The 576,716-nt window shown below is 37.1% G+C and overlaps 5 protein-coding genes, 2 long non-coding RNA genes and 1 other non-coding gene across 17 annotated transcripts; 4 read left to right on the top strand and 4 right to left on the bottom strand.

Moving 5' to 3' along the window:
• Positions 1-54,083: 54,083 nt before the first annotated feature.
• LOC118148706 (U6atac minor spliceosomal RNA) lies at positions 54,084-54,209 on the top strand. The gene has a single exon (XR_004735622.1). It is a non-coding gene; the product is annotated as a U6atac minor spliceosomal RNA (small nuclear RNA).
• A 41,042-nt stretch (positions 54,210-95,251) lies between these two features.
• TMEM64 (transmembrane protein 64) lies at positions 95,252-143,641 on the bottom strand. Of its 5 annotated transcripts, none has more exons than XM_035277459.3 (4): positions 142,645-143,641; positions 128,621-128,776; positions 123,098-123,269; positions 95,254-95,391 (listed from the first exon to the last, which is right to left on the bottom strand). In XM_035277459.3, exons 1-4 carry the CDS (start codon positions 143,434-143,436, stop codon positions 95,345-95,347), a joined length of 1,167 nt encoding a protein of 388 aa, XP_035133350.1. In that variant the 5' UTR covers positions 143,437-143,641; the 3' UTR covers positions 95,254-95,344. The 5 variants fall into 5 exon arrangements, with proteins under 5 accessions (XP_035133353.1, XP_035133350.1, XP_035133351.1 ...); XM_035277460.3 differs by lacking the exon at positions 95,254-95,391 and adding an exon at positions 119,365-121,983; XM_035277462.3 differs by lacking the exon at positions 128,621-128,776 and having other exon boundaries at positions 95,252-95,391.
• A 139,527-nt stretch (positions 143,642-283,168) lies between these two features.
• Positions 283,169-449,712, top strand: NECAB1 (N-terminal EF-hand calcium binding protein 1). Its single transcript, XM_002759058.7, has 13 exons — positions 283,169-283,405; positions 293,851-293,875; positions 312,919-313,027; positions 356,127-356,152; positions 364,253-364,350; positions 400,670-400,806; positions 419,739-419,860; positions 422,423-422,499; positions 428,305-428,358; positions 435,031-435,143; positions 440,777-440,854; positions 441,904-441,995; positions 445,839-449,712. Exons 1-13 carry the CDS (start codon positions 283,307-283,309, stop codon positions 445,865-445,867), a joined length of 1,059 nt encoding a protein of 352 aa, XP_002759104.1. The 5' UTR covers positions 283,169-283,306; the 3' UTR covers positions 445,868-449,712.
• On the bottom strand, positions 447,366-473,124 carry C16H8orf88 (chromosome 16 C8orf88 homolog). The gene is made up of 6 exons (XM_008982877.5): positions 472,994-473,124; positions 467,894-467,992; positions 466,133-466,209; positions 461,571-461,646; positions 452,158-452,264; positions 447,366-449,332 (listed from the first exon to the last, which is right to left on the bottom strand). The coding sequence occupies exons 2-6, from the start codon at positions 467,964-467,966 to the stop codon at positions 449,309-449,311; spliced, it is 357 nt and encodes a 118-aa protein (XP_008981125.1). The 5' UTR covers positions 467,967-467,992; positions 472,994-473,124; the 3' UTR covers positions 447,366-449,308.
• A 9,350-nt stretch (positions 473,125-482,474) lies between these two features.
• PIP4P2 (phosphatidylinositol-4,5-bisphosphate 4-phosphatase 2) lies at positions 482,475-557,588 on the bottom strand. Of its 2 annotated transcripts, XM_035277613.3 has the most exons (9): positions 557,370-557,588; positions 555,138-555,335; positions 527,999-528,060; positions 508,541-508,689; positions 507,444-507,550; positions 505,715-505,838; positions 496,298-496,350; positions 484,786-484,876; positions 482,475-483,952 (listed from the first exon to the last, which is right to left on the bottom strand). In XM_035277613.3, coding segments are annotated over exons 2-9 (732 nt in total). In that variant the 5' UTR covers positions 555,140-555,335; positions 557,370-557,588; the 3' UTR covers positions 482,475-483,808. The 2 variants fall into 2 exon arrangements, with proteins under 2 accessions (XP_035133504.1, XP_002759105.1); XM_002759059.7 differs by lacking the exons at positions 527,999-528,060; positions 555,138-555,335; positions 557,370-557,588 and adding an exon at positions 526,070-526,292.
• Positions 526,141-547,503, top strand: LOC144579720 (uncharacterized). The gene is made up of 4 exons (XR_013527907.1): positions 526,141-526,295; positions 526,904-526,933; positions 533,632-533,844; positions 547,304-547,503. It is a non-coding gene; the product is annotated as an uncharacterized LOC144579720 (long non-coding RNA).
• On the bottom strand, positions 550,498-553,175 carry LOC144579721 (uncharacterized). Its single transcript, XR_013527908.1, has 2 exons — positions 552,797-553,175; positions 550,498-551,560 (listed from the first exon to the last, which is right to left on the bottom strand). It is a non-coding gene; the product is annotated as an uncharacterized LOC144579721 (long non-coding RNA).
• Positions 557,589-557,753: 165 nt separating the features above from the next.
• Positions 557,754-574,657, top strand: OTUD6B (OTU deubiquitinase 6B). 5 transcript variants are annotated; one of them, XM_035277611.3, is made up of 7 exons: positions 557,754-557,870; positions 558,594-558,745; positions 560,964-561,044; positions 565,746-566,058; positions 568,063-568,124; positions 571,524-571,630; positions 572,340-574,657. In XM_035277611.3, exons 2-7 carry the CDS (start codon positions 558,608-558,610, stop codon positions 572,422-572,424), a joined length of 786 nt encoding a protein of 261 aa, XP_035133502.1. In that variant the 5' UTR covers positions 557,754-557,870; positions 558,594-558,607; the 3' UTR covers positions 572,425-574,657. The 5 variants fall into 5 exon arrangements, with proteins under 5 accessions (XP_035133502.1, XP_002759106.4, XP_035133501.1 ...); XM_002759060.6 differs by having other exon boundaries at positions 557,754-557,907; XM_035277610.3 differs by having other exon boundaries at positions 557,754-557,968.
• The last annotated feature ends 2,059 nt before the right edge of the window (positions 574,658-576,716 follow it).

Below are 576,716 nucleotides of genomic sequence, written 5' to 3'. Positions count from 1 at the left end.
GAAATTTTAGTAATCCTATAGGTTTTTCTTTCTTAGCTGCTGCTGTTTTTCTTCAGAACTAGTAATTTCTATTATTGTTTTTAATCTTTTGTTGCATAAACACTTTTACTACTTTCTGATATATAAATATATTTATACCTATAGCCAACAATAGTTTCTGGGGTGTGTGCGTGTGTGTGTGTATCCATCCACAGATAGATATTGATTTATTTTTTTCTTCAAAGAAAAGGTTTGGACAATTATTTGCTAGCACACTTATACAGAGAAGTGTTTCTCCTTTTTCTGTCTACCACTAGCTGAAGAGTTAGTATGTGAAATATTTGAGTATTTGAAAGGACAAGTAATTATCAGCTATTAGAGAGCATGACTTTATTGACCTATTACAATAATTCTAAAGCCAATTGTGTTAGTTCAGGCAGCTATAAGAAATTACAATAGACTTGGTGACTTAAAAAGCATTTATTTCTCACAGTTCTGGAGGCTGGGAAGTCCAAGGTAAAAGTGCCTACAGACCCAGTGTCTGGTGAGGGCTCACTCCCTGGTTTTCAGATAACCATCTCCTCATTGTATCCTCACATAGCAGAGAAGAGAAAGAACGAGCAAAAGAGACAGTCTCTCTTCTATGATGGACTAATCCCATTTATAAGACTCTACTCTCATAACCTAATCACCTCTCGAAGTCCTCACTTCCTAATATTATCACATCGAAGGTTGGAATTTCAACATAAGGATTTTAGGGGTACACAAACATTTGGTTTACAACACCATGCTTTTCAAATATTTTCTGCAGTTTCAAAACCTCCTTTTTTCAAAGGAAAAAAATCTGTCTACCTATCTACCTACCTACCTATCACACATAAACACACGCATGAGTATAGAGCCCAGCTGCTGTGGTTGAAGTGGAGGAACCCACAGACTTGCTGCTAGACTTCTACTATCCTACCCATTCCTAAGGTGATCCCTGAGACACCACCAGGAATGCCAGGGTTCCAGAGAACACAGTTTGAAAACTCCCACTGCAAGGTAATTTTTTTTTTTTTTTTTTTTTTTTTGAGACGGAGTTTCGCTCTCGTTACCCAGGCTGGAGTGCAATGGCGCGATCTCGGCTCACCGCAACCTCCGCCTCCTGGGTTCAGGCAATTCTCCTGTCTCAGCCTCCTGAGTAGCTACGATTACAGGCACGCACCACCATGCCCAGCTAATTTTTTGTATTTTTAGTAGAGACGGTGTGTAAGGTAATTTTTAAGAATGCTAAAGTAAATTTAAATTGTATGACTATCAGACAAAAGGTGAGGAAAAGACTAATGGATCAATTCAAATGGTTTCAAAGTAAAATCATGTCAAGATAACCTCTTTATTTCCTGTCAGACAGACATCATGCCAGTCCTCATATTTTTGTCACCCCAGGAGAATCAGACTAAGGAGAAGCCATCTCACATGTCACTTCATGCTGGAGCTACAGGGTGTGAGGCAGCTAACTGCCCAGTGGAAAGCAGAATTGTCACTTCCTCTAGCTCCATAGTTCTCAACCCTTGCTGCACATCAAGTAATTGATGAACTTTAAAAATATAGGCTAGGCATGGTGGCTCATGCCTGTAATCCCAGCATTTTGGAAGGTTGAGGCAGATCACAAGGTCGAGATCAAGACCATCCTGGCCAACATGGTGAAACCCCATCTCTACTAAAAATACAAAATTTAGCTGGACATGGTGGAGTGCTCCTGTAGTCCCAGCTACTTGGGAGGTTGAGGCAGGAGAATCACATGAACCCAGGAGGCAGAGGTTGCAGTGAGCTGAGATTGCACCACTGCACACCAGCCTGGTAACAGAGTGAGACTCCATCTCAAAAAAGAAAAATGTGTATATATATATATATACACATACATACACATGCACACCCCAATGACACTCATGAACAAATGATTCAGACTCTGGGGACCGAGCCTTAGATGACCCTGTTTCTAGAACCCATCCTCTGGTGATATTTATGTGAAACCAGAGTATAGAGCCTCCAAAAAAAACCTTAATTTTTTTTTCTGTTTTCAAAAGAATATATATCTAATTGAATTTTGACTCCTCAACGTTGTTTTCCTCTGTGCATTACACAGGGACCCACAGCCTATCAGACATTATGCCACACCTAAAATGAATTAACTCCTATAAAGTAAAAACATGGCTATCAAAAATAGAAATTATTTGCTAAAGCCACCCACACTATACTTCTTTAAATTGTGGAGGATTCGTTGCCTCAAAAAGTGCAGCTTTAGTCCTAGAACAGAGAAGAAAAAAATATTCTAGGTCTGAATATGTTCTGTATTATGTTTTATTTAAGGGGCCAAAGTGAATTATGAGATTCTAGAATATAATTATGTTTGCTTACTGTGTTTTTTAAAATTCACTTTTAAAACAATTAAAATTCAAAGAGTTTATTTTTAATAGACTTATCTTTGCTTTAAGTTCTAAAATTATAAAAGGATATTAGAAATGGGAATGACTATAAAAGCATCCATCCCTCTGTCAGAGTCTGAAAAAAAATGTCTAAGTTCAGATATTTGAAACAACTCATCACAGTGCACAGAGCATAGTCATGTACAATTTTTATTCAAAGGAAATGGATACAATGCTGCAAGAGAAAGAGAGCACAGAATCATTAAGCTTCCAACTGGCATCCCATGAGCAAGTTCCCAGTGTCACTAGTCACACAAGGATCTGACTATGCTCTGTCTGCAGACTGAATCATCAGGATCTCTGTAAAGAATCCAGGCTTCAGGAGAGCTCAAAGCAGGAGTTCCCATTGGTGGTTCTATGCTCTTACGGTCATATGAACAGAACAGGTTATTGCCAATTGTAAGCCATAGGTAAATAATCTGACCCTGAGGGTACCAGGGGAGCTTAGAATTTTAAACAGCATATGTCTTAAACAGCACTGTTTTTTTCTTGGCCAAGAGTCATAAATCAAGTACCCAGGATTCCCCCAAGGTAAAGGCAGAGTATTTCCAGTATAGCTATAAACCAACTCTATCTTCCACAAGTGGATTGTGCAAATTTTCCTCTATGAAAAATCTAAACACTTTGTGTTTCCACATTCTATCCTAACCATTTTTTCTAACCAGTATTCTTGCCATTCCTCCTCTACTTTCCGATTTTAGACTTTCCATATCTGGCTTATATAATGTTCCTTTATTTGTATGTTACATAAAAATATAAATGACGTGCTCTTTCTAGAGCTCACTTGCTTAAAATTCTTCGTTGCCTTTGGGAAAGAGCCTAAAGCTGGACTTGACCTGATCTTGCCAGTTCAGCACCTTCCATTCCAGCCTCCGTAGACCACTTGCCGTTTCTCCAGCACCGACCTATTTCATCTTTGTTTACTTCCCACAACTCAAATGTCTTACAGTTTTCTGAACCTACTAGGATATTTAAAACCCTAAGCCTTTATGCATGCTGCTTCCTGTTTGTGATAAAACCATTTCTCCAGATAGGGGGAATTTTATCTTTGCCTGAGTAATTAATTATTGGTCCTCTTTGAAGACAGCTCAGGCCGCATCTCCTCTCTGTGCCTTTCTGAATACGCAGTTACCCAAGCTCAGGTAGAACCGTACACTCTTTCCTATCACATTGCTTTAACTATATATTTGTACATTTATTAGCTTAATTTTTTTTTACCTTGTTACATTGCAAGCTCCTCGAAGGCAAAATTCCTTTCATTTTATTCATAATATCCCCAGCACATACCACAGTGCCAAGCTCATCCATTCATGCATCAAAAGTCTTTGTCTAATTTGTATCAGACACTGTTCTAGGCACTGATGACACAAAAGTGAACAAAAGAGACTAACCATCTGCCTTTATTGCCTTTGCGAGCCTTATTTTAGTGGGAGATTAACCTCCCTCCCCACCTCTATTTCTGTCCATATATATATATATATAAACTATCTGCCTTTATTGCCTTTATGAGCCTTATATTTTAATGGGAAATTAACCTCTCTCTCTCTAAATATATATATATATATATATATATATATATATATATATAGGGTTTAATCTCTCTATATATACATATATATATACACATATATAGATTATATATAAGATATATATACATATATAGATCATATATATATAAGATATATATTTAATAAAACATATATATATTATATAGGGATAAGTGATGCCTAATAAATACATGTTGAACAGGTAGCCACTCTATCCTTAGTACTCCTACTATTAACCTATAATTATTTCTAATTGATCCATAAACTCTTTGAGGGAAGATTTAATGTTATTAATTCCCATGAACCTAACACAGAGCTTGATAATTTTTACTGAAGTATTTTTCAGCAAAGTCAATAAAGAACTGTTCTGACAGCAATTTTTGGTAAAAAGAATCAGTTACCATCTTTGGAAATGTAATTGACAGAGACCTAAAAGTAACAGCTATTCTTGTCATGTCTTCATTTAGAACAATAGTATCATCTTCCTTCTAAATAGCATTTGATTTAGAAAGTTTACAGTGAACTTTTGTATTTTCTACTTTATCTTGTTGCATTTGATATGGATAATGCTTTCTAAAGTGTTCTTACAGTCCTCTTTCTCTAAATTTTTTTCTCCCTCACGTTCCCTACCAAGTTCTTGGAGGTTAAAATCCAGAAGCTGGATTCTTGCCCCTCGGAAAATAGGGATGAGACTGACCAGTGGTAGATACCTGTCCCATGTTGAGTCAAACAGATTCTCTTTTCTATGAATTTAGACTTGGGTCTGAGAGACAGCATACCATTTTCCATATGTGTCTGCAACCAAAATAAATAAACTGGGAGCTGTAGGATGAGGGAAGAGAATTGAGAAGTTTGAGATAATTTAAGAGATTTACCTGGGAAAGAGCACTGAAACCAAGCTCTCATTTCTGCTAAATACTTCTGTATTAGTCAAGATTCTCTAGAGGCACAGAACTAATAGGATAGATGTATTAAAGAGAAATTAAAGAAAGAGAAACAAATGGATCTAGAAGGCAAGAGGGAAAGGATAGGATTTGGCAAGGACAGATAGAGTCTGGTTTGGTGGTTGTGATGGTTAATATTGAGTGTCAGCTTGATTGTACTGAAGGATGCAAAGTATTGTTTCTGGGTGTGTTTGTGAGGGTGCTCTCAAGAAGATTAACATTTGAGTCAGTAGACTGAGAAAGGCAGACCCACCCCAACCTGGGTGGGCACAATCTAATCAGCTGCCAGCATGGCCAGAATAAAGCAGATAGAAGAACATGGAAAGACTAGACTGGTTTAGTCTTCTGGCTTACATCTTTCTCCTGGGCTGAATGCTTTCTGCCCTCAAACATCGGACTCCAAGTTCTTCAGCTTTGGGACTCAGACGGGCTTCCTTGCTCCTCAGCTTGCAGACTGTCATGGGATCTCACCTTGTAATCATCTGAGTCAAAACTCCTTAACAAATTTCCCTTTATATATAAGTCTATCCTATTAGTTCTGTGCCTCTAGAGAATCTTGACTAATACAAGAGTATTTAGCAGAAATGAGAGCTTGGTTTAAGAACATTGCAGGTTGTGTGGAGTTCCTCTATCATTGGGTGACCATTTGTGTCTGTATACGGATAAAATGATATTAATCATTTTTGCTTTTTTGATGCCTTCCCTGCTCACTTTTTTTCTCCACATCTAAATAAAGGAAAATTTTATTTTATTATTTTGTTCTAAGTAGTCCCAGCAAATTGAATAGAATTTTGAGCTAGCTTTGTCAGTGCAAAAAGCTATCAAATATTAATGTATTGAGTCAGGTCCCTTGTCATTTGGGAGCAATATAGGCTGGCTCTATCCTTCAAGGTTAATTGCAGTTAAAACATACGCTTATAATTTTTCTGGAAGAGATTTTAAACTTGGGTGACAAATCTAAAAATAGCATTGTAATTCCTAATTGTAGTAATAATTATGTATTATTTACATGCTGTAGTTACTTAAGGTTATTAAAACATCTTAACTCTATCAAGTCATTTGTAATCTTGACATGCGAAGTTACTAGAAAGGAAGAATTATAGTAGGAATAACTCAATAGAAGATGTAATAGTGACAGTGCTTCATATTTATCAAGTCACTGGGTCATTTATATTGTATTATTTGTTCTTTATATTAATCTTCTGAGGTAGAAAATATCCTATTTCATAGGTGGAAATAACTTACTGATCACATATTTATGGTACTCTGTTTAAGTTATCCTTGATTGGAATTCTGTAATTATACAGAATCTTAGAAATTAATCTGGCCATTTTAAATAAAATTAAACCCCAAAGAAAAGTGATATATTTAGGCCACAGAACATTTGTTTGTTTGCTTGGTTAGTGTTTTAATTATTTTGGTCCAAAATATCAATAGTGATGAGGTTGAAAAGCACTGCATTAAGCCACCTCTTTCCTATCCTAATTTATTTCATTTCATCTTCTTCCTTAATACCATCACCCCAGGAAAATGCCTGTATCACCCTTAGTCTCTGCTACACAAAGGCTGCCCTCATGGCTGATAGTTAGGCAGTGACTGAAGATGCAGTAGATGTGGAGTAATAGGTGACAGCACTTTTTTTTTTTTTTTAAGAAAATACTGTTTGCTAAAAAAGACAGAAAACTTGAAACTGGTCTTTGTTCATATTTAAAACTAAATTCTATTTGTTTATGCATGCTTAAAAAGATTGTTAACCGTTTATTTGGGAGAATGAAAAAAGATGGGTGTGAAAGATGACTTTAAAAAATAGTTTTCTATATATGTGATTATTTAATAACAGAAACACTACAGTTTTGCATTAAAAACATGTTAAAATCTTTATCAAAAGTTGATGTTTTCTAAATGGAACCTAGAAATGAACACTGGTTGAGTTCAGGTATATGCTTTTTCTAAATAAATAAATAAATAGACTAAGCCTAGTTACATAATGAGACTTCATTTGGGGAAAAAAAATGGCCAGGCATTGTGGTGTGCACCAGTAAACCCAGATACTCTGGGAAGCTGAGGTAAGAGGACGACTTGACCAAGAGTTTGAGGGTGCAGTGAACTACGATCAGGCTACTGCACTGGGTGACAGACATCACCTCTAAAAAAAATTATTATTATATGTTATTTTGTTTTATTAATAGGCATTTATTTCATTAATTAGGTTGAGCACATATCCAAGTATTTATTAACCATTTATATTTGCTTTTTAAAGAATTCTTTTTTAATATTCTTTGTCCATTTATCTATTAGGGTCTGATTGCTTTTCTTTTTTTTATATCTAACTTTTATTTCAAGTTCAGGAGTACATGTGCAGGATGTGCAGGTTTGTTACACAGGTAAATGTGTGTCATGGTAGTTTCCTGCATAAATCATCTCATCACCTAGGTGTTAATCCCAGCACCCATTAGCTGTTTTTCATGATGCTCTCTCTCCTCTCACCCCACATCCTCTGACAGGTCCCAGTGTGTGTTGTTCCCCACCATGTGTCCTTGTATTCTCATGATTCAGCTCCCACTTATAAGTAAGAACATGCAGTATTTGGTTTTCTGTTTCTGTGTTAGTATGCTGAGGATAATGGCTTCCAGCTTTATCTGTGTCCCTACAAAGGACATGCTCTCGTCATTTTTTATGGCTGCATAGCATTCCATGGTGTATATGTACCACATTTTCTTCACCCAGTCTATCATTGATGGGCATGTAGGTTGATTCCATGTCTTTGCTATTATGAATAGTGCTGCAATGGGCATACATGTGCCTGTATATACATAAAAGAATGATTTATATTCATTTGAGTATATACCCAGTAATGGAATTACTGGGTCAAATGGTATTTCTGCCTCTAGGTCTTTGAGGAATCATCACACTGTCTTCCACAATGGTTAAACTAATTTACACTCCTACCAGCAGTATAAAAGCATTCCATTTTACCCACAACCTTGCCAGCATCTGTTGTTTTTTAACTTTTTAATGATAGCCATTCTGACTGGTGTTAAGATGGTATCTTGTCGTGCTTTTGATTTGCATTTCTCTAATGATCAGTGATGTTGACCTTTTTAAAATATATCTGTTAGCCTCATGTACATCTTCTTTTGAGATATGTCTGTTCATGTCATTTGCCCACTTTTTAATGGTTTTTTTTCTTGTAAATTTGTTTAAATTCCTTGTAGATTCTGGATATTAGACTTTTGTCAGATGAATAGATTGAAAAAACTTTCTCACTTTCTGTAGGTTGTCTGTTCATTCTGATGATAGTTTCTTTTGCTGTGCAGAAGCTCTTCAGTTTAATTAGATCTCATTTGTCAATTTTTGCTTTTGTTGTAATTGCTTTTGGCATTTTTTAATGAAATCTTTACCTGTGCCTATGTCCTAAACAGTATTGCCAAGATTTTCTTCTAGGGTTTTTACAGTTTTGAGTTTTACATTTATTCTTAGCAATCATTAAAATAAGAATCTCCATTTGAATCAAGTGAGATAATATATGTGAAGGAGCTCTAGAAAGAGAGTTCAATACAGATGTAAAAGTGTGATGGTAGTTTTTTTTTCCCATCATCTGAATGAGAGTACCTCTTAGGTATTTGTTAAACTGCATTGGAGGCTCAGTGGTACAATCAAGAACATAATGAAAACTCACTATTTCTATGTGAGCAAGTAAGTGGGACTTAGTAAGTGACTAAGTGAGTGAATAAGTGGGAAAAGCTTGGATTTTGGAGACAGATAGATTTTGGTTCAAATAACCCGTCCTTCCTACATGTGAGGCTTTGGGCAAGCCTGTTAGTCTCTTTGAGCATGATCCAGTGTGGTTGTCACAAAAGGGATGGTAATGATAGCTTCTGCGTCTCCACCCTAATCTCAGGTTGAACTGTAATCCCCAGTATTGGGGGAGAGACCTGGTGGGAGGTGATTGGATCATGGGGGCAGATTTCCTCCTTTCTGTTCTCATGATAGTGAGTCAGCTGTCATGAGATCTGATGGTTTAAAAGTGTATGGAACCTCACTCTTCATTCTCTCCTTCTCTCTTCTGCTCCACCAAGGTATGACATGCTTGCATTCCCTTTACCTCCTGCCATGATTGTAAGTTTCCTGAGGCCTCCCAGCCATGCTTAGTGTTATGCCTGTGGAACTGTGAGTCAATTAAACCTATTTTCTTCATAAATTACCTAGTCTCAGGTGGTTTTTTAGAGGAGTGTGAGAACGGACTAATACATAAAATTGGTACCAGGAAAATAGGGCATTGCTATAAAGATCCCTGAAAATGTGGAAGCAAATTTGGAGCTGTGTAATGGGCAGCATTTGGAACAGTTTAGAGGGATCAGAAGAAGACAAGAAGATATGGGAAAGTCTGCAACTTCCTAGAGACTTGCTTAATAGTTGTGACCCAAATGCTGATAGTGCCATAGACAGTGAAGTCCGGGCTGAGATATTCTCAGATAGAAATGAGAAACTTATTGGGGACTGGAGCAAAGGTCACTCTTGCTATGCTTTAGCAAAAAGACTGGTATTATTATGCCCTTGCTCTAGGGATCTGTGGAATTTTGAACTTGACAGAGATAATTTGGAGTATCTGGTAGAAGACATTTCTAGGCAGCAAACCATTCAAGATGTGGCCTGGCTGCTTCTAAAAGCATACACTCATTTACTTAAACAAATACAACATATTTAAAAGGGAAGTGAAATGTAAAAGTTTGAAAAATTTGCAGCCCTCCATTTTCTGGAGAGGAATTCGAACTGGTTGCAGAAATTTGCATAAGTAAAGAAGAACCAAACTTTAATAGCCAAGACAATGGGTAAAATGTCTCCAGTTCATTTTAGAGACCTTTGTGGCAGGCTCTCCCATTACAAGCCCAAACGCCTAGCAAGAAAAAGGTTTTGTGAGCCAGGCCCAGGGCCCTGCTACACTTTGTAGCCTCAGGACATGGCTTCTGTGTCCCAGCCATTCTGGTTCCAGCTATGGCTAAAAGAGACCAAGGTAAAACTTGGACCATTGCTTCAAAGGGTGAAATCCCCAAGACTTGGCAGCTTACACATGGTGTTGGGCCTGTGAATACAAAGAAAGGAAGAGTTGAGGATTGACAACCTTTGCCTAGACTTCAGAAGATGTATGGAAATGTCTGGATGTCCAGGCAGAAGTCTGCTGTAGGGGTGGAGCCTTCAAGGAAACCTCTACTTGGGCAGTACAGAAGTAAAATGTGAGGTTGGAGCCCCCACACAAAGTCCCTACTAGGGGGGTACTGCATAGTTGAGCTATGATAAGAAGATCACTGTCTGCCAGACCCCATCATGGTAGATTCACCAACAGCTTGCACTGTGCACCTGGAAAAGCTGCTGGCACTCAACACCAAGCCTGGAAAGCAGCCAAGGAAGCTGTACCCTACAGAACCACAGGAGTGAAGCTGCCCACCCTTAGGAGCCCACCCCTTGATTAAAGTGCCATGGATGTAAAATATGAAGTCAAAGGAGATTATTTTTAAGCTTTAAGATTTTCTGATTGCCGTGCTGGATTTCAGACTTGTGTGGGGACTGTAGCCCCTTTGTTTTGCCCAATTTATCCCTTTGGAACAGAAATATTTATCAAATGCCTGTACCCTCATTGTATCTTGGAAGTAAGTACCTTGTTGTTGCTGTTGTTATACAGGCTCGTAGGCAAAAGGGGATTGTCTCAGATGAGATTTTGGATTTGGACTTTCAAGTTAATGCTGAAGTAAATTAAAACTTTGGGAAGGCATGATTGCATTTTAAAATGTGAAAAGGACATCAGTGCAAGACTGAACTGAGTTATCACCATTTCTTTCTCAAATAACATTAGTAAAGCAGTAAGAAAAATAAAAATACTACAAATCTTCAAAGAAAAAGAGAACAAGAGAGGAAATAACAAACAAGAAATGCCAATATCTGTTTGAAAGATGGAATGCTGAAATGTCCTGCAGGAGAAGATACATGGCTTTTGAGGTGCCAAGGGTTTTCATATTTGGAGGATTAGGATGGAATGAAATCTAAGAGAACTGATTGAAAGTCTACATATCTAAAAATTAGAACCTATCCTATCCCTTATCCTGTGCTCCCAGATAACAAACCTATTGCCAATCCTAGTAAGAGAGAGGAGGTTAATTCTCTGGAAAGAACTAGCAAGACTTCAATTAAGGAATACAGAAAAGGGTGAAAAATTAGGCAGAAAACAGAGAATGTTAAGGAAAAGTACACTGACTCCAGAGTAAGAACTCCAAATTTCCTCCTCTGGGTTTTCAGAAAGCTGGAATCCAGATTTATACTTCTTAGCTCCTTTTCATTACCAAGTAGAATGTTAGAGAATTCCACTGGTAATACCAGGATGAATTAGGATGACACATGAGTAGCAGAACTAGAAGTCAAGAGCCTGCATTGGAGGCCAGATGCTCCAGGAAGGATGTTTCCAGAAGAAAATTACCTGCTGTGTTTAATCCTGTTGAAAAGTGAGGTGTCATTGTGTATGAAAGTTTGGGAGAGAAGTGGTGATACTGTGGTGGACAGTGTTATTTGTTCAAAAATGTTGCTGCATCCCCATAATACTCTACTCTATGGGAAGAGCACATTTTCTGAGTTACTGATGTCTGGAATGGCCAATGCAATGTTAGCAAAAGTAGCACAACCACTTCTGTATGGAAATTTGAAAAGATATGGCAGAATTTTTTCATTCTTTTTTTTCTCCCTGTCAGGGGTCCAGTAGGTCCTAGATAAACACTGCTCCTTCACCCCTAGAAAAGGGGAACTGGGAAGAGATCAGCAGCTATTTTGACATGGAAAATAACCCAGCCAGAAATGAGCCTTTGTTGTTATAAGCCTCTGGGACTTGGGGCTTGTTACTGCAGCATAATTTAGCCTAAACTGACTAAATATTTAGAAAACCAAACAATCTAAGAAAGAAAAGTGGTATTAACACCAAGGCAGTTGAACAGTTGCATAACAAATGAACAGTAGTATACTATGTGACCCAAATATGAGCAACTTATTCACTCAACAGCTATGTAATTAGTACTTATTAGAGTGTGTGCATAGAGACAATACATATCAAGTAAATCAGAGAAAAAGAAAGTAAGAGGGGAAAAAGCTTGCCATGGGAAGGAGGTATTTTTATGTAAAAATGTACATTTGCACAGAGCTTTAAAGGATGTGAGGGATTGAACAATGGAAAATCTGAAAGAGGAGTCTTCAAGGAAAAAAATAAGGCCTTGATGGGACAACAGAGTTGGAATTTTGGGGGACCATCCAGTATGGCTGAAAAAAGATTAGTGAGAGTAACAGACGATGATGTGAGATTGGAGAGGTGGCTGGGGGCAGGTGGTGCTCCATCTGAAAATTTAACTGTCATTGAAAGACCCTGGCTCTTACTTGTAATGAGTGGGAAGCCATTGAAGGGCTTTGAGCTAGACTGCCCAGATCTGATATAAGAGTTTTGGAGCTCACTCTGACTGGTGTGCTGTAAATTTTTAGTAGGTAGAAAACGGCAGAAGCAGACAGACCAGTTAATAGGCTACTGAAAAACTTTGGAAAATGAGGGTAACTTGGACTGATAATATAAGAGAATAAGAAGTAGATCGAGTTTTGGATGTATTTGGAATGAACAGCTATGGCTGTAAAACAATATAATTTATATGTTTATATATTTATAAACAATATGACTGTAAAACAATATAATTTATAAAATAATGTAAACCATGAATATTGATTTAAAACAAAATAGTAATAGAAAATACACTGAGATGAGAAGAAAGATGTCTCTATGTGTTGTGTGTACATGTGTGTGTGTGTGTGTGTGTGTGTGTGTATTGGGAGTGTTATAAAAGAACTGAATCCTACCTTTCAATGAAGAATAAAATAATAGCAGTGTAAGCACATTATTTGATAAAAATCAGAGAAAAACAATAGAAAGAATTAGAAGAATTTGCCTTTGGAAATGGGGAATGCAGTTGGGAGCAGGTTGGTGAAAAGATGAAGGCAGAGGACCGCTCTTTTATGATAAGCCTTACAGCACTGTTAAATCTATGTATATATATGACTGACGAAAACAAAAATGAATGTTTTGAAAATATTCTTTTAAATATATGTTTTAGAAAACTTAACACCTATAATGTAAAGAACAGTGTATGATAATCATGGATGGTAAATGAGAGTTATACAAAATGGAAGCTTTGTTCTCAAGTATTAGAGCTCTGTATTATTTAGAATCTAGATTCAGCAGCCGTTATAGAGACCTTCAAAATAAGGCAGAAGTTTATTTTTTCCATGTAACCTTCAGCTCGAGGTTAGTATAGAAGACTCAGGCTTAGGAATCTAGAATCCTTTCATCTACTGACATCAGTACAGCAATCAATACCCAAGTCATCCTTGATTTCCTTGGATATTTTGTCTCTGTAGGATTCCTTATGTAGAAGAAACAGCATTGTGGTGAAATGAGTGTGGGCTTCAGAGCCAGATAGCCCTGGGCTTGAATCCCAGCTCAATCAGTTATTAGCAGAGGCAAATTGTTTATTAAATCCCTTGCTTTTCTATTTTCTCATCTAAAAGGCAAGACTATCTCCTAATAGGGTTGTTGCAAAGATTACAGAAAATAATATGTAAAACTAAACAATGGCAGCCATGAAGGAATTGCTTGATAAATTGGAGCTATATTATTATTAGCTAAAGTGGGGGTCTTAAGTGAAATGGTTAAAATGTAAATCTGATCATGTGTTCTTCATTTAGAATCAGATCTAAATTCCCTACCACAGCCTGCAAGACTTCATGTGATCTGATTCTTGGCTACCAGGCTTTCCTCCAGTCCACAGAAGCAAACTTACATCCCAGGCTTAGGCTCTTGCTGTTTCCCTGGTCTGGAATTCTCCTCTCCTCCATTTACACATGACTTTCTCTCTCATTTTATTCATATTTATACCAAAATATCACCTCCTCAGATATTTCCAAGCCATGCAGCTAAAATAATAACCACCATCACATTGTCCCCTAAATCTGGTTTCTATTTGATGAAAAACATTCACCAATCTATAGAATTGTACACTGTTTCTCTCAAGATAATGTGAGGAGGCCCTTAAGGGCAAGGACCTTGTGATGTTCCACAGCTGTATCCTCAGTATCTAAAAATATGCCTGGCGTATTGTAGGCCCTCAATCAAGTTATGTTGCAGAAGCAGTACTCAGCCTCAATTAGACATATATGCATTGTACCCATTCCTGCTCTGAATCACCACAGTGAAAATGGATTTTAGCAGAAAAGAGAAGCAGGTAAGGCAGGAAGTGAGGAATGAAGGGAAGCAGTGACTGAGGTTTGTATTTGAGCTCCATGAAAGGAAAGCATCTACCTTGGAACGAGGCCCATTAGCTCTGAGGCAATAACCCCTTCATCTGATGTTTGCTTTGAGTGCCCTATTTCTTGGCTTTGTGGGAATGATTTCTACAGTACCAAACTGAGCTTTGAATCCATGTTCTCACCACATGAAAGTGGCAAAATAGTGTTCCTCTGGGGTGAGATGTTCTGGTCCAGTTGTCTATATGGATCAAATAAATTATTTAGTGACCAAGATATCTTTCATTTTATGCTGGACACTTTGTACTTAACAAAGACTTATGAAACAGAGGGAGACATGGAGAGTTAAAAAATAGCCCTTTAGAACAAAAACAGCTTTAGTGTTCAGACACAGTTAATTTAAACCTTTTAAACAAATATTTTCTTTGCTCTTACCAAATGTTTACCTGGAACCATGAACAGAGACTGAGAAAACTGTGACCCTGGACTTCAAAATTATCCAAATAGACAAAAAGGTAAAATATAAAGTATAAAATTCAGAGCCAAAATTACATAAATGGTTCCCACAAATTCCTAATGTAACCATTTTTTCCCTGTTAATAATTTTAAAAGCAAGAATTGAGATGGTTAGCCTTGTGACTAACTAAAATTTCAGCTTTTTCATATAAGTTTGAATATCATACTTAATCAGTACTTCACATGTACAACAGATACTTATGAAATAAGTATTGATTAATTGACCCAACAAATATTCAGTTTGGCTTTCTAGGTGAAATAGGCACACATAGATGAAAAAATACCTAATACTTTCCTATACTGGCTAATATGACTTAAATTTATCTTATGTTACTCCACAATCCATTTATGCTTTACCTCTTGATTTTGCCTGGTAGCTTTTTAATTAACAAATCCTAAGGTGTTACCAACTAATGAACACAAACCTTTATACCTCTGATAAATATAGCATCAGCTCAAACATGCTTAAAAGCCTGTGTCACATGATATTTCACTCTCCTCTTAGTACCTCTTCACCTACTTTCCTTGCTTGGCCAACTCCACACATAGTAGGTGACATACCACTTCTTTGGTCTTTAGTGCTTGATATCAATTGACCCAGCAGTCATCAGGCTTCCTCTCCAAGAAAGCCTCAAAGCTGCTATTGAGCTGAATTTGAAGAGGGAATAACCCTTGTATTACTACCCTTATTATTACCCTTGTATAATCTAGTTAAATTATAAAGCAGAAGAGTTTCCTCACCTGAGGCATAATTTTTTGCCATCTCTATAATGTGTATTTGAAGCATCTAGGAGTATAATGTTCAGGTCTCCTCAGTTATTTCTAGAAAACATTTGTTTGTAAAGTACTGTCAGCCAAACTACAGTTGGTCATCCATGTCCCTGGGCTCCACATCCACAGATTCAACCAACCGTCAACGAATATACAGTATCTATGAATACAGAATCCACAGAAATGAAGAGCAGACTTTTCCTATCTTCAAGATCTGCAGACAACAGGACTTGAGCATTCTTGGCTTTGGGTATCTATGGTGGATCTTGGAAGCAATTCTTTTTGTTTTTGCTTATTTTTGTTTTTGTTTTTTTGAGATGGTGTCTTGCTCTGTTGCTCAGGCTGGAGTGCAGTGGTCTAATCTTGGCTCACTGCAACCTCTGCCTCCCTGGTTCAAGCAATTCTCCTATCTCAATCTCCTGAGTTGCTAGGATTACAGGTGCCCACCACCATGCCTGGCTAATTTATTTTTAATAGAGACTGGGTTTCACCATGTTGGTCAGGCTGGTCTTGATCTCTTGACCTAGAGTAATCCACCTGCATCTGCCTCCCAAAGTGCTCAGATTACAAGCATGAGCCACCACGCCTAGCCAGAAACAATTCTTTGTATATATCAAGGGATGACTGTACTAGAGATTTGATTTGTATCTAATTTAAAAGTTATGTTATCTTTTGTTGTGAGTGGTCTACATACAAATGAGTCTTCCAGTGATGCGCACCTGCACGCATTCATGCCCTGGTGGATTAACTTGTACATTGTTGACTCTGAGTTTAGTCATGTGACTTGCTTTGGCAAATGATACACAAGCAAACGTGATGCAAGCAGAGGCTCAAAAGGTGCCTTTGCGGAGGGTCTTGTCCTTTCTTGCTGCCCTGAAACCATAAATGTGAAGAAGTCCAGGCCAGCCTACTGGAAGATGAGACATATGGAACAGAAAGCAAACAACACAGCTGAGGATCCCTAGAACACCTGCTCTTAGCCTTCCTGATAGCTACTGCAGCTGCAATAAGTGACCCCCACAAGGACAGCAGAACAACCCCACTGGGACCAGTTCAGTGTGTTGACTCACAGAATCAGAAGCAAATAAGATTAGTTTTATTTTAAGCCACCAGGTTTTGTCATGGTTTGTTACACAGCAATGCATAACTGATACACATCTGCTTATGTGAGTTCTTCTACAAGATTCCTGCTAAAAGAAGAATCCTGGGATGAACTCACATTTTAATAAGGAATGGTTGCAAATACCTTCTTTTCTTTAGAACAGTGTTTCTCAAAATGTGATCTCTGAAGCCTCTGTATCAGAATCACCCGAGGAGTATCTCAAAATTACAAATTCCTGGCCCCATCTTGTCCCCACTGAAGACAGTGTCTGAGGGAAAACCTGGCAATTTGCATTTCCACAACAAGCTCCTGCTGATTCGTGTGTGTGTGTGTGTGTGTGTTTCCAATTTAATTTTTTTTAGCTTGAGGTATAATTGACAAAAATTATGCATATCCATGATGTACAATGTGTTGTTTTGATATAGATACACATTATGAAATTCTTATCACAATGGAGCTAATTAATATATCCATCACCTCACAGAATTTACCCTTTTTAAATCTGAGAACTGCTGCTTTAGGTCAGTGTTCTCCCAAGTGAAGTGTACCTGATAATCTAGTGGGGCGGGGGAAGAAAATATAAGAAATTCTATTTCCATCAAATTTTATGTCATTCTTTTTATAATTTCTAGATGGTACATGATATATATGATAAAGTAATAATCTACTTTATTATTTAATGGATAGACATGACTATTTTTAGCGTACTTGCAAGAAATAAGATCTGGCTTCCTAGAGGTGTGGCAACTGAATTTAATCTTATAAGATGGATAGGACTGACTGACATAGCTCAAAAGGCCACTTATTGCCCTTATTAAAGCTGCAGGAGTTAGGGGTCAGGCCTGGCAGTGAGTACATTGAGAGAAAAAGGAAAGAATGATGTCTTCTTGAAATTACAAACAGTATAGTGCTCTTTTAAGACAAAGAAGCAGATGGGATGTGGCAAGAAATGAAGACAAAAATAGACATGAAGGGCCGCATGCCGTGGCTCACACCTGTAATCCCAGCACTTTGGGAGGCTGAGGAGGGTGCATCATGAGGTCAGGAGCTCAGGACCAGCCTGGCCAAGATAGTGAAATCTCATCTCTACTAAAAATAAAAAAAATTAACTAGGCATGGTGGCATGCACCTGTAATCTCAGCTACTCTGGGAACTGAGGCAGGGGAATCACTTGAACCCAGGAGGTGGAGGTTGCAGTGAGCCAAGATAGTGCTACTGCCCTCCAGCTTGGCGACAAAGTGAGACTCCATTTCAGATAGATGATAGATAGATAGATAGATAGATAGATAGATAGATAGATAGATAGAAAGAAATAGACATGAAGTAGTGAGTTGAAGCATTTACACAAGCTAAGCAAATGTCCCAAGCATGGAACAGCAAGAGAAGCTATGGGCAACAGCAAGACAAACTGGCCTCATAAGGTATCCTGAAAAGAGCCTGACCTTTGTTTTCCTAGGATTGGGCTCAGTTCCTGGTTGATGATGGAACAGCTGATGCCATGCAGGAAGCTTTTAATGTCTTTGAGCCCCACTTGTTAGAAAAAATATGTTTAATATCAATTCTGGCAGCCACTGTCTAACAAATTCTCATAAGCATTGAGTATCAGGGTCCTTAGGTTATTTATTAGCCCTGATTCATAAAAGTGTGTCTATATTTAATATAAGTCTGTGATTGCATGTATCTTAACACACCACAATGCTAAGATAGGAAATATGATTTTTTAACAAAAGCACTATTTACGTAAACACACTGTTTTCATCTCTTTATCAAAATTGACTCCTTACCCAAAGCAAAGTCTACAATATGATTTAATCAAGCTTTCTCCTGGTCACGTTATTATTCAGATCCATATTTCCTGTAAACTGACTTTAACTGAGAGGCTAGTGACAGCTCATATGCCCTACCCTTCTTCTTAATAAGAGTTGATGGTATTAGGTCTTACTGAAAAGAGCTAACCTGGAAACATAAGGATTAAATGAGAATAGCCAAATGCACCCCTTCAGCTGGTTAAATGACAACTACTCAAAATAATTTTGAGGCGAATGCAATGCATGGTCCAGAGGTTATCTCATTCTCTAGGACTAATTTTATAATCAGGGTGACCTAATAACAGGGTAAAATCTTCAATGTGATTTTAACTGTTAGAAAATCATCTCCCCTCCTTTCAAACCTCTCTTCCTACCCCAACCCCTACTCTACTTGAAATTCATCTAAACTTTAACGTAGTGTGTGAGATTATAACTTTATTTCTGGTGATGTACACTTACTTCAAAATATTTCTTTGGGAACTTTTCAGATAACCTACCTTTTGGGGCTAACTAGTTAACTAGCTGTATTTCATTCTAGCACATGGTTGAAATGTGTGTCACTAAGGGATTTAGGACAGAAGGTGGAAGTAATTAAGGACCAAGAAGAAGTTGGGGCAGACAGACAACTTTGGGACTTTGAGTAGCCAAGGACAGTATTGAAGGTTTGGGTATTTTGGAAGCAGCTTGAGGGCTTGAGGAAAATAAGATCTATGCTTATATAGAATATCCATTACATATACACTAATATCAACAAATGCCCTTTTCCAGATATACCAAACTTGGTTGTCCCTTTGGAAAAGTGAGAACTCTTTCCCAAATTAGTGAATGGTACTTCAGTGTGAGTGCAGAATTTTCTAATTTCTAAGTAACAGCAGCAACAACAATAAAGCAATGACATTGAGAATAATAACTATCAGTCATTGAAAAATCATCATGGCCGAGTGTTAAGATCACAGATGTTAGCCAGATGACTTCACTTTGTCACTGTTGCCCTAAGCAAGGTTCTGAAGCTTTTCTACCTCAATGTCCTAATCTTTGAAGTAGCACCTCTTCATAGGATCATCATGAGGATTCAATGTGTATGTTAAGTATATAGTGTTCTATCTGGCATACTGTAAGCACTCAATAAATGTTAGTCATTCCTGTTGAGTGTTAATCAGATCACAGATCCTGTACTAAGTCCTTTTCCAACATTAATATGATCCCAGGGTAAGCCCGTTACATTATTTTAGATGGAGACAACTAAATTAAAAGAGCTGGAGTTACTGATCACCACACCCAAATAGAAATGTGGCACACATACACCGTGGAATACTATGCAGCCATAGAAAAGGATGAGTTCATGTCCTTTGCAGGGGCATAGAAGAAGATGGAAACCATCATTCTCAGCAAAGTGACACAAGAACAGAAAACCAAATACCACATGTTCTCACTCATAAGTGGGTGCTGAATAATGAGAACACATGGACACAGGGAGGGGAGCATCACACACATGGGCCTGTCTTGGGGAGGGATAACAGGGGGTGGGGGGTTTGGGGAGGGATAGCATTAGGAGAAACACCTAATATAGATGGTAGGGGGATGGATGCAGCAAACCACCAAGGCACATATAAAGCTAAGTAACAAACCTGCACATTCTGCACACGTACCCCAGAACTTAAAGCATAAATAAATAAATACATACATAGAAACAGATGGAGGCAAGATTCATTCTGGCCCAGCTCTGAGTGATGCAGAGTCCAAGGTCTGAGCAAGTATGCTCTACTGCAGTGCTCTGTGAGGTGGTGATAATGACACAGAAATCACCAATCCCCCCCACCCATGTTAAGTAAAAAGTATTAGGTTGGTGCGAAAGTAATTGTGGTTTTTGCCATTAAAAGTAATGGCAAATTACTATAGAATAAGTCTCTGCTACTGGGTCTACTATATTCCCCCACTCACTGGATGTGAGGTTCACAGGGTAATGCTAGGTAGCTTCAGCTAATTTCTTCTGGAAAATAAATTGATCCTTTACTCTTGCTTACCACTCTACCCCAAAATTCTCTGAAAAAATAAAAATTCATTTCTCTGTATATAGAATATTTATGATACCACCACTACATATATTTGGCTATACTTCAGATAAAGATACAGATTAGTGCACTGGAATTTTTCTTGATGATTTGAAACAAAATGTTTTCCTCCCAATATTTAAATACATGAAAACATAGTATTCAGATACATACAACCCAGCCAGTTTCTTCACTGCAGCCTTCAACTTTCAGGACAAATGCTCAAAGAGCAAGCTAAAAAATTAGAGAAAATCCAATTCACCCTACATAAATTGGTTTTGGAAAGAGATGATCAATAATCAGATGGTGCTAAACTATCAGGCACTTTGTACAACTAAGAAATGGATAGTCTGCTTTCTCTCAAAAAATCCAGGTCTGAAGCAAAATATCTGGTATTTCTAACACCCACATGCAATATCTACTTAAGAGCTATCACCTGAATGAAAGCTAGAAATTCCTATTTTTCACCTAGAAATGATTGTTACAGGGAAAACACTAGGAAGTGGGAAATGAATATTTCATTGTGGACAACTTTAGATTGTGTGCTCAGTTAACTGTGTATCTCCTCTGGGAGCTTCCTTCGATCCCCAGGATGCCTCAGCAACCACATTTATACTTTGTGTCCCTATGTCTCTGGAAATGGTAGTTTGATCCAATAGTGGACTAATAAAACTGGGTCAATCAGAATCACATATGTAGAAACTGGTCTACACATGCAACTGGACCATTGACATGCAACCACAGGAATTGTGGAATATCCAGATATGGTTATGTGGGCATCTTCTATTTCCTGGAACTTGATTTCTGTTCCTTGAAACAAAGAAGGCTGGCTCTCAGATGGATAGTGAAAGCAGTGATTGAAGGTCAGAGAAGAGACACAAGGAGAGTGAGCTACCTCTTGGGGACCTAGTTCCAGTAGAATCCCCATTCATAGACCAAACAGGAAAAATGTCCACTGATGGACCTGTTAAGAGTCAAATAAAGTATAAAAGTCAGTCGTTAAATCCATTGATCATACTCCATAGCTTACATATATGTTAAATATATTCTTTGGCATATATCAAACATTCATTTCTTTAAAAATTAAATATTCCACTTCTATTAGTAGTCTTTTTTGCTCTTAAAAATGTGACCCACTGTTTAAAATAATATTCTTGAGGTATGAGCTGTGTAGTGTATATATGGGATTTGGAAACTGAACTTACTTTATATGCACAGGAAATACTTCATTGAATAAATCCAGGCATAAAAAATTTAGCCCAATTACCACCATTCAGTATTGTTAAGCTATCAAAGAAAGTCATGTAATTTTCATCAGTATCCTTTTATGCATATTCAAGAATGTACAATAACAGTAGGAAATACCCATTTCTACAGTGAACTAAGAGAAAAATTTATTTTAAATTCATCAACTGGGAATTTTTTTAGATTAATTATTGATGAATCGTTCATCAGGTGTTCATAAGACCACAGTGATAATATTCGTCTTAAATTTCAAAAGTGCTTTATTTAAAGGAACTCTAAATGATGAATTGTTTTAAATAAGATTTCAGAGTAGTGTGTTTTCTGTTGTGGATAGGTTTTTCGTAACTATACTCTGAAATATTGATTCATAGTAAGTTTGGTGACATTATTTTTCCCTGATAAATTTGTTCAGAAAATTATACAGTAGTTACCAGATATCCAAGCAAAGACAAACAGAATAAAACCTACTGGGAAAACACTGAAAGAAAGGAGAGGGAATGAGGTAAATTAATTAAAGAACCTATTTCAATTATGTTTTTTAAATATATATATTTTATTGTACTTTAGGTACTGGGGTACAGGTGAAGAACATGCAGGATTGTTGCATAGGTACGTCATGGCAATGTGATTTGCTGCCTGCATCCCCATCACCTATATCTGGCATTTCTCCCCATGTTAACCCTCCCAAACTCCCTACCCCCCACTGTCCCTCCCAAACTCCCTACCCCCCACTGTCCCTCCCCTAGTCGCTGCCAATAGACCTCAGTGTGTGATGCTCCCCTTCCTGTGTCCATGTGTTCTCATTTTTCAACACCTGCCCATGAGTGAGAACCTGTGGTGCTTGATTTTCTTTTCTTGTGTCAGTTTGCTGAGAATAATGGTTTCCAGGTTCCTCCATGTCCCTACAAAAGACACAAGCTCATCATTTTTTATGGCTGCATAGTATTCCATGGTGTATATGTGCCACATTTTCCCTGTCCAGTGGATCATCAATGGGCATTTGTGTTGGTTCCAAGTCAGTGCCACAATGAACATACATGTGCATGTGTTTTTATAATAAAACGATTTATACTTCTTTGAATATATACCCAGTAATAGGATTGCTGGGTCAATGGAATTTCTATTTCTACGCCCTTGAGGAATCGCCACACTGTCTTCCACAATGGTTGAACTAATTTACACTCCCACCAACAGTGTAAAAGTGTTCCTATTTCTCCACATCCTCTCCAGCATCTGTTGTGTCCAGATTTTTTAATGATCACCATTCTAACTGGCGTGAGATGGTATCTCAATGTAGTTTTGATTTGCATTTCTCTAATGACCAGTGATGATGAGCATTTTTTTCTATGTTTTTTGGCCTCATATATGTCTTCTTTGGAAAAGTGTCTATTCATGTCCTTCACCCACTTTTGAATGGGTTTATTTCTAGTAAATATGTTTTAGTTCTTTGTACATTCTGGATATAAGTCCTTTGTCAAATGGGTAGTTTGCAAAAATGTCTTCCCATTCTGTTGGTTGCTGGTTCACTCTAATGATTGTTTCTTTTCCTGTGCAGAAGCTCTGGAGTTTAATTAGATCCCATTTGTCTATTTTGGCTTTTGTTGCCAATGCTTTTGGTGTTGTAGTCTTGAAGTACTTGCTTATGCCTATGTCCTGAATGGTTTTGCCTAGGTTATCTTCTAGGGTTTTTATAGTGTTAGGTCTTATGTTTAAGTCTTTATTTCATCTGGAGTTAATTTTAGTGTAAAGTGTCAGGAAGGGGTCCAGTTTCTGATTTCTGCACATGGCTAGCCAGTTTTCCCAACACCATTTATTAAACAGAGAATCATTTCCCCATTGCTTGTTTTTGTCAGGTTTGTCAAAGATCAGATGATTGTAGATGTGTGGCATTACTTCTGAGGTCTCTGTTATGTTCCATTGGTCTATATCTCTGTTTTGGTACCAGTACCATGCTGTTTTGATTACTGTAGACTTGTAGTATACTTTGAAGTCAGGCAGCGTGATGCCTCCAACTTTGTTCTTTTTGCTTAGGATTGTCTTGACTATGTGAGCTCTCTTTTGGTTCCATATGAAGTTGAAAGTGGTTTTTGCCAGTTCTGTGAAGAAGGTCAGTGGTAGCTTGATAGAGATAGCATTGAATCTACAAATTACTTTGGGCAGTATGACCATTTTCATGATATTAATTCTTCCTAACCATGAGCATGAAATGTCTTTCTGCTTGTGTCCTCTCTTATTTCCTTGAGCAGTGGTTTGTAGTTTTGCTTGAAGAGGTCCTTTACATCCTTTGTTAGTTGTATTCCTAGGCGTTTTATTCTCTTTGTAGTATAGGTGAATGGCAGTTCATTCTTGATTGGGCTCTCTTTAAGTTTGTTATTAGTGTATAGGAATGTTTGTGATTTTTGCACATTGATTTTGTATCCTGAGATTTTGCTGAAGTTGCTTATCAGTTTCAGGAGATTTTGGGCTGAGATGATGGGGTCTTCTAAATATACAATCATGTCATCTGCAAATAGAGACAATTTGACTTCCTCCTTTCCTAACTGAATACCCTTTATTTCTTCTTCTTGCCTGATTGCTCTGGCTAGAACTTCCAATACTATATTGAATAGGAATGGTGAGAGAGGGCATCCTTGTCTAGTGCCAGATTTCAAAGGGAATGCTTCCAGTTTTTGCCCATTCAGTATGATACTGGCTGTGGGTTTGTTGTAAATACCTTTTATTATTTTTAGATATGTTCCACTGATACCTAGTTTATTGAGAGTTTTTAGCATAAAGGGCTGTTGAATTTTTTGGAAGATCTTCACTACATCTATTGAGATAATCATGTGGTTTTTGTGTTTGGTTCTGTTTATGTAGTGACTTACATTTATAGATTTGTATATGTTGAACCAGCCTTGGATCCCCAGGATGAAGCCTACTTGGTCATGATGGATAAGCTTTTTGATGTGCTGTTGGAATTGGTTTGCCAGCATTTTATTGAAGATTTTTGCATCTATGTTCATCATGGTTATTGGCCTGAAGTTTTCTTTTTTTGTTGAGTCTCTGCCAGATTTTGGTATCAGGATGATGTTGGTCTCATAAATGATTTGGGAAGGATTCACTCTTTTTGGATTGTTTGGTATAGTTTCAGAAGGAGTGGTACCAGCTCTTCTTTGTATGTCTGGTAGAATTCGTCTGTGAACCCATCTGGACCTAGGCTTTTTTTGGTTGGTAGGCTATAAATTGCTGCCTCAAATTCAGCCTTTGTTACTGGTCTTTCAGGGTTTTGACTTCTTCCTTATTTAGCCTTGGGAAGGTGCAAGTGTCCAGTAATTTATCCATTTCTTCCAGGTTTACTAGTTTATGTGCATAGAGTTGTTTTTAGTACTCTCCGATGTTGGTTTGTATTTCTGTGGAATCTGTGGTGATATCCCTTTATCATTTTTTATTGCATCTATTTGATTTTTATCTCTTTTCTTTTTTATTAATCTGGCTAGTAGTTTGTGTATTTTGTTGATCTTTTCAAAAAACCAGCTCCTGGGTTTATTAATTTTTTTAAGGGTTTTTTGTGTCTCTGTCTCCTTCAGTTCTGCTCTGATCTTAGTTATTGCTTGTCTTCTGCTAGCTTTTGAGTTTTTTTGGTCGTGCTCCTCTAGCTCTTTCAATTTGACGATAGGGTGTCAATTTTAGATCTTTCCTTGCTCTCATGTGGGCATTTAGTTCTGTAAATTTTCCTCCAGACACTGCTTTAAATGTGTCCCAGAGATTCTGGTATGTCGTGTCTTCATTCTTGGTTTTGAAGAACATCTTTATTTTTGCCTTTATTCCATTGTTTATCCAGTCAACACTCAAGAGCCTGTTGTTCAGTTTCCATGAAGCTGTGTGGCTCTGAGTTAGTTTCTTAATCCTGAGTTCTAATTTGATTGTGCTGTGGTCTGAGAGACTGTTTGTTATGATTTCTATTCTTTTGCATTTGCTGAGGAGTAATTTACTTCCAATTATGTGTTCAACTTTAGAGTAGGTGTGATGTGGTGGTGAGAAAAATATATATTCTGTGGATTTGCAGGGGAGAGTTCTGTAAATGTCTATTAGGTTTGCTTGGTCCAGATATGAGTTTAAGTCCTGGTTATCCTTGTTAATTTTCTGTCTCGTTGATCTCATATTGACAGTGGAGTGTTAAAGTCTCCCACTATTATCGTGTGGGAGTCTAAGTCTCTTTGTAGGTCATTAAGAACTTGCATTATGTACCTGAGTGCTCCTTTATTGGGTGTGTATATATTTAGGATAGTTAGCTCTTCTTGTTGCATTGATGCTTTTACCATTATGTAAAATCTTTTGATCTTATTTGGTTTAAAGTCTATTTTGGCAGAGACTAGGATTGCAACTCCTGCTTTTTTTGTTTTCTATTTGCTTGGTAAATCTTCCTCCATCCCTTTATTTTGAGCCTATGTGTATCCTTGCATGTGAGATGGGTTTCCTGGATACAGCACACTGATGGTTTTTGACTTTTTATCCAATTTGCCAGTCTGTGTCTTTTGGAGCATTTAGCCCATTTACATTTAAGGTTAATGTTGTTATATGTGAATTTGATCCTGCCATTTTGATGCTAGCTGGTTATTTTGCCCATTAGTTGATGCAGTTTCTTCATTGTGTTGATGCTCTTTAGGATTTGATACATTTTTATAGTGTCTTGTACTGGTTGTTCCTTTCTATGTTTAGTGCTTCTCTCAGGAGCTCTTGTAAAACAGGCCTGGTGATGATGAAATCTCTGAGCAGTTGCTCATTTATAAAGGATTTTACTTCTTTGCTTATGAAGTTTAGTTTGGCTGGATATGAAATTCTAGGTTGAAAGTTATTTTCTTTAAGGATATTGAATATTGGCCCACACTCTCTTCTGGCTTGTAGGGTTTCTGCTGAGAGATCCACTGTGAGTCTGATGGGCTTCCCTTTGTGGGTAACTCAACCTTTCTCTCTGGCTGCCCTTAGCATTTTCTCCCTCATTTCAACCCTGGTGAATCTGACAATTATGTACCTTAGGGTTACTCTTCTTGAGGAATATCTTTGTGGTGTTCCCTGTATTTCCTGAACTTGAATACTGGCCTGCCTTGCTAGGTTTGGGAAGTTGTCTGGGATAATATCCTGAAGGGTGTTTTCCAGCTTGGATTTATCTTCTCTGTCACATTCAGGTACACCTATCAAATGTAGATTATGTCTTTTCACATAATCCCATATTTCTAGGAGGCTTTGTTCGTTTCTTTTTACATATTTTTCCCTCTAATCTTGCCTTCTCATTTTATTTCATTGAATTTATCTTCAATCTCTGATATCCTTTCTTCTGCTTGGTCAATTTGGCTATTGAAACTTGTGTATGCTTCACGGAGTTCTAGTGTTGTTTTTCAGCTCCATTAGTTCACTTATATTCCTCTCTAAGCCATTTATTTTCATTAGCAGTTTGTCAAACCTTTTTTCAATGTTCTTAGTTGATTTGCATTGGGTTAGAACATGTTCTTTTAGCTCAGAAAAGTTTGTTATTACCCACCTTTTGAAGCCTGTTTCTGTCAATTCCTCAGACTCATTCTCCATCCAGACTTGTTCCTTTCCTGGTGAGGAATTGTGATCTCTTGGAGGAGGCAAGGTGTTCTGGTTTTGGGTGTTTTCATTTCTTCTGTGCTAGTTTTTTCCCATCTTTGTGGATTTATCTACCTGTGGTCTTTGTAGTTGGTGACTTTCCGATGGGGTCTCTGAGTGGCCATCCTTTTTGTTGATGATGAAATTTCTTTCTGTGTTTTAGTTTTCCTTCTAACACTCAGGCCCCTCTGCTGTAGTACTGCTGGAGGTCCACTCTACACCCTGCTTGCCTGGGGATCACCTGCAGCAGCTGCAGAACAGTGAGGATTGCTGCTAGTTTCTTCTTCTGTTATCTTTGTCCCAGAAGGATACCCACCAGATATCAGCCTGAGTTCTCCTTTATGAGGTGTCTCTTTGGATACATGGGGGTTGGGGTGCTGCTTGAGGAGATAGTGTATCCCTTATAAGAGCTCAGGTGCTGAGCTGTGAGCTCCATTGTTCCATTCAGAGCTGCTGGGTAGGTACGTTTAAGTCTGCTGCAACAGAAATCATAACCACCTTTTTTCCCAGGTGCTCTGTCCTGGGAAGGTGGGGCTTTATTTATAAATTCCTGTCGTTCTGCTGCCTTTTTTCAGAGATGTCCTGCCCAGCCAGGAGGTAGCTTAGTCAGAGTCTGCCAGCAAAGGCATTGCTGAGCTGCTGTGGGCTCTGCCCAGCTGCTATGTGAACTTCCTTGCAGTTTTGTTTATAGAGGTATTGTCAGAACTGCCTTTGTAATGGTGGTCTGCCTCAGTAATGTTGGATTGTCTCTATAATGGCAGACTGACTCGGTAATGGAGGACTGTCTCAGTAAGGGTAGACTGCTTCAGTAATGGCAGACTGCCTCTGTAGGGGTGGACTGCCTCAGTAATGTTGGACGCTGTTCCCCCACAGAGCTGGACTGTCCCAGTCCAGCTGTACTTGCTGTGAAACTCTCAGTCCAGAGTGTTTCAGATTGCTGGTCTTTGTGGGGGTGGGACTGGCCAAACCAGATTACCTGGCTCCCTGTTTCAGCCCCCTTTTTTTCAGTTGAATGGACGACTCTGTCTCCCAGGCATTTCAGGCATCAGTTGAAACAGTGCCCAGATTAGTGTGAGTTTTTGCACGGAGACCCACTGTGCTAGCTGTTGTGCTGGAGACTCATGGTGCTTTTCTGCCTGGGAATCTCCTGGTCTGTGGGCAGTAAAAATTCATTTGGAAATGCAGTAATCACTCACCCTCTGCATTTTCACTGGGAACTGCACTCCAGAGCTGTTCCACTTTGGCCATCTTGAATTGTCCAACTCAGAACCTATTTCAATTCTTAATTTTATTTTGAGTATTAGTGTAAATACAACTCAATGTTAACTACCATTCTTATGTATGTCTGAAGTTTATAGTTAGGTATATTACATTATTTCATAGGCAGTATTTATCACTATTTTAAATATATTGCAACAAACAGTAATTCCTTCTTTTACTTACTGTTTTCTTTTTTCTTATTTTTAATTTCCCTAAGTTTCTTTTCCTCATAAGTTTAGAGAGTAGATAAGGCATTGAAGATATTTACAGAAAAAGTGTCTCCACCCCTACTTCCAATTATAATATACTAGAAAGAACAATTGGGTCCCTTGAAGGACTGAATAAGTACTAGGGATGGAATGAACTCATTAGAAGTCAGAAACAACCTACAAGATTACAGCCACAGGCTCCCAGGCTAGGAATCTTGGATAATTTCAGCTAACATGAAACTAACTTTCTATTTTCTAGAAGTTACTGAAAGCTTAGATGTTTTGTATATGTTGTTTTGGATTTTTCCAAAGAGTAGTTAATATTAAATAAGCTTATGAACTTTAATGCCATGAAGTATGAATCTTCAAATGCTAGAAATGATGAAATACAGCCATGTGTTGCTTAATGATGGGTACACATTCTGAGAAATGCATCCTTAGGTGATTTCATTGACATGTAAATATAGAGTGCACTTACACAAACCTAGATTGTGCAGCCTACAACACACCGACACTATGTAGTGTAGCCTATGGTTCCTAGGCAACAAGCCTGTGCAGCATGTTATTGTATTGAATACTGTAACGCAGTGGCAACACAATGAAAGTATTTATGTAATTAAACATATCTAAGCAGAAAAGGGACAATAAAAATGCACTATTTTAATCTTATGGTACTACCTTCATGTATGCAGTCCTTCATTAATGGGAATGTCATTCTGTGGAACATGATGGTGTAAACAAACCATCTGAAAAATGCCAAGTGAATTCCAATGGAATCTCTCATCCATAGCCTGTTCCCACATGTATTTACATCAAACTGTTTTGAGTATTTGAAGATCTGTTAAAACATGCTAACTTTGTTTGCTATTGTATCATTACCTTTTATTCTCTTATTTGGTAAGTATTAGAGTTACAGAAAAGAAGTATAATCTTGAGAAAAACTTGGAACATGCGTGAACTATTGTTTTGACCATTTTGCCATGGGTGAGGTATGGAGGCTATGGTGAGGCTGGATGAAGGTCAAGAAAGGAAAGGCAGGGTTTTTATAGCCTTGTTATATTCACAGTTCCCTAGGGAGAGCACAGAACACTATGCAGGGCCACTCAGCCGCTGACCAAGAAGCAGAGTCAGGGAGAAAAACTTTTATTGTGGTTTCTGTGGAAAGAAACAGACAAGGCATGGTAAGCAGGTTTAGAACTGGCTACTTTGCACACTATTAGCAGGCTTTGGGGCACAGGGGCTGTCCCTGGTTGTCTGGTACCTGGCTCTGGGGTGACTGAAGTTCATGGATAGTGACCCAAATTAGAAAAGACCAAGAAGGGAGGTGGTTGGACTTTTGGATTTAGTCAGCTTCTCAAGAAGTACAACTGACTAGCCTTAAGCCAGGACCTCCAAACTGAGTTAGGACAGCACTTGCAAAAACTGTATTGCACCTATACCACAGATATAGGATAGAAGTAAATAGAAAAGCCTCAGGCTGCTACAATCAGAGAAGTTGTCTCTTAAGAAAGACCGTGAGGTTGTTATTCCACCGACATTGGAGTAAATGCAGGTAGGTTTTAATGTACAAGTTCTTTACGGATCAAACAGAGGGTGTAATGTTATTCTCCCAAAGATACAAAGGGCAGAACAGGGATTATCAATCAGAATTTCCAAAACTAGAATTTTATATAGTATATAAGCAAAAGCAAGGACCTTTAATGATTCATTTCATAAGCAATTTCTTATTAAAATCTAACCATAGAACAATTGCAGGAAGAGAAATTGAAGAAACCTCTACAAGTGATATTTGGAAACTGAATCCATGGAAACAAGCATTACAGCATGAACTGGCATGGGAAAAGGTCAGTGAGACAGGGAGTAAAGTGGATCAATGCACAAAGACAGCAGATGACACAGTCATAGACCTGGTTACTCAAACCACCCCACAGACCCCCTGCTGAGGGGTTTTACCACTCCCTTAGGGAGGAGGTCAGGAAGCTTACACAGAATTCCACTTAATTTATTTGCAATCTCTTGCTTAGATCTTCATTTTGTTGTTGTTTCCTGCTTAGCAACTACATACAATTCTTATCCCAGAGTGTGGTTTGATTATTCTTGACTTTTTATTTTGTTGTAATCATACAATTTTTCTTTTGTTAAAGAAAAAAGTCTACTCTGCATTCCAGTACCTAGCATAAGCACTCCAATTGATGAGCAATCTTTAAATGAAGGAAACTGTCTTTTCTAGTCAGGTCCTTCCTCCTGTTTCCCATGGATCACTCATAGATCCAATGCTCAATTGTTAGGAATGTACATTACCAGTAACTGTGAGAAATACTTGCGTGAAAGTAAGATGCAATAGATTCATTCTGCCTTACTCTGTTTTTGTTACTCTTAAAGAAATCTTAAGCTGCTCAAGAATGCTCTTCAATTCATCAAGGTCAAAGATAACTTACTTTTTTCAGGCCCTTGGGCACAGGATCAAGGTAATGATACCCAATCCCAAGGGCAGCATGTCTCACAATGTAAAAAAGCTAATGTAGGTGGTCCCCAACCCAGATTGATTCAGAATATCTATAGGTAAGCATGGGGCTCTGCAAGAGAGTTTCTGCCCGGAAGCCTGAAGAAATGTTAGGGCCCTTTCTGTTGTTTCCAGCTGTCCCCTCCCAAGACAGACCCAGGCTTTTTAGTATAAAGGGAAAGGAAAGAAACAAGAGGTTCCACTGTGTCACTACCCATTGGTGCCAAGTGTAACAAGTCAGAACTTCACAGTAATTTAGTCAGTGACACAGAACATGGTAGCCTGATGGGCTAGCCATATTTTCTTTCAAATTTTTATTAACATATACTCTTGAAATAAGAATCTGTCCAATATGCATTTGTTCCAAAGAGTCTCATGCCTGAAAGTTTGTTTTAGATTTGAGTCTTCTTTATCCAAATGGTACTTGACTTGAAGTTCTTCTCATCATTCACTGTGTCATTTTTCTGGATGATCACTCATTCGCTGACACACATTAAGTGTGTTCTTTATTCCATCAATTTGATAGTTTTCTTTTCTCAGTTTGGTTGTGATATCATAGAAAATGAACTGGGCTAAGGAGACCCAGAATCCCAGTTTGCTTCTGTTCATCAGTGCCTACGTCCAGTTGATTCAGTCAATTAACCTCAATTCTTTCTATCATTCAGTTTTCCCATACATAAAATAAGGGAATTGGACTTCAGTTACCTTACAACCACAAAATTTAGCAAGTGAATAAATGTCTAGTAGTCCTTTGAAAGTACAACACTGCCTTCCTGAACTTTCCATTCTGAGTGAGGAAAATTTAGGCATAAATTCCAAAAATGTGTTTTAAGTCCTGATGGTTGATTAAATCACCCCCGCCTGCATTTCTAGGATGACTCAGTTCTGCCTTACCTCCAACACTGTTTTTTTCTCATGTGCTCTAAAGAAGTCAGTAAACCCAGAATATCAGGTCTCCTAAGCCAAAAAGAACCTATAAATGAAGGCCAGAATTATCCTCTCTCTGTTCTTACAGCCAATCCAGGTGAAACCAGAGATTTTGTGTCTGACAGCCCAGCAAATATTAAAATGTCTCCTTGGCTAGAAAGTCACAAACTAAAAAATACTTGATTTCTAGGGCCTCATCAGCCACATCAGCTAACTGGAGTCCCCTGAGACTTTCCTCCCTGACCCTTCTCTTTTATTCTATAGAAAGAGAAGGCAGATGGGAAGTGAAAGATGTCACCCTGCAGATATTCAGAATCTCTTGCTTTTAAATTGGGAGGATAGTAGTAAGCCATGTTTAGGGCTATTTTACCGTAATCTGTGATTTAAAATAGACAACTGAATTATTATTTTTAATAATTTAAATTCATATACCTAGATGTCAAACAAGTCTCCACAGTGTTTCATTTGACACTTATTAGAATTATATGATCTAGATGGAAAGGCCTCAGGTGCTGGGGGAAGACGAGCTCAGCCCAGGGGTCAGAAGACATGGTCTACTACTCTTCTATCAATTGCTGGGACATTGGGCAGGACATAAGTTTTTTGAGCTTCCTTATGAGCAAAGCAAGAGAGTTGACTAAATGACCCCAAAGATTATACCTGGAGCTGAAGTTCCATGAAAGTAGGAGATCTACAAGTTTACAAAGGAGGGAACTGAGGCCTAACAGGGTTGATTGCATTGCCTAAGGTCAACACAGAGCTAGACTTTAAGTGTCCTGAACTTTGGTCCATGTTTTTTTTTTTTTTTTTTTTTTTTTACAATTGATCCAACTAATTCAACTCCATTATTATATAAGGGTTCAACAAAAAAGGGAATTAAGGCTTGAAGAACAATTTATTTCTACATTATATGACGAACTGGTGGTAGAGTAAATGTAGGAACAGAACTGTTTTGCTTTTCAGTTCACAGATGTCGCCTCTAATGAATAGAGGTCAGCATTGACTAGAGATAAAAAAGTTAATAAGTGGTATAGATGTAAGAGCACAACTGAGAGGGGAATGACCAATAAAGTATTTAGGAAAACAAGTGGAAACAATTTTACTGTAGTTGGCTAGTGGTCATACCAAGAATGAATAAAGGATATGGATTAGATAAGATCAATCTCATTAAACAGCATAAATACTAAACTGAGGTAACTTTTATTATAAACTCTTCTTTAATCCAATTTCTCATGATAAGAATGCTTGTGAACTTGTTCAGTTGGTAGAAATATTAATGCTAGAGATAAAACTAAAATCAATATAATCCCTAAATTGTGTTTCCGTGTCTGATGGAGTCTTCAGGTAGATGGTACGCTACTTCACAACTTTATATTCATTATATAAATGGCTTTCAAAATGATATATTCTTGGCTCCATCCACTTACCTGCAAGGCATTTAGATATTGAAATGATACAACTGCTATCTCCAGTTTGTTTCTTTTTGTGAGATTTGTATTGTTTCTCCAAAGAAAGCATTGTACATTTAAATAATAATTAATTCTAGTAGTTCTAGGCATAGCTTAGGATTTCCTCTTTCTGTCTCCGGATTCTTTCTATAACTCACTTTCTAATATTTTTGGTGGCTGAAGGAAAAGACAGTTTATGCTTTGAAAGGAAAAAGATAAAGGTAAGGAAAGAGAAGCAGTAATTATTGCATACATCGCCTATCAGGCAATGAAGTGTGTTTATGTATATTTCTCACTTAATCCTCAGGATATTCCAGTGAGATTGCTGTTATTATTTCAATTTCACAGGTGAGGAAGGGTGAATTAAGAGGTTAAATTACATAGTCAAAAGGTCACATACTTTGTAAGTGACTTGGGAGTCCAGAATTAAGGTTTACATCTTCCTTTAGTTCTCATCTGTCAAATTTTTATATTTGGGAGATTTAAAAAGGCTTTGAAATAAAAGGCATCCCTAAAACCAATCACTAATAAAGACATGTCTCAAATTAAGATTGATATCTATAAGCACACAAATGATTGCAATTTATTTCAAGCTATGGTCTGATCCATGCACTATATGGCCTTCCATTCAGAGCAATCTGACTTTGCAGCTGTCTAATAAGCAGACAGTAGTGCAGATGTTGTCTTAGAAATGATTATTTACTTGCTTATAAATAACACTGTAATTTGCATAAATACAGACAGAATAGGCAACTAAGAATCATACCCATATAAAAAGTTTAGTACAGAAGCTAAGGAACTTCCAGCTGTGCTAGCTCAAACCTAGCAGATGTAGTTCATTTTGTAGATTTGTCAAGTAATCATGGCAGCATCTGATAAATACATGAACATGAGCAAACAGCAAGTCAAAAAATCGCACATACTTTTTCAGATTGTTCCTGTAGAGACAATAGATACTGTAATGCAGAAATTGAGAGATGATATCAATAGATATTATGGGAACTCACTGAATTCATACTTGTACAGGAAAAGACTATTTCAGAAGAGTAAAAGATTATTTTGGAATGAATTATGGGGTATTTTTTTTAAATGTAATTTTCTTCCTGTTTCCTTCCTGTTTATCCACATTTACAGAAAATGTTTAAAGGTAATTAAAGAGATTTGTTATCTTGAAAATTTTTCTGATCCTCCTAGCCACCAATGTACACCAGTATTTTTCAATATATAACCACACATTTCTCATCAGAATTTTTGCAAAATGAAATTAAGTAGACCCAAGAGTTTCAGGCTTGCCAAAGAGGTAAATAAACAACATAGCAAAAGCCCTTTAAAGCTCCTAACAAAGGGGACTTCCAAATATAATGTGTTATTTCATTTCTAACTACTTATCAATTTGGAATTAATTTATTGACACTGAGATAATGCCTAACTCAGATAGATTTTAGGCAATAATGCAGAAAAGATCATAGTCTGTCCTCAATCATTAAACAGCTAATAGATAAGGGATCTGAAACATTTTTCTGTAAAGGTCCAGATGGAAACTATTTTTGGCTTTGCAGTCCATATTGTCTCTGTTGTCAATATGTAAACTAATATGGCAATATTATAATAAAACTTTATCAAAACAGACAGTGGGTGGATTTGGGCAGCATAGTTTGCTGATCTCTGTTATTGAGTATAAGTCTCACAATGATTTTTTCCTCTTAGAATTAGTAGGGCCTCAGGAATGTTAGAGTTAAACATTAAAGCCCTTCAAACAGCAAGAAAATGTTAAGGTTTGATCTTAATTAATTAACTATAGAAAGGATTAATTACCTGATCAAGTAAATTGTAAGTAAGATCTAAAAGTAGCAGAATGCTGTGTCCTTCAATGAGAAATAGGCACTGCAGGATCTATTCCAAATTCTATTTTATTTTTTTGTAAAATGTGCTAATATTTTATAGTTCAATAGAAAGTTTTTATATCCTTTCTTCAAACAGCTGTTAAGATTATTGGCACATTACTAGAAGTTACATTGGCAAAATGGTCAAGAAAAATTATCTTCAGAATTAGCCTAGGCAGAATCATGCAATGTGTTGAAAATTCTTCATCCCCAAAGATGAGCATAATTATCACACCACTGATTCCCTCTCCTAGCACTGAAAGAAAAGAAAACATGCTCTCCTCAACAGGCAATAGAACATCCCTTACCTTTCGGCCAGATTCACATTTACCTTTCTATTCCACTATACTGTGCACTGCTTGGGGAAAGAAGCACAAATACCCAGGCCTTATCAATGATTATTATATATTTGTTTTATGAATAAGTAAAACCTGCATCATAATTTTCAACACATGGTGAGGAAAACATAGGTGGATGATAGGGCTGCTGTCTGGAAGCCCACAGCTGAATTGTTCTATCACAGCACTTCACCTATTTCTGGCAGTTAACCACAGAATAGAATAGCATCAAGACACTTTAGTTAAATTTAATCAAATGCTTATAAATTACCTACCATGTGTCAGTCACAGTGCAAATGCTATGAAGACAAGGAAATGTGACTTTTCTGCTTCTTCCCACGGCATGTAGCCTACACTCATAGGCTTAGTACCCAAATTAGTCTCATAAGTATTCTAATGAAAACTGCCTAAGATTCATTTTTTAACTGTGATATTTTAATGAAAATTATCTAGCTATATTTGGTGGTATTAAAAAGCATAAGTGAACAAATATAATAACTCAGACTTCAAAAAGGAAGAAATATGAAAACTCATTGACATGAAGGCATTTTCCAAGTGCTCCACGTGTGTTTATTAATGCTGTTTTATGAGATCAGTTCATGAATTCAACTATTCCTGAGTGAATATAGATAATAAACTGTTACAAAATATTAACCCAGTTTTTTAATATTAAAATTTTAAATTTTTATTTTCTTATTTGCACAGAGATTTTCTTTATTTGTTGGTTTGGGGGATGCTAATATTGCATATAAAACAATCCCAAAAACATTTCAGTGGCTACCAACATAAGCTAACGTTTTATTCACACATCTAGAGATGGGCTGCAATGGTTCCACTGAACATGACTTCATGAAAGTCATGTTTAGGTTGACTTCCTGTCTGTCATTGTAGAACCCAGGTCAAAGAGGCAGCAATTGCCTGAGACATTCCCTTCTCATTTTCCCATTCAGAGGCTGCAGTGAAAAAAGCCAAGTGGACCAAATCATAACTGTGAAAGTCCATAAAAAGCCCTGGAGTGAGCCTGGGGAGATCACAGTCACTCATACTCCAATGCAAAGCATACAGTCAAGTCCAGCATTAATGGAAAAAGAATGTTTTCTTTTTGCATTAGAGAAGATGAAAAAAAACAGTGAATATTTACTAAACAACAGTTGCAAAGTGTAAAGTTCAAAATATAAAAGAAAAATTTTATTTGGAAGTTTCAAAAACACTTTATATATATGAAATCATAAACTTCTAGGATAATCAAAGGCCAGGACTACAGAGAAAGAGAAGGTGAGTGATGATATAAGAAGGAAATCGGACAGGCTGATCTGTTCCAGCAGTGGCAGTTTTAATCTCTATAGAATGCAATTTGAGCTTATCACCAGGGGAGAGCAAACAGCATATTTTTAAAAATTTCTGTTCCAAAAGACAACAGTGAGGATAAAAATTTTCTTGGTGTTTTAGTTTTACTTTTTTTGGTTTTAGGGTTTTTAAATTTTATTTATTGCTGGCAATAAATGTAATTACTGTGTTACTGACTAGTAATATCCAGAAAGAACAAAGTCTAAAATTGTTACCATAAAAAATAAAACACTTTTCTTCTGTGAAGTTTTTAAAACTATTTTGTTGATTTTAATTGGCAACAAAAAATTGAATATATTTATTGTGTACAACATGATGTTTTGAAATATGTATACATTGTGGAATGGCTCAACTGGGCTGATGAGCATCTGCATCACCTCACATGCTTACCGTTTTGTTTAGGAAGAACACTTAAAATATACTCTTCCAGCAATTTTCAAAGTACAATTCAGTGTTATGAACTATAGTCACCATGTTGTACTATACACTGTGAAATTTTTTTTCTGAATAGATTTGGATAAAAATTAAACCAAAATTTTTAAAAAAAGGAATTTTCCCCAGAATTAATAAGACATACAGAATTCACTACCCTGAAGTGATGGCCATGCTGTAAGGGAAAGAAAATGAATTTTCTGGGATAATCACATCATATTTGTTCATTTCTGAAGAGCAACCAAGACCACTGAGAACTACGAAATAATCAGTGCAAAGGAATGGACAAAATAAGAGTTGAAAAAAGTTATTTTATAAATATCCACCAACAGTTTCTAGCAGAAATGCTGCAAGAAACTGAAAAAACATCCCTAAGCCAAGTCACATGAGAAACATCTGTCTCTTTTTTTCTTGGATTGAGAAATCCTGTTTTCTAGTTCAGCTCAGCAGGTATCTATTAAGCACTGTTCACTGATTTGGTGAACACTTACTCCATGCTTGCTAGGCTCATGCTTTTGCTAAGTGCAGGGAATACAGATAGAAAATGCAAACCCTGCTCTTGAAAGCACTCTAGCCAGGTCAGCAGCAAACAGATAATTATAACATACTGTGATAAGTGTGATGGGATGCTTTCTTAGTTTTACTTCCCCTAAGAATCAGACCTAATACAAGACTTTGAGTAAAAATCATTTATTTGGAAGGTGAAGGAAACACCAGTTGTTTTTTAAACAGAAAAAAAAAAGAAAGAAAGGAAAGGAAGTCAGTAATAGATGCAATATAAAGCAAGGTACTGCTGTGGGTCACTGCTAGGGAACTCAGCACGACTGTGTGGTACACACTCCTCAACATCCGGGTGGGCCATAACCAGCATTCTACACTTGCATGTAAGAAGCAGAGAGCAGGCTTCAGAAGGCCTTCAGGCAAAGAGAGGCAGTTGTTGGCTACTGGAAGTTGGGCAGGTAAGCATTACTTCCCATCACATGCACACAAAGGTCCGAGGGCATGTAGACAAGTGCTGCAGAAGCATTAGCCTCACAGCCAATCCTGCCAGGAAAAGGAGGTGATTACACTGGAGCTCGTAAGGTGTATAAGACTCATGCAGGTTCAAAAATAAGGAAAATGGTATTTCTGGCAGAAGGACAAGTGTGAGGGCATCTCTACCAGAAACTCTGTGGCACTTACAGAAGTCACAAGTCTTAGCATATAGGAGGAGCATGCAAAGAGGACAGACAGGAGGGAGAAATGAGACTAGGTGGGGAGGCAGGACAAAGTCAGCATCAGCCTTGAACCCCATCTAAAGCTCTGGATCCAGCATCATGAGATATTTGTGATGCATAGAAATAGGGTTACACTATAAAAACTATGACACAACTTAAATAGCATAAACTCGGTGACAATCAGAACCTCGCTTGACTTTCAGATCTTTTACTTTGTAACTGAATAGCTTCAGTCAAGGAACTTGAGCCCTCACTCTGGTACTGGGGACATATCAATGCACAGGAGACAAATGGAAGCCCTGCCTTCATAAGATTTGGGGGTGGTAGTGATGAATAATTACATAAATAGTATATAAGAATTTCAAATAGAAGTATATTGATGAAAGGGCAATGGGATAAAGAGTGACTGAGCTATGCAGCTAGACATATCAGGAAAGGCTGGTCTGAAAAGGGGACATTGACGCTGAGAACCAAATAATGAGGAAGGAAAAAGCTGAGGGAAATGAGACTATTCTAAAGCAGAAATCTGAAATGTGGCTGAAGATGTGGGCAGGGGGCAGAATACATTATGGTAAAGAATTGGGAATTTTGTCTATGGGTAATGGGAAGCCGTTAGAGGATTTTAAGCAGTGGAGTGAAATGATAAAACATACAATTTTTAAATTACTTATGCTTCTCTCTGGAGAGTGGATTATATAGGCAGGAAAGCATAGAAACAGGGAGACCAGAGGGGAGGCTGTTGCAGTAGTCTAAAGGAGAGATGACGGTGGCCTGGGTGGTATAACAGCTGTGGAGAGGCGAGAAGTGGTTGGAATCTACCACTTTAGAGATTGTCAGTGCTTATTCATAAATGATGAGAGGGATGGTTGTTGATAAACAATGAGGATGAGGGAAAGAGATAATTCAAAGCTGCTGAGTGAATGGTGGTTTGATTAATGTTCTGTGTCTTATGTTATCTAAATTTCATGTTGTTATTGTGAAAAAAGGACTGTAAAGTACAAATCCGGACCATAAAAGTCCTCAATGATCATAAGATATTAGCATCACTATTATTATTATTATGTCATGATGCAAAAGTAATTTGATACATTAAAAATAATTCTAGGCCAGATCCTGCCCATTTTCCAGAATTAAGCATGATTCCTTGTGCCTCATCTCTTGTAACATCCCATCTTACCTGTATCTCTCATAAACTCTTCCTCCACTTCCCCAGGTGGAGGAAGAGTTTATGGGAGAATTATTTCTCATCTACCACTCTGTTACTTAACCTCCTTAACTTTTCTTGGCTCCGCATTTTCAGATGCCTGTGGCTCTGCCCCATCCTCATGTCCCCTGGCTCATGTACTAAATCTGAGCCTCTGGCTCTTTCTCCAATGATCAGCATCTTACCTCAGGCTGCCATGACAAAATACTATAGACTGCGTGGTTTAAACAACAGAAATTGATTTCTCACAGTTCTGGAGGCTGCAAGTGTGAGATTACAGTGCCAGTGTGGTTGGGTTCTGGTGAGGGTCCTCATGTGGTGAGGTGAATGAGCTCCTATCTTTTCCTTCTTTGTCGTCCTATAAGGGCATTGATCCCATTAAGGGGACCCAAACCCTTAAGCTCATCTAAACCTAGTTACCTCCCAAAGGCCATATGTCCAACTACTATCACATTATAAGGCAAGGCTTCAAAATATGAATTATACAGAGATAGAAACATTCAGTCCATAACAAAAGGGCATCATGGTAGTGACAACAGCATGAACAGTTGTGTTGTGAGGGTGAGAAGGAACACTTCATTGTGTGTCTCTTTACCATGAGCTCCCATTCTGCTGAACTGATGACAGGAAATTTAAGTCATGCAGGATGTCCGCCAGTCTGTGCCACATTTTGTATTTTATGCAGTGTCAAAGAGTTAAGAGGATCTTTCTGGTTATTGGTCATTTCTCCACATAGGTTTCTTCTGAAGTGTCCATGTGGATGTCCCCATAAATTCTTCTTTGTGTTCTTTTCTTCCACCCCTAGGATGTCATTAAAGAAAAATTACACTGAAAAAAACTTAAACAGGCAAGGAAAACGTTATTAAAGACTATTGCAATAGGGTTCAAGACTATGGCAATAAATGAGAGATATTGAACTCAACTTTGTTGGAAGAAAAAGCAAGGGTGCTTTTAAGCAGTGGGGTGAGCTGCTGGAAAAGTATTGGAGGACCATTGAGTGGGGGAGTTTGATCAATGTGATTTGGCCTTTGGTATTTGCTAACTGGCACATATCTAAGTCAGGTCCCTACCCTCCTACACAGATGAGGATATAGGACCTTATCTTTCTTGATGATAACATTTCAAAGGGATGACTAACAGGTCCTTGAAAGTGACATTCTTTGGGTGTAAAACTGGTCAGAGGCTGAGAGATTTATATCTCAAAGGGGCAGAAAAATAACTTGGAATTGCAAGTTTTCTAAAGCAAATGCACTAAGAAAATAGAGGTCGAGGACTAACATTCAGAAAGAAATCTATCTGAAATATAGTCAGGCTGAAGGGAAGAATGAAGGCATCTTGGTCAATGTGGAGCATTTGTTTAATGTTCTATAATTCTTGGTCCTGGTGATTCCACCCAGGCAGTGCTCTCTGGAATCTTTCAGTTTCCTGTATTTTGCACCGAGGAAAAGTGCTGTGGGTACCCTGCTCCAGTGCTTCAGCCCACTCCATCAATCCTAGTCAGGGAACGAACGCTCTTTTTCTTTACAGGCAGGGGCATAAGGGCTTGGAGGAGTGGGCTCCTGTCTTCCCTTTTCTTCCAAGTCACTCTGCTTCTTTGGGAAATCTCTCTATTCTTTTTGTTTCCTGATTGACCTCAATGGCCCATTATAAGGAAAATCAACCAATCAAAAATGAGTTTGTTTTTCATCAAGGATTGAAAGAAGGTAATTTTCAAATACTCTCAGGGAGTGGACAGCAAGTGGAGGGTAAGGAGGAAATTTTACATTCTAACTTTCCAATGTAGAAAAAATGAGGAAGGAAAATGAAAACAGTGCTAAGTTTTCATACTTAAACAATTATGTTCATACTCTGGCACAAAGATAATGTACTTCATAGAATGGTTGTGAGTTTAATGGGAATATGTGTATTTCTAGAACAAATTTTGACTCTTAAGTACTCATTAAATAAGCTCTTTTCTCCTACACTTTCATTAAGAAATGAAGTATTACCTGTATGTTGGTAAAACATAGAGTGCCTTTTCTATTCCAAGATCTTTCTAAACCCCTTTCTTTTCTGAATTTCAAACTTCAGCCCATGAATTTTGACAAAATTCAACAAAAATAAAATTGTTTATCAAATTTTAATGCTTAGGACAAAAGAAAAAGTACCGTCCTTTAATTCTTCAGTGGAAAGACCTTGTGGGTCGGGCTTACGATTAGCACGTTCATGTATTACTGCTATGAGGCAGTCAAGCTTGCAGTGTTAATCAACTCTATGAGGGAATATGTATCACTGTTGCCCTAGAAAATAACAGTAAGCAATGTGAGGCACTGTCTCCTGCTCATGCTCCACCTGAGCTCCTCTTTATGTTCATAGTCCCACTGTTACCTAGAAACAACTCTTTTCCTAATTTAGGACTAAACTAAATAGCCGATAATGTGGATGTGAGAATTGTGAATATATACATTGATCTTTGTTTCTCACTTTTAGGTAAAGATAAGGGAATCGGGGTATTGAGGGAAGTACTTAGGCTTTTAGATTCTACTTGGTCCATAGTAAGCTTTTTATGGGGTTATGTCCTACTCTTCTGATGATATGTGGGTGGATTTCACGCATTCTGAAATTGTTCACTTGCATCTCCTTCCTTTCCTCTTTTGTTTTCATATTTGTCTGTGCTTATGCATAAATTATGAGAACTGTGACTCCACTGATCGAAGCTGCTGTTACCTGGTAGGGTTCAAAGGCAGCAGCAGTGGTGCTGGAACTGCATATTCATTCTGTCACATTCTTTTTGTGTCTACTCCGTGTACACAGCTGTATACCACTGAGTCCAAATCCAGACTACTTGTTTTCATTGTTTTGATTCTGGCATCTATTCTTCCTGCCCTGGGGATGACTAATAATTGAAAACTGAACATGAACTTAATTGGTATGCCTTGGAAGTGGTTTTTTATGCTTATTTGGTTTTGCGTTCTCTGAAACATCAAGGGCCAGGCTCCAATGTCAGGAATAATTATTATACCTCATATGTGACACACCTCAAGAATGAACAGAGGACACAGATGACTTTCTACATCATTAGGAGTAGTTTTGGATATCTTAAAAATTTCAAGAATGATAAAGAGAATTTTATGGCCTTCTTTTTGGGGAAATAAATATTTTCTAACTATTTTGTAAATAAATGCTTTTATTTTACAAAGGATTGTAGAAAATTATGTGTAAAATTCTGTGCTCCTTGTATCATTCAATTACTTTCCCTAGATAATCAGTCAGGGTAGAGCCTTCATTAATAGGAATACCAGAGATACTCACACTTCTCTGCTGCTATATTGAAGAATGCACTGAAACTGGAGGTCATCATGTTAAGTGAAATAAGCCAAGCACAGAAAAAACAAATATCACATGTTCTCACTTATTTGTGGGGCCTAAAGATCAAAACAATTGAACTCATGGAGATAGAGACTAGAAGGATGGTTGCTGGAGGATGGGGAGGATGGAGGAAAGGTGGGGTTGGTTGATGGGTACAAAAAAAAATTAGAAAAAATGAATAATACCTAATATTTGATACCACAACAGGGGAACTATAGCAAATAATTAATTGTATATTTTAAAATAACTGAATGAGTATAAATGGATTGTTTCTAATACCAAGGACAAATGCTTGAGGGGATGGATACCCACTTTCCATGACATAACTTTTATGCATTGCATGCCCTGACCAAAATATCTCATGTGTTCCATAAATACATACACCTGCTATGTACCCAAAAAAATAAAATTTAAATTTTTTTTAAAGGAATGCAGCTGATATGCACTACTCCCCACCACCCTACACAAAATTTATATGCTGAAGTTGTAATTCTCCAGTACCTCAGAATATAACCATATTTAGAGACATGATCTTTACAGATGCAGTTAGGTTAAAATTCAGTCATTAGCATGAGCCCTAATCCAATATGACTGGTACCTTTATAAAAGGAGGAATTTTGGACAGTCACCTGACAGAGGGATGATGATGTGAAAATACCGGAGAAGACAGCCATCTATACACCAAGGAAGGAAGCCTGCAATAGTGCCTACCTTTACACTTTTCAGAAGGAACCAACCCTCTTAACACCTTAATCTCAGACTTCGAGCCTTCAGAAATGTGAAAAAATACACTTCTGTTTTTTAAGCCACCCAGTTTCTGATACCATGTAATTGCAGCCCTAGCAAACTAACACAGCATTCTTCTGTCAACCCAAGGCAGGAACACCTAGACCTAGCTGACTCCATCCTTCCTGTTCACAACTGATTGGACCAGAGGAGTACATTAATCCAAGAGAGCAAAACCATTGGCTTCCCAGCAGCCAATAAGAGTTTCTCAAGAATCTGAACCAAAAGGCAAGGCTGAAATGTAGTGGGCTTGTTCTATGGGCCCTTCCTTGGGCTTGGTGGTTGTTCCACTCTTTTTTTTTTTTTTTTTTTTTTTGGGGGGGATTCTACATAGTCTTTGGCCTTAATGTGAACTGATATAAAAATTGCAAATAATTCTTACCTCAGAAAATAGAAGTTAGTCAAGAAGGGACCAGAAGCAAGCCAAGAGAAAAGTGAAAGGGGGAAGAGAGGAGAAAAATGAGAATGGGAGAATAAACATGTCACTGTCTTGATTCTGAAGCCAACTTCATCCACTGATTCATTCTGTAGAGCCCCTGTGCTAGGCCCTGGGCTGGATGCTGATGACCCCATAATAACTCAGACTTAGTCTTCATATCCAAGAAGCTTAAGGTCTAGAAATATTTGGCTTATTGGTTATTTTGAACTTGCCTCCGTCTCCTTTGATTACAATAGATCAGTTAACAATAATTTCTCCCTCGTTATATACAGCTGAGTTTTTAAATAAATGACTCATTCTTGCCTGTATATGTAATACATACATATACATACTCTTTTCTGCTATTCCCATTATTTGTTATAAACTCTATGAGGGAAGCTCTGTCCACATAATTATGAGAGAAATTAAGTCAGAAAAATTAACTTTCCTTCTCTTATGTTTAATGATGGCTCTAGGAAAAAATCTCCCGGAACCAAGGAAGCATATTATTTTAATATCCCTCTCTCCTTTTATATCTCTTTCTTATCTCTTATTTCCTCTCTTTCAAGGTTCCAAGCCTGTCTGAGAATCGCTTCCAGGCTTGATCCCTGATCCATAAAATGCACCATGTTCCAAAACTATTTATTCCTCCTTCCTCCCTCTCCACTTCTGCAGTAAAAACCTCCAATAAATTCAGTGCAAGTAAATTACCTGGTATCAGGAAAAGTGTAATCAGATGAAACTTAAATGTATGAATGTTTTGACTGATAATACTTTTACCCTCCTTATAGGTTTTCTGATCTTTCAAAGAAGATACTTATTAATGTAAATTACTATCCAACTATTAGAATTACAGGCAATGTAGAAAAATGAGGTTATTTTTTATATTTTATTGCATTTTAGGTTTTGGGGTACATGTGAAGAACATGCAAGATTGTTGCATAGGTACACACATGGCAAAGTGGTTTGCTGTGTTCATCCCCATCACCTGTATCTGGCATTTCTCCCCATGTTATCCCTCCCCAACTCCCCACCCCTCACTGTCCCTCCCCTAGTTCCCCCCACAGACCTCAGTGTGTGATGCTTCCCTCCCTGTGTCCATGTGTTCTCATTGTTCAACACCCACCTATGAGTGAGAACATGCGGTGTTTGATTTTCTTTTCTTGTGTCAGTTTGCTGAGAATGATGGTTTTAAAATTCTAGAGATATATGTGCAGTGGACCACCACAAGAGCAGGAAAATTGCCTGTGGGATTCTATCCCTAGCATCAACATCCCTAACTGCCTCTTCATTCAGTTTATCTTCTTCCATTCCTTAGTCAGAGACGCCTATACGATTCAGGGTTTTGTGGGATTTATTTTCCTTTAAGGAGGTGAGATGAGGTTACAAGAGAAATGTGGAACAGGAGTAGCTGTCTTCTACATAGGTCAATTAATTTGATCATCCTTTTATTCCTTTATTCAAGAATTATATATTAAGAGTCTACCTTGTTGCATCCAAGGTAACCAGTGTGGAAATTGGTTATTTGGGATACAGTATTACAAAACCTCTGCCTTTGTGATACTCACTTTTGGCAGCATGTAAGTTTCATATAGCTACTTGATCTGGCCAAGGTTTATCACTGCAGGAGTATGAAGTGCTGGTGAGGGAAGAGCGGTTCATGGCAGATGAGATAATAATAAAAACAGTGATCAGAGCTAACATATGCATGGTGCTTGCTATGTGCCAGGTGACAGTATGTCCTTTACATACAACTCACATATAATTATTTTGTTCTCAAAAAACCCTACAAATTAGATACTATTGTTCCCATCATCATTCCTGTTTTACAAATGAGAAAACTGAAACACATAATAATTAAAGCCATAGAGTTGATTATTGATGAAGTTGGGATGTGGACAGAAGCATCTGGCTGCCAAATCTATATGCTTCACCACTACCCTATCGCTGGCATGAGATTGTTTTATGTAAGTCGAATTTTAAAATCAGAAACTTTAGGTACAATTCCATTAGGCTGAAACTAAGCCTGTGAGATCTTCTAAGATTCTAAGTGGAAAATGGCAACATTCTAGCAAATAAAGTAATAACAATAATAATTTATAAATTGATCACACTTATATTCAATTGAAAGCATTGTGCAAGGAAATACTTTTGTAAAAGTATTGCAGTGATATTTATAATTAAAACTTTAATAACTGCCTCTTTCTGAACTGTTAGAAAAGCAGATTAATATGTAAAGTGGTAAGGAAAAGCAACTTTTTAAATTTAGTCCAGTTCTGTCACTAACCTATTGCATGTCTGAAGGTTAGATCACATCAACTCTCCAGATTTTAAATTCCTCATATGGTGGGTGATCATATAATTAATTGTCCAAATGGGGACACTTAGCAATGAAGGGGGACCCTATTAATATTATACTGGGACAATATTGCCAGGCAAACCACAGTAGATTGTTGTTCAACTTATGTATCAAAATGATGCTACCCGAGCCGATCCCTAAATTCACCTCTAGTTATAGTGGATGTGTTTGTGTTTGCGTGACTGACTGTTTATCCGGATGTATTAGGATAAATTAGTAAGAGGCAGAAAGAGAACTCAGAAGTCTGACTTCACCCTGTTACAGTTAACAAGGTCTGTGCCTGAATTAGGACATTTTTATTCTAGCAAATAAAGTAATAACAATAATAATTTATAAATTGATCACACTTATATTCAATTGAAAGCATTGTGCAAGGAAAACAAATGCAAGTTAATTCCAAGTAGGCTTAATGCCCAGATAATCAGTACTGGGAAAATACAAGAAAACAAAACCAATGCCCAAGAAAGACTGGCAATTAGAAAGGATTAATTTAATTCATAACAGATTTTAATTTTGAGTCCTCAAGACTAAATAGCTAACTTGGGTATCTCCAACCAGTATGACACTGAGAACACTGTGACCTGATTAAAGGAATATTGAGTTTGTACAAAGAGCATTCAAGAGGTCGTAGTCTTCATTCATGTATTCATTTAACAGATTGACAAGAGCTTGTTATGTGCCAAACATTGCTATGGGCTAGTGATACAACTAAGTGAAAACATAACCCTTTTCCTGGAGGAACTGTCAGTCTGATCTTCACACTGTCATATATGTGCAATGAGGCTTTGGATATGTCATTTAACTTTTCTGAGTCTCAGTTTTCGTAAAGCAAAATGAGGGCACTAAAAATGCATGATCACTAAAAGTCATCATTTGGCTAGTTAAATTTTATGAAATCAAAAGTTCCGTCTGGATGAATATTAGCCTTTAGCTGGTTCTACCATATTCAATAATAATGTTAGAAAAGTTTTGGAAACACAATAGGCATGCTCATCTTTGTTTCCATAATCATTCTGTTAGGAAAAAAAAAAGATGCTTTTCTTCCACCCATAATTTTCCCTTTGTTCACTCTCTTCAGGCCACATTTTCCATGTGGTTGTTTTTCAGCATGTGGGATGGTCCAAATGTGTGCCCTCAGAATCAGGTGTTGGAAACTTAATCCCCAATGCAACAGTGCTGGGAGGAGAAGCCTGACGGAGGTGTTTAGATCATGAAGGCCTGGCTCTCAAGAATGGATTCATGCTGATTAGAAAAGTGTTTTGCCAGATTCCAGCCCCTCAATCTTGAGCTTCCCAGCCTCCAGAGCCATGAGCCAATCAATTTCTGTTCATTTTAAAATACCTAGTCCAAGATATTCTATTACAAGCATTATAAAATGGGCTAAGATAGCATGTAAGTATAGTTTCGGCATATGCTATACCAGTGGTCTTCAAATGCAGATAGCTACACCTCACATCCAGAGTTTGTTTTAGTAGGTCTGATGTGGCAGATTAAAGTGACCACCTGTCCCACATTTCCTGGGACTATCAAGTTTTAGCACTAAAAGTCTTTTCTCTCTCCAATCTCCTCTTTTTTTAGATACAGAGTCTTACTCTGTTGCCCAAGCGGAAGTGTAGTGTCGTGATCATGGCTCACTGCAGCTTCAAACACTTTGACTCAAGAGAACCTCTTACCTCAGCCTCCCAAGTAGCTGGGACTACAGGTGCACATCACAATGCCTGGCTATTTTTAAAAAAATTTTGTAGAGATGGGAATCTTGCTATGTTGTTCAGCTTGGTCCTGAACTCCTGGGCTCAAGCAATCCTCCTGTCTTTGCCTCCCAAAGTGCTGGGTTTACATATGTGTGCCACCTTGCCCAGATCTTTTATCTCAAGAAACTCTTCAGTTTCCGGTAAGCCAGACCAGTTGTTCACCCTAGGTAGAGCATGAAAATTCACATTTTTAAGAAGTTCCCAAATGATGCTGATACTGCTGATCTAGGGACACATACTGAGAACTACTGATCTGTACCTGTGTTTCTCATCCTTGGCTGTCCATTAGAATTACTTGGGGAGTTTAAAAACATATTCATTCTGATCAAGCTGATCTCAGATGCAGCTGGGTAATTACCCTTGTTAAAAGCTTCTAAGGTGATTCTAGAATACAGCCAAGGTTAAAAACCACTGCTCTACATCCATGAAGCTAATCACTGACCACTTTGACTCTGTCCTGTTAATATCCTGTAATTGCATCGTCTTGCCATCTTTACTGCCGCTGCTGTGATCCAAGACATCGTTTCCTGTGTGCCTGGTTGCACTAATCACGACTGACTTCCCTCCCTTCAAGTTTCTCACACCATCTCTACTTAGTTCTTTATGTAGCTGCTGGAGGAATCTTAATAACAAACTTGATTACATAACTCCCTTGCTGAGGATCTGATGGACTTATATTAGTGTAATTCATGTTATCTGTTTTAAAAAGCAATTGTCAAATCCCAGCCACTTACCACAACAAATGTTTATTCCATTGACATGCCGTAGTCCAGTGGCTGTTCTCCTGAACAACTCTTTTTCCAGAACTGTGGTGGCAGCAATTCTCCCATCATGTAGCTTCATTACCCCTAGGGCTTCCTTGGAGTCCTTCCTTGCATTACTTCCATTTAGATAACTGAGAGGTGAATGGACACAGTGTGGGGCATGACACAGGATTTTTAGAGGCTGGCCCCTGATGTCACATACATCACTTCTGCACATATTCCATTGGCCAGAAAAATCTTGTGGCCCCAGCTAGATGCCAGGTGATCTGGAGAATGTCTTCTTGTATGCCTAGAATGAAAATGAAATAGCACAGTGATTAAAAAGTGTTGTCTCCATTACAACTTTTATCAGAGTAATACAAACTTAAACACATTGTGTATAATTTATTGGGCTGTATTGACCCTTATTAAAATTACTCCTCATAGTCTTCAGTATAAAGTCCAAAGTCCTGTGCTTGACCTACAGTGATCTTAAGATTCTGTTCCTAGGCCGGGTGTGGTGGCTCACTCCTGTAATCCAAGCACTTTGGAGGCCAAGGCGGGTGGATCACCTGAGGTCAGGAGTTCAAGACCAGCCTGACCAACATGGTAAAACCCCATCTTAAAAAAAAAAAAAAAAGAAAAAGAAAAAGAAAGATTCTGTTTCTGACTCACTTTCCAGTCTTAGCTTTTGATACTTTAGACAGGAATTCCCTGTCCCTATTCCCAAAATGTCCCATGCTGTCATGCCAATTTGAGGTCTGAAAAATCTTTCCCCCTTTTTTCACTTACCTCTTTCCTACTAGCTCCTCAGAGCTCAGTTCAAGAGTCACCTCAGAAAGCTTTTTCTGCAACTCCGTCACCTTCTACTTCCCAATTTGAAACCATTTCTCCTATTCTCTGTTGCAGTAACCCCTGGCATTCCACACTCATAGACCTCAATGCATTGTATATCTTTGACATGGTCCAGAACATCTTGATTGTGAGCATCTCATGGGTGTCAAAAGTGATTTTTATCATTGTGCTTAATACTACATGATACCTGGCATGTAGCAGACCTTGAATAAATGCTTCTTTGAATAAATGAATGGCCATTTAAAGACAATTTTTTAAAAAAAACCTTGATCTCATACTACAGAGTAGTCAGGATGGTTTCCATTGCAATGTGATAGGTGTAAGCAGAGTCCCCTACTTCAGACACTTCAGTGTGTTGAACTATTGAATATCCCTTTCATATTGCAAATGGGGTGCTGTATTAAACATGTATTCACCATTAAACACAGCCTTTCTTGGATTGGTTCTCAGTTTGTATATCCAGTTATTATGCAGACTCCATCAGAATAGGACGCAGGAGAAGTGTTTTAGTTAGAGCTGAGATCTTAAAACTTAAAGATATATTCAGATGATGGGCTATTTAATGGGCAAAGACCTAGATTTTATACAACACTAGAGGTCTTAGACAGCTAGAGATGGCATAAGGACATGTGACTGAGGTCCAAAGGACACACAAATAAATGGGTAAGGACAGAGGGGCAGGGAAAGATAGCAGAATAGAAAGCTCCACCACTTGCCCCCCCAACCCCCGCAATAAGGACACCAACTTAAGAACTAACAACACCAAAAAAAAAGTATTTTCATAAGAACAAAAAACAAGGTGAGCACCCACACAGTACCTGGTTTTAACTTCATATCACTGAAAGAGGCACTAAAGAGGTAGGAAAAGCAATCTTGAATCAATCACCAATGACACCCTCCCCCATCCCCCACAGTGGCAGTGAGGTGCAGAGAGCATTTTCCCATGCTGGGGAGAGGAAGATACAGCATTTATGAGACACTGAACTCAGTGTTGCCCTATTATAACAGAAAACAAAACTGAACCAAACTGAGCTGATGCTCAAGGGAGAGAGCATTTAAACCATCCCTAGCCAGAGTGAAATTGCTGATCCCAGTGGTCCAAATGTGAGTTTCTACAGCCCTTACAACTCTGGGCTAAAGTGCTCTGGAGCTCTACATAAACTAGTAAGTCAATCTAGGTGACATGGACAGCAACTCCTAGGTAAGTCGTAGTGTTAAGCTGGACCCAGAGACAATAAACTGGGGGGCATGCAACATACAGAGAGACCAGAGGGTGGCTAAGGGAGTGCTGGCATCACCACTCCCCTAACGCCAAGCTGCACAGTTCATAGCTTTCAAAGAGACCCCTTCTGTCTTCTTGAGGAGAGAAAAGAGTGGGAGCAGACTTTGTCTTAGATCATGGATACGGCTCAGACACAGCAGGATAGGGCACCTGTCAGGGTGTTGAAACCCCTTTTCCAGGCCCTAGTTCCTGTATAATATTTCTAGATACACCCTGCCAAAAGGGAACCTGGTGTCTTGAAGGGAAGGACTCAGTCCAGGCAGAATTCATCACCTGCTAACTGAAAAGCCCTTGGGACCTGAATAACCAGCAATAATACCCAGGTTCTACATTAAAGATCCTGAGTGAGACTCTGAAACTTGTTGGCTTCAAGTGACGTTCAGCAATTCCCAGCTGTAATGGCTACAGGGTGAGACTCCTTCCACTTGAGAAAATGGAGGAAAAAGCAAAGGGGACTTTGTCTTACACCTTAGGTACTAACTCAACTACAGGGTGATGGAGCACCAAGCAGGCTCCTGGGGTCCCCAGTTCCAGGACTTGGCTATTGAATGGCATTTCTGGTCCTGCCCTGGGCCAGAGGAGATCTCATTGACCTGAAGGGTGAGTGCCAGGCCAGGCAGTAGTCACCACAAGCTGACTAAAGAGCCCTTGGGCCTTAAAAGAACATCAGTGGTAGCCTGCACTATTCCTTGTGGGGCTGTGGTGGTAGTGGCCATGGGGTGAGGCTCCTCTGCCTTTAAAGAGAAAAGGGAAGAGTGAGGAGGACTGTGTCTTGCGGTTTGAGTGCCAGCTCAGCTGCAGCCACAGTACAGTAGAACACTAGGTAGATGTCTAAGGTTTTTTATTCTAATACCTGGTTCCCAGACAGCACCTCTGGACATGCCCAGGGCCTGGGAGAACTGGCCCTGAAGGGAAAGATTGGCATTGCCACCTGCTAATTAGGCAGTAGTCAGGGAGTGGTTAAAGCAGGCCTCGGGCAGGACCCAGTGCTGTGCTGGTTTCAGGTCTAACCCACAGGGGTGCTTGTGTCACATCACCACCAGCTCTAGGTGTCTCGGAACAGAAAGAGATACTTTGTTTATTTGGGAAAAATTAAGGGAGGAGAACATGTCTCTGCCTGGTAATCCAGATAATTCTTCTGGATCTTGTCCTAGACCATCAAGGGCGTACCTGTACAAGTCTGCAAAAACCACAGTGTTACTGGGCTTGGGGCTCCTCCTAAAGTAGATTCAGTTTAGATCACAACACAAAGTCCTTTAGAATATCTGGAAAGCTTTCCAAAGAAGGATGGGTACAAACAAGTCCAGACTGAGAAGACCACAGTAAATATCTGACTGTTCACTGCCCAGACACCAAAGAACATCTGCAAGTGTCAATACCTTGCAGGAAAACATAACCTTGCCCAATGAACTAAATAAGCTACCAGGAACCAATCCCTGAGAAACAGAGATATGTGGCCTTTCAGCAGAGAATTCAAAATGGCTATGCTGAGGAAACTCAAAGAAATTCAAGATAACACAGAGAAGGAATTTAGAATTATATCAGGCAGATTTAACAAAGAGATTAGAATAATTGAAAAAGAATCAAGCAGAAATTTTGGAGCCAAAAAATGTAATTTCTATACCTAAGAATGCATCAGGGTCTTTTAATAGCACAATTGATAAAAAAAAAAAAAAAGCTTGAAAACAGACTACTTGAAAATACACAGTCAGAGGAGGCAAAATAAAAAAATAAATGAAGCATGCCTACAGGACCTAGAAAATAGCCTCAAAAGGGAAAATGTAAGAGTTACTGGCCTTAAAAAGGAGCTAGAAAAAGAGGGTAGAAAGATTATTCAAAGGAACAAGAATGAGAACGTCCAAAGCTACAGAAAGACATCAATATCTAAGTACAAGAAGGTTATAGAACACCAAGCAGATTTAACCCAAAGAAGACTATCTCAAGGCATTTAATCATCAAACTCCCAAAGGTCAAGGATAAAAAAGGAATCCTGGCTGGGTGTGGTAGCTCATGCCTATAATCCCAGCACTTTGGGAGGCCGAGGTGGGTGGATCACGAGGTCAAGAGATTGAGACCATCGTGGTCAACAAGGTGAAACCCCGACTCTACTAAAAATACAAAAATTAGCTGGGCATGGTGCTGCACGCCTGTAGTCCCAGCTACTCGGGAGGCTGAGGCAGGAGAATTGCTTGAACCCAGAAGGTGGAGGTTGTGGTGAGTTGAGATTGTGCCATTGCACTCCAGCCTGGGTAACAACAGCGAAACTCTGTCTCAAAAAAAAAAAAAAAAAGGGAGGGGGGGGATCCTAAAAGCAGTGTTAAAAAGAAACAACATCCAATGAAGTTCCAAAACCTCTGGAAGCAAACAAAAGCTTGCTGTGGAAATCTAATAGGCTAGGAGAAAGAGGCGTGACAGTGTTGTATAAAAGAAGAGAAGTTTAGCACTCACCTTGACAAGAATGGAAGAGGCCATCAGGCCTGACGACACACATATTGTTAAGGCATTGCCACCTATATTGCGGCATCTAACCATCATTTTTTAAAGAAAATGTGGCACATATACACCATAGAAGACTATGCAGCCATAAAAAAAGGATGTGTTCATGTCCTTTGCAGGAACATGGATGATGCTGAAAACCATCATTTTCGGCAAACTAACAAAAGAACAGAAAACCAAACACTGCATGTTCTCACTCAAAGTGGGAGTTGAACAATGAGAACTCATGGACACAGGAATGGGAACATCACATACCGGGGCCTGTTGGGGAATGGGGGGCTAGGGGAGGGATAGCATTAGGAGAAATACCTAATGTAGATGATGGGGTGATGGATGCAGCAAACCACCATGGCACATGTATAACTATGTAACAAACCTACATGTTCTGCACATGTATCCCAGAACTTAAAGCATAATAATAATAATAAAAATAAGAAAGTGGCATGACATATTTAAAGTGCTGAACCACCACCTGTCAGTGGTGGGGGCGGGTGAGGGGCTAGGGGAGGGATAGCATTAGGAGAAATACCTAATGTAGATGACAGATTGATGGATGCAGCAAACCACCGTGCACATGTTTACCTTTGTAACAAACCTGCACATTCTGCACATGTATCCCAGAACGTAAAGTATAATAAAAATAAATAAGTGCTAAAAGAAAAAAACTTTTACCTGACAAAAATATCCTTTAAACATGCAGGAGAAATAAAAACGTCCCCAAACAAACAAAAGCAGAAGAATTTCAAAAGCAGTTGAATTTCGAATTTCAACACAAGACCTTTCCTACAAGAAATGCTAAAGAGAGTACTTCAATCAGAAAAGAATGTAATGAGCAATAAGAAATCATTTAAAGGTGCAAAGCTCATGGGTAATAGTAATTATATTAATAGTTATAAATTCAGTGGCCTGATGACCTAAAGGGCTCAATTAGCTCCACTAACTAGTCAACTAACTACCCATTAGCAGCACCAAGCAAAGTTGTCATCTTCCAATCAGTTTCCAGGAAATCACCTTTATTTTCCTTGTCATTGATCTGTTGTACACCATACTATAAATATATAATGCATAATGATCTTCCCTTGTTTGCATTTTTAGCATGGGAAATTGTCAGAGCTTATATCAGAAAGACAATTCCAAGATTCTTTCCCATTTTCATCTACCGTCTTCTGGGATATAGTTGGCATGGAAAGATGGTAATATATATGTGACTATATAAATATATTTCTGGAATATTTCCACTGCCTTTCTATATCCATTCTCTACTCCTCTCCACTCCGGGATTTGATCTTTACTGACTGTCTGCAAGTTCCCTTATCCTCTTCTGACTAGGTTTGTTCATAGGCTGCATGAACAGTAAATCAGAGGTGGGAGAAAAGGTTCTGTACAATTATCCAACTGGCTCCCTCCCTATGGGTTACAATAGGTGAAATGCCTGTCTACAGAAGTCCACAGGTCCAGTAGGTTGACCTTGAGGTTGCTGGAAGTTACCTCCAGTTACTCAGCAAGGTTTCATTAATTGCTCCTTCTACGATTGGTGTTGGTTCCCTGCAATTACTAGCCCCATCATGTTTTATTACCTCTCATCGGTTTCCTTAATCCAGTAAATAAGTCTCTTAAACACTGGAAATGCCGCTTTACTGAAGTTTCCAGCTGGAGAATGCCCTTTCTTTCCTACAGGACTCTGATTGATATAGTAACTGTCTGACTAAAAACAGATAGTTAACATTTAGCAGCCAGTTGAAAGGCTACAAATATGCTTAGTCTCTTTTCATAAACTACAAATGCTTAAAAAGTTACTTACAACCAATGCAAAGTGTCATATGTTTAATAATATTTTGAAGACATTTCCAAGTGCACGGTGCCAATCCACGATTCAATCCCTCCTGGCAAACAATGTTACAAATAAGAGGGAGAGAGTTTAAATTAGTGCTCTCTAGATTCAGAGTTAGGGGTCAGGAGCACTACCACATAGAATTGAAATCAATTTCTATACTGTAGAATGCCATAAAAAGTGCCCAATGTCCTCTTAATGTAACTTTTGGAATACTATTGATTGAGTGAAATTTTGAGGTCCTAGAAGTTGAACATTCACATGACCTTCCTAAGTGTCCTGTCTGACTAAACCATCAACGTCTGCTTAGTTACCACTATGAGTGAATTTACTTCCAGCCCTACTTGCACTACATGGATGTATGTTTTAAAAATCGCTTTACTTATTAATGCATAGTAATACATAGTCTTAAGGTACACATATTACAAAATAAAATAAACTATGGGGCGACATGCCAACTCTCCCACTTACTAGCTGTCTTAAAAAGTTAAAATCTCTAAACTTCAGCTTTCTGATATTACAGAGGGTAATAATTTTTACCTCATGGATTCTTGTAAGATACAAATGAATTAGTAAATCTAAGTGTTTAGTACAGTAACTCATAAAAAGCACTGACTGAATGGTTCTATTCTGTTATGTGTGTCTCTTTTCTTCATAATAAGCTGTTATGTAATAATTTATTACATAGCAGAGCAGTGGAAATTTTCTTTTGTGGCCATCACCTTCCAGGCTACCATATCTGTCCCTACAGTCACTGTATTTATTTCTGGGAATGGCATTCCAGCTGAGAGAGTCCAAAAAGTGTAGAATAGGAAGGAACTTTGGACATGATGTAGTCCAGCCTGCTCAGTATAATGATAAGAAATCCAGGACCCAGATGAGTGAACTGACCTATGGGCTCACTCATGCAGCCGCCAAGCAGGAACTAGCAGCAGCACTTCCATTTCCCCGGCAGTTGCCTGTTCACCACACAGTGGAGATGCCTACAGAAACGGTTTCTGAGAGCATAGCTCTTGCTCTGAGTCCGAAATCTCTCTTTGGATTACCCTGCTTGGTCTTTCATGCCTATGGCCTAGTGAAAATTCCAGTCCTGTTCTCACCACCACCGCCACCACCAATTCAAACCGGACATTATAACATTCCAAGATAGGTGCTAAGACCTCTACTTACAACTCTCCAAGATGCAAGCTCAAGTCAGAGCTCCTAATTTAGGCATAAATTAACTGATTAACATTTTAAAATAAATCGTTTTCTCCTGAAGCCTTCAGGGCAAAGAAATCAGATGCATGAAGGGTAAAGACCCTGGTCAAAATCAACAGATACAAAAGATCACATATTGTATGATTCCCTTTATATGGAATATCCAGAATAAGTAAATCTAGAGATACAGAAAATAGAGTAATGGTTGTTAGGGCTGGGGGAAGGCCAAATGGGGATGGAGTTTGCTTTTGGAGTGAGGAAAACATTATGCAACTAGATAAAGGTGATAGTTATATATATGAATGTACTAAATGCCCCTGAATTGTATACTTTAAATTATTTTAACATTATGTGAATTTGCTTTCAATTTTTAAAAATCACGTGAAAACAAGTATATTATGGTTTGCCAATGATACCATACAATCTCAGACAATCACCTAGTCTGAGAACTCTTACATACCAATTGTTTTTGTCTTCTCTTCTAGTCTGTGCCCACTTACAATTTTATTTTTATCAAGCTGTGCTCAAAACTCTTTGCAACTTTGCTGGAAGTTTCTTCAAGGAGTCCATTTTTTTCTGTCTGTAAATGATTCCTTCAAGATACCAAGTGTTTCATTCAACTTCTGTACTGAGGAGAGATATTGACCCATAGTTTTCTTTTCTTGTAATGTCCCTCTCTGGTTTAGTTACCAGGATTTTGCTGGTTTAGTAAAATAAGTTGGAAATGTCTTTTTTCCTCTATTTTCTGAAAAAGTTTATAGAAGACTTATATTATGTTTTTCTACCACAATTTTTTAGAATATACCACTGAAGCAATTTGGGCCTGGAATTTTCTTTTCTGGAAGAGTTTTTATTATAAATTCAACCTGTTTAATGAATATAGATGTTCTGTTAAACAGATCAATAACTGCTTTTACTTCTTTGTCAGTTTTACTAACTTGTAACTTTGTTAGCATTCTTATTCATTTTGAAAAATTTTAATAATTTTCTTAGGATTTCCTCTAGATACATGATTATTTGTAAACATGTTATTTAATTTCTAAATACTTTAGGATTTTTCCAGGTTTCTTTTCTATTGATTTTTATTTTAACTGTGTTGTGGTCAGAAAATATACTTGTATTATTTCAGTCTTATAATCAAAATATAATATAATCAAAATCGGGACGGTGATACTGACATATTCCTACCATTGAATATTCAGGGCCAATTTTCAATTGTTCCAATAATACTTTTACAGAATGGGGACTTAGTTGAGAAACAGTCATTATATTATTTTTGGTCATTTTTTTTTTTTTAAGTCTGACTCAGTCTGGAAAAGTTTCTCAGAATTTCCTTGACTTTCATGAACTTGACCCTTTTGGCATTTACAGGCCAATTATTTTGTAGAATGACCCGTGGCTTGGACCTGTCCAATGCTCTCCTCATGACACTTGGGTCTTGTTGCTTGATGTGCACTTTCACCACTTGTTTCGGAGCCTGTCTGCCAGGTGACATTACTCTTTCCAATTTGTAGTTAATATGTATTTTGTGATAAATTACGTTGAAAGCACGTAAATATGCTATTCTTCACCAAACATTCGTTCACTAATTTGTTTATATCTTTATCATCTCATGGTTTCTTATTTAATTCAATGAATTAGAATTTACTACTGACTGCATTTTTTTCCCTCAATTTATCCCTGCTTAAAACAGTAGCTACTTTTGCAGTTTTTGACAGGTTCTCTGTCTCTCTCTTTCTCTCCTTTTTCTTTTTTTTTTTTTTTATTATACGTTAAGATCTGGGGCATATATGCAGATCGTGCAGGATTGTTACATAGGTATACACTTGCATAGCAGTTTACTGCATCCATCCCCCCGTCATCTACATTAGGTATTTCTCTTATGTTATCCCTCCCCACTCCCCCACCCCCTGCTAGTCCTCCCCTAGCTCTCCCACCCACCAGCAGGCCCCAGTGTGTGATGTTCCCTTCTCTGTGTCCATGTGTTCTCATTGTTCAACAACCACTTGTGAGTGAGAACATGTGATGTTTAGTATTCTGTTCTTGTGTCAGTTTGTTGAGAATGATGGTTTCCAGCTTCATCCATGTCACTGCAAAGACATGAACTCATCCTTTTTTATGGCTGCATATTATTCCATGTTGCATAATGTGCCACATTTTCTTTATCCAGTCTATCATTGATGGGCATTTGGGCTGGTTCCAATTCTTTGCTATTGTAAACAGTGCCACAATGAACATATGTGTGCATGTGACTTTATAATAGAATGATATATAATCCTTAGGGTATATACCCAGTAATGGGATTGCCAGGTCAAATGGTATTTCTAGTTCTAGATCCTTGAGGAATCGCCACACTGTCTTCCACAATGGTTGAACTAATTTATACTCCAACAGTGTAAAAGCATTCCTGTTTCTCCACATCCTCTCCAGCATCTGTTGTCTCCAGATTTTTTTAATGATTGCCATTCTGACTGGTGTGAGATGGTATCTCATTGTGGTTTTGATTTCTCTAATGACCAGTGATAATGAGCATTTTTTCGTATGTTTGTTGGCTCTCTTCTTTAGAAAAGTGTCTGTTCATATCCTTCCTCCACTGTTTGATGGGATTTTTTTTCTTGTAAATTTGTTTAAGTTCTTTGTAGATTCTGAATATTAGCCGTTTGTCAGTTGGGTAGATTGCAAAAAATTTTCCCCATTCTGTTAATTGCCAGTTCACTCTAATGATAGTTTCTTTTGATGTGCAGAAACTCTTAAGTTTCATTAGATCTCATTTGTCTATTTTGACTGTGGTTGCCATTGCTTTTGGTGTTTTAGTTATGAAGTCTTTGCCCATGCCAATGTCCTGAATGGTTTTGCCCTTGTTTTCTTATAAAGTTTTTATGCTGTTAAGTCTATGTTTAAATCTTTACTCAATCTGGAGTTAATTTTTGTATAAGGTGTAAGGAAAGGGTCCAGTTTCAGCTTTCTGCATGTGGCTAGCAAGTTTTCCCAACACCATTTATTAAACAGGGAATCCTTTCCCCATTGCTTGCTTTTGTCAGGTTTCTCAAAGATCAGATGGTTGTAGATGTGTGGAGTTTCTTCTGAGGCCTCTGTTCTGTTTCATTGGTCTATATATCTGTTTTGGTACCAGTGCCATGCTGTTTTGATTACTGTAGTCTTGTAGTATAGCTTGAAGTCAGATAACATGATGCCTCCAGCTTTGTTTTTTGTTTTGTTTTGTTTTGTTTTGCTTAGAATTGTCTTGGCTATGCGGGCTCCTTTTTGGTTCCATATGAAGTTTAAGGTTGTTTTTCCACTTCTGTGAAGAAGGTCAATGATAGTTTTATGGTGATAGCATTAAATCTATAAATTACTGTGGGCAGTATGGCCATTTTCACGATATTAATTCTTCCAAATCATGAGCAATGTTTTTCCACCTGTTTGTGTCCTCTTTTATTTTCTTGAGTAGTGGTTTGTAGTTCTCCTTGAAGAGGTCCTTCATATACCTTGTTAGTTGTATTCCTAGGTATTTTATTCTCTTTGTAGCAATTATGAATGGGATTTGCTCATGATTCGGCTCTCTGTCTGCTATTGGTGTATAGGAATGCTTGTGATTTTTGCACATTGATATTGTATCCTGAGACTGCTGAAGTTACATCATCTTAAGGAGATTTGTCTCTTTTATTTATTTATTTTTTGTCATTGAGCTTTTGCATTCTTTGACATTTTATTACTTTTTGGCACAACAATATATCTCAGGTTTGTGTTGTACTTTTTCTGATGCAGCCCTAAAATTGACCATTCCTAGGAAGTCATAGTTCCTTTTAGAGGAAAATGGTAGTTGGAAGCCAAGATTTAGGCTCCAGTTCTGCTAATCAATATTGGATTATTGCTGCTGCCAATCCCACTCAGTAGATAAGACTGGAAAATATATATGTATATCTAACATACTTACATCTACATTTATTTCTATACTTATTATAAACCATGAGCTCACATTAAAACCTTAATTACAATCCAACACTCTAGAATTCATCCTAGATTTTCCACTTTCTGAACTCCCCATCCGCCTAGTGAGAGCTCCATTATCTTCTTGGACTCCATAACTTCTGCTTTGGTTCAAAACCTGCTTCTAGACAAAATAGTAGAATGATTGTTGACTCGCTTAGGTAGGTGTTCCTTCTTTTTTAGGGATCATGGTCCTGTGTGGCTTATGTTGCTTTATGTATTTGGTCTAGTTTCTTTTTTTGTTTGTTTGGTTTTGTTTGTTTGTTTGTTTTTTTAATGGATTGGAGGTTTCAGTGGGACAGGAGAATCACAAGGAATCAGGTGTTCAGAGGAATGTATTGAGTAGAGGTGAGGAACTAGGATGTTGAAAAGTAAAAAAAAGAGAGGAGAGGAAGAAAGAGGACGAAAAATAGGGAGAGAGAACAGGAATATTGCTTCATTCTAAAAATGGGTATTAATATAATGGCCGATCAATATTTTGTGTATTTAAAATGGAGAACTCTATAAATATTTATTGAGTTTACTTGTTCCAGATCTGAGTTGAAGTCCTGGATACCCTTATTAATTTTCTGTCTCGTTGAGTCTAAATCTCGTTATGGGTCTTATGTATCTGGGTATTAAGATCTCTTATTGTTGCATTGATCCTTTTACCACTGTATCTTTGTTGCTTTGAAATCTATTTTATCAAATGTGAGAATTGCAACTCCTGCTTTTTGTTCATTTATTTATTTTTGCTCTCCATTTGGTTGGTAAATTTTTCTCCAACCCTTTGTTTTGAGTCTTTGTGTATCTTTGGATATACCATTAGGTTTGGCTGTATCTTTTGATTGGGGGATTTAGTCGATTTAAATTTAGGGTTACTGCCATTTGATGTTAACTGGCTATTTTATCCATTCGTTGATGTAAATTCTTCTTTATGTTGATGCTCTTTACTTTTTGGTATATTTTTAGAAAGGCTCATACTGGTTGTTTTTTTCTATGTATAATGCTTCTTTCAGAAGTTCTTGTAAAGCAGGCCTGGTGGTAATAAAATCTCTGAGTACTTGCTTGTTCATAAAAGATTTTATTTTTCCTTCAATTGTGAAGCTTAGTGTGGCAGGATATGAGATTCTAGGCTGAAAGTTCTGTTCTTTAAGTATGTTGAATATTGGCTCCCACTCTCTTCTGGCTTGTAGGGTTTCCGCTGAGAGATCTGCTGTAAGTCTAATAGGCTTCCCTTTATGGGTAACCTGGCCTTTCTCTCTGGCTGCCCTTAGTATTTTCTCCTTCATTTCGATCCTGGTGAATCTAACGATTATGTGCCTTGGGGTTGCTCTTCTTGAGGAATATCTTTGTGGTCTCTATATTACCTGGGGTTGAATAGTGTCCTGCTTTGCTAGATTGGGAAAATTTTCCTGGATAATATCCTGAAAAGTATTTTCCAGCTTGGATTCATTCTCTCCATCACATTCAGGTACACCAATCAAATGTAGATTGGGTCTTTTCACATAGTCCCATATTTCTTGGAGACTTTGCTCATTCCTTTTCATCCTTTTTTCTCTATTCTTGTCTTGTTTTATTTCATTAAGTTGGTCTTTGACCTCTGATATCCTTTCCTCTGCTTGATCCATTCTGCTATTTAAACTTGTGCATATTTCACTAAGTTCTCATGTCGTATTTTTCAACTCCTTTAGTTCATTTATATTCCTCTCTATATTATCTATTCTTTTCAGCATTTCGTCAAACCTTTTTTCAGAGTTCTTAGTTTCTTTACATTGGGTTAGAACAAGTTCTTTTAATTCCCAGAAGTTTCTTATCATCCACCTTCTGAAGCCTACTTCAGATAATGGAACACAGTCCTTTTCCATCAGGGCTTGTTCTGTTGCTGATGAGGAACTGCAATCCCCTGTAGAGGGAGAGGGGTTCTGATTTTGGGTATGCTCAGCCTTCTTAGGCTGTTTTTTTCCCTTTATTATAAATTTATCCATCTGTCGTCTTTACAATTACCACCTTTCTAATTAGGTTTCTGAGTTGACATCCAATTTATTGATTCCCAGTGCTGGGATTCAAGCAACCCACTGTGCTGGCCAAAATAGCAGTGATAAGACTGATGGTGCTCTTCTGCCTGGGAATCTCTGGTCTGGCTTCCTTCTTGAGTCTGCAACAAGCGGCTCTGCCTTCCTGGAGCTCCAAACACCCGTCAGTAAGGGAACCAGTTCCGTTTACTCTGCATGAAGAGCTGCTGCACCAAGGTGCTGGCAAAACCGCTGTGCCGGCCACAAGAGTCATGCTGGCGACCCGTGGGGCTCCTCCACTAGAAATCTGCTGATTCATGAGTGACGAAAATTCGTCTGAAAGTGTGGCGTCCTCTCGTTCTCTGAGCTTTCACTGGAAGCTACAATCCTGAGCTGTTAGTGATCAGCCATCTTGGATCTCTCTCCTGGTCTAGTTTCATTTTAGTTGCCTAAGGTCACACAGTAGAAAAAAGTAAAGTTGACACCGGGTGGCTGTCTCCAGATCTCTTCCTCTGTGCTTTGTCAATTACATATGCAAGTATGTAAAGTGTCAACTTTACTTTTTTCTACTGTGTGACCTTAGGCAAGATACACAGCACGTTTGGTCTCAATTTCTTCATCTCTAAAATTGGGGGGGAGGGGAAGACTAAAGGATATAATGTATGTGAATCACCATTGGATAACATCACACAGACATCTTCAATATGTGTATGTGTATTCCTCAAATACTTCTATGACATTTATTAAAACATTTTAAAAGAATAAAGTTTATGCAATAAAATACACTGAAATTCCTCCACAAACATTTTTCTCATGACTTTCATAACTTCAAGTTTTCACTCTTTTAAAAAAGAAAATTATTTTATAAATTGAACATCAGCATTTAGCATGTCAACCACTGCTGAAAAGTCAGTCTCTGGGGGTAGAATATGTTAGCTTTTAAATAGCATGCAGATACAGCTTGGTTCAACTTTGAATAAAATGTTAAAATACTTCAATCACCCAAGTCTGCAAGATACATTCAAAAGGCAGGCACTGGCCAGGTGCTGTAGCTCATGCCTGTAATCCCAGCACTTTGGGAGACCAAGGTGGGTGGATCTCTTGAGATCAAGAGTTGGAGACCAGCCTGGCCAACATGGTGTAAACCCATCTCTACTAAAAATACAAAATTAGCCAGGCATGGTGGTGCCCACCTGTAATCCCAGCTACTTGGGAGACTGAGGCAGGAAAATCGCTTGAACCTGGGAAGTGGATGTTGCAGTGAGCCGAGATCATACCACTGCACTCCAACCTGGACTACTCCATCTCAAAAAAAGGGCAGGATATCAGTTACCAAGTGAGCACTAAGCATTCACTGCACTTGTTAACTTTTGTGCTTGTTTTTGATACATCTAGTTACTCATTTCTATTCATCGTAGCTGTACTTTGGAAAGATGTTGAGTACATAGCATTTCCAACTTTGGAAATTGTTTTTCCATCTCTCTGGAAATAAAATCCTTTATGTAAAAATGTTAAATAGGCTTGTATGTAAAACAATGAGTTTTGTCAGGCAATGTCCAGTGTCTGTGTGGATATGTATGGGTGTATATTTATGTTCAGTATATGCATGCATACACATACATGTAACTTGTTTCCAGGAGGTTTTTTTTTTAGTATTTAAGGCTCCTCCTCCTTTTTCTCTTCCAAGCCTTTATTCTTCATTCCTTTTCTCCCTTCTTCCATTGCCTTCCCTCCTTCCTTCTCTCCTTTCTTTATTTGCTTCTTCCACATATATTCATTAAGCTCCTTTTATGTGCAAAGGATATTAAGGACTTCATGTACATGATAAATAAGAAACCACTTCTGAGCCCAGAGTGTCAGGGGTAATGACAAAATACATAAAATTGGAGCACAGATCAAGGCAGCCAACCCAATTTGTGGGATCAGGTGAGGCTCTTCGAATAAAGTAAGCCCTACTGTAAATCCTTTCCCTGCTGCATCTACTTTTCTTCAGGTTTGGAAAACTCCTGGCCATTATCATTTTGAACATTGCCTGTACCCCATTCTCCTACCATTCACGTTTGGAACTCCTACTAATACTTATGTTTAAGTATTTAATTAATGTATTCATCTAAGTATTTAATTAATGTATTCATCTTATAACTGCTTTTTCAAATTTTCCATTTTTTTTCACTGTTTTGCATTCTGAGTCAGTTCCTCAAATCTAGTTTCTAGTTCACAAATGTTTTCTTCAGCTGGGTCTAGCCTATCATTTATCTATTAATTAATTTAAGTTTCAATGATCATACTTCAACCATCATATTTCCATTTTTAGAACTATTATGTTCTCAATAAATCCAATTGTGCTTTTCCCCAATATCTTGAATTTATTTCATAGATCCCATTTATTTCTCTATCTCTTTGACTATTTAAAATATTTATTTGAAAACTTCCTTTTATGTAATTCAACAATCTGTAAATTCTGCACGCGAATGGTCACAACTGTTCTGTGTTTTGAACCTCTATTGGTGGCGAGTTTTTTTTTTTTTTTTTACATTATTTGAGCTCATTTCTGGCAGAAGTTGTGGAAATGCTTCTTGTGCTCTAAAATGAGGGGGCAGGCAGCCTCCTGCCTAGGGCAGTTCAGCATGTGCCTCTAGCAGTTTGATGAGTTTCATTGGTTCCATGTCAGTTTTAATGTTGGTTTCTCGGCCAAGTCCTTGCCCTGGAAAGTGGTGTGTATCCATGCCCCACCCACAGTCTTAGGTGCTCCTATTTCTTGTGGATGCCTGTTTATCACAGTCCAGTACAGTGATCTGGCATCCAACTGTGCCCAAGTATTGCTACTAATGAATAGAGTTAATTTACTCATAATTCATGAACTGCACAATTCCTTCAAAGCTCCACAATTTGGGGAGTCCAATGCCAACTTCCTAACACCTTCTAGTTGTACAGAGACCAGCCCATGCATATACCACCAAGGACTACTTGGCATCCACTTTCGTTCATCAAAATGGCTTTGAGTTTTCTCCTTGTATCAGACTCCTAATTTGTTCCTGTTCTTTCATTTGAACTTATCTAAGATATAATATTTTAATAAATATTGTATCCAGTGTTTATAGACCTAGGCAGAGCAGAGGAATGGGGAGGCAATTTCCACATCTGCTCAGCCCACCATGTTGCCTCTATAATTATGAAGCAGAGTCTTAAAGGTAGAGAAGGATGTGCAGATGCTATGCTAACTCCATGTTCCCTCCAACTATAAAGATTTCATCCCTTATCATAATTCTAGTGTACAGTGTCAGTTGTTCACTTAATGACAGACTTCCTTGAATTCATGTAATTTTATTTATCCATACTCCACATTCACCCACATTGGTTTTACCTCAGAAAATGATGAGTGGATATAAGAGAACTAGGATTTTGAATGGACACTGGGCTTAAATCTCAGGTGATGGGATGATCTGTGTAGCAACCCACCATGGCTCACGTTTCCCACGCAACAAACCTGTACACTTATCCCTGAACTTAAAGTTGAAGAAAAAAGAAAGATTCACACCTAAGTTTAAGGAGAGAGAGAGAGAGAGAGAGAAACTAGGATTTTGCACTTTAATAAAATTTGTGATCTAAGTGTGGAGGGGCATACACAGGGTTGGCAACCTGCAACACCGCCACTGTGCTGGACCGGCAAGAGAAGGGTGTGGTGAGGGTCAAGAGGTGCATGAGTTGCAAAGGGGTTCCCAGCAATGATGTCCTAACATCTCTCTCACCCTCTGTTAGCTTCCTCTCATTTGCTTCATTTACTAATCAATTCCCTAAGCACTGCATGTGAAATTATATACCGTTTATCTATATACTGTGTTATGGGATGTGGTGTATAATAATCCACAGGGCAGGGTGTTAAAAGTTGTGAGGTACAGATACCTCATGAGGTGACAACACAGCAGAAGCTCTGGGGCCACATATGCCCAGATATAATTCTGTATCTTAAAACACGTGTCAAGGGCCTAGGAAAAGCTGCCCCTTGCATGTGTTAACTCTACATTATCCAGCATATAGGCCAGTTTCAATTTCAGACATATTCTAATAGTGATAAGCTACTAGATATTATCTAATTTGTTCTTTACCACAGTCTCATTAGGAATTACACATTTTATATGAGTCTTTAATTCACTCATTCAACAAAGATTAATGGCATTCCCTCTGTGTGGCAGCCAGCAGTCCAGGCAGAGTTTACAGCTGAGCAGACAGAAAAGTTTAAGTAAGTTGCTCACAGGCCACACTGCCATCAGGCGCCAGTCTGAATTTAAATCAAGATCTCTAACTACAAAAAATGCTAACCATTACCCAGTAGCTCTTTCCAAATGTTGCAAATGAACTTTTATAATTGTGACCTGCCTGCCTGCCTGCCTGCCTTCCCTCCCTCCCTTCCTCCTTCCCTCCCTCCCTTCCCTCCTTCCTTCCTTCCTTCTGTCCCTTTCTTTCTTCCCTTTCTTTCCCCTCCTTCCTTCCCTTTCTTTCTTCCCTTTCCTTCCTTCCCTCCTTCCCTTTCTTGCTTCCCTTTCTTCCTTCCCTTTCTTTCCCTCCCTCCCTCACTTCTCTCTTTATCTCTCTTTCTTTCTCTTCTTTTTGACATGGTCTCACTCTTGCCCAGGCTGGAATGCAGTGGTGCAATCACGGCTCACTGCATCTTTGACCTTCCCTGGCTTAAGCAATCCTCCCACCTCAGCCTCCCAAGTAGCTGGGACTATAGATGCACACCACCATGACTATTTTTTTTTATTTTTATTTTTATTTTTTGTAGAGACAGTCTTATGTTGTCCAGGCTGGTTTAGAACTCTTGGGCTCAAGTGATCCTCCTGCCTCCAGCTCCCAAAGTGCTGAGATTACAGGCATGAGCCACACTGCCTAGCTGGTATTGTGATTTTTAAAAAATTTCCTTGGTTTTCCATTGTCCTTCCTCCTAGTCATGTCCCATCGTAGGGATGCTTCTCTTCATGAAGGGACTAAATCAGGCACTGGCTTAAATTTTCAACAGAAATTTAAAATGTCACAATAAAAGAAATACAGTGAAACCCCAAAGTATGACACCATATATTTAAAAAAATTCAGACAAAATAAACATTCAGTAGACTTATAACTTAATATTATTTAATGCCTTTTTTTCTAAAGACTTCTAAATTCTCCTTTTTCCTTTTTTTCCTCAGTGTCCAGGTTTGTACTTTGTTTTATCTCTAAAAAGGAAGTGGCTTAATGTTCAACTTCTTGTTCTTTTCTAGTTGTTCGCATCTATTTTTTGCTTTGCTTTCCAAGTTAAATCTTCACATTTCTTTCACTGTTAGCCTATTCCCATCCTTCAAATGGTTTCTTTATAGTTCTTTAGTTTTTAAAACTCTTTCTTCACAGACAACTTGCCTTTTTTCTAAAATGTTTTGAAGATTTTCCTGTGGTAAGGGAACCAAGACATAAGGGAAACCGTGAAGACTTATGTTCAGTCATTTACAAAGGCTTCCTGCTGTACTGAAAAGGAAACTTTAAAAAAAATTGAAGATATTTTGTTTCTGATTTCAGCTGTGTTGACACATCATTCTAGGAAGAAAACAGAACATTTCTGCTCATCAATGTTTTGCAATAAGAACTTATGAGCCCTGATTGTCAATGTATCCTGCAGGAAGGCAGGTTTTATGCCTTAACAGAGGCCACACCAGTGTGCTCTCTGCCCAAGTAGCCCTCTTCCCTTCACTTGATGGGATGATCTTGAGCAGGGCATTGACACTGAATAGGGCACTGTCTAACTCGTGATTCACTTCTTATAATCGAAGGATAACATACTTAGTTGTTGCTGATGCCTTGGAATGAATACGTTTATCAGATGACTCTTTGGGGGGCAGTTTGGCACTGACAAGAATGGGAGGAGACTGAACTGAGCATGTTGTGGGAGTAAAGGGTGAGATGAAGGATAATAAAAGAGCTCATCCCACATTTTCTGGGAGAGCTCATGGGGACCCGGGTATCTGGAGAGTGGAGTGAGCAAGAAACAAAAGGGCAGTTCAGAAAGTAGAGTGGTAGCATGAACAGAAACTTCCAAACTGGAATCAATGATTGGGAGAAAGCTTAATATGGGGATCTCCAGAGACTGAATGTGTGGAACAAGAGAAGCAGCCAGGGGCTGCTGGTGCTAAAAATTCTAACCTTGGCCACCCATTTAATGTACCGTAGCTTCTGGGGGATACACTTGTCACAAGTGCCACCAAATAGTGTGGTTTTCCTTAAGTGATGAAAAGAAAAATGCATTCACTAGCTCAATTCAATACACAAAGCCCCGTCAGTACCAAGGATACTTTTACAGGGTTTTAATATCTTCCTGAGCTTTTTAAGGAGGGAAAGCAAGCATGTCATATCTGCTTTGCTGAGGCTTTAAGATTAATATGACTGGGTGTGGTGGCTCATACCTGTAATCCCAGCACTTTGGGAGGCCTAGGCAGGTGAAATCACCTGAGGTCAGGAGTTCGAGACCAACCTGGCCAACACGGTGAAACCCTGTCTCTACTAAAAATACAAAAATTAGCCAGGTGTGGTAGTGGGTGCCTGTAATCCCAGCTAGTTGGGAGGCCGAAGCAGGAGAATCACTTGAACTCAAGAGACAGAAGCTGCAGTGAGCTGAGTTTGCACCACTGCAATCCAGCCTGGGCGACAGCGAGACTCCATCTCAGAAAAATATAAATAAATAAAAAGATTAACATACAATAAGTAAAATATGTGGTTTAAAAAAGTTGTCCATATTCAATGCCTTTAAAATCAAACTTTGCAAATTATGCTTCTAATTCATTCAGTGCTGACTGGAGGGAGCTCTACCAAGCTCCCTCCAGTCAGCACTGGCAAAGATTTCATCAATCCTCCCTTTCCCTTACTCCAGACAGACATTACACATTGTCCAGTCTCTTATGCAGCTGAAATCTTTATCATCTAATATGTCAGTGCTGTGCTCCAGGAAGCCATGAAGAATTAACTGGGACTGGCATCCCAGGTGGAGCTTGTGTGGACCTGATGACTTAATCCCCGCCATGTGCTAGGAGAACTCAGGGTACGTTAAATCGTGCCATTGCATACGTTTGTCTTTGCTGTGCTGGTCACTAGCAATTTTGCTCTCCTCCCATGTTGCTCACACACTTAAATGTTCAGGGCTTTTCTGTGGTCTCAAGGGCACATTCTTCAACCAAATAAGAAAGAACTCACTTGTTCCTGATCATTTATTGACTAAGTATGGATAACTATAGATAGTTTTTAAAGGGGTCAGTTGGTGGTATTGTCAAGGTTTCCTTCCTCCCAAATGTTTCTTTGATTTCTTAAGAATGAATAGGCTGCCCTGCTTCCAAGCATAGCAAGAAATTTAAGTGCATTTCTACCGAAGGTAAATCTTTCTCTCACAGTGTTCTGCATTGTGGGATCTCTGTTAATCGCTGTTTATATGTGAGCCTTTAAAGAGTGGATATAATGTCAGTTTTGGCTGGGGTAAATTCTTTTATTACATATTTCTTACCCAGAAGATTTCCCAACTGAATCACTTTGACCTGTTTCGTTTGACTGGCAAGTGACTCCATTTATTGAGAGTCCAACTCAAGCTCCTTTGGAGAAAAACTAGAGGCTGCACATTTTGAAATAGAAATTCTCCAGGACCTGATCCTGGCATTTTCCATGTCTCTTTAGGGTCTAGAAAGCACACTTGCTTTTACTGATTTCAATAGAGGCCTCTCCTGATTTTCAAATGGGTCATATGAGAATTCTGAGAGTTCTGCACAACTTAAGATTCCTCTTGGGAGAACTAGCAAGTCTAAGAGACAGATCCTTTCTTCCATGCTGTGCTTGTAGGGTTACCTGACAACAAAGGTTTGCTCTCTACCCCTCAAAATAACATGCACTTTTCTGACTCAGCCTTGAGTCACATTATTGAAGGGTGACAAATTATGCCACCCTCAAATATGCCACTTTGACATAAGGATTACTTCAAGCCAAAGGTACTTGAAAAATAGCAGATGCAAGAAGATTAGATGTATTCTAATCTTCCCTTTGTTTTCCCTGAAGGTAGGAGATAAAAGCTGCCATGTGGAAGATGCCCTCCCTGTGCCAAAAGAAAAGAAACATTCTTCCATGGGGAGTCATAGCCAAGATAATTCCATATAAACAGACCTTGTTAAAAGAATTATCTCCCTTTGGTCTTCCAACAAAATTTAGTTACTTTTCCACAACTGCCTCTTTACAAAATCATTTAAGCTTTGCTTTGTGTGTGTGTGTGCATCATCATTTTCTCATGAGGGCTCCCGTGTCATGTAAAATATGTTAAATTTATATGCTTTTCTCCTGTTAATCTATCAATTTAATTCTCAAGCCCAGCCAAGAACCTAAAAGGGCAGAGATAAAGTTTTGCCTCCACTACACTATTGATCCCAAAACACACACACACGCACAGAGAGAGAGAGAGAGAGAGAGAGAGAAACTCTCTTCCTATTCTGTGCCAGTGAAATTCTGCCATCCTCTCAGACTAAAAGTTCTCACACCAGCCAGAAATGCACCCTCTGTCTCGATTCCAGGTTTATATTCATTCTGTCTTATATTGTGACTTACTGTTTGATGGAAAGCATATGACTCCCAACTTCCCTTCTTGAGTCCTGGTATAAATTTCCAGCCTTCTGCTAATAATGCCCCCACCCTAGTGACCTGCAGGCGCCCCATCCCACATAGCTATGGAAGCATAGGACTGCAAAATCCATGGCTTCTTCCTCAGCCCAGCACCCTGCCCCTTGTAAATATTCAGGTAAAATCTTCCAACAGACTCAGTGCCCACCTGATCCAAAGGGAAGGATAAAGTTCATGCCACAAATATCTTTTTTCTGACCTTGAAAATACTAGTGGAGATTAAAATCCTACCAAGGCTGCTGCATAATCAATGACACGTGAGGTAGCCAGGTGCTGTGGCTCACAACTGCAATCCCAGCACTTTGGGAGGCCATGGTGGGTGGATCCCCTGAGGCCAGGAGTTCTGGACCAGCCTGGCCAACTTGGTGAAACTCTGTCTCTACTAAAAATACAAAAAAATTAGCTGGGTGTGGTGGCACATGCCTGTAATCCCAGCTACACAGGAGGCTGAGGCAGGAGAATCGCCTGAACCCTGGAGGCGGAGGTTGCAGTGAGCTGAAATCATGCCACTGCACTCCAGCCTGGGTGACAGAGTGAGACTGCATCTCAAAAAAAAAAAAAAAAAAAAAAAAAAGACACATGAGGCTTTACCAGAAGATTTCAATACATCCTCCAGTGCGTAATTCGTTTGTTCAACAATGTTTACTGGGCAGGCATTCTAATAGATGGTGGATATAACAATAAATAAGGCATTTTGAAATCTTCAATTATTAAGTTTTAGGAAAATTCAATGACAGAAAGTCTTATAATGTTACCATGCCCAGAAATTTAAGTTTTTACATATTACTATTTCAATTTCATTCATTTTTTTCTAAACTTTTATTTTTTCTAACATGTAATTATAATATTTTAGTGCTAAGTATAAAAAGATTTTTTAATTCCTTTGTAAATTTAAGTGTATTTAAACTTTTTGATCTGAGCTTTGGAAAGTCCAGTTGAGATGGCTGTTTCTGAAATCCAAAAACTTTGCTTTATGGTTTTTCAATCAATTCAGTAACATGGAATCAGCTGTATTGTTTCAATACACCTTTTGGAAATAAAAGTATGGCAAATTCTCACTCTCTTCCTTAGGTAAGTGCCAGACTTTAAAAACAATAGACACCCACTATAAGTGTGCTGCAGTATTATTATGGCTATGAGGTCACTAAGAGATAGGAATTTTTCAGCTCCATTATAATCTTAGGGGACTACTGTTGTATACGCAGTCTATTATTGACTAAAATGTTATTTTGCAGTATATGAGTGTGCTTTTGTTTAAGATCTTATGACAAATCCAAATTAAAAGGAAAATAAATAAATAGGTTTATTGTTTCTTCCACCATATGGAGCTATATCCTAAGTGATATATGTATGATTCACGGTAGGCCATTCTTTGGTGTCTTAGAATGAGAGTCCGTTTGGTATGGAAGTTTATAAAAGTCACATAAATTATTATTTATGGGCCGGGCGCGGTGGCTCAAGCCTATAATCCCAGCACTTTGGGAGGCCGAGGCGGGTGGATCACGAGGTCAAGAGATTGAGACCATCCAGGTCAACATGGTGAAACCCCGTCTCTACTAAAAATACAAAAAATTAGCTGGGCATGGTGGCGTGTGCCTGTAATTCCAGGTACTCAGGAGGCTGAGGCAGGAGAATTGCCTGAACCCAGGAGGCGGAGGTTGCGGTGAGCCGAGATCGCGCCATTGCACTCCAGCCTGGGTAGCAAAAGCGAAACTCCGTCTCAAAAAAAAAAAAAAAAAAAAAAATTATTATTTATTAGGACTAACAAGGATGTATGTCAACGAGCCAAATATTTGATTGGTATTACATTTATCCACTTATCGCTCTAAATAAAAAAACAAATATATACACCCACATTTTGTTCTTTTAAACACTCCCTCAAAACGAAAAGAAAAAAGATGGAGAACTTCCAAAAAAGATAAAGGCAGGTTTAGTGAAACAGAATGAAAAAGTGTTAGTGTCCTGCCATCCTGTGGTGAGGAACAGTACTACAGTGCCGGCTTTGAAATTTCCATCTGAGTATCACCAAAGGATCAGAAATGGAGTTAGCGTCACCGATAAAGTAACTTTAAAAAGAACTCAGAACATAAGGAAGCATTCAAAAGTATCTACAAAGTTATTTCACTCTAAAATAAAAACTTCCTGGTTGAGCTGGGTCCCTGAAAGACAATGCTGTCAATATATGTATAGTGTTTTAAATGTTGATTTTTTTGGACAGATAGTTAAGCAGTTAATAGAGTCCATGAATGACCAGTTAGCATCACAGTAAGCAAAAGCTTTCATGTTTCCAAGCAGAAAAATACTATTCTAATATTCTAAGCATAGCACTGATCTTTAAATAGGTGAGTTTGATACTTTGACAAGAATAGCAAGTATCTGAAAACACTAAGAATAGACCCTGGTCTTGAAAGGGAATAGAGCCTCTTATCCCAGTCTTCCACCCTTCACCTCAGTCGAACTTAAGTCTAGAGGCAGATAATAGGTTTTAATTTTTATAATACACATTTTTTGTTAGGGTCCCACATTTCATTAAACCCATAAAATAAAACATGTATCGAAGAGTGAAGGACAGAATTGTCTAAATTTAGTTGAATACTGTTTCACTCCCCATATCTTTCCCAAATCTAGTAAGAAGCCACCTTCAGTGCCAAGCAATTACAATAGCTTTCAGCAGGCACCACCAGTGAACAGTGCAAAAACAATCCTAAACAACCATCTACGACAGTCTTCATATTCTCACCTGCACCATTACAGAAGTAACAGCTTGGTAAAACATGCTGGTATCTTGTCCTAACAACCATCAAACACTGGATATTTGGCAGTGTCTGCAGTTTGCTTTCATTCAGCTTTTAAGTGGGCCACACAGCTTGCCAATAGGTACATTTGTAAATCTAGCTGGTGAACTTATTGGACAAATAAAAGGTTATTTAAAATTTATAGCCAATTACTGTTCAGGTCAAATTGGAATAAAGATCAGGCTGTGATTTCACTGTGCACTATTTACTTATCCCACTTTTACAGTCCCTTTACGACTCTTCCAGTCTTCTTCCTTCCCTCCTCTCCAGCTTTGCTTTCTGCTTTTGTCTGTAGCTCTCTTTCCCACTTCCCCCTCTGGGCATCTTCCGCTTCAACTCTCTATCACAATCTGACTTATGTCCTCCATAACACACTGAATAAAAACAAAAGATTCCAATGTAAGGCTTAGGTATGTTTGCCACAGGTTAGCAGAGGTCAGCTCAGATCTTCAGTATGTTTTCCCTCTATATTTGCTTTGTGGTAGGAACAGGAAACCTGTACCACTTAATCTGAACTTTTAAACCTAAATTGTCAAACTGGTTTACTGAGGGCAAGGGTCTTGAGAAGATTTACACGCAGAGATTAGAAGTAACCTTCGTGAAGCCAGGTTTTTAAAGTTTCAACTCGGAATGACAGCTAACATTGATTTAAGGTCTAGAAATAAAATGATAGGAAGAAAGAGACAGAAAAAGGTAGAAAGAGGAGGAAGGAAGGAAGGAAGGAGAGAGGGATGGAAGGAAGGTCTAAACCTCAGGACAGAAATGCTAATAGTTCATTGAGTCTTTAGGTTATGCTCCGTATTTATTATCTAATCCTCTAATGATGCCAGACATTGAGACTCTCATTTTTCACTCGACAATGCAAATCTTTACTGAGCACACACCATGTCTGTTTTGGGCATATTACATATGGCCTTTTAATCTTGACAATGACCCTGCTAGATAAGTACTAATTTGATCTCCATTTCACAAATGAGTAACCTAAGTTACAAGATAGTTGCAAGAACTTACTACAAAGCTGGGGTTTGAAACCTGGCAGACAGCTGCCTGTGAGGAAACAAGCCCGAGATTAAACAGCGTGCCACAGGAAGACACCCGTAAGAGGGGTCAGGATTTGAATCCAGACCTCCCTGTTGTTCCAGCAGCACCCTGTGCCATATGCACACTGCCTAAACGCTGTGGCTTTGGGGTCCCTTTCTGCCTTACATCCCTGCATCCATACATCCCTACATCCGTACATCCCTACATCCTTACATCCCTGCATCTGTACATCCCTACTCGTATTCCTCTTTGACTTCTTCTCTATTCTTTCTTAGTCTTTCCTCCTTTCACATCTTGACTTTCTCTTTTCTCTTCCTGTTTCTAGATACTTTTCTATATTTATTACAGTAATATCCATTCTTTCATTTTCCTTCAACCTGAAAACCATGACAACCAGGAACAGCAAACTACAGTGGTTAAGTATACATGGGCCTCAGTTTGACCCCTGCTCCATTGTTCTTCAGCTGTGGGACTTTGAGCAAGGTACTTAATTATTAAATATCAGGTTCCCCATTTGCAAAGTAAAACACTATGACAAACCTCATGAGGTTAATCTGAAGGTTAAAAGACCGATATCGCCCCTGTAAATAGCCCTTTATAGTATCTGGCTCATAGCAAGAATGCTGTATCAGCACCACCACCTCCTCCTCCTCCTCCCCCTTCTCCTCCTTGTCATTGCCATCATCATCATTATTAAATGTTATTCATTTAACATTTTTTTAGTATAAATGTCAAAATGCCTTTCCCATTAAAATTTTCCTTCTTCCTTTTAGATGGCACATTGCTCAAGGGAGGCAGCCTCTCTTTTTGAATGCCACAGATTAACAAAAGTTAAATAGTTGCTATTAGCAATCTCTGTCTCCAGTGTAAAGTTGGTGAAGTCTAAATTTAGAAGAAATTGTTACATTAAAGGTCAATTCCACAGTGAGGACAAGGGATATATTATTGCTTTTTGCTTTAAAGTGGGGCATGAGCTGAAGAGGATGGATTTAAGAGGCATCCTGCTGCCGCAGTGCTTGGTACTTGTTAAGGACACCAAGGCTGCAGCACCCAGCGAGGGTGGACCTCAAGAGGCTGAGTGATTTGTCCCTTACCACTGACTTTCAGTTACCCACTGCCTCTCAACCAACTGTTGCCTTCTCTAAAACAATCTGCCACTTGGACCTTTAGATAAGAATTGAGAACATTGAAGGCCGCATGAATTCAACTTCTGAAAAAGCATTTCCACTCAGCCAAGGAGTGAATGAACAGAGTTTGGGGAGATAACAGTAACTGCTCACAATAATAGTGTCTGAATCCGTAAAGGTAAATCTCATTTTCAAAAAAAAAAAAAAAAATCAACACATTATGTTCTTAACTTGGTTTAATAAATATAGTCACAAGTTTAAATATATTAAATTCCATTTATATCTGTGTTAACAGACTTAAAGCAAACTCTGATTTCTAATTTCCCAGCCATGCTATACTTCTGGTTTCTAAATTTCCTGTCCTAAGCATACTGGAATTTGCCCAGATGTGAGGGACCTGTTTCCATTTTCTCCTGTGTTCTGAGTGTCTCCCTCTTAGTGGCATGCTTACACTGCCCTGTTCCCTGCACCCTCTCTTTCCATTTCATGATTGAAAAACAAAATAAGCAGATGTTCGGTTAGTTCGCTGCTTGGAACATAGTTCGGATATCATAATATTTAGTGAATGCTGCATCCTCCTACAGAGGATATTTAACCTCAGCAACTACAAAAATGGCATGCATGTGTCCCTTCCTTCAAATCCATGAAGAAGGAAGTCATTCTCGTAAAATATCCAAACTGCCTGTAAAAAATTTCTCAGACTTGCTTTGTAAATCTCTGATGAAGCCTGAAGGTTTTACTGCTGTTGTTGCTTAAATCATACTGCTACCATTCCCCTAAAATATCTGATGGTATGTTGTGAATTCAGCGTTTATGTTCCCCATGACATTTTTGCAATACTACTTTTGAATAACAATAATTTTTTAGTTTTTACCAACTTGACTTCAAAATACCGTCACAAATCACTCATGCCTTAGCCTGACTTATGCTTTTGGTATTTTCCATGAAAAGCTAGCTCATGTTGCCTTTAGTAAAATGATAATGATCACAAAAATTATTTTGATCAGAAAACTGATTTGCATGGGGTAAGGGCCTCCTGGTCAATTTGGAGGCACACTGGTTGGGTTAGCCAACTCCGTATTAGCTGAACAATTAATTTGCCTGCTCTGAAAATCAGTCCCATTTCTCTGATCAGCCTCCACTTTCCGGATAAAATATATTTTTAAAAAATCTAGAAATATTGGTTCCAAGACAATGCACCAAGATTGCTGCTTGTTCTTAATAAAGAAATCTGAGCTCAAGAGAGACAAGGTCTTCTGATCAGTATTCCTTCTTTCTTCCAGGGATGTCTCCTGTTAGAAGGAAATATTTTGAGAGAATCATCCAGTATATAGACCCAAGGACCTCTTTGGGGTGGGGAAGAAGGGTGAGGCTAGCAGACACAGAGCTACTATATCTGTTTTTAATCTGTAGCTGCTACTGCTAATAAGTTGAACTGAGAAAGGGAATCCTGCCTAAGGGTGGAGTCGTCCTGGCTGACTCCCATCTGACAGGCACACAGTTCATGAATGCATTTTACAGCACACCACCTGCATCTTTGTGGTCCCTAATGTGTGAGAATTTCACACTGTGACCTTCCAGCTCTACTGAACACATTATTTTAGCTCATGTCTAGTACCCTGGGTCCTCTGTGTAACTCCTGCCCTGCATCCTGCTTCTCTGGAAACACCAGGTTCCAAACTGGACCAACCAGGCCTACTACAAACTCCCTGTATATTTGACCCTACTAATTAAGAATTTCCATCTATCAGAAAGCAAACGGTTTCAAGGCTGACTCATCAAGTAAATTAGGTAGCAGTTGATCTCTGAATTGCAGATAAGTCTCTTGAGGCCTTTCCAAAAAAGAAAAATGTAGCAGAATGTTGAAAATGCAGCTGGTGCTCAAGAAATACATAATAAATGCACAATAATAATAATTTCAAATCCCTGAAAGAATGAAAAGATCCCTTTTAATGTTCACCTGGAAAAGTCTTTTAAAGTACTGTAAGAGCCTAAGCACACTCCAGGAAAAACTCAGTGGTATGTAGCTGGGGGAACAGAAATTCTCATAGTCCCCCACATTTTGGTACTAGAAAAAAGAAAAATGTGTGTGTGTGTGTGTGTGTGTGTGTGTGTGTGTGTTATTGAGGAGAAGCAGGAAGATAGAATTTGCTAGAGTTTATTCTTTCCCCAAATAGATGTGTAGAGACATAACTGAGCTACTTAGAACTACTCCAATATCATTTGCTCTGGCTTCCTGAAGTCTGTATAATTTGCAATCTACATACAACAGAAGGAGGAAACTCAGCATTATTGCAGAATTTCTGTTGATTGGGAAAGAGAAATGGGAGACAGAGGAGCAGCCACTCTGAATAGGTGAATGGAGGTTTAGGCCATTTTAAAATTTTTGAATGAAGCTTATAGAATTTTGTTAAATCTAAGCCATGACTTTGGTATCAAATGGCCAATAAATAACAGCGCCTCCCTCTGCCATCTTTCTGCACAGCCTGGACTGTGCCTCCTGCTGACCCTGGCTCTTGCCTCATCCAGCCCTGAAGTTCCTCCATTGCCTCTAGTCTTTGAGCCATTCGTCTTTCCAACCTACTCAGGTCCCTTGCCGATGATCAAGTGTGTAGCTTAGGGAAATTACTCACCATTCTGAAGCTCAGCTTCTAAATTTCTGAAACAGAGATAATATAACGTCTACATCAGAGAGATTGTGAGAATCACTTTATCCCATGGAGTAAAGGACCACTGTAGTGCCTTACATAAGCACCTTTGAACCGTACATCTTTTTGGTCTGTGGTTGCCGCCAGTCATAGGGAAAAACTCACCCTCTGTTTTCTCTGCTCCTGCTCACATTATCTATATTTAGGAAGATCAACACCCCTTCTTCTCAAACTTCTCCACAGGCCTTCCTCTAATAGCAAAATAGATTTGAACAGAGCCTATCACTTTCCAGAGATGGTTGTGGTTATCATTCAGAATAGTTTACTGGGCTATTCTCAGTGGCTTATGCCTGCAAGTCTAACACTTTGAGAGGCTGAGGTGGGAGGATCACTTGAGCCCAGGAGTCCAAGACCAGCCTGGGCAACTGTATTAGTCTATTCTCACACTTTTCATAAAAATATACCTGAGACTGGGTAATTTGTCAAGGAAGGAGGTTTAGTAGACTCACAGTTCCACATGGCTGGCGGCCTCACAATCATGGTGGAAGGCAAATGAGGAGCAAAGTCACATCTTACATACTGGCAGGCAAAAGAGTTTATGCAGGGAACTCTCACTTATAAAACCATCAGATCTGTTGAGACGTATTCACTACCATGAGAACCGTAAGGGGCAAACTGCTCCCATGATTCAATTATCTCCACTTGGCTCCACCCTTGACACTTGGGGATTATTACAAATCAAGGTGAAATTTGGGTGGGGACACAGTCAAACCATATCAGCAACATAATGAGACCTTGTCTCTACTAAAAATAAAGCAAAAACACCTAGCTGGATGTAGTGATGTGTGCCTGTAGGCCCAGCTACTGGGGAGTCTGAGGTGGGAAGATTGCTAGAGACCAGGAGTTAAAGGTCACAGTGAGCTCTGATTGCACTGCTGCAGTCTAGCCTGGGTGATAGGTGATTTCCTGTCCCCATCTCGAAAAAAGGAATGAAAAACAGAAAAGAAAAGAACAATTTTAAAAAAGCTTTCCATAGTATTTATTTGAAGTTTCCCATTTTCCTTAAAAATTTTACCCTGATTTTTATCCTATCCTTCTATATTAAAACAATTTTTAAAATATTGATCTACGCAATTGCAATTTCACGGCAAATATTCCAAGTAAAATTGACACTAGAGGAAGTTGTGTTGTGTTCCAGGCCATGTGTGTGCTAGGCACAATGTTCACAGACCCAAGGGCATGGAAACCTGAATTTGGGCAGTATGGCCTAACGGACTGTTCTATTACAGACTTGTGATATGTAGCCTCTCCCTTGCTCTCATGCTGATCCACAGTCTTTTCATTAATCTAATACTGATTTTCTGCCATATTATTCACATATATTACATTGAATATCTCCCCTTTTCAAATTCTAATCTCACTTGTGTTTTCCTCACTGAAATAGATACCATCTGAAATCCCTCGACTCCCATTTCAAAAGATAGTAAATCAATACTTAATCCCACCTTTTCCCTTTCTCTTCTAATTCCATCAATGTACCCCTCCCCTCCTCTGTTACAAATTTCTTTCCTTGAGCCTTCCTGCCTCATCTGAACTTGTGTCTCTGTCCCGGTTTTCTTTGTATCTTTAGTTTCTTCTCAGAATTGAACCCTTCTTTCTACCAAGTGCCTCCTGTAACCTAGCTAAGCTTACACAAATACTCAACCTGCTAGCCAAGGATTTTGTCTTTCACTTCTTAGTGTTTCTACTTTCCACTGAGACTTGAAGTATGTACACAATCAGTTATGAAAAGGATGCACCACCCATGGAGAATAGGCAACTTCAGCTCTAAACTCAGTAACTGCTTTTCAATTTGCACCATCAAAACAACACCCAAATGTATAAGAACCATAACCGATAGGTTCAAGTATGGACAAAATTCCATTTGTCGCAGTGTCTCTATTAGGAAGTTTGAGGCAACAGCAAATCTTCACATAATCATTGTTGAAGAAAAATGTTCAATCATTAATTTCTACATTCCAATAAATAACTCCTAGTCAAAACTGGAAAACTGATGTTCTGTGTTCTTAAACCAGTATCCACAAAGAACAAAGTAGCATCTTGTGACAAGTCATTTTAAATAAGGCTGGAAGGCATCTTTGTGTTTCCTTTTTCAGAGTGCATTCATCGGTAAGGTACTAGCCTAAGATAAACTAGCACCATGGAGCCCTGAAATCACCATGAGTAAGTGGAAGGTGGCTTTGAGGTGCTTTTGGCTAAGTACCAAGTAGGATTCAGAAATCTGAGCAGCAGCAGAACTGGGTCAAAGCCTAAGAACCTCTCTAAAATATCCACTTGCTGATCTGCTATCACTAACTACACTCTCTTGAGAATAAAATTTGAAAAGAAAAGTAGCTGAATCCAAAGGTCTTTTGTGAAGTCTAATTGGAATAGAGGTTTTGAATATAAATTCCTAAAAGACACAGGAAGTTATGATGGGGTGTAGTGGGGAAGCAGGGGTAATATTCTAACTGGTTTACATAATAAAAACCACAGAGACTGTTAATTAGTTTGCACATTTATTTGACATTCTTTGATAACCTTTCATCTGCTTCACTTTTGTAAAGGGCTATTCGGCATTTTCCCAGACTTACAATTTGACCCAGATACTAGAAATAAGCAAATACAGACATGGTATACAGAAGAGAGTAATAGGAAATGCACACAGCTAGATAATTGTGTGGTCTGCAGCCTGAGCCTCAGCAATGAGATATACTCAAAGACGCTCAAGAATTCCCCCTTGCCATTTCTTGCAAATATAGGACACCCACTATATTATGCCAACTGAAGAAAATATTAAAAAAGTTTGTGACCCACATTAACACACACATTTCCTCAAAACAAGGGCTGTGTATTAATTTAAGGTCCATTACTGGCCTTCCAGTGATAATTATTCAGCCCCTTATTAGTAAAACTGAGTGAAATGCTACAAAGGAGTTATTTTCTGAAATCACCTTGATATGAAAGAAAAAGATGGTAACATTTCAGTTATCTTGGACTCATTTTATTTAAAGTTTAAAATATGAGTGTATTGGTTTCCTATGGCAGCTCTGCCTGAGGCAGGAATAATACAGCGTGGTCACAGGAGAAAAGAAAATTCCAGGCAGCAGTTTCATATGACTAAGCAAAAGGAAACTGTTGAAATAGCTGCATAAGCTAGGGGCTGACAAGACCCTGAAGAACAAGGGCATGGGCCAAGCTGGCTAGACTGGACCCAACATGGTGCTGGATTTGACCAAGGTTTCACCTAGGACTTCATTACATGCTCATTAACATGCTAAACCACACACCTCATCAGGGCCATGACAGTTCTGGAAACACCCATATTTGGTGTAAAACATGGATGGCACTACAGTTCCGAGAAATCTTCACTTTTTTCCAGAAATCTTCATAAATATTCTGCCCATTGGTTAAAGAGACCCATAAAAGCAGAAACCCCAAACCCTCTGGCACGACTCACTCTCATGAGTACACCAGCACTCCCCTCTCTTGAGTGTGTACTCTTTGCAATAGATTTCTATACTTTCACTGTTTTCTGACACATCCTTGAATTCTTTCTTACAATGGTGTCAAGAGCCTGGACACCAGCTGGAGTCAAGGAGATCTCACTGGTGTTTGGGGGCCTCCCACAGCCCACTGGCATCATTACAAATTAACACAAATGCGGTGTTTAGTACACAGTTGTGCTCTTACAGTTGTAAATGTTAGAAGTCTGAAATTAGTTTCACTAGGTTAAAGTCAAAGTGTTGACAGGCTATCCTCCCTCTGGAGGCCCCTGGGGAGAATCCCTTGGCCTTGCCTTTTCCAGTTTTCAGACCTGCATTCCTTGGCTTGCGGTCTGTTCTTTCATCTTCAGATAAGTAGCATAGCCTCTCGAAATCGCTCTCTGCTTCTATCACATTGCTTTCTCCTCTGCAGTCACAGCTCCCTCTGCCTTCCCTTGTAATTACATTTGGTATCCACCCAGATAATTCAGGATAATCTTCTCACCCTCCAATACTTACTCACATCTGCAAAGTCCCTTTTCCATATAAGATAACATTCACAAGTTTTTGAGATGAAGACATGGACATAATTGGCTATTACCCGGGCTACCAAAATGAGTGTCCATATGGTTGTTTGATTTAAATCCTATAATGTGAGCTGAAAGAAAAAAGGCACAGTGTGCTGGCTAGATCCTTATCCTCAGTGATGCTAAGACCCATCTTGTCATTGTCCATTGTGCAAGCCTGGAACTATTGATGATCCTACACGAAACAAGTTCATACTCAAATCTCTGTGACTCCAGATCCGTGGCTTTGTAAAGCGGCAAGCCAGCTAGGTCACGCTGAGGAAAACAAAGACACTCATCCTGGGATGGTGATCAGAAATCAAGAGGCATATTTGCAGTGCATTTCAAGTGGGCATGATTATCTACCCCTCATGAAAGCCCTTGAACCCAGAGCTAAGCTGTAAACAATAGCACTATGGAGAGAAAAAATATAATATTGATGAAATGATAAGGATACCTGGAAGGAGTGGAAAGACATTTTGCAGAAAACCTGTAAATACTCTCCTAAAAGAAGAAGGTCGAATGATATTGAATCTTGAGATTTCTGAACTGGTCAGCAACTGTGATTGAGTTAGCATTATAAATGGCAATAATTATTCCCTGAATGCACTAAATAAGAACATTTTAAATACTAACAGACCTAAGCATGAATTCCAGCTCTGACACTCACCAGCTGGGTCACCTTAGGCAAGTTACTTAATTTTTCTGAGCCTTAGAATACCTTATAGCAAGATGAAATAAAATTTATTTCTTAGGATTATGGTAAGGTAACAGGAGATCATGTATTATCTGAGTGCCTGGAATACACAGCTGTTCATGTAGCCCTAAGTATAAGGGCAGTGGTAGCTGAGGGAAGAATATGATGTGGAGCTAATGAAACAATTTAAGGACATCCAGCTATAGGCAGTGATTATAAACCTCTGCCTCCATTGCCACACTGCCAGGCATGTTAACTGTCATGCCCTGGTTTACTGCTGTGTATGGCCTAATAGTCACCTCAAGAGTTACTAAGGTTAAAGCGTAGCAAGGTCCCATGCTATCTTCCCTGCACATGCAGGTCTGTGGCATCAGTGCCAGCGCTCTATATTTCTGCACTTCTTGTGTCTCTGGCTTAATGGGCTTTAGTGTAGGGGCGCAAGCTGCAATTTGTAGCAACAGATTGAGGACCTCATTAATACTCAGTATTGACTCACTGACTTGCCTCGTATTGACGTCAAGATGTCTGCTTATTTGCAGTCTACTGCCACAGTCACCGTGGAGATTTCCTGCTGAGGAGTTTGCCACCATTAGCCCTCTTCTTCTGACTGTTTCTTGTTTGTTCTTCCTAGAGGCCTTGGTCATGCATCAGCCCTACTTATTTCAATAATCGCATAAAAAGATGGGCCTTTTATAGGCATCATGAACTGATCAAAGAAAGTAATACTGTTGGTAAACTGACAAAACACCATATGTGGAACATCTTTGGGTCTTTGCTGCTTTTTACTGATGGTTGCACATGCGTTTTCCTGGACCCAAAATGCATGATTCCCACCCCAGTCCCTTTTTCCTAATCAATAGGTGTTCAGCGCTCAAGATCCAAACGCTCTTCTCTAGCTACCAATTCTAATTTCTCTGGGATAACGGCAGCTCATGATTAACTTCTAGGGAACATGTACTATCGTTTATTTGTTTAAATATTGCAATTACTTTTTCTTTCATTTCCAAAAGGTTTTAAAAAAACTGCTTGTGAATTAAGTCAAAACAAGACAAAGGAAGAAACAGAGTCAGTATTCAAGTACAAGTTTGATGGATTATAGTTGTGGGGCAATACATTTGGCTATAAGCTTTCTGGATGCCTAGAGTAAAAAGGGAAACACATGAAGACATACTTTAAAAAAGAAAGCATACATATTAGCATACAAAACTATCCTTGCAACTAAACTCAAGTAGAAATTTATTACAGTGGTCTTTATTATAGCATGTAGTTATATTAACAATAGCTTTGCAAAACAAATATTTAAAAATAACATTTTCATACAACATTTTGAAGGCATAAAGAAATATATTTAATTTTAAATCAGTGAAGGTCTTTTTTTGAAGGATCATGTATCAGTTTGCCAGAATAGCCATAACAAACTAGATTGCTTAAAAAACAGAAATTTATTGTTAGAAATCCAAGATTAAGGTGTCAGCAGGATTGGTTTCTTCTGAAGGTTATAAGAATCTGTTCCATGCTGCCCTCCGAATTTCTGGTGGTTTGCTGGCAATCTGGGGTTCCTTGGCTTGTAGATGCATCACTCTGAACTCTGCCTTCATGCTCACATGGCATTCTCCTTGTACATATGACCCTGTGTCCAAATGTCCCCTTTTAATGACTGTAGTCATATTAGTTTAGGAGCCCACCTTACTCCAGTAGGACATCATATTTATCATATGATTAACTAATCACATCTGTAATGACCCTATTTCCAAATAAGATCACATTCTGAGGTACTGGCAGTTTGGACTTCAATGTATGAATTTGGGCGGGCAGGGGGAGCTCAGTTCAACCCCTAACAGACTCAGATGAGGTAGGATAAATATTTTAGTTGCAAATAAGCTGTCCCAATACAGACACAGACACAGAGCTGCAGCACTAAGTTGCATTGATTACAGCACTGTGCAATAATGTAAGCAAACTTCAGACAAGTCCTAGGTCATCGTTAATTCCTGACTGAGCTCTCTACCATCTATGTGTGTACAGCAAGTCTTTGCTGTTGAGAGCTTAAGAATGAGATTCTAACTACAAGGGACACTGAATTATTTTTCTAGGAGTGACGATTAAGTGGATATACCCATACTCACTTCATTAAAACTGTACCTCAATACTCCAAGACTCTTCCAAGCTTCTCTAACTTACTGGATCTTACCAGATGTCCTAAAAACATGCCACTAGAATAAATGAAAGCATAGGAATATGTCTGTGTGCAGCAACTACCATTAGCAGGGAAGGTAGCTTCATTTCATGATCCACTGACATTAGCTTCCTATAAAAGATAGGCTTATTATTATAGGGAAAGAAAGATATACAGTCCCTCTATGGAGTCTAGCATTTGAAGAAGGCCACATATTTCCTCTCCAAATGTGAGAATTAAAAACATAAACAAAAACACTTCTGATGCCTGATGTCTGAATTCTGAGACATTTCTAAAACTAGGATAAAGATACCAGGTAATAAATAATAACCAGGTAATAAGCAAATAACCAGGTAGTGGGGAGATAGCAGATTTTCTTATCTTACTTGATCTTTTCAAATAAGATCACATTCTGAGGCACTGGGAGTTTAACATATGAATTTGGGTGAGGCAGGGGTGGGGCACATTCAAACCCTAACAAACTCAGATGAGGTATTATAAATATTTTAGTCGCAAATGAAAATTTTTAAAAATCCTCATGACGAAGTACTTAATGTCCTGTGAAACACTATATTGTAGTGATTAAAACCAAGGTTGATGCCAGGTTTTAACATTATTATTTTCCCACTGCTGAAACTATTATAGTCATAACAAACATCATAGCAATATAACATTCTATTTTCTTGTTAAAAAGATCTATCTTTTAAACAGTCTGTTCAGAGGAAGCCAAATATTCTCTCTGCTCCTCTGTAGCTGTATGACTAGTTAAATCTTCAGCCTCTGAATTTAAATAGCCCTAAACTGAATCTTGTCCCTACCATTGGCTAGTTCTATTACCTTGTACAATTTTAGGTTTCTTAGCTATAAAATTGGTATAAATAATCCTATCTGATTTTAGCATAGTTCCAGGTAGATATGAAATCCAATATTTTCCAGGAATAATTATTGTAAGTTCACTTTTTCTGAAGTAAAGAAAAACCCTGCAATTTAATGCTAGTTGAGAAAGTGTGTTCCACATTTTATTGATAGAAAAATATGAGGGGTAGATGTTCATATCAAAATTATTAATTAAAATTCTTTATGGGACATTTCTAATATCACTCAAACTCAGGGCATCTGAAGCATTCTTGATAACACTAATAACAAAGAAAAACTGATGCTAAGAAACCAAATCTTTAGAGAATTCTTTACTGGTGACAAGGGATTATGCCACTCTGACTCATTATGGTAATATCTTACTCTTCAACCAAATGAACAGTAAACAATTCATAGAAATACTAAATGAGAAAATTACACAGATATTAGAATGATAGAAAAAAAGTAAATGTTTTATGTATTTATACATATGGCAGTTTGTTATAATAAGGCAACATTTTCCCTGAGTGCTACAGATGTAATACCCTGACAATGTATCTCTATAAGGATTTAAGATATAAGCATGAAATAAAGATAGGTTTGGTTAGGAAACTCTATGCAGCACAGTTTTTATTTAAAAGAAAGCATTTTAGTGGCTCACGCCTGTAATCCTAGCACTTGGGAGGCCAAAGCGGGCGGATTGCTTAAGCCCAGGAGTCCAAGACCAGCCTGGGCAACATGGTAAAACCCTGCATCTACAATAGTACAAGTCATGGCAGTATGTTCCTATAGTCCCAGTTACTATGAGAGGTTGAGGTTGGAGGATCACCTGAGCCTAGGAAGTCAAGGCTGCAGTAAGCCATGATCGTGCCACTGCACTCCAGCCTGGGCAACAGAGTGAGATTGTGTCTCAATAATAATAATAAAATTAAGCATTTTAATGTGATATTTATTCTCTTCTCTTATTATAGTCATTTGTCTGGACAGAGGCTTTGTACCCAGCCCTAATTTGGGTTGACAGTTTGCACTGTTAAACCTTGAAGTATGAGTCTGAAAATAGCGATGAACACAGGATACAGAATATTGACTTTTCCTTATCTGAGTGGAATCTTCTGAGTTTCACAAAAAGGGTAATTTATTTACTTCATTCTGATTACTAATTTTGAAGTCATATATTCTTTTATTCAAAGTCCAAATTATTAAAGGTTGGCAGGAGCCAGAACAAAAGAGAATCCTGAAGTTTATCCTTAATGAGACATTCTTTTATCATAGAAAATTCCTCAACTTGAAATATTTAAAACTTAATCTGTTTTTCATGTCTCTGATCCAATACTTTGTTGCACAGAGATAGCTTTAAATCAATAGGTTAGTCCTATGGATCTGGTGAAGAATTGAAGGAAAAAGTGATAGGGCAACAATAGAGTAGGCTAAGAACAGACAAGAAGAGGAAAAATGAGATATTTAGAAATAAGGATGATGACAAGATCTCAAATTTTTTGAAGCATTCAGGATATAATTAAAAACATAAATGTATATGGGTCAAGACTGTATATGGGTTAAATCTTCTACTCAAAAGATTTAAACTTCAAAACTTTTGTAAGAAAGTGAATTCCTTTGGCCCAATTTATTTCAAAGTATGTTCCCCAGTCAGCAATAGGATATCCACTGGAACTCCTTGGGAAAAAAGTACAGACCACTTTAGATAAGCATCATCCACTAATATGCCATCCTCTTCCATCCTACACTCTCTCACGGAGGAAGAGATTTTTGAAATGGGAAAAATAATATTCAAGGAGTTTTGGAGCCTCACAGTTTAAAAGAATTGTGATGGAAGTGTTTTTAAAAATATTATGAACTCTAAAACTCACCAAAAATTACCAAATCCTTATCAGCATTATGTAGTTATACCACAATGGCAGTGTTGAGAGCTCATTGAACTTACGTTGTTAAAACTGCAAGAATTTTCTTTTAGAATTATATTGCAATTGATTAAAATACAGGAAACAATTGCTCAGCATAAAGTTAGTGGGTAGCAAAAATAAATGAAATACATTGGAAGAATTTAATGAAATCTTTCATTGGCCATGGCAGAAAAGCAATCATCAGACTTGCTTGGTGAAACATTCTGGTTGACCCATGTAATGTTAACATGTAATGTTAACATCGGATACAGGTGCACACCTATGTAATCAAGCAAAGGCAACGAAGAATATTTCATATCTCATTTTAAAATAAGCTGCATCTTAGCGGAGGCAGCAGTGTGGATTCCAATGCACACTGGTGGAAGCATCAGAGCTTTTGCATTTAGACCCTTGACCATTTAAGAGTTAGTTATACAAAGTTGGACAGCTCATTTAACTTCATTAAACCTCAGTTGCTTCATTGGCAAAGTAAGAACAAAACTAGAGCCTCCTTTTTCAACTCACGGGATTTCTATGAGGATTAAATGACCTCAAATAAAGAGTAATATAAATTATACATCTCTGTAAAAATTTTAGTTGTTACTACTGCTAAAATATTTGTTAGAATTCACTTTCAAAACTTTGGTGTTTTTCACTTTCCCATGTAATCCCATTGTTTTATATAAAACATGAGTTTAACTGATTCAAGTTGGTGGACAATTAACTTTTTAAAATTCTACGTTAATAAAATGCTGAATCACAGTGCAAATATTTCAAACCAGTGCCCCTTAATACAATCATTCCTAACAGAGAATATATATTTCCATTTTCTTCAGCGCTTTAAATTGAGTGCTGCTGTTCCTTTGAGAATGCAATGCCAACATCCTAATTTATTTTCAATTAGTAGTTAATTTGTTTTAAAAGGTATGTTATCAACACTTTCTAGTCCTGAGAGTTTCCCAGATCAGACAAGAGTATTGGGAACCCAACTGATATTCCTTTTGTGAAACATTAATAGGTCACACAAAATCACAGCCTACTGAGTAAACTTTCAGAGACACACAAGGTTGCCAAAATCTCAGCATCTTTCTGTGGCAGCTCACTAATAATTTTCTCCTTAACCTTCTATAGGACAGATAACAAAAGTCATCTGCTTAGAAACAGTATGTGAGATAAGATAGTCCTGCCAAAGATACTATAAATAACTTGCCTATGTTACAACCATATCCAAGTAATAACATTTATTGTAAAAAGAAAAAAAAACACTCACCAGAAATCCTCGTTATTAAAAAAAAAACTAGAAATAAACTCTAAAACTTTTTCAAATAACACGGTAAAAATCTCAGATTACTGGTGAAACATAATATATTCCTGAATCAGGAAATTCACTGTAGTAAAATGTCAAATTGATTCCAAATTTTAGCTAGAGAGGAAATACTCCAGTATACTTAAGAAAAATTTTTAAAGAATAATAAAACAGCAGCTCTCCTCCTGGATTTAAAAATGTAAAATAATGCTATAGACATTAAAAAATCTGGCCCTGGTACTAGAATAGACAAATATATCAATGGAACAGAATAGAGAAGCCAAAAATAAACTCAGATGTGTATGGGAAGTCATCTATAACAGATGTCATCTATATCATAGAAGTCATCTATAATAAAATAACAAAGGTGAACTTCAAGGCAATGTTTGGACAACTGGGTCATATGGAGAAAAAATCCAATCATTAAAAAAATAAATTTCATATGTATAAAGTATCTAAATATATTATAATAATATATATGTGTACATATAAACACACATATAACTATACCAGAAAATATAGGTGAATACTTGTATAATCTTGAAGAGAAAATAGCCTTTTCAAGTATGACCTAGAACTTGGAAGCCACATAGAAAATTGGTTTGCTGATTTTATTACATTTATTATACTTTATTACATACAATAATTTCCATGCAGTAAAAAGCAGTTCAAAGGTGAACTACATGAATCACAGCCAAAAGTTGACACAAAAAAATTGAGCTCTTCCTCCAAATAAAGAATAGAGGCAAAAAACCTAATAGAAAAATCAGCAAAAGATATCAGCAAACAATTTATTGAAGAATACCAATGACCAATGACACTGTTTTGTTAAAATTGCTGTATTTGGTTTTGAGGATGTAAATGTGTATTTTTTTTTCCTCTATAAAAATTGTTCCAGAACTTTTGAAAAAAATATATTTTAAAGTTTGACTATTAAAAATCAGGAAGTGTTCTATCAAAAAAAAAGAACTGATAAGAATTTGCTTGTATATAGTCTTTTTCCCTCATTTTTCACAAATAAGTATTCTATTTATACACTACTACTTTTTTCACTTAATTTTGTAGACACATGCACTCAATTTCAGATTAAAACAAAGTGAGAAACAGAATATATGTTAGGATATTAATAGTGGCTGTCTCTGGACAGTTGGATTACGGGTGATTATATTATTTTTGCTTACCTTCATTTTCTAGTATAACTTTTAAAAATGAATTAGTTCAACTAGTCTTTAAAAAATTTACTCACGAGATCACTCTTCAAACAAACCAGATAACTAAGTCACGAGATTTGTGAAAAGATGAACTCACTAATATGTAAATGCAACATGTTTCACATATACATGGTCTTCCAATCAATCATTTGTATATTTCATTGGAATAAATTATTGACATTTATGATAATAATTCTAACAATATAAGCCTTAGAATGTTTACTTCATCATGTAAAAACCATTTAAAGGCAAGTGGTATTATCTTTAAGTCAGAATTTCACAGTTAAGGCCCAGCACAGTGGTTTGGGCCTGTAATTCCAGCACTTTGGGAGGCCAAGGTGGGTAGATCACTTGAGGTCAGGAATTCTAAACCAGCCTGGGCAGCATGGTGAAACCTGGTCTCTACTAAAAATACAAAAATCAGCCAAGGATAATTGCACTTGCTATCCCAGCTATTTGGGAGGCTTGATGCAGGAGAATTGCTTGAACCCGGGAGGCAGATGTTGCAATGAGCTGATATTTTGCCAATATACTCCAGCCTGGGTTACAGAGTGAGCCTCTCTCAACCACCACCACAACAAAAGAATTTCGCAGTTAAATTTACAGCTAGTTAAAAGAGTTTTTCCTACTTATTAAAGTCTTTCAAAGAAAGCTTTGAACACTAAGAAACTGACAAACAATTTAAGGCACAATCTTGCAAGACATTACAGCCAACAATAGCTTTAGAAACAAAAGAAAATTATTGTAAAAAGAAATCTTGAAGATGGTGCCTATTTTTAAACCATCTGTCTGTTTTGTTTAAGTTAGCACTGGGGAAAGAGGGACAGAGCAAATCTGTAATTCATAGCCACAAAAGAAATATTCAACACAACAAAAATTTAAATAAAATACTTTTCAAACCAACTAACAGGAATAAAATAGATCTAAATTCATGATCCAGAAAAATGGCTGTAGAGTGGCTATAATATACAATCTCTTGCAATTAAATAAAGTCAGTCATACTTGAATTAGGACATAAACAAAACAGAATTTCAAGTAATTCAGCAATGTTTTTGCCTTCATAGTCAAATACAATTCTGCTGACAGTTTAATTGCTAGCATCCTTGCCCTGGAGTTAAGTGACTATAAAGATACAGAAAATGCATTTCCTTGTTTAGGAAAAAATAGATTTGAAATTCTGGGGAAGAAAAAACCTAGCGCTTTTCCAAAGTAGAGGAAATTTTTATTAAAAGACTAATTGTAGCTCAAGGGCCAAATATCCTATAAAACCCTGTCTCATCTAAAATCCCCTTGCCCATCTCTTCTCACACTCCAAGTGCTTTCTCTTGCTTGCTCTCTGCTCAGCAGCACTTCTCAGCAGCTGCTGGGTCAGCACATGTTTTGCTGACACTACTTAAAGCACCAAGATTAATTTTCTAAAATATGTAGGTAGATGGAGAAAAGCCAGAGGATTCACAGGACTAGTCTGTCATTCTAACAAACAGAAAAGGCTGAAGAGAGGAAAAGAAGAGAAAAAGAAAAAGGAAGGATGAAGAAATTGAGACAGGAGTTAAAAAGAAATTATTCAGGCAGATGAGGGTAAGGAAGTCTTTGGTAAGGTTTCCCTTTTAATGAAAAGCAGCCCCCAGATTATTTCTTTTCTTACAAAGAACAGCCTGTAAAATTTAGCTGCAGACAAAGATAAGCTGGAAGCTTGCACAGGTGAATGCTGGCAGTTGTGCCAATAGGAAAGGGGCCACCTGGGGACTAGGCATCTCCAGAATGGCAGCTCCATCTTCCGTTTTCCTTGCCAACCATGTGTGCAGAAGGGAGCAGACAGTATGGCTGCAGGTCAGGCAAAGACTCCATTTACATAATGATTAGGGTGGGTCTACCAGCTTCCCTGTGTGCTGTGTAAATGTCACACCTGGTTCAACCAATCTTTGGGCCCCATGTAACTCAGACACGGCCTCCTCAAACCTATCTATAAAATCTTTGCACTCAGCCACAGGCAGGAAGACCCACTCAGGTGCCCTTGTCTCTCCCAGGAGAGTGAGTTATTTTCCTTTTTCTTTTGCCTATTAAACCTCCACTTGTCAACTCACTTCTTGGTGTATCCAACTACTTGATTTCCTTGGTGTGAGAGGACAAACCTCCAGCATTTACCCCAAACGGGACTGCTTCAAAATCACTGATTTAAGTGAAGATATCAAAACATCTAATTAATAACAGTCTACAAAGCTTAAACCAGCTGATGAGGGAGTGTGCAGTACCATGTAAGGGCCAGAGAAGCTTCCACAATCCCTGAGTGGGTAGGCTTCCGTCATGTACCATTATTTCTCCACCTAGATGTGGGTCCAGGGAATTGAGTCCAGACAGGCCCGTCTGCAAAAATGTGAGGCGAGTGTTACAAATGTAGGGCTGGAAGACAGATATCTGAACACGTGATGTGATAAATGTTAAAAAAAAGAGGAGATTACAGGATGCGATGGAACACAGCAGTGACAACTCATTTAAACTTGGGGGAAGGAAAATATTTTAGCTGAGACTGAAAGCTTGGGAAGGAGTTAGACAGGCGGAGCAGGAAAGGAAGGGTGTTTTCTCTGAGAATAAGGAAATGAAATCTGCAAATGCCCAAAGGCAAGAAATGTGTTAAGGAAGTGAAAGTAGTCTTGGAGGAGAGTACTGGAGACCAACCAGGTAGGACAGAACTGTAGGGAGCCTGGAAGGTCTTGTAGGTCCTATCAGGGACAATGGGAGCCACAGAAAGTGTAGGCAAATAACTTGAAAAAATGAAAATCACTTAATGACTGGCACTATATATAAATTTACTCTTAAGCTAGAGGTAATTAAGAAAATTTAGACTAGAGGATAATTAAGAATTTTGCAAGGCTCCAATGACATTGTTATGGCTTTTAGTGATCATTATATTTTACTGGAGATGAACCAAGCACGTCCTACAAATAACCTTTTAGCTTTACACCTGATAAATGTGGTTTAGCTGTTTCTTACAGAAATCTCTTTTTAAAAGTTCTGGTTATTTGGACACTGGTTGGTTGGATCACGAATAAATAAATGCTTGTTATTTAGAAATGTTAGAAGTTTAACTTCCAAATTTATAAGAATCCCTAATATTTTATAATTTCAAAGGTCTATAAGCTAGTGCATTCCAGACCATTTTCGATGACGCATTTCATCAGTAAAACGTTTTTGAACTGTATCTGTTACATATATCATAGTAATAGTATATAATTTCAAATATAAATTATGTATTACTGTTATGCACATTATAAAAGATTTATGTATATTTAAAAATATATACAAAAATAGGAATTAATGAGCTTAAAAAAAAGAACCTTCCCAAGAGGCGATCTTGTGAACCCATTCTGGAAACCACACGAAACATTTTAATAAGTGATTCCTGATATTTTTTCTCATATAGACAGTACGTTCTACATATAGGATATTTTATTTCTGCTTTGAAGAAATATTGTGCATGGAGCATTCCTAATTCTTAATTTACAGGCACACCTTGACAGGTACTTAATCAATGTTCTTACTATTTTCATTACAAAAAAATATTACAACCACGAGAATCACTGAGATCACTATTTACTCTAGAATGAATTCGGTGTGTTATGTTACCGCATCCTGGACAAGGACTTTCAAACATTTACAGTTGTATGGCCTTCTCGAAGCCTTATGCTTCTTACTGCAAGGAACAGAGAAGAACAGATAGATTTAGTATTTAAAAAATTAACCCTAAAGGCCTCAATAAAAGAAAAAGAGGGTAAGAAGAAAAAAACATGTAGTAAAAAGGACCATTATTTAAACCTCTCCATAAGCTTCCTAAATAAAAGGAATAGTTCAGTATTATCTTTTCTTTATTGAGTAACTGCCTTTAAATATACCATGAATACCCTGCTGTAGTGGCCAGACCATGGTCCAGGTCTGCCTGGTTTTGATCCAGCTCTGCAAGTTACCTAACCTAACTCTTTGATTCTTTATTTATAAAATGCATTATAGCAGCACCTGCCTCCTAGGATTGCTGCATGAATTACTTTAAATAATATATGTGAGGGGCTTAGCACGCTGTCAGGGCTACTGTAAGCCCTCAATAAACCAGCATAACTGTTCAAAGAAGTAAAAGGATATGTGAAACTTAACATCGCCTTTTCTGAGTCCAGGGTTAATGTAAATTAGAAACACTTTTTTTTTTTTTTTTTTTGCTCTTGTTCTTACAGAATTTTTGTCTCCCTTAGTGATCACAGTGTCCTTCCAAATGTCTGTCGGAAACAATGCCATTTCTTTTGATTAAAAGGTACAGATAGAGGGCTGTCAAACTTGCTCTGCAAATCAGCAGAGTCCTGAGGGCCAAGGGTATGGATGAGATAAAACTAATTCAATTACAAATGTAGTGGTTTCTAGCGGCAGTCTTAGCTTATACCAGGCAGAGTGCCCAAGGTTGAACAAGCCTTGAGAGTGGATGGGCAAATGAGGTGGAAACTTCAGTTCCCAAATATGGAAGCCAGCAGTTACAATTTAGGTATTAGGAGACAAAGGAGGTCTGAAGGAGGCTGGAAAAGTACAACGTACATGCTCACGTACTTCTTTCCTAAATCTAGTATTTACCTGTACATATACTGTGCTCCTTATTCTCACAGGCTATCTTTATTCTCATATTTTACAAATGAATCAACCAAGGATTGCAGACAGTAAAGTGCTTACCCAAGATTATATAGGGAAAACAAAAATTTCAATCAGAAGTGGCATTCGTTAGTTGTAGTAAGAGTTACCATAATCTGTGCTGTGGACATCAGATAGGCCAGGCTTGATGGAGCTGAACCAAGGAGAAACTGGTTTTTAAGTTTCAGGTTTAAGACATATCAGTTGAGGGATAGAAGCATATTTGCATTGAAAATTCACTGGAGTAAAGAGGTAAAAATCCTAAGAGATTTCATTTGCCACAGAAACAACTTCCTTGGTATCTGATGGTTGGTTATAAGCGTAATGACTCTTGCTCTGTTTCCATGAATGAATTGGCATCATTATGCAGAACTGAGGGTATGCAGACTTTCGAGGCAGGGAAACATTTCATTTAGTTCATATACATGATAAAAAGAAACAGATTGTGTAATTACTACACATCTGTGAGCACCGTTTTTAAATAGAGCTTTTCCTGAATAACTAATCACATCTCTTGATTTAGGCCTTGGTAGTTTTTAATAAATGTAAAATATTTATACCTTGTTGCCAACTATTTAATTGCTTACCAACTATATAATATATAGTCACTTTGGGAGAGGAATCAAGAGGCAGATAAATAAAGAGGTGCTATCCACAGGCTGAAAGTTTTTATCCTCACCTGCAGTTAAAGTAACCAAGAATTTTTCAGAGCTACCTTTCAGAAATCTTTTCAGATTTTAAATAGTCTTCTAAAAACAGTTCTGCTCCTGCAATGTTGTTGAAATAGATTTGGACTATTGGTCTCTAAAGCATGTGCCATAGACACTGCTTTTCTTTTAGGAACATTATGCCTGTAATTAGTATCAGGAAGATGACAGAATTTAGATTTATGGATTGGGACCCATGCAGCACAGAAACCCCAATGACTAACCAGTCTGGATTCATTCAGCTTTGCTACTAAAAAAAATTCTTAGTAAACTAGACACAAAAGGACAAATATATGATTCCATTTATGTGAGGTATCTAGAATAGGCAAATTCACAGAGACAGAGGTAGTATAGTGGTTACCAGGGTCCAGGGAAGAGAGAAATAAAGATTTGTTTAATGAGTACATGGTTTCAATTTGGGATGCAACCGTGTTCTAGAGATGGATGATGGTGATGAATGAACGACAGTGTAAATGTACTTACTGTCTCTAAACTGTACACTTAAAGTGGTTAAAATTATGTTTCATATTATACATTTTGTCACAATAAATAATTTTTAAGCAGTAACAATGCCAAAATAGTACCCACTAGTATTGACTGCCCTCCTATATGATATGCTAAGTGCTTTTCTACATTTTATTATCTAACCCCTAAAGTAAGCACTACAGAGAACATGATGCAAAACATTAAGTTACCTGCATAAGCTTCACACAGGTAGAAAATGGCAGAGTGGGCTTTGGACCTACGTTTACTTGCAAAGCCCATGCTATTTCTTTATCACTGTCTGTTTAGGACTTTATAGAACTTTTTAAAGTTTATATGAAACTTTTATTTCTGAGTTATTTTTTCAAATCAAATCAAGAACAATGTTGAAATAAAATCACCAAGGCTCAATGTTGTAATGCCAACAAGTGGCTTTACTGTCAGCTGATCTTTTTCACTTCTTAAATTCTCCGTCATCTATGGAACCTCAAACATACAACAAAGGCAATTCCAGGCATAGCATCATTTTCTCTGATAGTCAGTTGTAATTTTGACAATAAGAGGGAGGCAGAGGAAAACAAATTCACTTCCTTTCCCTAGCTGTCCTCCACTATTGGTCTCAGATCCTGATGCCACTTATGAGCAACTGATGGCCTCTTTTCAGCCTGGGCCAGTTCACTCCTCCTTAGCCAACCTTGTGGGACCCTGCTCCCAGATGGTCTCCATATTGATGCCACCCTTAATGCAGACCCCTGATTGGCATAGCACACTACAGCCCAGAACTTCTGGTTTAAGCCATCCTCTCACCTCCACTCCCTGAGGGCCTCTTTTATGATTTCTAGATGGACTTCTTTTAGTTTGTTTTTGCCCCATGTCACACCCTGCTTCAGAAACTCTCACTTCTTCTCACGTGAGTAGTGCCACCAGGGGTTCCACCTCCTTGATAAGCAAGTGACTCCAAGAGACAGAATCATTTTGGAGGAGTGGATGTTGACTCTGCTGCCACTTAGAGCTTACTTAAGAGGAAGCCAGTACCTAGAACACCAGAACTGAGAGATGGAGAGAGTCCTGCTGATGTTGTCTAATAATGTCTGACCTTTTTTCCAGGAATGGCTGGCACACAATGGGTGTCCAGTTATATTTTATTTGAAATAACATGTCATCAGACCAGTTTATCAGAGCGCCAAGATCTTGATTTCTGAAATGAGGCCTTAAGTATACAATCTTTTCTCATTTCACTTCTCCCATTTATTTATTCAGTGAATATTTTATATAGTTGAATTTTGTTTGACATAAGAACATAGATAAGTATGATATTCTGGAAATGCAGTGTCAGAAACATAGAGTATTAGGGAAGCACTAATGAAGCACCTCAAACCTTGTGGGAGTAGCGTTGCAGGCTGAGGATGGAAGGTGCAGGCCCCAAGAGGGTTATGCTTGATGGTTTAGGAACATCAAAGAGGACAGCTGGCCTGTCTCCTTTGCTGCCCAACTTTGACTTTCTACTCTGCTAAGGTGGTTATCCAGGTAATGTGATGAGGCCTATTTTTATCAAGCTTATATTTATCCTTTCTTCCTTGTAGGTCTCTTTCACGCCTACTGCTATGAGTACCCATGAATGCTCTCTCTAAACCTCCAAGTCCTAATCTCTGCACACGACTCCAAGCAGGAATTTCCAATTGTCTTCATTAATTCTCCTCTTGGGTCTCTCCTGGTTCCTCCAGATCTAAATGGTCCCCAGTGAATTCAGCATCCTCTCTACCCCACAGCACATTCATTCACCTTGTCTTCCTGGTAATACTTTCCCTGACAATGGCCCATTTTGTTATTAGGTCCATGAGGTTTACAAGCTCAGTCACCTTTGCTTCCTCCTGCCTTGTATTTCATATGTAATCGGGTATCCAGACCAGATCACAAATAGTCAAAGCTCCCTATATAGCCCCTAGCAAGTCACTAAACTAGATCAGATGTATGCGAGTGGGCAATCAGTCTCTGCCTATTGCAATCAAGAGGAAATGATTTTTTCCTCTTTGTCTGCAACATCTTTTATCTTTACCTGGAAACTTCTATTGAGGTAAAATCTGGAAAACCACAAACCACACACTTTCTGATGAGCTTCCATGATTAATGTATTGTGAAAAAAAATCACTTTAAACACAACGAAAACATTTGAATGCAAGTGTTCATGCGTCACTACAATCTCATTTAGGCCAATTGGGATTACCAGTTGGGTTCCCCTGAGCTGTTCCTGTGGTGCCAAAAATTCTGAACTATTTTGTCTTTCTTTATTAGTGGTCTTAAGTGATATGAAGTCTCCCACACCACTTCAGTGCTACTCACGGGCTCCTGAACAACACAAATCATTCCTCATCAAGATAGTGTACATATTCTATCATTATTTTTCAAACTTGCAATTATCACTTCTTTAGAAAGTATTCCCTTATTAACCTCATTCACCCTATGTACTTCAGCATTTAAGCCTAAACATTTGCCAATTCTGATAATCGAGAAGTAGGCGGTTCATAAGAACAGTTAAAAAACAAAGTGTCAATAATAATTAAATAAACTCAATTTTAATGATGTAAAGACTTCATTTTAACTCTAGGATATATGTTATCTAATTAGCAGTTAAGAATAACATGCAGATAATAAAATATCAATGGAAAAAATTAATAGTCTTTGCACTCAAACCATATTTCATATCTAATACCTAGACAAAAAGCAAAATAGAGTAGACTTACATATGATATAAAAGTTATCCCTTGTCAGAGGATAGCTGAAGCTGAAATTTTATTTTAGTGTTAGCTAAACATTAGAAACCCTATTTAATATATTTATTTCTATATGTTTTCTTTGCTCTAGGGTGTGTGCTTGTCAAACTTCTTTGTATCACAGCACATGTAGAAAACCATCATCTTTGTGTAGCACACTGGTCTAAGAGGATGAAGCTTCTCACAAATATAAGAAGAGACCTGGATGCTGGGCTCCAGGTCCTGCCTAGCAGTGTCAAAGGCTGAGGAGATCAATACTTGGATATACCTGTAGCACATTCATGGCTGAGAAGCTCTAGTATAGAAAATGGAAAGGCATATTGCATAGTGGTCCTAAGCTCAGTTCTAGAATCAAACTAAAGGACCTCCCAGTCACTAGAGCTCACTGCTCTTCAGTTGCTTCATCCTTAAAGAGAGCTAATAAAGTCTACCTCATATGGTTAGGTTATTCCTGTAAAGTGCCTGGACAGTCAGAGATGAAAAAAGTGACCTGTTGCATTGTTCCAAACCCTGGGATTATCCCAAAAGACTGTGAGTAAGCTAGATCAGCTGCAGTGGAACAGAAAGGCACACAGCTTCCTGGATGAGTGGATAGATCGGGAGAGAAAATGCTACATAGTTACTATGGAAATCTCCATGCTCTTCTCCTACCAGCAATGTTACAACTAAACTAGATTGTGGCACTTATTTTTCCAAAGAATAACTCCAGACATTAACATAGTGTAACTCAGTGGGCAAACAATCAATTTACAAGATTCACAACACAGATCCTTATTTCTGAAATAACTCTATGTTTTACATTTAAAAAAAATCATTACTTTATTCTGACCATACCAATGTAAAAACCTAAGATAACATGGGCTTTGCAAAACAAAAACTTAATAATGAAGTCAAGAGGAAATTTTACTTATGAAAGGAGCCATAACATATGAAATAACCAGAGTACTTATTAATATAAAAGGAATGTTAATACTTAAATATTAGAGTTTAATTCTCAAAGTTTTCATCTCTACCTTGTATGTGTAATTAGCATCATTTAGTCAATTCATATGTTCTGTGACAGAAGGATAAATTTAATTAGTACTTTACTTCCCACTAGATAAAATTAGACCATAAAATCAGTATCTGAAATCTGTTGAGAATTATTTTGAATTTTCTGTGTTTTTGCATAGAGAATTTGCTTCAAAGAAATTTCTTTATAAAATTAAAAAACAATTCTATTCTAGAATAATATAAATCTCAAAAAGCATAAAAAAAAGAAAACTCAAGATGGATACATTTTCAACATTAATTTATCAGGGTTCCTGGGCAAAAATACTAGGATACATTTATTATCATTATTTCTAATGGCAGGAATAAGTATATGTATCTGAAACAAGAGATATCGCATGACATGCTAAATAGAATTTATCCAAATATGCTTTGACTGAGTCCCAGATATTTCAGTGACTTTTAATTTGTTTGTTTTATATTGGCTGGCTTGTCAGTATACCTCCAGTTACATATATCATGACGGTAATAATATTCAGCTCATTTACACAACACTTTTCCCTGGAAACATAAGTGCATTTTTTTGTAATTTTGATTTTTTTGGGTTTTTTTTTTGTTTTTAGACTGAATCTTCCTCTGTTGCCCAGGCTAGAATGCAGTGGTGTGATCTTGGCTCACTGCAACTTCTGCCTCCCCAGTTCAAGAGAGTCTCAACCTCCCAAGTAGCTGGGATTACAGGTGCCCGCCATCACACCTGGCTAATTTTTATATTTTTAGTAGAGACAGGGTTTCACCATGTTGGCCAGGCTGGTCTTGAACTCCTGACCTTAGGTAATCTGCCTGCCTTGGCCCCCAAAATGCTGGGATTACAGGTGTGAGCCACCATGCCCAGCTTATTTTTTTTTATAATTTTAATAACAATTTAGAGGCAACAAGCTATGACAATTATAAAAAGGTATTTTGAAGTTTAGGAAAATCAAGAATTTATTTCTAATTGAATAGTGTTAAGCCAATCACATAACTTTCTTACTACTAAATTATTTCTATCATCGGAGGTGGTGGGGGGACATGCAGCACAAAAATTGTGATCCAAAGGCACATCAAGTTTCACTTCTCTGATATCACTTAACTTACTGAGTACTGAAATTTAGAACCTTAGGTTAAAAAACTGGTAAAAGTAGTTTCTATATACACTTCCATTGTATTACAATTAAAATTGTTTCTTTTGATCTGTTTGAATGAATTCTACGTTGTTTCCAATTATATCTATCAAATCAATTAGTACAAAAGGTTCATAAGCTAAATCTGAAGAATTCCACTGATAACATCTGCTTTTAAGTGTTTAACACACATTTTAACCCTGAAAGCATCTTATGACCATATGCATCTCTAGAACTTTATCATTTCTTAAGCTTGAAGGTAATGGGAGAGCAAAAGTTATCTTATGTGACCTAATGTCCTATATACACAGCCAGGAGATAAGAGAAGTCCTGAAATTATTACTTAGGAATAATTTTTCTTTCATTTCAATTACTTCATATAAGTTTCTCTGTATTTTAAAAAAACATTTTCTTTTTTTGCTAAGTAGAAAGTATATATACTTTGACATGTAAAAAACTTTCCTGAGTGCCATTAATTAAATACTCTAAAATTCATTTTTATTTCAATGGTGGCAAAGATTTAAAACTAAAGGATTGTGGCTGGCACACGCGTGCATACACACACACACACACACACACACACACACACACACACCGTATATACACCATAAGTCTCAAACTATTTATCATGCGATATTCAATTTTGTGAAACCTAATATTTTTTAAGAATTCAGCTTTCATCAAATTCTATGACATTTAAGTGATTGTGGAGTAAAACGTTCACAAAATTGGGAAATTCTAAAGGTGCTCTGGAGCCTCCCGTATCACCATGGCCACACAGGCTGGATGCTGTTCTGTCACTGCATGATGCTGGCCTCTTGTTGCCATTGAGCTGACTAGCATAGAAAGCACAGAATGAAACAATGAAATGCTGAAATGCTCTGCCACTAACTTTCTCTCATCCTATGAAATATCCTCTTTTTTCGACATGAAAAATCTGAATTAGATAATCTTTACTACTTTCAGGTCTAAAACATGTTTCTCTAAAATTAAACTAATTTTGAAATAAATTTCACTGGGTATAAATGTTGAGGCTACAGAACACAGAATGAATTTTTTCTAAGCACTGCAGTTATCCAAGGAGGGTACCAGATGTGTTTTATCATATGAATCTTAAGTTAGTCTTATTTGGGAAATTAAAGAATAAAATTCTTTATTTGAGCCAGGTGCCAGGGCTCATGCCTGAAACCCCAGCACTTTGGGAGGCCGAGACAGGTGGATCACGAGGTCAGGAGTTCAAGACCAGCCTAGCCGAGATGGTGAAACCCTGTCTTACTAAAAATAGAAAAAATTTGCCAGGCGTGGTGGTGGGTGCCTGTAATCCCAGCTACTTGGGAGGCTGAGGCAGAGAATTGCTTGAACCCAGGAGGTGGAGGTTGCAGTGAACCGAGATTGTGCCACCGTCTCCAGCCTGGGTGACAGAGCAAGGCTCTGTCTGTAAAAGAAAAGAAAAAAGAAAGGGAAAAAACATTAACAAAGCATCCTAAGATTAATTAGAGTTGGAATTAGGGGGCGAATCAGTTACTTGTTCTATAGAGTCATGATTCTGCTAAAAAAAGTAGTTGAAACTAAAAAACTGATTGGAATGGACCTTATGTAAAGGAGCTCAGCCTCCACACTGTATACATGTGGAGATTTTTTTACTTGCACAAAATTATGTAGCCAACTGGCATGAGTGAGAATTAAAATGTATTGTTTCTTACCTCCCAGACCAATGCTCTATTTACTTGTATAATATCAGTATCTTGTGATATAGGCTAAGGGTATCTCTAATCAATGAGTTACAACACACTAACATAAATTATAGAAGGCTCATCTCTCTCTCTAAGATAGCAGTCACTGAAGCCTCATTTAAGCAGGATTCTGTCACTGCTATCTTAACTGAAAAGCTCTTCCTTAGGGGTTTTCCACTTTCACACTCTCACTGGGCATCAGAATTAGCTGGAGCTCTTACATAAATGTCAATGGACAGGTCTTACCTGGAGAAAATATGATTAATTGGTGGTAAAGGTCAAGTTTGGGCTATTTTTTTTTAAAGTTCTCCAGGTGACTTTAATATGAGAGGACTATAGTCTTACCTCTTCTATCTTTTCCCACTCAGCTACTGCTTTTTCCTCTTTAACTCAGTTTGACTGTCCAACACTTACAATGACATAATTAATAACCTAATTAAAAACTTCAAAAGAGGTGTAAAATTTACAGTAAAGGGTAAAGAAATACAAGTCCCTTTGAAAAGCAGGCCCCTTTGTAACAAGCCTCGGTGTTTATACTGTATTCTTCCACTGCAGTGCTAAGCTTATCCTGCACAGTCTACATCTCCTCATCTCCCATTCACAGCTCAGCACTGTTGCAAGGCTTCTATATTCCCAACTTGCTTACAGTTACTGCCAGCAAGCTACCAATGACTGCTGAAACTGTCAAACTCAATCAGTGTTTTTAAGTTAACACATTTGGCCTCTGTGTAGTATTTACCAGACTCCTTTCTGGGACTCTCAGTCCCTACTCTTAGTTACCATTTCTTCTCATTTGGCACTAAATCCACACAAAACGCTTCAAATATCACCTGTGGATGTTGATAAATTTTCAAACTTTTATCTCCAGCCCCTATCTCTTCTTGAGTTTCAGATCTGTAAGTCCACTTGCCATGTCTCTTGATCTCCATGGTGCATTGGCATTTCAAATAAAATATTGTTTCCTCTGCCTCCAAATTGCTCATACTTATGTCACCATCTACTATAGTTTGAATATGTGTCCCATCCAAAACTCATGTTGAAATTTCATTGCCATTGTAACAGCATTAGGAGGTGGGACATTTAAGAGGTGATTGGTTAGAATTAATGCTGTTATAAAAGGACAGGCTCAACCCCTTTTTGTCTCTTGGTCCTTCTGCCTTTTGCCCTGTGAGTAACCAGCCTTTCTCCCCTCCAGAGTCTGCAAAATATCATCTTGCAGAAGAGAATGGCCTCACCAGACACGAAACTTGCCAGCCTTGACCTTAGACCCCAGCCTTCAGAACCGTGAGCCAACAAATTTCTGACCTTTATAAATTACAGTCTCAGGTATTGTGATATAGCAGCACAAAACAGCCTAAGACACCATCCATTCCCAAAACGGAGAAGTCATCATAGCTTCTTCCCTCTTTTGACAGGTTTCATCCTATCCTTGCCAAATTTATGTTCTGTATATTAATGGCTCTTAAACATAACCACTTCCTATATTTGTATCATGTCTTATTTTTGGCCTTCATTATTTCTTCTCTAGCAAGTCTTTAGACTGGTGCTTTTGACCCTCTTCAATTCTCCAAACTGCTATGAGTGTGATTCAAATTGCAGACCCAATTGTCACTTTAATATTACCTCATTGATACATATAAAACCCACACTTGTTAATTCTTAATATTTTACATTACTCTATTTATATACATGTTATCTCTCTCTCTCTCTCTCTCACACACACACACACACACACACACACACACACACACACGTACCTATATGCAAATCTCCAGCCTGAGTTCAGTAACCCGCTCTAGACCTCCATGTTCTAGCTATACTGAACTACTTGCCATTCTCTCCTGTGCTTTTGTCTTTAAAAACACCCTTCCTCCTTTTTCCTTGGACAATTTGTGCTTGTTCTTCCAAATTCAATTCAGCAATCACTAGCTGTAGCATACTTTCCAGTCTGGTTTAACCCCTCCCACCCCCAGTGCCCTTCATCCCTACCACCAAAACTGCCTTTGCAAAAATTATAACAGTGAAAAAATTATGACAGTAAAATTATGACAATCTAACCAACTCCATCCTGTCTTTGACCTCCAAACCGGGTCATTCATGGGTGTGGGCCAAGCTAGCTAGGAGAAAAATTTAGATTATAATTTAAATAATTATAGACCTTCCCAAAACTAAACCACCTTTATAAAACAAATATATGTACACTAGATTAAAAAAAATGAGAAGGGCCTAAATTCTGCTAAAATATATGAACAGTTAAATAATTGCACATCATTTTTCTGGAAGTCATAAGATTTACAACTTTGTCAATTACTTCTGTAAATACCATCACTATTATAAAATGGAAGACCGGCCCTTTGAGATGTCTTTTCAGGCTTTTGCATTTTTGACAACCAGGTGTTGCTATTTGAACCTGTGATTCTGACTCAATTGATCCTGTGAATCCTGGCCAGAATTGAGCTCAATGCACGAAGACCATTTTTCACACCCCTATGATTGCATCCCTAACCAATCAGCATTCTCCATTCTCGAGCTGCTGCCCAGCAAACTATCTTTGAAAAACCCTAGCCTCCACATTTTTAGGGAGGCTGATTTGAGTAATAATAAACTCCAGTTTCCTATTTAGCTGGGTCTATGTGTATTGAACTCTCTCTGTTGCAATTCTCCTGTCTTGATAAATTAGCTTCATCTCAGTAGAGTGCAAGAACCCATTGGGCAGTTACATATTTGGAAGCTCATCTGGGATAGTTGTTGTGGGCACCTGCCTGCAGTTTGGCAGCCCCTTACTGGTGATAGATTTGGAGGCCAGCCCAAGTGGTCACCTCAATCTATTGGACTAAGAGCTATGTCTGGCACTACAGTTACCAGCAGGATAATGTTGGCCATAGTGCATGAATCTAATTGCAATGGAGAAATACTGGTGAGTACTCCAGGCACTATCAACACTACTTTACTTCTCTTGATCTGTTGGCCTCTCTTGTATGTATTCCCATCACAGGGACTGTCTGGCTCTGTAGCCCATCATGGGCACTGTTTGGCTCTCCCTACATTGTAGGAAGAGCCTTGCTTTGGGGAGACAGATTTGTCCCCAAATGTATGGAGAATAGGAGACCTGTTTGGAGGAGGAGTATTCTGGTTTGGAATCTGGTTTTGAAGGTCTTATGTCTGTCTTTAATTTGTTGTATGTGTTTATGTAGAGGAGATCTCTGAAGGAATTGCTGATTGAAGGCCAGCAGCCTTTCCTAGTTTGTCTGGTAGCTCACATTCGGTAAGCCCTGAAGGAATTGTTAGCAGGAGCTCAACAGGTCTAACTCAGAGTGATCATCTGCTCTTCCATCTTGCTCAGAGACCACCTGTTGAAACTCCTTGTCAGAGATCACCTGACCTCACTTTGAGTAGATCAAAGATGACAAGGTCCAATAGGAGCAACTTTGAGGCCTGCCAGGTTGATACTCAAGTGCTAAGTGTGCTGACTGGTGTCTGTGTTTTGTTATGTGTATTTTGTTCCAGTCAGAATGAGAGGTGTTAATTCAGCTCCCCCATGAAAATTGACAGGCTTTTGCCTATGGCTCCATGAAGTGGAGGAGGATGACTTTCTTTTGTAATGCAGCTTGGCCCCTATATCTATGGCACAGCAAACATGGTCACCAAAGTCACTCAGAGAAAAGGAACCTGGAAACCTGTCAAACTGGCAAAAGACTGGTAAGAATTTCTTCCCAGTCAGGCTTCTGGCCTCTAACTGAGCAAACCAGTTGGTTGAATGAATGGTAAGAAACAAGTCTCCTCTGCAAGGTTTTGATTAATAGGAAAAAGGATTTGTGAGGCTAGTGATAGGCTGTAGCAAATCTGGTGTATTTTGGGCTATAAATTTGTCTTTCTGTGTTGTTCTATCATGAAGAGGGGTACCACAGGATAGACTGTGGGCCTAAGACCCCTATAAACCCAGTTTGAGCCTACTCTGAAGACTGGTCAGATACAAACTTTGCTGCACATCCTGAAATAAAATCATGAGGTTTCCCTCTTGTCTTGTTTTGTGTCCTTAAAAACTTGACTTTGTAACCATATGGAGTCACTCTCTCTTGGTCTCTGCCATTTGGAGGGAAAGAATTTTTGGGTTTATTCCATGACTAGCCTTAAGAATTCTTTTGAGCAGTTAAAATACTTTGCAAGCTTAAAAATGGCCACACTAGACTCCTTCTGTGAGCACAATGACAACTGTCCCATGTTGTAGCTCAGTAGCTAAGGCACTGCCCCTTTACAATGGTGGCCTGAGTTCAATTCCCAGATTAGGAAAAAAGTTCTTTCTGGTTTAAAACTTATGGGACTTTTGCCATTTATTATTTTTTCCTCCATGTACAGCTTCTGACATCCTGTCTTGAATTTTTCTTTCCCTGAGCTACCTTTAGGGTGGTTTTAGATCTTGTAAAGCTCACTTGCCATCTCTTTGGAGATACCTCATGTGTCTGTGGTTAAGTCATAGCCTTAGGATTATTAACTTTATGTGGGAGGTTACCTTTGGTAAAAAATTCAAAAGCCATAAATATCCACTGTTTGTTCCTGCTGAAATCTGGTAACAAAATATTTAATGATTTCTTTGAAACCTTTGTAGTTAAAATTGACTTAATTTGGACTGTATGGGTACAGATATCGTTTTAAGGGTCTTGCTCTCCCTCTGTAAAAACTTCTCAGTCAACTGAATTGTTTCTCATTTACTCCTGTTTGTCCCTCCTTCCACTGTATCTAATCTTTTTTACCTTTGGGGGCACAAAGATTACTTTGCATTATGAGAAAATTTAACCTGAGTGTATAATAGCTAGATAAGAGGTATGCTTTTTTAAATGGCTGATGTCAGTTGCTTACAGTGAATGATATCACTAAAGGATGGTATGCCTTTCTTTGTATGTTTAAATACAGAAAGCATGCTTGTAAACACTTAGAAGGTACGGAATGGAAGATGGGTGACTATCACGTAGACTGATTGGTGTTGAGTTGCCCCACGGCCTAGGATAAATGTCCTTTCAATGAGATACACTGTGGAATCATTGCACTGTCTTGTCTTATAGTATTTCCCTCCTTTGGGAACCTAGGCTTTGGTATAAAAATTAGATTCTTAATCTTGGGGATCCGTTTTGCGTTCCAGCTGTGCCTGCTTATTAGGCCCTAAAAAAACTGCATGCTTTCATGGCCTGTTTCCTAAAAGATTCCACCCTAAAGCCAATAATCCAATCAGGAAACTTCGATCTTTAAAAAATCTCGGTGTAAGAGTATCTGTTTTTCCTGGTCATCCTGACTAAACTTTTGTCTACATCATTTTCCCTTGGTATATAAATTTACAAAATATAAATTATCTATTTTGTTTCACCTAAAAATTACACCATTAAAAACACAAACTTCGAATTGCCTGGCTGACCATTATTTAGGTCAGGGAACAGATAATCAAGAGACTAATAGTCTGAGGTCAAAAGGAAAACTTAAAAACTGGCAAATAAAGAATCTTATCACAATTAGCCAGGCATGGTGGTGTGCACCTGTAGTCCCAGCTACTTGGGAGACTGATGTGGGAAGATTGCTTGAGCTCAGAAGGTCAAGTCTGCAGTAAGCCACAATTGTGCTAGTGCACTCCAGCCTGGGCAACAGAGTGAGACATTGTCTCAAAGTAATAATAATAGTAATAATCTTATTTCCCTACCAGATCTGCTTCTGCCTGCCTATTTATATGTACTGGGTATATATTTTGCTACCAAAATACATAAAAGAACTGTAATTAATTGGCTTTTAAAAAATTCTGCACATAAGCAAGTTGGCCAAAATTAAAAGGCTATTAATTTTTCTATAAATTAAAATATTAAAATAAGATTATACTGATACAGGGCCAGAATCTAGGTCCATCTGTCTAAATTACAGAGTTTCCTTAGAGCATTAATCTGCTATTTAACAAAAAATTAGAAAGGATTATAAAAATATACATAAAAATTTTACCTTATAGTCAAACTAATTAAAATTGGATAGATTTGTTTATAAAATGTTACTAAAAATTGAGTTTAACATTAAGAATACACTAATGCAAAAGTAAAATTTGGCTTTCTATTTTACATACAATTTTCATAATATTAAGAAATTAAAAATTTTATTTGTTACAGGGGAGAGAGAAAAGACAGATTCAGTTGGCTTCATGCTATATTGATGTTGTTTAACAAGTTGAGACTCCTATTAATAAGTAAAGATTTTTGCCTTTTTGAAATTTTAAATAATTATTTTGGCTAAATAAATGATTTACAGTGACCTGGAATTCTATTTTGTAAAATGTAAAACGTTTGATATTTGACAAACATTCCAAAATCAAATTCTGACTTATTTTTTTTTAACCTCATTTACTTTTTAAATATTAGGTCCCCTGAAGTCCAAAAAAGACATGTTTGACTTACTTGGTACTAAAATTATACAGAAAGCATTGTCAAATATAAAATGGTACTGAAGTTTCTTTTGGCTACAGTCAATAAATGTGTTATTATGTGATCCAAAATGATATAAATTTCCTATAATTCTGATATGTCTGAGTATATGTTATAAATAATAATAATTACTATATGGTTATGTGCCATAAAAATGACCAGGTTTCCTTTTTGGTTGCATCTTTTACTGTGGCTGTCCTGACTTTTGTCTTCCAAGGGTAACTGTCTTGTTTTGATCCTTTTCAAAAGGTGGTTTATAACCAGCGGTAAGATCCTAATGAGTGCTCTTGAATGCAGGTTTCTGATAACTGTAGAGACTGTGTCATCAAAACAAAACAAAACAACATCAATAAGAACAAAAACAACTTCCAGGACTGTCATAAAGAGCTAGTGTGTTCATGAGGACTGCTTGTATGATATTGGGCAAAACAGGAATTGCATGGACTGAATTAATAAAAGACCAATATCAGGTGCAGTGGCTCACATCTGTAATCCCAGCACTTTGAGAGACTGAGGCAGGAGGACTGCTTGAGTCCAAGAATTTGAGGCCAGCCTGGGCAATTTAGGGAGACTCTGTCTTTTAAAAAATAAAAGGACTGAAATAATATTTACGACCTTTCGTTTAAAACACTGCTAATTCTTTTGTTTTGCAGAATGTAAAAACCTTTTTTCTTTTGAGCTATTTACAACATATACTCGTGGAAGTAAAAGTTAAAACAGATTTCTTTTTCTATATGTTATTTCTCCAGAATTTAAAAACTATTTGTAAGCATATACTTAATTTATACCAGTGTAGTTACTTCATAAGTTCAATAAAAATCTGTTTTCTTTTATGACAAGACACCATTGGTTATTTTACCAAGGCTTTGACTAGAATGGCATGCTTTCAGATATAAACAAACTGCTTTAAGGAATCAAGTTGACTTATAGAACTGTTAAAAGCCCCTTGAAAAAAATTAACCTCATACTTTGTTTACCTAGTTCCTATACAGGGTTCCTGACCTATGATTTAAGAAAAAAAAAAAAGATCAGTTTCTGACAGGCCCAGGAGCCTCAAGTTATCTTGGGACCTTGAGAGAAAAAAAAAAAAAAAAAAAAAAATTCATACAGGTATTTTCAGGCACAGATAAATCCATGGCTGGGCTCAAGGCTTTAAAAATTCAAATCTGCAATTCCTTATTTTAAAAAGTTCCAGCAAAGCCAATGTTTGGAAAGCCTATATGGCAAATAATTGTTCTTGCTGTACTTTATGCAAATAATCAGGCCAAATATAAAAAGACTTAGACTTATTTTGCAAATAAAGTTGTCCTACTATGATTTGTCATTAATAAAATAGAAACCGAAGAGAAAAAAATTATGTTTCAAATAAATAAAACTTACAGATCTTGCTTTTAGGTTCTAGTCTTGTCCACAGTTTGGGGGTTTTATTATTTTCTGCAATTTGGACTGAATCTTGGGGTTTTTTATTATTTTCTGTGATTTGAATAAATCTTGAATTCTTTCCAGGCTACACGTCCCCAAACTTAACATTTTCAATTTTTTCTGACAATGAAATTGCTACTACCTTTTTCCTAAGACCCTGAAAACTAGAACTTACTCCTTGTAATACAGGCAAGAAAAACATGTCATATCAGATTGCCACCACCTGTTTCCTCTGTAATTAAAAATGCTTTGAGTCTAATATCTAGATAAATTGTGCCCAACATTAACCTTTGCTTTTATTTCTATAAAAGTGAATTTTATTAAAAACATTTGCCTTCATCATATATAGAGGCCTAGCCCATCTACAATACAACCTCCTGAAATGAGACACAATTGTTTAACAGATTTAGTCTTAGACCTAAAACACTGACTATAGAAGATATGGTATGCTATATTAAAATTTACTCTTTCCTTTCTCTAACAATCTCTGACCCAAATCTCTCTCTACTAGCAAGTCCACTCCTGACTAGTTGTTGGGGCTATACATCAGAATCTCTGAGGGCTTCAGATCAATTCTACAAGAACTCCTGAAGCCAGAACTTTTGCTTGTTATATTAGGTAGGCAGTCAGCTGGAAAGCAGTTTCATTTCTCTTACCCTGAGCTAACTCCTATCTCAACTAAGTCCCCTGTCAGCAGGAAGGTAGAGCAGTCATTGGCTTTTTTCCCTTCTCTGATTGGTTTGGCTATGTCCTCTCCCAAATCTCATCTTGCGTTGTAGCTCCCATAATTCTCATGTCATGGGAGGGACCTGGTGGGAGGTAACTGAATCATGGGGGCAGGTCTTTCCCATGCTGTTCTAGTAATACTGAATAAGTCTCACAAAATCTGATGGTTTTGCAAAGGGGAGTCCCCCTGCCCATGCTCTTTTGCCTGCCACTATGTAAGGCCTGACTTTGCTCCTCATTTGCCTTCCGCCGTGATTGTGAGGTCTCCCCAGCCATGTGGGAATAAGAGTCAACTAAGTCTCTCTTTTATAAATTACCCAGTTTCAGGTACATTTTTATTAGCAGTATGAGACTCAGCTAATACAGTAAATAAGTACTGAGAGTGACACACTGATGTCAAGATACCAAAAAATGTGGGAGCAACTTTGGAACTAACAGGCAGAAGTTGAAAGAGTTTGGAGGGCTCAGAAGACAGGAAAATGTGGAAAAGTTTGGAATTTCCTAGAGAAGTTTTGAATGGCTTTGACCAAAATGCTGATAGTGAATGGACAATATAAAGTCCAGGCTGAGGTGGTGTCACATGGAGATGAGGAACTTGTTGGGAACTGGAACAAAGTGACTCTTGCTTTGTTTTAGCAGAGAGAATGGCAGCATTTTGCCCTGCCCTAGAGGTTTGCAGAGCTTTGAACTTGAAAGACATGATTTAGGGCAACTGGCAGAAGAAAGTTCTAAGCAGAAAATCATTCAAGAGGTAACTGGGATGCTATTAAAGGCATTCAGTTTTTTTTTTTGTATTCACAAAGATATGGTTTGGAATTGGAACTTACGTTTAAAAGAGAAGCAGAGCATAAAAGTTTGGAAAATGTGCAACCTGATGATGCAATAGAAAAGAAAAACCAATTTTCTTTTAAAAAATTCAAGCCAGCTGAAGAAATTTGCATAAATAACAAGAAGCTAAATGTTAATCACCAAGACAATGGGGAAAATACCTTCAGAGTATGTCAGAGGTCTTCACAGCAGCCATTCCCATCACAGGCTGGCCTAAGAGGAAAAAGTGGTTTTGTGGGTTGGACCCAGGGCCTTATTGCTTTGCACAGTCTCAGCATTTAGTACCCTGCATCCCAGCTGTGGCTAAAAGGGGCCAATGTACAGTTCTAGATGTGGCTTCAGAGGGTGCAAGCCCCAAGCCCTGGAAGCTTCTACAAGGTATTGAGCATGTGGATGCAACAGAAGTGAAGAACTGAGGTTTGGGATCCTCCATTTAAGATTTCAGATGATGTATAGAAATGTCTGGATGTCCAGGCAGAGTGGTGCTGCAAGGGTGGAGCCCTCATGGAGAAACTCTGCTAGGGCAGTAGAGAAGGGAAATGTGGGGTGGAAGCCCCCACACAGAGTCCCCACTGGGGCACTGCCTAGTGGAGCTGTGAGAAGAGGGTCGTTGTCTTCCAGCCCCTAGAATGGTAGATCCACTGAAAGCCTGAACCATGTGTCTGAAAAATCCACAGACACTCAACACTAGCCTGTGAAAGCAGCCAGGAGGGGGCCTGTACCCTGCAAAGCCACAAAGGTGGAGCTTCCAAAGACCTCCTCTTGCATCAGTGTGACCTGGTTGTGAGATTATGGAGTCAAAGGAAATCATTTTGGAGTTGTAAGATTTGACTGCACACTGGATTTTGAACTTGTATGGGGCCTGTAGACCCTTCATTTTGGCCAATTTCTCCCATTTGGAACACATGTATTTATCCCATGCTTGTACTTCATTGTATCTGGGAAGTATCTTTGATTTTACAGGTTCATAGGCAAAGGGACTTGTCTTGTCTCAGATGAGATTTTGGACTGTTGGCTTTTGAGTTAATACTGAAATAAGACTTTGAGGGACTATTAGAAGGGAATGATTGGTTTTGAAATGTGAGGACATGAGACTTGGGAAGGGCCAGGGGTAAAATGATATGGTTTGGCTGTCTCCACCCAAATCTCATCTTGAATTGTAGCTCCCATTCCCACATGTTGTGGGAGGGAGGTAATTGAATCATAAGGTGGGTATTTCCTGTGCTGTTCTTATGATAGTAAATAAGTCTCACAAGATCTAATGGTGTTATAAAGGAGAGTTCCCCTGCACACACTCTCTTGCCTCCCACTATGTAAGATGTGACTTTGCTCCTCATTTGCCCTCTGCAAAAGCCTCTCCCTTTATAAATTATCCAGTCTTGGGTATGTGTTTATTAACATGATAACAGATAGATATAATCTCCATATCTCACACCTTAAGAATAAGGTGTGGTAAAACCCAAAAGGGAGGATGGAAACTATCTTTTCAAAACTTATAACACCATATGTCAACTTTTATAACAGTAAAAGAGATGCGATCTAACCAGCTCCAACTTGACTTTAACTTCCAAATAGACCTTGATCATGCCTGGGTATGAGCCAAGCTAACTTTGAGGAAAAATTTAGCTTATAGTTCATATAATAATAGTCCTTCCCAAAGCTAAACTACCTTTATAAAACTAATAAATGTCTACCAGGCTAAAGAATAAATAAGAGGGGCCTAAATTCTGCTAAAATATAGGCATAAACAATTATCCACCATTATTCTGGAGGTCACAAAATTTACAACTTCCTCAGTTACTTCTGTAAATAACATCACTATTATAAACTGAAGATTGGCCTTTTGAGATGTCTTTTTGCATTTCTGACAACAGGATGGCCCCACCTAAGCCTATGACTCTTGACTTAACTGGTTCTCTGGCACTCACCCGAAAGTAAACTCAGTGCACAGGGCCATTTTCCACACCCTTATGATACCATCCCCATCCAGTCAGCAGCACTCATCCCTAGTCCCTGCCCACCAAACTATCCTTTAAAAATCCTAGTGTCCAAATTTTCAGGGAGGCTAATTTGAGTAATAATAAAACTCCAGTCTTCCATTTAGCCAGCCCTATGTGTATTGAACTCTTTATTACAATTCCCTTGTCTTAATAAATCAGCTCTATCTGGGCAGTGAGCAAGAAAAATACACTGGGGAGTTACAGCACAGCTCCTATTTCCATCTTATCCTTCTGCTTGTACAGTAGAAACCTTTATCATAGGCCTGGTTGGCCACATTTTATTGCAATTGTGTTTTCACTTTTTTACCTTCCCCACTAACCGAGAATCCCTCTAGTGCTATTTCTATCTCTGTAATCACAAAGTGTAACAAATGCTTGATATCCAGGCCATTGTTTTCTATTTGCTGAAAAAAGGACTACATGGAAATTCAGAAAATTTAAATCTTACTTTCTCACTAATAATAAAAGGGAAGAACTATACATAACAGAAAAAATGACATAAAAAAATCACAAGAATTCAATAAACTTAACTGTTTATGAAAGAAAGAACATGGATTACTTGAAAGATATGAATCAAATGAGTCTAAGTTATATGTTAGCTTAATACTTTTTTAAAGCTGCTAGTGGAGGTAGTAGTCAACTAAGGAAAAACTCACTACACTGAAAACTCATTTGTTTATACCACCCTGAAAAAAGTTCCTATTTCCATGACTTTTACCTTTTGCCTCAATACTTCTTAATCCTTTTTGGGTCAAAGATCCCCTTGAATATCATGCACTTTATAGTCCCTACCTGCAAAAACCAAAAACAAGCTAAAAAATATATCTTTTTTGGAAAATTTCCCCAACCATTCCGACATGCAATGATTTAGGTACTCATTTCACTACTCAGTTTGTGCTATAGTAATTTTTACATTAATATTTCACCCTGTAACTATTGTGTAGTTGTCATTTTTTGTATTTGTTATCTCTCTACCTTCATTGTGTGCTCTGTAAAGACAGAAGCCAGGCAAGTTTTAATACAGTGTCCTACTCTAGCTCATAAATGACCAACTCAATGTAGTCTGACAAATGCTCAAATACTGAAAGGGCTTCTCAATGCCTAAGAACAAGTTGGTGTTAGGTTAATAATAACTAATGCTTATTGTGTACTACCTACCAACTGTTACTCTCAACACGTAACTATATTAAACTCTTTAATTTTGACAATCACCCCCATAAGCTAAGCTAGGCTATCATAATCCAAGTGAGGAAACTGAGACACAGAAAGAAGTAACTTCTTAACTTCTCAAGATTAAGTATCCAAGAAGCAGCGGCCCTGGCATTTGAATACTAATAGCAGGTCTTAAGAAAGGACATTCTTCAATACTCTACTACATTACCTCAAGTACTTGAGCAGAACAACTATAAGCTGGGATGTTTTAAGACAAGAATGACTTCTAACATGCCAATGAAAGAAATACAGGCCCATTTTGCCCTTAAAAATTTTTTCCCCTTCCTGTTTGGACTTATTATCTTCCCCCTCTCTCCTCTTCACTCTATCCCCATCAAACCTGAGTCCAGTTTCCACCACCACCAGAGTAATCATCTTAAACTTTAGTTTTCCTTCCATATGTTTATCCAGACTAATTTAATCCTACATGAGGAAATGCAGATATTCATGTGCATACAAACCTACATATACACACACATACTAAGGAAGAAAGGGCATTGTCTTAAAAATGCAGTATTTTTACAGTGTTATGTAAAAATATTTTTACAGAATTTAAAAAATTTTTACACCTTTCTGCATCTTCTTTCACAAAACAATACTTCCTGGAAATGTCTCTCACTCTCTGGAATGTAGTTCATCCCTCTGATGGCTACTCAATCTTCCTAATGTGGATCTATCACAATTTTTTCTTAGGGGAGTAGCTGAAAACAAAGTTCACTTTCTTTCCAGTTGTTTGACACTAAGAACAATGCTGCAATTACTGTGAGACATCAGAAATGCTAGTGGTGGAACATGAAGCAGGTAGGCTGAGTTCCTTGGAGGAAGCTTCTCTGTGTCTAGTCTTCCTGAATTTTCTTCTCAGGCAGCAGGGAACACTCCCTCCTTCTCAGCCATTTGTTGGGGGTCAGGAAGGGAGAAGTGATATATTTTGGTGGGGCCAATATCAAACTTCCCTCCAGAAGCTCAAATTTGAAAGCCAAAGGGATCTTCAAGATAGGCAGCTCTCCAGGCTCTTCCCCTGCCACTTGCTGGCCCATGTAAGAGAAAACCCTGTCCTAGTTTTCTCTGCCAAGACCCCCACCAGAAAGCAAGGCCTTTTACACACTGAGCAGCAAGTAGAGGGAAGGAAAAACCCAGGTTCTACGTTTCCAGAACCTATTCCAAGTCCATCTAAAAATTTAATGCTTTTGCTATGAAACCTACTTGAAATGCTCATTCTAAACAAAGCTGTTCTATTGTATAAAGAAACAATACCAGCTAATTTACTTCAAATCAGAGTAATTAACTAGAAAAAAAAAAACTAGTGTAAAATGATTCAGTTCCCACCTTTCCTGCCGAGGTCAACTGAGGACAGGACCGTAAGAACTGGAGTATGACACAGGCTATGTTTCAGATCACTTCACTGAAAATGGCTTGATAAGTAATAAAGAGTGCCCCCTTGGCTTCTCCTAATTTGTTGGGGTCATGAATTTTAAGTCTCTTAGGATAAAGTACGTACATTGAAGCATACCACTCAAATTGGACTCTAAAATGTTTATAACTTTGAAATTATTTTTTGTTCAATACATACTCTATTCATTCTTTCTTACTGAACTTCACTGCATATAGTAAGATTTTCAAGTCTTTCATCCAGCAGGCTACCTTATAGAACACTAAGTCACCTTTAAGACAGTGATATCAGTTAGTAATCTGGATAATCAACTTGGTTGAAACTTGGCAGAGTGCTTAAATATAAATTTACTATATACACATATCTTGTTTAACATCACCATGCATATAATGCTACCCCTAGTAATGTTAAATATTTAACTTATAATACAATATATACCACTAATATACACTTTTCCCAACTCACGATTCTGATGGGCACTGTCAAGAAGAGCAAGCATGGCAGACAGTACCATACAACCTTGGATAACAAGCACACCACAATGCCAAAATGCATATCTGATTAATGCTCCTCTACACCACTTGGGTGAAAGCAGTCTGCAATATATGGCTATGTCTTGTGGCCTATTTTGTAAACTAGCAAATAGTTTTGGCCCAAAATGGCTAACAAGAGGTTTACAACAGTATTGGAGCTTCTACAAATAAACAAGGACAAATGTCGTTCTTGGTGCTAAGATGAAACTGTTACAGCAACTGGAATGTACCTTCTAGGAAATGGTCGTGGAAATAGGGCAGAGATCAACAGAAAATTAGATTGGTGAAAGTCCTTTCACATTATGAAAAGCATCATAAATATTGCCACTGGCTGGGACAGATGACTAACAACTCTTTGGCAGGTGGCGTTTCATGACTTAAAGACATAGAAAAAAACTGGAGTGAGTGCCAATTTAAGATGTCAGAATAATTTCCCCTTAAGGCTTTTACTAGAACTATAACCACCCCACTGAGAATCGATTATCAACATTCCCATTTTTAGGAGCACATCCTCGCTATCCCATGAATCACTCCTTCCCATGGGTCGTGTCTCTACATCCATTACAATATAAAAGAAAAGAAAGAAAAGCGAGAGGAAAGTAAAATATTACTTTTTATTTTCTCAGGCACACAAGTGATTTGGATACCAATTATCAAGACATTTTATTGATTTCCCTTTAGAATGATCTATTTTAAATCTTCAGCCACCTTAGAAAATAGTTTGCAGCAATCACTTTGCAATTTGGAAGTACCAGGTTAGAATTTAGTCGTGGAATAAATTAACAGTTTATGTTCATTATGTGAGGTTATTTGAACTCCTGAGTTTTAAATATCCTGTGGAACAGTGATTCCTCTCCCTTCTAATGGCTTTTCAGCTTAAAGCAATGACTTTTTAAAAATTATATCCTAAATACTTGATTACAACAGAAACTGACCAATCTAAAAATCAGATAGTGTTATACTGAACATCATTCTGACATAGTAGCCTCTGGCTGAAACAAAATTCCACCACCAAGGCCATCAACCTAGGTCAGTATGTTGTTCCTGGGGTCCATGTAAAACTCTTCCTCTGCAAATGCTGCTTGGCTGTGAACAGCATGGATTTACTTTGCCTCTAAAGATTTACCTGCACCAACCTGGCACACACCTAGCGACTTTCTCAAGCATTCTAAAGATATCCCCAGAGCTAACAAATATTGACATATGTAAGTCACAGCACCTTTCCCAAGAATAGTCCAAATCAGCAGTGCACATTAACGCACACAGGAATGCTGGGGATATGCTTGTACCTACACCACTGATCTCAGTTACAGCAAGGTGAAATAAGAGTAACAAGTGAACTTAATAGCTTCACAAGAAGGAAAATGTTTTATAGTCATATACTTGACCCTATCAGGAAAAAGCCATCTAAAAGGATTTGCAGCTGGTTACAAAGTGCATCAAGGGAGAGAATGGCTGGCTCTGAAAAAACCCACAGTCACTTCTGACATAAAATACACATTCTAACGACAGAGATTTGGTAATATTATTTTCACAAACCAAACAGTACAAATTTCAAGTTATTTCACAAATCAGATGATCAAATAAAAATGGACGTGAATATATTCAGTAAATTTGTATATACATTTTTTTAAAAAGGTGCTATTGTAAAATAACCTCCATAACAAAATTTGGCAAAGAGTAAACAAAATCATTAACAGTAAACCAAAAAATATGTAAAACGTAAGAAAACATCCAAAGAATTAAAAAAGAACACATCTTTCATAAGAATCAGAAATTAGATAAATTGTGTACTAATTTTAAGTGTGCATTAAGCAGCTTTATACTGCACTTTAACAGTCTGAGAAATTTGACATTTCATTTCTAAAATACACATGACTGGAGACATTTTATACGTATCTATGACTGACAGCAATATTTGGACAACATAAAAGTATCCTGTAGATGTGTGTTGCTGCCATAAATCTGGGATGCAGGATTAAAAATGGAGTAAATAAGGCATGGCAATACTTCGCACAATTTATTGTGAGTGCAACCTAAAAACCCAGCAACCAAATTCACCTATCAAGTAGCAGGACTATAAGGGACTATTGTTTACCTGGATGCTGGAAATGCTAAGGAAAAGAAAAACCACAGCCATAGATTGGTATTTTAGAAACAGTCAATCCATACTATTTTAAGAAAAAAATGGATGATTTATTATATAAAATTATGATTGGCAGAATACAGAAAAATTATTTCTTTTACCTTTACATATTTATTATAAGTACCAAGCAAAGTGTAACAATTAGAAGAACTCATTACAAACTACCAAAAACTATTCATTGGGTGAAATTATTCAGGTCATAAATGCACTTCAAAATATGTGAAGTATAAAACAAGTATGAAAACAGTGATCTTAAATAATGATTCCTTTCACAAAAACTAAGCAATAAATGAGAAGCACAGGAAAAAGGTTGTCAGATTAGACGAAAAAAAAAATCAAATGTATTGTGGGTTGGGATTGTTAAACTATAATCATTAAACACAAAAAGCAATTAAGATTCAAAAGAGAAAAGAAAAACTAAATGAGTAATTAGGACTCAAAAAAGAATAAGGTTATTCCAATACGATATCTATTTTCCTACTAATAACAGAAAAGGAGGATTTAGAGGCCAATTGTATCCTGTAGACCCAGGTGCTCTCAAAGTATTTGCACTGAAGTCTTCTTGGTATGGACATATAAATGAACTTTACTATTACTCAAAGGTGAGAAAACTTATGCATTATAAAGGAAAGGTAACCAATTATAGACAGAGCCAAAAGAGCACACATTAAAATGATCAAATTCATCTCTAGCATAAGACTAGAATAATCTGCTTCTAAAGAATTCCTTTGTACTTTAGTAGATGAGGGCAAAGCTTTTACTGTAATGAAAAGGCAAATGGGAGGTCTCTGATAAGTTGGAATTGTCATAGAAAAAAAAAAAGGTACCTACCAGAAAATTTGCATTAATATCTATAATCTCATTTGTAAAAAGAAAACTCATCAAGCTTATAATTAAACTTTTTAAAAAATAAATGAATAATATACATGTAATATGAATCATATGCCAAATTATATTCTATAGTTATAAGTGCTATTAATAAATACATTTGATTCATGCTACGAGAGAAAGAATTGAGACAATTTCACATTTCAGAATTCCTGAGTCTTATCAGAGAAAAACAAGTACCTAAAAAACAAACAGAATAAACCTACTTTTAGTATGGCAAATAACACAAATTTGGGCATTACCTTAATATCATATTTATAGTTTTAAAGCTGAAGACTATGGGAACAATATATATGTACTTCAAAGAAATTATAAACATGTTTTTAAAGCTTGGTTTTTAAAAAAGGCGTTTTGATCAAACAAGGCCACCTGAGTGACATCTTCAATGATGGTAAGCCCACCATTTTAAAGGAATAACATCTTTATTTAAAAGCCTAATTATTAATATAAAAAGGAAAAAAGCTTATTTTAATAAAATGTTTTAGTACGATTGCAATGGGACAGCCCTTTGATGAAAAATCTAAGGAGGGTAAAGCCAATGTAACTGAATTAGAACAAGAGTTCTAATTTTGAGCCACCACCCACTAAATAATTTCCCTTTTGCTTTGCATATTACACAGTGAAAATAAACAGGTATCTTAAGAGCACTTCAGTCCCACAATGTAGGATTTAAGCTTTGTGAATAGGTGTAAATGGCCCTGTAATAATATGATGCCTGCAAAAATACATTCAACTGAAAATTAATGTCTGTTCTCTAACTAGTAAGGAAATGGGAAGCTAAGTGGCCCCATTTAAACCACAACAAAAAATAAAACAAAAAACACTGTTTATCCTTTCTGGAAAGACTACCAAAGCAAAGAACATCCAATAATATCATATATTTAAAACTGCATACTTTTACTCATCATTGTAAGTAGGAAAGATGCATACAAACTACTCATGGGCCTTATAAATAAAGACACTAAGCAGAAAAAATATTTAGGTTATTTCTCTGTTTGTAAATATCCAGAAATAAGACAATTAAAAAACACTAAAGTGCAGACCTATAGGCCAATACAGGCATGATAAAGAGGTGCAGTAAAATTTGCATCTACATTTACACTTACATATCCAGAAAATGATTCTTGCTTTAAAAAAAAAATTGTGCAATTTAAAAACTAGTCAGTTTCGTTTGTGCCGTAATACAATTAGAACTTGTCTCTGCCCACTAGTGGAGTGACTGCTAGACTTTAGACAGCACGCTAGGCTCTTAACAATCACATATCTCATTAGAATCATACAACATTGATTCCACCTCCAGAAAATGTTAGGGTCCTCTTGTTGTAGAATGAAGAGCCACTGGTATTTGGTTGATTGCCTTTAACCAGAGAGGATTTCAGTTCCATTTCACAAGCTACAAGAGCTGCATTCAATTCCACTTGAGCTCGATGAACTACATAAAACATGAGTCCTATACTTATAACAATCTGTGAATAAAAATAAAACATTACAGTTATCAACATTTTATACAGAAAGAAATACATCCAATAAATATTTGGCCTAGTAATGCTTCAAACGGGGTGTTTCTCAAAGATGGTAGGTAAAAGGTTATACCTTTATACATAGTTTGTACATAATTATTGTTTATTCTTTCCTTTACTACTTCTCCTGGGAGAGGAGGACCAAAGTCTACAGGTAACCATTACATGGTATTAGGAAAACACACATTCCTTTTGGTTCGCTTGATACAAGCCAAGCTTGTCTCTTTGCACCAGAAAACTTTCTTCAAGGAATAAAAAATGTCTACAATAGAGGTAACAGCTGGCTAAACTGTATAATTAATTTAGTATTATACCTTTGCATGACTATCAATGCCCATAGGTATTTCTAAGCCCACGTAGTGAGAAGCACTACCATCTACAATTAACTACCTGCTGTAAACAAAAGTATTAAGGACCACTTAAAAAAATGAAATGCCAATAAACTTCCAACGAAATTAACAGGAGACTGTGAACAAGAAACTGCCTGTACTTAGGAAAAAAGAAAAACAGAAGAAAACATGATGATTATTTAAAAATGTTAGTTAAAGAGATAATAGAAAAATCATCACACCAATCAAATTGAAAGTCGGGTTTCTAGTCTTAGCTTAGCCATTCACTGGAGATGTGATTTAGGGAAGCTTCAGTTTCTCATTGTCCTATAGGAAGCTGTAGTCCCTCTGTGCTTTAACATTCTATGTACCTACCATTCCTCAGAATGTCTAAGCGGTGTACATTTTCTAAATGATTTTTATTCCAAAGTTCATCTGTGAATCAGTTCTTTAGGATTTGGAGCAATTACAGCAGATGTTATTTAATGTCCCAGCAAGTTTACAAAGGCTGCTGTAACCAAAAGTGATACTCAAATATAATACAATTTCAATTAAATCTATCCATAATTATAAGTTTTATGGGTAAAGTAGTCTAAATCCAAGTGTTGAGGGTGGTGGAGGAAGGCGTAAGAGAAGCAGAGCATACTGGGGGTATGGTAGGTGGAAGAGGAGAGGAACTTGGAATTTGTCCAAGGGGGGGCCATCAAATGAGTACCCATCACTCAGTAAAAAAGCTGGGTCTTTAAATTCTGTAACTATTTTCTATTAAGTTCTCTTAAAAGAAACAAGATATATTTACTGAAAATTCCTAAATTTGCTGCTTATCAACAAATGGAAACACCACGTAAAGAGATAAAGAAAATGTGAGAGAATTAATGGGGGGGTGCATTGTGAATTAGATGCTACATTCTGTTTAAGACATGCTGAATTCGAGGTACCTATTAGACATCCAAAAAGTTCACAGATATCAGTGAATGGGTCTGAAGCTATGGAAATAGGGCTGAGCTAGACATGTGCTGGGGATTGGGGCAGGGTGGCGGAGAGTCTTTATCTAAATACCCATATTAGCAACCATCATAGTAATTGGATTTATTGTAAAAAAAAAAAAAATAAGGTTCAGAGTAGGACTAGAAAACTTAAGCTAGAATCTTCAGAAACTCAGATATAGGGGGTGAAGGGAAAAAGTTAAGCATAAGCCAGGCAAGTGGAAAAAAAGTTAAGACAGTGGTATCAAAGAAACTGAGCAAAGAGTGTTTTTAATAATAAAGACACTGTCAAGAGTCTTAGACTGCTAACAGGACAAGCTAGATGAGACCTGGAAAGTACATCTCATTTAGACAGGTTACTGACAACCCTAAAAAGAGCAGTTTGAGGGAAGGAAGTGGCAGGGCCACAAACAGCAGGGTGAAATGGTTACATCTTTAAGTGGGACTTTCCCAGCTGCACTTCTAATCCCAGGGCCTGATGATTTGTACTGACTGTCCCCCAACACCCCCTCTTCTTTAGCTGAGTGAAGTGTTAAAAAGGATTTAATGAATAGAAACAGAAAGTATAGACAATTGTTTTAAAGATTTCCTTATTAAAATGAAATCAAAGAATCACACACAGGCAGGTCAAGCCTCATACAGACAGGCATCTCTTTTATTGTTAACTGGAAAGCAGGCTAAGCAGGGTCAGGAATGTAAGAAGTTAAGAGATTTCTCAGATGAAAATTCAGGGGTTTCTCATTTGAAGGCTTCTGATTTTTCTGTTAGGCAAGAGAGGTAATCTGTTGACAATGAAGAGGGAAGCAGGTGATGGAGTCAACATTGTGAGAAGTCAAGACACTTTAAAATAGTTAACTATTTCAAGACAACAGCAGGGGAGTGAGAAGACAACGCAGAGTTGGGATGTGGGGCAGTGTTGAGAAACTAGGTGAACATTTGCAACCATGAGTTAAATATCAAATCATTTTGTTATATGATTTCCCCAAAAGAATAAGGGTAAAGCAGATTAAAACTTGGACGTATTCGGGATTGGGGTTCTGGGTGGTAGGTACATAGAAAAATAACAGGCATGGAAGAGTAACTACATAGACCCCAGAATCGAAGCTGAATTTCAGCACAGGTTGAGCATTTCCTAATCCAGGAATTCCAAATTTCAAAGGCTCCAACCAAAATTTTTTGCGGACTAACAAGACATTCAAAAGCAATGCTCATTCGAACACTTTAGATTCCCGACATTTGGATTAGGGACACTCGGCATAATGTAAATATACTAAAATCTGAAAAATTCAAAATCTAAAACATTTCTGGCCCCATGAGTTTCAGATAAGGGATAATAAAAAATAAAACTGTACAAGAAATAGTTGTGGCTTCCTATGAACATTTATTTTATATTGCTTTATTTTAGACTGGTGGCCATAAAACTCAGGGGCAAATTTGTGGCTCATTTCTAGAAAATAAAAGGAAACTCATGAATATATTTAGTCTGCTAGCTTTAACTATGTTCCCTTTTTATTCTTTGGTATGTATTTTATAAGCTGCATTAAATGTTTCCTGATAGAAATTAAGCTGTAACTAATGTCCATTAAATCAAGCATAAACTTGTCTTCACTTTTGTTCATAAATGCCTAGGCTAAGAATTATGTGCCTTTTCCCCACTGTCTTGTATTTTAAGCTTAAATTTGCTATCTTAACCAAAGGGTGAGAAACCACTGAATAAAAGATCCTATAGTTTAAAAAGCACCATGAACTTCATTGACTATAGTTGAGTAATTTACTAAGATGCACAAAAATACAAAGTTTTAAATAGTAAAAGTCCTCTCCAAGCTACTAACAATAAGGGATTCAAATTACTCAAACATAAAGTCAAAGGAAAAATTAATGTTTCAAATAGATTACTTATTTTCAGGAAACTAAAGAAACATAATATGTTTAACTTAATATTAAAAAAATGAGAATGCAATTTAATTCGAATTTTACAGTACTTTGGGATGATCATAAGTATTAAATTCTATACTGCAGACATAATGCATAGAAAGTTTAATTATATGATTAGCAAGCTGTATTAATATAAATAAACCACTGTAACAAAAACATTTAACTCAGATTCAGATTATCTAAAGAAAATATACCTCTGGGGAAAAAAGTAAAAAAAAATAAAAACTTCATTCCTTGTATGTCAAAAATATTACAAAATTTTTCTTAAAGCAAGTACTCTTATTGATAAGCTTTATTTAGGCAATATTCCAATGTAAATATTCACAGTTTTACTTTATATACTAAACTTGTACCTCATAAGCACAAAGAAAATTAACTCTGGCTTTATTTTATCATAGTATTTTAAATACAATAGGGCCTCAAAAACTCTAGAATAATGCCAACAAAAGTAAATCTTTAATACGGTACTATATACTCAATCAGTTAAATTAAAACTAACAAGTTAAAATACAGTCTGGAGGACTGCCTCATTAGTATTATCTGCTTAGAGGAGTATAGTGCTATCCCCTGTATCTGTGGGGTATTGGTTCCAGGACTCTCACGGATTTCAAAATCTGTGTATACTCAAGTCCCTTACATAAAATGGCATGGTAGTTGCATATAACCTTTGCATATCTTTCCACGTACTTTAAATGATTTCTGTATTACTAATACCTAATACAATGCAAATGCTATGTAAATAGTTATTGTAATACGTTGATGTTTGTGCTATTTTTTATTGTTGTATTGTTATTTTAAAATTTTTTTCCCAAATATTTTTGATCTGTAGTTGTCTGAATCCATGAATGTGGAACCCATGGATACAGAGGGATGACTATATTCTACTGGTTATGAGCATGTTCTCTAGAACCAGCCATCGTGGTTCAAACCCTGGCTCTACCACTTTAAACAAGTAGGGTTTAAAGTGGTAGAGCCAGGGACTTTAAACAAGTTACTATCTAATGGTGTCTTGGTGAACCAGCTCTTGTTGATCAGAGGTAGGAGGCTTGATTTACAGCACTTGCCTTTTCCCATACTGTAAAATTCCCTTCATGGCCAATTTCAAGCTACCAATGTGATGTCACTGAATGCAGAGTTGGGAAGAAATGTATAATACATAATTGGCTCAAGTAATAAATATCTGTACCTCCTAGGGTTTTGGTAAGGACCTTTATTCCATGCTTTATATGCCACATGTTAAATGAGCTTAAATATGTGGCATATAAAGCATGGAATAAAGGTTAGCTATCATTATCATCTTACTAGTTCATACAAAATTATAATAATTTTCTATTTTGTTAAATCTCAGGAATAAAATCAATCACAAATAAATGTTTATTTCTGTATGCAAATTTAAAGGCACTAAAGAAATTTGCCTACACGGAACTATTTTCCTCTTTCATCAACCTCTTATATAAAATTTTATGTGCCCCAACTATATTACACTTTGCATGATAATAATCCATTACACAAGTCTTATTTGGACTTGTAATAGAAAACCTTAGATATTTTTATGAGGTAATACTTTTTAAAACAAATCTTTGTTTCATATCAAATTGTACTAGAAAGAAATTTACATTCTAGTATAATACTCTAGAAAATACAAAAGATGAGTTTCAATAATTTGAAGATAAGTAATAAGATAAACATTCAACTCTGCCCAATCATACTAAAATTATTTTCAGATACATTTCACACAAAGTCAAAATACAGTATTTGATTTGTGATAACTCTGAAAATAATCACTGCAAAAATAACCCTATTTTTGTCATTATTTTTTGCCTCTTTAAGAGGATTTTTCTGTATCAATTCAGTTCTACACACTTGCATATATCCACATAATTAAAAAATTTAATGTTGTCAAAATATGAAGTAGTACTGAAACAGCCAATAAAAAAACTCTAAAATGGAAAACTCCTTATTATTTTCAATAAAATCTGTTAAATCAGCAATGTCATACAAAAAGAAAAAGAGAAAAAAAAGAGACAACCCTTGGCCTTAAACTCACCTGTAAACAAAAAACAAAATATCCACTAACACTCTGTTCTGCGATGACATCTTCCATTGTCCGCAGGGTGGTACCCAAGTAAGAATTCAGAAGCTGGGTAGGAAGCAGTCCAACCGAAGATGCCATCAGATAGTTGGGTAATGAGAGATCAGTAATCTAGAAGGGTAGATTAAAGGGAATGATGCATTACCAAGTAAAATTTCAATTCAACATAAAAAAATGTGTGGATAAGTCTAGCTAGTGGTATTTCCTTGGGAGTAGAGGGAGTTGACATCTTTACAACAGTATTATGACTTTTCAAAATGATTATAAAGGGAATATATGCAGAATGTAGAAAATTTAGAATGAAATAAAAGTAAATTTTAATATTCTATCATACTACCATTGAAAGATAACATTTGTGACTCTCTTTTCTTACATGTAAATAAAATCCACAGATAGGTAACTTTGTAAAAGCAGTTTTGTAAGTCTTTCTCATATCATTAAATACTCTTCATAAACATTCTTAAATAGCAGTGTGGTTACTGGGCTTTGAAGCCAGATAACCCTAGAATGGCATTTTGGTGCTGACAATTCAATGAGCTACTCTGTTTCTTGGCTCACTGCAACCTCCGCCTCCTGGGTTTAAACAATTCTCCTGCCTCAGCCTCCCAAGTAGCTGAGACTACAGGTGCACACTGCCACACTTGGCTACTTTTTTGTATTTTAGTAGAGAAAGGGTTTCACCATGCTGCCCTGGCTGGTCTTAAACGCTTGAGCTCAGACAATCTGCCCTCAGTCTCCCAAAGTGCTAAATATCAGTTTTTTCATCTGTAAAATAAAAATTATCACCTGCTTAGATGGCTGTTCTTAGGATCAGAAATATATTTAAAGTATCTATGTAATAACTGGCACATGACACTCAAGAAAGGTGAAAATTATCATTATTATGCATTTATACTACCACTGTGTGGACATAGCACAATTTAACCACTCCTGTTGTAGAATATTTACATTGCTTCGGTTTTTGTATATATGTAATTACACAATTATTTTTGCCTATTATTAAACAATTCTGAAACTATAATGACATCTTTTGGAGCTTAACCTGTGTGGTAGGCAACATCTAAAATATTCCTAATGACTGGATCTCCTGATATTCATGTCCTTGTGGGGATCCCTTCCTCTAAAGTGTGGGCTGGACCTTGTGCTTGCTTACTTTTTTTTAATTCTTCATTTTAATATTTTTTTACACTTTAAGTTCTAGGGTACACGTGCAGATCATGCAGGTTTGTTACATAGGTATACACATGCCATGGTGGTTTGCTGCATCCATTCCCCCCGTCATCTACATTAGGTGTTTCTCTTGTTATCCCTCCCCAAACCCCCTAACTCCCTGCTATCCCTCCCCTACCTCCGACACCCCTCGACAGGCCCTGGTGTGTGATGTTTCCCTCCTTATGTCCATGTATTCTCATTGTTCGATACCCACTTATGAGTGAGAACATGCAGTGTTTGTTTTTCTGTTCTTGTGTCAGTTTGCTGAAAATGATGGTTTTTGGATTCATCCATGTTCCTGCAAAGGACATGAACTCATCCTTTTTTTATGGCTGCATAGTATTCCATGGTGTATATGTGCCACATTTTCTTTATCCAGTCTATAATTGATGGACATTTGGGTTGGTTCCAAGTCTTTGCTATTGTGAACAGTGCCACAATGAACATATGTATGCATATAATAGAATATTTTAAAATCCTTTGGGCATATATCCAGTAATGAGATTGCTGGGTCAAATGGTATTCCTATTTCTAGATCCTTAAGGAATTGTCACATTATCTTCCACAATAGTTGAACTAATTTACACTCCCACCAACAGTATAAAAGCATTCTTATTTCTCCACATCCTCTCCAGTATCTGTGTGTCCTGAGTTTTTAATGATCACCATTCTCACTGGCATGAGACGGTATCTCAATGTGGTTTTGATTTGCATTTCTCTAATGACCAGTAATGATGAGCTTTTTATCATATGTTTGTTGGCTGCATAAACATCTTCTTTTGAAAAGTGTCTGTTCATATCCTTCCTCCACTTTTTGTCTATAGCAAACAAAAGCAGAAGTGAGAAAATGTCTCTTCCAAAATTAGGTCACAAAAAGAACAGGGCTTCCACTTCTTCCTCAAGCAAGTAAGCTTCCATGCTATAAGTAGCTTCCATGGAGAGGCCCATGTGGTAAGGGATGTCTTCAGTCAACAGGTAGCAAAAATAGCCGGAAAAATAGCCAGTCAATAACCTGGAAGTGGATCCTCCCCCAGTCAAGCCTTAAGATGACTGCAGCCCTGGCCAAAACCTTGATTGCAGCATTGTGAGGGAGTCTGAGTCGGAGGCACCCAGCTAGTTGCACAGGGTTTCTGGACCCAGAGAAACTGTGAGACAATAAATGATTGTTTTAAGCTACTAAGTTTTGAAATGGTCTGGTATATAGCAATACATGACATTTGTATCTTAACTTTGTCAGGATTTTCAGGATAGACCACTAGGAGTAGAATTATTGGTTCATGTAGTAAATAATTTTTATTTCCCCAAAATGTTCACAAAGATTTAACACACCTGTCAGCATGTGATATATAAATGTAACCATTGTGTCATACTCTTACCAACTTTAAGTGTTAAAGTTTAATCTTTCTTATTTTGACAGGAGTAAAAATAATCTTTGGTCATTATTTTATCTGTAATATTTTAATTTACATTGACACGTTTTCTATATAATTTTTTTCACATTTTCTTATGGCTTTATTTGTTCACATTTGCTCTTTTTTATTGGGATGTTAAGTGTTTTTCTTGTTTATTTTTCAGAATTATTTATATAGTGAGGGCACCTGTTGTCTATTATATGTGGCACAAAGTTTTTGCTAAAGTGTCCTTATATCTCTTTATGTTTTGACATACAAATGTTTTTAAAATTTTACATAATCAAATATTATCCATCTTTTTCTCTTATTTTTCCGTTGCATTTAGCTTTAGAAAGTGTTTTAAGAGCCTATTGTTGCTTTCTACCTATGTAATTTCTTCTGATTATGTTTTCCTTTTTAACATTCACCTCTTATTCCTTCTGGAATTTATTCAAATTAAAGGTGAGGATATAGCCTGATCCCTCCCCTTTTCCAACAGCCAATTTTCCTAGCATTAGATATTAAATAATCAATAACTTCTCCACTGTTATGTTCACTTTAGTAGAAATTTAGGTTATTTTATATTAAAAGGGCTTATTTGGAACTCTAATTCAATCCATTTATATTTAAAATCTTGTACTAGAACTAAAACATAGGTATTTCAAATCTTGTACTGAAACCAAATTGTAATAAAGACTACCAGTTAATACCTAGCAAGGAATTTCCCATTCTCTTCAGAGTCCTTCATTATGCTGCTTAAAAATTGCCATAACTGTTCTGATCTATTTATTTTTGCAGATCGTTCTGCCACTCAGAAAAAAAAATCAGTAAATTTTATGTTGGGATTAAGGTAAATCTGACTATTAATCTGGATAGACCTGAAACCTCTACAATATTAGGTATTCTTATCTAGAAATGTTTCTGTATTACTCAAAATCTTCTTTTATACCTATTACTAAAGTTTGGTCACTTTCTTCATGTATCTTGTGCATTTCTTATTAGTTTATTTCTAAGCATTTCATTTTATTATTGTTGCCACTACTATTTGAAAGTAACTTTTCCATATCCCCATCTGGCATTACTGGTATATAAAAAAGTCACTGGCCACTTTATTAGACTTTTTTTTAAACTAATTTTAAGATCTGATATTTTAATTGGCTATATAACTTTTTTTTTTTTGAGACAAAGTCTTGCTCTGTCGCCAGGCTGGAGTGCAGTGGTGCAATCTTAGCTCACTGCAACCTCCGCCTCCTGGGTTCAAGCGATTCTTCTGCCTCGGCCTCCTGAGTAGCTGGGACCACAGGCGTGCGCCACCACACCCAGCTAATTTTTGTATTTTTAGTAGAGATGGGGTTTCACCATGTTGGCCAGGATGGTCTCGATCTCTTGACCTCGTGACCTGGGCCTCCAAAGTGCTGGGATTACAGATGTGAGCCACCACGCCCGGCCGACTTTATTAATACAACCTAATCTAAAAATAATATGTCTTATTTTCAATAAAACTACATTCATCTCTATTAATAGGTAATGAACTGGAGATGCATCACTGTGGATTGGAAAGAATATTACAGTGACTGGTTGTTAACAATCTACCTTATCGATCACTGACTCAGTAACTGCTCATGCAAGATGCTTCAATAGGTGCTTGGAAGAGATTAAAAAGTAAGACACAATGCCTACCATTGATGGATTTACATGTAAATCCATCAAGTACAAGTAGAGGTACACACAAACTACCTCAGAAACAGGCAGAATGGGGAGCCTTCAGAAGGACTACATTCTGAGCATTAAACAATAAAGGATGAAAATTAGTTGAAGTGGAGACCAAAGGGTAACTTTTTGGGAAAAGAGGCATTCAAGGCAGACACTGAAAGCCTAGTATAAGTTTGGCAAGCAAAGACAGTATGAGTAAGGCAGGTGTTCCAAGAAGAGAATGAACAAGGACAACGTGGCAGGGAAAGTACAGAATGTATTCATAAAGTTGGCAGGACAGCTAGGATTGTTTGTAGGGCACACGCTAAGAAATCCTGTAAAATAAAGACAGGAAAACTAGATGGGGTGATATTTGTTGGAGCCTTGGATAAAAGAGGAAGGAGCATATACTCAGAGGAAAGGTTCCAGGGAGTCTAGTCAAAGAATGATGTGAATGAAGCAAAGCAGAACAAGGTTTCTCCTTCAGTTTAGAGTACTTACAGGAGCAGAAAACTTTCTTTAGAATAAATATGTCAAATATGGAAAATGAGAATCTATGACATAAATGAATGTTATAAAATTATATTGCAGTTAATAATAAAACATTACATATTATGGAAGTTATATTTAAAATAAATATTTAAGTTCTAAAATTTCAGAGTGCAACGCTTCTGGCCACAGCCTTTACCTTTAAATATAATGAAGTTTCTCTAAATAGAACACATAACTGACATTTACAGATGATATCAATAATATTAAAATGGATAATTTAAGAACAGATTTCATAAATCTGAAACAACTCTGCCACTCAACTCAACATGACTGCTGCCCAATGCATAAATTACATAAATTGAAGTTTATAAAACCTTTCATGACCAAACCTTACCCTGGGAAAAAGTGTTATTATGCATACATATCTCCTTTCTGAAGAGCTGTATATATAAAGAAAGCAAAAAATTAATTTTAGTTAATAATTGTAAATAGTTTTGCTGGAGTGTTCAATGCTTTAACCAATGGAGCAACACAGTAACATACATGCACACAGTTTTTAAACTAATAACTTTATTAAAGATTAACAGCTTCTTCCAAATTATTTTAATATGGCATTTTCTATATGCAAAATTCTACTCAGAATTTCCATCTAGATCAGTCTTTGACAAACATATTTGGAATACTTGTTCCACAAGGAGACATACCCAGCCTTCTCTTCCCAGTAAGTCTTCAAGCACCAAAGTTCTAAAATTCTGTCTCCTTGTTCTACTTTGTAGAAAGACATTAAACATGAACCTAGATCAAAACCACTGGAATTCCTGTCTGCGGCACCCTGAAATTTTGGCTCAGGAGTTGTATTCCAGATCAAAGGACCTCTAAATTTCAAACTAGAATATCAATGTTATCTTGCTAGTTTGTTTCTATGGTGAGATACCACAGGGAGAGTGCAAGGGATGGCAAACACAACCTGATTGCTATCCTCTCATGTTTTAAAAATTCTAGAAGCACTATAAAATTATATATCCTCCTATTTCCAGAGGTACTGTGTTTTAGTTGGAGATGTGATTCACCTAACTGGGTCAGCAGGAGTTAATGTAGAACATTACTTCACCACTACACCAAATAGATCCTAAAACAAAGAAGTGCCCCTATCTGGAAGGAAAAAAAAGAGAGAAAAAACTAACTCTGAAGGGCAAGAACTGATTCACCTCTGAACATGGCATTTTTGGAGCTGACAACAGAGAACCTCTGTCTTCAGTGACATTCACTGAAGCTGGGGTTGTGGTCGGTCCTCTTAGGCATGGCACCAAGCAAAGCTCCCAGGAAACCTAACCCAGCTCTTCTACTTTCTAAGATTATAGCTGTTTATACAGTGGCTTTACCACTTACATTTAACCCACTAAGAAACTTTGTTTGTACATAGAATATCTTGTCATGGTTGTAATGAAGAACATAAAGGTGTTCTGTATTCAGAAGACCTCAAATGTTATGTGCAGCTCTCTGAATCTAGCATAGTTTTGGTAAACTATACCTTTGTGTATAGACTTGTTTCTTGGCATTTAGGATGCTGCTTATTGTTTTTTTTTTTTTTTTTTTTTTTTTGAGACGGAGTTTCGCTCGTTACCCAGGCTGGAGTGCAATGGCGCGATCTCGGCTCACTGCAACCTCCGCCTCCTGGGTTCAGGCAATTCTCCTGCCTCAGCCTCCCGAGTAGCTGGGATTACAGGCACGCGCCACCGTGCCCAGCTAATTTTTTGTATTTGTAGTAGAGACGGGGTTTCACCATGTTGACCAGGATGGTCTCGATCTCTTAACCTCGTGATCCACCCGCCTCGGCCTCCCAAAGTGGGGATGCTGCTTATTAACAAAGTTACTATTCAAATATTATAAATTCAAATTAAAATATATTTAATCTCATAGGAAAAAAATCGTGAATCCCTATAGAAAAAAAATCATGAATCCCTATGATTGTTAAGGACTGGTCAAGAGAAATTAAAACGACCAGTTTGGTCTTTTTACCTAATTAATATTTACTGATAAATTATTTTACTGTATATATCCCCAAAATACTTCCTATTAATATTTCAGAAAAATTGAAGAAGAGAGAAAAAGAATTCCGAAATGGCAACTGTATTTCACACTCAGAAAAACAAAACTTAAAAAATCAGTTTAAAGAAAAAAGTTAACTGCCCATTCTCTTTCCTTTGCTCCCCAAAATACCTCTTCCTCTTTTCTGTGTTCCCAATCTCAGCTGCCCCAGCTGGAAGGCTCATCAGTCAGTCACATAGCTAATTCCTCATTTCCCACATCCAATATCTACGTCTAGTCAACCACACCTTCTCTAGGAAAACCTATCCACCTATCCGTGTCTGGGCCTATTCCTAATTCAGTCTCCTTTCCAGTCCTGACACATAGACTACCCCCATTCACTACCTATGTTAACTCCTGCAGAAATCATTTTAAAATGTGAGCGTAATCCTGCTAAAACTCCCTCCTACTGCCATGAGGTTCTTCAGAGCACAACGGGCTTCACGATCTGGCCTCAGAGCATCTTATGCATCCTGTCACACTATGTCCCGGTCACATCTAAATTTTCTCAGTTCCTATAATACTACTTGCTCCCCTTTCCTCTGGGCCTTTCTACATTGTTCCTTCTGGGGAGTACAACAAGCACGTCCTTCCTCCCACTCCTTTTACTCTGAAAACTCCTACACTGTCGTCTTTCACTATTCAGTTATCAATTACGCTAGGAAACCTTCCCAGATGGCCCAAGTCTTTTTAAGAAGTGCTTTCAAGTGCTCTGACAGAATACTACACCTCCCTGTCCCCTTCGCACTGGAGAACAACTGAAGGTTTCACCATTTGTTTGCCCCTCAGCCCTTTCCCAGACTATAAATTCTGTGAGGAAAGGGATCTGTCTGTCTTCGTCCTCATTGTGTCTCTAGATCTTAACAAATGGCTACTATAAATTAGGTGCTAAATGTATGTTTATCAGAAGTTGGATGTATCAACACCAACATTGTTTTGTTTATAAATATGGAAACCTAAAATAGTTGTCGGTTTATAAACAAGTTGGAATGCAAAGTCCATTTTTAATTGGATTTTTAGAAATTAAGAACATTCAGACAAACAGAAAAAAAGTTATAAATAAAAATTAACTTATTATCAGCAAAATTTACACCATGATTTACTTAGAATACTATTTCTCTTGAGGTGGAATGCTACCACCTCAAGGGCAGACTTTGTTTTTTTCACGGCTATACCTCCAGCATTTAAAATAGCAGCAGGCACATACTAGCACCTACCAATTATTTACTGAATGAATACTAAAAATATTTCCAGTAACCTCAAGGTGAACCTAATGTCAAGGCTAAGACCCTCTCACTAGGGTCTCTCAAGCAACCCTGAGATTACTAAAAAAAGTCTTGCTACTGGGAAAAATAAATAAATAAATAAATAACAAGGCCACAGTGCTGAGATCCCACCCTAATAGCTGGAGAGGGCTTCAGGGTAAAGAGATTTCTTTTTTTTTTTTAACGAAGATTCCTAGGGACAGAAATGGTTACGTCAATGTCTGTCTATAACACAGAAGCCTCTTCATATATGCAAGCTTTTTCATTAGTTCACTGCCCCTAAATTAGGAAATGCTTTTAATGGCTCCCAAATATCTTAGGGAGGGGTCACCAATTTATTTAAGAATCTGGTTTAAACCCCCTTCCACCCTCTCACCCCGTGACACACAGAGGTCCTGAATCTTCTTCCCAAGGGGGGAAAGTATATATCTTATTGTACATAATTTCGGGAACACAAGTTGAAAAGCTCTTCTTCATACAATTTGATACACTATAGATTTATAATTTCTACTAAAAAATGTGTCATATACCTTCTATATACATATACACACACACACATATATACATATACATATATATATATATGTATATATATCCCACTTCAAAGCAGGAATAAAAAATACACAAAGACAGAAAAATACAGCTGACTGTGCAGTCATTAAAAGTCATGTTGTAATACATATGACAAGATGTTCATTAAATCAAGTAAAAGAAGGTCACAAAAATCATATCAACTCTATATTATGTAAAAATACATATCAATAAAATGCAAAGAGAAAAATAAACACTAAAATGTTAATGACTTTTTTCTTTGTACTTGCTATAGTTTTCCAAGTTTTTACAATGAATATAGAAAAAAATATTGTTAAAATATGTTTTAATAACCTCTCTGCTTCAGAAGAAAATTTTTTTTCATCTAGGGTTACTAAAACATACTGTATATATTAATGTAACAGGCTAGAGATACAGATTAGTGAATTGTAAGCCTATGTATGATACATAAAAACTACAGAAGCCGATGAGATAACTAAAAAGACACAAAGAGGGGAAAACAGTTTCAAGGAAATAAACGCCAACTGTAGTCAGTGGTATTGTGAGGTCTCAGGATGTCACTGAGATGACATTACACAACTTGGTCATCCTATCCGACCCTTAAGGGCTAGAGTCCAACTCTTTCAAAACACAGACTGTGTCTGCCTTTCTATTTTGCCTGAACTGTTACCACTGGCAACAAATCATTACACTTTGACGGTAAAAAGAAATTGCTATTAGATACACTGATACAGTGACAAGTATTATGACCCATCATATCTTTATCTGAATCTATGGCTGTATCTACAGCACAGAATAAGAATTTAAGAAAATAAGAAAACATTACAGAATAAGAACTTATAAAAATTAGAAAACATGTATTTTTATAACACACACTATCACTAAATGATAAAAAAAATAAAAGATAATGTTACATTGTTGCTCAGAACATTTTCTTTATAAAAGCAAACTCAGACCTTGTCTACACCCTCTCATTTTGCAAATAAGGAAAACTGGAGGCCAGAATCATTAAATGACTTCACCAGGGCCCACAAAGAAGCTAAGACAGAACTAGAAGACCCCATAGGATACATAAGCTAAGTCTACACTGTATTTGTGGCCTTAGAGTCATTTGCCAAAAACTTATTTAGTTGTAATAAATTTCAGTCCAACTGTAAACTAAATTACTAAAAGTAACTTATCTTTTTGATAACACAAACTCTAAGAAAACTTGAGAACAATTGTATCTCCTTAAAGTTATGGTGACAATCTTCACTATTATTATTTCAGTCTATACCAGTTCCACAGGTCCCTGGCTCTCTCCAAAACAAAGAATTTATTTGTTGCTTCGAATCTGTGGTAGGCTCATACAAATAACCAAAGTAATTAGCAGTTTGGTAACACAATTCTATAAAGCAGTTCGCTAAGAGGTAATTGTTGTTGTGGTTGTTGCTGTTAAATAAAAAGATAAGATACATGTGAGAAATTAAGGGCCTCTTCCTACAGTTACAGGGCCTCAGGCTTGGTGGCTGTTTTGCTGCTGTGACTCTAAGGCAGAAGTTGGCAAACTTTTTCCATGAAGCACCAGGTAGTAAACATTTTAAGCTCTGTGGGCAGTAGGGTCTGTAGTAACTACTCAATTAACTGTTTTGGCTTAAAAGGAGGCACAGATAGCACATACATAAATGAGCACAGCTGTATTCCAATAATACTATTTACAGATGCTGAAATTTGAATTTCATATAATTCTCATGTACATGAAATATTATTCTTATTTTTTCCAACCATTTAAAAATGGAAGAATCATTCTTAGCTTGTGTGCCATACAAAATTGGGCTGTGATTTTCTGACCCCTGCTCTAATATCTGGGATGATATGTAAGTCAACTGTATAGAAGCTTACCGAGTCCTCCATGTCTGATATTCAAGGTGTTCTAGGACAAGTATTTTACAACTGGAATCAGGATGTATCTGGGAAATCCAGCTCTTCTTGGACCAGCACTAGTACCCTGGGTAACTTAATGACTCTAATCATTGGCTAACTGTGTAATCTTGGGCAAGTTATTTCACCACTCTGTGCCTCGACTGCCTCAGCTATAAGATGAGGATTAGAGCTGAAATGAGCAGTTAATAAGTTACGTGTGCATGATTAAATGTGCCTGGCTATTAGTTAAGTGCAATATAGGTGTTTGTTAAATTTTTTTTTTTAAAAGCTCAGCTTTAATATCCTCATTTTGGAATGCAGAGAATGGTGAGAAAGAAATAGTAAATAATGAGCAAATTATATCTTTTATCACAGCTTTGCTGCACATATTATTAAACACACCGCACAACAGAAAGTATGGCTCAAAAGAGTATCTATAACTATTTTAAGATGACACTATAAATGTTGGAACCAATCTGATTTCAAGTTTCTAGCATGCACGGGAGAAGGGGAAAAGATGGTTCAGAGGAGATAAGCAAGGGAAAGCACCTTTCCTTCTTTCATGTTATCCTTTACAGTCAGCTCCTGCTTCCAAGCCTGGGCCTTTCTGACCACTACACCTAACTTCTTTGAGGTAAGCCCAGATGAATTTCTTTAATTATGGGCACAGAAAAAAATGAATTTTAACTAGAATTAAAAAAAAATGATTTCAAAGATAAGGAGAGATGTGGAAAACACAAGAAATAGTCCGAGAAAGGGGGAAGCTATGGTCAGCTGGAGGGGTATGAGCTGGAGAAGGTGGAGGCAGAATGGAGTTCTAGAAGGAAGAAGGGAAAGTCAGACTAAAACCAACATCAACCTTAACTAAGCTTTCTTTTCTCTCACATATCCTGGGTGAATTCAATAAACTGTTTTGATTGAAAGGACTACTTCTATAAGCAGACAGTTCAGAAAAATAGTTATAAACAGGATGAAACAGACCATATCCAGTGGCTTTGCAGGCCACCCTGCTATGGCCATGAGTAAAAATTTTATGGCAAGAGGTACCATATCAGCTGATCCTAGGTTCAAACCCCAGCTCAGCCACTTGTTAGGTGAGTGACTGAAGAAGTTCCTGGATGGTTGAGTCTCTGTTTCTTTCTCAGTGAAATGGTGACAATAATACCTATTGCAAGAGGCCATTCTTCTTTTTTTTTCCTTCTTTTCTATTGACCACACAATGCCAAATTGAGAGTTGTCCCTTGTCAAGCTCAGTTTCAACTACATGATTACCTTAAATTATTACCAAGAACAAAGTACAACTTCTTATTCACATACTTAATATGTAACAGACATAATCAAAAGGAAAACCTACCTTATTGCCAATCAATAAATATATAATGAGTCCTTACTATATACATAACTACACCAGGCAATCCATATATATTGAAAAAATAAAGAGATGGTGGGTTGAGACCCTACCATCAGACCGTGGTTCAAAATTTGACTCTACCATTAATTTAGTACCATGGTGACCTTGGGTAGTAACAACAGAAATGACAAAAGCCAATATGTTTGCTAAGCCAGGCTCTGTTGCAATGTATTCATCTCATGTAATCTTCTCAATAATCCTATAAAGTAGGTATCATTACTTTGCTCATTTTACAAATAAAAAACTGAAGCTCAGAGAGAATAAACAACTTGCCCAAGGTCACTAGATTCTAAGCAGACAGCAGGACTCCACAGCACCAGCCTTGTGCCCCTAATTAGTAGACACTAGTGTATAGTATGTGCATAATCACCTTCTGCACAGCTGGTTTAAGATCAGAAATATGTTGAAAGAGCCTAGGATAGTAGTGGGCACACAGTAAGCGGACAAGAAAAGGCCTAAGATACATGCTATACTGAAACACAAAGTAATCTAACAGAATCAATCTGTTCAGGTTCCTTAGTTCAACCTTCTTTCAAAGTCTTGGGATGGTTTATTTATTATTACTCAAGACTGGGTCAGAGTTCAAGTTTATATTTCATACTACAGGAGGCTATGAAAAAGAAATTTAAGTCTGAGACTGTACCAAACTACTGCTAACACTAAACTTCATCTCTACAGAAAACCCTTTATCTGTTTCCACTGCCTCTACCAAATACCATTCCATAGTTACTGCTGCTGTTGCTTGGAATCAAGAGGTTTGCAAAAGGCCTTTAAAAGAAGAGAAGAAAGAGAAAGATTTTAATTTCATCACAAAGAGGTAGATTGATTCGAATTATTCCTAATTCAAAATAAGAAAGTTTCCAGAGACTAACAATGATTTACTTTTTGAAACAAAACAATACATCAGAATCACTAAAATACACCAATTCCTGTGGCTTTGAATGCAATTATCTCTTTTCTTCAGTACAGTTTTAAGTCTAGCTGAAGGGTTGAGTTCCTGGGAATCTCTACATAAACTCTTGGTTAAGAGGGCTTTTTCATTTTCATTTGGGGAACACGGTAATCTACTTTTTAAAAAGCCCTTCACTTTAGAAAAGAGGAAAATGAAGGCAGACAGGGTCAGTAATTTGTTGCAAAGTCACAAAGTTTGTAAAGACCAGATTCCTTTCTTCCAATAAGATGGTCTCTTCACTGGTAGTGTTTCTATCCTTAATCAGTTGCACGGAGATGCACACTAACTAGCTCTAGAACCTGAGTAAGCAGAACATATAAATACAAGGACAGAAAAGAGTCTATAATGGAGCATAAACAGAAGAAAAACATATGCCAATTGAGCAAAAGGTTATCTGTTCTATTTTATTCAACAGCCAGTGATTTTGAAATGAAGCTCCTCCAAAGAAAGATAAATAGTAGGATTTTCTCCTTTACATCGCATTAAAGCACAATTACTTAAAGAAGAAAAAGCCCATTACAAATTTAGGAAACTCCAAAATCAAGAGTCTACAACTAGCTCCTCCACTGTTTACTGAAACACTTCCCTCAGTCCATGTCGCTAAAAACTTGAATCAAAACCCTGGATGTATTTATGCAAGCAAGAGAGAAAGCTAAGAACATGAAGCCTTCCTCCCTAAATGCTGCCAAAGCTGCTATAAAAGATGACAAATATTAAAGATGGGCATTTCCACTCATGTCCCTGCATGCCCATAGTTAAGAGGGCTTTTTCATTTTTAATTACATTCCCATCCCGAAAAGGAAGATTAGTTTTTTATCTACCAAACTCTCTTTTAAGGCTCCGCGTTAGGTATGTTTTATGTGTATGATAGATTTCCCAGTGTGCGATGGAAAGTAATTGCAGCTCCTGCCGTCAGTGTCACTTCTCTGCTAGGATTTATCCGATAGAGCGCCCTCCTAGGGCCGTCAAAGACCGCTCAAAAACAGACTTGGAGAGAGATAGGCCCGCAGGACCCTACTTACCGAAAACACTGCATTCTGAAGCCCAAAAGGTATGGGAGTCAGTCTGGCCAGCGCCACCACTTTCAGGCCGCTTCCTCCTTCCACGACGCGAATCACGGCGCTCAGCTTTTCGCTGCTCTGGATCCTGGCGGCCACCCAGGCGGTGAGCAGCCGCTTGCAGACCACATGGGCTATGAAGGTGCCGATGAGGACGCCCATCACCATCAGACCCATGCCCAGCACGAAGCCGTACAGGTAGCCAGCGGCCACGTTGAGCACGATGTAGCCCCAACCGCAGGGGAATGAGACCACGATGAAGCCCACGACGAAGAGCAGGACCCCCAGCAGCGAGTCAAGGCTCTCTACCCACAGCAGGAGGTGCTGAAGGTAGCGGCGGACCAGGGCCAGGGAAGCGAAGCACAGGGCGGCCAGCACACACACCAGCAAGAGGCTCCGGCACCAACAGGTGCTGCTGAGGCAGCAGCAGCGCCAGTTTCTCACCTCGGCCACGCTGACCACCACGCCGCCGCCGTTCCCGGGGCCTTCCGCCAAGGCCCCGCCCGGTTCCAGCAGCTCCGAGGCCGCGGGCGGACCGTGGCGCTCCAGATAGGCGCCGATCAGGGCGCCTGAGGCCGCCGCCGCTGCAGCCGCCGCGCTCGCCCCACCCCCACAGGGAAGGCGGTCCACGGGGCCGTCCCCGCCTGCACCCCGCGCCGGGGCCCAGCGGGCTGGCAGATCGGCGAGGCCCGGGAGGGCGGCGTGCTGCAGCAGCCGGGGCAGCGCCTGGAGCAGGCTCTCGCCCGGACTCCGCATGCCTCGGCCCGGCGCGGGATCTCAGCCGGCCAGCCCCTCCGCCGCAGCGCCCGTTAGGCAGCGGCCCTTCATGGCGCCCGACTCGCCCGGTCCCGACTCCCTGCGTCCGCTCAGGGGGCGGGAGACGACCCGGAGAAGGGCGCGGAGTCAGCGAAAGCAACGGCCGGGAGGGGAGTGAGGAAACTCTGTCACCCCCAGCTCCCACGGAGCCCACCCCGGCGGTGCCCGCCCCTGGTCAGCCAGAGGGGGCGGAGCCGCGGGTGCTCGGGGTGGAGCGGGCTGTGTTCTGGCCCCGCCCCCGTGATGCGCTGCCCGCCAGGCTGCGGTGGTCTCGGGCCGTCCGTTTGGGCCAGTGGAGGCCCAGGGCTACGGCGGGGGGAAACTGCTGGGAGGAGAGGAGGAGCTCTGGAAGGGCGGGGCTGCGACGAGGGACAGCCTAGTGATGAGCAGAAGCCCAGGCGCGCTCCACGACTTCCCACAGGCGCGCGCATGCCTGCATGTCGTGGCGCGCGCTCCCCGTCCCGGACCGAGGCGACCCCGGCCCTTGAGAGGCTCGGATCCTCGCCCGGTACCTCCTGGTTGTTTCCGCAGTAACCTCTGATCGGAGCGGGCCGCTGTCAGTGGCGCTCACGTCTGCCGCTGCCCTGGCGAATTGGGGAAAGAAGAGTTCTTGTTCTGCTCTGAGGAGGGTTTGGTAATTGTCTTTGACCCTACTCTCCCGGCTTCAGGCTTGCCTCCCCACGTAGCGAGGTCTCCCTGTGGGTTTCATATCACTTGGTCCTTTAGGAGCTGGAAAAATTATGTATAAAGTCACCTCATCCCCTTGACAGAATGCCGCTGTGACTCCAGAGGTTCTTTTTCGGGTATCAGGCATTGGTCTAGGGGCATTTGAAAAAGATTAACTGAAAGATACTTCTTAAGGGTTCGCTTTATCAGAGGGCAGCTTCTCAGACTCATTCACTGATTTCTTTTCCTCTTTTTGCCGGTTTATGGTTAGTGTTCCCCAGGTCCTCTCGCCTTCTTCCTTTTTCTGAGCCATCTCATCCAAGCCCGCAGCTTTGATCCTGCTGTGGCCCCCATAGGTGGTGACCCCTAAATCAGTGTCTCTGCCCACACATCCTAGCTTGTGGTCTGGCCCGTGCACACATCCTGGTGGAATTCCTACAGGCAACTCAAACTCAGCAGAGCTTAGTAGATAGATGATCAACTCAGGCTCTGGTGCAAATCATGTTTAGTAACTGGTCATACCATTAGTCCCTGAATCTCATTGTTTCTTTTTAAATTGTAAAATGAATAGTACAACTTTGCTTCATAAGAGTGTTGTGTGGTTTAAACCAAACAGTAAAGTAAGGTGATTAGCACTATGCCTGAAATCAGTCTTCAGTAAAAGTTAACTGTGTGATGGTATCCCTCATTAAAAGTGTGATTCCCCCATAGACTTACTCTTCCTTCTGGGTTTCTTATCTTAGTGGATGGCCTTCCACCCAGTTGCCTGCCAAATACTGATCAGACTCCCGCCTGCTCCTCCATGCCATTCCCTTCTATCCACCCTGGTTGGGCTGAATCAGGTAGAGTCCCTACTAGGTACCAGGCAAGTGCTGAATCCTTTATCTCCTTTTCCAAGCCATGACTTATACGGAGGAGCAGCTCTTAGTGTTGCCACAGCATTTAGCTGAAGTATTACTTCCTCTCTAGAAACATCCCTGTATTAGTCCATTCTCACACTGCTATAAAGAAATACCTTAGACTGAGTAATTTATAAGGAAAACAGGTACAATTGACTCACAATTTCTTAGGCTGTACAGGAAGCATGGTGGTATCTGCTTGGCTTCTGGGGAGGGCTCAGGAAACTTACAGTCTTGGTAGAAGACTATGGGGACCTAGCACTTCATATGGCCTGAGCAGGAGGGAGGGGGGAGGTGATATACACTTATAAACAGCCAGGCCTCACTCACTATACAGTACCAAAGAGGGATGGTGCTAAACCATTCATGAGAACTTCACCTCCATAATCCCATCACCTCCCACCAGGCCTCTCCTCCAACAATGGGGATTACAGTTTGACATGAGATTTAGGCGGGGACACAAATCCAAACCATATCAGTCCTGCTACCTTCCCATCACCATCACCCTCAATTTGATATTTCTTCTCCTTTCCTGGGCTACTTTCCACATGGCCATTATCGCATTTGTGCCATTGCATTGTAATTTTTTGTTTACATCACTCTTTAGGCTTTGAGTTTCTTCAAGATGGGCCCATTATTTGATCTAAGGGGCAATGTGCACTCTTTAAATGTTTGTTGAATATACAAATGATTGCAGTTTGTAGGGGGAAAATGAAGGCAGGAAAACCAGACAAAATTGCATAGGCAAGAAGCTGTGAGGATGTATGAAGCAGGATAATGGTCCTGGTGTTAGCTGAATGGGGTTAAGTTTAAAAAGGAGCTGGGCAACTGATTTGTTTTTAGAAGAGAGGGCGGAGTCTAGGATAACACCTGGGTTTCTTGTTTGAGGTGGTAGATAATGGGGCCATTGACCAAGAAAGAGATTACAGCAAGTTTTTAGGGAAGATACAGTCTCCACTCTTGATACCTGAGACTTGAGGTGTCTATGATAACGTCCAAATGTGATATTCCAGTAGGTGGTTGAAAATATAGATATGGAATTAAATGGGGCATCTCTCCTAGAAATTTTGACAATAGTATATAGGCAGCAATTAAGACCACGTTTACGGGTGAGTGCATGGTGATAGGTGTGCCAAATATTTCCTGTTCTCTTTCAGGAACTTAGCAGGATTACATGCCCTGCACACTTCCTGTGATGGGGTTGAACTACATGACCTGTTCTCACAATTAATTATGAGCATAGCATTTAATTGTTGATGCAAGAGCTTCCAGAACTCTTTTTCTCTTTGCCATGGCAATCATCTACCTTCCAGAGAGCATATGCATTATCAGTCTTAGTATTAGAGGGAAGAGAATGCAGAACAGAATCCCAGCCACATCATGAAGGACATGTAAAGTGCGAAGTAAACCTTGGTCGTTTTAAGCCACTGAGATTTGGGTCTTGTTACCAGAGCAGATCTTTGTCGTACTGACTAATGTGCATGAGAAGAAGAGGTCCAAGGAGGAAAACTTGTGAACGCCAATGTGCTTGTTAGCCTCTTTTGCTTGTAAGACAGAGAGACTCAGAGACTACTTTAATTAAAAGAAGGAGCAAATGTTTATATGGGTATATGAGTAGCTATTAGGAGCCCAAGCATAAGCTACTCTCTTATTTCTTTCTCATTGTGTCTCTGCTCTTCTCTGACTCTTTAATCTATTCTCACACTACCAACTAGCTAATTAATCTGCTTCTTATCCTTTAGCCTGCATTTCAGAAGAATGTAAGCCAGTTGCAGAGCTCTTAGCTCTAAGTCGTTTCATGGGCTGCCAGCCAACCTGTAAATGAGCTACTCTTGGGTCAGGTGCCCATGCTGCTCTAAACAGTGTCACTCCTACCTGAAACATCATCTAGCTTTCCTGGGTATGGGAGCTCTGGTAGGGCAATGCAAGCTGCAGTGGGATATTTCTACTCTCATCCCATTACAATTTATTTTTCACAGAACTGTAAAAATTATATTTTATAATTGAACATCAGATATGTCTTAATCCACATGTACCAGCCCACTACAACCAGCCTAAAACCATTATATTGCATTAGAGAAAAACCCGACTCCCTGCCTGGCCTACAAAGCCCTTTATGATCTAGCCTCTGCCTGACATTCCTACTTCACCTCCTGCCACCCTCCATCTCACACACTCCAGCCACCCAGGCCTTCCATGTCTCCCTTTGATGAGTCAAGCTGGTTTCCTCCTCAGGACATTTGCACTCTGCCCTTGCCAGTCTTTCCTGTTTGAACACGCTGTCCTTGGCTCTGAGAAAGCCTGATCTCCTTCTTCTGATTCATTTTAAGCTTTCCTGGCATCTCCTCAGAGATGACTTCCCTGATTACCCTCATCTAAAGGACTTCCCCCTCTACCTCAGGGTCCTGATATTCCTTATTTACTTCATAGCACTTATCATCACCTGAAATTGCCTTGTTTATTCCTTTCTTTCTGTCTTCCTTAAGCAGAATGAGATACTATGAAAGTGGGTATACTATGATACCCCTGCATTCTGATTCCCTAGAATAGTCCCTGTCACACTAAATAGTTTTTAAGTGACGGAAGAAGATAGTGGGCAGCGTGCTGTGTGCTGGTTGTTGTCTGTTGTCCTCCACCCAGGTTTAGTGTCTACCTTCCCCTGGCTTGCTGTGAGTCTCAGGATGTTGGTCTCTTGAGACTCAGCCTCCACTGGGCTCTGTATTTCCAGTTAGGCTTGACCATCAGAATATTGGAGGATAGTACCAGTGAGAAGTGGTCAGGGTATTTATCTCTTCCCAAATGAGTTTCACTATGGTTTTGTCAGTGGTTGAATTATATGAACAAAGTTCTTATTTACCAAATTGCCAACTCTCTCCCAGCTCTGGTAATGGGTTTTTGATGCTTTGTCATTCCTTTTAATACTTACTTGATTAGACTCTATTTACAGTTGCTTTTGTTGCCTTCTGGGACTCTGACTGACACAGCAGGGGCAGGTCAGAGGCTGACAAGCTCGGTACAACTAACACTTGAGTTCATATAACTCACCAATGGTCACACAAAGTGGTGGAATCAGATTTCAAATTTAAATTCAGGGAGTATGAGGAGATCTGGAGAAACTGTTATGTTAGAAGTCCAAGGAAGAGAGACTGTTAAGATGGAAAGATGTCAAGATGGAAAGATGGAATGTTAAGATGGTTTGTCAAGTGCAATTGGAGGCACTTTTTCTTCTGGATTTGGTGGACTGCTATGCCTTTGCCTTTCTCTGACTCCCATTAAAATCTTTAAGGGAGATTTTAGAGTTCGGGACTCAAAATTAGAATTTGACTTATTTCATTATAGGGCTTCAGAAGCCTTGAATTCTCGATTTTATTTTATTTATAAAAGAAAAAGATTGAGCACTACTAAGATTTGGCACTACTGACCCAAGGTAAAGACCCAAGATGAGAGAAAGACCAGATAGATAGTTGCTTTAAAGGTAGCCACTAGGGCCTTAGTGAAAGTACTTTCAGTAACAGACAAATTGCACCAGTTTGAGAGTGAAAGAAAGGTAACTATAAAACTGAGTTTAGATGGCACTTTTATCAATTTTTGGATGGAAAGGAAGAAAAGGCTGATAGCTAGAAGGTAATACAGGGTGAGGAAGATGGGGACATTCTATGTGAAAGGTTCCAGTGTGTTTATAGATTGAGGTAAAGAAGGCTGGAGAGAAGAGGAGATTAAGGACCAGAAGGGAGGAAATATTATGAAGCCAGGTTCTAAAGGAGATAAAAGAGGATGTGGCTAAAATATTGGGGGAAGGATTAGATGCAGGGGAGACAGTGCTTCCTCTGAGATTCAAAGGAAAGTTGTAGAGATGTATGCAAATTTGCCACTGGTTATTTCTAATTGTAATACATTCTGTCATTTCAGGATTTATTTTAATGTAACTGAGGAACTGCAGTTACTTTTTCTCTCTTCGACAGCCTAGGGCTTCATTTCTATGAATTTTCCTGATCAAATATAAGAAACAATCTCTCTTCTCAGCTCTTCAAGTGTCAATTATACAATGAGCAAATTTTTTCAGGCCCCCTGCTATAGACTTGCCACTACACCTCTGATTTAGATGTGTTACTTTGTTAAAATCTGTGAGGACTGAAAATGAGACAGAAGAGAAAAATCCAATCAAGCATTGTTAAATAGTCACATTTAAATGCAAAATGGGAAGATACTGTTAAAAACAAATTCAATGGTACATCTCTCTCCAAACTCTAAATTTTCTATTTTATAATCATGAATTTACATGCACTGTACAATATTAGCTTCAGTTCATTTTAACTATCCATAACATTAAATACATTTTGATATGTGAATGTTGAAGCTAACTGTTAAAATTAGTTTGCTGTAATTTATTGTTATTCATGAAGTTTGTTTATCAAGCACAACTGGGGTCCCCTTTTCTTCTGTATCCAGTGGCCTGCTGTGTCTTTGCCTTTCTCTGGCTCCCATTAAAATCTTTAATTAAGAGAGATTTTAGAGCTCTGGGCTCAAAATTAGAATTTGGTTTATTTTATAATAGGGCTCCAGAAGGCTTGAATTCGTTATTTATTTAAAGACAGGTCGCTCTGGCTGGAGTGCAGTGGTGTGTGCATGGATCACTGCAGCCTCCACCACCTGGCTCAAGTGATCCTCCAACCTCAGCCTCCTGAGTGGCTGGGACTATAGGCATATAACACCACACTTGGCTAACTTTTGTATTTTTTATACAGATGGGGTTTTGCCATGTTTCCCAGGCTTCTTTCAAACTCCTAGACTCAAGCAGTCTACCTACCTTGACCTCCCAAAGTGCTGAGTTTACAGGTGTGAGCCACTGTGGCTGACCAGAACTTTGAATTCTTCATGAAACTCTGAACTACATAAACACATAAGCCAGGCATCCCTCAGTGAATAACTCCTACAACCAAAGGAAATGAAAGTATAAGCACACTGCGTCAAATGATGGCCTCAGGAGAACAGTGTTGTTCTTCAACAGGCTCTTCAGCTTGCAGGGCAAAGCTTGTAGACATTCTTTGGTGCATTTCATAGAAGAAAAGTGCCTTATTTTTCAGACTTGCTTAAGATCTGTAATTTAAATAAGTACATTTGGACCTTGTGTGAAATTGCTCTTCACTGTTAGCAACTAATTCTTCCTCAGTGTGGGGTATTCAGCTTATTTGTTCAACAAGAATATATTGAAGGTATATAATTTGCTAGACTCCTTTGAGAATATAAAGATGAATTAATGGCATTTCCTACCATCAGGGAGTACAATCCAATACAATTATGAAGAAAAAACCAGTAAGTCCATTACAAAGCCTGTATGGTACATGCATCAGAGTGATGTTGAAAGGTTTAGGATGGTAAGGGAAAGCAGAATGACTCCTGATGGGGTGGCCATTTGCAAACAGTGCTCCTAGTTCTGTTCCTCGGATGAAGGCAATCTTGATACTCTGAGCTAATGGTGAAAATAACCAAGCTTAGACAACTCTCCCATGAAAAGTTACAATTGTAGTGGGAAATGCTGCAGTCTCATACATCTTGATCTGCCATCCTCATGTTTATACACCTGCCCATGCTTCCCCAAGTACGCACAGCCCTGAGGAGTCTCTCCAGCCTCACTCTCACGCTGCTCCTCCCTACATATTTGACCCAGAAGAAGTGAGTCTTGGTGGAGGCAACACATAAAGATTAGTAGAGAAAGGAGAAGTACCAACTCACATTAGCTAAGTAATTGTTTAGCTAATTACGTCTCCCAGCCAGAAAATGAAAAATTATAGGTTGACTCTGCAGATGAGACTTCCAGTCCAGAAGAGTCAGAAGATTTGGTATTTCCAGTAGTCTCAATTTCATGGGGAATAGCATTTCAGGATTCCAAATAGAAAACTGTTGTTCATTTATAATAGTGAATGAAAATGCCAAATCTTACTGTTATTATACTTCTGTTACTGTATAAGTTGGTATACACACAAAGTGCTTCTCAGTCTAGCCACTACACTAATTAACACCATATAGGCATTAAGGAGGAAATGTAGCATAAACTATCTACCTTAAATTTTTATTTAAAAATATAAGAAAAAGAAAAATTTAGAATATTCTACTGCCAATGAACCTTTGCTTACTAGTATAGAAAATACGATTAGAAACATATTGATAACTTTTACAGAATAAATTTGTTACTTTTTAGCCACACATACCCAGAATGATGTCTTCCAAGATTTATTAAATACTTATGTTTTTTAACTCTTCTCCTTAATCATGACTTAAATAAAATCTATAATTAGAGAAAATTTTAAGAATTTGAACTTGAATCTGGATTTGCATCAAGGTTACTTGTTTCATTTATAAGGTATGAGTTAGGGAGGAAAGATCTACTCTGTGGAACTCTAGGCTTATCTGACCTAACCTCTTTTACAACCTTGCCTCCCAAACCTGTACTCTCAGTTGAAGAGGAATAAGAAGGGAAACTTCATCTTCAATTAAAAGAAAGGAGTAAAAAACAAGTCACAGGAAAAGAGGGGCTTGACTGCTAAGCCGCCAAATAAGATCTTACTCAAAAATGTCTTGGGCATCTACCATGATCCTAGCATTTTAAAGGACACATTGGAGGTGTGCCCTCAAGAATCCATCTTCCAGTGTGAGAAGGAGTTAACTGTACCACAAAGAGTTAATTACAGTGACAGCACTGTCAGAAGGAATAACTAAATCTGCCTGGGAGTCAGATAAAGTTTTGAGCCACGATGATATTTGAGCTGGGTGTTGAAGGATAAGTATACAGTTATTTGTATCTTACTCATTTCAAAATGATTTAAGCTGTCTCTGGGATTTGAGCAGATAGTGGAAGAGTACAATAGCCCTTCAGGCACAGAAAGTGCCAAAGCACAGCAGTGTGAAAGAATACAATGTGCTTAGGAAGTGGCAAGCTGTTCTGAGGACAGATGCATAGAATGTACTCTATTCTGGGGGAAGCCAAGCAAATGATATCAATAAATATGCCATGCTCTAACAGTGATTTGCAGAATTGAGCATGCATCAGAATTCCCAGGAGGGCTTTTCAAAGAACTGTTTACTGGACCTCATCCCCAAACTTTTTAATTCTGCTGGTCTGTGGCCTTGGAAGGCAGGAATTTGCATTTCTCATGAATTCCTGAGTGATACTAGTGCAGCTGGTCTTGGAACCATACTTTAAGAAACTTCGGGTTTTCTGGACTTCTTCCTATAATAGGTTGGGAGTCCCTGGAATTGTCAGAGCTTGAGAAAGAAATAAACATACTTGGATTTATAAAGTTTACTAAAAGTGGTGAGAACCGGGGAAAGAAACCACTTGGTAGATTATTTCACATGTCCAGGAGACAGAGTAAATAGGCTGTAACCCATTTATGGAAAGATAAAATAAACTTGAGAATATCTAAAGCATAACAAGATAACTTGAAATGATGGAATATGGGGAATAAGAGAAAGGGAAGGAGTCCAGAATATTACAATTATGTTCCCTAATATAAATAAAATACTCTAGTGTGTATGAATTCACAGAATCTTATTCCATCAACAAACCATACAAAATTTTAGATCATCTCCTTGCCAACGTCATGAGTTAGGCCTTTACAGCTAGAGAAATAGATGGCCCAGTCACGGTCATTCAGCAGTCAAATCTCAAAAATGTGTAACATGAAGCCCACTCAGATAGGAGCAAGCTTTCCTAAGGAACCTTCTAGGGATGCTGCACCCACTGCTAGTGGTTGCAGAAATCACTGCACCCGCTCTTAGTACCAGAACCTTGGCTGTAAGAATCAGTTGTAGTGTTTCAACAAAAGAAACTCAACAGAGTAGACAGACAACCTACAGAATGGGAGAAAATATTTGTAAACTATGCATCTTACAAATCTCTAATATCCAGGATCTATATGGACCTTAAAGTTTCAAACAAAAAGTAAACAACACCATTTAACAGTAGACAAAGGCCATGAACATGTCTCAAAAAAAACAGACATTCATTTGGCCAAAAAGCATATGAAAAAATGCTTAACATCATTAATCATTAGAGAAATGCTAATCAAAACCACAATGGGATACCATCTCACATCAATTCGAATGGCTATTAATAAAAAGGCAAAAAAAAATAACGGATACGGTAAGCTTGTGGAGAAAAGAGACGGGGGAGTATAAAGTAGTTCAGCCATTGTGGAAATAAGTGTTGCAATTCCTTAAAGAACTCAAAACAATTATTATTCAACCCAGCCAATCTCATTATTGGCTACAGATCCAAAGGAATATAAATTGCTCTGCCTTAAAGACACATGCATGCATATATTTATTGCAGCACTATTCACAAATAGGAAAGACATGAAATCAATCTGAATGCCTATTAATGATAGACTCAATAAATAAAATGTGGTATATATGTGCCGTGAAATACTATACAACCATGAAAAGAATGTGCTCATGTTCTTTGCAGCAACATGGGTGGAGCTGGAGGCCATTATCCTAAGGGAACTAATGCAAGAACAGAAAACCAAATACCTCATGTTCTCACTTATGAGAGAGAGCTAAACAATGAGAACACATGGACACAAATAAAGGAAAGCAGACAGCAGTACCTACATGAGGGTAGAGGGTTGGAGGAGGGAGAGAATCAGAAAAAATACCTGTTGTATACTATGCTTATTATCTGGTTGACTAAATAATCTGTACACCAAACTCCCATGACACACAGTTTATCCATTTAACAAATCTGCACATGTACCCTTGAACCTAAAATAAAAGCTAAATTGTGGTGTTTCCAGCCTCAATATACTTCCACAAGTGTAGAAGCCCTGTCCTCTGGCCTACAGCACATAGAAGACTTCATAAAAACTACAAGAAATTGATATATTGAGACTGGTTGAAGGCACAAAATGGAAAGATAAATATATTTGAGTAAGTTGATGCCAACTATATTAAATGCAGATAGGGAAGTTTTGAAACTAATTTCCAGTTTCTCTGTCTAGCAGCTGTGGAGCCCGTAGCCAAGAATACTTAAGTGTGCCCTTGGTTAGGATTGCATAGGGAGTGGAAGAAAAATGTGGAGCAAGGTGAAAGTAAGGTAGGTGTTCCATTTTGCTCTTTTGGACTGGAAGGATAACTTGTATAGGGGTTTAAACTGAAAAAAGGCCCGGTGCAATGGCTCATACCTGTAATCTTAGCACTTTGGGAGGCCAAGGCAGGTAGATCACCTGAGGTCAAGAATTCAAGACCAGCCTAGCCAACATGGTAAAACCCTGTCTCTACAAAAATATAAATATCAGCCAGATGTAGTGGCTGACCCCTGTAATCCCAGCTACCTGGGAGGCTGAGGCAGGGAGAATTGTTTGAACCCGGGAGGTGGAGGTTGCTGTCAGCCAGATTGCACCACTGCACTCAAGCCTGGGCGACAGAGCAAAACTCCATCTCAAAAAAATAATTAATATATTGAAAAAAAAATCCTCCCTTGGACAGAAATTTTACCCCTTCTTTATAGCAACATTAAAGACAATCTTTGACTGCAGCCTTTCAGTAACTTCTCTGTTTCACCATTTTGTGCTCAAAAATCATATGGGAAATAAAACTTCCATAATACATTTAGTCAGTACTGGGGCAAGAAAGGGTTAATAAATTAGTCCTCCTTACCACTTAAGTTTTGAACTGTTGAGAGAGGCATGTGGGTCAGTCAGAAGCTTTAACAATATTCCTGATGTTGTTGCTGGAGAATGGACCTTAGAGTGAGAGCCAAATAACTCCCCACTGCCAGTCAGATCCTTGGAACAGCCCAGTAGTTGGAAGGTTTGAGTGTAGAGCAGACAGACTAACCTAGGCCAATCAATGTCACTCACTTACCAGGTAATTCATTCAACCATCACATAGAGCAAGAAGCCAGGAGAAATACTTCCTCATGGAAAGCAAAGGAAAAGTTATGTAAGATGTATATTTTATAAGACCGTTTTAAGGACAGTAATAAAAAAATGGCCAGGTACAGTGGCTGGCAGCTGTAATCCCAGAATTTTGGAGAGCCAAGGCAGGAGGATTGCTTGAGATCAAGAGTTCTAGACCACCCTGGATGACATAGTAAGACCCCATCTCTGCAAAATACATTTTTTAAAAATTGTATTTGGGCTCTGGGGTACATGTGCACATCCTGCATCCTGCAGGATTGTTGTGTAAGTACATACATGCCATGGTGATTTGCTGTCTCTATCCACACCCCTTGTTGCCTACATCAGGCATTTCTCCCAGTGTTATCCCTCCCCCTCCTCCCCTCCCCCTTGCTTCCCTCCACCATCCCCACACCTAGCCCTGTGAGTGTTGTTCTCTTCCCTGTGCCCAAGTGTTCTCATTGTTCATCACCCACCTATGAGTGAAAACATGCGGTGTTCGGTTTTCTGTTCTTGTGTCAGTTTGCTGAGAATGATGGTTTCTAGGTTCATCCATGTCTCTTCAAAGGACACAAACTCATCTTCTTTTATGGCTACATAGTTATATGTGCCACATTTTTTTTTTGTCTAGTCTATCATCAATGGGCATTTGGGTTGGTTCCCAAATGCTATTGTAAACAGTACTGCAGTGAATATACATGTGTATGTGTCTTTATGACAGAACGATTTATAATCCTTTGGGTATATACCCAATAATGGGATTGCTGGGTCAAATGGAATTTCTAGTTCCAGATCCTTGAGGAATTGCCACACTGTCTTCCACAAAGGTTGAACTAATTCACATTCCCACCAACAGTGTAAAAGTGTTCCTATTTTTCCACATCCTCTTCAGAATCTGTTGTCTCCAGAATATTGGGTTTTCTATTTTTTTGAGACAAAGTTTCGCTCTTGTTACCCAGGCTGGAGTGCAATGGCATGATCTCAGCTCACCACAACCTCTGCCTCCTGAGTTCAGGCAATTTTCCTGCCTCAGCCTCCTGAGTAGCTGGGATTACAGGCACGTGCCACCATGCCCAGCTAATTTTTTGTATTTTTAGTAGAGACGGGGTTTCACCATGTTGACCAGGATGGTCTCAATCTCTTGACCTCATGATCCACCCACCTCGTCCTCCCAAAGTGCTGGGATTACAGGCATGAGCCACCACACCCGGCTGTCTCCAGAATTTTTAATGATGGCCATTCTAACTGGCATGAGATGGTATCTCAATGTGGTTTTGATTTGCATTTCTCTAATGATCAATGATGAGCATTTTTTCATATGTTTGTTGGCTACATATTTGTCATCTTTTGAAAAGTGTCTGTTCATATCCTTTGCCCACTTTTGAATGCGTTTGTTTGTTTGTTTTTTCCTGTAAATCTGCTTTAGTTCTTTGTAGATCCTGGATATTAGCCCTTTGTCTGATGGGTAGATGGCAAAAATTTTTTCCCATTCTGTTGGCTGCCAGTTTACTCTAATGATTGTTTCTTTTGCTGTGCAGAAGTTCTGGAGTTTAATTAGATCCCATTTGTCTAATTTGGCTTTTGTTGCCATTGTTTTTGGTGTTTTAGTAATGATGTCCTTGCCTGTGCCAATGTCCTGAATGGTTTTGCCTAGGTTTTCTTCTTGGGTTTTTATGGTGTTAGTTCTTATGTTTAAATCTTTAATCCATCTGGAGTTAATTTTTGTATAAGGTGTAAGAAAGGGGTCCAGTTTCAGCTTCCTGCATATGGTTAGCCAGTTTTCCCAACACCATTTATTAAACAAGGAATCTTTTCCCCATTGCTTGTTTTTGTCTGGTTTGTCAAAAATCAGATGGTTGTAGATGTGTGGAGTTACTTCTGAGGCCTCTGTTCTGTTCCATTGGTCTATATTTCTGTTTTGGTACAAGTACCATGCTGTTTTGATTATTGCAGCCTTGTTGTATAGTTTGAAGTCAGGTAGTGTGATGCCTCCAGCTTTGTTCTTTTTGCTTAGGATTGTCTTGGCTATTCGGGCTCTCTTTTGGTTCCATATGAAGTTTAAAGTGGTTTTTTCCAGTTCTGTGAAGAAGGTCAATGGTAGCTTGCTGGGGATAGCATTGAATCTATAAATTATTTTGGGCAATATGGCCATTTTCACAATATTGATTCTTCCTAACCATGAATATGGAATGTTTTTCCATCTGTTTGTGTCCTCTCTTCTTTCCCTCATCAGTGGTTTGTAGTTCTCCTTGAAGAGATCTTTTACCTCCTTAGTTAGTTGTATTCCTAGGTATTTTATTCTCTTTTTTTTTTTGTAAATGGGAGTTCGCTCTTGATTTGGCTCTCTGTTTGTCTGTTATTGGTGTATAGGAATGCTTGTGACTTCAGCACATTGATTTGTATCCTGAGACTTTACTGAAGTTGCTTATCAGCTTAAGGAGGTTTTGGACTGAAATGATGGGGTCTTCTAAATATAGGATCATATTGTCTGCAAATAGGGACATTTTGACTTCTTTTCCTGATTGAATGCCCTTTATTTCTTTTTCTTGCCTAATTGCTCTGGCTAGAACTTCCAATACTATATTGAATAGAAGTGGTGAGAGAGGGCATCCTTGTCTAGTGCCAGTTTTTAAAGGGAATGCTTCTAATTTTTGCCCATTCAGTATGATATTGGCTGTGGGTTTGTCATAAATAGCTTTTATTGTCTTGAGATATGTTCCACTGATACTTAGTTTATTGAGAGTTTTTAGCATAAAGGGCTGTTGAATTTTGTCAAAGGCCTTCTCCGCATATATTGAGATAATCTTGTGGTTTTTTACTTTGGTACTGTTTATGTGGTGAATTACATTTATAGATTTGTGTATGTTGAACCAGCCTTGCATCTCTGGTATGAAACCTACTTCATCGTGGTGGATAAGCTTTTTGATGTGCTGTTGGATTTAGTTTGCCAGTATTTTATTAAAGGTTTTTGCATCAGTGTCTATCATGGAATTTGGTCTGTAGCTTTCTTTTTTAGTTGTGTCTCTGCCAGATTTTGGTATCAGGATGTTGTTGGTCTCAGAGAAAGAGTTAGGGAGGATTCCCTCTTTTTGTATTTTTTGGAATAGTTTCAATAGGAATGGTACCAGCTCCTCTTTGTATGTCTGGTAGAATTCGGCTGTGAACCCATCTGGACCTGGAATTTTTTTGGTCAGTAGGCTATTAATAGCTAACTCAACTTCAGATCTTGTTATTGATCTGTCTATTCAGGGTTTCAGCTTCTTCTTGGCTTAGTCTTGAAAGTGTGCAAGTGTCCAGGAATTTATCCATTTCTTCCAGATTTACTGGTTTATATGCATAGAGTTGTTTTTAGTAATCCCTGATAATAGTTTGTATTTCCAAGCAATCGGTAGTGATCTCCTCTTTATCGTTTTCCATTGTATCTATTTGATTCTTCTCTCTTTTCTTTTTTATTAGTCTAGCTAGTGATCTATTTTGTTGATATTTTCAAAACACCAGCTCCTGCCCTTTTGTTACTAGCTGGTTGTTTTGCCTGTTAATTGACATGGCTCCTTCATTGCATTGTTATTCTTTACCATTTGGTATGCTTTTGCAGTGGCTGATACTGATTGTTCCTTTCCCTGTTTAGTATTTCCTTTAGCAGCTCCTGTAAGGCAGGCCTTGTAGCAACAAAATCTCTCAGCAATTTCTTGTCTGTAAAGAATTTTATTTCTCCTTCACTTATGAAGCTTAGTTTGGCCAGATATGAAATTTTGGGTTGAAAGTTCTTTTCTTTAAGGATGTTGAATATTGGCCCCCACTCCCTTCTAGCTTGCAGGGTTTCTGCCAAGAGATCTGCTGTGAATCTGATGGTCTTTCCTTTGTGGGTGACTTGACCTTTCTCTCTGGCTGCCCTTAGGATTTGTTTTTCCTTCATTTCAACCGTGGTGAATCTGACAACTATGTGCCTTAGGGTTGCTCTTCATGAGGAATATCTTTGTGGTGTTCTCTCTATTTCCTGGATTTGAATGTTGGCCTGCCTTGTTAGGTTGGGTAAATTATCTTGGTTAATATCTTGAAGAGTGTTTTCCAACTTGGATTCATTCTCCCCGTCACATTCAGGTATGCTAATCAAGCGTAGATTAGGTTTTTTCACATAATCCCATAATTCTTGGAGGCTTTTCTTTTCACTCCTTTTTGTCTAATCTTGCCTTCTTGTTTTATTTCATTGATTTGACCTTGTATCTCTGATATCCTTTCTTCTGCTTGATCGATTCAGCTGTTGAAACTTGTGTATGACACACAAAGTTCTTGTGCTGTGTTTTTCAGCCCCATCAAGTTGTTTATGTTCTCCTTTAAGCTTGTTATTTCTAGTTAGCATTTCGTCTAACCTTTTTTCAATGTTCTTAGTTTCTTTGCATTGGGTTAGAACATGGTCTTTTAACTCAGAGAAGTTTGTTATTAGCCAGCTTCTGAAGCCTACTTCTGTCGATTTGTCAGATTCATTCTCTGTCTTTTTTTGTTCCCTTGATGGTGAGGAGTTGTGATCTCTGGGAGAAGAGGTGTTCTGTTCTTCAACAGTTTCATTCTTTTTGTGCTGTTTTTTCCCCGACTTCTTGGATTTATCTCCCTTTGATCTTTGAAGTTGGTGATTTCAGGAGGAGTCTCTGAGTGGACATGTTTTTTCCTATTGAGATTGGAACTGTATCTTTTTTGGCCTGTAGAGGGCGTTGCTGGGCTCTCTCTGGTTCGGTCAGGTTGCTGGGTGGGTGGTCCTTCCCTGGAGTTTGTTTGCAGGTAAGATTGGCTCCGCCTCCCCAATGGCGTCTCTCCCAGAGCTCGATCTTCCTGGTTGGGGTCAAGCTGGTATGTTTGCTGCCAAACTCTCTAGCAAGGGCTGCAGTTTGAGTTCTGTGGAGTGCGGCCTGCCAGGCCTTCTGGTCTGTTTCCCTGCTTTCAACACTACCTCCCTCTGTGGGTGGGTCCATCCTGCTGGCATTAGTCCGAACTCCTGCCCAGATCCTTGTGACAAATTTTGGAATCGGAGGTAGCCACTGCTCAGATTTGCATTGGCTATCCATGGCGCCCTACCATCTGGCAGGGCTCTTGTGGACCGTGGGTTGCAGGAGGGATGAGACAAGCACAGGATCTGAAACAGAGCACCAAGGGGGTAAGTAAGTTCCCCGACCCTCCAAGCTGGTTGTACGTTTTCAGGTGGGGACTTGCCCCCTGCCATCTTGATTTGCCCTCATGGGCAGCTCTCACCCTGAGGCTCCTTCCCTGGGCCTAAATTCAGTGCCCAATCAGTCCCACAGAAATGAACCTAGCACCTCGTTGGGAATCGTGAAGTCCTCTAGCCCTCTAAGTCTCATTCACTGGGAGCTGCATTTAGGTGCTGGCTTCTCTAGGCTATCTTGGTGCCCCCTCCTGCAAAATACGTTTTTAAAAAAGAAAATAACAATGACCAACAGTAACCATGTCTAATAATGACTTCTAAACTGTAGAAAAATAGTTTCTTCCCTCAAAAGTAATTAATGTCAAACACAATAAGGAATTTAAAAAATTTCAGAAAGTTAATATTTATTTTTCAACCTATGAATGAAGATGATGATTGATTACATGCATATCTTGTGTTGACTCCATTAATGGTCTGTTTAATTTTTAAAAAGGTGCAGTTAGGAGAGTTAAAGTTTTTTAACATTGTCACACGCTAGTTATTCTTCAATCTGTTCCTCCAGTTTGCATAGTGGTAGAATTAAAGCTGGATGCATGGCCACTCGGCTAGAGATACTATTGTCTAGTTTTACTTCCAGCTAGAAGTAGCCACATGAATAACTTCTCTCCAGTGGAATGGTAATATAAGAGGGATGTGTGCAACTCTAACTTGGTTTTTTGTTTGTTTGTTTTTTGAGACACAGTCTTGCTGTATTGCCCAGACTGAAGTGCAGTTCGGTGGCACAATCACAGTTCACTGCAGCCTCATCCTCCCTGGCTTAAGCGATACTCCCACCTCAGCCTCCCAAATAGCTAGAACAACATATGCATGCTGCCACACCCAGTTAATTTTTTTATGTAGAGACGGGTTTTTACCATGTTTCCTAGGCTGGTCTTGAATTCTTGGGCTCAAGTGATCCTCCTGCTTTGGCCTCCCAAATGCTAAGAATGTAGGTGTGAGACACTGCTCAGCAAACCTTAAAAGGAAATGTATTGTTCCCCACTTTCATTCCCCCCTCCTGAGTTGATACGCCAACTTGGCTGAAACCCAATGTACCAGGGACTGTTTGTGACCTAATGAAGCAGTCACTCTACCCACTTAGCCTGGCCAGACTGTGAGATGAGAAACTCCTACCTTATTTAAGCCACTATATGCTTAGGGTCTTTTTTTTTTTTTTGTATCAGCTTAACATTTATATCGTTTAACACAAATAATGTATGTTCCTTTTAAAAGATATTTTTAAAAAATATTCAATAGAAAGAAATCTGTACAATTAGCTACTCTGGTGGATTGTATAATGGACCCCAAATGATATACTTACTCTTATGCTGAACAATGAGAACACATGGACACAGGGAGGGGAACATCACATACTGGGGTCTGGGGGGTGAGGGGCTAGGGGAGGAATAGCCAGGGATGGAGGGTTTTGGGGAGGAATAGCATTAGGAGAAATACCTAATGTAGATGACAGGGTGATGGATACAGCAAACCACCACCACGGAATGTGTATACCTATGTAACAAACCTACATGATATGCACATGTGTCCCAGAACTTAAAGTATAATTAGTTAATTAATTAATTAATTTTAAAAAAGAAAATATGCATAGAAACACTGGAAGGAAATATACCAAAATGTTTTCCTTTGGGTGTTGATATTACAAGTAATTTTTTAAAATCTGCTTAGCACTTTCTATCCTTTCTAACTCTTTTTTTTTTTTTTTTTGACAAAGAAACAGCACTTTATTTTGCTTTTTTCCTACTGCAGAATTAGACAGAAAATCCCTCTAGGTTTTTGTTTGTTTTTGTTTGGCTCATGGATTATCTTGTTAAAATGCTCTCACTGGAATTGTTTTAAGTCAAGAAGTTTGTGGTAATGTCACCTTAGTCATTTTCTGACTGTGCTTAGTTAGATCTTCTGGGTATTTCTTCTTTGTTTATCTAGCTAACTGTCTATTGATTTTGTATATCTTTTTAAAGAAACCGCTTTTGGTTTCACTGAGCCCTTATATGATTTTTGGGTCTCGATTTCATGCCGTTCTGCTCTGTTTTTGATTACTTCTTTTCTTCTCCTAGGTTTGGGGTTACTTTGTTCTTTTTTGACTTCCTCTGGGTATGATGTTAGATTGTTAATTTGAGATCTTTCAACTTCTTGAGGTAGTCATTTAGCACGTAGACCTTCCTCTTAACACTGCTTTTGCTTTGTTTCAGAGATTTGGATATCTGTTTTTATTGTTGTCTCTGTTTTTATTTATTTCAAATAATTTTTTGATGTCTGTTTTAATTGTGTTGTTTGTCCATAATCATTCAGAAGCAAGTTATTTCATTTTCATGTAATTGTGAGGTTTTGAGCTATCTTCTTGGTATTGATTTCTATTTTTTTTCCATTCTAGTCTGAAAGTATAATTGGTATGATTTTGATTTTTTTTTAAAATTTCTTGAGACTTGCTTTATGGCTGAGAATGTGGCCAATCTTAGTGTATGTTCTGCGTGCAGATGAGCAGAATGTGTATTCTGAGGATGATGACTGGACTGTTCTGCAGATGCCTATCAGGTCCAACTGGCCAAGTGTGGAATTTAAGGCCACGATTTGTTAATTTTTTGCCTTGGTGATCTGCCTACCACTGTTAGTGGGGTGTTGAGGTTCTCTGCTATTATTGTGTGGCTGTCAATTTCTACTCATAGGTCTAGAAGTACTTGTATGAATCTGGGTGCTCCGATGTTGGGTGCATACATATATAGGATAGTTAAGTCTGCTTGTTGAATGGAAACTTTTATCATTATGTAATGTCCTTCTTTGTCTTTTTTTTACTGTTGCTGGTTTAATGTCTGTTTTATCTAACATAAGAATAGTGACCTCTGCTCTCTAATGCATTCCACTTGCATGATAGATGTTTCTCTAGCCCTTTACTTTGAGCATATTGGTGTCCTTACGCGTGAGATGGGTCTCGTGAAGAAGACAGCAGATAGATAGATGGTTTGTTGTTGTTGTTGTTGACAGGGTCTTGCTCTGTTGCCCAGGCTAGAGTGCAGTGGTGTGATCTCTGCAAACTCTGCCTCCTGGGTTCAAGCAGTTCTTATGCCTCAGCCACCTGAGTAGTTGGTACTACAGACAAATGCCACCATGCCTGGCTAATTTTTGTATTTTTGGTAGAGATGGGGTTTCACCATGTTGGTCAATCTGGTCTCAAACTCCTGATCTCAAATGATTCACCCACTTCAGCTGCCAAACGTTCTGGGATTGCAGGCATGAACCATCACCCGAGGCCTAGGTCTTCCTTTTTCAATCCAACCTGCCACTCTGTGGCTTTTAAGTGGGGTGTTAAGATCATTTACATTCAAGGTTAATGTTGATATGTGAAATTTTGATCCTCTTATTAAGTAATTAGCTGGTTGCTTTGTAGTTTCTATTTTGTGGTTGCTTTATAGAGTCTGTGGGCTAGGTACTTAAGTGTCTTTTTGAGGAATCAGTTATCATTCTTTCATTTCCATGTTTAGAACTCCTCCCTTAAAGGGTTCTTGTAAAGTTAGTCTCTTAGTGCTTGTTTGTCTGGAAAATATTTTATTTATCTTTTGATTATGAAGCTTAGTTTGATGAGATATAAAATTCTTGACTGAAGTATCATTTCTTTAAGAATGCTGAAAATAGGTTCCCAGTCTCTCCTGGCTTGTATGACTTTTGCTGAGAAGACCGCTGTTAGTCTAATGGGATTCCCTTTGTAAATAATCTGACCTTTTACTCTAGTTGCCTTTAAGACTTTTCCTTTAGTGTTTATCTTAGACAGAGTGGTAATTATATGCCTTGTATTCATCTTATATAGTATCTTGCAGGTGTTCTCTGGATTTCTTTAATCTGGATGTCTATGTCTTCAGGAAGATGAGGAAATTTCTCTTGAATTACTCCCTCAGATATGTTTTCCAGGTTGTCTTCCTTTTTCTCCATCTCTCTTGGGAATACCAATAATTCATAAGATTTGTTGCTTTACATAATCCTATCTTTCTTGAAGACTGTTCATTTTTTGAAGTTCTTTTTTCTTCATTTGTTTTCTGACTGGATTCATTCAAAAGACTAATCTTCAAGCTCTGAATTTCTTTTTTCTACTTGGTTCAGTCTATTGATAAAAGTTTTCATTGTATTTTGAAGTTCCTTTCGAGTTTTTCAGTTACAGTAGCTCTGGTTGACTTAGATATTTATTCTTCTTTATTTCCTGGATTGATTTAGAAGTTTCTTTGTGTTGATTTCAACCTTATCTTGGATCTCATTGATCTTCCTTGTAATCTATGCTTTGAATTCTTTATATGTCACTTCTGATTTTCCATTTTAGTTAGGGATGATGGCTGGAGAGTTAGTGCAATGCTTTGTTGATGTCACTACATTCAGATTTTTCATGGCCCTAGAATTAATGCACTGGTTATTTCTCATCTGGAGATGCTGGCACTTCTAATTTTTGTAATTATTTTCCTATGGTTAGGATTTTTTCCTTCTCTTTTTTTATGTATTTGTTTTTTTTTTTTTTTTTCTTTCTATTTCCCCCCTTCCTTAGGGGATGTGGCTGTAGAGAATTTTGGCTAGGGCCTTTTGGCTTTGCATTTATAGCCCTACACACTTCTGTCAGCAGGTTTTATCTTGGGCTATGCAGTTCCACCCTACCCTTCCTGTGCAGAGATCTTCATGCAGAGGGACCTTCTCTGCTTCATGCTCAGCCAGATATGTAGGCATTTGGAACACCAGATCACCTGGTTTGGGTGATATTACTCAGATGTTGCTTATAGGTAACAGCTGGCTATGGCCAACACAGCTGGGTATATACTTGATCCTTGTTTACTGGAAGAAGATAGCTGTTGCCTCCGACAATGTACTGATGTATGGAGTGTACAGTGGTCTGACCTTCCTGCTAAGTCCTGGGTAGTGGAGGGGTAAGATGAGTCGAGTTGTACTGGGAAGGTCCACCTGCAGATCCTCCAGTGGTGAGCACAAGTACCACTCTTGAGGTAGCATACAGTGGGTGGCCACCAAGCACTCAAAGGTATGCCTAGGGCTGGAGCTAGGAAACCTGTTCAGCCCCAAGTTCTCTGCATGGGAGTGAGCAAAGTGAGTACTCTATGTTCCTGGAGATCTGCCTAGGTATGGAGTGGAGAGCCCCCCCCCCCCCACCCAGATCTATGCATAGGAAAGGTGGATCAGCTCAGGCTGCTGAACCAGGTGAGCTGTTGTTCTAAATACTTGAAGATCTTCCTGGCCATGAAGCAGAGAGGGTCCCTCTGCACCTGGATCTTTGCACAGGAAGGGTAGGGCGGCCCAGATTGTCAATCCAGGTGAGCAGATGCTTTGAATGCCTGGAGATCTGCTTGGGCATGGAGCAGAAAGGGCCCACTGCACCACCGTCTATACATAGGGATGGTGGGGCAGCTCAGGTTGATGATCCAGGTGAGGGGTGCTCTGAATACCTGGAGGGACCTGTCTGGGTATGTAGCAGAGAGGCACCTGCTACACCATGATCTATGTCCATGAAAGGTGGGGCAGCTTGGGCTGCTGGTCTAGGCAGGTGAGTGCTCTGAATGCCTGGATTTCTGCCTAGGGGTGGAAAGAGAAGACCTTGATGCACCATGATCTCAGGGAAGCAGACTGGGGCACCCAGCAAGGACACACACAGACTGATTCTAGGTCACCAAGCTAATGATCTAGCTCTCTTCTACCCGGGGCTTGTGATAGGAGAGAGAACAATTCCAGTGCCTACTGCTGAGGCACTTCCCAAAATTCTGGCTATGTAATCCCTTACTCCACTCCAGGGCAGGTGCTCCAATCTCTGGGCAGAGACTAAAATGCTTCCACAGCCAGGCTGCCCGGTGGACAAAGAATGGCTGACTTTGTATGCATCTGAATTAACAATGGAATCCCACTTTAGGTCCCCGATCTGAGAAAATGCTTGCAGCTTTTCCAAGGGTGTCTTTCCTTTGCAGTGTCTCTAAGCCTTTCCCCAAGTTAATTCAGAGCTTGCGAGAAACAAAGTGCTTTCCCTTGGCCTGGGTTGCTTGGATCCCCAGTGGAAAGGTGAGTCACAGAGGAAGGCTTTCTGCCTCTTTCACATACTGGGGCTTCACTCACTTTTAGGAGCCAGATGCTGTCTCAGGAGCTGTTTGCCCACATTCTCCTCCCTGGGATCTGGGTGCCTTTCACAATTCCAGTGTATTCCCATTTTCTTTCATGAATTAAAGCTCACAGAATTGATCTTTAGGCACTATCTTCTTATTTCTAAGTTACCGAGGCATGCTAAAAATCTCTCATCTGCCAACTTGGAGGGAAAAATACTCCTTCCTGTCTATAATAAAAATCAAATAGATATTTATGTTTCTTTATTTGCAAATTAAAGGGTCAGCTTTATTCTACAAATGTAAATAGGTAGGACATAGCTGTGGGGTCTCTAATGCCTGTCCTTGTGGAAAGACAGCAGGGTTGTCTTCCCCAGCATCAGTTAGAGAAGCTGGAGAATCCCATTAATCTCTTTTAAGGAATCCCTATCTAGGTATGCTTTGTAGGGCACAGGTAGTGTTGAAGAGTCTTCATGTGTCTTACCAATTCGTGAGGCACGTAAGCACCAAGGAGCCACCATTCTACACATTTTACTTAATCCAAATGCACTGTAAATGAGAAGTATTTAAAATGATATTTAGAAACTATTGTCCAATAGAAGAGAAAAATCAAATGAGATCCCTGATGTACTCAAATTTAGCTGAAGTTAAAAAGGAAAAGGTGATAAAATTACATTTTTTTTTAAGTACATAACTATCTACTGTGATTTTAGAATGCCACATGGTGGTTATCAATTTATTAGAGAGAGGCTTGAAATGTATTTATATACATTTGTAGATGCATATAATTTTGATGAATTATCTTATTTGCCATTAAATTCTGTATATAGTTTATCTCAGCAGTATTGGGTTTTGGCAATATAGTGTTTGATAAATCTTTGGAAAAGTTAACCTGAAATCCATTTTATTCTATTAAAGCAGCCAGAAAGCACTTTATTTTAAACACTGTTCAGGTGGTGGAAAGAATAAAATCAGTTTTGTGTTGGTGTTGCTGCTTTTTCATTCTGTGAAAAAGACTTTTGTTGAGGTGAAGCCATTTTGCTTCTCGAAGTGAACCTTCTTTCAGATCTTTTCAGCAAGGTTTCATATGGGGATTTTCAAATAAAATATATATCAGTGTAGACATATTAAACCAATAATATTACTTTCCAGGTGTTCAGTTTTAACTTCAAAACACAAAGAAAAATGTCAAATAGGTCTTAGAATAAAGTTGCACTAGGTTTTTAAGACTTACAAGATTAACTTATAGAACTACTCATATTTTAAGACAAATAGAAAAATGTTCCCCAGTGAAATGTTTGCTATTATATGATACATAGTTAAATCAATGAGAAATAAGGGCAAGAATAGACAAATACTAAAGGAAAGCTTCATTGTGCAAATATCCTCAGAATAACCTTGAAAAACATACCTCCCAGTTGTAAATATTACAGCTGAGTTTACACAGAGTATCTGTTAAAGCCAGTGGGAGCCATGCATTCATACATTTCTGGCTAGAATAGGAGCTTTTAATGATCGCTAAAGCCTCATATAAAGGTCTATGTGATTTCTTGTCTCAATTATTTTAAGTAGCAGTTCCTGTTTCAACGTCCAACTTTTCTGCTGATTTCATGTTTTGAAACACGAACTTTCTAAAAATAAAGGGATAATCACTATTTCAGTTGTAAATTATTAGGTATCACATTTGCTTTTGTAAACTTGATTTGGAATTGTTTGAGTGTTTACATGTTAGTATAACAACAAATAACAGATAACCTCATGTTATGTTTGGTAATGACTATGTAGACATTTCGTCTGTGAGAGGGCTAATGCCTGTCATGGATCAGTCCACTTTGTTTATTTAAATCTTCTGGTTTTAGCCTAATGATTTGCTTATCTCACTTTGAGGGGCTATTAAAGAACGAAAGTAATTTAGAATTTAAAAAATTTGTATTACTTTTCAGAAATAGATAAAAATGTGTTATAAGGAATAAACTAGAGCAGTCTGAGCACAACAGATATGATAAAGGACATTTGCGTTTGCTGCCTGCATAACTTGCCTTCCTTAACCTATTTATCTGTGATGCTGTAGAAGAACTGCTTCCTTCACCACAATTTATTCATGCCTTGAGACGGTATGAATCAAGGTGACATATTTTTTCCCAAGGAGTTTTTAAGTAAGCAAATGAATATACCAGTCAGAAGTTGGAAGAGAAGTCCAGCCTAGAGATGCAAATATAGAAGGTACCAGTATTTTAGTAGTTGGTAAAACCAAGGCAGTGGATGAGATCATCTAGGAAAAAGATTCTCTCTCAGTTGTCTAAAACACCTGCCTTTTTTGAATAAAACGGAACACCTTTCCCCCACCCCATTGTTATTGAGAATCTTAGCATCAACATCCACTAGTTCCAGCTTTGTTTTTATGTTCTACATTATAAAACCAACATTTTTTACTTCATTTTCAAATTACTGTAATACTTAATATGCCGTTTCAGACCATATATGTGAAACCCCAATGAATAGAGTCCCCAGCAGAGCATGGCAACTCTACAAAGGGAACAGTTGTGAGTGATCCACTCACCTCACAGAGTGGATAAGAGAAGCAAACCATATAGATCTCTACCTACATGGTTTTCATGTAGGTGGAGATCTCTGAGACTCAGTATATAAAAACCAGAATTTACAGGGCACTCCTGCTAAAAACAGATAATATCCATTTCTAAGCATGTGTGCAAAGGGAAATTTTTATGTTAACACTTGCTTTTGAAAAGTTTAGCATGGTATGTTACAGCAATTAGTAGTCCTATTCATTGCACAATTTCAACCTCATAGCTGCAACGTAATTCACGGTAGATCTATTTTATTACCAGCATTCAAACCATTCTCCTCTCTCTTAATATTTAATAGTTTTCTAATTCTAAACCTAACAATTCAGATGGAGCAGCCCATTAACAGTGCAGGTAGTAGTATGGGTATCCTTTGTTCAGCATGGGCAGCCTTGGATTCACTGTCAAGATTTTGTTGAACTCCATGGACTGGCTTATAAATATCTAATTGCTCTGTATACTATACTTTTTACAGTGAATGTCAGGGTCTTTACTAACACCTATATCAGTAAAATATATTTTGCAAACAAAAACAGCATTTTTACTTTTAAATCAGTATTTCATGTGCACATGATTTAGAAATTGGTGGGAGATTGGGTTACTACTAAACGGTGCTTTGTCAGAGTACTAAGAATATTTCTAAACTTGCCTTAACTAAGCATCTCCTCCCGGATACCTCTGAGAGGTATATTCTCACAAAGCAAATGACTCAAGGGAGAAAATAACCAAGCAACAACTGTAGAAAAAGAAATCTTTATTAGTTAGGAATTTACCTTCAAGCCACTCTACAAAGCTCTAGTAAACTTGGCTGAGTACTTGAAAGGCTTTTTTCACCCCCGAGCCTATTAGGCCTGAACAGCCTCAAGCTAAGGCAGGCTCTTATGATGCTTTCTCTTCTTTTTTTTTTTTTTTTTGACTCCAGTGGGCACTAGTAGAATTGGAAAGAAAGACAAGAGGACCCTGTTAGCTCTCTGTGTACTGCTGAAGTGGTGTAGGCTGTGCTCCAAACTTAGAAGAAGGAAGAGATGACAACACCCCCATCCCCAGGCCCCATCCTAGCCCTGTTCTGACAGCCAACTGATTGGAAACAAGAGAGAAAGGAGGCCTGTAGTGACCTCTCTCTCTTGACACCAGGGGAAACTCTGACCCTAGAAAAATCAGCTCAATAAATATCATGTGATCTTACCTAGGCAAGCAACCTTACTCCCTAAACTGGTAGAAAAGGTGTGAATATTGATTACAGTTCTATACTTAAAAAACAGCAAAAATATTGTGAATATTTGAGTATATTTCCTAAAGAAAACAACATATTGTAATCTTATTTTCTGTTAGATAAGAAGCTTTGTTGGGACTCTCAAGTCTCTAAAATATAAATCAGCCATCTTTTGATTCCTTGGGGACCCCTGAAAAAGTCTGAGCACACACGAATTCTTTACAATGAGTCTCTGGCACTAAACCAGAGTCCTGGTGAGTGAGGCTGAGTCATGGCATTCCGCAAAGCCTCCTTTTGTGCTGCTGGCCTAAAGCCTAGATGAAAAGAAGGCAAAGAGGCTCCTTTGATTCCGCTTCACTAGGCGTATACCCTAATTGTTGCTTTCAGAGTCCTGTAACTTCAGCAGTAAGAAGGGGAAAAGTCAAGTTTGAGAAAAAAAGTGCCAAGGGTAAAAGATCAGTTCTCCTTCGTGATGTAGAACTGATCTTACCTATGTTACCCAGTACTGGGCCATTGATGTGTATGTGCGAGTGTGTGTGTTGGGGGAAAGGGGAGCAATTTGATATGAAAACTATGTGAAAAGACACTCTATAAGAGACAAAGAACAGCAAATCCCACAGAATGCTAAAGGTGCCAAAGATAGACCTGTTTACTTGACTGCAAATCTCGGAAACCTTCAGCCAACAGCTGACTGGGCCAGCTTTTAAATTGTATCTTCCCTTTGCTCTCTAGCCTTCTTCCACTGAGATCCTCATGATGTATTATTCTTCAACAGCCATTGTTTTCCAAAACCAGAAGATCCCTGAGGGCCAAGACGTGTCTGTCTTCTTCTCCAGCACTTACTAGGCACTCAATAGATTTTTTATTCCCTGTTGAATGGCATTTAATCATACACTTGACTATAACCTTTATTCAGAACACTATTTGGGAAGGTATTTAGGGGAGGGCTTCTTCATATCCGCTAAAGCATAGTCTTTAACCAAGATTCACTCCAGAATTATTATCATTTAAATAACTGATTATGTTAGGAAAATTAAACACATAAGCACACACACACCTCACACACACACAGGCACACATTTTAATTTGTTAGACACTCAGACTAGGTTTTATGTATCCATAGCCCCGTGAACGTTCTCCTTTTGTATGCTCACTTGTACTTTCATCATGAAAAATTTTTGTTTCGGCTACACTGTAAAGCACAGGAGTACAGAAAACTGTGTCTTATTGTTTACTGCTGGATTCCTTGGCCCCAACACCTGGCCTAGCATATATTTGATATTCAATAGGCATTCATTGAATGAATGAATGAAACACTCAGCAATCCCTTTTTGTAGACAAATTGGTAATCCCTTTTTGTCACTCTGCTCATTTGATCACCTCCATGTTTCCAGTCAAAGACCATTAGAAGTCTAATGTGTATGCTAATTATTGTAGTTACTGCAGCTATTAATGATTGGTTTTAGGTCTATGCTTCAGTAATTCTTATATTTCATTAGAAAGACAAGGAAAAAGAAATTGTTACATTACTATATCTGAAATAAATTTTAGAAGATATCTGACACTCTAAAATACATATGTCTAATTTTTTGACATTATAAAGTGCTGCATACATCTCTATAAATATATATAATACATCTGTATAAATTTGGACAGTATAATACAGTTTGTACTGCATCTAAATTTATCAGTTATATACAAGTAAAATTTTAAACTATAGGCCAGATTCATTTTTGTATTTACACATGGCCACAATTAACTCTTGGTGCACATGGTATTTCTAGTCTAGATAATCCCCCCAGTTTCACTTATGTAAGGTAACTTACAGAAAGGTCTTTTCAGTGTTTAATCTAAATATAGATACCAAAAATGATTCTTCATTTATTGAATTACTGAATTTTCCATAGATTATGCCTTATGTTTAATAAAAAAAGATAAATAGGATTGGAAAAGTCAATTATAAAAGCAGTTGCTGCTTGCTAGTCTTACACAGATTTTTATATTTCTTTAAGGTGGAAAATTGAGACAGCAAAAGATAGTGGTAAAATCTTACAATGTGTGTGCTTTTTAAATACACATACATAAACAATGTATGTATCATTTTCATGTTAGATGACTTTTAATTAACATTGTCAAATTATAAGGCCCTCAGAATTCAAAGGAATCCAGAAAGATGTTGGTTCTAAGAAAAAAGATGGTAATTTAAGTAGAGTATTGCTATTTAATCAGTGAACATTTAAACATAATTTATTTACATAATATGAACAGCTATGTGGAAGAGGAATGACAAGTAGAAAAGGGGAAAAGGGATAATATAAACAAAATAATGATACATTTCACACAGAAGCAGAGGAACAGAAAGTGAAATCTGAGATGTGAGTAAAGTACTCTTGTTACAACATGTTAACCACTTAAGCTGTAATATTCAGCATGTGACACAATTTTCCTGAGGCTTTTGAAGTAGTAATACTAATTATGCAATTAAGTATAGTACTCTTAACCCTGACTCTGGAAGCTCCAGGAGCTTTCATTCATTATTTATTCATGGAGCTCAGACTCTACTACTCTGGAGGTACAAAGATGACTATTTGCCTTCAAGGGATATACAGTCAATTAGAGGAGACAGACAAGTAATCAGAGAATGCTAATATAGTTTAATATGTACTATAATACTGGAAATGCTATTTTTTGTGGCAAAACATGCTAAGAAAAGAGTCCAAAATCTCTTTCTCAGGATTTCATGTGTTCGATGTTAAAATGGCATTTTACAGCTATTTTTTTTTTAAACTGGCATTAGTTGTTCTTAAAAGAAGCATTCCATAGCAATAATATTCAACACTGTTTTAATAACTCACTATATAAAATTTCAAGTCAGTGTGTAACTTTTTCCCACAGTTAATATGGGACCAGCTTATTTCATAATTGACTTATCAAAGCAAATTCAGAAGAGTAGGAAGGAATGAATTTGAAATTGAATTCCTTGATTCAGAATATAGTAAAATGATAACTCCTTTGAAGTTGCTCCCAACTTTTGCTGAGTCTGGGGTTCTGTGAGGGTTGCAACAGTGTTCCTGGAGGGAACTGCACCACTAAATGCTATTTTGACACCTTTGTTTATGTGGGTGATCATAGTGAGAGCTTTTGATATAAAATCAGGTAAAGTTCTAGATGCTTCAAAGGAATCACTCCACCATTTAAATTAGTATTACCACTGAACAAGGATTCTATGCAGAGGCTACTCCAAGTAGCATCATGCGAAGAATGCAATAGACAGAGGTCCTATTGCCTAAATTGTTTCACTAAGAATACATTAGGATTAACCACTCAAAAACACAAATCACGGTTTGGGCAAACATCCTCTCCCTTCTCTGAAGGAGTCTATGACTGGACTTAAAGGTGATTCTACCAGAACTCTGAAGACAGTATTGTGTAAAATATTCCCAGTGAAAATAAATTAGTGGAGAAAAAAATCTGAAAGATAAGAGAGGGCAACATGTATGTAGCAGAAATTAGCAAGAGCAGAGATACATTAGACGGAGCAGAGATACAGCAGGAAGTGTTGGTAAAGGGATTAGCTTGAAACCAAAAGAAACTGAAAGGTGAAGAACTAGGGATTTTAGAAATGCGTTGATAGCCAGTTTGGCTTTAGTCAGGTATTTGATTTATTCATTCTTACCCTTAGGAGTATGCCTAAGAACCTGCTGTGCTCTCTCTACTCCTTCACTTACGCCATCTTAAGAGAGGTGGAACCAATGATATATGTATCAAATTTGATTAAAATAAGAGTATCCTTAGCTGAGCTTCAGCCACCATTCCTTTCAGGAGCATTATTTCCTGCAGAGAGCATATGTTCTTCTCCTCCTCCTCCAAGGACAAGCTCTTTCTCCCATATAGGAATACTTGTTTGGGTCCAATGCTGCACTGAATTTGGTTAAGTCTGCTGTATTCTGAGATTTGGCATTGTCAAATTCCTATGGCTAACAGACATAAAGCTATATTCTTCAATCTGGCCTCTATTATTAATAAAAATGTTATGTTAGTTTCTGTCTGTTATTCTTTTGTTTCTCAATGAGATCAGTATTGGGTGGGAGAAAGGACTGTTACCTTATGTGCCAATTAATCGTTTATTCATCAAGTATAGCATGCATTATGTGAGCGTGGCAGACTGTTAGTGGGCCCCCCCAAATCTGCTCTTCTATTCTCAATCAGACATGGATATCTAGCTAGAGACCATATTTCCCAATACCCTTGCTGCAAAATGTGACCATAGAGCTTAGTAACACCGTGGAAAGTGATCAGAAGCAATGAGTGCAACTTCTATCTCACTTGCTTCAAAGGAAGTTACTTTCTCTTGTCTTCCTGTAGACTACACCTTAGGAATGGCTTATAGCTAATTTAATTGTTCAGAGGAGGACTGAGTCCCAGGAGTTAGTAGAGCAGCAACGTGGAGGGAATCTGAGTTGCTGAGTATCCTTGGAGGGTAGACTTGGCCCACTATGCTACCCTACACTATTACATGAAAGTAAAGTAAACATTTGTCTCATTTACATTGTGTATTTAAGACTCTTTCTTAAAGAAACTTAGTGTTTACCCTTAAACCCCCGATCAGGTTGATTTGGCTTAAATAATCACTATTATAAGATGCACAGAGGCAGACTGAATTTATCATAATAATGTCTTTTGCTATAAAGTAGCCCTATGGGGTCTAGGGTACTATTACTTCTTAGAGAAATGGGTGGCATAATTTTAATATAAAATATGACAACCATTAGTATATTATTAATACATCCCAAGAATGGTATGTGAGACAAAAAGCTCCTTAGTTGTGGTTGTATCTGTAAGAAAGGTAGCTTAAGTAAACATAGGCTTGCTCTAAATTCTGTTTACTTTAACCAATTAATTTTCAATTACATCAAGAAAGTTTAATTGAGAAAATCATTTAGGTCTTTCAGGCATAGAGGACAGCAAGCATAAAGGTTCTATGCCTGTTATGAACTTGGCATGTGTGAGAGTTAAAAAGAGCAGTATATCTGGCATGTGATGGATACAGAAGAGTTGTAAGGAATGACTTTAGGCAGATTGTCAGGGGCCAGATCAGACAAGTCCTTGAAAATCAGGATAAGAAATTTGGATTTTATTCTAGGCATGATGGGAAGCCATTAGAAAACTTGAAGCAGCTAGATGGCTTTAGTAGGTCTCTTTTTTAAAAAATACAACCCTATCAAAAATGGATACAAAAAAAGCAGGAAAACTGGTTGGAAGATAGTACAGTAACCTAGGTAACAGAGGATGGTGACTTGGATAATGGTTCAGCCCTTTGAGAACACTAAACAATAATATATCAAAGATTTCCTTTCATTTGGCACTCATTAGGCAGAACATTCCTTCACTCCCAAACTCTGGTACTGCTCCTGGCTGCTCCCAACATGCCTTTGTTGTCAAAGAATGAATGTCTCGGCTCAGCTCAGCAACCCCAGAGGCCTGAACTGCAGCTGCTTGCTGATAGGGAATATGGCCCACAAAATGGATGTCTAGATCACAGTTAATCAAATCAAACACCAGCTAGCACTTTTGGTTTGGTGCTTCCAAAGCAAGTTGCTGCCAAGTCCTGTTGTCATTCTAAACCATTTTTAAAAGAGGCTTCTGCAGCTGCCTGGCTCTGGTGAGGCTTCTAATGGTAAGGCTATAGACAGCTCACAGATGGGAGAGCTTCTGATATTATTTGATCCAATGTGCTGGAAAAAAAAAGAGAAAATAACAAAATTGGCAAGTGATAGGTATAGAAATGAGGTACCAGGAAATTGGAGCCGATGATGACCTAAAGAGTGTACTAAAAACGACAATAGGTGCTTGTGTTTTCCTTGAAAAGCTAGTCTCCCCTACTTTGTCCGGAAAGGTGAGACATACCAAAGTGGGTAATTCCAGATAATAGTGATAATAGGTAGATTCAAGGATTTTCTGATTCACAATTGGTTGAGTTTATCTAAGACCTGGAATCATTAGAAGGGAGTGTCTGGGTTAGATAAGGGGCAGATGAAGCCTCCAGGTAGCAGGCTTCAGAGAGAATAAATTGTAAATATTTCTTATCAGACTTAATAAGGTACTAGATTTTTAGTTAATTCTCTCCTGGACAGGAAAAAGACTTGGAAATGGAACAGAATTCTCTATAGAATGTAGATTTTTTTCCCACAACAGACAGCTTTGCAGGGCCATTTCAAAATATGTCAAATAAATATATTTTGTCGTAAAATACTTTGATTTTTTCAGGACCTGCTATCTGTCATACTGGTATTTTATTGCTACAAATAGCCTGTTTTATCCATGTTAAGGTCTCCAATGCAGTGTTCATGCTGGTCAGCTGTGCCTGAATTCCAAAGAAAGGAGGGTATAATGAGGCATGTCCAACCACCTATGCCACCTATGCCCATTATGGCCATCAATAGGCATTCTATTGAGAGTAAACCTGATGGTTTACTTTGGCTGAGAGGAGAGATCCATTCAGCTGGTTCTAGGGCTTAGAATTTTATATTTGCTTTACAAAGGTACAGAAATTTCCCATATATCCCCAACCATTAAACGTGCATAGCCTGTTTGTTATCAACATCCCACAGCAGAGTGGTGCATTTGCTACCATCAGTGAACCTACATTAACACATCATCATAACCCAAACTTCACAGTTTAGGTTAGGGTTCACTCTTGGGTTTGGACAAATGTATAATATTAGGTATCTATCATTATTATATGATTTCCACTAATCTAAAAATCCTCTGTTCTCCCTGTTCTTCTATCTCTTTCCCCAGCATATGGCAACCACTGATCTTTTTTCTGTCTTCATAGTTTAGTTAGAATCATACCATAGCCTTTTCAGATTGCTTTTTTCACTTAGTAACATGCATTTAAGTTTCCTCCATGTCGTTTCATGAGTTGGTAACTCATTTCTTTTTAGTGCTGTATAATCTGTTGTCTGGATGTACCACAGCTTATTTATTCCCTTACCGAGGAACATCTTGCTAGATTATATGGTAAGAGTAATTGACATGTAATTTTGAGTCATTTTTTTTTTTCTGATGGTTAGTACATAGCCTACTGCAGTACACTACAACAAATTATCAAAAAAAAAATGAATAGTTATCTATATCCACTAAGGGTACATCAAAAAGGCATACTCATGTATAATAAGAGGAGAAAGTTAGGATAGGCATAAAGTATGTTTTGCCTATGGAAACTGTCAGAGACTAGAATTTCAGGGAAGGATATGGGATCTCCTCCATAAAAAACAAAGGGAAGACAGAAGAATAGGCAGTTACTTCCTGGGTTTTATTCTTAAGTTTTGAATCATCTATATTAGATTGATTCTAAAAGTCTTCCTCACTTGTACAGTTTGAGTGATGAGCCAGGTTTTTTTTTTTATCTGAATAATCACTGTGATGGCAGTAGGAGTTCCATGGTTGCAAGATGATCCAACAGACAGAGAAGGCAAAGTGTAGGGGGAGGAAAGTAGCTTTATATTGAAGGAAAGGCAAGAATGAAAAATGTCTTTGCCAACTTCAAAATGGACACTCAATTAAAGTGTATTTCTGCATTTGTCTTTTATATACTGTTAGATATAGTGAACTCCACGTTTCTCTTCAAGGAATCAGTATGTCAGCGTATTCAGCTCTCTTGTTCTTTAATTCTCCATTTTAAAGTTTAACTTCCTTGCAGTTTCAGTAAACAAACTTTTCCACTAGTTCTAATAGGTAGCTCACAACTGTTTCCCCAGTCCCCTGCTCCAGTTACCTGCTTTGACCTGAGTCATCTCTGGTCACCTGCTCTGACCTGTCCTGTAACTGTCCTTCCTGCCAAACTACCCACCCCACCACTCCAGCTCCGTACCCCTGCTCTCTTTAAAGCAGCCAGTCAGAATTAGCTTAGACTGTGCCATCTAACCCTAGCTAGTAGAGGAATGACACAGTAGTAGGGGCTACCTGTTTCAGGAATAAGAACCTCTTCCTCTCCCTTGTCCAGGTATGCACTTACCATTGCTCCATCTGTGCTATGCACCCTTCTATAGAAGTAAATGCCTTGCTGAAGAAGTTTATATTTGAGTGCTACTTCTTTTGCGGCACTGAAAATTTACATTTAACATATAGCATTGAATCTATAAATTACTTTGGGCGATATGGCCATTTTCACAATATTTATTCTTCCTAACCATGAGCATGGAATGTTTTTCCATCTGTTTGCGTCCTCTCTTATTTCCTTGAGCAGTGGTTTGTAGTTCTCCTTGAAGAGGTCCTTTACACCCTTTGTTAGTTGTATTCCTAGGTATTTTATTCTCCTTGTAGCAATTGGGAATGAGAGTTCACTCTTGATTTGGCTCTCTGTCAGTAATTGGTATAATGCTTGTGATTTCTGCACATTGATTTTGTATTCTGAGACTTTGCTGAAGTTGCTTATCAGTTTGAGAAGATTTTGGGCTGAGACAATGGCATCTTCTAAATATACAATCATGTCATCTGCAAATAGAGACATTTTGACTTCCTCCTTTCCTAATTGAATACCCTTTATTTCTTTGTCTTGCCTGATTGCTCTGGCTAGAACTTCCAGTACTATATTGAATAGGAATAGTGAGAAATAAACAGAATGGGAAAAAATTTTTGCAGTCTACCCTTCTGACAAAGGGCTAATAAACAGAATCTACAAAGAACTAAAACAGATGTACAAGAAAAAAACAATGCTATTCAAAAGTGGGCAAAGGATATGAACACTTTTCAAAAGAAGACATATTGAGGCCAACAAACATGAAAAAATACTTATCATCACTGGTTATTAGAGAAATGCAAATCAAAACCACATTGAGATACCATCTCATGCCAGTAAGAATGGCGATCATTAAAAAATCTGGAGACAAATGCTGGAGAGGATGTGGAGAAATAGGAATACTCTAACACAGTTGGTGGGTCTAAAAATTAGTTCAACCACTGTGGAAGACAGTGTGGTGATTTCTCAAGGATCTAGAAATAGAAATTCCATTTGACCCATCAATCCCATTGCTGGGTATATACCAGAAGACTATAAATTGTTCTACTATAAATACACATGCATATGTATGTTCATTGCAGCCCTGTGTACAATAGCAAAGACCTGAAACAAACCCAAATGCCCATCAGTGATAGACTGGACAAAGAAAATGTGGCACACATACACCATGGAATACTACACAGCCATAAAAAAGCATGAGTTTGTGTCCTTTTTAGGGACTTGGATGAATCTGGAAACCATCATTCTCAGCAAACTGACACAAGAACAGAAAACCAAACACTGTGTGTTCTTACTCATATGCAGGTGATGAACAATGAGAACACGTGGACTCAGGGAGGGGAGCATCACACACTGGGGGCAGTTGGCAGGGGCTAGGGGAGGGACAGTAGGAGGTTGGGAGGTTGGGGAGGGATAACATGGGGAGAAATGCTGGATATAGTCAAAGGGGGAATAGAGGCAGCAAACCACCTGGTTATTTATGTACCTATGCAACAACTCTGCATGACCTGCACATGTATCCCAGAACCTAAAGTAAAATAAAAAAACAAACAAAATATATCATAATATGTTTAAATGAACATGGCACTTTGAAGAGGGTATCAGTTAAAGTGTACTTATTTTACTTAGGCAGAGCTGGCTCCAAAAACAGCTTATCTCCTTTAACTGAGTTTGTTGTTATTAACAAGTTGAGGAGTTGGGCAACTATTGCTTATTTTGCTTTATGAAGAAACTCTTCTTTTGCTTGACTCATCTCATTAACTCAATTCTCTACTAGTTAAGTATCATTCAAATGGAAGCATGTTTATGCTGAGGATTTTTAAACTGATAATGTAGTGTGTCAGGAGACAGGTTTTGTAAAAGTAGAAAAAAATAAAAGTTGGGGCTCAGCCTTTCATGAGGATTCAAAAAAATCACATTTTTTTTCTTTGGTTTCTGATTTTGTTAAATCAGATTTAAGAAAATCAGACACCAAAGGAAAGAGGTTTTAGTCAAATTTAAATCAAATTTTAGAAGAACTCTGTTTAGACACAATATATTAGTCTGTTCTCATACTGCTATAAAGAACTACCAAAGACTGGGTAATTTATGAAGAAAAGGAGTTTAATTGACTCACAGTTTTGCAGGCTGTACAGAAAGCATGACTGGGAGGACTCGGGAAACTTAAATTAAGGTGAGGCAACAAAAAAATAGGGTCTGGAGGGCAGGGAACATAAGGCTGATTCACACTTCAGCTATGACAGGAACTATTCTCTGTATAGGGCAGAGGCCAAGTAAATGACTTTGTAACTTTACTCCTCATGTACATAGGATGCACCCTGAGTAACCCATGGAATCCTCTAGAGGTTATTTAAACTTCCCAAAATTCCGTAACAGGGCCCAACCTGGAAATCCCCCACTAGTAACAATGACAGATGGCAAAGGGGAAGCAAGCACATCTTATCATGGTGCAACAGGATAGAGAAAGAGAGTGAGGGGAGAGGTGCCACATGCTTTCAAACAACCAGATCTGAGAACTCACCCACTATTACAAAAACAGCAAGGCGGAAATCCACCCCCATGATTCAGTCACCTCCCACCAGACCTCTCTTCCAACACATGAGGATTACTATTTGAGATGAGATTTGGGTAGGGACACAGCCAAACTATATCACACAGTATTCTCAACAAAAGCTTCCAAAAGTTATTTTTAACATCAGAGATGTAGGATATAGGGTTCTCTATCTGTAAGTTTAATAAAAGTAGATTGACTATAAGATATTGTTAATGAAAGTAATTGACTGTAAGATTCAATGTAAGCTTACAACTGTACAGAAACAGAAGCCTTTGAATGAAGTTTATAGATTAAAAATTTTAAAAGAGCTTATTCTGCACAACAATGTAAGTGACTAAATTTCGACCTGCAAAATAATAAAGGAAAAAACAGCAGGAAGCCATGTGGCCTTCCCCTCTACTTGAGGCCAGGTTTAGCTTAATGGAGGAGAGTGGCCCTAAAACAAACAAACAGCAAAATAAATGGAGTGAAAAGCAAAGTTTATTCTGGAACAAAATAACAGAGGAGATTGAGGCATAGGAAACTCACTCCCTCTCTCCCACCCTCCTGCCTAGTTATCCTAATACAACAGGAACCTTTAAAAAAGGAAGAGAGACTAAGGTCCTGTTATTACAGAAATTAGGACTCTTAAATCAATACATTTGGATTTAGAAGGTATAGAAAAGGGTAACATGCTTATTGTTTCCCTTTAAATTTAAATTCACTGAGAGTCTTACCACAAACCAGGTAACTGCTTCATAATAATACCATTTGATGTTTCAATGAACAAGTAAACATTATGTCTTACTCTTGCAAGATACTTACAATATATATACACTTTTTATTTTTGCATTTGTTGAATATAAACTCTCATATTTTTCTATGTTTATCTATTACTACATATTAAGGAATTCTCAATATTCCTACAGTTATCCCTTTTATTTTAAAAAAGCACATAATATTCTATAATGCTTATGTGGTATAACTTATTAAAACCATTATCTAATGACACATTCATATTTGTTTTCCTTTTGCGGGTAGGGAAGAGAGGAAGAGAGATTAGTGTAGAACTAGTGTATGTAAGCTTTTGCTTCTATTTAATTATTTGCTTTAAGTTTATTTTGCTTTGTAGTTGAACTGACTGGGGTTGTGGATGGTTTGCTTACTTCCATTCCCCACATTCAGTTGACTATGAAGGAACAGTCGACTTTTTAAAATGAAAACAAAACTTTGAGTCTATATTTTGACAACAAAATTCTCTTGAATTAAAATTTAAACAAAAAAGTGGAGAATTTGAGAGAGAACAGTGCTGCCCCAAATTGTTTATTGTACTTTTAAGCAAACTTTTGGAATATTTTTAGATTCACAGAAAAGTTGTAAAGATAGCACAGAGAGTTTCCATATATTCCATACTCAGTTTTCCCTGTTGTTAAAATATTATGTTAGTATGGCATACTACCTAATGAACCAATAATAATACATTAGTATTTACTTTATTCAGATTTCCTTTCTTTTTTTTTTTTTTTTTGAGATGGAGTTGCATTCTCAGGCTGGAGTGCACTCCCAGGCTGGAGTGCAATGGCGCGATCTCGGCCCACCGCAACCTCCGTCTCCTGGGTTCAGGCAATTCTCCTGCCTCAGCCTCCTGAGTAGCTGGGATTACAGGCACGCGCCACCGTGGCCAGCTAATTTTTTGTATTTTTAGTAGAGATGGAGTTTCACCATGTTGACCAGGATGGTCTCCATCTCTTGACCTCGTGATCCACCCGCCTAGGCCTCCCAAAGTGCTGAGATTACAGGCATGACCCACCGCGCCCTACCCAGATTTCCTTTCTTATAGAGCATTTGTTTTAACCATTGTGACAGCTTTCTTTGTACCGCAGGTATTACTGGTATATGAAATATTGGTTCCTCCTCCTCCTCCTCCTCCTCCTCCTCCTCCTCCTCCTCCTCCTCCTTTTCTTCCCCCCCTCCCCCTCCCCCTCCCCCTCCCCCTCCCCCTCCCCCTCCCCCTCCCCCTCCCCCTCCCCCTCCCCCTCCCCCTCCCCCTCCCCCTCCCCCTCCCCTCCTCCTTCTTCTTCTTCTTCTTCTTCTTCTTCTTCTTCTTCTTCTTCTTCTTCTTCTTCTTTTCTTCTTCCTTCTTCTTCTTTCTTCTTTCTTCTTTCTTCTTCTTGATGGAGTCTCACTCTGTTGCCCAGGCTGGAGTGCAGTGGCACTATTTTGGCTCACTGCAACCTCTGCCTCCTGAGTTCAAGTAATTTTCCTCTCTCAGCCTCCCAAGTAGCTGGGACTGCAGAAGCCTGCCACCATGGCAGGCTAATTTTTGTATTTTCAGTAGAGATGGGTTTTCACTATGTTGGCCAGTCTGGTCTCGAACTCCTGACCTCAAATGATGTACCCACTTTGGCCTCCCGAAGTGCTGGGATTACAGGTGCAAGCCACTATGCCTGGCCAAAATACTGATTTCTAAAAATCAATTTATACTGGTACAAATGGACTCTGTGAATTAGCTTAGAAGACTTAAGGGGAAGAGAGCTGATAGAAAATCCTTTCTAACTCACCACACAGATATGCCAGGCAGGGGTCTTGCAGATAAAAAAGAGGAAAGCCAACATCTCTCTCCGATTCTTCCCTCTCACCCTTATTCCACTGGTCCTCAGGCAGGGAATTGTGATGGGTGGGCATTCTCTGTTGGGCCACAGTGAGGGAAAATGGTAATCTAGTTTTGGAGGTATAGCAAAATCAATATATATTTCTTAAATGAGTGAGTGAATGAATAATGAATGAATGAAAACATTTCCTAAGTGGTGAATCCTTGAGTAGGGTATATCTTGTATGGGTCAATATTAGGAACTATATAGTTTATCCTCATCTTTACCTTAACCCTTAACTAGGTTACTCAGGGTAAACTTCTGAAAGAAATACATTTTGTGCAATTTCAAGTTTTGACTAGGAATAGAGAGACTAACTTAAATGACAGAAAAGATGAAGTGATTCAACATGAACAACATGAAAAAAGTCATAGTGAAGGAAATAGAGAAAGGAAAAGAAACCTAAACATTTGTTTGATTTGATCAAATGGAAATGGAAAAAGATTGATTACTTATTGTCTGGGTAGGTTATCTGAGTGAGATGCTAAAAGCAATAACAACTCATCTAAATTCAGTGGGAGGAGATGATACAGTCCTTATTGAATCTTTTTTTTTTTTTTTTAATTTGGCTGCAGCCTTTTGTGCTGATCAGGATGTAGAGAATGACCAAAGTCAGGAAGGAAGAAACAGAAAAGGCTTTATTAATCTAGAGCGAAGGCAAATGATTGACCTTAGTTACAATGTGGAAGGAAGCATTTGCTAAGCTATGCCAGAGAAAGAAGGCAGCCTTCACATTTGAGAGCCATTTTGAATACGGAACAAATAATAACACAATGATTTCTTTCTCTTCCTGACTTCTAAGATCTTCTTTTTATTTTCTTTTTCTTTCTTTTAATTATTTGTCAGAATTAGATACTAATTCTTACTGAATAATTATGAGGCCTATGAAATTTTAAACGTGAATATTGGTAAGTTTCAATTATTTCATCCAGGGATCAGTAACACAGACAGTCCAAACTTACACTTCTTTAACTTTAAATTGCATTAATGTATTGTATGTAGTACATAAGGGCAGACAATTCTTTTTAGTTTCATTTTGTTAAAATTAATAGTGAGGTTTATATTCTCACAAAACACAATATAGGCAATCGAGCAGAAATCTGGGTAGGAGTTTCAGAATTTAGGGTTTTCAGGGGAAGACCAAGATTTTTGAAAATTTGAAACTTTCCATGGAAAATAAAGCTAAGTATTGACAGCCTAACAATAATGTCAATCTAAAATATTTTTAAAATTAGAATACTGTCTTATTAATAGTTACTTTCCAAATATAAATCCTACTGGGTAACTTTAACTTCAAAAGTATAGGTTCAATAGATGTAAAATGACAAGGGTTAAAATTGTACAGAACCAGGCTATAAGCATAAAGTCATTGTAGCAACTATGGAGACAGCTATGATTAAAGAGATTAATAGTAAATACTTAGAAAAAAGTCTAGGTGACATGGCAGTGAATTCCTAATTTAGATGACCAGTTACCCTTGGGGGACTTTTAACTGTGTACCAGTTTGTAACTTTTGAAATTTTGATAAATGGACCTGGATTATTTAGAAAAAAATTAAAACCAATAAAATGATAAACAATGAGCTGTTTGCTTGCTCATATGTCTTTAAATTAGGGTGGCTTATCTGAGCTATACAAATCTTGAATGTCTCTATTTAGGAAATTGGTTAGAGACTATAAAATACTCCAAGGTCTTAGAGACTCAAGTGTTTTTACATTAAAGGAAAATTAAATTGAAAATTATGGCATGATCCTCTTTTGAGCAACACAATTCTAAGTTTCTCTAAGCGTCTTTCTCACTCAGCACTCATCCTGTAGGCTGCCTGCCTCTCCCACACACAAATTCAAGTCGGAAGTTGTTAGTGGGGATCACCAACAAAGAGGAGAGTTCAATCCCACAGCACATAGCAAAACTTCCTAGAAATTCTCTTTTAATGCCTCTCTCTCCAAGATTCCATTTTCTATGGAAGTTACCATATATTTTTCTTCTCTCTTCCAGAAAAATCCTTTCAGCTGTGCCAGTAAAATTCCTGCCACTGTCTTTCTTTTTTTACATGAAAGTATAAAATTTCGAATGTGCTTGCCTACCAGAATTAGCTAAACAAAATCAAAACAAAACATCACCAAATCAAACCTATAGCAACTTATTTATCCTTCCAAGCATATCATTAAGGAGGCTCAATTTATCCCATCAAATAATACCTAAAAAATAAACTAGCTGAAAGTAACTTTTTAAAATATAAAGTGCAAGGTGAAGAATTCCGTTTCATGATCCTAGTTCCATGCCGTAACTGCTATTTCTTTCCTCGTGATATTCATTTCACTCTCACAGTTTACCCTTCATGTGGGTACACAAGGTCACATACCAGTCTATCTGTGACATTTTTTTAATATGGGAAAATATTAAGCCACCAGCTGACTCATTTATCCAAGAAGCATTTTTAACAGGTGCTGTGGAAAAATGACCTAAATTTATAGGTCAGAGTTCTAAGAGCTAGTTTAACTGAGTCAGTGTGTACACATGCTAGCCTTTTTCTTGTTATTGTTATTTTAAATGTTTATTCAGCTGATGATAAGAAGATACTTCAGTAACAGCTGTGAACATAGTCAAAGAGCCTGCATTGGAGAAAGCTGTGGAATACAGAATTTTTGGAAATGAGTGAAAAGGAAGTAATCTAGCTTCATGGTGGGGGCCAGTTGATCAGATACCCCAGGACCAATTACAATTATTGTACACAGTCTATAAGCCAAGGAGTAAAAGGGTGTGTATGTGTGTGTCTCTGTATGTTTGTGTGTGTGTGCATGTGTCTTTAGAGAATTCTGATGCTTCACTATCTTCCTTTCTGCCATTACTGCAGAGCATTTGCATCCTCAAGTGTTGAACAATGGAGGCATGGCATGGCAGCATCAAATCATATCAAATGCAAAATAGAGTTCAACTGTGATTAGTGAGTGTGTTAAGATGTGAAGTTGTTTCTCTTTTTTTTTCTTTTTACTTCTCTGAAGACAAATGAATTGATGAAATAATATATGGTGCTTAAAAGTTATTATAGCGCATTATTGTTCACAACAGAAAGCTATGACTTTTAGTTAGCACCATTATACCTTGAAAAATTGTTCTATCCCTGATGGTTTAAGATTTGCTTCTATAATACAGCCCAACTCCTGCTAGACTGTAGGCACAATTAGGACAAGAACTAAGTTGCCATGTTTACCACAGTGTAGTACCTGGCATGCAACAGGCACCACAATAAATGTTTGTCAAATAAGTAACGATGTGGGGCTACTTTATAGATCTGATCTTTTCTGATCTGAAGGGCCTCATAATGGCATAATGATGATGAAGATCATAAATAATAGCTATGATTTACTAAGTCCCTCTTTGTGCCTGGGACTGGAACTATAAGTTTTACACACATTATTTCACATATCATTTAATCCTAGAGAGTATTATTACCAACATTTTACAGATGACCAAACCGAATTACACTGTTCCCACTAAACGCCGCCGAGAGCAGTCTGACAATAAAATCTGATCTTTTTACTGTACTTCTTTGGACAAACACATTCGGTATATATACCATCAACATAGAACTAAGTTAAAGACAGTGGATTGAATATAATATACACTCTTAGCTCTTAAGGAAATAGTTAAAGGCAAAGAAAATACTGGATATATTGCAAGGCCAATTTGCCAGATGATTGGTACAGAAAACCAGGGCTACAATTTCAAATAAGAACAGATTACTGTGTCTCAGGGAGCCCACAAAATGCTTCATGAAAGAAAGAAGTTTGTATTGGACATTGAAACATGAATAGAATTTGACTAGGAGGACCAGGGGAAGGATGTGACCCAAGCTGAGAAGGAAGAACACACAATGAATGTTTGGAGAACAGCAGGGAGACTAAAGTAGCTGAGACTGGCTCTGGGGCCAGCTCTCACTTAGGAAAGTGTTTGAAAATATGTTGTTGAGACACCAGTGGTGGGTAGCTCACATGACCAGATAAGAAGTTTGGAATGTGTCCCATGACAACCAAAAATGTTTGCGATGGCATTTTATTGAAAGCAATTATTTTGTTTTCCATTTAAACATATTTTATGTCTGTTAACTTTTTGGTTATCTTAATCTAAGTTTTGTTTCCTTGAATATGTTATGTAAATTGAGATAATTTTCTATAAACAGTTGGAAATGGAAAGCATCAAAGTTAAAATTGAGTCTGTATCCCAGCAGCAGAAGTGTTTCATGTTGCAGCAAGGTGTGCCAGCCAGATGCCGGGTGCTGGAGGCACACAAGTACGCAAATACACTAGGTTCATGGCTTGCATTTGTGTGTGTCTGTGAATGCTCTCCAGTACTGGCTTCCAAGAGTGCATTCTCATAATCTCTGGGACACTGAGTCATTTCTCATGGTCTGCTGCAGGGTAGAGGTGTTGCTGGTCAGGGAGCTCAGATCCTCTGTCCTTCAACCAGTGCAACTCCTCTTCTCAGCATTTACTGAATTGGGCTACACCTACATTTTTATTTAAAAGATAAATTCTGGGCCGGGCGCGGTGGCTCACGCCTGTAATCCCAGCACTTTGAAAGGCCGAGGCGGGTGGATCACAAGGTCAAGAGATTGAGACCATCCAGGTCAACATGGTGAAACCCCGTCTCTACTAAAAATACAAAAAATTAGCTGGGCATGGTGGCGCGTGCCTGTAATCCCAGCTACTCAGGAGGCTGAGGCAGGAGAATTGCCTGAGCCCAGGAGGCGGAGGTTGCGGTGAGCCGAGATTGCGCCATTGCACTCCAGCCTGGGTAACAAGAGCGAAACTCCGTCTCAAAAAAAAAAAAAAAGATAAATTCTGCTAATGAAATTCACCTGAAAATGTCTGTTGTTCCTTGACAAACACGGACAATTGTTGCATTGTCTGGAGCAGGAACATAATGTTTTGGATCAGTGAGCATGCAATCTTTAAAGATAAAAATAGCATGTTTGTGTTTAATGCTTTCAGTTGTCCTTTGCCTTCCTTATAACTTGATGCTTTTTTTTTTTTTTACATCTTCCCTTTTAAAAATATTAGGTTTTCCTTTGTGATTTGTTTTATACCCCTTCTGTTCCAATTTATCATTTTTCCCCCAAAGGAATTTAACAATCATTTTTAAAGTTTTCCAGTCCTCATCCTCACTTGTCAATACATACATACATCTCCAAACCTCTGTTTTACAATGATGATGAATGGTTTTGGCGGTTTCATACAATTTGGACCCTTATAAGGAAAGTCCAGAGCAGTGTTTCTTAAAGGGTTTTCCTTGGGCCACTTTATTAGAATTACTAAATTAGCCCCTCTAAGCATGGGACCCATGTATCTGTATTTCATGCAAGTTTTCTGTGGTTGAAAGACATGGGATGGAGGCACAGGTACACATTAAGAGAACCCTACACAGTCTAGGCATGAAGTGATAGAGTCTGAAAAAAATGTGGTGATCATGTTATAAAAATGAACAGATAAAATCTGTTTCAAGGCAGAGTTTGATTGTATTTGTTTTGAGCATTTGTTTCTATTGCATTTGAGTATGGGGTATTGGTAAAAAGCTATGCCACTAGTAAAAATATCGACTTGAGGAAGGCTTTTTTCCCTTCTGGGGAAAATAATTTATTTGTAACATGTCAAAATTGATGTAATGCCAAGATTTCCTGTCACAATTATTGATAAAGTAGACAGATACATGTAATTTGGCTCAGGTGAGACCAGGCTCTGAGCAAAAGATACACAGGGGTTAAAGCATAGGCTGTAGGAGTGACAATACATCCAGCTTTGTCACTTATAGGCTATAGCTTTCTGAGTGGCCTCTAGCAGATAACCTAATTTCCCTGAGCTTTAGTTCTGTTGTAGGCTTGATCTATATGAGAGGTGGATGCAATGATTGTCCACAGAGAGAGGATTGTGAAGCTGTCAGATTGGATTACTTCTCCTGTGGGGAGTTGGTAAGAATGAAAAGCAGAGGATAATGGACTAAGCCCTGAGGAGCTACTACATTTAGAGGATGCTCGAAAGAAGAGGAAGTAGCATGGAAGTTGGAGAAAATGTAGTTAGAAAAAGAACTCCAGCTCTTTAGGTTCCTCATATCGTTCAGTCCATCAGATGTAATTGGATAGTGATTCCCATTCAGTTTTTGTTAGCAGCAGTACTCTTTCTTAAAATTCATTCTACGGAAAACGTCTGGAGATGCTTTGCCTCAGTTGGGAATGGGGGCCTCCAAAGTGAACCTCGAGACATCTCCCTGGGCTTGAACCCCAGGTTGTAGGATGTTTGCAGCTGGGAGGCCAATACTCCCTCTGTGAAGTTGCAAACTAAACCTAGTATACCTAACAGTCCAGAAGAAACCTTACCTAGTTATCTGAAGATATCAGTGGAGTACTGACCAGGGGGCTTGAAGCAGGCAGGTTTTGAAGTCACGTGTTTGTCTCTGCATGAAAGTGTTACTGTCACCGACACCTACTTTACTATAACCTTCCAGCAGTCAAGAAGTCAGTTCCACTTAAGTACCTTACTACCTTTCTCATTCTAAACTATTGTGGATATTTGTGTTATTCAATTTAAAGTAGTTATTATTCTTAGTTCAATAGACAGTTAATAATAAAACCCAGGAAGAGAAATACAAGAAGAGCAGTTGATTATAGAGAGGAATGCAGGAAGTTCATGGGAGTTTATGTTTTATGACCTACTATATCTTTCCCCCTTATTTATTGCTTGCAGATGAATTCAGAATTTTTCTAACATATATTTTAAGTATCTATCTGTCAACTTGATTTCTATATCTATTGTAAGCATTAACCTTGATTATTCCTTTGTCTCAGTACAGATTCTGGTGTTCTAAATTCTACTTAATAAACACTGTCCTCTGTTGAGAAAGATAACAATGCAACCAATTAATTTCCCTTTTAAGACTAACTCTGGCTTTTATATACTGTTCTTTGGGGGACTGAAATTAGACCACAAATTACTTTAATGAAGAACACAAAATTCTGCCAGGCAATAGCAACTTCCTGTAATTTTTTGAGATTTAGGGATCACGTTGCAGAGCTAATACAGAAGTTCAAAGCTTTTCCTGGAAAAGTGGATCCATCTATAACTTGTGGTACTTGGCGAGTAATTTGCCTAAATCATCAAGTTGTGGTTCTCAAATTTTTGTGTGAATAGCAACCACTCACACTACAAATTAAAATGCAAATTCCGGATTCACCTGCTGATATGTTGATTTCAGTAGGTATGGGATAGGGACCAAGGCTCTGCTTCTTAAAGAGCTACTCCAGGTGACTCTGATACAGGTTGTCCACGGGTGTAGAGTGGGTTTACATCAAGGACATCTTTTTAAGGAAGCACTTTGATAGGTTTCACTGGAGTGAATAAATCATGAATAATTTCCACTTCACCCCAAACCCTGTGTTTAGAAAGGTGCAGAGCTGCATGATGACTGGTAGTAAACCGGTGTAAGTTAGGCAAACTTACTTAAACCTGGGGATGAGGAAGTAAATAATCAGCAATATCATGGTCCTGCCATAGTTATTCAGGCAATGCTATCATTCATGATTTGGTCATTCCATAGCCTCCTCAGGTGGTATCCTAATTAACTTTCCTAATACTTGCTTGTCCTTGAGTTCTGTAAGCCTTTTTTTTTTTTTTTTTTTTTGAAAAGGAGTCTTACTCTGTTGCCCAGGCTGGAGTGCAGTGGCGTGATCTCCGCTCACTGCAACCTCTGCCTTCCAGGTTCAAGCAATTCTTCTGCCTCAGCGTCCCAAGTAGCTGGGATTACAGGCAGCTGCCACCACACCAGGCTAATTTTGGTATTTTTAGTAGAGAAAAGGTTTCACCGTATTGACCGGGATGGTCTTGAACTCCTGACTGCATAATCTGCCTGCCTCGGCCTCCCAAAGTGCTGGGATTACAGTAAACCTGGAAGAAGAGGAATAAGAAGGAGGAGGAGGAGGGGGAAAGGGAGGAGGAGGGAGAAGGAGGAGGAGGGAGAAGGAGGAGGAGGAGGGAGAAGGAGGAGGAGGGGGAGAGGAAGGAGGAGGAGGAAGGGGAGAGGAAGGAGGAGGAGGGGGAGAGGGAGGAGGAAGGGGAGGAGGAAGAGGAGGAAGGAGAGGTCTGTAAATCCACCTGTTTAGAAATTACATGATAACCATGTTTCATACTTTAATTATAGATGTTTCTTTTCATTATCTGTCCTTCCTCAATATATTATCACATATTGGGATCTCCCTTCTATTAACTATTCTGAAAAAAAAATCAAGTTATTTAAATTTGCAGCATTTTCCTGAATTGCAAAAAAGTTGCTCTTATAATGCACATAGAAATAGAAACTCATGGAAACATTTCTTTTAAAGGGAATTATGTAAAGAGAGTATTATTATCCCACTGGTGTCAGCAATAAGTAGGTAAGAGGGAAAGTTTACCTTCTTTTCTGTTGATCTTTGTTAGTAGCTCTAACTACTAGTTGTTAAGATACATAGTGAAGTATTTCTGGAAGTACACCAAGGACTCTGGCTTCAGCATTTCCCAACTATAGGACCTTAGTAATCTGTTTATTTAGTAAATTGTTTACTACTTTTTACTCTCTGTTTCCTCATATATACTCAATACATTTTATTTTATGCCCACTATGTGTGCCATCTGAGTGTGCTGAGGACACACTGATAGTGCTTTGAAAGGGTGGCGATGGTGGTCAAGATGGAGAGAAGTAGGTAGAGTCACTGTGTCATCTAAGCTTCAAATGAGATTAATGCATGTAAATATTTCAAGACATAAGGTGCTATACAAATGTAAATAACTAATGTTCTGTTTCTCATTCCCCTATCCCTGTCTTCCCATGTAATTCAAGTGTCCTGAGGTATTTATATGAAGGGCCTTGTAGATATATATCTTCATTGACCACTGTGTATTTAAGGATTAGAAATAACCTAAATACCTATCCAGAGGGAACTGATGAAATAAATTATGGTACCTCTATACAGAGGAATACCTAATGGTAACAATGACAACAAGTAACCTTAATCAGCACTTACTGGATGCCGAGGTGACTCCAAACTTTGTTTCCACATTAAGTTGCTTAAGTATTATGACACCCATATGAGGAGAAATGATTATTATCCCTGTTTCACAGACAAGAGAACTGAAGAACAGACAGGGTAAGTAATTTGCCAAAATTTCAAAGCTAATAAGTAATGAAACTAAAATTTGAACCCAGGCAGTTTGGTCCTTAGTCTCTGCACTTAATGCTAGTCTTTTTCACAGTTAGAATGAGTAAAGCAACTCTGTATGTAGGGTAAGAAACATTCTCCAAGATACATTGTAAAGTGAAGAATACCTACCATTTCCTAAAGGAAAGAAGGAAGAAACGAAGGAAGGAAAGAATAGAAGAAAAGGAAATCCAATAGAAAACGTGCATGCATGTGCATAGAATATCTCTAGAAGGGTACACAAGGAAATGATAGCAATGGGTTCTTTCTGGGAGGGGCTATGGATAGCTGGAGGAAAACGATGAGAGACAGCGTTCACTACAAGCCTCCTTGTTTCTTTTGATTTTTGAACCTTGTGCATGTATTATCATTTTAAAAGTCCATCGATTTTTAAGAAGACCTCATAATCTATGTAAAGCAAATAGTAACCTTGCAACGTATATGTCTTATGTCCCAGGATATACTCTGCAATCAGGGATTCATATTTCAGATGCCTAGAGGGCCTCAGCTGTGGGATAATGATTTCAAGTGATTTCTTTATATGTTGCTCTGTAACCTGTATCAGCATGCAGCTGAGGAACTAACCAAGACTCAAAAAAATTGGCCTCAGTCAGTGCTCATGGCTGTGTTATAATACAGGCCTTTCACCTGGCAGCCAAATTCAGGCTTGGAGCCTTTTAGCTCAGGGCAGCACATAAAGGTTTAAAGCCTGGTAGACTGAAGAGTATTAACCAGTGATAGGCACATGAAAGGTGTCTAAAACATATTTTTTGAATGATAAACCAAAAGAGCAAAAATGGACAAAAGTAAAAATGTAGCTGTACAAATTTCATGTGCTCCATATTTATGCAATGGTGAGATAGATTTTTTTTTACCTGCGTCTGATAAACTGGCTCTAAGTTCATTGTGAAACAAGTTTTCAGAATGGCTCATTAAGCAAAAGCCCTTACCTTCAAAGTCATCAATGACACAAAAAGTTCCACTTCATGCATCTTTTACCCCATGGGTGGGTAGGTGGAGGTGGGTACAGGAACAGGATATTAGCTTTTCCGTCCTAACTTGTACTACTTATTCAGTACATAAAAATCTTTGAAAATGATAAAGGCAAAACACGATGTTCTACTTATAATTGTAACTTTAAATAGTGACTTCTAGGAGCTGAACTTAAAATAGGAAACTTTGGGGATTTAAATTTCAGGATCAGTTCGGTTACTTGGCAATAAAAGGCCCTAAGGTTTTTAACCCGTCAGAGGATGGTAAACACGGGATCATGTCCAGACTGTATTCATGCATTCAAAGGTGTGAAAGCTCAAGTTAACTTCCTGGTTCTGATGAGGTGGCAACTTAGATCAGAAAGACATATTTTTAAACACCAAAAGAATGTATATAAATCGTGTTATTGTTCCCAATTTTTCTCTTTCATCCCTAAAAGAAGATTTTACCCCTGTGACTTGCCATGTGACTTGCAGTAGTACCTTCTCTATGAGAGGAATATACTTCCAATTCCACTTATATCAGGCTTGACTACATGACTTGTTTTAGTCAGTGAAATGCGTGTAGAAGAAACACGGGATGTCTGAGCAGAAGTTTTAAATGCTGTTCCATAGTTCTCTTTTAAGTTTGTCCCTAGAATGACACATACCAAAGAAAATCTGCTCCTTCAGCCTGGATTCTGGAACAAAGGACACATCTGGAGCAGACTCTGAGACAATCCTTAGCTGATTTTTAACATGAGCAAGAAATAAATCTTTGTTGTTATGAGCACTAAGGCTTATAACAAACTTTGTTACCATAATATAATAGAGATACTTTGGATGATTTATATAGAAGTTATGTATCTTGTGTAGAAATGTAAACTCCACTATGACAGTTACACGTGGAGGCATAGCAAAATGATCAGGAGGCTTCAAATCAGATAGGAATTAGTATGCTTGCTGTTGTGCTACTTACTGTCTATGTGACTTTTCTCAAGTCAGCTGAGCTTTTTGAGCTTCATTCTCCTTCTTTGTAAAGTAGGAAGAAAAATGTCTACTCGATGAAGTTATTATAAAAATTAAATGAAGCAATGTTTATAAAATATTAACACCAAAGTGCTATGAAAATTCAATTCCATTACAGAATTTGATAGCATTCCTGAACCCTGAAGAATATGTTCTTTTTTTTTCCTATGAGGAAATATATATTTTTTAACTTTTATTTTGAGTTCAGGGGTACATGTGCAGGTCTGTCACAGGTAAAGTCGTGTCACAGAAGTTTGTTGTGACAGATTATTTTGTCACTGAGGTATATGCCTAGGACCTGTTAGTTACCTTTGCTGAACCTCTCCCTCCTTCCACCTTCCATCCACTGGTAGGCCCCAGTGTCTGTTATTTCCTTCTTTGTGTTCATGAGTTCTTGTCATTTAACTCCACTTATAAGTGAGAACATGAGGTATTTAGTTTTCTGTTCCTGTGTTAGTTTGCTAAGGACAGTGGCCTCCAGATCCATCAGTGTTCCTGCAAAGGACATTATCTTGTTCTTTTTTATGGCTACATAGTATTCCGTAGTATATATGTACTGCATTTTTTTTAGCCAGTCTACCATTGATGGGAATTTAGGTTTATTCCATGTCTTTGCTATGTGAATAGTGCTGCAATGAACATATGTATGCATGTGTCTTTACGGTAGAATGATATATATTCTTTTTTTTTTAATTTAAAGATTATGTTTAATCAATCTCTTAGTTTCTTTTTTTTAATGTTTTATTGCATTTTAGGTTTTGGGGTACATGTGCAGAACATGCAAGACAGTTGCATAGGTACACACATGGCAGTGTGTTTTGCTTCCATTCTCCCTTTCACCCACATTTGGCATTTCTCCCCAGGCTATCCCTCTTCAGCTCCCCCCACTGCTGGCCCTCCCCTTTTCCCCCAAATAGACCCCAGTGTTTAGTACTCCCCTCCCTGTGTCCATGTGTTCTTGTTTTTCATCACCCGCCTATGAGTGAGAATATGCGGTATTTCATTTTCTGTTCTTGTGTCAGTTTGCTGAGAATGATGTTCTCCAGATTCATGCATGTCCCTACAAATGACACGAACTCATCATTTCTGATTGCTGCATAATATTCCATGTAGTATATGTGCCACATTTTCCCAATCCAGTCTATCATCAATGGGCATTTGGGTTGGTTCCAGGTCTTTGCTATTGGAAACAGTGCTGCCATGAACATTCTTGTCCTTATAGTAGAACGATTTATAGTCCTTTGGATATATACCCAGTAATGGGATTGCTGGGTCAAATGGAATTTCTATTTCTAAGGCCTTGAGGAATCGCCACACTGTCTTCCACAATGGTTGAACTAATTTACACTCCCACCAACAGTGTAAAAGTGTTCCTTTTTCTCCACATCCTCTCCAGCATCTGTTGTCTCCAGATTTTTTAATGATCGCCATTCTAACTGGCGTGAGATGGTATCTCAATGTGGTTTTGATTTGCATCTCTCTAATGACGAGTGATGATGAGCATTTTTTCATATGATTGTTGGCCTCATATATGTCTTCTTTTGTAAAGTGTCTGTTCATATCCTTTGCCCATTTTTGAATGGGCTTGTTTGTTTTTTTTCCTGTAAATCTGTTTGAGTTCTTTGTAAATTCTAGATATCAGCCCTTTGTCAGATGGGTAAACTGCAAAAATTTTTTCCCATTCTGTTGGTTGCCGATTCATTCTAGTGACTGTTTCTTTGGCCATGCAGAAGCTGTGGAGTTTGATTAGGTCCCATTTGTCTATTTTGGCTTTTGTTGCCAATGCTTTTGGTGTTTTGTTCATGAAATCCTTGCCTACTCCTATGTCCTGGATGCTTTTGCCTAGATTTTCTTCTAGGGTTTTTATGGTGCCAGGTCTTATGTTTAAGTCTTTAATCCATCTGGAGTTAATTTTAGTGTAAGGTGTCAGGAAGGGGTCCAGTGTCTGCTTTCTGCACATGGCTAGCCAGTTTTCCCAACACCATTTATTAAACAGGGAATCCTTTCCCCATTGCTTGTATTTGTCAGATTTATCAAAGATTGTATGGTTGTAGATATGTTGTGTTGCCCCCGATGCCTCTGTTATGTTCCATTGGTCTATATCTCTGTTTTGGTACCAGTACCATGCTGTTTTGATTACTGTAGCCTTGTAGTATAGTTTGAAATCCGGTAGTGTGATGCCCCCCACTGTGTTCTTTTTGCTTAGAATTGACTTGGCTATGCAGGCTCTCTTTTGGTTCCATATGAAGTTCAAGGTGTTTTTTTCCAGTTCTGTGAAGAAAGTCAATGGTAGCTTGATGGGGATAGCGTTGATTCTGTAAATTACTTTGGGCAATATAGCCATTTTCACGATATTAATTCTTCCTAACCATGAACATGGAATGTTTCTCCATCTGTTTGTGTCCTCTCTGATTTCGTTGAGCAGTGGTTTGTAGTTTTCCTTGAAATGGTCCCTTACATTCCTTGTGAGTTGTATTCCTAGGTATTTTATTCTTTTTGTAGCAATTGTGAATGGCAGTTCATTCCTGATTTGACTCTTTTTAAGTCTGTTATTGGTGTATAGGAATGCTTGTGATTTTTATACATTGATTTTATATCCTGAGACTTAGCTGAAGTTGCTTATCAGTTTCAGGAGTTTTTGGGCTGAGGCGATGGGGTCTTCTAGGTATACTATCATGTTGTCTGCAAATAGAGACAGTTTGGCCTCCACCTTTCCTATTTGAATGCCCTTTATTTCTTTTTCTTGCCTGATTGCTCTGGCTAGAACTTCCAGTACTATATTGAATAGGAGTGGTGAAAGAGGGCATCCTTGTCTAGTGCCAGATTTCAAAGGGAATGCTTCCAGTTTTTACCCATTCAGTATGATATTGGCTGTTGGTTTGTCATAAATAGCTTTTATTACTTTGAGATACATTCCATCGATACTGAGTTTATTGAGGGTTTTTAGCATAAAGGGCTGTTGAATTTTGTCAAATGCTTTCTCTGCGTCAATTGAGGTAATCATATGGTTTTTGTTTTTGGTTCTGTTTATGTGGTGAATTACGTTTATAGACTTGCATATGTTGAACCAGCCTTGCATCCCTGGGATGAATCCTACTTGATCATGATGGATAAGTTTTTTGATTTGCTGTAGCAATCGGCTTGCCAATATTTTATTGAAGATTTTTGCATCTATGTTCATCATGGATATTGGCCTGAAGTTTTCTTTTCTTTTTGGGTCTCTGCCGGGTTTTGGTATCAGGATGATGTTGGTCTCATAAAATGATTTGGGAAGGATTCCCTCCTTTTGGATTATTTGGAAGAGTTTCAGAAAGAATGGTACCAGCTCCTCTTTGTGTGTCTGGTAGAATTCGGCTGTGAACCCATCCGGACCTGGGCTTTTTTTGTGTGGTAGGCTCTTAATTGCTGCCTCGATTTCTGACCTTGTTATTGGTCTATTCATAGTTTCAGCTTCCTGCTGGTTTAGGCTTGGGAGGACACAGGAGTCTAGGAATTTATCCATTTCTTCCAGGTTTACTAGTTTATGTGCATAGAGTTGTTTGTAATATTCTCTGATGATGGTTTGAATTTCTGTGGAATCTGTGGTGATTTCCCCTTTATCATTTTTTATTGCATCTATGTAGTTGTTCTCTCTTTTCTTTTTTATCAATCTGGCTAGTGGTCTGTCTATTTTGTTGATCTTTTCAAAAAACCAGCTCTGGCTTTTATTGAATTTTTGAAGGGTTTTTCGTGTCTCTATCTCCTTCAGTTTAGCTCTGATCTTAGTTATTTGTTGTCTTCTGCTAGGTTTTGAGTTTTTTTTTTTTATTTTGCTCCTCTAGCTCTTTCAATTTTGACGATAGGGTGTCGATTTTGGATCTCTCCATTCTCCTCATATGGGCACTTATTGCTATATACTTTCCTCTAGAGACTACTTTAAATGTGTCCCAGAGATTCTGGCATGTTGTGTCTTCGTTCTCATTGGTTTCAAAGAACTTCTTTATTTCTGCCTTCATTTCATTGTTTATCCAGTCAACATTCAAGAGCCAGTTGTTCAGTTTCCATGAAGCTGTGTGGTTCTGGGTTGGTTTCTGAATTCTGAGTTCTAACTTGATTGCACTGTGGTCTGAGAGAGTGTTTGTTATGATTTCAGTTGTTTTGCATTTGCTGAGGAGTACTTTACTTCCAATTATGTGGTCAATTTTAGAGTAGATGTGATGTGGTGCTGAGAAGAATGTATATTCTGTGGATTTGGGGTGGATAGTTCTGTAAATGTCTATCAGGTTTGCTTGTTCCAGGTCTGAGTTCAAGCCCTGGATATCCTTGTTGATTTTCTGTCTGGTTGATCTGTCTAGTATTGACAGTGGAGTGTTAAAGTCTCCCACTATTATTGTGTGGGAGTCTAAGTCTCTTTGTAAGTCATTAAGAACTTGCCTTATGTATCTGGGTGCTCCTGTCTTGGGTCCATATATGTTTAGGATTGTTAGCTCTTCTTGTTGTATCGATCCTTTTACCATTATGTAATGGCCTTCTTTGTCTCTTTTGATCTTTGTTGCTTTAAAGTCTATTTTATCAGAGATGAGAATTGCAACTCCAGCTTTTTTTTGCTCTCCATTTGCTTGGTAAATCTTCCTCCATCCCTTTATTTTGAGCCTTTGTGTATGAGTTTCCTGGACACAGCACACTGATGGGTTTTGGCTTTTTATCTAATTTGCCAGTCTGTGTCTTTTGATTGGTGCATTTAGTCCATTTACATTTAGGGTTAGTATTGTTATTTGTGAATTTGATACTGCCATTTTGATGCTAGCTGGCTGTTTTGCCCATTAGTTGATGTAGATTCTTCATTATGTTGATGCTCTTTAGCATTTAGTGTGATTTTCGAATGGCTGGTACTGGTTGATCCTTTCTATGTGTAGTGCCTCTTTCAGGAGCTCTTGTAAAGCAGGCCTGTTGTTGACAAACTCTCTGAGTACTTGCTTGTTCGCAAAGGATTTTATTTTTCCTTCACCTATGAAGCTCAGTTTCGCTGGATATGAAATTCTGGGTTGAAAGTTCTTTTCTTTAAGGATGTTGAATATTGGCCCCCACTCTCTTCTGGCTTGTAGAGTTTCTGCTGAGGGATCTGCTGTGAGTCTGATGGGCTTTCCTTTGTGGGAGACCCGACCTTTCTCTCTGGCTGCCCTTAGTATTTTCTCCTTTATTTCAACCCTGGTGAATCTGACGATTATGTGCCTTGGGGTTGCTCTTCTTGCGGAATATCTTTGTGGTGTTCTCTGTATTTCTTGCATTTGAGTGTTGGCCTGCCTTGCTAGGTGGGGGAAATTTTTCTGGATAATATCCTGAAGAGTATTTTCCAGCTTGGATTCATTCTCTTCGTCACATTCTGGTACACCTATCAAACGTAGGTTAGGTCTCTTCACATAGTCCCACATTTCTTGGAGACTTTGTTCATTCCTTTTTGTGCTTTTTTCTCTAATCTTGGTTTCTCATTTTATTTCATTGAGTTGATCTTCGACTTCTGATATTCTTTCTTCTGCTTGGTCAATTCGGCTATTGAAACTTGTGCATGCTTCGCGAAGTTCTCGTATTGTGTTTTTCAGCTCCTTCAATTCATTCATATTCCTCTCTAAGTTATCCAATCTTGTTATCATTTCCTGGAATATTTTTTCAAGGTTCTTAGTTTCTTTGCATTGATTTAAAACATGTTTTTTTAGCTCACAAAAGTTTCTCATTATCCACCTTCTGAAGTCTAATTCCATCATTTCATCGTAGTCATTCTCCATCCAGCTTTGTTCCCTTGCTGGTGAGGAGTTTTTGTCCTTTGTAGGAGTTGCGGTGTTCTGGTTTCGGGTGTTTTCCTCCTTTTTGCACTGGTTTCTTTCCATCTTTGTGGATTTATCCACCTGTCATCTCAGTAGTTGCTGACTTTTCGACTGGGTCTCTGAGTGGACGCCCAGATTGTTTATGATGAATTTCTGTTACTTGGTTTTCCTTCTACCAGTCTAGCCCCTCCACTGTATGACTGCTGAGGTCCTCTCCAGGCCCTGCTTGTCTGGGGTGCACCTATAGCGGCTGTGGAACAGTGAGGGATGCTACCAGTTTCTTTTTCTGCTATCTTTGTCCCAGAATGATGCCTGCCAAATGTCAGTCTTCTGGATATAGAGGGGTCAGGGAGCCGCTTGAGGAGACAGTCTGTACTTTATAGGAGCTCAAGTGCTGATCTGTGAGCTCTGTTGTTCATTCAGGGCTGTTAGGCTGCTACATTTAATTCTGCTGCAGCAGAACTCATAAAAAAAACTTTTTTTTTTCTCAGATGCTCTGTCTCGGGGGTTTGGGGTTTTCTTTATGTGTCTGTTGCGCTGTCCTGCCCAGCTAGGAGGCAGTCTAGTCACCATTTGCCTGCCAAGGCTCTGCCCTGCTGGTGTGAGGTCCGCCCTATTGCTGCAGGCTCTGCCCTGCTGCCACGGGCTACTCCCTGCAGCAGAGTCTCTCTGTTGTGGCGGGTTGCCTTGGCAATGGCAGGCTGCATCAGCAATGGGCGTGTACCTCAGTAGGGGCGGGTTGCCTTAGTAATGGCAAACGCCCCTCCTTCACCGAACTGCACCATCCTGGGTTTAGCTGTGTCCGCAGTGAATCTCTCCACCCAGAGTGTTTGGAATCGCCGTTTTGTTTGTCCTACTGCCCTTGCCCAAACGCCGTTTCCCTGGAATCTCCTGTCCTGGCTCACTGTCCAAGTCCCATTCAATCAGATGGATATGCCAATCTGCCCTCTCAAGTCTCAGATTGCCAGTTAAACAGGGCACCTGGACCATTGTGCTTTGTGTGGAGTGCTGTGGAGCACCGCTGCGCTGCAGCACCGGCCGCCGGCTACACCAGCCAAAACCGCTTCGCTGGCGTCCCACGTCTCTTTTATACCTGGGAATTTCTCCGTTCTGTGGGCAACAAAGATCCGTCTGGAAATGCGGCCCTGACTCACCCTCTGCGCGTTCTCCAAGAGCTTCAATCCTGGGTTGTTCTCACCGCACCATCTTGAGTTGATCTCCTGATATATATTCTTTTAGCTACAAGCCCAGTAATGGGATTGCTGAGTCAAATGGTAGTTCTGTTGTTTTTAGCTCTTTGAGGAATCACCAAATTGTTTGCCACAATGGTTGAACTAATTTATATTCTCTCCAACTGAATGTGTAAGCATTCCTTTTTCTCCACAACCCTGCCAGCATCTGTTATTTTTGTGACTCTTCAATAATAGCCATTCTGACTGAGGTGAAATGGTATCTTACTGTGGTTTTGGTTTGCATTTCTCTAATGATCAGTGATGTTGAGCATTCTTTCATATGTTTGTTGGCCACATGTATGTTGTGTTTTGAAAAGTGTCTTTTCATATCCTTTGCCCACTTTTTGTTTGTTTGTTTTTTGAGATGGAGTCTCACTCTGTTACCCAGGCTGGAGTGCAGTGGCATGATCTTGGCTTACTGCAACCCCTGTCTCCCAGGTTCAAGAGATTCTCCTGCCTCAACCTCCCAAGTAGCTGGTACTACAGGTGTACACCACCACACCCAGCTAATTTTTGTACTTTTAGTAGAGATAGGGTTTCACCATGTTGGCCAGGCTGGTCTTAATCTCCTGATCTCGTGATCTGCCTGCCTCAGCCTCCCAAAGTGCTGGGATTACAAGTGTGAGCCACCATGCCTGGTCTTCCCACTTTTAAATGGGATTGTTTTTTGCTTGTAAATTTGTTTAATTTCCTTATAAGTAATGGATTTTAGAACTTTCTCAGATGCATAGTTTGTCAATATTTTCTCCCATTCTGTAGGTGTTCTGTCTACTCTGTTGCTGTGCAGACACTCTTTATTTTAACTAGATTCCATTTTTCAATTTTTGCTTTTGTTGTAATTGCTTTTGATGTCTTCATCATGAAATCTTGGCCTGTTCCTGTGTCCAGAATGGTATTACCTAGATTGTATTCCAGGGATTTTATAGATTGGGTTTTACATTTAAGTCTGCAGCCCATCTTGAGTTGACTTTTGTATATGGTGTAAGGAAGAGGTGCAGTTCAGTCTTCCGTGTGTGGCTAGCCAGTTACTGCAGCACCATTTATTGAATAGGGAGTCCTTTCTCCATTGCTTGTTTTTGTCAGCTTTTTTGAAAACCAGATAGTAGTAGTTGTGTGACTTTGTTTCTTGGCTCCCAATTCTGTTTCATTGGTCTATGTGTCTGTTTTTGTTCCAGTATTATGCTGTTGTGATTACTGTAGCCCTGTAGTATCATTTGAAATCTGGTAGCACAATGCCTCTAACTTTGCTTTTTTAGCTTAGAATTGCTTAGCTATTTGGGATCTTTTTTGGTTCCATATGAATTTTAAAATTGTTTTTTCTTTCTAGTTCTATAAAGAATGCCATTGATAGTTTGATAGGAATAGCACAGAATCTATAAATTGCTTTGGGCATTATTCTCATTTTAATGATACTGATTCTATCCATGAGCATGTAATATTTTCCCCTTTGTTTGATTCATCTCTTATTTCTTTGAGCAGTGTTTTGTAGTTCTTCTTGTAGAGATCTTTGACCTCCATGTTTAGCTATATTTCTAGGTATTTTATACTTTTTTTCTGGCAATCATGAATGGGATTGCATTCCTGATTTGTCTCTCATCTTGACTGTTGGTGTATAAGAATGCTAGTTATTTTGATACTTTGATTTTGTATCTTGAGACACTGCTAATGTTGTTTCTCAGGTTAAGGAGATTTTGGGCTGAGACTATGGGGTTTTCTAGATATAGGGTTATGTCATTTGTAAACAGAGATAACATGACTTCCTCTCTTTCTATTTGGATGCCCTTTATTTCTATCTCTTGACTAGTAGCTCTGGCCAACACTTCCAATATTATGTTGCATAGGAGTGGTGAGAAAGGTAATCCTTGTCTTGTGCTGGTTTTCAAAGGGCATCTTTCTATCTTTTGCTCATTCAGTTTGATGTTGGCTGTGAGTTTGTCAAAGATGACTCATTATGTTGAGATATCATCCTTCAATACCAAATTCCTTGGGAGTTTTTAACATGAATTTTATCAAAAGCCTTTTCTGCATCTATTGAATCATGTGGTTTTGGTTTTTGTTCTTATGTGATGGATCACATTTATTCATTTTTATATGTTAAAGCAACCTTACATCTCATAAAGCCTACTTGATTGTGTTGAATAAGATTTTTGATGTACTACTGCTGGATTTGGTTTGCCAATATTTTGTTAGGGACTTTTGCATCAAAGTTCATCCAGGATATTGACCTGAAGTTTTCTTTTTCTTGTTGTGTCTCTGCCAGATTTTGGGGTCAGGATAATGCTGGCCTCATAGAATGGGTTAGGGAAAAGTGCTACTCCTCAATTTTTTTGGAATAGTTTCAGTAGGAATTGTACCAGCTCTTCTTTGTACATCTGGTAGAATTTTGCTGTGAATCCATCTGGTCCTGGGCTTTTTTTAGGTTGGTAGGCTATTACTGATTCAGTTTCAAAGCTCATTATTTGTCTGTTCAGGGAATCAATTTCTTATTGGTGTAGTCTTGGGAGGGTGTATGTGCTCAGGAATGTATCCATTTCTTCTAGACTTTCTAGTTTCTGTGCACAGAGGTATTCAAAATATTCTCTGATGGTTATTTGTATTTCTGTGGAGTCAGTAATAAATCCCCTTTATTATTTCTAATTTTGTTTACTTGGATGTTCTTTCTTTATTAGTTTAGCCAGTGATCTATCAATTTTATTAAGTTTTTCAAAAAACTAACTCTTTTTTTTTTTTGAGATGGAGTTTTACTCTTGTTACCCAGGCTGGAGTGCAATGGCGCAATCTTGGCTCACCACAACCTCCGTCTCCTGGGTTCAGGCAATTCTCCTGCCTCAGCCTCCTGAGTAGCTGGGACTAAAGGCACGCGCCACCATGCCCAACTAATTTTTTGTATCTTTAGCAGAGACAGGGTTTCACCATTTTGACCAGGATGTTCTCGATCTCTTGACCTTGTGATCCACCCGCCTCAGCCGCCCAAAGTGCTGGGATTACAGGCTTGAGCCACCGTGCCCGGCCAAAAAACTAACTCTTGAATTTATTGATATTTTGAATTTTTTGTGCGTCTCAGTCTCCTTCAGTTTGGCTCAAATTTTGATTATTTCTTTTCTTTTGCTAGCTTTGGGGTTGGTTTTCTCTTCATTCTCTAGTTGTTTTAGTTATGATATTGCATTGTTAAGATATTTCTAATTTTTTAATGTGGAATTTAGTGTTATAAGTTTCCCTCTTAACACTGCCTTAGCTTTAGCCCAGGGATTCTGGTATGCTGTATCTTTGTTTTCCTTAGTTTCAGAGACCTTCTTTAATTCTGCCTTAAGTTATTTACCCAAAGGCCATTCAGGAGCATGTTATTCAATTTGCAGGTAATTGTACAATTCTGAGCAATTTTCTTAGTCTTGATTTCTAATTTTATTTCACTGTGGTCTGAGAGAGTGGTTGTTATGATTTCAGTTATTTTGCAGTTCTTGAGGAATGTTTTATTTCCAATTATTTAGTTGGTTTTAGAGTTTATGTCATGTGGTTAGGAGAAGAATGTATATCCCGTTGTTTTGGGATGGACAGTTCCATAAACATCTATCAGGCCCATTTGATCCAATTCGGATTTCAGGTCCTGAATATCTTTGTTAATTTTCTGCCTTGATGATCTGTCTAATACTGTCAGTGGGATGTTGAAACCTCCCACTAGTATTGTACAGGAGTCTAAGTGTCTTTGAAGGTGATGCATTTTGGATCTGTGTCCCCACCAAATCTCATGTTGAATTGTAGTCTCCAGTGCTTGTAGGTCGGGCCTGATAAAAGGTGACTGGATTGTGGGGGCAGATTTCTCGTGAATGGTTTAGCACCATCTTCTGGGTGTTGCTCTCATGAAAATGAGTTCTTATGACATCTGGTTGTTAAAAAGTGTGCAGCACCTCCTTCTACTCTCTCTTGCTTCTGCTACTGGCATGTGAAATGTCTTACTTCGTCATTGCCTTCCACCATGGTTAGAAGCTTCCTGAGGCCTCCCCAGAAGCAGATACCACCATGTTTCCTGTACAGCAGTTGGAACCATGAACCAGTTAAACCTCTTTTCATTACAAATTACCCAGACTCAAGTATTTCTTTATAGCAATCTGAGAACAAACTAATACAGAAAACTGGAATTGAGGAGTGGGCCATAGCTGTAAAGATACTCGAAGTTGTTGAAGTGACTTTGGAACTGGGTAATGGGCAGAAGTTGGAAGAGTTCAGAGAGCTCTGAAGAAGACAAGAAGATGAAGGAAAGTTTGGAACTTTACAGAGACTGATTGAATGGTTATGACCAAGATGATAGTAGTAATATGGACAGTGAAGGCCTGGCTGATGAGGTTTCAGATGAAAATAGGCACTTATTGGAAATTGGAGTAAATGCCACTTCTGTTATGCCCTAGTAAATAACTTGGCTGCATTATGTCCCTGTACTAGGGATCTGTGGAATTTTGAACCTGTGAGTGATGGTTTAGGGTATGTGGTGAAAGAAAATTCTAAGAAGTAAAGCATTCAAGATGTAGCCTGGCTGCTTCTAACATCCGATGCTCATATGTGTGAACAAAGAAATGATCTAATGTTGGAATTTATATGTAAAAGGAGAAGCAGAGTATTAAAGTTCATAAAATTTGCAGTCTGGCCATGTGGTAGAAAAGAGAAGCCCATTTTTCAGGGGAGGAATTCAAGCAGTGTGATGAATTTGCATAAGTAAAGAGGAGCCAAGTGATAAATACTAAGAGAATGGGGAAAAGGAATCAAAGGCATTTCATAGATCTTTGTGGCAGCCCCTTGCATCACAATCTGGGAGGCCTAAGAGGATGGAAGGGTTTCGTGGGCCAGGCCCAGGGCCTGCCCAGTCTGCACAGCCTTGGGACACTACTCCCTGCCTCCCAGCCTCTCCATCTCCAGCTGTGGCTAAAAGAGGCCCAGGTATTGTTCAAGCTGCTACTTCAGAGGGTGCAAGCCATAATCCTTGGCAGCTTCCACATGTTGTTAAGCCTGCAGATACATGAGTGCAAGCGTTGAGCTTGGGAGCCTCTACCTAGATTTCAGAGAATGTATGACAAAGCCTGGATATCCAGGCAGAAGCCTGTTGCAGGGGCAGAGCTCTTATGATGAACCCCTACTAGGGTAGTCCAGAGGGGAACTGTGGGGTTAGAGACCCCACACACAGTTCACACTGGAGAAGGGTTCTCCAGTCCCCAGAATGGCAGATCCATTGGCAGCTTGCACCTTGTACCTGGAAAAGCCATAGGCACTCAACACCAGCCCTTGAGAGCAGCTGTGGGAGCTTAACCCTGCAAAGTCACAGGGGCAGAAGTGCCCAAGGCCTTGGGAGTCCACCCCAAACAGCAGTGTCTCCTGGTTGTAGGACATGGAGTAAAAAGTGATTATTTTGGAGCTTTCAGGTTTAATGACTGCCCTGCTGGATTTTGGACTTCCATGGGGCCTATAGCTACTTGCTTTTGGCCATTTTTTTTTTCCATTGGGAATGGGAATATTTCCCCAATGAGTTAACTCCTATTGTATCTTGGAAGTAACTAACTTGTTTTTTTATTTTACAGGTTTTGGACTTTGGTTATGAAGCTTAATTTGGCCAGATAAGAAATTCTGGGTTTGAACTTATTTTCTTAAATAATATTGAGGTCAGGTATAGTGGTTTATGCCTGTAATTCCAGCACTTTAGGAATCTGAGACACATGGATAGCTGAAGGACGGGAGTTTGAGACTGGCTTGAGCAACTTGTTGAAACTTCATCTCTCAAAAAATACAAAAATTAGCTGGGCATGGATGCATGTAGTCCCAGCTACATGAGTGGCTTACGTGAGAGAATTGCTTAAGCATAGGAGGTTGAGGCTGTGATTGCACCATTGCACTCCAGCCTGGGCAACAGAGTGAAACCATCAAAAAAATAATAATAATAATAATGTTGAATATTAGACTCCAATCTCCTCTGACTTGTATGGTTTTGGCTAAGAGGTCCACAATTAGTCTAATGGGCTTCCCTTTGTAAGTGACCTGACCTTTCTCCCTAGCTGCCTTTGACATTTATTCTTTCATTTCAACCTTGGAGAATCTAATAATCATGTGTATTGGGGACGGGTTCTGTACATTTCCAGAATTTACATGTTGACCTCTCTAGCTAGTCGGGGAAGTTTCCACGGTTAGTGTCCTGAAATATGTTTTCCACGTTGCTTCCATTCTTCCATCTCTTTCAGGGACATCGGTGAGTCAGAGATTTGGTCTCTACATAATCCCATATTTTTTGGAGGGTTTGTCCATTCCTTTTCATTCTTTTTCTTATTTTTTGTCCAACTGTCTTAATAATAATAATAATAATAAGCCAGTCTTCAAGCTCTACGATTCTTTCCTCAGCTTGCTCTAGTTTTCTATTAACACATGTAATTTCAGTTTGAAATTCTTGGAATGTGTTTTTCAGCTCTATCAGATCAGTTACATTCTTTTCTATACTGACTATTTTGTTTCTCGGCTCCTGTATCATCTTTTTGTGATTCTTAGCTTCCTTGGATTGGGTTTCAATGTTCTCCTGCATCTCAGTGGTCTTTGTTCCTATCCATATTCTGAATTCTATTTCTGTTCTTTCAGCTGTTTCACCCTGGTTCAGAACCCTTGCTTGGAGAACTAGTGTAGTTATTCAAAGAAAAAAGATATTCTGGTTTTTTAATTTGTTGAAGTTCTTGTGCTGTTTTTCCCTCATCTTTGTAGGCTGATATTCTTTCAGTCTTTGAAGTTGCTGTCCTTTGGATGGGTTTATTTTTTTAATCCTATTTCTTGGCCCTCAGGGTTTCATTGTGGCAGCAATGGGTTAAGTAGACTGGCTTCATTTTAGGAAGATTGTAGAGGGCCAAGTTTCATCTCCCGACTCCTGGACTGCATCCCATAACTCTAGGGGATTTGTATCAAGCCCTGACATTGTTCTTTGGCACCTCAAGGTTAGGAATGTACTGTACTGGGGGTGCCAAGGTGCTCCTAGACCACTCGTCTTTATATTCTTACAGGTGGTGCCAGCCAAAGCCTTTCATAGGGCAGTGGCAGCTCAATTCACAGTCATTCACACAGGCTAGTAGCAGTGGCAAAATGATGGGGTGCATACTCATCATCTGTGGCAGGGTACTAGCAGGTGCTAGGGTGCCAGCCTCTGTGCATGCATTCACAGCAGTGAGACAGGCAGCACAGTTCAGGGGACAGTGGGTCCCTGCTAGTAACTGTGCACACAGTGGCACTAGTGGTGGTATTAGTGTGGTAGAGGGTGGTGGCCAAGGAAGTATTTATTCAAAGTTTTCCACTTTCTTCCAAACTATGGATTTGTTTCTCATAGAATCCTTTTATAGTGTCATAAAATGTACAAAAAAAGAAGAAAAGTCATATTACTTAATAGGATTTAATTTCTAATTTAGGTCCTAGCATTGTAATGCAAGTGAGCATTGCATTATACCAAATACCTAAAGAAATTTGTTTTTAATGTTGTTTTTCCTATTATTATTTTATTTATTTAAATTACACATTAAGTTATGGGATACATGTGCAAGATGTGCAGGTTTGTTACATAGTTATACATGTGCCATGGTGGTTTGCTGCACCCATCAACACGGCATCTACATTAGGTATTTCTTCTAATGCTATCCCTCCCTTTGCCTTCAAACCTCTGACAGGCCCCGGTATGTGATGTTCCCTTCCTTGTGCCCATATGTTCCCATTGTTAAACTCCCACTTATGAGTGAGAACATGCGGTGTTTGGTTTTCTGTTCCTGTGTTAGTTTGCTGAGAATGATGGCTTCCAGCTTCATCCATGTCTTTGGAAGGGACATGAACTCATTCCTTTTTATGGCTGCATAGTATTCCACAGTGTATATGTGCCATATTTTCTTTTTTTTTTTTTCTTTTATGGATTGGAAGTTTCAGTGGGACGGGAGAATCACAAGGAATCAGGTGTTCAGAGGAATGTATTGAGTAGAGGTGAGGAACTAGGATGTTGAAAAGTAAAAAAAGAAGAGAAGGAGAGGAAGAAAGAGGAAGAAAAAGAGGGAGAGAGAACAGGAATATTGCTTCATTCTAAAAAATGGGTATTAATAATGGCCGATCAATATTTTGTGTATTTAAAATGGAGAACTCTATAAATATTTATTGAGTTTACTTGTTCCAGATCTGAGTTGAAGTCCTGGATATCTTTATTAATTTTCTGTCTCGTTGAGTCTAAATCTTGTTATGGGTCTTATGTATCTGGGTATTAAGATCTCTTATTTTTGCATTGATCCTTTTACCACTGTATCTTTGAAATCTATTTTATCAAATGTGAGACTTACAACTCCTGCTTTTTGTTCATTTATTTATTTTTGCTCTCCATTTGGTTGGTTAATTTTTCTCCATGTTGGTAAATTTTACATCAATGAATGGATAAAATAGCCAGTTAACATCAAATGGCAGTAATCCTAAATTTAAATCAACTAAATCCCCCAATCAAAAGATACAGCCAAAACCTAACGGTATATCCAAAGATACACAAAAACTCAAAACAAAGGTTTGGAGAAAAATTATGTGCCATATTTTCATTATCCGGTCCATCATTGATGGGCATTTGGGTTGGTTCCAAGCCTTTCTTATTGTGAACAGTGCTGCAGTAAACATACGTGTGCATGTGTCTTTATAGTAGAATAATTTATAATCCTTTGGATATATACCCAGTATGAGGATTGCTGGGTCAAATGGTATTTCAAGTTCTAGATCCCTGAGGAATCACCACACTGTCCTCCACAATGGTAGAACTAATTTACACTCCCACCAACAGTGTAAAAGTGTTCCTATTTCTCCACATCCTCTCCAGCATCTGTTGTTTCCTGACTTTTTGATGATCACCATTCTAACAGTCATAAGATGGTATCTCCTTATGGTTTTTATTTGCATTTCTTTAATGACCAGTGATGATGAGCTTTTTTTATGTCTGTTGGCCACATAAATGTCTTCTTTTGAAAAGTGTCTGTTCATATCTTTCATCCAGTTTTTGACAGGGTTGTGTGTTTTTTTCTTGTAAATTCGTTTAAGTTCCTTGTAGATTCTGGATATTAGGCTTTTGTCAGATAGATAGATTGCAAAAATTTTCTCCCATTCTGCTGGTTGTCTGTTCACGCTGATGATAGTTTCTTTTGCTGTGCAGAAGCTCTTTACTTTAATTAGATCCCATTTGTCAATTTTCATTTTTGTTGCAATTACTTTTGCTGTTTCAGTCATGAAGTCTTTGCCTATGCCTATGTCCTGAATGGTATTGCCTAGGTTTTCTTCTAGGGGTTTTATGGTTATAGGTCTTACATTTAAGTCTTTTATCCATCTTGAGTCAATTTTTGTATAAGGTGTAAGGAAGGGGTCCAGTTTCACTTTTCTGCATATTGCTAGCCATACGCAGAAAGGATTTGCCAACACCATTTATTAAATAGGGAATCCTTTTTTCATTGCTTGTATTTGTCAGGTTTGTCAAAGATCAGATGGTTGTGGATGTGTGGTATTATTTTTGAGGCCTCTGTTCTGTTATATTGTTCCATTGGTCTATATATCTATTTTGGTACCAGTACCATGCTGTCTTGGTTACTGTAGCCTTGTAGTATAGTTTGAAGTCAGGTAGCATGATGCCTCCAGCTTTGTTCTTTTTGCTTAGGATTGTCTTGGATATGGGCTCTTTTTTGGTTCCATATGAGATTTAAAGTAGTTTTTCTAATTCTGTGAAGAAAGTCAGTGGTAGCTTGATGCGAAAAGCATTAAATCTACAGATTACTTTGGAAAGCATGACCATTTTCACAATATTGATTCTTTCTATCCATGAGCATGAAATGTTTTTCCATTTGTTTGTGTCCTCTCTTATTTCCTTGAGCAGTGGTTTGTAGTTCTCCTTAATGAGTTCCTTCACATCCCTTGTAAATTGTACTCCTAAGTATTTTATTCTCTTTGTAGCAATTGTGAATGCTACATGAGTTCACTCATGATTTGGCTGTTTGTCTATTATTGGTGTGTAGTAATGTTTGTGATTTTTGCACATTGATTTTGTATCCTGAGACTTTGCTGAAGTTGCTTATCAGCTTAAGGAGTTTTTGAGTTGACACAATAGGGTTTTCTAAATATACAATCATGTCATCTGCAAACACAGACAATCTGACTTCTTCTCTTCCTGTTTGAATACTTTTTTTTTCTTGCCTATTTTGCCTGGTCAGAACTTCCAATACTGTATTGACTAGGAGTGGTAAGAGAGGCCATCCTTGTCTTGTGCTGGTTTTCAAAGGGAATGCTTCTAGATTTGCTCTTTCAATATGCAATTTGCTGTGGGTTTGTCATGAATAGCTCTTATTATTTTGAGATACATTCCATCAATACCCAGTTTACTGAGTGAGTGTTTTTAGCATGAAGGGGTGTTGAATTTTATCAAAGGCCTTTTCCGCATCTATTGCGATAACTACATGGTTTTTGTCATTGGTTCTGTTTATGTGAAGGATTACGTTTATTGATTTGCATATGTTGAACCATCCTTGCATCCCAGGCATGAAGCCAACTTGATGCTGCTGGATTCCCTTTGCCAGTATTTTCTTGAGAATTTTTGCTTCAATGTTTATCAGGGATATTGTCCTGAAATTTCTTTTTTTTTTTTTTTTAATTGTGTCTCTGTCAGGTTTTGGTATCAGAATGATATTGGCCTTATAAAATGAGTTAGGGAGGATTCCCTCTTTTTCTATTGTTTGGAATAATTTTAGAAGGAATGGTACCAGCTCCTCTTTGCACCTCTGGTAGAATTTGGCTGTGAATTCATCTAGTCCTGGTCTTTTTTTGGTTGTTAGGCTGTTAATTGCTGCCTCTATTTCAGAACTTGTTATTGGTCTATTCAGGGATTTGACTTCTTCCTGGTTCAGTCTTTGGAGGGTGTATATTTCCAGGAATTTTCCATTTCTTCTAGATTTTCTACTTTATTTGTGTAGAGGTGTTTATAGTATTTTCTGATGATAGTTTGTATTTCTTTTTTTTTAATCCACTCCTCTATTGAGAGATTTGCTAGTTTTTAATTTTTCATGAAAACAAGCAATGAAAATCCTTGATCATGTCTACTTGTACATATGTGTGATTGTTCTCTAGGGCATATGACTAGAAGAGGAATCGCTGGGCCATAGGCTGTGATGTTTTCAGTTTTATAGGCTTTCCAAACAGGGACTATTAAATTTACATTTCTGTTTCCTCATGACCTTGGCCACACTAGGCTACCAAACTTCTACCTTAGTAATAAATCCTAATTTTAATCAAACCTACATGGTGATTACCTTAAAATGACAATATTTTATGAGATCAAAGTAGGGGTGGCCTGCTTGACATCTATGTGGTTTGAGTCTGATAATCTAGGCTTTGCAGTCGGCTGGTTGCACTGACCACCCTGGGAAAGGGCACTGCTTCTCAGAGATAACTTAATTAGCATTCACATTCTCTTTTCTTCCTGACCACAAAGACCTTCAGGGAAAAGGGTGTGAACTGGGGCATATGGCTCTCTACCACCAGAGGAATATAAGGGGCTGAGGTGACCTTTTCAGGGGAAGCTGTCTTATTTCGTGTGTGTGTGTGTGTGTGTGTGTGTGTGTGTGTGTGTGTCAGGCGAGTACAGTTAGGGAACCAGCTGGATCCAGAGTGAAAACACAACCCAGAGAAACAGGGACTGTCAACACTAATCCTGGTGCTGCCAATGAGTTACTGCCTTGTCTTGTTAAGAACATCTCCATTTGCTGCCACCAATTCCCCAAAGTCAATCTAGCCAATCAGTTCCATTTCAAGAAGGTTAAAGTTGAATGGGCTTTCATTCCATTATAAAAGCAAGGCATTGTCATTTTAGAAAATTTAGAAAGAAGAAATAAGATATCACACAAAGATAACCACTCAACACATTAGGTTTCTATTTCCAGTTGTTTAAAGGTTTCATTTGGCTATAATATACTCATTATACAAACTATTATATTTTTTCTTTTTTTTTTTTTAAAGAAAAAAAGAGAACGAGAAAGGGGGAGAGAGAACAGGAATCTTGTTCTATTGCTCAGGCTGGAATGCAATCTAAAAATAGGTATTAAAAACCTCTTTTACGCCAATAATTATACTTATCAGCGGAGACAGGAAGGAATAAGGGAAGAAAATAACAAACAGCCAACCAATATTTCATTTAAGTCTGTGAAATACTATGCAAATGCTGAAGAATGATTTACTTCCAATTATGTGGTCACTTTCAAAATAGGTGTGATGTGATACTGAGAAAAATGTATGTTCTGTGGACCTGGGGTGAAGAATTCTATAGATATTCACTGAATTTACTTGTTGCAGGTCTGAGATCAAATCATAAATGTCCATGTTAATTTTCTATCTCATTGATCTGTCGAATATTAACAATGTGGTGTCAAAGTCTCCCACTATTATTGGGCGGGAGTCCAAGTCTCTTTATAAGTCATTGAGAACTTGTCTGATGTATCTGGGTGTTCCTGTATTGGGTGCATATTTATTTATGATCATTGACTCCTATTGTTGTATTGATCCTTTTACCATTATATAATGTCCTTCTTTGTTTCTTTTAGTCTTTGTTACTATTAAAGTCTATTTTGTCAGAGATGAAAGTTACAACTCCTGTTATTTTAGTTTTTTGTTTGTTTATTTGTTTTTTTGCTCTCCATTTGATTGGTAAGTCTTTCACCAATGCTTTGTTTTGAGTCTGTGTGTCCTTGCTTAAGAGATGGATCTGGATATAGCGTACCAATGGGTTTTGATTTTTTATTCAATTTTCCTTTCTGTGTCTTTGATTGGGGCATTTAATGCATTTAAATTTAGGATTAAAATTGATGTTTGTGAATTTAATATTGTCATTTAATGCTAGCTGGCTAGTTTGCCCATTAGTTGATATAGATTCTTCATTATGAAGATAATCTTTACCTTTTGGTAAGTTTTTGGGATGACTGATACTGGTTGTTCCATTCTGTGTATAGTGCTTCTTTCAGAAGCTCTTGTAAAGCAGGCCTGCTTGCTTGTTCGTGAAAAATTTTATTTTTTCTTCATTTATAAAACTCAGTTTGGCTGGATATGAGATTCTGGGTTGAAAATTCTTTTCTTTGAGGATATTGAATATTGACCCCACTCTCTTCTAGTTTGTAGGGTTTCTGCCAAGAGATCTGCTGTGAGTCTGATAGGCTTCCCTGTATGGGTAACCTGACCCTTCTCTCTAGCTGCCCTTAGAATTTTCTCCTTTATTTCAACCCTGGTGAATCTAATGATTATGTGTCTTGGGGTTGCTCTACTTGAGGAATATCTTTGTGGTGTTCTCTGTATTACCTGGAGTTGAATATTGTCCTGTCTTACTAGGTTAGGAAAGTTTTCCTGAATAATATCCTGAAGAATATTTTCCAGCTTGGATTCATTCTCTTCATGACATTCAGGTACACCTATCAAACATAAATTAGGTCTTTTCACATAGTCCCATATTTCTTGGAGACTTAGCTGATTCCTTTTTACTCTTTCTTCTCTAATCTTGTCTTCTCATTTCATTTCATTAAGTTGGTCTTCAACCTCTGATGTACTTTCTTCTGCTTGATCAATTCAACTGTTAAAACCTGTGCATACTTCGTGGAGTTCTTGCATTGTCTTCTTCAGTTCCATTAATTCACTTATATTCCTCTCTAAATTGTCTATTCTCATTAGGATTTTGTCAAACCTTTTTTCAAAGTTCTTAGTTTCTTTGCATTGGGTTAGAACACATTCTTTTAACTCACAGAAGTTTCTTATCATCCACCTTCTGAAGCAGACCTAAAAAAAATAGGTACCTGACAGCCTGGAACCCTCTAAGAGGCTCCCCATACAATAGAAACCTTTCAAGTGTAATGAGTGTAGCAAGACCTTCAGTCAGTCATTATTCCTTTTAGTTCATCATAGAATTCATACTGGAGAGAAACCTTCCAAGTGTAATGAGTGTAGCAAGACCTTCAGTCAGTCATCATTCCTTTTAGTTCATTGTAGAATTCATACAGGAGAGAAACCTTAAAAGTGTAATGAGTGTGGTAAGACCTTTAGTCAGTCATCATCCCTTTTAGTTCATCATAGAATTCATACAGGAGAGAAACCTTCCAAGTGTAATGGGTGTTTCAAGACCTTCATTCAAAAGGCATCCCTTACAAAGCATCATAGACTTTCTACTGCAGAAAAACTTTAGAAATGTCATGAGTGTGGCAAGACCTTCAGTCAGATGTCATCTCTTGTAGTCCATTGTAAACTTCATACTGGAGAGAAACCTTAGAAGTGTAATGAGTGTAGCAAGATCTTCACTCGAAATTCAGCCCTTGTAATTCATAAGGCAATTCATTCTGGAGATAAACTGACAAGTGTAATGAATGCGGCAAGGTTTGTGATTAACAAACACACCTTGCACAACATTAGAGAGTTCATACTGGAGAGAAACCTTACAAATGTACTGAGTGTGGCAAAGCCTTTAGTATGCAGTCAGCACTTACCCACCATCAAGCGATCCATGGTATAGGGAAACTTAATGTAATGATTCTCACAATGTCTTCAGTAGTTACAACCACTGCAAATTATTAGAGAATCCGTAATTAAGAGACATCTTACAAGTGCAAAAGAAATAGTTTGTATTTCTGTGGGATTAGTGGTGATATCTCCCTTATCACTTTATCATTTTTATTGTGTTTATTTGATTCTTCTCTCTTTTCTTCTTTATTAGTCTGGCTAGCGGTCAATCTATTTTGTTAATCTTTTCAAAAAAACCCAGCTTCTGGATTTTACTGATTTTTTTTGAAGTGTGTGTGTGTGTGTGTGTGTGTGTGTGTGTGTGTCTTTTTCAGTTCTGCTCTGGTCTTAGTTATTTCTTGTCTTCTGCTAACTTTTGAATTTGGTTCTTCTTTCTTCTCTTGTTCTTTTATTTGTGATGTTACAGTGTCAATTTTAGATATTTTTTGCCTTGTCTTGTGGGCATTTAGTGCTATAGATTTTCCTCTAACCCTGCCTTAGCTGTGTCCCAGAGATTCTGGTACATTGTGTCTTTGTTCTCCTTGGTTTCAAAGAACTTATTTATTTCTGCCTTAATTTCATTTTTTACCCAGTAGTCATTCAAGGCAGCTTGTTCAGTTTCCATGTAGCTGTGCAGTTTTGAGTGAGTTTCTTAATCCTTAGTTCTAATTTGATTGCACTGTGGTCTGAGAGACTGTTATGTTATGATTTCCATTCTCTTTGCATTTGCATTTCCTATTATATGGTCAGTTTTAGAAAAAGTGCTATGTGGTGCTGAGAAGAATGTATATTCTGTTGATTTGGGGTGGAGAATTCTATAGATGCCTATTAGGTCTGCTTGGTCCAGAGCTGAGTTCAAGTCCTGAATATCTTTGTTAATTTTCTGTCTTATTAATTTGTCTAATACTGACAGTGGGGTGTTAAAATCTGCCACTATTATTGTGTGGGAGTCTAAGTCTCTTTGCAGGTCTCCAAGAACTTGCTTTTTGAATCTGGGTGCTCCTGTATTGGGTGAATATATATTTAGGATAGTTAGTTCCTCTTGTTGCATTGGTGGTGGTTGTATTGGTGGTGACAAAATCCCTCAATATTTGCTTGTCTGTAGAGGATTTTATTTCTCCTTCACTTAAGATTAGTTTGACTGGATATGTAGTTCTGGCTTAAACATTCTTTTCTTTAAGAATGTTGAATATTGGCCCCCACTGTACTCTGATTTGTATGGTTTCTGCAGAGAGATCAGCTGTTAGTCTGATGGGCTTCCCTTTGTGGGTAACTGGACCTTTCCCTCTGGCTACCCTTAACATTTTTTCCTTCATTTCAACCTTGGTTAATCTGACGATTATGTGTCTTGAGGTTGCTCTTCTTATCGTAAGTGTTCTCTGCATTTCCTAAATTTGAATGTTGGCCTATCTTTTTATGTTGAGGGAGTACTCCTGGATAATATCCTGAAGTTTGTTTTCCAACTTGGTTTTATTCTTTCTTTCAATTTCAGGTATAACAATCAAATACAGGTTTTCTCTTTTCACACAGCCGAATATTTTTTAGCTGCATTGTTTATTTCTTTTCATTCTTTTTCCTCTAATCTTGTCTTCATGCTTTATTTCATTAAGTCAATCTTCAGTCTCTGATATCCTTTCTTCCACTTGATCAATTCAGCTGTTGATACTTGTGTACGCTTCATGAAGTTCTTGTGCTGTGTGTTTCAGCTCCTTCAGGTCATTCATGTTCTTCTTTAAACTAGATATTCTAGTTAGCAGTTTCTGTAACATTTTATCAAGGTTGTTAACATCCTTGCATTGGGTTAGAACATGCTTTTTTAGCTCAAAGGAGTTTGTTATTACCCACCTTCTGAAGCCTACTTTTGTCAATTCATCAAACTCATTCTCCATCCAGTTTTGTTTCCTTGTGGATGAGGAGTTGTGATCCTTTGGAGGAGAAGAGGCATTCTGGTTTTTGGAATTTTCAGCATTTTTGCACTGGTTTTTCCTCATCTTCATGGATTTATCTACATTTGGTTTTTGAAGTTGGTGACCTTTGGATGGGGTTTTTGTGTGGTCATCCTTTTTGCTGATGTTGATGCTATTACCTTCTGTAACACTCAAGCCCCTCTTTTGGAGATCTGCTGGAGTTTGCTGGAGGTCCACTCCAGACCCTGTTTGCCTGGGTATCACTAGTGGTGGCTGCAGAACAGCAAAGATTGCTGCCTGCTCCTTCCTCTGGAATCTTTGTCCCAGAAGGGCACCTGACAGTTCCCAGCCGGAGCTCTCCTATATGAGGTGTCTGTCGACCCCTGCTGGGAGGTGTCTCACTGTCAGGAGGCACAGGAGTCAGGGACCCTCTTGAAGAGGCACTCTTTTAGCAAAGTTTGAGCACTGTGCTCTGAGATCCACTCTCTTTAGAGCTGGCAGGCAAGAATATTTAAGTCTGCTGAAGCTGTGCCCACAGCTGCCTCTTCCTCCAGGTACTCTGTAGGAGGGAGATGGCAATTTTACCTACAAGACCCTAACTGGGGCTGCTGTCTTTCTTTCAGAGATGCCCTGCCCAGAGAGGAGAAATCTAGAGAGGCAGTCTGGCTACAGCAGCTTTGTGGCACTAAGGTAGGCTCCCCCAAGTTTGAACTTCCAGGAGGCTTTGTTTACACTGTGAGGGGAAAACCACCTACTCAAGCCTCTGTAATTGTGTATGCCCCTCCTTCCACCAAGCTGGAGCATCCCAGGTCAACTTCAGACTGCTATGCTGGCAGCAAGAATTTCTAGCCAGTGGATCTTAGCTTGTTGGGCTCAGTGGGGATGGGATCCACTGAGCAAGACCACTCTGCTCCCTGGAAAGTCTCCTTTCCAGGGGAGTGAATAGTTCTGTCTCACTGGCATTCTAAGTGCCACTTGTGTATGAAAAAAACCTCCTGTGCCTAGCTTGGTGTCTGCCAAAATGGTTTTCCAGTTTTGTGCTTGAAACTCAGGGCCCTGGTGGTGTAGGCACCCAAGGAAATATCCTGGTCTGTGTGTTGTGAAGATCATGCAAAAAGCTTAGTATCTGGGCTGGATAGAACTGTCTCTCACAGCACAGTCCCTCATGGCTTCCCTTGGCTATGGGAGGGAGTTCCATAACCCCTTGCACTTTCTGGGTGAAGTAATACCCCACCCTGCCTCTACTCAGCCTCTGTGGACTACACCCAGTCCAACCAGTCCCAATGAGATGAATTGTGTACCTCAGTTGGAAATGCAGAAATCACCCACCTATTGCATTGGTCTCGCTGAGAGCTGCAGATCAGAGGTGTTCCTGTTTGGCCATCTTGCCTGGGATCTTTTTATGTGATTTTTAAAAGCTCATCTTTAATTTGCTTAACTTCATGAATTCTGGAAACAAAAAGCATATCCAATTTTGATTCCTGCAACATAAGCTCAATTTAAGCATATTACTGTTTATTTTTATAAGTACTGTGTTCATTGTAGAAGAATTAAAAAATGCAAACTAAAAAAGAAAGAATAAAAGCTATTAAATATAAATTAATATTAAATATACGTCAGATAAAACCATTGATTGCATTTTGTATAAAAATGTCTTTAAGATATTTTTCTATCTATATTTATACACAAATAATATAACCCCTTAGTCACTCTAAAATAAGGAATAACCATCTCTCTCAATCAACCATACTTATATAATATTTCAGGCATTATATTTAGTTGTTTGCATATACAATAATTCATTTAATAAATCTCTCTCTCTCTTTTTTTTTTTCCTTGAAGAGTCTCACTCTGTCCCCAGGCTGGAGTGCAGTGGTGTGATCTCAGCTCACTGCAACCTCTGCCTCCCAGGTTCAAGTGATTCTTGTGTCTTAGCCTCCTGAGTAGCTGGGATTACCAGCATGTACTAAATGCATGGATTACTGGCTAAATGTTGTATTTTTTGTAGAGATGGGGTTTCACCATGTTGGTCGGGCTAATCTTGAATGCCTGTCCTGGTGATCTGCTTGCCTCGCCTCCCAAAGTGCTGGGATTACAGGTGCAAGCCACTGAGCCCAGCAATAAATCTCTAGTTTTGAGTATTTAGATTATTCCACTATTTTGTTATTATAAAAATGCTGCAATTATAATCCATTTATGTAAAACTATTTCCTTCATTCAAATTATTGTATATAGAATTTTTGCCAGAATCCAGGCCCATTTAAAATTTATCATAAATTTCCATATAAAACTTTATTCTAATTTCTCCACTAGAGGCTTGTTTCTTTGTCTGCTTCTACAAACTCACCTGTATACATGCGAACTCACTGTAGCTAGCTTTACAGACACACAGCCCATAAACTCTTCTTATTGTTAATGTTTCACTAATATCCAACCTCTAATTCTATCAAGGTATTTTTCCTCTAAACATGTAATTATCCTAAAATAAAGGTTTTTCTATCACTCGTTTATTTATTCAGACACTAATTGAGATTCCAATACGAGCAAACATTATTGAAAAGAAAACCCTCAGTCATAACTTACATAAATAGAACAAGGCTATAATGTTGAACTTTGGCAGTACTCCTGTGAAGGAGGATTTTCTCCTTTGAATATAACTCTAGTCTCTGAACTAAATCCCCATCATGGTTTCAGTTCTGGATACTTGCCTGCCTATCCTATGTTGAACATCGTGTTCTTACTCCCAAAACCTTTCCCACTACTTGGTTCTAGCAGCCTTGGTTCATCTCGGTTCATTCTTGGTTCATCCTGGCAGCTTCCAGAGATGCTTTACCTTGCCTAGCTCCTTGGCTGGCTTAGTCCCATTCTGAGCTGGCTTTTACTTCTTAATCCAGACCATTGTCTCATACTGAGAGATCTCCCACGTATCTATATACATACTCCTTGGCTACATGAAACTTAATTTTTATATTTCTATGCTAAGAATTGAAGTCCCAAGCTCTGGTGCAAATTCACACCTTCGTTTATTCTTTCAGTATGTATTCACTGAATACCTACACTGTGCTTAGTGCCAGGTGAACAGCTAAGTAGAGAAACAGATATGGCTTCTACCCTTGTAGAGTGTGCAGCCTTGAAGGAAAATGATTATAGCACCTCTCACTGCAGCACTTCTCCCAGGCATTTGTAAACAGAGATACAGGTGTATCTGTCATGCAATGTCAAATGTCATGGGGGGTATAAGTATATGTAACAGAGGAAGTATAGGAGTTCATGAGTGACATCTCTTCTGAATTGGGGATATCAACAGAGAATCTGATTATTAAGTTTGATCTAGAATAGGCAAAATTCTTATTGGTAGAGTAGGAAAGAACATTTTCATTCTCTCTCTAAGGAGTACTTATGAAAAAAACAAAATGAAAACATTTTTTTCTGATTTCACCTCTCCCACTTTCTGGTTATAGATCCTTATTGGCCTAGTTTGTCATCTGTAAGTTGGTTGAGTAATACTGCCCCAATATTCCACTGCAATGCTGAGAGGTCAAACCAAGATAATGTAATTGGGAATATTTTTTAATTGTGCAGTGATCTATAAGCATAAATAACATTTAAACATTCAGTGCTAGCATTTTGGGTGTCAAGATGTCAAATCATAATTAACAATTCTAATTGTTAGATAACCATTGTTAGATAATCATAAAATTTGTCTTAGGAAAATGCAAAATAATTTCAGTGTAAGTTCAGCTATTATTTTGACAAGTGATCTCTCAAGTTAAATTGAAGTTTTATGGAGTTATTTCATAAATTTTATTGCTAATTGCAGGGACTCTCATTAATATATTGAGTACTCTGTTAAATATCTTACATCAGTGGTCCCCAACCTTTTTGGTATCAGTTTTATGGAAGACAATTTTTCCACAGGGGCGGTGTGAGCGGAGGGTTTTGGGATGAAACTGTACCAACTCAGATTATCAGGCATTAGTTATGGCTCCTATCCTTGTAGAGTGATAGTTATGGCTCCTTCCTTGTAGAATGTGCATGCTTGAAGGGAAATGATTATAGCACCTTGGTTTCTCTTAAGGAGAGCGTAACCTAGGTCCCTTACATCACAATAGAGTTCGTGGTCTTAGGAGAATCTAATGCTGTCCTGACAGGAGGTGAGGCTGAGGCAGTAATACTCTCACCTGCTGCTCACCTTCTGCTGTGCAGCCTGGGTCCTAACAAGCCTGGTTACCTGTTCACGGACTGGTTACCGGTTCATGGCCTTGGGCTTGAGGGTCCCTGGCTGACATGTTTTACATCATTAAATTCTCATCACAACATGGTAAATAGAAACCACAGTCTTTATTTTACAGACAAGTATATCAAGTCTTAGAGAATTTGTGTGACTTGCCCAATGTCACGATTGTTAAGTGATAGAAGGATTTAAACACAAAATTCTAAAACTCAGCAACCTATAACCATAAAATATTATTTACAAATAGTACTTGATCAAATAATTTATTTTTTGACTTTTAAGAGCTACTGTAATAATAATGATAATGATACTGATAGCTGAAAAGTTAGAAGTTGCGTTGACTAGGCTACAACATTGAGGCTCAGAAGAGCTAGAGAGGTAACCCAAGGCCACAGATTATTTTGTAATCTGTTACTTTGCTTGAGACTTGAAATAGTAGTTTTATTTTGCTCACATTTTTGGTGGTTAGGAATTCAGGAAGGGCCTGGCTGGGTGTTTTGTCTCTTTTTCACATGGTATCAGCTAAGGCAGCTGGGCCTGGAGGAACCACTTACAAGAAGGCTTCTTTATGACACATTTGCCACTTCCATTTTCTTGACTTCCCTTGTTCTCCACATGGCTTATCCACGTGGCTTGGGCTTCTCACAGCATTGTGATCTCAGGGTATTTGTACTCCTTACATGGTGACTGGCATCCATAAGGCACAAAGCATGAATGCCAGGCAACTGAAGGGTAGTGGCCCCAACTGGCAGGACATCATTGCCACTATGTTCTATTGATTAGAGCAGTTACAGAGCCTGCCCAGATTCAGGAACTGGAGACATGGACACTACCTTATGGGGGATTGTGGCAAACTCACATCACAAAAGAAAATGTAGGATAGGAGTTCCTATTAGAACTACCTTTAAGAAATAAAATTTCCCATACAGATTTGATTAGTGGCTGAGGTCAAATATCTGATACCAAGGATTAAATTCTTCATTTTTGCATTACACTGAAATTTAAATAGCCTAGCATAACAATGATCAATGGACCTATTTTTAAAAATTCAGCATGACATCCATACATGCCACTGCTGATAAGTTGACATTCACATTTCCATCATACGCCTTAATAAGATGACAAAGTTTCTGTTCCACTGAGTACACTGAATTCTCTACTTTTTGCCTGTAGTCCTTGCATTCATGTCATGGCTCCACCCTCTTTCAAAGGCATAAACCTAGTGGATTCAGGACTTCAGCAGATAGGATAAGTACATTTCAGGGATCAGAAGCTACCTAGAAATGGCATTGTTTTAATTTTTAGGACATATTCCATTTTTCAGCATCCTGGGGCTTAGTCATTGTCAAAATCTGCTCTTGAAAGCAGGGTTTCTATATAAGAACAAATTCTCTGCCACATGATTAAAGTTATAAAGTAAACAGGGCTGTAAAATATAACTGTAACTGGAACAAATTTCAAAACTTTGTTTTATATATATATGTATATACATATTGAGAGGTCACTTTTTAAAAAAAGACTGGGAACTAAATCAATGACTATGAAACACACAATATCTCTGTTCTGCTTGCCTCTTTGAAAGTAGTAAAATAGCTGTATAACAATCAGTTTTTTAAATAGCAGTTTATTTCTTGATTCTTGAACCTCTGCTCTCCACAGTACCTATTTCACCTCATGTAAAACCAGAATGCTGTTATTCATAAAGTATAATGCTTCCTGGATGCCTACCTTGTAGGATGTCAGATTTAGCAAACAAAAATACAGGACAGCCAATTAAATTTGAACTTCAGATAAACAATAAATAAATTTTTAATATACATATGTTTCATGGAATACTTAGTACATACTTATATTAAAATATTCTTTGTTGTTTATCTGATATTTAAGTTCAACTGGACATCCTTATTTAATTTGCCAATTCTTTTACCATGTTATAGCCCTGTGCTATGTGCTAGGATTACTACTATGAGTGAGTAGTGATTACTGCCCTCCAAAGACTTGTAGCTTAGTGAAATATACATCGTGAAAAGACAATGACAGAGAAGTGGAAGAGATGCTGTAAGAGATAGAAGTAAATGCAGACTGGACAGGTAAGCGAGGCTATATGACAAAGGGCTTGTAGGTCCTATTAAGAACTTGAAACTATGGGCAATAAAGACTACTGAAAAAGGTTATAATCAGTGGAGGCATTATCAGATTTGCCATTTTTTGAAGGCATGCTTTGGCTGCAGTCAAGAAAAAGGAGCAAGATTGGACAGAGACACCAATGAAGAACCTGCAGTGATCAAGGAGGAACATGATGTAGGCCTGAGCTACAGGAGTAGCAGTGAAGATAGAAAGGAGCTGATAAGTCCAAGCAATATTTAGTAGTGTGAAATTAGGGGTTGCCTACCTCTTTCAATGTGTAGATTCAGGTCTTTTATATCCATAAAGCTTTCTTGGATTATAGTTTTAAGTATTAGACCTGTTTTAATTTTTTTCACCTTTAAGAACTCCAATTATACTAAATATTCTTGTGCATTTTTCTATATCTATCTCTAGTTTTCTGATCCTTTGTACCTCTTCCCTTCTTACTTTACTACAAGTCATTTTCTTTCCTCTCTTCAATGTATTTTAAAAATATTTTAAGTCTAATTTATGTTTCCATTACTTTTTTCCCATGGTAATTGATGTTCAGCATTTTCTTTTGTAGTTATTGTTCTTTGTATATCTTCTTTTGTGAATTGTCCTGTTCCCTTTTTTGTTTTTTCAAAAAAAGTTAATTCCTCCAACTTTGTTCTTATTTTTCAAGACTGTTTTGGCTAAATACTTTGAAATTCCATGTAACTTTTAGAATTATTTTATTCATTTCGACACAAAGTTTGTTGGATTTTGATTGATTTGAATAGATAAAATTGAGAAGAATATCTTAGCAATATTATTGCTAAACCATAAACATAGTACATCTCTCAGTTTATTTAGGCATCCTTTAATTTACCTGAATTATTTATAGTTTTTATTTTAGAGGTCTTATATATATTTTAAATGTTCATAAGTATTTTATGTGTTTTTGCTTTTTAAATATATATTTAAAATTTTTAACATTTGTTATTTATATATAAGAATATAACTGATTTATTTTTAAATCTCAACTTCTGTCTTTCTTTATAAAATGTTAATTATAACTTACCAGATTGTAATAAGAATCCAAAAGCATGAGCTACAGAAAAGACTCAGTGTTAAATGCTGAACTAGGAGAAAATAGTCAACAAATGGCATTATGAAAATAGAAGAGCTGAATAGAAGGTCTGCATTTTAAAAAATATATTGACATGTTCTTTAATACATACATGCTAATTAATTTTATTCCAAACTCTTGAGGCTTAATTTAAATGAATCTTAGTGAAAAATATAATAACACTTACAAGATTAACAAAATAAGAAGTTTAAACTGAACACGAGAAAAGATTACATTTCTGCTTATTGTTTTAAATGCTTCTTTTTAAAATTTTTAGTTTCATTTTAGATTCAGGGGTACATGTACAGGTTTGTTATAAGGATGTATTTTGTGATGCTGAGATTTGCTCTTCAGTTGATCCCGTCGCCCAGATAGTAAACATAGTACCCAATAGAAAGTTTTGCAGCTCTTGCCTCTTTTGCTCTCTCCATTCTCGCCAACATCTGTTATCTTTTGACTTTTTAATAATGGCCATTCTCACTGATGTGGGATGGTATCTCCTTGTGGTTTTGATCTGATCTACATCTCTCTGATGATTAGTGATGGCGACCATTTTTTCATATGTTTATTGGCCACTTCTGCATATGATTAGCCAATTTCCCCAGCATCATTTATTGCATAGGAGGTCCTTTCCCCAGTGCTTATTTTTGTTGATTTTGTTGAAGATCAGTTAGTTGTAGGTATGCAGCTTTATTTCTGGATTCTCTGTTCTGTTCCATCGGTCCATGTGTCTGTATTTGTACCAGTTCCATGCTGTTTTGGTTACTGTAGCCTTATAATATATCTGGAGTCAGTTAATGTGATGCCTGTGTTTTTGTTCACTTTGCTTAGGATTGCTTTGGCTATTTGGGCTCTTTTCTAATTCCATATGAATTTTAGAATAATTTTTTCTAGTTCCATGGAAAACAGCATTGGTAATTTGATAGGGGTAGCACTGAATCTGGGTCCTATGAGTTTACTAAATTAATTAAAGATGCCTTTAGACCTCCTAAATTGACTATCATTTCATCTTCAAATGAAGACAGTTTTATTTCTTTTCAATTTTTATAAATTTTATTCTTTTTCTTGCCTTGTTTTATTGTTAGTTCTTGTTGTACAGGTTAGTACAATATTGAATATAAGTGGTAAAAGCAAAAAGTCTTTGTCTTAGTGGTAAAATGTTGTTTTTTACCATTAAATATACTGATTAGCTGAAAATTTTTGTAGATGCCCTTGATCAGATTGATAAGTTTTCTTTTCCTTTTAGTTTTCTGAGATTTTAAATAATCATAAATAGGTATTGAATTATTTCTAGTGATTTTTTGGATATAGTAAAATTATCATATGACTTTCTTTGTTCTGTTAATGTGGTAAATTACATTGTTTGACTTTACAACATTTTGACTTTACAACATTAGACCAGTCCTAGTACAAAAAATCCTTAGTCTTGATGTGTTAAACTTTTTATATATTTCTTGATTTGATTTGCTAATATTTTATGACTCAGGGATTATTTAAAAATGTGCCACCTGATTGCTAAATATTTAGAAATTCTTGCTTTTTTCTTTAGTTTTTTTTTCAGGGTTTTTTGCTTGTGTATTTGGAAGTTCTACTATTAGTTTATATGCACATAATCAACTTGGCATTTAAAAAAAATAAGGGGCAGAGTAGTAAACAATTTAGATTTTGGGGGCCATACTGTCTCTGTTACAACCCACATCTGTCTTTGTAGCTCTTAAGTAGACAAAAAAATATGTAACCAAATAAGCATGGCTGCATTCATAGAACTTCATTTAAAAAAAGAAACAGTTACAAAAATTAACTCAAGATGGATTAAAGACTTAAACATAAAACCTAAAACCATAAGAACCCTAGAAGAAAATCTAGGCAATACGATTCAGGACATAGACATGGAAAAAGACTTCATGACTAAATAATCAAAAGCAATGGCAACAAAAGCCAAAACTGACAAAGGGGATCTAATTAAACTAAAGAGCTCTGCACAGCAAAAGAAACTATCATCAGGGTGAACAGGCAACCTATAGAATGGGAGAAAATTTTTGCAATCTATCCATCTGACAGAGGTCTAATATCCAGAATCTACAAGGAACTTAAACTAATTTATAAGAAGAAAACACACAACCCCATCAAAAAGTGGGCAAATGATACAAGCATACACTTCTCAAAAGAAGACATTTATGCAGCCAAAAAAAAAAAAAAAAAAAACACGTGAAAAAAGCTCATCATCACTGGTCATTAGAGAAAGGCAAATCAAAACCACAATGGGATCCCATCTCATGCCAGTTAGAATGGCAATCATTGAAAAGTCCAAAACAACAGATGCTGGAGAGGATGTGGAGAAATAGAAATGCTTTTACACTGTTGGGGGTAATGTAAATTAGTTCAACCATTGTGGGAGACAGTGTGGTGATTCCTCAAGGATCTAGAACTAGAAATACCATTTGACCCAGCAATCCCATTATTGGGTCTATACCCAAAGGATTATAAATCATTCTACTATAAAGACATATGCACACATATGTTTATTGCAGTACTATGTACAATAACAAAGACTTAGAACCAACCCAATGTCAATGAGAGACTGGATAAAGGAAATGTGGCACATATACACATTGGAATACTATGCAGCCGTAAAGGTGAATGAGTTCATGTCCTTTGCAGGGACATGGATGAAGCTGGAAACCATTATTCTCAGCAAATGAACATAGAAACAGAAAACCAAGCACCGCATGTTCTTACTCATAAGTGGCAGTTGAACAATGAGAACACATGTACACAATGAGGGGAATATCACACACCATGCCCTATAGTGGGAGGGGGGAAAAGAGGAGGAAGAGCAAACCCCTAATACATGCAGGGCTTAAAATCTAGATGACGGGTTGATGAATGCAAACCACCATACCACATGTATACCTATATAACAAACCTGCACATTCTGCACATGTATCCTAGAACTTAAAGTAAAATTTTAAAAAAGAAACAGGTAGCAGCCCAGATTTAGCTCACAGATTGTATTTGCTCATTCTTGAAATAGAATTGATAGGTTTTTTTAATGAATATCCTCATTTGTCATTATGTAATGATGTCTCTGGTGCTTTTCTTGATATCTACATTGCCTTATTAACATAAGTACTTCTTTCTTATGCTTACGGTTTTCATCATATTTTTCTTTTAATATGTTTATGTCTTTACATTTAATGCATTTCCTTCTAAATAACATACAATTGGGGATTGCTTTTTGTTCTTTTTTTCAATTTTTTAATTGCATTTTAGGTTTTGGGGTACATGGGAAGAACATGCAAGATAGTTGCATAGGTACACACATGGCAATGTGATTTGCCGCCTTCCTCCCCTTCACCTATATCTGACATTTCTCCCCATGCTATCTCTTCCCAACTCCCCACCTCCCAATGTCCCTCCCCTATTCCCTCCAACAGACCCCAGTGTGTAGTGCTCCCTTCCCTGTGTCCATGTGTTCTCATTGTTCAACACCCAGCTATGAGTGAGAGCATGCGGTATTTCATTTTCTGTTCTTGTGTCAGTTTGCTGAGAATGATGGTCTCCAGGTTTATCCATGTCCCTACAAAGGACACGAACTCATCGTTTTTGATGGCTGCATAATATTCCATGGTGTATATGTGCCATATTTTCCCTGTCCAGTCTATACTCTAAAACTCTCTGCTTTTTAATTGGAGTATCTAGTTCTTTACCTTTTGTATGATTATCAGTATGGTTGGGTTTAAAACAATCATTTTGCTTCTTGTTTCCTATTCTGTCTTTTTTGAGACTCCATTATTTCTTTCTACCTTCTTTTTAACTAGTCAATTTTTAAATATTTCATTTTATCTCCTTTTTTGAATTTTTATCTGTAACTTTTATTTTTAGTGACTTCTTTAGTTATAATATATATCCTTAACTTATCACAGTCTGCTTTAAATTAATATTACAGCACTTCCTTGTAATGTAAGAATCTTCCAAACTATACTTTGATTTATACATTTGTACTTTGTGCTATTACTATCATACATTTGACTTTTACAGATAATTTAAACCACACAATAAATTGTTATTATGTATGATTAAACAATCTGTGATTGTTTCTGAAATATTACCAGCTAGATGATCTGAGCATCTGTTATATTATCTATGGTGTTCCTTGGTTTCCATCTCGTAGTTTTGTCTCTCTGTGTACCTAATCTTTTAAATTTCATGCCAGTTGTTGGTATTTGAAAAATTATAGAGGTAATTTGAAGTCTAAATGTAAAGTGAATATTCAATGTAATTACCACAAAGTTTAAGAGTTTTAATTTCATTTAGTTTACCCTCAGCCATGTGGAGAGCTCTTAAAATTTGGAAATTTCTAGGGTCCTCCCTCTCCTTGGAAGCCTCTAAATTTTAGTTTGCACCCTCCTAAGCTCACAATGCTGTTGAAAGCTCAGCTTAGTTTCTCAGCCTCTGAACCTTCTCTTGTAGAATTAGCTACTGTCTCTGGAGAAAAGTGGTCCACATATCAGGCTGGCCTTTCTGGGTTTTATTCTCTGCACTTTTGTTCCAGGTGTTCATGTTGTCCTTTGTAGCTCACCAATATTCTCATATTTTTTAAAGCAATTTTTATCAAACTTTTCTAGTTGTTCTTAGCAATAGAATTGGTTCAAATCAACTAGTTGACCAAGCTGAATACATATTTTCATAATTCCTAAATGTGTTTAGGTATCTCCCCAGGATTATATTTATAATTAATTTTATATCTGGCTGGACTTTTAGTAATAGTTATGAAAAATTTTTATTGTGAATTATGATACATTTAGAAAAATTCATACAAATCTACACACAACTACTTATTATAACATGAATATTCAATGTAACTGCCACAGAGTTCAAGACTTTTAGATTTAAGCAAAAATTATCTCACTTTAGGAAGTTTATAGGTAACTCTCCAACAATAGTGATTGTAACAGAGTGGAATATAGCAATCTTAATTACAATGATAGGCACATAGAAACTAAAGGTTACAAGTGCTACTTACAAAGAAATTATAACTTTATCTCAATAAATTGTATTAATTCCAAGTAGAATGTAAACTTCTCAGAGTGGGAGCAAAATAAGAATATTCAGAAACCTGTTAACTAACCGAGGCTTAAAGTAAACACACATCACGGATAATTCAAAGAAGTGGGAGATTGATTATATTATTCGCAACACTTTTCTCAACAGGATTAGGACATAAAGGGTTGAATATCACAATATGGAACATTTCAATTTGTGAATAGTAATTAAATTTTATTCATTAACTACATATATTTTAAAAGTTAATGTTTCTTACAAACAACATAAATATAGAAAGGATAAATTGGGCCGGGCGCAGTGGCTCACTCCTGTAATCCCAGCACTTTGGGAGGCCAAGATGGGTGGGTTATCCAAGGTCAGGAGTTTGAGAGAAGCCTGGCCCACATAGTGAAATCCTGTCTCTACTTCAAATACAAAACTTAGCCGGGTGTGGTGGAACATTCCCATAGTCCCAGCTACTCGGGAGGGTGAGGCAGGACAGTCACTTGAACCCAGGAGGCAGGTGTTGCCGTGAGCCAAGATCATGCCACTGCACTTCAGCTGGGTGACAGAGCAAGACTCTGTCTCAAAAAAAAAAGAAAGGATAAATTGATGAGAATATCTGGTACAAGAGAAAATAAAGATAAAAAATAAAGCAAGCTAAGTTTAGTATACCAAAATCATCATAAGTTTATGTAGTATTTTTATAGGTAAGCTACACATTTGACTCTGAATTTCTTTTAGTCACAAAGCCAAGAGGGAAATACAATCAGTTTCAAGATTCACAGTACTACAAACAATTGTTTGAAGATTCACAAACAAACCAATTGTTTAGGAGATGCACAGCTGTTCCTGGCACTAGTATCTGATAAAAAATTTCTGCTGGGGCCCTTATTCGGAAGCTACTTAGATGAATGTACAAATTAGAATGGACTGATTTATTTTTTAACAAGAATGACAAGACACATTAGGTGTGGTATAGAAAACAAATTGCTAAAATGCACTGGACAAACAATCACATGAATAATTTTGAGATATTTATTGAACAGATGTTCTGTGCCAGAAAGCATGTGAGGCCAAATACTTATGATCCTCTGTGGGAAACAGACAAGTAATCTCACAGCAGCATGAAAATATAATAGAACTACACAGACAAGATAATGTGAACAGAAAGAGACATAGTTCTTCAAAGGAAAAATGAGAATCAGGGTGAGTCTTAACGTATGAATAATATTTCTCAAGCAGCTACAGTAGGATTAAAGGCAGAAAAGTGCATATGTAAGATTGAAGGAATAAGAAAAAACGAAGATCTGTGAATAATTAGAGGAAGAAATGCAGATTGGAGGATAAAACTAAAGTAGACAAAAAAGACCAAATGATAAGCCGTTTGAATGCTACCTTATAGCTAGTGGGGAGCCATTCAATGATTTAAAGCTAGATAGTGACAACAGTTGTGCTTTAGAAAGATACTCCCAAAGCAGTGTGGAAAATGAATTAAAGAATGTTAACTCTATAGGTAGGAAGAGCAATAGAGAATATATTGCAAAGATCCAGGAAAGAAATGAATTTCTGAATTAAAGTAGTTATAGTAAATAATAAGACAATGGATAAATTTAGAAATATTCAGGAATCTTATCAGTAAGATTTGATGATTGATTGGATATCAGAAGTGATGAAGACAAAGAGTTTAGAATAACTCCTGAGATATCCTTAGAATGAATTTGTTTTCAGTAGCTGCTTTGGAGACTACTAGAGTTCTTGATGATAAACTTGAACATGATCATCTGTGATGTGCCTGGTACATTCAGGCAGAGCTATCCAGTAGGCAATAAGTTATAAAGCCTTGGGGCCTCAAGGAAGAGATCTGGACCAGGGAAATGTAAATAATTTCTGAAGAGTTTCAGTAATGACCAAATGAGCTTGAGCAGAAAAAGAGTACGTAAATGGAGGAAAATAAGATTAAGGACAGAGTCCTGGATTAGTAAATTTTAAAGGGTTGATGAGTAGGAAAAGAAGAAAGAAGAAGAACAAGAACAAGAAGAAGAGGAAGAAGAAGAAGAAAAGAAGAAGAAGAAGAAGAAGAAGAAGAAGAAGAAGAAGAAGAAGAAGAAGAAGAAGAAGAAGAAGAAGAAGAAGAAGAAGAAGAAGAAGAAGAAGAAGAAGAAGAAGAAGAAGAAGAAGAAGAAGAAGAAGAAGAAGAGGAAGAAGAAGAAGAAGAAGAAGAAGAAGAAGAAGAAGAAGAAGAAGAAGAAGAAGAAGAAGAAGAAGAAGAAGAAGAAGAAGAGGAAAGAAGAAAGAAGAAAGAGGAAGTAATCCTACTTCAGTAATTCAGGAGAAGTAATCCTACTGTAGCTGCTTGAGAAAGGAAAAAGAGGAGAAAGGCCAAAGATGAGTGATCAGAATGTGGAATATATGTTTATGGAGGCTTTTGTTTCATTTGAATTGTACATTATTTTTCTGGTAGCACAAGTGTCAGTTTCTCTGGGGACAACCACGTAGTCCTTTAAAGCTACATGAACATATACAAGATTGAGGTTTTTGCAGCCTATATGTGACCTGGAAGTCCATGTTATAACCAAAAATAGAAAGTGGGGTCACAGTGTAAACCATAGTGTTTTGTGTATATCCATATGAAAGATGCCTCCTCTCCCACCCTAGTGCTCTGATGTTGTGTTATATGAGTAAACTAGTTGTGAATATGATCAAGAAAGATACTAAAGACATGTCCAATTAATAGAGAGGTAAATCAGGGGAGAATTTATACCTCATCTAGAGGGCTGATATAACTTTTCCTCTGCCACTTCCCTACAAATAGCTGCTCTACTAAAGGGTATTTGATTTCACTGGACTATTTTAAAGTAGAAACAAGAGAATCAATGTGAAAAAGGTATACTATGGTTTTGAAAAGTTATGACTTTCCAAAATGCATCTCAGAAGTCAGTCTTTCCTATATAGAATCATACAGCAAATATATTATCCCTCCTCTCACATAGAGAGGGAAGTCTTTTCTTATTTAGACAAAAGTGATATTGCCTGCTAAAATATAAGATTTATGCTATTATTTGGAACCTGCCAAAACAATGAAAATAAGAAATAAATATAAAACAGGTTAGAAACTGTAGTTGTAATATTTATTTACTAAGTAAAATATAATATTTACTAAGACACTATTAACTAAATCTATATTGCTACCCAGTCTGACATTTGATTCTTACCATTTTTTCCTGATATGTCAGTAAGGAGCTCCAGTTAAGTACTGTGAAAAGGAAGTTATCTGAATCTTGGTGGACTATAGCCTTGCCACTTACTATGTGGTCTTCAGATCAGTAGTATTATTATCACTTGAGAATTTTTTCATTTTCCCCACCCATATTGTATGAATCAGAATCTTTTTTTATTTTTTATTTTTTTTAGCAATGAGTGATTTGCATGTGCCTTAAAATTTGGAATGTGCTGACAGTGGTTTATTATTTGGTGCCTTGTCAAGGAATTCCTTTCCTTGAGTCTGTAGTTACCTATTATTTTAACTTCTGTAAACTATTTTGTCCCATATAATATTACTAATTGCATGTATTACTATTTAGCATATACATATATGTGTATGCATGCACTCACATGTACACACATGCTCACAATGTCTTTATTTGCCTCTTAATATAGACAAGCAATATAAGAAATTAAATTGAATTCAGTCATTTACTGCCTTGTTCAGCAAATAATTAGTAAGTATCTATACCATACTGGGAATATAGAGGTTAAAATAGTTCAAAGTGCAGTTGTTATTTTTATGAAACTAATTGAGAAATTATATTTTCACAGAAAAACACTAGAACAAAAATGTGTGATATAAGTGTTTAAATTTATTTTCCAACTTGTGAATCCAGGACCCAGAAGGGCAGCAGAAGTATTTCATGGGGTCCTAGCAATCAGTAGGTATCATTATTTTCTCAGTTAAGAACTACTAGTAAAACAGTGTTTTAATAAGACTCAGACTTGGAACACTTAGCATAAATTATACAGATTGTTAACACAGTAGAATTATAAATTGATTGAACTGGGTTTAAACGGATGTGAGTAGGAAAGTGAAATATACTCTGTCTGGGGGGTATTCTAAGCAGGAGAAAACAGTATATACAAACTTATAAATAAATGAAATGGCCACCTTCTAGTATGGGCTAGAAGAGGTGAAGTATGTAAAGTAGGAAGTAGTGTGAGATTCAGTAATATGAGATTCAATTGAGTAGATAAAAATGGGCAAATAATTCACAAATCTATTCTTTTTTATTTGCACTATACCATACTCTCTTATTCTTGAAGTATTGGCAGGACATCCCATAGCTGGAGACCTACTTGCCAAGAGTCTTTAAAATTAGAATTTCATAGCTGACTGTCCAAGCCTGTGAAGGGATTTGAGAGAAAAAAAAAATATCTTCCTTCAGAGTGAAGAGATGATTTCTTTTCAGTTAGATTTCTCCTCTGCATTTTTCCCAATGACTCAGCAATTCTGTTTTATGTACTTAGACTCTTTCATGATGGTTCTTTATGTAGTTAAATAATAAAAATAAAAAGTTGTTTTCAATTCTTTTATGTTCATTCTTGCTAAGTTTGTAAAAGGGAATTAGAATATGGTGGGTGCAACTGGTACATTTAAAATAAAACTCATATGCAATTGCATCGTGTTTCATGGTAACTGTAAGCAATTTCTTCAGGGTCTGTCTTGAGTATGACTCTCACAATCTATACAAAGAAACTCTTTTCTAACAGTTACTTATATCTGAAGAACTGACCTACCTTAAGCCAATGTTTCTTAAACTTTCTTTTTATTTGAAAGCATCTAAGCTATTGAAAGAAGCTGTAATATGTCAGAGATGCATAAAATCTTTATGATCATTATGTAGATTTTAATAAGCTTAAAAGCTGGGATATTTTGTTCGAGAGACATTAGATAATACCTAATCTCCATTCTTCTTCTTCTTCTTTTTTTTTTTTTTTTTAATACTCAGGGGTGGATTCTTCTTAAAGAAATCCCATCATTCTTAGAAAAAGAAAAAGTACAACATAGAAATATATCAGGGACCAACGAAGTATAGCCCTGGGCCAAATCTAACCCATGGCCTATTTTTGTAATCAGTTTTATTGGAACATAGCTTTGCCCATTCATTTATGCCTTGCCTATGGCTGCATACATGCTGCAGTGGCAGAGCTGAAGAGTTGCAACATAGATCCTGTGGCCCACAGAGCCTTAAACATTCACTATGAGATCTTTAAAGAAAAAGTTTGCTGATTCCTGACATATATCATCAAAACTATCCAGACAACAAAGTTCTGCTTTCATACAATAGGATTTTGTCCTTTGACATCAAGATGAGTAAAAAATAAAATATTGGAAGATGAATGTTGGGAGAATCCTTACAATCATATAACATATAAAGCTTTGTACTGGACAAGTTAAGGTATTTGCAAATGGCAGTCCTGGGATGCAAATCACAATGAGTAACTTTTTTAAAGGACAAAGTAAACTTTCAGCTCTTATATGTTTTTCCTAAGTATTCTGATTTTTTATATTTATAAATATATAGACAAATCATGAAGAGTGGGATGCATACAAATTTGGATAAATTCAGTGGAATGATGATATCAATCCATATAAAAATTTTCAGACAGCCAATGACAAAAGTAAAGGTAGACTTTTGTCTTTTGGTAATGGAGGAATAGCTCCCACTAGACCAGCTGTCTTTTGTGATGGTGACAACTAACAACTCTGAACAAAAGATATTTAAAAGAAAAAAGAAACTCTATCCATGTGTTGTTTACTGACAGGGGTACATTCTGTGAGATATGTTTTCAGGCCATTTCAGCATTGTGAGAACATCATAGTGTACTTACACAAACACACCTAGGCTATATGGAACAGACTATTGCTCCTTTCCCACAAACCTGTAGATCATGGTACTATGCTGAATATTGTAGGCAATTGTAACACAATGGGAAATAGTCATGTACCTAAACATAGGAAAGGTACTGTAAAAATACAGTATAAGAGATTAAAAGTGGTATAGTTCAATAGGATACTTATAATGAATGGAGCTTGCAGGACTGAAAGCTGTTCTGGGTGAGTCAATGAATGACAGTGAGTGAGGAGTGTTAAAATAATTAAACAAATTAAGGTATAAACAAAACAGAGTCACCTCTGGTACCCAGTAAATGCTCAATAAGGAAATTCTAGAACTAAAAATGCATTATATGACATTGAAAATTACTTGTAGGGCTTAAGAACAGGATACAGAAGAAAGAGTCCATAAACTACTAGAAATTAGCCAATCAGAAGAATAAAGAGAGCAAGATTGAGAAAATATCAGCATTGCCTCAGAAACGTGGGAAAATATCTAAAGTTCTAATATATATGAAGTAGTTCTATAATTAAAGGAGAGAAATGCTAGAGCATAAAAGTAATTTGACAAAATAATGCCCAAGTTAGTTCTGCTTCTCTTTAGGATCTAGAAAGTCATAAGAGAACATGGCTCCCATTGTAACAATGAGTAAAACTGGATAATCTACAAAATCATAACTTTTCTTGCTTACTACCAACTATTACACTATAGGTCTAAGCTGTTCATGCTATTGCTGAATCAATATAACCAAAATTTTGGGAGGTACGCTGAAGCAATATCTGTGAAAGGAGTGAAATGATGCCCTTCCTGTGGAAGGGATGTTTGCCATAGAAACTCTGATACTAGAATTTCTTAAAGTACAGTAGTTGTCCTGAAAGGAAGTACAACTATCCTTTCAGGGTAGTTGAGAAATAGCAGATTAACTTTTTACAGCTCAGTCTCCTCTGTTTTGCCCTTCAGGAGGTGGGAAATTGGGAATATGTTGTTAGGTACATCAGGAAAATTTAATAATTCTTTGGGTCCAGTCATAATAACAGTTATAGCCAATATTTATTAAGTGTTTACAATGCACCAGGTACTATTTTAAGTTCTTTTAGTTGTTGTTATACTCAATCCTCCTAACAAATTCATTAGGTAGTTACATCTAATCATTCCCCTTCACATAAAGAAACTCAACCCCTAAGAGGATGGATGAGGATCTTTCCCAAGGTCACAGTGTTAGTAAATGCTGATACTAGTATTAGATCGTGGGTGCTCTTTCTCCTGAATAGACATTATTAATTAACCTCTATGTTGTGCTCCCTTCCATGTAGGACAGTACGTGTATTAGTCTAAAGCAATGGCTTACTAGATTACGGTTTTGAAGCAAGAAAAGGTAAGTAAGAGATACGAAAAAGATATTTGTTTAATCATCTTAGTGACTCGCCCTACTTTAATGGTTTCAATATGCTCACATATCTCCTTTACAATTTTGATTTTAAAAAGCATTATAGACATATTTAACTTTACTGAGAATCTGTGTTTGGTTATGCCTACAGTTCCTCTTGTGAATTATTAAAATATCAGTCATTATTTATAACGTTTATAAAAATAAAAGTTTTTATTAAAAAAATTCTTTTATAATAATATAGTTTTCATTGAGAAAAATATGTTATCAACCTAAAAGGCTCAGAAAATTGGCATAGCTATCTTCATTGTCATTTCAGTAGTTTTAAAAAATCATGCCCCATTAAGATAAATACTGCTTTATTCTTTGACGTCTTTTAATGGAAAATAAACTATGACATGAATAAAAACCTAAGGGACAAAAAAATTAAATAACTAGGTGAAGATAAAACTTTTTAGCGTCATTTCTTTTTTCTCTTCTCTCTATGAAGTTCTTCCAATTTTCTGCCGAACAGTCTCTCTGCCTCCATGTGTTTTATACCCTTAATACTTGCATTGAGTTATCTTACAGGGCAGCAAAAGTACTCAAGTCCACTCAGTAGGTGGGTTGTTTAGCCAATTTGGCATTAACATCTGAAAGGACTTGTGTACATACCTCCCATTTCTGACCAGCTACTGGACTTGTCTCTATAAAATAAGGCTAAGTCAGTAGTTAAGGAAGGTCCACTGAAGCTATTCACTCACCTTTGAGATACATGAGGGTTTCCTTCAATCAGAATTGAAATCAAAGCATATAATGATCATGAAGGAGTTAAAATCAGCAGAAGGAAACTGGAATGGTTGTTCTGTAAGATGTTTCTGAGCCCCTCAATCAAAGGAAGAGTCTTTCTGGTTATCAACATAGCAAATACAAGTGTAGAAAAATAATTGGCAATCTAGTATAGTAATATTATTCAAGTAGAGGGAATATTTAAAATAATTCATTGACTTATGAAACAGAAATATTTGTCTTTGCAATTAGAAATTTTTAACTCTCAGGAATTAACACTAGATTTGGTAATGTGGTGGCTCTAATGTTTCTTTTTTTGGGTGGAATAATTTTGTAGGCAGAGAAGGAAACAGTAGTGTATATCAACATCAAAAAAAAAAAAAACAGAAGAAATGTCAGTGAAAGATTTGGGGATTTGGGGGTTGATGTTTTTAAGTGCCAAACAAAATTAGCTTTGTATCATTCCATCCTTAGATGTGGTCATCAAAGCATTTCATCAAAAGGGGAAGAACTGTTATATGTTCATACAAATATATCATACACAGAAATAAATTTATATTTATAAAGTTATATATACATATTTGTATATTATATATACATGTTTATATTTCTAGAGCTAAGTAATTCTGAATTTTTAAAATCACTTTTAGTTTTTGAAAATGTATATACTTGCATAGTTCAATATCTAATATTCACAAAAGTGATTCCTTTCTTCCTGGCCCCCAGACAGATTCTGCCTTCAGACATTACCAGTTGTTTGTGTATGCTTGCAGAGCATTCTGTGCATGTTTTAGTAGATATATAAATTTATACTTTCATTTTTTGTCAAATGGTAACATATTACATGCATTATTCTGTGTCTCTGGAGGTTTTTATTGTTATTAATTTATGTTGTGCATATATAATGTTTATATCATTGCATAAAGAGATTTCTCATTCTTTTTAATGACTGCATTTGGAAGAACATTAATTTAACTAGTCCCTTACTCAGCTTCTCCCAATGTAGCCATGTGGGAATGTAGGCCCAACATAGCCAAATCACAATTTTCTTTATTTTATTTTACATTTTATTGTACTTAAGGTTCTGCGGTACATGTGCGGAACATGCAGGATTCTTGCATAGGTACATACATGGCAATGTGGTTTGCTGCCTCCATCCCCATCACCTATATCTGGCATTTCTCCCCCTGTTATCCCTCCCCAACTCTCTACCCCCTCACTGTCCCTCTCCTAGTCTCCCCCAACAGACTCCAGTGTGTGATGCTCCCCTTCCTGTGTCCATGTATTCTCATTGTTCAAAACCTGTCTATGAGTGAGAACATGTGGTGTTTGAATTTCTGTTCTTATGTCAGCTTGCTGAGAATGATGGTTCTAAAGAACACCAATGCTTAAAGATTTTATGCTAACTCTTCCATATTGTAAAAGAGGATACTAATTTTTAAAGATTTTTAGAAAACTATGCAAACATATAATGTATATGCTATAAATTATATCAGCAAGTTAAATCTGACTAGCAGGCCACCCACACTCCACTTTCTAAAAAATCTCTTGTAGCTAAATTGGAATAGTTAATGGATAAAGAAGCATATATATGACATCCATTCAATTTATAGGAATGTTGATGTAATAACTTATTGATCTTCTTTCATAAAAATATTTTAAAATGTGTGATCTTTTCTTTGAACCTAAACATGCTATTCAAGGCTAAGGGACTCAGAAAATTGGGCCAAAAAGAAGAAAGACAGACTGTTGACCCTTTCAATAAAGGTCTGGCAATAATGCTCTGGCAGTATATGTAATAAAAGTTAAGTTTTCATTATTTTTTCAATTATTTTAATTTTATTGGTTAGCTCTACTTTTATTAAATTACATATATGGGTTTTAAAAAATAAAATATTTCTGCAAGTTTTATAATATTAAATAGGCTATTTCCTATTCCACTCCTATAGATAGTCAATTCATATTCATAGGAGGCAACTGCTTTCACTTCTTTCAGCTATTTTTTTTCTACTATTTGCCTTTATTTTTCTTTAAAAAGTGCTTATGAGAGAGAGGATAAGATGGCTGACTAGATGCAGCCACGTGGAACAGCTGCCACTGAGGGATCCAGATGACTGGCACACTCCTAACAGATCTTCGTGAAGCATACACAGGCATCAATCGCCAAATAATGAAGCTGAAGAAAGGATATCAGAGAGTGAAGATCAACTCAATGAAATAAAGTGAGAAGACAAGATTAGAGAGAAAGGAGCGAAAAGAAACAAATAAAGCCTCCAAGAAATACGGGACTATGCGAAAAGACCAAATCTACATTTGATTGGCATATCTAAATGTGATGGGAGAATGGAACCAAGTTGATAAATACCCTTCAGGACATTATCCAGGAGAACTTCCCTCAACCTAGCAAAGCAGGCCAACATTCAAATTCAGAAAATACAAAGAACATCGCAAAGATGCTCCTTGAGAAGAACAACCCAAGACACATAATCATCAGATTCACCAAGGTTGAAATGAAGAAAAAAATGTTAACGGCAGCCAGAGAGAAAGGTCAGGCTACCCACAAAAATAACCGATCAGATTAACAGTGGATCTCTCAGCAGAAACCCTATAAGCTGGAAGAGAATGGGGGCCAATATTCAACAGAAGAGAATGTTCAATCCAGAATTTCATATCCAGCCAAACTAAGCTTCATAAGCAAAGGAGAAATAAAATCTTTTACAGACAAACAAATGCTGAGGGATTTTGTCACCACCAGGCCTGCCTTAAAAGAGCTCCTGAAGGAAGCACTAAATATGGAAAGGAACAACTGGTACTAGCCACTGAAAATAATATAACAAATTATAAAGAACATCAAAGCTATGAAGAAACCACATCAACTAATGAGCAAAACAACCAGCTAGCATCATAATGACAGGATCAAATTCACATGTAACAATATTAACCTTAAATTTAAACAGGCTAAATGCCCCAATTTGAATACACAGACTGACAAATTGGATAAAGAGTCAAGACCCATTGGAGTCCTGTATTCAGGAGACCCATCTCACATACAAAGACACACAGAGGCTCAAAATGAAGGAATGGAGGAATATTCACCAAGCTGATAGAAATTTAAAAAGTAGGGGTTGCAATTCTAGTATCTGTTAAGACAGACTTTAAACCAACAAAGATTTAAAAAAGACAAAGAAGGGCATTACATAATGGTAAGTGGATCATTCTTCAACAAGAATAGATAACTATCCTAAATATATATGCACCCAATACAGGAGCACCCAGATTCATGAAGCAACTTCTTAGAGACCTACAAAAATACAATATACCCAAATCTCCAGGACACATTTAAAGCAGTGTGTAGAGGGAAATTTATAGCACTAAATGCCCACAAGAGAAAGCAGAAAAGATATAAGATTGACACCCTAACATCACAATTAAAAGAACTAGAGAAGCAAAAGCAAACAAATTCAAGAGCTAGCAGAAGACAAGAAATAACTAAGATCAGAGCAGAACTGAAAGAGATAGAGACACGAAAAACCCTTCAAAAAAATCAGTGTATCCAGGAACTAGTTTTTTGAAAAGATTACCAAAATAGACCACTAGCCAGAGTAACAAAGAAGAAAAAGAGAGAAGAGCAAATAAATGCAATAAAAAATGATAAAGATGATATCACCACTGATCTCACAGAAATACAAACTACCTTCAGAGAATACTATAAACACCTCCATGCAAATAAACTAGAAAATCTAGAAGAAATGGGTGAATCCCTGGACACATGCAGCCTCCCAAGACTAAACCAGGAAGAAGTCAAATCCCTGAATAGACCAATAACAAGTTCTGAAATTGAGGCAATAATTAATAGCCTAACAACCAAAAACAGTCAAGGACCAGACAGATTAACAGCCAAATTCTACTAGACGTGCAAAGAGGGGCTGGTATCATTTCTTCTGAAACTATTCCAAACAATAGAAAAAGAGGGAATCCTCCCTAACTCATGTTATGAGGCCAGCATCATCCTGATACTGAAACCTAGCAGAGACACAACAAAAAAAAAGAAAATTTCAGGCCAGTATCCCTGATGAACCTCAATGTGAAAATCCTCGATAAAATACTGGCAAACCAAATCCAGCAGCACATGAAAAAGCTTGTCCATCACAATCAAGGTGGCTTCATACCTGGGATGCAAGGCTGTTTCAACATATGAAAATCAATAAACATAATCCATCACATAAACAGAACCAATGATGAAAACCACATGATTATCTCAATAGGTGCAGAAAAGGCCTTCGACAAGATTCAATAGCCCTTTATACTAAAAGCTCTCAATAAACTAGGTAGTGATGGAACATATATCAAAATAATAAGAGCCACTTATGACGAACCCGCAATCAATATCATACTGAAATAACAAAAACTGAAGCATTCCCTTTGAAAACCAGCACAAGACAAGGATGCCCTCTCTCACCACTCCTATTCAACATAGTATTGGAAGTTCTGGCCAGGGCAATCAGGCAAGAGAAAGAAATAAAGGGCAATCAACTAGGAAAAGAGGAAGTCAAATTGTCTCTCTTTGCAGATGACATAATTGTATATTTAGAAAACCCAATCTCAAACTGATAAGCAACTTCAGCAAAGTCTCAGGATACAAAATCAGTGTGCAAAAATTACAAGTTCTATACAACAATAACAGAGAGCTAAATAATGAGTGAACTCCCATTCACAATTGCTACAAAAAGAATAAAATACCTAGGAATACAACTTACAAGGGATGTGAAGGACCTCTTCAAGGAGGACTACTCAAGGAAATAAGAGGACATGAACAAATGGAAAACATTCCATACTCACTGATAGTAAGAATCAATATCATGAAAATGGCCATACTGCCCAAAGTAATTTATAGATTCAATGCTATCCCCATCAAGCTACCATTGACTTTCTTCACAGAATGGGAAAAAACATCATATGAAACCAAAAAAGAGCCAAGAATATCCTAAGCAAAAGAACAAAGCTGGAGGCATCACACTACCTGACTTCAAACTATACTACAAGGCTACAATAACCAAAACAGCATAGTACTGGTACCAAAACAGATATATAGACCAATGGAACAGCACAGAGACCTCAGAAATAATGCGAGACATCTACAACTATCTGATCTTTGACAAACCTGGCAAAAACAAGCAATGAGGAAAAGATTCCCTATTTAATAAATGGTGTTGAGAAAGCTGGTTAGCCATATGCAGAAAACTGAAACTGGATCTCTTTCTTACAACTTACACAAAAATTAACTCAAGATAGGCTAAAGATTTAACCATAAGACCTATAACCATAAAACCCCTAGAAGAGATCTTGGCAGTACCATTCAGGACATAGGCATGGGCAAAGACTTCATGACTAAAACACCAAAAGCAATTGCAACAGAAACCAAAATGGACAAATGGGATCTAATGAAACTAAAGAGCTTCTGCACAGCAAAAGAAAATATCATCAGTGTGAATGGGCAACCAAGACAAGGGGAGAAAATTTTTGCAATCCATCCATCTGACAAAGGTCTAATATCCAGAATCTACAACGAACTTAAACAAATTTGCAAGAAAGAAAAAACAACCCTGTTGAAAAGTGGATGAAGCATATAAACAGACACTTCTCAAAAGAAGACATTTATGCAGCCAACAAATATGTGAACAAAAAAAAAGCTCATCCATCATCACTGGTCATTAGAGAAATGCAAATGAAAACCACAATGAGATACCATCTCACGCCAGTTAGAATGGCAATCATTAAACCATCAAGAAACAACAGATGCTGGAGAGAATGTGGAGAAATAGGAACACTTTTACACTGTTGGTGGGAGTGTAAATCAGTTCAACCATTGTGGAAGACAGTGTGGTGACTCCTCAAGGATCTAGAAATAGAAATACATTTGACCCAGCAATCTCATTACTGGGTATATACCCAAAGGATTATAAATCATCTAACTATAAAGACATATGTATACGTATGTTTACTGCAGTACTGTTCACAATAGCAAAGACTTGGAACCAACCCAAATGCCCATCAATGATAGACTGGATAAAGAAAATGTGGCACATATACACCTGGCTTACTATGTGGCCATAAAAAAAGAATGAGTTCATGTCCTTTGCAGAGACATGGAGGAAGCTGGAAACCATCATTCTCAGCAAACTAACACAAGAACAGAAAACCAGACACCACATGTTCTCACTCATAAGTGGGAGTTGAGCAATGAGAACACATGGGCACGTGGAGGGAAACAGCACACACTGGAGCCTGTTTGGTTACTGGGATCTAGGGGAGGGATAGCACTAGGAGAAATCCCTAATGTAGATGATAGGTTGATGGGTGCAGCAAACCAGTGTGGCACATGTATACCTATGTAACAAACCTGCACATTCTGCACATGTTCCCCAGAACTTAAAGTATAATTTATATATAAAAAAAAAAAAGGAAAACAAAGAAAAAAGAGAAAAAAATGCCTTATTTCAGCCATTAAAAAAAGAGTGAAATGAGACATTTTCAGTATCATGGCCAGAAGAAAAATATTGTGTGGATTAAATGCAGAAGCTCTTTTCTCATCTTTATCTCTGTTCTTTTTATCTCCTTTTTCTTTATATTTTACATCCATTCAGTCATTGATTCCAAGTATTTGCAGAGCATCTATTATGTTCCAAACAATGTGCCAGGTTTTGGGTTTTAATGGTGAGTCAACACATGGGTTCCTGTTCCCCTGAAGCTGACCAGTGGTGTGGAGTACAGGACTGTGGACAGATATTCACTAATTATCACAAACACACTCCAAAATAAATGGAGAATGATGGCTATTCCATCTGAGGCTACAGGGCATGCCAATAGCAAAGGGTAAAACACCCCATAGTTTGGAGGAAAAAGCTGGAGATAATCACCAAGCAGATATCTGCAGCTCCTTTGGAGCCAGACATGGAGCTGGGAGCTGCCTGCAGGCTTTAGCTTCAAAAACTGTCACCAGGAAGTAACAGTGATTTTTTTATTCAGATTAGTGAACCTAAACTTTAATGTTTTATCTTCTTAGGGCTGACATCTTTTTCATTTTATTTTGGCACTTTTGGAGTTTTATTTTCTTTAGGTCTGTGATTATTCTTCATTATGTAGTAGATAAGGGAATGTTATTTTACCAATTCTCATTCCTTGTATTTCAGCATATGTGGAATAGTAGCATATATTTTTTTTTAAATTCTAGGATATAAACTCTAGATTACCAACCAACTCTGAACAGCAATTTTCCTTACTGTCATAAAAAGATAATTGGTTATCTTTTCTGAACTAAACTCTTGTTATATCCTTAGCATCTAGCCAACAATATATACTTATTTACAGGAATTTAATAGTTCAAAATAAGGAAGGAAAAGCATTAAAGGTAGTGAGAAAGGCAGATATTATCTTCATTTAATAGGGGTGAAATAAGTAAATGAGAAGATGAGTTTGTAGAGATCATGTAATAACTCAGTGGCAGAGGTGGTATTTAAGACCAGGCTTTTTGACTCTAAGTCCTGTGTTTTTCTATAATGTATCTAAATAAATATTTAGAACTATATTAATGTTGTATTTAAAATTTATGTGAATTAATTCAAGAATATGTGTATTTAGTCTCTCTGAAGTTATATTTTGACAGAATTTTTCAGTGTCCTCTTCCTGCTGCACTGACATTGCTTTTTCTGATCATAAATTTTTAAGTTGCCAACTTAAATTTTTATACTTGATAGAGATATTTGAATCATAAGCAGGATGAGTAAAGCCTCGGAAATAGCATTAAAGTGATGCTATTTTACTGTTGCTAGACATTCCCAAATGGTTGAATTATATTTAGACCAGAAGATGGCATAAGAGTTATAGCAATAGAAAATTATACACAATAGGCATGGACTTCTTTAAAGGACTGCATTACAAACCAGAATCTGTATTATATAATTTTCTTTTCTCATTAAAAGAAGGATTTTTCCCTGTGCAAATTTCTTCTTCCTTTTAAATTACATAGTGACTGTAGAAATAAACAACACACATACATACAAATTAAAATTAACAGTATCCAATATTACAATCTAGAGACAGCTATCACCAATATCCTGGTGCCCGTGCATCCATGCTTCTTCTGATGGAATTAACTACATAAACTGCTCTACCAACTGTCACTTTCATATAGCAACCGTTAGTGGGTATTTGGGAGTTAAAATTGTTCTTTATGATCATTTAATATCAGCATGGTGTTCCAGTGTCGCATGTACCCTAATTTATTTCATCACTCTCTTATGGTTAGATAAGTAAGCTATTTCCAGTGTTTTACTGTGATACCCAATTCTGTAGTGAGGGTCCTTTTACATATATCTTTTTGTTCATTTTCTTTTTCCTAAGCAAAAATTCATAGAATTTATCTTAGGAGCAGAATGACTGGTCAGAAGATTGGAATTTGAAGACTTTTCCAGGCATCATCAAATGGCTCTCTACAAAAGCTGACAATTTCCTTCCTTAGCAGTGTGTGAAGGCCCCACTTTCCCCACATCTATATCACTCCTGCCTATTATCCTGGTACAATTTCTAAAAAGAATTTCACATGAAGTTTCTTTTTTTATTTTCAATTTTTGTGGTTACATAGTAGGTGTATATACTTTGAGATCTATGGGATGTTTTGATACAGGCATGCAAAGCATAATCATCACATCATGGAGAAAAGGGTATCCAGCCCCTCAAGCATTTATTGAGTTGCAAACAATCCAGTTATACTCTTTAAGTTATTTTAAAATGTACAAATTATTATTGATTATAGCTACCCTGTGGTGCTGTCAAATAGTAGGTCTTATTCATTCTGGTTTTTTTTGTACCTATTAACCATCCCCACCTCCTTCCCAGCCCCTAACTACCCCTCCCAGGCTGTAGTAACCATCCTGCTATTCTCTATGTCCTTGAGTTCAATTGTTTTGATTTTTAGATCCCACAAATAGGTGAAAACATGTAATGTTTGTCTTTCTGTGCCTAGCTTATTTCACTTAACATAATGATCTCCAGTTCCATCCATGTTGTTGCAAATGACTGGATTTCATTTTTTATGGCCGAATAGTACTCAATTGTGTATATGTACCACATTTTCTTTGCTCATTCATCTGTTGAAAGGACACAGGTTGCTTTCAATTCTTAGCTGTTATAAACAGTGCTGCAACAAACACAGGAGTGCAGAGATCTCCTTGATGTACCGATTTCCTTTCTTCTGAGTGTATATACCCAGCAGTGGGATTGCTGGATCATATGGTAGCTCAATTTTTAGTTTTTGAGGAACATATAAGTTGTTCTCTATAGTGGCTGTACTAATTTATATTCTCACCAACAGTGTACAGGGTTCCCTTTTCTCCACATCCTCACCAACACTTGTAACTGACTGTCTTTTGGATATAAGCCATTTAACTGGGGTGAGATTATAACTCGCTGTTTTGATTTGCATTTCTCCAATAATCAATAATATTGAGCACCTTCTCATATACCTGTTTGCCATTCGTGTGTCTTGTTTTCAGTTTTCTATTCAAGGCTTTTGTCCTTTTTGTTGATCCGATTATTAGATTTTTTTTTCTGTGGAGTTGCTTGAGCTCCTTATGTATTCTGGTTAATAATCCCTTGTCAGATAGATAGTTTGCAAATATTTTCTACCATTCTGTAGGTTGTCTCTTCACTTTGTGTGTTATATCCTTTGCTGTGCAGAAACTTTTTAACTTGATGTGATCCCATTTATCCATTTTTGCTTTGGTCACCTGTGCTTGTGGGATATTGTTCAAGAAATCTGTGAGAATAACATTTGGGAGAATGTCCCCAATGTTCTCTTGTAGTATTTTCATAGTTTCAAGTCTTATATGTAAGCCCTTAATCCATTTTGATTTTATTTTTGTACATAGTGAGAGATAGGGGTATAGTTTAATTCTCCTGCATATGGCTATCCAGCTTGCCCAGCACCATTTATTGAAGAGACTGTCTTTTTCCCCTGTGTATGTTCTTGACATCTTTGTTGAAAATGAGTTAACTGGAGATGTATGGATTTGTTTCTGGGTTCTCTATTCTGTTCCATTGGTCTCTGTGTCTATTTTTATCCCAGTACAATGCTATTTTCATTACTATAGCTCTGTATAATTTGAAGTCAGGTAATGTGATTCCTCCAGTTTTGTTCCTTTTTCTTAGGATAGCTTTTTCTATTCTGGGTCTTTTCTGGTTCCATATAAATTTTAGAATTGTTGTTTTCTGTTTCTGTGAAGAATGTCATTGATATTTTGATCGAGATTGCACTGAATCTTTAGATTGCTTTGTTCAGTTTGGACATTTTAACAATATTGATTATTTCAATCCAAGAACATGGAATATTTTTCCATTTCTGGTGTCCTCTTCAATTTCTGTCATCAGTGTTTTATTGCTTTCCTTATATAGATCTTTCAACTCTGTTAAACCAAGTTCAGGCTAAAGCTGCCTCCTTACGTATTTTAAGTTTGGCCTAGAGGTTTCTCTGTACACCATGAGCTATAACAAGTGGAGGTGTAAATAGACCATAGTGTATACTTGTGCCAAGCACCAAGTTTGGGCCCATCAGATGTAGCAGCTGTTCAAACCTTATTAGACTTAAGTTTAAATAGGCAAATGCTGTAACCAATCCAGCTGTTTCTGTACCTCCCTTCCATTTTCTGTTTATCGCTTTCCTTTTTCTGTCTATAAATCATCTTTCAACACTGCACTGGAGTCTCAGAGCCTACTCCAGCTTCAGAGGCTGCCTGTTTCACAAATTGTTTATTGCTCAAACTCCTTTAAATTTAATTTGGTTATAACACTTCTTTGGTTAAGTTAATTAATAGGTACTAATTTTGTGTGCGGCTATTGTAAATGGGATTAGTTTTTAAATTTCTTTTTCACATTGTTAACTGTTGACGTATAGAAATGCTACTGATTTTTGTAATGTTGATTTTGTATCCAGCAACTTTACTGAATTTGATTATCAGTTTTAATTGTTTTCTTGTGGAGTCTTCAGTTTTTTCCAAATATAAAATCATATCATCTGCAAACAGGGATAATTAAATGTCTTCCTTTCTAATTTGGATGCTCTTTATATTTTTCTCTTGTCTCATTGTTCTAGCTAGGACTTCCAGGACTATGTCGAATAATAGCTGTCATAGTGGGAATCCTTTTCATGTTCCTGATCTTAGAGGAAACACTTTTAGTATTTTCCTATTTTGTATGATACTAGCTCTGGATCTGTCATTTTTGGCTTTTATTATGTTGAGTTATGTGCCTTCTGTCTCCAGTTTTTTGAGGGTTTTTAGCATGAAGGGATGCTGAATATTATCAAATGCATGAAGTTTCTTATGTGAGTCACATCTATACAGATACATAAAAATAGAACATATGTTATTAAAATTTATTAAAAATTTTATCACACTAGTGAATGAGGATTCTTATTGTTCAGTAAAAACAACAAATACATGCTGGAACCCTATGTATCTTATATTGAACATTTTCTGAATGAAGGAATAAGTAAATAAAAGAGATAGTAGTAGTGGCAATAATAACAATGCCACTTAGTATTTTCCAAGTGCTTACTATGAACCAAGCACCGTTCCAAAGGAATTAGAAGTGACTTAATTCTTATAAGACACTTAACAGAAAATTTTTCCAAAAACCCCCGAAACTTTGCCTTCTTGTGTTTATCTACTTATTTATCTAAGTATATATGTATCTCTCTCTGGAAAAAAAATTTCATATACTAAGGGTTTGTTTTCTTGCCATTGAGGACAAAATCCAAACTTATAAGACCATATTTCATGCCTCAGTAGGCAGTATCTGATGTTCGGTGAATAATTCTGTGATTGAGAGGTTATATTTCATGCATGGAATCTTACTTTTCAGGCTAAGGAAGCTAGTTTCCATGTCTTGGAAAACCAATTTCCATGACCAAAATCTAAGTTCCATGTCTGGGATGTCAATTCTGCATTTGTAAGGCCATATTCCCTGCTGGGAATTTGTGATTCTAAACATGGAGCATCAGTTCCACTGCTTATATGGTCATATTCTATTCTTGGAGACTGAGATTGTATACATTAAATGGCATATTCCAAAGATAATATTCCATGCTGGAGATTGAGATTTTATACATGGAGTGGCATGTTCCATCCTTGGAAGCACAGTTCTACAGTTGAGGGGCACATTCAACACCTGAAGAAGTATAATGTCATACTGAAAAAGCCAAATTTTATCTTTAGATAGCCAAATTCCAAACACTAGAACTCAGATTTCATATTTAGAAATCAAGGGCCAAGACTAAAATATCTTGTTGCATTTCCAGTGCAGATTAGATGTTTTTAAGTCCAGAGTTCAGATCTAGATGGCCACGAACCATTTCTAGGAGCCCAGATGACATGCTTTGAGATTCAGTTTCCATAAGAACCCGAGGGTCCAAGCTTAGCAAGAGATACTTCACATAGGTCATAACTTGTGGCACATCTGAAGGACTACTCTGTGCCTAGAAGACAAGGACCCATACATAGAAACTCAGGTTCTATACCTAGGTTAAATGTGTATGCTTGGAGAGGCAGGATTTATATATGCAAGGATATTCTATGTCTTCAGAATCAGATTCTATACTTAGAGAGTCAGGGTTAATATTTGAAGAGCCACATTAAACACTGGGAAGGCCAGTGTGCCTACTTAGGGGGCTAGGTTTTATGCTGGAGATGACAGGGTCAAAGTTCTGTGCTTTTAAAGCCACATATCATGTGGAGGACCAGATTCCATGTTGTATGACCAAGTTCCATGCCTGAAGAATGAGGTTTCATATACGACATATCAGACTTTGGTCCTGGGAGACTGGTTTCCGTATCTCAGAGTGGCAACACGTAAAGGGTTCCTTTAAGAGATTTGGAACTAATCAAGGAAAGAGATATGACTACAAGATGCAGTAATACCCAATAAGCTTTATTGTGTGGGTTTGAACAGGGTTGTATGAACAGGATTGTATACAGGGGAAGTCCCTACAGCATAAGTCCATCCAGAGGCTTATGGTGAGTGGGCCATCATCCAGAAGAGGAGGAGGCCAAGGAACTGGGGTTAGGGGGATAGAAGAGGAAGCTGTTATAGATAAGAGATGTCCATGCAGCAGCATAACAGAGTTTCTGGGTCAGAAAGCTCAGAAGGGCATCAGCACCTTGGGGTCTTATAACCACAAGGCTCTACCTTATAAATGGCTAGCAGATACATGGGTGTAGTTTCATGGAATATGCAAAGCAGGTTGGCTCTAAATGCCAAAATTCTGCTTGTTTGGGTGTATCTTTAAAATAATTAAATGTGTAAAAATTTAAGTTTGACATCAGTAGGCTTTTGAGATAATGGTTCTCAACCAGCAGTGAAGAATTAACTTAGGGGCCAATACACAAAGGCCGTCTTTGGCTCATTTATTTAACATGGCATCTATAACTGAAACTCAGTACCAAGTCTAGATTTCCAGTTTCCACACTTGTAATACCAGTGTTCCATGTTTGATAAATTAATCTGCACATAAAGTGCCAGGCTCTACTCTTGTAAGCCATACATAATGTGCCATGTGCCTTGTATGTGGAGTCATGTGCCATGCATGGAATTTGAGACTTCATACTGGAAGTGCCAGGTTTCATGCTAAGTTTCCATCTTTTCAGACTGAGATTTCACACATGAAGTGACATGTTCCATACCTCAAGACACAGTTCTATAAATGGAGGATCAAGTTCAATGTCTGGAAAACTACCTTCCCACACTCAGAAATCCAGGTTTTACTTATAGATGGCCAGTTTCAAACATGGAGAATTAGACTGCATGTCTATAGCCAGGAGTTAGACTGAAAGGTTTTATTTCAGACTTAGAAGTTTAGATTAGATGTTTTAGGCCTAGATGATCAGATTCTATAGTTGGTGGGCTAGATAATCTCTTTTTAAATTTGGGTTCTACCACTGGAAGGCTATGTTTTAAACCTGGAGAAAAAAGCATCAAATGGGTAGGAAGTCATGGTTTGCCTCTAAGGCCTAATTCTATGGATAGAAGCTCTGATTCACATCTTGAATCCCAGGTTCCACATGAGATTCTAGAATGAATGATTCTGTAGGAATGATCCTGGCAGGATTCACATTTGGATGGACTTTCCATGCTTATAAAGTCAGATTCTGTACTTGAAGGGTCGGGACCCACATTTAAATAGCTACATTCAACACTTAGAAGACCAATCTTAATCCTTAGAGGGCTGGGTTCCACTATAGGAAGTTTAGATTCTAAGAAAGTAAGGCTAAGTTTTAATGGAGAACCAATTTTTATGCCTGAAAAGTCATAATTTACACCTAGAATGAAATCAATGACTGATAGTACGGATTTCATTCAAGGAGTGCCATGTTCTAAGTCTGGGACACCAAGATCCTTACCTTAGAGTGCTAACTTCTATGACTCAAGCACCAGGCACAAAGTCTGGATTGCCATATTGCACATTTGTAAGACCTTGTTTCATGCTTGGAGACTGAGATTCCACACATGAAGCACCACGTTCCATCTTTGTCTGCTCAGGCTTCATGCATGGAGATTGAGATTTCATAGGTGGGGTGCCAGGTTCACTGCCTAGGAAACCAGGTTCTGTATCTTAGGAATCCAACCTCTCTAATTGAAATGTCAGGTCCTGTGTCTTGAGTGTCAGGTTTCTCCCTTAGAGGCAATGTTCCCTGCTTGAGGTTAAGGATTTTACAAATGGGAACAATGCTTGTAAGGCCAGGTTTCATTCTTAGAAATTAAGATTCCACCTTTAGAGTACCATGTTCCATTCTCTGTATATGGTCAGGTTCCATGCACAGAGCTAGAGTTTTTCTCCCATGAGATACCAGGTTCCTTTTTTGTAGGGCTAATTTTCATTTTCAAAGATTGAAATATTATACTTAGAGATCAGGTCTCATACTTGTAATGTTAGGCTCTCTGCATGGTATGATGGATATAATGCCTAGGAAATAAGTTACCATGACTTGGCCAAAGATTATGATTAAAATGCCAAGTTCTGTGTCAGGAATATAAGGCTCTATACATGGAAGGCCAAGTTCCATACATGTAGATTGAGATTCTACCATGGAGTATCATTTTCCATGTGTGGATTTTGGGTACCCTCATAGGGAGTGCCAGTTTTGTGCTTGTAGATCTAATTCCATGCTTAAAGAATGGATATTTATAATGTGGGATTCCAGGTTACAAGCTTTTAGAACAAGACTCCATGCACAGATATTGAAATTCCACAAATTGATTGTCAGGTTCCATACTTGTAGATTAAGATTCTATACATAGTGTGCCAAGTATGATGCCTGGGAATCTATAGAGCCAAAGTCTATTATTGTAACATCACCTTCCATGTCTGGAGTGCCATACATGTCAGGCCATGTTTCATGCTTGTAGTTTGAAAGTCCACACGTTGAGATCCAGGTGTCTTGTTTGAAGGCTTATGTTCAGTACAGGGATCATGACGATTCATGTGAAGTGTCAGGTTTCATTTTTTAGGGCCAAGTTTCATGTTTGAAGATTGATATTCCATACAGGAAGTTCCAGATTCCATGTCTTGAAGACCAGGTTTCATGACTGAGATAAATTATGTTAATGAGTGATGAGGAAATGTACATGACTAGGTGCCATAATTCTTACTTCTGTGGTCAAGTTTTATATTTGGAGTTTAAAAATATAGACATGGAATGCCAGATCCTATCATTGTTGGTCTATGTTCCCCACATGACATAGTGAGAAAGGTTCTGTGCATGCAGATTTAGAATCCATTTGGGTGGGAATAAGTTCCATGCTGGGAGGCAAATTTGCATGTCTTAAAGAGACAAATTCTAGGAGTCAAACCTCATGTTCCTTGTCTGGAATGACAGTTTTAAAATGAGTGAAATCAAACTACATTTTTGGAGATTAGGATGCCCAACATGAAGTACCATGTTGCATGCTCCCAATCTGAAGATTGAAATTACACACATGGAATTCCAGGTTCCATTTTGGGGGAAGATATAGTCCATGCCTAGAGAACAATAGTCCGTATATGGTATGGCAATTTCCATGCTTCTAAGGCCTGGTTCCATTCTTGGAGATTAAAATTCCATATAGTAAATGCTGTTTTTCATGCTTTTAAAAACAAGTCCATGCTTGGAGGTTGAGAATGCTCTTGTGTGTTCAAAATTCCATACCTGGGAATGAAGTTTGCTTGTCCTGGAAAGCCAACAGCTATACCTCACACTGCGGTTCAATGTCTAGAGTGCCAGGTTCCACCCAAACAAGACGACATTTCATGCTTGCAGTTTGAGATTATAGATATGGAGTGCCTGGTTCTATGTTCATTGGGCCAGGTAAAATGCTTATTGTTGTCAATTCCACATATGAAGTGCTGGTTTTCATTTTAATTGGACAATGTTCCAATTAAACATTGGCATGGAATTTGAGAATTCAGACATAGAATGCCAAGTGCCACTCATGTGGTTCTAGATCATGCTTGGAGATTGAGACTTCACACATAGAATATCAGTACCGTGCTTATAGGACATGGCTTCATATCTGGTGATTGAGATTCCAGGTGTGGAGCTCCAGATTGCATAATTTTAAGGCTGGGTTATATGCTTTGAGATTGAGATTTTTTGCATGGAATACGGGTTAAAATTCTTGTTGGGCCAGATTCCGTATGTGAAGATTGAAATTTCACATATAATTGGAAGTGCCAAGTTTGTAGCACCAATTTCAATGATTGGATAAGGACAGAACATCCATGTAGCACAAAATATCATACATAGTTTTATATAATGTGGTGTCAGTTTATATAATGTGAGCATTAGGCTCCATGTTTTGAGTGCCAGTTTCAGTACATGTAAGGCCACATCTGTCCCATGCATGGAGATTGAGATTCTACACATAGAATGCTAGATTCCATGCTTGTAGATTCATGTTCCATCCTTGGATTTGAGATTTCACACTGGAATTCCAGCTACCATGTTTGTAAGGACATGCACTATGCTCAGAGATTGAGACTCCTCACGTGGAGAGCCAGATTTCTTTGTTTTCAGTGCCAGCTTTTATGCTCAGAGATTCAAATTACACAAGTAGTATACCAGGGTCCATGATTTTAGCACTTGGGATTTAGATTCATTACATGATATATTAGTCTACTTGGACTGCCATAACAAAATATTACAGGTTCTATGGTTTAAACAACATAAATTTATTTTCTCACAGTTCAGGAGGCTAGAAGTCCAAGATACATTGCCAGCAAATTTGGCGTCTGGTTAGGGTTCTCTTCCTGTATTACAGAAAACTACCTTCTCACTGTGTCCTCACATGATCTTTCCTCTGTGTGCATGAAGATAGAGAGTAATCTCTGGTGTCTTTTCCTCTTTTTAACCCTACTTATAAGGACAACAGTCCTATTGGATTACGGCCCCACCCTCTGATCTTCCTAAACCTTAATTACCTCTCTAAAGACTCATCTTCAAATAAAATCATACTGGGAGTTAGAGCCTTGACATATGAATTTGAGGGTGACATAATTTAGTCCATAACATATGGTGCACCAGGTATAATGCTTTGTAGGGCAGTTTCCATGTTTTGGAGAGTCAATGTCTGTGATTGAAATGCCAATTTCCATGTCTGAAATACCGAGTTTTAAGCTCATTTGGCCATGTTTCATGCTTGTAACCCACACTGGAAGTGCCAGGTTTCATTTGTAGGTCCAAACTTCATGCTTGGAAATTGAGATTCCACACATAGAGCACCAGCTTCGTTACTCTTATATTGGATATCCATACTTGAATATTGAAATTTTATGCACAAAGTGTCAGGTTTTGTGATTGTATGGAGTTTCTATCCTTGGAGATTGATTATGTATGTGGAAATTTAGATTTCTTTCCAGGAAGAGGGCATTCCATATGTGGAGAGTCAAAATCTATGAGATAAACAAAGATTTCCATGTCTTGGGGGCCAAGATACACATAAGATACATGTGGAGCTATTCTCTATGCATTCACCTACTTGGACATTGAGATTAAATACATGGAATTCCAAGATCCATGACTAGAAGACCAGTTTCCAAGTTCTGGAGAGCACATATGTATGGCCAAAATATGAGGCTATATAAAAACAAGCATCATGTTTCATGCTTGTAAAGTCAAGTTTCATTTTTGAGATTGACATTCTATATATAAAGTGTCACATATATAAATTCCACATATAATTGGAAGTGCCAAGTTTGTAGCACCAATTTCAATGATTGGATATTGACAGAACATCCATGTAGCACAAAATATCATACATAGTTTTATATAATGTGGTGTCAGGTTCCAAGCTTGTAAAGGTTTTATGCATGTGATTTTAGAGTTTACACATTGCACACTAGATTCTATGCTTGTTGGGCCAGTTTTCATGTTTTGATATTGAGCACACATGTATAGTGTAGAGTAGTTTCATGCCTGGGAGACATGAGACCATATCTTGGAGAGACAAATTTTGTAACTCAAATGCCAGGTTCCAGTCTGAGGTGTCATACTCACACAGGTAATTCATATCCTATACCTGGAGATTTATATTTCACACTTGTATTGCCAAGTTGAATGTTGTGGGGTCAAGTTCCTTGACTGCAGATTGTGTTTACACTAGTGGAGTAGCAGGTCCATGCTTGTAGCCAGGTGTCATACTCTGAGATTGAAATTCCACATATAAACCTTCAGTTTTTAAGTTTATTTATAGTGCTAAATTCCATGTTTGGAAATTGAGATTACATATGTGTAGTGTGAAATTGGCAAGGTTTCTAATGTTGGATAGCCAACATGTATTCTATAACTACATGTCTTTGAGCCACATGTAGAAGTCCTGGTTCCAGACCTAAAAGGCCAAATTCTATGCCTAGAGAAGTCGGATTCACATTTGAAGCTGCTTTCTCTGTCTGGAAAGTTCGATTCCATATTTAGAGGTCTATGTTCCACGACTAAATGGACAGGAAGGACAGATTTCATGCTTAGAGGGCTGGTTTCCACTCTTGGAGGTTTAAATTCATGCTTGTAAGGCTGGATCTTATGTGAAAACCCATATTTTATGCTTGGAAAGGCATAATTTATACCTAAAAGACCCAAATTAATACCTTAAAAACCAGATCCATAATTGCTTGGTCAGATTCCATTCCTCTAGTCTCATGTTCTACACCTGGAGCTTGAAGTTCCTTGTCTGTAGAGTCAAATTCTATGTCTAGGGCTAGGTTCCATGACTTGAGTGCAAGGCTCCATGCCTGCATGCCAGTTTTCACAACTGGATGACCATGCTTCATGCTTGTAAGGCTGGACTACGCATCTGAAAGTCCAGTCATCATGCCTACTATGTCAAGTTCCATTCTTGTACTGTAATTCCATAGCACAAAGGCAGGTTACATACTGCAGTGACTGCAGGGTTTCTTCCCACATCTGGAAGGACAGATTTTACACTTAGAAGGACAAAATGTATGCTTGGAGGAGTTGAGTTCATATATGTGGAGTGTGGTATATGACCGCATAAAAGTTTCCATGGGTAGAGGGTCCATTTTCACACTCAAAGCTGGAAATGCATGGGGCCATGTTTCATGCCCAGGTGGGAATAGAGGGCTGTTACCTCATGCCTGCAGGGCCAGATTCTATGACTCAAGAACCTGGATGAAATGCCATTCATTCAGGCATTCCCTGGATGAAATGCCATTCCCAGGCCTGAAGGACCAAGTCTGAAGCCTTAATTGCCTTGTATTTTAGTTAGAAGACTAGAGGGCCCATGCACCAAAATCAGGTAATCTAACTACAGCTATGTTCTAGCTGGGAAGGAGAGTTTACCTCCAAATTTACTGCTGCAGAAATCGTCATCCTAATTATCACTTTGAGACTATCTTGTGACATAAGTGACCCAAAAATGAGCGGAAAAAAATATGAGGCCTGCCAGGAGTTTTTATGCAGTGGCACATTTAAAAAAATGCCCACAATGTATAAATTTTAAGGAGACAGTAGAAGAAAAATATGGAGTTTTTTTTTATTACATACTTGCCAGTCATGACTGACTTAGTCATTAGATTGGCAATTACTGAGTGCTAACCATGAATCAGGTGTTTTGCTATGTCTATAGCTGCATTGTATCATTTAGTTCCACAGGAGAGGTTCTGTTATTTGACAAACAAGAAAACTGTGACTCAGAAAGCATTTTACTGATTTTCCCAAAGTTTCCCAGCGGGGTATACAGTAGAGCAAGGATATGAACTCTGCTACATTTACTGAATTTTTAGATGATAATAGGTTATGTCTGCCGTGTTAAATAAACCCAAAATGAGAAGTAGTTGGTGCTATTTTCCTGGCTGCACAGCAAGACACAGCTGCCTTTGTGGTATGATACCCATAACCTACATTTTGAACAGCAGGATAATTGTAAGTGGTATAAAAAAGAAATGCCATATCAACTCCAATAAATATCCTTTATAGCAATAAAAAAATTATATTAAACTTCAGAGGTATAAATTTATGGTATGTATACATGTGATATTTATAATTAGTTCTGATAAAACAGTTTTTATCCCTGAAGCACTTTATTAAGTTAATTAATCTTCAATATGTCCTTTAGAGAGAGTAGCCTATCTGCAAGGAGCCTCTATTATGAGGCTCAAGATGATTTATGAATATTATGTACAGTGATAAGCAGACTCATGGCACTTCAGATACATACAAGCTGACACTAAGGATTTGGGATTCATTCATTCATTCCTTAAGCAAATGTTTATTTAATGTTATTACCATATAACCTAGGGAATGATACCCCCAGGAGGTGAGACAATGTCTGCCTGGTTAAATGCAGTGGAGATCATGAAGGTGGGATGTTACCTTTAGAGAAGACAATGAATCCCTCTTGACCTCTTTGACTCAAATATAAAATCAGTCTTATGAGGGCAGTTTACCCATGTGCAGCAACAGCTTCTTCCTTCTGCTTGCATTTTCTAACCTGCAGAGTTTATTTCTGACTTGGCTAGGACTGCCTGGAACTTACAGTGCAACCCTCTGGTGTTTGCATTTCTCATTGCTGGTGACACTTCCCACTGCCACATCTCCCTGCTCATTTTCAGCCCTGTTCTAGTCCCTAGCACCACCCTCAGCTACAGTCTAAAAAGAATTAAACATCCCTAGCCCAGAGATCCAAGTTTAGTATTCCATCATCTATCATGATAGGCTAACACCAAAGTACTAATACTTTTTTAAAAAAACTATGCTACTGTCTTGTCTTACTTGAGATTCCCTAGAAGCAGGGTCTGGATTGATTGGGCAAATAATTTATAGTCAAAATACTCTCAGAAGAAACCAGTCAGGGAGTGAGAAAACCAGAATAGTACAGGAGTTGGAGCAATAGTTTAGGAATAAGTCTAGTCTAGGTCTGATCTCCTGACCCCATGGGTGCAATTCTCATTCCAGAGGCAAGGGGAATAGGTTACCATAATATGATAATATGTCTAAAGAAGTCAATTTTTGGATATGAGCCACCCTCAAGGAGGGACCATGTGTACAGTTAGGATATCTCTAGGTAGGACGGTGTTCATCAGTAGAAAGTTTGTCAGCAGCCAACACCTGCAGTACTTGGGGGACAGGTGCACTGGTCCGGCAAAGGACATCTAGTCAGAGCACCACCACCATTCACTCCAGCCCACCTGTCACCACTCAGATTTATTTGCTTCTTGCATTAAGTTTTCTCAATACATTCGTGGCTTCTTCTGGTTTTGGTGTAGTCATAATTTCTGAGTAAAAATTACGAGGCAAACACTAGTGAGACAAACTACAGCCCTGCTGTTGCTATTGGTCCTGAAAAAGCAAATGAAACTCATGATGATCTTCCTTTACCACTATTCTTTATTTCTTTCAACTTCAGTTCATATGTCTGATTGACTAGGTGGTTTGCCTGCTGGCTGGCCTAGGCTCACACCCTTGAGAGTTCTGAGACCTTGATTACCATACCCTTATCAGGCCATAGTTGAATTTGCCAATTTTAATTAAAATTGGACTTAGGAGGTTACCTAGAGATGCCTAGTGGACAATGTGTTTGCCAAGCATATTTCTCCCTCTCTTGCATAACATCAGCCTTATATATGTATGATGATCCAGACAGCATCTAATTTCTTTGTCTGCTGGTCTCTTGGGACTATCATCCCGAAGTATATAGGTAGCACAAGTAGCAGCCACAGCTTTGTGTTTAGTAAAACTTTTACTAAGTCCTTTGCTGAAAGCATTCCCTTTCCAGGAACTAGGATCTTCATTACTGGAGTCTAAACCTACAGAGGTGAGAAAAATTCTCCAAGTAGGTCACTGTGAATGATGGTGACTGGGGCCATTTCTGTTTCTGTGGCTTAGTTCCTTGACCCAAGTGTCCTATCTGTTGGGAACACAATACCATGTAAAGGTTTCTTATTTCAGGCATATATGGTACCCTGAAGAAGAGTGCTACATGCTTACAGGTTTATTGTATCCATAAACTGTATGTTGTAGGAACAGTGGGTCCTCCCATCATCATGTGACCACTGCTGTTCCTCCTTTACTATAAAGTGAGTCTCTCGGTCCAAGGCAATGTTATATAGGATATCATTTTTTGAAAATCCAGTACTCTGGTGATGGTACTGGTTGAAGCAATATGGAAAGGGCAGATTAACCTGTATTTCTATCTCCTTTTCATGGAAGAAATGGTCCATGTAATCAACTTGCTACCAACTGTCTGATTCATCTCCTTAAAGACTAATCCCATATCAGGGGCTTAGGTGTGCCCTTTCTTATTGGCCAGATATTTAGCAGTGACATTTTCTAGATCAGCCCTGGTGAGAAGGCACCTATACCTTTGGGCCCATGTATAGCCTCCATTTTTGAAACCATTGATAAGCACATTGGTTATCTGCTCCATTGATAAGCACATTGTGCAAGCACAGGGGTGCACAAGGACAGAGGTGAGGCAAGCAATCTTATTCACCTGGAGGTTCAGTGCCTCATCTGCACCAGATGTTTCTTGGCATGCACTAATGTAGAAATAAAAACGATCTTCCCATTTTGTGCCCACTTTCCCAGGTGCCTCTTCCTTAGACCTCACTGTTCCCAATCTTATGTTGCTTCTTCCAGGTTATGTGATAGGAGCAAATGTAATAATTCACTGATGAACCAGTGAAGCCATTTTTCATTACACATGATTCTTATGTACAGTCTTAACTCAGGCCATTTTTCTTTCCACACAAATACATTTTGAGGTTCTCTGTCCAAGAGCTCTGTTCTTTGAGAGGAGCTTACCTCAACACTGTCTTTTAGGGTCACCCATGTGTTAGGATGTAGTTTATCATCAGTCTATTTTCAACCTGCAGAACATACTGAGCTAAAACAACTTTGAGCCAAGCCTGCACTTTTTCCTCCTCCATCACCTGATCTTAGGAAGCCCCATGGGACCATAGTGAGAGCTGAAGGAGAGGTGTTGGTTCAGCAATGTAGAAGGTATGGCTCACCTGTTCTTAGAGATTACTCTTGCCTTCTAGATATACTGAAGCCCAATCCCAGATATTCCACCTCCCCTCGAAGGTGGATTTCTGCTGATCGTATGACAGTGAGTCTGACAGAACACAGTTCAAGGTAAACAGCTCAGGGTGTATGGTCAACTAGCATCCCATAATCATGAGCTCAGTGTCCACTTGGGCTCATAAACATGCCAAAAATCCTTTCTAATTCTTCATATAGTTCTCTGCTGCAGACAACATGGCCAGCTTCCTGAAACTGAGGCATCTGTAGTGTGATTCTCTTATTAGGCCTTGCTAGAAATTTCACACAGAAAGCTGTACTATCTTGGAATCTGTTGGGTCATGTATTAGTTTGTTTTCATGCTGCTGATAAAGACATACCCAGGACAGGGCAATTTACAAAAGAAAGAGGTTTCATGGATTTACAGTTCTGCGTGGCTGGGGAAGCCTCACAATCATGCTTGAAGGTGAGGAGGAGCAAGTCACATCTTACAGGGAGGCAGAAGGCAAAGAGAGAGCTTGTGTAGGGAAACTCCCCCTTACAGAACCATCGGATCTCAGTAGACTTATTCACTATCATGAGAACAGCACAGGAAAGACCTGCCTCCATGATTCAATTAACTCCCACCAGGTCCCTTCCACAATACAAGGAAATTCAAGATGAGATTTTGGTGGGGACACAATCAACTGTATCAGATCATATGGACTACTAGGCAGGGCTGCTTGGACCAGAGCCTAGGCTGACTACAGAATGCTTTCTTTTTCTGAATCCTACTAGAAACAGATATCCTTCCGTATGACTTTATGAATGATTTGAAGCATTTCCAAAATCCAAAGAGGCCTATTTAGTTGTGCTTCTTTCTTAATTGTAGGAGGGACAAGGTAAAATAATGGGTTCTTCACCATGAATGAGGTGATTGGCATATGACCCCTAAAAGTTTTTCCAATGTAACATACTTCTCAAATATTTCAGAGTTTAGTTCTCACCCTCTGGAGTATGTGTCTTATCAGGACATCCAGGGTACTTTCCAATTCCTGCTCATCAGGTTGAAATAAAATGTCAGCAATATAGTGGACCAAGATTAAGGTCCATGGGACATCGAGATGAACCAGATACTTTTCAATAATATTATAACAGATATCAGAAGAGCTAACTAGCACTGGAGCAAAACCAAGAATACATTGTCATCTCCATCTTACACCACATGGAAGTGTGAACAGTTTTTCCTCTTCCTTATTTATGGCTGGAGAAGAATGCATTTTCCAGGTCAATAGCCACCTACCACATACTAGAGACAGGAATATTTGTCTCTTTTAGTAATGACAGTACAGTCGGCACAGATATCTATTTGGCTAATTTTGCAGTATCTACTGCCATCGACTATAATCTATTCAGTTCTTGCAGGGCCAAACTCATGAAATAAATGGGGATATGATGGAGCTTATCATTCCTATATCATTTAAGTCATTGAGAGTGTCACTAATCCCTCCCAATCTAACTGTTAGTGTAATACTATTTTTGGTTTATTATTTTGAAAAGGGAAGCTTCAGGGGATTCCACTTTGCTACTCCAGTAACTCTTCTTGCACAGGTGAAAGAACAAATGTGATAATTCAATTAATGAACTATATTTATTCTTATTTTACACTTGTGAATGGGGAAAATGATCACTGGGTGGGTCTGTGGGCCCAGTGGACCAATGGTGTAATATATCCAAGACTGTTCTCTACTTATCATCTGACCTCCATTGACTACTGCTGTAATGTGGGAGGAGGGGCTTGTAGTGGGATTTAGGGTTTCTAAGTGTTAGTGTCAGCTTGGACTCTGTATCCAACAACCTTCATAAAGTATGGGTATCTCCAGTGTACAATTACACATTAAGTATCTGTAGGTCCCTTTAGGGGAATTATTGGGAATTACTACTTGCTATGGTATTCTGGGGCTCTTTATTCAAGGTGGCTTAGCTCCTCTTTTAATTGATTAATTCTGAGAATAGTCTCAAGTATGAAAACAGGTGAGGGATGATGCCTTTCCTTTGGGCAGCTTGTGGGGTGGGTGTGTGTGTGTGTGTGTGTGTGTGTGTGTGTACTGTTCACTCTCCGTGTATCTTGCCTCTGAGCACCACGTTTTATGAGCAATCTCCATAAATTTTTGAAGGACATGTTCCGTGGCTACGATTCTGACCTTACTACCCATAACAGTAATTATACCCATCTTGTCTCTGGTAGTTACATGCTGTTGCCTGACTTTTGTTATTCTGAGATCCATCCTTCTTGATATTTAGGAGCCCACTTCTGTAGTAGAGTCTTCTGCTATCAACCTACAGGGGACAGACACCATCGTGCTTGTCAGTAATTGTAGTATCTCTTTCACCAGAGTATTCCTTCATGCCAAAAGAAATGTTCTTTGGCCTTTCCATGGGAGACAACTAGTGAATCTTTCAGTCTTACATAATAAATTTAGCATTCTCACTTCTCCAAAACTTTTGATCCCTGCCTAAATTGCCTGCGAGTATTCTTTAAAAATTTATTTTAGTTAGTTATATTTAAAGATTCAGGGAGTACACATATGGGTGTATTCCATAAGTTTATTGTGTGATGCTAAGGTTTAGGCTTCTAATGATTCCATCACTCAAGTAGTAAACATGGTACCCAGTAGGTAGTTTTTCAACTTTCTCTCTTCTTTTAGAATCTCCAGTTTCTATTGGCCCTAGTTTTGTGTCCATGAGTACCCAGCACTTGGCCCCTACTTATAAATTAGAGCACATGGTATTTGGTTTTCTGTTTCTACATTAATTTTCTTAGGATAATGGCCTCCAGCTGCATCCATGTTGCTGCAAAACACACAATTTCATTCTTGTTATGGCTGTGTAGTACTCCATGGTGTATATATATATATCACTTTTTTTTTATTCAGTCTAATATTGACGGACATCTCAGTTGATTCATGTCTTTGTTATTGTGAATAGTGCTGTGATGAATATATGAGTGCATATGTCTTTTGGGTAAAGTGGTTTATTTACCTTTAGGTATATACCCAGTAATGGAATTCCTGGGTCGAATGGTAATTCTATTTTAGTTCTTTGAAAAATATCTGAAAAGAGGGTTTCAATACCCATTTTTAGAATAAAGCAACATTCCCGTTCTCTCTCCCTTTTTTTTCCTCTCCTTCATTCCTTTTTTTCCTTTCTTTCCTTCTCTCCTTTCTTAAAAAAGAAAGAAAAATATCTAAACTGCTTTCCACAGTGGCTGAATTAATTTACATTCCCATCAATTGTGTATAAGCTTCCTTTTTCTCCATAACCATGCCAACATCTGTTATTTTTTAACTTTTTAATAATAGCCATTCTGACTTGCATGAGATGATATCTCATTGTGGTTTTAATTTGCATCTCTCTCATGATTTATGATGTTGAAAATTTTTTTCATGTACTTGTTATCCACTTGTATGTCTTCCTTTGAAGAGTGTCTGTTCTTGTCCTTTGCCTACTTTTTAATGGGATGGTTTGTTTGTTTTGTAAATTTGTTTAAGTTCCTTATAGATACTGGATATTAGACTTCTGTTACATGCATATTTGTCCATTCTCTATGTTGTTTATTTACTCTGTTGACAGTTTCTTTGCTGTCCAGAAGCTCTTTGCTTAATTAGGTCCCACTGGTCAATTTTCATTTTTGTTGCATTTGCTTTTGAAGATTTAGTCATAAATTCTTCGAGGCCAATGTCTAGAAGAGTATTTCCTAGGTTTTCTTCTAGGATTTTTTATAGTTTGAGGACTTAAATCTAAGTCTTTAATTCATCTTGGGTTGATTTTTTTTAATATATATACAGAATCTTGTTCTGCCACCCAGGCTAGAATGCAGTGGTGCCATCGTATTGCCCAGGCTGGTCTTGAATTCCTGAGGCCCCAACAAATAGCATCCATTGAAGAGATCTACCTGCCTCAGCCTCCCAAAGTGCTGGCATTACAGGTATGAGCCATCGTACCCAACCTTGGGTTGATTTTTGTAGATGGTGAGAGGTAGGAGTACAGTTTCATTTTTTTTGCATATGGTTAGCCAGTTTCCCCAGCACTATTTACTGAATAGGGTATCCTTTCCCCATTGTTTATTTTTGCCAACTTTGTCAAAGATCTGTTGGTTGTAGGTGTGTGGCTTTATTTTAAGGGTCTCTATTCTGTTCCATTGATCTATGTGTCTATATCTATATCAGTGTCACACCATTTTGGTTACTGTAGCCTGGTTGTATAATTTGAAGTTGAGTGATATAAACCCTCCAGCTTGACTGTTTTTTCTCAGGACTATGTTGGCTATTCAGGCTCTTTTTTTGGTTCTGTGTGAAATTTAGAATAGTTTTTTCTATTTTCTAATTCCCTCAGAGTAGTCTTATCTACTACATTATCTTACCTCCTTAAGGAGCAGGACTTTAGACTACACATCAGGCCCCAGTATGGCAGGGCTCTGGTATATGGAAAGAGAAAGAAAGCATCCAGATTTCTCTGGACAGATTATTGAATCTTGGACTCAGTGTGAAAATTTAGGTGCAGTACCAGATTCAGGAAAAGTTCTCTACCCACTGCCTGTGACGCTCTACCCAGTTCCCTTTACCAGGCTGTGTGCAGCTCCCCAGCTGCTTTGGATCTTGGCTGCTGTCAGCTGAAATCTATATCCTAATGGGAACTTACCTCTCTCCCCATCTCTGGGCCTCACATGACCAATGCATGGCTGCTGAGGAGGGATGACTGGGGAGGGTGCACAAGTACCAGCAGAAAGAATGTGAGGGCGTCTCCAAGTAATTTGGAGGGTGTGGACTGAACTGGGACGTATGAACGAAAAGCAAGATGTAGGAGACTTTGTCAATACAGGGAACTCTCCCATTCTCCTGGTTGTTGTGTCCTGGCAAAGGTCTCTAGGGCCAGTCCTAACATGCTTGCTTCTGGGACTGTGCTTGGACCAAACAATGACCTACATAAATCTGGCAAAGATGGCAGAAGCACTGTGGCTACAAGGTCATCTGATTGGCATCAAGCCTCTTACAAGCTGTATGATCTTGGGATTATTTAAATTTCTGAATCTCATTTTGTGTGTGTGTGTGAATGAAACAGGGATAACAATAACACCTACTTCATAGTGGGAGAAGGTTAAATGAGTTCTGAGAAGAACATGTGCTTCTAAAAGTCCCTGGCTTCATTTCGGAAGTTAAAAATATCATTTTATCACTACTGAAAGAGTTCTTCGATGGATGTTATTTGCTGGGGACTGAGAATATTGCCTCTTCCTAGATTCCCCAGGGCTTTACTGAACCAGTATGTTGGAAAACAATGCTCTCCCACCCCAACCCTGTGTCCTATTAGTCTCTTGAATATGGCTGCCAACTCCTTCCTGGATCACAGGTTCTGTCTGCTGGCCTCCACTCCCAGTGGGCAGATCTCGTTCTAAACTGCATCTTCCCTCAACTACCTTTCACTTCCTCTCAGTTTGCATTGGCTGGAAGTGGCCCTACCCCTGAAGAAGTAAAGTGGAGTTTACTATGCTCTCTGTGCTTTGGAACTAATCGCATTATGAAGCAAGAGCCAGCTTCAGACTGTAAGAGTCTTCAAAACCACCATGTCATTTCATTTATTCAACTTCAGTGCTTTAGAATACATTTGACTGTATCACTGTACTCATTTTGCAACTGAGTATCATTTTCAAGCATAATTTGTTCATTTAGAACTGCAAATCTAGCTATTCATCCTTTATATAAGCAAATTAAATTTTTTTCTTGGGATTCTTGACAATATTTACTATTATGAATTCTATCAAGATGTTAAGGGATCTGAATTTTAAGAATCACAGTAAACTGCAAAATGGGTTTATTGATTTGTGGGGGAAGTGTTACAGAAGAGGTAACATGTGAGCTGGGACTTGGAGGAAGATGTCTAGTTCCTTAAGTGCAGATATGAGGTAGGGGAGAGTAGAGAGTTAGATATACTTGGTCAAAGGTACGGATATATGGATGTATGGATATACTGGAGAAAAAGTATGTATATATGGCATAAGTAAAGGGATGGGGAAGGGAAAAGATGGGGTTAGAGTGAGGCAAATCTACTGGTTTCCAGTTTGGAACACAGTCCAAACAAATGGCTAAAAAGGTATTATGGGGACACATCTATAGAAATTCTTAGATAATAAATAAACTTTTTTTTTGAGAGAAGGAAAGAAAAAAACATAAGTAAAGGAGAGAAAGAAAGAGGAAGAGAGGGAGGGAGGGTGAACAGAAATATTGCTTTATTCTGAAAAAACACATGAGTATCAATAATGGCCAATCAATGTTTCATTTAAACCTATGAGTAGGTGTGATGTGGTATTGACAAGAATGTATATTTTATGTATTTGAAGTGGAGAGCTCTATAAATATTTATTAAGTTTACTTTTTTCGGATCTGAGTTCGAGTCCTTGATATCCTTATTAATTTTCTGTCTTGTTGAATCTAAATCTCTATGTATCTGGGTGTTAGGATCATTAGCTCCTGTTGTTGTATTGATCCTTTTACCACTATATCTTTGTTGCTTTAAAATCTATTTTATCTGCTATGAGAATTGCAACTCCTGCTTTTTATTTATTTATTTATTTTTGCTCTCCATTTGGTTGGTAAATCTTTCTCCATTCCTTTGTTTTGAGTCTTTGTGTATCCTTGCATGTGAAACAGGTCTCGATGTAACATGCCATTGGGTTTTGGCTGTGTCTTTTGATTGGAGGATTTAGTCGATTTAAATTTAGGGTTACTTCCATTTGATGTTAACTGGCTGTTTGATCCATTCGTTGATGAAAATTCTTCTTTATGTTGGTGCTCTTTACTTTTTGGTATATTTTTGGTAAGGCTAATACTGGTTGTTTCTTTCTGTGTGTAATGCTTCTTTCAGAAGCTCTTGTAAAGCAGGCCTGGTGGTAATAAAATCTCTGAGTACTTGCTTGTTCATAAAAGATTTTATTTTTCCTTCAGTTGTGAAACTTAGTTTGGCTGGATATAAAATTCTGGGCTGAAGGTTCTGTTCTTTGAGGATGTTGAATATTGGCCCCCACTCTCTTCTGGCTTGTAGAGGTTCTGCTGAGAGATCTGCTGTAAGTCTGATAGGCTTGCCTTTGTGGGTAACCTGACCTTTCTCTTTGGCTGCCCTTAGTATTTTCTCCTTCGTTTCAACCCTGGTGAATTTAACGATTATGTGGCTTGGGGTTGGTCTTCTTGAGGAATATCTTTGTGGTGTTCTCTGTATTACCTGGGGTTTAATATTGACCTGCTTTGCTAGTTCAGGAAAATTTTCCTGAATAATATCCTGAAGGGTATTTTCCAGCTTGGATTCATTCTCTCCGTCGCATTCAGGTACACCTATCAAACGTAAATTAGGTCTTTTCACATAGTCCCACATTTCTTGGAGACTTTGCTCGTTCCTTTTTATCCTTTTATCTCTAATCTTGTCTTCTTGTTTTCTTTCATTAAGTTGGACTTTGACCTCTGTTATCCTTTCTTCTGCTTGAACAATTCAAGTGTTTAAACCTGTGCATACTTCTTGGAGTTCCTGTATTGTATTCTTCAGTTCCATTAATTCACTTATATTCCTCTCTAAGTTGTCTATTCTCAATAGGATTTCGTCAAACCTTTTTTCAAAGTTCCTAGTTTCTTTACGTTGGGCTACAACATGTTCTTTTAACTCACAGAAGTTTCTTATTATCCATTCCTTGAAGAGTGATTCTGTCATTGGGATGCGCTCATTCTCCGTCAAGCCTTGTTCCATTGTTGATGTGGAACTGTGATCATCTTTAGAGGGAGAGGCATTCTGATTTTGAGTATTCTCAGCCTTTTTATGGTGGTTTCTTCCCATCATTGTAAATTTATCCTCCTGTCGTCTTTGAAATTACCAACTTTCAGATTAGGTCTCTTGATTGGACATCCAAGTTGTTAGTTCCCAGGGCCAGAATGGCGGCATTAAGACTGATGGTGCTTTTCTGCCCAGGATTCTCCTGTCTGGCTTCCTTCTTGTGTCCGTAATGGGCGACTCTGCCTTCCCTGGGCTCCAAACCTTGGTCAGAAGGGGAACCAGTCACGTTTACTCTGCCAATAAATAAACTTTTAATGTATCCCTGCTTCATCTTTGCTGCTTCAGAGCAAATGTAATTAATTCATGTGTGATACTAAAACCATAGATATTGCTGTGTGGTATTGATAGACATACCAAATCTTTTGAGGTTATAGTTACAGTGGACCTATTAGAGAATAGCAGACCCAAAATAAAAATTATTCTCTTCTTATTTATGACAAGTGCTATGGTATCATTGTATGAATATCTCTCTTAATGTGAAATGCTTAAAAATATAAATAACTGCAATATTTATGATTATAAAATGTATGCAATCATATGTTGTAATTTTTAAATATGAAAAATATTTGGAAAAAAACCTAGAAAGTCACGTGAAATACTCTTATTCAGATAAAATGGCCACTAATATTTTGTATTTTGGTGATCTTTCTTTCCTGTCTTGTGTGTACATGTGTGCATGTGAAGGTAAGTATATGTGCACATGTAGCTGTGTGCAAATGCATGTATGAGAGTGTGTCTGGAAGGTGGGCTCATGGGGAGAGATGCAACCAGATTTTGCAGTCTTGAGAGCAACACAATGGGCATTTGGACTCAGTCTCAAGGTCAGTGATGGACACTAAACATTTGTGAACAGAGGAAAAAATGAGATAGTATGTGTTCAAGATTGTTGCTCTGACTGTGGCATTGACAAAGAAAGGAAATATGAGAGGTCAGGTATTCCAGGAGGAGGCTATAACTCTGGAGATGAGGTACTCAGGGAGATGAGCTAGGGCAGAAATTCAGGCAGGTAAAGGGCTGTGCATTCCAGAACTATTTATGTATTCAAATTCACAAGACCTTGTGGATGACCAGATTTGTGAGAAAAGAAGGGAATCAAAGATAATTATTAGTCTTCTTTAAAAAAAATAATGAAAATCTCCATCAAAGCATGTCCTGTTCTTTTGCTTATATTCATAAGGCATTGCAAAGAGATTTATAAAATTGTTTATCACATAAATTAATGCTAATTAACTTTACTGAGCAATCATTTTGAGCCAGACATGAGAAACTTCATTTAATCCTAGCAACTGTCCATGTGGTAAGTGCTATTATTGCTCGTTTTTACAGATTAACAAATGAGGCACAGATAGGTTAAATGACTGACCTATGGACACACAGCTCAGAAGTAAAAGAGCCTGTGAAAGACCTAATTCTCTCTCACTCTCTCTCTTCAAATTTCACATTATAATGATGACTGTTATGGACTGGATTTTCCCCCACCCCACCACCCAAATTCCTTTGTTAAAATGAGATTGCAAGGGTGGAGACTTAATCCAATAAGGCTGGTATACTAACAAGAAAAGGAAGAGACACAAGAGCTCTTTCTCCACACACACATTTAGAAAACATCATGTAAGGGCATAGCAAGAAGGTAACTGTTTGCAAGACAGGAACAGGGCCCCTGTCAGGAACCAAAACCGCTGACACCTTGATCTAGGACTTCCCAGCCTCCAGAATTGTGAGAAAATTAATTTCTGTTGTTTTTGGTCCCTAGTCTGTGGTATTTTGTTATGGCAGCCTGAGCCAATTACTATAATGCCTTCTAGTAGCAACAGTCAAAAAGAATCCAGTGATGCTAGGGAATCCTTTTAAAACTGAAGCAAATTTGCCAATTGGAAGATGGAAAGATTACTTAAAAACATTTTTAAAGTCCAACTTCTTAGACATTAGGTATCAATTAAGGCTAGTAGAGCAGAACTTTATGATTACTTAGAAGTTTTTTTTTTTTTTCATTTTGAAATGATTGGTATTGTTAATTTTTTTTTTTTTTTTTTTTTTTTTTGAGACAGAGTCTCACTCTGTTGCCAGGCGCCAGGCTGGAGTGCAGTGGCACAATCTCGGCTCACTGCAACCTCTGCCTCCTGGGTTCAAGCAATTCTCTTGCCTCAGCCTCTGGAGTAGCTGGGACCATAGGCGCACGCCACCACACCCAGTTAATTTTTATATTTTTAGTAGAGACGGGGTTTCACCACGTTGGCCAGGATGGTCTCGATCTCTTGACCTGGTGATCAGCGCACTTCAGCCTCCCAAAGTGCTGGGATTACAGGCTTGAGCCACTGTGCCCGGCCTGTTAATTTTTAGTGTTAATGCCTTTAAGCCAGAACCTCCTCCTTTCATTTTTTTCCAACACACAAATTTGAAGCTGGGAAGGAAATTGGAAAGAGGAAGTCACTGCTGTTGTTAAGCTCTGAGAATTTTCCCAAGTGTAATTCAGTCTGCAAATTGCTTTTGTAAAGTAGATTATTTGGAAAATGTTTGCAAAGATGTAAGTAAAATGCTGTATTTTATATGGTATTTACATAGGATTGAATATACTCACCTCAAGGGTGAACTATGATCCAAAAGGACTAGTGTTGTTGGTAAAAAATATTGTAACAGGTTTATGTTGTTGGTTCTGAAATGTCTACTAGAAGAATACTTGCATGAATAGAAGAATATGATTTCCAACCCATGTAGTGAAAAGCAGCTTAAATCTAGTTTAAAAATCACTTTCGCATAAAGAGCTGTTGAATTTTGTCAAAGGCCTTCTCTGCATCTATTGAGATAATTATGTGGTTTTTGTCTTTGGACTGTTTATGTGGCAGATTATGTTTATAGACTTGCATATGTTGAACCAGCTTTGCATCCCTGGGATGAATCCTACTTGATCATGATGGATAAGCTTCTTGATGCGCTGCTGCAATCGGTTTGCCAGTATTTTATTGAAGATTTTGCATCTATGTTCATCATGGATATTGGCCTGAAGTTTTCTTTTCTTGTTGAGTCTCTGCTGGGTTTCAGTATCAAGATGATGTTGGTCTCATAAAGTGATTTGGGAAGGACTCCCTCTTTTTGTATTGTTTGGAATTGTTTCAGAAAGAATGGTACCAGCTCCTCTTTGTATGTCTGGTAGAATTGGGCTGTGAACCCATCTGGACCAGGACTTTTTTTTTGGTTGGTAGGCTACTAATTGCTGCCACAAGTTCAGCCCTGGTTATTGGTCTGTTCAAGGTTTCAACTTCTTCCTGGTTTAGATTTGGGAGGGTGCAAGTGTCTAGGGATTTATCCATTTCTTCCAGGTTTACTGGTTTATGTGTGTAGAATTGTTTGTAGTAATCTCTGATTGTAGTTGTATTTCTGTGGAGTCAGAGGTGATATCCCCTTTACGATTTTTTATTACATTGATTTGATTCTTCTCCCTTTTCTTTTTTTATTATTCTGGCTAGTGGTTTGTCTATTTTCTTGATCTTTTCAAAAAACCATCTCCTGGATTATTTTTTGAAGGATATTTTGTGTCTCTATCACCTTCAGTTCTACTCTGATCTTACTTATTTCTTGTCTTCTGCTAGGTTTTGAGTTTATTTGATCTCGCTCCTCTAGCTTTTTCAATTTTGATGATAGAGTGTTGATTTTAAATCTTTCCTCCTTTCTCTGGTGGGCATTTATTGCTTTAATTTCCCTCTAGACACTTCTTTAAATGTGTCCCAGAGATTCTGGTACACTATGTCTTCGATCTCATTGGTTTTGAAAAACATCTTTATTTCTGCCTTCATTTCAATGTTTATCTTTATGCTAAAAACTCTCAATAAACTAGGTATCAAAGGAACATATCTCAAAATAATAAAAGCTATTTATGACAAACCTACAGCCAATATCATACTGAATGGGCAAAAACTGGAAGCATTCCCTTAGAAATCCAACACTAGACAATGATGCCCTCTCTCACCACTCCTATTCTAGCCAGAGCAATTAGGCAAGAAAAAAAAAAAATAAAGGTTATTCAGTTAGGAAAAGAGGAAGTCAAATTGTCTCTATTTGCAGATGACATGATTGTATATTTAGAAGACCCTATCATCTCAGCCCAAAATCTCATTAAACTGATAAGCAACTTCAGCAAAGTCTCAGGATACAAAATCAATGTGCAGAAATCACAAGCATTCCTATACACCAATAACAGACTAACAGAGAGCCAAATCAAGACCAAACGGCCATTCACAATTGCTACAAAGAGAATAAAATACCTGGGAATACACCTAACAAAGAATATAAAGGACCTCCTCAAGGAGAACTACAAACTACTGTTCAAGGAAATAAGAGCAGACACAAACAGATGGAGAAATATTCCATGCTCATGGTTAGGAAGAATCAATATTGTGAAAATAACCATACTGCCCAAAGTAATTTATATATTCAATGCTATCCCCATCAGGCTGTGAATAAACTTCTTCACAGAACTGGAAAAAACCACCTTAAACTTCATATGGAGCCAAAAGAGAGCCTGCATAGCCAAGACAATCCTAAGAAAAAAGTACAGAGGCATCACGATACCTGATTTCAAACTATACTACAAAGCTACAGTAATCAAAACAGCATGGTACTGGTACCAAAACAGAGATATAGACCAATGGAACAGAACAGTGGCCCTGGAGGCAACACCACACATCTATAACCATCTGATCTTTGACAAACCAGACAAAAGCAAGCAATGGGGAAAGGATTCCCTGTTTAATAAATGTTGGGGAAATGGGCTAGCAGTGTGCAGAAAGCAGAAACTGGACCCCTTCCTGACACTTTACACTAAAATTAACTCCAGATGGATTAAAGACTTAAACATAAGACCTAACACCAAAAAACCCTAGAAGAAAACCTAGGCAAAACCATTCAGAACCATAGGCAAGGACTTCATGATTAAAACACCAAAAGCATTGGTAACAAAAGCCAAAATAGACAAATGGGATCTAATTAAACTCCAGAGCTTCTGCACAAGAAAAGAAACAATCATTAGGGTGAACCAGCAACCAACAGAAAGGGAAAAAAATTTTCTGATCTACCCATCTGACAAAGGACTTATATCCAGAATCTACAAAGAACTAAAACAGATTTACAAGAAAAAAACAAACAAACAAATCCATTCAAAAGTGGGAGAAGGATATAAACAGACACTTTTCAAAAGAAGACATATATGAGCCAACAAATATATGAAAAAATGCTCATCATCACTGATTATTGGTGAAATGCACATCAAAACCATATTGAGAGACCATCTCATGCCAGTTAGAATGGCAATCATTAAAAAATCTGGAGAAAATCAGATGCTGGAGAGGATCTGTAGAAAAAAGGAACAATTCACTGTTGGTGGGAGTGTAAATTGGTTCAACCATTGTGGAAGACAGAGTGGCACTTCCTCAAGGATCTAGAAATAGAAATTCCATTTGACCCAGCAATCCCATTACTGGGTATATATCCAAAGGATTATAATTCATTCTATTATAAAGACACGCACACCTATGTTCATAGTGGCACTGTTTACAACAGCAAAGACCTGCAACCAACCCAAATGCCCATCGATGATAGACTGATCAAGGAAAATGTGGCACAAATACACCATGGAATACTATGCAGCCATAAAAATGATGAGTTTATGTCCTTTGTAGGGGCATGGATGAATCTGGAAACGATCATTCTCAGCAAACTGACACAAGAACAGAAAATAAAATGCCACATGTTCTCACTCATAGGCGGGTGTTGAACAATAAGAACACATGGACACAAGGGGGGAGCATCACACACTGGGGTCTGCTTGGTGGGGGGGCCAAGAGAGGGACAGCGAGAGGGTGGAGAGGTCAGGGAGGGATAACAGGGGGAGAAATGCCAGATGTAGATGATGGGGAGATGGAGGCAGCAAACTACATTGCCACATATGTACCTAAGCAACAATCCTGCATGATCTGCACATGAACCCCAGAACCTAAAGTAGAATAAAAATAAATAAATAAATAATTTTTTTAAAATCACATAAAAATTGTTTCAAATAACCTTGGCTCATTCACACACTAAGTAACATATTTTAGCTTTTGGGGGTTCTGTTTTAGAGAAATTGTTAAGTGGTCCATCTGTTATATATGTATTTCCCTAATTAGAAGCTAATTTGTACTTCTTAAGGGAAATGTCAAATGCATTACAGAAGCTCCTTTTCATATATAAAGGAGTGACCAAGAGGGGGAAATTGTAACTAGAGTGAACCTGGATGCTTTCACCCTCTCCATAATTGCAGGCATATGAAGAAATTCATGGCTACCACAATGCCCACCAAAGTGAAGAATGGGCACATTACTGCATTCACAGTATGATGCACCTGCCTCTCTTTATGTCTCTTTGAGGTTAATAAAGTTCATGATCTTGTACACATAATGATGATCCTACAGTGCACAGATTGGTGATTTATTCAACCAGTATTTACTCAGAGCTGGGACACAATAACTAACAAAACAGACGGGGTCTTCCCATCGAGTCTTCACAGCAAAATCTTCATCCATTCTCATGAATCCCACAAAAGTCACAAAGTGGCTATTATCTGATCTTTAGGAATAAAATTAGGGCTTAGACAGGTTAAGTGACTTGCCCATGGCTCAATGGCTGACATGGCAAAGCTGGATGTGGCTTCCATATCCTGCCCCTACTACATTCCCTCCTAATGGTTCCCCAGGGTTTAGTAACATATCGCTAGGAATTTACTGTGAGATTCCTAAATGTCCACATTAGTGTGAATAGGCCAAGTCTGAAATAAAGAAGGCCTGTTTTTTAGGACCTGGGCAAAACCCTCAGGGCCTCTCTACAGAGTTGCCAGATCCTCTCTTCATTTCAATGTTTATCTTTGAAATTAAATAGATAAATAAGTTTTTAAAAAGTAGATTTAAAATTATAATAGCTGTTTTCTGCATTTTTTAAATTGTGAAATGCTAGCTTAATTCATTAAAGTTGAACCTTTCTTTTTCAGGGGAGACAAGGGTTTCTGTGCTTTGTTTCCCTAAGCACACCCTTTATCTGCCACTTGGTTACCCAGACCTGAGCTCTGCCCACCTTTATAAGCCATGGTTATATGTCTTTCACCAGATTTTGATGCCTCTCTTCTTTGTCTCTGTATCTTTTAATCATCAATTCATGTAATTGGACATTATGACCAGGAAGTAGCTAACATCATTCAATTTCTTCCTCTGATACCTAGGTTCAGTATAGATTTATTTAACCTTTCCTTCCTTTGTTCATTCATTCCACATTTATTGAGTGCCTACCATGTGTGTAGCAACAAATAAGGCATAAGATACAGAAGAAAAATAGAGTTTTTACTCTGAAGCATCTCAGAGTTCAGACAGGCAGGCAGAGAAGTTACTAAAAAATCATTTAGAAAAATGTGATAAGGGACGTGAAAGGGGTATGCAGAGAGTGCTATGGAAACAAGGAGGAGGAGAAACCAATCCACCCTGAGGGATTGGTGGGGCTGGAGTGAGGAGGAGGCTCTTCTGCAGAGGAAAAGATGCTGAGCTGATTCTTAAAAAGCCAACTAAATGATGGGCTGCATGATTAAGGAAGACATGTATTCTAGGCAGATAATGCCAAGGGCAATAGCCTGGGAGCATGGGAGAGCAGTGCGTATACAGAAATCTACAAGTAATGATAAATAGACACAGTTTTTCTGCCATTATTTTTGTTCAGGGTTCTGTGCTAAGTGTCTTGCATATATTATTTAACTGAATTCTCATCTAAACCCTGTGCAGCAGGTACCATTCTTATTTCTATTTGATAGTTGAAAAAAATAGAGGCTAAATAACATGTCTTAGTATTATTCAAAGATAATAAGAAGCTAGGCTAGGCTCTGCGCTTCAGTCTTTTGGATATCATAATTTGCCTGCTCAACCACTCCATACCACTCCAGTAATTCTGTGTGGCCAGAATGTTGAGGCTGGGGCGGAGGCAAGAAGGGAAAGGCAAGAGATGACACAAAATAGATGATTTTATTTTAAAGGCTCCAGTGAATCTCTGAAGGATTTTCAGCAGGTGTGTTCTATGCTTAGATGTGCATTTTAGAAGCCTCTGTGGAAAAGATAAAGTACGGATGAGAAGAGAGCCACATTGGAGACACAGAAACCAGACGGGCAGCTGGGCACTGCTCCTGGTGAGAGATGACAGTTCTTATGTCTTATATAGTGGTGATAGAGGTGGAGAGGAGAGGGGTGATTCCAAAGATAACCCTTGCAACTGATTAGAGAGATGTGAAGATGGGATAGAGGTAGGGTGAGGGACAGTGAGGGAAAGAGTCCAAGATTATTTTGGGGTTTCTCTTTTGGATGAATTGGTGAAGGTTGATGTTATTCAACAAGTGATGGAGCATACAATAATTAGGAAAAAATGATGAATTCCTTTTTGAATATGCCTCAATTCAAAAATTCATAAGGAGATGTGTACCAGTCAAACTGGTATATAAATCTACGTAGTCATCAGCCTACAGGTGGAAAATCACAGGCTTGGGTAATATCAGTGTATGGAGGAAAGAAAGAGCAAAAATGGGAAGGGAACAGATGAAGCTAGGGTACAATTTAGGAAACGTAACATCTAGAAGGCTAGAATTAGGAGACTCCCTGAAGACTAAAGGGAGTAGGAGGAACATGATCAGAAAGAAAAAGCAAGAGTTTCAAGGAGTGGAAAATCCGTAGTGCCTAGGGCTGTAGACAGCAATGTGGCCACACAGAATAGGTACTCGTGGGAAGGAGTCCCTTCCTCTGTCCTGCCTCATCTGGTGTTTACCTTCACTGAAAACATCTGGAGTTACTCTTGTCTCACTGCATTAATATTATCTATTACAATAATCTCTCCTTAAGTTGTCTATGTTCTGCAAAGGCAAGGACCAGTCCTTTTCATCATTTCCCCAGCTTGCCTGTCAGTTGCCTGGAATGAAGCAAGCACTCAGTAAATGTCTGAAAAGAATTAAATTTTTTAACCATTTTTTTCCAGTGACCTCACAATGGACTTCTTTAACACTAGAAATTTAGATTGAATTTTTCTGTCAGAATTCAAACATAAAAAACTAACTTTGACTAAGGTAAAACAGAAAAGAAAGTTTTGGAAGAACACTAGGTCTCTAAGTCAGCAGGAAGCCTGGAGATCAAGCTTGGAGGACAGGGTTGCTGAAATCATAGAGTGCCATTATCCAGTTGATTAAATCATCTTCAGGGCTCCCCTGGCACTGTGGCCATACTCAACACCACAATGTGTCTACTGCCACTAATAAACTTCCCCGCACATCCCTGGATTCAGATTTGAACACCCAAGTGAAGTGACCTATCAGCTGAGCCTAGCTCTCAGCCTGTGCTCCAGCTACCAGGGAAGAGAAGGATCTTTTCCTTTCCTGCAGATGTGGTGACTTCTGCCCCCATTCAGGACCTGCACCATGGGGACAGACACTTAGAGAGGAAGGGGATTTAGATCCTAAGCTCCCAAGGCAACAAAAATGTCCACTAACCTCACCAAAAGGATTCTGAGTCATTACTCAAAAGGGAAGGATAACCTTCCCTAGAATTTGAGATATAAATAAGGTAGATTCCTAGCTGTCTGAAATAGTTTAGATAATAGTTCGTCTACGAGGCAGAGATGGATTGAAATACAATATATTCCCACACAGCTATCATCTCCTGAAATGCTAGAAATACTTCGTGTCAAAGTCTTATCACAGGAAGCCTGAGAGCTGGAATCGGAATTATATTTCTATTTTTTTAGGCCCTTGCTACAAAGAAGTTGCATTTCCTCCCTCAAGTTGTTTGTCTGCTGTTTGCAACTGATACTGTGCACAGCAGTGCAGCACCTGTGTTTCATAAAAACATGTGAAAACTATTTTCAAAAATGCATGCTGTGTAGATAAAAAGAAAACTATAAAAATATGTTTGGTTACCACTTTGTAGGGCCTATTGAATTTGTCTGTAAATGTGAATCTAATTGCCATCTATTTCTACTAGAGCCTTCCATGAACATTACATTTCTATTAGTCAGCTATAGCAGAATGTATTCCTGTGTTCACACAGGAATCATAAAAATAAATAATGACCAGTTGGTTATTTAATAATTTATATTCCTTCTTGATGGACCATTAGAAGAAATAAGCAAAGCCACAGGTACAGAAAATGTCATTCATTGTCAGTGAAGAGAAAAGGAATGTTTTTACCGAAGTGTTACAACCAGCTTCCTGGTTTTGAATCATGACTGCTGATTATTCTCCTGTTCTTCATTTGTAATCAGAGAAAGTCTCCTTTATTACCTGTTCTTGTTACCATGGGATTGGCATAAAAATATTACCACTTGTGCGGTTGAATTTGAGGGCTGAGGAACATTTACAACTTGGGTTAGAGGGGTCTGACTTAAACTGCATTTTGCAGAAAAAAAACTATTCAGTTCTTCATCCAATGGCAGGGATAAACAACATATTTTAATAAATTCAGTAACTTGATGTTCATGGTTGATAGCCCCCCTCCTTCTTCTGGTTTTTCTCCTTCAGTGATTTGAATGTCCAGTGTCCATTTGATGGGTTGACCAGTATGGTTTTTTAAAATAATTTTGTATTTGTTTTGATTAACAGTAGTTAAAGAGAAGGGTCTATTCTCACAGTTTAGGTAAAGGAATTTGCAGTTAATTAGGAAAATGCACGTAAAGATGCCAGATGAATATTCCAGAAGAACAGTTCCCATAAATATCTCTCCCCTGATTAAGTTTAATTTCTCTAACTCTCTACCTAATTAGTCCTATCCCTGGACTTCACAGATTTTCATCCTATAGCCTCTGCCTATATTCTGAGATTTTATTCTACTTTTTTTCTGTACTGTATATACAGCACAAATTTGGTGATTCTCAATCCTTGCTGCACATCAGAATCACATGGAAATCTTCAAACAAACAAACGTTAATGCCCCGGGTCCACCACATGCTAATTGGAAGTGAATTTGAGGATGAAACACAGGCATCGGTTTGATATGTATGTGTTTGTGCGGGGAGGGTTAATTCCTTATTTTGGTTATCTATTGTTACAAATCCAACCACCCCAATGTTTATTTATATAAAACAGTATACATTTATTATGCTCCCAATTCTGTGTGCCAACTGTTCTGACAGGGCACAGCACTGGCAGTGTGCCTTTACTCCATGATGTCCAGCATTTTGGCTGGGACAACTCACACGGCTAGGAATGTCTCCAAGAGCTGGGTGTTGGAGTCATTCAGAGGCTTCCTTATTGACGTTCCCGCTGCTGAGGCTGGAATAATGCAAATACTCAGCTTAGCTAGACCATAAGCCAGGTATCTACATGTACCTTTCCATATAGCTTGGGCTTCCTCAAAGCATAGTGGCTGTAGGTAGAAAAACTTCCTATATAGAAGTTGAGGAACTCAGGAGCAAATCCACTGTAAAAAGTGGAATTGCAAAGGCATCCATGCACCTAGCATCACTTGTGTTCCATTTTACTCATTGAAACCGTCACAATCTTTCAGATTCAAGGAAAGGGGGCCCACCTCTCTATAGGAAGAATGTCAATGAATTTGTGGGCAAATTTTAAAGTTGCCACACACCTCAGGTGATTCCAATGTACAGGCAGAGTTGAGAACTATCAGATTCTTTTTTTTTTTTTTTTTTAAGCACCCATCTACAAAGCAGCAGTGGGACTTGGGTGAAGTGAATGAGATACTTAGAGTGCAAAATTTAAGAAAGTCACTCTCGGGATCATGAGAGCGCAGGGTAGGGCCTGAGAGCAAGTGCTTCCTTATATTCTGTGCTCAAAGTCCCCACTTGTCACACCTAGTTCTGACCCTGCTACAGAGCAACTGTGTATGAACCATTAGAGTGAGGGGGACTTGGATTCCTGGACTACACAGCACTTTAATATTGGGATTTGCAAAGCCCAGGTAGGATCTGGGATTCTGTATATTTATAGAAATCCCCACTAGGCTACTTGCAGCTTCCACGTGCTTTCCTGGTACCATGCCTTTGCTTATGCTGTTCCCTCCGCCTGGAAGTATTTTCTTTCTGTTTCTATCAAGTATGGAATATCTACTGATTTTTGAGGTCTATTTCATACACCGCTTCTTATATGAAGCTTTTCTTGGTCCCCACAGTCAGAGTGTAACCGTCCCTCCTAAGAACCCATAGCACATTTTACATGCCTTTAAGACACTCACATGTCGATCGGTACCTTGGTTGTTTGCGGGCTTGTCTTATAGAAAGAACATGTTTATTTTCCTCTGAAGGATACAAAAAGGAGATCTGGATCCTCTCTATCGGTTCTCACTGGCAGAGGCAGAGTCTTGTGTGTAGACAAGGCTCTTTCTTTTTTGCCTTATCTTGCTCCCAGATAGCTCAAGTTTGTAACCGACACATACACATTTTAGATGCCCAATAAACTGGATCCCTTTCCTGATGAAAGTTGTGGTCAACTTCCTATTTTTACAGGCTTCACAGAGACCCTCACATATGGAATAATTACCGTGGTTTAAATGGTTAAACACAGATAAGGACCACGTCTTATCCTGACTTTGGAAAACTGCATTGTTGAACATTACCTAACAATCCTTGCCCCAGAGCAAACGTTTTGAAGCCTACTCTGGGCAGAGTTCATAGCACCGCCTTTGTCAGCAGTACCGACACAGGTAAGCCTCAGAACCCTCTGAGGTGAGACCACCATGACCATTTTACTGAGGAGGAAAACTGAGGCTTACAGGTTTAGTAAGTTCTTAGAGTGCAAGATAACACGGAATGGCTCAATCCCTACACCAAACCCGCTGCTCCCTGCTTGGTGGTACCCATCAATGCCGTCTCTGCCTTTGGGAAGGGTAAGGGGGAGAGGCCGCTGGGACCAAAAGCAAAGCGGCTGTAGAACCTGTCAGAATACCTTCTTACTTATGGTATCCACTCTGAGGTGAGGCTGGGGAGTCCTTACTTTGCGCTTTGGCTGCTCAGGACAAATGCCCTGCCATCCGTCCCTCTCTCCTAAAACCCTCCTCAGTCCGTGCACTTGGAGCCGTCGTTGGGTGGGCAGGGGCCCCCAGGTTATCTCCAGCAGTGGCCAATGGCCGTGCCAGGGGCAGAGCCCGCTCCCCTCCGCGTTGCTAAGTGCGAGGATGACACGGATCCAGAGCCGTCAGCCGCGAGAAGGGGGAGGCGAGAGTCGGAGCGCGTGGGAGCGCAGAGGCTGGAGGAGGGAGGGGGACCCTGAGCGCACAGAGCGCGGAGGGAGGCGCCCGCCGGAGCGAACATCCACCCGGATCCGGAGCCAAAGCAGCAGCTACGGCCGCGCCCTTGCCAGAGCCGGTGCGTCCGCCTAGCCCTGCTCCGCCCGCAGTGGTCAGGGCTGCAGAGGATGGAGGATTCCCAGGAGACATCGCCATCCTCCAACAACTCCTCGGAGGAGCTCAGCTCTGCCCTGCAGCTGTCCAAGGGCATGTCCATCTTCCTCGACGTAAGTACAGACGGTGGGAGCTAGATGGGTGCTTCCTGGCATCTTTCTTTTCACTCCCCCAAAGGAAGGGGTTCTGTTCAGGTGCTGACCAGCCAATGCTTTGCCCCCAGAACACGGGCGAGAACTACCTCCTTTCCCTCCAGAAAACACCGATGCAAATGATGCAAATGAAGAAGAACGACTGTCCCTTAACTTGCAGCTAGGGCTGTCCCAGACCTGCAGCTTGTGGCTTAACAAGCCTTAAGAAAATTACAAAAGTTAGATTTTCCAACAGGCTGGGTTTCATAGGGACACTATTGCAAATAAAACAGTCAACATTTGCATGCATAGGACATTTTAAAGGGGCACAAGGTGTGCGGGGGTAAGGTGGGGACCCTGTCCCAACTCATCTCTAATGCGTCGTATTTGCAGCCTCTACCCTCACGGATGCAAGCAACCCAGCGAGGGAAGCCCAGAGATTGAGAGGCCCTCGCCACCCTCCCTCCCCCAGGCCCCCTTGGAAAACAATTACCTTGAGCATATTTGTTTTTCTTTCTACAGGGTGAGAAAGATCATTTTCATAATTATTCTGTTTGTCACTGCCACCTTTTCTATTTTTCCTTTTTCTTCCCTGATATTCTTCTTCTCTGTACCTCTCCAGGTTGCAATTACCATTGTCATCTTCATCAATGCTAGCTTTTGACTGTCCCTTTGGTCCTATTTCTCACTTCGATATTGACTGCCTGCCTTCATTACTCTGATCTGATCACATCCTTTCTTTTCTTTCTGTGTTGTTTTTCTTCCAATATGCTGTGGTTTCTGTCTTTATGGCACTTTTATTTCTTATTTATTTTTCAATTTTATTTTCCTCACCTTCCTGCTGTTTCTGTTCTCTACATTTTTCCCTCTGTTGCCCATATCTTTTCTCTGCTTCAGGGCTTCTCTCAGCCACTTGCCCAGCTCAGGGCTCTCCCAGCCCCTCAGTTGTCACATTCATGCTGCTGCCTGAGGTCGTGTCTAGCTCAGTGGGGACAATTCTGGCTGCTTCCTATTTAGGCTTGATAGAAAATGGCAAAGGGTATAGAGGAGTGCTATGTGCTCTGTCTTCTACCCTTTTCTGAGTTATCCTTTCTTATTAAAATCAAAATGAGTGGGAGATGGGCCAGAGGCCAGATACATTTGTTCATGGAGAGATGAAAATATGAGGAAATCAAATTATTAGTATCATCACGGTGAGGCAGAGACAAAGAGGCTAGGAAGATGCAAAGAACTCTCCTAAATTTATTTTGAATGGATTGGCCAGAATTCTTTTTAACTCTAGGGAAATATATTCCTATCAATAATTCAACCTGTTGTAAGGAAAATAATAGAAGCAAGGTTCAACTGTGTGTTCTGGCAGCCTTCACCCCTTTTCACCTGGTGGCTGCAATTGGAGATGCAGGCATTCTGGACTGGCCACCTCCTTCCCACCAAATCTCAGGTGGGTGATTCCTATTGAGCCATTCAATCAGATGTTAAAGTACCTCATCCTTTATGAGAATTTCTCTGCCTTTGGCCAATCAGCTGATGTTATTGGTGCTGATAGCTTAACAGGCTGATCTTATTTCAAGTTTTGCGATTCAGGGCCATAAAGCCCTTGAGGAGGTGAGCTGGGAGAAGAGAAGGGCACCACAACACACCTGAAAAGTCAAGGTCCATGGAAATCATGTCAGTTATGAGCTGACAATTAAGCGACCATGAAGTTGATTGAAAGGGAACAAGTGGGGCCTCCATTCATTCTGACCTGATCTTCACTCCAACACACATTGATATCAGGTGCTTCCCTGTGCTTTTTAAAAAGCAGTTCACAAACCCTGGTGATAGTGTGGAGATGAATGGATCAAAAATATACAAATGGAAAGTCATCCTTTTGACTCATACACCAGCCATAGCTTAAGTGTTCAACGGCAATGTTTTTAAAAAGAGAAAATTAAAATTTCATTTTTCATTATGTATGCATGATTGTTTCCAAATCTGTAAACAAACAGCATCAGGTCCCTGTACTAAAAGAACTTGTAGTCTATGAATAGGGTGCTCTTGCTTTTTTATATTTCAGGGATTTAAAAATAAAAATACGAAACTGATTCCATATGAGAGGTTTTGACATGCTTGTCAGTAAAATGCTACAGTCTACAAAAAACACCTGCCATTGGATTTTGTCTCAAATGGAAAAGATTTAGTTTACACTTTTCTTTGAGTTATTTTGTGAAAAATCTAACACTGATGAAATATGTGATACGAAAAATGATTTGTTACTTAAGAATTTGTGAATTATTCATTTCTGGATCTACTGCTTTTAGCAAAATAAAATGTGAAATATACATGCATCACTTTATTAGATTTAATATATTCTAGTGGCACTTGCAAGGAAGATTACTTTTAAAATTCTCTTCATATTATAATAAATAAGTGATAGATGTTGCCTGTTCCAAACTGGAACAAGTAATTATCTGTGTGGCCTCTGTATCACACAAATAATTTCCAAATTTGAGGAAAACATTGATTTCTAGTGCTTTTTATTGCAATGTCACTGGAATAATCAACCATTTAAGAAAGGATGTAAACTGCTATTGAGGATACTATTAATGACATGATACACATGACCAGCTGGTTAGAAACTAGAGACAGATTTTAACAAGAAATTCGGAGACAGATTTGCCACAACTATTGGCTTTGGCTTCACTATCCTCTCCAAATCAGCAATAGTAATGTCTATGATACTTACTTCTGTTGTGAGTACGAAATAAGAGTTCATAGTCTAGAAAATGGAAACAAAAAGTGTTGCATAAATTTAAATTATTATGGTTATTTCAGTGTTCTGCACTGAGTGGATAAGTAACAGCAACAGTAGCTAAATCCACAAACTGATACAGGGACTATTTCTTCATAAATCTAATTTATATAACTGTCTTGCTAGAATATGACAGAATTAAGTATCAGTTCATCATAATACTCTTGAATACCTGTGGAGGGCTTAGAAAACCTACCATTGGTCCCAAAGTATGCCAGTGAATTGAGGCTGGAGCGAGCATTTACACAGAGCATGCCACAGGAAAGGGACTGAACTGGGTCCTGGCAACACAGGGGACCAGGGAGATGACTGTTGCTTTTCCTTTTACACCAGTGGACTATCGTTTCCCAGCCTCCTGCATTCCAGCTAACAGAGGAGGAACTCTAGTTTGGAATACTAGTCCGTATAGCATACCTCTCCTCTTTTGAGTCATTACATTAATCATCTCCACTACTCTGCAAAGGAAGAAAAACAAACCTTCAACTCACTCCCAAAAGCAAGATAAATTCCCAAATGGAATTAGTTACAGCTTCACCCACCCAATACCACTTTCCTTTCCCATCAGTTTTCTTTTGATTTTCAACTTGAAGAGAAGTGACTGTTCCTCACTTCACTGCTGAAGCGGGAGGGAGGCTGAGAGGTTGTGAAGGGGAGAAATGACTTTACTGCTTATCTTCCCTTCTTTCCTTCATCTAAGCATGCACACTCGTGTACATTCTCAACACAAGATACAGTGTGTAGACAGGAACTTGGTGAAAAGAAGAATTAGTTTCTCTTCACAAGGATACTTAATGAAGTATCCGAAGTCCTGCATATGTTTATTTATATGACGTGTGAGATGGACAGAGGACTGGCAAAGCAGAATGAGGCTTCCAGATGCAATGGTTCTGTGAGTGAACTCTGTTATAGCCACATACCACCCATCTTACCTTGACACACACACACTTGCTCATTTGAGTGAGATTATCCAGTTCAGGAAATGGCAGTTAACCCCATCATTGTCTACCCTCATTGGCAAGGCAAATGTCACTCTTGTAGTTATAGGAAGCAGCAGAAATCAGAAAAAAACTTAATGCATGCTGGGCTTAATACCTATGTGATGGGTTGATAGGTGTAGCAAACCACCATGGCTCACGTTTACCTATGTAACAAACCTGGACATCCTGCACATGTTCCCTGGAACTTAAAAAAATTATTATTTTTAAGACAGAGTTTCTCTCTTGTTGCCCAGGCTGGAGTGCAATGGCTCCACTGCAGCTCACCACAATCTCCACCTCCCAGGTTCAAGTGATTCTCCTGACTCAGCCTCCTGAGTAGTTTGGATCACAGGCATGCGCGACCATGCCTGGCTAATTTTGTATTTCTAGTGTAGTCAGGGTTTCTCCATGCTGATAAGGCTGGTTTCGAACTCCTGACCTCAGGTGGATCACCTGCTTTGGTCTCCCAAAGTGCTGGATTACAGGTATGAGCCACCGTGCCCAGGCAAAATAATTATTTAAAAAGAGAAAAAAGTAAAAGTTAGTCTTACTGCTATCATACATTAAAAATTGTTTGCCCACACTGGACCTACCCTAGGCAAAATTGAGAAGATGAACATGCATGCTAATTCCATCTCTCCATCCATCATTCAGTACCTGCTTCCTCACATCCAGTTTCAGGGCAACTAGTGGCCCAGTAGTGAAACTACCTGCCGGGAGTCCGAACCTACCTACACTGACTCAGCCACTGTGCCTTCCCTGGGTGTTGGAACTCCATGTTTTAGATGTGTCCTGGGTCCCTGCCTTATATTCCAGTTTCTCAGGAATATACAAAGGGATTATTTCACCTCATTATCAAATCTTAACCTGATGCCTGGTAGGAGGCACTGAGAAATATTAGTTCAGTAAATGATGATTGTGTCCATTTTTTAATGCTTCAAAGAAAACATTTGCCTTTTAACACCTTCCTTCAATAACTGAAAGTAATAAATAAGGAATTTTAGTCAAAGCCATCAAAGAATATTTTTGATATAAAGGAATCTATTTGATAAATTGTAGCAAAAACACAGTATTACCTTTCTTCAAATTTTAAGCCTGACCAGAATATTTAAATTTATTTACTATCCATCTAGTAGTAGCAACCTTAAGATCAGCTGACACAGATTATTCTGGTTCCATAACATAATGAGCTTGATTCTCATCTGCAGTACATTTTTTTATTAGCCCATGGACTCAAAGACAAGATTTGGAACAGAGACAGTTCTGTTCATATTTAATTACAAAGAACTGTCTTAATAACAAAAACTGCTGTTTTAATTTCATCTCTAAGAAGCTAAATGCTACTTGAGATTGTTCTTTATGGAATGAAATGAACAGAAGTCCTGGGTCTAACTCTGTGGTGCATTATTCTTCCTATTCTAGTTACTTTGAATTCCTGAGGACAAAATACAGCTTGAAATAGAATCTTAGAATGAATCAAAAGTAAGAAATAGGATGTGTTTCATTTCTCCCTGACTCTCACCTGGGGATCCATGGTTGCAGAGGACAGGAAGAAGCTGGTTGTGATGAAAGAATGAATCCTCAAAATCCCCACTAGCAATTACCCCTATAGAGGAAAAAAGAATTTGGATCTCATTTTTGCTTTAAGCATAGCTCTTTTAAAAGCAGTACTCTGGCAGTAATTACATCAGTTTAGTAAAAAGAAGGATCATCTTGTTCTCCATGCAAGTCTAGGTGATACCTACCTGTTTCTGGAAAAGTTTCATGAGTGAGATCTTTAGTGGTAATACTAGTGTCTTATAATAAAACACACTGTGGCAATGATTAGATTTATCTGTACCTCATTTCCGTGAAGTCGGCAGAATGAAAGGAAGATAATGTTTTTGTAGTAGAAAGCAGTAAAACAGACAACTTGGGAATAAAAACGATTGCTCATGTTTCAAGCTGGCCAGCAAAAAGTGACAATCTAAATATAAAAATAGCTCTGGTTATTTAACTGTAACTACAAGTTACTTAAGAAAAAAAATCCTCAAGGGCCCCTTCCAAGTAATGAAAATTTGTCTTTGCAATATACTAGTGGGACATCCTCTTTGGTACTGTATGTAACATAACTCTGTAGTGTGTTATCCAGATCATTTTCTATTAGCATGCCTATAAGGGTTAACTTTATGGCAGAAAAAAATCATACAAACGGTCTTAAGATTATTTTTGAAAATAATGTATTGGCTCTTATAATGAAAATGCAGAGATCATCTCATCAAGATTACTTAATCAGAGACTCAGGGAGTGCTATCTGGATCCACCTTTTTGAAGTCTCTGAACAGTGCTTTTTTGGGTGTTGGTTCTTTCCAGGTTATATATTGTACTAATTTCCTAGGGCTGCTGGAACAAACTACCACAATAGAATGTACTCTCTGTGGTTCTGGAGGCAAGAAGGGCAAAATCAAGCTGCTAACAGGATGATGCTCCCTGGGAAGGCTCCAGAGGGAAAACTGTATCACGCTTCTTCTCTTGCTTCTGATAGCCCCTGACAGTCCTTTGACATCCTTGGCTTTCAGCTGCACCATGCCAATACCTGCCTCTTTGATCATATGGTCTCTACCATCTATTTCTGCATCTCTGAATTTCTCTCCTTATAAGGTCCCCCATCATTGGACTTAGGGACCACCCAATCCAGTTATATTTTATGTTAATGTGATTATCATATAAGCAAATCCTATTTTTTTCTTTTATAACTTAAATTTTTATTTTAGATTCAAGGGGCATATGTACAGATTTCTTACATGGGTATATCACATGATGGTGAGATTTGGGGTAATAATGATTCCATCATCCAGATAGTGAGCATAATACCCAACAGTTAGTTTTCCAACCTTTTTCCTCAACCTCTTCCCTCCATTAGCGCCTAGTGTGTGTTGCTGCCATCTTTATGTTCAGGTGTACCCAATGTTTAGCTCCCACTTCTAAGTGAGAATATGCAGTGTTTGGTTTTCTGCTTCTGCATTAATTCACTCAGGAAAATGGCCTCCAGTTGCATCCATGTTACTGCAAAGGACATGATCTTGTTCTTTCTTATGGCTGTGTAGTATTCTATGATGTATATGTACCGTATTTTCTTTATCCAATTGACCATTGATGGGCATTTAGGTTCATTTAGCATATTTGCTATTGTGAATAATGCTGCAATGAACATAAGAATGCCATGTGTCTTTTTAGTAGAATGATTTATTTTCTTTTTGATATATAGCCAATAATGGGATTGCAGAGTCAAATGGTAGTTCTGTTTAAAGTTCTCTGAAAAATCTCCAAACTGCTTTCCACAGGATGGACTAATTTACAACCCCACCAACTGTGTATGGGCATTCCCTTTTCTCTGTAGCAGCTCCAGCATCTGGTTGTGTTTTTTTGTTTTTTAACTTTTTGATAATAGCTATTCTGACAGGTGTGAGATGGTAGCATATTGTGGTTTTGATTTGCAATTATCTGATTATTAGTGATGTTGAGCATTTTTTTCATATGTTTCTTGGCAACTTGTATGTATCCTTTTGAGAAGTGTCTGTTCCTATCTTTTGCCCACTTCTTAATGGGGTTGTTTTTGTTTTTTGAAATAAGTTCCTTACAGATTCTCTATATTACTACTTTGTTGGAGGCATAGTTGGTGAATATTTTCTCCCATTCTATAGATTCTCTGTTTACTCTGTTGATGGTTTCTTTTTCTGTGCCCTAGCCCTTTAGTTTAATTAGTTCCCACTTGTCAGTTTTAGGTTTTATTGCAATTGCTTTTGAGAACTTAGTCATAAATTTTTTCCCAAGGCCAATTACTTCTCAATGTCCAGAATAATATTTTCTAGGTTTTCTTATAGGATTTTTGTAGTGTGAAGTCTTATATCTAAAGTTTTAATCCATCTTGAGTTAATTTTTGTCGATAGTATTAGATAGTCCTCCAGTTTCATTCTTCTGCATATGACCTACTAGTTATTCCAGCACCATTTATTGAATAGGGAATCCTTTACCCATTATTAATTTTGTTGACTTCATTGAAGATCAGATGGCTGTAGGTGTGCAGCTTAATTTCTGCATTCTCTATTCTGTTCCATTGTTGCATCTGGGTTTTGTTGTTGTTGTTGTTGTTCCAGTACCATGCTGTTTTGGTTGCTGTAGCCTTATTGTATAGTTTAAAGTCAGGTAATGTGATGCCTCCTGCTTTGCTCTTTTTTTTTTTTTTTAATTGCTTTAACTATCGGGCTCCATTTTGGTTCCATATAAATTTTAGAACAGTTTTTTCTGATTCTGTAAAAAATGACATTGGTAGTTTTATAGGAATAGTATTGAAGGTATACATTGCTTTGGGTGGTATGACCATTTTAATGATATTTATTTTTCCAATTCATGAGCATGGAATGTTTTTCCATTTGTATGTGTCATTGTTGATTTCTTTCTGCAGTGTTTTGTAACTCTCCTTGTGGAGGTCTTTCCTTTATTTGCTTAAATGTATTCCTAGGTATTTTATTTTTTGTATGGCTGCTGTAAATGGGATTGTGTTCCTGATTTGGCTCTTAGCTTGAATTTTATTGCTGCATAAAAATACTACTGATTTTTGTACCTTTATTTTGTGTCTTGAAACTTTATTGAAGTCATTTAACAGTACTAGGAGCCTTTTGGTGGAATCTTTAGAGTTTTCTAGGTATAAGATTATGTCACCAGTGAAGAGAGATAATTTGGCTTCTTATTTTCCTATTTGGATGCCTTTTATTTCTTTCTCTTGCCTGATTGCTCTGGCAAGGACTTCCAGTACTATGTTGAATAGGAGTGGTGAGAGTGGGTGTCTTTGTTTTGTTCTAGTTCCAGTTCTAGTTCTAGCATTCAGGGGAATGCTTCCAGCTTTTGCCTGTTTGGTATGATGTTGGCTGTGGGTTTTGAATTATTATTTTGATATATCTTCCTTCAACGCCTAGTTTGTTCAGAGTTTTTTTTTTTTTTTTTTTTTTTGCGACCGAGTTTCACTCTTGTTACCCAGGCTGGAATGCAATGGTGCAATCTCGGCTCACTGCAACCTCCACCGCCTGGGTTCAGGCAATTCTCCTGCCTCAATTTTTTGTATTTTTAGTAGAGATGGGGTTTCACCATGTTGAACAGTATGGTCTCGATCTCATGACCTCGTGATCCACCTGCCTCGGCCTCCCAAAGTGCTGGGATTACAGGCGTGAGCCACCACGCTGGCCCTTGTTCAGAGTTTCTATCATGAAGGAATGTTGGATTTTATTGAGGGCTTTTCCTCCCAAACCCCTGTTTCCAGATAAAGTTATATTCACAGATACTGAGCATTAGTACTTCAGCATTTGGTTTTGGATGACACAATTCAACCTATAATATATCCAATAACAAAATGACTGTTAGCAATGCATTGACTATATACTCCCAAGTTCAAAGCCAGTGGAAGGTATAGTATCTCTGTCTCCTAACAACTCAAGCAAAACCATGGTTTGTCATTCACTGACCTTAATGTGCTCATGTCTGAGCAGTCACTGTATCTCAGACATGAGTGCTCTGCCCAACACTGGAGCACCTAGGCCAAGCAAGCAGGAAAGGTTGGTTTCCCAGAGAACATTAGAAATAATTACTGAAGAGTAACAGAAACTGGATGGCCAAATGCTTCTTATGCATCAAGACAATTTAAATGCATCCAAAATAATATGATAAATAAAGTAGATTTAGTATAGACATGTGGGCTATTATTTACCCATGTTACGTTTTGTTTAATCCCAGTTTTATTGTCGTATGGTTGACTTACATTAAAGCACACATATGTAAAGTGTAAACTTGATGAGTTTTAACATATATGAAACCATTATCATAATCAAGATAGTAATTCTATCACCTGCAAAAGTTTTCTCACATCCTCTTGTAATCCACCCTTCCCTGCCCTGCCCTGCCCATTCCTAGGAACCTTAATCTGCTTTCTGTCCCTATAGATTAGTTTGCATTTTTAAGAATTTTATATACACAGAATTATAAGTAGATACTCTTTTGTGTCTAGGTTTTCTACTCAGCCTAATTAGTTTTAGATCTGTCCAAGTTGTGTCAATAGCTCATTAATTTTTTTTTTTTTTTTTTTTTTTTTGAGACGGAGTTTCACTCTTGTTACCCAGGCTGGAGTACAATGGCACGATCTCGGCTCACCACAACCTCCGCCTCCTGGGTTCAGGCAATTCTCCTGCCTCAGCCTCCTGAGTAGCTGGGATTACAGGCACGCACCACCATGCCCAGCTAATTTTTTATACTTTTAGTAGAGACGGGGTTTCACCATGTTGACCAGGATGGTCTCGATCTCTCGACCTCGTGATCCACCTGCCTCGGCCTCCCAAAGGGCTGGGATTACAGGCTTGAGCCACCGCGCCTGACCAGTTCATTCATTTTTATTGCTCAGTAGTATTCTATTATATGCCTATAACACAGTTTGTTTCTCCATTCATGGTTTGTTTATCCATGGACATTTTGGTTGTTTTCAGGTTTTAGATATTATAAAGAAATATCTTAATTGGGAAACCCTTAAAATTAGAATGTATTTTATTTAATCATGGATAAATTATGTGTAGGTGTAATGTTCACTGCAAAATTTATTTAAAATGGTGATAATTTTTTATCTTTTTTCTTTCCAGATACTGAGGAGAGCAGACAAAAATGGTAAGACCAAAAATCTACAGTTTCTATTTATTAATCTCTTACATTTTAGATTACCTTATAAAGAATAATAAGGAAAAAGGGGAGAGTGCTGGAAAATGACATAAAAAATACCACCTTATTGTACTAGTGATCATTTTAGATAACTTTTAGGCCCTAAATATTCATAAGAAGTTGGCAGAAAAATTAACATTTGACAGGAATGTTTGTGCCTTTGAAGTGAGGAGCTCTGCTATATTTGAGCTCTGGCTTTTCCTTTTCATGCTTTAAAAAATAATTTTGCAGCAGTAACAGCTTCTATTCATTGAGTGTCTACTGTGTGCCAGGCATTGGGCCAAGTGCTTTGTGTATATTATGTCCTAGAATTATTAAGATACAGAGCTGAGACTGGACCCTAGGTCTGTATGACACTCAAGTCGGGACTCTCCACACTGGACTTTATGGTAGCCTTGGGGATGGTACTGCACTGCAGGAGGGCTGCCTGGAAACCTGCATTGCCAGCTTTATCTCTACCCCATCGTTCCTGGACACTGCTTTCCCATTTGAAGTGTATGCACTGGAAGTGATCATCTATAGTGGCAGAGAAGTAGGAGATGCCAACCCCAAAATAAAAACTTACTCTGTTGATTTAATGATGACTGTACAAAATCTAATTAGAAGCTGTCATAAGCAGTATCTTTTCACTCTTTATTCCACTAGAAACTTTGTCCCAGAGAACACCAAATCAAAACTTATTAAGTTTTTTTTTCTGCTATATTGTAAGTACTCTGGTAAAGGTATATTCTTGGCAAGAATTTCTTGACAAATTTAGGATACAAAGGGTTTTTTTCCCTTTTTTTGAAATCCAATTTTTTATCTATGGGGAGAGGTTACAGGCAGAGTCCAGATCTGACAGTTTAAAGACATATATTGATGTCTGTTTCACCCTTCAGCAGGCAGAGCAAGAAAAACTTGACTGATAAGACACACATTTCTACACAAAAGAAGACTTAATCCAAGGAACAATGTAATAGTGTCCCAAGTCCCAATAATATTTAATTGTGCTTGGTCATCAAAAGATTTTCTCAGACTATATTGTGGTGATAGCTATATTGTCAGTTAAATGTGCTTTTTGTTTCCACTTGAAGCATTTCATTACTTTGTTTTTAGTTTTAGTTTTTTTGAAATAGAGTGTTGCTTTCTCACCCAGGCTAGAGTGCAGTGGTGTGATTTGGGCTCACTGCAACTTCCACCTCCTTTGTTCAAGGAATTCTCTTGCCTCAGCCTCCTGAGTAGCTGGGACTAGAGGTGCATGCCACCACATCCAATTAATTTTTGTATTTTTAGTAAGGACAATGTTTCACCATGTTGGCCGGGCTGGTCTTGAACTCCTGACCTCAAGTCATCCATCGTCCTCAGCCTCCCATAGTGCCAGGATTACAGGCATAGGCTACTGCACTCAGCCCATTTGATTACTTTTAAATACAGAAATAATGACAGCATCATTTGTCTTCTCATCTCATCCTTTCATCTTTTGCCTGATATCCAGCCCCAGGGATGCCTGATATACAATTGATTAGCCCATTTGTCTCTATGCCACCTGCCCTGTATTTCAGTAGCTGTATCCATCTGAGAAATGCTTTTGCTCTGTCTCCACCCAGGCTTCTAGTTTTCTCACGCTACCCTTTCATTTTCTAGACCCCCAAGCTCTGATTTAGGGCCACTCTTAACTTTGTATGTATTTCTCTTCTTTCCATCAAAATTAGCATAATCCATAGTCAGAAAAACACTGAACAAAAGAATTCACATGATTCAATGGTTTATGATAACCTCAAATACCATGCTGCATGAAGTGGTTACTTGCACTGGCAGACCCATGTCTCATATTTCCTCACCTGCCCCTTCCCCAACAGACACCTACCTCTTCCCTCCTTTACCACCTCTCCTAATGCCCATCCCAATGCGCTGTCATACACCAGCCTTTCTGCTTTTATCTTTCACAATCTTCCACATGTACCCTCCTCTGCAACTGCTGAAGTATTCAATCCCCTGGGCACCCCCCATCTGCCACACTGCTATGATGTTGCCTTGCTGTGACCTCCGCCTCCTACAACTTTCCACCCTCAGTCAGCTTGAGAACACTCATGCTTTGCTTACATTCCTGCTCAAAAGGCACCTTATCTGGGAAACCTCCCCCGGTTCCCTCAACAGGCCCCACCCTCTTCTTGTGCTCTCAACACTTTGGCACATATTGATTATTGTCCTTAAAGTGGAGACTGCAGTTGTTGGCTGGAGATTGTACGTCTCTAAGCCAAACATGCTTCTCTAAGGCAAGGAACTTGTGTTACAAGTAGATAGTAGGCCCAGCTAGTGCTAGGTGCTCAATAGATGTTTGTTTAATGAATTAAGAAAAAAATACAGCATATGTCCTATTCAGCCTAAAAAGAAAGAAATTGTGTCATTTGTGACAACATGAATGGAATTGGAGGACATTATGCTAAGTGAAATTAGTCAAACAGAAAGACAAATACTGCATGTTCTCACTTCTATGTGTAGCCTAAAACAATTGAACTCATAGAGGCAGTGGGTAGATTGGTAGTTACAGACACTGGGGAGTGAAAAGAGTGGGGTGGCAATAGTCGAAAGGTACAAAGCCTCAGTTAGGAGGAATAAGTTTAATTTTTTTTAGATCAACTGCACAGCATGATGAATATAGCTAGTCATTGAGTTCTGTACATTTTAGTATCACCGAGAGTTAATTTCTTCTAATGTTCTCATCACCAAGAAATCTCAAATATTTGAAGTGATGGAGATATTAATTAGCTTAATCTTTCCATATTGTATTTAAAAATTATAACATCACTTTGTATCCCATAAATAAATACAGCTATAATTTGTCAATGCATAATAAAAATTAAAAAAGGATTGAGGATGGTTTGCTCCATTATTTCTCTCTCTCCTCTGTCTACTTTTCCCCTACCTTTCATCCTACCTTACTCTTTTCCCTCATTCTCAGTGTAAAGTTGGAAGGAGGCAGAGTCAAGTAGGTTTGGATTTAAACCACAAGTATGCAAACTAGTAACCTTTTAAAGGTATGCCCCTAGTAACCTTGTGAAGAGCATAGATAATGACAGCTACTATGTAATGTGGTAATTATGAATAATAAATAAGGGACTATCTGTAAGGTTGCCAGGGAAATGCCTGGAACATTGTAACAACTAAGCACTTGCTCATTTTGCTGCTGTTATGATTAATATTATCTCTATTGCTCCTGAAAGCTTGAGCTGTTTTTTGTGCTGTGATGACTTGGTTATCTGAGATATTTTTTAACATATTAGTTATTTCTATTGCAGTGGAGTTTAGTAGAAAAGAAAAATAAAGCTCTTTACCATATATGCAGTATTTAAAAGGGAAAAAGATCATGGAAAATCTAATGTAAATGGAAAGATACAAGCCTAAGAAAGTAAGCATCTCTCTGTGCCATGTGTTCACCGCATTCCGTATTTGCAAATAAACAGCTGTTACATGTATTTTAGCTCTTGGTAACAGACTCTTATATGACAGAATCCCTTGTGGACAGCATAATTAGTGACAGAATAACGAAAGGAAGAAGAGGCAATAGGCGGTATAATTGTTCGCCTTCCCAGAGGACAGATTTAGCTTTTGGAATCTATCTGACATCTGACAAAAAAAGAGAAGCTGCTGGATAAATTGGGCGGGGCAGGGGGAGGATACACAATTAGTGATTAGCTACAATAATGGCATCTTTGAGAGATTTTTTTTTTGTGTGTGTGTGTTTTTTAATCATAGGCTAGGATCCTAAACATAAAGATAGACCACAAAATAGGGTTACTTAGGAGGGATGCTAGTGCTTTGATCCAAAGAGCCCCAAATTCAAGTTTTCAGAAATGTAAAACTTCTGACAAAGTTTATTTACAGGTTGAATGAAAATGGAAATAATATGTGGGTATTCATAAAATTTGCAAAAATATTTTTGAAATTTAAATATATTTTATTTTTAAATATTTAATTGAGTAAGATCAAATATATTCAAGGTACAAAATATAATGATTAGATACATATATATTGTGTAATGCTAACAACAATCAAATTAATTAAAACATTCATCACCACCCATCATGTACATTAGAGCCCCAGAACTTGTTCATCATAACTGAAAGTTTGTACCCTTGACCATCATCTCTCATTTCCTCCAAGCCAAGCCCATAGCACCCGCCATTGTACTCTCTGCTTCTACGAGTTCAACTTTTTCAGATTCCACATATAAGCGAGATTGCACAATATTTGTTTTTCTGTGTGTAGGCAAGAATATGTGTGAAATCTTAGTAAGAGGCAAAATGAAAAGCTTCATAGTAGTGAATAGCACCATCGGATTCCTCTTGCTGATTTGCACTTGCTAAGATCTGCTGTCATTCTTGATCAGTGAGTAGGAAGGCTATATGGGTGGCACTTTTGATCCCTGTTTAATCACTGTTCTCTCTAAGAGATTGTTATAGTTCTCCTCAGGCCTTTAGTCCAGTCCAGCAGTCTGTACATATTAAATTTCAGGGCAGAGATGGTGCCTATTTCATATATTCCCAGGTTCACCATGGTGAGCATCATGGCTGCTGCAACACAGACGTTCATAAATATTTGTGAATTATTTGTAGGAAATGCATAACCAACAATTTCACTAAAGAAATATAATCATATATATATAATCTAATCAAACCAAGCACTGTTGTTGATTACCTGTTGTTTATTAATTAATAATGTTCAATGAAATGTATGGAGGACATATTATAAGGTCTGTCTCACTTCATCTTTGGTAATTTTTTTCACTTTGTTGTATATGCACCTATATATGTATTTCAGATTACAAATATAACTATAGTTATAGCCTGAATTTGTATACATCTTGAATATGATGTTCTGATGCTCCAATATGTGGTAGTTTAATTGATTTAAGGCATTTGATGCTTTCTTGGTAGGCTGAATTATGACTGAATGACTAACACACCTCCAGAAAATAATGTTGGCAATGAAAAATCCTAGCCTAAGAATCGTATTTATGTGTTCAGAGTATTTGTGTATTTAGAGATATTTTAAAGACATCATTGGATTATGGTCAATTCATTTGGAATTCATTATGTAAGAATTGGTAAGACTCTTTCAAACTGGTTACCCAAAGTTTGGTTTATTCTATTAACATGTAAAAATACGTAGAAGCTAGAACAATGTTCATAGTTACTGAACTATGAGTATTTCCACTAAAGGCTAGGTCATCACCTAGCAACCTTCCAGAGTCCCTCAGAGCTCTGTGATTATGTCTTTTGCACTTGGGAATAAGGCTTTCCTTTGATGTGAGCTACTCAATCAAGCATCACCACCCCTCACTGGGCTCTCCAGACTCTGTTATCTTCTAATCAGGGCTCTTTGCCCCAAATAAAATGGAAAGATTAAGGGCCGGGCCCAAGAAGTGAGGAACATTGGCATAAGCCTGCCTGGTTTGTATTTCATAATTCCTCATACTTTTTGCAAAGTTTTTGGGAAAATAATGAAACGAGAATCAGATAACTTATAGATAACTTACAGATTAGCAGGGTTCTCACATATATTTGTACTCATGATAATTCTCAGGTACATGCAGACACCTCAGCTACACATCTACCAGCTTGAAAGTCAAAGCAAAGTCTATTAGAAGTGATTCACTTAAAAAAAATGCCCTAACAATGACCTTATTGAAATAATTGGCTCCTCCACCACTGCAATATGTAGGAGAAACCCATGAGTGCAAGTTCTGACTGTAATGATTTTTTTAACAAAATAAAGAAAAACAAATGTTCTATTTTCATAGTATGACTTTTTTTTTGTAAAATGCAAAGCACTTTCACACCCATAAATGTGTTACTTTTCTGCTAAAAGCAGAAATCGGAAAATTCTTATCTTTACATAGCTGAGTTTATCAGCTGCCACAGAAACAAACAGAAAATTTAGAGTCACTTTCCTGTGTCCACAAAATGGTTGCCATAAGCTGTCAAAGGCTCAAAAATCAGGTCCTCCTCTAATAGCAGATCCTGGAGGGTGCACAGCATAGACTTATCCCGAAACATGGCTTCTACTTTAAGTGCTTTCTGTAATGGAGATCTGTGGTTGGCATCCCAGCTTTCCTTTCCTTTCTGTTCCTGCAATTTAATCATTTCATCTGCTCCATCTAGATCCCAGAGATATGTAGCATTATGGTTAATCTTATGTATGATTTTGCAATCAGATTACCTGCACTCAAATCCCCATTCCACCTACTGTGCAATTTGGGTAACTTAACTTCCCCATCGTTGAAATGGAAATAAAGGCAATGCCTCTCTCACAGACTTGGAAAATTAAATAAAATCATACACAGAAATTTTTTGGAAAATGCCTAGCCCTTAGGAAGTTCTTAATAAGTGTTATCTATTTCCATTTTTCATCCTAATTGTTATTCTTATTTGGTGGGACTGTCAATCACAATGTCCTGGTGCTGAATTTTTCACAGGGTAGTGCCCAGAGGTCTGTCCATGACCACCTTACTAAGACGCCAGAGCTGCAGTAGTGTTTGTTCTACCTTTGCCCCGGTCATTCAGCTTTTCTTATTGTTTGCAACCCAATAATCCTAATTTAATTTCTCTAGTGTCTTGGAGTTGGTGCATTGTGCCCAGCCGCCTGACTTGCTCCTCTAGATGCATCCTCATCTCAGGACAGGAACCACCGAGCAACCCTTGTTCCAACCAAAAGTTTCAGAGGCTTCCAGAACTCTTCTCTTTCTCTAATAATTCCACATCCAATCTATTAGCAGGCCCTGTTGGCTCCATTGTCAAAACATCTTCAAAACCTGATCACTTCTTGCTGTTTCCAAATCTTCCACCCTAGTTAAAGCCTCCTCAATCTTGCACTTAGCATACAGCAGAAATTTCCACATTAGAGCTATTAGACTTCAGAAAATCCGTGGCAAAGGTGATAGAGATAAGAAAATGAATTTGATACTTTTGGATGTATAATTAGCAGACTTGGCAATTAATTGAAAGTGTTAAGTAAGAGAGATGAAGGTATTTACTGATGTGTACATATGCAAGCTTGTGTGTGTTTCAGATTTCTAGTTTCTGACTTGAGTAACGAGATGGATAATGAGGCTATTAACTTCTTATGGTTATGAAATTGCCTTATGTATAAAATCTTGATTTTGTTGTAATACTGGTCACTTTTAGTTATGAGAGTTCTTTTAGTATCTGTTTCTCTAGTAATAAGCGATGTTTCTGTTTTTCTTAATATTCAAAATCATACCTAAGTTGTTAAAAAATACCTGAAAATGTAATAGCCTGTATATTACCAAGTTATTTATGGCAATGAGAATATTGGTTTAGACTTTACAAGAAAATATTACAGTAATAACAGTAAATAATCTTATTAAAAGATTATGATGCTGTGCTAGGCATAATTTTATTTAATCAGTATAACAATATTGGAAGGAAGATACTATCATTATCCCAATTTTATTCGTGAGTAATCTGAGACATAGATAACGCATGAATGAGTAAATAGGATTTGTATCTAGATTTTCTTCTCACCCAAAAGTTTTAGCACTTAACCAGGATGCTTCATTTGCCGTGGCTCATCTCTGTAGCAGAATTGTGCCATTGAAATCTAGAAATACCAATCTTTCCACATGAAGAATCCTAAATGATTCAGTTTAATTTTTAAAAAGACAAAAATATTTGAAACTCTTTTGACTATGATCCTGTTGTAAGGTGGCATGGTATGATGGAAAGTTGGAACTTTAATCTGCTATTCGTTCAATCACTCATTCCTTTCTTTGCTGAATATTTTGTGAGTCCCCTTTGAATGCCAGAGACTGTGCTAGATGGTGGGAATACAAAGACAAAATATACATATACTTTAGTATACATTTACTAGGATGTGATCTTAGACTAATTCATTAACCTCTCTGAGCTCATTTCCTCATTTTTGAAAATAGGAATAATAAGAATTTGCAGGGATACTGGGAAGAAAAAGCAGGGTAAATATATGTAAAGTCCCAAGGATGTTTAGAATATTGTGAGTAGTCAAAACATGTCAGTTCCCCTTTGCCTTCACTAATTTCTTATAGGTCCTAAAGATATTATTTCTGCCGGGCATGGTGGCTCACGCCTGTAATCTCAGCACTTTGGGAGGCCGAGGCAGGCAGATCATGAGGTCAAGAGATCGAGACCATTCTGGCCAACATGGTGAAACCCTGTCTCTACTAAAAATACAACAAATTAACTGGGGTGGTGGCATGTGCCTGTAGTCCCAGCTACTTGGGAGGCTGAGGCAGGAGAATTGCTTGAACCTGGGAGGCGGAGGTTGCAGTGAGCCGAGATCGTGCCACTGCACTCCAGCCTGGCGCCTGGTGATGAAGCGAGACTGTCTCAAAACAAAAAAAAAAGAGATATTATTTCTTCACTTGTGAACTAAGGAAGGCAGACTATAAAAAGAGCCCTTAAAAAATTTCATGTTACTAGGACAGATTATATACTTGTGTAATAAAAGGAACTCATCTTTGATTTTTGCACATGGATTTGAGAAAACTTAGTCAATAAACTCTAAACTCTTAGGGACTTGAGGTGGGGGAAGGGGCATGTTGGTTGGGGACAACTTAGTCTTCAGGGAGCTTAGCATCTTCTTAATAAATGAGTCATGCACACAGAGGAAATTGAATAATTTTCAACATCAACATCAACAACACAACTCTGCTACAAAGACGAGCCACAGGAAATGAAGCATCCATAATTTTCAATGCGTCAACAATGTAAGAGGCACTAAGCCAAATGAGTGAGAAAACACCCTAATGCATTAGAGTTCTGAGGAGGAAGAGGTTGGGATAGGATGGCCTAGAAAGGCTTATGGACTCATTGTCCTCAAATAAATCCCCAAAGATGAGTAAAAATTCAGATAGCTAGCAAAAAAGAAAGAGGATTATCAATTAGGACCAATTCAGTTTAAGTGACAAAAACCTAAATCAAATTAGTTAAAGTAAAATTGGGAAATTGTTGGCTCTTATAATTGGAAAAACCCGCCAAATGGTAAAGCTTTGAGTACAGCTGTATCTAGATAGTCAGAAATTACTCTCTTTATCTATCTCCTTTCTCATCTCTACCTCTCTCAATTTTGGTTTGCGTCTGATTGGTTTTCCTTCCAGATAGGCTTTCTTACCAGGGGTGGCAAGATAGTACCTAGAATACATCCCACCAGCTCAACAGGTCAGAATAAAGAGAGAGTTTCTCCTTTACATTAATTTTAGCAAAAATCTCAAGATTTTCTCTGACTGATCAACTAGTCACCTACCCATCCTTGAAATAATAACTGAGTGATTGAATGAAGTGATTTTCTAGGTTTAGATTATATACACAGGCCCAGAGAGGGTAGGTGTATAAAGCTGCACCTCAGCCAGAATGGAAGAGAGAGCAGATGATTCTAAAGCAAAAATCAGTGTTTCTACCAAAAGAAGAGAGAATAGATGTTGACCAGGCACAGTTAACATATGTTCCTCTTTTGGAGGGTAAACTAGCTGAAAAAAAAGTGATTATCCAGTAAGAATACAGGTATAGAGCAGGGGAAATAAAAGCAATTCCATTATGTGTACTTATCTTTCTACTACTAATGTCTGTGTTAAAGTATTTAATTTTCATTTATCAGTGAAATTTGTCTGCAAATGGAGTAGTCTTTACATTGCTAATTTTGAATCTACATCCACTACAAACTAAATATTCCTCTGACAAATGTTTCATCTGTCATTCTACGAAAGCCTGAGTAAATAGAAATGTTTTTTGTTGCTTTTCTCCTAGGCTCACATAAAATGTTATTGTTAATTCTCCATGGAAATAACATTAAATGGATTATTTTTTCACCAAATTAGGAGCACATTCTTTCTAGCCATGAAAGCTAATATACATTTCTTTCCCTCAGAATTAAGGCAGTTTTTTTTTTTCATTTTTGCAGCACAATTCCAAGTGATAAAAATATTTTGATGTAACAAATGAGCTTTCCCCAAAAAGTATCTAAATATTTGATGTCAGGTCAGTAAAGAGCCAAGCATTTGACTGAATTACTCATTTTTTTAACTGATATCTGAGCATTTGGTTGATTTTAAACTGAAGGCAACTTTTATGACCTGCTTCCAGGAATGTGTCTTGGGTGATGTGCTTTGAGGGACCTCATCTGAATCGTTTAACCTTGTCATATTTAAGTTTTCTTTCCCTTCTGAAAAGACAAATAAGAAGATGCAACTACCTCAAGAAATTATTGTGATGACTATAGTCAATAAAATTTAGACTAAAAGTGCCTCACAAGATAACAGGTCAAAATATACAAACTTGTATAAGCAGTGACGCATGAAATGAATTTCATTTCTCCAGATAATCTGTAAAATACACAGAGCCAGGGTAGGATGTCTAGAGTTAAGAAACTCAGTCTGTTGAGCTGATTACTGAATTAAATATATGTTATACTTCGAGAGCTAATATGAATAAGTATAACTAATTTTGCCATATTGATAATATAGTCAGCTTTTAACATATTTTAATATCTTAAAATATTTCAATGCTACATAATATCACATTATTATTATTTTAGAGACAAGGTCTCACTCTATCACCCAGGCTGGAGTGCAGTGGTATAATCATAATTCACTGTAACCTTGAATTCCTAGGTTCAAACAATCCTCCCTATCAGCCTACTGAGTAGCTGGCAGTATAGGTGCATACCACCATACCTAGCTAATTTTTCAAATATTTTTGTAGAGACAGCATCTCACTAAGTTGCCTAGGCTAGCCTCAAACTCCTGGCATCAAGTGATCTTTCTGCCTTGGCCTCCCAAATTAATTTTTCAAAAAAAGTTTTATTTTAAAAGTTTTAGATTGACAGAAAAATTGTGAAGCTAGTGTACAGAGTTCCCATATAACCTGAAACCAAGTTTCCCTTGTTATTAACCACACTATAATTAATTGGTGTGGCACGTTTGTCATAATTGATAAATCAATGTTCATAAATTATCAACTAAAGACCATACTTTATTCAGATTTTCTTATTTTTTGCCTAATATTCTTTTTCTGTTCCAGGATCACATCAAAGAGATGGAAGCGGCATTTAGTCATTATGTCTCCTTAAGCTCCTCTTGGTTGAATCACTTTCTTAGACTTTGTTTTGATAATCTTGACAAGTTTCAAGGAGTACTAGATTTGCTATTTTGTAGCATGTCCTTCATTTGCAATTTGTCTGATGTTTTTCTCTTAATGAGACTGGAATTATGCGTTTGGGAGAGAAAAACCACAAAGGTAAAATGCCATTATATCATATCAAGGAAACATATGATCAATACGATTTAGGATGCTGATGTTGACATTAATCACCTGGCTGAGGTAGTGTCTGTCAGCTTTCTCCACTGGAATGTTTACTTTTTCACCTCTTTTCATACTTTACTCTGTAGGAAAGTCACTATGTGCACCCCACGCCTAAGGAGCAGGGAATTAAGCTCCACCTCTTTGATGGCTGAGAATCTGCAAGAATTATTTAGAATCCGCATGGAAGATTTGTCTATTCTCTTACTTATTTGTTTAACATTTATTCAGAACATTATGGAGACATGGATATTTATTTTATGCTTTGGAGTATAATTCAATATTACTCAATTTGTTTCGTTGCTCAAATTCTCCCACTTTGGCCATTGCAATCTCCTTTAGTTGACGTCTGTGTTCCTTTGACATACCCTCATAAGTATGGTTGGGGGAGATTTTACATTCTGGTATTAACAGATGCTTCAGGCTCATCCTTTATAATCTCTACTCCAATCCTAGAAAAAATCATTTCTCTGAGAAACCCAGGTGTTTTTTATGAGAGAATGTTACTAGAAACCAAGATCTGGATGATAAGTGTGCTCATTGTTACTGATGTATCATCATCATCCTTGCTTCTAAGACCTCTCAGCTGAGAAGCAAGGAAATACTTATGTGTATACTAATGCATGCATATGCACATATCTATAAACATATCTATATGTACCCATAGGTATCTATGCTGAGCTAAACATGGTTTGTATTAATGTCTCAGATGCTAATCCATTACCACATGGATTATCCTAGACTCCTCTCTTTGCTTGTCAATATCCTCTTATTCCAACAGTTAGAAAACTGGGTCCTAGCCTCAGCCATCTATTTACATAATCATTTAAGCGCAGTCAACATGTGTGCCAGTATCAGAATATTTAACTCATACACTATGGAAAACAACTTCATCAACTATAGTACAGTCTTATATATAGTTTCTTTTGCCTTTGGCTTATAGACTTCACTATTTTCCAGAGTTACTTAGGTTAGCACCATTTTCCTTCAGTCCTTTCAGTGAGATTGTTTTGTACATTCCTAATACAGTTACATTTTTTTCATCACATTCTGCATTCTATCCTGGGATCTGCTGAACTCTTATTTTTTAAGATTTTACATCTATTAAAGTTCATTCTTTGCACAATAAAGTTCTATAGGTTTTGGCAAATGCATGTTATATGTCCATCGTACCATGTCATACAAAATAGTTTGCCTACCTTCAAAAGTCCTCTGTGCTTGTCCTGTTCAACCCTCCCTCCAACCTGCTCATACTCCTAACAACCACTGATCTTTTTGCTATCTTTATAAATTTGCCTTTTCTAAAAGGTCATAAAATTGGAATCATATAGTGTATAACCTTTTCAGAATAGCTGCTTTCAATTAGCAATATGGATTTAACATTCATCCAAGTTTTTCCATGATTTCATAGAACACTTTATAATATTTCATTGTGTGGATGTATCAAATTATTTTACCCATGCTTCTACTTCCATTGAGCTCCTTCAGTAGAGACATGGTTAAAATAATTTGTTTCCCATTTTTTGTGATAATGAATAAAGCTGCAATATACATTCACAGGCAGGTTTTTAGTGGAAAATGTTTTCAAATGTTAGATAAACACCAATGAATGTGATTGCTAGATAAGAAAGTGCCAAAATATCTTCCAAAGTGACTGTATTGCTTTGTTTTCCCTCCAGTAATGAATGTTTCCATTGCTCCACTTTCTAGCCAAAAATTGGTATTGTCAGTTTTTTCAGGTTTTAGCCATTCTGATAAATGGTATCTCATTACCGTTTAAATGTTCAATTCCCTAATGACACTATTGAACATCTCAAATGCTTGTTTTTCATCTGTATATCTTCTTTGGTATAGTTTCTGTTTAGATATTTTGACCATTTTAGTTGGTTTTTGTTTTCTTACAGTTGAGTTTTAAGAGTTATTTGTATATTATGGATACAAGTCCTTATTCAAATATGCATTTTGCAAATATCTTCTCCCAGTCTGTGACTCGTCTTTTATTCTCTTAACACTTTCCTCTCCCCACAGAGCAAAAGCTTTTCATTTCAATAAAGTTCAGTTTATTAATTTTTATTTTATGGCATTGTATTTAAAACTCATCATTCAAACCAAGGTCACTTAGATTTTCTCCTAATTTTAAATTTTAAAAGTAGGTCTAATATCCATTTAAAGTTAATTTTTGTTATCTCAAAGGTGTTAGGTCTGTATCTAGGTTAAATTTTCATACATGGACATCCAGTTATTTATGCACCAATTTGTTGAATTGAATTGCCTTTTCTTTTTTCTCAATGATCAGTTGACTATGTTAGTGTGGGTGTATTTCTGGATACTGAATTCTGTTCAGTTCGTTTATGCATCTATTCTTTTGCAATACAACGCTGGTTAAATTACTGTAGCTTTATAGTAAATCTTGCATTGGGAAGTGTCTGTCCTTGAACTTTATTCTTTCTCTTCAGTATTGTGTTTGCTATTCTAGGTCTTTTTTTTTTAAATCAATTTTTAAACACTGCAGAGTACTTTCCTGGGATTTTGGTTGAGATAACATTGAATCAATAGAGCAAGTTTGGAGAGAGCAACATCGTAACGATACTGAGTTTCCAACCCAGGGACATGGAATATCTCCTTATTTACTTACTTAGGTCCTATTCATTTATTTCATTAGAGTTTTGTAGTTTTCTGCATTTAGAGCATTATAATTTTGTTGGATCTGCGCCAAACTATTTTTTAGTTTCTATTATATATGATGTTGTTTTAAATTTCTAATTCCAATTGTTTATTGCTGAAATAAACAAAGCAATTGACTTTTGTATACTAACTTTGTACCATATAACTTTTCTATATTTGCTTTTTAACTCTAGGGTTTCTGTTTTGTGTTTTGCTAATTTGGGAGATTTTCTATATTGACAATTATGTCATGGTGAAGAAAGACAATTTTGTTTCTACCTTCCCATCTATATAATATATAACCTTTATTCCTGCTTCTTAGCAGTATGTAGGACTTCCTGGATATTGTTCAATAGAACTGGTGAAAAAGGACACTTCCTAAGATTTCTTCTCAATCTTAAAGAAAAAAAAAACACCTACTTTGCCATGATTAAGTATGATGTTAGCTATGGTTTTTTTTTTTTTTTTGTAGTTTCTTTTGTCATCAAGTTGGAGACTATTCCCAGTTTGCTGCGAGTTATTAATGGGTATATGAGTCTTTCAAATGCATTTCCTTCATCAGTTGATATAATATATTTTCTTCTTTAGCCTGTTGATTTTATGGATGGATTTTAAAATATCAATTCAGCCTTCCATACCTGAATTAAATTCCACTTGAGCTTGGTGTGTAATTTTTAAAATGTTTTTGGATTGATTTGCTAATATTTTGTTGAGAATTTTTTCATTTATGTTGATGAGCTATATTGCTCTATTGTTTTCCTTGTTTGTAATGTTTTTTATCTGGTCTTGGTATTAGGTTAATGCTAGCTTCATACAATGAATTAGGGAGTGTTATTTATTCTTCAGTTTTCTGAAAAAGATTATAGATAATTGGTATCATTTGTTGCTTACATGTTTCATAGAATTTACCAGCACAACCATTTGGTCTATGCTTTATTTTTTGGTAAGGTTTTTAATAATAGATTCTTTAATACATATCAACCTATGGAGATTAACTATTTCTCTTTGTGGAGTTTTGGCAGTTTGTGTCTTTCAATGAATTGATCTATTTCTGGTGAATTATGAAATTTATGGGCATAGAGTTGTTCATAGTACTACTTTACTATCTTTTCAATGCTTGTGGGAACAACAATGATTAACTCTTCCTTCATTTTTGATATTGATTATGTGTGTCTTCTCTCATTTTTCTTGCTTAGCCTGATTAGAGGTTTATCAATTCTATCAGTCTTTTCAATCATATTTTAGTTCCGTTTATTTTCTCTATTGTTTTCCTGCTTTTAATTTCATTGATTTCTGCTCTAATTTTTAGTATTTATTTCTTCTGCTTATTTTGAAGTAAGTTATTTCTCTCTCTTTAGTGTCCTAAAGTTGAAGCTCAGATATTGATTTTGGATCTTTCTTCTTTTAACATTTCTTACAGGGTAGTTTTGCTGACAATTAATTCGTTCAGCTTTATTTGTCTGAGAAGGTCTTTATTTTACCTTTACTTTCGAAGAGAAATTTCACTAGATATAGCATTATAGCTTGTGATGTTTTCCTTCAGTGCTCTAAATATTTCACTGCACATTCTTACTGCTTGCACTGTTTCTGATAAGAGGTCTATTACTTCTCCTTACCCCTCAATAGAGGAGATGCTTGTTGTTTTCTTCTCTTTCTTTCTACATTTTCTGTTTGTCTTTGGTTTGCTGCAGTTTGAATCTGATACATACAGGTATGACTTTGGTTTTGGGAGAGGGGAGATTTATCCTCTTTGGTACTCTCTGAGCTTCCTGGATCAGTGGTTTTGGTTTCTGACATAAAATTTGTCTTCGCTGTTATTACTTGAAATATTTCTTTTGCCTTGTACTTTCTTTCTCCTTTGATATTCCAATTATATGTAACACTTTTTAAAATTTTCCAGAGTTCTTAGAAGTTCAGGGTTTTTTAAATTCTCCTTTTGCTATGCACTGCTATTTCAGAAAGTCAGTGTTCTAAAAGGATAATCATTTTAAATGCTCACAAAAACTAGATTAAAATTGCCACAGAGGAGGAAAAATACTGACATTTCTGTTGACCTATCCTTAAGTTCTTTGATTCTTTCTTCAGCTGTGTCAAGTCCACTGATAAGCCCAACAAAGGCATTCTTTATTTCTGTAACAGTTTTTATTCATTTTTAGTATTTCTTTTCATTCTTTGTTAGTTTTTATCTGTCTGTTTACATTACCCATCTCTCCTTGCATATTGTTTAGTTTTTCCAGTAGAGCCATATTAAATCATAGTTATTTTAAATTTCTTGTTTCATCATTCATGATTTGTGTTATATCTGAATCTGGTTCTAATGCTTGTTTTGTCTCTTCACACTGTGCTTTTCTTTGCTTTAGTCCTTTCTTGCCTCCTAGCTTTGTCATTTGTATTCCCTCTGCCTGGAATACTCTTTCTCTTTAAAGATATTCCTTCACTAACTTCTATTTTTCATTTATGTCTCATCACAAGTCCCATTTCTTCTGGGAAACTTTCCCTATCCCGTTATAACTATGCGTTGCTGACCAATTTTTCTTTTTTTCAAAATGCTCTCACATTTCCCTGTGTCTCATAGAGTTAGCCTTATTATATCATCCCATTTATTATGTCTTAGTTATATGATCCATAAAAGTTTGTCTACCTATGTTCTTAATACAAAACACAGTTTTATGCACATACTAGGATCTTGATAAACATTTAATGAAAGAGTGGATAAAGTGCCCTACTAGCAAATAGCAAATCATGTTTGAAACTCAAGATTTTTTTGTCCCAAGACTATGGTCCAAGCAAGTGCACTCTGCTGCCTCCATCTCAAAAGTTATTGGAATTTCGAATATAAGTCCAGGTCAATTTTTAAATAAAGCAGAGAGGGGCCAACTAGTTTCAGGATAAACTTGGATAAAGCATCTAATTCCAATAGAAAAAGCTAAAAATCTGTGTCCTTTGGTGGTAAAAGTTCAAATTTATTAACATAGGAAATCAGACCTCTCAAGATTTGGCTATTATATGAGCCAAATCAGTATAAATCAAAGGTTAACTCTGTTGTTCCATTTCAAAAGAAAATATCAGTAGGAGAGTTGAAGTTTGAATAAAATGTTTCTAATAAAAATTTATAATTGCTTTATCAATACAGAATTACACTACAAGGGAATATTTTTTCTCTATCGTTTAAAAAAATGTAAAACTTTTGTTTAATATTAAGGTATTCATCCATAACTATTCAAAAGTAACTCTTTGCAATTGCTTGTTTAAAAGCGTGGGCCCCCTAAAGTGAAGCCTTTCAGGAATACTGCATGTCATCACAACAGGTTTTCTAAAGCACACTTTCTACCCTTCAAGTCAAGATTGTAAGCTAATGCTTCCTTTTTCTTTTTATATATTTTTTCTAATAAGAGTTTTTTCCTAAATAAAAGGATTTAGCCCCAGAGAATCATCAGAGCACTTACTAATCAATGCTTGTTTTGGTAGAATGCACATTCTTATTTGAAATCTCTTACTTATCATAATTATAAAGCAGTATTACAGGGGCCCACCCTATCCACAGGGTGCACAGGCAACCCGAGTGCAGTAATAGCCTGTTTCCACCCACCTGAGAAATATTAAGTCTGCACCAAGGAAAACATCTTCCATCATCAATATAAATGCATTACATTTATTACATGTCATAGTGCTGGAGATGGAAATAGTGGATTGATTTGTTTTTCTTTCTTTTATTGTTTTTTTTTTTTTTTAAATAGTAGATGAAAGGTCTTTCTTTTTCTCTCTTTAACCTCAGTCTGATTTGTATTGTTTTCCAACCTGGCAATATATTTTTCATCAAAGCAAGAAGATACATAGCAGAATTACCACACTATATCTAATCTAGCATATCAATCAGGTTACATGGGGCTAAGTTTAAAATAGTCATATGAGGCATAAAACTAACTCGTTCAGAAACAGAAACACAAAATTAGGCAATTGATGACCCTGGGGATTAAACTTCATTTTGCAATGGGTTGTTATGTCACCTGAATGGCTAACCTGGGCTGGTCCAGGAGGTCGCCAAAGATCAAGTCAGTGGATCGTTGCTTGAACCAAATCTGGATTTATTCTGTTTCTAAGGCTGTATCTGCCCAGTTAACTGTTGGCAAGAATTAACTGGAAAATTATATTATTATGATTCTGTGTTAAAAAGAAAAATAAAATACAATTTACAACCTTCAGGAGTATTTTGTACAAAACTTTTGCTTACTATTAATGTGTTTCTTCCATCTTTGCTGATCTAGATTTTACCTGTTGTGCAAAGTCACACTCAGATGCTACTAGAACCCCTCAGGCCCTCAAATGAAAAGCATCTTTTATTACCCAAACTCCCATACAGTTAAAATACCTCTGTCCCTTATTGCATTAACTGTGTTCTACTATATAAAATACTTATAGTGTCAGTATATGTTATCTCTTTTATTATATATTTATTATATGTTTTACTTACTGTCCCCTACAGTATGTAAAATGTCTTTGGCTTTAAAGGTACCCACTGATTTAAAGGGGATAGGAATGGACATAGTTTTTTAGACCATAATAACAACTTTGATATAATTTATTAAACACAATATTTATCGTGGAATCTACTAGGTCCTATATGTGCTTGATACCATGAGAGTAAAACATGTAAATAATTGATTCTGTGTTGAGCTCTTTCTTTGGTTATGGGGATATCTTTCTTGTATGGCCAGTTAAATGATTCATTAAATGTTAAAAGTTTGTCGTGAATAAATGAACCAAAAAAATACCCAAAATGTCATAGAATTATATTTTGTCAGAGTGTACACATCTGCATTCTATATCATATAAAGATGTATTAAATTATTTTTCTTTTTAACACCTTCAGCTGTTCCTTCTCTTTGAATACATGTGTGTACATGCACAAGCATTTGGACAAAGTTTTATAAAGCAAAAAATAGAACAATGTATAAAATTAAAATAATTTACGTCTCTTTGTTCTTGCCATTTCAGATGATGGAAAATTATCCTTTGAAGAATTCAAAGCATATTTTGCAGATGGTGTTCTCAGTGGAGAAGAATTACATGAGCTCTTCCATACCATTGATACACATAATACTAAGTAAGGAACTTTTTATCTCTGGATTCCATAAATGAGGCAGCGAGAATGTGAATGCATTCATACCCAGAAAGGAGAAAGAGAGGAGCAATGTAGAGGGTATATTTTGCAGTGTTTGCCTATGTTTAATTCTGTTTAATTGCTATCTCGTTAGCAATTAAAATGCTCTGAAAAACTGAATTGGAATAGGAAAATAATGATCTTTTGTAGTAAGCTCCCCTGAAGTGTTTGTTCTCATTTTCCAGAATATAAAACAAAAGTATAAATTATAAATCATTCTAGTTCTACCATTAATTTAAAAAGTAGAATTTTGCCTTCTTATTTAGGCTTCATCCCAATATGCTTTGTTTAAAAATTGTTCTTAGGCCATTCTTACATTAGCACAGTGAAATGGAAGAACTGTAGCAGTTATCTGGACAATTCAGGTGTGCTGACTTCCAAATCACTGTTATCTGAGAGATGCAAGTAATGCAAAACAGGATTATCTCCGAAGAGCCAGTGTATACAGTGATCCCTTCATTTTACTTACTTTGCCTATCAGATCTCTCTTTTGCATTAGCATAACATTTATGAAGTTGCTATTTATATTCTCACTATGCTAAAAATATAAAATAATGAGGACTTTAGGGTATAGAGCAGTAGAAATATGCTGCTTGTTTTGGGCAATTGAACCAAATCACATCGTTTGTGACAGTCACAATTACAAAACCCTTATATGAAAAACCGCCATTTTGGCCATGGCCTTGAGACCAATAGGTGTGTCCACTGCTTGAAAAATCACTAGCTCATCTTAGGCAAAGTGTTTAGATGGCTCCAGGCAGTGAACCAGCATGCCAAGGAAATGTTCTTGGGCTACATCTATAAACAGCCATTTTTTTGAGGCTATTAAGAAAAATTAAAAGATTAAATTCACTTTACTCAATCAGTTGAATATTTTTTAAACAACTAATTGATAAGTTTCTTGACCTCATTGGGGTTTCAAATTCTTCATCAAATGGCTTAAGTGTGACAGAAATAGTATTCTTGGGTAACTGTACTCAACAATAACTCTAGTATAATTGAGTCCCTAGTAGGTATTGGCAGTACAACATGAACCAGCTTATGGTTTTATGGAGAAATAGACCAATTAGTTGATCTCATCAATATAATTCATAAATGCTGTAATTGAGGAAGGCACAGTACATTTTGGGACCTAAGTCCCAAAAGGGAGGAAATTTTAGCGCAATTTGGTAGGCTCAGAAAAGATTTACAGGAGCTGAGTCATTATGGGAGATTAGAGATTCCTCAGGTAAAGAAAGGGGTGGGAAGAAGAATATTCCAATCAGATGAGAAAAGGCCTGGAAGAAGAAGGTGAAGAGCAGCAACAAGTAGTTAGTTTCTTACTACTAAACTATCAGCTGTAAGGCGGAGAGTGAAAGATGAATCTGGAGAGGAAAGAAAGGACCAGACAAGTTTGCATTCTATGGTTGCAGAAGTGCTTCAACTTTATCCTGAAGGTCAGGGAAAACTATTAAAGAACTTGAGCCATGCTGCAACATCTTTATGGGTCACTGTGGATCTACTAAAGGACGGGCTTAAAGGGGTAATAGTTGACTCCTTAAATTGCTACTGGGGAAGAATATTTATTCATGAAAGAAAGGAAGCTGTGTTGTACTTTACTGAGGTATGATACTTGAAAGAAAGAAAGAGCAGAGGCTCCCTTTGTGGCTTAGGTTTTGGAAGTTGAGATGCTAATGCTTTGTTATATATGCTGATTATTTCTTCCTCGTTACAATTAGTATTGAAGTTTAAACAACATCTGAGTTTGGAACATTTATTGAGAGCCATAATAGTTACCAGAATTGGGTGTTATGAAGACTTTTTAATCTGTTAAATTTAATTAATATTAATATTTATTTATATTAATAAAAAAATCAATAGATCTTGTCAGCCTGTTTGCTATTTATGCAGTTAGTAATTTAGATAACTTGGCATAGCTTTAAGACTACTAAATGTTAAAGAAGTATATGTAATGATTGATACAGCAAATCTAAAGGAATAATTATTATTACCAGTTTCTTTCATATGCATTAGTAACAAGAAATGTTTTCTGATCATAATGATCTTCAACTTTAATTTGTAGCTAAAGTATATTTTAGGTAGAGACTTCTGAATTATATTCATGAAATTTCTTTTTTTAAGAAAGGGATGTCAGTGTCAGTCTTTTACTGAGATTAATTCAAACATTGGCACAGAAATTTTGAACCTATATTTGAAGAAATGGATAACTTTTATCTTTGCATGATCCAAGTTTTAATTATTTTAACCAATGCATTATATATGCCAATTATTTTCCCCTTCCACTCACCTTCTACGAAGATAAGCTTTCCTCCAAATCCTGCCTGTGTTCAATATCCCTGACCAGTCTGATTTAATCAAGAGTACATCCTGGCCTGAAGTAGCCAGTCATGGGTAACTTGGACCAAAACAATCCGACTCACAGTCTCACACTGTTTACGGTGGGCTGTGAGAGTCAGAGTCTATGAACATCTACTGCCGAGGCCCCTCTCATTACCTGGTTCCTGCCTTTCCTAATGTCAGGTCCTTTGACTTCACTTTGGAGTCCATTTAATTGGTATCTCTCTAAAACACTACATTTTCTTGAACTTTAAGTAAGATTCTGTTCCTTCTGAAAGAATGTTCTAAGACATTGTTTGCTGCTCTATTAGAATCCTGATATAGTGACTCCTTGCTAGAAATTACATTCCTAGTCTATACCTCCTGATTATTTCATTCAGAACAGTGACTTTAGAAGCGAAAAGAACCCTGAGTAAAAGTAAGAGAAATTTGGAGGCATGGGAAACCCAGCTTTCCATCACACCTTTTTAATTATTATTTTAAATTGATAGACGTTTTTCATTATGTTCAGACATTTGGAAAGTTTTCCTGAGTTTTTCTAGCATATAGTAATTGGTTGAGTGTGAAACGAAAGACCAGCTTGTTTCTGTGGATGGTACTTGGGATATTTTGCATGGCAAAGGAGAAAAACATCAAATATGTTTTTGTCAACAGGGAAAAATAATGCTGAAAACTTTGATTTTTCTCAGCTTTAAGAAAAGTGCATGCAATTTAATGTTCTGAAATAATCCTGAAGGATATCATGGCCACCTTCTAAAACTTTCATAATTTCCCAGATTTTTGTCAAGCCTCATTTTAACTATATTGTTTCTGGGTCAAATATGCTTAATTTTTCATTTTCTTTTAAAGAAATTCATCCCTCAGTCATTTTATTGAGTTTATTGCATCCTTTCCAGACTCATTAAAGATTTTTAAACTCACGTTTTTCTCAACTTTCATAAAATTGCTCTTCATAAAAGATACTTAGAACCCTTAAAATTTGTTTGTAAAAGAAACTATCCTAGCAGAAAATAAATGTACAGCTTGGTAGCTTGCAAATTGGAACCATCATACCAGTTAGAGAGCAAGAATAAATACAGGAAGGATCATTAAGTGGCAACTTCCATGGTTCATCAAAAGTGTTCTCATTCATCAGAAAGCCAGTCCATCTACATTTTGCAGTTAATTATAGGAAAATATGAAGAATTTAGCATAACTCCTTGTGATGTTAATTATAGCAGACAAAGGGGAGAGATCCCCTGGAGCCCAAAACCAATTTTCCCAGCACACTGCACCTTGGAGTTCCAGATTGTCAGGGTAGACCAAATGGTAGACCAGATGGAAGTTTCACTCTTATGTCAGAGAGTGAACATCCCAGGGCCCTCAGATGGGAGTCTGTGAGTAGAGATAGATTACTGATGTCTTCTGATCAAGTGTTCTTTATTTATTCTAAGCTAAAACAATTTTTTGGGTGCTGAGCATTGGGATTTCAACCTAGTACTTGTTAAAACACCAAAAATATCACCGCCTACTAAAAGAGCATAGTCCATCTTGAGCTAGCTCTGAAAGTTTAAAAAGCTCTTTCTTAAACCATACTGAAATCTATCTCTCTCAACTTCTACTTGCTTTGGCTCTGTAGGGCAGAATATGCATATTTTATGTCAAGACTTTCTAATATTTGAAGACAGTTTTCATGCACCAATGAGATAAAGTCCCATAATAATTGGAAAGTAATGATGTCAAAGGATTTGTTTCAGATGGCAGAATTTTGCTCCTTTGGAAATAGAATAAGTGCTTCATATTGTATTTGTGCATGACAGATACATTCCAAATCTTGATGAGTTAGGTGATGAAGCCACTTTCGTTCTTGAATAATCCATTATGCTTAAGTGGTCATATGCTGTGTGCAGTAGGAAAAGAAGGAAGCATCAGTACTCATGGAATAGGCAGTAAGTTGATCCAAAGAGCATGGAGCACAATCTGCATGATATTGCAACTACAAAGCTTATTGCAATTCTAGTAGTGCACAAGAGAGATCTCCTGCTTAACATAGCTTATACCATCTTCAGCTAAGCTGAAGTCTTGTAAAGCAGTACCAAGACTTAAGTTCCTGGAGAATAGAGCAGGCCACAGTCCCAGGTATTCATCTAAGCAAGTATGGTATGACTGAGAGATACACGGGAAGAAACCAGAAAAAAAGAGATGGTCTGGTTGGATGTCAAGAGAATAAAGTGAAGATCAAAGTCCAGAGTACATCAGACTAACATACAATAGACACACTGGGCTTGCCAGGCTTGGTATTCAGCAATACCAATTTGGCTAAGAAGCCCTGGCAGAACTATGCTTCAGGTTTTCAGACATGGCCTGAACTGGCCATCAGGAAACTAGTGGAGGACACAAAGTCCACTTAGAACCTCTTTCCATCCATGAACCAAGGCTTAGCTGTAGAAACTAGGCAGTGGGCTGATCTCTGTCCAGGCTTTAAGTAGCTTTCTTGGCATAAACAGATACAGGCCAGCAGATGTATGCTGTTTTTGAGAGAGAGGCATGATTTTCAGAATGCTTTGCATGCCAGATGAGGGATGGAGTTAGAAGAACCACAAAGCTATAGAGAGAATAACATTCTTTTGACAGATTTTTCTCAACTTCTCTTTAGGCCCTACTTGGCAGAAGTCACAGCAGGGCAAATGATTCTGTAGTGGGTAAGAATTATTGGTTGTGAGTGACAGAGATATAAATTAAGCTGACTTACGAAAATAATTGTCTGGCTCATGTGTCTTATAGGTTCAGTGATAGATTTCACATGTGCTGAAGGTAGCTATTCAAATGGTGTTGCTGAAAATTTGTCTCCCATCACCTCTCACCTCTTCTTGTCCCTGTGTTAAGTATTCTCTTGTGAGGGCCCTCTCGCTGAGAGGCCAAGAAGGTTACTAGAAGCTCAAGGTTCATGTTGCCACTAACTTAGCAAATGTTAGAGAAACTGCTTTTATTTCCCAATAGTCTCAGCAAATCCTGGTCTTGAATTATGTTAGCCTGGCTTAGATCTCATGCATATTCCTGGACAAATCACCATTTTCAAGAAAACTTAATGGAAATGGAAAAACAAAATGGAACCAGGATGGTGTTTCACAATAAAGGTGAATAGATGCCAGGTGGGCAAAACTTGAGTCTCTCACAGATAAAATAACTGTTTATTCAGCCTCAAAGACTTCTCTTTACCCTCTCATATTTTACTGGAAGATAATCTCCTTCCCCAAGAGGACAAGGGGCATGGAGTTTAAACTCCAGAGAGTTCTTCTTACTTGTGGGATCGATCAGGAAAATCTGTAGCTATTTATAATGGGAAACACTGAAGTCAGGGAGAATTCTGTTGTCACAGGCTTCCTGGTCCCAATGAGCTGCCCAGGGTTCTAACCCCTGATACCCTCACCCTTCCTGCACATCTGATTGTTTCTGTTCCCAGGAGTCCTGCTTTCCCAATCTGTTACTGACTAGAGCAATGCCTCTGATGCCCTTCTGTTCTCCTTATGGTCTTGACAGCTCTTTGTATCTTCAGCAACTACCAAAACTTACACTTTGTAACACCTGGCCTTCTTCCCCTTAGTCTTTCTCTATAATCACTCACCAAGTTTAGATGTTCTGGGAAGTTCTCACATATTGTGTTATCCTTATTTCTTGAGAATTTAAAAATTATGAAGAATTACATACAAAACTAAGCAACACTATTTGATTATATCCTATGCAGCTGTACTTTTTACCACATTTTTAGGGGCTGAAAACTGAAGTCTCACAGTCTTACTGGGACTCACTCTAAACTATTACTGAACCTATGATTATTGATTCCATTTGGACATTAGAACTAACCTGTGGCCATCAGATTTCCTCCTCATTCACTGATTTTTAGGTCTACTTTTCACTTCAGCAATTACTGAAACCCATTTACTTGCTTCAACTGAAACCCTGAAATTTACTTGCTTTGAGAATCTTTGATGAGCTCGCAAAGATATGGAGAGAAAAAAACCCTAAGTTTTTTTTTTTAACTCTTCTTTCCTAGGAAGGCATTTAATGGGCATCACTACCATCTCCTCCTAAATCAGGCCATTCCACAACCTGCAGTGTGGATTGGGGCACTGCATTCCTCCCTGGAGGAAGCGTGCAGAATTAACAAACCAAATTCTGCTTCATAATTAAAAAATTAGCAAAGTTTGAAGAATTTATAAAGGGGAGAATTTTAAAGGGATTTTTTCAAATGACATTGAAATAGTTTATTCTTAGTTATAATTTAAAAAAAAACTGATTCTAATTTCTCTGACAAAAATGGTAGTCAGGTCAAAGTTTGTGTTCAAGGTGGTTCCTATATAATTTCTAAAGATATTTAATTACTAAAGGAAATGCTTAATTTCTAACTGAATAGCAAAATATATTTATGAAGTGATTATGTACCAGGCAATTCACTTGGATCATCTTATTTAATCTTTAACAAACAAGAAAATGAGAACATATTGTTATTTATAGCCTACAGTTAAGCAATCTGACACAAAAAGTTAAATAACTTGTCCACAGTTACACAGATATTATGAGTAAGAGCCTGGGATTTTCCCAGGTCTTCCTGAAAACCAAACCCAAGCTCTTTCCATTGCCACATCATCTCAGTAAAATTTCATGGGTTTTGCTGTATATTTCATGTATCAGAAATCAAAATATTCTAAGGCAATTTTTAAAAATCACTTTCAGGTAATTTATCCTTGATGAAAAGATGGTTAATTCTCTCAAGCAGTAGAATATATTTGGATGTACACTATAGAGGTAATTGCTTTAATTGCTGCCTTTATCTCTTCTCTTTTTATATCTATTATGTAGGGTTTTTACAGTGTGGGAGTTGCTACAATGTAGAAATGTTATTCTTTTCTGTGGACATTGTTTCCATTCTTTGCACATTTTCTCTCCCTCTATCCTACCTTTATACTTAGAATTCACCTTCTACTTTTAGACTTATTTCCTGCCCTTCTCCATCCCATCACTTTGCATTTGCCATATTTTCTCTATTTTTCTTCAGAACACTCAGAGTTTTGCTGTTTTCTTTAATTGATTGTATTAAGGGCCCTTGCTTTCAAACTTTTTCTTGCCTTTTTATATTTTCAATCATATCTAGAGAATTACTTTTCTGGTTTTCATCTATTCCTCCCCAAAAAAGCATAAATTCTTTTTTTTAAATTTTAACTTCTGGGATACATGTGCAGAATGTTCGGGTTTGTTGCACAGGTACACATGTGCTACTGTGGTCTGCTGCACCTATCACACACGTTTAAATTCTTTTTTAGTCTTAATTGAACTCTTTCTTTCCATCAGCCATGAAAGAGTTGCCATTAGCAAAGAAAAATCAATTTCTGCTCAAAATATAAATTGTCTACTGAGGATGCTGGGTGAATGATTTATTCACATAAATGCAGTTTCTTTTCTAATCTCATCAATATCCACCAAATGAATGAAATCAATACAGTAAAATTGTAACCCCAATCTCTCTAAAATTCATGATACTCACTTTGTGGATAGCTTTTTTTTCTCCATATTCAATGCCCCAACCAAGTCTGTCTTTTTTGTTTTTAATCTTCACTGCCACTACCTAAGTATAAGCTTTTTGCCTGTGCAACTACAGTTTTCTCAAGAACTGTCAGTTTAAACAGTTACAGTAGTTCTCTATGAATCCTTAAGATTTAAGAATTCTCAGCCAGAAATTCTGGTGGTGGCTCATGCCTGTAATCCCAGCACTTTGGGAGGCTGAGGCAGCAGATCACTTGAGGTCAGGAGTTCGAGACCAGCCTGGCGGACATGGCAAAACCTCATCTCTACTAAAAATACAAAAATTAACGGGGCATGGTGGCACATGCCTGTAATCCCAACTACTTGGGAGGCTGAGGCACTAGAATTGCTTCAACCCAGGAAGTGCAGGTTGCAGTGAGCTGAGATTATGTGCCATACACTCCAGCCTAAGAGACAGAGTGAACCGCTAAAAAAAAAAAAAAAAAAAGATTCAGAATTTTAGAAATAAATGTAGATTACAAGCAACCAAAAAGTCACTGCTTACTTTTGAAGTGAAGGTTTTTTCAAGAGCAATTTTCTTAGGAAAATATTTCCCTCACTGCTATAGTCTGAATGTATATGTTTCCCAAAAATTTATATGCTGAAACCTAACATCCATAGTGATAGAATTAAGAGGTAAGGCCTTTGGCAAATAACAAGGTTATAAGGATTCTACCCTCATTAATGGGATGAGTGCCCTTTTATAAAAGAGACCTGAAGGAGCATGTGTGTCCCTTCCACTTATGTAAGAATACATAGAAGATGCCATTGATAAGAAGCCCTCATCAAACACCAAATCTGTTGGTGTCTTTTTTATTTTTATTTTTATTTTTTGAGATGGAGTTTCGCTCTTGTTACCCAGGCTGGAGTGCAATGGTGCAATCTCAGCTCACCGCAACCTCTGCCTTCTGGGTTCAGGCAATTCTCTTGCCTCAGCTTCCTGAGTAGCTGGGATTACAGGCACACTCCACCATGCCCAGCTAAATTTTTTGTGTTTTTAGTAGAGACAGGGTTTCACAATGTTGACCAGGATGGTCTCGATCTCTTGACCTCGTGATCCACCGGCCTCGGCTTCCCAACGTGCTGGGATTACAGGTGTGAGCCTAGGTTAAATTTTCAATTCTGCATTCTCATTGTAACATGGACCACTTTCTACAGCACCTATATTATTTACAATTTTATATTTATTAGGGTGTTTACTTGATTGGGATTTACCTCTAATCTAAATTCCGTGAAAGTAGAGGTCATAATTATCCTGCTTTTCATTGATTCCCAGCATAGCGTTTAGTACATACAAGCTCAATAAACATGTGAGATGATAAGAGAGAAGTTCCTGCTTCCCCAAATCTCATGCTATGTACTTTGCCTGAATATCCTTGCTCTTCTCCTCAGCATAGCAAAATTTTCTAGGCGTTAGAGGCCACCCGATGCCATAAAAGGAGTATTACAATGCAGAAAGAACTAAGACTTGCCAGGCTTGGGCTTACGTCCCTCCACTATCTGTCTACAAGGACTTTGGGTGGTCATTCCTTTCACTGGACCACAATTTCATTGGCTTTGAAAGGGAGCCAGTGTAAGAACCCATTTTGCAGAATTTAGGAATAATATACAAATGATGATGATGATGATGATTAAGGTGTATTCACTAACCTTTCCTTTTTTTTTTTTTTTTTTGGATCATTTGCTTTCTCCAAATTTCTTTCATTATACTTTATTCCTTCATAAGGTACCATTTTAATTATATAATATCTTCTGTTATGTTGGCTGTTTCATTAGCATGTCAATCTTGTCTCCAAATATAATTATAAATTCCTTGAAGCAAGGGCCATTGTTCTCTACTACTTCCAGCAATTGCTGTAATACATTCAGTAAGTGCTCGGTTATTTGATTGATATAGAAAAAGGATATTTTGATTTGATGTAAGAAAAGTATGCAAAAGCACATGGCTAGTGACTTTTAGAGGCTAGATCCTGGCTGACTGATTATAGAAAGAGTAATGCCATTAACAGATCTTGTCAAACACAGAAAAATAACTGATTCCTTTTGTTTGGGAGCAGGATAAATGATAAATTTGACTTTAGACTCTCAATTAAACTCAATCAGTTTCAAATGCTATTGCTATATTAAAATAATTCTCTACTGTGAATTAAAGACCATGAAATATAATTTTGGATGCAAATGTGGATTATTTCCATATTTTAACAGACACAAAATATGTTCAAATTAAGGATTTCTCTTTTTCCTACTATAATTATTGGATCTTTGTTTGTATGTTAAAAATTTTTATTGCTTAGAGAAAAGCTCCTCCTACACAGAATATTATATTTTCCATTCTAGTCTTAAAAGTTTTCTCAGTGGGAAAAATAGACTAAATAGCAAAACCTTTAAGTAGTTAACTCAAAATATAATAGGAAGAAAGCTGGGCATGAGAATCAGCTGAATGTTATTGTTCTTGTCTAATTCACCAATGGGTTTAATGGTTTAGTTTTATTTTAAGGGTTTTCCTAGGAACCTATTTTTAATCAACTTTTGATTAAAAAGGATGATTTACAATAATTAAAAATATACCTGTAGTGGACCACAGGGTTTTGATCATTTACATAACTACCTTTTTCTTCCACCGTCCTCATTGCCGTCAGGTTGAAATAAATTTTGACTTCAGCCTGGGCCTGGCACAATGAGGTTCTTTATTTTTCTTGAATTGTGAATAGTTTCCAAGTGAAAATTCATTTTGTCAGACTTGACAACCATTATTCTAGTTGAGTTTGCAGCTTCCAAAAAATTAGTCATTTGTTTCCTAATTATTCATTTATTTATTCAACAAGCATTTATTAATCTACAATGATATCATGTGCCATGTATTATGAATAAATGAGTGAATATTACTTTATTTTTATGGGATACAGACATACTGATAGATAGAAAATTATTTTCTAAATATCTCATGGAGTTTGATGTTTTGCCAAAGTGGAGGCAATGGCTCATACTTACTGTGATCGTATGATTGAGGAGCGTAAGTGGCACTCTTGTTCATTAAAATTTCTATCTCTATACCTGTCTTTAACTCAGGATCTTTGCAATAGTTAATCGTTGTTGACAATATGTACTTTAACATATTTATGTTATTTTTTTACAAAAATTAAATTGCCAGAAAGTTATTAATGGGAAACTAACCTTTAAAAAATAGTTCCAAAAGGCCAGAGATGCCTGGATGATCTGCTAATCACAGGGAGGTCAGCTGTGTTACTTTGGCCAAAGGCCAATCACCTAAGGAAATAATATAGACGGGGCACTGAAGTTCTATTGCAGTATACTTATCTGCCAGGGATAAATTCCAAGACCCTCACTGGATGCTTGAAACTCCAGATAGAACAGAATCCTACATGTACTATATTTTTTCTTATCTGATAACCAAGACGGCTACTGAATGACTAATGGGCCAGTGTCATATACAGTGTGGTTACCCTGGACAAAGGGATGGTTCGCATCCTGGGTCCGACTGCAAAAGTTTTCCCCACGATATTTAGAATGGTGTGCAATTAAAAATTTATGACTTGTCTATTTCTGGGATTTTCCATTTAATATTTTTGGACTGAAGTTGACTGCAAGTAACTAAAACGATGAAAAGAGAAACCCTAGAGAAGGGAAAACCACTGTAATTGAAAAATGATTGATCAAGGTCCCTTCTGTGGATTCATCAAGAATCAAATAGGGACAATTATCATTTGACCTTTTTTTTTTTTCCGAGATGGAGTTTCGCTCTTGTTACCCAGGCTGGAGTGCAATGGCCCGATCTCGGCTCACCGCAACCTCCACCTCCTGGGTTCAGGCAATTCTCCTGCCTCAGCTTCCTGAGTAGCTGGGATTACAGGAACGCGCCACCAGGCCAGCTAAATTTTTGTATTTTTAGTAGAGACGGGGTTTCACCATGTTGACCAGGATGGTCTCGATCTCTCGACCTCGTGATTCACCCGCCTCAGCCTTCCAAAGTGCTGGGATTACAGGCGTGAGCCACCGTGCCCAGCCTGACCTTTATTTTTAAAGTACAAGGGGAAATAATAGAATTATGTCTAGTGTCTCTAAGCCTCTTCCATTGGCCTCTCTCTTTCTTTCCCTCTCTCTCTCCTTCTTTCTCTCCCTCTCTCTCTCCCTCTCCGCTCCCTGTTGCTCTTGCTGTGATTCTTTTCCAAGCTTAATGTTGACAAATCATATTATGTCTGTACCAGACTCGCTTAAATTAGAATGGACTGTAAGAGGCCTCCAGTCATTGAGTTTTTGTTTTGCTATTTAATCTAATTGTTTCTTTGCATTTCTACTTGTATTCTAATTCCTAACCCCAAATTTTTGCCCTTTATATTTTACATTTCAAAATATCTTTATGTCCATAGAGCTAACTGTGTCTGTGTCCTGGTTGGCTCATAAAAATACACAGAGATTGTGTCTTTAAAATAGAGCAGAGTAAGAGAAACATAGTCCAGTGAAAAAAATAAGGGTGTGTTTTTAAAATTAATTTTTGTCAAATGTATGAAAAATTATTCTTGTAATTGATTGAAACTATTCACTAGGGTGAAGAAAGTATTTAAGTCTTCATTTTATATCTTTGATAGGTTCTTGGAAACTGAAACAACATACAACAAAACCAATTTTACCATAGGCTAATTGATGTAAATAAGAGTAAAGTTCCTATAGCATATTTCTAGTCATAAAAGCATCATAAAACTTCTAAAGACCAAAAACATTTCTAATATTAAACATTAAAAAAAAAACGTGAGCTACATGTACATTTAAGAAAGACTAATAAAAACAAATAAGACAATTATTTACTCACTTACTCCAGTTCAGGGTTGCAGGTGGCCAGAGCCTGTTCCAGCAGCTCAGGAACCAGGTAGTCACCAGCCTTGGATGGGATGCTGTCCCACCATGGGTGCATTCACACTGACATCCACAGTCACTCAGACTGAGACCATTCAGACAGGTCAATGAACCTAATGTGCACATCTTTGGAGGGGTAAGAGAAAATCTGAGTATCTGGGGAAAGCCCACATAGACGTGGGGAGAACGTACAAACCACACAGAGAGTGGCCTCTGTGGGGAATCAGTTTTTTTTCCTCATCTATGATATAACAAAACCAAGTTAAATGAAACAACTTTATTCAAGGATCTGCTGTAATCTAAATTTCCAAGCCCATGACATAAATCTTCCTTTCACAGTAGGACTACACAGGAAATGTCTGTCCTTGATTTGTTATTTAAAGGTGTTTGCACAAGATCTCTTAACCTGGGTAAAATCAACCTCTGGAAATTTAATATAAAATTAAATATAAAATGTCATTGCACATTGCCTATTTTTATTTTGAGAGAAGTAGGAAAGGGATGATTGATACATTTTATCAGACTTTCAGTGTTCTGTGCCAAAACAGCAAAGAACCACTACTTATTTTCTCTCTTAACTTCTAAATCAAATAATTAGTTTTAATAATTCATTTTATATTTATCTTGCTATTGCAATAACAGTTTAAATATTGGAAGAGGCTACCACAAATAGCTAATGTAGTTTCATAGGAATTCCTGGGAAGAAGATCCAGGAGATTAGGGAGAGAAGAGACTATTAAATTTGAACTCTGAAGTCAACCCAAGTCTAACTCAATTTGTGAAGTCAGTTCTGTATTGACTATACAAATCGAGCTTGCTTCTCCCTTTCAACAAAGAGTTGCTGGGTGTTCACTATGTGCAAAGTATTGTACCAGCTACTAGGTATATAGTTGTCGTAAAGAAGGGATTTATAGTTTAGCAGAGAAAGTAGACAAGCAATAACTTGATTAATTATGACAGGGAGATATATTGGTTTGAGGGGAACAGGGTGTGCTAACCCTATCTTAAGTGTTAGCCAAGACCTCTTGGAGAAGTCATGCAGTTTTACTAAGAAGAGGTATGAGTAGAGATGAGTGAGGTTTTTAGCCAAAGAGATAATAGCACATGTGGAAGCCTGTAGATGAGAGACAATATGGCATGTTAGAGAAGCTGAAGGGCATTCAGCATGCCTGGAGCACCGAATCGGGGTGGAGAGAGGCTAGAAATGCCAACAGGGACCCTAACTGTAAAAGGCTTGAGAATCAGTGGGGTATTCAAATTTCTACCCTCAGGTCAGTGCCAAGACATTGAAGGGTCTTAAACCTGGGAGTGACTGGATTAGGTTTAGGTTTTCAAAAGATAGATCTCCCCAAGGTGAAGAGAACTGGTGGAAGGTAACAAACCTGAGGACAGCAAAACCAGCTAAAGGGTGCTTCAGTTGTGCTTTAAAAAATGTTAGCTGGATTTTGAAAGATCTGTATCTCTAGTCTTTCTGATTTAGCATAAATCTTTTTGATCTGAAAAACGTTTAAATAAGAATTCCCCTGATGCTGCAAAACAATAATAATAACAAACAATAATAATGGTTTGCCTCTATGGCACAGTTTGTACAGGCAATATAGAATTGACTTCACGGATTGAGTTAGACGGGATTTGACTTTAGAATTCAAATTTAATAGGGAGGAAGACTCCCTAATATCCATAAAAACATTTGTGGATTATTAACAATAATAATGGTTAATGTTTACCATGTGCCACACCTAAGCACTTTCCATTTATTAACTTACTTAATCTCTATGACAAACCTATGATTGACCCCGTTTTGCACATAAAGAACCTGAGCCACAGTGAGGTTGGGTCACTTGCCCGCATTGCCCAAAGATTATGCATTAAGGCAAGCCACTCTGGCTCTTAAATGTTATTGTACACAGCCTCCCACTAAATCCAAGTTTGTTCACTGCCTTAGGAATCTGTCAGAGGGGTAATCATTCTGTTTCTGAAGGCCCTGGCCAAGCAAATTTTTTATTGCTTTATTATTTTTCAATAGTAAGTGGAGCTAATAGTTTCTGGCAGGAAAATTGGAAAAACTTACGAGCAAATTTTTTAAAGCAGTGTAGTCTGCTAGCCAGGGAAGGTGCTATGTAAATATGTGACGTTTGTTTTACTGGGTTAGTAGTTCTTAAAGGGCAGTACCACATGACACACAGTCATTGCTTGTTGCCGCCTCTTGGGTTCACGATAGGGCAAAATCACGGTAGCAGTGAAGCCAGACCATTCATTTAGTTCTCTGCACAATGTCCAACATTTTCTTTGGGGGATGTTGCTGCTATTTGTGGTGTAGGTATAGATATCTTTAATCAATATAAATCTAATATTTCAGGAGAAAGAACAAAATGGTAGTGGTAAACCTATTTTCAAAAGTGACCAAGTAGTTGAAGTAGTTCATTGGAAAATAGTGCACAGAAGTGACCTATCTTGGGCAGAGAGCTCTTCAAGATTAATATCTCCCTTTCTGAAGAGGCTTAGAAATGTGCACTCTAGTTGACAGGAACTGCTTTTTCCCTCATTATGTCTTCAAGAGGCAATAGTATCTTGTAAAATGGGCTTTCTTTGAAAACAGAGATTAACATAGTATCAAGATGCATGGGGGTCAAAAGCAACATCACATTTTTAATAATAGGAGAATATTGGAGGCCACTTAAACTTCTGAGTATCATCTAAGAAAGGGAGCTAAGAACTGCCATACCTGCTGGGGACTCTGCCTGCCTCTCTCCTCCTTAGTGTTCACTTCAGTAGCAGTGAAAATGACCTGAAGTTTTATTTTCAGGGACAGCAAGAAAAGGGGGAACTGAGCATTCTGGGTTTCAGTATTGAAGGAAAAGAACCCTCTTGATGAATAATGGGGAGGTGACAGCTCTAAGAATTACAGGAAAGCAATCTGAATCCTGGCATGAAAGTGGCATGAGGAGGCATCTCAGGCCTCAGAAATAATTTAGAGGCCTTAATAGTCAGGATCCCATGCAATTCTCTAAAAGGTGAAGCCTGCATTATTCTTAGCAAACTAATGCAGGAACAGAAAACCAAATACCGCATGTTCTCATTTATAAGTGGGAACAACATGATGAGAACACATGGACACACCGCAGGGAACAACATGCACTGGGCCTGTGGGAGGGCACGGAGAGAGGAGAAAGCACATGAGGAATAATAGCTAATGGATGCTGGGCTTAATGCCTGGGTGATGGGATGATCGTACAGTAAACCACCAGGGCAAACATTTACCTGTGTAACAAACCTGTACACCCTGCACATGTACCCTTAAGTTTAAAATAAAAGGTGGAAATGGTAATAATAATAAAATGGTGGAGCCTGGGGAGTATTACATCATAGACCATTGGGAACCTCCTAAAAGGTTCATCTACCTTCAGCTTCAAAAGTCAACTTTTGTCCTTGGGCTTGAAGTTGTATACACTACAAAACTATATGCCTAACAAAGAGATGTGATGTTGCCTTTTTTTGAAATTTTTCATTGTTTCTCATTCCTTCAAGATGGGTAGAGGGTAGGAGTGAAGGTCGGCTAAGCTGCATCTCATATGATAGAAGCTGTCTGCAGAGGAACATCATCAGCAGGCTTTCAAGTGCCTGGCTGTGTGGGTGGGCTTATTGGTTGCTGTGAGCTGCTTGTTTTATGTGGGCTGTCTGCTGGAGCAGCTTTTCTGCAGAGCTCCTTGCTCTTCAAATGAATTCTGGGCTGTGTAGCCTGCCATTGTGCCCCATTAGAGCTTTGTGACCACATTCAAAGACTTTTCCAATGTAAGGCATTTTCTATAATAACACAAAGTGCCAAGAAAATGCTGTCATTTAGATGGTCAGAGATTTTTCCTTTGTTGTCTGTCTTAACGGATGTCAGAACATCATGCATGATTTTTATGCTGTGTTCCTTGAGTTTCACTAAAGTTGCTAAGACTTTTATGGGTAGTGCTAATGGTATGTGATTATAAGTTATAGAAAAGTTGCCTTAGAAAGTGGCAGGTAGGGATAGACGGAAACATGTGAGGTTTACTTCACTATTCTGTGACCCTTCCACATTGTATTAGTACATTTTTATATTGCTATGAAGAAACATCGGAGACTGGGTAATTTATAAAGAAAAAGAGGTTTAATCGACTCACAGTTCCACATACCTGGGAGGCCTCCTAGTCATGGCGAAAGGCAAAGGAGGAGAAAAGACACGTCCTACGTGGCATCAGGCAAGAGATCATGTGGAGGAGAACTCTTATTTATAAAACCATCCGATCTTGTGAAACTTACTCACTATCATGAGACCAAGAAGGGGAAAAACCCACCCCCACAATTCAATTGCCTCCCATTGGGTTCCTCGTATGGCACATGGGAATTATAGGAGCTACAATTCAAGATGAGATTTGGGTGGGGACACAACCAAACCATATCACACATCATTTCTTTGGTTGAATAAGTGTATAATTGCTTGTCTCTTTTCCCCCATCATATATGAGTGTTATGGGTAAACTTCTTCCCTAGCAGAGGAAAGAGAAGGATCTTTTTATGCTTTCTCCTTCTGTTCTTTTTCTGTAAGTTCTGAAACAACTATGATATGAAGGGTCATGAATAGATCTTTAATATTGCTTAGCGTGTAGCATTGAATGAATTTGATGACTTTTCCTTGGCTCTATTGTCTATTGTTAGAGAGAACTGACTATTATGCTCATCAGTCAGAATAGCAAGACATAAAGTAGGTGGCAAGACCCCAAAGATAATTCAACACTGAACTCTGATATTTTCTTCATTTCACTTAAACAGATATTTATTGAGCACTGGCTCTGGGCTAGAAACTGTAAAAATGCAAAATCTAGTATCATCTTTGGACAGCAGTACTTTCTTTTAAGCTGGATGCATCCTTTTATATTTTTAGATCACTGACAATTGTACATCAAGGAAAAAAAAAAAACCTTGCTTCTGGCAGAGAACTCTAGTCTAAATTCTTCATCTTTAAGGAAAATGAGTTCAGAGAAGCTAAGGGACTTCCCAAAATTATGACTGATGAATCTTAGATTGGAATCCATGTCTCCTGAATCCATCCCTCTATCTTTCATCTATTCCATACTGCCATCTTCCTTACAGGTATAACAGATCATGAAACTCAGGTGGGTAGAAAAGAGAAGTGCAACTTTTTTTTTTCTGTAACTTAATTCCATTTTGTGTCTTAATCCTACTGGGTGTTAGAAATTTAATTTCAGTCAACTTAGGGTTACTCTCCTCCATGACTGGGGGTTGTGTAAAAATTTGGGGTGCTACCTAGGGCAAAGTTATGAGAGAGGAGAGGCATCTCTTTCTGTCTGCTTAGTTCTCCAGGATGTGTCTGTAGGGGTATCTTCATTCCCACTTGACCTTTGGTTAGTAGTTGAGGTAGGTCCCTGCATTTACTCCTGTCTTCTTAACCTCCAGCCCTTTTCACATCTGCCACCTCTCTCTGTGACGTCACCACTGCTCTTGGATTCTAAGGGTTCCTATAGCATTTTCAAACCAGTCTCTGATGCAAGTAATTCTGCAAAATTATCTCAGTCCCCATGGCCAGACATACCATGCAGATGTGTCTGCTGCTTCCCGCCCCCCCGCAACAGGCTGATAGAGGAGAGCAGCCTTTCTATCTGCAGATGGGTCACAGATCCTCCCTATTGAAGATGGGTCACAGATCCTCCCTATTGACAGACCCTCCCTGCTGTCCCTATGTCTAAACTTCTATAGGGCACTGCCACCCACAACATCATTTCCACCCTGTTTTCATCTTATAGGCATGACCTGCAAGGGAAGACGGTGTAGATAGCACCTTCTCAGGATGCACCTGAATCTAAGCTCTCTTCACTTTCACTTTCTCTCTTTTGTTCTAGGGAATCTTTATCCAGTTGGGAGATTAAAAGGGTAGTTATTACTGAGCTATGGTCTTCTAAATCTTTTCTGTTATACCTGGGTTTAGCCTTTTTATATTGAAAGTTAAAATTTGGCCCCTTGTTTGAGTTAGAGTTCTCTAGAGAAACGGAAACAATAGAATGTATAGCTATAAGAAGAGATTTGATGTAAGAAATTGGTTTACACGATGATGAAGTCTGGCAAGCTTAGAATGTGCAGTGTGGGTCACCAGGGTGAAGACCAAGGAAGAACTATGTTGCAGTTCAAGTCCAAAGGCCACATGCTGGAAAATTCCCTGTTGCTAATGGAAGGTCAGTCTTTTTTTTCCCTAGTAATGCCTTCAACTGATTGGATGAGTCTTGCCCACATTATGGAGGGCAGTCTACTTTATCCATATTCCTCTGATTCAAATATTAACCTCATCCAAAACACCTTCACAAAAACAACCAGAATAATGTTTGACCACATATGTGGGCACAGTGACCAAGCCAAGTTGACTCATAAAATTAATTGTCACATCCCTATCCTGTGTGTTGCCTGTCTTGTCATTGCTTCTCTAAGATAACAGCAGCCTACTCAGTACAAGGAAATAATGGCAGGTGCTGTGAGGGTAAAAGCAGATGGAGAGACTCTGGTTTATATTTTTTAAAATACCTGCCATGCATAATTATATGTATTTATTTATTTTCACTTTTGCTAATTAGAACTCAGTGTGCTACTTCATAAGTACATTTTCATTTTTACAGAGGTTTTAATCTTTGGTTTTCAAAAGAAATAAAGCTTGTTGAAAGCAGATATTGGTTCATCTCCCATTGATTGCAGTATTTTATATAAATAGTAAGTTCCATCAATTGAAAATATTTCTTTATAAAGCACAAGGTGCAACACTGTATTAAGTGAAAGTTATGCAACTTTCAAGTAATATTTGTCACCAGAAAAACATTGAAGTATAAATGCTTTCATTGAACTTGATTTTCAAAAAAAATTTTTTGAGACTTGTATTTTTTGTCTTTATGCAAAATCTAAGGTCATTAGTCAGGTAAAATTATAGACAAATTTTCCAAAGTGAGGAATGGTTTTTGCTTTAAACAACAGGATAGTTTTTCTTCTTTGAATGTCATCTGTTTTCTTAATTTTAAAAGTAGATTTTCTCTGAGTGATTTCTGAGAGCCAACAAAGTAATATACTTACATCTTCCTGTGAGTTGCTGGGAGACCACAGTGTTTTCTAGCCTGAAGTGCCACCTGGTACATCTTAAATTCTGTGAAGCAGAGATCAAGCTGGGCTAAGGAACAAAAAGTGGCATATCCTTAATTACCACAGAATGCTACCTAATTACCTTCATGCCAGCTTTAATGTACTACTGAACACCACTGAGATGGTGTTTGATTTTAAAGGAAATTACATAAGATTACCTTTCTGAACCAAACTGACTTTTGCCAACTTGCATTTAATATTGCATTTTAATAGGTACCCTTTGAGTACACTTGTTATCAATAGAGCTGCCTGCCTTTTGGTCACTGATATTTAAAAATTTCCTAGGCTTCTTATAACAAAATAGCTTTTGGTTTAACACTGAAATTGCAGAAGTTATTTCACTGTGAATGTGCTTAAAGTTGCTCTTGATACTTCAAATAGAAATAGTAAATAACAGGCATTTATTTATTGCCTTCAAAATGGAAATGCAGTAATTATGTCATAATGGATTTAATCTATGAACTTAATCTCTGTTTAGATAAAACTACAATAGTTCTACAAGCTTCAAAAAACTACCTTAGTAAGTGTTTTCAAATTTTCATATTGTAAGAGACTAGCTATGACTGGTCTTCAGTCTTTCATAGCAAAAGATTTAAGACAGTGTATTAGTCCATTCTCACACTGCTAATAAAGAAATACCCAAACTGGGTAATTTATAAAAAAGAGGTTTAATGGACTCACAGTTCCACATGGCTAGGGAAGCCTCACAATCATGGCAGAAGGCAAAGGAGGAGCAGTCGTATCTTACATGGTGTTAGGCAGGAAAGCATATGCAGGGGAACTCCCCTTTATAAAACCTTTAGGTTGCACGAGACTATTCAATATCATGAGAACAGCATGGGAAAAACCTGGCCCCAGTGATTCGATTATCTCCCACCCTGGGACCCGTGGCTTTCCAGGATACAGCCCCACTCCTGGCTGCCTTCATGGGTTGGTGTTTTCTGCAGTGCAAGCTGTCAGTGGATTTACCATTCTGAGGTCTGGAGGATGGTGGCCTTCTTCTCACAACTCCACTAGGCAGTGCCACAGTAGGGACTTTGTGTCAGAGCTCCAGCCCCACATTTTTCTTCTACACTGCCCTAACAGAAGTTCTCTATGAGGGCTCTGCTCCTGCAGCAAACTTTTGCCTAGACATCCAGGTGTTTTCATACTTCTTCTGAAATCTAGGCGGAGGTTCCCAAATTCCAATTATTGGCTTCTGTGCACTCACAGGCCCAACACCACGTGTAAGCCACCAAGACTTGGAGCTTGCATCCTCCAAAGCCATGGCCTCAGCTGTACGTTGTCCCTTTTAGCCACAGCTGGAGCAGCTGGGACACAGAACACCAAGTCCCTAGGCTGCACACAGCAGGGCCCCTGAGCCCAGCCTACAGTACCTTTCCTCCTTGGCCTCTGGGCCTGTGATGGGAGGGGCTGCCACAAAAGTCTCTGACATGCCCTGGACACATATTTCCCATTGTCTTGGTGATTAACATTTGGCTCCTTGTTACTTATGCAAATTTCTGTAACGGGCTTGAATTTCTCCCCAGAAAATGGGTTTTTCTTTTCTATTACATCGTTAGGCTGCCAGTTTTTCAAACGTTCATGCTCTGCTTCTTCTTGAATACTTTGCACCTTAGAAATTTCTTCTACCAGATGCCTTAAATCATTGCTCTCAAGTTCAAAATTCCACATATCCCTAGGGCAGGGGCAAAATGCCACCAGTCTATTTGTTAAAGCATAGCAAGTCACCTTTGTTCCAGTTTCCAACAAGTTCCTCATCTACATCTGAGACCACATCAGCCTGGACTTTACTGTTCATATCACTATCATCATTTTGGGCAAAGCCATTCAGTAAGTCTCTAGGAAGTTCCAAACTTTCTCACATTTTCCTATCTTCTCCAAACCCCCCAGCCTCTTCCAACCTCTACCTGCTACCCAGTTCCAAACTCACTTCCACATTTTCAGGTATCTTTATAGCAGTGCCCCACTACTGGGTACCAATTTATTGTATTCGTCCATTTTAATGCTGCTAATAAAGAAATACCCAAGACTGGGTAATTTATGAAGAAAAAGAGGTTTAATGAACTCACAATTCCACATGGTGAGGGAGGCTTCACAATCACGGCAGAAGATAAAGGAGGAGCAAAGGCACATCTTACATGGTGGCAGGCAAGAGAGCTTGTTCAGGGAACTGTCTTTTATAAAACTATCAGATGAGGTCAGGCACAGTGGCTCATGCCTGTAATCCCAGTACTCTGGGAGGCTGAGGTGAGTGGATCACTTAAGGTCAGGAGTTGGAGACCAGTCTGGCCAACATGGTGAAATCCCATTTCTGCTTAAGAAAAAAATACAAAAATTAACTAGGCATGGTGGAGGGCTCCTGTAATCCCAACTACTTGGGTGGCTGAGGCAATAGAATTGCTTGAACCCAGAAGGTGGCAGTTGTACTGAGTCAGGATCATGCCATTGCACTCCAGTCTGGTGACAAGAGCGAGACCCTGTCTCATAAATAAATAAATAAAAAGAAACCATCAGATCTCATGAGACTTATTCACTACCACAAGAACAGCATACTAAAACCTGCCCCCAGTGATTCAATGACTTCCCATCCCAGGTCCCTCCCATGACATGTGGGGATTATGGAAGCTACAATTCAAGATGAGATTTGGGTAGGGACACAGCTAAACCATATCAAACAGGAAATTTAGTTTTAAGTATATTCAGCAATGAGACTGCATCAATCCAGAAATCAAGTATAGGCTTGGGTACGGTGACTCATGCCTGTAATGACAGTACTGTGGGGAGCCATAAAGGGAGATTGCTTGAAGCCAGGAGTTCAAAACCAAACTGAGCAACATAACAAGACTCTGTCTCTACAAAAAAATAAAAATAAATATTAGCCGAGTGTGATGATGGGTACCTGTAGTTCCAACTACTTGGCAGGCTGAGGTGGGAGGATCACTTGAGCCCAGGAGTTCAGAACAGCAATGAGCTATGATTGGGCCACTGAACTCTATCCTGAGCAAAAGAGTGAAACTCTGTCTCAAAAAAGAGAAAGAAAAATACGTATGTTTTCAGTTTTTGCCATGTTCTACTCATCTATTCTACAATTCAGTACTTCCTTTATATCAAACTGTCCAGATAGGATTGACTTATAGCTTAATATAACAGAATAATTTGAATTGTCATTTTTTAGCTTTGGTATTTTTATAGCAGAAGACCTAAAAAACTAGTTTGTTATGTTTAAAGTTTCCAATATTACTTATTTTTAATCAGACTATTAACAAATGGCCATAGCTGATCGTTGTGTTTGGTCATAATTTCCATTTTTATAATAAAATTATCTGCATTTGCACTTGAATCCTTCAAAGCAGAAAGATAAGGGACTGTGGTCTAGCATTAATTTAATATGCCAGAATTGGTAACAGGAAAGAATAACTCTATATAATCTGTCAAACAGAGTAGTCACCAATTAACTTCAAATCATTTAAACTACTGTCAGCAAGGAAATTTGAAATCACTTAAACTTCTTCGACTTGTCAGCAAGGAACAGAGAGAGAAAGATAAAAATGGAGATGTGGAAAATAGCTAGAGGGACAAAAGGAGCATAAATTAGGTGGAGGTAGGAAAAGACAATTACTTGTTTAATTTTAAGGCCCATTTTCATAAATGCAAACATAATTCAACATGACTAATGAAGTTGCTCTACAAGAAGAAAAATTATCTTCTTTGATAATAATGCCCCTTTATGCACAGGGCCATCTTTAAGTTACTAAGATGACTATCAAGGGGCATTTTCCCACTAAGGTATTGAGTAAGGAATGAGTAAAATTAATGAACGATAGAAAGAATATGTAGGCTTGAAGAGATCCAGTGTGATGTCAAAGAGGCCTGGGGAACCAGCAGTCTGGAGCAAATAGTAAACCCTGTAGAGAGAGGGAAGACGACTTATGTATTGTTTGTCATAAATACAGTGAGCTGATAAATGTGTAGCACGTGATACCAGGACACCATGCAGATCAGAATATATGCTTTGTTGGACAGCTATGAGGAAAGAGTACTGGATTATGAACTAGGAAAACTAGGGTTTTGGCACTTTGTCTATATCTTCTTATTGGGGTTCATGCCTCTTGATTTCCATTGAAATTATTACATTTCCTATGATATTGTGATATCATTAAACTATATAATAGGTCTTTGTCTCTGGTTTGTGGCACAGAGCTTCTAAATGCCTTGGAATTTCCTGAGTGTTAGGGGTGGGAGGAGTATCTTTTGTTATGTATGATAAGCCCTTTTCAACCATACCTGAGTTTAAGCCAATAAGCTAAGTCTTGAAGGATGGGGCTAGTTTGCCAGAGGAACCAACTAAGTGATTAGGGGGTCGGAACTTTCAGCCCAAACTCTCGACCTCCAGGAAGGACAGAGGGGCTAGAGATTGACCAAATTTGTACCCATCATTTATCATATGGATACTCATCATCTCTCGTCATTTATCATATGGATATCAACTATACCCATATGATGAATGATGGAAACAAATTTATCATAACATGTACCCATCATTATAGTATCATAAAGAGTAGTTTCACTGCCCTAACTTCCTCTGTGGTCCAACTATGTATCCCTCCCCACGCCCAGCCCCATTTTGTTTTTAATTGTTTCTTTACTTCCCTAGTACACAGGCTCCATTGTCATCTTCACTAAAATGAGTTAAAATGAATCAAATAATTTTGTTGTCATTTTTTATTTTATTTAGAAGGTGGGTATTGTTTCTGAAGAGATGCATCAGTAGAAGCCTCTCCTTGATATGCCACATGCTCGCTCATTTGAGGAAATACCTGATTTCATCTTATATTCATGTCCATTAGGAAGGGTGCAAGCTAACATCTGAAAAATTTCTACTTTGTACAAAGTACTATTCTAAACGTTCTATCTTGTTACCTCCTTTAAAATTATGACCATCCAATAAAGCCCTGAAAAGTTCAGTAACTTGCCCATTATCACATAACTTGTAAAAGGTAGATTAGGGATCAAACCAGGACTTTGTAGCTTCCAGGTTTGTATTTCTCCATGATAATATGTTACACATACACTGGTTGTGCCAGTCATAAGAACAGGACTCAGAAAAATTTCAGGCAGAAAAGGGCAGGTTCCTGACAAAACCCTACCCTCAAGCCCAAAAGCCTGAAACTGCAGCCCAAAATGAGAACTTACATCCTTGTTTTTCTGATAAAATGTTGCCTTTTACTAAACTACCCATTGGGCACTCTGCCCTCCATCCTGTGCCTATAAAGGCCCCAGACTCAGCCAGCCAAGAGAAGAAGCAACTTGGTGTTGGAGACTATGGGTGGATATCAGAGAGAAGTGGCTTCACTTCAGAGGGACAGCTTGACAGCAAAACTTTGGAGAAGAATCTGGACAAAAATGGCCAGACTTCAGGGGAAGATTACCTTCCTGCCTGTCCCCTTTCCAACTCCCCTTCTTGCTGAGAACCACTTTCATCAGCAATAAAATCCATTTCATTTACCATCCTTCATTCATGAAACCTCATTTTTCCTGAATACTAGACAAGAGCTTGAAAGACACAAGTGTGGAAGCAAAAGGCTGTCATACTGGCCCTTTGCCCTCACTGGTGGAGGGCAGCTGCCTCATGGGAAAAGGCTGAGAACTCACTGAGCTGTTTACTCTAAAGCTGTCCTTGGATGGCAGAGCTAAAAGAGCACTGGAACACACCTTCTGGGGCTTCAGGGGTCACAGGCAGCTCCCTAGATGCTGCCATAGGGCCTGCATGGTGTTTGCTCCTGCTAGTGCCCAAAGCACTTGCCCCAGCTCTGGTAACCACTCATCTGCATGCTCCCTCCTGTGAGAGGTGGAGTGCAGCAGGTCCGAGTGAGTGAAGTTCACACCTGCCACTGCAGAAGCAGCCAGCTGGTTCCAGCACTCATAGACTCCAGTTCCCACCTTGTTCTCTTGCATGCTCCCTTCCATGAGGAGTTGAAAGCTGCAGGTTGGGTAAATGAGGCATCCCTGTGGTGAGTTCCATGAATGGGTCAGGGAAATATCCTGCTTCACCAGAAATAAGTAGAATATTAGGACCAATTTTGAGGGCTTTACATGTTTCCACATCCATCCTAAGCTTGGCCACACCCATTTTAAATAGAGAAAACTAAAATTGAGAATGATTAACTTGCTTAAATCTTGTTCTTTTATTTATAGCAGGTCACTAATACTTCTTAGAGCATTTGTTTATTCATCTTTCACAAAGAGAATACAGTATTAAAATCCATATTTGATTTTATCTTTTCAACTTCATATTTATATAAAGACATTAGGAAACTAGTATAGTTGCCAAACACGAGGGGTTTGGTCAAGGTCTAGCTGCTTGCTTTAAAGAAAGCCAGTCAATGAGACAATAAATATTGCCAGTGAAGAAGGCCTTTGGGTGGGTGGTATCAGCCAGAAGATGGGAGATAAGTCTCAAATCTGTCTCCCTAACCCACTAAAAACTGGGGTTTATATAGTGGGTAAGAAATGTAACTACATAAGTGAAAACAGCAATTAGGGAGAGACAAGGAAAAAGAGTTGGTTAAAAGGAAGCAGGTCACTGGTTAGATAATCATAAGGGTGGAGGGGTCTAGTATCTCACTGTCTGGATGCTATTATCTGGTGAGTTTCAGGTACTTGATACTATCTGGGAGACCTGAAGGTTAGTTTCCTGACAGAGGAACTCAGATAAGACAAATGTAGGTTTCAAGCTTTATGATGGGGAGGGTCAATTTCTATATTCATTTAAAAAATCATAAACATTAGTTCTATTGGAAAATTGGGCTGGCTTTAGTCGCCCTCTTTCTATTATTGGTTCCTCAATCACAGGGCATCTTGGTATTGATCTTTTGGCTCCTTAATGCTGAGAAAGGGAGTGCTGGGATAATGAGGAGGAATGAAAAACGTTATGCCTGCAGTTGAAATACTTGTGAGTACCTGGTCAGCATTGGACTTGTTGGAGAACTATGCTCTGGGTACTTTCATTAATGGTTTCAGAACATTTTAAGCCACATTTGAAAATAAGACTGATCATGATGTGTAAGACCAAGATAATTAATAATATAGATGACCCAACTTTAAAAATACCAGAGAATTCTGAAAACCCATCCCCTAATCCCGATCTGTTCTCTTTTACATGTTATAACTGGGATGCTTGCTCTCTTATCTTTTCAATATGGACTCCTACTTCAACTGATGTATTAATGTAGGTAGAGCAAGATGAATTGGCAATTACATATACCCCTGACTTGTTCAGTGAGAAAATACTCCAAAGCTATGTGGTTATCTAAAACTACTCTAGCCAAGGGGTCTAGAGACTTTTTTGGGGCAGCAATGGTAGCCACTGTTTCACTTGCTATAATGAACAGGTTAATGGAGAGATAAGCTGCCTCTCCCCACCATGGAAATAGAGTGTAACCAAAAAATATCTGATTCTGTCGAGAATGCTCCCAGGCAAATACTCCTTGGGGACACTCTAATTGGAATATCCCTCCAAGAGTACTCTAGTTACTCTAGAAAATATGAAATATTGGAAATTTGGTTGAAATTTAAAAATTACATTTTTAAAACTAAACTCTGAGAATTTTTACTTTAAGCATGAAGCATGTTTGTTATAGAACTTTGAAATGTCACTTGATTTTCAATAAGAACAATTTTACACAATGCAGAAACTACAATGTATCATCTTGCAACACTATCTTTACATGTCTAATCTAATCTAAAATATATTTAAACAATGAAAATCTCTTTTCATAAATTCATAGTCTTATTTTTAACCACTCCTGTGCTGTAGCAATAATTGAAGTCCCAACATGAGCAATAAGAATGTGATAATAAAATACCAAAGGCTGTATCAGTCTTGAAATAAAGACACTGAAGCTTCTCTCCAACTGGCATCAGGTGTAGTAAGTACATAAGACAGATGTGAGTCATCCAAGAAAGTCCCCTGAAATCAACAGTGCCAAACCACAGCTTAAAACCTTAGGTGTAAAACTCTCTTCTAATTATTTTATAGAAGTTCTATTTCACACTTAATGTTGTTAAATAGTTGCAAACTGGTAAAATTCTCTATATAAAGGGTTTTGAACTTCTTCAGCTGACACTTCCTCATTGCCAGAAAAACATTTCTAATGAAAGAAAAAGAGCATATCCATGAATATCTGAACCTGAAGAATAAATTATTTCTTATGGTCATAGCCAATTACGATGCAAAATAAAAAAAATTCACAATTTTTTTTATTGAAAAAAAGAAACAAATAGCATGAGCAAATGTAATTCTTCAGAAAGGCTCCTGGTGAGGCCAAACTTATCTAGATTCCAAAGAATATTGGGGCCAAATGGCATTACAAAAAAACATCATTTTCTTTCATCCCATTGGCTCATAACTATATTCAGACCAGTTTTGAAGAATGCACCCAAGTGGGCTGAATTCCTAGATGAAATCCTTTGTTCCCATGATCATGTTGACACACACACACACACACACACACACACACACAAATAAATAATTATCAAAATGCAATCTAACTGTATCAGTGACTAGCAAGCCCAAGAATTCAAACTCAAACAGCTGGGGTGTTTTCTCCTCTCATGCTGGTCAATTGGGCTTTTCCAACCTGCAAAAAAGTGGAAATTCTTTTGGAATTCCCCAAATTGAGGAGTAGCTCCCACTGCCTAGTACCCATAAAAGACACTCACCTTTATGCATACAGATGTTAAATTTCAAAGGCTATCTGTCCTCCTTAAGCAATCAAGAATATGGTTAGGGCCAGCAGCAGTACAAGAGAAACAAAAACCCACCTCAGGACAAACATAGCTGGGCAGCTACTAGGAGAGTTTCTAGATCTCTCTGGCCGTGGCCACCGAGCCACAAGTACTGCAATCCAAGTCACAGCTCAGAATTTCATTGCTGAATGCCTGGGTGTTGGCCAAGGTGTGGTTGCTCACTGTATCAAAAGCTATCCAATGAGACAATGAGCATTGCTAGGGAAGAAGGCTTTAATGTGGGAGAGGTCAGCCAGGAGATGGGAGAAAAATCTCAAATCCAACGGACTAAAATTAGGGTTTTATAGAGTGGGGAATGAATGTAACTAAGTGTGGGAAAACAGGAATTAGGGACTGATACGGGAGAGGAGTTGGTCAACAAGAAACAAGTGGTTGGTTAGTCAGTCATGATGGATGAGGAGTCTGGTGTCTCAGGGTCTGGATGCAATCATCTGGTGAGTTTCAGTTCCTTGATACTATCTGAGAAGCCTGATAGTTGGTTTTCTGACAAAGGAACTCAGGGAAGAGAAATGTAAGTCTCAACTTTATGATGGGAGGACTAATTTCTATATTTACTCAAAAAATCATAAACAGTTCTTTGGGAAAACTGAGCTGGTTTCAGTGCTGTTCAGCTGATTGAGACAGAGCTCACCATTTTATCTAACATAATAAGTACATTATTTAATATATCTTTTTTTAATATTTTCAAATTGAAAATATGGATAGTATTATTTGAAGCTGAGTAAAACATAGTTACACATAGATTATTACTGCACCAAAATATTTACAGGGGAAGATTTTCTCCTAAAGCCAAACTCCCACAGCAACTTTACAAGTGAGCCTCAGAGCAAGGAAGCAACTTGGCGAAGACCGTGCAGCTAGAGGACAAGAGCTAGGATTCAAACCTGATAAATCTGACATGGAAAATTTCACTACTTGCCACCCACGAATGGTTTTCCACTTTTCCTGCATGTTAAAATCACCTGGGACCTTAAAAAATATCTGTACCCAGAAACAATTAACTAAGAATTCTGGGGAAGGACATGGCCCTGGCATCAGTGTTTTTCTTTTTCTTTTTTTTTTAAACTTTCTAGGTGATCCTAACGGGCAGACAGTTTTGAGGATCACTGCACAATGAGTCATCGCTATTCCTGATACACTACTAACTCCTAGAAGGCAACTGTACTTAAGAAGTATTTATAGAGCTCTGAAAATGATGCCAATACATTAAAAAATTTATTATCCATGTGTTCAAGAACTTACTAAACTAGTATGAAGATAACACGTGTATTTATCAGCTAAATAATAGAAGGTTGTGCTGTGTTGGTTGATTTGGAGACAAATGCTGTAGAACCTAAGGTTTCAAGGATAGGTTTAGGACATCCTCAGATTACCAAGCTAGTTTTTGTGCATATTTATATATTCAGTTCCAAGACTGATAGATGGATAGATGAATAAAGAGATGATTCATAGCTTTTGTCAGATTCTCAGGATGATCAATTGATATAGAAAAAGCTAAGAATTACTGCTGAGGGTTCAGAAGAGGTAAAGATGCAGATGGGATGCAGTAGTCAGACAGATAATTGCAAAGAAGATAGAACATATGCAGGGCATTGAAGGAGCCCAACATGATGATATGAGAGGAAGGAAGGAAGGTCCAGAGGGAAGCAGGAAAAAAGCTATGGAGGCAAAAATATGCCTGCTACTTTTTGGGGTATATTGAGGGAATTTTAGCCTTTGGCTCCTTGGGAAATTTTTAAAGTAAATCTCAGGGTGATTTCTTTTCTTCCTTCCAGATCTCTCACTAATTAATAGATTTATTTTATAAGACTATGAGTGAAAGGCTCAATGCGCTATGAAGATGCTTTGAGAAGACAGATGGCACTTCTACAGATTCCTTTATTTTCTAGTCAATATAACATTTGGTAACTGTCAAGTATCACCTCTACTGGATCCTCTGTTTTTTGCGATAATGAGGACTTTATTAGAATTGTTTCCACGACCAGGGAGAATTAAAAACATTCTCTACAAGGTCTCCCTTGTCCATCTTAGGAGGGACAGCCGAGGAGAGGTTGACTCACAGGCAAGCTCTATAAATGGGGACCTCTGTCTCTCAAGATAACCTGATGTGACTGGCAGAGGTGACACACAATTCCACATTTACTTTCCTCATTTGAGCTTCTTTCAAAGTAGCATGCATGCAAAATTTCCCTGACATAGGGCAAGATATAAAGATTAAAGAGTATCTCATGCATTTATTATTTTTCCCTTGTCTAGTGACATATAAATTATCACTAGAAATAAAATAGCCTAGGCTTTGTGACACCATCTGCTCCTGATGAAAAGTAACCAATTCTATATGGTTAAGAGTAAAGAAAATGCTGTCACATGGCAAATGACTGAGTCTCTTACCCCTTTGGTCTGCTGAAGCAAAATTATCTATGTATCTCCTGGAATAAGAGCTACTACTTAAGGGGATACTAATTACGTGTTAAGCACTGGGCTAAAGGCATTGCATATATTAGGTTATTTGATCTCCACAAAAAATGTTGTGAAAAATATATTATTAACCTTAATTTATACGTGAGGGAATTCTGGCTTAGAAATGTAACCTAAGTCCAAGTTTGAAATGTGTTAGTAGTACCTTGAGAATAGGATGTCATCTGATAGGAATGAATGGAGAATGAATTGAAGAGGGAATTGCCTGGGCTTAGGAGAAATAGTTAGGAACACACTAATATAGTACTTTTTTCCCTGTCAGCTACTTTTCAATTAGTTTAGAAGTGACCTGTTTTAACAGTTATATTCATTCAGTAGAGATTCTATAAATTATGGTAGAAAACAATGTAGCTATTAAAAAGAATGAAGTAACACTGTATATGGATCAAGAAAGATGTCTGAGATAAGTTTTCATGTAAATCAAACAAAATATAGAATAGCCTGTACAGTTTGATACTTTCTGAATGACAAGGATATATATGTAAATTTGTTCGTAAATATAAAAATATTCATGGAAAGACACACATGAAACTGGAAATAATAGATGTTCTTGTGTGGCTAGGGAATGAAGTGGGAGGCAAACAGATGTTTCATTCAGATACCTTTTTACTTTTGAATGTTGTGCGGTACACATGTATTACTCACTTAAACACACAGGCATTCTGCCTGTATGATGAAAAAGGTGGAATTCTCAATAGGAAGGGTGATATTTGAAATAAACTTGCAATTTTTAGTTTCAGAAACCTTAGTAAAATGAGGCATTTTATGAAACAAACCAATGACATATGTTAAAGAAGGGGCAATGGTCCTGAAGGGGCATATGCAGACTATTGGAGGAATAGATTGTTCAGCATATGTACCTAGACTTTTGTATTTGTTTCTGTTTGAATTCATAGTTTTTTCCTTTGAGAATGAATTTTTAAAATATAAGCTCACTAACAAGCTATATTTTGAGGGGATAAATTAATAAGTGGAATGGAAGCAATTCTATTGAACATTGGAAATATAAAGTATATGAAAAGTTTAAAATGTTTTTACAAAGTATTTCCCTTACTTTCCTACCTCCAACTCACATACAAAGTTCAGAATATAAGACAACTTGCTATGAGCACATGAGAAAACTGAAATACATATCAAGTGTTTTGTTCCCATACAATGATCTTCCTTCTCTTTCACTTATAATTAACATTTTACTTTTTTAAACTTTATATATTGCTTAATTTTTACAAAATCTTCCCCTTCCAGTAACATCAGTATATGTAAACCCCAGAAGAATGAATTGTCCCCCTTTGTCCATCTCAAGTGCTTGAATGGATTTGGTGAAAACACAATACTGATTTGAAGGAAGAAAAAAAAATAATTTACTTTTCACCTTCAATCTTTCTCCACTATATTGAGCAATTTTCTGGAACGTTTCTATTTGCCTTTCTTATACTATCTACCTGGTGACAAAGACTCGTTTCTCAAAAGCAAAGTAATATTTGAAATAAGCCCACAACATTTGGTTTTAGAATACTAGTAGAAATATTGAGCATGTATTTTATGAGGCATGCCAGATTCAGAATTATGCAAAACAATTTTTATTGCATAAATATGAAAGTATAAACATGCCCTAAACCCATCATTTTTCTTGTTCTCTAAAGTAACATTCTTATTTCTTTGAGTTCTTTTCAATTTTTGAAAGGATTAAGACATTTGAGTCATATCAAGCATTCTTAAATTAGGACAATTTTCTGATGCTTTTGTATACTTACAAAAATATGTGAATGAGTTTTCTGAAACTTAAACCCAGCTCTGGTGTGGAACCCCCTTATTAGCAAAAACAATTTATATATAACAAAATAGACCATTTCATATGGAAATTCCATTAAGTAATAAAGAGATGAGAGTGTTATTATATTTAATATTTTCTTTACATTATTTCCCATGTTTTTAAAATCTAGAATCTTTTTTTTTCAGTAAAAATTGGGATAAATAGGATTTTCTAAAATCCAATTATTTTAAGAGATTAGACAATGGTGACTACTTACTGATGGCAGAATAAGAATTAGTTCTACCAGAAATAGAAGCCAATTTTTATTCCGTATTGTGCTAATGTTTCTGATACAACCCACATTTTTGGAAATACATTCTGAAAACTAAAACAGAAGTATTAGAACCCATTTGAATTCTAGCAGCTATCTATATTGGTGTGGCTCAAAGTGTGGTTTACAGACTGATGCTGGTCCTCAAAGTGTTACTTGTTTATAGTGAGATAGGAAGAAAACTTTTTAGAAGAAGAGTTTTTAGAAACTTTTGTAGCAATTTTGTAGCAATTATTGCTACAACATTCAAGTACACAATTTAGTAATTAGTTTTTATATGTTGCAACAAAAATATCAGTGTGGCAGGAAATGGAAATGTAAGAATCTTATCCTTTACCACAGAAAGTCTAAGAAGCACTGCTCTGGAGAACATTGTGAGGCGCGGGAAGAGTTTCAGTTGGAGAAAGAAATGGCTAAGAAACAACTCTCTGGTGGGAAAAAAAAAAACAAAAAAACGGGGAAGGAAGGAAGGAGGGAGGGAGGGAGGGAGGGAAGGAAGGAGGGAAGGAGGGAAGGAGGGAAAGAAGGAGGGGGGAGGGGGGCAGGGAGGGAGATCTCTTTGTCAGGATTGTCTTATGCTGTTTTATCATAGATGGGATTCTACCATTTAGTGGGGAAGAGAGGATAGCTTTTGATGGTGCAAGGCTTATGTTATCTTACCTTAGCCATTTCAGAGATAAGTGAGCCTAAGAGAGTAGATATAAAATAGCCAAGGAGTACTCCAGTGGCCCCAGTTATGCAATGTGCTCAACTTTGTACCATTTCTCACAGTCAAGGGGAAAGGAGAATACATCTATGCATGTGCCTGTGGACAGGGTGGGTTAGATTGGGGTAGGGTACAAATGGAGAACTATGATCAATAGCTCCACGACAAACACATCATTAAAGGCAAGTTCCCCAAAGATAGAGAGATGATGTTACAGAAGAATGAAAGAATGGCTGAGCAGAACAAGCATGGAATCCAGCAAATATAAGAAGTAGCAGGTGGTAGAAAACATATGCAAGAATTCAATCAGGAAAAAGTAAAGGGAAGAAGTGCTCCCAGCAACTTGAGAAAAATAAGATGGTTTGCTTTTCCAATTCCGTTTTCTCTCTCATACATGAGGCACTTTGTTTACATAAGAAAATAATCTGACTCTAATTTGCCCCAGAATTAGAAAGGTTCAGAGTCTTGCTTATGAGAGCTCCTATAGACTGGACTCCTATAGACTCCTGATAGAGGAGCGTGTGATGATCACTATACCCTCTGTACGACAGACTTCAAGCCAGCTGGATGCCAAATGCTCTCTAATACAAGTCTCCATAGCCGTCTATATATTTAGGCTCTGACCCACTCAGGGTTCTAGGAATAGTTGTGATCTCAAGCAGAAGGGATTTGAAGAGCTTCCATCTCTGTTTACTTACATGCTGGAACTCAACGCCATGTTGCACTATGTTGACAGCCTGACCTTATGTATCATCTTGCTTCTGACAACTGAGTATTTATCTTGATTATATAGGAACCAATCTCCTCTTCTACCCTGGTTATGGCTTTCTCAGCTCATTACGCACTTCAAGACCCTATTTAATAACTCATACGCTATCCTTGTTCCTAGAAGCAAGGCCTGTATTTGTGCGAGGCCATTGTGTTCAGCTATGGGCTCAGGACTCTGGTGACTGAAACAATTGGCACCTGCCTATTGGGCTATTGGAATAACATCTGTTCCTGATATCCCTTTGGTTGCATCTATTACGTCACCACATTCTTCTAGATTAAATTCACCCAGTTCATAGAGCTCAATTCATTTCAGTTGGTATATGCAGCATCTGATCTATTGTAGGAGGCATATCTAAATCTAGGTCATTGTTTCCTACAGTCCTTTCTGTCCCTTTGCTGTTAACCTGATTCTTATATAACCAATTACAACTATAATTCATGGAATTATGAACAATTCAAAAATATTTGCAAGGTCAGCTACTTGACTATTCTAATCTCCCAGTTCTGCATCTGCTGATTTTCACTGATGCCATTCTGTTAGTGTGCCAGAACCAGCCCAACACATTTTCCTTCTTGATAATGGAACATAATCTGCTCAAATTATCTTTATGAAATTAAATATTATAATATTACTTTGTAAAATGGAGAACACAATAATGGCTGAGCATATTTGTTACTTGCTAGTCTGCCAATAAACCAATGGGTGCATCTACTTCCGTCAGAGTAGTTGATAGTGTTGCTTATTGGGTCAGATTCTTCTGCCTCAAACACTGTTGTAAATGTCTTTGTAAGCCCCAATTAACCCCTTTAAGCTATTAAGGAGTGTAGCAGTGTTTAGCAGACTATTTTGCCAACTGAAAAAAATTCTTCTGCACTGCTAATATTCAGATTGATGGGTGAAGAAGAGGAAACTCAGTAAAACATGAGTTAGAATTTAAAGATTCGTAATTAAATCCACATTGTATGGAAATTTTAGTTTTGAAGCAGAGGAAGCTAAAAATAAGCTTAAGTATAATCAGAAAAAGCAAAGGAGGAGTTTAGAACAGTGGCTTTTTAATAAGAAGTCACAAACCTTTGTTCTTATTTATAAATTGAAGTGATAAAGAAAGCTAATCTGTAGAAAAACACTTAACAGGTAACTAAGAATATTATTCTGAATGTAAAATTGTTTTGAGATAGTACTCTAGAATTGAGAGTTGGCATATAAAAAGGGGGTAATAGAAGGATCCTGAATTCCCAACAGACATCAGACTGCATATTCCAAATATTTTTTATTTTCCTGATCAGTAAACATATTTCTTAGGAATTTGGATCATCAGAACTTGGAGTGCCCAATATAGAAGAATAAAATCAAAACAATTTCAACTGCCCCTAATGATTGTAAATGAATGGTATTTAATTGTGTATGTTGTGGCAAAATTGAGAGTCTGGTCCAAACTCACATATCAAATGCAATTTATACCAAATAGGTGTGTAGGAAATAATATAAGAACAGAATAACTACAAAACTTAACTTTTATAATTCATACCTCTTACTTTTCCTGATTTCTTCTCTTTTTAATCACAATGTTTATTTTATTTTTCCCATTATGAATGAAATATCATGATTAGAGGAAAAAAATATGGAAAATTGTAAAGACAGAAGAGCAATCCCGCCGTAATCCCTAGCATCCAGAAGCAATGTGGCCCACTTTTGGCCATTGCTGCTCATTTCTTCTGAGCTTTAAAAATACATGTTTTCATCATTGTATATATGCCACGATATGATTTGGCTATGCTCCCACCCAAATCTCATCTTGAATTGTAAACCTCATAATCCCCATGTGTTGTGGGAGGGACATGGTGGGAGGTAATTGAATCATGGTGGCAGTTTCCCCTATGCTATTCTTGTGATAGTGCGCTCTCATGAGATCTGATGGTTTTATAAATGTCTGACATTTCCACTGCTGACACTGATTCTCTGTCTTACTGCCCTTTGAAGAGGTGCCTTCTGCCATGATTGTAAGTTTCCTGAGGCCTCCGAACCATGTGGCACTATGAGTCAATTAAATCTCTTTGCTTTATAAATTACCCATTCTCACTAATGCATACTATTTTTAATCTGGCTTAATCTTTATGTAACTTTTAAACATAGTTTCCCAAGCCATTGACAACTTGTTAGATACATTTTAAGGATTTTACAATGACATATAATTTACTTAGGTATTCATCTAAGGAGTATTTAGTTTGTTTTCACTCTTTTAAGTATTATCAGTCAGGCTGTGATTAACATCTTTGTTCTTTACTCTTATTTGGCATCTAGCTGAGAATACATTCTTGTATAACAACCCTCTGTTTCTCTTTCAACAAGAATATGTTTACTATGTAACTAGCATTCATCTTTCCATTTAGCTTTTTTTTTAATTTGATGGCATCACTAAAATAGAATTTCTTGCTGTAAACATAAGAAGCAGCAGGAAAATGTTGCATGCTATCAGATGTACACTAGGCTTATCTATGGATTAGTATTCTTTTTAAAATTCTGTATTACTAAAGAATGGATATACACATCACAGTAAGAAATCAATTCTACTAGAATTCACCCATGTAAGCCTTCTGTAACAGTGTTTTACTCCGCACTACTAACAATGTAGCATAAAAACAGCTGAATAAAGGAATATTTGAGTCCACAAGCAGTATAATATTTTACAAACCTTGTTTTTTATTTAAAAAAAGTGGAACTAATGCCATGCAGATTATTATAAACTGCTATGTTGTATGATATATTCCAAGTAATTTCATTTTCAGTAATGGATTAGGGCTGTTCATTCCTTTGGAATTTCAAAATAAATCTCAATATGAAGCTGCAAACCATTCTGAGGAAAAGAAATATAAAAATAAGGTGAACTTTCATGCCCTTTTCAAGTCTGAAGTGCTGTGAAAACACTATGGTTAGAAAATAACATATTTTGATGACCAAAATGTTTGCAATGTTACTATTAAAAATTTCTAAACTCTCTAATCATGAATCTAATACATTTTCAACTTTGTTTGATTTTAGCTCAGAATCCTTCCCATCTGTCTTTTGGTTTTTATGCCTCTTCCCATGCCTGTCTATCATTCCTAGGCTTCTGAACTGTTACTAATCAAACTCCCTTATTAGGTATTGCTTTTAAGCTTGCAATCCAGATATAGGTATATAGATTTATTTGTTTATCAATTATAGAAATGCACCACTGTATTAATATTTATACTTGTCAAATTACACAATGATAAATGAAAAAAGTTTAATAGTAAATGTAAATACACATGGAAGTTCAATTATTTTTTCTTGCCCCTTCAGTGGCTGGCCTTGTATACCACTTGAGTTATATTCCCCACTCTGAGAACTAGCACAGACTATAATAGCAACTTGCAAACTTTTATCTTGCTCTCTTTTTCACCCTTTTTCTGTCTGCATTAGTTTGGCTCTGTGTCCCAACCCAAATCTCATGTTGAGTTATAATCCCCAATGTTGGGAGAGAAACCTGATGGGAGGTGATTAGATCATGGGGATGGAATTCCCCCTTGATGTTATTCCACAAGATCTGGTTGTTTGAAAGTGTGTAGCACTTTCTTCACTTTCTCTCTTTCTCCTGCTCCTGCCATATAAGACATGTTTGCTTCCTATTTGCCTTCTGCCATAATTGTAAGTTTCCTGGGACCTCTCCAGTTGTGCATCCTGTATAGCCTTCCAAACTTGAGTTAATAAAATCTGTTTTCTTCATAAATTACACAGTCCCAGGTAGTTCATTATAGTACTGGAAGAAGGGACTAATACTGAAAATTGGTAACGGAGAAGTGGGGCATTGCTATAAAGATAACTGAAAATGTGGAAGCAACTCTGGAACTGGGTAATGGGCAGATCTTTGAACTGTTTGGAGGGCTCAGAAGAAGATAGGAAGATGAGGGAAAGTGGGACTTCCTAAAGACTTGTTAAATGGTGGTTACCAAAATGTCTGTGGTGATATAGATAGTGAAGTCCAGGCTGAGATGGTTTCACATGGTGATGAAGAACTTAATTGGAACTGGAGTAAAGGTCACTCTTGCTGTACTTTAGCAAAGAGGCTGGCAGCATTTTGCCCCTTTTCTAAGGATTCGTGGAGTTTGAATTTGAGAGAGATGATTTTGGATATCTGGCAGAAGAAATTTCTAAGCAGCAAAGCATTCAAGGTATGACCTGGCTGCTTCTAAGCGTATATGGTCTTATGTGTGAACAAAGATTATCTGAAACTGAAACTTTTATTTAAAAGGAAAGCAGAACACAAAAGTTTAGAAAATTGACAGCCCACCCATGTGGTAGAAAAGAAAAACCCATTTTCTGCAGATGTATGCATACAATTGCAGGAGTATGCATAAGTACAGAGGAGCCAAAGGTAAACAAGCAAAACGATGGGGAAAATGCCTCCAGGGCATTTCAGAGACCTTTGTAGCAGAACCTCCCATCATAGACCTGGAGGCCTAGCAGGGAAAAATTGTTTTATGGACCACGCCTAGCACCCTGCTGCTCTGTGCAGCCTCAGCATCACAGCTACAGTCACTACAGCTCCAGCCATGGCTAAAAGGGACCAAGGTTCAGCTCTAGTTGTTGCTTCAGAGGGTGCAAGTCCAAAGCCTTGGCAAGTTCCACATGGTGTTGAGCCTGCAAGTGTGCAGAAGGCAAGACTTGAGGCTGGAAGCTTCTGCCTAGATTTCAGAGGATGAATGGAAATGCCTGGATGTCCAGTCAGAAGTCTGCTGCAGGAGTAGAATCCTCATGGAGAACCTCTACTGGGGCAGTGTAGAGAAAAAATGTATGGTTGGAGCCTACACATAGAGTCCCTACTGGGGCACTGCCTGCTAGAGTTGTGAGAAGAGGACCATCATCCTCCAGACCCCAGAATGGTAGATCCACTGACAGCTTTCACTTTGGACCTGGAAAAGCCACAGGTTCTCAATGCCAGCCTATGAAAGCAGTCACAGGGGCTGGACCCTGCAGAATCACAGGGCTGAAGCTGTCTAAGGCCTTGGGAGGCCACCCCTTACATCACTGTGGCTTGGATATCAGATACGCATTCAAAAAAGATTAGGAGCTTTAAGATTTAATGACTGCCCTGCTGGAGTTCAAACATCCATGGGACCTGTAGCCCTTTTTGTTTTGGCCCATTTCTCCCTTTTGAAACAGTAGTATTTAGCCAATGCCTGTACCCCCATTGTATGTTGGAAGTAACTAATTTGTTTTTTATTTTATAGGCTCAGTGGTGGAAAGGACTTGCCTTGTCTAAGCTGAGACTTTCGACTTGGACTTTTAAGTTAATGCTGAAATGAGTTAAGACTTGAGGGACTGTTAGAAAGGCTGATCATATTTTGCAATATGAGAAGGACATGAGATTTGGGAGAGGTAGGGGAGAAATGATATGGTTGGCTCTGTGTCTCCCCCAAATCTCCTGTTGAATTTCTAATCCCCGGTGTTGGGGAGGAACCTGGTGGGACATGATTAAATCATGGGGGCAGATTTACCTCTTGCTGTTCTTGTGATAGTGATGAGATCTCACAAGATCTGGTTGTTTGAAAGTGTGTAGCACTTACCCATTCACTCTCTCTTTCCTCCTCCTGCTCCCACCATGTAAGAGGTGTTTGTTTCCCCTTTGCCTTCTGCCATGATTGTAAGTTTCCTGAGTCCTCCTCAGCCATGCTTCCTGTACAGTCTGTGGAATCGCAAACTAATTAAACCTCTTTTATTTATAAATTACCAATCTCAGGTAGTTTTTTTTTTTGTTTTTTGTTTTTTTTTTTTTGAGACGGAGTTTCGCTCTTGTTACCCAGGCTGGAGTGCAATGGCGCGATCTCGGCTCACCGCAACCTCCGCCTCCTGGGTTCAGGCAATTCTCCTGCCTCAGCCTCCTGAGTAGCTGGGATTACAGGCACACGCCACCGTGCCCAGCTAATTTTTTGTCTTTTTAGTAGAGACGGGGTTTCACCATGTTGACCAGGATGGTCTCGATCTCTTGACCTCGTGATCCACCCACCTTGGCCTCCCAAAGTGCTGGGATTACAGGCGTGAGCCACTGCGCCCAGCCCAGTTTTTTTTATAGCAATGTGAAAACAGACTAAAACACTGTGCGACCTCAACCCATCTGTCAGTGGCCTATTTAAAGTGCAAATATGGCCATGTTATTAACCTTTTAAAAATTATTCTATAATTCCTAATTGACAGAAAGGTAAAGTAGAAACTTCTTAGGTGATCATATGAGACCTTTCATTGTGTAGTTCCATTTTCTCATTATTGATCTATGTTCTAACCAATAAAAAAAACTACTCAGTTTTCTGAAACTGAATGACATGCTCTTCATACTTTTATTTTGATTATAAACAGTGTTTCTTTTAATGATGTTCTTCCTTTGGCTGCCTCCTCTACTCCTGTTTAGAGATTTAGCTCAACAATTTAATTTTTGAGATTTAGCTTCACAATTTTATATTCTATGATATATTTCCTGACACCTTTTGCCAATTCTCTATTTCCCCCATAACAGCTATATTATTGCATTTGAATTATTTATGTACTTTATGAGTCTATGTCTCAGCTAAGATTCTAGGCACAAGCAATCTGACAGATTGATCTCTGTAACTATTGCAACCTCATACATCTATGGCACTTAGAATAATGCCTGGCACATAGCAATAAATGTTTGTGGAATGAGTGAATGAATGAATAGGAGACCAGACCAAAATTACTGGAGAAGACTTAACATATTCCACCTGGTGGCAAATATTACTTTACAAGAAGATTCGTTTAGTTATGAAGATATAATTTATCTAAGATCAAATATTTTGTGTCTAGAATGCAATATTTAGTTTAAAATAACTTTTAAAAATGACTGACAGAGCTGGTAAAAGTACTCAATGCTTGGAATGTTCATACCAATGTGTCTGCTGGCCACCGGACAACTGGATTAGGAAGAATATCTACATTGAGCATTAACATGTGACAACTGTATAAAGCCATTTCTAGTTAACTACTAATGTTTGCAGTTGCTCTTTAATAGCCTTCAGCATCTTGACAAGGTTGAGTTCTATTTTCTTTAAATTTTTTAAAAATTATGAATTACTGTTCAATTTTTTTATTCCCATTTAGAATTTGCTAATATGATCATTTTTCTCCTTTAAGTTATAGTATAATAAGTTACATCAGTTTATTATCTGATATTGAACTACCTGCCTTCCCATACCATACCTTTTTTGGTAAAGGACATTATTCTTCTGACAGTCATGTATTATATTGCTAACATTTCATCTTAATGTTTTGCACTTGCCTTCATAAGAATAATAGGTTTATATAGTTTACAACTAATGTAATTTTTCATTTTGTTTTAGAAATCATATGAAATAAGCATTGACACAAACTTACCTCAAAGATTGACTTTAGGTTGGAAATTCTAGCAATTCTATCAAGTCGGGATTCATAATAGCTCATTCATCAAGTGCTTACTTTGTGCCTTACAGTTTTAAGGGCTTTCTGTTTTTGTTTTTGTTTTTGTTTTTCTTGAGACGGAGTTTCGCTCTTGTTATCCAGGCTGGAGTGCAATGGCGCAGTCTCGGCTCACCACAACCTCTGCCTCCTGGGAACAGGCAATTCTCCTGCCTCAGCCTCCTGAGTAGCTGGGATTACGGGCACGTGCCACCATGCCCAGCTAATTTTTTGTATTTTTAGTAGAGACGAGGTTTCACCATGTTGACCAGGATGGTCTCGATCTCTTGACCTCGTGATCCACCTGCCTCGGCCTCCCAAAGTGCTGGGATTACAGGCATGAGCCACCACACCCGGCCCTGGGCTTTCTGTATTAATTCATTTAAACCCTACAACATCCCATAAACCAGAAATTATTATTATTATCCCCATCTTAGGTCAGATGAATTGAAACGCAGAGATATAAAGTACCCAGGGTCACATAGAAGGTAAATTGCAGAGTCAGGATTTGAACTCAGGCATTCTGACTCCAGAGCCTATATTCTTTACCAAAGTACATTAATTTTCCCATCATGTTGCAGAGGGAAACACAAATCTCAGAAATTATTTGTCTAAAGAATCTGACATGATCATTGTTAATTGACCTATGACTATTTAAATAATAGAGAATTTGTAAGAAAAATACCCTAATTACATACCATCAATTAGCAATATAGACTGGAGACTATGTAACTATTTTAAACCTTAGTTAAAAATATTACCAAAGTAATAACATTTTTTTTTTCATCTTTTCAGCAATCTTGACACAGAAGAGCTATGTGGTAAGTTTCTTTAAGATCAAACACATTACTTGTTTAAGAAGGAAAAAGAGCAGTGTCTAATATATATCTACCTTGGAATTAATGTTGTAGAGTAGGAGTTCTAAAATAAAATAAAATATAAATTGAGATCTCAAGGGATTTATCTTTTTCCATGAATTTTGCTCAGTCATGTATTTCACTCCAGAAAGAGTTGGGCCTCATTAGCTTGTTCATAGAAAAAGAATTGTTATTTCAATCAGTACATTAGTTTTATAAGACCAAATTCTCCACAAGTTTCAATATATTTTTAAATTGGTGTTTAATACAACTTCATTATTCTTTGCATAATATATTGTGAAAAGCCTTTTGTTACTATTTTATAAAGCTGTCTTCTTGAAATATAAAAATAACTTTGTCTCATACCTGCCTAAACCATTCTGGAGTTTTAAATGTCATTTCAAAGTAAGTGATTCAATGGAGAAAGATAAATCTTTACAAATGCCTGGTTTAACAGCCTCTTCATTTATTTTTCTCATCTTTATTATTGGAAGCAAGGTAAAGATTGGAAATATGTAAAGCTAAACTTTTTGAATTTTATTATTTTATGGAAAAAATGGAACATTTGAAACAGCTGTATTTCTCTGAATACTGGAAGGTTTTATGTTTTAAGATAAATGTTTAAGATAATACCTTTGTCCAAGTTTGATCTGATTGTCTATGCTGCTCAAAACATTTTTGATAGAGTTGAGTTTTCTCTGGGAACTCCTCATTAAAACTAGCAGCACTTCCTGAGCATCTTATAATCCTTATAGTTTTAGAGTTTACCAAAACTCAAAATATCAAAAGGGCAATTTTCTTATATTCAAGAGTGGTTATTTCCATTTCATCAAAGTGGTAGAGCAATAACAAAAGATGTTATACAAGAACACAATATCAGAATGCAGGATTTCAAAGGCAATAACTGAACAAAATGAATGTAATCTCCAACCACGAGCTTTCAAATTTTCCAATGATTGTAAAAAACTCCTGCTTCTTATCCTGGCATAGTGTCCATCTCGGGTTCAGGGAGGAAAACCCAACTGAAATTCAAGATATGTTTATGGAGGAACGAGGTACTCTGATATGAAAGCAGGTCATGTTTTTGTTAGTTATGAAATGCCAACAGGGAAAATCCTGCCATTCTTTCAGACACAGTCAGATGGTAGCATTGTATACACATGGTTAAGCATCTGAAAGGGCCCATACAGGCCATTGCCATGAGGCTTTATGATGAATAGCAGTCAACATAAAGTCCACTCTCAGCTATGTGCACACAGTCCTGGTCAGTGAAGTGAAAAGATAAAATGGAGCGCACAAGATTATCTTGATAATTTCATTAACGTGGCAGACTCATTTCTAAAATGTCTAGATATGTCAGGCCAAAGTAATTATTTCCTCAAATCATTCATTTATATCTATTTTTTGTTTTTCATTTAGCTTTGCCTGGGTAGGCCACAGCTGATGAGAAAGTGAATTGTTATAAGGACTTTTAAGATAAAAACACTAAATGGTTCTTCTTTATATGCTATGTTGCCTGCCTATCATCATTAAGGAATATTGTGTTAACCTCTATTTTCCTGTAAAAGTACTTCAAATTTTTAAATATTATAGAAATCTCCACTTCTCTACTGAAAAAGTATATTTTTAAAATATGTCTTTATTCTGTCATAAGGGAACTAGATTAGGTGCTTATACTGTATTTATTGAAAAAGCTTTATGATTTCCCCTGGACAGTTTTAGTTAGGGAACTGGAATGTGGAGCTTTAATTCAACAGGAATTGTTCTGTGTTTTTTAAATCCAGTGATTGTATTCATAGTCATGTGTTATAATCCTCCCCCTCTCTGTTCAAGAATATGCATTTTAATCTCCAGAGTGTCGTTTCATTTCTCATTATTTTGTGAATATAAAGTAAATATTTAAGTTGGATTCTAATCAAAGCCAAATGCTTCAGTGCTAGCAAGTGAAATATGTCAATTCATACCCGGCACAAATTCCCCCTTGTGCGTGGGAGGGACAGAACTTGATTGGCATGAAAAGTAGATTTCATATGTTCTTTCTTAAAAGCCAATTACAAGTTGCAGGTACCTAAAACTTTAATTCTGAGGCTTTTACTTAATTTGTCAGTTACTAAGTTAAGGACTTAGAGTTTAAAATCTATTAAAATATTTATTTTGAAAAAATTTCTTTGTAATTTTAATTATGGAAGTAATACTTAACTGCTATTTTTTAAATTTAACAGTATGTAGGTGTATAAGCTAATATGTCAATCTTCTCTGTCACTCATTGTCATCTCCAATACTAAGCTCTACTATTTACTTGGAACATATTCTTCCAGACATTATTATGTGTATATTGACACTGATATATATGCATTTGTATATTATACTATATGATTGATATATATGCATGTGCATATTATACTATATGATTAGTGCAATTGCATCCCCTTCTACTTCATTTTATTTAAAGGCTGCATAGTGTCCCATGCACCTTAATTTTTTCAACTAAGTTCCTTTTAATGGATTTTCAATTTGAATCCAACTTTTCATGGGAAAAACAGAATTGAAGTAAATATTCTCATATACATTATCTTCACACTCATGTGCAAGTAATTCTGTGTGGTAGATTCCCAAAACATGCAATTCCTCAATCAAGGTTTCTCTAAGGTGCACACCCACCAGCAATTTACAGAAGTGCCAAAACTATCCATTCTTCACATACGATTGCGAAGGTCTTCCTAAAGGCCTTCGCAATCGTATGTGAAGAATGGATAATTTTTATTTTGCTGTATCTTATCACTATCAGTCAATACAAAACTCAATTTTAATTAGGGAATTGTATTTGAACTCTGGCACTGAAGCTTTGGTTTGTATTTCTACCATAATTAGCTCCAATCTAAAGCATTCAGTAGTATAATTACTACTTTTCCTGGCCCTACCCTGTTTATGACTGTTTTCATAGCCCTACTCATTTTTACTGAACTGTTTTGCAGATCTTGAACTTGGTAGTTAAGAGTAGGTAGTTGAAATATTTATAGATGGGTAAAGGATAATTGCAACAAATGTGCTTGATCTGAAAGCATATCTGTAAGAAAGCTTTGTTAGCAAGGTTAAATATATTTAATAGTGTAATTTCTCATCTAGTTGGTTGTTATCTACCAAATATTAAACTATATTAAAAGTTAGATGAAGTCTGTAAATAAAATGGATAAATCCCGAGGGTACAGGAAACTCCAGAATAAAAACTTATTCCCTACATACCAAGGTTCTTTTCAGTAGCTGTGCAGGAAGCACCCAGGCTGCATTGGCAGAGCCCAGACAGTGCTGAGAGACCTGTGCCTGCAAGTCTCGGTGCTAGAAAATCAGAAGGCTCTATGCCCTCCTCCAGACTAATGTGTTCTTCTCCAGTGGCACATGTCACTGGCGACTGAGATGTAAGAGTCTGAGTGTTGCTTATCTGCATCCCTCAAAATACCCCACATTTCTACATCTGACTGATCTCCCTATTCAGAACATGTAGGTTTTAACACTCTCTCAGTTATTTTCTTTTCTATCTAGTCTACTACTTGAGAAATTTTAACTGCTTTAGAAGTTTAGATGAAACTCATCTAAACTCTTGAGAATACTATGTGAGACCAATTTCTACTGAGACTTTTGTGACAGCTGTGGGTCCTTTGGTTCTGACAGAATTATTAAGCTGACCTGAAAACTCAACAACTTTAAAGACTAAGGTGCAGGATAGAAACAAAACAAAACTGTAGTTTGGTAATGGAACACCACTGATTAAGTACAGAAAGGAGGGGAGAAACTAATTTGTTGTTAGCCTTTTATTAGAGAAGATGGCACATTGTATATTCATCAGAGTATAGCCTGCTTTCTGACAGATAACTTACTACATCTCCTTATAAATTGTGCTCTATTTTTTCGTCATACCTAATGCTCAGACTCTACTTTTTAATGATACTTCACTTAAACTGATGAGGATTGGTTTTCATATATTTCCCTAAATACAATATACCTCTATTTTGCTCAAGTTCATGAAGCTCACATGCAAGTTTCAACAAAATAGGTCTTTTCTCCAAAAAGTTATTCCAGTTACCAAAGGACAAGCATTTTAAGGAATCAATATCTGTTCCAAATCATTCTATCTCTCTAATGTCATGACTTAATTACAATATACATTTGCCCCTTTCACACTGGCAATGTGATTCAAATGAGAAACGTGAGTCACAAACATGAGAAACTTGTTATAAAACTTTGGTCCAAGCGCAGCCACTTTCAAAGCCATCACTGTCCTTCCCTCCTGCCTGTCACATGTTGGAGTTTGCAGATCTACTGCGGAAATTCTGGACTCCACCCCTCATTCCACTTCACAGCTTTGGTGTGGCTTCTAGTCCTAGTTCTCTGATGAAATCACTCCTGTCAATTGATGTCTCCTTTCTCTCTTGACGGTGTCACCAACATTCCCCCAAATCATACTTTGTGTATTGTTTCCTTTTCTAATAGGAAAATCTGAGGATGTCACTCTCCTTTTCAAAATTGTTCCATAGCTTCCCATTGCCCATAGCAGTATCGAATGTACTCTGAATTATAATCTCCTAGGGAGCATAGGTCTCAACCCAAAGATTCTGATTTACTAGATGAGACCTTCTTAATCATCTTCATGTCTAACAAGTATCCTAGAGTAGTACTTCTCAAACTTAAATGTACCTACAAATCACCTGGGGGTCTTATTAAAATGCAGACTGTGATTCAACAGGCCTGGAAGTGGGACGGAGAAAAGTTCTAACAAGCTCCGAGGTGAAACTGATGCTGCTGGTTCACAAACCAAACTCTGAACAGTGAGGTACTAGAGGATTCTGATGCAGGTGGTCAAAAACACTGACCTAGACTTGAGGATGAAAGAGCATCTGGCAAGGAGTGCGTCCAAAACATACGCTTTGTCTCCCATCACTGACTTTTAGCATTTGTTTCCTTGCTGCCTCCCATTCTCAAATATGTTCCAGTCCTGTTCTTTATCTCTTAGCAGTGCTGAACTAAACATACTCCTGCAAACGGGACAGAACAGCTGCTTCCATGCTTTTCCTCTGAGAATCCAGCAGGTTAAGTCCTATTCATCTGTTAACTAAACCATGTGGTGTTTCCCCTATGAAGCCCTCTCTGACTTACCCGAACAGACTTGGGAATTCTTGATTTTTTTCTTTATCTTTTTTTGTTGCTGTTGTTGTTGAGACAAGACCTCACTCTGTCGCCCAGGCTGGAGTGCAGTGGCACAATAATCTTGGCTCACTGCAATCTTGGTCTCCTGGGTTCAAGCACTTCTCCTGCCTTACCCTCTATTTGGATTGCACCTTATATCTGGGCTCTTGAACCACTGTCTTTAACAATGATTATGTGTATTGCAGTTGTTTGTTGGAATGTTTGTCTCTCCTACCTGACTGTAGCGCTTCTGTCTTTTCAACTTTGTATTCCAAGCTCCTATGATAGCACCTAGCACATAAAAGGCACTAAGTAAAGGTATGTTAGGTCATAGAATGAGTAAGTAAACACTCGCTGTAATGAAGCAGAGAGGAGTTACCTCTCTTTATCTATGTTGGATGTGTCTGACTCTTTCATCTAATTTACCTCTTTGAGTTTATTGGAGACCCTTTGCCTTGACTGCCTGACCCATATGCCACAGTGAGTAAGTTACAAAAGAGCCCTAGTGACAATGAGCTGCACCACCTCAAAACAACCCTTACACTTAGATTTCCAACTTAAGCCTCTATCCAGGACTTGAGTATTGTAATTCTCTTCCTTCTCAGTCATTTTCTTTACTATCTAGTGATTGTTCTTTCTTTCTAACTTGGAGAGTTGAAATGAACAAATGGATGAATGAAGGAAAGAAAGAATGAAATCTAGTAGGTGTCAGCTCTGAAGCTTCTAGTCATTGTTTTTCTCATGTGCTTTATCAGCATGTGCCTGCATCTGCGTTTATAGGTCCGATTTCAAAGTGGAAAGACAATTTAAATTCTCTCCAGGAACTTCTACTGATTAAGCCAAATATCTTGTCTATGAATATTTATTTTAAAACAAGGTGTTGTCTCTCTCTCTCCCTTTATATATATATATAAATATATATGTATATATATAAAATACATATAAATCTCATATATATATATATAAAATACATATATATATATATATATAAAATCTCACCAAGGCTGGAGTGAAGTGGTGCTGTCACAGCTCACTGCAGCCTCAACTTCCCAGGCTCAAGCAATCCTCCCACCTCAGCCTCCCGAGTAGCTGGGACTAGAGGCACATAGCACCATGCCTGTCTAATTTTTAAATTTTTTTGTAGAGGTGGAGTCTTGCTGTGTGGCCAGGCCGCTTTCAAACTCCTGGGCTTAAGTGATCCTCCTGCCTTAGCTTCCCAAAATACTGAGATTATAGGCATGAGCCTCCATGCCCAGCCTGTTTTCACTTTATATTTTTGTCTGCTTGCATTTCAAACCCCATCACAATCCTCTTTGAGGCATTATATATACAAGTCTTAAACTGAAAATGAAGTAACAGCTTCATTTATTGGCGTTTTTCTTACACTTTTTGCTTGTTTCAACATAGCATGGACTCAGTTCTGATATTTATTATTTTCCCAACTTAGGAATATTCTACAGCCACATCAGTTGCTTACTGGTTGATGAAGCGTGTTCATTTGTTATAAATAATTGCACAGACACTTCATTTATTATAAATAACTCCACAAATAAAGTTAGACATATTTGTCAACCTTATCAGAAAGTCAACATTATAACCACAAATTAAAATGTTTTGAAGCAGGTATTTAAGGAGTAAATACTTTCTTACTTATCTTCCAATTAATCACTTTCTATAGAATCCTTATAAGAGATAATTTACACCACTTTCTTTTTAAGGAACACATTTTGCTTTGTCAAAAAATATGTCATTCATTCTTAAACTATGTGTATACAGACTGTATTTTGACAACCATGATCTGGAACTGATTTAGTGTTTACCTGTGTTTCTTTTATTCTCTAAAGAAGTCTCTACATTAACTATTTTATCAGTCAATGGCACTTTCCAGTTGTTATTAACACCAGTATCAACAAATAGTTCCTGGAGTATTAAATAAATTAATCAAGGCAGTTTCCATCAAATATGCTGAAATGTATTTCTGTAATCTCAAGTGGCTTATATGTGATTATATATCATTTCAATTTAGTTCCACAAATACTGTGGAACATTAAAGACAGGCAGAAATAAACTACAGTTTATCCAAGGAAGAACTCACAGGAATGGTACAGGCTATTCATTTTTTAGTGTTTGAAAACCCTAGATCTTTTCAATATATAAATTTATGTTATGCTAGTTTGCTTTCATTATAGCAATGCACAGGTTTCCATAAGTAAATATAAGGTTTTGCATTTATATACATTTCAACTTACTAGTTTAGGATCAGTTCATGTTCCATACTTTTAATTTCAATCATAAATCCACCATATTATTTATTCCTAACAACTGAAAAAAGTGATAGCCTTTACTTTTTCTCTGCCCAAATTGTTGAAAAAAACAAAAAGATTATGACAGGGACAGTTACATGGAAGGCTACATGGAGAGGCCACAGAAGACCCTCTCATGTTTTGCAGCACAGACTCTTAACCTTGAAGAGAGCTTACCTTCCTTAATGTTTCCTCCAAAAACAATAAAATGTAACTTAACTCTTTTCTAAAATTACTATCCTAGTGAGATCTATATTCATATGTTGTCAAAAACAATTTTTTTTTTAATTGAAACACCCTTACCAGTAGATCCCAATTCATTTTTTCCTACATTTGTAGGAAGAAACATTTCTTCAAGGATAATGGTAATTATTCAGGTTTTTTTTTTCTTTTTTCTTGATGTTTTAGTGAAATGAGCAGATTGTCACCTTATTTAGTCTTATTTGGAAAACTTCCAGTTTTCATTTATAGCTGACATTTTGTTTTACTCATTTAAGGAGTAAATAATTAGTTGATTATTTTTTGTTTTATGATTATCTAAACTCAAACATGAACTAATTTCAATATTTTCACTTTTCAGAATATTTTTCTCAGCACCTGGGTGAGTATGAGAATGTACTGGCAGCACTTGAAGACCTAAATCTTTCCATCCTGAAGGCAATGAGCAAAACAAAGAAGGTAAGAAAATGTTAATGTTTGTTTTCTACAAAAATCTCTTCTTTGAAAAATATTTTTCTTAAAAATCATACCTATTTTTAAGGCATAGATTTTTTATTCCACTGATAGTTTTTTCTTCATATTAAATGAACTATGTTATTTATTCATAACAATTATAAACACTATATGCCAAAGACTGTGTGCTTTGTATTGAGGATACAAAGATACACAGAGCTGTTCAAATAGCTCCCAGCCTGGCGGGGATACAAGTGTGTAAACTAAGTGATATGATTTGGATCTTGTCCCTCCTCAAATCCGATGTAGAATTGTAATCCCCAGTGTTGGAGATGGGACCTGATGGGAGGTGATTGGATCATGGGAGCAGAATTCTCATGAATGAGTTAGCACCACTCTCTCAGTGCTGTTCTCCTGATACAGAATGAATGAGTCATCATGAAATCTGGTTATTTAAAACTGTGTGGCTCCTCCTCTGCCCCTCTCCTTCCTCCTCTGGCCATGTGACATGACTTGCTTCTCCTTTGCCTTCCACCATGATTGAAAGCTCCCTGAGGCCTTCCCAGAGGCTCCTTAGAAGCCACAATGCTTCCTGTACATTCGTGTAGAATGTACAGAGTCGTGAGCCAATTAAACCTCTTTTCTTTATAAATTACCCAGCCTCAGGTATTTCTCTATAGCAGTGAGAGAACTGACTAATGCACTAAGCATTACAATATTGCCCAATGAGAAGCACAAGATAAGACATCTAATTCATGCTTGAGATGAGATGACACTTGAGCACTTAGAGATAAAAGAAGTACCTAGACAAAGGAGACCTAAACACAGGGAACAGCACATGCAGAGACTGAGTCAAGAGGGGCACAGGACATTCCAGGAAAGGAAGCTGGACAATAAGGATAAAGTACAGAAAACCAAAGAGCAGCATGATGTGAGTGAAACTGAAGTGCTAGGGAGGGCCCACATCTTTCATGATGTCAGCATAGCTAAGTATCCTAAGTGTCAGCAAAGCTAAATATCATAAGTATCCTATGTATCCTAAGTGCAAATAAATGAGCAAATATTTTAAGCAGAAATTTTAAAATCATACATTCTTTCTAAAAGACCACACAAGAATTTACTTGGAATTGGGGTGGATAATATAGAGGAATAGGATCAGAAAGATGAGTGAGTAGGCTGGTTCATTAGTCTGGGTAAGAGATGCTGGTGTTAGGAAAACAAGAAAGCAGCAATAAAGACTCAACTGAATTTTGTAAAATACAGTTAAGAACATTTCTTAAAACTTCAAGCGGCCAGGTGTGGTGGCTCAAGCCTGTAATCCCAGCACTTTGGAAGGCCGAGACGGGTGGATCACGAGGTCAAGAGATCGAGACCACCCTGGTCAACATGGTGAAACCCCGTCTCTACTAAAAATAAAAAAAAATTAGCTGGGCATGGTGGCGTGTGCCTGTAATCTCAGCTACTCAGGAGGCTGAGGCAGGAGAATTGCCTGAACCCAGGAGGCGGAGGTTGCGGTGAGCCGAGATCACGCCATTGCACTCCAGCCTGGGTAACAAGAGCAAAACTCCGTCTCAAAAAACAAAAAACAAACAACAAAAAAAAATACTTCAAGCAAAACAGGAAATATAAGAAAATTGGAGCATCAATCTAGGGTATTCTATATCCAAATAACAAATTTCAAAAAGAGGGAAAAAAAGGAAAACAGATAAAAAGTGGAGTCGGAATACATTTTCTTTAGACCTCTTCAGGAATATTTGGAAACTGTATAATAACTACATCTTTTGAAACTTCTCTCCAGCAATGGCCATTTAAAAATCTCTGTTTTGTGTGTCTAGCTTCTTCTCCTTATTCTTTAAGTCTCATCTTAAATACCATGGCCTCAGAAGGACTTTTCTGCCCACCTATCTAAGAAAAAGTAAAGGTCATCCCTATTAGAGTATCTCATCTGTTCCTTGCTGGCAATTTATCAGAATGAATGAGAAACTGTGCAACGTTTTTGTTGTTTATTTGTTGTCTGTAAAGAAAGAGAAGAGCAGTGACTGGCTTTTTGGTTTTTATTTCTTTTCTTTTGGCTCACCATGTGTATCCTAAGCCTAGCACAGGACCTGACAATTAAAATTGTACTCAAAACATTGAAGGATTAAATAAATTGATTGGTTAAATGAACACACATATAGTTCCAAAATAAATACTTTTGCTCCTAAAAGAAAAATTGCTCCTAAGTTAATTTAAGAAGCTTACGGATTTCCTCTAATAGGAAGAAAAAACAAGTTATATAATCTTCCTTATTTCCTCACAAATATGCACTAAAATCATGTTGTTTTTCCTTGTATTGAGACAATGAGGTTTTGTGGGATTCCAGTTGAGGTCAACCTGTTGTTTTGGTTTCTTAAGTTACAAAATCTTTTTCTTGGCACTCACCCTTAAAAATGCATTTGATTCATATTATACTGCTTAATCAAGAAAAGCATATGTCTCTAATTTAAAATAAAAAAGGAAAAACAAAAATAAGAAATGGTCAAAATAAAAATTAGAAAAAGCCCCTTTGTTTAATAGATCAAAGATGAGGAAAAGGCAGGAGTTTTGACATTTCTCAAGCCATTGTTGAATAGACATCTCCACACTGTCAAGCACATGGACCCTTCAGTGTTAGAAATCTAGCATTTTTTTCTCTATATTTCTACCCAGATAAAAAGTCCTGTCTCAGTAAGAAGATGTGACTGTTCTAGTCTTTTATGAAACATGAAATACAAGCCTTTTGTGATCTATCTTGACTGGCAGTACCTCTGTTTGCTGTGTCAGAGAATGGATAAAATGGGATTTAGCTGCCTACCTTAAACTCCAGGAGGTGACTCAGGACAGAGAGAGTCTGTCATTATTTCCCCTCCTCCTCCTTCTCCCTCAACCCCAGCCTTTTGTCAGATCCTCAAGGGCTACATGGATTATTTTACTTTGCTTATTTTCTGGAACAAAACACCATAGGTCAAGTGCCAAATGACCATTTGAAAGTCCCAATGGTAACTAAAACCAGAACCCTCTGTCTGACTTTGGAATGTCACAAACACACACAAAAAAAACAGCTTTGTCAATTAATTTTTCTTCTTTCTACAGGTTAGAGGTGGTATATAACTTATAGCATCAGTATGTGAAGTGCTTGAAATCTCAAAGCAAATGTAGAATTCTGATGCTACAGCTAAATTCATCATGTGCTGTGTTATATAAACACAAATGGGATTCCCTGCTTATTTGTAGGGCTTAAAAGGAGATTATCATAAGCTAAAGTAAAGAAGGCATTCTTAAAATAATTATTTAGGGTTTGTTAGTTACCTTACTGAGTGCAGCTGTGAAAATTTCCAAAATTAAAATGTATATATACTTTTTATTCTAACAAGCAAACATACCCTACACTACATTTTCAATAATTTTAAGAAAAAAAATAGACTTGAATCCTAGCACTGCTGGGCCCCTGTCTCTCTCTACCCTCCTATATCTGTCTTTGAGATCTATGTTGCTTCTCTCTGTAGCATCAGCAGATCGCTTTATCTCAATCTTTTCATCTCTCCTCTATCTCTAGATTTTTATGTTGAGCATCTGGGCCTCCCAGGGCTCCATATTCCTTTCACTAAAGATCACAATCATTTATTTATAAGTCTTACTGTGAAAAAGATGAAATAACAATAGGACACAGAATTTCTATTTGGGACAGATATCATTGCTATAATTTTATGTGGGACTTATTATTAAAATGTTTCCTGTTTCAGGAAAAATATCCAAGCTGAAATAATACCATATGTGGCATAGTAAAATACCCTCGTAGGCTCACAGAAGGCAAGCATTTTGATTATTTGTTACAGTTTTATTACAATCATTTAAGTATTCGGTCCTTAAGTATTTACAAATATAATGAAAAAATTATTCTTGGACTTCAGAGCAACCACAAAAAACACTTTTCAAACTGTTTATTTGACATCTTCTTTTTTCCTTGAAATTATCTGTCAAAATGAGTGTGTTCAGGGAAGAAGAAGTAGAGACCAGGAGGATGCAAACTAGGGAAGAAGTGTCTTGAGGTTGCAAGTTTGGTTCAGTAGGATAGAAGCCCTGAGTCAGGCCTAAGCCTTAGAATCCTCCGTGCAATCTTGGCCAGACTTCTGCCTAGCACCTGGCAAAGAGGAACTCGACACCCCTGGAAAGGTTGCTCAATGAAGTCAGTAGAAACATGTTCTCTCATAGAAGACCCTAGTTATCTTGAAGGACTCTGCAGTACCTACTTCCTGGGCCCAGAAATCTCGACCTCTTACCGGGTAAGGAGGAGATAGAACTGAGATGAGAGCCCTAACCCTTCTAATTCATGTGAACATGACTTTGGGGGTAATTTAAAGGTGATAAGAAACCACTTTGAGGTTATGGATAGAGTTTACACAGTGGTGTACATCTACACCACTGTAGATGTACACACATTAGTTCAGGAAAAGATCATGAACAAGATAGTGGCTAAGGTGGATACACTAGGAGGTTAGAGGACAGAGTGCATAGTAATGTCTGCGCAGGCTCTGGACTTGGATTGGCATCTACCTGGCAACCACGTCACTGGTTCTTTCTAGTCATTGCTGCAGCCTCACCAGACTCTTGGGGACTGATCTGACTTCTCTGAGCCAAGTTGCCAGACAATGCCTAATGACTCTTCTTTCCTGCCGGGCTAGGGCTTCAGTGGCTATGGCCAAAAAGAGGATGAGGAATAGCTCTCAATGCCAACTAGCATTTATATAGCACCTTGGAGTTTTCAACATGCTTTAATATATGTATTTCAGTTATTCTTCATCATATCCTAGTAAGGAATGTTAGGCAAAAGGTAATACACCCATTTCAAAAATGAGGAAACTGAATCACAATGTGACTAGTTGATTTATTGGTATCCTAAAGATAATGAGATTTAAACCAAGTGATTCTCATTTAAAATTTTTTTATTTAAGGTTTATGTGCTTCCGCATGAACATTCTATAAATAAGCAGCTGTAAGTTGTATCACCACACAAAACATTTCTTGTATTAAGTATCTTCGTTCTTTGGAACAATCAAAGTCTTCAGAGTTGAGCTGTGGATGAGCAAAGGCATAAAGATTTTCAGCTTCTCTGTTAGAAATATTTTTAGTTTTGTTTTTGACAAATCAATAAGTAGGTGTCCAAAGCTCAGTGTAATATTTGAACATATGAAAGAAGTTATAGATAGAAGCAGATGATAATTAAATGCTAAAATTATAATTAAATCCTGAAATCAAAAGATGAAGGTGCATAAGCCAAGTTCTATGCAAGGAAGTTCATATTTGTTATTATAGTTTGTTGTCATTAGAAAAATGAACTTTAATTAGAAAATAAGGCAAGTTACATGCCCAAGTCAAACAATGGATGTTTAGCTTTTTACTTACTAGAACGAAATATATCCAAAGTAAAGGCTATCGTACTTGAGAGCAGTAAGCAAAAATATTGGTCTTCTGGGTTCTTGATGAATTTATAAAGGATCTGAAAACTTAATAGGAGACTTACTGATTTTTTTTATCAAATAGGTAATTGTACTATTTTTTGAATGATCCATTCTTGATCGACACTTAAAATGCCATGTTTACTATTTGCTAAATACTTAGAATGTACTCGGTTTTGTGTCAGAGCTCACTATTCTGTTCCATGGTAAACTATCTATTCTAGTGTTAAGTATTATTGATACACTATCTTAATTCTTGTATACTTAGGTATATTTGAAAATGTAAAAGTGCAAGTCTTCTCTGATTGTTCTTCTCTCTCGCTCTCATTTTTTTGTTTGCTTGTTTGTTTTTGTTTTGGTGGAGACAGGGTTTCACTATGTTGCCCACGCTTATCTCGAACTCCTGAGCTCAGGTAATCCACCCACCTCAGCCTTTCAAAGTGCTGGGATCACAGGCGTGAGCCACTGCACCAGGCCTGATTGTTCTTCTTTAGCAAAGATTTTTGTCCTTTGTTTGCCATCTTTGCATAAGTTTTATAATTGTTTTTTCAATACCGGGAAAACTTTTATTAGAATTTTCATTACATTTGTAAAGTAACTTTGAGAGAATTGTCATCTTGGTAATATTTCCTCTTCCCATGCAGGTGCAAATATGTCTTCTCATTTATTCAAGCTTTTTATGGCTCATTAAATATTTTTATGATACCTCATATAAGTTCAAAACATCTCTTGTTAAATCAATTCATATATGTTTTATATTTTTGTTGTTTTAAATGGCCACCTTCTCTAACTTCCTACATAATGTTGATGACATATTGGAAAATGATTGATTTTTGTGTGCACATCTGGTAACTAGATCAGCTACCATCTTCAGTAGCTGTTCTGTCCGTGGCATGCCATTTATCATCCTTTACTGATGTTACAGCTTGAACACCAAGAGCCTCTGCCACTGTAAGAAACAACCCACCTAATCTCTCTTTTACAGAAGTTGATCAATCTGTATACAGTCTTTAATGCCCTGTCTATTTTCTCCCATTTTTTTAAATCTGAACTTTGAAGCTATACTTTACACCTATTGTTACATAAGATTCCAAATTCTGCTTCAGTACCACAGGCAGTAATAAACTGTGACTTACACTTTAGAATCTTGTGTCTGAAAGGAATAAGATCATTTTCCACAAAACCAATTTTAAAAAGCTTGAATAACAAAATTCTATAAATACAATCGTGTAAGACATTAGCAGATTCTTACATATTTTTAACAGAAAAGACACAAACAATAAAAGTAAGTACAATGTATTTAATTAATTGGCAGTACACTGATATAGGCCAAAAATAAAGTTGGCATTCAAAAAGGGGAGAGGTCAGTGTTCACCGAGAAGTCAGATAAAACATCATCAGGAAGAAGGTGAGACTCAAATGAGCCTCAAAGACTAGACAATTTTAATAAAGGAAAAAGAATAGAAGAGCCTACAGATAATGACCCTTCTCTGACTTTTTTTTTTGAGAGGGAGTTTCGCTCTTGATACCCAGGCTGGAGTGCAATGGCGCAATCTCGGCTCACCGCAACCTCCGCCTCCCAGGTTCAAGCAATTCTCCTGCCTCAGCCTCCCAAGTAGCTGGGACTACAGGCGTGCACCACCATGCCCAGCTAATTTTTGTATTTTTAGTAGAGACGGGGTTTCACCTCGTTGACCAGGATGGTCTAGATCTCCTGACCTCATGATCCACCCACCTCGGCCTCCCAAAGTGCTGGGATTATAGGCGTGAGCCACCGCGCCCGGCCCCTTCTCTGACTATTTAAGGAGGCAGCTATGAAACCTAGTTCGGCCAGAGGCCCACTTTCGTGTCCAGAAGAGGCTGTGGTTTACTGATGGAGGGGTCAGGTCATGCTGACTGCAGCTGGCATTTCACCTGATTTACAGTCTCTCAAAGGAATGTATAAATAACAAACTTTGATCTTGCAAATAATCTTGAATCAAGAGGACTTAAAAAAAAATAACAGATTACTAGAGCTGTGGCAGGTAGAAGCCCCAGGTCAACCGCTGGTGTACCCCAAAGCCACAGAGGTCCCTATTAGTAATCATTTTTTTCATGATCATTTTCTATTTTCAGCCAATTCTACCAATCCTTCCTCCCCACCCCAACCAGAAATAAGATATAGTCATAAATTACTTTTATTTTGTTTCATGTACCTATAATTTTAAACAGCCATTTTTTTTCCTTTGTAGAGATTTTCTTTTATTTATCTTACTTAGATTACTAGCTGGAACACTTATATCCCTAAAATAAACTGGGAGTTAATTTTCTGCCTAATGAAAAGATGAGTACAAAGTACACTGTTCTATTTAAAAAGAAAAGCTTGTTTATTTTGCCCAAAAATATAGTTCTGAACTACAGTTGCCTGATTGAATGTACAGCTCTATTTCTGAAGAACTGAACTTTGAAATGCTAAAAGCTAGATAAGGGAGAGAAGTTAATGCAAACACTCATGGGGGATAAACAGCACAGCATGTGATTCCTTCTGTCACGAGAATTAAATTCGATATGACTCATTTCTTTTGCCTGAAGTGGAAAAGTGCAGAGGGAAAGATTAAAAATTTATCTGTGTTGTGTTTCTCCGATTTGATGGGCATTAGTTATTATCATGTTGACGTTGTTCCTTCCCATTCTTATTTACAAATAGGAAATACTACGTATTGCAAACCAGAAATACTCAATGTTATTTGAGAGTTCATTAGTTTTGGCAAAGTCGTTATTTTCAAAATAAGTACATTCAGAAGAATGTACTTTCAAAAAGAAAATGAATGTGTGTAAAAAGTCTATTATAGGTGCTTCCCATTGGATACAGGATAAGAGAGCTCAGGGCCACGTGGTATTGTGTGACATCCATTTGGAATGATTTGTCCCGTGACCTGTCAGTTGTATAATAACACATGGAATGTAGCTCTAACAGCCATGCAGTGTTATTGAATTGACTGAGATCTCTGGGAAACTTTCCTACAATTTCTCTGGGTTTCAGTTTAAATTTCTGTATGGATCATATTCATATTTTAGGACTACCAATTGTGCCACAAGCAGCCTGACTGGCAGGATGAGAAGATGTTTTCATCAGTTGTACATCTGGGTTTCAGAATACTGGCTGTGTGTTGTTACTTTGTAAGACTGAAGTCTATCTAGGAGACCACTTAGCTTTATTTTATGAACCAAAATAATAATAATAATGTAATAACATAGCTAACATCTATGGAGCCATTACCAGTTTCCAGGTACAATGCTAAGTACTTTTACTTTTGTAGCATATTTTATCCTAATCTTTTATTGGGTAGATCCCGTGATTGTTCCTGTAAGTGTATTAGAAAATGAAGACAAAAAATGTCAGCTGTCTCACTCAAGGTCACACAGCTGAGATGTGGACAGCTATCTTAACTTGATCCCTGTGAATTGCTTTCTAGTCTTCCTTGGCATGAAGATATTTAGTTTCTAGCCAATTTCTTGAGAAGATGACAAAAATTATGGCTGAGAAGACAGAAAATATATTGAAGGGTTTGTTAGTTGTAATAGTTATCTACTGCTGTAATTTCTGAGGGTCAGGAATCCAAGGCTTAAGTGAGTGATTACTATTCAAAGATTATCATGATAACGTAGTCATTTTAAGGTCCTTGAGGAGTTGCTTTCGAGCTTATTCACATGGCTGCTGACACATTCCAAGGAAATAGAGTCAGCTATGTGGCTTCCATTTCTCACCACATGGACCTCTCCATAGGGCTGCTCCTATCATTGTAGCTGGCTTTCTGTAGAGAATGATTGTAAAGAAAGAGAGGCCAGGTGTGGTGGCTCACGCCTATAAACCTAGCACTTTGGGAGGCTGAGGTGGGTGGATCACCTGAGATCAGGCTTTCAAGACCAGCCTTGGCACACATGGAAAAACCCTGTCTCTACTGAAAAACGCAAAAATTAGCCAGGCGTCGTGGCAGGCACCTGTAATCCCAGCTACTTGGGAGGCTAAGGATGGGAGAATTGCTTGAACCCTGGAGGTGCAGGTTGCAGTGAGCCTAGACTGTGCCAGTGCACTCCAGCCTGGGTGATAGAGCAAGATGACATCTCAAAAATAATTAATAAATAAAATGAGAGACAGACTAAGATTATAATATAATCTTGGCAATAACAACCTATTACTTCTTCCATATTCTATTCACTAGAAGCAAGTCAATAAGTCCAGCCCACACTCAATGGGAGGGGAATTAAACTCCACTTGTGTGTATGTAGCCTTAAAACCACCATAGTAGTTAACTTTTAATGCACGCGCGCGCGTGTGTTGTGTGGTGGAGTAGTGGAAAAAAATCTTTATCTGTTTTTTTCCTCCATTTATATCTATCCCATTAAAATAAATCAAATTGAGTTTTGAAACTGCCATACGTGGCTATCCCTTATGTTAGTTGAATGCATCTAATATGGTTTGGCTGTGTCCTCACCCAAAATCTCACCTTGAATTATAAACCCTATATTCCCATAATCCTCACGTGTCAAGGGTGGGACTAAGTGGAGGTATGTGATCATGGGACTGTTTCCTCCATGCTGTTCTCATCATAGTGAATGTGCCTCATGAGATCTGATGGTTTTATAAGTGTCTGGCATTTTCTCTGCTCACACTCATTTCATCCTGCCTGATTCTCCTTTGCCTTCACTCTGAAGTTTCCTGAGGCCTCACCAGCAATGTAGAACTGTGAGTCAATTAAATATCTTTTCTTTATAAATGACCCAGTATTGGGTATTTCTTCATAGCAATGTGAGAAAAGACTAATACAGAAAAAATTCTGAAAGATAATGAGAGTCAATTATGTTTTATCTTTAGAACTAAGCCACATATACAAATGAATATCTAATGATTATATATCTATAAAACCAAAACATATATAACAAGATGAAAAATACATTTTCCTGAGTTTGAGTTTATATTAAATATGGTCACTCTAAAACAAGCTTTTAAAGAAGTTTAAAACTATCACCTTTCAAACAAAGAGAGTTCCAATTTTTAATGTCTGAAAATCCATGTCCCTGAAAAACAACTCAGTTTATTCACTAGTTTAGCAGAAATGTCATTCTAGGAAATGGAAAGGTATCTAAGTTTTGCAACACAATGCCCTCAACAGTCTCACCATAAAACAAAATGGGTAATTTAGGACTATCAGCCATCCAAAGCTTTAAGTAGATTTCATAAGACTGGTTTAAATAACATGGTAATAATAGAAAATAGGAAAGGATCACTTTGTCCAGTGAATCTGGAGAGTTATCATGGAGTAAACAGTATTGAAGATAAACTTCAAGAGTGAAACGTTTATGGCCAAAGACTGCTGGAAAATAGTGAGAATAAAAGTCACTTCAAGGAAAAGAACTAACAGAAACAAAAATGTGAGAGAAACACAATGCATTTTCTTAGAAATTTGGGGAATACAGAGTGTTTGAAGCATCAAGCGATTTTGGACATTGTGAGTGTCCAGGCTAAAAGGCAAATTGGCTGAGAAATTTAGCATTTAATCATTGAGTAGCAGAGGTGTATTGGAAGTTTTTGAATAATGGAAATAAAGAAAGTTGGTCACATGAGGATCACATTCTCTCATATCTACTTATTTGTTTCCCAACTGTCACCTCTAAAATGGAATAATGTTCACTCATAATATTGATCTTTATTGTTTGAAAGAAAAGCTATTGTACATATTATGCCATTTGTGTATATTTATGTATATGTTATCCTATACATAAATAGGGTTTTCACAATTTTCAACAAATATTACTTATATCCACATAGAAAAAATATAATAGAACTAAGAATTATTCTCATTTTAAAAATTGTCATTCTTGATTAGATTCTTTTTTGATTGTTGACACACCAGAAGGAAATAAGAAATAAGAAACAAAGTTAAGGCTGTTAGTACTGAATGGTTTTCTATTCAAGTACACTTTTTGTTTTTTTGTTTTGTTTTGTTTTTGAGGTAGGCTTTCACTCCTGTTATTCGGGCTGGAGTACAGTAGTGGGGTCTTGGCTTATTGCAACCTCAGCCTCACAGTTTCAAACTATTCTCCTGCCTCAGCATCTCAAATAGCTGGGATCACAGAAACACACCACTGAGCCTGGCTAATTTTTGTATTACTAGTAGAAAAGGGGGTTTCACCATGTTGCCCTGGCTGGTCTCAAATTCCTGGGCTCAAGCGATTCGGCTGCCTTGGCCTCCCAAATGGCTAGGATTACCGGCATTATCCACCATACCCAGCCTCAAGTATGCTTTCATATGATCCAAATGTAGCAGACAAACGCCAAGAATCTTTGGTTTATAACGACGGGCAAAATGGCAACTATGCAAAATGTTAAGATAATATTCATGTAAGGATTTTTCTGGGTTTTCTCAGGAACATCAGAAGATACAGCTTATCACTCTCTTCCTTACATGGTCATGTAGTGTTTCTATATTACTTTGAATATGAGCATTTCAGTAAAATAAAATTGAGGTGGGTAAGGGGTTAACTCATAGGAATTTTCTTTATTGTGGGAGAGAAATGTGCCTTGATTTTCTTCATCATTCAGTCAAATATGAACATTAATAACTATCTAAAAATTTTTGTAGGTCAGTCAGTATCAACTTTTCTTGCAGTTGGATTTTTTTTTCTTCAGTTCATATAAACATTTGATAGCATCATAATTTCCATTTTCTTAAAAAACAATGGCTCACTAAGTATCACATCTATCAAATTTTCTTTGTAACATATACAATGTTTAAAATGATATTTTAACAGTAAATATTTTATATGAAAAAGAAATGATCCATATGATTATTAACCCCCAAAAAGATGATTGTCATATTTGTACCCCCTTTATATCTTTGTTGCCTTGTGCTCTTTCCTTTATCCCCTACAATCAAGTCAGTCACCTAGTCCTAATGATTTTGTCCTTCATGTTGCTCATGTCCATCCTCTTCCCTGGAAACCCACTAGGCCACATGAAGCAGAGCCTCCTTGACTCTTGCAGGGACTCCTTGCCACAGGTACCAAACTCATTATTTTTTTATCCAGTGTTGTCCACAGACCATGCCCCACCCTGCAGGATGAGACATCTTTCCAAAAAATAAAAAATAAGACTTCCCCTCACCTCCTTAAAACTTTACACTGGCTCCTCATTGACCTCAGGAAAAAGTCCAGACTCTGCCCAGAGCACACAGGCCCATCCAAATCTGAGCCTTCCCTGCTCATCTGGTACCCTGCCCATCTCTCTAGTTCTACCTCTTGCCAGACCTTACCAGATTACTTTCTCCCCAGCCATACTCAGCCATTTTCAATTCTCTGAGTTCCCTACCATCTTTCTCTCCCAACTGGACCTTTCCACATAGTGGTCCTTCCTTGTGGATGACATTACTCAGCCCTCCCTAGGTCCTTCCTCAGGGCTCCTCCAGTTATCTATGTTCTTCATCTAGCTGGTCCTCTAATATTCCTGGTGATACTATGGGAGTTAGCTTAACTGTCACTTCCCCTAGGAAGCCTTTCTTGATCCTCCAAGCGGGGTGTTGGTGGGGGTACAGGGGAAACTAGGTGTATTCAAACCACCTCCAGCACATCCTCATGGTAGCTCCTTTTGCTTTTTACTTGTCTGTCACCCCAACTGTCCTGAAGTGTCTTCTCTCTCACTGTATCACCAACAACTACTGTTTGGGCTAGTTGAGGCACTCAGTTAATTTAAAAATATAGATAATATACATATCTATATAATATATATTATATAATATATGATATATTTATTATATAATGTATATAGATATATTTATTATCTATATATTATATAGAAAATATTATATGTATATATATATATAAAACCACAACCAATTCTGGACAGATGGACAGCCAGATGGGTGTCCGTTCCAAGGGACTATGGAGATGGTGAAGAGGGAGCAGACTTACAGAATATCCATCACCAGGCTGTTTCTAAAATTTGGAATGATTGCTTGTCCAGAGCAATACAGTACTCTTTCTGAACTCACCAACTCATGGGTTAAAAGCTGTGTACCTCCCTCCTGCCTGAATTCCACCAGTGCAGGAGGCAATCAGGTACCCACTTCAATGGACCAGATGCATTTTGTGGCCAGCTGTGGAGCTCTGGGGAAAAGAAAGAGATTAGCAGTTTTAATCATAGTGCTCATACAGTTTTGTATTTTGTAAAGAATGCTATTACAAAAAAATTTGTAGGTCATCATCAACTTTACTGGTGGTTGAATTTTTTTCTTCAGTTCATGATGTTGAACTTGCCTTTTAAATGATTTTGCCTATGACACATCTTTAGTTCATGATCTGCTCTGACATTTTGAGAGCTGTAACCAAGATTATAATGTGGCAGGACATGATAGGCACAGGTGAATAATATTTTTAGAATTTCTTAGAAACAGAAGTTGATTGTCATGCTGGCAACCTAAAAAACAAGGAATAAATATAGCATAAATATTATATAAAGTGGACTGAAAGCATATTTAATTGTATATTTGTAACAGTTCCAGACACACTTTTCTCATATAAATATTTTTAATAATGATTATGCTAAACAGAGCCCAATTCTTCTTTAATATATGGAAATACATGATAATAGAAGAATAAAACTTTTTATTTCCTTGTTAATTCTGCCTTTGAGTTCTGCATAGGTCATTTATATACATTAAAATATGGAAAATAACCTCCAGGCTCCCAAACTACACAAATCAGAATATGTGGGATAAATGGAGACATGTCTCCAGAAATAACAATTTCATACTTAGGAAAAACTTGATTTAATTCCTAGCTCTGCTACTTGCTAGCATATGCCCACATTAATCTTTTTGCCTTCATCTCTTTCATTGTCAGATGTTGGGAAGATAAAATGATATAATGCATGTAGAGGGTCTAGCACTGCAAGTGGCCCATAATGGGCGCAATATAGGGAAAATAGTCAGGGGACTATTCATCTTTCTACTTCCAAGGTCATTCTCAAGTTTCATATTTTGTTATTGGAAACATGTGGCTTGGTGCTTTGTATGGATATGATGAATTATTTATTAAAACAACAAGCAAAATATATTATTTCTATAAGGTAGAGGAGAGAATTCCACAGAGCAGCAAACTAATAATCTGAATAAAAATTTGGAATGTTAATCCTTCAGAGAAAATGTTAACTTTAAGTCAGAAGTTTACCGTCATGATTTTTTTAGAAAAACCGATAATAAGTGCTTCATGAGACTTCCCTTCATTTTAAGGATATACGTTTCATCTGATCTATGAAAATCAAATCAATAGTTGAATGAAGCATAGGGGTTTGTTTCTGGGAGAACGTCAGTCTGATAAATGCACAGAGATGCATGTATTTCCCTAAGTGATTGACTAAGCTGCTGCTTATGAGCGGAGACACATACAATTGCATAGAAGCACAAATGTCTGTTAATAACAGAATGATCAAAACTAAACAGAAATTAATTCATAAAAATATAAAGGAACAACTGAAAGGGAAGCACAGCACCTAGTCAGCCGTTTCCTTGTTAATATGATCAAAACAGATCATCTGCAGTGACAGAACATATACTCCTACAACACTCTTGGAAGCACCAAGAAGGTATGTAGGACCTAGCTACCAAAACTATAAATAACTCCAGGAGCAGAACTCAGTGTCTCTGAATCCCAAAGAAAACAGAAAAAATAGTCTCAACACTGAGGAACCACAGATAACTTTTGAAAAGCAAAAAACAAACCAAGGCATGTATGTGCCGAGCAGGTGCTACCTCAATTCAGTTTAATAGACACAAAAAGCACCTACCGTGTTCAGTGCTACCATGTGCTAGCAACCAAAAGAAATATAATAGGAAACAAAAATTAGCCTTTGCTCTCCGATCAAATAATATAACAATAACGGCATTTCCCACTGTCTTGATCATTTTGTTGCAGGTTTATTTTTCAGCTAATAGAAAAAGTAATTATGTATCTGATAAACAGATTAGGAAATTCTGGGAAGCCCCCTTCCTTGCCCCATGAAGTTAAATGAAAATTAGATTTGTGGCCTCTTTTCAAAGAGAGGAGGGCCAAGTGGAATTGGCCTGTGGCCATAGGAAAAGTATTCCATAGAGAAGTAATCTGCGCAATAGATCTGTGGCAGTAGCTGAAAGGGACTGTTTTCCTTCCTTTAATTCTAACTTACTACTCCTTTTTATGTTTTCTCATGCAAATCAGAGGCACAATTAAAGCTCAATGAGCTGATGTCAGTAGGAGAATAATTCTTCCAAGTTACTCATTTTAGACCAAATGTTATGCAGAGTCTGTATTTTATGCAGGCTAAGAGACATTTTGTAGATGAGTCTTAATGAATTTAGCAAGTAGAAAGCAGCACTAAAAGTCTTCTACTTCAATTTCAAGCTAAATTATTGGCAACTCTTCCTCTTCTGTTCCCACAGTCCTTAAGAGGATCCTTTGAGGGGTACAGATTTACTATAGGTCCACCACTTATCTGCAATTCCAAAATCCAGAAATTTCTGAAAATTGAATGTTTTGGTTTTGCAGTTGTTGTGTGGTAAACTTAGCACCAAAATCCATTTGGTAGCAAAACCTTTTTTAATATTAGGAATTTTGCTGCAAAATTACCAATATGGTCATTATAGGGTACTCCTCTAGACCTTGCTGTGGGTAATGTATCACTACATAATATATGCTAGGTATTACCTCACTAGACTCTGACAAATTCTGAACTTTGAAACATATCTGGCCCAATGGTTTCAATAAAAGATTGAGTTAAGATGATTATGTTATTATATATGTTATGGCAATAGATGTTCTAAATAATTTTTTGGATTATCAGATTGTATCCTTTAGTAATGCTGGAATGTAATACTATCTTATGTTGAAATAAAGTAGAATGAGAAACTATCAATTCTTTGAAAAATTTATTGCATTTCAAAGAGCAATCAAATAATATGCATGAACAAGTGAAAACTGACCCCTAGTGATCTAGGGAAAATGTAAATGGATTTATTAACCTTTCAAAAATGACACTTCTAGGAAACTCAACTGATTATGCTTGTGGCAAGTGTACTGGCATGAAATGAATGAAGAACGCCTGTATTTGTAGGCTCAATTTACTAAGATAAATCAGGACTTGCCTACTGTAAGTCACTGTTGGTGGATGGTTTAAATGGCTTTGAGAGTAATCAGTTGATTTGAAGAATAATTCCTTTTTATGTTTTACTATTGCTACAGAATAAGATTACTTATTATCTCTTTATGAGCTTTTTATCCCTTGCGATTTTCTATAGTAATTTTCCTACTTACAGCCTGTATCTTCTTTGGAGGTAATATGACCTCAAATTTGTTCCTTGCCTATAGAACATCTCTTTAATCAAATTGCAGTTAAGAAAAGCTCATAATTACACACCTCACTATCAGGCTGCATTTTAAGCAGATGGAAAACTACCTAGACTGGCTGTTCCCTTGAGAATAAGTTCAGACAGGAAGGAAGTCAAGGCTCGCCCCAAAGCTATCTCTCGAGTCTCACCTCCCTCTTCCATTACTACCACCACTCATTGCCCCAAATTCAAATTTAAAATATAGCGTTGTCTTTAGACCTGGAACAGCATAACTTTTGTATTTAAGCCTCTCTTGTCCCATTTCACTTGTCTCATCCCAAGTTCATTTGTCTCATCCCAACTGGGATTTGTTCATCTGCCACAAGTATTTATGGAATACTGTGTCTGCTCCAATCCTCTAGAGAGCAGAAGCCAAGTGCAAAAGATGTATTGGGAGAAATCCCCATGGAAGGTAAAGGGGAAAGGGAGCAGGAGCAGTGGGAAGATTTTTCCGACTGCCCTGCAGGTCTGGCACATGTGAAAGGAGGAAGAAATGGAAGTTGGGCAGGCAGAGTCTCTGACAAAGTTTTGGCTATGCCTTGGGAAAGGGAAGCCTTGGGAAAAGACTGCTCATAGAGGAGTCCCTCCAGACTTCCACCATCCTTAGTCCTTGGCAAGGAATATCCTGGAGAGAATGTGGCTTCAGCGTGAACACTGCTGATCCCCAAGGTGTGGCAGCTGTAGATAGATAGTTAAGCACACTTATAACAGTTTCCTTCTGTGATACTTTGGTGACTGTCATAGTGTATACTAGGATGTGATTTGAGGAACATGGGCAAAAATTAAAGAATCTATGAAAATTCACCTTTAAAGATCCCCTTCTCTTATTCTCAAAGGTTTTTCAGTCTTTAAGAGTCTAGTCTTTACAAGTGTTTAAAAGTAATCATCCCTGGGAATATAAAGAGTTAAAATCTTAGTTTCTGAATAATTTAGCAGAGGATAATTAAATGCTAAGAGTAAAGAGATGGAACCCAAAATTTACCTGAGCTGGAGCAAGGTTAGAAACTCTGGAACAGAGAAATCTGCAGAAAGAAATAGTGATGCACCAACAACCAACTGCCTAGGTTTAGCTCTGCCACAGTTTAAAATATGTCGATCCTCAAATTTTGTCCCTGATGTATATGATATTATATAGTACATTTGATTTTTGTATGTGTTTATTATGCCTTGCTTTGATCCAGAAAGGTTTACAGTGCTTCCTTCTTCATCATAAGAAACTCGTAATTCAGGTGGGTGCTTGTTTCTGATACCAGCTTTATAATAAAGCTAAAAATGATAGTTCTCAGAATATTCTGGAAATATTTTGTGACCCTAACTAGACAATATGTAAGAAGGAAGGAAACATTCCTTCCTCCCTACAGTCTGATACACTAGTAAGAGTAATAAACATTACTAAACCAACAATGAGCACTCAACGGGAAGTCTTGAAGAGTATCTTAGTATTTAACACAGTGCTGTAAAGGCATGAACCTTTCCCCTCACTTTCTCTATAAGTAAACTTAGTGTTGCTGCATTTTATTCATTAGAGTTATTTTCATTTCATTAGTAAAACAGGCATCTGCTCAGGAGCAAAGCAGCTGACCTTAGTCTTTATATAACAATATGGGATGATTCAAAAGTCATGTGAAATGCCGAGCTGCACACAACAAAACAAGCATAATTCTGTGTACTCTGAATCTTCCCACATTGATCATTTTTGAGGCCAGATAGTAACAAAAGAAGGGTAGAGTAGGCATGACAGAACTGTTTCACCAATAGAACAAAAAGGAAAAAATGGTTCTTTTCTTCTCTCTTAACTCTAGATGAACCAGTGAACACAGACTTAGCCAGTTCCAGGATGGAAACAGAGCCCCATGTTCCCATTTCATACATTTGAGAAAACAAATATAAGAAGGTTAATAGACTTCCCTAAGATCACATTATGAGTTAATGGCCAAGCCCATAACCCAATCTAGAATCTTATACTCAGAGAGGATAAGAAAAATATTATTCAGAATTGGGTAGAATTAGTTCTTTCCCATCCAATCACTAAACTGTTAACATAATGCCTCTTGGGAGCATAATGAAGACTATCACTGTAACCTTCCAGGTACAGGATTCTTTATCTGTTGCCATGGCAAAGGAGCAAAATCTAAGCCTCTGATTAAAATAAATGCTTTTGTAAGAAATAATCAAGATCCCTGTTAGGGTTTCATCACTGCATTAAACTCTGTCATTTTCCATAGTAGCCCAAGCCTGGGGCTCAAAGTGCCTACTTGAAATTTTATTGTTCGTATAATAACTGAATTAGTTTTGTCCCACCAGTTTCTTGATGATTTTTCAGTAAGATAAAGGTACTTTAATCATTCTAAATATTTGAACATTTTAATTTCAGTGGTAAGAAATAGACTGATGCATAGTGAAGTTATAACTTACAATCTAAAATTTATCTTTCAACATTAATATTTTTGAGTGCTACAATATAAAACACAAAAACCTATCTCAAATATAAAAGAGGAATATAAAATTATTAATGAAATAACTGGCAGCCTGGAGATATTTATTCCAGCATAGGCTTTGATAAGTCTTTTCCTGAAGGCAGTTAAACCTTTCTGAGAAAAACCTGAGGCTGATATGATTTAAGCCTCTCTGTTAAAAAAAAATGGTGTTTAGAAATTATGCTGCCTTTTTGCTACTCTCAGCTCAAATACAAATTCAGCTGCAATTTAGATGATGTTTCCTTTCCTTTTTTAATTGCTGGTTCGGCTCTGAAAAGCTTTCCTTCCAGTGGTGCCCTCAAGGGCACAGTTTTATAATCAAGAGCCTTTGCCCCTTGTAGCTTGATAAAACTAGAACCTGCTATTTCTCTCCAGTTATGTTTGACACTGACCTACGAACAATCAAAAAGCTTTTCATGTTTTGTGCTTTAAACATCTTTTGATAAGAGGCTGCAGGAAAAGAACACCTGTATTCTAGTCTAGCTGAGGAGAGCTGTGTGGTCTTCAGCAAGTCTCCTTAATTTATCTGGACATCTTGGAAATGAGGAATTTGTATTCAGTGTTTCCTTCTAGATCTATAATGTCTTTGGGTGATTTGCTGATTGCCTGTGAAATTTGGATACTGTCACCATTTTATCCTGAATTTTTTTTCACTTCAACAAACTATGTATACTCTGTTCTTGTCAGTAATTGAATAATATCTCTCTCTCATACTAATTTGAGACTTGCAGTTACATATATTTAGCGGAGAAATGAGAATATTTCTTCATTAGCAAACCCTATCTATATTTGGTGTTTGGCTAAAACCTCATTTGCACTGTTTTTATGTTTTGTGTGTGTGTGTGTGTGTGTGTGTGTGTGTTTTAATGTTATATAAGTATTTGCTGAAACATTTTAATCTATATTTCAAAAGGATGTTTTATTTCCTTTAATGTACTTTACACAGTTATATTTACAAAGGAATATTATATAAATAATATAGGTACTAATCCACATATTTTATGCTTCCTCAAGAATAAGAAAAGCCTGTATTTTTGAAACATCACTACTGGCTGGATGTGGTGGTTCGTGCCTGTAATCCTAGCATTTCAGGAGACCAAGGCATGAGGATCACTTGAAGTCAGGAGTTCAAGATCAGCCTGGCCAACAGGGTGAAACCTCGCCTCTACTGAAAATACAAAAATTAGCCAAGCACAATGGCACATGCCTATAGCCCCAGCTATTCAGGGGGCTGAGGCAGGAGAATTGCTTGAACCCAGGAGGCAGAAGTTGCAGTGAGCTGAGATCCACTGCCACTGCACTCCAGCCTTGGTAACAGAGTGAGATTCCATCTCAAAAAACAAAGAAACAAAGAAACATTAAGTTACATATATAGAAAAGGAGTCAGTTGAATTATGTTGTGCTTACTAATGCGAAGGGGCTCTCTGTCTTTCTTCATGTGTGTATAACACACATGAAATATATATATTATGTACATGTACACACATTTTACAGTTTATAGTCTATAAATGTTCAAGTTTATAATAAATATAAATTAAATTGATGATAAAAATATATGTCTTTCAATTAAAAACTGTTCAAAATAATAATGCCCCATTGTTCAAATACACAGGAAAATGAAGACTCTTAAACATGATAACGGGACTTTAAATTAGTACTAGCTGTAGGAGGGCAAATATGAGAAAACATGTCTCACATTTCAATTCAGGTATTGTTCTACTTAGTAATTTCATTTCTAGAACATTACCTAGGAAACAATTTAGTATGTATACAAGGAATATTTGTCATGTACATGGTTATATTAAGAAAAATTAGACAACTATCTTTAGTTTATATTCAACAGTATGGGATTAATGAATAAATTATAAATATAATAAAATATACTATTTGGCCATTAAAAACTGTATCGTATATGAATACAATAGATATGAAAAGATGCATGTATTTTTATGTGCAAATAAGTGATTTAAAATGTACATATAGTTGGTTTAAAGAAACAATGTATTATAGATATTTCAATAGCTTTATTGAGTTATAATTTATATACCATAAAATTAACCAGTGTTAAGTATACATTAAATAATTTTTAGTAAATGTATTGTTGTACAACCACCACCCATTTTAGAACAATTAAAAAAAATATTTTATGTTGCCAATTAGTATTTTCTAATTTATAACATTGTCACTTCAAATGTGAAAGTTATTTATATTTTTAATTTAAAATGTTCATATAGCTTTACAGAAAAAAAAAGTGTCACCTATCTTTTTAACCACTTTAGTCTGTAATTATAGGTTTGTTATGATAAAAGTCAGTAGAGTTTTAAGGTAGTTACAAAAACCAGTTGTTTTTTTAATTTGTTAATTTTTATCTATGTACCAATGATTACTTACTCATGAACAAAAAGTCAAAACTTACCTGTTAGCTATCTGACCTTAGGCAGGATAATTTATCTCTTATGCCAAGTTTGGGAGGCTTAAAAGAAAATACTTAGCAACTTCTGTTTATGGGGGAAGAAAGTTTTTCAACAATTCTGTTGCTGCAACACATGAAAAATAATGGATAGAACATATATTTACATTTCTGAAATGTATCCAATGCTTGGCAAGAAAGCAAAGACTCCTCAGAGGCCAACATCTAAGTGAAAGAGGGAACACAAACAAAGAAGCAGTGCAGGGAGTGGCTTTAACTCACTGACCTTACATTTAATTTCGAAGACTTTCAGTGCTGGGGCCAGAGAGAGCATAGCCACCAGCACCCTGGTGAGGATTCTGTTAACAACTTTCTGCAGAAACTTGGAAACAAAATCCATTACTTTTCCTCAAAAAGAAAGTTACCCCTAGTGATCCAGGACATAGCCACCACCACCCAAGGTAAGGATTCTGTTAACAACTTTCTGCAGAAACTTGGAACCAAAATCCATTACTTTTCCTCAAAAAGTAAGTTACCCCTAGTGATCCAGGACACCAAATAAAGAAAGGGGGAAAGAAATCTGCCCTGAGAATTTATAACTACAAGTTAGCCCTCATGTAAATGTGCAGGCCAAATCCATACTTTCTGGGTGGAGAGGAAAGCCTCAAGCCAAAAATTTAATTTAAAATCATTTCAAGATGATGGTACCTCCAGACACTGGAGAAGAGCAAAATCAAATTCTCTCTTAATCTAGATCTGAAATAATTTCCACAGATTAATCCTGCAAGGAATATGTACTGAAAGAAAAAAAATCTCAAAACACGCTTTAGACAGTATTCAAAGACTTTATATATTGAATATGTCAGCTAAATAGTAAGTATGTTAATGTATTTGTATAAATACATGTGGGATTAAAAATAGGAGAAATGAGCAAGATATAAAAAAAAAACAAATTTGAGAAAGTATCAAAGACATTTGCTAAGCATTTAAAAAATACAGTAATTGAAATGAAAACATCAGGAAACCAGTTTTACAGTAGATTAAATAGAATAGAAAAGAGAATTAGTGAACTAGAAGACACAACTGAAAATACCACACAGAATGTGACTTAGAGACAAAGATCTAGAAAATATAAAAGAGGTTAAGAGACCTAGAAGATTGAGTGGGGAGGTCCAATATACCTCTAATCAAATTTCTGTAAGAATTAATAAGACAGCAGACAAAGCAAATAATAAAAAAGATTGTATATGTATAAACCAACAAAATTAGAACATGTATAGAAACCTAACTCATGATGGATCTGGCAAAAATGTATAGAAATCTTGTGATAGAGCTGACATGACATATCAGTGCCAAAAAATTACTGGACTGTTCAATAAATGGTGCCGGGAAAATATCTATATGAAAACAAAAGAGTTAAATTCTAAATCCATACACAAAAATCAATCCGAGTTTAGAAGTTACATGTGAAGAGTAAAGACTTAAGAGTTTCATTATATAAGAAAATAGTTTAATGACGTGAGTAAAGAAGGATTTCTTGAACAAGATGCAAAACATAAACTACACCTTTAGAACACAGTATGGCATAACTTTCACTTTATTAAGTTGTACATCAAAAGACAGCACTTAGAAATTGAAACAAACAAACCAAGTGAATTTGCAAAACTCAACTACCAAGGGCTGGTGTTAAAAACATTTAAACAGGCCAAGTGCAGTGACTCACGCCTGTAATCCCATCACTTTGGGAGGCGGAGGTGGGTGGATCACGAGGTCAAAAGATCGAGACCATCCTGGTCAACATGGTGAAACCCCATCTCTACTAAAAATAAAAAAAATTAGCTGGGCATGGTGGCGCGTGCCTGTAATCCCAGCTACTCAGGAGGCTGAGGCAGGAGAATTGCCTGAACCCAGGAGGCGGAGGTTGCAGTGAGCCGAGATCGGGCCATTGCACTGCAGCCTGGGTAACAAGAGCGAAACTGCGTCTCAAAAAAAAAAAAAAATTTAAACAAATCGTATAAATCAGTAAGGAAAAATTAGAATACATAATAGCAAATGATTTGGCAAAATACTGGAACAGGAATTTAAAAAGAAGCAGGGAAAAGTCCAATATAACCTCCTATGAAGAATTACTGAAACTCCTGTTTGCAGAGAGTTGTAATGGGCAATGTTGGGCAATTGTGACTTATCTTAAGCCAAGTTAGTACAGTGGTTCAAGGGGTCCATGCGGAGTATTTAGCACTTGTACCCTAGAGTTTAAATGCCCAGTGGAAGACAGAAGAGCAAAACTGCACAGGTTCATAGGGAGTTGGAACAAGGATTCATGCATACTGTTTCAGCTATGGATTTCAAGAAAGGAGAGAAAAAAAAATTGTAGATTAATTGTTCTCTAATTCTCTAAGGTTTTACTATATTGCATCTGGGTGCTGATCTTATTTGTGCTGCTGGGCATCTGCTGTGATTCCTGACTCTGAAGAGTCACACCTCTGTTTAATACTGCAAAATTATCAGCAATTGTCTCTTTTCTGTTCTCTTTGTTCATCTCTTAGAACTCCTTATATATAAGTTAGATACTCTTGTTCTCTCCTCTGTCACTTCTATTTCATATTGTTTATCTCTCTGCTTCAATTTGGATAATTACTTCAGATTTATATTCTAGTTCCTAATTATTCTTCATTTGTATCTAATCTTCTATTTAACCTATCCATTGGGTGTTTATTGTTTGGAAGTTCTTACTGCCTTTTTTGAAATCTGCTTCGTCTCTTGCTATAGTCTCTCACTCCTTTCTCATGTTTCCGATTACCCTTTTTATTTCTTTGAACATTTGAAGCATGTTTATGGCGACTCTTTTTCATGATACTTTTTCTTTGTGTGATATGATTGTGTGTGGATGGATTGGCATTCTTTCTACTATTAGTTTATACTTGGCTGAGTAAATCATAGGGAATGTGATGTATTTCTTTACTGAGAGTATGTTTTTGTTTATGCCAGATACCTCAAGATACTACTGATACAGAACTGAGGTGAGTTCATCTCTCAGTCTTGGGCTTCCCTGAATATGCAGTTATAGGAATTTGAATCTCAGAATGTTGAGTGGACTGAACTTTAGTTTAAAGTTTTCAGGAGAGACTTTTGTACCCAGAGTTAAGACTGAGAAAACTAATTTGTCATCTTCCTTTGTTCATGCATAGAGTTTTGTTTTTCCAGCTCTCTTTTAGTAAAAGTGTGGTCCTTTGAGTGTTCCAACTTCAACACCCTGCCTTGACTCATCCCAAAAGTTGTTAAAATATGGAACTTAAGAATTTCTAGTTAAAGAAAATGCCTGCAGGAGAGCAAGGCCTTCAATGCAAGATTGCTAATCGGTCTATTTCTCTGTCTCTTGTTCATTGTTGCCATTCTTGGTTTTCTCTTATGTTCCTAGAAGCTTTGCTGTACATTCAAATAATGTTTGCCACACTTTGCCTTTTACAATGTGTTCTATGGAAGGAATATTTTAGGATAGTTAACTAATCCTAATGCCAAAAGTGGAACTTCCAGGAATTTTCTTTAATGTAAATATTGCCTTCCAATTTAGCAATAAGATTTCAGAACTAATTTTAAGTAGCCTGTATAGTCATCTAGAAACCTTATTTAGAAAGGAGTATGCAGGTAGATTTTTATAATCCACTTTTTCTTTACACATTAAATATATATATATATATGTATGTATATATATATGTGTGTATATATATGTGTATATATATATGTGTGTGTGTGTGTGTGTATATATATATATATATATATATATGTATGTATATATATTATGGCTTCTCACTCTTGCCCTGGCTGGAATGCAGTGATGCAAACGTGGCTCAGTGGAGCCTCCACCTTCTAGACTCAAGCAATCATCCCACCTCAGCTTCCTGAGAAGCTGGGACCACAGGCACGTGCCACCTTGCTTGGCTAATTTCCCATAACCCATATATTTTTTAATAATGAAAATGGTCTTTACTTCTTGTAATCCACCCAAAAAAAGGTCTTTATTTATTGTAATCCACCCAATTTGTTAGTGTGTGTGTGTGTGTGTGAGAGAGAGAGAGAGAGAGAGAGAAAGAGAGAATTAATTCTACTAATTAGTAGAATTGGTGGGCTGTACTATTTTAGCTAGCTAATACCACTGAGTCCCTTCTCCTATGAACTCTTGACTTGTTCTTCTGGATTACCATTAAGATTTTAGTTAGCTTCTGAATCTCTGGATACCCCTAAAATGCCAGGGTATCTAGAGACTCAGAAGCTAACTAAACTAAAATCACTTGACACAAACTCAGTGATAAGAAAGGCAAGCCCAGGCTATGATTTCAGGGTATAGCCAGTCTCTTATATTACACAGTCATTTTCTTGAACATGTATGACAAATGGTCAGTGCTGTTTTTCATTCCTGACCTCCAAATGTGGGATATAGAACACAATAAAGTTATAGGCATAGACAGATTACCCATATCCCTTGCTTTCAGTCATGGGTCATATTAAAATGTAATAAAAAACACAATATATTTCAGTAATTCTAGGATACACATGTTTCCTCTTTTTGACAGCTATGGAATTGGGATATATCTAGAAATTGATGTTGCATAAAAGTTAATTGGTGATATTTGTATTTCCTTGTGATATATAAAATACCAAAATAGTGGTGCATCTTACAATTAATGGCACTTTATATTTGAAGAAATATAGTATTTTGTTTTTTAAGTCCCACTGGAAAAAATTTCTTACCTGTTTATTATTCTGAGCAAGTTATCTATTCCCAAATGTTATTTTTTCCTGAATAAAAAGTTACTGGAATATTTTGGTATTCTATTCATAGGGAGCCACAAGGGCAAATTGAGTTCGGAAATGTGTCAGTGTTCACATATTTATTAATTATCTACTATTTTCCATACACAATGCTGTTTAGAAATGCTCACAATATTTTAATGCTCAATTATTCTTGTGTCACAAAATTTGTTTAAATCAAAAGCAAGGATAATTTGCCTTTGACAGCAGAGAGATCATATGTGATATTTTAAAAAACGTATTTGTCTCTGACAAATTTAGTAACTTAGGCCTATTAACTCAACATATTATAGAACTGTGGTTAAAATAGAACTAACCATCTGACACATATACTGTTTAGGAGTAGTCACATTACAAATGAGTATTATTCTTTGAGTATCATTTATGTTAACTTTGTGTTATGTCTATTCCACAAGCTTAAAAATGATATTCAAAGAAAAGTGTGTGAGCAGTAAGGTGGAAAGCAGTGTATTTATAGGGAAGAAATTTTGGTGATACTTTGTCATCAATATCAACAAACATAAATTGAATCCAATTTATGTATGAACTTATTTCTATGTTCTCCATACTTAAAAATGTAACATTTGGTTCTATGTTACACTTCCAGAGACATGCATGCTACTGTTGAGAAGATGGCATATAAGAGGTGACAAAAATTACTAATTTGGAAGTGTTTACAGATTTCCTACTGCCTGCCAAAGAGTATTTTACAGCCCCTATCTGTCTACGCCACAGCTCCTCAAACATATGAAGATAGTATATTTCTATTAGACTGGTTCCTATACATATCTTAACCTTTTTATTGTGAAACCAAACAAAAAGGAAAGCCAGACAAATCAAATGTAGAACTTCATGATCATAAGGTAAACACTCTTGAAGCCATCACCAAGATTTGAGAACCCAGACCTGCCAGTTACCCCAGAAGTCCTTCCACACGCTCTGTCCTAGTTATGATTCCTCCTTCCCTAAAAATAACTACAACCAACAGATCCTTCTAGTAGTCACTTCCTTGTGTTTTATTATGGTTTCATTACACAGATTTTTATCCCCAGAAAGGGTAGTTAAATTGAACTCATTTTCTCTCTGTTATATCTCTTTTAATTTGTAGGCTATTTTGCAATTCCTTTTATCTGTATATTTTTACAGTTTATCCGGTAAATTGTCAGCTAAATCCAGAGGCTAATTTGGCAAAATTATAGTGGATAGTGTGTTCTCCCGTCAAGAATCACATATTATTTGTTTGTCTCTCTTTTTTGTTATTGTTGTGGTTGTTGTTGTTTTGTAGTTATTTGGTTTTTGTTTTTTTGGTTTTTTAGGTTGGCAGGCTTTGATACTCAGTGACAAACAGGGACCAGCAAATTCTGGCCACTGGCCAAATTCTGCCAGTTATATATTTTATATGGTCTATGAACATAGTCCAACTAATTCAGTATTATCTATGGCTACTTTCATGTAACCTCTTGTTCACAAAGTCTAAAACATTTACTGTCTGGGCCCCTACCAAAAAAACAAAAAAAAAACAAAAAACCCTGGACTGGCCTAGGAAGTTGAAGTCTCCCTGCTTGTTTTGATTGTCTGCAGCTAATTTTCTAAGATTCCTGAGGAAGGGCTCATGAGAACAATATTACCTGAGTTCTAGCATGTTCACAATTTTGGGGGACCCTTTATACTTAAAAATCAATAAATCCTGATACAAAATTCTTGGCTGTATTTTAAATATGTTAAAATATGTTACTATACTTTTTCTGGAATAAAACTCTTGGTTTTGGAAAGCCTCGTGGTAATCTACATTTCGTTTTGTTTTGTTTTTTACGCCATAAGTCATTTGCTCTATATGTCTCCATGCATAAAGAATTCTTGCTTTGTTTTTTAAAGTCCAGCAATTTTACTAAAATATGTCTTGATGTGTTTGTTCTGAGTCGATATTCTCATATATATGGCATACTTCCAGTATTTAATATCAAATCATTTTATTTTGGGAAAACATTCTTGTATAATAGTTTTAGTGTTATTTTCCTTTGTTAGTTTCTATACTTTAGAAATTCTATTACAGTATATTGTATATTTTTTGTATATTCAATATTTATCACTTCCTTGCAAATCCCTTTTGTTTTCATTATTTTTGATTTTAAAAGCTTTCTTTCCTTTCATCTTCTCTTACTAAGGTATTACATGTAATGTTTATTTTTTCTTTTTTTCTTTTTTTGTTTTTATTTTTTTTGAGACAGACTCTCACTTTGTTGCATAGGCTGAGTGCAGCAGCACAATCTCGGCTCACTGCAACCTCCTCCTCTTGGGTTCACACGATTCTCCTGCTCAGCTTACCGAGTAGCTGGGATTACAGGCATGTACCAGCACACAGAGCTAATTTTTTGTATATTTAGTAAAGATGGGTTTCACTATGTTGACCAGACTGGTCTCAAATTCCTTACCCTGTGATCCGCCTCGGCCTTCCAAAGTGCTGGAATTACAGGCATGAGCCACCATGCCCGGCCATGCTTGTTTCTATGTTTCTTCTAATTTTGACTTAATTTCTAAAATAATATTTTTTCTTCGATTACTAATTTTTTTCTGTATCCTATCACTTCATTTCTGAGTTAATCTAACTCTGATTTATGTTTTTGTTGATTTCTTGAATTTTTTTTTCTTATCATCTAGCTTATTTTTAAATACTTGGTTAACTTGGACTGGTTTTGTGGTCTTGTCTTTCTGGTATGCTTTCATTGTCTACAGGGATGTTATTCTGCTTCTTATTTTTCTTTTTCTTATTATAACATTGTATAGAATTTGACCTTAATAATTTTTGATGCTTTTAAAAATTCAATTTTTCTGAATGTTTTCAAAGGAGGTTGGGCTCAAAATTGTTTTTCTAACTTCACTGAACTTCCTCTTAAATGTTTTGTCTTATAGTACTGAAAAAATAAGGTAGCTTGCTTCCAGTGATTTCTGGCTCTGTTTCTCTCCCCAACTTTTTATCTGAATCTCCCGTTTTATTTCTTCTCTCTGTGACCATCCCTCTCAATTTTGAGTCACTCCTAGCTAATTCCTCAGTGTAGGTCCCTCCTGACATAGCCTTTGGAGTGACTGATTTTAAGAGTTCACAGAGGTTACACAGTTCCAGTTCCTTTAGGCCTTACCAGGAATTTTGTGTTCTCTCATTTTTGTACTTAACCACTTTTGGATGAAACGCCTGCCAGTTTCAGCTGCTCTTCTCAAATTAGCCATTGTTATTCTAGTGAACATTTGTTGGCTACTTTGGAGTTCTCTTGTTCTCAGGTTTGTCTCATGATCTGTTACTTTCCTTTGTTTCTGCCTACACGTCAAGCAACACCATGCAGTGCAGCTCTTGTGGCTGTCAGTGATTTTGTCCTTACACACGTGCAACTGTAGGCTGATGATGACACCTTGTCATCTAGTTTTGTTGCATTTGTTGTCTATTGGAGCTTTTTGTTGTCACTTTTTCCTAGTCATTCAGTCTGTTTCTATGTGAAGATTCCACGGGTTTCATAAACTATGCCATCAACATGGCCATCTTCCCCAAATCCTCCTGTTATTATTTTCTGGTTTCTACACATCTGTGACACAGAACAAGATCTGGGCCTAGATGAGTAAAACCAGACTCATACAAATTTGAAGAGAAAGGAAAAAATCTTAATCAATATACATATAAAGATATAGGAGAGAAAGGAAGAAAGAAGGGTACAATCAAAGACTAAGAAAGAATTTTGGAAAGATTCTAGAAAACAATGTTATATAGGAGGATATGGCTCATGGAATTCAGAGGAGACAGAGAGGAATGCAAGAAGTACTGTTTAGATTTATAAATTGTATCTAATTTAGTATCCTTGAGGAGAAACAAGTCAAGAATAGAAGAACTTTTTGAGAAATTTTGCACTTGAACTCTATATATTAAACTTGATGCTCTTCAAACACCAAATTCCATGGGTCACAGCTTCAACTGGTAACAATTATGTATATAAAAGGTGTACATTTTTGAATAATTAAGGTAGCAAATATGCAGTAGAAAATATATGTGAAAAATAACTCAGGAAAAGTAATATTTGTGAAGAGCCTACTAAATGCCAAACACTAGCTGCACATTTATCCTAGCAGTAATTCCGAGGTGAACTATTATCATGGCAGACAAATACATGTCTTGTGAAGTTTGAGCCAATGATCTGTCCATTACACTTTACAATATCCTTTCTCCAATGGATTAATAGCAATAGTGATCAATGATCAAAAGTTATAAGCTATGTACCCTACTGTGTGTGCTGCATGCTGTGTTTAATTTTAATACTCATAACAAACTTATGGGAATTATTCTTATCCACAGTTAGGGAAATAGGGATTTAGAAAGGTTAAATACTTTCCAGAGTTCACACAGCTGTCAAGTGGCACAACTACAGATCAGCACTTAAGTGTGACTGTCTTCAGAGCCAGCTTCTTCACCACCACATTATGTTATTAGACACCTATGAATGTGACCTGGGTCCTCATGCAGTAATCTCAGATTTTGTCTGACTCTCTAGATGTCCCCATCCTCATACCCATGTGCATGTTTCTAAAATTCCAATTGTTTGAAGATGATTACTTCCCCAGCAGAACGGGATTGTCCTTTAGGCAAAGACATCCGAGTAGTCTTATGTTCTTGTTAGGGTCTTCTGGTATGAGGCAGAGCAATAGGAGGAGCCAGAGGAAAGAATCCTACACAAAATAAGTTCTTGATGTCTTTAAAATGAACCCTATATCATGGAGTTTGTCGATGTTAAGGTCATAATAAACTCATCTGTAAAGTATTTTCTTATTTCAAACTACAGAATAAGTGGTTAAGATAGGGCTCAGAAGTTATTTCAATTTATTGGTCATTTAATAATATTTAATCCAAAACTAAAATTTTCACTAAGCTGAGAATCTTATCATTCCCTTAATCCTTGAGAATCTGTAGTCTGAAATAATTATAATTTCTTGTTTTGCCATCTAATGTTTACAAAGACTAGCCAGAATTAGCTTCTGTCCACTATTAGGACAATTAAGAGCCAGTTCTTTATTTTTCTATTTTTTAAGGCTTAAATTTGACATAATGGTCTCCCAGTTTGAAAAAACAAATGTGCAATTTAAAATAAAAGCCTAAGAATATTTAAAAGAAATGGGACATAAATAATGTGTATAACTAGTTAGTATTTTAAAAAGTAATAATTGTGGGTAGAGTAGAAAAAGAGCAAAAGACAACCTTATTTTTGTAAACTTATTTTTTTCCTGTTATAGAAGCCGGCTCAGATGTCTCACACAAAAACGGTGAGAGCTGGAGGGAGTTAATCCAAAAGACAGTCAGAAGCAGTACCCCCTGCTAAATGTAATTGTTACCTGACCTCATAAACAAGAATACACTGATCCTAATGTCATTGACTTGATTGATTTTCAATAGGGCAGATACAAACAGGGAAGACTGATGCTCTGCTTTTTCTAATTAACTCAGATAATTCCATCAACCTGATAGGCAGAGCTTGCTTACCTGAGAAATTATCTGATAATTAAGATGCACAGACAGTCCTCTAAGAAACGTGATTCAAAACACTGTGCTTTCAATGCTAGGATTTTTACTTAAATGAATGCTAGCCCTGTTCCAGCTCCACCAAAGGAAACATGTAGATTGAAATGTTTACACTGTGGCTATCCACAGACAAAATTGGAAGTATTAATGCTACTTTGTTCACAATTTCCGCTTGATGATTTGTGTAACTAACAATTATCAAGACACGAATTAACATTATTAGGATCTGAAAAGTATAACATTAGATTTTATTTGCCCATATCCTTTCTGATAGACATGGAGGATTAAACTGTGTTTGAAAAAAAAAAAAGCAGAATCTGAATATTGAGTATAATCTGCACATTTTTAAACTATTTTATTATGTCAGTAGGAGTTCTTTTTGCTAGTCTCTCAGATACAGGTTTTGCTTAAAGGAATACATGCCTTATGCCAACATACCAGTCTTTTTGGAATTAGGAATGCAAAATATCCCTTTTTGTACCTTCACAACCAACACATTTGTTGAGAATTAAAAGGGCCAGGCTTTGACATTTTCCAGCTTGTTATCTATTTAATTTTCCATCTGCTTCTTTTGCCACTGCCTTCCAAAGGAACATCTGCTGCATATCTGAGAAAAGGGAAGTTTGGATCTGTGCCACCTGGGTCTGCAGTCCAAAACCTTGAGATCCAGAATAAGGGAAGGGAAGGAGACTAACAAATGGTCCAGGAAATAAAATGAGGACAAACAGTCTGTTCAGAACAAAGCTGTATTTCTCTTTATTGCAGAGCCCACATGACTGGGCAAGCTGGGTGGCAGCATCTACAACCAGCAAGTGCTGGATGCATAGGGAGGCAGCTGGTGATTGGCCAGTGGCAAGACCACTTCTCAGATTTTGGACACTTCCTCCGGTGCCTGACTCTCCATGTGGGACCCGGTTTCTCAGACATTCATTAAGCATTTATGGGGCAGCTTTGTTCTGAGTTCTGAGTACTCTGGAGGCAGGGATGAATAAGACATAATCCCTATGCTTAAAGAGTTAGCCTAAGATGGGGAAGATAGATAAGTGAACAACAGATCACAATATCACAGTGAAAAATTCTGTATCCTAGGTAGGGAAGAAATGTCACAGAAATACATAAAGGGGAAAGATGCATTCCTAATCCTGTAAAGAAGTGGTGGTTCAAGGAGAGGAACGTCTATACAGAGACAGTGCTACAAACTGAGAGGAAGGATAAGTAGGAATATTAAAAAACAAGTTATTTTTTTCTTCCTACCACTGAGGGGTAGTGTAAAACAGCAAACCTTCATAATTGACTCAAAAAATGTAATCTCCCAAACCATAAACCCACTCACCACCCCTCTCAATGTCAAGGTATCAACCAACTGGGTTCTGCCACTTTTAAATGTTATCTACAGAGTCACTAGTAAGGTTAGCAAACTTTTATCAGAGTGAGGTAAGAGGTCAGCCTAATAATTACTTTCTGATTTGCTGTGTTGGAACAATAATGGAGTGGCCAGTTGTCTGACTTTAACTTTTCTTAATTATCTAACTTTAAAAACATAAAAATATTTATATGTAAGATAACAATAACAAATGCAATAAATTCTTAGTTAGGAGTGTACCTGCAAAACAATCAGGTATGAACGAACATCTGCTCTACCATAAGGGACACAGAAATAAAAGATGTGACCTTTCTGTCAAAGAAGCTGAAACCTAATTGCAATGACTGAAGCGTTTAAAATGGCTAACTATAATTTTAAAATCTCTTTTCTATAATACTGACATGACAAATATTTAACATTTAAATGAGAAAAGAATAAGGCCAATATTATGCTTTATTGTTCAGTAAATGTATGACTCCTTCATTTTTTAATGTGGTCTACAAATAAGTATAAAACTTTTTATCATTTGATTTACATTAGTTATAAATCAAATTAATATACACTGAGATGCAAAAATAATTGGCATAATCCTTGACTTTGCAATTATATTTTGTCTTAATTTTAATAAATTTTATTTCTAAAATATGCACTGGCAATACAGAAATAACTGGGAAAAGACTCAAACACACCTTTTTTTCTATCATCAAATTTTCTTTGAACCTCAAAGAAAAGCCTTCCTCAATTTTAAAAACTCATTCAGAGAGAATTTTTGAAGTTTTCTTTTAAACCAATAAAGAGCAAGCTATGAAATCAAATTAAATATTTGGAATACTTTTAGCTTTATTTAACTCACCCAAAATTCTTCGGATTATTATAAACATGTAATGTTTTGTTTTATGGTTAGTTTCTTAAATGGAGTTTGAAGACATTGCAATTTTTAATTTTTAAATAGGACTATTTCATATGATAGATGTATTAGTCAGGGTTCTCTAGAGGGACAGAACTAATAGGATAGATATTTACATGCAGGGAGTTTATTAAGGAGAATCAATTCACACCACATGATCACTCAGTAAAGTCCCACATAGGCCGTCTGCAAGTTGAGGAGCAAGGAAGCCAGTGGTGGATTAGTCTGAGTCCCAAAACCTCAAAAGTAGGGAAGCCAACAATCCAGCCTTCAGTCTGTGGCCAAATGCCCCACGGCCCCTGGCAAACTCTTGGTTTAAGTCCAAGAGTCCAAAAGCTGAAGAACTTGGAGTCTGATGTTGAAGGTCAGGAAGCATCCAGCACAGGAGAAAGATGAAGGCCAAAAGATGCAGCAAGTCTGCTCTTCCATCTTCTTCCGCCTGCTTTGTTCTAGCCATGCTGGCAGCTGATTAGGTGATGCCCACCCAGATTGAGGGTGGGTCTGTCTCTCATAGTCCACTGACTCAACTGTTAATCTCCTTTGGCAGCACCCTCACAGACACACCCAGGGACAATACTGTGCATCCTTCAATCCAATCAAGTTGACACTCAGTATTAATTCACCTGTAATGAATGGGCTTTAAAAGAGGCTGATGATTGAAACCTTTTACTATTTCAAATTGAGAAGGAAATGAGGTTTTCTATGCTATTAACTTATTCTTCTATTAGAAAAACATCCAAAGTAAATTATATCAGGAGGCCATAGTCCAATACTTCCTAAATTAGAGTTGATAGAAGCACAGAATATTTTTGAGTTGGAATGTACACCAGAGTTGCTTAGTGACTTACAAGTGGGAAAGCTGAGAACCAGGAAGGTTAGATACCTAACTCTTATTTGTTTGGATTTATAACTATGGCATAATCTTCTTTAGAACATCATGATTCGTGGTATTATCACCCTCAGTCCTTTGGTGTTTTGTATTTTCAGTCACAAAAAATTTTTGTTTAGGGACAGAGACAAATTTTTTCCTTGGCTGAACTTGAATATACCATCCCACTCAAGACTCTAGAAAATCAGAGGTTACCAGCTGGTCACATGACCTGAAAGAGTGGCCCTGTCATCATGTTATTTCACACTAACCTGGTTTTCTTTGTTGATTTTCCCTGAGACTTTAAAAGATAAGCACAGCAGGTGGCACCATTCACAGCTCACCCATCTACCTTGAGTAAGCTTGGCAAGTGCACTTACTAAGTGTGCAGTGACCTCTGTGCAGACCTGGAGGCTGATTCAGTGAATGCTGCTTTTGTGGCTCAGGTGTTGTCCTAGAAGTTAGTTGTCAATGAGCCTCAGGTAAAGTTGCTGAGGGAGAGACATAAGCAGATTTAGTAAACTATTTAAATATTCCAAGCCTAACACTTTCTGAATTTTAAATAACTACACATAATTTTCTTTGTCTTCAGCATAATATGGATCAAGCATAATAAATACATCAAGAGTGATTAAGCCGATTGCTGAAACGTGGCTGCACTTTGTTGGTTATAGAGAAAATATATGATGGCATGGTCAGCATTCAAATGAAACATAGAACAAACCTGAGTCAGTCACGTTCTGATCTTTTTTTATCCCCAGATATTTATTTTTTCTTTTCTACAGATGTCTGTTTTGCAGTCTGCTGGCTTTGTTCTTTTTCTTAATCTTGAGGCACGGACAATGGGAGGTGAGATATTCCAGTCACTTCTGCAGCTTTTTTATTCATCTCCTGGTGGGTGAATGAGAGCTATGCTGTAGCCTCCAGGGCTCAACAGATCTTTTCTCCTCTCTTCACCCTTCCTCTCTAGGATCAATCGAGGATTGATGGGTACATGGTAAAAAAGACATTCCTGGGTATTTTTTTTTCTACCATACTTCTAATTGCATTTGTTTTGTCACCCTTAGGACTACCAAGAAGCCTCCAATTTGGAACAATTTGTAACTCGATTTTTATTGAAGGAGACCCTGAATCAGCTGCAGTCTCTCCAGAATTCACTGGAATGTGCTATGGAAACTACTGAGGAGCAAACACGTCAAGAAAGGCAACTTAAATGTTTTCATCTGATGTCTGTTTAGTGACTCTATGTTCATGAAAAAACGATTGAGAGGCATTGCACTTATATTACTAAAAAGTAAAATTGAGAATTGGTATATTTTAAAAGAATGACAGTGACCTCCACTGGTTGCTTGCCTTATTATTTGCCTCTAAAAGGATCATTCCATTTTTTTTCTTTTACTGTCAGTCATTTAGTCAACTTTATTTATTTAGAGATGGAGTCTCACTCTGTCACCCAGACTGGAGTGCAGTGGCATGTTCTTGGCTCACTGTAAACTCTGCCTCCCCGGTTCAAGTGATTCTTGTGCCTCGGCCTCCCGATTAGCTGGGATTACAGGTGTAGGCCACCAGGCCCAGCTACTTTATTGTATTTTTTAGTAGATACAGAGTTTCACTGTGTTGGCCAGGCTGGTCTTGAATTCCCAACCTCAGGTGATCCACCTGCCTCTGCCTCCCAAAGTGCTGGGATTATAGGTGTGAGCCACCAAGTCTGGACTAGTCAACAAATTTTAATTGAAAATTCAGTTTATGGAGAAGGCTTTAAAAGAGTGTGAATAATATAAAGATAATTTAACATAATTTGAATCCTTAAGGAGGCCTATGTCTGTTATATAACAAAGACATGAACACAAAAACTATGCTGCAAGGAACAAAGTGATAATAAATACCATAGAGAAGCGGAAATACATTGCCAGTGGTTTTCAGAATAGTAAAAGATTAAATATGGATAGAGGGATGGAAGGATGAGAAAGTCAATTTTGTGGATTTTCTGTATTTAAGCTTGCCTTGCAAAATCAAGAGACCAGTGCAAAAGCCTTATGGGAAGACAAGACTTGAATCGGACCTTTAGTTTGAATTAGAATGGCCAAATGAGAATCTCTTTAGTGGGATCTGTCTCACCCACCTTCTGTTCCCCACCTCTCATCATACTTCTCCTTGGTTGCCTGGTCACTCACTGATTGGATAGTATTTCTCTGGGAAGCTTTCACTGCTCATTCATACCTCCACTTCACTACCATGTATTTCCACAGTGCCCTCTATTTACATCTACTTATCTCAGCCGCTTCATTGTTAATTTATTATAGTTTGAAAATGTGGAAAGGATGGGAAAGATCCTTACAGACTACATGAACCTGGATTCACTGGGGAGACCTGAGAATTCAGTAAGCCTAATTATTTCAGGAAATGGAGAAAAGTGAATGATGGGAATTATTTCAAAATTCAAGGCCACCATAGGTATCACTGAGAAAATAAGTGGTCATATTGCAATAGCTATATAAATAAAAGCACTGATGCTTAAGAGAGACCGATACTAAAAATGTTTAAGGAAGACATCAAGGTAATCCCAGCCAATAATTATTTTTCTGAGTTGTCATTGCTTATACCGTGCAAACTAGAGAAGCTTGCAAAACTCCTGCTCCTGGGGCATATTTTGGCTGATGTGTTACTTTAAACTTATAGATATGCTTTATTTAACTTTTACATCTTAAATTAGAGAGAAGCAAATAGTAAGTTTTCAGAACAGGCTAATAATAGACTACCCTGTAGGACCGGTTTTTCTGAACAAATTAACTGATACATAATTATTAGGACATCTCCAAAATACTGGAATTTTCAACCATGTTTACAATGTCAAAATGAGTGAGCACCACCAAATTCTAACAAAAAAGCCTGTAATTCCAGGATCTAATGAGCCCATGCAGCTGATAAACACAGGGAAGTACTCTTCAATGGATCTGTGAAGCATTCTTTACAACATAAACTTCCTGTTTTCACTGCATTGGGTGATTCCATATCAAATGGCAAAGTATAACAATTCACTTTAGAAAAGCAAACTGATATTTTTAGCTTTGAGCAGAGGATAACTGAATGTCCTGAAGCATAATGAAATTGATTTAATGTTCCTAATGAGAAAAATGAGGCATCCTGTGTTGTTTCTTTTGTTTAGACTTTCTGGAAGTAAAATGGGAACTCCCTTTTTAGAATCAGTCATCTGCCACCTGAGAAGAGGCTTGAAAAAATACTCTGATCCCCTTCTTCACCTGCACTTTTGTTTTTTTCTGCTGTCATCCCCTGAAAACTTGTGCTCTGCGTTTACCACCGTGCAGTGAATGTTTAATGAACAGCTGTTCTTTGTGTTAGGCCACAGGCTAGCCCTGAATTCTTGTGGCTGCTTCCAGCAGCTGCCTAGCAGCTGTGCTTAATGAGAAGGAGCATGACAATACAGACTTTAAGGAAAGGAGAAGACACTAGAGGATTAACGAACCTTTTACTTCTGGATTTCTCACTCAAAAACAGCTTGAAATAAGCGGAAATGTTACACGTCTGACTGCAGTTTAAGGGGTGCTGTTGTATGGCATTTGACTAAGGCACCCAGGAATGACCAAATCCCACCCCAAATCTGGGATCCTCCCTCTGAAAGGTTTCTAAAGAAATGCATAAACAACCAAATGGAAAATAAGGTATCAGACTGGGCCCGGTGGCTCACGCCTGTAATCCCAGGACTTTAAGAGGCTGAGGTGGAAGCATCAGCTGAGGTCAGGAGTTCGAGTCTAGCCTGACCAACATCAAGAAACCCTGTCTCTACTAAAAAATACAAAATTAGCCAGGTGTGGTCGTGCATGCCTGTAATCTCAGCTACTCCAGAGACTGAGGCAAATTACTTGAACCCTGGGGGCAGAGGTTGCGGTGAGCCGAGATGGTGCCATTGCACTCCAACCTGAGAAATAAGAGTGAAACTTTGTCTCAAAAAAAAAAAAAAAAAAAAAGAAAAGAAAAAAAGGTGCCACTATGGATTTATGCCCATAACATCTGATGAACCAGACTTAACATGTGAATTAGGCCCAAACCTAACGGGGCTGTGTCTCCTCCTCTCCAAACACTATTATCAGCTGGCCACCAAAAGTGAGGAGAGCCCTGGGACGTTTACCAGCGAAAAGATAGAAAGGAAAACTATACATTTCCTATGAGGTCAATCAAGAGACCACTGAAAAAGCCTGATCAGAAGATAAGACTTGAATTAGACCTTTAGGATGAATTTGAATGGCAGAATGAGATTCTCTCTAAAGGGATCTGTCTTACCCACCTCGTGTTACCCCTCTCTATCTGGCTCACTTCTCCTGTCTGTCTGGTCATTGATTAGACAGTACTTTCTCTGGGAAGCCTTCACTGCTCATTTATACTTCCCACTTCACTACATGTATTCTCATAGTAGAATTTATATCTACTTATCTCAGCCCCTTCCTTGTTTATCTCCCCCATTAGACATCGAGTTTTTAGATAGCAGAGACTTTGCATAAATCCCCTCTATTTACTACAGCTGCATGGTAAACATATGAAGTGAATGAATGAAAGGAATTCTAGGTGAAAAGAGCTACAGAGGAGCAGTTGGTGAGGATGTAGGACAGTGAGGAGAGCAGTCTAACAAGCATCTGGGGTTCAGAAAGATCTTAAAAGCTAGACAGATGCATTCAGATTTAATTCTGTCAGAAAATGTCATTGGCAGTTGTAAACAAAAGAACATAATGAAAACAATATTCAAGAAAAATTCATCTAACAATAGTATGTGGTACAGATTTGAGGAATAAGAACAGGCTCAGTGAGGATGGGTCAAATCAGTGTATCCAAAAATTGATCAGTTTTTTGTTTGTTTTAAGACGAAGTCTTACTCTGTCACCCAGGCTGCAGTGCAGTTGCACGATCTCAGTTTGCTACAACTTCCGCCTCCTGGGTTCAAGCAATTCTCCTGTCTCAGCCTCCAGAGTAGCTGGGACTGTATGCACCCACCACCATACCCAGCTAATTTTTGTATTTTTAATGGAAACGGGGTTTCACCATATTGGGCAGGCTGGTCTCGAACTCCTGACCTCAGGTGATCCACCCACCTTGGCCTCCCAAAGTGCTGGGATTACAGGTGTGAGCTACTGCATACAGCCAATTCATCAGTTTTTTACGTCATATAGGAAGATTTTATGATGCCTTTCACAGTGAACAGTTGCAACCTGCAAGCCAGGCGCGGTGGCTCATGACTGTAATCTCTACACTTTGGAAGGCTGTGAAGGGTGGATCAGTTGAGGTCAAGAGTTCGAGACCAGCCTGACCAACATGATGAAACCCTGTTTCTACAGAAAATACAAAAAATTAGCCAGGCATGGTGGCAAGTGCCTGTAATCCCACCTACTCAGAAGGCTGAGGCAGGAGAATTGCTTGAACCCAGGAAGTGGAGGTTGCAGTGAGCTGAGATGGTGCCACTGCATTCCAGCCTAGGCAACAAGAACAAAACTCCATACCAAAACAAAACAAAAGAGTTGCAACATGCAGATATCATTAAAATCTCCAGAGTTGTGATAATTTGCTTTTCCTTCAGCATCAATATTACTTTGGGATTTAATATCTGTGAAACCTAGGAATATAAAGACTTCTTGGAATACAGCAAATTTAGGGAAGTCATCTATTCCATCCAACAGCCCCAGGGGAGAATTACAGAGTATCATTCATCCTGCAGTAATGGGTTAGACATGCCATGTTGGGCAAAATGTCTGTGTCTATTCATGTGAAATTGGTTATTTGAGAGAGATGTGTACAGCTGGAATGCCACAGAGGTGAAATTTTCAGATAGCATTCTGCAACAGTCTTTGTATCTGCCCTGACAAAGTGACTAAATGTGAATTATATTAATTCCATGTCTTCAGAAAGTACCTAATAGCTAATGAAAACAATAATAATCATATCATATGGAAGTTTCCTCCTAGAGGTCCCCTGTTCTCTTACATAAATCTCTCTTCCTCACAAACTAAATTTCTGGGAACACAGTTTTCATTATATGTGGATTGCCTTTTTATAATGGAATCTGCAAGTTTCCTCTATTTTCCAAAGTTCTTCTACACTCAGGGACATAATTAAATCCTTCTTGACTTGAAAGTCATTTTTCTCCTTTTGACAGTTGTCTGTTATAGAAGGAAGAGCTTTAATTTCACATACAGGTGGTTATAAAAGTTTAGACAGCTTACATTTCCTTAGCTTGAACATACAGAAGGATTGCTCCAATCATCTACTCCCCGACCACCAAATCTGCTAAAATCTTGGATTTTTTTTTTTTTTAAACAGAGTCTCACTCTGTTCCCAAGGCTAGAGTGCTCACTGCAACCTCCACCTCCCAGATTCAAGTTATGCTCCTACCTCAACCTCCCAAGTAGCAAGAATTACAGCACCTGCCACCACACCCAGCTAATTTTTGTATTTTTAGTAGAGACAGGGTTTCACCATGTTGGCCAAGTTGGTCTGGAACTCCTGACCTCAGATAATCTGTCTGCCTCAGCCTCCCAAATTGCTGGAATTACAGGTGTGAGTCACCATGGCCGTCCAAAAACTTGGATTTTTTTTTAATACCATAGAAAAATTCATAGGAAGATTTAGTTAAAGATTGAAGAATAAACATACATGATTTCTTTTGCTCTCTCCCTAAACCCTTTAAAAAATGACATTAAAAGTGCATATGATTCTTTTGCTCTCTCTCTCTAAACTCTTCAAAAAATGAAATTAAAAGTACCTAGACAAAACGGGGCATTAATCTGCAAAAATAAGAATAGAAGAAGAGCCAAAGGGACAGAAACTTGGAACCTGGAGAGAAGGTGAATCTAGTGGAAGTTGATTTAAAAGCTCTGAGAAAGCTGAAACTGAAGCAGGCAATGTAAGAAGCCAACATGTGATATATTTGGTATCACAAAACCTCAGAAAAGCTCCAGACTTGGCTGTACCATGGGGAACTGAAAATGAGGGCAAAAGTAGGGCTGATTTATTGTTGGAAGCTCCACCCAGTGTTATATAGTGATGGCTCCTATATAGTGAAGAACCCCAGAGATAAGCTCTCTGGAGAAGGTGAGCAGATGTATACCTGGCACAAATGATAGGGTACAATACTAACAAAGGAGACACAAAATGAAGGTCTCCACGTTGAAGAGTGAGATGTGAAATCCCCTTCATATATTGTACTCCCAGAGTACTAACAATGAACTCCCTGCCCCTCCCACCCACCCGCCCAGTTGGGGTATGCTTCTTTGAGGGATCTAATTAATCCCAGAGAAAAGACTTAACAATGCCAATAGTCAGGGTACCCTGAAGAACAGGCCCAGCCATGCCACTATATAGTGAAGACTGCAAGTTGGCAATCCCTGACACACACATGCAGAGATTCCAGTCAGCCTTGTAGTTCCTCCTTCTAAAATGTGTGAAGTCAACCAAAAGGACAAATCAAACACAAGAAAAGAAACTTGGAACAAACAAATAATCCAGAGAGCAGACAAAAACTTTCAAAAGAAAGTTTTCAGTACCTTCAGAAATGTAAGAGAAGATATGGCATTTATGAATTAAGGATGGAATGCTTTATAAATAATATTCAAAGCACACAAAAGAGGTCTTAGAAATTATAATTGCAAAAATTACATTCTCTGAGGAAGGTTTAGATATAAAAGTGTAAAGAAATCTCCACAAAGAGGTGAAATATAAGAAATAAGGAAACTAGAGGGTCAGTCCAAGAGGTCTACTGTTTGTAAAATAACAATTCCAGAAAGAGAACAAATCAGAAAAATTATCAATGGAAGAATTTAAGAAAAATTGTCAGAATTGGGACATATGTGTCCAGCTTGATAGAACAGACCAAGAGCTCATTATAATGCTAATAAAAGCCAAAACAAAACCGTGGCATTATGAAGTTTCACAATACGGGAAGCAAGGACAAGTGTCTAAAAACTCCCAGAGAGAAAAACCAAGCCGTATGCAAATAATCAAGAAAACATTGGATTTTTCACTAGTGACTCTGGGAGATAGAACACAATGGAACAAATCTTTCAAAACAATTGGCAATCTATGAATCTGTATTTCATAAAACCATCAACAAAGTAAGGTAGATGTTTATTCATGAAATCTTTCAAGAATTTTACCTTTCATTATGCACCATTTCTTTATTTTTTATTTTTTATTTTGAGATGAAGTCTTGCTCTGTCACCCAGGGTGCAGTGCAATGGCATGATCTTGGCTCACTGCAACCTCTGCCTCCCAGGTTAAAGAAATTCTGTCTCAGCCTCCTGAGTAGCTGGGACTATAGGTGCCTGCCACCACACCTGGCTAATTTTTGTATTTTTAGTAGAGACCATATTGGCCAGGCTTGTCTCCAACACCTGAACTTGTGATCTGCCCACCTTGGCTTCCTAAAGTGCTGGGATTACAGGCATGAGCCACCACACTTGGCCAGGCACCATTTCTTATGAAGCAATTAGGGGATATTTTCCACCAAACAAAGGTGTCAACTTGAAGTATTGGATGCGAGATTGAAATAATCACTAAGACAAAAGTATGCCAAATTGTAGGGTCTTTATTGCCGGCGACCACGGAGGACTCATGTCTCTCCAACCTGTGGCCCCGAACTCAGGGGGAGCAGGGTATTTAAGCTGAAAAACCACATCCTTGGTATAGGATGAGGGGATGCAGGGCAAGCATCTTTTCAATACTTGCTGATAAGCAGAAGTAATTCTGGTAACTACTGATAAGCAAAGGCTGGTCATTTTAGAGCAAGCTAGCAGGTTTTATTTACAGAAGCCAAGAACAGCAGTTAGTGCGAGGAGAGGGGGTCAGCTGTTACAACTTATTTTTGGAAAACAGTTTTTGTCTTGTATAAAATGGCGTTGCTCTGGTTCTAACTCTAGGCCCGCTATAGCACATTCCCCCCGTTCTTCTTTTTTTTTTTTTTAAATTTTTTTTTAGAGAAGGAAAGAAAAAAAAAGGAGTGAAGGAGAGGAAGAAAGAGGAAGAAAAAGAGGGAGAGAGAATGGAAATGTTGCTTTATTCTAAAAAATGGGTATTAATACTGGCCAATCAATATTTCAATTAAACCTATGAGTAGGTGTGATGTGGTATTGACAAGAATGTATATTTTGTGTATTTAAAGTGGAGAGCTCTATAAATATTTATTAAGTTTACTGGTTCTGGATCTGAGTTCAAGTCCTGGATATCCTTATTAATTTTATTCCTCATGGAGTCTAAGTCTCTATGTATCTGGGTGTTAGGATCATTAGCTCTTATTGTTGCATTGATCTTTTTACCACTATATCTTTGTTGCTTTAAAATCTATGTTATCAGATGCGAGAATTGCAACTCCTGCTTTTTATTTATTTATTTATTTTTGCTCTCCATTTGGTTGGTAAATCTTTCACCACCCCTTTGTTTTGAGTCTTTGTGTATCTTTGCATGTGAAATGGGTCTGGATGTAGTGTACCATTGGGTTTTGGCTGTATCTTTTGATTGGGGGATTTAGTCGATTTAAATTTAGGATTACTGCCATTTGATGTTAACTGGCTGTTTTATCCTTTCATTGATGTAAATTCTTCTTTATGTGGATGCTCTTTACTCTTTGGTATATTTTTAGAAAGGCTCATACTGGTTGTTTCTTTCTATGTGTAATGCTTCTTTCAGAAGCTCTTGTAAAGCAGGCCTGGTGGTAATAAAATCTCTGAATACTTGCTTGTATTTTATTAAAAAAAGATTTTATTTTTCCTTCAGTTGTGAAGCTTAGTTTGGCTGGATATGAAATTCTGGGCTGAAAGTTCTGTTCTTTAAGGATGTTGAATATTGGCCCCCACTCTCTTCTGGCTTGTGGAGTTTCTGCTGAGAGATCTGCTGTAAGTCTGATAGGCTTGCCTTTGTGGGTAACCTGACCTTTCTCTCTGGCTGCCCTTAGTATTTTCTCCTTCGTTTCAACCCTGGTGAATCTAACGACTATGTGCCTTGGGGTTGCTTTTCTTGAGGAATATCTTTGTGGTGTTCTCTGTATTACCTGGGGTTGAATATTGTCCTGCTTTGCTAAGTTAGGAAAATTTTCCTGAATAATATCCTGAAGAATATTTTCCAGCTTGGATTCATTCTCTCCGTGGCATTCAGGTACACCTATCAAATGTAGATTAGGTCTTTTCACATAGTCCCACATTTCTTGGAGACTTTGTTCATTCCTTTTTATTTTTTTTTCCTCTAATCTTGTCTTCTTGTTTTATTTCATTAAGTTGGTCTTCAACCTCTGATATCCTTTCTTCTTCTTAATCAATTCGAGTGTTTAAACCTGTGCATACTTCTCAGCATTCCCATATTGTATTCTTCAGTTCCATTAATTCACTTATATTCCTCTCTAAATTGTCTATTCTCATTAGGATTTCATCAAACCTTTTTGCAAAGTTCTTAGTTTCTTTACATCGGGCTACAACATGTTTTTTTAACTCACAGAAGTTTCTTATTATCCATCTTCTGAAGCCTGCTTCTGTTAATGGCATGCACTCATTCTCCATCAAGCCTTGTTCCCTTGTTGATGAGGAACTGTGATCCTCCTTAGAGGGAGAGGCATTCTGATTTTGAGTATTCTCAGCCTTTTTACGCTGGTTTCTTCCCATCATTGTAAATCTATCCACCTGTCATCTTTAGAATTACCAACTTTCAAATTAGGTCTCTGAGTGGACGTCCAAGTTGTTAATTCCCAGGGCTGAAATATGAGCAACCCACTGTGCTGGCCAAAACAGCGGCGTTAAGACTGATGGTGCTTTTCTGCCCAGGAATCTCCAGTCTGGCTTTCTTGAGTTCGTAATAGGTGACTCTGCCTTCCTGGAGCTCCAAACGTCGGCCAGAAGGGGAACTGGTCCCGTTTACTCTGCACCAAGAGCTGCTGCGCTGAGGTGCCAGCAAAACTGCTGCGCCGGCCAAAAGAGTCGCGCTGGCGACCTGTGCAGCTCCTCCACTGGGAATCTTCTGCTCTGTGAGGGACAAAAATTTGTCTGAAAGTGTGGCTTCCTCTCGTTCTCTGCGCTTTCACTGGGAGCTGCAATCCTGAGATGTTAGTGATCAGTCATCTTGGATCGTTCAAGATCCCCCCTGTTCTTTTAACATGTATTAAACCTTTAATAGTTTTCCTCTTTTTGGATCCCTTTCCAATTAAGGAACTAACATACCCTCCAGTGGATCTTTCAGTAAGGACCCACCAGTAATAGGTGAGAGTCAAGGGGGGGGGTCCTCCCTGAGGGGCTACACCAGAAATCAGGGGGACAAGGAAGGTTACTGTGAGGAGCGCAAAAGTCTTAGCTTTAAGGGGTCTGTTGAAGATGAGGCCACCTTCCATTGTGCATTGGGTGGGGGGCAGTCTTGACATGTGAGTGGTGAATCCAGGCAGTCAGTCCATCCACCTTGATGGCTGTGGGGGTGACCAGGATCACAATGTAGGGTCCTTTCCAGTGAGGAGTTAGGCTGGAGGCAGTGAATCTCTTTACCAGGACTTTGTCCCCAGGCTGGAAGGGGTGTAGCGGCTGGTCAGTGTGGTCCACTGGGGTAGGTTGAACTCCCCTGATGAGCGGGTGCACCTGGGACTGAACAGACTAGAATGCCTGCAAGGACTTAAGGAGTGTATGGTTATGGACTTAAGGAGTATATAGTGTCCACAAATTTGGGGAGTAAGGGAGGGGGCCTTCCAAACATAATTTCATAAGGAGTGAAGCCTTTCTTATAGGGAGTACATCGGGTATGGAGGAGAACAAAAGGAAGCAGTTTGACCCAGTTTTCACCAGTCTCTAGAATGAATTTTGTTGAAGTCTCTTTTATTGTCCAGTTCATCCCTTCAACCTGCCCTGAACTCTGGGGGCAATAGGCACAATATGGTTTCCAGGATATGCCCAGGGCTTTGGCCAGGCCCTGAGAAACCTGTGCTGTGAATACAGGGCCATTATTTGATCCCAGTGTCAGGGGCAAGCCAAACCGAGGATCCAGGTCCTGTAACAGTCTTTTTGTTACTACCAGTGCAGTTTCTGACCTAGTAGGAAAAGCCTTGACCCACCCAGAGAAAGTGTCTACAAACACCAGGAGGTATTTATAGCCGCATGCTGGGGGCTTTATTTCAGTAAAATCTACCTCCCAGTGTTCCCCTAGGCTAGTGCCCCTAAGTCTTATTCCTGCCTGACTAGACCTACTGCCTCCTGGATTTACCCTGGTACACACATCACATTGAGTAGTAGTTACCCTAACAATTTCATGTAAATGTGGAATGTAGTATCTGGCCCTCAGTAGCTCAGTGAGTTTTGTTTGTCCTATGTGCGTGGCCTTGTGTGTATCCTTAACTAGAGTCCGCCCTAGAGCCTTGGGGAGCACAGTTCTCGTGTCCGGTAGAGTCCACCATCCTGTGGAATCTTGTCATCCCCCCTGTTCTTTAGCAAAGTTTTTTTCATCAGGTGAGTACATAGGGGTAGGGGGCAGGGTTGCGGACAGCAGAGTCACAAGAAGAGTCAGAGGTTTTACTGGCCCCAAGGCTGCCTGTCTGGCTTGCAGGTCAGCTGCCCTATTTCCCCTTGCCTCTGGTGTATCTCCTTTTTGGTGTCCTTTGCAATGTATTCATGCCACTGCCTTGTGCTTCCATATAGCCTCTAGTAGGGCTAGGATTTCCTCTTTGTTTTTGATGACTTTTCCCCCCGGGTAAGCAGCCCTCTTTCTTTATAAATGGCTCCGTGTACATGGGCCATAGCAAAGGCATATCGGCTATCAGTATAGATGTTGACAGTTTTTTCCTCCGCCCAGTCCAAGGCCTTTATCAGAGCTATGAGTTCTGCCTTTTGGGCTGAGGTTTTGTGTTGAAGAGCCTGAGCCCAAATAACCCACTCTTGAGTGACCACAGCTGCCCTGGCATACCTGACTCCATCGACCATGAAACTGCTGCCATCTATATACAGTACCTCCTCAGGGTTCTGCAGGGGGACGTTGGTGAGATCCGGTCGAGCAGTGTGGAGGACATCTATTGTCTGTTGGCAGTCATGTATGGGCTCTTCTGGCTCGCTGTCAGGCAGCAATGTGGTGGGGTTTAAAACTGTAGTTTTTGAAAATTTTATGCAGGGCTGGTCCAAAAGTAAGGCCTGGTATTGGACTATGCGGGCATTAGACATTCATTTTCTTGGAGCTCCATGGAGTAGCGACTCCACCGTGTGGGGTGCCACTAAGTTTAACTCTTGCCCCAAGGTTAGTTTGTCCACCTCATTGACTAACGGCCATAGCTTCCACCGACCTTAGACAAGCTGGCCACCCAGAGGCTACAGGATCAAGTCTTTTTGAAAGGTAGGCAACTGGCCGGGACCATGGTCTCAATGTCTGGGTGAGCACCCCCTTAGCGACTCCTAGTTTTTCATGCACAAACAACTGGAAAGGTTTAGAGATGTCTGGCAAGGCCAAGGCTGGGGCTGCAGTCAGGGCAGTCTTGAGCTTATCAAAAGCCCACTGCTCTACCTCTGTCCACGTCAGGGGCTGATTTCCTCCAGTGCAGGCATACAGTGGCTTGGCTATCTCAGCAAATCCCAAAATCCATAGCCTGCAATACCCTACTGCCCCAAGAAATTCTCAAACTTGGCATTTCGTGGTGGGGTGGGTATTTGCAGCACTGCTTGGGCTCAGCTGGGTGCCAGTGCCCAGTTGCCATTCTCTATAATATAGCCCAGGTAAGTAACTTTCAGCTGGCAGAGTTGGGCCTTCTTAGCTGAGACCCGGTACTCTAAGGTCTGCAGGGATTTTAATAATGACTGGGTGGTCTCTTTATAGGCCTCCTGGGTTTTTGTAGCCAAGAGTGAGTCATCCACATATTGGAGTAGGGTGCATTCTGGGAACTCAGCTCGGAAAGGCAGCAAGGTCTTGGCTAAGTGCCTCATCAAACAGAGTAGGGGAGTTTTTGAACCCCTGAGGCAGTCTTGTCCAAGTGAGTTGCCCTGAGACTCCAGTATTAGGATTGGTCCACTCAAAAGCAAATACAGCCTAGCTGACAGGGGCCAGTGGGATGCAAAAAAAAAATGCATCCTTAAGATCCAAGACAGTGTAATGGTGGTGTTCTGGGTCCAAGAGACTTAGGAGGGTGTACGGGTTTGGAACTGTGGGGTGAACAGTTTCCACCCATTTGTTTACCTCCCTTAAGTCCTGTACAGGTCGATAGTCCTTTGTGCCTGGTTTTAAGATGGGGAGTAAGGGAGTATTCCAGGGGGACTTACAGGTAGTAAGGATTCCTCCTTTTAGGAGTCTGGTTATATGTGGAGCAATTCCCCGTCTGGCTTCCTGGCTCAAGGGATATTGTTGTACCTGGACTGGAGTTGCCATTGCCAATAGCTGGACCACGACTGGGGTACAGTGACTTGCCAAACCTGGGGAATTTGTCTCAGCCCACACTCCAGGTAACTTTACTTGAAACTGGTAGAGGAGGTCTGATGCTGGCGGTTGACCTGCCTCTGAGAATATAGCTTCCTGCAAGATACTAGTCTGACAGAGCACAGGTGATGAGGATTTGCCGAGGTGGCCCTGATGCCAAGGGAGGAGGAATTAAGAGGCAAGCCTGACTCTCACAAAAAGAAATACTTCCTTGAAGTTTATGGAGTAAATCCCGTCCTAGGAGTGGGTATGGACACTCAGGAATAACTAAAAAGGAGTGGGTGACAGTACCATTCCCCAGATCAACAAGTTGGTTGGTGGTCCAAGGGCTTGATGTGGTTTTTCCTGTGGCCCCCTGAATAATTGTTCTTCTACTGGACAGTGGTCCCAGAGGCTGAGTAAGGACTGAGTGGGCCACTCCTGTGTTGACTAAAAAACTGACAAGTGTGCCCCCAACTTTTAAAGTGACCCTGACAGACCCCAGGCTCCTGGGGGCTTAGTTGATGAGAGCCCGGGGTCTGTCAGTCCTGGGTTTCTAAGCTAAAAATGGCCTTTGACTGTCTTTCCTGTATTACCCCTTGCCTCCTTCTCTCTGGACATTCATTTCTGCAGTGTCCCTCTCTTCAGCAGAATGCACATTGGTTAGGCCCTAGCCTGGTCCTTTGTCTCCCTGGCCCTCTCTGCTGAGTTTCTGGTCCTTGGGAGAGAACTCAGGTTTCCTGGAGTGCCTCTGTCACTGCCTTAGCAACCCTCTTATCTTGTCTGACCTCTAGGGTGTCTCTATTGGTAAAGACTTTCTGGGTGATCTCCAACAACTGAGTTAGATTCATTCCCTGGAACCCCTCTAATTTTTGCAATTTTCTTCTGATGTCTGGGACAGACTGGGAAATGAAAGCCAGACTGATGGCCCACTGATTTTCTGGGGCCTCAGGGTCAATAGGGCTGTAGGTGAGGTAGGCATCCTGTAGGCGCTCAAGGAAAGTGGCTGGGGACTCCTGTGGACCCTGGGTCATGGTCCCTACCTTGGAGAGGTTGGTGGGTTTTCAGGCTGCCCCCCAACCCCCTCTAACAAGTACCGGTGAAAATTGTTCAAAGCCTGCATGCCCGCTGGGGTGTTTGGGTCCCATTTGGGTCTGGTGGAAGGGAAAATTTCATTAATTTGTTCCTGGCTGTCTTCTACTGATTCTCCCCCCATCCCAATTATTGCTTTATGGGCTTCTTGTCTAATTCTGCTTCTCTCCTCTGTGGTGAACAACACCAGGAGTAGCTGCTGGCAATCATCCCAGGTAGGACGGTGGGTTTGTAAAACTGACTCCAGGAGTCCTATGAGTGCCTGGGGCTTTTCAGAAAATGGGGGATGTTGAGCCTTCCAATTATACAAATCACTAGAGGAAAAAGTGATATAAAGAAAAGGGGACGAGCCCGGCTGCCACAGTCTGTGGGAGGTGCCTACCGGAGGGGCAGCAGCTCCGGCGGGTATGGGGCCCCACTTCGAGTGTGGAGGGGGGACAAGGGTTGATCATTTGTACTGTCCAGAGAAGGGTGTTGAGACCCCGTTCCCAAGGGCCGAGAATACAGTGGAGGCCACTCTTGGTCCTCGGCAGGGGCTGGAAGAACAGCTGGTGCCGAGGGGCTCTTCTTTGGGCCTGCCAGCATAACCTGATGTCCAGCCTGCTTTATGCACTTCTCAAGCCAAGGAGGAGGGTGCTGGATCAATTCCAGCCATTGATCAATGTATGGGAATTGATCAGGGTGGCCCGGGGACCCTGTCACGATGTCCCAGACAGCCTGAGTTATCTTGAGGTCGTATGTCCCCGTATCTTGCCAGCCCACTCCAAAGGCTGGCCACTCTAACTCACAGAGGGTCTGAAGCCTCCGTGGGGTTAGTTTAATACCATATTTGCCAGAGAACCCTGTTTTAAAATTTGTCATCATGCATCGGAGGGGGGTGCATGGTTGGGACTGTGACGAGCCCATTTGGTTTCTCCTTCAGTTTTTAATTTCCCCAAGAGATTTTACTAATTTAAGACTGTTTTAACAAGTAACTTGCATTACAAAGAGTTAGAAAGCTGTTCTTAAAGCCAGATTTTGGATGCAACACTGCACCCTGAGGCAGTGTGGCCTGCCTGAAAGCCGGGTGGGGCTGGCTGTTGGCAGAGAAAGGGAAAAAAAAAGCTTTTTGTGTCAGTTTAAAAACTGAGCTCTAAGCCCCTGGGCTGGCTACCAGTTCCCTGCCCCTGCAGCTTTTTGTCACCTCGACACAGGGACCCTGAAAAGCATTAAATTCCTGTCTCTCTCTCTCTCTCTCTCCTTGTTCCTCTTTTCTGTCTCCTCTCTTCTTCCCCTACTTTCTTTCTGTCTTCCCCTACTTTCTCTTTCTCTCTTCTTCCCCTACTTTCTGGTCCTCTCTCCTCTTTCCTTCCCCTGTTTCTGCTGTCTCCTTTTGGGCCCCTTGCTTGCTACTCGTGTCTTCCTCTTTCTGTGGTACAGCCAATTTTGGAAAGCCTCAAATTCAAATTTGGCCCTCTTTAAAGCAGGTTTTAGCAGGGTTTCTGCAGCCAGGTCCTGCAAGGACCAGACAATTGAATTGGTGGGTCTGTCTCTAGTCCTAGTCAAAGGAACAGGGGTTAAGGGCCAGGGTAAGGTGGTGGCCTCTTCCCTCGCACACCACAATTGGCAAGAATAAGCTCTATGGAGGTTTAATGCTGCTCAGGCATAATCCTCTCGGTTATAGGCTCTCCTATCCAAGGCCCGTGGGAAAGTGGGGATGAGGCAAAAGAGATGAACTAATAGATCAACTGGGTGTGTGTTTTGTACCCACCACAATTTGTAGAGTGATAAAAAGAGCTGCCAATCTGTCTTTAGTGGTTTATGGCACCCGAATTCCCAACAATTGGGATGGTGCCAATATGCCTCCCTGTGATGCACTGCTGGGCACTGCCCATAACAACATTGGACACTTCCCTGGCAGAATAGGCAGCTACCAATTTTCCATCCCAGCCTGAAAAAGAGCACTCATAGACTCTAATCTAGGACTCTGTTTCCTACGACCGCAAAGAAACTACTTCCGAGGTGTCAAGGGCACAGCTGCCTCCCCAACATGGAATCAGACCCAGCACGGGCAAAAGTACTCTTTTCCCAGTGGAGGTGGCTGGGAGAATTTACAGGCCACAATGATCATAACAAGGAAGAGAATAAAGACAACTAGAGTTAAGACTATCTGCCACATGGCAAAGGAAGAAAGAGTGAGGCCTCAGTGATAGAAGAAGAAGATCAGGAAGAAAGAGAAGAGGGTAATTTCTGCTGGGGTGTAATCAGTAAAAGTTCCCTGCATCCAGTGGTTCATCAACCACTATAGGATATCCCCTACCTCAAGGGAAGATGGCTTGAACCAGTGTATGTCTGCTAACAGGAGTCTAATAAAACTGACAAATTTACAGATGAGACAGGATCCCATACAAGAGTGACAAACAAAGGGTGGGTGTCCCCCAGATGGGAGACCAATCTGATGCCTGCCTGGCCACGCCCCTGGAGGGGTCTTTCAGGTGCATCTTGGCTAAGGTGTACCCGTATAACCCCTGGGCCTGGTCACCTCAGGATGGAAGTCCAAGTAGACCAGCTCTGAGGTGAATCACTGTTATGCCATATGACGCTCCCGTGGAACCTCGGGTGAAGGCCCACTCAAGCCCCGTAGCCTTTCAGCCATGGGACTACATATATACACATTCACTCTCTCACTCACACTGAGGTTACAGAAAACAATTGAATGCTGACACCCACTATGCCAGCTATCAGAAGGCTGACACCCACTGTACCAGCCACCAGAGGCCTCAAGTGATGTCTCAGTGAGGCCTGTCTGGTCAGAGTTGCAATGACTCGTCAGTCCCCTGACTCAGGCCCTTCCTTTGAACTAGTTCCCAGATTCCAAACCAAACTTAACTCTGGAGGCTTTTTTAGGACCCTGAAGAATTTTGGGTGAACGTCGGCCGGGTGGTCACTTATCCTCCATGGTGGCGCTCTGGGGCCCTGGGACAGCTCAGGGGGCGCCTCTCCTAGAGGCTCCTGAGGTGGGAGTGGCCGCCCAGGCGAGACTCTGAGATGGCTTTTGTCTAGGTGATGGAGGAATACAAATAATAATCTTGCTGGGGCCTCCAAAATGAAGTATTAGATGCGAGATTGAAATAATCACTAAGACAAAAGTATGCCAAATTGTAGGGTCTTTATTGCCGGCGACCACGGAGGACTCATGTCTCTCTAACCCGTGGCCCCGAACTCAGGGGGAGCAGGGTATTTAAGCTGAAAAACCACATCCTTGGTATAGGATGAGGGGATGCAGGGCAAGCATCTTTTCAATACTTGCTGATAAGCAGAAGTAATTCTGGTAACTACTGATAAGCAAAGGCTGGTCATTTTAGAGCAAGCTAGCAGGTTTTATTTACAGAAGCCAAGAACAGCAGTTAGTGCGAGGAGAGGGGGTCAGCTGTTACAACTTATTTTTGGAAAACCGTTTTTGTCTTGTATAAAATGGCATTGCTCTGGTTCTAACTCTAGGCCGGCTATAGCACAAACTAAGAAAAAAAAAATGAAATCTAGTAAAGGGGTATCAGAGGTCATCCAACACAGGAGAAAGGCTAAGGAATCTTCCCTAGCTGATAGATAATGAAGCTGATAGATAATGAGTAAATTAATCTTAGGTTTGTCTTAAACACAGAAGGATTATATCTTACACAGAAAAGATTATATCTCCTATGAAAAAATCTTGTTGGAGGCAGCTTAAGTATCATGCCCTTACAGATTTATCATAGAATTTCTGTCTTTTTCATATATTAAGTGCATATTAATATAACAAACTATTCTCAAGTTTGCCTCATACTCTAAGATGTTTGTTGGAGATCTAGCTACTATGTTCACATTTCAACCAGGAAAGAAGATTAAGGAAAGAAAAAGGGCTCCCTTCTAACTGAATCTGTACCTTTAAGCAGCCTTCCTGGAAATTCCTTACAGCATTTCCATTTGTATGTCATTGGCCTGAGCTTTCCATATTGCGAATTTAATAGATAAAGCCTAAAACTAAAAATTCAAGGCATAGCAATTTAAGCATGTTATATACTGATAATTTAGCAGGTATTTACTTTCATATCAACATATAACATATACTGTACACAACACATAACATACTGTATATAACATATACTTTAACAAATATAACTTTCATATAATATATATTGATATGAAAGTAAACACCTGTGCCTTTTTGAAAGAGGAGTGGAAATGTGATAAGGGAGTGAAAGGAGGGAGCTCCTATTTGTTGAAATAAGATTTATAGAATTATTTAACTGCTAAAAATATATGGATGTGTAGCTTTGATCCAAATTTAAAAACTGAATTATAGAAAAAACTCTGTTTTTTCAAACTAATAGTTGCATACACATAAATGTTTTTCTATTGAAAGTTGACCAACGAAGGAAAGAAGTCGACCTTACATTACAATTTTTACTCAGTTTTAAGAATAATGAAAGCTCAGAATTCTCTCCCTTAGGTTCACATACTGTAGTACCAAATTATGTTGGGTTTCTAGTGTTTAAAAGCAGTCATTCTCATAAATTTTTATTTTACTGCACTAGAAAACCTTTGTGGCTGATGCATGAAGATCTGTTCCTTGAGGGAAGAGGGAAGAGACTGAAGCACTAACACTAAGGTTAAATATTATATCTGTTATTCAAGGCAAGGGCCAGCCAAGCCAGAAGTCCTGTCAATTCAATGGCCTGGAAAACGATCAAGCCGCCGAGTCCAGAGACACAACAGCTTCTCCCCAAACAGCCCTCAGTTTAATGTCAGTGGTCAAGGTAACTTACCCTTCATTGTTTTTCTTTGTCAAAGTCAATTTATCTTGCGTCTTCCAATTGATTACTTTAACAAACAACAGATAAGACAATAGTAATGGAACACTTTCCTTATACCAGGTAAGTTCGAGAAGAAGCAGTGAAGAGTGAAGGGTATGAAGAACTAGGGTGGTTAGCCTAACCATCAGCACTGTCAGAATCCTAACAGTTGTGCCTGGAAAGCACACAGAGAGATGGCAAATAGGGAAGGCAGTATCTCCATCCACTAATATCTAAAAGACGTGAGTTCTGTACCACTGACTCACCATCATCTTGAAATAAAGGGGCTCTACCCAAATATCCTCTAGACCTCCAAGCCTCCCTAAATATATCATAAGTTCATTTATGAAAAGGATCCTTGTTTTCATGATAGGATTAGTCATAGCTGGTGTTTTTGAAATTCGTAATGTGATGTTGGATTTATTGAGCTAAACCATACATATAACTGTTAGGTTATTAAATTCTAACCGTGTCACTTATAACCATTTTAAAATCAGTTTGAAATATGCAAATTCATGTTGCTAAATATTGGAGTAATTTTTATAAAGCATGCATATATACATGTCACTTGAAAATGTCATTTTAACACAAATGAGTTTTTAAATATCTACTGTTCAGAAAATCAAGGTATAAACTACATCCCATGTTTTACCAATTGTACTTGTAAGATTTCAGAGCATTTTCATGAACAAAGCCTTATTTTATCTTGACACCTTATAAGGTAGATGTTAATTTCCCTATTTCTCCATTTCACAGGTAAGGAAACAAGCCTGGGAACTTAAGTGATTTGTCCAAGGTCATATGAAGTATTAGCCCATTTTTATTGTGATGCGACTTTTAAAATCTTGATGGTTATACTTGCAGATACTTGTTTTTCTCTCTCATGAGTCTATGGTTGGTGATTTGGGCAATTTCAGCTGAATGTGGTTCCAGGCTGTATGTAGCTTTTCAGCTCCACTTCTCATGTAGCCTCCTGGAATAAGCAACAACTGGAACATTTTCTTCTCCTGGTGGATGTCAGAAACACATGCAGCCAGCCCAAAATTATACATGCTTATTAAAAGTACATTTTATGTACTGTGTGCATCTTATCTGCTACCTCTCCATTGGCCAAACGAGTCACAGGTCAAGCACAGAAACAATGGGGAGGGAAATGTGCTTCATCCATTATAATAGGAGATACTGCAAAATTGTGGTGCAAGGGTATATACAGATACTTCCATAGCATGAAGAAAGTGAAGAATTAGGAAAAATAATACAATCTACCACATGAAACTAGAAAATAATAACGCTAAGTTCCTAAAACAAAATATAAATTGTTCTTTCCATTTTAACCATTTAGAAAATAGAACAAAATATCTTTCCTTGGCTCTTTGATGTGACAGCAACCTTAAATTATTTTGGGAATAACCCAGATTAAAAATATTGTATTAAAAAACATAAAATTTATTAATATATGTATAATATTTTCTCTAATCAGCCCCTTTCTTTTCTTTCTTTCTTTCTTTTTTTTTTTGGAGCCACTTCTTTGCAGCAGTGCCAATGCTCATTTTTACATCATAATTTGGTGGGTTTTGAAAGGTGATTCCTCCAGGAAGGCAGGTGGAGAAGTAAATTCTGAAGACATCATTGTCCCATTATAATTTAGGTCTTGTCTTTATTGCATTCAAAGCTAATGCAAGGCTTTATAGTCTTGAATTCAATCACATCCTGATTTCAATAAATATTAAACAATACTATTTCAGCAGATGCCTATAAAAACATTTTTATTAACCTTCAATCGGTATACACAAATATGCCAGGATGTTTGTGCATGGGCTCAGACCATAACTCTTCCCTTTGCATAATAATGTTAATAAAAACAATAGTTGTAGCAGAACTTCTATAATGTTTAACATGGTACTAAATACACACACACACACACACACACACACACACACACACACATACACACTACATACCTATGTATACAGATATATGTATATATCATATATGTGACTATAAATCAACAGGCTCCAGCCTGTACTTGTACCCACTATGCCATGATTATAGAGCCATGTATGTATACTGAAGTTAGTTCCTGGGAAAGGAGCAACTATCTTGCCCTTATGCTTCTTTTTGATTGTAGCAGTTTACACCTTGCCATGGTCAGGGGTATGGTTTCACTGGCTCTTGCCACTCCCCTACAAGTAAGTTTAGAATTGTTGATTGATGCTTTCCTTTTTGCAAAAGAAAACCAACTACATTATGGGGTTCTATAAATGGCTCAGCAGGATCTTTTCTTTGACTATCAAAGGCCAGACAGGCAATTACATAAAAAACAGGCCTGTGGAAGTGAACTCCTGGGATGCATGGATCTATGGAAATCAATAACTTAGAAAGCACTCATGGATACATTTTAAAAAATGACCAGTCAGTGACACTGCAACCTTCCTTCAGGGTTGAAGAAAAGCTCCGAGATAACCAAGCATATCTCCTCTATCTAAAGTTTAACATATTGCCCTCATGATTCCCCCTGACCCCCAGGCTTATTAGAAGAAGACAGCCAGTGGATGACCCAGATAAACAGACTCCAGAAATTAATTGATAGACTGGAAAAGAAGGTAGGTGCTTTATTTTCATTATTCTTTCTTCCAGTTATCAAGATATTCTGACCCAATATTCCTCATTGCTTCTTATCCATGGCTGCCCATAGATAGAATAACAGCCAGGATTGCAATGATTCTATGAATGGCTGTTTGGTAATTAAGGTTTTGTTGTTGTTGTTGTTAAATAAAGAAGCTTACAGTAATTCTCCTCCAACCTCCCACCCCCATTATATTTAAAATAGGATGTGAAGTTGAGAGTTAAATAAATCTACTGCACTGCCTGGCTCTTAGGTTTTCAAATGAACTAGGTGACAGTGTGCTTGAATGATGCTAATGACAGTTCTTAGGAATAAGATGGTTGAAGTCTTGGGAATCTTTCAAATTAATTCAGGAAAATGGCAGTGCTATCTACCAAAAGATGAGATTCCACACTCCACTTCTGGAAATTAGCACATTAACTGATGGTTTTAGTATGAACACTATCTAAGCAAGTGAGCTAGAATGTGATTAAGAGTTCTTTAGAACTATATTTTATGTTCTTAGTCATTATATTTTTATTAATTTAGTTCGTACCAAATAGTCCTGATATTAAATGTCTTTGATTGGAGAGGCAAGCTTTGTCAATCAGTAAGAAAATGTGTTCTGCACATGTCAGGCACCAAGGAAGAAATATTTATGTTTGTGACAGCACTGACTTTGAAGAAAACCATTATCTACTTATATAACCAAGCTATACTCCTAAAAAGAGAGACAGTTAACAGATTTTTTTTTTAATACATGGTAGCACAGAATGAGATTCATAGTTGCTGGTCAGTAAATATTTGGTGACTAACCAAGACATGCAAATGGAGCAAATGTCAAAATCTCTTCGTGTTCACTTCATTGGTTGATCACTGTGACCTGGGGTGCTCAGGAAGGACTTTGTGTGACAGGAAGAGTTCAAATGGGGCTTTAAAAATGGTGACTTAATTAAAAATGTTACTGCAAACAACAGAAATCGTTTCTCTAATTAAAAAAAAAAAAGAAGAGTTTTCTGGAAGAATATGGAAGCACTCACAGAATCAACAGATAGTCCAAAGATCTGAATTAGGAAAAGTCAGGAGACAAGCTAACCCTAGAGAACTAGATAGCAAGAAATACTCAACAGTCTCTTAAGTTATTTCCACTGGAATAAATGAGTTTCTACCATTTCCAGTCTGCTGGCTTTCTGTTCAAAATTCTGTTTCCCAGAAGAAGAGTCTGGTTGGTCATGGCAGGGTTGCATTGCTGACCTCCTAGATATGGGAGGGGAGAAAGTCTTGATAACAATCCCAGAGCACAGTGTAGAAAGACGAAGAAATAATTCAATGAAAAGAAAATGTATTGTCATTAAAGTTGGAATAAACGCTGATCAGTTAACTAACAGGGAAACTAATATTTGCTATGGAGAAGTAAAATTTTAGTAAATAGAGGGCAGCTGGAAAGGGCATTCAGGTAAGGTGATGGCACGAACAAGGTTCAGTAGATCAGCCTGGTTAAGAGTCTTTCATGTAGGGAAATCATAACAAATAAGGTTTTTGGACAGAAGAGGGCCAGATTATGGACAGCCTCAAATAGTAGTCTAAAGAATTTGGACTTTGTCCAGGAAACAACAGAAGGCATTTATTATTTTTTAACAGGTAAGTGACAAACCAAAAAAATCCTTTAGATAGGAAATTGGGCACCAAGATGCAAAGTGAACAAAAACAAATGGAAAATGGATTAAAACAAGAAAAATGAGGCTCACAGACACTACAGCCAGCTCAAACAATGGCATTGAAGAGCAGGTTTCTGCAACTGAACCCAGTGAAGTCAGGTATGATAAGAGATGGGCCTGTATTAAGCTGATAAGTGAGAAGAAAATGGTAGATTTGAAACAACTGAGGTGAAATTAATAGCACTATTGAATGGGTTAAGGACAGGGGAAGCTCAAATAAGAATCTGAGGGTTGGAGCCTGTGTTTCCGAAACAATTATAGCATTAAGAGAAAAGGAAGAAACACGTGAGAGATAATTTGTGAGATAAGGTGAGAAGTTGAACTAGTTTTTTTGATGTGTGAATTTGAAGGTGCAGTGGAACACTAAGGCAGAAATACCTAGTTAGACATTAGTAGAGGGAAGTCAGGCCAACAGGTTAGGACTTCCACAAAGATGAACCCTTAAGTTATGTTTTCTTTCCTCAAGACCTGAGGATGGCTCTGAAAAGGAAGATTCTGTGCAAGAAGAGCCAAGTCAAGGGGAAACAACCCTGTAGAGTTCTTGTCCCTCTGCAGTGGTGTCTTTATTTGTTAAATTTATATTGACCACTTACTGAAGCAAGTACCTAAACTACTAGCTTCATGCAAATCAACTTTCCTCCTTTCTTATTTTATTGATATGTGTGCTGAAACTAAAAGATTTGTAGGAAAAATAGTGGCTGTGATAATTAGTTTTCCAATATTGGAAGGTCAAATCCAGGACCTCTATTTGAAAACTAAAGCTTATTAAAACATAAGGATTCAGTTGTTAAATAAGTTCAGATTCATTTAAAGAACACAAATACCTCTTTTTAAAGTGGTTTTGAAATTTTGGACAAAACTGTCTTTATTTGATATCTGAAATTTTTATAGTTATTTTTAAAGGAATGGCTCAAACTTAGTTCATATATTTTTCCTAACTTTAAATCAAAGTATTGTCACATTTCTTTTTTTCCTAGGCTTTTTCTGCCTCCCTTCCTATAAAAGGGTTTCATTTTGAGGACAGTATCTAAGAGGTTTGCTAAAAGTACAATGTGATAGTTTTCAGCATGGGGCTCCAGCTGTGTGGAGCTCAGTGTGAGCTGTCTTAATGAATGGAGAAGCAGTGCAAGTTCAGTTTTCTACAACTTATTCTGTACTGTGCTGATTAGGTTTTTAGAGGAAAAATTACCCAATTGCCAAACAGTGGCTGAGTGCATGTCATTTCACTGCTAAGTATCTTGTCTCCTGTAGGAGACAAACCTGTTAACACTAGGTTTGATCTTCCCATTAAAAGGAAGTGGACCTGCAGTGGAACATATGTTTTCTCTCTATTAAGTATTTATGATAAATTCTTCCTGCAATGAAACCAAGCCCTATTCCATGCATGCAGGGGAATATAACACAGCAATTTCAATAAGTTTCTTCAGGTATTCCTCGTATCCATTTCAGACTCCATAAGTGTTCACAGGGATATACTGAGTTATGTCTTGTGTTTTGCTTAATCCCTGTAGAAAACACTTTTAATGGCCAGGTGCAGTGACTCATGCCTGTAATACCAGCACTTTGGGAGGCTGAGGCAAGTAGATCACCTGAGGTCAGGAGTTCAAGACCAGCCTGGCCACCACGGTGAAACGGTCTCTTTACTAAAAATAAAAAAAATTAGCCGGGTGTGGTGGCGCATGCCTATAATCCCATCTACTAGGGAGGCTGAGACAGGAGAATCACTCTTACCCAGGTGGTAGAGGTTGCAGTGAGCCAAGATAGTGCCACTTCACTCCAGCCTGGGCAAAAGAGTGAAACTCAGTCTCAAAACAAAACAAAACACCTTTAACGTTTAACAAAATAACAAGGACAACAATGAAAGCTCTTCATTCTTCATTAAGTCCTCAGTGTATCATCAGATCACAGGACAGTATCACTTGAAAGGATATAATTCAGGATGTAATACTCCTATAACTTGTTTTAAGTCTTCCATACCTTAGGTCATGGAATGTAGAACTGCAAATTTTACCTTAGTTAGTGTCAGGGAAATAGTGGTCAAAGAGATTACTAGGTTACAGTTTCTACCTGTGGAGTACTTTTTAGTGTTCAATTCACATCTATATGCATTACATATAATTTTGCCTTCATGGAAAAACTATGATTTGGACAGGGCATTCATTCATTCATTCATTCATTTATTCAACATTTATTGAGTACTTACTGTGTGTCAGGTACTATTCCAGCAGTGGAAATATAGCAGTGATCAAAAGAATATCCTTGGTCTTTGAAGAGACAGACAAGAAAACAAATCTATGAAACAAGATAATTTCAGATAATGGAAAGTACTATAAAGAAAAAGTAGAGCAATATAATACAGATAGGTGGTTGAATACTCCAAATGAGTGGTCTGAGAAGGTCTCTCTAATAAGGTGATATTCTAATAAGGTGAGATGTGAAAAAGCAGCTATGTAAAGCCATAGAGATAGAGAATTTACAGCAAAGCAGGAAAAGTGAATTCCAAATACCTTGCCGAAAGTTCCACCACAAGAGAACAGCACAGCTAGAATGACATAGTCTATTATTAACAAGCATATGTTATTTCAGATAGTCTGGCTTTTTACTCTATTTGAATAATAATCCTCATTGGAAACAATGCTAGGATAGCCATTCACAGAATGAAGTTCTGAGAGATGAAGCACTTGGTTTCACTGGGGACATTAGCATTATTCATTTGTCATCACAGGAGAAATTAAGGTCTTACTTCTCAAAAGAAGATATATAAAGGGCTAACAAACTTATGAAAAAATGCTCAGCATCACCAATGATCAGGGAAATGTAAATCAAAACCATAATGTGATACTACCTAATTCCTGCAAGAATAGCCATAATCAAAAAATCAAAAAATAATAGACGTTGGTATAGAAGTGGTTAACACAGCACACTTCTACACTGCTGGTGGGAATGTAAACTAGTAAAACTACTATGGAAAACAATGTGGAAATTCCTTAAAAAACTAAAAGTAAAACCACCATTTGATCCAGCAATCCCACTACTGGGTATCTACCTACAGGAAAAGAAATAATTATACAAAAGATACTTTCACACACGTTTATAGCAGAACAATTTGCAATTGCAAAAATATGGAACCAATCCAAATGCCCATCAATCAATGAATAGATAAATTATGGTGTATATATATGTGATGGAATACTACTCAGTCATAAAAAGGAATGAATTAATGGCCTTTGCAGTAACCTGGATGGGACTGGAGATTATTATTCCAAGTGAAGTAACTCAGGAATGGAAAACCAAACACTGTTATGTTCTCACTCATAAGTGGGCACTAAGCTATGAGGATGGAAAGGCATAAGAATGACACAATAGACCTTAGGGACTCAGGAGAAAAGGTTGGGAGGAAGGGGAGGGATAAACAAATTGGGTTCAGTGTATAGTGCTTGGGTGATGGGTGCACCAAAATCTCACAAACCACCACTCAAGAACTTACTTGTGTAACCAAATACCTCCTCACCAAAAACTTATGGAAATCAAAAAAATTTTAAGACTTCAAGATTTTTGTAAGCGTTATTCACTTTTAGCAAATATTAGTTGTATTTTCATTTACTCTTTAATTTACTTTCTATTTAATAAAGAAAATTAGCACTAAGGTGTAAATGTATTGTAATAATAGACTAATGTTTATAATAATGTCCCAAGAAATGTAGAAATGTGGTAATACTCATAGTAAAATAAATCAGACAGTTAGCTTAGTCATTCTAACTTTTTCCTTTTCTTTGTTTGCCTTCCTATCCTTTTGTTCCCTGTTTTAATGTATCTCTTCCACTTTGCTCTCTAAGGGCATCCAGGAAGTAAATTTAAAGCAATACATTGAACATATCTAAAACAGCTTCTTAACAATTGATAAACGAGTACAGAGTCTTTATCAGAATAGCTTAGTTTTTAAAAATCAGAATTATTTAATCTTTCAAATAATGGGGTTCTTTTGGTTCAATATTAGCAATGAAAGAACTATGATTTGAATATATGGCACTTTTTTAAATGATGTAATTTTTGTTTTTTTCTGACATTTCTTTCTCTTATTGAAGGACCTCAAACTTGAACCACTGGAAGAAGAAATTATTGAAGGGAATACTAAATCTGTAAGTATTTTTATCAGGTAAAAATGTTAGAAATATATTCTTTAAAACCATAATTTCTTCAAAAATTAGTCATGATCTTAATGAAAAAATCAAAAAAACTAGTCATTTCATTTTATATGGTTAAGTAGCGTCTTCTTCATTGTGATTTGTGTAAACCTAATAACTACTTCACAGCTTTTATGACAGTACTTTGCATGTAATAAGTGCAAAATGAACATTGTATATATGTATAAATCAATGAATTATTGAATAATTGAAGGAATATGACTGGTAGAAAAGGGCAACATTTAAGTTGTATCATAAACACATTTTGTAAATACTGCTATTGTGAATACTGGATATACCTGAGTTGAAACCAGGTTCTGTTCATTATTATATTTCCAGCATTTAGCCTCGGGCCGGGTTTCTGAAAATACTCATAAATAATTTTTCAAAGAATAAATAGATTTTTGGAGAAAAGGGAACATTTGTATCCCTAGGTATAAGATGTCTATCCAGAGTGGCAGCACTTTTTGAAACAGAAGAAAAATGGACAAAGGGATACTAAAAGGTACATTAAAATGCAACAAAAAGAAGTTAGTAAATAATTAAAAGCATTGCATACCATGCTTTATTATTTACCCTTATGTTGAGGCAAACATATATAGCACATTCTGTTTCAGGAAATTGGATGTTTACATTTACATTTAGTGGAAATTTGGATTTTAAAATCTTGAGTAACTAGGAGAAAAAAAATCATTTTTAATACCTTAAATGTATTATATACTTTGTAGATGTTGAAGAATTGGTCACATTTATATGAAACAAAGATAGGAAATAACCTTTCATCTCTGAATGTCCACAAGCACTGACTACATGATAGAGGAAGGTGAGACCCACCTGTGTATAAGGTGCCTGCCTATCTGTCCAAATTCATAATCCAAAGGGATTCTTCAGAGGAAGGTCTGTGGGATTCTCAGAAAAGCTTAATCATGGCTGCTACTGTTAGAATCCTATAGTTATGAATACTTTCCTCCGATAAGGTGTATCTGTTACAGCATGTCTAGTGTTTTTATCCCTCCAGAGACAGGGCTGTAATCTATGTAATTCATCAAGAACCCAGCATTTTAAAATGGTAGGCTTTCATGGGAAAGTGAGAGGAGAGGGGTGTTGAGCATACATACTAAGAACAGTGGGTTTGCGCAGTCCCAGAGGCAACAGGAATTGTTAACCTTGTGATCATGCATCTGTTATCTTCTCATAAATTTGCATATAGGAAAAACTATACTCCAGTCAAAGGAAAAACAAATATAACTTTTCTAATGTTATGAGAGATAGTTGTCTATTCTTAAATAATTTTCTAATGTGAGATTATTTTTTTTCTCTGACTATGAGAAAGAAAAATTGTCTAGGATTGTTTGTGAAAGGAGGCAGCGATTCCATTTTCAGGTCCCTGAGCCACCAATGCCCATACCAATTTTAAAAGATCAACATACACAACATTACTGATTCAGTAGTGCATAGAAATACTTTAAACAAGTAAAACTGTACAAGGTCATTCAGCTCTCAATATTGTTTGAAAGCAGGAAAGGATATTCCCTATTTCTGGCCATATATAGAGGTATAACAATTATGCCCTTTGGGAATAGACATATAGTAAAGATTTGAACTGGTTTGTCTTTTCAGAAGTAACAATAAGATATTTGTCACTAAAAGTTGTATTTTGGGCCGGGCGTGGTGGCTCATGCCTATAATCCCAGCACTTTGGGAGGCCAAGGCGGGTGGATCACGAGGTCAAGAGATTGAGACCATCCTGGTCATCAAGATGAAACCCCGTCTCTACTAAAAATACAAAAATTAGCTGGGCGTCATGGTGCGCACCTGTAGTCCAAGCTACTTGGGAGGCTGAGGCAGGAGAATTGCTTGAACCCAGGAGGCAGAGGTTGCAGTGAGCCGAGATCGCACCATTGCACTCCAGCCTGGGTAACAAGAGCGAAACTCCGTCTCAAAAAAAAAAAAAAAAAAAGTTGCATTTTGTATTAATGGTAGTGAGTACATTACTATAAGTTCCTATAAAACCTCCTATATTCAGAATGACTAAAATTATTTTTCACTGTTATTTCACAGCTAGTGCTCATAACTCTATCCTACCATGTGTTAAATGATTTATCCTGATGTCCAAAACCAGTTTTATAATTCATTGAGAGGTATTTTTCCTTTTTCATTAGTGAATGCATGAAAACTTGGAAAAATAAATCCTATGACAGAAAGCAAAGAATACATTTATATTACACTTGGTTTTGGAAATGCTAATCTTTACTGATCCTTTGCTTTGTGCCAAGTGTTGTACTAAACACACACATAACTTACTTAATCCTCACAATAGCCAAATGAGATAGTGCTATCCTCAGACTCATTTTGTTGGTGAAGAAATCAAGGTTTAAAGGAGTTTACCTACCATAGCTGAACCCCTGCAGGTCAACCCCAGACCTATGCTCATCAGCATGCTCTGACATTTTCAGCCCTAGTGTTTACTGGATTTCTAGCCTGTAAAGTAGAACTGCTGTTTGCTAGCAGGGTTGTGGATGAATGGATGATTGTTTCATGAGATTCCCTATAAGAGCAGAGCAGATTGTCTGGCAGGCTTGTTTAAAAACACAGCAAAAGTCCTGAACCCTAGCAACTGCCATATCTAGTTTTCTGGGCAATGAGCCATTACATAATGATAAGTCTAGGATATAATTTCTTTTCTTAAGTCCATTTTTTTCCCCCTCAGCCCAGAGTAAGAGATATAAGACTTATTGAGTACCTATCATGGGAAGGATTCTTATATACACTATTCTATTTAATCCTCCCCAAAACTCTAATATAAGTACCACTATTCTAATTTTATGTATCAAAAGACAAACTGAGAAAGGATTAAGCAACTTGTTAAAGGCCATATAGGAAAAATGAAGCTAATTCTTTTTACTTTATATCCCTGCTCTTGAAGGAGAAGGAAGAAAGGAAAAAGAGGACAGGGTGAAGGAGACAGATGAAAGAGCAGCTAACAATTGTGCAGTGCTGTTGAGTTTCCAGGCCACCTCAAATCCTCTTCTGGAATAAATAAAGTTAATAAGGGGATTCTAAGATTAGTCAATGGCTAACAGCAAAAACATCTTTAATGTGTTTGTTCCACAAATAACTTGATCACCAACTATGTTCCAGGCCTGGAGAGAGGTGTCTGGAAATAAAGTGGTGAAAATTATAAGCTAGAAAACAAACTAGAGGAAATTATACAGAGTTTACAATAAAATGTGATAAGGATTATTATAGGAAAGTATAGATTTGCACAGTAAGGGGGCACAACTCAATTTAGGAGGCCAAGGATTGCTTCCAAAAGGACATAATATTTAAGATGAAGTCATAAAAAGTAAATAGAATTTTTTCTAAAAAAATACATATCTCTTACTACATAGAATGTTTCTAACACTGCACTAAAAGAACACTAAAGTGCTAGATAGAAATATTTAAATGTTCCAGATGATTTATAGCAAGCATATTATAAAGATGTATCTGTATGGCACTTCTTACCAAAAGAGTAGTGCAATAAGATGATCACTTTCCAGATATTTTCTTCATTCAAAGGTTTTTAAAAAGTCATAATTTTAAACAACATATGAGTATATTCTTATGCTTTTCAAAAACTCAGTCTTTTCTTCAGCACATTGTTATTATGATACACTAAAATAGCTTATCATACAATGAGTCTACAAACCTAGTATCTTTTTCTGCCTTTCTACACTCATATAAAACCTATGGATACTGTCTTGTGAAGTCAATCCATTCTGCCAAACATTCCTAAGGGCTTGGGGCTATTGTCAAGTAATATAACAGGGACTATCAAAAGATAAGTCTTGTTCTACCATGACTGTTAAGGGAGTCAATGAGAGCATACAAGAAAGGCTGTGGTATCTCTGAAGACATATTTGAAACATAACTGTAAATGTAGTAAATAGAACCAAGTAACATGAAAAAATAAGTTGTATTTAAAACGTGTCTCAGTCCTAAGACTAAAAAAGATGACATTTCTTGAAATGTTCCAAGAACTCAAAGGCTGATGGAACATAATCTAATGTCACTGGCAAATACTATCTTGTGAACTGAGATTGGCTTTTCATATTTACACAGCACTATTTAGTCCAAGACTTTCCAAATATCTAGCCATATCTTGTTACAATGAAAATTGTAACAAAATTCCTATAAGATAAATGATAAATAATCTACTACTTCTTCTATAATAGAGAAACAAAATGTAGCATCATGAAAGAATATTCAACCATGGAAGAATGATCTGAGCTAACTGTATCTTGGGATCCCACATTTTAGTAAGCTTTCAGGCTGTGTATTTGACACAAGAGACACATAGAAATATTAATAAGATAGTAGGACTCCTGTTCCACCTCTCCCAAACCCCATATCCTACAACTTGTCTTGACCTGGCCAGCACAGAAAATTTAAGTGTTTTCTTCGGATTTCAGAAAATCTACTTTAAACTAACCATTATTTAAAAAGCTCCACTTGTCAGAATCGTCATCAAACTTAGGCATATTATCTGGGCCTTTTTAAATGAATTTCTCTGTGCAAATATCTTAGGAAAGGAGGGGGAAAATATATGTCTGGTTTGGGTTGCAAAGTTGGACATTGCAACCCAATCTAGGAAGCCAAGAACTCAATTTTTCCAATTTATACATCAATGTACATAAGTGAATGAATCAGTTAGCTATTACTACATAGTAAACCACCCCCAAATTCTATGGCTTAACACAATAACCACAATTTTGCAGGCAGGCAATTTAGGCTGGGATCAACTGGCTGGTTCTTACGGTCTCAAATGGGCTTCTTGTGTCTGCAGCAAGCTGCATGTCAGCTTTGCTGATCTTGGCTGAGCTTTCTCATAGTCGAGAAGCTCAGCTGTGCTCTATGTGGTTTTATTTTAACACAGCCACACTCATTTGTTTACGTGTGGGCTGTGGCTGCTTTCACACAACAATAGCCGAGTTGACCAGCTGCAACAAGAGCCATGTGGCACACAAAGCCTAAAATACTTACTATTTGTCCATTTACAGAAAATGTTTGCTGGCCGCTGATGTAGCAGGTGTTGTTCACGTGGTAATCTCAGGGATCTAAGAGAAAGAGTGGAAAGCCACAGGCCTCTTGGCCCTAAATTTGAAGCTGGTACACTGTCAGTTCTGCCATGTTCATTGGCCAGAGCAAATTAGAAAGCCAACCCAGATCCAAGGTGAGGGGCGGGAATAGAATCCATGTCTTGATGAGAGGAGCTAAAAAGTCACATTTCAAAGGGCATGGTTTCAGGGGCATAGTGAAGGGTTCTTTTTATTTTTGTAATCCATTCCACTTGATCATGTAAGAATTGCCTTTAGACAAAAAGAATTACAATGGAATAGGTAGATATATTTATATATCTCATATGAACTTTTCAAATTATCTGAGTCGGTAATTACAAATGTCCAAGAAGTCCCTGCAGATTTTTGTGAAAAGGGCATATCCATTGTTATTTTGGTAAAAATTAATTTTACTTAGTTCTTAATATTAACACCATGTGCTTTGGTTAGTCCAACAAAAGTAGGAATATTTGTTGAATATACTGAATACCTAACAGTCTCTACAATATAATTGGTGTTCAACAAATAATAGCTATTAACATGAAATAGAAACTAATTGGATTAGAAAACAGAAAACAGTAGAGCAGAGGTTTAATTCTAGCTCTCATGCTGCATAGCTGGTATTACTGTGGAAGTTATTTTTCTCATATTCTAGATCATCCTTACATCGTTGTGTTTTGTTTCTGTTTTTGCACTTTTATGATGCCTGCCAATCCTTACTCTCATCTGTACTTTTATACTTTCACTACCAATTCTTGAAAAGACATAATGTTGAGATCTAAAATTCCATGAGAAGCCCACAGACAGATCTTGAGGGAATTCTTAAAACTACAATTGCTATAATGCTAATAGGATTTGTTACAGGGAACAGTTGGCATCCGATCCAGTGTGATCCATTAAAAACAAGCACCATCTGATGCTATTATCTTTTGAACAGGGCCTGTTGTAAGTAGTTAATGTGTGTGACAACACTGCAATATTTGAAGTACCTTTGGAAATGCATGAGTTACTAATTTTTTTTTGAAATCTGGTTGTTTGTAATGATTGTCACTTATGTCTAATATCACAAAATACCTAAGAAGTTGGAGCTGTATAATCTACAATAGGACTTTTCTTCAAAAAGTGGTAAGTGGCTATAGGGAAGTGATCCTAGCTCTGGCTGCACATTAGAGACACTTAGGGAGGTTTTAAAAATACCAATGCCTGGGCCCCACTCCCAGAAATTTTTATATAAAGATAATTTTAAAACTCCTCAAGTTATTCTCATTGAGAATCACTGCTTTTAAAGGGGAAACATGTCATTGTAAAGAACACTTTGTTTAGCTTCTGTGACTAGAGGCAAGGAAAATATCTTGTCTAGATTACAGCCTTTATACAATTTTATACTTGGAATTGTCTGAACCTTCCTTGGTCATATTTTTAGATGACAATCATTTGTTTTTGTGAGGAGGTATGATGGGCAGTAGGAATCAGCTTAAACCAGGCTCTGTGACAGCCAATGCAGTGACCCTCACCCCTTCCTCGGCAGCACATCATGCTTGTGCAGCGGCAGATGTCTGTGATAGAAGAGGACCTGGAAGAATTCCAACTTGCTCTGAAACACTACGTGGAGAGTGCTTCCTCCCAAAGTGGATGCTTGCGGTAAGTGCTCCTACTCCTCACCTGAAACCTTTGACAGCCCGGGAATACAGTGAAGGCATTTCCCACTTTAGACAAGGCTGGGGGTTGAGAAGACAGATATTTGTGAATTCATATATTAAGTTATACAGAGCATTCTATCTGGTGATGTTGCTTGCTGCCTTTAACTGGATGTTTTCTCTAATATTTGGGCCCTGTGTCATTTGGTCATTAGGGGCACCAAGCAAAACAAAATGGAGAGAACAACTTAAATGAGGAGACTGAATTTCAAATAAGTTGAAATTCCCTTTTGCATCCAGGCAGCCCACACTCTGATTTAAAATCATCTCTGGTAGATCAGGCGCCAACTCTAGGACATCTAGCTGTGATTGCTCCCTTGGCAGCATGCCCTGTGGCCTAATGACCATTTCAGCCATTATGAAATTGCAGGCATCCCTGAAGTCATGATTTCAGGCCTTAGTTATTCAAAGAAAATGAAGCAGCAGCAAATCTTTTCTTTCCTCTTTCCATGGGTACCACCCAGCTCAGGCTTCAAGTACCTCAAGCTATTAAAATACAGTGTTCCTCATCTTTAGTTTTTCTACTCCAACCGGTCCAATAAACAGCTACTATAATAATTTTCCAGAGACAGTTATCACAGAGTTCTTTTGAGAACCTACAGTAACTCTCTAGTGAGTATCTTATCAAATGCTAGATGTTTTTCCTGACTCTATATTTGATCCTACTGACAGACCCAGGAATCCATATTATTATTATGATGTGTTCTCCCTTATCTAAACACTTTGCCTTGATGATGATGAACAGCTAGAATTTCCAGTATAATCTGTTCGTTCCTACCACTGTGCCTTAGACTTGGCTACTCTTCCTCTAAGAAATGTGCACCCAGCTGCAAGTCTCTGCCAGCCCATGCACTGCCTCAAGTTCAGAGCCTAGGTAGAAAACTTCCACAACCAAGGCAAACTCTGTCTTATGAGCTTGTTTAAACTGTATTTCATAATGCTCTTCAAATATTGCTTTGGGAAGGTTTTTAGAAGAGAGAGAGTGTGTGTGTGTGTGCACGCGCACACGCAAACAGGTACTTCACATCTCTGGGTGTTTTGCTTTTCCTCTCAGTGATTAATTAATTATATTTTATTCATATCCCAGTAGAATATTTCTCTAGCTAAAAAGTCTGGTTCTGGAAATAAACATGGGACTTTACTAGCTTTGTGGTTTTGAGAAAGACCCTCACTGGCTCTAAGCCTGAGCCTCCTCACCAAGAGCCTCCTGAGATGTTTGGGAGGATTGAGACAGTTTATATGCAGTGCTCAGCACAATGCCTCCCATCTACTGAAGATGTGAGCTGGTGTCACTATTGTGTTTACTATTGTTTCCTAGTTGTCTGGGTGGCTCACCTCTTCTCTAGAGTATGAGTACAGTACTTCCTCAGTGCCATTAACAGCTCATCATCTTACAGTAGTACCTTTATAACAAGAACACAGGAAATGTTTCCATTACAATTTTTATTATTCTACTTCACTCCAGACTCAGAAGATCACAAATCAAAACTTCATTTTAGTCCTTTTTACTTCAGTGACTCAAGACAGATTTGCAAATGTGGGAATATGTGTAGTTTTTAAGAGCCCACTCATTTGAAAATAAAATTGAATATTTAAAAATGCAAAGAGGGCCAGGTGCAGTGGCTCACACCTGTAATCCCAGCATTTTGGGAGGCCGAGGCAGGTGGATCATGAGGTCAGGAGTTCGGGACCAGTCTGCCCAACATGGTGAAACCCTATCTCTACTAAAAATAGAAAAATTAGCCAAGCATGGTGGCATGTGCCTGTAATCCCAGCTACTCAGGAGGCTGAGGCAGGAGAATCTCTTGAACCCAGGAGGGGGAGGTTGCAGTGAATCGAGATCGTGCCACTGCACTCCAGCCTAGGCAACAGAGCAAGACTCTGTCTCAAAACAAAACAAAACAACAACAAAAAAAGCAAGCAAAGAGAACCTATAAATACACCTTCCTCAGTATAAAGTTCCCAAAGTAGAGCTCAGTAAACTCTTTTTAGTGAGGATATAGAGAAGATAAGGTCCATTTCAGTGTATTACAATCTCCAGGGATTAGAAATTTCATATTTATAAAAAGGACACACAAGTTTATTTTTTAGGTTCTGAAACACTGCTTTAATGGGTATTGGGAAAATAACCTCAAGCTATTAAAACAGCCCCAGAGAAACAGGCTGTGGGAGAGTAAGAGAGTGTATAGATTTGTGCTGCCTGTTGCACTCTGTTCTCTCAATAACCACAATAAATTGCTCCAACAGCTCCTGCTGTGAAGTAGAGGGAAGGAGAGTATCCTTTTCCTGTAAGATATATTCTCAGCCTCTCCTATTCCTTTGCAAGTCTGGTTTGTTTTGTATAGTTCTTTGTTCATTTCCTATTGCTAATTTTTCAGCTAATTTCTTTCTTTTACTGGAATTATCAAAATGTAGACTATAACAGTTGGAATGAGCATCAGAGAATCACTACACCCATATAGAATATATATATGGCATAGATGTTATGCCATGTGCCTATCTACATTCAATTTTCAGTTTTACCAGTTAATCAAATTCCATTTTCTACCTGTATCAATTGATAATCAAATGCCACTAATGCTATCAGTCATGCTCCAATGTGTCCAGCACAATTGCCTAGTGCTTGGCTGAGAAAATAAAGCTCTGTGAATGTCAGAGGTTCTGTAGCTTCTTGTCCCACGATGTTTAGCTCAGTATCACCATGGTTAGGCACAAAACACTGCCATAAAATAAAATAGATATGAGTAAGAGCTAACAACATTAGGCATTTTGCACCTATTTTCTTATTTTTTTTTTATACAGGATCTTGTGCTGTTGCTCACACTGGAGTGCAGTGGCACAATCATGGCTCACTGTAGCCTCAACTTCTTGGGCTCATGCGACCCTCCACCTCAGCCATCAGAATAGCTGGGGTCACAGGCATGTGCCACCATGTCTGCATAATTTTTTAAAATTTTGTACAGACAGGGTTTCACCATGTTGTCCAGCATACTTCCCTTGCATCTCATTGACCAGAATTCAAGTCACATGGTCATTCTTGGCCACCAGGAAGGCTAGGAAACAAATATCCAGCAGAGAGGAGTCAAGATTATCAGGATATTCTCAGTCCAACACTGATTGGTACATTAGGTGTGTTGCAAATATTGAACAGTGGCAGAGTCATGTTAGTAAGAGGAGAGTCATATTTGGGGAGGCAATGGTCAGTGTTAGCTGCATGACCCCCAAAGTAACTGTGAAGGTAAAATGGCTTATCTATGGAAAATGCTTAAATCACTATTAGTACTTATATTATTAGCTTGCTGCTTCTCATTGTTTTAATAGATATGTACATTTCCGCTCCATTTCTTTTCTGGTATTCCTCTCACACCATTCCTTTTATTTCTGTCATGCTTCTTAGCTTTGACACTATTACAGCTTAGCTTTCATAGCTAATCACCCAATGAAAGTGATATTTTCCTTTTAGCTATTGGGCTAACAACTAATTAAACACACACACACACACTAAGCCAAGTACTGAGTTAAGAATTCTACATGTAACTTTTTTTTTGAAACAGAGTCTTGCTTTGTCACCCAGGTTGGAGTGCAGTGGCACTTTAATCCTCAGCATTGTTATCACCATTTCACAGATAAGAAACCAAGGTTGAGTATTGGGATCAAGGTGGCACTGCTAATAAATGGTAAATGGTGGAAGTACTGTTGGGCTATACTTTAAATTACTACCATTTCATGCTATGAGATCCTTTTTACTCCTTTAAAAGCTTGAGCATTATGCTAAAATTTTATTAATTTATTATCTTAAGGACTTATGGCTAGTCTGGAAAATGAAAGGTTCAAATAGCAGGATAAGTGGGCTTTTAATGTAATAAGTATACAAATGAATTACTTTTCTTTCAGGAAGCAGTTGATGAAGAGCCTGAAACACAAGGCTGCGTATTTTAAACTTTAGCCTAAAGAAAATAGATATGAACTGTAATTTGTCCAGTATACTGTTCAAGGTTTTGTTTGAGGATTACATATCCCTTTGAGACTATGATGAAAGCTACAGATTCTCTACCTAGGAAAACATATATATGCAATTAATTTGCAGATCATTTCTGGGATTTTAGTGAACTACCAAAGAGTACAGTCATGAACTGGGATTAGAAAATCACAAATTCCACATTCTATTCAATTCTTATGATTCTATAGTAAACCTTTCTCTAGAAAATCTGAAGTTAGCTAAAAACAATATTTGCTGCATCATACCTTAATGAACCAAACTAGATAAACAACTCTGAAAAAACACTGTTTACAAGCAGAACGAAAGAAAAAAACACTAAAATGTCTGTGTGTAGTTACTGCCACCTGCTGGTCACACTTAGGTAAATCCTAAATCTACATTAATCAACTATTTTACTGGTAAATTCTTTGTTCTCTATTAACCCAAAAGCCCTGTTGTTTTTCTAACCCCTTGTTTTGCTTTATAATGTATTATGAACCATTAGGCTGAACAATCTGTATTTTTATTATTAAGTTTTTAAAGACACAGATTCTTAAGTTTATGAATCTGTCTGTATTCCTTTGTTTCAACATTAATATGGGTCTTCATCATTTCTCACCTATGCTATTTCACTACCTTTCTAGCTGTTCTTTATGCTTTGTAATACTACCCTCCTTACAGTACTCACTCTGTCATCGGAAGAATCTTTTAAAATACAGCTCTAGCCACATCACTCTCCCTGCTTTAAGTCCTTCAGTGGCTCTTCATTTGCAGTTACCTCAACCTATGTTTTCAGTCAGCCTGCTTTCTTCACTCCTTCAAAACATATTATATAGGCTTTTTCCTCCTTCAGGCTATTTGAAGGACTGGAAGGAACAAATTTATCTCCTGCAAATTATAAAAGAAATTTAAAAAAAGAAAACAAAAAAACCCTTGCAATTATGGCCAGCATGTGGACTTTCAAACTTAATCCAGAGACAATGTTGAGTGGTTAGAGAAAGAGGGATTCAGAGCGAGAGAAAGAGAGAGAGAGAGTTTGAGAGAGAGAGAAAGGAGAAAAAGGGAGAGAACCATTAGGTATTGGCAAACTAGGAGTCAGTTGTATAGTAGTGTGGTCTACGTGACTCAAATGGCCTAGAGCAGGACCCCACACAAAAACTGTCAATTCAAGAACGTTATAAGGCTGAGAATTTGGCAGAGCTATGGTGGTTGACAGGGGCAATCCTAAGAGCACATTTGAGGGCAAAGGCAGCTAGCATGCCCTCATATTTTTCTGGGCCTAGAACAACAGATGCTCAATAAACCTTTTTGAACAAATGAATAAAATTTTACAAGTTACATTTGTGATGTCTGCCATATACTGAGACTATTTTCATGATGCAAACCTAGAAAACTAAAAAAAAAAAAAAACACTTATGCCTAACAGACATATTGAACAAATAAATTTTTGACAAACCTGTTTGATTTTCATGCAGGCACCTTAGATTGTTTCCTATATTAATGGATAAGATTGTTTCATACTACATATAAAGATTAGAAAAATTAGCTTGCATGTTTAATTTCCAGTAGCTAATTATGCCTTTTATTTCCCATTTCAGTATTTCTACACAAAAGCTTTCAAATGAATCTCGCTACATGATCTATGAGTTCTGGGAGAATAGTAGTGTGTGGAATAGGTAAGTTGTGAGCAAGCCTGATTTTATGTGATGTCAGGAAGGTGGTAATATGCATGATATAATTTTAGGATTTGTAGGAAAGCTCTGTTCTTTTTTACCTTACCTTAAAACCTGTCCCATTTGGCCATTACCCTGATTTCTACACACTTTTAAAAATGTATTTCATGGCTTAGAAACCACTTCTCTCTTGAAGCACAAATACTTTTGGTAATGATCCAACTTTGAGTCTTACCATTTTACTGATGTTTTCAGATAAGAAGATATAGATGGGGGTATGGGTTTCTAAAGCTGGTGACGGTAGTGGTGGGGGTGGAGACAAAGGATGCACAAAAGGGAGATGAAAAAACAAAGCTTTACCTCCTAATTTTTCATAAGACTGTCTGTGCAGTTATTTTATTTTACAATAAAACTACATCTAATTTTTAGAATCATCACAGCCTAGCACCTTTTAAATATCTTTTAACACTGAAAATAAAGTGGAAATTCAGGACATTGTCAAAAATTCAAAAGAAATCAGTGTCTTTGAAATTAATTACTAACATAAAACAAACATATAATTTTAAAATGGAATGAAGGAAATGTTTGCTCATCTGAGAGAATATAAACTTCATGACAGTTTAAAATGGTACAGAGAATATAGCTCTCTAATTAAGTCCATGTTTAGGGTGTTAAATATGGTTATGGAAGTAATAGAATACCTGGAAATTCAGTTGATTCATATTTCACCTAAACGTTTTATTTTTACGGCAATTTTGAAGCCACTTTGTGCTATAATGAAGGCAAAATGACACCAACAGTATTTAAGCCATAGAAAGGAATAAAGTTCAACTCTGTGCTTCCAGGCCTACACTTTCAGTTTTTTAGATTTCTTTTTATCCTCTAGAAATGTAGAATATACAGTCTGCCTTCTTATCTATCCTAGTTTTTAAACACCCCGACAGCCAAAATATTATCCCAGACCTTGCCATCTTGATTGAATTTGATCTCTGCTATACTCAGGAAGATTGTAAATTAAAATGCACAGCCTTAACCTGTAATTATTTATACAGCCACCTTCAGACAAATTATAGCAAGACATTTCAAAGAAGTAATGTGGATTTCTTGGAAACTCCAGAACTCACATCTACAATGCTAGTTCCTGGTAATTATCTTGGGTTTACAATGCTTCTATGTCCTTTAATGTTGTTTTTTGTTTCTTAAAAGACAACATGTTCTTTCCTTCTGTATTTTACCATTGGTGCTCTCTTATTTATTTCTTTATATATCTTATGATTTGGGAGTTGGGGGGAAGAAATAAAATATCTATATATTTGTTCTATTTTGTCCTTAGTTGACCCTATTTTGTATTCCCAGCTATATTAAACCTACAAATTAGTCATCTGCTAATTATATTAACAAACTTGAAGTACCACCAAAACATATTTCAAAAAATTATTCAAATATTTTGCCATATTGTAATTTAGTGTATTGGATACAATTTGTTCATCTACCCATTCAATTACTGATTAAACATATATTTACTAAGTAGTAACATATGCTAGGCACCAGGGTGTTTAGCCTATTTACTTGTACTGATTTGAGCTCTATATTTGAATAAGCATTGTGTTGGGAGCTACAGAGGGTACAAATTGAAAGCAAAACCTTTACCCATAAAGTGCTTTCTGTTCAGCTTGACAGAAAGAAATGTTTGCAAAGACAAATTTTAGCAGGAAAAAAACCCAGCTCAGGGCATAAAAATAGCTGTCACCATTAGAGATATGTGTTTTGTAGACTTGGAGAAGTGATTACTTCCTTACTAGTTTTTAAGAAAATGACTCTTGAGCTAGAACTTAAAAGATGAGATGTGGGCAGGTAAAGATGGAGAGGAAGGGTACTTTGGTAAATTCTGGACATGAACAAATGCAAGAAGTGTGAATGTGCTTTATTGGTGCAATGGTGTCACTAAGGCATAAAACATAGTACAAATGGAGATAGACGAGAGAGTAAAAAGTGAGATTAAAAATGGCAAAATGAGGAGTTTGAATAGTAACCTGGAGTAATTTAAGGTTTTTGAGAGGGATGATGCCACTCTAAACAGTAATAACCGAGAGGAGGGAGAAATGGATGTCATGGAGAGGCGAGAGATTAACCAACCAGGGCAATAATCTAGGCCAGGGAAGGAAAAAAAAAACTGAACCAGGAACTAGCCAGAGAGTTTGGGACTCCAATTACAGATATAATTTTCAGGAGTTAACCACAGCAAGATGATGGTTGAAACCTGGGATTGCTGAGAAAGTATGTAGACAAGAAAAAAATATCTAAGAGAAGCTTGGGGTGATGGCTTTTTTAAAAATTGCATTTAGGTTTTGGGGTACATGTGAAGAACATTTAAGAGGGTTGCATAGGTACACACATAGCAGTGTGGTTTGCTGCCTTCATCCCCATCACCTATATCTAGCATTTCTCCCCTTGTTATCCCTCCCCAACTCCCCACCCCCCACTGTCCCTCTCCTATATCCCCCCAACAGACCCCAGTGTGTGATGCTCCCCTCCCTGTGTCCATGTGTTCTCATTGTTCATATAAGTGAGAACATGTGGTGTTTGATTCTCTGTTCTTGTGTCAGTTTGCTGAAAATTATGGTTTCCAGGTTCATCCATGTCCCTACAAATTGTTTTTTTATGGCTGCATAGTATTCCATGGTGTACATGTGCCACATTTTCCCTATCCAGTGTATCATCGATGAGCATTTGGGTTGGTTCCAAGTCTTTGCTTATTGTAAACAGTGCCGCAGTGAACATTCGTGTGCATGTGTCCTTATAATAGAACGATTTATAATCCTTTGGATATATACCCAGTAATGGGATTGCTGGGTCTTTCTTTAAAAGTTTGGTAGAGGGAGAAAACCCTCCTTTATTAAGAAGTCAAAGGGAAACCAATCAGAGGTAGGAGAATCATAGCAGTGGAGTATCAACCAAAAGAGTGAAATGCCAAGATACAATGTGGGAATGTATAGTAGGGAGTGACTAAAGAGAATGGGAATGGAAGTTGGATTTGACAAGGTCACTGTTCAAGAAAACAGTTTTTTGTTTTTTGTTTTTTTTCTGAGACGGAGTTTCACTCTTGTTACCCAGGCTGGAGTGCAATGGCACGATCTCGGCTCACCGCAGCCTCTGCCTCCTGGGTTCAGGCAATTCTCCTGCCTCAGCCTCCTGAGTAGCTGGGATTACAGGCACGCACCACCATGCCCAGCTAATTTTTTGTATTTTTAGTAGAGACCGGGTGTCACCATGTTGACCAGGATGGTCTCGATCTCTTGACCTCGTGATCCACCCGCCTCGGCCTTTTAATAGAGTAATAGGAGTTTAAAATTAAAGTAGATTTTGATGGATTGGGGAACATAGAAGTTGAAAAAGTTCATTCTGAAATTAAAGCTAAGTGAGGAGATGAAGGAGGTCAGGTGTAAATGCTTTTGAGTTGGCTCACTCACAGCCTCAGGTGGAGCTCTAGTTATGTATTTTCTAAATCTTAAGGACAAGATTTAGAAAAACCATAATAGAAAAACCATAAATGGTTGAAATTTCTCAAGATTCACAATTTGACTCATGCAGTTTATAAATGGGAGGAAGGCTGGGTGCGGTGACTCATGCCTGTAATCCCAGCACTTTGGGAGGCTGAGGTGGGCAGATCATGAGGTCAGCAGTTCGAGACTAGCCTGACCAACACGGTGAAACCCGGTCTCTCCTAAAAAATACAAAAATTAGCCAGCAGTGGTGGTGTATACCTGTAGTCCTATCTATCACAGAGGCTGAGGCAGGAGAAATGTTTGAACCTGGGAGCCAGAGGTTGGAGTTAGCAGAGATCGTGCCACTGCATTCCAGCCTGGGCAACAGAGAGAGACTCCATCTTTAAATAAATAAATAAATAAATAAAATGGGGTGGGGGAGGAATCCTAGAGTACTACTTCTGTAAATATGACTGCTGCAGACTTTGTTTATAGAATGCAGGAAAGTGAGATCCACATTTTATTTCTCTTCACATTCCCTACCCTAATACAGTATTATTATAGTATAGTGTATTGCAAAAAGAAACAATTATTTCCTAAATGAAGGAATGAATAGGACTTTGGCATCATCATTATTGGTCATCAGTCAAAATTTCCACGAAGTCCTGACACTTGTAATTATTATATCTGCCATCACACCCATTTCCATCTCTCCTAAACCAATGTGGAAAGAAAGGAACAAAGCTTGTTCTTATTGGTGTCTTGAGTCTTTCCAGGACAGAAAACACCTGAACAAAAATAGAGTAGGAAAAGAGGGTAGAACAGGAGGATAATGAGTTATCAGTGGGGGGGGAAATGCTATAGCAAGAATTGAAAATGTGGAATTATCTCTGATAGAGTTTTCTGACCCAACTTCATCATTATGTTGAATTAACTTTCTATGCACTACTAGTATCATTGGCACATGTATTATATTATTGTTTCTCTCTCAGAGCATTTCCTAATTTAGAAAGAAAAATTGACTACAGTTAAAACTGGATCAATTCTTGTTCTGTGAATTCAGATTCAATACAATTTAATGCCTTTTCATTGCTGCCCTGTTTTGCATTAATCTTCATATTACATTTAATTTCAACAATGATTACACACACACACACACACACACACACAAAAAAAAAAAAAAAAAAAAAAAACGATTGCCAGTATTGAGTAGATTCTAGTAAGAACAACATTTATAATCTTGTTGCCAAAACAAGTTCTACTCACATAGAACAAAAAATCTTAGACTGCAACAAAGTGCCAAAAGATATGGTACAAATAACAAGTGCATAGGAAGAGTTCAGTCTTGCCTCATATAGTCAAGAAATGGTGACTAGAAAGATAAGTTATTATGCAGGCAAAAGGTAAGGGAAATGGTCTCTTTAGAAATAATTTGCACCTTGAAGTTTCTTTGCCCTATAAGATATTTTCATCATTTAAAAAAAATGTTTTTCTCTTCTCAGCTTCATGGTGGATCCTGAACAAGAACTAGATGTTCCTAGACATTTTCTTTATGGTTCCAAGTGCAAAACAGGTGTTCTTATCTAAAATGTCAATTAGAAAATTATCTGTGGTTGTTAATCTGTATACTTTTGTTTAGTATATTTACTAAGTGCACTCTTTTAAAACGTATTCTGTAACTTTATCATTCATGTGAATTTTAGCTCAATTTTCAAAGTTCACTATTCTCAATATTTAATGCTAAATGCTTTGCTACATTGTAACCAACCTAAAACCTTTTAGTGACAAAATCCTAATATGTGGAAAAAAGCATATGCATAAAGGAATAACATTGTGAAAAATAATTTGTTATGATAAAGAAAAAAATATTTAAAGTGGAAACTTTTAGAGCATTACTTCATGGGGCAGATTTTGTAAACGGTTGTATACTGTAAAGGGTTAAATCAGCGTTTTGTGATTTTTAAGTGACAGATTTTCTGTGATTGAAGTTTATTCTTCAACAATGTCTACTCCATCCCCAACAGCCCTATGACTATTATCTTTACATTAGTTAAAAGGTTAGTATATAGGCATCAAACAACCTTGGCTGTAACCTATAGAATCTCTATCTATGTATCAAGTTATAAACTGGTTGTTCAAAAGTGAACAATTCTGTGATAAGTTGGAGTACCATTTAGTAACATAGCAACATTGTATCATTTATTAGCATTATAATTCCTTGTTATATAAGTTAAATATATCAAGAAAGAAGAGAGTATTACTTTGGAAAAATGTGATTCAAATTTTATGGCATATAGTTTTGGTATGCAGTAAAGACAGCTAACTTTTCTTATGAAAAATACATATTTGCATGTAAATAAGGATTTCAAAATACTTGAAAAAATTTTAACCCAAAGGAATAAATAAAAATTATAAAACAAGCACAAAACCTTAGGGAAGTCATAAAATAATAGGGAAAGTACTAGACAGAAGACATCTGCTTTCTGGTTTCAACACTAGAATGACCAAAACTATCTACCTATAAAACTGTCTATAGACAGTATATTATCTATACTCTGCTTGACAAGCTCAGAAATTAAATATTTTTAGTAATAAAAATCTGTTCTGGTTATAAACCCTGCTAATGAAAATATAATACATATAAAAATGTATTGCCATGCTATTTTCTAGTATAAATTCCTTTGAAATTATAAGTCTTTGGGGAAAAATATAAGGTAAAATATTCCTGGTTTTCCCCTTTGAAAAACTCAGGAGAAAGGAAGATTAAACTAATAAAATTGTATTTCTTAAGTATAAATATGATCTAAAATATTTTCTCAAACTAATTCATGAAGCAGCAACTCTTACCAATACCTTTGAATACTCTCAATCCTCATTCAATGTAAATAAAATTTTAAAATCCTTTCATAGTTTCTATTAGAAATAAGTAGGAAATTTTGATATATTATACATATACACGTGTGTATATGTGTGTGTATATATGTGTATGTGTGTGCCTCTGGTCAACTCTAAGGATGACAAGCACTGTGTAACAACACCTGGGTCAACTCTTTTAATTTATATACAAAGCAAAAAACGACATAAATAGAGATATACAATGATTAATCAAACAAGCTATACATATGTAAGGCAAACAGACATACAACAAAACAGTCTCTGCAAACTGATCGTATGCAGTAAGAATAGATCAAAACCTAAGGGACTTTTGACAAACACTTCTTGAAAATGTTCATTGTAAATGGTTTCAAAAATACAAATTATAGCCAATTAAAACATTGCTTTGGTTAGTCCATTGAAGTATCCAGTTCAAAAAGCATATCAAATCTTTAGGGTACTAGGCAGTTTCCAGAGTAGAATGGTAGTATTCTTTGCTAAAAGGGTTCTGTTTTCAGTAACAGTACTAAGTAGAAGGGGTCTGTAGATTACAAATTGGAATATGCTCTATTATATTCTGAAACAAGAATTAAAATGACTTGAGAATGGGCAAATAATAAAGCAAACCAATTTAATTATATGGCCATTCTGACCCTAGCTCTTATACAAATTATACATATATTTGGGCATGTTTGTGAGAGTTGTATGTATGTGAACATGTGTGCATGTGTATTAACATACACATATGTACTGGAACTTATTGTAGAAAAGGAAATGAGTAGGGAATAAAAAAAAAAAGAAAAACCTGGGACCTAAGTATAAATATCTCATTTTAAAGTAAACAATAAGTTTATAGTTAACAAAGATTTTTTTTCTATTTAAAAAACAATCCATTTTCCTAATGAACAAAGTAATTTAAAAAAAAAAAGACATCACTAAAAGACCAAGGTACAAAACATAACATGGACTATAAGCTTGAATCTAGGAAAAAAGATCAAAAACCAGTCAAGAAAAAGGTACTAGTTTTAGGAGTTCAAAATTCAGTGAAACAAACTTTTTGCAGTAGACCTACGGATCTGAGAAACAGAATTAGGGAAAGTTTACACTTACCTATATATCAGCAGATATTTCTGGAAGAAACCTTTTTTTTTTTTTTTTTTTTTTAAACAGTAACATCCAAAGTGACAAACTGAAGGAGAATTAATGTATAAAATTTCTAGGAATTTAAAGCTTAAACCCCAAAATTCTTCATCCATATATGTTATACAAAATTACAGAATTGAAAGTTCATGTACCTCAATTATTTGCATATGCCTAAATTATTTTGGAAATAAAAGTATGTTTTACTTTGAAATTGCTCAACTTCCACTATTCATATGGTCTGATTAGTGACATAAGCAGCAGTTGTTTTTCAACTTTAGTTTCATTCACTACCATTGTTTCCAAATTATCAATCTCTGATAGTAATTGTGAATCTAAGACCATATTATTATCAAAAACCAAGAGACCAATCATATATCTGAAAATAAATCCCTATTAAAAAATTCTCTCTCCTGTCATTGAGAACTATGCATTGAACATTTTGAATCATTCTAAGCCTCTGGAGAGACTGTAATGATCTATTTATGAGCTGGTATAAAATCAGTGAGAAGCAGAACAACAAAAAAACTTTAAAAGCAGCAAAAAAGTATGTACCATATATATACACTGTAGCAAATATTTTATATTTGGGAGTCTTTACAACTTACATTTCCATTCCATTATTACAAGTGATGAAAAACAAAAAAAATGCAAATAGCATGCAAATTATAAATACACAGTCTTACCACTTCACTAACCAAATTCTTACTTTCCCGTGTTACTTCCCAATTTATGCAGCAAACTGCCTGCAAAGCTCAAACTGATTAGAAAATTCTTTATAGTTTAAAATAGTTCTTTCTCATTTTTAGAGAAGTCAAATAGCCAACCATCAAAATTAAGAATAAATTGAATTGTCACAGTCCATTACAGTTATTGTTACTAGATCCACCTCATTTACAGATGTCCAAAATATAAAACGAATAATTCTTTATCTTCATATTCATCTGTTCTTCAAATGCTACTTAAAACTTTGGTTGTTTTCCTGTATAATAAAATAAAAGGTTAATATACCAACTGATTGAATACAGTTTTTACTAATTAGTTTATCAAACCAAATACTGTGAATGTACCAGGTGTTTATAGATGTAAATGCATGTTACTATAGAAACTATTAAAGTAACAAACTGTCAAATAACAAAACAGTTCATGTTTTAAAAATATATGTAGTTCATTAAAAAATATATTAAATTGTATTCCAAACTTCTTGTTCTGTTTCTGTGGTACCTAGCTTTAAAAAAATGTATTAATGTGTAAATCAAAAGTAAAATTAATTGTAATGTATGTTTGTTTAAAAAAGTGTATGTCAAGCTTTTATTTACACAATAAAATGTTATTAAAGATGGAAAGTCTAAAAATGAAAAATTGACTGTAGTTTATATAGCACTGAAGATTATATTTATTCTTACAGACCATGGATTACATATCCCAAAGATTGTTGAACAGGTGGGAAAGTTCAAGTACATTTTTTCTTATTTAATATTCCTGTGCCAGAAGTATTATAAAAATATTTTAACTCCTTAAAAAGAATTGAAACCTTAAAAAGAACTGGCTAGAGATCTAAAGTTAGGGAGTTTAGGTGCCACTGCAGTATGAGAAAAAAAAGACCTAACACCATAAAAACCCTAGAAGAAAACCTAGGCAACACCAATCAGTACATAGGCATGGGCAACAACTTCATGACTAAAACACCAAAAGCAATGGCAACAAAAGCCTAAATAGACAAATGGGATCTAATTAAACTTAAGAGCTTCTGCACAGCAAAAGAAACTATCAATAGAGTGAACTGGCAACCTACAGAATGGGAAAACTTTTTACAATCTACCCATCTGACAAAGGGCTAATATCCAGAATCTACAAAGGACTTAAACAAATTTACAAGAAAAAAGCAAACAACCCCATCAAAAAGTGACAAAGAATATGAACAGATACTTCTCAAAAGAAGACATTTGTGCAACCAACAAACATATGAAGAAAAGCTCATCATCACTGGTCATTAGAGAAATGCAAATCAAAACCACATTGAGATACCATCTCATGCTAATTAGAATGCCCATCATTAAAAAATCAGGAGACAACAGATGCTGGAGATAATGTGGAGAAACAGGAATGCTTTTATATTGTTGGTGGGAGTGTGTGGTGATTCGTCAAGGATCTAGAGCTAGAAATACCATTTGACCCAGCAATCCCATTACTAGGTATATACCCAAGAGATTATAAATCATTTTATTATAAAGACACATGCACATGTATGATTATTGCTGCACTGTTCACAATAGCAAAGACCTGGAACCAAACCAAATGCCCATCAATTATAGCCTGGATAAAGAAAATGTGGCACATATGCACCATGGAATACTATGCAGCCATAAAAAAGGATGAGTTCACATCCTTTGCAGGGACATGGCTAAAGCTGGAAACCATCATTCTCAGCCAGCTGACACAAGAACAGAAAACCAAACACCAAACACCACATGTTCTCACTCATAAGTGGGTGTTGAACAATGAGAACACATGAACACAGGGAAGGGAACATCACACACTAGGGCCTGTCAGGGATGAGGGGCTAGGAGAGAGATAGCAGGGGTTGGGGGATAGGGGAGGGATAGCATTAGGAGAAATACCTAATGTAGATGATGGAGTGATGGATGCAGCAAACCAGCATGGCATATGTATACCTATGTAACAAACCTGCACATTCTACACACGTACACCAGAACTTAAAGTATAATAAAAAATAGAAAGTTTACAACATAACATTTAAAAAAATTATAATCTGAGAAAAATGCTGTGAATTCCAAAGAATTAGAATCCCAAAAATGGAGATAAGAGGTAGTAGTGTATATTTCCCATTCGAACTATTCTCAGTATACCTATATTCTGAGTCTCATTTCAGTAGAGTCATAGCTGTCTTTACCTAAATAAAAGCATTTATGAAAACTCTAATACAAAGTTAAATTCCAGTCAAACTTAAGTAGAGACCACAAAGAATGGGATCATTTACTAAGTGCATAATGAGAGAAAAGTATCATACTCAGTACTTCCCTGCATTATTTTATTAATCCTAACATCCAGAGATTATCATCCTTATCAGCAATAACCAAACTAAGGTTCAATGAGGTTAAATGAGTTGTCTAAACCTGAACTACGAGCACACAGAGTGGAGCTACAATTTGAAGCCCTATCTGATGACAAAACCCATGTCCTTTCCAATGACTATCCTAAGATGCATGTATGTATTTATTATGTGTATTTATTTAGATGGAATTTGATAAGGAAACACAGAAATATAAAGGGCTAAGAATAGCAAAGACGTGTTAAAGAAAAATATGTGATATGATTTGTTATACTGCATAAAAAAACTAATTGAACAGAATAGATAGCCCATTAACAGACGATGCATATATTGCCACGAAGATGTCAGAGAAGTAATAAATATTTTTTTAAATGACTGGAAATCCATGTATAAAAAGGTAAAACGACGCCCACCCCATAGAGTAAAATTAATTCCAGGTGAATGATATAATTTAATAGAAAAACTAAAACTTTTTGAGTATGGGACAATATTTTCATTCAATTAAGAATATTTGATTCCAATATTTAAGAATATTTCTTAAACAAAATATAGCTATTCCATTCTGTTTCTTGGGTAGAGTTACTTTATAATAACTGGTTATATTATACATTTAGAGTTTTGCAGTTTTCTGAATTACTTATATTTTGTAATAAGGAAGGTTAAAAATCTAGAATATGTTAAAGGCAAATTTTTTGTAATATAATATTACAATACAATATTAGAAAACTACTTACTGGTTTCTGCAGTACAATGGGATGATCAGGCAGAAAGTCTGGTTTTTTTCTGCAGATGGAAACACTTGAGAGCTTCAACAGGAAATCTCTGCTGTATTTAATTCTCTCTGTAGATATTAAACATCAAATATAATGGTATGAAATGTAGAACTATCTAGATCACTTTTTGGTTCATCTCTTTCTAGATATCCTCTATTCATTATCTTATAAAATGATGAGTAGTGTCTACGCAAAAGAGAAGGAGGAGAAAAAAAAGCTTTGAAAAGTATCTTACTGCCTCCAATTCTCCTTTTACACAGAAAGAAAACCAAGTAACCAAGGAAAAATAAAAGAAATATAATTAGAAAAATGGGAAATACATGGCTTTTTTCATCTGGTTATTCAAGTCTAGTAAAATGATCTTGTATAAAGTATAACCACAGTAACAACTATTGGGCAATTCAGATCCTGCCAAAATGTAACCTTAATGAGCCTATCTAGTCTCAATCAATACTAAACATTTAATACAATAAAAATAAATTCATTTATTGTACATCTTACTATGTATCAGGAACTGTGCTAGGTTAATAATGAATAGGATCCAAGATAGGGCCCCTATCTTCAAGGAGAACAATGTTTCAAATATCTGCAGATTTCACATCAGAAATGATTACCAGAAATGATCACCCAGATTATATGTTGTGCCAGAAGACAATGGAATAATGTTTTTAATGTGCTAAAGTAAAGAACAGTCACCGAGAATTTCATATCCAGTAGGGGAAAAAAATCCCTCATGAATGCATGTGAAGGAAAGACATTTTCATATAAAGTAAAACTGAATTCATCACCAGCAGATGTGATCTTCAAGAAATGCTAATAGAAGTTCTTCAGGCTGAAGGAAATTATACTAGATGGAGACTTTACTGTTCAGAAATAAAGAGCAAAAGAGATGGTAAATAGGTAAGTGTAACAGATTCCCTTTTTTCTCTATGTTTTATTTTTAAAAATATGTATTACTGTTAAAAGCAAAAGCAGCCACAGATAATATATAGATGAAGGGTGTGGCTATGTTTCAATAAATTTTTATTTATAAAAACAGGAATTGGCCTGTAGGCCATAGTTTTCTGACCCCCCATGTTAAACATTACATTAAAGACTACAAATTGACAGAGTGGATTTAAAAAATAAGAAGACCCTACTATATACTGTCTTCAAGAGACATACATTAAATAAAAAGATATATAAGTTGAAAGTAAATGGATATGAAAAAATACACATGCAAAGACTAGGAATAATAAGGCTTGAATTATTATCCTATCTTCCTATCAACTAAAAGGTAGGAATTATCAATGTGTTGTTCCTAATACACAGTTCTGAAATACATTAAGCAAAAATTAACTTACCTGAAATTTTGGGTCTGGCTTCTTTAACATTTTTGAGGTTCATCCTTAATCTGGAACATTCTATATAGCTAAACCATCAGTCAAGTGTGAGAACAGAATAAAGATATTTTCAAATATACAAACTCAAAGAATTCACAACCCAATATCCTTTTTTTATGAAACTTCTGGAGAATGCACTTGGGCAAAACGAGGATATAAATCAAAAAAGAAGAAAACGTAGAACTCAAGAAATGGAGGTAAGTGTTGTCAGAGAAAATGGCCAAGCAGAGAACTGTAAAAGTCTTTCAGTCCACAAAAACAAGTAAGCTCATAAAAGCTGTCAGAATCAATTTTCTCAGAACCCTGGAATCCAACCCAAAGCTTGTAAAAACCAGGGGAATGCTTAGTGAAGAAAAAAATAGCTAAATTTGGGAAAAGTTTTGTGGCATGCAACTTACCTGAGACTATTTCCCAGATAGGTCATGGCCTTGCAGACAACAGCCCTCATTACTTTTACAGGTTCCCAGAACTGGAGGGAGTAGTGTAGACTTTATTTTCAAAAAACTATGATTATTTGTTTTGACCTTTCTGGTGGTTCCCTGAAGAACCATCTCAAGAAGCCTGCCTGTACTTCACACCTAAGAATTCTCCCAGCATTAAGGCTGCTACCCAAAATCCATTTGTCCAAACATATACAGGAAAATGTGTTAGCTGCTTCCACCTGAGACAAGGAATAACAGTTGGAGCAAACATTAGGCATACAAAAAAGCTTGGGAGGAAAAGCTAATAACAAGATGCTTTGAGGAAGAAGGGCACTGACAGAATCCCAGATATTATTTCTAGAAGCTCACATGCATGTTAAAACTAGGCTTATGCTCACAGAAAAGTTTGAAAAGATCCTAAGCACTCACTCCTAGTTGACTTTCAGATTCCTAGCAAGCAGACAATGAAGGTGAAGGCAGAATTGATGCAATACCTCAAAATAAGAGGCCTTATGCAAAGGCTTAAAGAGGTGTTTCTTTGTTTTTCAGTTTGGTATGGTTCTAGGTACTGAAGGAAATTCTGTCAAATCACTAGCTGACCACTAAGATAACAGAACAAAGACTTCAATGGTCCTGCATGACAAAGATTATAGATTTTACAGTATTCATGCAGAAAAGTCACTAAGCCAACAACAACTACTACTACAAAGAGTAACAATAAATCCAACGGAAGGAAAAAAATCTGATTTCCAGAGCAGCTAAATTACAACATTCAAAATGTCCAGTTCTCAATTACAACAACAAAAATTATAAAGCATGCAAAGAATAAAGAAAGTATGGGCTCATGCACTGGAAAAAAGAAATTAATAGAAATTTTCACTAAGGAAGCCAAAACATTGAATTTACTAGAGAATCGCTTTCAATAAACTACTTTAGACATGCTTTAAGAGCTGAAGAAAATTATTTCTAAAAGTGTCTCATTAAATAGAGAATACCAATAAAAAGATGGAACTTATAAGAAAAAAATATTAAAATTCTTGAGTAGTACAATAACTAAAATGAAAAATTCATGAGAGGGTTTCAACAGCAGGTTTGAGCAGGCAGAAGAACGAATCAACAAATTTAAAAGTAATTCAGTCTGAGGAGCAGAAAGAAAAAAGAAGAAAATGAACGCAGCCTAAGACACTTATGATCAAGCATACCAACAAATATATAATGGGAGTCCCAGGAAAAGGTAGAGAAAAAGGAGAAAAAATGATATTTGAAGAAACTGTAGAGTAAAATTTACAAAATTTAACAACAAAAAAAGAATCTATACATCCAAGAAGTTCAATAAAGTACAAAGAATGCAGACAGCCCCTACTTATGATGGTTTGACTTACAACTGTGTGACTTTATGATTATATAAAAGCAGTTCAATTTATCAGTCTTTAAGCATGGGTAATACTCTGACCAAAGACTTTCTGGGCCAAAGACTCTTCTATTAATTTACTTATTTTCAACTTATGATGGGTTTATTGGGAAGTAATCCTACCATAAGTTAAGGAGCATCTATCTGTATACTAAAAGAGATTCTTCACACATAGATACATCATCATCAATCTATCAAAGTGAACAAAAATCTTGAGGTCAGAAAGAGAGTAGCAGTTCCTCAGTTACAATGGATTCTCTATCAGATAAACAGCTGATTTTACATCAAAAACTATTGATGTCAGAAGTCATGGGATGACATACTTAAAATGCTGAAAGCACAACATAAAGGTGAGTTTTGAGATATACATAGGAGCAATGTTTTATATAACATCGAAACTAAGTTGATATTAATTCAAACTAGTTTGTTATAATTATATTAATATCCAACACAACAACTAGGAACATATAAAATATAGTAAAGAAAATTAAAATAAAATAGTACACTAGAAAATATCTATTAAACACAAAAAATAGTAATGGAGGAATTCAATAACAAAAAAAGACATATAGAAAACAAACAGCAAGATGGGAGGATTAAGTCCTTCTTTCTCAGTTAATTACATTAAATGTAAATGTACTAAACTTTTCAATTATTATAAAAGGCAGAAATTGGTAAATGAATATTTAAAAATAATCTAAGTATATTCTGTCTACAAGAGACTCATTTTGGATCCAATGATGAAAGTAAGTTGAAAGTGAAAGACTGTAAAAGATATTCAATGCAAGCAGTAATCAAAAGACAGCTGGAGTGAGTATACTAATATTAGATAAAAAAAAGACATTAAGACAAAAATTGTTATAAGAGACAACAAAGGACATTTACAAAATGAAAAAAGCATCAATTCATCAAGAATATATAACAATTATAAGCACATATGTACACAACAGGAAGAAAAACAGAATTAAGCACAGAAATAGACATTTCAACATTAATAACTGGAGACTTCAATATCCCATTCTCAATAATGGATAGGAAAACTTGATGGAAGATCAACAAGAAAACAGAATTTGAACACCACTACAAGCCAACTAATCTAATGACATATATACAACACTTTACCCAACAACAGCAGAATATAGATTCTTCTGAAGCACATATGGAACTACAGCACACATGTTCCACACACATAGAACATTCTCCAGGATGAACTCATATGTTAGGCCACAAAAGTCTCAATAAATTTAAAAAGATTCAAATCATATAAAGTATGCTCTATGACCACACTGAAATAAAACTAGAAATCAAAAACAGAAGTAAACTGGAAAATTCACAAATACATGTAAATTAAAACATACTCTTAACCAATGGATCAAGGAATAAAAAACAGGGGACTTAGAAAATATGTGACAAATGAAAACAAAGTCAGAACTTATCAAAACTTACGAGATGCAGTAAAAACAATGTTTGGAGCATAGTTTATAGCTATAAATGTCTATTTTAAAAAAGAAGAAATAGCATAGCTAAATATCTAACATTACACATTAAGGAACTAGGATAAAAGAGCAAACTAAATCAAACAATAGAAAAAATGAACTAAATAATAAAGATCGGAGTGAAGATAAATTAGACGAAAAAGAAAACAGAAAAAACTGGCAAAACCAAAAGTTGATTATTTGAAAAGATAAAAGCAAACAAACCTTTACCAGGACTGATTAGGAAAAAAATGATTCAAATTACTAAAATCATAAACAATGATCTTGCATCCTGCAACTTTGTTTAATTTATTTTTATTAGCTCTAATAGTCCATGTGAATTCCCTAGGATTTTCTATATATACAGATGCTCCTCAACTTACAATGGGGTTATACCCTAATAAACCTATTTCAAGTTAAAAATAGGAAAAGACGAAAATGTATGGCTGACTAGGAGTGGCATCCAGCATCAGCAGAAAAGTACAGTTTCTACTGAACAGATACTGTTTTTACACTATTATAAAATAAAAAAATTTTAAGTCAAACCATCTTAAGCTGGGGATCATCTGTATAGGACTGTGTTCTCTGTGAATACAGATACTTTTACTTCATTTTTCCCAATTTAAATGTCATTTGTTTCTTTCTCTTACCTAATTGCTATGGCTAGAACTTTCAGCATAACATTGAATAAAAACAGTGAAAACAGGCACCTTATCTTATTCTTGATATTAGGGGACAAGCTTTCAGTCTTCACCACTGAGGATGATTTTAGCTGTGAGTTTATCATATATATATTTGTCATGTTAGTTTCTATCAAGAAGGGATGTTGGGCTTTGTCAAATGCTTTTTCTTCAATTGAGATGATCATGTGTTTTCCCCCGAATTCTATAAATGTGGTGTATTAATACTAATTTTGATATGTTGACTCACCCTTGTATTCTTGAGATTAATCCCACTTGAACATGGTATATAATCTTTTTACTATGTTGATAGTAAAGTTTTTGTATTTTATTGAGGATTTTTGTATCTATATTTGAAGGGATATTGGCTATAGTTTTCTTTTCTTCTGATGTCTTTGGCTTTGCTATCAGAATAATATTGGCCTCACTGGAAGTGTTCTCCCCTCTTCATTTTTTTGGGAAAAGTTTGAGGATTAGTGTTAATTGTTTTTTAAATATTTAGTCGAATTTACCAGTGAGAAGCCATCTAAGTCCTGAATTTTTCTTTGTTGGGAGGTTTTTAATTACTGATTCAATCTTCTTACTTGCTATAGGCCTATTCAAATTTTCTATTTCTTCCTGAGTTAGTTTTGGTAAATTCTGTGTTCCTAATCTTTCTGTTTTATCTAGGTTATCAATTTTTTTGGCATACAACTATCTGTTCACAATATTCTCATAATATGTTTTATTTTCATAAATTCATAGTAATGTCCCCCCATAAAATAAATTTATTTTATATATGATCAATGAACAATGACAAATTCCATACACAATAGCATCAGAAAATAATACAGTACTTAGGAATAAATTTTACCAAAAGGTACATGACTTGAACACTGAAAACTATAAAATACTGCTAAAAGAAGTTAAAGTATACCTAAATGGTAAGATTTCTTATGTTTATGGATTGTCAGATTTAATATTGTTAAGATGGCGATATTCCTCTTGAAGTGATATATAGATTCAATGCTATCCCTATCAAATTTCTAATGGCCTCTTTTGCAGAAATGGAAACACTGATCTTAAAAAAAAAATCACATGAAATTGCAAAGACCCCTAAATAGCCAAAACAATTTGGAAAAAAAAACAAATTTGGAAGACTTACACTTCCCAATTTTAATAGTTACTACAAAGCTATGGTAATTAAAAAAGTGTGGTACTGACATATAACATGTTTTATATGACAGGCATATAAAACAAGAGAACAGAAGTAAGAATCCAGGAATAGACATATTAAACACATTCAATGAAAAAAGAACAGTATATTTTACAAATTATGATGGGACAAGTGGTTATCTGCACGACAAACAATGAAGGTGGACTTTCATCTGCCATGATATATAGAAATTAACTCAAAATAAATTAAAGACCTAAATGCAAGAGCTAAAGCTATAAAACTCTTAGAAGGAAACAGGAGTAAATCTTAATGACCTTAGATGTGGCGATGATTTCTTAGATATGGCACCAAAAACATGAGAAACAAAAGGAAAAATAGTTAAACTTCAGCAAAGCTAAAAAATGTGTGCATTAAAAGACACTATCAAGAGAATAAGAGAAGCGCCAGTAGAGAATGAAAAGACAATATAAATACACATGCATACACTGGAAGGAGAAGGGTGGCAGGAAGAAGAAGGAGGAGAATAGATAATAGATAAGAGTCTAATATCCAGAAGTCTTGCAACTCAATAACAAAACAACTGCATAACAAACAACCCAGTTAAAATATTGTTAAACAACTTGAATAAAGCATTTTTTCAAAAAAGAAATAGAAATAGCTAACAAGTACATCAAAAAACAAAATAATTAATCATAAGAAAAATACAAATAAAAACCACAACGAGATACTACTTGTCACCCATTAGGATTGCTTACAATAAAAAGAGATTATAATCGCAAGGCTATTGAGATATTGGAAACCTGAGTACCTTGCAACTAAGAATGTAAAATGGTAGAACTGCTGTGAAAAAAATTTGGCAGTTCCTTCTAAACACAGAATTACCAATGAACCAGCAAGTCTGCTCCTAGGTATATACCTGAGAGAAATGAAAACAAGTGTTGAACCAAAAACTCATACACAAATGTCCACAGCAATATTATTCACACAAGCCAAAAAGTGAAAACTCAAATGTGCATCAGTTGAGAATGGATAAACAAAATGTGACATAATTCATATAATGGAATATTTTTTAGTCATAAAAAGAAATAAAGTACTGATAGTGCTAAAACATGATGAACCTTGAAAACCTTATGGAAAGTGATAGAAGCCAGACACAAAACATCACATATTGTTCACAAGAGAAAGGTAAATGTTTGAAGTGATGGATATATCAATTTCCCTTATTGATCTTTACACATTGCACATGGGTATCAAAATACCACATGTGCCCAATTATTTTAATTGATATAAAATATGCACAGCTATTATATATCAATTTAAAAATAAATGGAAAAATGTCACATATTATATAATTCCATTTATATATAATATGGCCAGATAGCTAAATCTAAGTAGAAATAGGTTAGTGTTTACCACATGGCCTAGGCAGAGGGGAGAGAAAGTAGTAACAGCTTAATGAGCATGAGGTTTCTTTCTAGGGTGATAAAAATGTTCTGGAATTGGTAGTATTGTTGCACAACATTGTGAATGTGCTAAAAGCCATTGAATTGTACATTGTAAAATTGTTAAAATGGTGAATGGGTGAACTCTGCTTCAATTTTTTAAAAAAGAAACCAAAGGATCATAAAGGAATATCCCAAGATAATAGCAAAGGTCCACTGCAGAAAAAATAGCTGCACAGCAGTACTAAAGGACAACTAGTCCATATTGGAATAGGATAATGGAGTATTCTGAAAGGAATGTCCCATCTAAGGAAAAAAAGAACTGATATACTTGAGCATAAATATAAACAAGTGTGACAGAATTGTCAGAGCATTTTAGGAAAAGAATTAACAATAGATAACAGAAAAATAAGGTAACCATTAGCTCTAGAATAAGTAATTAATTGCATGAAAAGGAAGATATGCACCTCTTGGCTAAGCAGCTATATTTTACAGTCATAATAGTATAAAGAGTGAGTAACACTTTATTTGAAACTTGTGAAATAATTACATGGTGAGGAGATGGAAAGGTGAAGAAGCAAAGGAACTTAAGTTCTCAATTACCAAGATAAAACATCAATATATAGTTTTTTAAAATCGAGAAATTTGAAAATAATTGTATTTAGAAATATGATGATAAATATTAGAAGAAAAAACTAATGGTATTTTCGTATGTCAAACTTTTAAACTACATACATTGATTGACAAAAATTTGGAAACTAAATTAAAGAATCTTATTTTATTTTAAAATAGCTACTGTGGGAGAAACTATTGGTTCTCCCCTAGAGCAGTTCTTTCTTTTTATATCAGTAATAGAATTAACTGACTGTATTGCCAAAGGCTATGTTTCCCTGTCTACCCTGCCAGTAGGCACAGCATGACCAAGTTCTGGCAATGGGATGTAAGTGGAAGTACTATGTGCAACTTCTGGGTCATACTCTAAAGGTGAATTTCCTTCCCCCTTCCCTCCTTCCTAATGGCGACACAAGGAACATGATGGCAGGAGTACAGGCAGTTATCTTGAGGCCATGAGATGAAAGCCATGTATTGAAGATGGCATAGCAATAAGGTAAAAGAACAATAGGAAAATAGAAACTTTACAGGGAAAAATCATTATGACAGTTCAGAATTTTACATGATATAGAAAATCTAGTAATAAATTTCTATCTTGTTGATGCGATTATATTCCAGTGTCTCCTCGAAAGCGGTCAAACTGGTAGCCTGACTTATACAAATAGAAATCAATCTAAAAATATATAATAAAATTTCATATTACATAGGTTTGGATCTGAGCAATAAAATAATATTAACTTATATGAATGCTAAGACATCCTATGATGAAATTGGGAATTGTGATAAAATTTTACCTTTTTTAACTGGAGACTGATGTTGCTGCTGTTCATTAAGACCTTGTGAAAAGGGTTGTATTCCATTCGTCTTACACTATTGAACATGAAGAAAGTAATTTTTTAACTTAGGTTTTAAAATTGTATATAATTCATTTAACTACCCAAAAATATTATTATTATTTAACTACCCAAAAATATTATTTTCCTAATAATAAATGTATTAGTCAATCCATTTAGTGGGGGCTAAGTAATAGCAATCATTCTAAGTCTGCTTATTAAAAATGAGCAACAAAAACATCTTTCAAAATATATTCACATATTTCTATAGTTTTTTGACATTATTATGATTATTAAAAAGGAAAATAAAACTAAGGATGAATGTTGTTGTCCTAAAGATAAATAATTCCATAGCTATTAAAAAAAATTTTCCTGAAAAAAATGCCATTCAGAAGAAAAATTTAATTGATGAAAACAACACATTTTTATTCACAAAAATTCTGCAATAATACTATTTACTTTTTAAATATCTGAAGTAGAGGCTAATGTCACTTTATAGGCATATGGACTATTTCATCAAATGCCTTGGAAATAAGATAAATAAGAAAAATTGATGTATCTGATGAGACAAAGAAAATCAGAAACACTGGCATAGCTCTATGTCTTAAAGAGAGATGCCTTAGTACAGAGTTTCTCCAGTCTCACTTGCAAGAGCATCTTTATTATAAGATTGGCTCAACTAATCTAATGATATTTTAAAAATCCATTTTTACCTAAATCCCTCTCTTCTGATTCCATGCTCACCAGGAAATATTCAGATTCAATGTAGCTATCCATAAATCTCCCTAGAAGTAAACAATACACCGGTTGTACCAATAAAAGGAACCCAGAACACAAGATGTTAAGATTTCTAATTAAAAAATAATTGGCATTCTGATTTTATAAATCAGTTTTATAAACTTGGTCAATAACTATCTACCCCTGAGAGATGATCTCCTCTTATGCTGACAAAGTCAGTTTGCAAACCATCCCTGAATTAAGATAAATCATGAAGGCAGGTTTCTTTGGAGGAGGCATTTATCCTGAAAAATAAATATCTCTGCTCCATCATTGTATTGATGAATTATACAGAAATTAAATTTCTGTAAATGCTAGCTACTCCACCTAAAGGCAGGAGGACTAATTATCTAATGCTATGACACAATAAAGTCCATGGAGATAATTCTCACTATTTCGTCAAGAATGTCATCAGATAAAAGTCAAGTTGTAGTAGAGCTTTTTATTTTTAAGCAGAGATAGAAAAAATGGAAAATGTCTGTGATTTGGGTTCTCCAAAGATCTTCTAGACTGTTGTATTTAATTAACTATAAAATGGTATTATACAAATAAAAAACTATTTCTAGTCTCTGGAAATGTTAGCAGATGCACACTTCACTAATTTTTAACATCGACTTAAATGTAAGATCGAAAATCAAATTTGAAGGTAAAATTGTACTTTGTCATGTCTGTACATATTAAAATTTTTAAATAATGATTATTTTAAATCTTAGTAGCATATAAAAAGTATACCTACAAAAAGTTTTACACAGTGATCATCTATATGTTATCTCATTTATTATTATCCTATAAGGAATAAGGCAAGTGTTATGATCATTGTGTTATAGGTAAGGAAAATCAGACCAGATGAGTGTCAGAAGTGACACTGTGTTAGTTTCCAGTTCCACGTATTAAGAGACTGGCAACTTCTACCTCCTGTTTCTTTGAACATTAGTCTTAGAACCTATGTGTAGTGTTATAAGAAGTGCAAGCCACTGGGAAAGGCCATTCATAAGTGCTCACTCCAGTTCATAGTACTAGCTGAGCTCCAAGCCAATAGCCAGTTGACAACCTACTAGCAGGGTAGACTGGGAAACATAGTACTGGATACAATCCAATGTTTGTCAACTGATGAATAAACAAATTGTTTTATATTTACAGTTGCATTCTATTCCACATTAAAAATCCAACTACTTATATATACAACATGAAAGGATCTCATAAACATAAGGCTGAGCAAAAGAACCCAACACCAAGGAATACATATTATCTCATTTCATTTATATGAAACTCTAGAAGAGTCAAAACTAACTTATCTATCATTAAAAGAAGCAGACCAATGGATGTATGGAGCAGGAAAGAGGGTTTGGGGTTAGTGTAAGTGGAGGTAGTAAATGATTGCAAAGGAACATAAGGACATTTTTGAGGAAGATGGAAGATTTTCATTGTGGGGTTCATTACATGGGATAAATATTTCCAAAACTCACTGAACAAATGAGTTCACTTTACTGTACGTAAATTACACCTCAATAAAGGTGATTTAAAAATATATCAAGTATCTTTAACATAGGTTCTAACAACTTTTGCATTATAATGGAAGCAGCAGACAAAATTGTATGTTTGGAAGTAATTTAATTCCATAATTTGATTTTTCTCTATAAAACTGCAATATTAACATATTAATTTTTTACATATAAAGTAAAAGAAGGTCAACGGTTCCAAAAAGGAATGAATATTACTGTTGTATTAGGGAAATGTTAGCTGCCAGAACAAATAAAACATTTCTATGACTTATAGAAAACTTTAATAAAGCCAGCATAATTAAGACATCATGATATTGATATACAGACACATGAAAATGATCACTAGAACAGAATAAAGAGCCTAGAACAGATATAGCTACATGAAAACTTATTATCTAATAAAGATTCCACTATAAATTAGTGTGGAAAGGATGAATTATTCAATGAATCATGCTTTATAATCAGTTGCTTATAGGCAAAAAACTAGATTTCTATATTACACCATCCAAAAAAATCACCTTCAGGTAGACTATACACCTAAGTATGAAAGCAAAACTTTAAATTTTTTGGAAGAATATACAAGAAAATATCTTAATTTCGGGACTGTGAAGACTTCTTAAAAGTGAAATCCTAAAGAAAAACATTGATAATATGATATTAATATTTAAAACTTTTAAATAAAAAAAAATGACTCTCACAGACCATATTCCTGGAAAAGAAAATATTTGTTATGAACATAAGAAAAATAATTAGAATCCAGAAGGTATTTTAAAGGCATATAAATTTAAAAAAAGAAAACTCAGGAAAAGTAGGATAATGATATGAATTGGCAACTCACGAAAGAGAAAATCCCAATGATCAAACTAAACATATGAAAAGATGCTCTACTTCACAAGTAACAGAGAATTAAAAATTAAACCAACCAAAATATATAATTTCCCATCCACTGTCTTACCCAGTGTTCAAGTTTGACAACAGCAAGGTGAGGACGTAGGAAAAAATCAGAGCCCCTGCTCATACAAATTGCTTTGGAGAGTAATTTGGCAGTATCTAAAAGTTGAAATTAAGAGCACTTAGCAATTCTATCCTAATTTTATGACACAGAGAACCTCTCAAACATGTAAAAATGAAACATATAGATGGCAGTCATGGTAGCATTTATTATAATATAGTAACCAGTGCCATCAACAGAAAAAAAATGTGGCATAGTCCCAAATATTAAAAGATTGTTCTGTATCAGCACATATTGAACTGCTTTATTAATTGTAAAGTTGCCTAGTATTCCATTTATGAATATACTTATGGTTGGGCATGCATAGTCTATTCCTGGATAAGAAATAATATCTAGAGGCTGGTCACAGTGGCTCACACCTGTAATGCCAACACTTTGGGAGGCCTAGGCGGGTGGATCACCTGAGGTCAGAAGCGCGAGATCAGATCAGCCTGGCCAACATGGTGAAACCCCATGTCTACTAAAACTACAAAAAAATTAGCTGTACGTGGTGGTAGGTGCCTGTAATCCCAGCTACTCAGGAGGCTAAGGCAGTGAATCGCTTGAACCTTGGAGGTGGAGGTTGCAGTAAGCCAAGATTACACCATTGCACTCCAGTCTGGGCAACAAAAGTAAAACTCCATCTCAAAAAAAGAAAAAAAGAAAGAAATAGTATCTAGGTAAGAAACTAGTATAATGCATCTGAATAAGAAACTGGTACAATGCTTACTTTTGATCAGATGAAATAGGTGACTGGGACAGAGATTGGAGGGAAACTTCAATAAATGTCATTTTATACATTTTGAATTTTAAAGTTTCTGGCGAGTCAAAAAAATAAAATTTTTAATAAAATGTAAAAGCAAAAATGACAAAAACACATTTATGTAAAACTTAAAACAATTCTACTTATCATAGCAAAAGTACAAATATATTCATGGAAAAATGAACAAATTGAAGATAGTTATCTATGGGCAGGATGGTAAGGAAATGGGATGGTAGAAGCATATATATAGGGTTTGTAACTATATGTTAATTTTTTTTCTTTAAACTTTTTTAAAGCAAATATAGCAAAATGTTTAGATTTGAAAATGCTGGGTGACAGATAAATGCATGTTACATTCTCTTTAACATATGCTTAAAATATACAATAAATTTTTAGTAAGTATATAAAGCATAGTATCTGGCACACAATAGCCATCTAACATATGTTACTTTCCAATCTATAATATTTCTTTTTAATTTCTAAGACTTACTCTGCTAATAACTCCACTTTGTTTGCACTGAGTGTTGCATGGATATTCATTTTGAAAGTTGAAAGGGAACACTGCTCCTGTTAGGAGAGAGAAAAATGATTTTATATAACTATTATTTCAATAAATAATATCATCAACTAAAAAGCTTAAGTATCCAGGATATTCTTGGCACTGTTTTGAATTGTATTCAAAATTCATCCAACCTTATGAAATGTCAAATGCTGTATTAAAAGGATGGGCATATAGACATGAAAAGAGTTCAGAGATAAGAGTTCACAGTCCATTTTAAAAGACAAGCTCATATATAATGATACGATTTGATAAACTGTAAGTTTATTGAGAGATTTATAGAAAGTACTAGGGCATGCAGAGTAAATTTGGGGTATCACATAGGTTTCACAGGATGAAGTAATTAAATCTGAATCTGAATCTTAAAGAAAAAGTAGATAATTCCTTTAGGGATCTGCATTGGCCAGGGAGTATGTAAGTGTGTGAAGAAACACCAGAGTTAATTTCTGTTTTACTAGACTTTTCTGCCTAATAATTCCCTACTCTGCTGTCTGGATCTTAAGAAGATACAATTAAATAAGATACCAGGGCTACCTGCCCACTTTGTATTCTCCCTCATTCTCATTCTTCCATGTAACAATCTTGGAGAGAAATCAGTGAAAAATTGGATCTGCAGAGATGAAGTGGTGTGGGAGTTGCTGGAAAAAGTCTGGTCACAGAAAAGAACTGCTGCAATGGCTTTATATTCTTTCCTGTAGGATAAAATTTGAGACCTGACCCTACCCAACTGCTTCTACTGCACCAGAAGTATATAGAATCAATATTACTCAGCTATGGTCCCAAAAGATCCATAAATTTCATTTATCTGACCTAAGTCACAGGCATATTGAAGCAAACATGACCAATGTGGAGATTATCTTCCTTGAAGGATCCAATGATGGGAAAATGAACACAAGAAAGAAACTGGTGACACTTCTACCTTTTTTGCTTCATTTGTAGACTCAATAAAATATCTACATTTTCCTAAGTAGTAAGTTAATTCAGTTGAATACCCAGACTAAGAAAAATTTTTTGAAGTTGTATGTATATCACCTAAAGTAGACACAGGAGCCATTCTGGCAACAAGTAATGAATATAATTAAAAGACCTAATATTCCAATTTAGAAGTTAAATACCAGGTATTTCAATAATTTGTCCAAAAGAATATTTTCGTGGGTAAAAGAAAAATATTTTAGAATGTTTAAAATAAAATTTTTTAATTAGATATGTTTCAGTTCAAACATAGCCATAACCTCTATCAGAGCACAAGTATGACACAACTACTACAGAATCTTTAAGATTTATGCTAATCCTTTTTTTCTGCATTTAGGTATGCCCTTATTCTTTTAAAAGGTTAAATTATCTCTCCAGCATGATTGCCCTGCAGTGATCATAATCACAGGGCACAATTTGTACTGGGAGTATCACTCTAATCAGAAACTGGAAGCCTACAAAAAGGAGACATGAAAAAAAACACACACACACAAAGTTACTTTCAGTCAAGGGGTTATTCTTCTTCCCTTTGTTGGTCTATAAGACTATAGATTGGTAGATAATTACAAATCATTTTCTTTCAGTAATACTTATAAACTCTTAGTTTTCACGATCTCTTTAAATATCTATCTGAAACAATTACTGTATATATTAGCCTTTCAAATACATATTAGCTATTAATAAAGTAATATTTAAAGAACTGTACATTCTATTACTCACCTGGTGGAGAAGTCAGATGACGAAGAGGTCTTGCTGGTTGAAGCGGTTTACCAATTAATTTTTTGGTTTCCATTGTCACAAAGACCTTGAGGTTCCATACTTGAAGATGAAAAAACACATTGTTATCTTTTGGGCAAAACAATCAAGATGTTTACATATATACAGATAACCACAACTTTCTTTAAAGACACCTATTTTATAAGTTAAAGTGGAAAACACAAACACAAAAAAGCATTTAATATGCAACACTCAGACTTCTTTTATAGCATTTGTCACAGTTAAATATTCCCTCTTTAAAACATTTTCTTTCCTTAATTTTACTGACTCTATATTTCTTTTCTTTTTTCTTTTGAGGCAGAGCCTCACCCTGTCACCCAGACTGGACTGCAGTGGCACAATCATAGCTCGCATCAACTTCAAGCTCCTGGGCTCAAGAGATCCTCCTGTCTTAGCCTTCCAAGTAGCTGGGATTACAGGCATGAACCACCATATCCAGCTGTTTTTTTTTTTTTTTTTAAGAGATGGGGGTCTCACTACATTGCCCTGGCTACGTTCTTTTGATTTGTTTCCTATTTCTTTGATTGCCTCTTCTAACTTCCTTAGCTGATTCCTCTTCTTCTGTCTTTAATTAAATGTAGGGGTTCTTACAAATTTGACGTTGGTCTTCTTAGTTAAAATTCATCTATGCTCATGGTTGCAGCTTTCTATCTACAAGATAAATATGCACTAATTTATACTTTCAGCATCCACTTCTCTTTTAAACTCCAGTTATATTTTTCTAATTGTTTAACAATATTTCAATTTATATATTATCACAGGTACCTCAAATTCAATATGTCCAAAATCAAATTAATGGCTTTGACTCCTGTATTCCTTTAAAGTCATCACCAACTCCCTCAGACTGCACTTGGTAAAACAGCCTTCAATTTGACAGTCTAAATTAGAGCCTCTGACCCCAAAATCAGTCTTTAATTCCTGTTCATGCTACTTCCAAAATATTAATGTTGTTTCACCATATATCTGGACATTCAAGTGTTTGTTTAGAGTTCCCTCACTATCTCTGTTGCTCTTCCTTCAAACAGCTATTTATCTGTCAAGATCAAGATGAAGTTCTTGCCATTTCCTTGGAAAATATCCTTATGTCTCAACAGGTAAGGTTAAATAAAATAGTATACATAAAGTTCTCTAATAATGAACTAATAATATCAATAATAATAATTCCTCTTTCCTTACATTCCTCCTCCACAGGTCCCTACTGTATTCTGTTTATCAGTTTTTCTAAAATAAATCATAATAAATATATTACATGTCAACTTGATTGGACTATCAGTTAGTTGAGGCCATAAAAACTAGACCTTATTTATTTTTGTATTCTAATATCTGCAACATAGATTTACTAAATAAACTCCATAAAGTACCTTGTCATTGCAACTAAAATCTGACACCCATATTGGACACAAGATTTCCAAATTTTGATGCCCAAAAAGACAAAGTCAAAGTCAAACTCCAGTTGCTCCTGAACTTGCTTATCCAGAAATAATTGTAACCATATGATACTAAGCAAATAATAAGTCTAAGTGACTGTTTCCCCAAGTATAAGATAGAGTTAGTAACCCTTTAAGTTTCCATAAATGCTTTATCCTACTTTAAAATATCTTTGGACATATATAATTCAAAAGTTAAAAAAATAAACTTATCAACAATCTCCCAAAATTAGGAATGATAACTAAGCCCCCAAAAGCTACTATTTGGAGATAAACCAGCAAGTACTCCAAGTTAATACCTACCCAGCTTTGTAATGTGTTTGTTAACTAGTTTTTCAACATGGCAATTAACAACCTCTAAACAAAAATAATGCTCTCTGTACTTGTTGGGTAATACAACTTGATATAACCAGAAGCAAAAAAAAAAAAAAGTTATAAGCACAAGTAGAAAAAATACTTAAAATAAATATTTATTTTAAGATTGAACTTATTTTGTATAATGACTTTGTAGTGCAGTTAAGTCTTAATTTTTAACTAAACTGAGAATTCAGTTTGGGTTTATGGAGTCCTTCCTTAATTATAATCCCATGAATCAATTTTACAATAATAATTACTTTACATAAACACTTAACCTTTTTTATTAATAACATGATGGTGAGATGTAGTATGCATTGTAATCCCAAACTTGTCGCCTATAATGTCAACGATTCCATGCAGGCATAGTTCCAATATAGGCATGAGCCACCACACCTAGCTTTTTCTTTTTTTGAGACTGCAGAAAATAAATAATTAAATACTTATTAGTATTTTCCATGTGGATGAGTATATTTAAAATAAGGACCAAAAAGCAACCTACTATACATTGCTTTATTAGATGTTTATCCTACCTATTTTAGTTAAGACCCCAATACTAGTATGTAGTCACTTCCCATCCTGTTCCCCATATGAAACTAGTGAATCAGAATACAATAGAATAGAGTACTTTGGCACACACTTCCTTGTTTTTCATTGCTCAGCTGAAATTTAGTTGTAGGTTGTTAAGTCTTTTCCAAATGCTGAGCAAGGCAAATCCACAGTATTCAAACTAGGGATTTTCAAGAGTTGAGGATTACAGAACTCTATTATATGAATTTGCAACACAAGTAAATAAATAAAAATTAAAAGCTCTTTTGTTGCCACCTACCTTTTGATTTACAGTAGGAAAGATACAGCAACAGCTCCCTTTATATAAATCCATATCAGTTAAGGAAATTAGAATAGATGGTGTCATGCAATATTCTGTTTAATTTTTTTTTTAAGTGAGCTATGCCTGCATGGAATCATTGACATTATAGGCGACAAGTTTGGGATTACAATGCATACTACATCTCACCATCATGTTATTAATAAAAAAGGTTAAGTGTTTATGTAAAGTAATTATTATTGTAAAACTGATTCATGGGATTATAATTAAGGAAGGACTCCATAAACCAAAACCAAATTCTCAGTTTAGTTAAAAATAATAAAGACTTAACTGCACTACAAAGTCATTATACAAAATAAGTTCAATCTTAAACTCTAATGCCTGATTAATCCATGGTATGTAGAGATAAAAAAATTTTGCTTGAAGCCACTGGTACTACCTAGAGTAGGCATGTATGATACCAACTATTCAAAGCACAGTTACCAAAGCAACAGAATCCTGCCTACAACACTGGGTAGCAAGTAGTGGGCCTATCATAATGTTGTAAAATGTAAATGTACACTTACATGGCATAAATGTTTTTTAAAGGATAGTTTAAGCCAACATCTCCAAAAAACTTTCTATTAATACATGCTGAGAAATGGTTGCTGAACCTTTTTTTTTTTTTCAAGTTCACATACACTTAACAAATCATCTTTAAAGACCAAGTTGTATGAATAGAATATTGGTAAATCAGTTATTTACAGTTGCTATTCTACATCTGGCAATACTAAGTATATCTTAGGTTCCTTTTCTGTTTTAAAAAATTCACCTAAGTATGAATTCTCAGGCCCTATCAGTCCTAATATTACCAATAAACCTAGAATTTTCTAAAATACAATGGGATAATAAGCAGATATACTGACCAATTTGGGAAAATCTTATTAATCTTATTTTTTAATTAATGTGCCATGTTTAAGGTCCTACTACATACTAAATGCCTTACATATATCATCTCATTTAATTTTAAGCAATAATATGAACTGTGGGAGAAAATTATTATTAGCCCCACTTTGCAGATAAGAAACCTGAGACTTAGAAAAATAAGAGACATGCCCAAGTCCACCCAGCTACAAAGTGCTAGACATCAGGATTTGACTACAAAGTTCACACTTTTTGCCTATTTGGTACATAAAAGAAAGACATCCGACTTTCCATTTATTCCATGTGAACACTGTGTGTATTGATTTAAAAATTAACGATGAAAAGTAATATTTATTTATAAAGCCATGCAGAATAAATTGGTACATTCTAATAATTTCCATTTCCTCAATTTACCATTTTTCTTAGAATACTAAATAAATTATGGAGTACTGTGCTTTCCTCACGCTACAGGCATGGTATACTGCCATACTAACCACAGATCACAGCATGTAAAGCATACTATGCACTGTTTTTAGAAGCTGAGTACTACACTTAAAGTCTAACAAATTCTAGTCTTCTTTGGAAAGTGCTCATGATTCCGCTGCCGTTGAGAAATAAGATCATATGAAGTGAAATGATGAAATGAAAAGTCCATATTTGCATTTACCTTGTGTATATTTCCTATATGATAACCAGATAAAATTTCATCTCAATTTCCAACTTCAAAACATTACAGAGTTAGGATTCCTTGAAACAAAATGCTGCTTGTAAGTAAACTGCTCATACTAACAAAATGACAGACGAAGAGTAACACACAGGACATTTCGGGGAGTAAGAAATAAACCACTTATGATTCAAGTGGTGAAAGACATTTCGTGTTTCTCGTATCTGGTTGCACTATTAAGGAAAAATTAAAACGAAAATATCAAAAAACTAGAAGATAAGAGAATTCCATCATATTTTCCATTTCATGCCTTCTCTTTATAATTAATTAAAAAAATCTTTTTGGTCCATTTGAGGGATTTCTCAAAACAAACACAATTTAACATTTAGATGGGCTAACGCTGTCCAGGTAATAGGTGCCTGTGATTACTCATGTAATTGTCCTTTACGTAGCTTTGACTAAAACACCAGCAACGAAAACCTGTGCCACCAGGTGTAGGGGTCAAATCGTCCTGAAAGCCTCCCACCGCCTGGCACCAGGTGCTAGGGCAGAGCCAGGGGAAGCTGTGTACTTAGCTCCTTTTTTGGCGGTGGCTGTGGTCTCGGCTACTTGGCCCTCCTCCGGGCTCCCAGACACCCTACACTTTCCTTCCCCCCTTCCAAAGCGCTCACTCCCATCCCACTCCCACTTCAGGGTCCACAGGGGACCGAAGGGGCCCTCAGAGATTTCCCGACCCACCTCAGAGCTTCTCTCCCTCCTCTCAACTTTTCTGGGGTTGGGCCAGGGAGACGGCGCCCACCCGCCTCCTCACACCGCGGGACTCGACTTTCGTCCCCTGGTGTCGCTCATCCTCCCCAGACACTTACCGCCTCAAGATCCACGAGGATTTCAGGGCAGCAGCGTCGCCGCGCTCAGCCCAGACTTGGAGGCCGAGCGCCCCGCTGCCCGTCGGGGAACGGCTCTAGCCTGTAGTCGGCTCGCTGACCCGGGTGGCGGCGTCGGGGGGCGGGGCGGGAGGCGGCTCCGAGGGGCGCGAGGCTGGCCCGGGGCGGGCACGGGGCGTGGCCTCGGGCGCGGAGCCGGAGAGCCGCGGCAGGCTTGCGGGGCTAGAACCGTTAAACAGGTGGCGCGCGCTTCCCCCGTGCGCTGAGCACGTGGAATTGGAGCGGCGCCGCCGGAAACCGCTCGTCAAGGGCAGGAGGCCGCGAGTGAGGTGAGGTGCTAATAGGCTCGTCCTGGACAGGGCGCGCCTGTCTGAACGGCCTTCAGGACCCCAGTGCGTGTCCCTGTTTGTGCAAAGACGCGGCGGCTCGAGGCGAGTCGCGTGCGAGCGGCCTGGCGGCGGGCTCCAGGTAGCGTCTGTGAGGGAGGCCGCCTCTGTGAGGAAGGCCGCCGTCGTGCTGACGACTGATTCCCCCCACCCCCGTCCCGTCAGAGCCGCAGGCAGGCCCTGCTTTCCTCTTGGTGCATTTAGAGGGTGCCAGAATTAGGGTTGGCAGGGAGGAAGATGTTTGAGACATGGTTCATCTCAGCTGGAGATACAGCGTTTCACACAAACTGCCATCCTGAAAGGAACAAATGAATTAAGGCAACTTATTTCTTTTTAATCTTCACCGTCAATCCTTTTGCTGATTTTTCGTTTGTACTGAGGGATGTGGGAGTGGCAGTCCCTCACGTCCCCAGGCGCAAGAAGGACAGTTGAAAATGGGAAACACTGAACGGTTTAAAGTGGGGCACTGTCGGGATTTACCATTTTGGAAGGTATAAAGTTTCACTAGCACTTCCATGTATAGTCAAGTTACTGCTAGCTGTCTCTGTGTAGAAATGGCTTCAGAAACACTCCTACCGTCCACTGAGACAACTCGCATGGCATCAGAGTCTAGGGTCCAGGGTCAGAGATGAGTCATGATAAGAAGGCATCCCTTGGGGTGAGGCACCAGAAGTCTGCACAGTGGAATCAATATATTCCAACCACCAGATGTTGAACGTTTTAAGTGCAGGATATGGTTTTCATCCATCTACTCACAACAGAAGTTTTCTTCTTCAGGAATATGCTTAACAATGCAACATTATAATTTTATATACAGCTTACAATAAAATGATTTTGTGCATATCACGGAAGTCAGTAGAAACTATTGTGACAAAAATGTACATTGGAAAATTTCCAATTCAGATCAATATTAGTAATTTATTGAGGAAGAGAGAAATTAGAGAATAGACAGACTCCTTGATTTTTTTATAATTGAGGAAGAAAAATGAACCATATAAACACATTGAAACTTTTCAAAATGTCCTATTGATGTGACATAAATTATTGGCATCTACAGATAATCTAGAACTCATACCTGTACAAGAACTTGACAACAAACAGGTTAATGACTTTTAGCAACTTAAAGACTATATAAGGTTAGTTACTGCCTAAGAAAAATTGAAGTGCCCCGAAATCAGAGTTCACATAAGAACCTCATGACAAGTTTCCCCAAATTTAACAAAACTAAAAATTGACATTATTACCAAACAACAAATCCTGAAACTGCAATAATTTTTCTAAGCTTTCAATAATAAAAAATAAATGTTGAGTAACTTTGCTTGAAAGGAATAGACCATTGTTCATTCTCATCAGGGAAAGTGCTTTACAAAATTACTGTTAAATGACAAGGCAATAAAAAATGTAAAACTAAGGCCGGGCGCGGTGGCTCAAGCCTGTAATCCCAGCACTTTGGGAGGCCAAGGCGGGTGGATCACGAGGTCAAGTGATCGAGACCATCCTGGTCAACATGGTGAAACCCCGTGTCTACTAAAAATATAAAAAAAATTAGCTGGGCATGGTGGCGTGTGCCTGTAATCCCAGCTACTCGGGAGGCTGAGGCAGGAGAATTGCCTGAACCCAGGAGGCGGAGGTTGTGGTGAGCCGAGATCGCGCCATTGCACTCCAGCCTGGGTAACAAGAGCAAAACTCTGTCTCAAAAAAAAAAAAAAAAATGTAAAACTAAAAATATAGGAAAAACATAGCAATGGTTCAGGTAGTTAATTTAAAATATCATTTTACTGAATTTCTAAAATATTTGTGGTATTTATCATCTTTTTAAAAGTCTGTAATTTGTTGTCATTGATTTTCTTATTCTAAGTAAATATTTACTTTGGTTTCCCCACCCCCGCACCCCCACTCCGATTCCTGCCCTGCCTCAGTCACTCAAAGAATTGGAGAATGTATTGAAAAAAAGTGACAGTAGAAATAGAAACCCCAATTAGAAGGATAATAATTTCTAATGTGGCTTACTACTTATAAGTAGAGGTTTTATTTACATTTATATTTTCATATTTTATTTAACTCTACTTTCACAGTACCTAGTACTAGACACACACACACAGACATATAAACTGGTTACTTGATCTCATGGTATGTGCTGTCTAGTGAGGGTACAGATATGCAAACAGACAATTTCAGCTCAATAAGTTAATTGTTAAGATTAACCTGGGTGGTGACACTGAAAGCCTGGCAACTCAGAAAGCTGAAGAGGTAGCATTATCTAATGTTTACCAAATGATTTCCTTACCAATCTCCTGCCAATAGTCACCTTTTATTCATTTATTCCTCAAACATTTACAAAGCATTTTTTGAAGGATACACTAACAAACAAACATGCAACAGACACACTCATAATTACTATGGAAATGTGTTAAAACATTTTAATAATTTTAGCACCAGGGGCTGGTTTCTTGGAAGACCGGAAGGGCAGGGGATGGTTTCGGGATGAAACTGTTCCACCTCAGATCATCAGGCATTAGATTCTCGTAAGGAGCGCACGACCTAGATCACATGTGCAGTTTTCAATAGGGTTCTCAATCCTATGGGCCACTGTTGATCTGACAGGAGGCAGAGCTCAGGCCGTAATGCCAGCAATGGGATGGGGCTGTAAATTGAGATGAAGCTTCAGTCACTCACCTGCCACTCACTTCCTGTTATGTGGCCTGTTTCCTAACAGGCCAGTGACCAGTACCAGTCTGGGGTTGGGGGGAGGGCAGTGGTTAAGAACCCCTCTGTTAAAAGCTATAATAATGACTTAGTTTTATTCAGCTCAGTTCAGCTCAGTAAAAAAGTTGTGAAGTCCTATGTTTATGTGCTAGGAACTGAGGATACAAAGACAAACTGAAATACAACGAGAATGGCTGATGCACAATTAGCAAGAAGAGAACACTAGCTTAATAATAGTGCCTATATATGAAATAGAAGATAGTATATGTAGTACAAGTGTTTATGTGGAATAAAAGAAGTACTACATGGAAAGGCATAATTCTGTTGAAGAGGCATCACGAAAGGGTTTGCATGGGAGGTAATGCCTGAGCAGGATTTTTAAGGATAAAACATTTACCCACCTTAGAAAAGGGTATTCCTTGCAGGTGAAAGAACAAGCCCAGAGATATACAGGAATAAAGCAACAGCCAATACAAGAAAACATCAGTAATTTAGTACTGCAGAAACACAAATACAAGAGACTGCCTGGTAGTAGCTTGATATTAGGCTAACAAAAGATGAAGTATCTTTTATCTCCTTTATAATGATATGGAGAGACACTGAAGGATTTTAGTTTGGGTTGGTAGTATTCTATGACCATTTGGAAAAAAATTACTTAAATGACAATGTAAAAAATGGATTGGGAAGCAGAGTAGACATCAGCAAGACAAGAGAGGCAGAGGAATCAGTTCAGAGGTTTACAGCAATCCAGGCAATGTTTATTTCAAGCCATAAGTAAAGGTAGATAGTGACCACAAAGAAAGAAAAGTACGATCGGGTGTGGTGGCTCATGCCTGTAATCCCAGCACTTTGGGAGGCTGAGGCAGGTGGATGGTGAGGTCAGGAATTCAAGACCAGCTTGACCAAGATGGTGAAACATCATCTTTACTAAAAATATGAAAATTAGCTGGGCATGGTGGCAGGCACCTGTAATTCCAGCTACTCAGGAGGCTGAGGCAGAGAACTGAAGTCGGGAGGAGGAGGTTGCAGTGAGCTGAGGTGGGAGACGGCACCACTGCACTCCAGACTGGGTAACAGAGCGAGACTCCTTCTCAGAAAGATGAAAGAAAAAGAAAGAGAGAGAGAAAGAGAAAGAGAGAGAGAGAAAGGAAAGAAAAAAAGAGAGAAAGGAACACATAGCTGAGAGAATAAGGAAAGCATAACAGTTCAGAGTGTGAAAACGAGAAGTGGAAAATAGTGATGCCAGTTATTGATTTTGCCACTCAGAGCAATATAGAAAACAATAAAAAGGTATTGTGATTTGTTTGAGGAGGCACAAGAGAATGGCATCTAGATTGTAGGTGAAAGGAAGGGACAAAAGCAAGATTAGGTGAAGTAGAGATCATCCAGTTTAAGTGGAAGGGGTCTACTGGAAAGCAGCAGGACTTTGAAGTTTTGAGATAGCATTTCTGGAGAATGTTCAACTGAAATGGTTCAGGAGACAATTGAAGGTGAAAATAAGTAATTTATAAGGCCATTACCTGTGTGGTTGTGAGATTCACTGGCAAATAAAGGAGGGGATGATAAACTGAAGTAATAATAAACCTGAAGTCCACACAGAGTGAGAATTCTAGACAGAAGAGGTGTATTTTCAAAGAGGTATATTTTCAGACAATGGAATAACTGAGTGTGAGAGTTTAGACATGGAGTGGTTCTGAGTATAATCACCCAGCATGCCACTACAGAGGTGAGTGAATACAAGAAGTGGAAGGAAAGTAAAGGTCATTAGACTTGATGAAGAACTGTGAGTCCAGACTACAGTATTAGATAAACCATTCACATTGACGTTTAATCAGTAGCATGTGATAAGAATGAAAACCAGGTACTGAAGTCTGCATTGGTGAGGAGGGAGTTAAAGGAGATCTGTGGATGGCAGACGGTAGGTAGAAGGGAAGTTATAAAAGAATGAGTGAGGCAGGTAGGAAGAAAGCAGAAAAAAACTATGGCCTTACACAAGCTAAGGAATTCTCCATATTTCCTAAACTCTTGCTAAAGGCTTAATAACTAATAAAAATTTAATGCATTTCAAAGATTATTTAAATGTCCAATATCTTAAGCCAAAGGTATATCTGATGTGGAAATATCAGATATTGAGGCAAGGTTTTTCAGAAAAATTTATGGGAACTTTGGGAACTTTTCCATAGCTCTATTTATCCTGGCATTATTACTTACACATCTGAACAGGCCACTCAAGGCATTCAAAAACTTCCTAAGAGCAATGTGTGTGATCACTTTCTATTTAGTAAGTTACCTTAAATAACTCTTAGTTACAAAATTGAGAAGACTGTTAGATCAAAGACTCTCATTTACTATATTACAAACTAGACCGACTTCTTAAATATTTAGCCTTACCTGATCCTTACTCTGTGAGGCTGTCCCCAAAAGAATACAGATAGGCTCTTTATTTTTCTGCTTTTAATCTAATACTCCACTTCAAGTGAAACACATGCATGTTTAACAAAATATAAAGAGCATAGTATTTATTTAAATTTGTAACTGAGGACGTGAAACATGTTAAAAGCCTTTACAAGTTTTTATTAGCATTCTGTGCTAATAATTATTTTCATAAATATTGCTATTACAAGAAAAAGAAAATATAGTTATGTTATTTAAAGCTCATTGCATATCGATTTCCTTAGATTTAATAGAAAATAGTTCTGGCTTAGTGCATACATCTTTAATCCCAGCACTTTGGGAGGCTAAGGCAGGCAGATCGCTTGAGCTCAGGACTTAAATTCCATCCTGGGCAATATGGCGAAGCCCTATCTTTACAAATACAAAAAAGAAACTAGCAGGGCATGGTGGTGCACCTATAGTCCTGGCTACTCAAGAGGTGAAGATTGAAGGAAGTCTTGAGTCCCAGAAGTTGAGACTGAAGTCAACCCTGAGATTCTGCTTCTGCACTCCAGCTTGGCTGACAGAGTAAAACGCAAAGAAAGAAAGAAAAGGAAGGAAGCTGACAGAGTGAAACCCAAAGAAAGAAAGAAAAGGAAGGAAGGAAGGAAGGAAGGGAGGGAGGGAGGGAGGGAAGGGAGGGAGGAAGGGAAATAAAGAACAAGAGAGAGAAAGAAAGAAAGAGAGAAAGAGAAAGAGAGAAAAAGAGAAAGAGAAAGAAAGAAAAAGAGAGAGAAAGAAAGAGAAAGAAAAAGAAAGAAAGAGAGAGAAAGGAAGGAAGGAAAGAAAAAAGGAAGGAAGGAAGGAGGAAAGAAAGAAATTGCTCTGCCTTCCTATAAATTTATGCTAATTATAAAAAAGAAAATATAGGTAATAATATTTTGCTACATAAATCAAAATTCTCTACAATTAATGTAGTTGAATATAATATCAAATTCATTAAAAAAATTTTAAACTAGTTTATGCTTTTGAAATAACTATTTTTGCAAATATTTTCTCATAATTCTCTTTCTTCAGATGACCTACAGATAATGAACAGCAGGGGGCACAAAAATCAAACGTTTTTCACTACGAAGTGAAACAATAAAACCTCATGTAGTGGAAAGAAGATGCACTTCAGAAGCAGACAGACTGATTCCAGCTGGCTTCCTCAAGTATAAGCTAAGTGACCTTTAATTATTGAATCTGTCTTAGCGTCTTCAATGGTAAAATCATAACTGTGAACATTAAATGTTAACATACATACATAAGGTGGGTAAATAAACATTAGGGCTTTTTTTTTCATTGCTTATTTCATGTGTATTATGTGCATACCAGAAACATACATTGAATAAATGAAAACTTAGATTTCATAGCAATTTATGCAGATCATAAACATGGAAATAGCTGTAGAGGTTTATCATAGCATGTTAGTGCAAGTATAGCCATATCAAAACTAAACAAAAGCTAAACAAAAGAAATGGTGCAACAATATCTCACAGATTACCACTAAATAACTTATGTAACCAACTACCACCTATACCCCAATAACTTATGAGAAAAAAATTTAAAAAAATACAATCACGGCATTTTTCCGTATGTGAAAATATGAATGGCAGACAAAGTGGATATAAACATGTGATAAGATTTTCAACATTGTATAGTACAGTGTTTCTCAAGGTGTGATCCAGGAAAAGTATCAAGTAGAATCATGAGGAAGTGGTTGTTTTGAATGCAGATTCCTGTCCTACTCAGAATCTACTTTTTCAGATCTGTGGGAGTAGCACTTCAATTAAACAGAAACAATAATGTTGTACTTGCTTCCTAGGTTCTTGTGAATATTTAAACATCATGTATTGTGAGGTTAGCACTCTACTTGGCACACATCATTATTAGGTTTCTTTTTTTCTTCTAAAATAACATATATGTACTCACAAATGACTTTTTCAAGAACACCTGATCATGGTGCCATTTTTTTTCTCTTCTAAGAAGAACTAAAGCAATTTTTAGTACTTTGAACAGCCAGGGACAAACACATCCTTCCTTGTCTGATTTGTGGCTATGATGTATTCTTTCAACTAATCTCTTCCCAGTTATTTTCTGTATTCCCTAGGCAGTGGAAGACATGCTCTACTTAAAAAACACGAAAACAAAAAACAGTATAAAGTCTGATAAATTTGAATTTAATAAGTTAAAAATTTTTGGTAGCTCATATAGGACTAAGCTTAAATATATGTTGACTTTAAAGCTTAAGTTTTATCAATGAAATTCATTGGTTTGGATTTTGATAAACTTATTTTAAAACTCTTCAAGAATCAAAATGAAAATTAACAAATATTGACGTATTTATCATATACTATTCTTATCTATTCATCAAGAATAAAACTTACTTTCCAACAATCAATCTAGTTCAGAAGTAAATATAATAAAAATCATTTCTCTCTCATCACCCAGAGATAACCTAAAATACATTTTCTAAAACATGGATCATATACTATGTATCACACAATTTGTAAGCCATTTCCAATTCAATGGATGAAATTTTTCATCATATTCTTGATTGCCTGCTATTTCACTGTATAAGTGTGCCATAATTTAGTTCACCAATTCCATGTTATTGGATTGCTGGACTGTTTTTTCTTTTTAGTTTCTTTTGTAAACAGAAAATTGATAATACCTTTAGGACAAATTCTTAGAGTATTACTAAGTCAAAGAATATGTGGGGTGTGTGTGTCTGTGTGTGTGTGTGTGTGTGTGTTTCCCATATCCTCAGCATTACAGGGGTATTATTGCACTTTCTCTTTCTTTGTTAATGTAGTAAGTGAAAAATAGTATCTCTTTGTTTTAACTTACATTCTTCAAATATTAGAAAACTGGGAACTGGGTGTGGTGGCTCACACCTGTAATCCCAGCACTTTAGGGGGCCAAGGTGGGCATGTTGCCTGAGCTCAGGACTTCCAGACCAGCCTGGGCAACATAATTAAACGTTATCTCTACAAAACATAGAAAAAAATTATCCCAGCATGGTGACGCACACTGTGATCCCAGTTACTTTGAAGGCTGAGGTGGGAGGATGGCTTGAGCCAGGGAAGTTGAAGCTGCAGTGAACTGAGATCTCACCACTGCACTCCAGCCTGGGTGGCAGAGTGAGATCCTGTCTAAAAAAAAAGAAAAATTGAAAAACAGTTTATGAACTATTGTAGTTCTTTTGTGAATTGTGTTTTTATACCTTTAGTCCCTTCTGATGTTACAAAGTCTTTCTACTATTTTGAAAATAGCTTCACCAGTTTGTCTTTTGGCTTAGCTTATGGTTTTTTTTAAATACAGAAGTTTTTTGGGGATTTTTTTTGTTTGGTTGTATCAATCCTTTTCTATATAATTTCTTCTTTTAGGTTCTACTTGGAACGTTTTTCTTAACCCAAGATTATACAAATATTTACCTACACATTCTGATACAAATTATAAAGTACATATTCAACTATATATAAGAATTTAAAATACCAATTCATTCAACCATTTATTCATTCATGCGTATTCACTCATGTATATTGAGCACATATACACCAGGAACTGTTCTAAGTGGGGATAAGGCTAGGAACAAGAATACCAGGGTTCCTGCTCTCATAAACTTATTTTTCCAGAAGGAATATGATATAGCATATAATTTAATGTGAGCTTTCTGATCAATGGGGGAAAGAATGGATTATTTAATATGCAATGCTGTTACAACTAGTTAACCATTAGGAAAAGAAATAAAATTATTTTATACCTAGCATCAAATACATTAAAATTGGATTTAAAAACTGTATTTTAAAAATAAAGCCATGAAAATAGTACAAAAACATAAATGAATATTATATTTTAAAAATTACATACATTTCTAAACATGGAAACTTTACACCAAGATTTCAAGACAACTTCAGAAATGACATTATTTTTAATGGAATAAAACAAGGTAATTTTTGAACAATAATCTTTATTAGTGTATTTTTAAAGGTACATATAATCCTGAGCTAACACATTAATACATTTGTCATTTTACTCTTGGAAGTGTACATGTATTTTCCTCCAAATTATGTGATGAGTACGTTTTTATACTAATCAGTAACATAAATAGTTTAAAATGTTAGTCTTATCTCTGGAATCACCAATTAGTTTACTCAGATGATCTCATTGTCTAATTTGACTACATTTAAAGACTGTAGAACATTTGTGATTAAGCAATTTATTTTTCAAAACTGCAAAGATGGGCAGGGCAAGAGCTGATTCCATAAATTTCAATGAATTCTTAGAAAACTATGTTCTTCATCTCTGATCTAGTTTCTTGAATAATTTGGGTAATTATCTGATCAGTTACCTTAATTTCAACATTTTAGCTATTGTAAAATATCATAAGCTTCCTTCAAATATAAGTAGTACATAATTACCTCCATAAGAAAAATGTACCATGATATAAGGAAAAGGGGTACACAACCCAGTGTAAATATATCTTTGATTAAATAGTTAAGTATTATAAAACATGTAATGATAAACATTAAATTCCATAAATCCAGACCAGATCTTTTCTAACCGGTAAATAAAAAAACAAAAATGAAAGACAAAAGTCCTATGATCTTTGAGAAAAGACATTTATCCAACATCTCACTCTGTGGACAAATAAATATTCATTCTTGTATTTTAAATTACTACCAAAATATTGTATCTTTCTACAAACAACAAAAAACAAGCATACAGTATCTAGAAATGTTTTTTTCTCTGTCAAGAATGTCAAGTCTTTGAAGGTACACGAAATTTTTTTTCCTGAATAAGGTCACTATAATCTTAGGTTAAAGTTACAGTAAGCAGTTCAAGCAAAATGCATATTGCTTAGGTATTAAGCAAGCAATTTTGATACTGTTTAATTAAAATGTAAGTATAAATGTGAAACTATTATAGAAATATTTATAAACACTTAGGAATATTCACATATCAGCAAGTAATGAAATAACTGATTTAAAAATAATGAAAGGGTGAGAGTAAATGTAATGTTTGGTAACAAATCCAAAAATATCTATAAGAGATGTAAAAGAACATGAAAAAGCTTTATTATTACAATTATGAAAACCTAGCAGCAAAACAATTTGCATATAATGTAGTGCAATGAGCATTTGTTCATAAAAGACTCCCAAAGTCTTGAAACTATTATATACAAACCAGAATGGAATCCATTAGGATAAATAATTTAAAGATGCCCAGAGTAGCTTACCAAGAACTGCTAGACACTCTCACCTGCGTCACTGAAAAATAAACAAGCTTATGTAAAACTGTGTTCTGGATAACTAACTCTTATGGCTCCCCAGTAACAAGCTCGGATAAGGCAGATCAACCCTACGAGATAAGCAATTGCCCAAGAAACATAGGTTGCTCGAAATCGCCTTGCAAAATCTTGGGTGCCAACCTAAAGTAAAAAGCAATATAAAAACAAAAGATTAGAGACTTTAAGAAAATATCTTCTTAGATAACTTGTATCAGCTTACTTGTGATTTTTATGAAACATACCCCCAGACTGAATACACGAAGTCCTTATAAGAGTAGGTGTATCTGTTGACAAAACTGATAGACCATACTGCTACTTATATTAACTATAAATGTTATAAAGTAAACAAGAAAGCACACTAAGATATGTTATCTCTAAAAGGAATTTAATTTATGTAACTTCTTACTATCATGGGACACAGTAGGACATTGCTAATAATAAGGGACTAGCTGTACTGACGAACAAAGGAGCATGGAAATGGCAGCAAAAAAGATTATCTTCCTCTTCTGGTATAATCCCCATGCTAACTGCTTCGCTCCAGTCTCCTCTAAGAATAAGCCATTTTCATATTGGTAATAAATCTCTGCTTGATTTGGATAAAGAAAAGAGTGGTTTTGCAGATCTCCGTAGCTGAAGGAATGTTGCTTTGAATATAAGATACCCCATAGCTATGCAAAATTAGTTTTGGCAATAAATTAAAAAAAAAAAAGGGCTGTTGCTAAATAGATGATAAAGTCCCCAACAGTAAGGACTCTTGGAGGGATCCAAAGCCACCATTTCACCTGGATGGGCGAGTTCCACTAAAAAGAGGTCCATGGATTGGGTTTCTGATTGCTCATAGTCATTCAGAAGCTTCTAGGCCTGACATGCCAAGGATGCAGCCTCTTCAGGGATCCCTGAAGGTTGTCCCAGGCCTCAGACTGACTATTGATAAAGGTGAGAGGACAGAATCTCTAACACCAAGTAATACTCACAGTTAATCCTACTCCTATTAAAATACATATCATTCCAATTGTAATATATGCACAGCAGCGTCTTCGTGGAAGCGCACTACCCACTGAGGAGCTGCAAATTCATGAGAGCACAAGAGAACATTAAGTATTTACATAACAATTCACCATTTCATTTGTGTGAGTTCTTATCTACGGCTTTGGTAATATTACTTTATATATATTCTTTATTAATTGCTTCAACTTTATAGACAAGAATGTGCATTAAGCTTGTCATTTTTAATGGATGACAAAATTATTCATGGTGAATTTGTGATATTATTGTGGCTTTAAACAAAGTTCAAGCCTTGGTTATTGATAATATCAACAGATATCCACCATAGTACCTAATAATCTCCTAAGATAAAAATGTATTTCCAAGGAATCTACTTCAGAATGGAAAAAGAGCTATCCCACAAATAGCATTTGATTTTTTTTTAGCAGTTAAAACAGTATGTGTTTAAGGTTAAAATTTAGAAAGTAGAATAGAAGAAAGAATAAAGAATAAAAAGGTAAAGAAAAAATTGCTTATAATCCCAATATATAAAATAGTCATTCTATATTTTGCATACTTTCCTCTAGTCAATTTTGTACTTTACTAATATATAGCATGAACTTTTTCATCTAATATTCTCAAACTGAAATTTTGATGGATGAATATAATTAACAAATTTTCTACCATTGTACATTAAAGTATGTTGTTTATTTTACATAATGCCAACAAAGCATCATTTAAAACCACAGTGCTTATTTTTAATCATTCTTAAGATTTTTAAATTTAGAATTAGGATTACAAATTAAAGGGATTTAACTTTTTGAAGTTTATTTAATACATACTGCCAAAAACCTCCACCGTGCTACTCAAATGAAATTCTAAATCTAATGGTATTATCCCTCTCCATTTCTAATTGTGGTAATTTTCAATACGACATAAGTTATAGCAGAGATCAGCAGCCAAATTAGCACTTTCTTCTCTGTCTTAATGTACATATATTTATTACTATATACCATATGCAAGGCATCCTGTTAGTGAATGACACGGAAGTATCTGATTTGCCTTTGTGTGGCCAGTGTCAAGATTATACCTAACACATAATAACCTTTAAAAGAATGTCTGATGAATAAATAAAATACAGAAACTCATCACTTACTAGACATGATTTAGAAACATACTGTTCAAAATAGGTTAATTTTGCATACAAAATTACTTCCTTTAATTTCAGAAGTTTGTTGCAAATATACATGTTGATGGTTTAGATAGGTGCATAACACCAGTTTGACAGTTAATTTTCCTGGATACTTGAGCCCAAACACAAACATCTGGATGACCTGGGAACCACCATTAATTATGTACAGCTTGCTGTCTAGTTACTATGGCATGTAGACTCATCTCCTTTATGTAATATTTAGCCCCAGGCTATTTTTGGTTCTAACTTCTATGCATCCACTAGTGGGTTTTCCTGACTTATGCCTCACAGCTGGTTGTTGTTTCTCATCACTGCCTGTGTAACTGCCTTTGGCAGTTTGTAATATACCATTCATTAGAAGCCAACTAAGCCTATTAGAATTACGTATTGAACAAGCCAAAAGTTTCTAAGTGACTATTAGAGCAGCTTTTCTGTGAGCCAAGAGAATACAGTTTAGTACATTAATTTCAGTGCCTAAATTCTGCTTAGAAAACCCATGCTCTTTTTCCCTCGCTCAAATTGTCACTACATCTGAGAAATCTTCTCAGAAAAAATAATAATAACTTACTCCTACTTCACAACTCAAGTGCCATCTCCTTACAGGATAAGGCAATTATCAATAAGTACTTATTGGATCAATCATAAACTCTCTTACACATTTAATACATATGTGATATCTACATGCAATATATATTACTGGTACAAAAATAGACACTCAGACCAATTGAACAGAATAGAGAACCAAGATATAAGGCCACACAAAACTATCTGATCTTCAACAAACCTGATAAAAACAAGCAATGGGGAAAGGATTCTCTATTCAATAAATGGTGCTGGGATAACTGGCTAGCCATATACAGAAGATTGAAACTGGACTCCTTCCTTATACCAAATATAAAAATTAACTCAAGATGGATTAAAGATTTATAGTTTAAATGTAATCTATAAAACAACAATGACCCTTATATCTTTTTCTATCCTTATACTTTTGTTCTATGTTCTAATATTTCATGCATTCTTTCTTCAAATTATATATAGGTGTTCTTACATCTAGTCTTATCATTTCTGTTAAGTTTTTTTTTTTTGTTTTTTTTTTTTTTTTTTTGAGAAGGAGTCTGGCTCTGTCACCCAGACTGGACGCATTGGTGGCACAATCTTGGCTCACCTCAACCTCCACCTCCTGGGTTCAAAATATTCTTCTGCCTCTGTCTCCTGAGCAGCTGGGACTACAGGCGTGCCACCACCATGCCTGGCTAATTTTTGTATTTTTAGCAGAGATGGGGTTTCACCACATTGGCCAGGCTGGTCTCAAACTCCTGACCTCATGATCCACCCGCGTCAGCCTCCCCAAATGCGGGGATCACAGACGTGAGCCACTGAGCCCAGCCTCTGTTAAGTTTTACTAAGCAATATTTGTCTAATGATATGCTTGGACTATTTCTGACATCTCATTTTGGCTTTCTACTATTCCTGTATTTTCTGCTTTTCTACTCTTATTTCCAGACTCTTTCATATTGACCGTTACTCTTTTATTTCATTTCCCTTTTATTATACTGAAAGTGTTACAATGTATTTCATTCATTTGGTAGTTGTACTTAAAATTTTAACATATATACCTTTTGAAAACTAAAGTCATTTAGTAAATCCACCTTCCTGATAAATACAAGGATTTTAGAAAATTTTAACTCCAGACATTCAACTGCCATCTTAATGCTATTGTTTTCCAGTATTTTATTTTTATTGTATTTTTGTTTCTCGAAATCTATTAGCATTAATATAATTGATATTGTTGTTTTTGCTATTTAATATAGTCAATGTTTCTGGTAAATTGTTACAATTTATTGTTTTACCGTTCCTTCCTGCATTGCAGAAATTTCTTCTGGAATAGTTGTTCATATTCCCTACTTTACCATTTAGCAGTTTTTTTTAGTAAGAGTGCCCAGATGGTAGATACACTGGATTTTGTTTGTTTGTTTTTAGATTTGTTGGTTTTGCATTTGAAAATATCCTTATTTTATCTTCACTATTCTTTGATGGTTTAGATAGGTGTATAGTTTGACAGTTAATTTTTCTTAGTATTTTTGATATATTTTAAAAATTTTCTGGCTTCTATTTTTTCTGTTGAGACATTTGCTGACAGAACAGTTGTCCTTTTCATATTGAAAATATGCCTTTTATCTCTCTGCTTTTAATTACCTACTATTTCTCTTAGGTTTTTTTTTTGTTTTGTTTTGTTTTTACAATTTCACTGTGACACATTTATTTATCCTGCTTGGCTTTCACTATTCTTTTTTAATATAAAAATTCATATCTTTCATAGATCTGAAAATTCTTTGAGATTATCTCCTAAAATGCCCTATCCCATTCTTTGTTTGTTCCTTCTACATTAGATATATAATAGGCATCTTAATAGTATATTTTCTCTTAATCTTACATTCATCTTTGTCTCTCTATGCTGGATTCTTGATAATTCACTTACCTCTATATTCCAATTTATAACTTTAGTCTTCTCCTTCATCTGATCTGTTCTTTATCCTTTACATGCATTTTAATTTATGTACTACAAAATTTCTAGAATTGCTACTGTTTATTTCTATATCTGTCTGGTTTTTTTTTTCAATTTACTACTTGAGACAATTATAGATTCACAAGCAGCTGTAATAAATAACACAGAGAAATATCACGTGCCCTTTGCCCAATTTCCCCCATAGTAAATCTTGCAAATTATAATACAATATTATAAACAGGATATTAACATTCATATAATTCACCAGTATTCAGATTTCTCAGTTATATGAGTATGGATTTGTCTTTAATTTTATGCAATTTATCACATGTTTAGGTTCATGGATCTATTACCCTAGTCAAAATAGAGAACAGTCTATCACTGTAAGGATCCTTTTATAACTACCCCCTCCTTTCTACCCACCCCACACCTTGTGCCTGCCACACCATCATTAATCCATTCTCTATTTCTGCAATTTTGTCATTTGAAAAATGTTACATAAATGAAATCTTGCTGCAGGTAGCCTTGTATGGCTAGCTTTATTTTTTCTCAGCATAAATTGAATTCATCTAAGCGGTTGCATGTGTCACATTTACAATAATCATGTGTATGTTTTTGTGAATTACCTGATAATTTTTAAATAGTCTTATTCGTTTTCTCTTATTTTTATTTTTAAAACATCTTAGGCATAGTTTTAACATACTCCATATCTAGTAATTATAAATCTTAAGTTTTTAGGAGTCTAATTATGCTGTTTGTTATCAATGTTGATTATGCTTCTGGAATCTTGTTTCCTCCTATGACTAGTAGCTTTTTTTGAAAACTTATTTTGGCAGCTATTAATACAAAAAAATATTTGCATGGATAGTTTAGGGATGCTTTGCTCCACACAGAACTTTCATTTGCTTTTCTCAGGCTCGCTAGAGTGATACCAACCTTAAACTTTTAAGTTAGTTTCTAGAACTAGGTTATCGTACATCTAATTTTAAGTAATATAAAATTTAAACCTAAATTCATTGTTATTACAAATTTATTTCTTTGCAGTCTTCCTTTTCTGGTAAATTTCTTTTTCCTGACCCACTGTTTTCTCAGGGAAGCACACTTTTAAGTACTTTATTGAGAGGGGCTAGTATTCCAACCCCTCTTCCTTGTGTGAAGCCAAGGCCTTCTCTCATGTTGTTTACTGGACACTGAAACTCAGGCTCTAAATCCCTGGTATTGGCAAATACCTTTAGGATAGTCCTGGTTGTCATTTCGTCTTCATTTTTGGGCCCTGGGAATTTTTTTGTAACTGTCACATAAGCTGAGCTATGCATTTAAAGGAATGGTTTTTATTTAATTGGTTTTTCATATTACTGGATGTGAAAGTCAAGGGCATATGCAAAAATGTGGACAGTGAATCTCCAAGATGAAAAGACCATTCAGTGCTCCCAAACATCTAACTATTCACTCTTTAGATTATTTTTCCCTTCATAAAAACACCTTATGAAACACTAAGATTATAAAGGACAGCAGGAAAATACTAGTGTAGGTAGTGCTACAGGAATTTATAAGGGAAAAAGGTGCCAAACAATGTTCTTTACATTACAATTTTCAGAAGGCAGCCAGGAAAGGCTTTATTACATGAGACTTAAGGGTAGAGTAAAATGTGAATAGATGTGGGAGTAAGTCATTTCAGCTGATTACATTAGAATTGTTCAGGTGTGAAAAAAGAAAATTTGTTCAAGGAACGAGCAGCAGAACAGCCTTTCTGCCACAGAAGGTTTCTACAGATGAATAGCAGAAGCAAGGGAAATTTCAGCTAATTTGTGAGGTTAAATAGGTGTTTTCCAGGTAGACAGGGATGAGGAAAGGAGTAGCCAACCCATTCTAGGCCTCTCAGGATAAGACTCAGGAACAGAAGAAAAGAACTGCATAATATGTTTATGAAAGTAGAAGTAGAATTTTTTGGGGCTAGGAAATAAATAGGTTTTGTGTATAGAGGTAGAATAAAACAAAGATATCAGTAGAAAGGTTAGGCGAAGACTTAAAGTTAAGTTTGAAGTTTGATTTTGGATTTTATCCAATGGGATGATAATAAACCATATGGTATATTGATGCCAATAAGTAAAAGAAGTCTCAGAATAATTTATATGCAACTAAATATACAAACCTAAAATAACAATGGAAATTATACCTCTTCAGATTGTGCAGGCTACAACTTGCTCAACTGTATGCCACAGCTAAGAATTTGGGAGCCACTAAATGATTTGATGCCAGATAATCTAAAATGATGTATGCATTTAGGAACTACTACTCTAGTAAATGAATAGATAATTGCAGGATTGGAGGTCATGAGATAAGTTAGAAAACCAATGCAATAATAGTCTTGGTGAGAGATAATGAATGCATGAACTAAAGTAGAAATCATGAGAATAAGCGGATAGAATTAAAATGTCAAGGGACAGAATTGATAGGATATTTCCATTTAAATACAGAGAATGATGAAAAATATACTCATATTTCTAGGTTGGTCAATTGGACAGACAAGATAACATTCATTAAGTATTTTTCTAGAAATAATGTAGGGGGTGAAAAAAGAAAACAAAATATATTTGTTAACACACATGGGAGATTAGTTTGCAGAGTAAGGTGGAAATATTGGGTCAGGTTGTGTTTGAAATGTCCATGAGATACCAAGTTAACTCTAAGCTATGTAGTGCATAGAGATAATATATTTACATCTGAAGCTCCAAAGAAATATCTGGAGTCATTTAATGGCATCTAAATGACATAGGAACATAAGAGAAAACCCAGATATAGTATGGTCAAGTTCCAACTTTGGAAAATAGCAAAATTTAACAACTTGGAAGAGGAAATGAAGCCAACAAAGGAGAGCTGTGAGAAGTGGGAGAAACCCAGGAAAAACCAGTGTCTGGAAACCAAGAAAACAAACTTTAAGGAAAAGAAATCACTGTATAAGTCAGGGTTCTCCAGAAAGACAGAACCAGTAGGAGATAGTTGACAGATAGATAGGTATATAAATAGACAGACAGACAGAGAGACAGAGGGACGGATGGATGGATAGACAGACAGACAGACAGACAGACAGACAGACAGACAGACAGACAGACAGACAGATAGATAGATAGATAGATAGATTAGATAGTAAGAGGCAATTTATTAAGGAAATTGGCTAATGCGATTAACGAGGCTGAGAAGTCTTGCAACAGGGCATCTGTAAGCTGGAGACCCTGGAATGCTGGTAGTGTGGCTCAGTACAAGTCCAAAAGCCTCAGAATCAGGGAATCCAACTGTGTAATTCTTACTCTGAGGATGAGGCCTGAGAAGCTGAGGGACTACTGGTGTTAGTGCTAGAGTCCAAAGGCCAGAGAGCCTGGAGTTCTGATGTTCAAGGGCAGGAAAAGAGTGTCCAAGTTCCAGACGAGTGAACTTGGACAATGCCTTTTTTTTTCTATTGGGCCCCCAGCCAATTGGAGGGCAGATCTTCTCCACTCAGTACACACCCCTGTCTCCTCTAGAAATACCCTCACAGACATATGCAGAAGTAATGCTTCACCATTTCTTTGGATATTCCTTAATCCAGTCAAGTTGACACCTAAAATTATCAGCGCACCTAGGATGATCAATAGAATGAAATGCTACAAAGAAAACAAGCAGGATGAGAACCAAAATATTGGAATTTATGATTGGGAAGTGTATTTCATTACAGCAAATTCAGTGTCCTACTGGGGACTGATGACTAATTGTCCAGAGAGAATAGGGTGCCATAATTATATGAAGGCATAAGCCTTGGAAAGAAGAGACCTGAATCCCTCTAAGAAGAGAAAATGAAGTGAGCATGGATAAAGACAGGTTTACAAGTATGAACTACAAAAATGAGAGAATCCACAGATAGCTTCAGTTATTTCAGAGAGATAGGAGGCAATTCATTGGATGAGACTTGGAGAGCTGGGGGTACTGAGGTGGGGATTTAGAAGGAATAGTAAATATCTGGAGATAGCTGTTTTGGGAAATGGAGAGAGAATCAAGAACACTTTGGAATATAGAGCATTTTAGATAAAGTATAAAGCTATATGTGTGTAAAGAGCTGATCAACACAGAATTTTTTCAACTCTCAGTTATCTTGGTAAGAAAGGGAGAAGCAATGGCTATATTGATCCAAGATTGCTGATTTGAAAAACAGATAGATGGAATGATGATTAACCAATCTAGCAAACCAAGGATTCCCTATCTAATACATTCAAAATGAATGTATCATTTTCTGCCAGACACATTTCTTCTAAATCCTGCATTTCCTGTCTCAGTGAATGGTTCTACAGCCTCTCAGTAATAGTCATTCTTGACCCCAATATCTCTCTCTCATCCCTTTATATTCAGTCCTACCTATTCCATTTTTTTTTTACTAATACATCTATACTCTGACTTCTTTGTACCTTTGCACAGCTAGCTCCTTCTATAGTGTATTATCCCACCCTCTTTTTCACACAATTCTCACTCATCCTTTATAACCTAGTTCATATATCACTCCCTCCTGAAAACCTTCACTCATAATCCCTTTCCCTCTAATCTGGATTAGGGACTCTTCAAAGTAAAGCCTTTTGGTCATACCTCTTTCAAAGCACTTAAAACTTTATAGTAATTAATTATTCTCCCTACTATGCCCACAAGACTAAATTCTTTGAAGGCAAGATTATGTCTTTTATTTCAAGCAACAAGTACTTAGCACAGAATTGTTTGTTGAATTAATGAATAATTATAAAATGTAGCACTAAATGGCAAAATAAAAGGATAACAACACTTGAGAGTACTTCCACTATTGTTTAAAATGGCAGGAAGTGATTCACAAAGGATTACATCAATGATGTAAAATAAATGATATTCAGTGACAATTGTCATGGATTAAGTCAATGTCTCTACTAGTCATAAGTCCACTATAACATTTGCACAGAAACATAGCCTGAACTGTATTTCAGAATGCTACAAGTACACCTTCAGTCTGGCAGTGGCCACAAGCCACCCAATTAAAAGAATGACATCACCTTTAGCTATCATAGTACCAGCTACCATATGAGTAAGAAACAGCAAGATGAGAAAATGCCCCTTAGTCTTTGGAGTGGTACCACACATTTTGTGAGGTAAGCACATAACACACTTGTTTCATAGTAATAAATTTAGCAACTTCTGTAACTTAAAACTAGTGTTAGTATATTCGTGTTTAAAGAAATAAAGCTGTCTCATAATCTTAGTCCAAAAGATCACCCATCATTTTGTTATGAAGGAAAACATTCAAAAAGCAAAGAAATCCAGATACCAGCTAGGAGAGTTCACATGATAACAGTATTGACATTCACATAAGTAATGAATGCTCCAGGTCCTCCCATGTTTAGCATGTGACTCCAATTCTACAAACCTTCCTCTTAGAATAATGTTTAAACCTATGTATTCCATGTGAATGTCTATGCCAGTTGTTCCCTAAGTAGTTGATACAAATTCTTCTTCATATTAATATACTGTCTTGTGATATTTTAACAAATCACGTAGTATCCAGACATTCAATACTTCTTTATTCATAGTAAAAATATTGCCATTATAGGAAAATAATTAACCAGCCAATTCCCTTGAGCAAAATCCTTCACCTCTCTTAACAGTTTCTGATTTTTAAAATTATAATAATCCATGTATTATATGACTGCTGTAAAGATTATAGCTAGTATATATGTATATATAAACTATCACACTGATTAGCACATAGTCTGTTAACCACAATAGGTATCTGCCAGGCCAGGCTGGGTAGCTCATGCCTGTAATCCCAGCACTTTGGGAGGCCAAGGTGGGTAGATCACCTGAGGTCAGGAGTTTGAGATCAGCCTGGCCAACATGGTGAAACCACACCTCTACTAAAAATGAAAAATTAGTCGGGCATGGTGGCATATGCCTGTAGTCCCAGCTACTCAGGAGGCTGATGCAGGAGAATTGCTTGAACCTGGGAGACAGAGGTTGCAGTGAACTGAGATCGTACCACTTCACTGTAGCCTAGGCAACAGAGCAAGACTCTGTCTCAAAAAAAAAAAGAAGTAATCTCTGCCTTTTTTTTCTGTAAGATCTTTTTTTTTTCCATTTTAATGTTCTTGGTGAATATATTTGCAATTTAATTTTGTACATTTTTGTGAAAATTCAGATAATACCCAGAAATATATATCATCCATGTGTATATTCACATATTTTGGAGGGGGGGAGTGTGGGTGGTCCCTCAAGTATGTGTATATTATTTTGTGCACTTTTTAGGGTTTATCCACATTGCTTCTCCATGTACAGACTTCTACTGGATTCAGTAAAGAATTAGTATGATTAATTTCACAAATAAAAAAGAAACTGTCTTTTGAGAATTGTCTGTAAAGAAGTTTTTCTTACAGAGCTATATTTAGTTAAGGTCAGATCTAGCAGAGATAGAGATATTTTGTTATATATATTCTACTTTTCAATTATTTTCTCCACAAACCATTCATGGGATTTTTCAACTCTCAATGTAGATAAGGTATTTATATCATACTAAGGATCACACAAATTAAAATATAAATATTATTTCTAACCTTTTATTTTCAATAATAAAAATTGAATCATCTAAGAATTCCAGTTGAACTTACTTTGCTTAATTTATAATACATATGTATGAGGATAACAATAATTTTTAAATTATAATTTTATTATCAAAATAGATGCTGTGCAGAAAAGAGTTAACACAGCAGGCCTGAGACTTCTATCCTTACAAAGCCCTGCTTGCAAGGTTGGCCCTTAGCTGGCAACTAGAAATTTAGATTTGGGGAGAATTCCCATCATTCTATAACTGGTAAAAGTGGCTTATTATGTATAAATTATTTGTGTAAACACTATGGTTTATGCTAAACACAAATTCCATTCAAACAGGAATTTGGAATTTTGATGTGTGCTAGGTAGTAAGTGTCTATGTAACCAGCTCCAGTAGAAACCTTGGGCACTGAGTTTCTAATGAACCTCCTGGTAGACAACATGGTACATTTGTGGTAATAATTTACTGCTGGGGTACTTCACTTGGAGGGGCCCCTTGGAATCTTGTCCCTAGTTTCTTCCAGACTTTGCTCCATGTGCTTTTTCCCTTTGCTGATTCTGCTTTGCATACTTTTGCTATAATAAATTACATCTGTGAGTACAACTATATATTAATTTCTATGAGTCCCCGTAGAAAATAAAGGAACCTTGGTGTAGTCTTGGGACCCCCAACACAGATGCCATAAAATGTCTTTATTCAAAATATCTTCTATTATTTTCCATTTTATATTGTCTTATGTTACTTTCATTAGGTACATCATTTAGGAATAGAGAAAAATAGGCTAAATAGTTAAGATAGACAGTTATATAAATGTTGCCATTAGTAATAATATTATTAGGCAGGAGATGAAAAAGGCCAGAACAATTTTAATTTTCTCCCAGATTGTAGCCCATTTTATAAATGTAAATTTTAGATTATTTGCAATAGATTATAATCTCTTAACCAGGTTACTGATAATCTTAGCAATTTTACTTTTTTATACTAGAAATTGATTTCCCTTTGGAGAATGATACTTAAGCCTAATCCTTTTAATTTCATAATGGGATATATTTGTTTTAGGATATCTTCTTTTTAGTCTTACAAAGCATAAATATATTGGAATGCATTCACTTCACAGCATGTCTTAAAATCAGAATCTACTTAAGTGAAAATTCTGAACTCTTCAAATTTTTCTCAAGTACTTCTCATTAGTATTTCCAATGGTAGGGAACTTACATTTTTTTGCAGTGTGGGCATTTTGCCAGAGTGTTGAACCTCAGTTCCATCCACTGTAAAATAAATAAAGAGAGGAATTGAAAAGAAAACAACTGAAAACTATCCAATCTGATAAGACATTTCTTTTCCTTAAAATGTCATCAGAGATCACAACAGAAGCAATCACCTTCTCATGGTACATGAGCTTTTCCCTTCAACACTTCTCTCCCTCTCTTAAAATATAGTTTGGAATCTTCCTCTGAAACAGTTCCCATGACTTTTCCAATGCTTTGACGCAATCTAGGTTTGCTCTACATGAATACTGAATGTAATACCGTAATTGGGGTCATCTTGTTGAGTAAGTCTCAGTTCACTAACAGGGAATAAAAACATATTTCATATACCATCAAAGTTATTTTTCCTTTAAGTATTGAGGGCTGGCCTTTTAAATACCTGAATATTTAGATTCATTACTAAAATTAAACTATTTATTTTATGCAAGAAAGCCACCAAGTATGTAAACTAAACAAATTAGATATAGGTAGAACTGAAGTCAGGAACTGTTTCTTGTCATTGCTTATACAATATAACAAAAACACACTGTTTAGTACAGTTTTCTTCCCTGTAAATGTAAGTAATAAATGTGCCACCTTTCTCATAAGAGTGTTATTCAGATAGCTGAAATGACTTACTGGTCGTAGATAGTCTTTGAAAGAATATGCAATTTGAAAGAATATGAAAGAATAAAGTAAACCTTTATTCCATGAAATATATTTTGTTGACTCTGTAGCAATCTTCTTCTATCTTGTTTGCTTTTCTATATACCTCCTTATAAAGAGTGTATTTCCTTGATAGATTTGGGGACATTTATTTAAGTACTTTGGCAGTTTGTCATCAAAACTACTTGTTTTTATTAAAATTGTTTCGTTTGGGAATCCAGGCCACTAATTTTTCTCTTCAGAAAGCTCAAATTCTAGTTACAGTAGGGTTTCAATAACTTGTGCATATTCGAATGTTTTCCACACAATAGAAGATAGCTTTTAGAAAATATCTGATGCATATTTTTTTCTTTTATGATTAGATATCAGAAAAGAACATATGAATTTAAATTTCATGGACTCCTTTCTCTTCATGTTTATTTCAAATCTCATGAAATTTAGTTAACCTTGTTATGATCTCTCAGTCACAACAGGAACATAGAGTCCCAAGATAAATAACAAATAAAAAAGAAAGAAAACTTCACATGAATGTTCATTCTCTTTACAAAATGATTATTTTTTTAACAGCTGCAAATGTCAAACCAAGGGCACTTATTTTTCAAACAAGAGCAAATATTTCTTTCCTTACTTATAATGAGAAAATTACTTATTGTAACAAGTTGATTTATTTTTAAATTACTCTTAAAGTAAAAATTCTTAATGTGCTAAGGCAGATATTAATATAGAGTTCTACAGAAATTGGTACAGAACATTAAGCAGTGGAAGAATATAGAACTATTATGAAGTAGTTTTATGTTTCTGTAATAGGCTTAGGATAGTTACTGAACTTTTAATGTCATTTCAAATGTTATTTATAAATAACAAATTTAAGTTTTTCATAGTTAAAAGAGCAAACTGGTTTGAGAAGGCAAGTATGAAACCTTTGAGTCAAGAGTAACTCAAAATCCAAGACTTAAGACTAACAGACTGACATAGGAATTCCAGTATTTTAGATGAACCCTAAGGAGATTGTTTAGTCCAATGTTATCATTTATAGTCCAATGTTCTTCATTTTAGCACAAATTATGCATGATAAATCAATAACTAACAAACAGTGGAGACTTTTTTCTGTAGTTAATATATTACATTGCCAGCAGCAATCTACCATTTCTGTTTTTTTTTTGTTGTTGTTGTTATCTGCAAGTATTCACTTAAATGGAGCAAACTGAGAAATAAAAGCATCTATTTTTAGAGTAAGTTTCTTAGAATCTATTCAAATGAATACCAATACCTATTCTTCGGAAAATAAGTTGAGTTGGTACTGTTTCCTCATCTAAAATCTGGCTTCTGGATTCTTAAAATTTTATTGCCAGACCTTAAAGTCTCATTAGACAAAAATAAAATAAAATCCCTTATTTCTATCAGAAAGAGTAAAAGCAACTTCTCTAAACTCCAATCATTTTTAGTAAAGATCTTGTAATATTTGACTTATTTCTAACTATTCTATAACATGTAACAGATAAATTAAGTTTCCCCAAGATATATTTTGCAACTAATCTTAGAAGACTTGTAAAAACAAAACTGTATTTCCTAAAACTAATATAGTACCTTACTGAAATATGTAGATAGATAGGTATAGGCAACTGGTAACACTTTGAACTATGTTCAAGTTAAAACTATTGTCCCTCTCTGCTATGGCACCCATTTGTCCTTGTATACAAATGAAAAAAAAAAATCTGACCCTGCCTGAAGTTACTAAATTGGCCCACTTGAGGACAAAGTTTGAACCAAGTTGTGCTGGCTTTTATTAAACAACAACAGCCCTCAGTCAGTGTTGATTGACAAAGTATCTGGTTATGCCTTTTATCAACAGACACCATGGGCCCTTCAGAAATGTAATAGTAAACTCTGCTATTCAGTTGTGTTAAGAAATTGCTTTACATTTATGGAGAACTAGCTACAGGATTTATAGTCATTTCATTTTTCTGGGAAATTATTTTTTAAACAATGCCCTTCAAATCACTACTTAGGCTAGAGGATCTTAAAATGGTTTGGAGGGTAAAAAATGTTTGGACATACAATATAAAAACTCCATCTTAAATATACACAATGGTATATGCTAAAATTGTTAAATAATATCCTATTATAAATTCTGTTTAATTTTTTTAATTTTAGCAATTCCCAATGAACATGGAACTCTTTACTCACAATCACCTATTATTAACCTATAAAATGAATGCACATTCATTGAATACATCTTGGAAAATGCAAATCTAGCTTTTCTAAATTCATCCATAGTCCCAGCTAGGCTGTGAAATGAATAGTGTAAATATTGTGAATTCCTAGAAAATTTAACTTTAGCATTATAACATTGGTATATTAAAAGATGTTATTATAAACAAAAGGATGCTGTGAGAATATAGAGAACTTAGTCTCTAGCTTGACCTTGTGATTTACCCGCCTCAGCCTCCCAAAGTGCTGGGATTACAGGTGTGAGGCACCACGCCTGGCCTACTTTAGCATTTTTTTTCTGGGGTTAAAATATCAAAATTAAATTATTTTTAAGTACAAGTTTTCTTTTTATATATAATAAAAGCCTTGTCACGTACAATAGTTCTTTTATTTTAATCCTTGGGAGAATTCTTCCTCGAGAGAGAGCTCATTATTTCAGGAAAAGTATTTCCTATGTGATCTTTTCAATAAAATATCTTGAATGTTTTGTCACAGATCATATTTTCCTCTTTTCTTTGACTCTGGAAAACTCAGAGCTAAGATTCAGACTAATTTTATCAACTGTATTAGACTAAATATTAGCATACTTATATTCATGTGTATGACTTCAGGTTATTTTTTTCTGCCCCATTGTTTCACATTTGATTTTCAAGCCTATTGAACTTAATGCATCTTTGTAACTTATCTCAATTGCTTTGAGCCTTGCAAGCCAAGGCTAAAACAAAGTAGGAAACAAGGAAATGAATTAACCTAGTAATTAACAGTTTGAAGGGCAAATAACATGTTATGAAGAAATCATCATTAAATTCTGTATTTTAATCTAAAACATATTTTCTTGCTAAAGGATTAAAGTTTTAAATCATAATTACTGTGCTAATATGATAATATGATTCACTTGCCTGCACTGAAAATTAAGTAAGGAAGAGCCAGCTTTAGACGTTAGTCTCTGGAAGAGCCAACTTTACAAGTTGGCCTCTGGCTTGCACATTACTTTAGTAATTTTCTTTTGGGGGAAAAATAACTAAATGTATAAATTATTTTTTTAAATAATAAAAACCATGGCACATACATATTTATCTAAACTCTCAATTTAGATCATTCTCTAGAATTCATTGCCAGATGATTCTAAAAATTAAATATAAACCTTTATAACAATTGTCTTTTTCATTGCTCTTTTTTCCTCATTCCCTTTTCTACCTTATTCATACAGTCAATTCTCTCCTAAACTCTATGCTATTCTTGACCATCGTCATGACTTTGCTGAAAAATAAAAGCCAAAATTGTACCCTTGTGCTTTTTCAGGCTAGTCCATTTGCTATCCATTTCTCTACTATTAGGTTAGAAAATTTCATGAAGACAGAGACTGTGCTTCCTGTTTACCACTGTTTCCCAGCACCTAGCTTAGTACCTGGTACATACTCAATATATATTATTGAATAGATAAAATGATTTTATTTGTAATATCGCTACAAGGATTATCCGTGGCAAGTATTTGGAATATAAAACATAAGAGGAAAGAATTCAAGGTAGCTGTGGAAGGGAGATCTCTGGAAGTAGGTTGAAACAAATGTATATAGAAGATTTTAAAATTGCATTACTTTAAAAAAATCTGTTCACATATGAAAAAGAAAATAACAAATATGCTTTATAAATTTAATTTCGTTAATTCATTTAATATTTCTATTGGTAACTAGAGTGTGTTAGCTTATATTAAATCAATATGTACTGATTTTTATTTATTTATTTTAGAGACAGGGTTGCCCTCTATCACCCAGGCTGGAATGCAGTGGTATGAGCATAGTTCTATGTAACCTCCAAATTCCTGACCTCAGATAATCCTCCCACTTCAATCTCCTGAGTAGCTAGGACTATAGGTGCTAATTTTTTAATATTTTTGTGTGGAGGTGGAGTCTTGTGTTTCCCAGGCTAGTCTCAAACTATAGGTGCTAATTTTTTTAATTGTATTTTGTGGAGGTGGGGTCTCTTCTGTGTTGCCCAGGCTAGTCTCAAACTCCTGGCCTCCAGCAGGGTATCTGGCATGGGATACTGGGATATCAGGCGTGAGTGACCATGCCCAGCCTATAGTGATTTTTTAAAAAGAAACTTGCTACATATCCCCACCAAGTATATTTTCTAATTTATATACTTAGTTACTGATTTAATCAATAAAATATAAATGTAAGAAAGAAGACTTACTTCGTCTTCCTAGATTGGAAAAATCCTAGTAATTCTGGCTAAATATAGTAAATTGAATAAATGCATGCATTTCCATTTTTTCCAAACCTGACTAAAATAATAGTAAATGAATTTTGAAATGTATAATACCATAAGGATAAAAAAAGAGAGAATACAACTTCAAATTTTTGGACAATGGAAAGCAGATGGACTTGTTGAAACTTGACTACCTATAGAGAGATAAGCCAGTGACGGCAGACTAGAGTGTATAAAGACCCAGCATAGGTGAGCTGCTGCTGACCTATACTTCTAAAGGTGGAGGTTGGGGTAAGGATAAAGCAGGAGTATTACACTCCCAAGTTCACTGCAAAATTATTCATAAAAACCAAGATATGGAAACAACCCAAATCTCCATAAACAGATAAATGGATAAAGAAATTGTGGTAGATGCATAAAATTAAATATTATTCAGCCTTAAAAAGAAGGGAATTTTGGCCAGATGTGGTGGCTCATGCCTGTAATCCCAGCACTTTTGGGAGGCCAGCGCGAGTGGATCACCTAAGGTCAGGAGTTTGAGACCAGCCTGGCCAACGTGTCGAAACCCTGTCTCTATTAAAAAATACAAAAATTAGCTGGGTGTGGTGGTAGGCACCTGTAGTCCCAGCTACTCAGGAGGCTGAGGCAGGAGAATCACTTGAACTTGGGAGGCAGAGGTTGCAGTGAGTCGAGATTGTGCCATTGCACTCCAGCCTGGGAGACAGAGCAAGAGTCCATCTCAAAAAGAAAAAAAAAAGAGGGGGGAATTTTGCCATTTGTAACAACATGTGCTAATGTACTAACCTGGAAGATATTATGCCAAGTGACATAAGCCTGACACAAGAAGACAAGCACTGCATGATCATGACTATATGTGGAATGTAAAGTTGTTTAATTCATAGAAGCAAGGAGTAGAATGGTGGTTGCCAGGCATTGAGGTGGGTGAGGAATGGGAAGACTTTAGTCGAAGAATACAAAGTCTCAGTTAGGCAGGGTGAATAATCCAATGTACAGTATAGTGACTATAGTTAACAACATTGTTTTATGTACTTGAAATTTACTAAGAAGGTAGATATTTAGTGTTCTTACCACAAAGACACACACACACACACACACACACACACACACACTAACTATATGAGGTAATCAAAATGTTAATTAACTTGATTGTGGTAATCATTTCACAATATATACATATATCAAAACATTAGGTTGTACACTTCAAATATACAATTTCTGCTTGTCAAATATACCCCAATAAAGCTGGGAGAAAAACAGAAGTATTGGTTGCAAATTCTCACAAAACCAGAAAACCACCCTTCCCCAATATATTAAGAGAAGAAGAATTTATTCTGCAGAGAAATTTGGACTACAGAGCTTGTGGACCAGGAATACCAGGCAGAGAAGAAAGCAAGAATAAAAAGTTACTCTAAAAACAAAGGAATTCAATTAAAGTCTATTGTCTGAAAAGTAGATAAGAGCTTCACCCCTATTACCTCTCTTATCTCCTAGAAGGCTGTCTCTCAGACGTATCTCCTACAAGAGATTACAGGATCTTTCCCCAGAGAAATCTGCCCTAAAAAAAAAAAGACCAATTGGTACTATAGCTGACAGCTTTACAAAAAAAGAAGAGGAGGAGGAGGAAGAGGACAAGGAGGCATGGAAGGATGAGGAGGAGGGAGAGGATGAGGAGGAGAAAGTTTTCATCTATCCCCTGCCTGCATGCAAAGAGACTTGAATCAGTGACCTGCTCTCAAATATAGATAAACGTCTGCATAAAACTTCTATCAAAAGAAAAAAACAATAGAAAAAGTAGTAAAAAAAAAACAGAGATAAAGCATGAAGAAGAACAATATCTCAGAAAAAATATAATTAATAGCCTCAGAAAGATGTCATGAAAAAGGAATGCTATAAAAAAATCAGAGAACAAAGGCTCTGGGAAATTAAAAATTAAGATAGATCTGAAATTAAAATTTTAAATTAAGATTAGGAGATATAATGAAGAAGCAGTAAGTAATATAAGAAACCAAAATTAAAAACAAAAAAATGTAATGGACAATAAGAGGGCCCACTGAATATCCAAATGATGAGTTCAAAAAGACCCTCACTAAGACACATCCTCTTGAAATTTCAGAACACTGAAGAAGATGAAAGACGAAAGAGAAAAAGAAGAAAACATATATGATATCAAAAGGATCAGGTATCAGAATAGCAGTTGATCTTCTCATCAACAGTGGAACAAATACTTTAAATTTTTGGCAACCTAGAACTGTACATGTAGACAAATTACAAAGTGAATGTAAGATCAGATTAAAAACTGCTTAAAAGTAGCTCAAATATATTTCCCTGCATGTTTTCTCAGAAAGCAAAGTGTAGACATGCTCCACCAAAATGAAGGAATAAACCAAGAACTGTGAGGATGGCATGGGATCTAACACAGGAAAGAGATAAAAGGAATTTTCATGATGATGGTGAAGGGAAGGATGACAATTGTGTAGCAAGAAGACTAAATAATAGATTCCTTATTGCATTAATTATAATGATAGGCATTTTATAGTTCTGTATAAGAATATGAGAAGAATGAATGATTTATACATAGAAAATTAAATCCAAAGGACGGGGCAATTGTTTATAAATCCAAGAAAATGTTAAAAGCCATACCATACAGAAGGAAAATGTACCATATTGCTTGGTTCAGCTGTGAATGGAACTTACCTTATCATAAAAATTGTAAACACTAAGTATTACACAAAATGTTGCAATTTGCCTGTGATTATGAAAGCAAGGAAAGGAAAATGAGTGGGAAGGCAGTAAGAATGCTAAGTTTTCATCTTGCAGTTTACAAGTTAGTGGGTAATGCCTAAAAGTGCTCAATCAAATAGAACAAGGATAAGCAAGCAATTTAAACAGATAGAAGTCTGACCAACATTGCATAACCCCATCTCTACTAAAAATACAAAATTATCCAGGTGTGGCAGCCTGCACCTATAGTCCCAGCTACTCCTTAGGAGGCTGTGGCAGAAGAATCTCTTAAACCCAGGAGGTGGAGGTTGCAGTGAGCTGAAATCGCACCACTGTACTCTGGCTTGGGCAACAGAGCGGGACTTCATCTCAATAAATAAATAAATAAATAATAGATGTGACTATCAGTAAAGCAGCTGAGTTGAAAGCATTTTGGTAACAGTAACGGGGTCAGCTAGATGAGAAGATTGCAGTCCCATTTGACATTTAGAATTATGTACATAAAGTTCTTTAATAAAAGTAAAATTACAAATTAAAAAAAAGCAAATAAACTAAATTTCCTTAAGCTAATTCTTGTCTTAGTGACAGGAGGTTTTGTTTATAGACTCCCATGTGTATTCTCTGTTAAGTATTTTTCATATTCAAGTTCTAAAGAAAATCTTTTGTCTCCTATGTGGGCTGAACAATTAAAGAAAACCTGTCCTGGAGATCAAGACCATCCTGGCCAACATGGTGAAACCTCATCTCTACTAAAAATTGAAAAATTAGCTGGGCTTGGTGGTGCATGCCCAGCTACTCAGGAGGCTGAGGCAGGAGAATCGCTGGAACCAGGGAGATGGAGGTTGCAGGGAGCCGAGATCCTGTCTCTGCACTCCAGCCTGGGCAACAGAGGGAGACTATATCTCAAAAAAAAAAAAAAGAAAGAAAGAAAACCTGTCCTTATTCTTCCTAACAGGATAAGTGATTATGAATTTAACTTTAAAAAAATCAAACAAAGTTTAAGTTAGAAGTAATAAAACAAAAACTTCTATAACTTTTTCTCATATTGAATTACTTATACTTTCTTATTCTTTATTTAATGGTTTTATCTAATTATGGGTAACAGTGTTAATTCCCTTTGGTCCAAGAATAATTTTCAAACATCAGAAAATTTTTGATAAATTATTATTCAAATTTTCTTGAATCTAGAAGCCATGAAGCAGATCTACTGCATGAGATTGTACACTTTGACTTCTGCTGTGCAGGTGAGAGCAGGGCTAAGATCCAGCTGCTCACCAAGCCAAGGAACTCAAGGAACTAAGTCTGGGCACAATTTCTCATTGGACTACATAGACAGGATCCTTTTTGCAACTGGACCAATCAGAGGATGTACCTTTTATCTAAATCACAAAAGATGCTGTATAGCCTAGCTGCACATCTGACTGTCTTCCTAAATAGGGCTCTATTTTTACATTGCGATCAATTTGCATTTGGACAAAACCCTAAGACTATGAGCAGTAATCTGTAAGATCATGACCTATGTTTACAGATAAATGACAAATGTTCAGTGACTTACCAGGAATGTGTTACCACAGTGGCCACACACGACCCTTGTGCCTTCTGGTTGGATTGGCAGTGCAGGTTGGGCTGGTTGTTCTTCAGAAATAAGCATTACTGGGCCAAGGTTAATTATGCGTCTACTGTGAAAAGAGAAAGGAAACAACTTCACTATCCCACAAATGGACTGAGAGCAAAACCTGCAACATATGGCCAAAAATATGAAATATACATTACTTGTTTTATAAATTAAGTGAATTAAATGCCAAGCTGGAGGCAAAACAGCAGAGAGTAGCAATAGTCAGTTTTTCAAAAGCAAAATATGAGTCTTTCTGTACTTAAGATAGAAACAATATATTATAACATTGGTCCTAATCAGTGGGAACCATTTAACTGCCATTTTTAAGTTTTTATAAGTTCAGATCAGAAAACAATTCTTACCCTTCCCTATCTAGGAAGCCAACTTGACTTTAGTAGAAGACTATGTTAAAAATATTCTATATCAACAAAAACGTGTGTGCCATGAAGGCACCGAAGTGCTGGGTTACAACCAAATTTCTCTGAGCAGTGTGATATTCCTTGATGCCTATTTAATCAGAGATGAAAAGAAAGCAACAAGATTCTCCTTTCCTTTGTATTCTCTAGTCTATCATTGGCAAGGTCTATACATGATTTATGTAGTGGTCAAAAAGCCAGGGAGGTCACAGAAAAAAAAAAAAACACAAGTAAGGCCTTTATATACTTGTACCTGGGTACATCCATGATGGTACTGGGCATGGACAAATAATTCCAGAATTTATTGCACATATACATTCAGCAGAAATTAGTGTAACATACAGTGAGATACATAAAAACAACCAAAATACTTGCAAATGAAGATTAATTATATCAAAAGTAAACTAACTGATTTTTTTTTTTCAGAGATGGGCCAGGCATGGTGCCTCATGCCTGTAATCCCAGCACTTTGGGATCACTTGAACTCAAGAGTTCAAGAACAGCCCGGGCAACATGGTGAAACCCTTTCTCTACAAAATAGTACAAAACTTAGCTGGGAGTGGTGGTGTGTGCGTGTAGTCCAAGCTACTCAGGAAGAGGCCATAGTAGGAGTTTTGCTTGAGTACAGAAGGCAGAGGTCACAGTGAGCCAACTCTCTGAGACTCTTCCCATTGAGACTCTGTCTCAAAAAAGAAAAAAAGAGAGAGAGATAGATGGGGTCTCACTCTGTTGCCCAGGCTGGAGTGCAGAGTCATGATCATAGCTCATTGCAGGCTTTAATCCCTAAGCCCATATCATACTCCTGCCTCAGTTTCCCAAGTAACTGGGAATATAGGTGCATGCTGTCACACCTGGCTAATTTTTTGTAGCGACGGGGTCTCACTGTGTTTCTCAGGTTGGTCTTAAACTACCAGCTTCAAGCCATCCTTCCAAACTGCTGAGAATACAGGTGTGAGCCACTGGCTTGGCCTCATTATTTTTCAATAAGTTCAATGAGCCACTGATTTATTACAGTGCACTAAATACTTATATAACACAAAGAAAACATTCATTGTTCATTTAAGAATTTTATATCCTACAAATATCTATGACTAAGTTCAAACTAAGCTTTTCACTCCTTTAACAAAAAAAAATCTAGATTATGAATGACTTTGAAAACAACGACTCTTTCTAGAATATAGCTTGGCACATAAAGAACCTTTGGTATATACTTGTTGAATGAACTAATTAATTAATTAATCTTTATTTCTTACCAGTTGGGTCTTGGGCATCCTATTCGTCGAGATGTGTCCTTACAGATGAGAAGACAATTACAAGGGCATCTAACATATTTCTTCCCTGCTGGAGGATTTTTGATTGGCTGGATAAGGGAAGAAAACATAAACACAGCAATTAACCAAAGTACAGATTGTCAAAGTTTGTGTTTAAAAAGGAAGCAATTCCATTAAAACTAATGAAATGTATTGCTTTCATGACTCAAGATTTTATTTTATGATTTTTCCATAAAACATATAAAGTCAAGTACTCATATTTTGCAGTTCTTCAAGACACAGTAATCACTGGCTGACTTTTTAAAATCTTTTCTAAAGAGAAAAAAAATTAAAATACCAAAGATAAAATTAATATTTAATTGCAGATTTTCAGAGATCAAAATTTAATATATAGAGCCTAACTACAAAAGAATTGTATTTCAGCTAAACCAGTATATGTTTTACTATTTTATTACTTAAAACTATAAAAATATTGCTGAAAATGTAGTTGTTCCCCAAAGCTCAATTAAAAAAAAAAAAGGAAAGGTGTTCTTCAATCTTTTAAACATTCCTAAATTACTATCAACTAAATTAAATAAAATGTGAAACCATTTGTAAACACTTGGCACAGATGCTAATAACAAATTCATAATCACCAAAGCCCAGAAAAACAATAGTGATATCTTACAGACATAAAATAACTTTAAATAATTTTCCACATAAATAGGACAAAGTTTACAACTGTGAAGTTTAGTATACAATATTTTCATTTTAGTAAAAACCAGAATGGATATAGTTGTGATGTGGATAGATATTGAAGTCATATATTCATAACTGCCAAGCTCAGTCTAGTTTTTGAGAGTAAAAAGCCAAAAGGTATTATATTTAAATTCACCATGAAATTTTCTTAATGGGGTTAGCTTTAAACACAGGCAGGTATCCTATGATGAAAGAGAGACAGAAGAAAAAAACAGAAAAAAGGAGCACCATATTTGTATCCAGCTCATATATACTTTTAAGTAACATTATTGAAGTACTTCCTTTAGAAATAAAATGTCAAATAACAATTTATGTTTTTATTAATGGAAATCTCCACTTACTGTAGCTTCATTGCAAACTGTGCACTTAACCACATGCTGGTGAAGCTTGCCATCCAAATTGATTAGTGATTGGCACACACGGCAGTTTATTACTGGAATACCACTGGCATCTGGACTGGCAATGGCTGTATATGGAGGTGGGAGTTCCGCTGAAAAGATGTTAGTCACTGAATCAGAGTCTCAAGAGAAATTGCTATGGCTGGTTTGAGTATAGAAGCAATAAAAGTAAAGAAGAAACAATCAAGATTTTCCCATGTTCTTTTATTTATTTATTTTTCAAAGCTAACCAACTTATCCTACTTTTAGAGCATAAACGGCCATGAGACTCTTATCAAGTAAAATAATTCTTAACTGATAGTCTAAATCATGTTTGCCTACATCTATCCCAATAACCCAGTTTCCTTTTACTAACCTATACTCAAAATATCTCTTCATTCCTATTAGTAAATTCATACAGCCTCTACTAGGAGAGTGGTGATTTATGCCTACAATAAAAATCTTACACTAGTGATCTGACTACCAGGAAATAAAAATGATGGATGAAAGCAAAGTTTTAAACTTGCTTATCTATACATACAAATTATGTAGCTGTCATGCTCTGTCTTTATACTGGAACCAGTAAATGCTGCTGGCTATGACAATAATAAAACCAGGATTTTGGAGGAAGTCAAAAAGAAACAAAAATGAACCTAAGAAAACTAAACTTCTCAGCATGAAACAAAAATGGGAACCATGTTAATTTCAGACACAAAACAAAAATAAAGTAGATTTAACAATTTTTAGCTTCAAATTTTACCTATCATTAAAAATGTAAGAAATGCACCAAAGTGTTTATGATTAAAAAAATGCAGTATGTGGGATTAAAAAACCATAACAACAACAACCACAAAAACTATGGGGAAACAGATGAAACAAGAGTAGCAAAACATTGATAACGGATGAATATAATGACATGGAAGGTCATCTTTTCATATTACTTCTGTATGTTTTAAGATTCTCATAATATGATGACACACACACACACACAAAGTATTTTTTGTTTGTTTGTTTGTTTTTTTGAGATGGAGTTTCGCTCTTGTTACCCAGGCTGGAGTGCAATGGCACGATCTCGGCCCATCGCAACCTCTGCCTCCTGGGTTCAGGCAATTCTCCTGCCTCAGCCTCCTAAGTAGCTGGGATTACAGGCACGCACCACCATGCCCAGCTAATTTTTTATATTTTTAGTAGAGACGGGGTTTCACCATGTTGACCAGGATGGTCTCTATCTCTTGACCTCGTTATCCACCCGCCTCGGCCTCCCAAAGTGCTGGGATTACAGGCTTGAGCCTCCGTGCCCAGCCACAAAGTGTTTCTTCAAGAGTCCTAACGTTGACTCAGTGAGTGACTAAAGATTAGAGGCCCAGTTTCAAAATCAAGTATCTACCAGAGTGTATATTTGTTACAAAAGTCTGAGAGAAGAAATCCTGGTATACTACTCTGGTATGGGATTTCTAAAGGAGACTGCCCAACCCCTTCCTGTAACTATTTCAACTATAGAAATAGAAGACTTTTTCAAGGTAAAGTTTTGTCTTGGGACATTTAGAAATGGCCACACTCTAACACATCATTGAAGCACAAAAGAGAACTGATGTCTCAAGAGGCTTCTGTAACACTGTAAAATATAATCACAATATCTAATCATAAGAACTATTTTTGAAATAGAGGTTTTTTTATCCACTGTATTAGATTCTAAACTTTGTGACATTTTAAAAAGAATTAGAGCATAAAACATTTTGGTATGTTTAAAATACATATATTTCCACCTGATCCTTGGGTTATGATACAGAATTCTTTTCAGACAGCTAAGGAATGAATAGTAGTATTCATTCAAATGATTCATAAGCCAAATTTCTGCAGCAGCCAAGGTTCTGAAAGAGGCCACTTTGAAATTATGATATGCTCACATTTCTGGGAGGCTTATAACAGAACACTGCCAAACAATAAAAATGAAAAGAAGCTGTACATGTCTTAAATTATAAAAATAGCTTTAAATCCTTGAAAAGAATTTGAGCTTGATTCAGAGTGACCTGTAATGTATTAATTGAGAAGATGAAAACAGGCTAGAGGAACAATGAGTCAACAGTATACTTAAGGCCTTACAATTTTCAGATTACTTTGTCAGATCTCAATAAAGAAGGCATTATTCTGAGGGAAAGAATATGTACCTCACTAGAAATTCAAGACACACTGCTTGGTATATAATAATGAATATTGTTTTAATAATTATTTGCAGTAACATTATGAATAAAAGTGCTTCCTCTCTGGCCTTTTCCTTGAGTTGTACAGAAAAATTATGTAGTCTCTAATAATCCCAGCTCTCTATCTTACACAGAATGATAGAAAGGAGACTTAAACGCAAGACAATTTTATAAAAAAAACAAGGGTATTGGGGGTGAGAGGAGGAAGTGACACACTGCTACGCTACATAAAAGGACGCTGCTAAGCTTTGCTTAAAGCTTTGCTACACTCCTAAGCTTTGCTCAAAGAAATTTCCGAAGAAAATTTCAGAGGTTTATCTTAACAATCATTAAAAGTGCATTAGAGCCAGTAAAATCCTGTGATTTTTTTCTTCTAAGTTTGTACTACATAATTTTTACTCTGCCAAAAAAAGAAAAGCCTTCAACGACAAAAATATGCTCAAATCTACTCTTTTGGAGAGTTGGGAAGTGGAGGGACATGGACAGAACAACCAGTGATATTATAAATCTAATATGAGAGAGACTATAAGCTGCACAAGGCCAGGTGCACATCTGGCTTGTCTATAGCTACTTCACCAGCACTTGTCATACTGCCTGGTCTATCATGATGCTTACTAAATGTGTATTGAATGGTTGAATAAATTAATAAATCAGTGAATCACTAAAATTTATTAGACATATCTATTTCTCTTGGAAAAATAAAAGTATTATGTTGGTGCAAAAGTAACTGCAGTTTTTGCTTTCAAATGGCAAAAACCGCAATTACTTTTCCACCAACCTAGTATATTAACCCTACTCTCCTTGCAGAGGAGCTAAGGTCCTAGCAAGAGAGTGCAGCCTGATGGAAAACAAGGCTTGCTTTTATATAGAAGACTACCCTTTCCAAATAATGCACTGAGAGAGGTGAAGTAGTCAGGAGACACTGACCTGGCCCACCAGATAATGAAACCAATCCAAGAGATCAATAGAATGACCAATGTTGCAACATAATTGCTACAATAAACAGTGCTTCCCAGCCTTTCATTTCAATGTTCTATCCATTACCTCAGACTTAAACTGATTTAGGCAGAGATATTTCTTGTACTTTTGGCCTCTCCCTATCACTCAGATTTTACTCCAAGGAAACATTTACTTGTGGCTCCATCTCCTCTTATAAAGGACTTATGATTCTGGAGATTCCACAATTAGTAAACCTATAATAATTAGATTAAGGTTATTGATTTAAATGATTAATAATTAGATTATTATAGATTAAACCTATAATAAATTAACTTAGATTTATTCATTTTGTCTCTTTTTACTTTGGCATAATCATAGCTCACTACAGCCTTGAACTCCGAGGCTTAAGTGATCTTCCCACCTCGTTTCCTCAGTATGCCTATATTTTCACTTTAAAACCACAGATCACCATCATATCTATTTTAAATTTCTGTACTACATTAAAAAGTTCACTGTAATCTTAGAACTTGGGATCATTATATATTAAAAGTCACAAAAGTTTCTCATTTTGGAAGAGTCTTGTTATCCAAACAATGGTTATTTTTCTCTATGGGGTTTGCCTAAATTAAAAAGCTTTTTTCCTCCAGGTGAGCAGTATTTGTTAGTCCAGTAGTCCTTAATCCTAAAAAACTCCCTCAAAGCTCCAGAATAGAACAATGTTAGAAATTCAAACAATATTTGGAATTACAAAGTCTTATTTATTTATTTTACGAACGAGAAAACGAACCCAGAGATTCTGACTTTTTAAGGGTTATACAGCAAAGCCAAGAGCTGACTCCTGTCCTGGAGGTCTCCACAATTTAACAGCTGTCTCCCTAATTAAATAATGACTTAATATAGGGAAAAGATTTAAGGACCAATGGGGGAATTTTTTTTTAGGAACAAGCAAACATCTGATAATACAGATTTCTGGAGAATGAGATCTTGGTCAAAGAGAATTAAGAGGAAGAGGAGAAGGAAGAATCAGGGTGGTGGAAAATTAGAGTATATATATTTTTTAAAGAATCATAGTAAAAATTTCATAGAAAAATGGACTCATAAACAGGAGACAATGATAGCTTATGGATCATAAGGCATACATAATGATCTTTCTAAAACACTCAAAAGGAACCATTATATCCTATAAACCCACAAGTGATCAGATTACATTTTCCTATCACAAACATTTACCTAATTTATCTATTTTATGCCAAACAGCCCCTTTGTCTTGCTAATTCATCCTTGTGTATTAATCCATATTTCTTTTTTTTTTCCTTAGATACATCCTTCAGTATTTTAGATTGAAATTGTTTTGTTGGATTGCTCTGACCTTTATTATCTCAGTTATTCCTTTATACGTCTCCTCAATGGCAATATTTGCCAGTTTAATTCACTTACTACCTTAGTAGCCTCTATATGCAGCCCTTCAGGCTCTTGACAAATGTGCTATATCAAAATTGAAAATGACATCAGCTTAAAATGAAAGCTATTTTACAATTATAAGAGATGCAAGAAAAGTATAAAAGGTCAACCTTGGAGGAAAGCCTCGCTTTTTTCTCCTCTAATTTTCATTGCAAGGATTCATTTTCCCTAGGATCTTTGTGCAGAATGTAGGTTAGGGACATACTGAGCTTGGACACTATGGGTTAGCTGTCAAACCTCTCCAATCCAGTTCAATACAGAACAAAGGAAGACCACTTTCTGCTCCTCCCCATCTTTGAAACCAAAAAAAAAAAAACTGTTTTAGGAGACTCAAGTTCTCCCAGAACAATGACATTCTTGGAAAAATTCATCTGGCTGGAGACAGGTTGAAAAGAAAATGTGCTAGTTATCAGGTTACTGACTCTCAGTTCCAAATCCACCATTGCTCTCTTTGGTGATGCTGGAGCTGGAACTCTGCAAACCACATTTTGGTTTTTGTCAGCTGGCTCCAGGTTATGCTCTTAATAGGAGGTGATATTGGAAGGCTGCAAGGGTGGAGGAGGAATAAATGACTTATTCCTTCTATTTGTTACCTATTTGTTTCAAATATGCTTGCTGTTTCTCTGAACATCACCCTAGGAGTACTACTTTACCCTGGAAGCAATAGTTCTTTCCCCTAAGAACACTGAAGCCAGTTTACAGTTTGCAACATTTGCCAGAACTAGCTTCCTTGTGTAGAACCTCACACCAAACAGCCAGTGCTCCTTCCCAAGGTATACAAAGTCTTTCTCCAGAGTTCAGAGACACTAGCACAAGCAGGCCACTAGCTTCTTCAGAAGCCATGTTTCAGTTCTGCAGGACCCCTCATCTAAGTTACTAAGTTTTAATAATTTCAATCTCTTCCCTTTGTTCTCTCAGCCCTAGTAGTGGCAGTTGCTTCTTGTTATGTCCTTGATACCTTAGAGTAGTATGTTTACCTTACAGTTACCTAGTTAATAACTTTATACTTGGTTAATGATTCTTTATATTAAATTCTATTGTATGGTTTCTATCTTCTGACCAGTCCTGACTGATATATAAATTCCTATCAGAAGTGATCTTAGGAAACAATTCCTCAAAGAAGGAATTGGAAAAGTGACTTAGTGAACTTGAACCTCAATGCTGTGCCAAACTCCTTATCAGTGGGAAATGGGATGGTAGTAAACTATGGCACATGGGTGCCATCCTGATGAATCAGATTGTGATATCTGTAGTTGACTGTGGCTCCTACATCACTTGAGCATTATGGTAGTAACAATTATTATACAGACCATGATGTGGATGGATCCTTATGAATGCACTGGGCCTCTACAGACAATGGGAATCTCAGGTCTTTAAATTCTCAGGTCAAGTCACGGTTAGAGAACTAGAGAATTTCTGTTTCAGCCTTAAAAGTATCATTTGTAATAAACAAACAGAATTTATTGTTGGAAATCAAACAGAAATATTAACTGTGCAAATTGCAAAATTATAACATCAAGTAATTCCACAGCCTTACCATGTAAATCCACAGCCTTACCAGGTTTCTCATTGAAAGTTGGGGCATTGATTGCAAAGAAGTAGAACTCTAAAACTTGGAATGGGACAATCTGATTGTATCTGAACAGAGCTGAAAAGCTTAAACTCCTGAGTCACTCTGAGCCTCCACTGCAAGCAGAAAATATATTTTCCTCTTGTGCCTAAGGCTTCCCTTTCTGGAAAACTCTGTAATGACCTTGCCTGAGACAGTTGCCTTACTGTCTAACTGTTATTCTTAAAATCCACCCTCAAATCCCTTTCTGTCTCAAGATCCGTAACTAAGGTCAAATCTCAACATATTTCAGAAGAGCAGATACAAAATCTAATTCAGTAAGAGGCAACTTCTACATAAAATAATTGCAACATTTTCATAATATGTATTTTCTGAAACCTGGAGAATACTTGTGAAGTGGATCTTAAGGGTGATAAATCAAAGATAATAAAACACAATAATGAATTTAGTGAGATTTCCTGAATTCAATGCTTGCTTTAAAGCTAGAAGTAGCTTTAATTATTTACTTATTGGTTGATGAGACTTGGTCTTATATTTAATGAGGCTGAGATGCTAGAATATCCCTGGCATGATGCAGAAAATGCAATCAAAGGCATAGGGAGTTAGGAATGTTGAAATGGATTTATCATATGAAACCTGCATGCTTATACCTCACTACATCCCCTTAGAAGGCCCAGAGCATACTCCATTCACTAAGGCATCAATAAATACATTATCTAGAGGAGCACATGCATCCTGCTGTGGTTTCTCTCCAATGCAGACCAGACATTACAGTATGAGATGACTCCATTGAGAGGTACTGCCTGATTTCAATGGGGATCATGAAATCCTGGAGTAACAGGCTAAATAGAAGCAATTAAACACCTAATACAGATGGGTGCATTTATTGCAAAAAGTAGTGGATATTAGAATATTTTGAGGACTTTTGGCAGTGGCTAATTGAAATTAGCCTAGGATTGAAATGGATGGGGTTATCTGCAAAAATGTTGCTTGGTTATATATGTTAGAAAAAAAGCTCTAGGTATTTTAACCAGCAACCCAACTTTGGTAGCCACAAGAAAGAGTCACAATCTTTCAATCAGTTTCTTAGAAAAGTAGGTTCAGCATGTACTGTAAATCTTCCTTCAGACTTTCTACAAAGAGACCTGAGGCTATTTGCAAAACTGTTTACTGGAGAAAAGAAAATACTCAGATGGTTCGGCAATTACTAGAAACTGGCGGTTCAACAGTGCTAATTCCAGGGGGACTCAAAGTGGTTATTAGGTGATAGATGACATCTAAGCCCAGATCCAACTCACAGTGGTCACAGTAGATATGGGGATCCAGTCTGAGGTCATTTTATGAATTCTGAATATACAATTGGAACAAACATTCTTGGCAACCAGTAAAATTGTATCTCCACCTTGAATCTGGGTAGTTTGTAATTGCTTTGACCAATAGACCATGGCAGAAATGACATACTTGACTTTTGAAGCTGGGTCATAAAAGACCATATGGCTTCCACTTAGGTCATCTAGTATTCAGGCATGTCTGATAATTTTAATAATGACCTATGTCCTCATTAAGGGACGGTAGCTAATCCAAATATGACTTTTGCTAAGCCTGGCAAAGAATTTTATACAGAGAACTAGAACATGACTACCAAATTCTATAAATTTGGAAAATGCTTTTGTTACAAAATTTTTAAATAATTTAACATTAGTTTATAAAATCCATACAGCTAATAGAAATCAGTGTTTATTTGGGATATGTCCAACGGTCTAAAATGTGTCTGAAAATCTCACTTTAAGTCTCACTATCATTTTTATATATAGTTTCTCCTCTGGATGGTCAATCTTAGCACTTAATCTCTCAAACAATAAAATGTCATATTTAACATGTTTTCTTCCAAATTCTCCCTCTGTAGAAATCACATGTTCAAATGTCAAAAAATTAAGGGGCTTTCTTGTATACTATTTTAAAATCCATATTATAGATTGACTAAACCTAAATATCTCAACAAAATATGAGAGGAAGAAAAATTTTGCCATTGCCTTTAGAAGTAAATGCTTAGAATAAAATGCCCTAATCAGTCATGCAGCATATGCGAATATATTCTACAGAGAAATAAAACAGTGCATGCTAGTTGGGCTTCTGATTTTTAAGAGTCATGTAACATCCTTAATCTTCAATGTACTATCTTTCCTGTTTCTAAAAGCATACTGGAAGGAATAGTCATTTATATGAAAGAGGGACACTGGAAGGAAGTAAGAGAGGTAAGAGAGGGTAACAAGCATGTTTATTTTAAAGTTATAGATAGATTTTCCTAAGTGTGTCCAGCTTTCTAAGAACAACTGTGTCATAAATATAAAAGCCAAAGAAACATAATGAACCACTCCTTTGATAAACATGGGAAACTGAGGTCCTGAGATGTAAAGTAACAATTCCAAGGCCCAACAGTTAGTAACTGGCAGAGATAAGAAGCCTCAGGTCTCCCAAGCCAAACAACACCTGGTAGTGGATTTCTCTGAGACTATATAGGGAGTTAGTTATACAATACTTGCACAATGCATCTGAAGTCCAGAAAAAGGACCCATGCTTTTTGCTTTTTTCACATTATGGTTGTTGTGGTTCTTGCAGAAGAAAAGAAACTCACTTTACAATAGCAACTGGAAAAGAAAAAAATCTAGAAAAGTTCAAAAGCAACATAAACTCCTTTGTATACCTCACTACCACCAAATTTTCTTTCTAAAATAGCATAGAAACCCTCATAAAAGAACAGAAAACAGCACGAAGAATATATTCCTTTTCAGGAGTTACTAAAGGAATGCTGTTTCCAGTTTATTCAATAATTCTTACTCATTATAAAAATGAAGCACAGACCAGGTGTGGTCGTGCCTGAAATCTGAGCACTTTGGGAGGCTGAGGCAGGTGGATCACAAGGTCAGGAAATTGAGACCATCCTGGCTAACATGGTGAAACTCCGTCTCTACTAATAATACAAAAAATTAGCCTGGCGTGGTGGCACATGCCTGTAGTCCTAGCTACTCAGGAAGCTGAGGCAGGAGAATCACTTGAACCCGGGAGGCTGAGGTTGCAGTGAGCAAAGATCGCGCCACTGAACTCCATTCTGAGTGACAGGGGAGACTCCATCTCAAAAGAAAAAAAAAAAAGAATCATAGGCCGGGCGCAGTGGCTCACACCTGTAATCCTAGCACTTTAGGAGGCCAAGGTGGGTGGATCGTTTGCAGTCAGGAACTCGAGACCAGCCTGGCCAACATGGTGAAACTCCACCTCTACTAAAAATACAAAAATTAGTTGGGCATGGTTAGGGCGCCTGTAGTCCCAGCTACTCCAGAGGTTGAGGTAGGAAAGTCGCTTGAACCTGGGAGGTGGGAGTTACAGTGAGCTGAGATAATGCCACTTCATTCCAGCCTGGCCAACAGAGTGAGACTCCATCTCAAAACAAACAAACAAAAACACAAAACACCTGAGCACAAAGATGTATTCAGGGTTATCTGCTTTTCCCAAAATGGAAGTATTAAGGTTTCCATTTAGAAACCTTAATAGTATCACTTCCCAGATAGTTGCTTATTGCCTTCAAAGATAGTTTTGAACATCCATCCTGCTAACTTTCTTTTCCGATATCTATATCTACCTGGCTAACATTTGTATGCATTTGGCAAACCTTGCAAAATTTTAACAGAATGCTCTACCCTAAAAGTTGTACATTCTTTAAGAGTCCGCACAGTCCTTGGAAATAAACAGGAAGTTGAAAGCATCATCTCCCACCCCAGGAAAATGCTATTGTATTTGTTTATTTTATTTATTTAATGCAATTTATTTATTTAATAAATAAATGTTGAATGAAATTTGCTCTTTAACCCTAAGGTTTTCTCAGATTCCAAATTTGTACAACAAACTGCCTAATCCACATTTCTAATTGAATGACTAGGTGTTTCAAACTCAACGTGTCTGAAACAGAATAGTGATTTCCACTGTCCTTCTCCCACCTCCCACACACATGGCCAACTCTTCTTCCTGTTTGCCTATCTCAGATATAATCTTTTACCTATTTAGTTGGGTCATCTTTGGAGATTTGTGATTCCTTTCTTTCCACTGACTCAACCCATCAGCAAGTCCTGTTTAACATACATCCTGACACCAACCACACCTCTATGCTTCCATCACCTGTATCCTGGTTTAGACCACTATCATCTCTTGCCTCTTCTGCTCTAACAGCATCCTGATTAGTGTCATGTCTTATTAGTCTGTTCTCCTCCACATAGCAACCAAGAGTGATTTTCTTAAAAAGTAAAGTGTTTTATGTCTCTCCTTTGCTCCAACCTCTCCATGGCTTCTCATTATCTTTAGGACATTATCCTTCTCCAGCACGTGGAATAGAAATCTCTCCCAGGCTTCTCCCATCTACACCTCTCACCTCCTCTGCCTCTTCTACTCCCCACTAAGTCACCATGCTTTAACCCACTGTCCGTTGTTTTTGTTTATTTATTTATTTATTTATTTTTGAGACAGTATCTCACTTTGTTGCACAGGCCAGAGTACAATGGCATAATCGCAGCTTACTGCAGCCCCAAACTACTGGGCTCAAGAGATCTTCCAGCATCAGGCTCAAGAGTAGCTGGAGCTACAGGCTTGAGCCACAGTGCCTGGCCTCCTCCTTGTTTTTAAAATAGTAAGTGTTATACTTGCTGTTCCCGTTGCCTGGAGAACTCTTTCAGGAAATCTTCCAAAGGCTGATACAACTCACGTTTCAGATCTCTGGGTGATTGCTATCTCTGAGTTGTCTTTCCTGAACAACCATCTCAAATATTTCCCATTCGAACAGTTACTTTCCCCCCTCATAGGGTGCTTTATTTTCTTCACCCTCTGAAATTATAATGCTTACTGTATGTATCTCCCATAGGAATGTAAGCTCCAATACCTGGAATATTCTAATAGGCATTCAAGTATTTCAAAGGATGGATGAATGAATGAAACATTTCTTGATTAATATTTTAAAGATGCACAGTATAGACTGAAGGAAATGTGGGCATTATAAAACAGAATAAAAGAATCCTGGAGACTGATGCCTACAGAATAATGAAAAAAAGACTGTAACAGCAAATGAGATCACCACCACACTGGAAAGCTAGAAGCAGATCTATTTCACCAATGTGTGGGCTCTATTTTTCCTTGATGAGGATATTGCCTCAGTGAAGCAAATTTTGATTCAAGAACAATTTTGAAAAAAAATTCCCTTAAATGGAGCATTAGCATAGCACAACAGGCTTCTCATGTTGTGCAAGACCCTGCTTGCTCAGTATCACAGCAGGTGAAGACTCTACTGGGGCTTGGGAGAGCTTCAGGAAGCTGCTGTCAAACATCTGCATCTTTTTTCCTCATTGTGACAACTTGGCTTCCAGTGGGTATCCGAATCCTTGGGAAATAAAGTGATAATTTAACCTAAACTTAAAGTGGGTTGTGCATGTGCTAAGGCTCCCTGGATCTGTGTCATCTCTTCCTTCCAAACCACAGACAACCTTACACTCTGCAAGTATGCAGGGAGACTCGGAAATTTAAAAGACTGCCAAAATATATTTAATCTATCTAGCTCAGTAAAAGTCTAGTCTAGTGTAGAACATAATTAAAAATGAACTAAGACTTTATCTAACTTTAAATTAAGACACTATCTCTAACCTTAGATTTCTCCAGGTATAGGATAGGGAGTCACTAAAAATAAACCTTATCTACTGTAGGATTTCTAAGAAAGCACAAGAGACATATTCAATAACATGTCTCAAAACCAGGAGTCAATTTATTTTATTTTTCTACTCACTGAAAACATTTCCTCAAACAATTTGAAGTTTACATTTTTTTTAAAAGGTGAAAAGGATATGGTAATGTCTTCTAAAATACAATTATGATAACTATGCTTCATAGAGAACCTAAATGAGTTTCAGAGCAAAGGAATATTAGCCTTTTTATTGATGTTAAGCTGCTTTGAGGTCAGTTTGCAAGTAAAATAAAGTTATATTGGAATATGACATTAGATGGAAATAGATAATCGTTCAATTCTTTAAAAAGAACTTGAATATAAACAAATATAAACAACTGTCACTAAAGTCCCTAATGATCTCCATGACAGTAACTTCAAAAGACATTTTTGGTCCTTAATGTCTTTGGTCTTTCTTAAAATTTTGCATGATGACTCCTTTCTTGAAGTATTTTCTTGTTCTTGATTCTGTGATATTATCTTCTGATTTTTGTCCCACCTTGCTGGCAGCTACATCCACCTTCCTTTCCCTAGTCATTAAACTTGAGGGTTTTTCAAAGCTTTGTCAAGGCTCTCTCATTTCCTTAGATTACTCTTTCTCCCTAGGTTATCTCATATGGAGCTTCTCGAACTTCTTCATACTGTGGTACACAGAGAACATGACAATATGTGTACAACTTCTTAGAACTGGAGATCTCTGGGCCTGGTGTGATGGCTTACACCTGTAATCCTAACACTTTGGGAGGCCAAGGCAGGCAATTGCTTAGGCCCAGGAGTTTGACACCAGCCTGGGCAACTTGGTGAAACCTCATCTCTATAAAAAAAAATACAAAAAAATTAGACAAGTGTGGTGGCTACTCAGCAGGCTGAGGTGGGAGGATCATTTGGGCCTGAGAGGTTGAGGCTGCAGAGAGCTATGATTACAGCCTGGGCAACAGAGTGAGGAAAAAAAAAAAAGAACTGGAGTGGCCTAAAGGTTTTAATCACTGCCTTAGCAACATGTCTGTTTTATCACAGCACATCCTATGGCACACTGGTAGGGCCCTGGGTAGTTCTGAATCAACATCCATGTATTTAGCTATTACCAATATGCAAATAACAGACAATTATATATATTTGGCCCAGGCCTTGTTTCTTAATCCTAAGAAATAAAGGCTAAGAAGAGATGTGACAATTGGATCTACAGGTCCCCGTTTGGTCCCAACAGGACCTGTAGATCCAATTGTCACATCTCTTCTTAGAGATGTTGGGACAAAACAGGGACCTATAGATATAATTGTCACATCTCGTCTTGGATTTTTGATAGCATCTGTAATACTTCATGTCTAAAACTAAGTTCATTATCTATGTTCCCCAAAACTTGGTCTTCCTCTGGTGTTCTCCATCTTAGTGTAGGTAATCACAGCATGGAGTTGTATGGCTAGAATTCTATGAGATATCCTTCTCCTTCACTCCCATGTGCAATCCATCATCAAGCTCTGTTCAATCCACCTTCTTAATATCATCCTTTATCTATCCATCTCTACGACCACCTGAGTCCAAGCTACCAAAATAGTTCACTTAAATTGACTGAATTACTAAAATAACCAAGGAAGTCATCTATCCTTGTCTACTCTAGCCAATCCTCTAATTCATTCTCTAATCTATAGAGTGATTTAAATAGTAATAATAAAGATTCAATCCAGTCATCCCTTTGCTTATAGCAATATTCCTTAACATGACCAACAATATCCTAGATGGGCTGATTCATATTCATTATTCTGGTCATCTGTTGCTGCAGAACAAGTTGCCCATATGTGATTGTAGTAAGAATTTGGCTAGGGCTGGAGTCATTTGAAGGCTTAATTGGGCTTGGCATCCAAGATGACATCTCCCTTCAAATGGCTGAGGGGTAGTCAGGCATCTTTCTACGGGGCTAGTTTCAGGTTCCATAATGTATGGCAGTCTCAGGGTGTTCCACTTCTTACATGACAAGTTACTTTCCCCAGAGTTTACTTTACAAAATAAACCAAGATAAAAGCTGTAAAACCTCTTCTGACCTAACCTCAGCATATCCTCTACCTTATTGTAGAGTCAAAATCAAGTCATAGAATCCGCCCAAATTCAAGGGGAGGAAACTGAATATCAGAAGACATAGTACTTTTAAGGGGAAAGAGAGCCTTCAGAGCTCTCTCCAATCCCATTTTACGGCACATTCCCTATTGCTGTTTCCATTTTAGCCATGTTGACCTTCCTTAAGTCCCTTGTACTTGCCATACTCCATCTGCTGATGGCTTTGCCAATACTGCTTTCTTTGCCTAAAATGTTCTTGGGTTACCCCTTTTGCCAAGTTAACTCTTTTCAACTTTCTGATTTCATTTAAGCATGAAGAAAGCCTTCCCCAACTCCCTCAACAAAATTAAAACTTAATTTATACTCTTAAGGTATTGCATATATTTCCAGCACTGTCTTCATCCCCACTGCATTTTGCATTTGTTTGTATGATTACATAATTTATTTCTCAATACTCCTACTACATTGGAAGAGGAGCCATTATCTATTTTTCCTCTCCTACCACAGACTTCAGCTGGAATTTATTTATTTATTTGCTGAATAATAAAAGAAATAAACTAAGTAAATCAAACTGCCTGCCTCTGTATAACGAATTATTTTCCCTTTATGAATTATAGTGAAGCATATAATCCCATTACCATATTCAATACATAATGAGACAACCCCAGATATAAACAATTTTCACAGAGAAAATGTTAAAAATTCAAAGCTCATATTCTTTTGTTATATCCCACCTACAAAATTAGTAGATATATAAAGGAATCAGTATGTCAAAATTGTTTAAGTTTTGTGGTATTTCTTTCCATCTCCTTTCAAATGAGCCTAAACACGTTTTTAATTTTCATTTCTATACCTCAACAAAAAATTTCAAGTATACTAAATGAAGCACTGTAAGCAGGGGAAGAGTGATTTCTTACTCTATGCACGAATCCAGTACTGACAGCAGAGAACGCTAGACACATTCCACTTAGAAACCCACATGGATTGTTACACAGACCACACATGATTTTTCTTGTGCTAAAACCAAACACACAATACTGTTCTCTGATATGCTGTTAATAATCTGTCTAGAAATAAACACTCCACCCACTTTCAACCTGAAATGAACTATTTTATCTTGGAAGTAGGAACTAACTAATTTTGAAGGTAACAGAAAGAGCAAAAGGTTGGACTGGAGAAAATATTCACTAGTTAGAGCTTTTAACTTCTTTTTTTAAATAAAAGTCTGAATAATCATAAATAGCATCATGAACTAAAATTCATTATCAGAAAGTGCATTCTATTTCTGGTAGAATTCTGTTAACCCTAATGGTTATCAACTACCAAACACATCTGATCTAGGGATAGAATTTTTTTACAATCTGAAATAATTCAGTCATGTGTTTATTTATTCTTTCTTCCTACTACAATATAGGCTTCCTGAGGATATAGGATTGATCACTCTTATCCCCCTAGAGCAGTGTCTGGTACATTGTGTCTTTCAATAAATTAATAAATGAATGAATAGTGGTGGTTTTCCAGAATTAGATCTTGTGTTAATACTCTTGTGTTAATAAATACATTGTAATAAATACTCATAGTATTTATTACACTGCATATTTGTTATTTATGAAGAAAAATATTCTGTCAGAAATGAAAATAAAATGCCTTTACCTCTCATTGATGCTTCTTGGTAAGTGTATGTCATATGAAATTAAGAGTTTCTCTAATTATCTAACCTGTCTTATTCACCAATTAAGAAAAAATATATTCTACCATAAGGCAAAAGAAGTTTTTTGCTAAATCATTGAATTTCTCTGGTTGTTAAAAGTTTTCTAGAATGACACTACTTTTTCTCAGTGGCTGAAGTGGAACTTATCCTTGTGAAGTTTGAGGAATCTTATTAGGTTAAACAAATATATGGCAAACAATAAAGATGTCTACAAGCAGGTCCCTGAGTGTAACAAAATTTAAAAAAAATAATTTATCCACTAGTTGAGGACACAAAAATGGTTTATAGGACAATTACTTAAATTGAAACTTTGTCTCCAAATAAACTTTCAAATATTTTGCCATAAAAGGCTGATGTGATAAAGTTGAAACATTCATTACTGAGTGTTAAGTCTATTGTATACAATACAATTTAGATAACAGTAAAATATTCATATCAAATTGGCCTATTAAAGGAAATTCTCTTACCTGGTATCCTCTGATACAAGTTTAATGCTGACCAACAAACATGACTTGTAGGTTTTCTGCAGGCAAGTCTCTGTACCATATTTCTCAAACCATGGATCACACTGAATTATTTACAGCTAAACATCTTTTTCCTTTGTTTTGCTTATTAATAAGTGTGGATTAAGATCTAGATAATTGATTTTGAAGTTGTAAAATGTTAAATAGAAATTTTAATTACTAAGCAAGTTTAGCCTGCTCTACATCAGCTCTAATTCCAGACTTGAACTTAAAAAGTTGTGTTACAAGAAACATGACCTACTTATATTTACAAAATCATTAACTTTTGCTTCCGTGCGTTTATAAACTTTGCTCATACTCAGCCAAAAAAAAGGGAGATGCACTTAAGGAACATTTGCAAGTGCCATCTTGACCAATCTTTTCACTAACCTAAGTGGTTTTCTTTAAGTCTTGCCTTCCATTTTCTTGTAACTCCTGACTCCACCTTTTTTTTTTTACTATAGTAATCAACTAAAAGGCTAAGAACAACGATCGATTTTAAAATAAGTCGAATAGTTTGATAGATTCCATATTTCTCCCAATCCCATTGCCATCTCATCTTTTTTTATTCTTGAGAAAAAAAATACAAATATATGTAGTATTAATGTGAGTTACTTTTTACATGTTAATTTCAATCTCACCCAGATATGTATAAAAAAATATCCTATCATCCCTATCAGAAGTAAGGTCTTTCCTTCTCATTCACAGTTAAATCTAACACATACTCCTTAAAAGTAGGAGTAAAAGGGAAGGGCAGGAATTTCAGACATATTAGGAATATTGATTAACTGTATTAGTTTTGGATATGGCAATTCACTGAGTGAACAGAGCACTGTGGGTGAATGGTAGCAGATGCATACTGTTCAAGCTAAAGCCCTTCAAGGACAGATGCCAAGGTGAGCAATACTCCTGGTTTCTCAGCAACGGAAAAGGATTTGTGAATGATTGTGAAAGATTTGCACCACCTCCTAGCTTCACTTAGGTTCTGCTCTGAAAACAGCTAAGCACAGCTTGGGAGATTCATGTCACATCCCGTAGCCCTGGGTAAGAAGTGGTGAAATACAAACACTCACATACCCCACCACCACCACCACTACCACCACCATCACCACCATCACCATCACCACCAGAAAAGCCCTGCGGAGAAGCTATCGGGCAGGCGGGCTCTGCTTGGGAAGGCACAGTCAGCATCCTTCCTCAGCCCAAGCCAGAGGCTATCCTCCATCTCCAAGCTAGAGCTTTCAGGTCTTTATCCTTCTGGGCATTTCCTTGCAAAGTAGAGGGATCTACGCTGGCCTTACCTCTGGGGCTGCTTTCTTGCAAGTACGGTGGGGCGGTGGGAGTGATATTTCCGGAGTGGGATGCTGACAGCAGAGGCGAGCGTTCGTCCACCCCATCAGCAGCCATTACTGCGGCAGCTGCGTGGCCTGGGGAGGCTGAGCCGGGGTTGCGGCCTCGGCAGAGTGGTATCTAGTGCTGCTGCCGCTGCTGCTGCCGCCTCCGGGAGGGCCCAGGATGTGTCACAAGGCAAGAGGCTGGGGGGGGGGGGGGCCGGGAGTGGGGAGGAGAGGGGAGTGTGGGACTGGGAGGCGGGGGAAGGGAAGTGCGCTGGGAGGCTTGGCTGGGGGAGGGGAGGGGAGGGAGAAAGAAAGAAAGGGCTGAGTGGAAGAAAGGGGAGTGGAGGAGAGGGAGCCGAGCTAGCCAGAGAAAGGGGGAACCAATTAGGACCACCTGGGAAACAAGAGGAAAGGAAGATGCTGACTAACTGAAAGAGGGTCGAGAGTAAATGGGATGGAGGGGGCAAGTCCTTTTCTCTAGAAAAAACGGGTTAAAAAGCAGCCTGAAAGGGGCTAGCGACAAAGAAAGACCTGTGACTTGATTACAGGAAAACTGAAGCAAAAGCAGATTATCAAGTTTATCTCTCGTAGGGAGGAGGAGGGGCTGACTCTTTGCTGTCAAACTTTGCAGCAGTTATATAAAGAAAGCGTCTACCTGGGGTTATCAATTCCTTCTCAAGGAGTTCTTTCTTATAGGAAATCAGTTTTCAACACCTGTTATCTAAGAGAAAGTCGATCTTTACGGAAGTGGCTGTCGGCATTCCCTGTTTTTCCTGATTTTTTTTTTTTTTTTAACAGGAATGTTGGCCTGATCGGTTTGGAACTCTGGTAACAGTACCTTTTTGGAACCGTGCTGTGTGTTGGCTTTTATATAAGAGTTTCATTTTACAAAATAGGTTGCCATCTTAGTTTTGGTTTCTTAGTCTATTGTCCCTGATACATATACAATAAGTAGGTTTATGAATAACGTCAAACAACTAAAAACAAATTTCTTGAGATAAAAGTTTTAAAATAGCTTTTTACTTGTAAAACAGAATTCAACCAAACAAACAAAAAACCCTAAGCACTGACAATAATTCTTTGCTTGGTCAAACAATTAAGGTTTCTGAATCTTCTGCTGGGCCCATCTGCACTTCCTTATAAAATCCAGTTTTAGCAAATAACCCTTCTAACTTAATTTAGCAAGAAGCCCCATTCTCAATATTGATATCTAATCAGGTTCCTCATCCTCCACCATCCCCCACATGAGGCCTGAACACCCTGTTCTGACTTCAGCAAGAATCCTGTTTCCTTGGTTTAGTCAGAATCCCCCTTATCCCTCATGTTTCCTTGGTAATTTTCCATCCACTGCCCTTGTCCTGCATGCTATAAATTCCCGCTTGTCCATGTTGTATTCAGAGTTGAACCTAATCTCTTCAACTTGGCAAGACCCTGCTGCCATGATCCCTATACCTGTCACTATGGCCCTGAATACAGTCTTCCCTACCATGCTTTGACAAGAATCATTGAATAACATTTTTCGTTAAAAACACAGATCTTGCCACATTTTGTAAGTTTTTATTTTCTTTTCTTTGGTGGTTTGTCTTATTTTAAAGTAGTTTACAAGAATATGAAAACAAAGTTTTGAACATGCCCGAATAAAAATGCGATAGAAAAATAGTCATGATCTAGTATGGTAATTTTCCTGCAATAATTTTTGAGTCACTCAAAAGAAACATTTATTACTCATTTACTAAGTCTAAAAGATAACTAGGACATGATCTCAGTCCTCAAGATGCCTGAGTCAAAAACAAATGGAAAATGAGGCTAGCTGTAGATTTCAGTGAGCATGAGGAAAAGCACAGGTTAGACATATGAAACTACATCTCGAATTACATTAGAAAGGATTCTCACTCTGCTTTCTGAAGATACATTCTTTCTTCCAGAAAAATCCATTTAGGCACCAGCTGGAAATCCTAAGGGAAAATTAAATAATGATGTTTTCACTCAGACAGCATCTTTTGTGGGTCAGTAGCATCAGGATACAATGCCTTATAAGGATCCCCATATGATATAAGGGCATTTATAGGTCTCCAGGAACCTGGAAAGTACAGGATCAAGATGTAGCAATTCCTGCAAAAGTGCCTGTAATTAACAAAAATGAACAGCAGTGTTTTTATAGCTGTAGCCTGGAGACTATTGAGTTAAAAGAAATTATAAGAAAAATCAACAAAATCTTATGACCATGGCATTCTATCATGTTACCTGTCACACTTCATTGTGGCAACTCCAGCCCCGACTGACTTTCTGAGGTCAGAAACCTGTCTATCTTATTTACAACTAGATCTCCAGTATCTAGCACAATGCTTGGAACATTAGTAAGCACTCAATATTTGTCAAATAAACAATGGAGAGCATGAATAAATCTACACAGTCCCAGAATATTACTAAAACAAAATATTTTGCATAAAAAGATTAAGAACATTTCTTTGCTTTTTGATGAAGATGGCAGTTTTGCCATCTGACTGATCATTTTTTTAAATTCTATTATACCTTTACAACTATCTTCTTTTTTGCCCAAGTCATGATCAGTATAAAGGGATTTTTTTTCTTTAATTAATTGTATGATTTCTCTACTTCAGAACTCATTTGAGGCTCATGGCAGTTGTTCTTCTTACACTATAAAAGGTAGTAGATATACTGAGATATTTGCAGCAATCTCAACTTCTACAAAAAGCAAAAGGCTTTTATGAGATGAGTACCACTTCATTCTAGTTTAAAGATAATACTATGGTTTATGGTTTCTCAATAGTTGTTAAATAGTACTCATCAATCCAAGGTATTTTTATGATTATGATTATGATACTTTGCCATCTCTATGAGATGAGCTAAGGTGTCTATTGGAATAAAAATACTATATAAACAGAAAATATGTGAGATGTAATGCACTGAAGCTGCTGTTTGGTCATGTACTACTAAGTAACAAACTATATCAATACTCAGTGGCTTAAAACAACATGAGTTGTTATTTTCTATGATCCTGTAGTTGATTGGGTGGCAATTCTGTCAGACTTGCTGAACTTTCAGGCAGCAGCATTCAGCTGGCAGGTTTGTTGTGGGCTAGGCTCAGCTGGGACATTTGGGATCACTGGGAAATTCTCTTCATGTAATCTTCATTTCAGGCTTTTTCATATACCTCGTGGTCTCACAACAGTATTCTAAGATGATGATGGTGGAAGCTAAGGGATCCCTAAGATCTGTGCTCTGGTTCTTAAATATCACTTCTTATCACATTCTCCCACCATCAATAGCTTTCTCAGCCTGCTTCCTGCTCTCTCGGTGCGGCGTGGGGGTGGGGTGGGGTGGGGAACAAGCACCCAGAGGCCTCTTCATAATCAAAGGAAATCACAAGGCTGGTGGAGGAATAAATTCCATCACTTCAAGGGAAGTGTTAGCAATGTCACATTGCAAAGGGATGTGGAACACAGGAAGGCATGATCCATTGGATATTAGTCTGCCCACTGGTCACTGTGGTTTGCATTTCCCTGGAGGCAAACTACACTTATCTACTCCCAACACCCCAAACTCTAATTTAGTCATTAAAGTCAACTTTATGCATCTTTCACCTAAATCTGATCCAGGTTCTGTCAAACTTCCTGGGGGATGATTCTACAGGTTTAGCTCCTTGGGTACAGCATCTGTTGATGCAGAGACCTGTGAACTAAAAGGACAAAGCATGTGCCTTTCTTCTCTCCCAGCCATCCCAACCCCCAACATTTAACAGAGTAACAGGAACAGGATAACAACTAACAGAAGAAGAGGAGGGTGTATTCTGAATAGAAGGTACATAGAATACATGGGATGACAGAATTCTGAAATCCAGTTGGACACATGTCACAAGTTGTTTTGACCCCAGAGGCAGGGAATGCTTCTTTATTAGGGCACAGTCTTCTGTTGCTACTCCTTTTCCTCATCTATTCCTATCCTTAGCTCTTGGCCTTTCCTGCTGAGTCTGGTCTTTTTCATAAGAAATGGCTCCTGTTTGCAGCTGCACAGCTTTCTCAGCCTGCCTCTCCACAAAGTCAGTTGGGAGCCCAGAGACCTCTTTTCATTTTGAACTGCCTCTGTCCCTTTTAATCCAAATTGACACAACTTCCTTAGAAATGTGTGGAGTTTTCCTGTGAATTTGAATGGGGTTTACTTCATGCTCGCAAAGCCACAAACATGAATTTTTTTTTTTGAGACAGGTATTTCTCTATGTTCAGGCCACATTTGAGGGCCTTCAAATTCTTAGAAGCTCGTTTGTCTATTTAAGGAAGTCTCCAAGTCACTGCTTGAGTCTCTCAGTGTCTATTTAAGGAAGTCTCCAAGTCACTGCTTGAGTCTCTCAGAGGTCTTCAGGATGGGTTTTACAGCCATATCCATGATTTGAACTTTCTTCTGAGGCCATTTCTTACATTGAGAATCTTTTGCTAGATGAAAGACTGTCTTGAGCTCTCTATATTTCCTCTAAATTCAATTGCAAACTGAAAGTTCCTACTTAGTTCATCTCTGTGGTTGGCAAAATAATGCCTCCCCAAAGATGTCCATGCTCTAATCCCCAGAACCAGTGAATATTTTACCTTACTTAGCAAAAGGGATGTTGCAGATATGATTACAGGGTGCAGAACTTCAGAAGGGAAGATTATCCTGGATGATCCATGTGAGTCAAACCTAATTATGAGTCTTTAAAAGCTGAGAACCTTTCTCAGCTGTAGTCAGAGATATACACAGGAGAGATTTAAAGTGAGAAAAGGACTTAACCTACCATTGCTGTCTTTGAGGATGGAGGAAGGAATCAAAGAGTATGGGTGTCCTCGAGAAGATGGGAAAGACTTTTAGCTGACAGCAGCAAGGACATATGAATGTTAGTCCTAAACCACGAAGAACTGGATTCTGCTAACAACCCAAATGAGCAAAGAAATAGATCTTCCCCTAGAACTTCTGGAAAGGGACATAGCCCTGATGACACCTTGATTTTAGTCTTTAAGCCATGATAAACTTCTGACTTACAGAACTATGAAATAATAAATTTGTATTAAGCTGCTAAATTTGTGGTAATTTTTATGGCATCAACAAAAAATGCAAACTTTCTCTTACAATAACTTATTTTACACAGCTCAAAGAAGCTAGTTGTCGCTTTTAATATTCCATATAGAAATTAGTGAAATTCAACAAGTTCATTAAGCACGTTTTCTATTTTCCAAGTAACTGTTTTCTAGTCTCCAATAGCAATTTCCTCCCTACTCTTCTAATTTCACTGTCTCCTCTCCACCCATTTCTGTATTGTTCTGTGCTTGGCCCTGAAGACAATGCCATATACTTGACATTTTGTTAGAGCAGTATCAATTTGCTACATTTATCTATAGTTTTGTACTTTCAGTGCTAACTTCTATTGGATTTATCTGTTGCTTTGTACTTTTAGTACCATGTTCTACTTTATTTATCTATTGCTTTGTAAGAATCCACCATCCTGAAACTTAGTGGATTGTCAATGTACTGTATTATTTTTGATAATCATTATGGCTAACTAGGTAGTTTTCTGCCAAGTCTCACCTGCACCCACTTAGGCCAATGCATTCAGCTGGTGGATCAGCTGGGGACTGAGCTCAGTCTAGAAATCTGGTTGGCTGAACCTCTCTTTCCAAATGCAATTTCATCCTATGTTTCTTTATTGCATGATGGTCTCAGGACAGGGTTCTTGGAGGCCAAAGACAGTGGCTGCAAGGCCTCATAAGTCCAAGGTTTTAGAACACACATAACTGCATTTGCCACATTCTAATGGTCAGAAAAAGTCACATGGACAGCATATATTGAAGCAGGCAGGGGGATAAATTCAGTCTCTTGATGGAAGGTGTGGCTATGTCACTTACAAAGGGACACGGATACAGAAAGGTGTGATTCATTGGGGACCTTATACAGTGATCTATCCCAACTATGAGCATGTCATTTAAGGAAAACAGAAAATAATGGAGGAGAGAGGTCTCCATGGAATGCCATGCTTTCAGAAATAAATTTAATATGAAATTCTAAAGTCAATATGAGAAGTATATTTTCCAGCAGACACAGTAATAATCCTGAGAGAATAAGGCCATCATATTCAGGAATTTAAAAGGGCACAACATTTTGCAGAAATAATGGAAAGTTGAAGGCTTAACTGCAGTCACAGAAGAGTCCAGGGAGACAGACAAAGGGCTAGAGCCACTCAACAGCCCAGAGCAGCAGTAGAGGAGCCTGGTGAAGGCTAAGGTACAGGTGTGGAATAGAACTAGAAGACATCCTGTTTTCCTGTATTATTTGCAGACACTTCAGGGAAAAGAAGACCACATGGTTTCCTCTCAGCTGAGCAGTTCTTCAGAAAGAGCCATCATGGGCATTCTGTTGGTGCTATTGCAAAAAATCTTCAAAGTTCAAACGTTTGGGTTTTGTGGTCCAGAGTTCCAGTCTTAAAAAGTTCTTGCCAATCCTTTAAATCCCCATTCAAATGCCAGGTTGAAATTATGTTTTCCTCTACTATATTTGCATGACTTTTTTTTTAACCATGATAACATTATTTTAAAATAGTTTTTATTCTGTTTGACATATACACATAGGCAAAGACTACTTATTTCTTTGTAGCATCTATCGTAGCACCACATACATACCTGGTGCTCAGTAAAGGTGTTTTTTTTTTTTTCCAATTAATTAGTTCTAGGTTGTCTCTATTGTCTCAGTTTCATCAGCGAAATTGAGGTAGCTGTCCTGCATCTCACAGGATGCTAATAAGAGTAAAATAAGGTAAAAGCTCTAAGAGTGGAATGCAAAAGAGTGAATGCAAAGTTCAACGGAGGACATGTAACCTGAAGTTGTATGAAACTTGCCCTGTTATACAAAACATAGCTAGGGTCCAAAAATGAGGGTGGAGCCCCCATATACTAAATAAGCAGAACTTGCCCCTCACTAACCACAATTACCCAAATCCATATAAACAGGAGAATAGGAAAGAGGAGAATGGGAATTATTGGAGTCATGATTTTTGGCTTAGGAGGTACTGCTATGGCTTGCCCCTGCCCCTTCCCAAAAAGCCAAGTGAGACAGACTCTAAGGGAGTCACTGGCAGTCTGGGGGTATCTGCAAAAACGGAAAATCAGCACCTCATTTTCTAGTTGTACATCAGACTAGGTCATAGGCTAGTCAGTCTTCTAAAAGTCTATGTGAACAGGAGAAAAACAACTTGAGAATGATGGCAGGGCACACAGAGAGGCCTGTGGTGCAGCTCAGCTATCAATTCTGCTTTGATGAGAGCATATAAGTTTCTGGTAGGCAAAGTGAGCACCACAAAAAATACCTGCATTTATGCCATCATGCTGGCACCAACACAAAAAGCTAACTCGTGTGTGAAATAACCAGCAACAAAAGTCCATGGAATAAATTAGAAGATGCAAGCGCCATGGAGGGTTAGATGAGGTGAAGCAGGATGGTGTGGATTGCGAAGGCTTTGAAAGGACTCATATTTGTATCTCCTCTAGAAATCCAGTATTTGAGTGTCTGCCATTGAGAGAGCATTGTCAATGGACAGTCATTATTGGCCCAACAATTAGTGTCAAACCCTGGAAAGAAGACTTCAGTAATGGTCCAATGAATCTTTCTGATTCCTCCTTGTGTCCGCTCACTGGAGAAGCTAGACTATCCAAGAGGGAAGAAGAAGCTGAGAAGCAGACGGAAACTATTTTGTCCCCAAGGTAGGTAATGGGAAAGAAATAAAAAGAAGACCATATCCTCCTTCCCTATGTTAGTTCTCTCAAGTCACAATACTAGAAGTTAGCCACAAAGAGAAAATCTTCAATTTGCATAGGAAAGTTGATTTTTAGACAAAGTGTTTCTGTTTCCGTTTTTGTTTTAGGCAGGGTCTCTGTCACCCAGGTTGGAGTGCAGTGGCATGATCTCAGCTCACTGCAACCTCCCCCACCCCATCCCTGGGTTCAAATTATCCTCATTCTTCAGGCTTCTAAATAGCTGGGACTACAGGCAGTGCACCACCACACCTGGATAATTATTTTTGTATTTTTACAATATAGAGATGGGGGTCTCACCATGTTGCCCAGGCTGGTCTGGAACTCCTAAGTGATCCACCTGCCTTAGGCTCCCAAATTGCTGGGATTACAGGTGTGAGCCACTTCGCCTGGCTGACAAAGTGGGTTTTTATTCTCTGAAATGGACTGGGAAATTATAGAATTTTCCCAAGATGTGATAATGTGGTAAGATATCTGCTACAGGAGGCAAGGGGAATTTAAAATGGCCTTGTTAGTGGCAGTATTTCAAGAAAACTATAAATATTTCTGATTTATCCTTCTATAAATTCAGCTTATTTAATAACCTACAGAAAGAGAGAAAGAAAGAGGGATGACTATTACCATGAATTCATGTTCCCCTTGATTTAAACATTTTTAACTGATAAATAAAAGTATTTGGTATTAAATCCTGGGGTTACAAGATGGGACAATATTGAGACAAACCATTCCTTCCTATAATGGGGATAAACACAATTGTAAGAAGAAGGTGGGAAGATTACCAACATATACTGAAAATCTGACCACTTATCACCACTGTAACAAATTATTTTGGTCAAAAATACTTTTTGATGTTTCCAGACCCTATACAGCTAGATTGGTGTGTAATTAAGCATTATCTTTATCTTTCTTTCTTTCTTTCTTTTTTTTTTTTGACATGGAGTCTTGCTCTGTCACCGGGCTTGAGTGCTGGAGTGCAGTGGCATGATCTTGGCTCACTGCAACTTCTGCCTCCCGGGTTCAATCAATTCTTCTGTCTCAGCCTCCTCAGTAGCTAGGACTATAGATGCACGCCACCATGCCCGGCTAATTTTTGTATTTTTAGTAGAGACGGGGTTCACCATGTTGGCCAGGATGATCTCCATCTCTTGACCTTGTGACCAGCCTGCCTCGGACTCCCAAAGTGCTGGGATTCCAGGCGTGTACCACCACGCCCAGCCTAATTAAGCATTATCATTGCTGCCTTGAAGGATCAAGTTTCTCTGAAAAATATCTGGGTGTGTGTGTTCCTTAGGGTTAAAACAGTTTCTAAAAAGTAATCTTGTTCTTCATTAAACATTTATTTAACTTTTTGAACACTGCATTTTTCCTTCTAATAAAATTTGGCTTTGATGTATTATTCTTATCACTTAATTGCTTTGCTAGTGTTTCCAAATTAATGATCTCATCTAGACTAGTATTCCAAAAGGTTATTAGTTTAACTCAGTATATTCTCAGGATCTTTGAATAAATCTTAAGAAGAAAAGCCTAGGAAAAACAATATTAGTTAGGGTGATGCAAAATAGGTTTAGTGACTCTTTGCTTTTTTAATAAACAGAGTAAACATACCAGAGACTGAATTGTGCACCTCTCCGCTCACAATTCACACGTTAAAGCCTAATCTCCAATGTGACTATATTTGGAGATGGGACATTTAGGAGGTAATTAAGGTTAATGAGGTCATAAGAATGTGGCCCTAATCTGGTAGACTGAATGTTCTTATAAGAAGAGACGCTAGAAGCTTGTTCACTCACTTACTGTCTCCACAAGCATGCAACATGGAAAGGCTACCAGCAAGTTGGGAAGAAAAGTCTCACCAGAAACCAAAACCCGCTGGACATAGATCTTGGGCTCCATACTGTAAGAAAATTAACTTCTGTTCTTTAAACTATGCAGTCTGTGGCATTATGTTACCGCAGCTGAAGCTGACCAATGATCAATACAACCTGCAAAAAATAAGATAACTTAAAAAAATCCATTTAGCCCTTGGACACACACACTTCACAGAGAAATGTATTTGAGAACCATAGAATCAATTGATACATGTAAAAGTAATTTTAGGATGAGAAACTTCCCTTTCCTATGGTTTCAGAAACCAGTTGGGTAAGAAAAATGACTGTTACCTATTTGGAAATTGGTATTTCCAGTACTTCCTCCAGTGAGATACAGAATCACATTCTTATTTTATGTTTTTGATTCCATCTTGTCTGACTGTATGGCATTTAAGTGCATCATCCCAATTTATTTAACCAGTCTGCTATTTTTCAGTGTTTCAGAATTTTTATAATATTTCACTATTCATTTGGCAAATGTTTCCCCAGCACTATTTTAAGGGATACAAAATTCCTGACATCATAACACAGGAAGATGAGCAAAATTCAATTTAACAAGGATGTATATCAGATGGAAATAAGTATTATGGAAGGAAATAGGAAAGGTGAGTGGAGGGAGCACATTGCTTTTTATGTGGAGGGAATAGGATCAGCTTCACTGACACTGAAGCAGAAATGTGGATGGTGAACAGCAAAGCCCTGAAAAGGAAGCATGTTTGGTTCATGTAGGAACAGCAGCAAAGACTGTGTAGCCTAAGGAAAGGGAGCAAGGAGAGAAGGGGTAGAAAGTAAGAGATTAGATCAGAGAAGATTGGCGTGGACTTTGATGGGGTAGATCACATGGGGCAAGCTGGGCTTTTCCTCTGAGATGAGAAAACTATAGAGCTCCTAAGGGCTTTTGAAGAGTGACCTTATTTGACATAGGTTTTAAAAGGATTACGGTGACTACTATGTGAAAATTGGATTATAGGTAACAAAGGAGTGGAGGTGGAAAGAGGGATCAGATTCTGGACATACTGTGAAGCTAGATCTAACATGATTTGCTCATCAGTTGATGTAGAATATGAAAGACAGAAATCAAGGAGGACTTCAATCTTTGAATAGGTTTCTGATTATTTATTCCTGATATTTTTTTAATTGGAAGCCTAGATCAAAGAGTATGCATATTTAAAAGTCTTTCAGGTATATATTTTCAAATTGTCCTCTGAAACCTGAAAAAAACATTTTTACCTATTTTTTTGAGACAGTGTCTGAGACTATTTCTCAGCAGAATAGGAAAATAACATGGTATTATTTTTGTTTTTAGTATTGACTGTTTAATAGGGAGATATGTTTTTGTGTCTTAGTTTTAATCCTTAATGATTCTGAATATTTAATATTTTTATTGGTCAATGGTATTGGTCATTTTTTTACACTAGGGAGTTCATCATTTTATCATTAAATATTTTTAATTATAATTCTTTTTAAAATTTTACTTATTTATAAAATCCATTCTCTTTTCCTCCTGGAAACTCAGATAAACTACATTTTTCAGCCATTCTTGCATTTAGAGGTAGTCATATGTCCAAATTTTGGCTAGTTTAAGGTCAGTGGAAGTGATGTAGACTACTTGTAGACCATGTAGGCTATGAACACCTCCTTTGTATGATCCTCCATACTCTTTTCTACTCAAAGCTAAGTGGAAAGAAAAATCCCTCAAGGAGCCCATGGGAGTCACGTGTTGAAAATGGCACAAGAAGGGAGGATCTTGGCAAACGAAATCACTACTGGTAGGAGAGTTACCCACCAAAAACGCTGGTTTTGAAGTGTTGTAAGAAATATACTTTATTGTGTTAAGCCACTGAGATTTCAGGGTTTATCAATTATAGCAGCAGGTGCATTTCTTAACTATTAAAGAAATATATTGAAACAATTATAAGAATTTCTTTATCTTCATAAATTAAATATATGGACCTTTTGCTGTATGGAGAAATTTTAAATGTTCTTCTTTGACTGGACACTGATCTACATTTCCTTGTACTGAGAGACTGACCCACTCCTCTAACTTCCTTCTTTGAGCTAACAATTCCAAGAACAGAACGTAATGGAGTCAAACAGGTCAAATCACTCTCGCTCTCACTCTCATGGTCTCGCTCACACAAAACCATTGCAATACTTGCCTGAGCCAAGCCAACAAACTGACAACATTGTATATTTGTCATAGAAAGCCCTTTGTTTCCTATTTTCTAGAAAATACTCTGGATATTCTCCCTGTTGCAACAGCCTGCATAAAGTGCCCAATACCTGCAGTCTCAGACAATTTTGAAAGTTATAAACTGTAATAAATAAGGCAAATAGTGTTTCCTAATTTATAGTTTCTCTTTCAGTTTTTTCTGTGTTTAAAACATTCTTACTATCTACATGCTGCCTCTGTATATAATATTTCTTTATATTCTCTGTGGTTTACAGCCCATGAAATCTCAAACTGTCTTCTTTTGCTGATAGAATTCCTGTCCTCATTCTTTCTTGTTTCATGTTAAGCCCAGAATACATGATACTCTTAAATTAAATGACATCTAGATGTGTGCCATTTTACTCATTGTTCTTTCACCTTTAGTGAAAGAGTGCGTGGAGTGTTGTGTCACATTTGGTTCCTCCCACACTTAGTGAACATTCATGCTGAAGTCTGCTGTCCCTTTTTGGTCATCTGATACTTGATACGCCTCATGTCACTCAGTCTTTCTGAGGGAAACTGTCTTGTTTGCCTGGACAACTTGTCACCAGCCTGACTTGTCACATATTCTCACTGATCTTACCAATCACCCTAGCCACATTAGTCAACACTGACTAGTCAGACTAGCTAAAGTGATCCCACTCAGTTGTCTGCATAATGGGAGGGAATTTTAATTTACCAATTATATATATATATATAATACCATTAGGAAGATGTAGTGGTTCCCTATTGCTACTATAACAAATTACCCACAAACTTAGTGGTGTAAAACACTGCAAATTTGTCTTATAGTTCTGAAGGTCAGAAGTCCAAAATGGTTAACCTTGGTCACTGGGTTAAAATCAAGCTGTCAGCAATGCTGCATTCCTTTGTGGGAGATCTAGGAGGGAATCCATTTTCTTACTTTTTCTGGTTTCAAGAGACCACTAGCATTCCTTACCTCCTGGCCGACTCCCTCCTCCATCTTCAAAGCCAACAATGGAGCATCTGCAAATCTCTAACTTTGACTCTCTTGTTTTCTCATTTCACTTCTAAGGCCCTTTGGGATTATTTATACAGAAAATACAAGAAAACTTTTTATCTCAATATCTTTAACTTAATCACATCTGCAAACTCCCTTTTGCTACATACTATGATTTGAATGTGTCCCCCAAAGTTCATATGCTGAAACTTAATCACTGATATGATGGTATTTCAGAGGTGATTCAGTCATGAAGGCAAAGTCTTCATGAGGATAAGGGCCCTTATAAAAGAGTTAGAGGGAGTGGGTTTATCCCTTTGTTTTGCTCTTCTGTTCCATCTGCCACATGAGAGCACAACATCTATTCCCTTCAGAGGACGCTGCAACAGGATGCCATCTTGCAAGAAGAGTATGGCACTCATTGGTCACCAATTCGGTTGGCACCTTGATCTTGGAGTTTACAGCATCCAAAACTGTGAGAAGTAAATTTGTTTGTAAATAATGCAGTCACAGGTATTTTGTTATAGCAGCACAAGTGAACTAAGACACTATGAAAGGTAGCATATTCACAGGTTCCAGGATTTAGTATGTGGACAACTTTGGTAGACCTTTATTCTACTTACCACAGAAGGATTTCTCCATAACACAAAGGCAAGCCCCTTCCATGGTTTTTGTATGACTCTTACATTCAGTCTAGCCATGAACCATTCTGTGCATACATTTTCTCAGATAAAAATCTTAACTCTTCTTAATTTTTTTTCTTAATTAACATGAGTTGGTTAATATAAAGCTTTAAAAAAATCCAGAAGAAAGTAAAATATAGGGCAGGCATGAGGGCTCGTGCCTGTAATTCCAGCACTTTGGGAGGCTAAGGTGGGTGGACCACTTGAAGCCAGAGGTTAAGACCAGCCCACGCAATATAGAAGACCCTTCTTTACAAAAAACTTAAAATCAAGCCAAATGAAATGGCTCATGCCAGCAATCTTGGGAGGCCGGGGTGGGCAGATCACTTGAGGTCAGGAGTTTGAGACCAGCCTGGCAAACATGGTGACACCCTGTTGCTACCAAAAAAATACAAAAATTAGCCAGGTGTGGTGGCAGGCACCTGTAATCCCAGCTACTTAGGAAGCTGAGTGAACCCGGGAGGCGGAAGTTGCAGTGAATCGAGATTGTGCCACTGCACTCTAGTCTGGGTGCTAGAGTGAAACTCTCTCTCTCTCTCTCTCTCTCTCTCTCAAAAAAAAAAGAAAAATTAGCTGGGTGTAGTGGCAGACACCTGTGCTCCCAGCCTCTTGGGAGGCTGAGGTGGGAGACTCACTTGAGGCCAGGAGTTTGAGTTTATATTGAGCTATGATCATGTCACTGCACTGCTGGCTGGTGACAGAGCAAGAGCAAGAACCTGTATAAAAATAATGATGATGAAAGTAAAATATATAAAAACAAAAGTGAGAACTTTATTTCACAAAATATATCCCCTAGATAGAAATACAAATAACTTCAACTCAGTAATAATGAGCAATAACTTTTAGTTGGGCTGAGACAAGAAAGTTGAACTTATATGTGGCTTACTTTCTGTTTCTTATAATTGAAAATATCTCTTAAAGAGAATACTACAAATTTCCATTTAAAAACTGATTGAAATACAATATCTAAGCTCTAAACAAATATTTCTAACATTTTGTTTTCTCCTATTTCTAATTAACCAGATAATCTGAAACATAAATCAATACAGAATCAGTCAGAAAAATAATATAAAATTTTAAAATATTGGAAGTTTTTTTTATTATAATAATATTAGGGAGTTTCAAATTCAACCACTAGTTGTTGTTTGTTTTTTCTAGCAGCTATTCTTGTGCTGTTTTGATTGTTCCCAATAAATACTGTGGAAGAACAGAGCTCAGGCCCTTTGCACCCTCCTTAATGCACTGGCTCCCTGGTCCCACTATATGCATTTTTAATCTGTCTTTTTCTCATTTCTTTGTTGCCACCGAACTTGGGGTACCCATGGTTGCTATGTGGGGGCTGCTTCCCTACAGTTAACTTCTCAAGATTAGAAGTCATGCTTTATTCATCTTCGCATTCCCACACCTAACATAGTGCTTTGAGCAATCAATAAGTGATTTTTATGACTGAATCAAAGAGTTAGAGTCTTTTGAAAAGCTCTAAAAAGATGTCAATTAATTTACTGTTGCACTTTTCAAAACAAATGTAATGCATGTTGCTTGTGTATTCTTTTTATTACCATAAATTGAATAATTCTGCATACATTTTCCTGCATCTTGTTTTTACCTGATAATCTACTTTGGAGATCTTTCCATGTCAACATATAAATATTAATTACATTCTTTTTAGAATTGTACTTATTCCATTGTATGAATACACCTAATATGTCTTAAGGCTTGATTGTTCAGTCCTATCATGAGCACCAGGGAAAGGATGAGAGCTAGTGTGAAAGCTGGACTCAGAGAAGAGCTGACCTTCCATAGAGAAATACAAACCTATTGGATGACAAAAGTAAAATGTAAGGGATATAGGGGATGAGGTAAAAGATTACTGAGAAAGTGAGGAAGAAGAATATAATAAGATAATCATACCAGGGAGACAAAGACATGACTAGAAAGGCAGAGGAAGGGAGAACCAGAAATAAAATATCATATATATGCACATACAATTTATAAGGTAAAGGATGCTTTGTATATAAATTCTCACTTCATAGTAAACCTTTGCAATAAATAAGTAGGACAGATACTATTGAGCCATAAGATATCCCACCCTATATTTCTTATCTCATTAAACATCTCCACAGTTTTATATCTAATTATATCACAATTGAGACTGTTTTGCTAAAGGTATTCTAGGAAATAATAATTGGTTTGAAAGGGAAAGGTGGGGTATCAAAACTAAGCAAGAATAAACAGATTGTATTTAAGTATAGGGCAGGCTGTAACAGGGGTTGGTTAGCACTGTCCAAATGGTCAGGAAAAACTGTAGTGTGTTCTGGATCAAATCCATACCCAAGGGCACCTAATCTAGCTGTGGAGGTACAGTGGCAAGGTTATCTAGGAAGAACTGAAATTCAAATCAGAAGAGCACTGAGCTAACTAATGAGGAATTAGAAGCCAATAATTAGAGGCCCAGTTCTAACCCCTGTGGAGAAAGGGTTAGCATGGGCTCTGCAGATTATTGGGTATTAGTGAAGTAGGTTTAAATTAGTGAAGTAGGTTTAAATTCAAGGAAGTAGGGTATTAGTGAAGTAGGTTTAAATTCAAGGAAGAGCAGCAGCATTATCAGCAGAAATCAGAGCTGGGGGTGGGTTTGGCAGACACCCAGGCATATGTAAACTGGGAAAATATGGAGGAAAGCTTGGCTTAGAGGACACAGGTTGATAAGCTCAGAATTCCTAAGCAGAGGTCAGATGATATCCTGACCATGGCTCTGGTGGATACATTTTTTTGTTTTGTTTCTAAAAAATTCTATTTCTGTCTTAATTATTTTTTACACGCATTTACAGTTTTGCCCTGGGCAGATGGGAGAGATGCAAAGCTGAGCCATTTGGGAAAGCCAAGGATAATCATATCTCATTTATATCTCAATTGAAAAAGTTTCTGACAATACATTGGGTTATCTTTGATAATAACACTAGCTAACACATTCTAATGAAGCCTTACTACATTTTGTGAATCATCCCAATTTATCCTCAAAGCAATCCTTGAAACAGACACTACTACTATATACATTTTACTGAGATAGACACTGAAACACTCATTATATTACTAGCCGTAAGTATTGGAATTGGAATCCCAACCCAAAATATCTGGTCCCAAATCCTTTCTTCTAAAATATTACTGCCTCTCATATAGATATTGCTTCTGTTGAAAAGTATGAAACCATATACAGATGGTGATAGCTATGACAATCCTTTAATTATTTCTAGTCATTGTCTGCAACAATCTATCTTGTTCAATTTTATTAGGATGCTGTGCTCTGGAATCTGAAAATTAGGCTGTTCACTTCTATTATTTTCTCAGTTCTACACTATTTCTCCTTCTCCTCACCCTCCCACCAAGAATATTTGTAGCTGGTCATTTATCTAAGCTGCCTCCCATCTCTTTGTTCTATTCTCTCAAAGACATGTTATTTGAATCATTTATTCCAGTATCTCCATATGGGCCATTAACATAGTAAGATTCTTATCTTCACTGAAGACACAACTTTAAAAAATAACTCATAATTAAATTGGAGTAAATACAATACAATTAATATTTTTTCTTCTCTAGGGTTAATTATAGATATGTTGTATGTTGGTAGTAAAGAATTTTACTTTTGGTTTTAAAATTTGAAAATGAAATAGTCACTGTTCTAATAACTTCCTGCACGACTAAAATAGTTGTCAAGGGTAAACTTTAAAATTTTAGTTATTGCTGCCTTAAAATAACCTTTTAACTTGATAGGAATGTTTCACATTTTCTTCCTTTATTAAGGTCTCTGATCAAATAACTGTAAATTTTCTGATGCAGTTTTTCTAGGCAAAACTATCTTTTAAAAATTTTTTAGGAATATAGAATTTCTGTCAGAAACTGGTCTTTGGAAAACTACTTTGATCAGCCCACTAATGGTGGGTGAAGCTTTCTGGGACTGATATTAGAAGGTGGGGAAACAGAAGTTGGAAAACTATTCTTCATGAGTAAAGGAAAAACATATTTTTTTTCCCTCTGACAAAGAGATAAGAATGAGAAAGAAACAGCAATCAAAAATAAAAGAAAAAAATGAGCTAGAAAGGCCAGTAATTTTGTGTGAACCAACAGGAACAAGATTGAAAATAGAATAGAAAAACATCCCTTTCATTATCCACAAGGCAAAAAGTACACAAAAATTAACATAATAAACATACTAGCTAAGACTCTTCCTAACAAAATATTCAAACTATAAAAGAGCATTTTAAAAAGCCAGAACAACTGCATAGATGAGGAAATACGTTTAAGGATGGCAAGAAGTTGGAAGAAGTTGGGGTTCTGATGAGGGTATGGCCATAAAGAGACAGTACAAGGGAGTTTCTTTAAGGTGATGAAACAGTTCTGTGCCCTGATTTTGGGGTGATTACACAAATCTATACATGCAGTAAAATTTATAGAGCACACAAAAAGAATGGTTGTAAAACTGGCGAAATCCAAATAGTCTATAGCTAATGATATTGGGGCAATTTCGTGTGTGTGTGTATGCGTGTGTTTTAATTTTCAATTCAGGGGGTACATGTCCAGGTCTGTTAGATGCATATACTGTGTAATGCTGACATTTGGGCTTCTAGTGAACCCATCACTCCAATAGTGAACGTTGTACTTTTTTTATCCTTTGCCCACTTCTTTCCCTTTTTGGAGTACCCCAGGTCAATTGTTTCCATCTTTACGTCCAAGTGTACCTATTATTTAGATCAAATTTGTAAGTGAGAACATGGGTATTTGATTTTCTGTTTCTGTGTTAATTCACTAAGGATAATGGCCTTCAGCTGCATCCATGTTATTGCATGAGACATAATTTTATTCATTTTTATGGCAGCATAGCTGATTGAAGGTTATAAAGAAATTCTGTATTTTTTTGACAACTTCTAAGTGAACCTAAAATAAATCAAAATATAAAGTTTTCTAAAAATGCCACATGCTAAATGACTCATGCATCAATGAAGAAATCAAAAGAGAAATTGGAAAGTACTTTGAATTGAAAGAAAATGAAAACATATCAAATTTGTGGAATGCTCTAAAGCAATCCTCGAAGAAAAAATTATCCCATGAAACTGTCTATATTATAAAGAAAAATTTCAAGTCAACAGCCTCAGTTTCCACTTTAAAAAACTAGAAATGATAGAGCAAATAAAACCTTAAGTTAGCAAAGAAAAGGAAATAATAAATCTAAGAGAACTGATGCATTCAGAGGGAGCATGGCTTTGACACCTTAACTTCAAACTTTAACCTTCAGAATTACAAAATAATTTCTATTGTTTTAAACTGCCCAGATTTTGAAACTTTGTTACTGCAGTCTAAGGAAACTAATACAGCTGGTAAGGATCAAGCTGCTGCTGTTTCTGTTATATTATTTATAATAAGTGGATTTATTAACAGTGGTCACATTTGGGGACTGGAGTTAAATTCACATATGTATTTTATTTAAAAATAATGTTATTTTAAGAATAAATATTTAAGTAAATTATATCTGGTACAATCATTTCATGTAGTATTTTAAGGATAACTTAAATAATAAAAAAGTAAAGTAACTTCTATATAAGGATAAAACAGTGTGTCTGAAGAATAAGTAAATAAAAGCAGTACTAACCAATCAAATGAGTATAACTAAAACTTTAACAGTTAAAAATTATATAATCTTGTCACTGTTTATTTTCTATTTGATAATTTATAACTTGTGCTTAAAAAGCAAATTAAATATTGTAATTTGTAGCTTGTGTTTAGAAAATAAATTTTTCTTTAAAAAAAAGCTAAGAAAGTAAAGGTGGAAATCTTCGATGTGTTTTTGTTTTCCATTTCCCAGTGCTTTCCATTCTTAATTCTACTTACCATGTTACTCAAAACAGGCATCACTAATTACCTAATTTCACTATAATCAAAATGCTAGAAAGAAATAAAATACCTTAATGACATGTCTTAACGCTTCCAAACCTTGATAGTGTAAACCAAGACGCATCTGAGACAGGTCTCAATTTAGATTTTTTATTTTGTCGCGGTTAAGGATGTGCCCGGAGAAAGAAACACAAATCCACAGGAACAATCTATGGTTCACACATTTTTAGAAAGATGATTTTCAGGGCTTCAGTACTTAAAGGGGGAAAGCAGAGTAGAGGGGAAGAGAATGGGTATGGTCACATTACTAACTCCACATGTTGCAAGAGAAAAGGAGTAGGTTGGGGGATAGTCAATTATGTATTCTTCTCACTGTCAATAAAATGGCATGTTACATAATGTGAACATAGAGTATATAACTATGGAGATACCTGATCTTTTATCTGTAGCTATTAGCTTAGGAACAAAAGCAAGGCAATTTCTTGCACAATTCAACGTTCACCTTAATTTTTTCCTGTTGACATAGTGAATTGTGGTCCCAAGATTTTATTTTATTTTTCCACAATAGGAGAATCGTATATGACAATTAAAAAAAATTTTCTCTTACTATGATAAATGTGTGCTTTAAATTGTTTTTTTAACACAATGAATCAAGGGTGTTACATCAATTTCTATATAAACAATAACTGTCTTACCAAAAAAAGTATATTAGCCAGCATATTGTCCTTACCACTGTAACTGGTTGGGGCAGAAAGTAAGTAATTTTGCCACAACAAATGATGGTGTTGATTTTCAACAGCAATTCCTTATGTATTTCTTATTTGCCCTTGCTCCTCCTTGTGTAGTAAATTCTGTGTTATGATTCATTCTACCTCATGACTTACAGATTTCCAAATTCTCAGATTCCTCCATAATTATATTTCCTTTTTCCCTTTTGCTCTATATTTATTTTCTAGTAGATACTAACTGCTTTAGCAGCTGCAAAACAATGAAGTGTCTGTAATTGCAAACCCTGGTGCACTAGCAGGGATCTTTTAAAATTGGAATGGACTGTAGGGAAAACCCTACATATGGAAAGGTGACACTAAATTTATTTTCTAAAGAAAGCAAATGAACAAACAAATCCCACTAAGAGCATTTTCATTTGGCCCAAAGTACACCCAACACAAGATAGGTTATCAGGGTTGTTTATTTTTTTAAATATATTGTCCATCATCAAACTTTTAAAAGTGATCAGTTAATATTCCTTTCTCTGTCCTAGAAAAGATGGAATGACAGGTTGGACGAGAAACCTACCACCCCAATATATAATTTTTCTTACTCTTTGTGAAGTTCTTCATTTAAATAAATTCCTGAAATTTTACGAGATTAAAATACATCAGTAACAATCAATTTTTTTTAATACAAAGATTCTAGAAAAGCCTAAGGTATATTATTAGCTATGGTCATTCATTCTGTCTTGAAGAATTTTAATAAATGACTTTTTTCAGCCCCAGACTGGGATATTCAGAACCGTCTTTCCCTTCTTTCCTCTCTTCCTTCCTTCTTTTTCTCTTGTTCATTGTTTAATTCTTCCCCCCTTTTTGAGGGAATGGAGTAGAAAGATAGACATATACAACTGTGAGGTCTGGAATCTACTTCACATAAGGACAAGGAGAAACTGGGTGAAAAGAGAGTAATATACATGCTTTATTTGCCTGCAACTTGTGGGAAAGAGCATTGGAAGGCAGGACAGGGACTTGGAAGGGGAAGTGAGAGGACACTGAAGATAAATCCCACCTCTTCTATTTTTTTTTTCTAGGGTGCATACTGATGTACTGACAAGCAACTATCATCTTTAGTAGACTCTGAGATGATTATCTGCTTTTATTTGTCATGATTTTACTTTCCATGGGGTATCAAGATGAGGAACCTACCTATATCTGCTTCAAATTATGCATCACACTGAATCTTTTGGTGGCAAAGGTAGTATGGAGGTGGCACATAGCATCTGTGGTACAGGTAGGAGATTGCTAATTTTTGTTCAAGATGATGTCAATAAGCAAAGAGCCAAGAATATGCTTTTCTCTTGGAGGTGCCTACTCCATTTACTTGGAAAGGCTGATTCCTCACAATTTATTAAGATCTCTGCCTACATGTTACATTCTCAGGTGGATCATCCCTGAACAGATTCCCACCCCTATCCTGTATACCTCATTATTCTGTTACAGTACTCTATTGCTTTCCTATATAGTACTTAATATAGTGTGTGCTTGTCTACTTTTTTGTTTACTTACATATTGACTAATACATTTATTTACTTGTTTGTTACAAGTAAATAATGTCTTTATAAGAGGAATATACCTTTTAGCTCTCCAGCATTTGGCCAGTGTTTATCACAGTACCTGGAACTTAGCAGTTCCTCACTAAGGATCAGTGGAAAGAAGGAGTAATTTAAAATCTAAATTTAAAAAATCTAAACATGAGGCTGTAATTCTTATTGTAACTCTCAGAGATCCTAATTACTTGGTTGAAATTTTGATGAAGCAGAAAGAGACACAACATGTATTTCTGCCTCCAGATTAAGTAAATATTGTGTAAGAAGGAAAACTATTGCATTTATTACACTCAGTGTGCATATTTGATATCTCTTAATATTAAAACAGTTCCTCTCATATTTATAATACTCATGTTTATCTATTGCATATCTCTTATATTTGTAAAATGCAATATCTGTTACATTTATTACACTTAAAATGCATATTTTATATCTTTTAATATTAAATAGTTCCTGCCATCTCTTATATTTGTAATACTCCTCATGTTTATCTATTGCATATCTCTTGTATTTGTAAGATAGATAAACATGAGGAGTATTAGTTCTCATGTTTTATAAGAGGTAAAGGATGGAGGATAGAGTTTCTGCTATCTCTTATATTTGTAAAACTCCTCATGTTTATCTATACTTGAAATACCATAAAGTGTTTCAGAAATATGTAGCACAAGAGATCCAGTGAGATGCAAGACAAACCTGCCTCCTTCCTAAAACTGAAAAGATATTAGCAAACAGTGGCTTGGAGGTTATTCATAATGGCATCTTAAGTTGTATTTTTTAATACACATTTTTTGCATTCTTAGATACAAAGAATATTATTCACTTCCATAAAGAATTACGCTTTCTCCTATTTTTCTTAAAACCTATGTCTTTTTGGCTTGTGTTTTCTTACCTTTGGTAGAAACATGGATATAAAAACAGTTCACTTTTAACTTCACTATAAAAAATAACAACTGTGCAAATGCAGCCACTGCCATTTGGCCTTAGTGATGAGACAACAGAGAACAGCAGGACGTGGGAACCTGCAGACATGCCCCAAATAAGGGCCCTCTACCTCTGCTACTCTGTAATTCCAATGTTTGTCAGAGTTCATGTTTTCAAGAGAAGCTAAAAGTCTAAATTTCTTTTAACATAAAATTATCTAATTTTTAAAATGTTTGGGGGCTAAGAAAAAACCAATAAAACATATGTGGCAACATTGTAGTGACAGGTCAACCAATATGATATTAGACCAGATTTAGCCCTCAAGATGGCTGGTTTTCTCCATTCTATTTTCATTTTCAGCAGAGAGAAATTGACCACTAACACTTGGAAATATTTAAGGGGAATAGTGACTGTCATAATGACTGTCTTGCCAGTTTCTTTCATAGACCATAACAGGTACTTAAAAAATATTAGTTGGGTGGACTCACTGAATGCCTAAGTCATTCACATGTCATTTTTGTGGTTCAAGAATTAGAACAATTTAGCGTATGTGAAGAGAGAAAATTGAACAATAAAATCATTTACATATTTTGTAACCATAACAGTTAACAACTTCAGGCACTTTCTCTGTGCTAGGTACCATGCAAACACTTTATAAGGATCACTCTACCAATTCCTTATAATGATTCTATGTAGTAAGACTATAGCTGTCCTTTAACTTGTCCAGAGCTGGTAAACTGCAGAGTTAACGAGAAAAAGAAATATAAGGCTGGGTGTGGAGGCTCATGCCTGTAATCCTAGCACTTTGGGAGGCCAAGGCAGGCAGATTACCTGAAGTTGGGAGTTCAAGACCAGCCTGCCCAACATGGTGAAACCCCATTTCTACTAAAAATAACAAAAATTAACCGGGTGCAGTGGCGTGTGCCTGTAATCCCAACTACTCAGGAGGCTGAGGCAGGAGAATCCCTTGAACTTGGGAGGCAGAGGTTGTGGTGAGCTGAGATCACATCACTATACTTCAGCCTGAGCCACGGAGAGAGACTTGTCTCCAATAAATAAATAAATAAATGAATAAATAAATAAATAATAATTCTCACATCAAGGCCCATCTCTTGTTATTATTTTATGTAAATCTGTATTGAGGAATAACAAGCCCACAATAAAGACCAAGAAACAGGTTGTGTTTTGTTTTGAAAGATGACAGTAGTTTTCAAGTAGGTAACATAAAAGGACAGAAAATGGAAAATGAGAAATTTTGAAAATCCTGGGACCAATGGAGAAATTGTAGGTTCAGAAAGAAACACAAGGATCCAGAATAAGAAGGACCTGCCCTAAGGAAAACTGATGAAAAGCTGAGTTCTCAGAATCAGGAAAACTGCTGTGTAGGGTAGTTATTTCCAATCCTGGCTGCATATTAGCATCATTTGGGGAAGCATTTTAAAAAAAATCTATATGCTTGGTCCCCACAGCAGACATTTTTGAGAGAGACCAGGATATCAGTATTAGAAATAAAACAAATCAATACAAAACTCGTCAGATGATTCCCAAGTGCAGGCAGATTAAAATTTCTGTTTTAGATTACCCAGTAACATATAAACTGAATTCCTAAAGGCTCTACAGAGTTGCCTCAAATTCTCCAAAGAGTGGGCAGGATTCCACACCAGTCATTCCCTTCAATCTCATTGGTTCATTTTATCTGTTTCATATACCAAACTTCTGCATAAGATTTCACTTGAAAAAATACTTGTGCATTAAAAATAATTCAAACAGGTTTTTAATTTTCCCATTTCTCTCGGTTTACAATAGGTTAATTGACATAAAGGGGAAAATACAGAGACTTCCACAAAACATGTTGACTTTGAGAACACATTACAGTATCTTTGGACAGAGACCAGGAAGATACTTAGGTTGATGGCACTGGAAACTAGAATGCTGCTTCAGTGCCACTTATGTTCCCCATAAATTCCCTAATCAGTAGTGGCCCTGAGATAACTGAAAAGAGAATATGAAAAATATACTATTTATCTTTCCAATTTTTGAAACTTCTTTCAACTCTGTAAAGTTGCAGTGGCTACTGAGTACCAGTTTGTCATTAAGATTCACACAGTGTTCTTTCCTGATGCCACCTAAGTTTTTAGAGAAAAGTAAAAGAAAAATATATCATGAAGGAAGAAGCAAAATAACTTAGCAAAATAATTTGAAAATGGGAAATAGAAAACAAAACAGAGATTTTAAAATATTGCAACTGAAAATATTTGAAGAAAATGTAATACAACATAAATTAAAAGACAGACTAGAAATTTGAAAGGCCGAAAGAGATAGTTCTATAAAATAGTTCCTTTCATTTACTGATACCCTATTAGTGCAGAGGATGACATTGGGTAAAACACCATTGCAGAGACAAGATTTATCTTCTAATTACCATGAGCTGGTTTGATGTTATAGTTGAAAAATATTATTGTATAATCTTAAGGCTGGAAGTGACTTTAAGTGTTCTTTTATCTGCCTTTATTATTACTAAGTAGTCATCTAGTTCATGCTTAATTAAAATGTTTATTAAATGACTTCTATAGGATAAACACAATACTAAATAATGAAGACCCAAAGGAAAAAAAGACAGATCTAGTTATTTTGTTTCATTATATTCAAGTTTATGAAACAGAAGTCAAGTAAAAGTATTAAAAGGGAAAAATTGGGTGCTTCCAATAGAGAATGAATGGTTAAGAATTGTAAATAATTCTAGACAGGGTGGTCAAGGGTTGAACGTGGATAAATATTTCCAGTGGTGAGAAAGCTGTATTTCCAAAAGCATTCCATTCCCTGGGGAAAAGAAAGTATGAAAGTTCAAGGCACTGAAGTCCAGAAGGGCTAAAATAGATTATATCAGGTGTGGTGAGCGATGAGATTGGGCCTTGAGACACATACTAAGAAGTATACATTTTATTGAGAACCTACTTAAGTTGACAGTCCTAAGTTGGCCTGAATTTTATAAAGTTCTTACTGTGTTATAAAGAATAAACTGGAGAGAAGCATGTTTCCATAATACAGGTGATTCAGGGTTGGACCTAGAGTGGTGCTAGTGGAACTAAAGGTAAGTGGATTGATTTGAGACATATTTAGAAATTAAGACTTAATTATTTGTTGATATTAAAGGGTAACAGAAAAAAAGTAGTCAAGAATGACATCAAGGTTTCCAACATGAGTAAGTAAAAGGACAGTAGTGCCACTTATTGGCTGATTGGTTGTAGTTTATTGTTAATTATGTATCAGTAAAACTGTTTTTAGAAAGCAAAAAGAAGATTCTATCAGACAGTAATAAGGGCCATGATAGTGATAGAGCAGACAAAGTGATTGACAGTGCCTTGCAACAGGTGATATGTGGTGGATACCATTATGTAGGTTATTGTTAGGTGGGCATCTTTGATGAAGTGAAACATAAATTTTGATCTTAATAACAAAAAAGTCAGTTTTACAAAATTTCAGGAATGTTTTTCCCAAGTCAAGGAAGCACCTAGTGAAAAATTTTGGCGACAGGAGGAAATCTGATTTTTGTAAACACACATACAAAAATCAATATGGCTAAAGCTCTGGACTTGGAGTAAATGGGATCAGAGATGAATGTAGAACACACGGGGCTATCTGGGTGTGGAGTGGTGCCATCTACTTAAATTTCAAAAAGAATCCTGGAAACACATAAATTTTATTTTAAAAGAACAAAGACTAAACAAATTAAAACCCAGAGAACAAATTTAGAGATGATGATATCAGTTTGGGCACATTACTTAAAGTACCTGTGGAGAAATCCAAGGAGAACCACCCAGGAGGCTGTTTTATATATATGCTCCTGTGTGATGGTTAATTTTATGTGTCAATTTGATTGGGATACTCAGACAGCTGGTGAAACAGTGTTTCTGGAAGAATCAGTAGGCTGAGTAAAAAAGATCTGCTCTCACCAATGTGAGCAGACATGATACAATCATAAACAACAAAGCAAGGGAAGCTCTCTCTACTTAACCTGGGACATCCATCTTCTCTAGCCCACAGACGTTGGAGTACCTGGTTTTCAGGCCTTTGGACTGAATTGCATGGTCAGTTTTCCTGGTTCTCCAGCTGGCAGACAGCATATCATATTTCTTGGCCTCCATAATAAATCTCTTACATATCTATTTATAATTATTTAGTTCCGTTTATCTGGAGAATCTTAATACACCCTAGAACTTGAGAGAAGGGTCCAGTCAGCACACAGATGTATTAATTGAAGACATGGGATGAAGTTGGCAGAAAGTATGCAGAGTGAAAATGAGCCCAGCCCAGAGCCCTAGGGGACTTAGCAAATTTCAGGAAGAGATAGAACAGTCAATAAGGAGCATCCAGAACCAAAGATTAACAAGGGAGAGGGTGTATCATAGCAGCCAAGGGAGGAGACAGGCAACACCCAATTTAACAAGGCCATCTCAGATAGCATTGACTGCTATGTAGAGAAATCAAGGTTAACCAGGAACTAAGACAGCTGGGTGGGAAGAACACACTATTTTTTCTTTTAATGAAGGAATGAGGGCAGGCTTCACTGTTTGAATAGAAATGTGGACAGAAGGGAGAGTCAATTGTGCAAATACTGCAGTAGATAGTGTCAAATACTGTGGAGAAGCTAGGTAAGGGCTAAAAAGTGAGAGCTATTTTGTGTGATGGGAAAATATGCAGCAGTTAAAAATGTTTTTGAAAAATAATTGACTTGGAGAAATGTCTATAATTGCAAGTGAATGAAGCAGAAATTAATATATTCTAAATTTGAATAGTAATTTAATTGACCAGAAGGAAATACACTGTTTTTAGGGTCTGTCTACATGGTGAGATCATAGGTGAAATGGTCTGGCTCTTTGTCCCCACCCAAATCTCATCTTGAATTGTAATCCAGATTGTAATCCCCATGTGTTGCGGGAAGAACCTCATGGGAGGTGATCAGACCATGGTGGCAGTTCCCCCATGCTCTTCTCATGATAGTGAGTTCTCCTGAGATCTGATGGTTTTATAAGGGGCTTTTCCTGTCTTCACTCTGCACTTTCTCTCTTCTGCCACCTTATGAAGGACATGTTTGCTTCCTCTTCTGCCATAATTGTAAGTTTCCTGAGGCTTTCCAGCCATGCAGAACTGTGAGTCAAGTAAACCTCTTTTCCTTAGAAATTACCTACTCTTGGGTATTTCTTTATAGCAGCATGAAAACAGGTAACATATATCACCATCTATATACTTTTCAAAATTTCTGCATAAATGTTTAATTTATAAAAGTAAAATAGCTTTTTCTTTTAATGTAATTTATGTTTAAAAAAACATAAAGAAGAAATATCCAAAAAGCTGCCACCCAGATATAAGTACTGTTAATGTTTTGGCAACATCCAAATATTTTTTCTACACATCTTCTGGATAGCATTTATTGAGCATTAATAATGTATAATGCACTGTGCTGAGAAGGCTTGTAGATGTGTAAGATTTTATGATCTAATACTATGTTGCTATTGACCTGAGATACTGCATTTCTAACAAGTTCCCAGGCAATGCTGATGCTGTTTTTCTGAAGGCCATACTTTTCAATAAAAATGTTGTACATGAAAAGATTGTTATATGTACGAAGGGGAAAACAATGCGGAGAGGGGAGAGAAAAAAGGAGACTTAAGCTTTTCTCTCCTTGAGAATCAATTGTTGTCAGATGCTTAGAATCCATTATGTTACATTAAAATTCAATTGGGAGAGATCTGTCACCAAGTAGTTAATTGTGGCCTAATAACATATTGGGGATGAATCCACTATGAAGGCACACTACTTCCTCATTTGAAAGATAGCAAAATTTGCTGCCTTCCTCCCCTTCATGTGTGTACCTATGCAACTATCTTGCATGTTCTTCACATGTACCCCAAAACCTAAAATGCAATAAAAAAAATAAAAATAAAAACAAATAAAAAATAAAAATAAAAATCCATTACTCATTAGAAAAAAAAAAAGATAGCAAAAGTGAAAAACTTTAGTTACTGAGTTTTTCCTATGTGCATATTCCATTCTTCACCTAATGTTTTAATTCCTGTTTCTTGCCTTTTCTACATACATCCCATAGCATGTAGAGTATAATTATCTTCATGGTTGTAATTCCTAAATCATCAGTATTTGTTATAATTTCCTCTTGGACCCAAGGGTTAAGAACATTAAAAAAAATTCCAAGTATGTGATTTTTCAGGGTTAAAAATTATTTTCTAGGCTTTTTTTTTGTAATGTGGTCATGAGTGCTTTCTAGAAATTTGTTAAAGTTTTCTCTACATCTTAGTATAAAATCATTTATAAATGCTTCAGGATAATTTGAAAAGAATGCAAAAACAAGGTGGAAAAGCAATATATATTACACACATACATTTTAACTACTTATCTTTTATCTCTTAACTTTCCATTTACTTGATTTATCAAAGGCTGTAAATGTGCTGGGTTGATGGTTCACATTTGTAATCGCAGCGCTTTGGGACCCTGAGGCAAGAGGCCTAGGAGTTGGAGGCTTCAGTGAGCTATGATGTTACCACTGCATTCCAGGCTACAGAGCAAAACCCTCTTGTCTCTAAAAAAAGAAATCATAAATATTGAAATCAAGGTCCAACATAATTTTTGCTATATTCTTTAACAATACATATAGGATTACAAAATAAATTTTAAATACATAAAATGCACTAATTTAAAGATTCATGTTTTTAAATAGATGTATATCAATGTACATAAGTAAAACTCACCCACATCAAGATATGAAACCCGTATTTTACATATTGTCATATTAATTACCATATAGTTTGTTAAATGTTACATCCTATATGTTTTACATAAAATGTCTTATGTTTAGATTTTGTTTAACAAAATGTTGCTATTTCTGACTTACAGTTTCCATTACCTTAAACTCTTTGATTCTTTGTTTTATACAAATGTATCTCAGATTAGAGATTGATTTTTGACCCAATTTCAATTTTAATAGAGCTGTTTAACCAGTTTATAAGTCATCTGTATTCTGTCATCTACTTTGTGCTAATTTTAATGTCTTCTTGCTATTATCCTTTTGCTATTTATTTTTTTACCACCTCCTTTCCAACCCAAAACGTTGTAATGTATCTATTCTATTTCAATGTCAAATTTACATAGATGAACTACTATATGATGCAGTAATTACTGTTTTTCCCCATGCAACATGTACATAAAATGTGGATTTATCCACCCCCTCCCAAACCAGTGATTTGGAAGTTTCTTTACAATATCAGTAGTAACATTATAGACAAACTTGCTATTTTTTTTTCTTGCTATCCTTAAAAGAGAAATGAAACTGTACTGTTTTCCAATTTTGTCAGATTTGAAATTTAGAATGCTGTTACTTGTCCAATCTACAGTGACAAAGCCCTTTTAAACTTAGATTTAGCTGAAGAACATGCATATTTTTATCTACAATACTATATGCTAAAAATGAAACAGTATTTATCTGTCCAATATATTGAACGTGTGGCATGCCTTTCCAGTTTAAATCTAAACTGACATTTTAGACCCTGCTTCCGTTTCTGTTTTTGTATTTAATTTTAATGCCCTTTACATAACAATTCTTAGTTTTAATGCATACCATTAATTCTTTCATACAGTTGACACTCTATTCGTATTTTAATTCAGGTTCTCTGTTAGCTGCAGTGAATCATTCAGCCAAATTTTCAGGGAAAGTTCTTGGTTGTTATACTTTTACTAACCCCTGTATATCTAAGAATGTCTTCCAATTTCCTTTGAAAATAAATGATAACTTGCAAGGTATATAACTCTTGGCTCAAAATTATTTTCCCTGAAAACTCTGAGGATATTGTTACATTGTCTTCTGGCATTTAGAATTGCAAGAGAAAAATCTGAGGTCGGCCTGACTTTTGACCCTTTGTAGGTAACATGCTTTCTCTGTCCAGATGCTTGTAAACTTTTTTCTTTATCTTTAAGAAATGTCATCAGGCTATGTCTAGGTGTTGCTTTCTTTTTATAAAAATTTAAAGGTACCCTGTGAGCGTTTTCCATTTGTAGATCTAGTTCGTTCTTCAATTCTGGAAAATTTTTTTCAATTAGATCCTTAATAATTGTTTCAACTCCACTTGCTCTGTCCCCAGTTTCAGGTATTCTCATTATGCGTAGATTGTATCTCCTTGACCAGCCCTCTAGATCTCTCTTTTTCTCCTCTTATGTTAATTTCTGTTCCTCTTTTCTCCGTATTTGGTGACAATCTGTCTTGTTTTACACTTACTTCAGTAATTCGATTTTGTGGCCAATTCAGCCTGCGCCCTTCTGTTAACTCTCAACTTCCTGGTATTTTCCAAGCGCTCTGACATTACACTCTTTATCATCGCGCACAGGTTTTTAAGCTCCTGTATCTATGATTCTCAATCCTTCCTATATCTTCTATTTCCAAATCTATAACCGTTTCAAGAGGAGGCATTTTTTTCGATTACTTAGCGCTGTTCCTTTCTTCTGAGGGGCGGTATTACGACCTTGTAAACAAACAATTTAATTATACACGGCCCAAAACAGCCCAAAGATTCCCACTGATAATTACCAACGGTTATTAAAACGCTTTATTTTTCTTTCTTACCTTTTCAGTTACTTTTCTTAGAAACAGGGACCAAAGTCAAAGATTAAAGGAGGTCTTCTGAAGCATGGCATAAAATAGACGTTGAAAACGATTCCTGTTACGTCATCTCTAACGCGCCTCACTATCATGGCTGAGCCTGGCGGGTAGCTTTAAGGCAGAAGGGGCTCTAGCGCTCTAGTCAAATCGGAGGCTGCACTGACGCTTCACCGCTCGCAGTCTGGTTCCGCCCCTGCCGCCCCGCCCATCACGGCAGGGTCACGGTAGTGCGCACGCGCAGCACCTCATTCAACTTTCTCCTGTTCGCAGTGGCTCGGCTTAGATTCGATACCGCCTTGAAGGCGGGCTGGGTCCCAGCAGTAGCCAATGGAGCCCCGGGTGAGGGTTGAAGGGTGGAAGGTGCCTAGTAGCCGGTGGTGTAGGTTTTTCCCAGCGCTTGTGCTGGGGTACCTGGTCGTCATGGAGGCGGTCTTAACTGAAGAGCTTGATGAGGAAGAGCAGCTGGTGAGAAGGCATCGCAAAGAGAAGAAGGAGTTGCAGGGTGAGGGGGAAGGAAGTGGGAATCTGGAAGCCGCCCCTACCCGGGGAAGGGCGCGTGGCAGGTCGGTGCTGGGGAATTTTAAGGCATGTCTGATCTGGATAACCCTAGACTTCCCCTAGTCGCAAGTGGTCTCCTCTCTCCCGCCTTCCCCGCCCTGGCGGCTCTTTAATTCCCCAGACTTCCGAGGCTTCCCCTTCTGAGGCCTGCCGCTTGCCCCCTACCCTGTGCCGCCGCCTTGGTGTCAGTGTCCTGAAAATACCTTGAAACCGAGATTTTGGACCCAGACTGGTCTCCTCCCAAACTCTCTATGCCTCCCTTTTCTATACTGCCCCAGTTACCGATATTTGGCCCTAATGGTTGTATTTTGAACGGCCTCGCCTCAGTTTAGGTGGCCTAGAAAAGATACCTGAAAGATTTAAAACTTGCTACAGTCAGGTTTTTTTCCTCCTCTTAACTCATGAAACAACCGAAATATAGTCAAGATTATGTTAATGAAGTTTGTGTGTGTGTGTGTCTCAGCGTCATCAGGCCGCTTCTCTCTCTACAGCTGTCTGTTATGTGATGACTCTTGCTTCCATAATTACTTTTTCTCTACCCTTCTCCCCTTACCATCCCCTTATTGGTTCCTGTTTTTCATCTCTTTTTACTCTTGGGTGTCTGACTTAATGATTTTGATGGCTTTTCAGCCAAAATTCAGGGTATGAAGAATGCTGTTCCCAAGAATGACAAGAAGAGGAGGAAGCAACTCACTGAAGATGTGGCTAAATTGGAAAAAGAAATGGAACAGAAGCATAGAGAAGAACTGGAGCAATTGAAGCTGACTATTAAGGAGAATAAGGTATGTGAAATGTTTGTTGTTGCCTACACCATTTGAAAACAGCTGTCCACTTCTTTTAAACTGCTTATTATCTAAAATCATAAAGTTGGTAGGCAAATGAAATCACTTAGTTATGCTCATGCATCACTTCTCATTAAGATTTTTGTGACCAGGTTCACAGGGCAGTGTTTTTATAAGGGAGATGAACCAAGAAAGTGCTGTACTTCTTTTACCTATTTACTTGCCTCGAAGATGAAGTGGCACCAAATGAAAATTGGAAGACCATACATCTGATCCCAGAATTGCAACTGAGTGGGATTGTAGCCTGAGCAATATTACTTAATCTTTCTGAGCTTGATTTTCCCACACGTATAATACAATACAAATATTTCTGCTGTCTAAGCACAGGTTTTTGTAAGAATCAAGAAAACGAACGTGAAGTCATTTTTAAATTATAAAAGTGCTTTATGAACAAGTTTTAATGAATGAAATTTTACTGATGTTTCTTGGGTAAGTTGGAGCATCCTTTCATCATTTTTACTAATATTTATTTTATTGTTGGAACTAATATATATGTGCCAAGCACTTTGTTTTATATGTATTATCTCATTTAACCTCAGTAACATAATGTGAGGTATTACCTATGAGATAAGTGTAAATAATCCCATTTTTCAAGTAGGAAACAGGCTTAAAGAGATTAAGAACTTTGTCCAGAAGTCATAACAGCTGTTAATTGCCAACGCCAGAATTCCAAATGAGAACTATCTTACTCCAGGAAGTGAATACTGAATTCTGCCATAGCTTTGTATAGTGTGGTATTTATTGTATAGGCTTTGGATGTAAAGGGCCATATAGACTCCACAACCTCACTCCATCTATGATAGTTAGAAAGTTCTTAGGTCTATGCAAAATCTTATCTGCATACTTAAATTTTATTTGGTTCATTTCGGTTTGCTTTTGACAAGTACAGCTTGTCTTTGCTAATTTACAATGGTCTTTACATTAAGTATAGTCTAAATTTCCCAACTTCCTTTGCCCTTAATATACTTCATCTCTAGGTAGCAAGGCATGATACTCCAGGTGTTAAATTGTGTCATGACAGTTGTGTTCCTAATTGTCTTCCCATCTTTTCTATTAGTGAGATAATTTTGTTTGCTTTCACAGACCTTTCAGTTTTGAGGTTTCCTTCCCAGGTTTCCAAGGACAAAAATGATTCATAAGCTACGTGGGGTCCTACTGTTGAAACACAAACTCCCATTCTACTTTGAACTGTTTATCTTTTTCATTAACTTAAATTGGTTTTCTTTTCTGACTACTACCCAAACTCATGCCATTGCTTTTTTGTTTTTTAGTTGCATCTCTGTTATCTTGCCTATTGTCAATATAGTCGTTTGTAAACTTTAGCAGATTCCTCTGAAGAATCACAAGATTCCTAATTTCACTAAAGCTGATAACCATTTTTTGAAGTCTCTGATTTTAATATTTTGATGATTTGTGATATAGTCTTTGGAGACTTCTGTCTCTGTGTATTAAAGGCCTTGAGTTATTCTATGTGTGTGTTATACTAAAAACTAGCTTAACTTATATTTGCAGTAATATTAGCTACTTATCTTTATAGTTAAAAGTCTAGCATCTTTATTTTACTCTAGCAAACACATACTAGCCATTTGAGTATTAGGATTGCTTATAATATCAAATGATATCATAAATTAAATATATTTTCTGCCTGCAGTTATCAGTTTGTAGATGGAAAAGGGTAGGGTAGGATAAGCTCAACTTAATACTAGGATCAAGAATTAGTACTCATCAAGTTCTGGCTTATTAAGATGGAAAAGGGCTTCTCCTGCCACATTGAGGTTGTGCATGTAAATAATGAACTGAGCCAGCACAGGACCTTTATCTTATATATACTATCAGTAGTCAGAGAAAAGAAGGGTAGAGTGCTGAATGAGTTGGCACTTACAGGAAGTACAGTACTGCATTTAGATTAATGGAGTAGGCATTCTAAGAAAGATGGAAGGCATGCAGGGATGAGCATGATCTTTGAAGGGTTGTAAGGAAACTTCTTGGGAACTTGTCAAATTTTTCCATAAAAATAGAGACAGGAGACAAAACCATATGATCTAATACAGTGTCTACTGCTGTTCAAATTTGAAATGTGGGATTAGATATATTTATGATTTTCAATAATTTAAAAAGTATTTTTCATTGACTTTTTAATACTTTTTGTTTCCTTCAGATAGATTCTGTTGCTGTTAACATTTCAAACTTGGTACTTGAGAATCAGCCACCTCGGATATCAAAAGCACAAAAGAGACGGGTATGAAAGTCATGTCACCAAGTTTATAAGTTAGTGCTGTGTGTTCAATACTATCTTAGGTACTATCTTAGGTCTTGTTATAGGAAGAAAATGAAAAAAAAAAAGATGCAGTTGCTTGTCAAGGAACTTGAACTAACATTTATTAAGCACCTGCTGTGTGTCACATACTATGCTAAGCCTCTTATATGAAATCTCAGTTAGTCCTGACAATAATCTTGTAAAGTAGGATCTCTTATCCCATTTTATGGAGAAGAAATGGTCCTAAGAGAATAAAAAATAACATTCAGGATGCAGTTCTCATAGGAAAGTGAAGCTGGGAATGAGAGTAGTTTATATTATCTCAGATTTAAAAATTCAGAATGTGGGCCCAGATGATATGATGTACAACCCTGGCTAAGAACTATACCATTGGGTGAGAAATAAAGATTTGAACCTAGAAGTTAACACATGTAGGTATACAAAATTCTTAGAGAATTGTGTAGGTATCTATATAATGATTAATTATGAAAATTTAGAGAAGGGTTGGAATTTGAAAGAAATATTATTTAGATAGAATATTCCAGATAGGAGAAACAGCATGCACAAAACAAATGTGAGGATAACATATTGTATTATTGAGGAGCTATATGGAAACTGATTTATTGGAAGTAGCTAGTTCATATCAGCATTATGGAAATGAGATTAGCTAGGTAAGTCCCTTGAATTTGAAAAAAGAAAAATGAATAAATTCAGTCTTTTTAGTCATGAGTATTATTTTATTAAAACTCGATGTTTTCCATGGTTTAAATGCATAGTTTTAAACTCGTTTTGCATCTTATGACATAGTATGTAATTTAGTAGAGCATGGAGTTTAGTGTCAAACAGATGAGGTTTTATCATTTACTGTTATACTTTGGGTAAGGTTCTTCTTTAAGCCTCAGTTTCACATCTATAAAATGGGGGCAAGTGATAGCTACTTCATAAGACAGCTACTTCATAAGGTACTTCATTTTGAATATTAAATAATGTATTATTTCCAAAGCCCTTGACACAGGCCTGGAGAATTAATGAGTCAACAAATGATAGTATTGATTACTATGTTAAGTAGTACATAGTATGCCTCTTAAAAAATTAAACCTAAAAACAATGCCTTTTTTGTTTGAAAGTTGATGAAATGCACAGTCAAACATTTCTCTTTGTATAAAATTTTATTCTTGAGTAAATATAATTCTGATTTTTGTAGATTCATAAATTTTAGATTTCATGGAATCTTGGAGATTGTCTGCTTATGATATGCATTCTTTTGTGATGATCTCACAATTGTCATCTAGCTTCTATAGATCAAAAAGGAAGGGCAGAATTTGTGCATGCCAGTAGCATAACAAAGTATTGGAATAACATTGACTTAGTAATTGATACATCTTATAATAGTCTAACTAATTCTGGAAAACATATGGACACAGTTATTCCTGTCTTTATCAAAACTTGTTCCTCCATAGCTGGATCTCTGACAACAGAACAAACAAAATGAAAACTCCCTTGCCTTTCTCAAAAATTTTGTTACCTTTTCCCTAAAATACTGCACAACTGGAAATATACTTTTGTCAGCTATCCTCTTAAAACATTTAGTATCTTTTATAGTCAGCTGCTTGACAGTTTTCTGCTTGGCAGAAAAAATGGCCAAGTCATGCTTTTACATTGTTATGTTAATGGAATTTTAGAACAGAAAATATTAAACATTTACAATATTTGAGAAAATGGAACCTGAAGTCAGGATGCACAATCAGGTGTTAGATAATTTGGTACCTCCTGTTTTGCAGAAGCACCAAGGAATGAAAAGTCAGTTAATATATGATGTTTATCTTTGGGAAAGATACAACTCTGGAAGAAAAACATAAAACTTTATAAAGATTTATTGTAAGAATATTGTGGAATATTTTAGAGCATATCTCTTATTTTTAGTCTAGAAAAACATAGTATTTTATTTAATTCAAAAAACTTAGAAGGTTTTTGATAGGATAGAAAGAATCTAGCCGGGCGCGGTGGCTCAAGCCTGTAATCCCAGCACTTTGGGAGGCCGAGGCGGGTGGATCACGAGGTCAAGAGATCGAGACTATCCTGGTCAACGTGGTGAAACCCCGTCTCTACTAAAAATACAAAAAATTAGCTGGGCATGGTGGCGTGTGTGCCTGTAATCCCAGCTGCTTGGGAGGCTGAGGCAGGAGAATTGCCTGAACCCAGGAGGTGGAGGTTGCTGTGAGCCGAGATTGCGCCATTGTACTCCAGCCTGGGTAACGAGCTAAACTCCGTCTCGGAAAAAAAAAAATAATAATAAAAATAAAGAGTCTAAAATAGAACTTAGAAGAGCTGGCTTCTAAAAATATGAAATTTGAGAGCTGGAATGAGATTGAGTTTAATTTCTTTATTTTACAAATGAGAAAGCAGAGATCCAGGTTATCGCAGTAGTACACTAAAACTTTGATACAAACCCAGGACTGGTGTTCAGCTCTTAGTATTCCCTTAGAGTTGTCTTTGCTATATTACTATATCAACATGACTCTAGTTTTATCTACTATATATTTATGATTTACATGCTATTATCATCTTTTACACATTTTTATTAGAACTTATTGGTACCATTCTATCTCCAGTACTATAGCTGTAGAAACCAAAGTGCCTAGTGGTTTTGGGAAGCTATACATTGCTGGAAAGAGAATCCAGTGAATTTCTTATCTAGTGCTCTGAAAAGGAAACTCAGTTGTTTTGTTCTACTGAAGCAAAACATGAAGGGAAAAAAATGAAATGATTAGAATTAGTATTTTAGAAGCTTAAACAGTTTTACAGATAGGATAAAGTGCCACTCTTCCAGTAAATAGTATATGACATCATTAACTTCAGCTCCCATCTGCTCCAACTTTTATTCTGATTCAGGTGCCTGGATAGAAGGAGCTCTCTGTGTTGTCCTTGGTCCCTGCTCTGCTCTTACCAGCTGTGTGGCCTTTGGAAATCTTTCTGCATGCTGTTTCCTCAGAAGAGGAAAATGAGGGGTTTTGGATTAGATGATATCTAAGGTGCTTATTCTTCCTCTCCCCTCTGAAACTTTTTTAGTCTTTTATAAAGTAATAGTGCCATCTTGTGTTTTAAGATTTTTATGCCTCTGTGATCCACATTTCTAGGTATGTAGTGAAATAAATTTGTTCCTGTTACTTATATTACAGAGTTGGGAAGTAAAACCTTAAATAGGCTACGTTTTATTAGGGCGATGTTGCTGGTTTTGATTCAGGTAGCTTATAAATCACTTTAGGTTCATCTAGCATGGCACGTCACAGGCAAATAGTACAAGTATTTGGCAATAAGTTTAATTGAAACTTGCCTTCCCATTCACTTTTGTTTCAAGGAGGAATTAGAGCTAGCGGTATGGAAGTCTTTACCTTTTTCTAGTCTTGGCTTACCAAATCCTTCACTGTAACTTATTACTAATATCAAGATTTATATAACTTAGTTGGTTTTTATTCTTAAATTATAAAGGAGTTTCCCTTTGAGTGTACAAACAAAATATATGGTAAAGGATTAGAAAGATGCAGAAAAACATACAGACATACACACACACCCTTTTCAAAGTAAAATTTATTTCAGAATCCCGTCATCCAGATAAAAGAACTATATTTTACATATATTCTAGTTTTCTTTTAGTACTATGTTAAGTGTAGACTTACTGCATACTAACTATATGCCTATCTTTTTTGCCTCCAATTGCATCTCTTGACACTTTTTTTCTGGCACTCTAGCTCTATGAACTGTTTTTAGCTATGAAACATATAGTGCTTTCTGGCTTTTGATCATTACTAGTCCATCTGTCAGGAATTTTTTTCCCTTTCTTCTTCACCAGTCTTCCCGCCACACCTCCAGTCTATTCTTCATGTCACAGATCTCTCATTGCCTTAACCCCACTCCATCCTAGCATATGTTTCCATGGTAGGAGCTCTTCAGACATTTGGGTAAGGAAACCAAATTGCAGAATGTGACAAATGATACCATTTTTATTAAAAATTTACACATTTTTCAAGAGTATACTATATTTATGAAAACGAATAGAAAAGCAATCTAGAAGGATACATACCAAACCTAGACCAAGCACTGGGATGGCAGTGGTTTTAGGGGGAACTTTAGTCTATCTGTTATATTTTATTTTATTTTTTTTGTAAAATATTTGTTAATTAAATGTATGCATATACATTCATTTTAAAAAGCTGGATAAAAATAGTGTCTGCCTATACTCTTCTAAATGCTGTGTTACATTAACGTGTTATTGGTGGAGTGATAAGAAGGCTGGATTAGCCTGGGCTTTAGTATAATAATAATGTGCTTTAAGGCCTAGGATAGCTCAGTCTTAAGATAATACTTTGAAATCAGTAAGTAAAGTTTTTAGAAACTTGGCATGTAGTTTTTAAGTAGATTTCAAAGAAAAACTAGAGGGCTCTCTTAATGTTCAGTATAGAGCAAGGTGCTGGAAACACACAGATGAGTAAGATAGCAGGCCCTTACAGGAGCTCAGCTTGTAGAAAATTCTTTAAACAATGAGATAATCAATGTGATAGTGCTTGTGGGAGAAGGGAGAAAGACACCAAAAAGTTTTGAGACCTTTACATCTCCATTCCCTTAATAAATGAGAGTTAGTCTTAATCATTATGAATTAACTTTCCTGCATTCTCGTTTTCTTAGGAAAAGAAAGCTGCATTGGAAAAGGAGCGAGAAGAACGGATAGCTGAAGCTGAAATTGAAAACTTAACAGGAGCCAGACATGTGGAAAGTGAAAAACTTGCTCAGATATTGGCAGCTAGACAGTTAGAAATTAAACAGATTCCATCTGATGGCCACTGTATGTATAGAGCCGTTGAAGATCAACTGAAAGAAAAGAATTGTGCTCTGACTGTGGTTGCCTTAAGAAGTCAGACCGCTGAGTATATGCAAAGCCATGTGGATGACTTTCTGCCATTTTTAACAAACCCTAATACAGGAGATATGTATACTCCAGGTAATTTATTTTTCTTTACTACTTTTCATTGTTGCTGTTGTTTTTAAATAAAGTGCTTCCTAGCACTGAGCATAAGAAGAACCCATATGATCCTTATGAGGAAAAACATCACAAGATTTAGGCAGAATTATTTCACATATTTTAATAGATGTTGGTATATTTTTCTTTATTAAGATTTTTAAATTAGTTATTTTGTAATTAGAATATGTTAATCATTTTATGTAAGATAAAAATAGGAATAAGATTAATCATTTTTGAAAAATATGTAAGTTTATATTTGACGAAGTTAATTATTGAGGAAGATAAGCTTGAGGAAGTATATATAGGGTCTGAAGACCATAAGGAGAGAATGACTAGGAAAACTATTTCCTCCTTTTATCCCATACTTTGGGAATTTTACTTTTATTCTTAATAAGCTATAATTACGAAGATTAGTATTCAAGTAAAATTTGATTTTGCAAAACCAAAACAAATGAGTTAATAACCTGCTTTATTATGTATAGTACTTTCCACAGTTAAAATATTTACGATGAAGTAAAAAGTATACAACTAGCAGATGAGGAAGAGAGCAAGTAAAAATCTGAATAGATTTTGGAGGAGTAAAGAATGGACTAGAGGACTGTTAGTCCCTGAGGACTTTTGATGGCAGGTTTGGCAGTGTCCACTGGGAACAAGTCATATGGCCAAAATGGGTTGGAGAGAGAAAGGTTAAGGCTGACTTTCCTTTAGTGGAGTCTGCCCTCCATGGAGGGAAGGTAGAGAGTGATGCAAAATGGATAAGAATGAGCATTGGCAATCAAGTATGTCTCCTTTAGTGTGTATGACCTGCAGTATCTGTGGATAGATCTCAAGAATGACTTAGGCATATCTAATTCTGTAGTGAATGAATTTCCCATAGATGTCATATTGGAAATGTTAACTTATCTCTTGCTGTTTTAGGTCACTGCTGTTTTCTAATTAAACAGAACTTGCTATGGGACATAAACTCATTTTTCCATATATCTTGATATATGCTGAGACAATGTGATAAATGACTTTTCTGTCGTTAATCTCCCAAATGATTACCAAATCATTGAAACTCCCCAATTGCACTAGTTGTAGGGCATAGAGAAGGTGGCAGTTCAGTATGCTGAGTCAGAGAAAAACACAAAAGACTTAATTATCTTCATTTATTCAACCAATATTAATTGAAGGCCACTGCACAGCACTATCCTAGGCACTATTCTGAACACTGAAGATTTAACAGGGAATGAAACAAACACGAGACATATTTTTCTTTTAGATGTCCATAATTTCTTTCCCTCCATCTTTGTAGTAAGGATAATTGTTTACCATTTTAACATACTATATATAAAGTTGTATTCACAAAATATACCCATTGTAAATTTAGTGACTAGGTCTTTTACTTCTCAGGATTGATCTGAAAAGCCTTTCCTTAGCTAGAACTGATATTTATGCAAATAATGTAAGTGCTTCCAAAATAACAAGTGGAGGCACTGTTTGATGCTATGTGATGCTATCTCTGGGGAAGGAATTTCAACTAATCTGTACTTTTACTCAGATTTTCTTCGTACCTTTTCCAGAGTCTTACAGTAAACCTGATTATACAGGGACAAGGTGTTTTTTTTTGGTCTTACCTGGTATTCCTTTGGATGCAGGTTTGGGCTTCACAATACAGGTCAAGATAGTGAATATGGTGGCAATTTTGGGAGTCATTGCTGGGGGTAGAGTTAGGTAGGTTTGATATGTAGGGAAGGTATCTGGGCCTCTGACAGAAGAAATAAAGCAGAAGTGGACTGCTCTATTGGATGGAAATGTGGTAGAAAGTTGGAGTGAATAAAGTTTGGATTTGGGAGGTGGATTAGATTATGGAGTATACTGATAAAGAAGGAGAATGTTCATAACTTGGGCATTTTTGTCAGAAATTGTGGGAAGTATAAAAGGGATCTTGTAACATAAGTTACAAAAATTATTAAATGCTGTATTCTGACCTATTCTCTACAGAAGAGTTTCAGAAGTACTGCTATGATATTGTAAACACAGCTGCATGGGGAGGTCAGCTTGAGGTAAGTTTGTAGTTATTCATAGCGATTGTGGGTTGTTAAATTATTTCTGAATCCCCTCTGTAGTTTTAAGATGTTTCTCAGCTGATCCCAATTTCTCTTTGAAGATTCCTTTTCTTTATATATTTGCTATTCTCAACTAAAAAAGAAATAGGTAGTTAACATCATTAGGTCTATGATTAAAGTATGAGGATTAAAACACTATTTCATTTTAAAAAGCTCGGTGTTAGATCTATTTGTTGGAGGTACATCTGTGTAAGTTTTTTCATTGTGATGCTGCTACTGACAACACATTTGATTTTCTGCACTTAGGAAAGTGAAGACTTTACTGAAGTAAAGTAAAATTTACTGTAGTGGCTCAGCTGATCAAAGTCACTATTGGAAAAATGTCTTTTTTACATCAAAAGTGAAAAAGATATTTTTATATGAAATTACAGCCCAAATCCTATCACAGCATATGTATTAAAATTGTGCTTTCAATTCCTAATAGATTGTGACTGACTTACTTGAAAGTAGTAGTTGATGCATTAAATTCATATGTAAGAAAACAGTATATTCAGTCACTTTTAGAAAGTTACCAAGATTTCTTTTTAGCTCCAATTTAAAAAAATCTGTTAACTTTGTTTTGTTAAAATAAACAAAACAGTTAAGTAGACCAGATGGTGATGAAGCAGCCTGGGTATTAGACAGGATAAGAAGTAAAGTCCTAGATTCAGGTGCTGGCATTTCCTTCTACCTCTCTGTTTTGTGGCCACAGGGGTGTCAGGGGTGTCAGCCATCCTGCCAATCTTAAGTTTCTTGACTACTGTATGATCATAATAAACCCTCTCTGTGTACTCAGTTAACCATTTTTGAACATTAAATAAGACAGAGAGTACCTACATAAAAGTTTGTAAGCTGAAGTGCCAGATGGATGAACCTAGACAGTGCAATTAATAACATATAATGAAAATTTAATTATCGTGAATAGTCTTTGGCTCTAAATAATTCAGTTTAAGAACTGCTTCATTTGAAGATGTGACATGAATGTTGCCCCCAAATCTTTGTCTTAGTAGTGCTGTGTATGTGCATCTCCACCAGAGGGAACTCTATCCATTAGTTTTGTATACCTCTGAAACTCAGACGTTTTCATAGTAGCTTTGTTACTACATTAGGAATAGTTAAAAATGCTTGAACTTTCTTATAACGATCACTCATATGAGTATTAGAGATTAAATCAACTCTATTTAAACTAAGAAAAGCCTTTTAAAACATCTTTTGAAGGATAATTACTCAGTTTTTTCATCTCTGAATTCATTTGAAGTAAAAGTTGCAGTTTTCACAATAGGGTACATTTAAGTTATTAAAGAGAAAATCATTCTTATGATTCCTGAAGTTAGAAGGGATGGTGGGATTTCCAGAGTTTGGTTCCCATCCTTGAGTCTATGCTAGTATCTTAAAAATGTTATTTTAGATATAAGAAAAATCTGCTTCAACGGAACATTTTTGATTTGCTACCATGCAGCAGAGCCCTTTCCATATTTTTAAAGTGATTTCTTACATTCTTCAAAACTTCAGGAAGGACTATATTCATTGATGGAATGTTCTTTTAATGGAGCAAGTACATATCCCATAGTGCCCCATAGATCGGGGCATTATGATTTTTCTTTTCTTTTTGAGACAGAGTCTCACTCTGTCGCCCAGGCTGGAGTGCAGTGGTGCTATCGATAATTGCTCACTGCAGTCTCAATCTCCCAGGCTTAAGTGATCCTCCCACTTCTGAGTAGCTGGGACTACAGGCATGCACCATTATGCTTGGCTACTATTTGTATTTTTTGTAGAAACAGGGTCTTATTGTGTTGCCCAGGCTGGTCTCAAACGCTTGAGTTCAAGTGAGCTCAAGGCACCTTAGCCTCCTGCAGTGCTGGGATTACAGGCATGAGCCACCAACCACCAGCGGACACTATGATTGAAAACTGTTAATGATTAATTTGTTTATGAACTTCAGCTCTAGAGTCAAAGTTCTTCAGTTCTGTGCAGGCCATTTAATTTGCTAATGCTTGACTTTGACAAGTCTCATAAACCTTTTTTGCCTCAGGTGCTAAGTCTTTAAAATAATAGTACCTATTCCATAAAGTTATTGAGAGGATTAAAGCTCTGTCACCTTAATTGGAGTGCAGTGGCGTGATCTTGGCTCACTGTAACCTCTGCCTCCCGGGCTCAAGTGATCCATCACGTCCAGTTAATTTTTGTATTTTTTTGTAGAGACAGGGTTTAACCATGTTGCCCAGGCTGGTCTGAAATGCCCGGACTCAAGGGATCTGCCTGCCTCGGCCTCCCAAAGTGCAGAATTATGGGTGTGAGCCACTGTGCTTGGCCATAATTGTAATAAGTCTTAAAACATGTTAGCATTAATGTTCATTATTTACCATTATTCATCTGGCTTTAGGCTCTAGTTTTCTATTATATGGTATGAAATTACTTAAAATTGTATATCTTAATGAGATGGAAACTTGTTGATAGGGCAGTACAATTCATATACATAGTTCATTCTATTCTTGCTTTGAAAATTATAGAACAGTGGTTATCAACAGTGTTTGTAGCTTAGAATCATCTGAAAAACTTAAAAAAATAAATAAATATGTTATTCTTCCCTTCTACCCATTTTCTCACATTGTAATTGATTTGATCTGATGCTTAAGCAATGGTATTTCAAAAATATTTTTGTTATGGACATTTTCAAGCATATTCAAAAGTAGAGAGACTAATATAATATACTTAATCTACCCATTGCCCCTCTTCATTAACAGTGGCATTGATATTTTTTACAAAACTTTTGTGCAGGTAGTGCTTGAGCAGTCTCTGCATTTGATTTAATAAATACAAGATGATCATCCCTAATCTGAAAATTTGAAATCTGAAATGCTCCCAAATCAAATTTTTTGAGGGCTGACATGACATCACAAATGGAAAATTCTACACTTGACTTTATGTGAAAGGTCACAGGTTCACTACTTAATTTCATGCACAAATTATTTAAAATGTAGTATAAAACTACCTTACTGTTATGTGTGTAGGATATGTATGAAACATGAATGAATTTTGTGTTTAGACTTGAGTTCCATCCCCAAGATAGCTCATGTAATACATACAAATATTCCCAAATTGGAAAAAAAATTCAAAGTCTAAAACAGTTCTGGTTTCAGGCATTTAAGATAAAGGATATTCAACCTGTTCTATATTTACTCGTTCAACAAATATTTATTAAGTGCCCACTATATGCCAGGCTCTCTGTGTACAGTAGTGAACAGAGCATTTCCCTGCTCTGACTGGTTGCCCATTCACACATACTTCAGTAGTTTACTATTTGAATATGATGTACATTTTTATTTTCCTTACTTATACTTTTTTTTCTTCCTGTAGCTTAGAGCTCTGTCTCACATTTTACAAACACCAATAGAGATAATACAGGCAGATTCTCCTCCCATTATAGTTGGTGAAGAATATTCACAAAAACCACTAATACTTGTGTAAGTACCTAGACATTTTTACTGTTTTATTTTTCACAATTGAGACAAAAAGGAATATAAAAATTTTAGAATATATATGTTAAAATATATGACTTAGATAATTTTTTAAACCTGTAGTGATGTATTCTTGTGTGTGAGTTAAGAATAAAGTCATTTCTAAAGGTTACAAAATTTTAGGACTAGTTTGTATACTGTCCAGGTTTGACATTAGTAGTGCTAAAGGTTTCAACAAGTGTAAAAGTTGAGATATCTTCATGTTACCTATTTATTCCTTAGATGTTTTTTCTTAATTTTATCAAAATATCTTACATGATTGAGAAATCTCTTCTGAAATACAGCATGCAGGGTTTGCTATTGGCTTTAGTATTTTTTAGCTAAACCTATTAAGGTAGTCATCAATGGCTAAGACTTAGGTGACAATTTAAGCTTACTGAGCCCTCAGCATGTAAGCCTTTTCATTTTACCCCCAGTGATTGAACCAGATCTAGATGACTGCTGCCACTTTTCAAATGATGTTGAACTCTTAATTAATATGTCCACATAGTCTATTGAGTGATACCCATGTGGACTGAGTCATTCGGAATCATTGGTTTATATACACATAATAAGCATGTTTGTGTATATATACATACACACACACATACACAGTAAATTACTTTGATCAAAACTCATTTCATCAAAACTACTCATTTCTTTTTTTTAATTTCAGATATATGAGACATGCATATGGCTTAGGAGAACATTATAATTCTGTTACACGGTTGGTAAACATAGCTACTGAAAATTGCAGCTAATTTATCCAACGTTGTACAATTATGTTTTAATACGGTGTGCTGAACTGAGTATTTCTACCAAGTGTTGGGTTATTCTAATGCTACTGAAAAACACAACTACCTTAAATCAGTTTTATGGCAAACTACTAACAGATGTTTTTAGAAATATGTCACATATAAACTTTAATCAGTGTCTTCTTAGTGGAATTTTTAAAACTTGTAAGTCCATTGTGGAGAACATCATTCATAGACCAAGATGGTACTATTTGCTGATACTTTCATTTATATAGGATCCTGGACATTCTGTTCTGTGTTCAAACAAATTTTCAACGTTTGTAATTCTCCCTTTTCTCCCTGTTACTAAAAACTTTCAAAATAATCATTTCAATGTAATTCGTCTTGAAAAAGTTTACCCAATATCTTTGTCATTGCAGTAATGTAGTATGGTGATGGCCAATTTAATTAACGCCTATAAAATGAACTTGATTGTTGTAACCATGGTATTGATGAGATTAATGCAGCAAAGCTTTGTTATTAATATATATAGAATTATCAAAGCATAGCTAAGAGGCTGGCTTTGATAATTAAGAATTTAAAAATATTTATTTAGATGGGATTCAGTTGTCTAAAGAAGTGAGACAAATTTAAAGGTAAATAGATATTCTCTGTCAAATTTAAACCTCTAAAGAGTTAGAGATTAGTTTTTATTTGTGTATAACTTAAAAAAGACCTAATAGATTACTATCTTTTTAATACATATATTATTCTTTGGTGTTTTTTTAAGCATCATACTGGAGTTAGTACCATCATCTCTTCATTTCTTTCATAACTACACATTTTTATATTTCCTTTTGTGTTTTCTACTTTGCTTTCCTTGAAGGAACAAGTATTTTATGGCCTTTACCTTGTACAATTTTAGGGAGTAGCAGTGTAAAAGGTCTAAGGCCACATTTACTTGAAATTCTTCCTCTTTTCTAATTTGTCGTATGAGATATCTCCCTTTTTACTTCATTCTCTAGGATTTGAAGATAACTTTTGTCACTTGTTATTTTTATTTGCCTTATTAATGTCACCTTTCCTTCAACTCAAATATTTGAGAATTTTTATGTTACATGTACAAACAAAGTTGAAAGCCACTGTTTGGGAGCCAAGACTTATGTACGATTGTTTTCTATGTGAATGGTTTATCTAGATTTCAGAAATCTGGTTTAGTCCAGATTTCAGGTTACTCACAGCAGTATTCTTTCTAAGAGAATATATATACAAATGTCTCTCATAATTTATGTAAAGAAGTATTATGAAAATGAAACCTTTTTGGCTTGATATATTTTTTTCAAATTAGAGCTATAACTAGTAAGATTTAACATTGTTTACAGCATTTGAATTTTTGCTCTTTGACTACAACTAATTTTTATAAGCAAATATTGGGTTTATAATATGAAAAATAGGGTGTCAGTCTTTTCACATGCCCAGCAGGTAACAATGTGGGAAGCTGGCAGGGTCCTTGATAGCAAGTAAGTACTTCCTGAAGACTTTCCAGTTCAAAAGATTACAAGCCATTCTGCCTACCAAACAAAATATATTCTGAAGGATGCCTGTTCTGTAACCTTTGATCTAAATTTTTTGGTGTCTGAAATTTAATAGTAAAACACTAAATGGTTTGGGTTTATTTTGAAGTAATCTGTTACTTTAAAATGTCAACATTAGGAAGTAATAAAACAAGATATTGTGAAACCCAGTATTATAAATGTTATCTACATCTAAAGTATTCTAAAATAAATTATTGGCAGCTTTATTTTTTTTCTTTATAATAGTTAGAATTTTTTTGGTTATATGTCTATTTCTTATTTGTGTTGTATTTTTGATTTAAGTGGCCAACGTGGTTATGAACAGGATTTGTATGGTCAGCTTCTGTTCTTTCCTAAAACTTCAGATAAATATCAAGTTAGTTATAACCTAAAAAAGTGTTTAAATAAAATGGCAGATGTTAATTTTAAAGCAGTATATGCTAATTTAGTTTTTCATATGATGATGGTCTAATGGAAGTTACATAAGCTTTCTTTTTTTCTAACTCAGAAAAACATATGGCAGACGTCTGGAATATGTCTTTAGCCAATAATTTTATTCACTTAAATATGTTTACGACTTGTATAAAGCAAAAAAGAATGTGTGTAACTATAGTGAACAATACAGATTTGCTTATATTATGTGATGTTTACCAAAAAAAGAATAAAAGATGAATGAATTAAATAAACATTAATTTGCTTGAATTGTCATTCTTTAACGATTTGAGAATTTAGAAGTGGAGAAAACTCATTTTACTTTAGAATTTTATCCAGCCTTTATTTTGCCTTCACATGTAATGGAAAATAATACAATCACAGGTTCTTTTATTTATTTTATATATACATATATGTATATTATTGCACTTTAGGTTCCAGGGTACATGTGCAGAACATGCAGGATTGTTGCATAGGTACATACATGGCAATGTGGTTTGCTGCCTCCATCCCCCCGTCACCTGTATCTGGCATTTCTCCCCATGTTATCCCTCCCCAACCTCCCTACCCCTCCCCGCCCCATCCCTCCCCTATTCCCCCCAACAGACCCCAATCACAGATTCTTACATTTAAGGGATTTTGAATAAATATATAAGCATGGTTTATGCCCCAGAGTAGAGGGAGATAAAGTAATCGCCATTTAAGCTATGGCTCTTAGAAATCAGGTAGAAGCTTAGAACTTTCTAGAATAATGAATATTTATTTAGGGTAAGTGATTTTGAAAAATATTTTAAGACCCATAGATGTTAAAATAAAGAATAAACATTTGTGTGCAAGCATGTGGAGCAATAAGAAGGAAGTTTGTGCAAATTAATATTTTCACACAATTGTTAATTTAGTGCCTTCTTAGTACAGGTTCTTATGAACTAGCTGAAGGACTAGATCAGTTGATTTTCTGAGAACGTATTTGGTGATTTCATGCTTTTTTTTTTTAACTTTTATTGATCAGATGAAAGTTTTTCTCCTTGTCTGTTATTGCATACATTTAGTGTTTCCTCCATCTTAAGTCTTTATCTTAGATCTCATGAGGTTTTAATTCTTCCTTTTTTTTTTTTTTTTTTGAGACAGAGTCTTGCTTGCTCTGTTGCCCAGGCTTGGAGTGCAGTGGTGCAATCTTGGCTTACTGCAACTATCACCTCCTGAGTTCAAGTGATTCTCCTGCCTCAGCTTCCTGAGCAGCTGGGACTATAGCTGCATGCCACCGTGCCTGGCTAATTTTTTGTGTTTTTAGTAGAGACAGGGTTTCACCGTGTTAGCTAGGATGGTCTCCAACTCCTGACCTCATGATCTCCCTGACTTGGCCTCCCAAAGTGCTAGGATTACAGGCTTGAGTCACTGCGCCAAATCAAGATTTTAATTCTTAAGCTTTGGGAAACATCAGTTCCTGTCTTTTAACCCACCATTGTTCTCTCCTACAAGGTCTTGGAACTACCATTCAGAGTTGAATATTTTTTTCTTTTTCTTTTTTTTAAATTATACTTTAGGTTCTGGGGTACATGTGCAGATCATGCAGGATTGTTGCATAGGTACATCCATGGCAATGTGGTTTGCTGTGTCCATCCCCCACCGTCACCTATATCTGGCATTTCTTCCCATTTTATCCCTCCCCAACTTCCCCACCCTGCTGTCCCTTCCTGGCACCCCCCCCAATAGACCCCAGTATGTGATGCTCCCCTTCCTGTGTCCATGTGATCTCATTGTTCAACACCCACCTATGAGTGAGAACATACAGTGTCTGATTTTCTGTTCTTGTGTCACTTTGCTGAGAATGATGGTTTTCAGATTCATCCATATCCCTATAAAGTACACAGACTTATCTTTTTTATGGCTGCATAGTATTCCATGGTGTATATGTGCCACACTTTCCTTGTCCAGTCTATCATTGATGGGCATTTGGGTTAGTTCCAGGTCTTTGCTATTGTAAACAGTGCTGCAGTAAGCATATGTATGCATGTGTTTTTATAATAGAACGATTTATAATCCTTTGGGTATATACCCAGTAATGGGATTGCTGGATCAGATGGTGTTTCTATTTCTAGATCCTTGAGGTATCGCCACATTGTCTTCCACAATGGTTGAACTAATTTACACTCCCACCGACAGTGTAAAAGTATTCCTATTTTTCCACATCCTCTCTAGCATCTGTTGTCTTCAGACTTTTTAATGATGGCCATTCTGACTGGCATGAGATAGTATCTCAATGTGGTTTTGATTTGCATTTCTCTAATGACCAGTGATAATGAACATTTTTTC

The sequence above is a fragment of the Callithrix jacchus genome, chromosome 16, assembly GCF_049354715.1.
Source record: "Callithrix jacchus isolate 240 chromosome 16, calJac240_pri, whole genome shotgun sequence".
Taxonomy (NCBI): domain Eukaryota; kingdom Metazoa; phylum Chordata; class Mammalia; order Primates; family Cebidae; genus Callithrix; species Callithrix jacchus.
The sequence above is the reverse complement of the archived record's forward strand: the minus strand, read 5'-3'. Positions and strand labels throughout refer to the sequence as shown.

Bases quoted from the DNA above. Each gene is read 5' to 3' on its own strand.
- TMEM64 (XM_035277459.3), bottom strand. From the start codon at position 143,436: ATGCGGAGTCCGGGCGAGAGCCTGCTCCAGGCGCTGCCCCGGCTGCTG. The intron at 123,270-128,620 runs GTGAGTTTAAGG...TTTTATTCACAG, and splicing joins ATTTTGTTTTTTGTTTACAG to ATTGTTATAAGTATAGGACT. The intron at 95,392-123,097 runs GTGGAATCAATG...TGTTCCTTGCAG, and splicing joins GACCCTAACATTTTCTGGAG to TAAGAAGCATAAGGCTTCGA.
- NECAB1 (XM_002759058.7), top strand. From the start codon at position 283,307: ATGGAGGATTCCCAGGAGACATCGCCATCCTCCAACAACTCCTCGGAG. The intron at 283,406-293,850 runs GTAAGTACAGAC...TTTTCTTTCCAG, and splicing joins GCATGTCCATCTTCCTCGAC to ATACTGAGGAGAGCAGACAA. The intron at 356,153-364,252 runs GTAAGTTTCTTT...TTCACTTTTCAG, and splicing joins TGACACAGAAGAGCTATGTG to AATATTTTTCTCAGCACCTG.
- C16H8orf88 (XM_008982877.5), bottom strand. From the start codon at position 467,966: ATGGAAACCAAAAAATTAATTGGTAAACCGCTTCAACCAGCAAGACCT. The intron at 461,647-466,132 runs GTAAGTCTTAGA...CATGTTCAATAG, and splicing joins AAAGTGGAGTTATTAGCAGA to TGTAAGACGAATGGAATACA. The intron at 449,333-452,157 runs GTAAGTAGTTTT...TTTATTATACAG, and splicing joins CCATTGTACTGCAGAAACCA to GAAAACAACCAAAGTTTTAA.
- PIP4P2 (XM_002759059.7), bottom strand. From the start codon at position 526,175: ATGGCTGCTGATGGGGTGGACGAACGCTCGCCTCTGCTGTCAGCATCC. The intron at 507,551-508,540 runs GTAAGTGGAGAT...TCCCTTATCCAG, and splicing joins CAGTTTGCAATGAAGCTACA to CCAATCAAAAATCCTCCAGC. The intron at 484,877-496,297 runs GTAAGTTCCCTA...ATGAATTTGCAG, and splicing joins TGCCCACACTGCAAAAAAAT to CTCCTCAGTGGGTAGTGCGC.
- OTUD6B (XM_002759060.6), top strand. From the start codon at position 557,826: ATGGAGGCGGTCTTAACTGAAGAGCTTGATGAGGAAGAGCAGCTGGTG. The intron at 558,746-560,963 runs GTATGTGAAATG...TGTTTCCTTCAG, and splicing joins TGACTATTAAGGAGAATAAG to ATAGATTCTGTTGCTGTTAA. The intron at 571,631-572,339 runs GTAAGTACCTAG...TTTTAATTTCAG, and splicing joins CAAAAACCACTAATACTTGT to ATATATGAGACATGCATATG.